Genomic DNA, 576,716 nt, shown 5'->3' with positions numbered 1-576,716 from the left:
CTCGGTTCAGAACATTTCCACGTGAGAGCCACCTCACTTCAGTATGATAAAGTAGGTCTGTATATTCAGCATCACCAGCTTTACATAATTCACGAAATAATCGCGTGTTTAGTGCATGTCCTTTGACAACATTGACAATCTTCATAACATCATGCATGACGGCCTCTAATGTAGGTTCCAAATGTTTCACAAGCAGAGCCTGGCGATGGATAATACAGTGGTTTACTTCAACTTTTGGGTTTCTCTCTCTCACAAAAGCCACAAAACCATTAACATGACCCAACATAGCTGGAGCTCCATCAACAGACACAGCAAGGCAGTCTTCCCACTTTAAATTGACGTCATTAAAGTATTCATTAACTTTATTGAAGATATCAATTCCACAAGATCGCAAGTCAAGAGGAGAACAAAACAACAATTCCTCTTCAATTAAATGTAAACCTTTGTAGCGGACATATACCATCAGCTGAGAATTACTACTAACATCCGTAGTCTCATCTAGCTGAATAGCAAAGTATTTACTCTCTTTTACTGAGGAAATAACTTGTTGCCTCACATTTTTTGCTAAAATAGAAACTCTTTCTTTAACAACTCTTGCAGACAAGGGCACACAATTTAGTTTCTTGGCTTCATTCTGACCACACATAATCTCTGCCATTTTCAAAGCTGCTGGTTTAACCAAATCCTCACCAATAGTATAAGGTTTTTTGTTTCGGGCAATCAACCAGGCCACTTCAAAGCTAGCCTTGGATGCTGAACATTGACTGAATGTACCTCTAAAGCTGCTGTCCAATCTTTGTCTTTTGACAGACATTTCCAAACTGACAAAATATTCCCGTGGTTTTGAAGCCAGATGTGGGTGCAAATTATCCAAGTGTTTCTTCAACTGACTCTTTTTCAAAGATTATGCAGTCAGTACTTTCAAACAAACAACACACTGTGGTATCATTATTCCTTTGTCGTCAATTTGGGTAAACCCATAATCAAGGAATTCTTCCTGGTATATTCTTTTTCTAATTGATGTCATCTGAAGGGTGAAAAAGACAATGATTGGAAAAGTTGTAACCCTGACTGACAGGCTGTGTACCGAATTAGCAGGATGCACCAAATTTAATAAAGATGTGCATTATTTTTACTGGAACACATTGCACACCAGCCATGGGGTGGTATATAGTGAGTAGTTAGGTGTCCAACGTGCCTAGCAAGTTGCATTATATTTTTGCTATCTCACAGAGGATTTTATCATCATCATTATCAATGGCTGGCAGAGTGGTGTTGGCAATGATGTGCTTGCTAGAGACAGCCAAGGCAGAGTTGGGGGGCTTTTTTGTAGGTGGTGCGCAAACCAGGCTTAAGGTCACGTAGTTAGAGCTAGAGTGGGTAGCCATTGCTCATACCTTGACAGGACAGAACGGTGGAGACTTGGCAGACAGAAGATGGACCCACAATAGCAGTGCAGCGGCAGTACAGGAGATGGACTCTCAGTAGCAGTGCAGCGGCAGTACAGGAGATGGACCCTGATGGGGGGTGCAAGACAAAGAAGGTGAGCGGAAGGGAGCAGGGCAGCGGGCGGTGTGCACACAGCGCACCAGCCCGCTGCCGGCCCCCTGGAGCGGGTGGAGAGCGGGTGCGCTGACTCCCTCCGCTACCCGCTCTCTCTACAGCGCTTGCGCCATACACGTAAACGCTGGAGCAGTCCACTGAGAGAGCGGGGGGGGGAGCAGAGCAGAGAAGGAGGATGCGGTGACACTGACACACACTGACACTGGCCGTCCGTGCTATAATGGACCGTAATAACTGCTGCTATGCCAATAGTTCCGCCATTGGCCAGCGCAACCTCCTCATTACCCCCAGATTTTCACTTTTACCCCATTTGGGGTAATTTACCCCTGTTCCCCGACCACTGGGTTATGGTAACATTTTCAGCCATGGGAGTTGGGTTTCCTGACAAAGTTTGGATAGCTGTGTTTTTAAAGTTTGGTTCATGCATTCCATTTTCGCTGAGGCCTGGGGCCTGTATACTAGAGTGGAGATGCCAAGGAATGCCCAGGATGTTACTAACATCCTGAGTAACTTGTGAGATAAAATGCCTTCCATTGTCAGACTCGAGACTTTTGGGGACCCTGAATCTCAGAATGATTGGTTCAACTAAGGCATTTACCACCTTTCACTTTTTGGATTGGGATAGCTTCTGGCTACCTGGTGAATAAATCTACAAACACAAGTAGGTTGGGTATAAACGAGAAGTCCGGTTTTCAGAAAAAGTTCTATCTGGGCCTTGATGCCAACCCAGGCTTCCCACTTGACAATTGCTATAGGCTGGGTGTCTGGGAGGAACTGAGCATGTGGGAAGTGGCAAATTGTGCAAACCCAGATGTTCCTTGGTACCACACCTGGAGGTTTATCTTCTGAGTTAGGCTATCTGGTAATTGGTCCCTTCGCCCCAAAACAAAGATAGGCTCTTTCTGGGGGTATTTTAAGGGAGATGCCCTTCTGTATGACGGCTCCCAGTTCCCTAAAACAGGACTGTCAAATTCAAAGCCCATGGGGCCAGCCTGGAAATAGCAAAAGACTAGCCCACTGTGCCTCTGCTAGCAAAAACGGGGCATGGGGAAGGTGCTGCAGGAGGCTGGCTGGCCCATCTACACACACACACACACACTGGCCATCCTGCAGAGGACAACTACATGCTGATCCGGTTCTCCAAGGAATCCAGTTTTGACACCCCCGAACTCAGACTAATTTGTAATAACTATATAACTATATCCCTTCAACATAAGGGACAAATAAGCTGAGCCCTTCTGCTTAAACCTACAGTTTGAGACCAATAGCTATTATACACTTGGGAGATGCACTTACTATATTGCAAGTAAATTATTAAAAGAAATGCAGCAAAGAAACATTTGTACAAGTGCAGAAAAAAAGCCTTGTTCTTCATGGAAACATTTGTTTGGCTGGAATGGATAAAAAAGCATGGCATATCATGAAGATTTGTGACAAAAAGGTCAGTTAGTTGCTGCTCATTGCCCTTTCCACACTCCAGTTTTCCAAGTTTATTGTTTTATGTAGGAAGCATGTTTTTTTACAACCTTAGGATTATTTTTAAAAAATAGCCAAATACATATTGCTACATTATCATAAGACAGTACCGGTGATGTGTATTTCTACTGCCCTCAACTGGTACTTTAGAGGAATTTTTATTGCTTTCAGTTCATTTCCTCAAAATACAGAACAGCGTTAGCTGTCTGGCTGACTACTGTGAGATACAAAATGATCTAACAGGATTCTTATGATTTTCTATGCTATTAAAAAGACTTGGATCTTTTTTTACAACAACTTTTGTTTTTTTAAAAAATAAATTTTATTAAGTTTTCAAATTTTAAAAACATAACACTTTATACATTATCAACATCAAGACATATTTTACATCTCCTTACATTTTTCAATATATGTAGTTACTTATTCCATTACCATTACATCTTACTCTTGCTATAAATCAGTATCTTTTATCCTTACACATCAATCTTCTCTATGACATATTTACATATTCCCTCGTTCTTTTCCTAATTGCCATTTTATTTTTATTTCTAAACCACTCATACCAGACATCCTTTTGGCCCTTCATATGCTTACTTCCAGGAGTTGGGCAGCATATCAAATCAATTAATTATGGTTATCTTTTCTATGTTAACTATGAGAGCCAGGTTGGTGTAGTGCAGGGGTTCCCAACCTGGGGTGCTTGCACCCCCTGGGGGTGCAAGACAATATTCCAGGGGGTGCGAGAAAAGTCCAGGTAAATAATAGGATATTGGCTATATCTTGGCATTTTTATTTTCAGGGGGTGCAAGGTTCGAGTGAAATTTCTTTAGGGGTGCGGGGCGAAAAAAAGGTTGGGAACCACTGGTGTAGTGGTTAAGGCATCAGACTGGAAACCAGGAGACTGTGAGCTCTAGTCCTGCCTTAGCTAAGCCTAGGAAAGAGGCAATGGAAAACTACTTCTGAAAAGCATCGCCAAGAAAATTGCAGGGATGTGTCCAGGCAGTCCCAGAGAACCGGACACAAGCGAATGAGAAAAAAAAGTTAATTACATGGATACCTAAACTAGCAAGCTTAGATATGAATTCTTTGACATATTCAATAAGGTTCACATTTCAAATTCATCCACCAGCTGCTTCATCTCCGAAGTTTGTCTGGGACAGCTTACAGAAACATGCCACTCAGAAGCAATCCCATCAAAATCCTAAATCACCCCGTGATACCAGAATCAACCTGGATATGAATAGAGTTACCAGCAAGACTGGTAGAAAGTTCAAGTGCCCATTGGAATAGGGATAGATCTATAAAAAAGCAGGAGTGGGTCATATACACATACTTATACACGGGTTAGGGTCTCCGTGTGTGTTTGTGTAGGCATATACAGGTACTACCGTACTTGAATTACACAATTCATTTAGTGACAATTCAAAGTTATAAAGGCACTGAAAAAATGACTGATGATCATTTTTTACACTTACGACTGTTGTAGCATTCCCGCGATTACTTGATCAAAATTCAAACTGGCAATTGACTCCTGTTTATGATGTTTTACCAGGAGTGTACCCTGTGATCACCTTTTGATCTAGTAAGTAAAGTCAATGGGAAAGCCAGATTCACTTAAAAACCGGGATATTAACATAACAACTGCAGTCATTCACTTAACAACTGTGCCACTAAAAGGAGTAAAATAGGGCAAAACTCACTTAACAATGTTTAGCACAGAAATGTTGGCCTCAATTGTCAAGGATTAGTCAAGGATTACCAGTACATGCATATGTGTATAGATACAATATGTATATATAAAACGGCCAACCAATATATTAAATGCACATTTATTAATGGTGAAAATTCCAGAATTTGTTTCAGCTACAATTGGCCTTCTTAGGATGGGAAGATGTGCTGTTAATTATGCAGAATATTTGTTTATAACTATTTTTTCTGGTTATTCTTCTTTCTGGGAATGCTGTCTTAAACCAAAATTGTCTACCCAAAAGGTTGTACATGAAATGATTTCAATTTTCTTTCAGCTGAAGCTTTAAAAAGAAAAACTGCAGTAGATCTTGCTATTTTTCAGCCATGATTTAGACTTTTCTTTTTCCCTTCTTCTGGATACTTTTACAACAATGTTTTTTCTTAAGCGTGATCCACTTCTGTACCTACTTCATGCAGTATGTTATTTTTTTCATCAAGACTTACTATATAAAATGATAATATGGAAGCATTTCTGGAACTTAAGCCAAAGTGTATTAATCTTAAATAGTCTCATATCAACATAGTTTATAAGATAACATTATTTAGTACAAAGACACTTGAAACTGTTTTTTCCCTCATAATCAATACATATTCTAAAGTATAGAAAGCTTTATTAAGAAAATTATTTCTGCCACTTTTATTATAAGGCTAGGCATCTTATTAAATAAAACCAGGAATTTCACAATGGGAGATCATCAACACAAAAGTAACATTTTAAAGCCACTTTTACATCACCGGGTACTTGGTAGACAACTGTTTATTGTGGAAGATACAAGACTGATTGTAATCTAATCTGTTTAGACCAGCTTGTTTTTGGTCTATCCTTTCTGCAATAGCCAGAAGGCTGAAACAACAGCTGTTATAAGCAGTGCCTCTGTTGTGACTTGTTCATCTTGTGCTTTTAATTCCCTTATTGTATATTGTTTCCCCTACTCATTTATTGCATCTCTTTTAATTCCTCATTCCTTCCAAAGGTTGTTTTTCCACAACCCCCTTCTGAATCTTCCTGCATCCACAAACCCATTCCTTCCATCTTTCATTTCCTAAAAAAATACCGTTTCCCTCTTCTTCCTTTATCTCCCTTTTCATGCTGTAAACATCATGATATAGAGCTTGCTATGTCTTCCCATCATTTTTTTTCCCTAGAGAAGAAATTACAAGATATACAATCACAACTAAGCCCAACATTTCTAAGCAAGAAATTTCTAAGTGAATTTTGCCAGGGCATGCCACTTGCCAAGTGTCTGAATTCTGATCACATAACCATGAGGGATGCAGCATGGTGTGGAAAAGATGGCCACAAGTTACCTCATATCAACCCTGAGCTACAACGATTCTCCTTTATTAGAAATGTAAAGAATATAAAATATATATCCTCTTTCTTCTTATAACCACCTTCATTCCTTCTCCAACCACATAAGATCACTTACCTCCGTTCCCCTCCGAAAACACCACCAGGCGGCCTACAACGAACGGCAAACCTCCCGCCAAAGGCTCGCGCGGGTTCCTGGAACTTGTAGTTCTTTCCCTCCCGACTCTCCTCCCGATGACGCGAATTGGACGATCAGAGGCCTGCCCGGAAGTGTTGCTATGGCGGCGGTGCCCCCCTTCAGTGGCCTGGTCTCCGAGTTGGAAACCTACCGGGGCAGAGACCGAGTGGTGAGAGGAGGATGGAAGAGCGAAGGGTGGCTTTTTCGCGGGGCTAAGAGGACCGAATGCGGGCGGTTACAGGGTGCCTTCTGTTCAATGGGATTCCCCTCGGGTCGCCCAGGGGATTTAAAAAGCAGAGCAAGCAGGAGCCGGGATGTCCAACTTCGGCGGTGGATCCTGAGAGCTATAGTTCCCCCCCCCCCACACGTATTGCCCGTTGTGAGTTTGGGAACTTTCCCTTGGACGTCTGCTCTCCTTTTGCTTTCCACAGCTAGGGCATCCTCTAGCTCAGGGGTGTCCAACCTTGGCAACTTTAAGACTTGTGCAGGTGTTTCCAACCATGGCAATTTTAAGCCTGGAGGACTTCAATTCACAGAATTCCCCAGCCAGCCACGGTTGGAAACCCCTGGTCTTGTGGACTTCAACTCCCAAGAATATCTCAGCCAGCAAGGCAAAGCTGAGGAATTAAGGTTTGTGGTCCCAATAAAGGAGGATATTTTTAGCTCAGAGTTGAAATGAAGGGTCCTTGGTGTCCTCTGAGCTTGCCTGTTTTTTTTTTGCAGTTTCATTATTCATACTAGGTAACATTAATCAGTGCTGATGTTACCTAGTTTGAGTAACAAAATGTCTGCAAGCAAACCAAGGTTTATGGTTTCCTGGACCTGAGAGGTACCATATAGAGAAAGGCTGAATTGTGACTCCAGGATCTTGAAGAACTGGGAACTCTATGTGTTGTTTTATAATTTGGATTGCTCCCAGAGGGAGGGAGAGAAAGAAAGATCTCAAAGGAAGAAGGGATGAAAGCACATTTTGAGATCATAGTGTTTGCTGCATTGTATGCTTATCTCTTTGTTTAACATTGGATCTGTAAACTATAAATATGTTTCTCATGATGTATTTAAAATTCATATATGTACACACAAAATGTAGTGCACAAAACAAGTAGAAAGCATGAAATGTGATAATAAAAGGTGCTAACAATTACATTTCTAGCAATTTTATTTTATTTTTATATGCTGCTTTGTCTTCCACTTCTAATTTATGCACCCTATAGGTACTTAACAGATCCCTGGCCACTACAGTTGGGATGAGGCAACCCATATGAGCCTTTGGATTATCATTTCAGAAATATTTCCTTACCAGATTCCTCAGTGCCTTCAACAATGTCTGAATGTACTTGAAAAGTTCTTAAAAATTCAGGGAGATATTCAAAGAAGCCTATGTTGAACATAGCACAAAAGTCAGCATAGGAAATGTTTTGTGATATTTTGTATTATAGACTGTGTCACAATCATTTTTATAAAATATTATATGCCATTTGACAAATTTTAATTTCTCAAGAGTCCTAAGTCCCAGATTGTGGACACTTTGTGTAAATTAGCCCATTAAAGGTAACTTGGTTCAAAAATTGTTGCTCTATGAGGCACTGTTTTACCCAGTTAAAGGTTACAAGAGTTTTAGTACCTAGTTACATATATTTTGAGGTTCTAAGGATATCATATCGGTCAGCCCCCCTCCCAAAGGATCTTTCGCAGAGGCGCTCAAATCTAGCATCAAATCTAGCACAATCCCTTGTTCTCCAAATTATGATTAAATCCTTCACATACATGAAAAGAATAGATTTTACCATATCATGTTCCTCTAAAATTGAGTAAATTCAGTAAAATTCAGTAAATTCAGTTATCTATAACATTTTGGTGAAACAGGAGCCAATTAATTTTTTTAAAAAAATAATGTGAGTGGGGAGAAAAAAAGCTATCTTTGAAAGTATCCCTCTCAGTTTAAAGATATTTGTAAAGATATTTGCCAATAATAAGAGGATATGAAAAAATATGGCCTACAGAACACCTTTTAATTTTGTCCTGTTCTCCAAACTTTAATAGTCTGAGGATACATGACTCTTTAATAAAAAATATAATTAGCAAATGGTACTAATGCTTTATACAATAAATCTGCCCACATAAGATACGCACCATCTGCTATGGCTGTCAACTGGCTGGAGGGATTTTGGTGGCCAGAAGACAACCTGGAGAACCATCCCTTGGCCAAGGCCTCCTGGCTGTCTCAGCACAACTGAGTCACTGTCGAACAGTTCTACGGCTTTTTGATGACCTAGCCATGCTTTCCTATAGCTGCCAGTATGGACTGGGGAACAAGGTAAGACATCCCAAAAAGTGGATGCTGTCCACAAAGTTGAAAGCTTTGAATGTTAATAGGGCATTTGCGCACACACACACACACAAGTCAAATCTTATCCTGGTCCAGGGTCTCCTAACACAAGAAAGATAAGAATGCAAGCAACAATAAGCAAAACCCATTCCGAGATATACAGTATGGTTAACATTTTTTGAAAAAAAATATGCCTCTGAATATACTGTTGGTGAACGAAAATCTAGATGTTCCTTATTACAATACTCATATTTTTGTAGCATTTTCTGTCTGTTATTCAAAATATAGAATATGACAGCTTACAGCTCTCTCCCTCCCTCCCTCCCCCTCTCTCCATCTATCTATATCAGATTAAGCTTATAGTTTACTAAAATAGGGCTGTGTTGTTTACATGAAATCACATGTCACTAAGTTGTCATTTAGAGGAAAGGATGCATACTACTGTATGGCCTTTCCCTGCTGACTTTCCTGTTATCTGCAGCTGTTGGTTCTCATCATCGCTTCATGGAAATACAAGAATACTGTATGTGAGACTTGCAAAGCATTTCAGTTACAAGGACCTTCATGGAAATACAGGAATACTGTATGTGAAACTTGCAAAGCATTTCAGTTACAAGGACCTTGCTACAAGTTGTAAGGAACATTGGAGAGCAATATAACTTAATCCAACTGAATCCAACCATCTCTCAATTTAGTAACAAATTTAAGAGTTCTACTGTTTTACAGTTTAGGCTACGGAGTTTCTTCTATGTATGTTTCAGGCTTTGTATGAAATACTGAATGAAAAAGGCTATTTGAGATGATTGAAAATACTGGAGATGAAGGGAGGAATTTTTAGATAGAAAAAGAAGTGCAGCTTGAAGTAAGTGGTTCCATTTAAATGTTCAGACAATGTTATGAAAAACAGCACTTTATTTAATCCCTTATAATCTGGTGGACAACAGGCAATTTCTGCCTTCAAGGAGTGGAAGTTTTCTGACAAGAATTAGTCTATTTTTTAATAGATAGGCTGCAAGAATGATATGGAAAAAGATGTGACACTGGATATACCAATGAAACCAGCTAATGTCTTAAAAATTAAAGGGGATGTATAAATAAACCGAAAGAGTGGCCTGAATAACTTTTCTATAACGGGTTTACAATGAGAATTGTTAAAGCTTTGAAGAATTTTGTGAAAAGGGACAAAAGAAAAATAAAATCAAGTTCTAATATATTATTTGAAGGGATTGAAGATCAAGATTGTTTAAAGGGAAGGAAAATAAACTTGGTTAATTTGATCAAGATTAAAATAGATACATTATCATTTCTGGTAACCCTTAATGGACCTTTGCTGATCAGGACTGAATAAAGAGGTTTTAAGAATTGTTTGTAGATAAGAGACAAGAAATATCAGAAGATCACATCTGTCTTTTTTTCAAGGGGTTGATAAGTTACAAACATTGTTTATAGTTATGATGAAGGGGGAAGTCATTTCTTTATATGCCTTTTCTTTACTATATATATTTTCTTTATTGTATTATTTTTTCTTTTTAGTTTGCATTAGTTTTTCATCTTTTTAATTGTAATAAAAACGCCAAGAAGCTCCATTTTACGATGTTTTGCACGTCAGTACTACTTAAGGTAATACTGATCAAATCTCAGGTCTAGTTTAGGATGCTTGTGTACTAGTAATATTACATCTGAATGCCAAAGTGTAATGCACATTTCTGGTTTGGTGACTGGTCTTTGGTCCAGAAGAAGAAAGGAGAAGATGGAAGGGAGAAATCAACACTTACACTTGCTTAATATCCTATTGCAGGAGAAGGATACAGCAATGCGCTGGCTTTCTGTCTTCAACAACGTAGCTGACCAGCTTTATTACCCCTGTGAGCATGTGGCCTGGGCTGCCGATGCTGAAATTATCCATGCCAACTCAAGTAGGTGGTGGACACTCAGTACGACTCTCTGGGGCTTTTCTCTGCTGCTGGGGATTGCACGGTAAGAAGTAGAGGAGAGGGTGGGAGAAGACAGAGACTGCCTGGAATCTAGATCCCCAAAGTGCTTGAATAATTGGGACTCAGATTCCGATTGAGCAAGTCCTCATGCTTTCCTCTTTCCATATATCTGGAGTATCGAGAAGGCTGTCTAGTATCACAGAATTCAAGCATTATTAAGGACAGGGAACTCTTTCTGCTCCAGAAATATGGGCTGCAGCTAAACTTTTGTCTTTACATTCTCATTCCAGATCTCTCCGAATTTTATTACTCCTAAGAAGAAAGCAGCATACAGAATCCAGGTACGACTCCTTGCCTCGTGAGCATTTTTTTTTTCTCGCCAATTAACAGGGATAAATTCTATTTGGCATATAGGCACACATCTGAACACTTTCCAGAAAAGTTAAGAGTCAATCCAGAAGGTTAAGGGAATTTGTATTAAATTGTCCTTGTTCTTTTCCTCTTTCCTTTCTTTCTTCCCTCTCATCCATCCACCCTTTGATCTATCCTTCCTTAGTATCTGCTCTCCAAAACTTAGTTAATAAACCAAGCTACGTTGTTGGATTATGCCGATCTTTTATGGTAACAAATCAATAGTCCAGTTAGTACACATTTATTATTCTGTTTGGAACAAAAGTAGAACTTTAGCTCCTTGGGGCATTCTATTTCCACGTGAGGATTTCTTCTTGAATGCTTCAGTTGTTGCCAAGAGTAAAAACTTATTTCAGGACAAAGATAAACCGTTAGTTTTCTCCCTCCAGGTCTGATAGCAACAAATCTCAGCAAATGTTATTTTTCTCCTCCATGTCTGGTTTGCAGAGACTTCTATCAGAAAACAAGGGCTGAAATGCACATACAAGCCTTGACCATCATCAGCAACCTGGCTGACCTTGCCAATGCCATCCACTGGTTGCCTCCAGGAATTCTCTGGGCTGGAAAGTTTTCTCCATGGTTTGTGGGCCTCATGGGAAGTATTTCTTCCTTCATTGGGATCTATGAAAACTATGCAGGGGCCAGTTGTGGAACAGTTTGAACAGCAGCTTCACAATGCTGGAGAAAAGGGGCTATAACAGGAATTCATGAAGGGTTACATAATCTCTGTTGAAATGGGGGAGAGTAATTCCTATAATGGGGGAGAGTAATTCCTATTATGGTGGAGGCTAGATTGGGATTAGGTTCTACTATTAAAACATGGTGCTGCTTTTATATAACTCATACGCACTTTCCTGGAGGATCTATTTGCGAGAGCTTATAGTGTTTAGTTTGCCTACTTCACTCTCTGTATAGGTAGTCCTTGAGTTACAACCTCATTGGAGCCTGGAATTTCAGTCATAAGTCACTGTTTCCATAAGTCAAAGCACCACATGACCAGACTTGATTTTACAATTGTTTTTACAATGATTGTAGAGTGAGTCACTGATTGTTAAATGAATTACATGGTGGCTAAACAAATCTGTTCTTCTAAATGGGCATTTTTGCTGGAAATTGGCAAGAAAAGAAAACCCAGAAACTGGTGAAAACATCACAAATTGTGGTCACATGGTCACAGGATGCTACAACCAGTCGTAAATACAAGCCAACTGCCTTGCGCCCAAAATGTAATCATGTGACTGTGGGAAGGGGGCGGTAGTCATAACCTCAAGGACCCGTTATATGTAGCTTTTTAACAGTATGTTGTAATTTCAACCTGTTGTTAGCTACCTTAAGGGACAAATGGCTGCCCTGCCAATTAAATAATTTGGCTATGTTTTTTATGTGAAGAATACAGTCTTGCTCTATGTACAGTATTTTAATGTAAAACAATTAGGATTGATAATAAAAGATACAATCTCACATTTTTCCTTAGCTGATTGGCTCTCTTGATATAGCTCTGGACACTTGTCTTTTCATCAAATGTTTACTTGGAGTATGAAATCCTGTTCACTCATAGCTACATTCAATTTCAGAGAGCCAGTTTGGTGTAGTGGTTCAGGCATCAGGCTAGAAACTAAACCACGAGTTCTAGTCCTACACTAGGCCCAAAGCCAGCTGGGCCAGTCATACTCTCGATCTAGGTTGGAGGCAGTGGCAAACCACTGCTGAAAAACCTTGCCAAGAAAACTGCAGGGACTAATACAGGCAGTTGGCAGGAATCAACACTGGCTAGAAGACACCAAAAAAGCAAGCAAATAAACTCAAATTCCACTGCAGAGAAATCTCAGGGCATTAAAGAGTAGCTGCCCAATTCACAATGCAGTGGAGACATTGCCACTTTTGGACATAATTATGTTTTCACACCATAGAACATCTTTCATGATTCTCTCCTTTTGCACCAGTTTATTTGGCTTTCATCCACATCTGATCTCCAACATGGGAGCTTAGCTTGCTAGCTAAGAAGTCTTGAAACCCTCTCTCAGACAAGAGCCCTACAGAAAGGATTCAACAAAGATCTGTGTTATCTATCAGAATTATAATTCACTATGTATCTGATTTGAGGGAGACCATAGTTTGCTTTGTTTTGGCAACCACCAACACAAGTAATCACATCAAATGCAATTTCAAACAAAGATAATACTTCAAAAGACATATTTTAAGGTTCGATTTATGGTTTCATGGATTGACTCAAACAGGTTCAGGTTTCAGTTGTATCTGAGATTCCACAATTATCCTATAGTAGAGCAACAGTTGCAATCATTGCTTAAAAAATAGCCATAATTTGTTGTGACAGGATCCCATTTGATCATTACAGTAGTGCACAAATTTGACAAAAAAAAATTAAACACTGAAAACCATCAACTTTACAAATAATTAAAAAGGAGAGTTACATAGAATGATTGCTATGTAATAACCACTAAGAGAGGATCTATGTACAAAGTTACTAGGATTTTGTCTAAAGAGATAGTTAAAAATCTGTTGAAGAAGCTTCAGGCTGATGTATTCACACAGAGAAGTAAAGCGCAAAATGAGCTTTTCAGACTTAAGCCACTAGAGGCAGAGGACTTCTCAATAAAGTTATAGCCACTTCTTACTACAGAGAAACATTTTTGTTCATCAGTAAGACAGAAAAGGAAATAAAAATGCCATCCATGTTCTAAAGTGCTTGGGTTCGTCTCACACCATCCATATATATCAGAAAACACTGATAAGCATGGCACAAATGGTCAGTCAGAATGCAATTCACAAACATCGTTAAGTACAATAAAATTACTTAAAGGATTTTTTTTTTGTGATGCAGCTGGTAGATCTTACACAAAGAGCTTAAAAGCTAATTTTTTAAAAAAACATTTTCTTTCATGGCTGCCTACTGTAATCTTCATGACATCATCATCAGAGTCTGGATGATGGTTTCCTAAGATAGGAAGCGGGGTTCATATTAAAATGAATGGCACCATGGTTTCTGCCATGCATGGACTGTTCATAGGCTCTGCTTTCAAAGCCAGTCTCTCTTCTGACCTCCAAACTTCCTAATGGCTCTAAAAGGAAACCAAGGTCTCCATACAGTCAAAAGAACACATACAGGCCCCACAATAAAACAAGACCCAGAGTACAGGAGTTTCACCTTGAGACACTATTCAGGTGCAACAAGGTGGAAGAAATCAGACTTTTCCACAACTCACTTTCGAACAAGTACTTGTGGTGCCAGGACACAAATACAAGGTGCAGAGTGTAAATTTGGGGAAAGTTAAAACTTCAGCAGCTTGCATCTCCAGTAGTTTTCTGACCTGAGGAACAGACACAGAAGAGAAGCAATGGACGTTCCCACAGGGAATGACATCTTTTGGCGAGAATGAAGCTCCACTCAAAACATCTTGATCAGTTATTAAGTTAAGAATTTCTTCATTTCCTTCATTTGAACAATCAACCAGAAACAACTTGGCGTTCAATGTAATTCTGACCTGCATTTCCCACCCACTTCCCGCCTCACACTCCATCCAAACTATCTGGAAAGGGTCTGGAAAATTGAGCCTGCTGTTGTGTGGGGCTGGTTACTGCAGCAAGGGTCTTCAGCAGGGACAAAAATCCAGGACTCAATTTGCACTGGAGGACTTCCCCACAACGGGGAGGAGAGGAGGAAGAAAAATGAGTCTTCAGGGGAGATGAGGTGCTTTGCAACCAGGCAGGGCCTAATCTAGTTCCCTCAGATTCCCTCCACAGAGTCCCTAAGACCATCAACATCTTTGTTTGGTCCTACACAGAGTCCAAGGGCCACCTTATGGTTGAATGTGAAGCTTTTATTGTAAAAGCTTGCCTTGGAACTCAAAGAAAGCCAGAACAATGTTCTAGCCCAAGGAACGATGTAAGCAAAGCCAAGATTGTAACATGAAGCCCCCAAATGAAATCTTCATTTTGAATCCTTTTCCAGGGAAAATCTTGCAGCTCTGCCTTCAGATTATGCAGCTGGGGCAAGGCAGACCATCCAACACCCATTTGGGCAAAGAAAGCAGACCTTGGTGTTGATCAGAAAAAAATAACATCATCTTTGCTAGCGTCATCCAGAGCAGGTGGAAGGACGTGAATGCTGTTGGGCTTCATGGGACCAACAGAGGTAGATGGCGCTTCCAGGTGGCTGCTCTCAGCAGCACCAGCCAGTTCTGTCGGGGAAAAAAAAGGGAAGAGGAAAAGGTCACTACACAGCATAGTACTAGATCAGCTACCCCAGCTATGCCTGTCAAGTGTATTTTACCTGGAAGGAAGGCAACATTCTGGCTATGCAGAAAGACGGGGCTTGCAGAACGCCTGTTTCGAGACTGAGATTCTTCCTTGGTAACTATCTTGGAAATTGGGAATGGCCTCATATCACCTGATGCTTGAAATAGAAATGAAAAGAGGAAAAACTCAGCTGATCTATGATAGTAAAGGAATCACCAGGCATTAAATCATAGCCCGGTCAACTAAATAAGGCTTCTTTGTCAGCAACAACTAATTTTAATAAATACGTTGAGAGAGATCCATAAAAGGTATTACGGCAGAGTCTGATTACTTTGGTTTGGGTTAGTGGATCATGATCTGAACTTGGCCATTATTATTTGTATGTCCTACTTTTGATGATGATATTAAGAGCTCTATAACTGTAACATTCAACAAACTGGTCAGGATGAAACCATGGTTTATTGCAGAGAAAGACATCAGTTTTGCAACTACGGTCCATAATATTTTAAACTTTCAGCAGCCTCAAGGAACATGGTGGCATAATCTCTAGTTTGTGTGCAAGAAATCTGGTCCGTTCCCAGTCACCTCAGACTCGCCCACAAAATTGGCACAAAACACAGATTCAAAAGAGGAACACATTTTTGCCACAAGAAACTGTCTATCCACCCATAACATACATTCTGCTACAGTTCTCAGTATAACAAAGGCAGAAACATTTTAATGAGCTACTAAAGTAGATTTTCCTCATTTGACAATTCCTAGAATTCCCCTCCCTGCATATAAAGTTGGGGATTGAAGTTCTAGCACAAGAGGAGGGTAAATGGCTGAGGAAGGCTATAGAAGATGTTGAGGAAATTCCACAAATGAAACACCACCATTCAGAACTTCCATCTAGATTTCAGTACCAGAGGTGGTATTCAGCAGGTTCTGACCAGTTCTGGAGAACCGGTAGCGGAAATTTTGAGTAGTTCGGAGAACCGGCAAATACCACCTCTGACTGGCTCCATCCATATCTATTCTCTGTCTCCCGAGTCCCAGCTGATCGGCTGGGTCTTTTTTTTTTCTCAATTGCTTACAAGATAATAGGTACAAGTAAAAACATAGTTATGAATACATGGATAAATATAAGAAAAATAAAAGAAACAATAGGACAGGGGCGGTAGGCACGCTGGTGCGCTTATGCACGCCCCCTACAGACCTCTTAGGAAAGGGGTGAGGTCAATAGTAGACAGTCTAAAGTTTTGGGGGTTTGGGGAAGAAACCACAGAGTCAGGTAGAGTATTTCAGACATTGACCACTTTGTTGCTGAAGTCGTATTTCCTGCAATCAAGTTTCAGTTTAACCTTTAACCTTGAGTTTGTATCTATTGTTTGCTCTTGTGTTGTTATAGTTGAAGCTGAAGTATTCATTGACAGGTAGGACATTGCAAATCATACGATTTTATATACTATACTTAGATCAGACCAAAGGCGGCGTAGTTCTAGGTTTTCTATGTCTAAAATTTCGAGTCTGGTGGCATAAGGTATTCTGCAACGAGTAGAGGAGTTGAGAGCTCTTCTTGTGAAATATTTCTGGACTTTCTCAACTGTGTTAATATCAGATACGTAATGCGGGTTCCAGACTGATGAGCTGTATTCGAGTATTGGTCTAGCAAATGTTTTGTATGCTCTAGTTATTAGTGTAATATTTGTTGCCCTGCACAGGAGAATGGAGCTGGAAAGCAGGTTAAGTGGGGTGGGGAGGGAATGGAGATTTTGCAGTAACCTTCCCCTGCCATGCCCACCAAGCCACGCCCACAGATCTGGTAGTATTTTTTTTTTAACCCCACCCACTGTCCAGTACCATCAGCAGTTTCTGTCCTGGCTCCTAGCCTATCCCTGGTCCGAGGGTTCTCAGCAACTTACGTGAACTTTCAGTCCTGTGGGAGGTCACCTTGACAGCCTTTCCAGCTTTTTCCTTGCTGCCCTTGGTCAAAATGGCCAGCTTGGTGGGGATCTGCTGCTGCACAGCTGCCTGTTTCTGGCTCTGGTTGGTGGTACTCAGCAAGTGGATGGGCACCTCATTCTTCAGGACCAGAATGGGGCGGCCTCCCTCCAAGGCTGCACTGTCCTTTCGCACCAATTCTCCTCGCTCCAGGTATTCTGTCCCAGAGATGCTGCCTCGCCCACCTGGCTTGGTAGGCAGCATGGCTCCTTCCATACTTTCACCATTGAAGCTGACCGAGTGGCTCAGGGCTTGCGCCTGGGGAAAGTAGAAGATATTGGTCATTCACCTCTAGAGGAATCAAACTTCTAAGGACAGGTTCTTGAAAGCAAAAGAGGAAAGAAGTGGGAGTGGGAGCAGATTGCCAATTCTCAGGCTTACTTTTCATAAAGGCAGCTTCCTTATACAGGTAGTCCTCAACTTCCGACCACAATTGAACCAGAATTTCTGTTGCTAAACAAACTGGCTGTTAAGTGAATTGGGCCTGATTTTACAATCTTTTTTGCCCTGGTTGTTAAACGAATCACTGCAGGTGTTCATTCAGTCATTAAGCAAATCCAGCTTCCCCCATTGGCTTTTCTTGTCAAAAGCCGGCTGGGAAGGTTTTACAGAACGGAATATCAGACCCTGGGGGCTTCTAGTCTAACCCCTTGGTCAAGCAAGAAACTCTATACCCGTGGTGGCTAACCTTTTGGGACTCCCGTGCCAATAATTGCATGTGTGCTTGCCTGCTCGTGCTCGTGTGCCATCACCCAGAAGGCAATGTGTGCGGGGGGGCCCTATGCCTTCTGCGCATGCACGCACAACTCACACGACTTGCGCTGCGTGCTTCTGCACATGCATGCGTGACCCCCCATGCACCACGTGCTTCTGCGCATGCGTGTCTCCTGCGCCTGCCACACCCCCTCACATGCGCACCAGATACCCAACAATCAGCTGTCGGGCAGGCAGTGCACGCGCATGCGCAATATGCCTTTTCTGTGTGAGTGTTCATGTGCCGGCAGTAATGGCTCTGCGTGCCACTTCTGGCACGCCTGCCATAGGTTCGCCACCATGGCTCTATCCCATTTCAGGGTTTCCTGCCTAAGTAGGGGGTTGGACTAGAAGACCTCCAAGATCCCTTCCAACTCTGTTATTCGATTCTATTCTAAATCTAGAGCACTCACAATTTCTGGAGGCAAGTCGTTCCACTGGTTAATTGTTCTCACTGTCAGGAAGTTTCTCCTTAATACCAGGTAGTATCTTTCCCTGATTAGTTTCCAACCATTGCTTCCTGTCTTGCCTTCAGGTGCTTTAGAGCAGTGGTCGCCAACTGGTGGGCTGCGGCCCACTGGTGGGCCCCAAGAAAATGTTGGTGGGCCATAGAGGAATCTCACCCTCAGAGCACCCCCCCAAAGCAATTAATCCAGCCTGTGCAGAAACATAATGGCCCACGGGAACCCTCCCCACCCACTCACTCCTTACCCAGCAAACTTGCCTGCTTCCTTTTTCTGACCATCAGCTGTTCTACTCTGCTGGGAGATTTAGATTAGCTAGAAAGCAGGAAATCGTTGGGTTTCTTACTTTCTAGCTAGTCTTTAGATCTTCGGCTCTGCTTTTAAGCACAGCCGAACCTCCCTTAGGACTGAAGGTTCTATTATTCAGTGCAGACTCACAGCAAGCAAATTTTATGTGACAGACTGAGCTAGCCGATGGCAGATAGATAGATCATTGAATGATTCTGTGAGCAACTCAATCTGCCTGCCTGCTTTGCCTGATTTTGGGTAAAAGGTGCTTTTTATAAAAAATTCAATATTTATATAAATATTTATAATATTTATATACATACAGGCCATGCCCAGCCAGTCACATGACCACCAAGCCACACCCACAAGTTAGGCCACGCCCACAGAGCCAATTAGTGGTCCCTGGGATTTAAAATTATTAGTTTGGTGGTCCCTGAGGTTGAAAAGGTTGGCGACCCCTGCTTTAGAGAATAGGTTGACCCTCTCTCTTCTTTGTGGCTTTGCTGTTGGAACACTGTCATCATGTCACCCCTACTCCTTCTTTTCACTAGATTGGACATACCCAATTCCTGCAACCGTCCTTATCCTAAGTCCAGTTTCTAAGTCAGCTCAAATGGCAATTGAAGGTTGCAAATGGTGCTCATATGGCTCACTTAGTCTTATATACCGCCGGGCTTTACAGACGTCTCTAAGCAGTTTACAGAATCAGCATATTGCCCCCAACAATCTAGGTCCTCATTTTACCCACCTTGGAAGGAGGGAAAGCTGAGTCAACCTTGAGCTGGTGAGGATTGAATTGCCGAACTGCTGGCAGCTGCAGTAGCAGAAGTAGCCTGCAGTATTGCACTCTAATTACTGCGCCACCACGGCTCTTGAATATGAACCAAGGATGTAACCTTCATAAATATATGCCAGGTTTGCCCAAATTTTGATCATGTGACTATAGTGATGCTGCGACAGTTATAAGTGAAAGTCGCTTTTTGCACTTCTATTTTAACTTCAAAGGGTCTCTAAGTGAATGGTTGTAAGTCAAGGACTACTTGTATCTTTCCAATAGGCCTTCCAGCACTTACTTGGCCTGGCTCAGGCGAGAAGGCACCCGAGACTAGATGCTGCTTCTTCTGCTTGCGCAGCTGTTCCAGACGTTCACGCTCCTTCTCCACGGCTCGCTGGGATTCCCGCAGCCTCTCCAAGTCATGCTGATAGGCCTCTCGCTGCTGTTCCAGCTCCTCCCGTTCTTGGTTCAGACGCTCCATCAGCTGCCGTGCCTCCTCCTCTCGCTCCTGTAACTGTTTCTTCTCCACCTCCATCTGGCGCCGCTGGCGGTCACAGTCTCGTTCCCAGCGCTGCTGCTCAGTCTTCAACTGGCTCTGCAATTTCTGCACATTGGCCAGTTCTTCCCGCTGCTTCTCAAAATTGCGTTGTCTCTCCTGATCCAGCAGCAAATTCCCTCGCGTGGATTGTAGCCGGAACTGCTTCTGCAACTCAATGTAGCTGTCCTGCTGGGCTGTCACCGCCTGAGAAGGGGTGGAGGGGAAGATGCACTGCTGAATTTTCCCCATCAAAAAAACTGGGAGAAGGGAAACCCCGCAGGTTGGTTCTGTGGAAATGCTCCCAGAAAGATGTTCATAATTGTGTCCCCCTAATGCTCTAGCACAGGGGTATCAAGCCCAAGGCCCACAGGCCAGATCTGGACCATGGGAGCCTTAGATCTGGCCTAAGGGTCCACCCTGGAACAGCGAAGGACTGGGCCGCAGTGCCTCTGCAAGCGAAAACGGAGTCCAGGAGGGCTGCATGCAGCCTCCCCAAGCTCCGTTTTCGCTGGCCGAGGGCTGCAGGAGGCCATCGTGGCCAAGAACTGAGTCTCAATGAGTGATGTCGAGCTGGCCACGCCCCCCCAGCCACGCCCAGCCCCGTGAGGTCAAACACAAGTCTGATGCGGCCCTCAATGAAATCAAGTTTGACACCCCTGCTCTGGCAGAAAGTTTTTCCTATCCCCACTTATTTATAATTCTCCCTCTAGAACAATCCTCTCAATAGACCTACAAGTAACAGACATTTGTAAGTAAAAACATAATCATTACTCTTTTTTTCAAACAAAATGGCAGCTAATGGAGACAACCCTAGAAAGAAGGTAAAGGAATAAAGAGCCCAGGAATAAACCAAAATCTTAAGCCTCTCCCTTGCCTTTCAAGACTGATGGAAATATTTTTTTATTAAATGGTCATGTCATAACAGGACACTAAGTAGATCTTAAGACTTTCTAATGAATGCTAGACTGGAAAAGGTACTTTTTTTCCCCCTTTCTCCTCCAAGACTTCTCCATTCAGGTCACTGCCCATCTTGTTATTTTGCTAGTCCTTCTTGCTCCACCAACACAAATCATAAAAAAGCAAAAAAAAGTGAGGGGTGACGATAGGAAAAGACAGTGGCACTTTACCTGGAGACTAAGCAGCAACTGCAAGAGGGTCTGTATCCTTTGAACAAGCTGAGGGAAAACACAAAGAAGGTGGTGTTACCTAATATCTGTCTTCATGAGCTCTGCCATTTGCACACCCAAATATCAGGAACCAAGAACTTATTTCCATATACCAGCAGGCCATAAATGGGCCCAATCGGGTTAGGGTTTTTCCGTCAGAACCCCAGCCTCTCTTCCCACTCCCTTGTCCATCTTCTCAAAATCTACTTTGGGCAAAACATAACTGCTCTGCCAATGTGCGGTCAAATCAATGGCTGAGTAAAAAAAAATGTATAGCTCCTTTTGTTGAGCACATGATTTTAAAATCTATATCAGAACTATACTCCGAATCCCACAACTCTTCCAGAACTTGAACATGAATCATAATTTCTAATGTACTGAAAGGAATAATTATGGAATAAATTGAAATTGACCTGTGTTTAATTTAATTTAATGGTATTTAATGCTTGTAGATTATTTTGGAGTGGGCAGCCCAATAATAATGCAACTAAATGACATCAAATTTAGTTTTTGACCTGGCTTTGCCCATTCTCTGGAATAAAGCAGTTAGCATAGCAAAGCAGCCCTCAAACTGGGGAGAAGTGGGGGGGGGGGGCATTGCTCTCCTGCTCTCCACCATCATGGAGAAAATAATTGACCAATACCTCTGATTCAGTCCACAGCAGTGGTTGCAAGCTGCTATGATGTTCCAGTCTTGTGTTATTGACCTGACGGGATAAAACATTAAGTCATAATATACAGTACTTAATTATTCAGGCACATTATGTGAACACATTCAATGCACCGTTCAACCAAACACTTAAGACAAAAAAGGTTTACAAGGGAGGGCTTATATCATCCCCTACTAGCAGACTCTTTAGTTCCCGATATGGTCTTCCCACCATATTTACTCTTTCACAATTCTGTAAAACAGGAAATACTTTAAGGTATTGACTGTCCCAAATCATTGTAGTAAATTTCACTTACTACAACACTTACTGGGGATGTGAAGGAAGACTTTCCAGACCTTAAATCAGGGATATATACTCTCTGAAAGGTGAAGGGGAGCAACATAATACCTTCTTCTGAGGATCACAGGTGGACATCAGGTGGTAACACCAGAAAGGGCAGGGCCAAAATGTCGTTTGTTCCTTTTTTATTATAACAAAGCCCTCAAAAACACCTTTTAAGTAAATCAAAAGACTCAGTAGCCAAAGAAGAAAAAACAAGAGTCTACAACAAATGTAAGGTCTGTAACAGTCACCATGTAAGACAGAGAAGCAAAAGACGAGCACAGCGCATTCATGAATATTGATAGCGGTCAGAAGACACAATGAAAACTCCTTAATCTCACAACACATGGACAGACTCAATCGTGGTTTCAACTGAAAAACTAAGCATTTTAGATCAAGCTAAATCCAAAAATGCTAGGCAATTTCTGGAAACTTGGCATTTAGATAAATCTGCCATCAACAGGCACATAGAGATAAACCACATTTACATACCATTCAAAAGAGAATAAAAACGCTAAGAACAAAACAAAAAGAGTGAAATGTATTCTTTCCAACAATGAAATAAGGAGATCAACACCATACAAACAATCAAGCAGAAAATACCACCATGATCAAGGAACTACCAAGGAGAAGAAAAAAAACATAGCCCCACCAACAGTGGTAGGGAAACTTACTGTATATAAACAGGAAGCAAATCCCACACTCCCTAGCACTGATGATGTTACCTGGTCAGATAATACAATATCTGCAAGCACACAACTAAACTCAAAGAGCACCAAGGATGCTTTTTCACAAGATAAAAATCTGCAATGTGCACAAGAGTTATATAAATATGTTCATTTCATTCCAACTTATATGCCGTCCAGATTTTCAATTGCTAAAGGGGAGGAAGGAATAGCCAGATGTTTTTCAAACTGAGCTAAAAAGAAAAAGAAGCCCATAGCCATCACTATTTCCAACATGATTAGGATATAAATACAGAGATTTTGGAGAGCAAATTCCACCTACCAAACACAGCCCCTCCTCTCCAGCAGATGCGAGCTCTTGTTGCACTTGCTGTGAATTGCCTGGGGTGCCTCGCTGATCTGGCGCCCGCTGCTCTCCACCACAGACTTTCTTCTTGAAGCTGCCAGCTGAAAAATAAAGGACAATTCAGAATTCCCAAAACTCTCTTCTTTTTTTCTCTATTTTTAATTTATTTGCCCTGAATTACATAAATAAATCCAAGACCCATAGGAATTAAACCCTCTATTTGTTTTTACACTTTGTATATTTTTTATGTTTCCGCTTTTATTGTATTGTAAGCCATGCAGTGTTGCTTTGGATAATGAGATGGGCAGCATATAACCTTAATTTTTTTTTTTGGGGGGGAAGACCACCGCAAGATCATTCAACACTGATGGAGTTTTTGCAGAGACTAAAATAGTACAAACTGGGCTCAGGCAAGTAGGCAGGATTTAAAACATTTCTTTACAACGACATTCTGTCTGCAGGGGGAGCAGTAATCACAAGTCACTCATTCCTCATGCTCCTTCCTCCATTCCTCTTTTGACAGACCTGTCATGGCACTGTCGTATCCTCCAAAAGTCTCAGCTCGCCTCAGCAACCCAGACCCACTGGAATCTTCAGGATGAGAGCTTGCACTGGCCAGCTGGGTGAAGATCAGGTTCTGAAGGCTCTCCACTAGAAGACAGCAGCCAAGAAGGCAGTTGAGTAGGAAAAGAGGAGAAGATGTCTATTGCTGTGAACAATTATGCTCTCCACTGTACATGATGAATACAGGGCCTTTCACAATCTTATCACAAGCATATCAATGGGGAAGCCAGATTCACTTAACAACCATGTTATTAACTTAACTGCAGTGATTCACTTAACAATTGTGGCAAGAAAGATTGTAAAGTGGGGCAAAATTAATTTTGCAACTGCTTTGCTTAGCAACGGAAGTTTTGGACTCCATTATGGTCATACATTAAGGGCTACCCATATTACATGGTCCTATCATATAGTATCTTCCCTGTTCTTTCACCTCCAGTGCACCCACCTTCTATCACTGCCTGCTTGAGGATGGACTCCCCCTGTAAGGTCTCTGGAGAATCCACTCTGTTGATAAACCGGAAGCGGGAGCCAGCTGCCAGGTCCTCAAAACCAATCATATCTGCCATCTCCTGGTAGATCTGTTGCTTCTCGTTTAGACTTTGCACGATCAGATCATCTTTCATGTTCAAACGCTCTGGAGAGTGGAGAAGGGGAAGGGAGAAGGGAAGAGACAACTCAACGTCATGGTGCTTGGATGGCTGCTGCTGCAACAACAGCAAGCCCAGCAACCCATTCTTCAGGCATTGTTTGCAAGATGACAAAGAGAAAGAGAGTTCTTGATTTACAACCACAACTGTGACCAACAGATGTTCTGTCCGATTTTATGACCTTTTTTTGCCATCGTTAAGAGAATCACTGTATCTATTATATTATAAGCTGCCCAGAGTCACCTCAGACAGTGAGGTGGCTGGTACATAATTTAATAAATAAACAAAATAAATCACAGTTAAGTGAATGCAGCTTTCCCCATTGCTTCTCGGATGCCAACTGGGAAGATTAGAAATGCCGATCGTGTGACTTTGACACGGCATCCATTGTAAATATACGCTGGTTGCTAAGTGCCCACATTTTTATCAGTGACTTGGGGGGAGGACTGTGATGATCATAAGTGTGAGGACCAGTCATGTCACTTCAGTCCTGTTGGAACTTCGGTCATTAAATGAATAGTTGTAAGTCAAGGACTACCTGTAATGCTTTTACAGAGCAATTCACAACCAAAGGGTCTGATAGTAACTTCCCCTGGCTTCCTCTTCCTTCCTTGCAAAATGTGAGATTGCACATTTTGCAAGGAAGGAAAGAATAAGTCGCCAGAATCAGGCAAACCCAATCCTCTTATAATATACAATTTTGCAAGACAAGAGCCTTTACCTTGAAATTCTTTCAGTTTTGCAGTTCTCACTTCAGCCTGCTTTTTTTCCTCTTCTGGATCAGCAAGGACACTGTCCTCTTCATCAGAACTGCAAAGAAATATAAGCCATTGAAGTCCTGGTCAGAAAGGAGTCCTAATGTCCTATTTAGCTGGAAAGAAGGCTCTTTTCATAAACCATTCGTTCAGCAAACATTTGACGTTATGATGGTTCTGAAAAAGGAGACTTAAAACCAATCCTCAAAGTTCTGTCTGTTTATTACATTACCATGATCGCAACTTAGATGTTGGGCAATCAACTCACACGTACAATGGCTGCAGCATCCTATGGTGATGTGATCCTATTCTTAACCTTAACCCAAGAAAAGTCAATGTGAAAGCTGGCAAGGAAGGTCACAAGACACTCCAGTAAATCCCTTGCCCCTTCCTTGGTTAGCAGCAGCCCTCTCTGACCTCACACTATGCCTTGTGGGCCATTTGCACAACCTCTCCACCTGGCAATAGCCACTCATGCTATGAACCACCGTGCTCATGCCGTGCACTTTTCGAGCTGTGGTGGCACAGTCGTTAGAATGTAGTACTGCAGGCTACTTCTGCTGACTGCCAGCATTTCAGCAATTGGATCATCACCACCTCAAGGTTGACTCAGCCTTCCATCCTTCCAAGGTAGGTAAAATGAGGACCCAGATTGTGGGGGGCAATATGCTGACTCTGTAAACCGCTTAGAGAGGGCTGTAAAGCACTGTAAAGCGGTATATAAGTCTAAACGCTATTGCTATTGCTTTCATGCCTGTTGCAGAGCTTTCCACCTGGGTCTTAATTAACAACCAGAGATCCTCACTTAATGATGGGAATGGGGAGCATTGGGATTGTTGTTGCTGAGCAATGCTGTCACCGGATGTTGTGCCTTACGACCACCTTGCTTATCAACAGAAATTCTTGGTCCCAATTACTATCATCAACCAAGGACTACTTGTATTTCCTTATGACGACAAAATAACAGGTATGGAACTCAATACAGGAGAGAAAAACAGAACAAAATATTTTATATGCTCACTTTTCCACTGCCCTGCGAATTTGCGTCATCCAGATATTCCTTTCCTCCTTGGAGTTGGTGTGAATCTCATACATCTCTGGTCCTTTCTTGGAAGCAATGATTAAGAACATGGCTCGTTCCTCGTTGGCTACTTCTCGGACTATCAGTTTTTGCAAGGAAATCACCGGTGGCTTTGAGTCCTGTGATGCAAGATACATCATCATCATCATCATCAGTCCATCTATGACAATCCTAAAAAGCTGTAGTATTTCTTCTTTACACAGAACTTTATACTTGTAAATCTGATTAACCTGGAAAGAGTGAAAGGAAGTAGGAAAAGTATCCCAAAGACCCCTGCTTGTCTCTGATTATCTCTGCCTAGCTGGGAAAGATCCTTTTCTGCCTGAAAGCCCAGATAATTGCTGTTGGCTAGGTTATACTGGGCAAGGGAGACACAGCCAGGTCGAATAGCTGGTTGTGTTTACTGTTGAAATCCTGAAGGACTATTGCATTGAAGACAGAGCCGGGTGTCTCTTCAATGGAATGGCCTGCCTTCAGAAGTCGTGGGTGCTCCATCACAGGAGGTTTTTAAGAAGAAATTGGTCAACCATTTGTCTGAAATTGTATAAAGTCTCCTGCTTGAGCAGGGAATTGGACTGAAAGGGTTGCCAACTTTCGAACCTCAGGGACTACTGAATTCATAATTTTAAATTCCATGGACCACTAATATGATTTTTTTAAAAAAGATAAATAGTATTTAGTGCAATATAAAAAATGCAAATAATTTCTCTGCGGACCACCAAAATTTCTGCGGTTAGAGACCGCTGGACTAGAAGACCTGCAAGGTCCCTTCCAACTCTATTATTTTGTTATTCTTGGGAGTTCCTCCGCACGGAAAGCCCTTCGTTTGGTATAATCAGTTTGAAAGATGCACACAGGGGCACACAAGCATCCACGCGCACACACGCACACACACAGACACACACCAAAGAATCCAACTTGCTAATTTGGTTAAATTATAAATGCATTAAAATCAGTATTTTGATTTAACAGATGAAAGGGTATTTACTGCACATTTGTTAATTAATTATAATTGTAATAGCTGGTAAAGAAATGAAAATATACTAAATAAATATGTGTACTAGTAATTAAATGAAAATATACTAAATAAGTATACTAAATAAATGAAAAAATACTAAATAAATAGGACTGCAATACAATGGAAACCAGAGACAATATAAATTTTCCAATAAAACTCAGTATTAGTAAATAAATTCAACTGTCATTGTTTAAAAACATTAAAATATTCATTTCAACTGTATGATAATAAAGAGCATGCCATTTTCCTGATCGGCTCTCAAACAGTTGCGCTTTTGTGTAGTAATGAACATATCTTAAAAAACCTGCAGGAAGTTACAAAAGCTGAAGCCAGTAGTTAGTGGACTGAGGCAAAGACATGCTGGGTTCCTAGAATTTTCTTGGCCGAGACCCAATCAAACCAGAGTTTTTCACTGTAGCTCAGATTTATCTGTTATTACAGAAACCACAGAAAGTTCCAGGTTTTCCATACCACCCTGCCTATCCTTAGCAGAGATAAATACATACCAAAGATGCAAACGTGTATTTCTGGTCTTTCTCTTGCAACAGCAAAAGCACATCTGTCAGCAGAACAGCCAAAATATCTGCCAAAATTATTGGAAAAAGGGAAGTTGAAAACAAAATAATCCTTTCAAGCAGAACAAGTAATTTTTTAAATATTAGGCACTAATTCAAGGTCATTTGCTGTTGAATTTTTCCTTTTGGGGGATTAGTCAGAATAGTGTCATTTTAGTCCAGCGCTAGTACATTTACCTACAACACTATAAGCAGCTTTCTGAGGTACAGTTTTATACTCTGATCATTTCATTGACTAAATATGGATGCTCCAATGTTTGGCCATCCCAAAATACCAATCCAAATTTCCCCTGTCATCTACAGCCGTAACACTAGTTTTTCTAGATAAAAATATCTGTCCACCTGACTTTGCATCAGCTTTTCTGAGCAAATATTCATTTCACTATTTGCCGCTCAAACGTCATGTTGAAAACTATACCTAAGATAATTTAAATGCATCCCTAAAGGGGAATTTTTAACAAGGAAACTGAATCTCTTATATCAACAGAAAACCCATTTTCAGAGTTGTCGATTTTCATGATGCCAAAGAAACATTACTCAGATACAGGATTAACCAGTCAGGTGGAGATGGGCTCAAAGATATGCAGAAAATCAAAAGAAAAAAGGAAAGGAAAAAGAGAGAGAGAGAAACATTTCTGGAGGAGGGAAGGAGAAGAAGCTCAATGAGAACTTTAAAAAGCGACTGAGCTTCACAGGATGACTCACATCAGAGCAGAAGGCAGATAAGAACAACATGAGCAAGAAGTTCCTTGCTTAAGATCAGCAGGCCAAATTTAATACTCCAAAGAGAAGAAAGTGCACCTATATCATGGGGTTAACATGACACAGCTTTGAAGTGTGAAACGGTTGGAAGTCAATTTTTGTCACAAATGAAGAAAATGTTTTGTCTTTCCCTTGGGTGCCTGAGAAAGACACTGATTCAATAAATAAGTCATCATTTCAGTCAATGCCTCCCTCTCAATTGGGCAGGATCTTTGGGGACAGAAGCCAATTACTAAATGCTATTTTGCAAAAGTTTAATTGGGCAAGCCAAGCATGAGACAAGTCTCTTTCTTCCAATATACAGAATAGACCAGAGGTCCCCAAACTTGGCAACTTTAAGACTTGTGGACTTCAACTCCCAGAATTCTGGAAGTTGAGGTCCACAAGTCTTAAAGCTGCCAAGTTTGGAGACCCCTGGAATAGACACTCCTGTGTGTCTGATTACTGAGTAATGCAGCAAGCACCTGAAAAGGAGAACAGACACCCCACAGAATTCACCTTTTAGACGCCCTGAAGCAGCTTTCCAGTACAGCATCCCAGCCAGTAGGAGGCGCCGCTGAAGCATATCCTCCTTCCGGAAGATAAGGCCATTCTTAAACTTTCCAGAAGACTTGAGTTCCATCTTGGTTACAATTTCCCGAAGGCGCTGCTGTTTCTCAGACTCATTCACCTTGGTGTCAACAGCTGTGATGGCATCCTTGATAAGCGATAATGCTTTGGTCAGGTCTTCATACTCCTTTGTGGTGACTGCAAAGATGAAGTGAGACAGCATGAGACAGCTACAGTGCGTAGCTTTGCCATCTGGATTAGTCCATATAACAAAAAATGGCACCAGCATTTTGTAGCATTCTCAGAATTACCAAATTGATTGCAGGAGAAAACATTTAGAGACCAGAGATAAAATACCATCAAACTAAATCATTCTAAATCTGTTAATTATGACCTTTCGCTGATCCTTTTAAGTGACTAACAGCATAGGTTTAGATTATACTTATGTTTTGCACATATTTTGTATACATACATTCAGACAGTATTAATAAACAACACAGAATTAATCCTCATGACTATAACTGAGATTAGAATTACAGTTGAAAGTCATGGCAGCTGTTAATTGGGAGACCATCAATTTTATTACCATTTCGTGGTGGTCATTAAGTGAACAGCACAGTTGTTAAGTGAACCCATTGTACCCAGTGGGAATTTTTTTTGCTGGAAACCAGAAATAAACAATCGTTTCCAGGAAAAAAAAAGTCATAAATTGTGGTCATGTGACCACAAGATGTTATAAATGGCCATAAATGCAGGCTGGTGAGTCAAAATCCAATCCTGTGACAAAGGGTGGGGTAACTGTCAGGACTGGTCACAAGTAGTTCTGGGGAGGGGTCCAGCAAATATGGCTAAAACTATGTAGTTTTCTTGGTAGCAATACTAAAATCCTTTCCCATTATCTTTTTCCTGATTCAACTGGAGTTGTTGAGAATCAGCCTACATACAAGTTAGTGAATTTGTTTATTACTAGGTTTGGCCCTGCTTAAGGATTTGGGTTTTTTTTATATATATTAGCCACCTAGAAGATGTTTGATGCTACCGAAAGAGGGGGGAATGTTTCACTTAATAAACGGATATGCAACCTGACCAACGAGAAGGGTCTGTCTGAAAGCATTTGGGAAGGAATACTATCCAGGGCCCAGGAATAAAAAAAAAAAAACTGAAAAGTCAAATTCTGCATCTAAACAACAGTTTTGCCATGTTCCCTATGTTGCTTGGGGTGAATTGTGCTGCCTAGTGAGCCCTTCTGATAAAGCAGGGGTGTCAAACTCAAGGCCCAGGGGCTGGATCCCAGGGCTTCTGCCAGCAAAAACGGGTTCCCAAGCTCCATTTTTGGCTGCCATGGCCTCCTGCAACCCTCTGCTAGTGAAAATGGAGCTTGGGAAGGTGGTGCGGCCTTTCTGAGCTTCGTTTTCACTGGCAGAGGGTTGCAGGAGGCTATCACAGCTGAAAACGGAGCTTGGGAACCTGTTTTCGCTGATAGAGCACTTGGGCGCCCCTGACAGGAGTGATGTCAAGCTGGCCACACCCACCCCGGAGGTCAAATACAGCCCTGATGTGTCCCTCAATGAAATCGAGTTTGACCCCTGTGATAAAAGGTAGGAGTCAAAAGTGGCTAAATAAGCGCCTTTAATATGTCAAGTTTTTTACCTTCGGTGTTCTGAATGATGCGCTCCACCAAGACAGGATACTTCATGATGCGCTGGGTGACTAAAAGATTGCACTCTTGGACACCAAGCCGTCTCACAATGGAAGAATTGCTGATTTTCTGAAATATATCACATCCACCAAATATACTTACTAACAGGTGAATTTAATACCACGCCTTTCATTTCTTTCGTCAAAAAGTAGAAGAAATGAAGCAAAATGACCTGTCCTCTCCTTATTCTTCTTTGGTATGTGAAATCATGCATTCACGATTTGTCTTAACTTTCTCCCTTTTCTGTAACCAATCATTTTTCAGTTAGCACAACCTGGAAAAATCATTCTATCTCTTCAGTAAATGAACCTGCAGAGTTTTCTGTGCAAGGAATTCTAAAGATACATTATAATTCTTTCTCTTTGTTCCACATCTTGCTGCATCACATTTCAAAAATCTTTCTAACCCAGCACCCTTACTAGTGTATATGGCAATAAGCTTAGTAAATCACTGAGGAAATAAGCACAGCATTCGACTCTTTCATGAACTACACTTTTGTTGAAACATCTATTATTAACAGTAGAGTACCTTTGGTCAAGCTTGATCCCTAATGTGGCACCTACATACTTCTCTTGGTCATAATATTGGTAGTCCTTGATGTACAACCACAGTTGGGACCAGAGTTTCCATGGCTAAGCAAGGTGGCTGTTAAGTGAGTCATCCCAATTTTACAACCTTTTTTTGGGCTACAGTTGTTAAGCAAATAACTGTGGATGTTAAGTAAATCATACGGTCATTAAGCAAATCTGGTTTCCCCATTGATTTTGCTTGTTGAAAACAGGCTGGGAAGGTCACAAATCGGGATTCGTGATCCCAGCACTTGCAACCATTGTAACTACATGCCAGTTGCCAAGCAGCCGGATTTTGGTCATGTGACCGTGGTCATTAAGTGCAAGGTACCATTTGTAAGTCACCTTTTTTTTTTTTTTTCCAGCACCATTGTAACTTGGAACGGTTGCTAAAGAAATGGCTGTAAGTCAAGGATTTCCTGTAAAGGAGGGGTTTTATCAGGACCTTATTCTAGACCGGCTTTTTAAAAAATGTTCCCTTTGAACATTTTGCCTCAAAAAACATCAGAAGCACATGGTATCAGGTCTTTCTCTATATAGGAAGAAACAATGAACTGTCTAAAGGCCTCTTTCCCTCTATCTCTGTGCATTGCGTGCAACATTTCTGAAAACTACCCAAATCACTAAGAACAGAGTTAGGTATTGTGCTACTGCTATATCAGATTTCAACAGAACCCAAAGAATGACAGAATGAGATCAGTTCCCATCTGTAACCATCCCTCATCTTTTACCTTAATCAAGTTTTGGAACTTCTTGCTTTGCTGCATCAGCTCTTTATAGTAGCTCACAGCATCACTGTGGCTGCTGCAGTAAATGCCATATTTCTCCTTCATTTTATTTCCTGTTTTTCCTGAAAACTAAATAAGGAAAGCACAGTCAGGAACAACTAACATTTGGGAGAAAAGCAAGCTGCACCCAGCACACTCTGGGGTATCTGAAAAACAGACATCACAGCTCAGCATACAGCATATTATGTATCTCAACTAAAACGGTTAAAAAAAAAGGTGAGAATGGGGTATTGAGAATTGAGTAATTTCTAAGCTAGCGTATGACACAGTCCTGAGAGAGAAAATGCAGATGAACCAAGTAATAAAACAGCCAATTTCTCACAACAGGGAGATCATATTTTAGGAGACACAGAGAGAGTACATCTAACTCAGTATTATCTCTGCTGACAAGAATCAAAGATAGAAAATAGCCCTTTTCCTAGACATGCCACTTGGAATACATCTAACTACAGTTCGCATGCAAAGCTAGTGGCTCTAATATGCACTTAAGTTTTGTAGCTTTTTTCCCGCATAAATATCATGACAGCCCACTGCCTATTTTCCAGGTGGAAGCCTGCTGAAAAAGACAAAATTCCCCCTCTGAACTAGTTAAGTGTTATACATCTTAGGATGACACACAGACACCCCTGCCTATCCAATTCCAATTCCATAAGCAAAAACTACACCTAAACGCTCACCTGTTGCACCAGGATGTCCCCAATGTTCTGGATGATATAGTTGCATTCGCTACCTTCTTCCAAAGACTCCTTCCGACGTTCCTTCAGCTGGAAGAGGAAAGCTCTATGAAGCTCCAGTAAATCGTCCACGCATGGGAAAAGACGGTGGATATCAGAATTGCTGAACTGCAGCTCCTCTCGCATGGCTTGGGAGTAGACTTTCAACATGATCTTCAGAGTCCGGACATGGCGCATCTCTGTCCTCATCAACTCTAAAGGGAGAAGACATCAACATCAAGACTCTCTGACTGGCCAGAGACAAACCCACCTAGAAAGCCAGCCACTCAACACACATTTCTTTACCATCTCGCTGACTTCCCCCAAAAAAGGAGAGCACACCAGGCCCACAATCAGTAGTCTATGTCCAATTTCAAGACAAGCACTACCTTCAGGTCAAAATTTTGCATACATGTGAACGAAAGCAGCAGCAGCAGAGTAAATACTGTCAATGAAGTCTGGTGGAGAAGAGGCAGAAAAGCTCACCATATATGACATCCTGCCTTTTAATAACATCCCGCTCCTGCTGCTTCACATATGACTGCTCTACTGCCAGGCTCCAAGACTGGGCAGCAAACTCCCGAGCGTCTGTCTCCAGTTCATTCCTCAGGGAGGCAAACTGAACATCTGGAATGGGAAGAGTCACAGCTCAGATGAGAATGCAGGTATATATATATTCAGAGAAGCGTTCAAAATACCGTTATTAGGAAAAACAAAAAGAGATCAGAGTTATTATCACCAGAATGGATTTTTTTTATGGTTTTGTATCACAAATTCTGTTTCTATATTGAATAGTGTGTTTTCTAGGTGTCCAAAATGTTATAAACATCACAATCTTTATAATCATATATATACAAACATATGTAAGATAATATCAATCATTATTAGAAAGAATACTATCTTCCGTATTGACATCAGTTCTATAACCATCAAAATATTTACTAGTCAAGTTTTCTTTCCCATGTGGTCCATATTTTCACATAAATCCACTCATCTAACCTCTGTATCTATCTACTAACCATTTGTACAAAAGTTCCCATGTTATAAAATAAAATAAAACCAGGGTGGAAATCTAAAGGACTGCATAATCATTTTTAATTTGTGAAGGGTCAAACGCTCAAAAAGATTTTATAAAATGTACACTGCGCAATGCAATGCCCAGGACGTATTATGGATAAATGATCATTATAGCCCTCATAGATGTAGATAGTGAGAAGTGAAGAGAAGAGGCAGCAAAAGAACCAAAAGGAACCTTTTGAGCTCAGAGAAAACAGCCACCTTGTTGCTATAAAAACTTACAATTGTAGTAGTCCCCTAACTATTAGAAAATAGTCACACATTGCAAAATGCACCTTTGAATTTATCATTACGCACTGGAGGGAGGGCAGCCACAAGTGCACACAGGAGCTGCATAGAAGGGAAGAGCAAAAGAACTCAAACGCAAAGGCTAAGGATTTGGCATGGTTAACTTGGAGCATCCGACTTCAGCAGTGGTCCACCTGCAAGATTCCAGCAGGGGGAAAAAAAACAAAACAAGGTGGTTCTGCTGTCTTCAAGTTGCTTTTGGGGTGTTTTGCCAAGGCATCTGTGTGGCCACCACATGAAACAAAAACGTTGGGTTGGATAGACATCTAACTATTGGTATGGTTCATTAGCCATGCTCTTCACACTAAGAACTCTTGGACAAGAAGGAAAATGAAGGAATGGCATAGGCAACGGACCCAAGGGTATGACCCTGGAAAACGGGATTTCTAGTTTGGCTCGTCTTGCAGATCTTGCAGTTTCAACTCCCTGCTACGGATGTGGAAAATGAAGGGTTCTAACCTAGAAACAGGGCATTTCAAATACTCCAGAAGTATTCTGGATAAGAGCCATGGTGGTTAGGAGGCAGTACTGCAGACTAACTCACTGCTCATTCCAGGAGTTCAAGCCTCACCAGTTATTAGCAATAGCAGTTACTTATATCCAGCTTCACAGTGCTTTACCACCCTCTCTAAGCGGCTTACAGAGTCAGCCTATTGCCCGCAACGATGTGGGTCCTCATTTTTATCCACCTTGGAAGGATGGAAGGCTGAGTCAACCTTGAGGTGGTGATGATTGAACTGCTGAACTCCTGGCAGTCAGCAGAAGTAGCTTGCAGTACTGCGTGCTAATCACTGCACCACCACGGCTCATTAAATTAAAATTCACTCAGCTTTCCATCCTTCTGAGGTCAGTAAAATGAGGACCCAGATTGTTGGGGGCAATAGGCTGACTCTGTGAACTGCTTAGAGAGGGCTATAAAGCACTGTGAAGTGGTATGTAAGTATAAGTGCTATTGCCATTCTAACTTTGCAACAGGCTTTTTCTGAGATCAGGTGACTTCTGGAAGAACCAGAGCAACCCAATCTGTTGTACAAACCAGTTCTTTGTTCATTCCAGTAGTAAACTGGTCTGAGAGATGAGCCAGACTCATCTCTCAGATGTATTGGATTCTTGGTGACCTTATAGGCAAGTGCTCTCCCTGCTACTCTGTCAAGCATAGCTTCTTTCATTTGTTGTATGTTCAACTTTTCATCCGTTTTGATGCTATCAAGCCAGCATGTTCTTTGCTTGCCCCTTGTTAACGTTCCACCAACCATTCCTAGCGTCACTGCATTCTCCAACAAACATAGAATAACAAAGTTGGAAGGGACCTTGGAGGTCATTTAGTCCAATTCCCTGCAGGAGCAGCAGAATCTACACCATTTCAGACAGGTGGCTGCCCAGTCTCTTCTTGAAAGCCTGCAGTGATGGAACACTCACGACTTTTGAAGGCAAGATGTTCCATTGATTGACTGTTCTAACTGCCAGGAAATTCTAGGTTGCTTCTCTCCTTAGTTAGTTTCCATCTATTGCTTCTTGTCTTGCCCTTTGGTGCTCTGTTCTCCCCCCACCCCCAAATCTTTGTGACAGCCCCTCAAATACTGGAATGCTGCTATCATGTGACCCCTAGTCCTTCTTTTCATTAAACAAACATACCCAATTCCAGCAACTGTTTTTATGTTTTAGCCTCCAGTTGCCCAATCTTTGTTGCACTTTTCTGCATTCTTTTCAGAGTCTCAACTCTGTTTTTTATATTATAGTGACCAAAACCGGATGCAGTATTTCAAGTATGGCCATACAAAGGCTTTGTTATTAAGGGCAAGACTGCCAGATGTGACTTCCATCTTCCTTATTGATGTGGATGAATTTACACGCATGATACGGCCAAAGTAAATCAGACGCAGTCTTGTGATTTTAGCTTCAGGGGATGTGACTGATTTTATACGATTTAACATGAGAAGCGGCTTACCTTCCACAAAAACTGATTCCGTGGCTGATGGTGCCAGTGAGACAACATCTTCAGAGGCTGGTTTAAGTTTCATGAAGCCACAATCCCCTTCATCCATCTCTCCCCCAGTGTGTCTGAATAGTCAAAGGAAAACATTGAACCAGATCAGCTCTTGCCCCATGACTGAGTCACTACACAAGCTATTTTCTTATTAGGATGTTTCTTATTCTGATGAATGCTTCCAGTGAACAACTGAAGAAGAGAAGCAGTCCTGAAGTACCCTTGTGCTTAGTTTGGAAAGGCATCTTGAGATTGTCGAGGAAGAATAGGGATACTGCCAATGTAGAGTGCTGCTGCAGCCGCATGAGAAAATAGTGACAGCACTCACAGGTATTAAAGAATGAACTCAAAAAGTCAAAAATCCATGGAAGGGCTATACTTAGGAAGCTGCCAATAAATGTCTGATAATTACAGAAGAACTAGAAAAGGAGCAGCAAAGCCATGGATCATTTTCTAGCGCTGATGGCTAAAAACAGTTTCCTTCCTCATGCAGAAAACTTTATGCAATTGAAGCTCTTCCACATTGATGGTGTTAAAAACCCAAAGCATATTAAGGATTTATAAAACTATCATGCAGAATGTCTATGGGAAAATAAATCCATTCAAAACTCATCTAACAAAGACGAGATGTACATATACTAAGAACTAATTTTATGGCTACTGTTTGCCGATAAATTTAGAATTCCTTCTTGATTCTCTATTCATCAGGATGCTGTTCTGACCTAGTAGCTATGCCTATAAAGCTGATTATTTGATAATCTAACTTCTTCCACTGAATTCCCCCAAAGACTGGGAACCATTGTTATTTCCTGACTTGGTTAGAACAAACCTCTGTATACTCAATCCAAAATAGCATATTCCCTTCAGCAAACTGAACAGACAAAATGCATATTTTGTACACTTGGCCAAAATGTAAAAAAAAACAAAAAACCCTGTATATCTGCCCCTGTGGATGCCCACTCAGGCATGAATTTGCACATGTGCTGCAAAGTTACAATATGAAATTGCACTACCGTTAAGCTAATACTCCCCCCCACACTCCATAAACCCAGAGTTTCCATTAAAATCATGGTAAACACATCAAGCCTGAGTTTGTGTTTTGATAGAAAAGAGTCCAGCAGTAAGACCCAAGCTCTGTTTTTTTTTCCAGAAGAAAAATAGAAAGTGGAGCACTGTGAAAGACGTTAAAGATGAGCAGTTATTTCTTCCCAGGCAGGATAAGCCCAGGTTCCAGATAAAAATGCCCAAAAGCAGCCATTTGTATCCAGCAAAGTGCCTACTCACCCGAGCTTACCAACAGCCCCAGCAGAGGTGGTGCTTAGCTGAGACGGCAAACTTCCCCTCTGCCCAATTGTCATGCCGAGGTTCTGGGGCAAGCCAGGGGTTCTGCCATCCGGGCCCAAGAGGGCCCTGCAGGAGTGCTCTTTGAGAGAAGTAGCTATGGAAGGAAAGACAGAGTTGGTACTCAGGAATCGGGGAGTAAACTGTGGGTTGCTTTCTTGCAACCCTCGGCTCTCTGAGCGAGTTTGGAGAGCCGACAAGATCTTGGAGGTCAGTCGCACATTTTCCAGAAAGACTGTTTCATTCCACTTGTTGGAAAATGAGCCACAGAACAGCAGCTCTGAGGGAGCTGGCATGACTGACTTGCTGCTGTCATTGCCCTTGGAGTTAACATTTCCCATGTTTACAAAGTGGCTGCAAAATTGCCTGTGCCTGCTTCACTTTATATATATATCACCGTGTCTAGAGATGTAAAAGCTGTCACTCCACAACACTGTTATTGGTCAATCAGCAAGCAGATCAGAAAGGGAGAAAATCAGTCCCTACTGTGTCCTCAATCGAACATGGAAATTGCAAAGTATCTTTTTTAGCAAACAGAGAGAAAGCGTACCAATCAAAAATTTACAGAAACATAACTGTTCTCACTTTTCAACGGAAGAGAGAAAATGATTGGCATAGAAGCAAGATTTATCTGAGACAGAAAAAGCAGCAGAAACACGCTCACAGTTGTTGTTCCTTCTCTCCTACCTGCTTGTTGGTTCAAGTACCACAATATATGACACTCTGCACATGGGGCCCTAAACTAATGAATTAATCAGATCTAATGACCAAGGCATGCATTCTCTAAGCAGATTCATTTTGGAGATTTTTTTTTTTAAATGTAAAGATTATTTATTAGTATTATAATTTGTATGAGCCAATTCTTAGTAGTCATTAATATTCCCACTACTGTACATTCAGAAAGTGTGCTGTAACCCTCGTTTTATCTATATATACGACACAAGACACCAAACTATTTTTAATCTATACATAAGACACTCAGACACCAAACCCTGTAGGACCAAAGTAGCCATTTGGCCTTCCACGGAAATACATGCTTTGTGTCAAGATGTTTTTGTTGTGGTGGTTGCAAAACCAAGAAAGAAGCAGAGGGGCTAAAAAATGGGGAGGAGGTCTATTGGCTTCCAGGAATTAGCGGCAGGAAAATATGCACATCTTACTATCCTCCCATCTGCCCTCACTGATACCAACGTGCCTTGAAGACTTACAAGGCACTCACCAAAATATCAACAGAAATATTCCATGGCAAGTTTTAGCTGGAATAATCAAGCTGATGACTTTCCCCTGCCTGCTCTGCAAAACCAGTCGTTCACTTTATACCCTACTTTTGTATCCCCAAAAAATAGACAAGGGAACAAAAACAGAACACAACTAGCAGTCTCAAAGGTGCTTTCTTTCAAAAGGCAACTGGACGTTCTTGTTTTGCTAGAACATGTTTCGCTTCTCATCCAAGAAGCTTCTTCAGTTGTGACCGAATGGTGGAGAATGGAAGGGTTTATATTCCTTGCAGTCATGAAGTCAAGTCATGCAGTGAAGAATATAAATCCTTCCATTCTCCATCACCCAGTCGGAACTGAAGAAGCTTCTTGGATGAGAAGCAAAACGTCTTCTAGCAAAAGAAGAAAGTCCAATTGCCTTTTGAAAGAAAGCGGCTTTAGAATAACCATGTCCTGCACGACTGAGAATCTCCATAGACAACACAACTAGCACTAACAAAGCTCACTAAAATTATGACGCCTAACATGCATCCATCAGTATAATAAAAACTAGACGGGGGGATTGTGTATATATTCATATTTGATGATTTTAATGTTTCTTTATGCTATAAGCTGCCCATCTTGTTTCACAGCAAATAATCAAACAAACAAGATGCACGCACACCTGCACACACTGTAGGAAGTTTTATTCCTCCCTCATCTGCCTTCTCTCTTCCAAATTCTTCTCCTTTTCAGTCCCTTGGTCATTTTCCTCTTAAGTGAACTAAACTAGACTAAACTGGTAGTTTCCAAACTACTAGAGAAAAAGATTATAGATGGTGAAAAATTTGAAGGATATATCAGGAAGAATTGCCAGAGAAGATGAAATACAGCTAAAATTCTCCCAGAAAGTATCTCAGAACGCATAAAAATATGGAACTATATAGTTTATTGGAATGATTGCAGCTCAAGTCTCAAAAGACATCCGATTGCCTCTTTGCATCTTGCACTAAGCAGCCAGATCCAGGTAATACAGCTTGATATATGGGGCTAGCTAAGGGTTCACACGCAGTTCAGATGCTTTTGCGAGAAGTCAAATTCAGTCATTGCCTAATGAAACTTCTATATTACTCCAAAAAGGGCATTAGGAGTGGCTGAAATCGTCTGCCCATAAGCACTCACTCTTGCAACCTATCCTCCTTCATTCCTATCCTTCCTCAGCTTAAAGTACAGTACCCCCTTTCTGGATCACTGGATTGAATTGGGAGCTCCTTCGCGAACCAAATTTATGTCTCGGAGACATACTTCAATTCTGAATAATTCCCCAAAGGCACGCTGCTTTATTTCAGATCTTCCAAGGAGCAGAGACATTTTTCCCTTTCTCCAGCTTCCAGCCCCCCTCTCCTCTCCTCCCCTCTCCTCTCCCCCTTTGAATGCCCTCGAAATGGACTGAGGAATATGAGAAACTGTGCTCTGCATTCAATTAGCACAACCTGCACACTGCTGAGAACTACTATTGATCACTGCTCCCCTCTTCCCACATAATAGATCACTGTGATATTCAACCAAAAGGCTGAAGCAAATATTCACGCCACGCCACCCCCACCCTTGCTCCTCTTTTTAAACTTCCAAAGCTCAACCAGACGCAGATTGGGGGCTGTAAAAGGGCAGCCACTTTGTTTTTGCCTCAGTGGGAGGGAGAAATGTCTGAAGCATCAAAAATATCCAACCCCAAAATTGTATCTGATCTGTAAAATAAAGAAGCTTCTTCTGACATAACCCTCAATCATCCCTCCTAAATTCTCACAAGAACACTATTTCTTTAAAAAAAAGCCCATTTTTAATCTGTACAAGTATGGCAACACCCACCCATCCCATTACAACAAATATACTTGCCAAAAGCTCTCAAGTTGGACACCAATTTTCTTGGGTCAGATTATATATCCTCAAGATCAGGGGTGTCAAACTCAAGGCCCACTGAGTGCTTGGATCTGGCCCACAGGACCGGAAGGACCGGCTCTGCCAGTGAAAGCAGCGAAAGCTCCATTTTCACTGGCAGAGGGTTGCAGGAGGCAATCGTAGCTGGAAACGGAGCTTGGGAGCCCATTTTCACTGGCAGAGCACTCGGGCCACCACAGGCTCCCCCAACACAAGTGATGTTGAGCTGGCCATGTCTACCCCAGCCCCCCAAAGGGCGCAGGCGCCCCTCCCAAGTTCTGTTCTTGCTGGCAGAGGTTGTAGGAAGCCATTGCAGCTGGAAATAGAGGTTGGGAGCCCGTTTTCGCTGGCAGAGCGCTCGGGCCACCAAAGACACTCCCGACACAAGTGATGTCAAGCTGGCCACGCCCACCCCAGCCCCGAGGTGAAACACAACCCTGATGCGGCCTTCAATGAAATTGAGTTTGACACCCCTGCTCAAGGTTATATATTATTAGGTCATGCCCTAATGGGTTGACATAGGACAGCAGCTCAGATGAATTAGTGTGTACCCTAAACTTAAAATATAAAGTATTATTAATGCAAAATGAAAGGCACCTCCATGCTAATATTATGCAGGGAAGGAAGACCACGGGAGATTCTAGATAGAAAATCAGGAAAAAGAAATATCAAAATCATCAGAGAGTTGGAAAGGAAGACGTTATTATTATTACATCATTATTTAATAGTTAGAAAATACATATATACATATATACCAGTTTATATATGAAAATATTAATAGTATGTACTATAGCATAATTAGAAGGTATCCAAAGTGCTTTATCTAAAATATTTAAAATATGATATTAATAGAAAAATATTAGCAATGCTCCCAGATTTTGTAGAATATCTAACTGCAATAAACTACAACCCTTTGTGACTTCATACAGGAAAGATGCACAAATATATCTACCCCCAGTATGGTCTCCTACTCAATACATGGAGGAAATGTAGCAATCATTGTCTATGAGACAAAGTACTGCCTTGTGGATAGCTGGGTCGAAATCCACATGTATTATATTGGGCCTTAAGGAGAGGAAGGGATTGCTGCTGATATACTAATCACCCCACTTCTCAGGTGAGAATACATATCCTCAATAAATATGTAAATATATATTATAAACAAACGTAATATAAATGAATAATATCAAATTTAATTAATTATATTATCAAACAGTCAAGGAAGAAAAGCATGCATCAGCTAAGCAAAACAGTCAAGAACTGTAGTATTTTAACTGATGCAAGTTAAAAATTGGAACTAATTGAATGTACAGGAAACAAAAAATAAATGTGGAAATAATGTAATAAAAATACAAATAGAATGCTGACATGGTCAATTACTACAAAAAAATTAAGGGAAAAATGGTTAAAGAGTAGTCCATACAAGCTTCTGGAAAAAAAATTGCACAGCTATAAATAATGACATAACCCAGTCACCAAAATGATTCACTGGAACTTCTATAAAAATTACCATTTGCCAGTAACGAAAAATCGGTGGGAACATATAGTTGAAAAAGTAGTTGAAAATGAGCAGGTTAAAATATTGTGGTTCAGTTGGTCCTCAACTTACAACAGTTCATTTAGTGACTGTTCAAAGTTACAACACTGAAAAATGCAACATGATCATTTTTCACAGTTACGATTTTTCCAGCATCCCCATGATCATGCGATCAAAATTCAGACAATTGGCAACTGGTTCATATTTATGACAGTTGCAAGCAAAGTCAATGGGGAAGCCAGATGTACTTAACAACTGGGTTACTAACTTATCAACTGCAGTGATTCACTTAACAACTGTGACAAGAAAAGTCAAATAGTGTGGTAAAACTCACTTAACAAATGAAATTTTGGGCTCAATTATGATTGTACATTGAGGTCTACCTGTATTTCCAATACAAACTGATAATCTTGATGTACAATGCACCAAATTTAACTGTGGTTGAAAATAAGAAAGTGTGGATAATTGATGTGGTAATACCAGAGGACAGCAAAATAGAAGATAAAGAACTGGAGGATCACAAAATATTAAGATCTGCAAATTGAAGTTGAAAGATTATGGCATAAACTGGTAGTGGTGATCCCAGTGATTATCAACACACTGGGCTCCACATCAAAATCTTGGATGGCACTTAGAAAATCTGAACATTGACAAAATTTTCATCTGTCTATAACTGTGATGGCAAACCTATGGCACGTGTGCCACACTTACCTCACTGGGCATGCGTGCACCTCACAGCTAATTTTTTTCAGTTGGTTTGAGGCTTTTTTCAGCCTCCCAGAGGCTTGGAAAAAGCCTCTACAAGGCTTTTCAGGCCAAATTATAGGCCTGTTTCATCACTTCCTGTAATAACCCTGCATGTGCAGGGGGCATGGGGAGGGGGGGCACACTGCATTCTGAGTGCTGGCATGTGAGTTTGTGCATGCTGGCGCGTGCACAATTTTTGGCACAGGAGCCCAAAAAAGGTTAGCCACCACTGGTTTATAACAAGAGGCCACACTGCTGTAATCAGCATATATATTATGTTGACAAATTACAACATAGCAATAGCACTTAGACTTATATATCACTTTATAGTGATAGTTTTTTTTACAAAAAAAGCAGTTTAGAGTCAGCCTATTGCCCCCAACAATTTGGGTCCTTATTTTACCCACCTCGGAAGGATAGAAGGCTGAGTCAACCTTGAGCCTGGTGGGATTTGATCTGCCAAATTGCAGTAGGAGTAGTTTGCAGTACTGCACTCTAACCACTGCGCCACCGAGGCTCCTTTTTGCTAGGTTCTTGGGAAGAACCTGATGTAAACCCAGGATGTCAAACCGACTTAGGAACTTTAAGACTTGTGGACTTCAACTCATATAATTCCCTAGCCAAGATGAGGAATTCTGGAAGTTGAAGTCCACAACTCTTAGAGTTGCTAAGGTTGGAAACCCCTGGTGTAAATGAAGGCCACTACCAATTAAAGAAATGGCAGCTGTGATTTCATGTTGTTGTATATAATAGTTTATTAAATGTATATAAACCACCTGACTCTCACACATTCTCAAAAGCTCCTCAGAGATGGCACTGCATCCTGACAGCAAAGACTGGTTTCAGCAGGATGCATATATTAAAAAGTAATACAGAAATAAAATCTAAGACCCTAAGTAAATCATATTTCCAATTTGCACCACATCTTCAGGAGATGCTTCTTTGCTTTTCTCGTAGCTTCTTTTGCCAGTTTAATTTTGGAGAATATTTAAGATAGTGGCCCAAATACTGTATATAATAAGCTCTGTCCACAGGCACAATTTAATAAAAGCAGACGATCCAGATATATTCTTCAATTTCACAGTTACAGAATAACCAATCAATGAAAAACCAGCAGCTTATTGATTTTCTCACTGCTCTGCGGTTGTTGCTCCCTTCCTACCCTGCTTTTTGTTTTAAAAAAAGTTTCACAGCACAATAAAAAACACCAAGGTGCACAAGGACAGCAGATTGGAACATTCTAGACTTTTTGCCAAGCAGGACAGAGTAGAGGCTCCACTCTTTTGGGCAACACTCTACAAACTGTACCCCGCAATGCTTAAACTCTATGGGTTTTAATAATGTGTTTTTCAAAGACACAATACTAAGCCTTCCATATTCAAAACCAGAACAAGAAAAAAATATTTTATACAAACCTGGGTTGGCACTCTGGAGTAAACTAGGGGGGGAGCCTGAGGGCCGGAGTTGCGAATCCCTTTGCTATAAGAAAAAGAGACGAGACACAAAGAATCACATATACTTCAGCTCCAGGCCAAAACTGTTTAGTTTCCACAGAGCAACAACTCTGAAGCAAGCCCCAATTCCCTGAATTCAAAGCTTTCAGCTCCCTCGCCTGAACTTAAAACACTCTGATTTAGCAGGACAGCCATATTAATAAAAAGCTAACTGTACTCTTAATACTCTTAAACAAAGAACAGTGAAGACCGAATGAGAGTTTCAAATATCCACAGGAACTTTGAGGTTTATATCTTAGATTCTCAATTACCCAATGGAAACTTATTACTGTAAAGAATAAGGAAGGTGACCTTATTGGAAATATGCAAGAATCGTTACCTGGGGGAAAGGGACAGAAACATTTTAAAGCCCAGAGCAACATTTGGAAAAGGCTTGTGTGATTTACTGATGCGAGTGGACTTTTAATGATTACTTTGCTCAGCCCTATTCAATGTTACAACAGCACTGAAAAGGTAGCTTTACAACCAGTCTTTGCACTTATGACTATTGCAACATGCTCCATAGTCATGCAAGGGAAATATGAACACTCCACAGCTAGCTTCCAACAAGCAGAGTTAATGGAGAAGCTAGCAGTAAAATTGTAAATCATGGTTACGTGGTATCTCACTTCTTGACCACAGGTGATTGGCTTAATAACCATGGTGGAAGTGAGGTTGTAAGTCCAGCCCACTGTGGTCATATGATGTTCTGCTTAATGACCGAATTGCTTAGCTATGGAGTTGCCAGTCCCAATTATGGTGGTTAAAGGACTACCTGTATAAAAATAAAGGAGGCAGCCCCCAGATTAAGAACAAGTTCCATTCCTAAATATGCCTTTATCTTTGAATTTGTATGTAACTAAGAACATGTACTTACAAACAGATTGACTATTACAAATAGTCCTTGACTTATGGCTGTAACTGAGCCCAATATTTTTGTTGCTAAGTGAGACATCTGTTAAGTGAGTTTTGCTCCATTTTGCAACCTTTCTTGTCACTGCGGTTATTGAGTTAGTAACAAGGTTATTAAGCGAATCTGGCTTCCCCATTGACTTTGCTTGTTAGAAGGTCGCAAAAAGTTATCATATGAACCTGGAATATTGTAACCATCATAAATATGTGCCTGCCTGTTGGGGAACTTCCAGTTTGCAGGGCTTCGGCGGCAGGCAGGAATCCACGATCGTGCGCTGTTTCTGCCTGGGCTCGCCGCTGGAGTGCCCCGAGCCAGCTGGCTTCGGGGCTAAGCCACCCTGTAGAGATGGTGAAGACGGGGGAGATCGCCAGCAGGGTCGAGGAGAGCCGCATCTCTCCTCCTCAGCTGGCCAAACTCCCTTTCCCGAAGGCGGTAAGAGCGGTGGTCAGAAATGGCCACCTCAAAGAAGCACTCAACCGGAAAAGAAAGTGCAGGAGGAAGTTAAGAAGTGAAAGTTTTGGCTGACCGGGATAAAAAGCAAGAACTAAGGTACCCTGGAATTTAAATTTTATAAAAGATAACATCGCTCCCAAAGAAGAGTCGGAAGCAGCGAATGAAAGTGAAAAGGGAAAGTTTTTTTCTTCTTCACTCTCCTTCCTCATGTTGACAACAAAGAGAGCTGAATAAGAAATCGGAAAAATCCGCTTTGGCACCAATAGGTAATTAAACTGGAAATATAATTAAATTCCAAAGGGACAATAAAGATTTCTGAACACTAAAAAATCCTCTTTTTTTGCTATAAGTGGGAAGGGAGAGGAAAAGAATAAGGGCAGGATTTGAAAGGAGGAGTCTGCCTGGAATTCAAAAGAATCTAAAGTTAAATCTTAATAAGACTTCTAAAAGATACATTTTAACTGGAACTTTGCAACTAAATAGTAACCCCAGGAAGAGAAAGTGAAAAAAGAAGAAAGTGTTAAAAGAAATAGCTTGTGTGTATTTGGACTGCTTGGTGACTTTGGGATTTCTGAAAATTATATTTGAATGACTAAAAACAATTGGGTGGTTGTTTAAAAAAATTCTGCAATGGCATCACTTCTGGATGAACTGAAAATGGAATTTTAAAAATATAAAGAAGAGGCACAAGAAGGGAAGGGCTCCTTTGGCTCCGTTTTTCAATTCTTAGAAATGGCGATTTGTGTCTACAAGAAACAACAAGAAAAGACTGCGCAACAAGAAGATTGGGACAAAGAAGAAGCCATCTTTAATGAACAAGTAACTCTATCTGGGGAAGAAAGGGGAAAGGGGGGAAAGAGAATGGAGAATTTAAGACTTAAAAAAAACAACCAAAAAAGGGAAAAATAATGTGAAAGGTGGATATAATGTTGGAAAGCAACAGAAAAGGGGAATACAGAAGAAGGAAATGGAGGTGGAGAGACAGGGGGGTAAAAAGGGGAGAGAGAAGAAGAAAGGAAAGAAGGAAGGGAAGAGAAGTTACAAAGTTTTGGAGCAAGATGTAAAGAAACAGGACTTATTCAGAGATAATGGGTGAAAATTTAACTGAAAAAGGGATTCTGTACATAAGATTGTATTTATATTTGTAATAGAAATAATGTTAGAAAATTGGAAACAACATATGATTAAAAAGTGGGATAAAATAGTTAGTGTAATTCAGTGCAACTTTTGTGAACAAAATAAATGAAATGAAATAAATGAGAGAATTGAATTAGGAAGGAATGGGAACATTTTAACTACTCAATGTTTTATAAAATATAAGTGAAGTGGGGGGGGGAGTAACTATGGAAAGTTTATAAGTGTTCCCATAGAAGTATGATACTTATTTGAAAAGTAATGTGTAAAATGTTTCAGATTTAAATGAATATTAATATTAATGATAGAATTGAATTGGTATGGATTGTTTTAATTATATTATTTTTTTTTCTTTTTTAAAAATACAGTGTGTAGTTTTAGAATGTACCAAGCAGAATCCAAACGGAAGTTATGTATTATATTAAGTGTTATAATTTTTAAGGGGAAAGATATAAAGGCGTCATACTCCAATCAGTGATTACAGGAGAAATTTTGTTTAATGAGAAAAGATAATAGACAGTTGAAACAGGACAAAGAATATAAGTACAATGATTTGAATTGAGATGAAATAAAATAAAATCAAGAAAGTTAAAAGAGGGGAGAAGCTATATAGAAAAGGTAGAATGGTAATAAGATATGGAATGGAATATAAAAATGAGCATGAACTTAAATTTGCGTCTGTACAAAGAAATGTAACGTGGGATCATGCTGCAAGATGTTTTATGTTTTTATGTTTTGTTTGTTTGTGTTTGTTTTTAAAAATTAATAAAATTTTCAAAAAAATAAAAATAAAAAAACGTGCCTGTTGCCAAGTGTCTGAATTTTGATCAAGTGACTGTGGGAAAGGCTGCAACAGTCGTAAGTGTGAAAAATGGCCATAAGTCACTTTTTTCAGTGCCATTGTAACTTCAAACAATAATTAATGGTTGTAAGCCAAGGGCTACCTATACTACAAAAGGCAGATGACATCCGCCTTCCTCGAGCCAACGAAATGTTGAAGCTGCATAATGTTTTTGTGAAACACGAAAATAGGCCATATATTCCAATCGTAGGGCTCCAGTGTGAAATCATGGCATGACTTCAGCAGTTCACTGGCTCAAGGAAAGAGAAGGCCTTCTGCCATGTTTAGTAATAGGCAGCCCATTCGTAAGTACCCACTGTCTGTAAATCAGACCAACTTAATCTGGGGATGATCAATCTTGCAAAATTCTGTTATTACAGCCAATCTCAATAAATTGGGTTTTTTGGGAAGGGACTGGGGGCGGTTGATTTCCTAATCTGGTCTACCTAGAAGGGTTGACAATTATAAAAGGAATACTGGTCTTTAAGTAAGTGTTTGGTGTGTCTTTGATATATATTTTTTAATCTGCAAATAAAGCACTACTTTTCTGGGAATTGTGTTCTTCACAGATCCATTTAAACTCTGTTAAATCCCTCTAAATACCTGCACATTGTGAGATCTTCTACTAAGTTCCAATAATTCAACAATTATGTACAATTATGAAATTGTCATATTAATCTAATGCCATAAACTTTATCTAGCAGGATCAATGTTCAGGGAAAGAATTATCTGGAAGGACATAAGTTTCTCTATCCTGCTTCAAGGTTTAAAACGCTCTTTAACAAAACAACTAACCCTCTCACCCTCCCCAGTTTTAACTAAATGGAAAATAAATATTCCCCAGTACAGGTGGTCTTCGTCTTATGACCACAATTGAGCACAAAATTTTTGCTGCTAAGAAAGGCAGGTGTTGAGTTTCACCCCATTTTATGACTTTTTGCCGCAAGCATCACTGCAATTAAGTGAATCATATAGTCATTAAATTTGGTTTCCTCCAATGATTTTGCTTGTCAGAAGCCAGTGAGGAAGGTCATCACATGACTCCAGGACAGTGCAACTGTCATAAATACATACCAGTTGCTAGGTGACAGAACTTTAATCATGTGACCAAGGGGATGCTACAATGCTCATAAGTGTGTAAAAAATGGTCATAAGTCACTTTTTTTACTACCGTTGTAATTTTGAACAGTCACTAAGTGAATGGTTATAAGTCAAGGACTACTGGTACAGTCAAGTTTTAAAAGATTTAATCAAATATTCTTGTTTTGTTTTGTGCATCAATTGGTCGATCAATAATATTCTCCATTTTTTTTCCTTCAGGGACACTAGCAGTATATCTTTGAGAAATAAAACTAACAATCTGGTAGCAAGTGATAGAAAAGGAACCTCTCTGCCTCAGCAATTTAAAAGATGCTCGTGGTCATCTACCAATACTGAGCAAGATAAACTATTAGCCTGTTTTGATCCTGTTAATCAGAACTTCTTTTTTAGAATGATTCAGGAAGGAGTCATACAATTAACTCATTTTTACAAATTCTGCCTCCACCCTCGGCTATTAATGGAATATAATTATTATTTATCTTTACCTAAAATTAATTGATTGGCTCGTTTCAAGTCATTTACTCCTGTTCACAAACATTCAACAACAACAACATTCGGATAGATAATGCTGTACTCTAACTTTAAAAATAAACAATTATGTCTTTTAACTCAAATTGGAATAATCAGCAGCTTGCCTTCAGAAGTTGTGGGTCCTCCATCACTGGAGGTTTTTAAGAAGAGACTGGAAAACCACTTGTCTAAAATGGTGTAGAGTCTCCTGCTGAGCAGGGGTTGGACTAGAAGACCTCAAAGGTCCCTTCCAATTCTGTTATTCTGTTAATAACAGCTGTATCAGAACTTGTTTGTATCAGAATCCAAAAAAAGCAGCCTATACATTATGAAACACTTCAATATAAATTATAGACCTAGGCTGCTTGTCTAATTTTTATCTGTATTGTGAACCACTTTGAGCTATAAGAAATAAAAATGCTACAGAAGTAAATAAATGTGTGTGTATGAGTCAGATGGCACAATTTACCTTGAATCTGCTGTTGCCGCATTCAGGCAGGAGATTCTTGCAGTTTTTGTGAACATTTACTGCACAATCTGAAGAGGAAAGAAAAAGAAAATTGGGATCATTTTTCATATATGTTCACTGATACTCATATGTGATTACCCTAAGGTCAACAGTATCTTTAAAAGATTATAGAATGATAGTCCTACAGGAAAAACACCAATATGGCACATGCAAACCAATAGGATGCTTCCATGGGCTGCACTTACAGATATGCATGTTAAAATGTGTTGCAAATCCTCAGACATCTTTTCCCATAGTCATTTTTTAGGATCAGGTAACCATTCAATCCCAAATGAAGATATAGCTTGCTTTAAAGAGTTACACCTGTCACAGGAACACCCTGTGTGCCCAAATGACCTTTGTTCCTTTGCACAGCCCTATTAAAGAGTACACCATCAAAGTTGACACCAGCCAGAGAGTAGAAAAACTCAAAGTAGTAGTGCAAGATCGGAAGAGGTGGAGAGACCAGGCCCATAGAATTGCCAAGAGTCAGGCACGACTGAATGGATAACATCATCCCCATCATTAAAGAGTAACTAGTCAGGAAAGCTCATCTCCCTCCAACCAATTAGCCCAAACCCTCCTTCAATACATATACACCGCTTAGAGAGGGCTATAAAAGACTTATATAAAGCAGTATATAAGTCTTAAATTCTATTGCTATACTACACTGTAAGGCGATCAGCAGAATTCTTTTAACACACATTCTTACCTATTGAAGTATTCTTCTAAACACATGAAACTGTTCTAGACTGGATCCAGACCATGGGTCCTTCCAACTCATTCCCACTAATTGTAGTTCGCCGCTAATCTAAGTCAAGCAATTTATTTGGAAATACCAGAGTTTAAAACTAGGATCTCCTCCATGTAAAATTGGTGCTTCACCAGTACTCAAAACGTGTCTTTTCAAACTTCTATAAGGGGCTGGAATTATCACAAAATGCTGTTGGTTGTTGTAGCATGATGTCAAGTGAGCTCTCTCCCCTAGTTTTCATGCTGAACAAGGAGCAGCAAGGAGCAGCAGTAGAAGCGGCGGGAGTGGGGTTGGCAAGACTGCAAAAGGCCACCTGAAATAGTTTATGCATTGTCTGAACAATATTACACCCCGATACTAACTCTGCTGTCACTGGCAATTGAATACCCAGTCTGCAGGGCAGATAAATAAAAGGACTTTTCCAGACCACAGATTGACAAATTTTGAAGCAAAGTTCCTAACCTCGATGTTCAAGACCAATCCATATAGAACTAGAATGATCCAGATACACACATATCCTGTTAGGAACCACTGCCTTTAACACAGCTAAAGTTGGTTTTTGCTTCTCTGGATTTGCTCAGTTGCCAAACGCTGGCCGAATACCGCCCTCTCCTGCAATAGACGTCAAGTTCGGAGGCTACAGTTTCCAAGACAAATTGAACCAGATTACATAATTCACACAAGATACAGCCCCGTAAACGGCAGCCCTTTCACACTCCAGAAACCGCACACCGTGTCCTTGCAACAAACAGGCTGAACTGGCTAAGAAGTGAACAACTTAAGACTCAGCTTTGTTAGCAGAATTGTTTGGGCCGCAGCACCAGGAAGCAAAGATTTCTGCTAAACTCAAGAGCGTCCCCTACTCCGGAGCTATTTGAATAGAGGGAAAATGTACAGCACCTGATTTTTTTTTTTTTTTAAAAAAAAAACCTTATCTGGCTGAGATCATCATTTTTGTGCAAGCATAAGAGAAAATTAAAAGCTGCTTCTGAGTGATTTCTGCTTGGAGGAAAATTTTCCTTGCCCCCAAGACGTTAAGCAACTAGACATTTACACACCTGGAAGCAATGTAAGCAAAAGCACCTGGTTACAGCCATGGAAAAAGTCTTCATTCCTCCCCACCATGAACTATCAATATGTAAAGCTGCTGTTCCACCCCTTAGTTCAATAATGACAGCACTTATTAGGTGACACTGCACCGCCTGCTGAAGGAAATACCAGAATTTGCCCGGAATGGACTCTGTGGACACCACCTTTCTTACACTTCCTTTAAATCCTTTCACAAAAATAGTCATTTTATGTTGCCTTCTCTTTGGGCTGAAATCCAACTTTATCACATATCACTTAAACAGGTAGTCCTCGACTTACCACAGTTTGTTTAGTGACTGTTCAGAATTGCAACATCCCTGAAAAAAGTGACTTGTGACCATTTGTCACAGTTACGATAAGATAGATTGTAAAATGGGACAAAATTGACTTAACAAATCTCTCACTTGACAACAGAAAAGTTGGGCTCAATTGTGGCCATATATTGGGGACTGCCTGTATTCTTCCTCGTCCTCTGCCCCTCATCGAAACCCTTTGAGATCCGTATCTGACCGTTCACTTCTACTGTGCTACAGCGCTGAGCACACAGGTGAGATCCTGTAAAGAGCTGAAGCGGCAACAGAAAGACCGAATGGCAGCTGAAGCACAACCTCTCAAGGCCTGCCAGGCAACCTAAGTCTTCAAATGTCTCCCAGAGTAGAGGTCCGTCAACTTCTCTTCCCAATAACTTCTCCTTCAGCTTCTACTTCTGACCCAGACAGCCAGGAAAATGACTTGAAAGAAGTACAGAACGAGACACCAGGAACAAAAATAACTAGAGTGACCTCCCCTGAAAGGTATTTGAAGTATCTAGGAAGTGGAAATGCTGAAAAGCAGAAACCAACCGGTCTTGTCTCAAAGCTCTGTTCTGCCTGCCTCCTGAATTGTTTCAAAGGGAAATTTGCACAGCAGCCACGGGGATTCTGAAACCAAAGTCCCAACATTTGTGATAATTTTCCAGCTCCTGCAGCACTGAAGGCGGGGACTTTATCATACATGTCAAAACAGCTTGACCAAAAAAAACCCCCAAACAAACTCACACCTGAAATTTGTCCCTTGGGTTTATTCCAGTCCACAAGAAAAGCCTCTGAAAGCCTATTGCTAGGGTTTATAATTTCAGATGTGGTGTATTGAAATGAATGCAGGTAATCCTTGATTTATAACCATTCATTTAGCGACTGTTCAAAGCTACAACGGCACTGAAAAAAGTGACTTGTGACCGTTTTTCACATTTACAACCATTGCAGCATCTGCATGGTCACGTGTTCAAAATTCGATCACTTGGCAACTGTTTCATATTTACGACAACTGCAGTGTGTGTATGGAGGGGGTGTCAGGTGATCATTTTGCAATCTTCTGACAAGCAAAATTAATGGGGAAGTCAGAATCACCTAACAATTGTGTTACTAACTTAACAGCTCCAGTGATTCATTTAACAACTGTTTTTAAAAAACAGGTTATTGGGACCAAAATATATTTAAGGATCTCTCTCTTTGTCAGCAGAAGCTAGAAAAAAACCAAATTAAGATCTCTAAAGGGACACATATTTATATCTCATAAAGAGTACCCCCATAACTATGCAGCATTTTAAAAACACTTATCATACTACATCCACCCAACCTTCCTTAATCAAGGATTAAGGAAATAAGCATGTACACATTCACTTTGTTTAGCATTATGTTTGTTTAGCCTTATGTTCAAAGGATAATTGTTCTTTTAATATAACAGAATTATAATTGAGAATTTGTTTTGGGCTCATGAAGAAACAAAATCAGATGTAACACTTTTTTTGTGAGGGGCTGCCACAGAGAGGAAGGGGTCAATCTATTTTCTAAAGCGCCTGTAGGCCAGACAAGAAACAATAGATGGAAACTGAACAAGGAGGAAATAAGGAGAAACTTTCTGTAAGTGAGAACAATCAACTAAGCTTGCCCTCGGAAGTTGTGGGAGCATCATCACTTGAGACTTTCAAGAGGAGATTGGACTGCCATTTGTCAGAAATGGTGTAGGATCTCCCGCTTGGGCGGGGGGTGGGGGGATGGGGGTGGACTACAAGGTCCCTTCCAACTCTGATTATCTGTTAATTTTTTTAAAGGACAGAAAATTCTTGGTTTCTTTAGCTGGTCCTGCTAACAGCAAGTCAAAGCTGTCTTTGAAAAATTTTATGATTTATCAGAAAATAAAATACAAAGGAAAATAAAAAATTGGGAAAACTGAGGGAGAAAAAAAGGAAAGAAGAAAAAATGTGGAGTAGAGGGGGAAAAAACAAGAAAAAAGCATTGACTTCTGACTCTTTAGAACAGTAGAAGATAATAACATTACCTTCAAATTTTACTTTTATACAGTGATATATATACTAGCCATTTCTACAACAACAAACATCTCATCAGCAAAACCAAAATCAAAGTTTCATATCTTTTTCATCCCAAGCACAAAATCCAGAAGCAATTTCCAAAGCAACAAGCCACAGAACTGAACCTGCAGCAAACCCTAGCCTACTTCCTCAAACTTTAACAACTGCTTATCTTACCTTTATGTATGAGCTGGACCCATACACTAACACAAAATCACTCTGTTAGAAACGTAACAGCATTGCAACATATCACAACCTCTTTTAAATGAAGGTTAAAAACAATATATTCAACTTTTGGTGGTGTTAAAAAAAAAGGAGGAGGGGGACTTATAACCAATTATTGCAGCATCCCAACAGTCACACAATCAAAATTTGGATGCTGGCAAACCACCATGTTCTTACTATGATTGCAGTGTCCAAGGTCATGTAATCACCACTTGCAATCTTTCCAGTTAGCTTCTGACAAGCAAAGTCAAGGGTGGAAGCCAGATTCACTTAATAACTTTGTGATTCCACTTAACAACCATGGCAAAAGAGATCATAAAATCTGGGGGTGGGGGGGGGGGAGAGAGAGAAAAGGTTTCCCATTCACTTAATCACAGCCTTGCTTAGCAATGGAAATTCTGGTCTAAATTGTAGCCATAAGTTAAGGACTCCCTGTAGTACATTTTTTTCTTTTTCTTTTTAATCCTTGTAACCTGCCCAGCATTATTGACAAATGGGCAGCTCTAGAAATTTAGATGGTAAATAAATGATAAATAGAACCAGATCTCAAAGTTCAACCTGGCTATTAGGTGCAGTCTCTTTTTTTCAGCCACCTTACACTCACCTCCTCTCTAAACACAAATTATTTTGTAGACGGAGGACAATGCAGGAGAAAGAATCCTTAAAAAGCTTTCAATCTGAGAAATATCAAGCACCAGACTCATCAAACAGAAAGACTTTTAGATATCTCTTTCCTATTTCACCTGACATGCAGTAATCCTGGTTATTTGAGTGGGATGGTAAGGTGAGACATGGATCCTTCTAATTTGACTGTTTGCATGTTTGCATAGCCTTTCTTTCTCAACCTTCTTAAAGAGCAGCCTCGGGCTCTTTACACAAGCATGTTTTGGGGGGGGGGTTGAGAGAGAGAGATTTTCTACACAGGCTTTCCCTGGTATCTATCTCATTCCTGTTGTATAAACACTGGGAGGGCATGTTTATAAAGTGAGATTAACAGGCATGAAAGCTTCTCGGCCTGAAAGGCATGCTGGGGGAAAAACAGGGTGTGCCAGGGCAAATGTCTCCATTTCCAGGTGAACCAAAAGTTAAAGCTCAAATACTGGTCTAGTTGTGGCACAGCTTCCTATGCAAAGTTTGTGGCTGAATGAGTCACAGGTAACTGGATTTCAATGTTCTGACCCCAGTGCATAACAGCTCATCTAATCTTACAGGATGCCTGACAGCAGAAGGGGAAAACTCTATTATTATTTTTCAATATATTTATATCTGAGAGCTCCAGACAGCTTACATTAGGATCTCTTTTCATACCTCAGCAAACCTATTATAACATTCTGAAAGAATGACCCGAGTCACCAAAAGTGACAATAGATGAAGTTGGATGTGAACCCACACTTCTCCAAATCCTAACCCAGCATTTTTGATCACCATATCACATTGGCTTGGAAAATCAACTTGCTGCTGGGCACCCCTCCATAACAAACTCTTAAACCTATCTTAACAAATAAGGCCCAGGGACAATTTTCAAAATATCTCCCTCCATACCAACTCAATATTCCTGTTTTAACACCTTATCATTGCCTACATACGAAAAGCTTCCCAGATATCTCAGAAAAGTTATCCTTAAGCTGCCCCATAAGACTCACGTTGCAAATAAACCCACAACAAATTACAGTGTCACAAAATAATAAATCTTATGCCCAATGCTAAATTAGTCCTGTCTGTCTGTCTCTCTCTCCCCCCCTCTCTAATTGATTCTTGCTCAAGGCAATTACATGGTAATGCAGGTAATCATTTCACTATTTCTCTTTGGGAGAACCTTTCAGCAATTTACCTTTTGTACTAAACACCTTAGCTGGGTTAGGACCTTATTTAATTAGATACCACAGTTTAGTTCCAGCAGCTGACAGGCAATGGAAGCTCACAGTCATCAACAGTAATCCTGATTCAAATAATGCTTTCCATTAAACTCAACTGAAGGAAGGACAAATTAGAGACAGTTATAATCAAGAGATAGCATGCAGTACTCTGTAACACAGCTCAGGATCCAAACATAGCATGCAATCACCACTATAACTTAAGCCTTGTCCAAGAAGATCATAGTTTAAAGTACTTAGCATGAGTTTCTCTCCATCTCTGGAAGAACACTGTCCACAAGAATGCAGTTTGACATCAAAACTACTTAAAATGCATAAATTCTCCTTTTGTTGACTCCTGAAGCACATTTAGAACTTATACATAGAAAAGGGTACACCATTCACAAAATAGGACCATTTTGTGAAAAACCAAATATTTTCCACAACCTACACTGTACTAATGTGCTGCTGCCTTGAACTGAAAACTGAAAACAGACAGTTTGCTTTTTCACCCAAGTTGTTAATTTCACCCAGAGAACTGAAGAAAACAGGAAGCAGGATCCTAAGCAAGGGAAGAGAGAAATGTTTGTTGTAAAATGTTGCTGAGATAGATTCCATGTTTTCCCAAATCTTGTGAAAATATCATGCCTGTTCTGAATGATGCACTATTCCTTTCCCCAACAGGTCAGGAGAAGCATTCATTCATACACAGACATGCTCTCTAGTATTAGTAAAAGGTAGGTCATATACACTGCCCCTGTATCCAGGTAATATTTAGCAGAATAATAATTCAGATATACTGAGCAGTTACTCGGTGCAACTACTGCACAATGGAATTCCAGTGGAAGAAATGTCATGATTAAATTTCTTTAAGGTGCCAAAGCCTGAAGAAAACCTTCAGGAATGTAGCATTCTGGTTGCAGGATTTTTTAAAAAAATTCCATTCTATTTCCTTTCTTACTCTCATAAACTAAGTCAAGGAATCATAAACTATCATTGCTTATGACCTCACATTTCTCTCTCTTCTGTTCTTTACAGGCTGACTTCCTGCAGCTTTCGGACTATTGCTATTCCATATCCACATATAATTCAAGTTCCAAAGATCTATCCCTATAACCAAAAGATCAATCAATCATACCTATTACTTCATGAAATTGGCAACCAGACAAGTCAATCACCCAAAAGGGAAAGGTGTTACTAAAGAACTGCTGCTATGAGACATTGTACCTGCATATCTGCTGTATCAAAGGAATCCCACAGGTCTTTCATTTTAGCAATCCAAATATTTCTGTTTAATATTGGCCTTGATTTTGCCATATGAGAGGGGTTGGCTTTTTTGGAGGGGAAACAGCAATAGGGATTCATTTTTCTGGCTTCTCAAGTTACAAAAAGGAATCACTGAAGATCTGGCTTAGTCTTTTCTCAGAAAACCTGAATGGAGTTTGAATCTTTCCACCATTGCTGCAGAATATCAGAGGACAGATTAGATGACTTCCCCATTGTGAGAGAAATAGATTGAAGAATACAAGGAAAAACATGGCAGCAAGATTTATTTACTTGTAATACACTTAACTTTTATCCCAGAATTAAAATAACACGTTTTTCCACAGTAATTTTAGCAGCTGCAGTTGCAACTGGGTCTTCATATACAAGTGGTCCTAAGCTATGACAATTGAGCCCAAAATTTCTGTTGCTGACATTTGTTAAGCAAGCCTTGTTCCATTTTACCTTTCTTGCCACAGTTGTTAAGTGAACCATTGCAGTTGTTAAGTTAGTAACATGGTGGTTAAGTGAATCTGAATCTACCACTGACTTTGCTTGTCAGGAGGTCTCAAAATGATTGCATGGGCCGGGGACAGTGCAACTGTCATAAATACATGCCAGCTGCTAAGCATCTGAATTTTGATCACATGATCATGGGGATGCTGCAATGGTTGTGTGAAAAATTGTCATAAGTCAGTTTTTTCAGTGCTGTTGCCGCTAATGAAAGACTACTGTACTGCTATATGCTCTTCCCCTTCCTGCCATTTTTCTACCCTCACTTCAACTAAGGGATTTGTATCTTTAAGACCTTGATGTACATCAACTGATATCAAGACTTCCAAAAGATATACACGTGCCATCTTGTTCTTATGGCAGAGTCTAACAGGAAGCAGCTGTTAAACTTGCTGTATATGTTTAAGTTCCAAGAGCTTCTACTGAATGAGTAGGGAAAGGGGAGAGGCTAGGCAAACATATTTTTGCACGTCTACCAGTGGAACTTGCAACAGGAAAGCCTTTCCTTCTCTTGTACCAAAGGTACTTTTCCAAAAAGGCAACTGGATTTTCTTGGTATTTTCCCTTGGAAACATTTTGCTTCTCATCCAAGAAGCTTTTTGGCTGAGAAACAAAACGTTTTCAAGGGGGAAAAATCAAGCAAGTCCAGTTGTCTCTTGGAAAAACAACTTTTGGGCAACCATGACTTGGATGATTGAGAATCTCCGTAGACATATTTCCCTCTCTTAATAGAACCCAAGAGAACTACAAGCAAGCTATCTGCTCAGAGGATTATAAGAGTTTGTAGTGCTTATTCCTGCTTTTCCTTTCTACATAGTTTTCAGATATGATTACCATAAGGAAATCAGAAAGCCTGTTTTCAAAGTTATGATGACGGGGAAATATCTTGAGGTATTCAGGTGTTAGTGAATATGCTTACTGCAAAAAAGTATGAACCCAATTACCATTGGTTTTGTATATACATACAGTAATAGTACAGCTGCAGACTAAAGGTCTTTGGCAACACAACCATGGATGTTCTGGCTATGGGTATTTGTGTACCTTTTGAATATTTTCTCAGTGGGTTGTTTTCATCTCCTCCCAGGTTGAAAATGTATTCAATCTGTTCAGCTTTGCACTACTGTAGCAGCTACCTATCCACTAACACCTATCATTCAATTTAACTGCAGGATAGAATTGCTGGGCCAATCAACCAATAGCAGCACCACCTTTCCTTTTCAGTTTATTATTACTGTGACAATTTTAATACTTCCCTTCTGCCAAAACCTTCATGGCAATATATGAGCAATCCAAACTGAATATTTAAATAATTGTAATAAAACATTTAGAAAGCCACTAAATATAAGAAGCTATTAAAAATGGTAGTCAATAAAATCTTGAAAGGGGATTATTTAGTGTTGGCCAGAAATAGCTACCAGAAATAACACTGCCATCAACACTGAGAAGGCAAGCTCCTATAGCGCAAGCCCCATTCCTTTCTTGCACTGAAGAGCACCACACTTCAACACTGTGCATGTATGTGTGTGTGTGTGTGTGTGTGTGTGTGTGTGTGTGTGTATATATATATATATATATATATATATATATATATATATATATACACACACACACACCACACACACATATATATATATTCCATTCTATTGGTACAGTTCCCTTTTTCTAAGATCCCAAATCTATAGTGATTTCTTTTCCATTCTATTCAGTCATAGAATGAAGGAATTTTTCAATAGACTTTAAAAATAGCTCATGCTATGACCTTTTCATTGATAAGGGGGAAAATACTCTGCTGGTGCTTTGGGATTTTCTTGTACAAGGCTCATACAACAACCGGTAATTTACATCTATTTTAAAACACTACTGCACAATCCCATTTGTTGTTTAACTGGAGATGCAAGATGACTGAATATGACAATTCTCTTAAAATATAGTACATAGAACTTCCCTATGCTGAATCAGACTATTGAATCCCACTGTCATTCCAACTATACTGACTCTCTGGGAAGTAAGAGCCATCCTACCTAATTACACAAGTCAGATAATGAATTGAATAGCCTTAAATTGTTAGGATTGGATCAGTATCTTCTCACAGTGACACTCAGAGAAGAACATTTCATTTTTTAAAACCCCAAGACCTTTTCAAGTATGCTGCTGTCCTATCTTGGAAAAAGTACTCCATCACTTAACATATATAAAGCAGAGGTCCCCAAACTTGGCCACTTTAAAACTAGTAGACTTCAACTCCCAGAATTCTCCAGCCAGCTATGCTATGCTGGCTGGAGAATTCTGGGATTTAAAGTCCACAAGTCTTAAAAGTTGTTAAGTTTGGGTACTCCTGATATAAAGGCATTTTATATCAAATCAAGATTGCCCATCCATTGGGCCAATTTGTCTCTGATGCTGCAACAGGAAGGGATTCTCCTGATTCCTTTAGTAATTTTCACACCAGATATTCTCTTTTAAAACGGAAATGTTAATTTACTTGCAAAAACCATGGGCTCTTGGTTTATAGTCTACTTGTTGTGGCTCAAGGCAATTGTTTTTAAAGAGGTCCAGCAACCAATTGCACAAAGTCTTCCGAATGACAACCTGCTTTATATTCCTCTAGCACATCATACGTGCACGCAACCTTTTTTCTCAAGTCAAAACGGAGATACACACATGAAGCAGTGTCAGGTTCCCAAGGTCTCCGCGAGAAGCCTCCCTTCACCCAGTACAAAGAGGTGAGTGGGGTTAAGGGTGGCTCATACTGACCTCTGACATCATCAAACGACACCTCGCCTCCTCTTTGGGGCCAGCCTACCCTGTAGGATTGTTGTCCTCGGCGGCAGATGTTGAAAGTCCTCCTCCTATTTCCCCCAAGAGGCCCGGCTCGGCTTCGCCTCCTCACTGAGGCGCTTCCTCTTTGGCCCCGCCCCCCCAGAGAATCAGCTAGACATATCGCGAGACCTGTTTAAAGCCCGCGAGATTCCAATTCTCCACACAACTCCAGTCATACCCTTCGACCCAGGCCTTCAAGGGGAGAGAGAAGGCGGTGAGGTTGTTGCTGGGATGAAACAAGAAGAGGAGCCTTACAGGACATCTCGGGCGGCGTGAGAAAACCAAATCCCGCGATATAAAAAAGGTAGAAAGTTACCTGCTGGCTCCGCCTCCGCCTAAAAGATCTCGCGAGATTTCGAGCGAGGCTTTCTAAAACTAGGCTTTTTAAACTCCCCGCCTTCTGGCTGAACTCCCAGCCCCGCCCCTTCAGGCGAACTCCAAAAATAAAAGGGGTCAACTGCAAGATATCGCGAGATACCGATTCCCTACGCTTCTCGCCCAAAAACTGGTTGCCTTGGTAACCGCGTCTCTCTAATCTTGGAGGGGGTTGTCTCTCTTGTGGTTAAGATAATACATTTTTTATCGGTGTAATTTATCATTAAAGGTTAAACATTTAATTTAAGGAGTTTAAGTATCCACCAGTCATTAGGTTTTTTTTTATGTCGGGCACCCTTGGAAGAAGAAAGCTATTTTTCCATGGCTTTTTTTTTTTTTTTTTGGTAGCGGAGATAACGAAATAAAATGTACATATGGTTTAATTTCTCCTTTCAGATCTTTTTTTTTAGCCTTCCAGTTTCCATCACATGAGATTTTCGGGGAGCAAAGCATGATACCCAACTTCTCCAAGAGGGACAGGGAAAGAGCTTAAAGGCTTTGTGGGGATCTGATGAGAACCTTTAAGGAAATTTAAAGTAATACAAGGAGTAGTACTATAAAATATAAAACAAGTTATGCGTAAGAGTATAGATGTAAAATTGCTGATTTTGGGCTGCATAACTAACTATTTACTTTGTCTAACTGAAGATGATAATATACATGTCTATAATAGAACACAATTTCTATCAAAACTTGATCATCTTTAAAATGACTTAGTTGATTCTGTTGCTTCATGTAATTGAGGCAATTATACTATTGCAATTGCAGTATGCTGGTCTAATTCACTAAGAGACTACTGCCTTGTTACCATATTAATCATCTATTATTTTTATTAATCATAGTTAATGATATTGCTGTCTGATTTTCATGCAGGAAGTATTTCTCAAGATCGGATTTGAATGCAATTTTACATGTAATTATTATCTTTTAACTTTCTTGCCTACATTATTTGTAGCCTAAACAGAGAACAAAACAAAATTAAAAGGAAATACTATGGTACATTATTGTAGCTGACTAGAACATTATTTAAAATAAATTCAAAAAGTTTTACTAGTTATGTGTGTGTGTGTGTGTGTGTGTGTGTGTGTGTGTGTGTGTGTGTGTATATATATATATATATATATATATATATATATATATATATATATATATATATGTTTTACATAATATAATTATATAATTATATATATATAATTGTTATGTATATATATAGTGTATGTATACACTCTTCTAATTAAATTGAACCAACTAGCAGTACCTGAACACACTTGTAAGTGGTTCATAAGCTTTCTAACATAACAGACAGGAAGCAGCAGGTGAAGCTAGGCAGAATCACATCCAATACCTGAACAATCAGCACAGGGCCTCCCCCAAGGCTGTGTGCTATCTCCACTTCTCTTCTCCCTATATACCAGTGACTGCATCTCAAACGATCCATCTATTAAAATACTGAAGTTTGCTGATGACACAACAGTGATTGGTCTCATTCGAGACAATGATGAATTTGCATACAGACAGGTTATACAACTTGCCTCATGGTGTAACCAGAACAATCTGGAACTGAACACATTCAAAACGGTAGAAATGGTGGTAGACTTTAGAAGAAACCCTCCCATACTACCACCTCTTGCAATGCTAGACAACACAGTATCAACAGTAGAGACCTTCAAATTTCTAGGTTCTACTATATCACATGACCTAAAATGGGCACCTAACATCAAAAACATCATCAAAAAAGCACAACAAAGAATGTTCTTTCTGCGCCAACTCAGAAAGCTCAAACTGCCCAAGGAGCTGCTGATCCAGTTCTACAGAGGAATTATTGAGTCTATCATCTGCACCTCTATAATTGGTTTAGTTCTGCAGCCCAACAGGACAGACACAGACGTGAGAGCAGGGGTGGGATACTACAGGTTAACTACCGATTTAGGAGCTTCCCTGGCCACTGTATGCCTGTAAATCATCATTAGCATGTCATTAGCACGCTTCAGCCCCAAGAAGCAGCCTTTGAAACAGCCCTCTTTTCTTGTTTTTTTAACTGCAGCTGTGCCTTGTTCGGCAGCTGAAGTTGAAAAATCAGGAAATAAAGATCAAGTAAGAGCCCGAGTGGGCAGGTGGGCAAAAACATCAGCAGACATAGAACCGGTTCTATGTCTGCTGCTCTTCAGAGCTACTGGTTCTAAAGAGGAGGACAGAACCGGTAGAAATCCACCCCTGCTTCAGAGGATAATTAAGACTGCAGAAAAAACAATTACAACCCACCTGCCTTCAACTGAGGACCTGTATACTGCACGTGTCAAAAAGAGGGCTGTGAAAATATTTACAGACCCCTCACATCCCGGACATAAACTGTTTCAACTCCTTCCCTCAAAACAAAGCTATAAAGCACTGCACACCAGAACAACTAGACACAAGGACAGTTTTTTCCCCAAAGCCATCACCCTGCTAAACAAATAATTCCCTCAACACTGTTCAACTATTTACAAAGTGTACACTACTATTACTGTTAATCTTCTCATCACTCCTTATCACCCATCCCTCCCACTTGTGATTGTAGGACTGTAACTTTGTTGCTTGTATCCTTACAATTTATATTGACTGTTTCCTAGTATGATTTGATTGTTGGTTGTACCCTATGACTATCATTAAGTGTTGTACGTTATGATTCTTGATTCTTAACAAATGTACCTTTTCTTTATGTATACTGAGAGTATTTACACCAAGACAAATTCCTTGTGTATCCAATGACACTTGGTCAATAAAGCTATTCTATTCTATTCTATTCTATTCTATTCTATTCTATTCTATTCTATTCTATTCTATTCCATTCTATTCTATTCTATTCTATTTTGTCTGCAGTAGAATTGTATTTAAAGGGCCAGTGATTATTTGTCAATGATAACCAATCATTCAGGAAATGTTCAGTGGTACCCCACAGTTAAAATTGAAGCATAGTTTATAAATAGAAAAGGCATTTAGCACAGTATATCAAAATTTAGTCAACAGGCTAAAAAGTTAGTGAATATAGTACAATTTTTCCTGCAAGTGAATAAAGCATATGCATGCACATAACCAAAAAAGTGTACTAAATATTAAAAATGCTTTCAGTACAGAGCAATGTCAGACTAGGAAGAGGCCACTTTAAGTACAAATAGTCCTTGACTTACAACAGTTCATTTAGTGACCGTTCAAAGTTACAATGGCACTGAAAAAAATGATTTATGACTGTTTTTCACAGTTACAACCTTTGAAGCATCCCCATGATCATATGATCAAAATTTAGATGCTTGGCAACTGGCTCATACTCATGACTGTTGCAGAGTCCCAGGGTCATGTGATCCCCTTTTGCGACCTGATAAGCAAAGTCAACCAGGTAACCAGATTCACTTCACATCCAGGTAACTAACTTATCAACTGCAGTGATTCATTTAACAGTGGTGGCAAGCCAGATCATAAAATGGGGCAAAACTCACTTAACAAATGCCTCACTTAACAACATAAATGGTTGTCATATGTCAGGGACTACCTGTACAGAGATTGGATGACATCTGAGATAGTCAGTGGGGGAGGAAGAAAGCAGAACTCATGAACTCTTTTAGTAGAGAATGTAAAGCCAAGCTACCTAGGAGATAAGAGTCTCACACTGTGAACCAGGAGGGAATTACTCACTCAGGCATTGTAGCCCTGTTTTGTTCAGCAAGATTTTGCCACAGAGAGAGCAACAGGTACCATTAGAGAAGGCACCTAGTGCTAGTTCATGCCCATGCAGTGCCTGTGTTCGTTCCTTTGCCTCCACAGCCTCCTTCTCCCGATCTTTATTCTTACCCTAAGAGAACAGAAAGTACCATAATGTCAAGATTTTTTACAACTAAATACCATCAAAAGTCCATTCACAATATATTCCTTTCCAATTCAGTTTTTGGAATACCATTTTGGTTCCTTTAGAATATTTGTATTTTTTCCTTTGATCTCTCTAGGGCCACAGCAGGGAGATTTTTCTATGCTTTTTATTTGATCGTTCTAATGCAAGTTAGGGGATTGAATCTGAGACATTCTGTAAAGAAAATATGTGCTCTATCTTTGAGACATAATTCCTGTTTAATTCTTCTTTCTCATTACATCTTCATTATAAACTTCTGATATAAAACTGCATATTTCATTGTGTCGAGTAGTTTATATACAGCCCTCTCACCTTCTCCTTCTGCCATGAGCCAGTAACACGGTTGCGCAAATTGCTCAGCCGGCGCTTCACCTTGGTGCCCTTTTCAGTTTTGTCATTCCTTGGACTCTCTTCACACCTGTTGAAGGTAAGTAGGGAAGGATGAAAAGAAGGAAATAAAGACATTTAACTACAGGGAATCTGTTTTAGATGATTTAATTTCTATGTCTTCCATTCAAAAAGCTTCCAAAATAGTTATCAGAATATAAATATGCTATATTTTAACCAATAGAAATGACAAGCAGGGAAAACCAAATTAATAAATAAGGAGTGTTAAATATCTCATCCAGTATAAAACTAACACATGTTTAAAAAAGACCTTATAAAATAAGTCTTTACTTGGTGCCAAAAACTACAGGTAGTCCTCGACTGACGGCCACAATTGAGCCCAAACTTTCTGTTGTTAAGTGAGACATTTGTTAAATGAATTTTGCTGTACTTTACAATCTTTCTTGCCACAATTGTTAAGTGAATCACTGCAGTTGATAAGTTAGCAACCTTGTTGTTAAGTGACTCTGCCTTCCCCACTGACTTTGCTTGTCAGAAAGTCACAAAAGGTGATCCCTGACCTTGGGACATACAATAGCAATGGTCATAAATATGAACCAGTTTGCCAAGCAGCTGAATTTTGATCACGTGATCATGGGGATGCTTCAGATGTCGTAACTGTGAAAAAGGGTCATAAGACACATTTTTCAGTGCTGTTGTAACTTTGAATGGTCACTAAATAAAATGTTGTAAGTTGAGGGCTACCTGTATAAAGTAAGCAACCAGCAGAGCTGCAGAACTCTATCCTGAGCCTGATATATCCCACCTTTATTGTGTTTATAAATAACCCAAGGTGGTGAGCATATGAGGCACTGCTTCCTCCTGCCTCACAACAAACCTATGAGGTGGATTGGGTCGAGAGAGAGTAGCTGGCCCAAAGTTATCCGACTGGCTTTCATGGCTAAGGTGAGACTAGAACTCATAGTCTCCTGATTTCTATTTCAGCACTTTAACCGCTATACAATCTTCTTAACCCTACACCAAAGAAATGCAAAGATACAGAACTGATGCCATATTTCCATAAGCACTATCATTGTACAAATAATCCTCGATTTATGATTGGTTGTTTAAACACCATTTGAAATTGCAACAGACCTCCCCAGAGCTACGTACAACCTGTTTTTGAAGTTATGATGGCTGCAACCTCTCCCATATGGTCGTGTAATTGCATTTGGGGAACTTGGCAACCAGCTAACCTTTATGACTATTTGCAATGCCCTGTGGTCATGTGACCCTGTTTTACAACATTTTGTTGGTTTCTGACATTTACTTCCGATTTTCAGAAAACACCCATTAAAAAAAATGGATTCACTTGATGACTGCATTGTTGGCATAATAATCGCCACAAAAACTGTCAAAAAATGGGTCTGATCACATGATATGCCTTGATTTATGACCACAATGCCTTATGATCATAATTCCAGGCTCAATTACAGTTGTAAGTCAAGGACTACCCGTATAGTCAACACTATACCTTATTTCTGTTGTATCACAGCAGAATTAGGGACAAAAATGTAATATTATGCACATAGATGAGGTAACTTACTCATTAGACAGGAATTCAAACCAGGTCAAGTTTTGCTGGGTTTCATTTTTACCTTCAGGTGAGTACACCTGTTTAGCACTGGCAAGGAAACACAGTAAAAACAAAGGCATTACAATAAAAGCAACCTAAAAAGTTAATATACTGATGCAGCAAACTGCTGATCTAAATTACAGTGAGGATATCCAATAATAGGAACTGCCATCATTTTTCTATTCTTATGTCACTTCCTGTCATGATACAGTGACATTAATTTTGACTCCCTGAAAGCTCTCCCCCCACTTTTTAATTATTTTTTATTATTCCTTGCCTCTTTAAAATTTTATATACTGTTTTTATGCTTTTAATGTTTTATTTGTATACCATCACCACCCAGTCCCTCTGTGAGGGCGATGGTAGTTCCTAAATATAATTAATTAATCAAACAGAAGAATTGGTAAAATGCTGTACTATAACTGCCTTGATTCTAAAACTTTTAAATACCAGCCTTCCAGTATACTGCCTGGAAATAAAGATACCCAGTCAAATATGGTGTTATTTTAGAAAATCCAGAATAATCTATTTTTCTTTACCTCTCTATTAAGATAATTTGAATGTTTTCTATATTTTTCCAGGGGGATTTTATCACTTGCAGGAGTCAATCTGGACCTACCAGGCAATAATTATGTAAGGGAATATTAGGTGCCATTTGGGGATGATGATTTTGAACACTTACCTATGATACTGTGCTAGCTCCTTCAGCACCTCCTGAACCATTAACCTGTTAGAAAATGTAATTAAATCAGATACACTTTTAGGAGCAATTCCCTACCTCTCTGCTGAAGAGCTACTTCAAGCAGGAATGCTGCTAAAATGTTGCCATTTCCCAAATGCTATCTTCCCCCTAGAGCTCCAAAACTACAACAAACAACTAAGAATATGTTTCATCTATTTTTAATTTCTACCAAAATGCTTTAACCCCCCACAAAAAGGTGTCAGTCCAACAAACATGTAAAAATGCCCAGGATTCAACTCAAGTAGAAAATTATCATTTAAACTCAATATCCCTGGAGAGGATAAAATGCTAGGACAATGAACATGGTTTCTTTAGATTACAGATAGAAGAGGTAGATTTTCAAGGGGAAGAAGGATCCTTTTTCCATTCAGCCACTTACACTTGTTCTGGGGCTACATGGTCCTTTTGAATCATATCCAACATAGGTGGCACAATCCCTAAAATGAAATTTTGAAAAGATTGGGATATAAAAGAACCTTATAATCATTCTTCAGTTCTCTAGCTTCCCACATAGTTTGCGCCAGGATTTTTAAAATATTATTCTTTGAATAAACCAAAGGGCTCTGTCTGGTTCATACATAACATTAAACTATTATGTGTAGGTTCAAATATCACACTAAGTAAAGTCAAACCACGCTATAGCTGCATATTAACTACTCTCCCCCAAAAAAGCTGGAAGCAAAATAGTCCCATTGTCAAAGACAAAAGCAGATAAAAACATTTCCTCTCTTGGTTGCAGCCCTCAAATGTAGTGTAAAATATTTTTGAATAAATTAGAAATGAAATGCAAGTGACTGCTACCTGACCTATTTGTAGGAACATTTATATTCTAAGTTCATTCTTTAAAATATATTTTTCTAATATTTTTGTGCATTACCAGTAGACAAACATAAAACTATACGTAATATCTCAGGAACATATTGATTGTTCTTTTTTTTAGAGAGAATAAAAGACTTTAAAACATGTCTAACTTTCTAGCTGAAGAATTTACACCTTGCACAATGCATGGAAAGTGTTCAATTTTAAATTTGCTTCTTCCCTCCAATTATTTCTCTAGCTTGACCATTTCTAGCTGTGGGTTAAGAGATGTCCCTCTGTAGGAAGGTGTTACATCAAGAGTAATATTCCCATCATATCTTTGCATCTGATAGCATCTCTCTTTTCCAGAAAACCTATTAACTAAGCAATTGAAGAAGGCTACTAACCCACTGAGATTGGAAGCGAAACTTCCAGGCCTTGGGATACATGTTGAGAGGCGACATTGCCACAGGAACATGAGACAGAAGTAGACCTCAGCCGCTTCCCACTGTTGTCACTATCCTAAAAGAAAGAGAGCAACCCATTAGCACTGCTCTCTTTAACCCTGAACATATTTTCATTAAGAACATAGTAACAGTGTTGCTAAACCTATTTAAGTTGTAAAATGGGGCAAAACTTACTTAACAAATTTTTCACTTAACAACATAAATTTTGGGCTCAATTGTGGTTGTAACTTGAGGACTACCTGTACCACTTTTTTGCCTCTTCCAACAGCTTTCTCAATGTTTTTAGTCAAATACCTTCTTGAAAACTGTCTTTCTTTGCTGTTCACTTAGTAATTTTTACCCTCTGTTCTAATACCCAGTTTGTTTTCTTCTTCTTTTTGGTCTTTGGCAGTCTTTTCTCATAATAACTTTCTTAATCTAATCCCACTGTTTCTTTATTAATGAGTTTCTGAATTTCAAAGTGATTTGTGATGTTCTCCTTGAAAATGGTGGGTCAAGATATGGTCAGGCTCATATTGTGGAAAGTGACTGGCTTTCTTCTTTCACTCGAGCTTAACTTGGAATGTGAACATGACTAACTCATGATCTCCACAACAGTCAGCCCTTGGCCCCTTCTTTGTTTAAGATGATGTAATGCTAATGTGTTCATTGAACCCTGGGACACCCTGTTCACTTTGTCCTTTTAGTACAGGAGTAGGCAGCCCCCCATTTGGCACCTATTAGAACACACCTCAGATTTAATGGCAAACCATCATTTTTGGCAGCATAGTTTGTTGCCTAAAAAAGTGAAAAATAGATGTGTTAAACCTTTGTAAAGTTTAACATACCTATTTGACACTTTAAATCCCCCCATTCTTTCTCCCAAATTGTCTTCTGGGCTTCCAGATTTCTCCAGTTAACTTCACCTGCCGCCTTTGAAGACCAGCTGACCTTGCACCCATTTATTGATTCTATGCTCAGAGATGTAAATATTTGCTTGATGTATATTTATTAGGGACTCTGAAGGAGGAGCTGGCATGATAACTGTGAGCAGAGCCTCACAATCCAGGAACAGGCACAACTGTGATGCACAATGCAAAATTGTGCAAAAATCCTCCTGGCCCTGATTGCTACCTGTTCCTTGAATTGTAAATCCAGAAGGATGTCCAGATTACATACAGGATCTGTTTGGGGCCCCTCCAGTACTAAATAGGGTGAAACCCAGACCCAGAAGATCCTAAACACCCAAAGCCCATTCAGTCTTGCTAAATTCAATTGAAGCCTGTTTTTCCCATCCAGACCTACACAGCCTCCAGGGCATCCTGCCTTCGGTTTTCATTTGCAAGTTCTACACCTTGAGAGACCTGAACCCACAACTCTGAAATCATCTCTTTTCGTGATTGTGAAAATTTGAAGACGTTTACGTGTCTTTTTACTTAATAGAGGAGTTTGCTTGTTCCACCCTATTTATATTCAGCAGACACTTCCAGATTAGCCACAGTTTCAAATTATATACACTTGGTTCTGTTTCAGGGTAGTGTTTTTGTTCTGTATTAACATTCTTGAAGACTCGCATTCTGATTGGTCCACCCAGACCGCAATCTGATTGGTTCGAGGAACGCCTGAGATTAGCCACAGTTTCAAATTATATACACTTGGTTCTGTTTCAGGGTAGTGTTTTAAATGGATCAGTGTTGATTGTTTGCTTTCATGTTAAAAATACTGAGGTCTAATTGGATTGGTTTACAATATTGTCTTGTTGGGGCGGTTTAGTTCTGTTTGGTTTAGTTGTTCTGTTTTATTTTGTACCACCTTGCAACTTTCCAACGCTGGGAGAAAATGAGGTCTCAATTCAAAAATAAATTGCTGTCTGTTTCACAGATCAGCTCATCAGTCTACTTAGCCTGGATTGTCTTTTTACCGACAGCACTTTTACATATTAGACAGGCAAAGGACCTTTGTTACTTGCTAACTAATCCTTACCTGGAGATGCAGAAGGTTACACCTGGGCCTTTTCTGCATTAAGTTTTAGTATCTTCTTTGAATAGTTATGTTACCAGGTCTGAGTTACCTGACACACATAAATATATTTTGGTAAAGCCTCAAGCCATGATGTTAATTAGCTTTTGGCGGGAGGCATTTGAAGCAGCTGATTGAAGCAAACAGCTAATCTGGCCGTGCTTTTATCGCCAACTTAGGTGAGTGCTATATCCACTCCATAATGCAGAGCAGCTAACGAAACCACCAAGACTTACCACATTCCCAGGCTTTTCCACAAGGCCCAGGTTTTGGCACAAAGCCTCATCTTCCACTTTGATCACACTGCTAGCACTCCAAGTTTCTAGTCCTGACCAAGACAGAGGTGGGGAGAAATCAGGGAGACTCTTCTCCTTTTCTTCCTCCCTTTCTGTGTCACTCCCTAGCTCTGATGCATCCAGACTGAGCCTGATGGGGAATAAAATTGGATCACAACAGAAGAAACATTTCAAGGACACAACAGTCTTAACTCTCTACCAGACCTAAGACATTTTTAAGGGGTTTTCTCTTTTTTTTTTTGTAGTGATGCCTTAAAATGCACAATTGAGCATTCCAGGAACCCCTTTTACAATAAGTGTGGAAAATAGATTCTATGTTGCTATGTTTTGATTAAGTGTAATTTATTTGGGGGTTTTTTCCTGCTGTATTTCTTCAATTATTATAGTAATATTATTCTTATAGTAGTATCCTGAACAACTTTGAAAATTCATTAGCTACAAAAAGAAAAGAGAAGAAAATTTTTACTCCTGTCTGAGAGTTCTGGTGGAGTAAGTTAAGTTAAGCAAGCATGCTGTGAATTAGGTTACAGAAAACTAATTTTAATTGATTATATTTTTGTTTATTACCTTGATATTTAATGCATTTGCCTCACCCAATAAGTCTTAACATACCTATTAAAGTATTCATACTTAGTGTCTATGAAAATTCTCAATCATCCAGGTCATGGTTGTCCCAAAGGTGCATTTCAAAAGGCAACTGAAGAATTGAAGGAGCTTCATGGAAGAGAAGCAAAATATTTTGAAGAAGAAACCAAGAAAATCCAGCTGCCTTTTGATATGCACTTTTGGGATATTCTTCCTTAGCTGACCCTTCTTCTTTGCAAATAAAACTCTTTAAAGTTTCAACAAAATTATTGCATGCAGAATAAGTATATAAACTTCTTTCGGACTGCTTAAACTGAGTAAAGATGCCAAGTTCCCTGTCAAATTTATTTACACTGCTTTTATAGCATATTCACAAAAATAACACAGGCTGTTGGGACACCAATTGAGAATTGATGTTTTTGGCATGTTCTTCTAACAAGTAATATAAGATCATGTTGTTATTTCTATTTTTTTCTTAAAGAACATCTTTTAAGAGTTGATGGAGGAGCTCAAGAGGCACAACTCCGAAACTTGATTGGCCTTCCTCCCACCTCACACCCCCAACTTTTATACCTGGCCTAAAGTCTGCCTAGCCACAGGAGATGTCCAGTGCCCATGACAGAAAGCTTTGCCAAGAGCCCAAGATCAGATAATTCCTCAGGCACCTTATAAGGAGGAGAGAGTTTGAAATAACCCCTCTTTTGGCTGTGCTATAAAATCAATATTGCTTGTTCAGAGTTGGCAGTGAAATAAGGAGACATCTACTCACAACATCATTACAGCTGAGTCATTGAAAAGGAATGCCCAGTGTTAATTGCACACCCCCAAATTAAACAAAATATTCTAACTCATCACCTGACAGCTTTTTCTCTTATAGTTGTGATAGCAATTTTGATTTTTTTAGACAGCCCCTTTTCCTTTTGAAAGGCATGCTGCAAATATCTGTTAGAGGCACTTTAGTAGCTGATACTAGCCAGAATTTGGGTATTCAGAAAATCAGAATTAAGTTTTGCAAAAGCTGAAGTGGTCCAAATAAAATGAAATGCTTTACAAACGAACTTTGTAGGCTAGGTAAATCAAAATATAAGTCTTTTGAGATACGAGTTCTTAGATTAAAAGGAAAATCTTCTGGAAATTCTGTGTGTTTAGTAAAGTAAGCTCTGCAAAACCACAGTGTTCATTTCCTCACTAACAACTTACTAACAAGTTCATAGCCTCATGTAGCTGTTATTGAAGTGATATAAAGCTTGTCCGCCGTACTGTTATTTTGGCACAACAATAGTTGGATAACTTTAGGAGATATTCTAAATCCCTTATGCAGAAATTAAGTTAGTTTATGACCACAGAACACATTTGTGTCCTTAGTTTGCATACAACACTGTTTCTTGCATCAATACTTGGTCGATCCAGGAAAAAAAAGTGAACCCTGCACACTTGGGAGAAAACACTAGGAAGAAAAAAAATGTATCTTTTATTACATTTTATTCTTTTTATATTCTAGGTCTAATTAACAGAAGGGGTAGAGTGACTGATATAATTATCACCCAATGAGCTACATGACTAAGGGAGTTTGAAACTCCATGTTTCTTGTATTCAAAACCAATATTTGCAAGTTATTCGCTCCAGACAGGCAACTAAATTCAGATCTCTGTTCGGCAATGAAGTATAAGTGATGTTAGACCATATCATTCAAGCAATATAATATATATCACCCTTAACATAATCCAGCAGCTCCCAGCAGGAACATGATCATGAAAGTACATTTGGAAAGCACCAGGTTGCAGACACTTGCCACTCATTAAAATGAACAAGATCTTGTGGTGATTTAAGAACAAGCAGATTATGGGTTCCACAAGATCTTCTTGGGGATTTATTCCAATAGATGTAAACTGAGTCTAGTACTAAGCATTCAACCCAGTAAAGCACATCCAACTTAGGCTATGAAAAGAATAATACTGCCATATATCAACAATATATCAGAACCAACAGTATTACAACCATAGCACACACACAAAAAAAACCAGACGTCATGTACAACATCCAGTGTAAGAATGTAAACAGCCATTATGTTGGCTAGATAGGTAGAAGAGTGACAGAGCACATCCATGAACACCAATTAAAAGTCAAAAGACACAATTAAAACCCCTTAATCTCATAACATATGGAAAAACTCAACCTTTAGGAAAGTGCTACATCAAGCCAAATCCAAAAATGCTAGGGAATTCCTGGAAGCTTGACGCTCAGGCAAATTAGCCATCAACAGAGATACACCAAACACCATTCAAAAGGGACAGTATAAAAGCTAAGAAGGAAACAGACAGAAAACAGCTTCTCCATCAGCCAACATGCAGATATGCAGGGATTAACACCGGACAAAAAAAATCAAGCAGAAAACAATATCGTAATCAAAGAACTACAACGGAGAAAATGACACTCACACAAAGACAGCCACACAAGTGTATAAATGGGGAGCAAAAGCCACACTTACTAGCACAGATGATGTTACCTAGTTGGGTAATGAAAAGTCTTCAGACAGCCAAGCTCTGAGAGCATCAGGGATTTCACAGAATAATTTCAGAAAAATATCTTGCTTTATCATTATGCCCTCAAAAGAATATTTTGAATATGAAAGCCTTTATTCCAGTCTGAAAAGAGTTTGGAAATACAGCTGGCTGGGATTCATACAATACATACATACCAGAGGTGGGATTCAGCAGGTTCTGACCAATTCTGGAGAACCGGTAGCGGAAATTTTGAGTAGTTTGGAGAACCGGCAAATCCCCACCTCTGACTGGAGATTTTACAGCATCCTTCCCCTGCCATGCCCACCAAGCCATGCCCACAGAACTGGTAGTAAAAAAAACTGAATCCCACCACTGATACATACATACATACATACATACATACATACATACATACATACATACATACTTTATTGAAAGTATTTTCCTATAATCCATAGATCCTAGATTGGCTATTTGAAACTCTATTTTACCTGAAAAGCAATAGCATCTTAAGAGCAGCTCAGAATTAAAATAAGCTTCCCTTGATCAAAGCAACTCCAGAAAATGTTGCTCACTTAGAGCACAGCTGAGGCAACCGTATGAAAATTTTATGAACCTGTATAAAGCATAGTCCTCATGCCTGAATAATTGCCTAAAAATTTGCAGTAGTAGCCAGTTTGGTTGAATGGTTAAAGACACCAAACTGTAAACTAGGAGTCTGTGAGTTCTCGTCTCGCCTTAAGCATGAAAGCCAGCTGGATGACTTTGGGCCACTCATTCTCTCTCAGTACAAGTCACCTCCACAGGGTGGTTGTTGTGGGAAAAATAGGAGGAGGAAGGAGTAATAGGTAGTTGCGATCTTGAACTGTTTATAAAATTGAAGGAGGAATATAAATGGATACATTTGTGGCTGTTACCTTTTTAAAGTAGTTCGTTCACATTCTTTTGCTTAAATTAGGTATATCGTCTCATTATTGCATGTGGAAAAGCAAAGAGAAGTCCAAAGAAAGAATGGTGGAACTAGAATGTTTAGTTTTACTCAAGCAATTCCAATATTAATCTTTTCAACTTTCCCATTCCTAGGATAGACTCACCTACGCTGGGCATCTGTTGGAGACTGAAGACTTTCCCAGCTGTGCCGCCGTGAGGTAGACATAGACCTGGTCAAAACTGGAAAGCCTTCCTCACCATGCAGTGTCTCTTCCTGCTCACTTTTGACAAAGCTCCCCTGATCCCCAGAACTGCATGGACAAGCATGGACCTCCTCCAAGTAGTGATGTGCCATTTCAAAACTGGACGGTGTATCCAAAGTCTGAGAATTGGCAAGCATCTCCTCACAACCTGTGGAATTTTTTGCTGATGAGCAAGAACCAGGAATTTCCTGTGATGTCCAATCAAGCTGCAAGCCCATGTTACTATTTGACTCTGTAGGTGCAGCAAATTCCAGGTCCTTATAGTACTCTGATCCCTGGAGAGCAGAGTCTATAGAGAGCAGATCTTCTGTGCTGCTGTCAACAATACATGGAAGTGTGTCCTGTTCTGGAGAAGAAGCATCTTCCTGCCAATGGGAGGGAGAGAACAAACAAATAATTAAATACGTCAAGGGAGGTCAGGCATGGATGGATACATAGAAAGACAGAGAGAGGGTTTAGTAGTTAAGTTGTTGGGTTAGAAACTGGGAGAAGGTGAGTTCTAGTTCTCCCTTAGGCATAAAAGCTGGCTGGGTGACTTTGGGCCAATCACCAGCAGGCTGTGAGTTCTAGTCCCACCTTAGCCACGAGAGCTGGGTGGGTGACTTTGGGGCAGTCATTCTCTCTCAGCTCAACCCACTTCCTTGGCTGTGGTGTGGGAAATAGGGGACAGAAACATTACCTTGACTTGTACAAAGAAGATTTAATAATAAGCAATAGCTGTATAAAAGAAAAGGTAATTCTTTCTTCTGATAGTATTTATTTTTCAGTTGTGTAATACCTAGCACAATATAGGTTGTGCTTCTGCCTTTCTGGATCCTATTTGAATATAGTTTAGTGTTATCATAGATTAAATTCATTCATCATGCTAACCATAAAGCATTTGTAAACATTTGGCTTAGTAAAACCAGACTCTATAGTTTTGATTCACAGGCTGTGGTTAATATTCAGCATGGGTGAATCCACCTATTTGTGCTTTAATTGATAAATCATGATTAGCAAACCATGGCTAGACCAATATATTGCATGCAACCAGAAAGCAGAAGGTAAGTTTTAAAACAAATCCCACCCCCTGCAAATGTGGCTTTTTTCTTCTTTGAACCTGGAGGATTTCATACAATATTCTTGTCTCACTTTAGAAAATGTTTCTAAATGGAGTTTTTCCAAACTTATATAGGAAGGTATTTGTACAGACTGAAAACTGAGTAATTGAGATAAAATTACCTAAGATACAAAAAGATACAAAGATGGTTGTGTCAATTTCTTTAAAGAAAGCACACATATATAACCTCTGGCAAGTTTTTGATCTAAAATCACAGCCCTGTTATTTAGGCTTAATGCTTGAATCTTCTGCATATTAAAAATGTCTTGGTGTTCATTAGAGACTTCTTTTTAAACTGATTTTTGTTGTGACTTATCTACAGTCCATTTGTTGTCTGGGCATTATCTTCTCTGATTCTCCAGATCAGCATATGTAGAACAGGTCTTTTCACATTGTTTCATCCAACTCCCTTTCTTACTAGAGATGCTGGCAACAGAATAAAATACTTGGAAGGGACCTTGGAGATCTTCTAGCCCAGCCCCCTGTTCAGGCAGGAAACCATATCATTTCAGACAAATGGTTGTCCAATCTCTTCTTTAAAATCTTCACTGTTGGAGCATTCCCAACTTCATTCTACTCATTAATTGTTCTAACTGTCAGGAAATTCCTCCTTATTTTGAGATTGGATCTCTCCTTGGTTAATTTCCACTCATTGCTTCTTGTCCTGCCTTCAGGTGCCTTGGAGAATTGGTTGAGCCCTTCTTCTTTGTGACAGCCCCTTAGATGTTGGAACATTGCTATGTCATGTCAACCCAAGTCCTTTTTTTCAATAAACCAGACATACCCAATTCCCAAAACTGTTCTTCACATGTTCTTCACATTCCAGTCCCCTACTCATCTTTGCTGCTCTTCTCTGCACTCTTTTTAGAGTCTCAACATCTTTTTTTTATATTGTAGCGACCAAAACTGGATGCAATATTCCAGGTATGGTCTCAGCAAGGCATTATAAAGTGGTACTAACTCTTCAAGTGATTTTTATTCTAACCTGCAGTTGAATGAATTAGTGACCTTCTGCACACTAGCTACGAAATGTGTCACTGAATTCTGGAGCTTTTCTTAGAACAATACGCCCAATGTCTGGAGACAGTTTCAAATCAAGAAGTTCACAAACAAAATTTCCACTGCTGAAAATAATACTTTGCAGCTTTAGATACATACAGTAAACAGTAAGAACAGGTGCTCCATAAAATTGTTCCACCACGTGGGAAATCACTCACCAATCAAGAAGGAGAAAAAAAATATATCTGTACAGCTCATGGAAGAAACCTAGTTCTGACTGAAGTGAGAATTTAAGGGCTTTTTGGAATTACCATCTTGAAAGGGTTGTTCCTCTAATGCCACGTAGTTGCAAAAGAAAATGGTTCCATAAATACATATAAGTGGAAGGATCCTTAGGTCGCCTTCCTAAGTACCTATGGTGGTTTATAGTCTGATCAGAGAATGGCACAGACCTGGGTTATTTTCTTCCTCTCAATTTTGTCCTGTTAGTTAGTAGTAAGTAAGTAGTTAATAATGTACTCACCCTCTCCTCTGCCATGCTGCCAAAGAAGACCTCATCCTCGGCAATCAAGGATGGAGACAAAGTGTTTGGGCTGTTATACCCTGAGGTGGGATCAGTGTGATTGCTGGGGAAATCTCTTGCGCTTTGCTTGCAGTCTGACCCTGAGTGAAAGGAGCAGAAGGACCCAGTTACAAGACAAAAAGGCTGTGGGCCAGAGGAAGCAGCAGCCACTTATCTCTCCACCAGCTGAAGGATACAGAAATAGCTGCAATGGTGTAGGAAAAACACAGCATTTGCCTTCACTCTTCCTATAGTATCCTTCTGATACCACATTTCATTGTTGAAATGAAATGTAGAATCTGCTATTATTAGTATTAGCTCTTAGTTAATGTTCTAATATTGAGATAATGTTGATTTTATCAGTATGAGATCTTTTGTTTAGCATACTGCACTAAAAACTACATACTGTTTCTGAAGTGCCAATTCCTCATCTAGACATGTAGTAGAAATGTAGTTTCTACGTTTTCTTTTGGAATTAACTTTCTTCCCATAGCAAATCTTATTCCAAGTCTGTTGCATTGTTTTGCTACCATGTACATTGGGAACCTTGAACAACTAATTTGATACTTATTGATAAACTCCCACTAAAAACCAGGGCACGCACTTCCAAAAACATTTTTAAAATCAAGCATTCATCCTGGTGAAAATCTAGAATGTATGCTAAAAGATTTATAGTATTCTTTATTTTATATATTCAAATCTTTGCAATTTTAGAAGGTTCAACCCTGGGCACATTCTACTTTTTAAAAATTAACCTGCCAAGTAACTTAAGAGAGTCACTTTGACGCTTTAGGTCAGGGGTCTTCAAACTTGACAGCTTTAAGGCTTGTGGACTTCAACTCCCAGAATTCCCCCTCCAGCCCTGTTAGCTCAGGAATTCTGGGAGTTGAAGTCCTGAAGTCTTTTTTTTATATATATAAAAGATTTTTATTTTTTAAGACTAACATATACAGACAAAACATAAAAACATAAAATCATCTTCCAGTTATATAAGTCCACAAGTCTTAAACTTGCCAAGTTTGTAAACCCTTGCTTTAGTCTTGGAAAGCTTCACTGCTCTGCCAGTGCATTTACTTCAAACAGCTGTTGTCTAAAATGCAGTGCACAGTTTTCATGCTTTGCTCCAACTTTGCACTTGCTCTTAAATCTGGACAAATGAGTGAAGCCTGCCCACACACACATTCTAGAAGTTAGGCGGGAACAGCTTAAATTAGATTCAGATCAGGGCTGCTGCTGCTGCTCCAGGTTTCCTCCCTTGCTTGCAAAAGACAAAACCAGATAACAGTTTCTTGTCATCACTAGTCATGTTTGAAGTGACACTCCAATCTGGGAACAGATCCAGTAGCATTGTTGCCCAGAGTGTCCTAGGCCCACCCAGAGTTCTCAACGGTTATCCTCAAATCTGACCTTCCCTCAAACAATCCAGCCTCAATACAATAAATCAGTCCCTGTAAACTCTGGAACATGTTGTGCACAGAAGAGGTGGCTCTGTGAGGGGAGAGCACTGAGGGCCGTAGGGAGACCATTTTAGGCAATATGCAGGCCTCTAGCAATGGGGATGCCAAGCGCTTTCTCCCAGCATGTTCCCCTTTGGCTGTCTGGCCCTACTTCAGAGTGGCTGAGTGATTTCCAGGTGGTACCATGGAGAGAGACAAACTCTGCCAAAACACTGAATGGGTGGGGAGGGGGAAGGAGAGGCCAGACATCCTCCTCCTTTATTTATGGTGATGAGAAGATAGGAGAGCACACTCAAAGGCAAGGGAGTAGAATGGAGCATTTCACCGTGCTTTGAAAATACTGGTATCTGTGTGCTACACAGAGCCATTGTACATGCAGGAAAAAAAGACAGTTGTCTAATTAAAGATTTCTTTTAAAAGAAGTGAAGACGATTTAAAAAAACAACAACAACTGTAGTCAGATTCTTTCCCAAGGCAACTGACACGTTGATGGCTGTTTAATCCCTGATTAATCAGATTATCTCATACATGTCCCAAAAGTGCTTTTTTTTCAAGAAGCAACTGGACTTTCTGATTTTTTCTTTGAAGATGTTTTGCTTCTTGTCCAAGAAGCTTCTTCAGCTCTGACTGGATGGTGGGGTTAGAGCTGAAGAAGCTTCTTGGATGAGAAAGTCCAGTTGCCTCTTGAAAAAAAAGCACCTTTGGGACAACCATGACCTGGATGATTGAGAATCTCCATAGACTTTTATCTCATACATGTTTAGTCTGTCCCGGGATCTTCATGTGCCAGTCTTAAACATTTGTTTAAATACCTGCACAAGCTTGCAGGTTCATTGATGCAAGTAGGACAATATATATTTATTTATTTTATTTATTTATTTTGTCAAACACTTAGAATATAATAGAAATAAGAATAAACGTAAGTTTAAATACATGAAATAGGAACTAATAATTGGGGACAATAGGACAGGGACAGTAGGCACAATTGTGCACTTATGCACGCCCCTTACAGACCTCTTAGGAATGGGGTGAGGTCAATAGAGGTTAGTTTGAAGGTAAAGGAGTGGGGGGGTTGAGCAGGTGACAACAGAATCAGGTAGTGAGTTCCAGACATTGACCACTCTGTTGCTGAAATCGTACTTCCTGCAATCAAGTTTGGAGTAGTTTACATTAAGTTTATATCTGTTGTGTGCTCTTGTGTTGTTGTGGTTAAAGCTGAAATATTCATTAACTGATAAGACATTGTAAAATGTGATTTTAGGTACTATGCTTAAGTCCAACCTTAGCCGGCGTAGTTCAAGGTTATCTAAGCCTAGAATCTCAAGTCTGGTGGTGTAGGGTATTCTGTTGCGAACAGAGGAGTGTAGTACTCTTCTTGTAAAATACTTCTGGACTTGCTCAATTGTATTAATGTCTGATATACAGTGCGGATTCCAGACAGCGGAGCTATATTCAAGTATTGGTCTAGCAAAGATTATGCATGTCCTAGTTTGCAAATCATTATTACCAGAGGAGAAGCTTCATAAGATTAGATTTACAATTCTTAATGCCTTTTTGGCAATGCTGTTGCAGTGAGCTCTGACGCTTAGGTCATTCGATATGAGAAGTACAAGGTCTTTGAAAGAGTGAGGGTCGTCAGTGAGGTCATATCCGCCTAGCTTGTATTTGGTGTATTGATTTTTTTTTTACCAATGTGTAGGACAGAGCATTTGTTGGTCGAGATTTGGAGTTGCCAACTGTTTGACCATTCAGACACATAATCAAGATCATTTTGAAGGATGGTAGCATTGTCAGTGATGTTGAATAGTTATTTTGGTTTTCTCTAAATACAGGCAGTCCTCAACTTACAATCATAGCAGAGCCTGTCTATTATGGTCATAAGTCATGATGGTTGTTAAGCAGGTCACCTATGTGAACAACCCAATTTGGGAGTCTTTTTGTGGCAGCTATTTAATGAGCACCGCACTCATTAAGCAAACCCCATTATTCACTATGGGTGGTTTTTGCTGAAAACTGGAAGTAAACACCAGATTTCAGCAAAAAGTCCTAAATTGCAGACACGTGAGCTGCAGACAGTTGTAAACATGGACCAGTTGCCAAGCACCTGAAATGTCACATGACTGCGGGGGTGGGGGGCATAGGAACCTCAAAACCTCATACATACCATTTTTGGCAGTAAGCAAGCTAAGCAACCAGTCATAACTTGAGGGCTATCTATACACGCTACATTAACACAACACGCTTCACTTGCTTATTAAACTGACCAATTTTCTGTTTAACCAGAATTCACTGAACCTAAGCAAATAGCTGCATTTATTCAATACAGTGAGCTTCCAAGAAGTCTGCCGTGCAGATTCATTTCAGTCTGCCAGAACAAACTAGGATTAAACTGTCCACATTCAAAGCCTCCCTCAGTCATCAATCTCACTGGAAAAAAATAGGACAGTCTTTTTTTTTTTTCAACTAAACAAGGTTACAGGCAGAGAGGAATTAGAAGAAAATTCACAATATCTTAAAAGTCAAATGACTTCTCAATCTCATACCATGCTACACCCCATCTTCGACTAATCATAGATACCTTAGCCTTCACTCCGACATCAAATGACTCAGCCAACTAACTCTAGTTGACAGCCATTTTGACCAATATCAAAGGCATCTTTTCAATTACAACACTTTAAAAATTTCATTAATTGTGATTTGGTGGAAACCCAGTTTATCCCCACATCCATGTCTGGGGAGGTGTAGAAGTAAGAAGAACATGAGAGATGTGACTGACCTATTATGAGGACATCCTAGCCTCCCATCTCTGTTTAGAGAATGAAATAGATACTTAATCTCTAATTTTCATCTGGGTTTGAATGACACCAATCAGAATCGGCCAGTCAGCTAAAACCTCAAAGGGTAACCTTCCTTCACAGAGAACATCTATCATGGGAACTCAGGCAGGAATATTATTCCTTGACACCCACCATATATCATGCCAAATAATATAAGACTAGGTGCACCTCTTGCTCATTGATCTATGTACAGTTTGACACAGGAAGAACACAGTCCTAAAGATTGCAAAAAGCAAACTGTCCCCAAAGAATACTGTTTGCTCTAAGAGACGTTAAATATATTCTGCAATTGCCTATCACACATCCTGGTAGGAACCATAAAAGGTTGTGACTCTTGTACTAAACAAAATGACAGTCTGGAGAAGCTCCAATGTATGTGTATGCGGGCGGAAGCAATTATAAAACAGCACCACAGCTCTGGGAAAAAATATATCCTATGTTTGAAACCCATATATGTGGCCAATCTGAGGTTTAAATGTCAGAGATACACAGGCATACCCGTCCTAGAGAAAAATAAAGTAAAAACAAGTAGATGGAACCATAGGTAAATACCTGAAGGAGAATATCTGCCTCCCAGTCGCCCTCAACAGCAGCTATTACTTTTCGGAAAATTTCACAAGCACTCTAAAAGTTTGGTTCTGTAAGTAATAGACTTTTGTTCTGTTTATTAAGCCAGACTCTGTTGGAAGGCCACAATCTCCCTCTATGGATAAATCAACCCCGAAGAGCAGAGCTTCCCCTTTATACATATACAGTAGACACACACACACATAAAAAGGTAAATGTCCAAAGAGCCATGGCTGAACCAAATATACTCAAGGTGTAAATCACTTGGGAAGAAGAGCGCAGCCAAATATTTACATTGGGCCCACTTTCCCCTCAGGGTAACCGCTTCTCAGGGGTTGTGGAATCCATAGGCAAGTCAGCCTGTTCTGCCTCACTGTCCCTTAGGTGACAGCCGTCCCCAAACATGAGCCCTTGTCACATTACCTCTCTTGAAGGACCATCTCTTCATCCACCTCCTGGAGAAAGACGGCCAAGAATGATTGAGGAGAGAGTCGGCCATGGAGAAGCCCGTCTCCGTCTGGATTGCCCGGGGAAAAGTGGAGGACAGACAAAGGCAACTCGTCTGGAGCTCCGACCCAGAGCGAGTGGAGGAAGCAGCAAGCAAGGGCTTTGTCAAAGTCATCAGCTGAGAGAAGGCAGCGGGGAGCCAGGGAGAGAATTAGCCAGATCTGCTCCAGCGCAAGGCCAATTGACAGCAGCAACAGCTGCCTGCTTTCTGTCCAAGCCAAGCAGTGCCTTTGACGAGGGGGACTGACATAAAGGAGATCTACTTTACTTGCAGATGATTGTTGTTGCTGTATTTAAAAGATAACCATTTTATTTAATCAGGTATTTTAGAATGTATCGGACATAAGAAGTGGTTATCTTTTGTGAGACAGTGGTTCATACAGAATAGAATAACACAGTTGGAAGGGACCTTGGAGGTCTTCTAGTCCAACCCCCTGCTTAGCCAGGAAACCCTATACCACTTCAGACAAATGGTTATCCAACATCTTTTTTTTAAACTTCCAGTGTTGGAGCATTCACAACTTCTGGAGGCAAGTCGTTCCACTGATTAATTGTTCGAACTGTCAGGAAATGTCTCCTTAGTTCTAGGTTGCTTCTCTCCTTGATTAGTTTCCATCCACTGCTTCTTGCCCTGCCCTCAGGTGCTTTGGAGAATGGCAATACCACTTAGACTTATATACCGATTTACAGTGCTTTACAGCCCTCTCTAAGCTAAACTAAGCTGTGTACAGATAAAGATAAAGTCTCTTCATTGCCACAAATAACATGCCACAGAACTGGACTCTGCCTCTTCTAAAATTAAGAAAAAACTTGTATTAATTGTTAGATCTGGGAGGATGGGTCCAAGAACGGAGACAAGACTCAGATAGCAACAACAGCTCTTTATTAGTGACTTCAGATCTGAGCGAACTATCCCAGCCGCAGCAGCCCCTTATATAGGGCTGGCTGCGGCTGGGCAGCCAATGACAGTGATTTGAGTTTGCCGCACTTGGCTGGGCCAATCGCGGCAGCCTGTTTACTAGCCAATCGGATCAGTCTGAGGTGACCAATCACGATCCGCTATTAGCGGGCCAATCAGAGTTGCAGGCTTTTGAGCCTGCTAGTCCGGAACACCCCTCCCGTCTCGGTTCTGTTTAAGGGGCGGGGTTATGTAATCTCGCAGGTAGGCGGGTCTTTGTACCTGTCTACCTGACTTGCGTAATTCCAATTGTCCGTGTTCAATTTCGGGTTCAGATGGACTGCTTGCTGGATCTAGCTGGAATGGTGAACCGGTGTCATAGTTGTGACTCTCCTCTGGTGAACTCGGGGTGATTGGGTCATCAGCTTCGTTGCTACTGCTATGGCTCCCCGGGCTCGCTGAACCTGCTTGGCTGCTGCTTCTAGGTGAAGTGTTCGTTTGCCCAGGTTCAACTACAGTTGGTAAGTATTGTAAGCTATGATGTGGTGATCTTGGGGTTAGTTCTGATGGGACAGGTGTTGGTTCTATTACAGGACTCACGGCTTCCCCTCCCCCCGGTGTTGAGGTTGTGGTCGCTGATGGAAGTTGTGGTCAGTCTGGAGCGTAGCTGGTCAATGTGGCTTTTCCACACTCTGCCATCAGTGGTCAGTAGGCAGTAGGAGCGGGGGGCCCGTGACTTGAGTTATTTGAGCAGGAATCCACAGGGGATCCTCTGAAAAGTTTTTTGCAAATACAAGGTCTCCTACCTTAAAGGCGCGGTGTTTGCTGCTGGAACCCAGGGGTTTTTCCGGGGTGTAAGCAGGGTGTAACCGGTCTAGAGGCGATCTGAGTTTCCTGGCCATCAGGAGTTCAGCTGGGCTCTTGTTAGTCATGCTGTTAGGTGTGATGTGCTGGAGAAGGAGCATCCTAGTGACTTTATTGTGGATGTTTCCTTGTTCCATTTTTTGTAGTGTTTTCTTTGTGAACTGAACCATTCATTCAGCCCTACCATTCACCGCTGGATGAGCCGGCGATGTTAGTGCGTGTCAGATGCCCCAGTCTGCAAGGTATTGTTCAAAGGCTAAGGCAGTAAATTGGGGCCCATTGTCAGATACCAGGGCATTGGGTAGGCCGTGTGTTGCAAAGAGTCTGTTTAATTTCTTGATGACTGCATCTGTAGTGGTTGTTTTCATTTTATTAACCTCGAGCCAGTTAGAATATGCGTCTACTGTTATTAGGAAAGTGTGTCCTTTAGTAGGTCCCGCAAAGTCAATATGAATACGCGACCAGGGACCTCTGGGTGTTTCCCATTCTGCTGGTGGAGCTTTTGGTGGGGCTGAGCGGTTTTATTGGCATCTGTTACAGGAGGCAACCCAGGTTTCAATTTGTTTGTCTATACCTGGCCACCAGGCGTAGCTCCTCGCCAGCACTTTCATACGCACGATGCCCGGGTGTCCATCGTGTAGCATTTGTAGGACTTTTTTTTGTAGTTTAGCTGGTATGACCACTCGGTCTCCCCATAATACGCACCCTCTTTGTGAGAAAAGTTCTGTTTGTCTGTTCTTGAAGGGTTTGAAGGTTTCCTTGGGCTCGTTTTCTGGCCATCCCCTCTCCACCCAGCCAAGAACTCATGCCAAACATGAGTCTTTCTTGGTTTCAAGGGCGATGTCCTGCGCAGTTAGTGGAGGTGAGGGAATTGTCTCAATTTGTAGTATTGGTAGCGTGGGAGCTGGGTCATCTTGCAGTTCGAGTAGTGGAGAGCGGCTCAAGGCGTCTGCGTGGGGAATAGATTTTCCAGGGCGATGCCTCAGTTGATAGTCGTAAGCGGCTAGGAATTCTGACCACCGCGTCATTCTGGGGGATAGAATGTGTGGAGTAGGTTTGTCGCCTGCCAGGATGCCAAGTAATGGTTTATGATCTGTGATGATGGAAAACAATCTCCCATGTACATATTTGTGGAAACTTTTGATCGCAGATACAATTGCAAGGGCTTCCTTGTCTAGATGGCTATAGTTTCTTTCTGTCTTTGACAAGGTTCTCGAAAAAAATGCAATTGGTGCTTCGGTGCCATTTGGTAGGACGTGGCTCAGGATGGCCCCCACCCCAAAAGGTGAGGCGTCACAAGTAACAGTTAATGGGAGTGTTTCGTTATATTGTATTAGCACTGCATCTGAAGTGAGAAGGTCCTTTATTCGTTGGAAGGCATGTTCCTCCCGTCGTCCCCAAATCCAGGAGGCCCTTTTATCGAGGAGTCTATGAAGGGGTTCAGCAACAGTCGCCTTCTGGGGTAGGAAAATGTTATAAAAGTTAATGAGTCCCAGGAAGGCTTGAAGGTCTGTTTTATTTTTGGGTCTTGGGGCATTTTTGATGGATGCCAATTTCTTTTCCGTAGGGTGAATTCCTTGTTTGTCAAGGAGGTAGCCAAGAAATTCTACCCTTTCTGTACATAACTGGCACTTTTCCTTTTTAACTTTGAGGCCAGCATCTTTGAACCTTTGTAGGACTGTTCTGAGGCGTTTCTCTAATTGACTCTTCATTGGGGCGGCTATTAATACGTCATCAAAATAGGGCATGACCCCTTTTATGCCCTGCAATAGTCTCTCCATCAGGCTTTGAAAAATTCCTGGTGCTACGCTTACTCCAAACTGGAGCCTGTTACATTTGAATGCGCCTCGATGTGTAACTATAGTTTGGGCTTCTGCAGTTTCGGCATCGACTGGCAGCTGTTGATAAGCTTGGGCCAGATCTAGTTTTGCAAATATTCTGCCACCCCTAAGTGAATGTAGGAGATGCTGAACGACTGGTACCGGATAGGCGCTCTGCTGCAGTGCGTGATTGAGGGTGGCCTTGTAGTCTCCACAGATTCTCAAGGACCCATCAGGCTTTATGGGGGTGACAATTGGTGTCTCCCATCGGGCGTGGTCAATCGGCTCTAACACGCCTTGTGCAATTAATTTGTCCAGTTGCTCATCAATTTTGGGTTTGAGAGCAAAGGGAACTCGGCATGGTTTTAGGCGAATGGGCGCAATGTCAGGGCGGAGATTAAATGAAATAGGGGACCCTTTGTACTTGCCTAAATTTTCGCTGAAAACTTCCCGGAAGTCTTGGACGAGGGCCACTTCCCAGTCATCGTCTTCGGTATGGTGGATGCCAGCCATTCCGCTTCCTAATGGCGCGAACCACTGAAGGCCCAGTAGGCTTGGCCGGTCTCTATCAACAATGGTGAGTGGTAGTATTGCAGTATGTCCCTTGAAAGAGACCTGGAAATGGCTGGTGCCCGCGACTAGAATCCGGTTGCCTTGGTAATCTTTTAGTATGAGTCTCTGACTGCTGAGATCTTGGCGGCGGATGTTGGGAATCAGTTGTTTGAGGGTTTTCCAGGATACCATGGATAGGGAAGACCCGGAGTCTACTTCCATGATGCACGGTTTATTTTCGATGGTGACTTCTACACGGATTTTTTTTGTATCTAGCGATGAAGCGTGGCCGATGGTGATGGTCTGAGGAGCCTCTTCTCGTCTGGGTACGCCATTAAACCTTCGGGGTCTGTTGTACTGGTTCCACTGGTTGCTAGGGCGGTCCCTCTGTGTGGTGGGGTTGCCATCGGTTCTTTTCGAGCTGTTCCCTCTCCGTCTGGGGCTGGAGCCTCTTTTATTTCTGCATACCTTAGCAATATGTCCTCGTTTTTCACAAAAACGACAGATGGCGTCTAGGAATCTGCACTCGGATCGTGGGTGGTTTCCTCTGCATCCGGCACATTGGTAGTTTGATTTACGACCCCGCTGGTCCCGTTGCGCACTTTCTGACCGGAGTCTGTGGACTTCTTCCTCCTCGCTGTCTGAGGAGGATTTGACATCTTCGTGATGGGTGGCCGATGTGTATTTGTCTGAAGGTTTCCCAGCATCATTGGTGGGTTGGCAGTTGATCTCGCTGGTTCGGCGCATTCGTGCTGCTGATTTATGAGTGGCTTCAGCTGCAGTGGCGTCTGCTATGGAATCTGCAAGGGAAATGTCTCCTTTGGCCATGATCTTGCTTTGGACAGTTGGATCTCTCAGGCCAAGGACAATTCGGTCTCTCATGGCTTCTTCTAGATTGGCGAAGCCACATAATCCGCCCAGGTTTCTCAGGTCAGCCACGAAATCCCCGATGCTCTCACCTTCACACTGATCCCTCTGATAAAACTCGTGCCTGCGAATGAGAGTCGGTACTGCTGGGGCGTAATGGTTGCGAAGGATGGGAGCAAGGGTATCCCAGTCCATCGTTTTGACTTCAGCCGGTTTCGCAAGTGCTTTAGCCATTTTAAAAACAGCGGGTCCACAATGCGTTAGAAAAACTGCTCGTTTCTTGCTGGGCGTGGCATCCTTGAGGTTGTTGGACTCCAGGAACATTTGAAATCTGTCCATATATGAGTCCCAGTCCTCACTAGCTGGATCGAATGGGGCGGGTGGTATAGCGCTGCTGGCCATGTCGCCGATGTTGCACTTTGTCAGCCACATGCTCCTTCAGCTTAGCAAGTGTTCAGCAGGCTTCGTTGTCTCCGTATCCCAACCTCATCGCCAGTGTTAGATCTGGGAGGATGGGTCCAATGACGGAGACAAGACTCAGATAGCAACAACAGCTCTTTATTAGTGACTTCAGATCTGAGCGAACTATCCCAGCTGCAGCAGCCCCTTATATAGGGCTGGCTGCGGCTAGGCAGCCAATGATGGCGATTTGAGTTTGCCGCGCTTGGCTGGGCCAATCGCGGCAGCCCATTTACTAGCCAATCGGATCAGTCTGAGGTAACCAATCACGATCCGCTATTAGCGGGCCAATCAGAGTTGCAGGCTTTTGAGCCTGCTAGTCCAGAACATTAATGAAAACCAGAGAAGAGAGATGACAAGTTTTCTGGATTTACTACACTTCTCACCGAACTTTCAAGGCACAGCAGGTAATCCTCGATTTACAACCACTCATTAATGACCATTCAAGGTTATGATGCTGCTGAAGAAAGTGACAACCGGTTCTCATACTTCACAGTGTCCCCACAGTCACATGATCAAAATATAGGCACTTGGCAACTGGCCTGTGTTTACAACAGTTGCTGTGTCCTGAAATCATACAATTGCCGTTTATGGCCTTTCCAGGGAGCTTCTGGCAAGCAGTCAATGGGGGAAGCCAGATTTGCTTAACAAGTCATGAAATTGGATGCCACTCACTTAATGACTGCTTCAATTAGTGACAGAAGTGACGGTCCTAATTGTGGTCATTACTTACGTATAAATGTAGCCACATTAAAACAGTACCTCAGAAATGATGGTGCAATGCGCCTCTCTAAGCACATGCTCAGCCCAACTTTGGAATTGTTTTTTTTAGAGTTAAAGCTGCATGGAAATATTTTCGCAAATAAACAGAACAGAATAGCAGAGTTAGAAGGGGCCTTGGAGGTCTTCTAGTCCAGCCTCCTGCTCAGGCAGGAAACCTATACCATTTCAGACAAATAGTTGTCTGATCTCTTCTTTAAAACTTCCAGTGTTGGAGCATTCACGACTCCTGGAGATCATGATAATGATCTCAGTCAGCTACCAAGGCTGAGAACTTTAGCCTTCATTGTTCAACACCATTATATGGTGCAGCTCATTTCAAAATTCCCTTTTAATGTTTAAATCTCTTAAACCAACTACAGACTCTTGTTTTCATCCCTAGCTTCTTTTATACTTTAATTTAAACTGTGGGTTTTCTTCCAATTTAATTTTTTTTGTTTTTACTTTAATATTGACAAACTGACTCTCTAAACTCCATTATTTTCACTGAAACTTCAGAAAAAAACAGAAGTTCAGAAAGAAGTGAAGCTTGCAAGAGATACCAAAAACTATCAGAAGGGGTTTTCTGGGTATGCTAGAAATAAAAGGAAAACAAAAAAGGGTTAGGTTCAGAAAGGGGTGAAGTGAACATGTAAAGAAGGATGGTGGGAAGGCTGAGCTACTTATTTTGCACCTATTTTCTCTCTGAGGTGAAAGGGAGCTGGAGCTGGTTATGATTATATTAGTGGTGGGAGGTGGGGTGACGGGTGGGACTACTCAGAATAAATTAGGAGAGGGTTAGAGATAATTTAGCTAAGATAAACAAATTCAGCTTCTGGAGCCAGATAGATTACATCACAGGGCAGTAAAGGAAGTAGCAGGGGTGATTTCAAAACCATCCTTGATCATCTCTGAGAACTGGTGAACTGGTGAGATCCCAGATAACTGGAGAGGGGGCAGCCAAATGTCTTCCCCATTTTCAGAGAGGGAAGGAGGAGAACTTGGGGAAACTACGGGTCAGTCAGTTTGAGATCTAGACAGATCAAACATGTTTATGAGCATGTTTATGAATAAGCAGGCTATCATTAATAGAAGTTAGATTTACCAGAAAGTTATCATGCTAGAGCAGTGTTTCTCAACCTTGGCCACTTAACGTGTGTGGACTTCAACTCCCAGAATTCCTCAGACTTGTTGCTATCTTAGATGCCATCTTAGGATGCAGTAACAGGAATATAATAGCAAATCATAGAAAATCATTTTTCCATTTTTAAAAAAGCTTACCATTGAAGGCTGGTCTAGGACTATAATAAAGGCAGTTTTGATTTGGACTTATCATTTGGCCTGGAAGGCAGAATCAAGAAAATGACCAGTGCCTCCTCACAACCATCCATTATCATCCCATCAATAATTCTGAGGCACAGAGGAGCCATTATTTAAATCTGCAACCATATCATGGTACTGTACTTTAATTTTGATTTTGGCACTGCTCGATTCTGAACAACTCTAGGAAGCTCACAATGTAGGATATGGTACAGAGTCTCCAGTTTCCAAACTAGCATTTTTGGTTTACTTGTTCCTGAAAAATGGCTAGTAAATAAGGGCCCAAGATGCACTATAATAGGCTTCCCTTCCCTTTTCCCGTTTAATTCTGTTTGATTTTGGATGCTATACTGCCACCCAATGGATAGTTTCTGTTTCTCTCAACTATCCTTAGCCCACACATATACACAAATGCCGTATTTTAAAAATAAATTTACAATGCTTATCAGAAGGGTTCCCTTCTCTTGAAGGAAGCAGATCTCCAATCTCTGCCTTCAGTTTTCAGCTGCCACTGAAGTTCTGCAATCATTTTTTAAAATGAGGAGGGCTGTCTTAGTCTACTGTGGAAAAAAATCAGGAACCTGGTAGCACTTTTTTGACTAATATGTTTTATTAAAATTCACCAGCTTTCATGAATTGCAGTTGCAACTCATAAAAGCTGATGCCTTTTAATAACATGCATTAGTTGAAAAGGTGCTACAAATGTCTTTTTTTCACATAAAAAAGTCACAGACAGAATTGTGTTCAAATTAAAACAATAGCAAAGCAAGTTGTGGGATCTTACCAGTGGTGGGATTCAACATTTTTTACTACTGGTTCTGTGGGCGTGGCTTGGTGGGCATGGTGTGGCTTGGTGGACATGGCAGGGGAAGGATACTGCAAAATCCCCATTCCCTCCCCACTCCTGGGGGAAGGATATTGCAAAATCCCATTCCCTCCCTACCCCAGTAACCTGCTTTCCAGCTCCGTTCTCTTGTACAGGGCAACAAAAGAAGACCCAGCCAGTCAGCTGGGACTCGGGAGGCAGAGAATAGATGGAGGCAGGGCCAGTCAGAGGTGGGATTTGCTGGTTCTCCAAACTACTCAAAATTTCCATTACTGGTTCTCCAGAACTGGCCAGAACCTGCTGAATACCACCTCTGGATCTTATTAGCAGATTGGTAATATGCATCTACAGCTTACGAATGTAATTGAGCCTGGCAGCTGTAAGTTGTGATGCTTGTCAAGTGAGTCACCATGTGATCAGACGTGATTTTACAACTTTTTTCACTGCAGATATTAAGCAGATATGGCAGTTGTAAAGCAAATGTCATGGTCATTAATTAGAATAGAACTGGAAGGGACCTTTGAGGTCTTCTAGTCCAACCCCCTGCTTAAGCAGGAGACCCTATACCCGTGATGGTGAACCTATGGCACGCATGCCACAGGTGGCACGCAGAGCCATTTGTGCTGGCACGCGAGCTGCAGGCAAAATTACCTGCAGCATACATGTGCCTCACAGCTGATTTTCAGCTGCTTTGAGGCCTTTTTCAGCCTGAAAGGAACGCTTCTGCAGGCCGAAAACTAGCCCCGTTTCATCACTTCCTGTTTTTCCGAAAATATCGGAAATGATGAAACAGGGCTAGTTTTCAGCCTGCAAAGCCTGCAGAAGCCTTCCTCAAGACTTTGGGAGGCCGAAAAAGACCTCAAACTGGCCAAAAATCAGCTGTGAGGTGCAGTGCAGGTAAGGGGGCGGTGGGGATTGGGATTGCGTACGCATGTGTAGGGGGTATGGGGAAGCACGCATTGCCTTCTGGGTGCTGGCACACGAGCATGAGCGTGCAAGCGTGCATACAATTTTTGGCACAGGGGCCCAAAAAGGTTAGCCACCACTGCCCTATACCATTCCAGACAAGAGGTTGTCCAGTCTTTTCTTAAAAGCCTCTAGGGATGAAGCCCCTACAACATCTGAAGGCAAGCTGTTTCACTGCTTCATTGTTCTCACTGTTAGGAAGTTTCTCCTTAATTCTCCGTGATTAATTTCCATCATTTCTTGTCCTGCCTTCTGGTACTTTGGAAAATCAATCAACTCCATTTGTGGCAGCCTATCAAATACTGGAATACTGCTACCCTTCCCCCTGCTTCTTTTTCTGGACTAGCCAAACACAAATCCTGCAATCGCTCTTCATTATGTTTCAGTCTCCAGGCCTTTAATCATCTTAGTTGCTCTTCTTTGCACTTTTTCCAAAGTCTCAACATATTTTTTGTAATGCGGTGACGAAAACTGGATGCAGTATTCCAGGTATGGCCTCACTAAGGCTTTATAAGGTGGTACTTTTTTACTTTATTAAGTGAACACCATAATCATTAAGTCAACCCCTTGTTAGCTAGGGGTTGATTTTGGCAGAAACTGGAGGTAAATGCCAGTTTCCAGCAAAGTCGTCACAATTCACGTTCACATGACTGCTGGGCAGTACAAATGGCCATAAATGCAAAGTGTCCAAATTTTGGTCATGTAACTACGAGGGGTGTGTGTGAGACATCAGAACTTTGAAACTCGGTCATAAGTAGCTTTTGGATAATCCATTGTAATTTTGTATGGTCACTAAATGGCCGGTTGTAAGTTGAGGACTACCGGTATTAGATTTATATTGTGCCTTTTCTCCAGGAGATCAAAGAGGTGTACATCCTCCAGTTTTTCTCTACAACAACCACCTTGTAAAATAGGTTGGGCTAAGGTAGAAAATGGCAAAGTTGATGGGGTGGATTTGAATCTGGGCCTCTTTGGTCCTGGGCCAATACTTTGTTATATCACATTAGCCTATTTAACAGGTCTTTGCTGCAACAGACCAAGTTAATTAATCTCCATAGGGAGAGCAATTAAGTAATTTTGAGCAGACTTTTTTTTAATCTTCCGCCTGTTATGCAACCTTTGCAACTTCAAATGCAACATGTTTGGTTAGCAGCTCACATTAAAACTATTTACACACAAATAAAGCAAAGAACAAGCAAGATGAACGCCTCAGGATCTCCTCTTCCTGGAAGCATACCTTTGAAGCAGCTCATTAGCCAGGCTATACAACTAATGTAATTTACATTTTAAGCATGCAGATAGTAGTGCCAGTTCATTAGAAATGTAACCAGAACTGCCAGTAATATAATGCCTTTATTAGAAGGCACAGTGAAGTGAAAAAGCTTCCAAATTTCCAGAATTATTTAAGAAAAAAGAAAAACCAAATACTTGAAGAATGCAATTGCAGAAAAGCCCTAGATTCAAGTTCTGTTCAAAAGCACCTCACTGTTGTTGTTTTGCACTAGCCATAAAATACCACCATCTCATCTATGGCCCAAAACATGTTTTTGTCTCTCACTTCCTTTTTTTTGCTTAATCTTCCTTTAAGAACAGTTCTGGATTTCAACTATTGTTTTCTAACAAGTTAGTTATGAAATCAAATTCAAAACCACATTTATGTGGCACTTACCCAGAATATCTGCCCCATGGCTTCTCCTCTTTGAAAATCTCCCTGTGCCACTTATTTCTCCTCGGGCATTCAAAATAAACTTGGTGGCAAAAGCCAGTCCACACACTCACTGCAGAAGAGCTTTAAACACAACACTTCCTTTTTCTTGGGCAACATCTGCCGTCTTACTCTCCTCCCAAGATTGATTCATTCACTTCTCACAAGTCACCTTTCGCACTAATTTTGTGGCTGGATGCTATTATGAGTTTGGACACCAACATGAGCAGAGGTGGAGTTCATCAGGTTCTGACCAGTTCTGGAGATCCGGTAGTGGAAATTTTGAGTAGTTCAGAGAACCTGCAAATACCACCTCTGACTGGCCCCACCCCCATCTATTCTCTGCTGATCGGCTGGGTCTCCTTTTGTTGTCCTGCGCAGGAGAGCGGAGCTGGAAAGCAGGTTAGTCGGGTGGGGAGGAAATGGGGATTTTTCAGTATCCTTCCCCTGGGGTGGGGTGGGAATAGAGATGTTACAGTATCCTTCCCCTGCCATGCCCATCAAGCCACACCCACCAAACCGGTAGTAAATTTTTTTGAATCCCACCACCGAACATTAGTGTAAGCATCACGTTTTTAGTCACCTTTATCTTATGCGATACTCATCTTAAGGGCAAGGAAATAAATTAACAACAAAAAAACTGGCATGACATTGAAATGAAAAACAGAGTGTTTTATTGGTCTAAAAATCCATACTCCCTGGATCAGATTTCAAGAGCAAAACAATTGCCAAGGGATCCTTTTTAACTAAACAAACCAAAGTAGCAACATTCCCATCTCTAGCCAAGAAAACCACAAAGAACCCAAAATCATGTGGTAACAAGACCCCCCAAAAGAATTTTAAAAAAAATCAAATATAACTAGCCTCACCTTTGTTTAAGGCCATCTTTAAAAAAACGCAAAGACAAGGAAATGGGTGGAAGGGGGGCGGTGGTGGATGTGGAGAATGCTGGCCAGCTTTCAAATCCTGACAACATAATCAAATGTAAAGGAACTTCTGTGAAAATGTCTTTAGGGGTCAAACACTTTGCATCTCCAGATAGAAATGGCTGTAAATTCCACACAAGCCTTTTCTACTCGTAAAGAATGGATGCCAGTGAACAAAAAAGACAAAAGGAGCTCTCTGTTAGATATATCCTTGGATAATTTATTCAGAATTTATTTTTAATATAAACAGTTAATTGTTTAATATTTTACACACAGCAAATTTTTACTTTTATATTCAAAGATACTCTCTGTACATATCACTGCTCGACTCTTATATGAAAGCACTGAAAAAATAAATCAAGTGAGTATATTCTCTATTTTTTTTTTCAAAACCATGGCACATGTTGATCCTTTATTTTAAAACAAGAGGCTTTTTTATATATAAAAACCCAACAATCAAAAACTGTGTTCTGTGATCATATACACACATGAACTGGGAAGAAGTTGATGGGCTTCTAAGGCAAACTTTCTGCTATGCCTACAAGAAGAGCAGAAATCCTCTTTGGGATGGTCAGATCTGCTCAAGCTCTCCTCCCTCAAAGACTCAAAGCACTGGCACGTCCATGTTCTCAATCACAGGGATGCTAGTTCAGACTTCTCCATGTAAGGATATCCAGTTGGACGATATAAAATTATCTAGAAATGCTTGTTTTAGGATTTTAAGACAACTCATTAGTTTTAATTTCTCATCTCCCCCTAGCCCCCAAAATCAATAAAGCAATTATGTAGGTGAGATGATCACTCTCAAATGTTGGGTGAACATTGTTTTGCTTCCAAAAAAATAAATAAATCTAGAAGCACTTCAGGATGAAAGAGGGAAGTGAAAAAGAGAAAATCCCTGGAGACCATCCTTCTTCTTTCATGCCAACTAATTGGAGAAACAGATGGGCTAAAATAAGAAGAGCTACACACCAGCTCTGCTAGCCTGCAAGGCTTAATTGTAAAACACTGACAAGTTCAAGAGTTTAAGGTTTAAACAGATTTGAAACCCAAACTCCTAAAATTTGCTTTTTTTTTTTTAATAATGATAACACAATCCTTTTGTTGTTTAATTTTTCATAAAAATTCACATTATAAGGAAAAAAAATTAAAAGCTTATGTAAAACACAGGAAAACTAAGATAAAGAAAGCTTCTGGTGAGGTCCTTTTTCAGCAGATGAACAGATTCATCTTGCACTGAAGAGCACTTGAAATGTGAAGTTGGAACTTCAGAGATATACATGATTAAGACAGAACCCACATACTTATGGGGCAGACTGGGGGAAGGTATGGGCAGGCAACAAAAAGGTTAAAGTGCACTGGAGATTGGGGAGACACCATTTGAAAACTAAATTCAGAAGCTTCTTCTGAACTTCATAACCTCAAGAGAAGTACTTCCGAACACATACTCTATACCGATGGGGACTGAAATACATAATATTCACTGATGGAGAAACAAACGAAGATAGCATTGGCACACATGTAAAAAGATTATATCCTTTCTAATTGGTAAACTTTAAAAATATGCCATCTTTCTCTGCTTCCCTTTTTAAATTCATCTTCTAGCAGTCTTTGGGCCTACAGGATTTTAAAAGATAAATTTTCAACAGACTATAGTACAGACCCTCCAAGCTCCATATCCATAAGTAATAGTTGAGCATCAATTGTTTTGGGACCAACAAGGCTGCCTTTCCTTGGAGGTTACCAACTGGGGCACTGGTTAACCACTGATGGAACAAAATGCTGGAACAGATAACACTTCGGAAAATCCTATTTTCTTCCACACAGTTCTTCCACAGAAGTTTGAGTGCAGGTCTGAGGAAGGTGCCTGCGTTGCTTCTGTTCATTTTACACAAAGGTGTGCAAGTAAATTGGGGGGCGGATAGTGTGCCACTGGATATTTACTCTCTGGCCCCATCATACACTGTGCTTATTAAACAGAAATGGCAGGAGAAACCCAAGGGGAAAACCACAACCACTGACTCACAGGCTGCGTGTGGATGTTCCAGAGTTCAATTTACATGATCACTTTGCTCCATGTAAGCAGAAGGAGCTGGTTTTGATTCTTTTTTCTCTCCCTTAGCTAGAATGTTTTCTAGTTGAGAGATTACGTAGCTCTTCCCTGGTCCAGACACATACTGAAACAACCCCCACAAATTGGGAAGGGGAAGAGTAACAGAAATCAGTAAAAGGTAGCCAGGCTCCATGTAACTTTCAGAGCTGAGAGACCTCCGGTAAGAGCTGCTAAGGCTTGATTTCACTGTTGGTGTCCAACTGTTTCAGAATTTGCGTAACGGGGGTGGGGTATTTTGAAAAATTAATATGCACTTGCCACTCTATCATATGAATATTAAAGTACAGGTTTGTGCACTATATCTCCTAGCACTTAACTTGCCAGAATCAGCTTACACACTTAAGGCCCCTTAAAGACCAAACAAGCAAGCTCCTCCTCTTTTCCCCTTGATAGGGCAAAAGCTAAACAAATAAACAAACAAACAAGATCGAGGAAGGTGTCAATAATTTATACGGTGGATCACTATCTATGATTTAAATATGTCACAACAAACATATACACTTAATGCTAACCAGAGCTCTAGAGTCATGAGGCAGGTCGGTAAGAAGAAGGGGAGAGAATTTGGCTTGTTTTGCCTTGTTTAGTCTTGTAATGTCTCACAAAATCCTAAACAGAATATTGGCTACCACTTTGGCTACCTCGTTTTGCTGAATGGCAGAGGAGATGCAACCCCCCCAAAGAGTTCTTTAGTATAAAAATAATGTATTCAAAATTCATTCGTGTCAGAGGAATTTGGGCCAGGCAGGAAGGACAGGGACACCCTCTCACCTCTGTGGTTAGATAAAACTTATGTACAAAAGGACTTATCCATTTTCACCTCTACCTCCATACGCACACACATACACATTCAGGGCACACATACTAGTTAGTTAATCCATTAAGGAGAAAAGCAGCAGCTGTTGGTCAAATCAAAGGAAAAAGACAGACCATATTCCACACACATCCTGAAGATCCTTCAGTCTTTTTTTTTTTTTTAAATGCTAAAAATCACAAAAGAGGCTCTCCAGAGAGGCTGGCAGAAGAGAAGAGCTTCAGGTTCTGCTTGGGAATGATCCAGTCCAAGGCTCCCTTCCCTGCAGTAGTAGAGAGAACCCGTCGTTCCTCTGCGCAGAACAAGGGTAGACCGAAGTTCTCTTTTCTGACGTCACTGTGTAAAATCACTTCCCATCTCAAAATCAAGAGTCGCACAAGGAGATCAGCAGCCACAGAACTGTCCATTTGTTTCACAGATAAAAGTCTGCTGACAGCAAGTGAATTGTTGCACCAAAAAAGAAGAAGAGAACAGAAACACACAAGACACCCTCCCCTATCCCAAATGGTCATTCTGTTTTGATGATTAAAAATCTGAATAGAAAGTGAGTCGGTGTGTCTCAAATGCTGTACCAGCAATACTGCAAGTCCTGAGATTTGTATCATGAGGAAAAGCCAGGGGAGCTATTAGGATGGGCTTGAGTGAGGCATGGAGAGGATACGGCCATTCTTCTTGCCACCATTCATGTGAGTGTAAGGGATGTGCTCCTCATAGTTCCCTTTGAACCCTAGAGAGGGCCCATTATCCCGCCCTAGGATCTCATCCCGCTGAGTGTAAGAGGCTGGGTCAAGAGGGATGCTCTCCATGTTTTCAAAGTCCAGCTCATACTCTTCTGTTTCTGGTGGCTTATTCTCCTCACTATAGAAAAAGGAGACTTCTCGGAAAGTCAGGTGAAGATCATCCTTCAGCATTTCAATGATCTCGATGAAGGAAGGGCGCATCTTGGGATTGTACTGCCAACACATCTGCATGAGGTTGTGGCTGGAATTGCAAACAAACTAGGTTAGGTTTTGTCCCGCAAATTATTTCAGACTCTTGCTTCCAGCCCCAATTAAAAGATAAAAGGTTTCCTCACTGGAGTGGAGGTTTCTTTTTCTCTCTATTGGACAGTCGTGTTACAGAGGAGGAATCCAAACTCATTTGGTCTCTTTAGACTACCAAGAAACCCGATGTAAGCTCTTTCCCACATTGGAATGGAAAAATAACTTAAAAGTACATTTCTTCTTCCGTCCCCTTTACAACTGAAGAAACTAGGGAGGGTTTCTTCTGAGCTACTTGCCCTGCACACATTCCTGCTGTGGGCTAGGTTACCTTTTATCTGTCTGGTTGAGCCCTGTCTCCCAAGATTATTCCTACATACCATTACACAGCCCCTGAAACTATCTGCAGCTATGCATTAGACTTGTATTTCTTTAAGACAGGTGGAATACAGTCCATTGCGTTCCACTATCTTAAGGAAATACAAGTTTAATACACAATCCCTCAGCCTGTGTATTTTTTATTATTTTTTTCAAAAACAGACTTTGACTCTTGATACTTACAGTCTCTCTGCACAGTTTTCTGGCCATTCAAGGCAACCCCCATCCATGACAAACTTGAGGACCTGCTCATTGGAGAGTCCTTGGTAAGGCTGCTCTGCTAAACTGCTGATCTCCCAAAGGACAACGCCAAAAGACCTGCAGGAAATAGGAAGGAAGGAATGCAAGATACTGAAGAGATTCTTCATGCCACCTACCGAACAGCTGAAAGTAAAGCAGCTGAACTCCTCTTGTGCTATCTTGACCGCAGGCAGGTATCAATGCCTCTCTTCTTTTTTCTATTCTAGTTAAAGTCAAGCATCTAGTTCAGAGACAGAGAGGGTAACAATAGGATTAGGATTGGCTGACTGACTTGAAGCAACAGGTATCTACTTACCACACATCGGAATAGGCTGTAAAGACACCATCCTTCAGTGACTCTGGAGCCATCCAGCGCACAGGCAGCAGACCTTTTCCTCCTTTGCGGTAATAGTCTGTCTCATAGATATCTCTGGTCATGCCAAAGTCTGAGGAAAAAAGAATGTTGCACTAAGATATTAATTTGGAAAAAAACTACAGTCTCAAGCAGTAACATTGGAAAGATGTTGAATTCCCATCAAGAATTTTATCAGAGTCATTCCATAAGAACCAATTCTAACATATCATTACTATTGTATTATATTTACTATTATATTATATTTATATTATAATATATTTCATTTTCCTATTTTTTTATCTAGCCATTGATAAAATAAATCCCATATTTTATAATATTCTTTTTCTTCTTGCTGTCTAATTGCTAATGTTAATCTCTGCACATTCCATTATTTTCTTAATCACCTCCTCCTCTGTCGGAATTTTTTCATTTTTTCAATTTTGAGCAAATACAATTCTAGGAATGGATTATAAATATGAATTAGAATCAGTAAGAACTAGGATTTGCTGCAAAAGGATAATGTGGAATTGAAATTAAAAGTCTAATGATGATGTACAGTATAATAATATAACATGATATGGAAAGTTGATTAATACAGTTCGAATGTAAATTTAAATGTAAGAGGAAAAGACTACAGACATTATGCACAAGAAATATATACCAACCGACACACTGTACAATTGAAAGAAGGTTTTATTTGTTGTTTTATGTTTATGTTTGTTAATGTTTGTTGTTAAAAAATAAAAAAAATTAAAAAAAAAGAATTTTATCAGAGACATTAACTGCCAGTTGCCCTGGAACTGTTTATTAATTCACCGATTCATTAATCCTACCTCATCTAATTAGCCACCAAAAATGGATCAATTGTTTCCATAAGAGCCTGAGCATTCTGGAAAGTGACCATACCTCCGATTTTGACTGTGAAATCTTCAGCCACCATACAGTTTCGCGCTGCCAAATCTCTATGGACGAATTTCTTGGCATTCAGATAAGCCATGCCATCAGCAATCTCAGCAGCCATCTGAATCATCTCTTGGAGAGTTGGAGGCGGCCGGCCAGGATTATTCTGAAAGCCGAGCCAAAACTATTTTTAGCCGTTGGGATACAAACCCGATCTCCTTTTCATCTTTCCCATTTCCTCATTTCTGTACACAAATACAGTCGTGCCAAACTCTTACCTCTGCATCTGGCCGTAAAGACCTCAAATAGCTTTTCAGGTCTCCATGTGCCATCAGCTCCATAACTACTAGTGTTGGTTGCCCTTTTGATACTACTCCTAAGAGACGAACCTAATGAGAGAAGTAAGAAGAAAGGCCAGTTTTAAGACACACTTAGTGAGTTGCATTAGATTCCAATGGGATTCTAGGACAATTCAAGGTGCTGGTTTTTACCTATAAATAATTTCATAGCACAGGTCATTTGTGGGACTACCTATTTCCATTATTATTTCTGCTTGTGGCACACTGTCTGTCAGGGTAGGCATACTCTAGATTTCTTATGTTAAACCATGTCATCTAAAAGGAACCAGAAATGGCTTCTCTGTCATTGTGTCTGCCCTATGAAACAGCCCTATTTCCAGAAATTTAGATGTGCCTCACTGGCCACTGATGGCCTCTTGCAACATGATAAAGATCTAGTTCTTCATCTGGATGCTGGGCCAGGCTGCTGAATAAGCCTGTCTTAGTGCTGTGGTTGCTTCTGTTTTTCTTAGTCACCAAGGCATGATAATTGTTTAGCTGGCCAAAGTCATGTTATGAGTGGGCCGTAACAACAGAAGAATAAAGAAGAGGAGGAGGAGAAGATATAATGTTCCAAGAGTAAAAGAGAATATTGTAATGTTTTTCAAAACCAAAGAGGACTTTTGTTATTGTTGAAGAAAACAAACCCATTGGTGCTTTCTAAGTTGGCATTGTTGCAATTCTCCAAAGTTCAAAGCATTCTGGAGTGTTTCCTTCCTTGCTGTGGTTTCAAATAATTTCACCAAGAACCTTCTCAACACAAAAGGTAAAGGTTTCCCCAGCCCAGTTATTTCCATCTGTGGTGCTCATCTTTGTTTCTTAGCTGAAGAAGCCAGCATTGTCTGAAGATATTTCTGTGGTCATGTGACCAGCATGACTATATGGCAAGGTGCATGGAATGCTGTTACCTTCCCACCAAAGTGGAACATGTTTATCCACTTGTATTTACATGTTTTCAAACTTTTAGGCCGGCAGGAACAGAAGCTCACCCTGTTGCATGGCGAGCTGTCAGGCTCAGTATCTTTAACTGCTGATCCAACACACCCTCCATCACAAAATATATGTTTTATCCAGGGGTGGAATTCAATTTTTTTAACAACCGGCTCTGTGGGTGTGGCTTAGTTGGTGGGCGTGGCTTCATGGTCATGTTGGCTTCATGGCTGAATGTGGCCAACTCAATATCACTCACATCGAGGCATGCATCTCCTCACCTGGCCTCTCATGACTGTGGGGATGCTGCAACAGTCATAAGTGTGAGAAATGGTCATAAGTCATTTTTTTCAGTGCCATTGTAACTTTGAATGGTCACTCCACACAAGCAAAGTACCAGCAAAGGAAGGGAAAAAAAAAAACTCCAGAAAAGTTCCTGAGACAGGAAGTCTAGTCCTGCCAAGAATGTAATAAAGGTTAACGGAGATGCAGTTTCTGTAAGCAACACCAGAATGTTTCCTTCCTGCCTTCCTTACAGGATTAGGCCAGGAATTTTTTCTAACAACCGTTTTTTTGAACTGCTTAGAATGTTAACAACCGGTTCTAGCAAATAGGTGCGAACTAGTAGAATTCCACCCCTGGTTTTATCCTATAACTATTGCAGTTCCAAAGAAATTTCTTATTCTAATGAAAACCTCATTGCATCATCTATGTCCTCATAGTTCTTACTGAGAAAAGGCTAAAAATAAAAATAAAAACCAAGAAGTTATGATAAAGATGCAAAGACTTCTTCTCAGTGCAAGCTGAATAAGATAGGCCTTCCTCCCCCAAACCATAAACATGTGCCAGAAAGTAGCAGCAGTGTTCCCCTCTTACCACGTGGTGGCAGCTGAAACCTTTCATCACAGATGCCTCGTTGAGGAACTCAATACGCTCACGCAGGCTGGCAGATTCGTTAACCGTTTTGACTGCTACTCGTGTCTCTGCCTCGCCTTTCACAATATCTTTGGCAATTCCCTCATACACCATGCCAAAGGAGCCTTGTCCCAGCTCTTGCAGGAGGGCAATTTTCTCCCGTGGGACCTCCCATTCATCAGGGATGTAAACTGTAGTTTATGGGTAGAGAGGGAAGAGGAGAAAGGATCAATCAACCCAAAACTGGCTGATCTCAAATCCAGATAAGAAGGTAGATCGAAATCCCACATTTGAAGCTAGGCCCAAACCTCTTCCAAACTAAAACAGTTTTCTATTAAGGCAGGATTTTCCCATGGTAAGTTACAATTATTTTTCTCACATTCCTACAGAAGGTTGAACAACCCAAAACAGAACTGTAATTGTCCTGTAAAAGTGTCATTACAACTAAGACTTCCAGACAGGTAAATTTTACAGGAACTGAAGGGTATTAATTTTTCCTTCCTTTCTCCTATAATTTAATTATTTTTATTTACATATATATTTAGTTTTTAATTCCTTTATTATTATTTTTGATAACTCAAAGCTGCTAATATATCTAATATTGTAATATCTAATATTCCTTCCTCCTCCTATTTTCCCCTCAAAACAACAACCTTGTGTGAAATGAGCTGGGCTGAGAGAATGGCTCAAAGTCACCCAGCTGGTTTTTCACACCTAAGGTGGGATTACAACTCAAAAATCTCCTGGTTTCTGGTCACTTTTTCAGTACAAAAAAGGTAAAGTTCTGTGTTCCCTTTACACAGCAACTTCCATTTACTTGGAAGGCAGTATGTACTTCCTAGCCAAATTTCCTTCTGTGGTGACTTTATAAGCCCTTAAAACTGGAGTGTATCTCAGGAAATCCATCCCTGAGTCCTTTCACCGTGAAAACTTTCTCATCCTACTTTGGTTACCTTACCTTCCCCTCTTTTATATCTTTGGTTCATGGCTTCCTTCTCTGACCCATTAATCATTTTTTCACAAGGCAGAATCAGAGTTGGAAAGGACTTGTAGGCTATTGAGACCTTTCCAACCAACCAAGTCCTTCCCTTCACGTAAGCGTTTACCAAGCCAAGTATCCCCCATCTTACAACTGACTATTGGATTTCTTTTTTTTTTTAGGTACAATAAAGAATTTTGCATTTGTCCCTCTTAATTTTTACTGTTATTTTCAGCACATTTCTTCAAGCAATCCAGCCATTTTGAATTTTGTTGCTGTCTTTTACTAAAAAAATATATCCCAGCAGTTTTATTCCATATGCAAATTTGGATGAGAAATTTTCAGCTCTTCATCCACATTTTGGAAACTACCAGCCATAGGACCAAATCTGTGGGACTCCACGGGACACCTTACTTCCTATTTTTTAAAGTAAATAGTGAAGAACAAGAAGTGTTGTCTCAAATTATCTTACGCTCCCACTTATGGAGAACAACAACTTTTTAAAAATGTTGAAACATTTGGTCACAACCTCTGAGGAAAAAAATTAAAATCAACAGACAAAATCAAACTGCCTCTCACCATCACTGGCACTGAGATACTCTGGATTAGAAGACGCATAGAGTGGTCCTGTTGGTCCTTCTGTTTGCCTGAAAAGAGGAGTGAAGTAAGACCAAGCACCATTTATCATGAAACTTTTGCTATTGGCAAAGTAGCTGTTCACAGTAGTATAGGGATTAGAAAAAAAAACCCAATAATTATATTTAAAACAGAAGGGTACCACACCAGTCATAGGAAAAATTCCAAAACCCATAGATTAATAATTTTTACAATCCAAATGAAATTTAATAGTTTGGAATGATAGGCCTAACACAGGAAGGGAGGTAGAGTTTTCTACATAGTAAAGAAGAATGTATACAAGAAATCAAACAATTATTACTGATGAGGGAGAAGAAGCTATTCGTGCATGCATGTTTTCCTGTCAGCAGCAACTAAGCGTGAATTAAATTTAACTAAGTCTGTTATGGATAGTTGATTGTATCTCAATGCATTGTTAACGGGCAATATTTTGAAAAAACTTACCTTTTTTTGATAAAGACATAAGCTCCTCCAATAAACATGATTAAAAAGACAGCGGAAATGATTGGAACAATGATGGCTATAAGATTGGTGGGAGCATTCACTAGAGTTAAAAAAAAAAAGATATATAGTACAACGTAAGACAGGATTTTTGACTTTCCTCCCAATCTGTGTTTCACAACATCCAGTACAACTATTTCTGAAGATTAGCCTGATGTCAGAGATAATAGTTCCTGGTGGCCATCTTCTCTCACAGGATAGGGCATGAGAAGGCACTATGCACTGGGGGCAGGGATGAGACCCCAGCCATTTCTTCATGCTTCTGATACCTCCCCCACCCAACAAATAATTAGAAACTCAGAGCGCCAAGAAATATTGATAATTCTTACAATAATCAGAAATGTAAAAGTAGATGGGTTCTGTCCATGACCCATTCCCAGCCAAGGAAGTAGCTCGGATGCGCACACTGAAGTTTCCAGGCTGCAGCCCTTTCAGCTTGTAGCCCTGCTCACTGGAGAACTGTCGACGAGACACACAATGGCGTTGTTCCTAAAGGATAGAGGGGAGATAACTGGGTGTTCTGTTGCCCAAGAGAGGTGCCATGTGAACTAAAGAAGAGTTACATGTGTGGAATGTGTTCAGGGAGTCCCAACAAAGAAACTGTGGTCAGTCGTGTAATGCAGGATGAATGAGTATTGATGTGCAGCACTACTCATCCCACAACAGAGTTCTAATTTCTCAGGGCTGGGGTCAGGTACAGTCAGAACTAAGAAACGACTAGGCATGCTCTTTCTCTCTTATACACATACACAGAGAGAAAGAGTGCTGTTTCACGAGGAAAAGTCTATTAAACTCCAATCACCCTTCTTCCTAAAATGTTATACAAAAGCATGGGGGGAAAGCAGACAGCACCCGAGGAAAGAAGAGTAAAGGGATGAAGGTTCACCTCTGAGTCTCCAAGGCGTCCATAGTTTATTTCATAGAGGATGATCAGGCCATTTGGCTCCTTCGGCTCCTGCCACTTTAAGTGGACTGCATTCTTGTCTATTAACACATGAGTCACCGGTCCAACGATGTCATCTGCTTTCACTAATAGATAAAGAACCAGAAGGGGGAAAAAACCAATCAGTGCAAATTAGCAAGCCTGCTTCGTGCTTTGTCTTGTAAACATGCTGATTAGATAGGACCCAATTGGGAAAGGCTTTCTCACCTTCTGGCATGGTCCTGGCGCTGACATAGGCTGCAACGCTGCATACTGTTAAAGCTTCACGGTTACAGGCTTGGATCTCAATCCGGTACCCTGTGAAGTGTTGCAAGTTGGATATGACTACGGACTCCTTGAAAACCATCATCTGAAAAGGCTTCGGTTCCTCTGGGACCTCCGGTGTTGTCGTGGACATGTTTAGCAAGCCCAGCATGGTTGGAGCCACCATGGTGCTATTAGCAACTCTCCCAAGATCTCGTCGCCTCCTTGATCCTTCTGCTGGCCTACAGAATGTATCACATTTGAAAAGTTAACAGAAGATACAGGGCAGAATCTTTGTTCAGAAGATCCCAGGGTTAAATCTTAGTATCTCCAGCTAAAAGGATAACTTAGTTGAGAAGTTTCTGTTTCTTTGGAGAGCCACTACTAATAGGAATAGACAGCAGATAATGATCCAGACAATGGGTGGTAGAAGACTGATAAAAGCAGGCTCAGTGCCTAAATGCATGTTCTGCAAAAATAATACACTTGCACCTTGGAATCACGATTGAAAAGCTTCTTTTTTATCAGGGCTGTTGAGTCTTGTCTTCCCAGAAATAAGTTTCACATTAGTTCTGTGTATTCTTGGACAGATATAAGGAAAAAATGACTGTGGGCAACTTCTACAGCTATTATTCTTTGCAAAAATTGCATGTACATTCAATTCTCTAAAGAGCCATGGTGATGCAAGTGGTTTAGTTTAGTTTACCTTATTGTCATTGCACCTCGTACAATGAAATTAAATACCATCTTCAGTGTACATTATGACTAAGAAAATAAACACAAACACACATCCTTCACATTGTATACATTGAATTGAAAACCCCTGATATTGTATTAATATTGCACTTACAGTAGAATTCAATAGAGTTACTGCCCTTAGAATGCAGTATTGTAGGCTAACTCTGCTCACTGCCAGAGTTTGATTCTGATGGACTCCAGGTTAGCTTAGCCTTCCATCCTTCCGAGGTCAGTAAAACTGGGACCCAGATTGTTGGAGGCAATATATTGGCTCTGTAAACTGCTTAGGGGGGGGTGTAAAAGCACTATGAAGCAGTATATAAGTCTAAATGCTGTTGCTAGCACTACATATATTACGGATCTTTATGCTATTCCCTTTTGGGGTAAAGGATGTTATGCAAAGGCAGAAAGAGAGTCAGAAATAGTAGTCATATAACCTAAAGGCATGAGATAGGAAAACATACACTAAATCTAGTTTCTGTTAACATTATTCAGTGTATCTTTCCATACTGTTCTATCTTGCAAGTTATCCTTGTTTCGACCACATTATTAAGTGAACCTGCCTTCCCCATTGATTTTGCTTGTCAGAAGGTCGCAAAAGGTAATCATGTGACCCCAAGACACTGCAACCATCATAAATATGAGTCAGTTGCTAAGTGGTTGAATTTTAATCATGTGATCAGGGGGATGCAGCAATGGTTGCAAGTGTGAAAAACAGTCATGTCACTTTTCCAATGCTGTTGCTTTTCCAATGCTCTTGTTGAATGGTTGCTAAAAAACCTGTTACAAGTCGAGGATTACCTATACACTGAAGATGTTTTGATGTTTTTCTGACACACAACTCTCACTCCCATGTAACAGAAAATAAGCAGAAAACCATCTTTAGATACAGCCATTTTTGCTTCTTTCAACATTCACGTTTCACAATGGACCACATATTGTGCATTATTTTTCTACCAGTATTTCCCCATCTTCATAGCTTTTTTATCCAATTCCTCATCTTTAGCAAATAGAATCAAGGTTTACAAAGGGATATTTGTGCTCCAGTTTTCAGCCATTTATACATAATGTGCAATTATTCAATGCATATTTCCCATCAAACTTAACTACCTTGATCTTTAATACTTAACTTTTCAGATCCATGCTCCTTATTGGATTGTACAATCTGTCTAATATTTGCCGTAAAGCATTTGAGCTAAGTCACTGCAGAGCACATCACCTGCATACAAAGTACCCTACCACCATCACATGCATTCCTTATATCTTCATTATTATATTGAACAACCTGTTCCCTGCTCAGTATTGAACTGTACATGAAGCATTCTATTTCCTTCCTTGCATGCTGGATTTCCAATATATACCATTCTTATCATTCAGCAACCAACCTTCATTTTGCACAAAGCATTTCTTAATTCAACTGAATTTATTCTGTTGTACACTTCTCTAAAGCAACAAACATACATTTTATTGTGTGTTAAACATTAAAACATTCCTGAATGATCTACAAACAAGCAAAGATCTATGTTGTACTCCTCCTGCCTGGCATAAAGCTACAACCACATTTTCCAAATGTTGTTCGTCAACACCTCTCATTCCCTTTCAGTCAGAAATCTGTCAAAATACTTTTTCACACAACAAATTAACTTTTCCTGTAGTTACTGTATTCATTCTTGCTACCTTTTCCTTTACATAGGGAAACAGTATCAACTTTCTTCCAACAGTTAAGAACAAATGCAGGCTTCACCCACACATTGGACAAATGAATAGTCAATCTAGAAGCAAATCAAATTCATATTTTAACATTACCACTATTTTACCACTATTTTATATACTTGCAGATTTGCTAAGAATTTTGGGTACTAAAAGGCACCCCAACATTGGATTCAGTTTATCCTCATATGGGTTCATCTGCAAGTATATATAATGGTACCTTGGTATTCAACTGCTTTGAAACTCAGAGAATTTGGTACTCAATGCATTTTTACCCAAAAATATTTGTTCCTGTATTGATTTGTTTGGTACTCAATGCACAAGCTAGAACTTGTTGATGTCGGCTACTGCCTTGTGACTCATTACGTTATTCCTTATGGGGAAATTGTGTTGCATTTCCATTTCATCCAAAATAAATGCATCACTATTATTTTTTAAATTGTTTCATTGGTTTTGCTGGAGGAAAATTGCTTAACTTCTTTGTCTATTTGCAAAACAGCTTATTTCCATGAAAATTGCTCTATGGTTTCTCTTCTTGTTTTATCCTTTACAATTCTTGCTTTGGCTGTGTTCTTTGCAACTGTTTCTCTATGTACATGATGAGATATTATTTCTTCCTTCCCTATTTTTGCAGCAATCTTTTATATGCACAGTTTTTTCTCATTCACAGCCTTTTTCACTTCTTCATTTCACTAATCATCCTTAGTGAAACACTAACAGTGCTGCAGTATGGTGTAATAAAATTACATTTAACTGTTCCAAGCAACTTCCGTATCTTCTTTATGACAATTTTTCAGTCATTGTAATAATTTAGAACAATGCATAACTTCTCATGTCTAGTTTTTTTATTATCATTATTGAAACATAACATGCGACATCACTGACCTCTGGACTCCTATTTTCATGTACACCTATAGCAACCTATATGATACCAAGCTATATATTCTAACAGACAATTAGCCTTTTCATTTATAATTAAATCTATCCCTTCATTTCATGGCATGCAATCTGGTCACCTTCTGGAAGCTTCTTGAAATGGAGTGTTACACTGAGAGCATTTGGAGCTTGATGCCTTTTGATAGATTTGTCTATTTTATTCTATCAGTTTTATTTTATAAAATTTTAATGGTTATTTTTCTTTCAAATTGCAAGCTAATAAAATTCTGTGTACAATTGTGGTGGGATATAAATATGATATATTCAATAAACAAGCAAGTAAATATTAATTAACCATACTTGACAAGATTGTACCAGTTTTTAATTGGACAGTTTATTCATGACTTAGGTCAACCAAGATTTTTATATAATGGATTTTAATAAGGTAGAGAAGATGCAGACCAAGCTAATCAGCCTTAATGTACTCATGCCACTGGTTAGTTTATGGTCAACATACTGTAAGCACAACTTAAATCCTAATTTTGCCCCAAGCATGATCACACAATTCTAGATTCATCACTGGAGGCTTTCAAGAAGAAATTGGACTGTTATTTGTCAGAAATGGTATAGGGCTTCTTGCTTGGGCGGGGAGAGGGGTTTGGACTAGATGACCTACAAGGTCCCTTCCAACTCTGTTAATCTGTTACCACACATCCCAAGGCCTGCTGATGATCTCCAATTATTCATCTTCCTATTTTATATATAGATAAGATTATATTAAAGGTTGGTGTCTAATCCAGAAACCACTGTCAGGCACAAGCAACCAGAATCATTTGTGAATAGCCTCAGGCTGTAACTTTGTTTTCCCTTCTATGTTACAAGAATCTTACCAGACTGCTTGCCTTCCCTTGGGAATAACCAGATAAGGCTTCATACATTTTGGGGGAGATCATACTTATGTGGTTTGTGACTGTGCAACAATTTCAAGCTAAGCCCTTTCTTGACCTCTTCCTCCAGTCTAGCTGGCAATTCTCCAACATCTACCTTGCAAATCAACACACTGTTGTCAATCTCTCTAATTCAGAGATGCATGCAAGGTATGCATAGGTTATCTAAACCTATGCCCTATTAGGTTCAGATGCCTTAGATCAAGGGTCTTCAAACTTGGCAAGTTTAAGACTTGTGGACTTCAACTCCCAGAATTCTTGAGCTAACATGACTGGAGGAGGAATTCTGGGAGTTGAAGTCCACAAGTCTTAAAGCTGTCAACTTTGAAGACCCCTGCCTTAGATAAATATATAAACTCCCTGTAATTTATATTCAGGGTACTATGATGATAATTTATTTTCAATCCTTTTCCTAATGACAAAAAACAGCCCAAATTCTCTGTTCTGGCTCTTGGAGATAAATTATAGAGGATTTCAATTTATTAAAATCAAGAATCTTCTTAGATCAAACAACTCCCAAGATATACTTGTTGAATATACTTGAGTATATTTCCTTTTAGTCTACTGTATAGAGTTCTATTAATATAGACCATGGATATGTTATATGTATGATGGTGTATTTATGAATCCTGTTATGTTCTTTCCTGACATGCAAATGGTGCAAAGAGATTGCTGCAAATCTTCCATATCAAATGGCTGCTCTGTGTTGAGAACATTTGACTCACTTAATATGGTTACCAGTCAGTATCAGCAATACTGGACTACACAGATCAAAGATTTGACTCATGATATGACAGCTTTTTGTGCTGGGAAGTACAACTGTTCCCTGAGGATACTGGAGAATTTTCCCCTGATAACAGATAATCAGAGTTGGAAGGGACCTTGTAGGTCATCTAGTCCAACCTCCCACCCAAGCGGGAGACCCTACACCATTTCTGACAATTGGCAGTCCAATCTCTTCTTGAAAGTCTCAAGTGATAGCGTTCGCACAACTTCTGAGGGCAAGCTGTTCCTTTGGTTGATTGTTCTCACTGTCAGAAAGTTTCTCCTTATTTCCAGGTTAAATCTCTCCTTGTTCAGTTGCCATCCATTATTTCTTGTCTGGCCTACAGGCACTTTAGAAAATAGCTGGACCCCTTCCTCTCTGTGGCAGTCCCTCAAATATTGGAAGACTGCTATCATGTCTCCCCTGGTCCTTCTCTTCACTAGACTAGCCATGCACAGTTCCTGTAACCCTTCTTCGTAAGTTTTAGTCTCCAGTCCCCTAATCATCCTGGTTGCTCTTCTCTGCATTTTTTCTAGAGTCTCAACATCTTTTTTATAATGTGGTGAACAAAACTGGAAGCTGTACTCTAGGCATAGTCTTACTAAGGCTTTATAGAGTGGTATTAGTACCTCCCTTATCTTGATTGTATCCCTCTGTTAATACAAGTTAGGATTGCATTAGTTTTTTTGGCTGCTGCTGCACACTGCTGGCTCATATTTAGCTGGTTGTCCACTAAGACTCCAAGATCCCTCTCACGGTTACTGCTATTGAGTCTGGTTGCGGCCAGTCTGTATGTGTACTTTTGTTTTTTCTTGCCTAAGTGTAGGACTTTACTTTTCTGTACACTGAATTTCATTTTGTTAAGATACAGCCCAGTGTTCTAGTCTGTCAAGATCCATCTGGATCTTGAGCCTATCTTCTTGGGTGTTAGCTATTCCTGCCAGCTTAATATCATCTGCAAATTTGGTAAGTTCCCCTTCTATTCCCTCATCTAAGTCGTTAATGAAGATATTGAAGAGTACTGGAACTTGGTGGCACCCCACTGCTTACTTCCCTCCATGTAGACTTAGACCCATTTAGGATTACTCACTGAGTATGGTTTGTCAGCCCGTTGCAAGTCCATCTAGTGGTGGTGTTATCTATTCCACATTTTTCTAGCTTACTAAAAAGTAGGTTGTGGTCTACTTTGTCAAATGCACTGGATGTTGCTCTTTCTTTTCCTCTTCCTAGTCCTTCTCCCCCAACCCCTTTATTTCTTCTCCCTTTTTTTATTTCTTCTCTCCTTTTTAGCCTTCTTGGAGGCTAAATCATAGAGGGCTTCCTTTACCATAATCTTCTAACCCATTTTCCTGTCTTGTGTCACATTCCAGGTGAACTGTTCATTAACTACTAGTAGTTTTCCGTTCAACTGAGATGGCATTTTCTTGAATTTTTAACAACACTTTACTGGCAAGGTCCCAGCTTGCATCAATGTCAATTTTTTAAATCTGATGGCAGCATCTGACACCCTTGGCCATCTGACACTGTTGTTTAAATTACACAGGGTTACAGTATTTGGCATTATTGGTGGTGCACCTGATTGTGCTGAATCTTTTTTGGTCTGTTTTGCCACCTCGCACTACAGATTTAAATCTTGGGAATACAGGGAATGCTTTTCAGGAATCAATCTTGAATACGTTTCCAGTATCATTATTATGCTAATGTCCAATTTATTGGTCTTTTGTAGAACTTGATGACAATGCACGTTCAATTGCAACAGACCATCTTATAGGCATTTCTCTTTTGGATGTCCATCTAGTACCTCAACTAGAATATGGAGATTGTTATGTTTCAATCTGATCATCCTTCCCTTTCTCTATTAAGTCTTCCCTCTCATTTGTCTCCTCTGCTCACTGTCTTCTGACTGCACTAATGTATTTATTCTACAGATAGATTACTAATGTTCACATGTTGAATATTTGTAAGATACAGTGAGTTCTTTTAGAGCAGTGTTATTGCTATGTCCTTAGTTGTCCCACTTCCAGAGTATTGTAATAAGATTCCTTGGTAGTTGATCACAATTTCTGTCTCTATTGCCATATCAGTCCAGAACAATGACATTTAGGTTATTCCTTTTTTATTATTATTTATTCATATATATTAAGGATTTTACATAAAATACAAAAAGCAAATCTAAAGAAAAAGAAATGCAAGAAAAGAAAAAAGAGAAAGGAAAAAACAAAAGTTACGAAATATAATAACTTCCAACCTTCTCTTCAACAGATATTAACAAACCTATAATCTCCCTTCCTTGTTCCAGAAATTCCTTCAACCCCTTATTTAATTCTCATCTGTTTCAATCTTTTAAACCCATAAATCATCATTTCATTCTTTTTTCTTCTTTTAGGAAGACGTCCATAAAAACTTTCCAGTCTTTAAAAAAAGCACTTGTTGTTTTCTCCCTGATCAGATTTTCCATTTCAGCTACTTCTGACATTTTTATGATCCATTCCTCCATTGTGGGAATTCCATCTTTGTGCATATAATAATCTTGCTGCCATTATCGTATAAAAAACTAATCTTCCACGGGTCTTTTCCAGTTCACTATTCTTAACTCCCAATAAAAAGGTTATGGTGGTTTTTCTTTGGTCATATTAATCTTTAACATTCTTTCTATCGTTGTATGTATTTGTATCCACAATTTCTTGGCTTTTTTACAAGTGTAAATGGTAAAATATCCGCCTGCGTTTTTCACATTTCCAACTGTGATTTAAACTATCTTTGTACATTTTTGATAATTTCCTAGGTGTCGTGTATCCATGATATATCACTTTATTTAAAAAAAATTCTCCTAAATTATAATACCATGGCCATTCAGGTTGGTCTACATTTTTCACACATCTCAAAACAGCAGAGGGGTGTTGTCACAAGCTATCTAACTGAGCCAGAGACTGGAGCTTTCAAATTACAAATTCCCTGATACCTGCCTACCCTTATGTCTTCCTACAATTGTGTTCATTTTTTAAATAATCGCTTCAGCGGGATCTTTTTTTCAAGTTCTCGTTCCATAGTTGTAGTCTCCAGGTTTTAGACCTTGAAGGAGTTGGCTCAACAACTCAATAATCTGCTCCCTTCCTCCCTTTGCTTTTGTGGAAATTCAACAGATTATAAGCTCTTTACTTGATTAGTAGCTTAGTGAAGGGTCTGACTGTTCGACTCTTATTTAGCTGACACTTCCAGGTAAGCATCTGCTTGAAAACATTGCAGCTGTATATACATCCAGTCCTATCTCAGAACACTGTTTTAAATATATTTTTCTGTTGATAGTATTTTTATTAGGCTCTGAGCAAACTTCATTGCATTGAATTGTAATTATTGTGAAAGTTTTTGATACTATTTCTTGGTAAATGTGTAATAGTAATACATATATGAAATAACAGCAACAATAACATCTGAACCTTTTCCATAAAAGCAATCCAGGTGTAAATGTGTCCTCTTTTTAAATCTATCCCAACAAAGCCTGACACTAACTGGAGGGAGCACAACTTGGGAGAAGACTACATTAGGGCTTATCTAAAGGACTATTTCCTTTTACATATGAATCTGCATATCCCTTGTGTTTTATGGCTAGAGATATTTTTTGCTTCCTGATTGATTACTGCACTTTGAAGTTCCAGGAAAGGCTTGTTTATTTCAATTTAGGTCTAATTTGCCCAGAACTGTTAAACCTATTGTGACATGACTCTAACGTTTTGCAATGATGCAATATTTTGCTGTTGTTTAAATGTTTTTATGCATTTCATTTCTACTATATTGACTGTGGTGACAATGAATGTATTGACACATTCTAATATATTGACTGTGGTGTTTTATTTAAAATGACACTTCCCATAGATATAAAGTTCTATAATAAACTTTTTTTTAAAAGCCTTAATTTTTTTTTAATAAACTTAAAAAAAACCTTTATGGACTGAAAAGTAGAATTATTGTTCTCCTGTTCCATTTTCCAATGAGTCTTTTTTTATCTCTGACATTTCAGATTTGTATCCATTTATTATTTTCCATACATATTGGCTAGTTTGTTCAGTAAAAATAAGTTGGATATCGCTAACAAATGGTACTAACTTTCCTTGATGTTGTGGGTGATACTCTCTATATCTGATGAAGTGGACCATGAATAATTTCTTAATCCTTAAGATGCCATAAAACTCAACTTCCTTAAAACTACACATACCATGTGTTCTTTCCCTCACCTCAGTACACATACATATCATTTCCACCTGCCTGTCAGTTCTATAAAAATGGGATTGACCACTTTGAGGATTAGTAATATAGTAAAATGGGGTGGGAAATTCTAGTCTTCTTTGAGTGAAAATAATTTCTACATCTGCCACAAGAAGCAGTCTGAAGTACTGCTTACCACCTGAGGTGATTAGTTCAGATTTTAATTTGCTCAAAAACATTTTAAAATGTAATTCAGCTGGAAGCAGGTATTTGTGAAATGTCCACAAGACTTCACATATAGATCCAAGCATAAAAACAGTTCTTATTTTTTCTGGAAGTTGGAGATTCTACATTCAGGGTCCATTTCTATCCAATTTACTTATTAGCCATGTAAAAGCAATTATCCTGTTATCCCATATGTACTGTCCTAAACTGTATTCTCCTACACGATAAGCCAGAGTTCATAGATATACTATATCAGAGAGCAAACACATATAAACATCTGTAATATGACAGCTAAAAGATCTTAAAAATGAGATCTACTTTGTTGGCACAGCTATCAAAGAATGTTTCAAGAAGGAAATCTCGGGAAAAAAAATTACTTTCCTCATAGAGTTTTCAAAGAAAATTAGATTGATGAAAATCTTTACTATTGTACCTAATACTAGTCACTGTTTTGGCATGTAATTCCTTCTTATTTGAGGTTTTTACCACTATATATCTATCAAACAAAGACTGTCTTCTTTCAAGATGGTTAGGTGGTCCAAGACTTATAACAGTTTGTTTAGTGACCAAAGTTACAATGACACTGAAAAATTGACTTATGACCATTTTTCACTTACGACCGTGGCAGCATCCCCATCGTCACATGATCAAACTTCAGATGCTTGGCAATTGGTTCATATTTATGACAGTTGCAGCGTCCTGAGATCTTGTGACCAAGTTTTGCAACCTTCTGACGAGCAAAGTCAGTGGGGAAGCCACATTCATTTAACAACCATGTTACTAATTGAACATCTGCAAAGATTCACTTAACTACTGTGGCAAGAAAGGTCATAACATGGGGCAAAACTCAACTTAACAACTGTCTTGTTTAGTAACATACATTTTGGGCTCAATTGTGGTTGTAAGTTGAGGACCACCTGTATGTAAAAATCAGTTTTCCTTTAAGTACAGCTACTGCCCAAGAAATCTCAACAAACAAGCAATGCCAGAACTTCCATAAACTTCATTATCTTTTGCAAGCATCACTAAGGCTCTGACTTAATTGAATGGAGATTCTTGATCTTTGGAGATTCTTGATTCAGCTTGCTTGTTAGGAAGCTTGGACCAAAGTTCCCTTATCTTATAAAAGACCAGCAGCTAGGTTAGATAAAGTAAGACTCACAAACAATTGGAACAGCTTGGCCAACGTTGCATCAATTATCTGAGACACCTTAGAACGGAAGGAAAGTCTCTTTCTATAAGGAATCAATGACACTATTATGCTAATACCAGCAGCTCACTATGTTTCCAGGGCACTCTAGCCAGAACCCACCAAGAACAGAAGATATAGTACAACAAGCTGTTTACAGGTATAGTCCTCAAATTATTGGGACCAGAGTCTCACTCGTGCAATGTAGTCAGTAAGCAAGGTGTCATGTGACTGCTATGCTCAATTACCATAATCCTGTCATTCCTAATTGAGGTTGTTAAGCGACCTCATGGGTACTAAGCAAGAATGCAATGTGCAATGTCTTTGCAACAGCCAGAAATGCTTTCAAGCCATAAGGCACACTTTCCAAGGCTATTGCAACTTCAAATGATCATAAAATAATTGTAGACTCAAAGACTATTCATAGTCCTCTACTTACAACTATAAATGGGACTGGAACTTCCCTCACGAAGCAACACTAACTCAGAAAGCTCAAACTGCCCAAGGAGCTGCTGATACAGTTCTACAGAGGAATTATTGAATCTATCATCTGTACCTCTGTAACTGTCTGGTTTGGTTCTGCAACCCAACAGGACAGACACACACTTTAGAGAGTAATTAGGACTGCAGAAAAAACAATTACTACCAACCTGCCTTCCATTGAGGACCTGTATACTTCACGAGTCAAAAAGAGGGTTGTGAAAATATTTACAGACCCCTCACATCCCGGACATAAACTGTTTCAACTCCTTCCCTCAAAACAATGCTATAGAGCACTGCACACTAGAACAACTAGACACAAGAACAGTTTTTTCCCCAAAAGCCATCACTCTGCTAAACAAATAATTCCCTCAACACTGTCCAACTATTTACAAAGTCTGTACTACTATTACTATTAATCTTCTCATCACTCCTTATCACCCATCCCCTCCCACTTGTGACTGCATGCCTGTAACTTTGTTGCTTGTATCCTTACGATTTATATTGACTGTTTCCTAGTAGTATGATTTGACTGCTTATTGCACCCTATGACTATCATTAAGTGTGGTACCTGATGATTCTTGACTCTTGACAAATGTATCTTTTCTTTTATGTATACTGAGAGCATTTGCATCAAGACAAATTCCTTATGTGTCCAATCACACTTGGCCAATAAAGAATTCTATTCTATTCTATTCTATTCTATTCTATTCTATTCTATTCTATTCTATTCTATTCTATTCTATTCTATTCTATTCTATTCTATTCTACTCTATTTCTATTCAACGTAAACATTCATTTAGCAACAACAATTCTAGCATTCCTGTTGTCACTGTTAACTGAACCCTGTGACTCAGGGGTTTCTTGGCACATTGTAAAAGCTCTCAAGGAAATGGCTGTTTTCCAAACAGAAATAGTGTTAGTATTGTTCAGTACTATAAACTAAGTACTCCAACATAGCGGTCCCAACCTTTTCAGCTCTGTGGACCGGCAGCAGCGGGGGGGGGGGGTCTCGTGTACGCCTGCCACTTGCACAAATGGAGCTTCACACGCTCATGTGCTTACCTGCTGCTTGCATGGCCCAGTTCCCAACAGACCACGAATCAGTACCGGACTGGGGACTGGAAGCTGGGGATCCCTGCTCTAATACAGGATAGTTCCATCTCTAGCTTTGAAAGCAAAGAAAGGAAGTCTGTCCTCAGTAGAGCCAGAAGAAAGCCAGACTCAGGGACTTACCTCTGAACAAAGACTTCATTGTGCAGGTAATTCTCAAAAGTCTTCCTGAAGGCAGATTCCTCCAAGTCCCTCTTGATCTGAGAGTCTGTTTTAGGGCAGGTACAACAGTTTTCACTTCTTTTGTCACCCTCAGTCCCATTGTGCTTGAAGTTGTCTTCTATTAGAGGGGGAGACCATGTCCAAGAGGGTAGCTTCAAGCCTGCAGGATGGATAGATAATAAAGCTTTTATGTCTAATGATCCTAAAAGATGAATGGTCAGTAAGGAAATAATAGCCTCAAGGTCATCATGTTTTTAAATATGTAATGCCAATTCCTACTGGAAAGAACTGCAATTCAAGCAAGGTCCTCTTTAATTGAATATGTCTGGGGGTTGAATATAGTACCTGACTACAGCTTGCTAAAGCAATCACTCCTTCTCCCCGGATCATGAAGGTGCCCTCAAAACTTGTTGTATAATCCCAGAAAAATATATGCTTGGTTTAAGGATTTGCAGATAGATGTTATTTGTTTCTACCTGCTCCATGAAACTTTTCTTAATTCAAAACAGAGGGTTAGGCAGCCTGTTACATAGCCTACTAACCATGTTGGTTAGATTATGGGAACATTGGCCCAGCATGTGTAGAAGATGCCAGTTATGTTCAGACATTTTAGTTAATTGCTGTTGGTTAGTGTAGGGTTGCTCAAATCACCTCTTTCCAGGTTAATCAAAGAAGCTTAATTAAGGTTAAATCCACAGTGCTGGAATATTAATGTAGCCGGAGTTAGTTTATTAGATTTTTACCCACTGCAATTCATCAGACTCTTGCTGCTTATAGATACAATTAACCAAAAATACAAACATGACTAAACCCACAAATCACAATATCAACAAAGAGGTGTTGTAATCCAAATACCTTTTTGTACAGCTCAGTTGTCAACATGTTCTGAAAAGGGGCCGAGTGAAATCTAATCTCAAGCCAGAAGCCAACCCAAAGGGCTGGTGCCACCCAAAAGTAACTATTTTTTCTGAACATCACCTTTCTAACTTATTAAAAGTGGGGAACAATCTGCTGCTACTCATGGCACAATCGTAAGGTTGGACAGAGTTGTGTAAGAAGATACAGTCTTGTATGAAGTCCCACACCATAAAAGACTTTTATAGCTTAACACCAGAACTTCAAACTGCATCTGAAGTTTTACCAGGAACTAATGCAGGGATACAATACAGGTATCACAGGTCCAAGTGATAACTGCAGGCGAATATCTGGGCTGCTACATTCTCTATGAATTAAAATTACTAGATGCTTTTTAATGACAGCCCCATATGGAGTAGAGGTAGGCTAAATAGTGGACTAAATAAGCGCACCAACCTACTTGCTCTGAAAATATCAGAAGTTTAAATCTGGAAACAGGGGGACACAGCTAGCCTGCCTTACCCTTCAGGCAATAATCTAGTTCATAGAGTTCACTGTCTTCACTTTGTTGTTCCCAGGATATCATATAATGTGTAATATTCCCATTGGGATGAGACGGTGGCTTCCACTTCAGAATGATCTGTGATGAAGAGTTGGAAACAGAAAATGGATCCTGGGGGACACTTGGCACTGGAGACAAGAGAAAAAAATATATAGCCATCAAAAAATAGGAACAAGGCGAACAAAACCTTATCAAGTCACACAATGAGTCTCTCAATAGAAGAGAATGTTTGTAGCTGGGAATTTAGCTGTGAGGACCTTGGTGCACTCTGAGCTTGGTTATTTTCTTGCAGATGTTTCATTACAAGCTAGGTAACATCATCAATGCTAGTACAGAATGGGGTTTGCTCTAGTTTTATATACTAGTGACTTGCCCTGTCGGTGTTGGTGGGAGTAGTCTTCATGGTCCCTTGACTGGACTGTTGTTTACTGTTAGCTTGTTTATCTGAGTGGGTAGTTGGGGGTATTCAGGTATTGCTTACTACTTGATTGTTGGTTTAATGTTAATCTTGATGTTAATTTAACATCTGAATGCTGATTGATGATGAGTGTTTTGGAGATTTGCTTCCTTTTCGGCTGTTTAATTGTCTCTATTTTATTCTGGGCTAGTTTGATTGTTCTTGGAATGCTATGGCCACTTCTGAATAATGAACTTTAAATGGTAAATAGAGCAGCCAGACAGATTCAGAGGACAACTAATCAAGAAGATAAGGGGTCTGGAAACAAAAGTCTATAAGGAGCAATTAAAGGATCTGGGTATGTTTGGCTTGCAAGAGAAAATTTAGGGAAGATTTTACAATGGTCAATTATAAATTATTACAATTATAAATAGATATCTATAAATATCTAAAAGGATGCAACATACAATAGTGGACCTATTTTGCTAAAACTAAGAGTGGGGCAAGGACCAATGAAATTGAATTAAAAAGGAAAGGGGGTTCAGGTGAATACTTTGGGGGATTTCCTGGTGTTGAGAATTGAAAAAGATTTTCAAATGGGTCACATTAGATAACCTACAAGTCTTTTCTAAAAAACTCTGCAGCAATACATTAACATAATTATCTAGTACATAATTATTAAGTCAGGGAATCAATTACAACAATCCTTCCCCCAAGAACTGTTTTGACTGGCAGTTCTTAAACATTGCAAGACAGTAGTACTGCTCACCAGAAGCATTAGTTCGAATGTATATGATCTCGCTCTTTGCCCCATAGATTTTCTGCTCATCTGTATGCGTGACCAGTGTCTTCACAAAAATGGCATACTGAGTCCAGGCTTTCAGGCCCCGCATCAGATATCCAGGGTCTTTGAGTTTGGCATCGGATGCCCGGGAAGGAGGTTCAATATCCACCACCGTCCAGCTGTTGGAGCCACAAACATCCTGGCCATCAAATTCCGTCACGTTCCGAAAGGGACTAGCCCCAAAAAAGAAGGGAAAAGACACTAGCTGCTATTTCAGAAAAGCAATACATGCGTGTAGGAAGAAATGTGCTATTCATTCTAAATGGGGGGCAAGGGATACAAGTTCAGAATTATGGAGAGGGAAAAGAACTCTTCTCTCTAACCAGACTGGCCAATGATAGTGCTAGGTGTGTAGAGAATCCTATCAGCCTAAAATGGCCAAATAACCCAAGTGAACAAAGAATGCCAATTCTGGTGTAGTACAATGGTAAAGCCAAGCACTCAAGAGCAAGTGCATCCATACATGAAGCTATTCCCACTAGCAACTTGATAGCCTCCACTGGGTTACGAATAAAAGCAGAGGCCACGATGTTTTTTGCCTACTGAACATAACTGACATTTTGCTGTTATTTATTTCTTTTAATGTGAAGCATTTTTAAAGCTAAGTGTAAGATTAGTAATTAAAAAATGGCTAATGTCAAAAGTTTGGATGTATTTAGAGTAACTACAAAGCTAACTTTGTTTTTCCTCACGGTTAATCAATTTATTTTACATTTAACATATGATCAAATCTATTGAATATCACTATATTTTTGTAATTGTAATATTTACAAAGCCTCTTAGATACAGGTTGCTTTGTTCTGTCCAACTATGAAGACTAGTACTTCTATCTACATTCAGTCTCCAAAAATATTCAATGAAAGAAATAAAGCTGGAGACAACTCTGGTACTTTCTGGATCACTGGCCATTAACCTTTCTCAGCCTTGCTCTTCTGCACTACACAATATAGGCTTGATATCTGGGAACCTAACTTTCACAAGGATTGTTTACTTACGCTTCCTTATAGAACACCATGAAGCCCAAAAGGTCACGGAAGTCCAGTGGCCAATATGGCTCCCATTTCAGTACAATTTTGTCACTGGATGTTTTTATCTTAGTAAACTTCAGCAATTCATTCTCACCTGCAGAAAATGACATCACATTTGTATTATCAAACATTTGCGCGTACAAGAAACAATGGTAAGACCATACCAAATTGAGTATTTGGTGTTGTATCTAGAAAAGTAAATCCCATACTCTGTGCGACTCACAGAAGTGATGTTAGTTCAATAGGAAAGTAATGGTGAATTAGAAGAGAAAGTCAAGAGCATTTGTACCCAGTGATTTGTACCCGCCTATTTGTGGGGTTACTGTCAAATGAAATATCATGGGCTTGAACGCAGGGCTTGAACTCAGAGACCAAAGTAGGTGTTAATGAAAAAGCCATCATGGGACATTGTTTATATCATGCCTTTATTATTTTTATAAATAATGGCAAACATACCTATTATTCCTTTCTATTTTCCCCACAAGAACAACCCTGCAAGGTGAGGTGAGTAACTGACCCAAAAATACCCGCCAGCTTTTATGCCTAAGGCGGGAATAGAACTTACAGTCTCCTGGTTTCTAGGCTGGTGCTTTAACCACTAGACCAAACTGGCTTGAATCAGAGGAACATGAACAACACATTGGACTATCAGAAATAAGAGAGTGATTTTTTAAATCTGAAAATGGAGGTAGAGAGAGAAAGAAAGAGGGGGGTAGTATGATCTTTATTACCCCACCCTCATGAATTAATACAATGCAGGCAGCTGTGGCCATAGAGATCAAGCCCCTCTGATCTTTAGAGAGACGGTAGAGAGCCTCTCACACACATATGTGCTATTGCTAAGGGAGGCTGTGGGGACAAATTGTCCTGTGCTCTGCCAGCCTGGCAGAAATTCATAAACGAGGGCTGGATTTGCTTTACAATTCAGTCAGAAAATATATAGCATACATAAACAGGATGTTATCAATTTGGAAGCTACATCTTTGAGTGCAGAAACATTCCCAGAAGAAAACAAAGCCAAAAACACAACAAATGTATGGTTCTGGACCAATGCCCACTTCCTCTCCTTGTTGCTTTGCGATTAAAATAAAGCTTCAACCACATTTGTACGCAATTACTGACCCCAAAGTCAAAGGGAGAGTGGTAGCATGATTCCTAAAGCCATTGAGATAAATATGCCTTTGGTCTTTGCCTAATCCAAAAGTCTTAATGCAAAACAATTTTCTAATTAACAGCAAAAACAAGAGACTGAGAAGTAATAATCAATAAACGTTACTTAAGATGAACACAGGTGCATACAGATACCCCAAAAGATTAGCTATGTGCATCCTAACCAAGTAAGATCATGTTTATCCTCCACTCATCCATAACTAAGGAAAGACATATCGTATCATTTTAGAATTACTCATTTCCTTGGATAGCAGCAACTCATACTTACAAGAAGCCTGGTCACCGTTGGTCTTGAGAGCAATATCATTCTTCTCCTGGCGCCCTTTTGTTCCTGAGATCTCTTCCATCTTATGGATTTCTGACAGGCACAATTTGGGGTTGTAGTAGAAGAACAGCTTCCCTCGGGCAATAGTGAGATTGTGTTTGCTCCAGTCCCAAAGCTGGCGGAGATTCTGGTTGTCCAGGGCATAAAATGAATAATTTCTGGACAAGGAATAAAAGGACATAAAGAAAATAAATGCAAAAAGAAAAAGAAAAAGAAAAGAAAGAGATTGCCAAGCAGCCTCTTTTTTCATCAGCTCTCATTTCTAAATCCCCCTCAAAACCTCTCTTGAGAGTAGAGACCAAAGAACAGGAGATCAAAACCAACTATCACTTTTCCTACCCTGGGTCTTTAATAGCAGACTGACTTGCTTGTGATGCTTTATGATAATGCAACAGTGGCAAAAGATATAATTGCTCTCAATAGTATTTTCAAGGGTTCAAGATATATCTGAAGAACTGAACTTACCCTGCTTCCAAAGTCTGTCCTCTGATCAGATGCAGCTTGCGGAAAAAAGAGAGAGACACCAGGGCATAGGAGCGACGAATTTTCAAATAACCTGTTATTTCTTCAATCAAACCAAGGTTGGCTTCCAACTCAGCAGCAATGTTAGCTAAAGGAGGATGAAACATCAGCCATTCAAGCCACAAAATTATGAACAAAGAGTAGCTTCTTATTCATACTGCGTCCTAACCTATGTGAGGAAGCACCCAGAGTCACTATTACAATCACCAAAAATAATAATCAGCATCAGCAAGTAGCTTCCATGCCCCCAAACAGAGGCATATGCCATGACTAAAGGCAACCATGGTCTTTCCCAGGCATTGCTCCTTTGTCCTTTACTAGTGTGCTTGCTTATCTTATTAGGCCCGGGTTGAACTACCCAGGACAGTACAATAGAAGTTCCCTTGGTTTAAGTGCCAATCAAGTGTTTTGAGAATGGCATTTGGGAAGTGAATAGGATCTGCAACAGTTTCTTTGGGGGGGAGGAGGTATATTGGAAATGTTAAAGAGATGAAAGAGATTCCTTATATTTTTGCAAGATTTAAATCTGCCAGTTTCCTCCTTAACTTACCCTCAAAAAGAGATGTCAGTAGGCCACATTTGGCCCTTAGGCCACACTTTTGCATCCCTGAGCTTTGTAAATTTGCATGATTGAAAATAGACTGGCAAAATTGTGACTTTCTGGTAGACTAAAATTTGGGAATATCCTCCAAGTCTAACTTGAAATACACCATCATCCCTCACCCAAAACTTTTTTAAAAATGTGGACATGGTCACTGGACAGGGAAAAAAAACTGTTTTACACTTTCTCTTGATTGGCAGAAAGTAAAACCGGACATAAGACACTCACTTCCTCCACGAATGTTGATAGTCAAGCTTCCATTCACAACGGTGCAGCCTCGGAGAGCCTGTGCAGCAGTAACCGAATCTATTATCTTTCCCTCACCCATATCACAGGTTTTGGGACAAAGACCCGCACAGGGTGTGCAGAGCAAGCTGAAAAAGAAAATACCAGAGGGGATCATTCAGGCTGTCCAATGCTCAATATAATGGATAATGGTGCAATAAAACACTAACTTTTTCCAATCTAGGAAAAGATTCTAGAGTTCATAGCCCCTATTACACGAACCTACAATCTGCAAACAGGTGATGCCTTAATAATTAGCTAATCTCTTCAGGTAATTTTTTTCCCAACCTCAACCAGGACAAAGGATTTGACAATACAGCTATCATCTTGTCCCCATGGTTACATTGGTTTGTTATCTTCCTGGTTCCTTAATAATTCAAATTTCAAACAAGATTTTTTGCATAGGATTCAATCATCTTATAGAATTTTTAAAAAAATAAATATATCATAGTGAAATCAGCAGGTAGGCAAATAAAGTAGTTGGTATGTTGCCAGCAAAATGCTATCATACTAGAATGGATTTACTTTCACAAAAGCAAAGAAAACTGCCACCAGGCTCAAAACCCCATATTCGTTCAAAGTTCTTGGAATGAACTGAACTGAAAAATATTACAATTAATACTAATGTCCAGAAAAATATCTGATTTACTATTAATTTATTTTATTATACACACTCTTCATACGACTCTGAGCAGTTTAAAACTAAGAACCAAAATAGAAATAAAATAGAAATAGAAACAAGCTCTCCTGTGATAAACAATTTAATTGCCAATTATCTTTTTTTTTTACTGAGAATGCTCCGAATTGTCCATTTCCTCTCTTCTATGAACATGTTGCTCTTCATTTTTCCCTCTTTACAACATAAGAATTAACAAGGAATCAGAAAATCCAGTCATCTCCTTGCAAAAATTATGATCAGCTGGAAGGAAACAAATTCCAAGTACGGAAAACCAAGGAATGTTTTCCAAGTATTTGGAAGGCAGAACAAATATGTGTGTATATATAATTATCATTCCATCCAATTCCATAAACTGTAGAAATACTAAGTTGCTTTTAAATAATATATGCATACATTAAGTATATTTTCACTCAATACTATCTAATTTAAAATGATTAGCATAGTCTGCAGAATATATCTTAGACTATTACTTAAAGAGTAAGTATTCATGATTTAGCTTTACTCTTGATTTTAATGTTACGGGGAGAAAAAGAACATTTCTACCCTTACTGAGAGAAAGATGTCAAGCTATTTTCTAAAGTGCCTGAAGGCCAGACAAGGAATAATGGATGGAAACTGAACAAGGAGAGATTTCACCTGGAAATAAGGAGAAACTTTCTGACAGCGAGAACAATCAACCGATGGAACAGCTTGCCTTCAGAAATTGTGAGGACTTCATCACTGGAGGCTTTCAAGAAAAGTCTGGACTGCCATTTGTCAGAAATGGTGTAGGATTTCCCGCTTGGGTGGGGGGTTGGACAAGATGACTTATAAAGTCCCTTCCAATTCTGATTATCTGTTATCTGAGAACTATGACAGCACTACAAATCTGAAAGCTTCTCAATATTTTAGATCGCAAGTTTCTTTATTATTGCTTGGCACAAAATGCTATTTCCCCCTTTTTTTATTTCTCATTTGTAATTTATTTGCTACTAATCCTGATGTACCTCTCAAAACACAGCTATGGTATCTCTACACCCACCAATAAGAAGAGACAATAAAAAGGAAGAACTCACTTGGTAGAGTTCAAGATGTAACCGGAAGGGCACTCAGAGATGCATTCGCCATTGTGGATAACATGGCATTCGGACTTGCGGGCCATCTTGCATTTATTGTGTAGCTCCTGACAGAAGTTGAAAGTCACACACCGCCAGCCTTTGTAGCGATAGTAATTAGGTGGACATTTTTCTATACACCTGCCATCCAAAAAGAAATTCCGGCATGCCACACACTTCTCTGGATTGTTGGGCTCAATGCAGTTGCCAAGGCACTCTGTATGGCAGCACTTGCCAGTTGAGGTACAGCCCTGAGACTTACATGCGGGAGGACACACTGGAGAAGAGAAATAAGGAGATATTATTACTAGGCATTTTTAGAAGGAGATGCTCCTCACCTCAAGGAAAACTGCCTTTACTGCTTCATCAAAGCATACTAGACACATTAGAGTCCCCCATAAATGAGCACTTTATGGCTATTTACCAGAATGTCAATTGCCACTCCCACAACCCAGCAGATTGATTTTATTACTTCTGCTTACCTTTGCCCTTTTTCTAAATAGTAAAGTGCATTTCCAGTGAACACAGTGAGCTGCATTACTTGACATTTTTGTTTTCTATGAAAGCTTAGGAATCCTATCTAAAATTGAGAGGCATTTTTTAAAAATAATGATGATACAAAAGGCTGGTCCTTCATAGCAAGGTGGATTCCTGTTTTTTAAGTATAACATAATATTTTTAAAAATATAAAAAGTCAAGTGGCCATGACATTGAGCAAATAGCAAAAGAGGTATAATGATGCCATAGGACAGGGGGTCAAACTCGATATCGTTGAGGGCCGCAACAGTGTTGTGTTGGCCTCAGGGGGCTGGGGTGGGTGTGGCCAGGGCAGGCATGGGCAGCTTGACATCACTTGTGCTGAGGGCACCTGTGGTGGCCTAAGCGTTCTGCCAGAGAAAATGGGCTCCCGAGCTCCGTTTCAGTTGTGACAGCCTCCTAAAACCGTCTATGAGTGAAAATGGAGCTCCATTTTCAATGGCAGAGGCACCACAGGCCAGTCTTTCACTGTTTGCAGGGCAGCCCCATGGGCCACATCTAAGCACCCTGTGGGCTGGATCCGGCCCCCAGGCCTTGAGTTTGACACCCTCCATAGGACCATGTGGTAGATTTCAAGATCCCAAATCTAAAGATCTAGTTTTATTTAAAGTTTTGCAATGCAGCATCTTATCGTCACAAGACCGAATTCCATATGTTTCAATTCAGTCCAAATACAAACATTAAGTTTTAATTTTTGACCACACACTGTTCACCATCCATTCTTTGTTTATAACAGTTTCTGTTTTGTTTCTCCAAAAGAATTACCTTCATTCTACTGACTCCTTCCCATAAACCCTCCTTCTTTGTGATACTTGTTATACTTTTATTATGAGTCCACTCAAACATACTAATATCAGTTTTGGAACATGCCTTTTAATATCTAGACTGGCAAGACCCAAAGGTACTTTTTTCAAGGGGCAACTGGTCTTTCTCAAAGGTCCCAAAGCACCTTTGGGACAACCATGACCAGGATGACTGGGAATCTCCATTGGCAATAAGACTGACAACTGTTTACTCAACTTTAATTTTTTTCAACACAGAAAAACTGGTGATACAGGGATGGAGGAGGTGGATGGCGATGTACATAGTTTAATGTACTTGGAGCCATTTCTTAAAAAAATAGCATGCCTCTCTTCTTTTTATCCTTTTTTAAATAATCAACATACTACCAAGAATGACATGGTTAAAATCAGAACAAAACAAGCAGAAATGTAGACTTCAGAGGAAGGACAGAATCCCTTCATAGAAAAACTAGCATCGGCCTAGGATTTGGCTATGGAGACGCCTCCCCACCATGCTCGAAAGGACTCACATGCTATTCTAACATCATTCACCACTTCAGCTCTCTATGCCAGTCCAAAGGCTCTACCGCACAGAATATTACTAATAATTCTTAACTAATAGCAAGTCCTACAGGCAAGGCTGGAGTAAGGTATACAGACAAAATAAGGAACTGAAATAGATAAGAAATATCCTTGTCCTTAATTGAGCAAAATGATAATCAGGAAGAAAGCTTCCCCCCCACCCCACAAAGTTGGTTGAGGGGATAACCTTTAGAAAATAACTAAACTATTCCTTTTACCTTATAGTTGCTGCTCTCCAGAAGTGAAGAGGCAGCATACAGTAAAGCTCAGAGCAACAAAAGAGACCTGCTTTAGAGCAAAAACTACTGGGTGTCTAAAGCCAGTAGCCAAGTTTTGATCAAAATATGTATCTCAAAGCCACAAGCTTCTGGATCCACAGCCTCACATGGCTTAAAAATAGAACTTTTGAAACCACGATGGGGCTTTTCAAGAAACAGAAAAGCTTTTGAGAACAGGAAGGGCACTGAGTTTTTCACTTCTTCCATGATACTGTCAATTCTAATGCAGAAGCAAATTAACGTATGTATATTGATCAAAATATTTGTTGTTTTCTAGCACCTTCTGTTGTTGTTTTTTACTTTAATCTTGATAGGATCATATAGTCTGAAATGTATTTGTGGTACTTCAAACCACTAAACAGAGTTAACTAATGAAAAGTGGAGTACGGGGTTTCATTCCAATATTCTGTTCTTAACAGTCCCAAGAAAGGCTCGTGAAAAGTCAGAGCCGATACGACTGCAAAATGACTCAGCCTGGAAAGTGACAGTAGTCTATAAACAACAAGAGCTTAATTGATTTATTTTCCAGCCCTGTGAGAGTAATAGGCAATTTCCTTGTACTTTCTTATTATGCTTGTTGCAACTGCTGGTCTGGTAGTACAAGAGAGAAACCACATAAAGGAATATTTCCAGAGCAATGCAAAATACTATCTCTGAAGTTTCAAGAAGCACACCAGTTGCATTCTTCTCTGGATATTCAAACAGAGCTATAAAGAAAGCTCAGTTGGCTGTTTATGGCTAGAAGGGGCTAGCAGATACCCATATTAAGCAAAGGCACCCGATATACTTCCAAAAGTCTAGGCAGATGCTACCTACTTAGAAAGACAGAACTTCTCCATCTAGAAGAAGTCTATCCTTGATTATTCGTGGAGACAAATGGGAAATAGATGGTTCCTGCATGTCTTCCTTCTCTGAATTCTTTCAAAGAATATGGGATGACTGCTATTAGTAACAAATGCAAGTTAACTGAACTTATTGATCCAGCACAAACGCCTTCATGTTCTTTATTCAGCAGCAAAGATTCAAAACAACAATTAAACAGCTTTTTCCCAACTCTGTATCCTCAAAGTGTATTGTGCCCTTCCCAGAATTTCCAGTCAGCTCTCTGGCCATCTTAGCTGAGAATTTGGGAAGCTGTAATTCCAGCATATCCAAATAATGGCTGGACAGGGAAAAATTATTCCAAGTAATCCTGAGTCTTGGAAACTGGGCAACACCTAACATTTAACATAAATAAATAAATAGACAGATAGTAAGAGTTTGTGTCAATAGCTGGAGAAAGAGATTGTTTTTAGTCATCCTTGTCTACTCCACCAAACAAAATTCAGTTTTTACTTTAACTTAAGTAGATAAGGCTTTAAAATGCAGGATGTAGAGATTGCATGGTGCAGTAAAAAATAGTCAAACAACTCTGGGAAAGATTTAAGAAGGCAAGACAGTAGCCACCCACCATCCCCAAAGTGTGGAAAGACATTTACAGCACAGTCTTGGAAACCAAGTTTGCTAAGATATATACAAAACCAAGAAGAGTTAAACACTAAAAGGGCCTTGTGTTTTACTTGTGCAACATGGAACATTTAAAGAAGTCTGGTTTGCTATCTACACTGCCTTGTGTGAAGAATGGCAGTGCTAGGAGAGCATCAATTTCTTAGTATTCCAGAACAAGAACACTGCAGACAGATTCATGGAACGATAAACAGGTACAGTGCACCTGAAGGCTGTTCGTGGAAACAATATACTATGTTTCTCATATAATAAAGCCAGGTCTTTTTTTTTTTTTTTTGAGCCCCCCAAAAATGGCTAGGCCGTCTTTTCGGGGGTGACTTAATTCCCCACCCTTGCATCTTTGGGCGGGCGGGCAGCGATGGCTTGGATGTTGACCTTGGCATTGGTGGAGCACTTCATATCGGGGTCAACACAGGCAGCACCATATCCGGGTGTGCAACAAAAGTACTTCCTAACAGCAAGCCCCCCCACCGTTCCCCCCCATTTCGCATGTTTTAATACAGGCCTTAATATTGGGGGAGAGGCTTAATTTAATTTCATGCCTATAAAACATGCTGGGACTTCCTATTGGGGGAGGCCATATTGTTGGAGAAACAGGGTAGTTCCAATGATTAGAACTGTAAATATTCACTGTTAGCTTTGGTATCCATTTTATAGAGATCCCACCCACCCGCAAGTAAGGACAATTTTTCTGCAGTCTGCCTGAAATCAGAAAAGAGACTGGAATAGCCAGCTGAACAGGATTTTTTTATGCCTTTCAGTTAATGTAAAGAATTCTTCCAACTACTACTAAACTATTTAAGTGCTACTAAGAGAATACTCTATGGAAGCAAAAGCTGGAGTTTAAAGAAGCAGGATAGGAAGAATACTGAAGCTTTGGACTTTGGTATGAGAGAAGACTTCTGAGAATTTCATGGAGAGCCAGGGAAACAAATGGATCCTAGAACAAATCAATGCAGAGGTTTTCTTTTGAGGCACCAGGCTTAAATTATTCTATTTTGGGTACATTATACCAAGACCTTGCTCTCTGGGGGAAGGTTCTAATGCTGGGATAGGGTCAAAGAAAAAGAAGAGGATGACCAGCAACAAGATAGTTGGACTCAGTTATAGTGGCAATGGGGGCATCCCTAGAAGACGTGAAAGACAGGAAAAAAATCTATCCACATGGTCATGAAGAGTCAGTAAGAAATTGATGGCACATAGTCAGTCTCTTGGAGAATACAGAACTGCCAAAATGAGTTCACAAATATTCAGTACATGAAAACAACTCCAAGTATTTGCCAACACTCAAATGTGAAGACACATGGTCTCATTTTCTTGGAAGACTGTGTGATATCTTCCATTGTACTCATATCAGTGGATAAAGTGTAGATTGGGGAAACTGACTTCACGTTCAAAATTCCAGATACTTAGAACCAATGTCCTGAGCAATGCCTGTGCAGTCCTACTTCAGAATCTGGATTTATATCTATATGTCAGGTCTTTCACATATGCTTGAAAAGATGACGCCTACACTGAATGAAGGAGAAGTGAAGCCTTAACGATAAATCTATGGTTGCTTACGTGGCCACATCTTCCTCAAATGAGAAAGAAACATAGAACAAAGGGACAACGTTTAAATAGGCATATGAAGGATTCCTAAATTGCAAAGCATTCCTACATTTGAGAACTTTATACAGTAGGTTTTCCCTAGCTCCACCCCGTACCGCTATAGAACATCTGACTACAATGAAGATAAAATAAGAGAGCTCAGAAGTAATATCTGACATGCTGCTAAGTGCTTCAGTAAGAACAATAATTTAGAAAACACCTGCGTGCACATGGGAACACCTAGCCAAGATCATTCAGCCCCTTTACTCTCAGCAGCATTACTTTCTGGTAATCCCTAAACTGAGATAATTTTGGCTCATGCTGATGGGATTTTATTTATTTAATGTTTCAAGCATTAGGGCATTTGGTCAAAGATTCAGGGGCCCTGCTCAGGAAAAAAAAAAAACCTTGGGGAAATTTTCTTAACAATACAATTACTCAATTTAAGGCAATTTGTGTTTAAATACAATTATTTTGGATAAGGGAAGAAAGAGTGACAAAGTCAGAGAAGCAGTTAAAACCATGACCAGCCTGGACAAGAGAGTAACTAGAGCCTTTGGACTTCAAACAAGAAAACAGAACATTTTAAAGCTCCAGATCCTTAGAAATCCAGGTCAGGAAATGCTTCTAACAACAGAACCGCCCTCACCCTTAGCCAATACATTGGCTGCTTGGGGTAGGAAGCCATTCAACACATTTTTCTATCTTTGCACAAAGCAAACAGATACTTAACCCCTTCGGAACCCAAGAGAAGGGAAAAGCAGCCCTCTCTACAGGCTTTATACGAATACAATCTGGGGGAAAAAGAGATTCCTACTTTAAATCTATGTGTGTGTGTGTTAAAGCCACGTTGCAATTGTGATAATAATAAGATCTGACAGGGGGGGTAAAGCTTAATAGCAAAAAATAATAACTGAAGTTTGAAAGTTTTTAATTTGCTTGAAACAGCTTATTCTGGACAGAATCCATAGGCAGAATGATGAATCTGTACGTACTGTTCTAACCAAGCACTGCTGGAGTAGGAGCACTCTGAAGACTGTTATATCTATAAGGGAGAAATTCCCCTTGTTTTTTTCTCTTGCTTTATTGTATATGGAAACAATGTCTAGGCCATCCTTCCTCTGCCTCCACCCTTCAAAGTTAACAGTTGCTATGGAAACCTTTTCCTAAATTATCCAAGTTGTGGATACAATTTCTTGGCCTTGAATGCATGTGACAGGTCTTCACTAACATCACCCTAAATGTTTTTTTAGCTCCATTCTCGCTCACCAAGAATGCTTTCCTTTCTACGATCCCGGGTTCCTCATTTAAAAATGCTCTGCAAATGCAACTAGCACCATAGGAAGACAAGTGACTCTCCTGCAAGTGGGACAGTGTTGTATGCTCTGTGTAGTAATGAATTCCTAGCTTTGAACTGCAGTGTTGGACATTTAAAATGGTTCTTGGTCAAGCACTTGTCACGCTGACAAACAAGCTCTTCCGAGTCTCCGTTCAATTATATATTTACAAAGATAAAAATACAGATCGTTTGTTTGTTTGGTTGGTTTTGTATAAGAGGTGAAGGAGATTAGCAGACCAAGAGAGGTTTGCCTGGGGTTCCAGGAAAGCAAGTAACACAAGACAAAAACATCTGCGGAGAGGAAGAAACAGGATTGGTGCAATAGCTCCATTAAAGTGTTCAGCCTAAGGAGAGATCGAATGCAGCTGGTTGTGTAATACTGATTGATATAAGGGTGGAGCAGTTCCCTATGATGCCATACTGACTCCTGGTATTGGAAAGTATGTTCAAGAACTATACTTCTATATCTTCCATAGAAGTTATTGATGACTCTTAGACCTCTTTTTGAGCAACAACTCCCAAATTCTGTTTATTGTAGCCAATATTTGATTCTTTGGCCTCAACTAGAAGTTTCATGTTTTCACTAAACTTGACTTTTACTTCATTTTCTTATGTCTTAGCTTTTAAGCACGTTTTCTAAAGTCGTGAATTTTTCTGAAAAAAATTGCCGCAGAAGATGAACTAGAAATCCCTGTTACTCTCTAATATATATATATATTTACATATAATGACTGTTCAAAGTTACAACAGCATCGAAAAAAAATAATTATGACTATTTTTCACACTTATGATCATTGCAAGATTCCCATGGTCACATGACATAAATTCAGATGTTTGAAAACTGACTTACATTTATGACTCCTGCAGTTTCCCGGGGTCATGTGATTACCTTTTGCAACCTTCTGACAAGCCACATCAATGGGGAAACCAGATTCACTTAACAACCATGTTACTAAATTAACAACTGAAGTGATTAATTTAACAAATGCGGCAAAACTCCATTTAACAAATTTCTCACTTAACAACATGAATTTTGGGCTCAATTGTGTACTACTTATGTTTGTGTGTGTGTGTGTATGCATGCGCGCACACACCAGCTTTGCAATTCAATAAACTGGCAGGGAAGCTGAGCATATTTCTACAAGAGAAATCTAAGTACCAGTCCCACAGGCAATAAAACTAGAGTAAATGTGAATAAAAGAAATGTCTTTCAATATTAAATAGCCTTCCAGAGCAAGGAGAATTTCTCTGTTATTATATACACAAAAGAGCTGCCCATAGTTCTTAAAAGACTGACCAAAATGTTATTTTAGTTAATCTGTTGGACTGGCACTAGAGATATCAGATTCAAGTCCACCCTCCACAACGGAAATTCAATGGATAACTTTGATAACATTCTCCTTCAACCCAACCTATCTCATAAGATTGTCATGGCAGAGAAAAATGAAAGGAAGGAGTATTGTATACCTGCTTGACCTACTGAACAAAGGTTGGGATATTAATCTAATCTAAACTGAACTAATCATCCCATCTAAATAAATAATTTTTTTTGCAACAGAAAGTTATACAACTGCCATCCCCATTTCTTAAGAGACACAATGTACTCAGAAAGTCACACACAAAGAATGTAGTACATGAAGTTGCCTCTAATTCACAACATTTTCCATTACAATAAACCTGCCCCTCTTTAAAATATGCCATAAGGTTTTTCTTGTTTATTAAACACGGGGTTTTTGGCTTACATGTTGCTCTATTATTGGAAGAAAGTGAACCCACTGCTCTATAGTACAAAACTATTGAACTGCTATCATCTTATACTTCAAGATAAAGAGACTCTAATTTTCGATTTTAAAAAAGCCTTTCAAAAAAAGAAAAGAAACAGGTTATTTGTCCTCAATGTTTCTTAAGTGGGAACAACCGAATGAATTGCCACATGTTTACTGTACACAGTGCTCCGAAAACATGAAATAGATCAAAATCTGGATTAGGCTGCATGTAGAGCAAGGAAGAGGCAATTCCTCTTACATACCAGTTTATAAAACGTCTGTTTGAGTTTGCTCTGTGTAATAATTCTCTACACGTAGCTATATTGTTTAATCCAATTAAACTACCTAACATTTCCCTGCTCCAGCTTCAGGCTGTTAAAAGTGGTGGATTCTGGGGTTTCAACATCCAAGCATAAGCTTCACTTACCCACTTCTTTGATCCTTTTTGTTGGCTCCAATAAAAATATTGCCGTACTGTGGTTATAACATTAATTTTCCTGTTCTGAAATGCTTGCAGCAACAGCAGGTGGCCAGAAGAAATGCATGCTTTGCCATGTTTGCCTCTAACAGACACAGCCTGGAGACAAGCAGCCCTCATTCCTATCCTGGCTAGCAAATGACACCATCACAATGTTTTTAAAGGTTAATTGCTGCTGTGGAATATAAAAAAAAAATATTTGGCCCTGGGTCAGAAAAGCAGCATTTACATCTCTAGATGTTTTGAAAAAAATAGCACCAACTCAACAAACACAACTCTTTCCAGGCACGCCATAAACTATTTGCTCTAATAAATTACTAGAATTTCTGTTGCTGCCCTGTTTCAAGAATGCAAGATACTTACTAACAGATACACAGACCTGATAAGACACACACAAAAGACCCCACAAGACAGTGAGGTGAGATTACAAGAAATATTCCAAGTTTTTCAAGCAAGTACTTTTATTATCCATGACCAAATAATAAAGATGAGCTAACCTTTCAATTCCCCAGAACTGTTTTGTCAGACTGAAAGCGTGAATTACAATGCTGTAGCCACAAAGTTTACTTTAGTCAGTTCTAAGATTAACACAAAGTCTCTCCTCATAATAGTTTCTTGGAGAATGACAAAAACACATAAACAAAACATTCAAAAGTTTTTTGATGTCAGATTTTTATACAGAAGTGTAAGAAGTAACTCTTTAAAACTAACCCTCCATAAATCCCATAGATTTCACTAGACAAGTGGTATCTTCAAACACAATGTTGACGTAAAGAAGAAAAACGTGATTTACAAAATACTAACAATTTCTTTTATTAATCCCTCATTTGTTAAAAAGAAAGGACATGTGAAATTTGGTTTTGATTATTAAAGAATATGTTAATGGATACTGACCTCATCTGTCCACATGAAAGCTCTAGTCCCATCCTACCAAAAAACATTTTTAGAGGATGGGTTTCCCCAATGGGAAACTTTTGCTTGTAATCCAGAAAAAAAAATAGCCATGCTAGATGCCATTCCAACTGCTGCTAGTCTGAAAAGTATTAGGAGAATTAAGAGAGAGGAAATAGGAAAACCAAAATTTTGATGACAGATGACAGATGAAAAGAAAAGAAAAGAAAAGAAAACGAGGGAAGGAGGGAGGGAAACAGTACGCACTGCTGTTTTTAAAATATTGAGTAGGCTTTCAAAACAAAATCAAGAGAGAATACTGCCTTCATATATGTGGGTTAAGCCTGGAATTACTGGGAGTTTGTAAGGATTAAGAAGCAACCTAGAATGTCAGGGAAGGTTGATATACTTCCAAGAAATTTCAAATATTACAAGAAAACCAGTGTATACAACTGAAGAACTCTAGTTGGGGGAAAACGAGTTTGCAAGAAATCTAGACGGCTGCTATGAAGGATAGCAGTTGTGCTGTTGAGACCACAACATGTTTGAGCTAAGCCAAAACTGGACCGATACTAACATTACAAAAGAAACAAGCCCGACAAATGGTGAGAAGGAAAAGAGGGCTATTCAGAGACCCAGCTGTAAAACTAGAGAACCATCCAGTAAAACAAGGATTCTTGAGCAAAAACAAAAACAAAACAAATGGGATCCAGATTCATTAACCACAGCTTTCTGTCATGTTTGAGAGTTCACATAAAGATTACAACTGATTAAAAGGACTTTGAAACCAGTGTAATGCAAAAAAAAAAGACCAAATAAGCAGATCTCTGGTTTGTTAGGTATTCCTTAATGAAGCTCCACCAAACCTCTGCTCAATTCCAGCTTTCCTACCCGCATGCTTACTTCAAAACTTTCTGCACATTTTCCAAAATGTCAAAATGCTCTCTACAGACTCTCTACAAACAAAAATACCCCTCAGTAACCTTTTTTTTTAATTCTCAGCAGGTAATTTTTATTTATAAATGTTAAGGACATAACACCATGATCCTTTTGAATTGTGTGCAAAAAACATTTCATGTTTATTCAGGAAACAACAAGATTAACCCAGCAGGTGTCTCTTTCCTAGAGTTGATCACTTATAAGTAAAATAAACACCACCACCCGATTGAAAGAGCTATGCAGCTTTCAGTTCCCCAAGTGCTATTGCCTACATAGACAAAATTGCACCACCTACAATACTAGCAAGCAATCTGGGGAATTGATAGCTTCTTCCCTCTATTTCTCCGCCCCCCACCCCCACCCCCCAAAAAAAATTGAGGAAAAAGAATGTAAAAACAGGCCACAAAACAAGTTTCAGAAAACTGGGTATACTTTTGGTCAACTGGCTATTGGCAGAAAACCCCAAAAGTGGGAAAGAAAATTAAATTGTATGTTATGAAGAAAGCCACAGCTGTAAAAAGAAGTACCTTATGCAGTAGTACACTATAAACCTATTTTGCAGATACTCCCTAGTTATTTTCAATTGTTCTCAATCCAGCATTCCTACTGGACTGGATTGAGATTTTTTTTTTTAAACAACATCAAGATCCTGTTTCCAGGGTATCGTATCATACATGCAATGGAAAAATATTTCTGCCAGAGTCCTGCTTTGTAACATTCAGAGTAGAGGAATACAATTTACTAAATGTTTAAAGTTCAGGTCATTTTACCCTACTTCCTGCTGCTATTCTTTCCTTCAGTTTCATATAACTGTGTGGAACTCCAATGCTAGATCAAAATTTCCCTGGTAACTACTGAAAATGACAACACTGAAAGAAAATAATTGTAATAATGGCACTCCAGTCTTGATTTCCAAGTACTCTGATCCTCACTTAGAATTTTCCTTGAGGAAACAAGCAGGCAATCACCAACCACAAGGAACAGACTCAAGAATATAGAACACAAAAATAATTAAAATAGGATGGGACAGCCTGCTGCCTTAATTAGCCCAGTGTTGTATCTGCACCTCTTGCAAATTCTTGGCCTTTCCCCACTGCTGAGTTGCAGTACTTTCAACCCATCCTTGAGTCAGCAAAAAAAAAAAAAAAAATACAACCCCACACAAAACAAAAACACTACGCTAAACCAGCATAACATTATCTCCAAAGCCAAACCCTATTCTGACTACATCGCCTTCCCATTCACTGCACTCACTTTATTTCCCTCCAAAAGGACATCACTACAATTTAAGGGCAACTTAAACCTGATTCATTCAATGCCTGGGGACAAGCCAAAGACTGTATCATGGGGACATGTAGAAAAAATAAACTGCAAGGGCACATTTGTACCATGGTGAGGGGCAAATAGAAAAAGATTCCTCTGTGTCATTCTATCTTACGCAATATACTACTGTATGCGTTCCCATTATGCAGCTGATTTTCCACCGTACTTGCTCTGCTGACTCTTGATCTGCAGGAGAACTAAAATTGCTAAGTTTAAAAGACAGCTATCAATTAATCCAGCTATTGCAAGGTGATTTTGGAAAGGAGAAATTAAAGTAACAAAAGACTGCAAAACAGCAAAGGCTGCCTATTGTCCCCAGGTAAAAGCAGGTATTTTCTGATAGGTACTAAATACAGTAGCCCATGATGGCTTTTTTCTTCCCTTTGCATTATTGAAGCAGCCAATTGAATTCAGCATTCAGCCATCTACTGCCTGGTTGCTGCTGAGGTTTTATTCTGATCTCAACCTTTTTATTCATTCCACTTGCCATTGTTGTATCCTCAGCATCTTGGTAAAAAGAAACCAACTCTAAAACTGTTAAGATTCAGTTGTGGTGCTTTCCCATCATTCTTTCTCCATTAGTCATTCTGGAAATTACACAAAAGTGGCATGCATATTTGTGCATCATTATGCATTAAGTTGTTATCTGCCTAAAAGCAAGCATCAGATAGAAAATTGCCAAAAAGTGGTAGAATTCATAAGATACGAGGGCATCATCTAACAAGAAGGCATATATCTTTCAGGAAACATGCCACAACAGTGGAGGCAAGAGAGTAGACAGATTGACCATATTGGTCTCCTGATTTAAGAGCAGAGGGGAAAGGTTCAGAGCCACATATTTATGCTAATAGCAGGACACAATAAAAGAGCAACTACTGTATATAGAAGTCTAGTCATTATTTTTAAATCTGAATATATGGTTTTAAATCACAATACTGAGAGCTTATACACTGCTCAGAATCAGCAATTTTTAATGATGTGTAAGCCCTGCAAAAAATCATAATAAAATATTATTTTTGCTTCTCCCTCATGATTCAGCCAGTGATGTTTTAAAATTCACAGACCAGCACAAGTATCTGCAATTCCTGAACTAATTGACAGTTGGAAAGATTTTGGCTCCGGAAGATGTAAGCAGGTGTGGAAAACGCATGGCTCTCCGGATGTTGCTCAACTGCAGCTCCCAGCAGCTTCAGCACAGCAGTGTCAATTGCAATCCATACCGTACTGTATTTACCCTTTAGCAGTTTCTAAGGGCCCTATAATCCTACAAAACTGCCTTGTGGGTTTATGTAGGTGTGTGTTCATGAAGGTCTATGTATGTGTGTTGGGGTTTTTTTTGGGGGGGGGGAAGGAGGAGAGAAAACCAGGCAGTCTTTCTTGATTTACTGAAAACTTGTAAGACTGTGGTGTTATTTAAAGTGCCCAGATTTATTTTTCTCATCCTTTACCTTCAGTTGAAGTTTTAATGAGAAGGTACATCAGGATTAATGTTACATTTCAACTGTCATCAGAACATTTCCTCTACCGCAGTTCTTCTTTACGGCAATGAGGAAGAAAGACAATCCAGCGAGGTAGTCATTGGATTCTACAATGGATTTCTCAGAGCTTAAAATAATTTTTAAACAAAGAAACAGCTAGCAATTATTTGGATGTAATTAGTTGGACCAATGTCCTCTGTTGCTGTCCAATGTCTAATCTACTATTATTCAGTCTCTAGGTACGAGCCTGTATGGAATTGATATATATTCTATGAGCTACTTTAAAAAATGTACAAGGGGTAGATTCACATTTTAGATTAAGCTAAACAAGCTAAATGACAAAATACAGGAAAGGCACTTTCATTTTTATGAGACATGTCCTACATAAATCCCCATCCATGATTACTTAACAATTTTGATTAGTATAATTGCTGTATTAAATTGTTATCTGATCTGAATGACTGATCATGGGCCATCAAGTCAGGGTTAACTTTGATGAGGACAAAGACAGACCATTTCCAGAACCATTCTTCGGGGCTTCCAACGGGACACTCATTGTGCTGTTGTTGAGTCCATCCACCTGGCTGCTGATCATGTTCTTCTCTTTTCTTTCATGTTTCTCTTACAGGCCTCTCAAGAAAGCTAGGTCTTCATGCAATATTTATTTATTTGTTATACTTCATAATTTTTAACCATCTATTTCCCTCAGAAAGGGCTCTGAGTGGTATGTAATATCAGCAATAAAATTAAACATTTAAATCAGAATTTAATTATAAAAACATTTTAATTTATAAAAACAATTTTAGAAGGCAGCGGGGAGGTTTCCATGTTATGTGGGCCTCTGTGTCTTCCTTGCAAGCTATACAACCAAATTTCGATACAGCAGGGGTGTCACTCAATGCTGTGGTTGACCTCTGGGAGCCAGGTGAGTGTGGCCGACTGGGTGGATGTGGCCAGTGTGATGCCACTCACTGGGTATGGCCAACTGAGTGGGCATGGCAGCATGATGCCACTCCCCAAACTGCTGGCGTGTTTCCTCTTCACACAGGGTAGACCTGGTGGAAGCCACACTGGCCTGATGTTTCCTCTTTGCATTGTGTGGACAGGGCCAAAGTGAAATGGGCCAGCCCTTTACATTGTCCAGGACAGCCCATGGACCTTGTGTTTGACACAGCATTTGATAAAGTTGACCATAGTCTCTTTGATCATGGGAACCTTGTGGTCCTACTATGAGATGAATTTGTAGTTGATTAAAACTAATGTGTGGTCAGTAATAGATCTATTATACCTGAAGAGAAATATGCAGTGCCTCATAATTTGGTCCTGGGCCTATTACTATTCAATATGTTTACAAATGATTCAGATGTTGACATTTCTACTGTATAGAATTTTAGGACACTCCTTCCGCCATTATTTGATTTTCTTTGTATTGGCTACTATTGGTCCACCGATCCTTTAACATACAAATTCAAGGTTGGAACCTCCTTCTGAGTTCAGAGTTCTTTTGAAAGATTTGCCTTGTTTTTCTATATGTACTTCCTTTTCAGTACCTTTAACAAATGTCACTGTAGTATTGCCTCTTGTCTCTAACAATTCTCTGAAATTCTTTTTTGAGTTCCTTCCTCAGATCTTAAGTCTCTCTTGGTTTTGGCTTCTCTTCCTTTCTTGGCAATTTCCACCACCTGTTCTGATAACCAGTGTGCTCCTTTCTAGGGGTGGGGGTGGGTTTATCAGTCTATTTTCACTTCCATCTTTAACCATTATTTAATTTGATTCCAGAGTTCTTCTGGTTCCCCTACCAATGATGGTCAGGAATTCAAAGCAATTCCTGGTATTCTTTTTGAAATGGGCTCAAGATAATATCATGAAAACTAGCCGTCTTTGTTCTTCTGCATCAGAATGACTTGAAACTTGCCTGAGTTTGTAATCTGTTCCAGAGTCAGCCTTTCCACTAATAATATAGTCAATTTTTGTGTGCTTCATCTGATGATATCCATGTATCTAAGTATCATTTTAATTGCTTGAAGAATGTATTAGCAATGAAGAAATCAATGCATCTGCAGAAATTAAATCATTCTTCTGCCTTGTTCTAGTTTCATAATCCATATATTTTATAGTATATTTTCTTCTTCACTATTTCCAACTTCAGCATTCCAGACTGCAATCATTAGCAGCAGTCTTCCTTGCATGTTGTCAATTTCTGATAGAACTTAACCATAAAACTCATATATCATTTATTCTGTAGCAAAAACTTGAATAATTATCATATTAAATGACTGTATGCAGAATCATATATGCATTGACTTTATTGTACTATCTTTCTTACATTCTTTCTGACAATGAAAGCAATTTCATTCCTTTGTTTTTCATGTCCAGAGTATGTTTCTTTTTACTGAAAGGAAACAATTACATATAAAGGAAAAGTCTTGGTGCTCAAACAAATCCCAAGAAGAGTGAGAGAGCAAAGGCGAGACTATAAATTTTTAGCAAACCAATTAAATCAAAAAGGCATTGTATTTAGATGGCTAATCCCAGAAAGGATGTTAATCTCATGGGAGGAAAGGAAAATTAGAGTAGACTCCGTGGAAAAAGCCCAAGAATTCTATGAATGATTGGTAGGTCCGGAATAATTGAGTAGTAAAGATGAACTAGAATCAAATTCGCAAGACAACCAGGATTACCAAAAGAATAGAGATAGGAACCCCAGGAATTCAAAAAATATACAACAACAACAGAGAGAAGAATCAAGGACACGTTATCAGCTACAAGAGGAGACAGGAGTAACTACAAGACAAAGAGCAAGAATCAGTTAGATAATGGATGAGGAAAGGAAAATGTTATCAATTAATATAAATGGCCTGAATTCTAGGATAAAAAGGAAAATAATATTAACTAAACTAATTAAACAAAATGTAGATATAATATGTTTACAAGAAACCCACATACGGAAGGTAGATGAAAAATATTTAGAATGCCCCAAGTTAGGGAATCTGTATACGTCGCCAGCAGATCTCGGGAAAAAGAAAGGGATAGCAGTATATGTGAAAGAGGATATGGAAACAGAGCTAATTTGAACAGAACCCAACAGAAGAATTCTGGTGATTAAGTCAACCCCAATCCTATTAGTAGTAATTTATGCCCCTAACGATAATCAAAAAGAATTTTTTTAAACAATTACATGAAAAAATAGTGGGATTAGAAAAAAGGAATATTTGTATCTTGGGAGACTCCAATGCCATTGTGGACCATCAGAAAAATCACAGTAGTGGGGGGGAAAAGAGGAAACAGAGAGAATTACTGAAAACACATGAGGAAATGATGACTGAATTAAATTTGATAGATATGTGGAGAAAATTAAACCCGGAGAAAAAGCAATTTACATTTTATTCTAACCCACACCAATCATGGACACGAATTGATATGGTGTGGATGAATGGTGAGTTAGCAAATGAGTTAAAAGAGATTGAAATTTTACCTAATGAATGGGCAAATCATAATCTGATTCAGATAGCGTGGAAAGGTAGGAAAAAGCCAAGGAAAAGGTGGATGCTAAATACACAGCTAATTAAAGAGAAAGAGTTTATGAATAGACTTAAGGAGGAATTAGACTACTTTTTAAAAGAAAATAATGAGGAAACTACGAAGCAGAATATTTAGAATACAATGAAGGCAGTAATAAGGGGCACAACGGTATCATATACTGCCAGGAGAAATAAAGAATAATGTGCCCAACAAAATTAATTAAAACAAAGAATTAAAGAATTAGAAACACAGTTACAAAATACTCCAAAGGATTCTAGACTGCAAAATCAGATGATAATAACTAAACAGAAATTAAATCTAATTGAACAGGAAGGAATGGTTACAAAGTTGAATATAGCTAGACAGATATTCTTTGAACATGCTAATAAACCAGGAAGATGGTTGTCCTATAAACTCAAAAAAGAAAAACAGAAAAGATTAATTTACCAATTAATTGATGAAAATGGGGATGCCGGGGAACAGAACAGAAAAAAGAACAGAAAGAATAGAACAGAAAAAAGAAATTGCATGTAAATACTTTGAAGACCTTTATAAAAAGGAGGAGGTAAACAAGGATATGATAAGAAATTATTTGGGTGTAACAAAAGATAAAGTAATTGGGGATGAGATGAAATAAATGCTAATTAGAGATATTACGTGGTCTGAACTGAAAGCAGCAATAGAAAATCAAAAGAACAACAAAACTCCGAGACCTGATGGGATTCCAGGGGAATTATACAAGGTAATAGGAGAACAAATAGGACCCCTCATGGTGGAAGTATATAACGAGGTTTTACTTGCAGCTAAAATGTCGGATTCGTGGAAGGAGACATTAATTTCCTTGATTCCGAAAGCAGACTCAGATCCACGACTCATACAAAATTATAGACCAATTTCCTTGTTAAATACTGATTACAAAATATTTACTTCAATTATAGCAAATAGATTTAAAAAAATCCTGAATGAATATATACATAAAGATCAAAACAGATTTCTTTCCAATAGACAAATCAGGAATAATTTAAAAATAGTGTTAAATGTTTTGGAATACTATGAAGCCCATCCAGAAAAACAAATAACCCTTGTATTCTTGGATGCACAGAAGGCCTTTGACAACTAAAATTGGCAATTTCTAATTCAACAAATCTACAATATAAATTTAGGGACTAAATTTGAAAACATCGTGACTACAATGTGTTTGTTCGTTGTTTTAGTTGTATATTCAATAAAGTTTGTTTTTTTTGAAAAAATAAAAATGCAAAAGTAAGCATCAATCATGCAGTGGATTACAGCAGAATCTTAGAAACCATAGCTTTTAAACCAAGCCATACTACAGTCTACATACAACAATGTATTAAATTGCCTTTATTCTTAAAATAATGTTTAAGTGAGGCTTTTTTACACTCCTTCATGGCTACTAAATTAGGGGAGAGAGCTAACAGTTTTCTACATCAAACTGATGTTGAGAAAACAAAATATTAGAAATGGTAAATGTCAACTATTTTTCTTTTTAAATGAGTGTAATTTCAGTTTTATTTCTAATAAATTCAGATCCCCTTTGGTGTGTGGCAGCCTTTTTGTTTTTTTAATTACACTTTTGTTCTCATCAATCCAATAAGTAATTGCAAACCCACTGTAAACTCTATAGATTTATACAAGCATAATAAGTGGGGAGAATGTATTTGTCTGTTTTCTCTTTTCTTTTTCTATTGTCTTGCTAAATGTAGACAATATTATTCCCTCAAAGCAATTGCACAGAAGGAACACACATACCCTACAGCAAACAATAAGAGGGAATTTGAAAAACATGTTATTATCTGAAGAGCTCAATAAAAATGTTAAATTGACAAGATGATTTGTAAAGGGAAAAAAAAGACCCTGAAGGAAAGCCCAGTAGTTTTCTTCTCACATATGTTCATCAACCAGTCATCAAAAGAAGAGGTTTGGTGTTAATGGAGCTCTTCACAAGAATATAATCTTCAATCAGGCAAAAGGAAAAAAAAACATCTGCCTAATCTTCTGTCACGACCTAATTAAGCAATGTTTGAAGCCTGGCTTCTTTAGAGTTCCCCTGCTAAAAATAAAGGCAAGGAAAAGCCAGCACTCTGGAACTTCAAAACAAACTGACCCACAGTAGCCAAGGTGGCCTTTGAACCTACTTGGCATCGCTGTTCTCGACATATCTGACAGCCAAAGAAAATCCATAGTTAGTTAGGGTGTAACATTTATTTCTCAAGACAAGAATATAAGAATCAGCTGGTGGAGAATAAGATGACAGGATGTACAGACATGATATCCAATCTGACCATGCCATAACATGAAATTGAGAATAAAAAGAATCAAATGTCTATTCAGCAGTATCTCTCTTATAATCAGATTTGTTCGATACTCATTCCCTAGGAAGCATCATAGGATGGGCTGAAGTTTAAACTGTACCTAGCAACTAGCACTACAAAAGAAGTTAGAGGGTATCCTTAGAATTTAAAGAAGTTAAGCTGGTGAACTGAGCTTTGCTACTGCTATCCACAAACCTCTTTGAATAGGTGATCACTTATTGACTTCTTTATAAGTTACTTCATTGAGGTGCATAAACACTGCAGATATGGCATCCTGACAAGCTGCCTTCAGACAAATTGCTTAAAAGCATTCGATGCAGTTGTAGAGGATACCAATGAAGTAGAGGGTTACAAAGTAGGCTGTACATTGTCCAATATTCATTCTATCAAGAGGAGCTTGATAAAGTTAACTTAAGCAGTCCGTTTCTTTTGGTTTGAAGGCCAAGGAGTCAGAACTTACCATATGAAGTAACAGAGATAAATTGGTTCGCTTAATTTAAAGTTAGCTTAAATAACTGAAGCAAGCTATCACATCACTTCTTAATAGATTCTTTTCCAGGAAACTGCTGCCACCTTAGCCTTTCCTCGCTGAACTTTTATTTACAGACCCTGAGTTCTTACACTTTGAAATACTGTAAAACTCCTTCCATGCACACTCCAGCTGACCGATAGCCTTCTTGAACTGTGATGATCAGATCTGAGTACACAACTGTAGGTGAATTTTTCTTAAAACCAAATTTTATATTTGCTATTAAGTGGCTAATGTCTAAATCAATTCAGGAGATCTCAAGAAAGCTTCTTGTTTTCAGAAAGAAATAGGAAAATTCTTACCACTTCAGAGAGTAAAAAGTAACTACAGGTAGTCCTCGACTTACTACATTTCATTTAATGACCATTCAAAGTTACAACGGCACTGAAAAAAGTGACTTAAGACCATTTTTCACACTTATGACGATTGCAGCATCCCCGTGGTCATGTGATTTACATTTGAATGCTTAGAAACTGACTCACATTTATTACCTTCTGACAAGCAAAGTCAGTGGGGAAACCAGATTCACTTAACAACAGTATTACTACTTGAACAACTGCAGTGATTCACTTAACAAATGTGGCAAGAAATTGGGGCAAAAATGGGACTTTGCTCTGAACCTTTTCCAATTTTTAAAAAATGGCATTTGAAATCACTCTTCCATACTGCTTTGAAACCTCTTAAATTATAATCACATATAGTAATTAAACTGTTAGATTATGAAGCCTCAGGTTGAAATCCAGTCTTAGATATGGAAGCTCATTGACTGATTTAAGCTTTTCCATTAGCCTAATGCTATGGGGAAGACATGGATATTATATGTACAAATTTAAGTTCTTAAAGGAATGGTAGAATATAATCCTAGATCTATCTATCTATCTATCTATCTATCTATCTATCTATCTATCTATCTATCTATCTATCTATCTATCTAAAAGCGAAATTCCACTCATGCATCATCACAAAATTTCCCGAACCGTAAAGCCTACAAACTTGAAATTTGGCACGTATGTTCCTCTTGGCTTTTAGGTGCTCACTAAGAAAGGATTTGTCGAAATGACCATCAGAGCATTAGTATTTCGTATATTATTATTAACACGCTCTGATGTTAAGGAGTTCTACTCCCCCTCCCCACCTCAAAAGAAATCTGTTCCAAATGCAAAACACAAGCAGAGGAGAGGAGTTTCAGTTTCAGTTTCACAACACTAAGCAGCATTAGTACAGAAGAGTTGAGCTAAGCCACACCCAGACTCCTTGCTGTCTCCTTCTTGCTCACACAGCAAATACTATTTCAGTTTCCATGTTTCAGTTTCCAAACAGCCCTCAACTCTCTCACACACTGACAGGATGCTAGCCAGATGAATATTGATGGATGCTGATAGGCAGAGGCACAATTTCCCCCCTTATTTTCCTCCCCCAAAATTAAGCCCGATCACATAGTTTCGTCGTGAAGCACTGGTACAGAGCTAGTTATAATAATATAATAACAATATGAACATTCTGTGCTAGCATTATCCTGAAGCTTAATAAGTATATTGTTATTTCACAGTCTCAGCAAAGTTTTCTCACTCTTCAAGTCTAAGATACATAACTGACAATTCAAGCTTCTATTAAAAGCCACTTAATTCAGAATTAAACCCCTAATTGTGATGAATAGGAAGCAGTAAAATGGCTTCCTATTCAACAAAAGTTTGTTTAAAATATACACAGTCCTTAAAGAGATTCACAGAATTTTCCCCGTCTGCACAGGGCACAGACACAACAATTGCATTTTAAGACTGAATTCTGTCACAAGACAAAGCTGAAAACAGGACAACACCAAGCACAGTGGAATGAAATAATTTAGCAATGTCATCTTCTTGATTGCCCAACAAACTGGGGACAGCAAACCAAGCACAATCAAAAGAAATACATTCCTTGGATTTAAAAAAAATATCTTCTCATTTCAAGAGAAGGGAAAAAGCAAACGTAGAATAGATGAACTGGTCTTGGCTCCAAAAGCTAAAGAAGTAAATCAAGAATTTGCCAAAGACTCAGTTTCCATGCAACACTGGACTGCTTTAAGTGGTTTGATTATTAAAGGGCAAAATAATCTGCAACTCCCTGCCAGCAATTTTCCCAAACCTTTCACTATATCTCAAAAAGAGATGCCAATTCTTTAGACATAGTAGTTCCCCAAACTAATATATTTATTACACACAGGTGCCTTTACTTTGGGACTGGGTCTGCTTAATGGCCATGCTGGATCCAGGGGTGGGCTGCTGGGGGTTTGCAGGGGTTCGGGAAAGCCCCTAGCTAAGATTCTGCACAATCTGGAGAACCCCCAAATCCCACTCCTGGATGGCCCTGCCCACCCCGCCCCCTCCCCTCCCAGGAGTCCCTACGTAGCCCATTGTAGATGAAGGTGAGTGCAGGCCGCATGTGGAGGCTTGGGAAGGGCAAAAACAAGCCTCTCAGAAGTTTAGGAAGACCAGAAATGGGCCCGTTTTGGCTGCCAGAGAGTCTCTGGAGTCCAAAGCGGCCATTTTCACCCTCCCAGAGGCTTGAGAAAAGCCTCCGAAGCCCGGAGAGGGCAACATCCCACCCCACCCCGCTGTGATGCAGGAGGCTGACTAGGCCAGGCCCACCATGGCCACCCAGCAACCAGGCAGAGAACCCATTACTAAAAAAAAATTTGTCTGAATGCTTAAAGTATTGTTTCGAAACACAAAATGAGGCTTTTTTTTTAATTTATGGATTGATACTAAAGACTGAGGTGAATTGCATATGGGAAACTTATTGTAGCCTTCCTCAATTTGATACCTTCCAGGTGCTTTGGAATTGCAACGGTCTTAGATAGCAGACCCTGGTATGAATAACTAAAAAGTGGCAGATTGGGGAAGACTTGCATACTATGATCAACCGTTTTCTATGCCTATAGTTGACTCCTATATGTCTCTAACAGAAAATGTGAGTCCTGCTTTCTGCAATGAAGTGTTTAGACAGTACAGGTAACCCTTCAGAGGTGGCATTCAGCAGATTCTGACCAGTTCTGGAGAACCAGTAGTGGAACTTTTGAGTAGTTCAGAGAACCGGCAAATACCATCTGGAGATTTTACAGTATCCTTCCTCTGCCATGCCCATCAAGCCACGCCCACAGAACCGGTAATAAAAAAATTTGAATCCCACCACTGTAACCCGTGACTGTTCAAAGTTACAATATCACTGAAAAAAGTGATATATGTTGCTGATACTCACACTTATGATTGTCACAGCAACCCCAGTCACATGAGCAACATTCAGGTGCTTGGCAGCACACATCTATTTATGACGGTTACAGCATCTCAGAATCATGTGAACACCATCCCAGCTGGAGAAGCAAAATCAACAGGGGAAGCCAGATTCATTTAATAAACTTAGTAGTTAAGTAAATTACTTAACAATCTTGTGACTCACTTAATAACCATGGCAAAAAAGGTAGTAAAATCAGACATGATATGCTTAAAAACTGCCTTGCTTAGCCACTGAAACTCTGATCCTGATTGTGGTTATAAGTTGAGTACTACCTGTATTTATGGAAAATAATAACAGTTTACAAAGAAATGACTTTTCTTATGCAATGTAGTGCAATTGCAAAATCAAGCAAAGGCTTTGCAATCATGGGTGTTAGAATAGTTGAAATATCAGCAGTTATTTCACTGAGTTTAATTTAGCTTTTTTGAGAATGACAATTCCATATGTTCCTCATATGGTTCTGTAACAAGTGAAATTTCTATCCTTCTGAAAAAGAAATGGATGAAAAAATGCAATAAAAATAAATAAATAAAAATAAAAAGAAATGGAGAAATTTCCTAACTGTATTCTTCTAGTCTGCCCAAATGTTTTCCTCAACTCATGCTGTAAAATCCATTAAACAAAGTTTATCCTTAAAGAGCTGCATTTACGCTTCGGATTTGACTGAGTTTAGACACAGTTCCAGAAAAACATCTGGTCTGTTCTGCCTGAACGGGACCTGTATAGTACATGTTGGAATCCTGCTGCCAAAAGAAGCAACTGCACATAGAAGGAAGCAGCAGAAAGCCCCAAGAATCAGAAGCCAAAGATACTTCAGCATCCCCCACAAGGATTTTATTAATGCAACTGAACAACTGACCTAAGGCTAAGCAGTCAGGGAACATTTTTTCTAAAATTGGAGGCATTTTAGAATAAACTTCCTGGCAATCTTAATGCTTTAGCTGAGAAGATCCACGTCCCAAGAAGGATACATCAAGAAATGATAAGCATGAACAATTATTTTTATTAATCTCCACCAATAATCTATTGCACATCTTACCACTAATTGAAAATCCCTCTGGATATACTAAATGCCAACCACACTTCTTTTCCGTGATATTGGAAGCATTATCACTTAGTTACATACTAGTGCTCGGGTGTGTAACCCAAGAACAGCTCTTTCATTTAAGGAGGCCTCAGTGGCAGAATCCATTCTTTGCCTGCACAGAGTCTTCAGTTCAATATTCAGTATTTCCAGTTATGGCAAACTTGGATTGCAGATGATGAAAAGACCTATCTGAAATCTTGAAGAATGACTATCACCAATGATTTGTTGGATACACAGTAAGCTTACCTTGAAATTAAAGGATGCCTGGCAGTTAATGTGAGATAGAAAGCAAAGTGATTTACGGGTGGACTTTATAGGTAGAAATGTGATCTCAGACTGAGACTACCTTGGTTTAAAAAATGCTTATTATGTGGATAGGGGGAGCTAGCTTGCTGCAAAACATGGTACAATCTAGGATCCCTCTCTTACTATTATTGCTGTATATAAGACAAGAACGGTTCCAATCATTTGTTTAAAATAACACTTCTCCTACTCTTGAGATCCTTCCTGCTCCCCCAACCAAATAATGGAAATGGCTACAATTATAATTTACGTCCCAATACTTAGCATTGGAGACAACTTTTAGAGCTCAAATCAGACTCCTAAATCAAATTTGTGTCATTTGTTCTGGCTATATGTTAAGAAAGTGGATGCCAAATAATTTCAGAACTTCCCCTTCACAGGTTTAAGAAGGAAAAGCCATAGTTTTTGTCACAGCTGACAATTACATAGCCTCACATTATGGATGAGTGATTCCAGCATGACCACATAACCAAAATTCCACAAGAATTACAGAATAACAGGCTGTAATACAAGCAAGAGCAATTTAGAGTGATAAAATATATGTTCTGGTAAGTAGAAAAATATGTGATGGGCACTATTCTGCAGAGGCTGCAAAGAAAATCAGAATAAAGAATGCTCCAAACCATCCCTGAAACAGAGAATTGCACATCATTCATATTATTAATCTCTCTATTGTTAATTTGCACTGTTGACCAGATACAATACAGAATACAGAATGAGGGGGGGGGGAAAGCAACTGAAAGGCCTTACCCAAGCTACTTCTCTGAGAGATTACTTGGCTTCAGAGCCCAGTTTTTCAGGAACTGATGCTAGAGCTTATGTGATTGAGGTAAACGATTAATTAAATAAATAGCAATAGCACTTAAGACTTATATACTGTTTTATAGTGCTTTACAACCCACTTTAAGCCGTTTACAGAGTCAGCATCCTGCCCCCAACCACCTGGGTCCTCATTTTACCCACCTCGGAAGGATGGAAGGCTGAGTCAACCTGGAGCCTGGTGGGATTCGTTCTGCCAAATTGCAGGCAGCCAGCAGGCAGCAGAAGTAGCTTGCAGTACTGCACTCTAACCACTGCACCACTTTTCTTTATGACAAGTCATAAAATGTGGCAAGATTTGCTTAATAACCATCTCATTTAGCATTCACAGGGGTGTCAAACTCACGGCCCACGGGCCAATGTGTCACGTACTGGCCCCACCATTGCCCGGTTTAGCGAAGGGGGAAAAAAAGTCCCTAGATGTCACGTGATGATGACATGACATGAGTTTGACACCCCTGCTCTATTATAAACAAACATATATGTACTGGAGGGCTGCATAACAGTTGCTACTTATTAATATCATTGTAGAATCCTTTTCTCTATTGTGAATATATATTCATCATACAGATATTGCTTACCATATTTTATACTCCTCTCCAATATTTCTAAAAAAAGTTCATGTTAAAATCAGAGACAGCATTTAAGTAGTGAAAATACACCACAAATTGAACAATCCAAATAAAGATACAACAAATATACAAGTATCCCTCTTCTACAAAATCATGATGATCAATATGTTGATCCCAAAAAGATCAGACCAATTTGAACTTTGAAAATTAGACACATAGACACAAAGATGATTAATGACTTTTGATACTATTTAGGGGAAGAAGGTGCTTATGCAGAAAGGTACATCTGTACATCCTGAGATCCTGACTAGATGGCCATTTATTAAAAGGCCAGCCTCTTCAGATCTGCTCAATAATTCATGACTACCATAGCTATCGTGTCCCATCACAATTGATAGCTGCTGTACTAATCAAGTGGGGCACATCTGACTTCCTGCATCATGATTAATCCTCCATAGGTGGAGAAGCTAGAATTGAATCCTTTGTCATGGACGGCTCACCATTCTAATTAAAGTACACACTTAATGGCTCTATCCCACTTTTGCACAGGGGATGATTTTGAGATTCTATCAACTAGAAATTTGCTGGTGAATCTGTCCTCTGCAGCACCAAAAGTTTGGGTGGAGGCCTTGGTGGCAGACTTAAATCTCCAGTCTCAGTCTAGACTGCAGACTATTTGGCTCCTAAGCAATTTCTGCCTTCCCACCAAGCTGTAAATCTTCTTTAAGGAGTACTACTGTATGAAGCAGACAGACAGATGGCTACAGCAAAGTGATAGAAATCCAAAGTAGCTATGATCACATAGTTGGGTAAGCTTACAATCTGGCATAGAGGGTGAAAAAAAAGAGCTTGTTTTCCTCTGTCATTGCATCTGCAGAAAATCACCAGATGAAGCTATTCTGGGTAGTTTGGATGCTGACAGGGACTGTAAAAATTGTAGAGTCCTTCTTGAGTCCCTGAAGGGTGATCTGTGAAGGTTTTGTGAAATGTTTTGCAGATAAAGCCAGCCATATCAACAGTCAGATGGAAGATACCATTAATTATGACAACATGGAGATAGTCAGTATACTTGCTTGTCCTATTTGTCAATTTGTTTGCTTCCCTTGAGTATTTGAAAAAGATGCTTGGATAAGGTTGAGCTATTACTCAACTAAACTCAGTTATGGATAGTTCAGATTGAAAGGTATCCACTGAGGGAAGTGATATATTCTCTTATTAACACTTCCTTCTGTCAGGTGTTATACCAACTTCATCAAAGACAGCAGCATAGAACCTTGACTGAAGAAAAAATTGTGTTTAGATCCCTCCCTATTTTGAACTATAAAGGAAGATGTTACTAAGCAACTCTTGATGCTCCTGATTATCTAGGGCTCTCTCGATCTGCTTTTAAACCAGATAATGACATGGAGATACTTTTGGTCACTCTGATGGTCAACATGTTGAGAATGTATGGGCTTGTGTTCCTCAATCACTTGGCCTATGATACCACTTATAGTATTTTACTAAATTGCCTAAAGAAGGGATGTCAAACTGGTGGCCCACAGGCTGGATGTGTCACATAATGCTAATTCTTTCATTGCTTTTAGTCCTGTTTATCATAAAAATTACTGTGAATGAATTCAAATATTAATGTCAAGGCAAGATGTGGGATTAAGTACATGCACCAGCAAAATGATACAAGCTCACATTTCCACATTTCCCATATTCTAGCACCCTGAATTAGCAAAACTATAAATTGCTCATAGAACATTTGGCCCACAAGCAAGAATAAAATTCACCCAAGGCTGTACTCTTACAAGGCTATGTTTTCTATTATGCAAAGTCAAAATTTGAAATTCACTTTTAAAGTAATTTTCAAACTGCAATTTGTTGGACTGTTATGATAAACTGTAACAGGACAAATCAGAAATGCTACATTGAGTACAGCAGTCTCCCCAAAGATGGCATTCTTCAAATAAAGACTGTACATCTTCAGAGTTCTCATGTAAGATAGGATAGAATTGATTAGTAAGGTGATGGGTCATTGATACTCTGAGTTTGATTGTTTTTTTGCAGACATTACCCGAACTAGGTAACATGATGATATAACCTAATCTGCATAATGAAACATCTGCAAGAAAACTACGTAACTTAGAGAGCACAAAAGGACCCCTCATTTCAACCCTGAGCTGCAAATATTTTCCTCCATCAATTAGTAAGCTGTTGGAGATGGTAGTAGCTTTTCAGCAGGAATGGGAAGTTCCAACCAAAGGCTTGATTATCTCATGAAACATATATTTTAGTGGTATATGATATCTGTGGAAAAGGCATTCCTTTTATATATCCAAATTCAGAAGCATAAGCACAGAGAAATGAGCTACTTCCCATTTCTTTATACACGGAGGTGAATATAGAAGTGCTGGTCTGGAAAAAGCAATTGAGACTTCTCTATCATCAAATCAGTGCATTCTTGAGAACTCTTATAAAGTACTTCATCTGACTTTCATGGTGAAAGTAAACATGCTTTTTCCTCCTCTGATACCAGTAACAGGAAACATTTGTGTATGCTTCAAAAAAGATTAATAAATATCGCATCCATGAGAATGGGTCAAATAAGCTAGTGCTATCATTAGCTTTGGTTTCTCCTACTGTGAGTGGAGGGGGTGGGTGGGAGAAGGAAGTAGTGTATGCAATAAAACTTGGCCTATGATTACAGAAATTCCCAGGACATTTAAAAAAACAACAAGAAGTCATTGGAAACAGTTGCTAAGTAATATTTCTACCTAAGTAAACAATACAAAGCACTGTTTCTCACATATACACACCTCTGAACTTTGTCACTTTCTAAAGACAAGTCAGTAGAAAAAGCGGAATTTTTCCAAAGTTATGAACCCACCAAAGAAGGACTTTCCAAAGTTATAAACTCACCAAAGAAAGCCTATTTAAGATCATGTGGGCTAGAAACTCTTTTTGTGCTAGAAGGCAAAAGCTTTCCCAACAGACCTAGACTTCAAAGATCAGCCCCTTGAATAGAATGAATATTCTCATTCACTCTATTCACCCGGGGGTTTTTTGTAGAACATTTCCTCTTCGTGTTCCATGAATTCAGCATATGCCTGTCTTTATACTAGTGCAGGGGTCTCCAAACTTGGCAACTTTAAGACTTGTGGACTTCAACTCCCAGAATTGGCTGGCTGAGGAATTCTGGGAGTTGAAGTCCTCAAGTCTTAAAGTTGCCAAGTTTGGAGACCCCTGCACTAGAGAAATTGAAACAAAATACATAGGATATCCCAAAAAACATAGGGTAAACAAATAAGGCTGAATGTCCATTCTTTCAGAATTGACAGGGGTTTTTCTTCCCCCAGTGGATATATGCAAGGCTAAAACTGGGGGAAAGGACACTGTGCCATGGTAACAAAAATGAAAAATACAAATTTGGGGAAAAACATTTCCTTGGCAAAAATCAATATCAAAACAAATGACAGGACTTTGATATATTTTGTCCATGAATTAAACAAAGGGGACTTGAATAGAATTTGGTGAACAATACGCAGGGTTTTTATGGTAGAAACAGAACGCTTGGACATTGTAGGGAAACATATGGTCCAGTCTATATATCATCAGGTGCAACTATGGCCTGAAAAAACATTTACTCAGCAAATAGGTACGTACTGAGATAGACAAGGAAGCAACAGCTTTTCCAATAGGCTTCTACCACATGTCTAGAAATCACGGTAGAAGTGAACTAAAACCACAACTTCTGAGTAATCATTTTGAAGAAAAACGTTCTATTAGGCCAGGGGTCTGCAACCTTGAACACTCAAAGAGACATTTTGGACCCGTTTCCCACAGAAAACAAAACACTGGGAACCATAAAACCTGGGTGGCCACGGCCAACACATGGTCACTCATTCCCACCCAGTCACATAACTCCCCCAGCCACACTTACCCAGGTTTTGTAGCTCCCGCTATTTTCTTTTCTCAGGTATCTCTCTCTTGCTCTGTGTGTCTCTCTCCCCTCTCTTTCCCCCTCTCTCTCATATCTCTCTCTTTCTCTCTCTTACCTCTCTCTTTCTCCCTCTCATCTCTTTCTCCCTCTGTCCATTCCCCTCTCTCTTCCCCCCCTCTCTCCGTCTCCTCTTTCTCCCTCTCTCAACTTTCTCTCTCTCTCTTTCTCTTTTTCTCCCTCTCCCTCTCATCTCTCTCTCTCATCTCTCTCTCACACACATCTCTCTCTTATCTCTCTCTCTGTGTCTCTCTCTCTCTCATTTCTTTCTCCCTCCCTCCCTCCCTCCCTCTCTCTCTCGTGTGTGTGTGTTCCCTCTTGAACCATTTCCAAAATCAGGCGAGGGTTGGGTTTTGTTTTTGTTTTTTGCTGATATTGTTCTTTCTTCTTCTTTGGGTGCTTTTTTATCATGTGATTTTAATCAAGAGTCATTTCAAGTTCCCAGATAAATGACGCCTTGCTGTGGCTCCCTGTCAGCTGAACCCACCACTGGCTGGTCCTGCTCCTCACTCTCCCTTTGCAGTCGTTCTTCACCTGCCCTGAGAAGGAAATGGCGACGGCGGCAGATGGAGACTCACTACGTATTTCAGAGTGGGAGCAAAGCGCCCCTCTACTTGCCTCTTCTTCTGGGCCTTCTTGGTGCTGCACGTACCCGGGGAGACGTGCAACTTTCTCTCTGCCTTGAGACACTGGCCAGGACGGCTGCAGCCGATGCTCCCATCATATTGGGCTCCAGGAGGAGGGGGGGGAATACTGCACAGTGCTGCAAGAGCAGTGAGCAAGCCATAGAGGCGGCAAGAGGGATATGGAAGAAGAGACAAGTAGAGGGGTGCTTCACTCCCACTCTGGAATACGAAGCGAGTCTCCATCCGTCGCCGTCGCCCTTCCCTTCTCAGGGCAGGCGAGGAGTGACTGTGAGGGGAGGGTGAGGGGAAGGCCAAGCCAGTGGTGGGATCGTCTGACAAAGAACCACAGGAGAGGGCCCAAAGAACCACATGCGGCTCTAGAGCCGCAAGTTGCTGACCCACGTATTAGGGCAATAGGCTATTTGCAACAAATGCCTTTAAAAGTTGGGAAATATACCCAGGAAAAGTTCAGCAAATCATGATAGTTTGTCAAGTTAATATTTTTATAAGTTGTTTATCCACAAGTACTACTACCCAAAATGTTTTGGCCTTGTAAAACAAATGAATAAATGGAAAACAGAACCTGGAAGAGAGCTTGAGATTATAAATAATGAGTTTAGTAATCAATCAAAAATAGTTTTAATTGCTTCTTCCCTTCTAGTAAGCCCTGAACATTGGCAAGCTATTTCAAATAGGCGTGATAAAGTTTACAAGACAGCCAGCAGATACATAGATGCAATCAATTAGTACAATAAGCACTTTTCTGCACTAAAACCAACATTTTAAAAAGTCATCCAGCTGGCAAATGAAGCTGCCTTTGGACTCAACACCGGCTCAAGGTTCACACACACACACAGGCATGCTCATACATAGGTAAAGAGTAAATCGTCAAGCAAAACAACACAATCAGTCCACCTATGCACACGGGAGGAACCATCCAAACAGCTACTTTTATGTTGCATTTAGGAATATTAAGAAAGCCTTACACCCAATCATAATATTTGTTCATCAACCCAAGCGTTTAAGGTATAATTTATTACAACTCTTCAACATCTCAGATGAAAGTGTTTCCAAGGGTTTGTTAGATGATCCTTCCAGCTAAAGATAGAAAACTACAGAATTTGAGTATTCATCCTGTATTACCTATATGGGACACAATTATTTCTTCTTCAAAGTCAGATGAAGAATAGCCATTTGCTGTAGGATAGAAAGGGTTCAGAGATTTACAGACCATTAGTATGCAACATATAGCATTCCAGACATCGTTGGAATTACAACTTGCAGCAGCCTCCAGCTATCATGATGAAGGATAAGGGGAACTGTAGATCAGCAATATCTGGTAGTAAGACACTTGATTAAACTAGAATTGTGCCAAAGCAGCTGGAATGGGAGACCAATAAGAGAGCATTTTACAAAATAAGTTGTTTTCAGGACAAGCAAAAGAAATGATATATAGCAATAGCCTGAATTCATCAACTTACCTCTCTGGCAATGGGCATGACTCCAACAACGCTCAGTGAAATCACCATTGACCACAGTTTGAGGACAGGTGCTTTTCCCTTGCATTGTTCCTGGGCATACATGTCCACACTCATTATTATCTTTGTTAGCAACAATATAATTATCTTCTACAGAGTCCAAAATCCGAGACCAGTCAATGGTTGACAAAAAGCAGAGCTCAGCATTCTTCTCAATCCGTACAGACCCTCGGGTAATGTTCATCAGGCTGTAAAGGCCAATCTCTTTCAAGTGAACCATCTCAAAGATGACCAAAGCATAGTTGAAAAAGAGATGAGTCCCACGGATCACAGTCAGATTGGGGAAAAGCCTCCTGAAGCTCTCCACACCGTAGACCCGGAATAGCAAGACGTATTCAGTTACCATTGTCAGCATAGGAAAGCTGAGATCTCGAAAATCCTCAGCCTTAGTTCTGAACAAAAGCAAGATCTGCAAATGTCCCTCAACCACAGTACAATTCTCAAGCAGGCTGAAATTGGTCATGTTATTCCGGATGTCTATACTTGGACAAACTGGAAGAAAGAAAAGGAAAGTATTATTTTCAAACTGATACACATTCCACTGATTTGTCTATTTTCAATCTTACAGTCATCTTTATAACTAACCACCCATCCAAACTTTACTCATTTAAAGTCTTCTTTGTAACACAAGATACAGGTAGTCCTCGTCTTATGACTACTATTGAGACCCGAAATTCAGTCGTAAGGCATTGCAGTTGTAAGTTGAGGCATTTACATGATTGAATTTGATCTTACAACCATTTTTATGGTCGTTGTTAAGCATGTTGTCGTAAGACCGAATCCATTCTCCTGAATGAGCATTTCGTACTGGAAATTGGCAAAAAGACAGAAACCACCATAAAAGAACATTGCAAATCACAGTCATAGGTTAACAGGATGCTGCAACTGAGTAAAAATGTGAGCTGGGTTCCGAGTGCCTGAAATGCAATTATGTGACCACAGGAGTGGAGGAGGTGAACAGAACCTTATGACACCTGGAAGTGCTTTATGAGCCATAAATCATCCTCTCTGAGGTTGTTGTAACTACAGGTGATCATTAAATAAGCAGTTGTAAGTCAAGGGCTACCTGTACTCCAAATACAAATTTTCTTGTAAAAACAGATAGTAAAACTAAAATGTTACTAAATTCACTATACTCTGCTAACACTGTGATAGACAACATAGCAAGCAACTAATACAATAGCCAACATCTCAGGGATTTACTGTTTCAATACAGTCACAAGCCACTGCCCAATATTGTAAATAAAACCAGCTAACTACCGGTATAATCAGGCAGAAATACGTAATTCTTGTTTTTTCTTTATTTTCAGAAGATGTGCTATGTATCATTCACTGTTTAAAAAGGAATGAACTTTTTGGCCTCATTCTCATTGCAGAAGCTAGTCTGTGGCAGCTTATACTTTCAAATTTCAGATGGTGACTGCATGCAATAGAAAGGTCTCCTAAGAGAGTGGGCCTCCCTACAAACTCTGTGAGAAAGACACCTTAGCACCATTTCCCAGTTTATCGCAACCTTCAGTTTCAAATCATTTGGATGATCTAACATAACAAATCCAACATACATTCAGATCCACCACACCTTTTAATTCTTAACAACTCTTGCCTTTAAAAAAATTTAAATACTGTTTTTACACTTTTAATATTTTATTGTACACTGTCCAGAGACTCTCTGTGGGGTGAGATGGGAAGTTCTTAAATATGATAGATAGATAGATGATAGATAGATAGATAGATAGATAGATAGATAGATAGATAGATAGATAGATAGATAGATAGACAGACAGCCATCCCTCAGACAGAAATCGCTGAGATCACTTGTCCTTGCACAAACAAGTTATTTACCAAGAGGAATACCTTTGGCAGCCCTAGGTAAGCGCTTCCATATAACCTCACCCCAAGTATGAAGGCTGCACCACAGCAATGCAACCAGCAAAACAAGCATGCATATTACTGTCTTCTCTCTAGCACTCTTTCTGCCGCTATTATTATTGTTTCTGCCGCTATTCCTATTCAAACTAGGGCTTTGGGGAAAAAACCCGCCACCCTGAACCATCACGACCCCCTTTCCTTTTTCTTGGCACTCATGCTTGGCCAGGCTTCAGATGCCCATCCCAGCCAGAGCCACAGCCAAGACCAAAGCCAAAGCCAGGGCCGACCCCTACCACCACGGTGCGGGATGCATGGCGAGGCACCAGTGGCGATTGTGAGCTGCGCTGTCAGGAGCAATCAAGGCTCCGGGCCCGGTTCTGCATCAGGCTCTGCAGGACCTCTGTTTGTGCTGCTGCTATTCGGCTTTCTCTTACCTGCCAACAAGGGCAAGAAGGAACCCACCTTCTACCCGCGCCCGTTGCCAACTGACTGGAGCACTGAACGGCATTAGTTGGGTTATCTGAGGGACTACCTCTCCCCAATTAAATCTTCTTGCTCCATCTAGTCTGCCAGAAAAGGCATCCTACGAGTCCTGTCTGTCAGGGAATTACCATACATCTGACTGTTCCAGGAAGTGGGCCTTCTCTACCATGGTACTCACCTTGAGGAATCTTCCCCCCACTTCATAAGAAGTGAGATGAGCCCAATCCCTCGCAACATTCCACAAACCCCTCAAGACATGGCTATGCCATCAGTCCAGAGGGTCCCAGAGGACCAGAGAGATTTTGCAATAGCTATGATTACTGTGCTTAATATAATCCTCTCCTATGCTGTGTGGCTTTTTTATATTTATTTCTAAATTGTGGCTATATTGATTGAATTTTTTAAATTAAGTCCAGAGTTGTTTTCATGTGAATACAGGTGAGCAGCTATACAAATATAATAAATAAACAACAAGAAACTTCCATGTGTGCTTACTAACTTGGCTTTCTTCCTTAGAATGTGTGTGAACATGGCCAGAGCGCTAACTTTTCAAGTGGGGGGTCGCACTGGAACTCTTTTCCTGACAAAAAATAACTCTAACCAGTGTACTGTATTTGGATGCAATTCTGAGTCTTCATCAATTTCCAAATATAAAAATTATATTCAAATTTACAAAGGCATTTAATCTTATAAGCAACTTAATTCAATAAATCAACACATTTCTGCTTCCCCACAAATGCCTCAGATAACGTGGAATGAAGGAGCACGTGCATCTGTTTGTTCTAATGTACTGCCCTAACTGAAATAGCCTGCTATATCCAGGTCATTTGCACTAACATGGATACAAACATTATACTAAGATTTAATTTGATTTATTTGGTTTGGTCTTAGCATTAGTGCAGCTCTAACACTGTGGGTTAGAAACCAAAAAGTTGTTTATTATTTCGTGCATTTAATATTTAAATAAAAGACTGGGTGAAACCAAGCTTAATAACAATGACTATGAGAGGGATCTTGGAGTCTTTCTCAATGGCTCTCCATTGCAAGCGCTGAGTGGATTGTTTATCTAGCTTGCAACACTTGCAAGGTGTGAAATGCTCTTGGCTGAATGCCCAGAAGTTCAATTAAGCCTATTAAGAGGTTTCCCTTGCTGCTTGTCTTTCTGAGGTTATTGGGGGCTCTCCCAAGCCCCTGTGAGCCCCCAGCAGCCCACCCCTGCATATACATACATGTACAGCTGTACATATACAGCTAATGTATTAATCCAGAAGTATATTTTAAAAATAATTTGCATGCAGAAAACATAGATTATCAGATACAGCCTAAAAAATACCTCCCGAGTATTAACATATCACTAAGTAAATGTGGTCTCTAGTTGTTGGGAATCATGGACTTTAGATACTATTGGGAATCTATTCATGCTTCAGGAGGCTGTTTTTGTTGTCTCATAAAATGTAAGAAAGAATTATTATCTGTTTATGGTAGCATTCTAAGTTTTATTTATCCTTCTGTACAATCGTGTCCAATTCTGAGAGACTATTTGAACAAGTTCCTGTAGCTTTCTTGGCAAATTTTTTCAAAAGTAATTTGCCATTAATTATTGCTAGGGCTAAGATAAAGTGATTGGCCCAAGGTCACTCAGTTGGCTTTGGGCCCAAGACAGGACTAGAACTCACAGTCTAGGTTTGTAGCTTGAGGCCTTTAACCACTACACCAAACTACATCTAGACAGAACACTTTACTACCTCCATGTTTTAATTGCTAACAAATACAGGGTGCATTTGAGATTTATCTCTATAGCCTTATCCATTTTTCAATTTATAAAACTTTCAGATCTCTAAAGCTCAAGTACTTTATACAAGTTTTTAAAATCAGATTTGTAGGGATCCATTTTTTTAAGTTTACATATTTTAGTGCTTCCAAATGAGCAGTTTACAAATTCCATTTCTACGAAAAACAAGCATCACACATATTTCCATAGATACACATAGATACACACACTACAATGCCATAATAAGCAACTCCAGGACACCTGGTGTGGGAAGCCCCCCCCCACACACTCCTGGAGAATGAAATATTTTGGGGGATGTTAAAAAAGCAGAATATTATATTTTCCCAAAGGAGAAATGGAGAAAATCTTAACAAAGGCAGAAAGCAGCCTCAGTCTTCTGCCATAGCCTCAAGCAGAAGCCTCAAGTCTTTAGAGATGGTTATTCTGTACCTGTTAAGAAAGGCTAGGCCACAGCTTCCACAGAAGACTGGAGCAGATGGGATTAAGAATTTACATTCCCCCACCCAAATTTTAAGGAGAGGACATGACCTTTAGGATGTAATAGATTTTACCCACCACCATTAGAATAGCAAAAGGCACAAGGCTCACTACATTGAACAACCCCTGGAGCATCACAATCACCAAACCGCAGAACCCTATAAAATCCATCCATTCACCCAGTTGTCAGCTACCCCAGAAACGTGCTGCTGTCACTGAAGTTTCTGGAAACCAAATAAACAGAGACCTTCTTTCCTTGTAGCCAGGCTCCATTTTATTTCCAGTATCTTTCTCCCGGCTTAGAACCTGATTGGATTTTTTTGTCCAACACTGGTATCTATATAAAAGCTATAGATAGCTTTGTGAACCTGGGATGCAGCAACTGTCATAAATATACGCTGGTTACCAAGCACCCAAATTTTGATCACATGACTTGGGGGTGGATGGTGCAATGGTTGTAAATATGAGTCCTCATTCTTTGTAAGTATGAGTCACTTTTTAAAGTGGTGTTGTAATTTAAAATGGTCTCTAAATGAATTGTTGTAAATGGAGGACTACTTGTATAGCAATGATAATAATCTCTAGCCTTAACAAGGATAACTGGGAATAACTGGGTTTGCAGGATTCTACTGGCAAAAGCCACCAAACAATCATTTGTACTAACAGAACATATTGGTACAAGCAGGAAAATATTTAGATGTCCAGCATACTTCATTTGCTACCTTGTAGACAATTTGTCTGTCTGAATAAAGAAGGCAGATTACCACTTTGATTTCAATTAATATTCTACGCAAATGTATCAGATTTGGGAAATGCAATTTGAAAAACAGAATTGTAAATAATTAAAATGCTGTTTATGATTAGGGTAAAGGTTATTCAATTATTTACAGAAAAATAACATAATTAATAACTCATTGGCTTTAAAAATAATTAGGAAAATCCATGTGTATAAGAGATTTTAATAGAGCTTACTTTTTGTGGCATTATTTTAATGAAGTAATGAATTTGTTGATTTAATATGTATTTTTATAACTTTTTTTTCCGCTGTGGTAATAAAATAAAAAAGAAAAGGGCCCAAGTCTTATATGTTGTCCCAGTAGCTGAGTCCAAAGGACAAATCATGGAATGCAAAAAAACAATTTGACTGCTTTGAGCTTCTCCTTTCCTCTTCATTTACAGGGGGCGGGGAGTGGAAATCACCAGTTATGTGTTCCATTGTTATTGTGATCATCAAGATGTGAAACTTCAGCTCAAGGTACAAAAGTTTTGGGAAGCTCTTATCTTTCTTAGAAATGCATGTGTTTTTGGTAATAATTAGGATGATCAACTGTTGTAATGACGAGGCAGTCGAGTTGTTTGATCATGAACAACTGAATCATGATGATCTTTACTGGAGTCTAGTCTTGCATTTATACACATTTTTAGTTATCCTCCATCACTGGTTAACTTTGGTTACTTCTTAACTTTCGTTACTGTTTAGCACAGTAATCCATACAATTAATTATCTCTAGTTAAAGTCTAACATATGTTTACTTCCTCCTTCTAATCCTCCTTAAGATTAGTGACTTTGTTTACCTGAGTTGTATTTGCTTGGAAACATTCTTTATCTGAGGTTTGCCATCCGAGATTGGAACATTCCTGCAATTACAACTCTACAATCAACTAATCCTCTTTCTTAAAATATCTAATAACCCTAACAAACATATTACTATATTTCATAGTATGGGGCTTACTTCACTCACATACGGAGACCCATGGATACTTCTGATCCAATGCCCTGTGTTTGCTTTTCTATGTGGCACATTGTAATTCAACTTAGGCACATTCATCTGTAGGAGATAGAAGCATTTTTAAATGGAGACTAAGATTATGTCTTCCAGGCCTATGGCAAGTATGGCAAGTAGCATTTTTTTAATCACACACATGGCATTTTTTCTAAGATCTAAGAAAAAGCTCTTAATGCCTGCTTCCATAATATTTGTGTCCGGAGGGGATAGAAGAATGTGATTATTTATGCTACAAAAGCCAGCTCAATTAGTGACAATTTCACAAATAAACACACAACTTGTCTCATCACAAGAATGAAGCATTTATAAACTATGATTTTACAACTCTGGGATTACTCAAGACTATTACGTTCACTGTCAAAATAATCACCACTATTACAATTGCTTGGAATGTGCATGTATTCATTGTAGTTGAGGTAAAGTATATAGGTCAACCATAATTCTGCGGTGTTGCTTGAGGTTATAATCTTTCAGTAAGAAAACCACAGCATTTGTAGCATTCGATTCATGAAGCAGCAAGATCCTACACACTAAGTAAACAGAACAGTTCAGATTTGATATGAATTTCATCACATGCAATCAACCCCTCAGAGAAAAACAGATGGGAGGGATTAGTATTTCCATAACATCCATTTTAACACCTAACAAAGCAATGTTCATAATTGTTCGGTAAATTAATTTCTCAGTTAACAACCCTGTATGCAACTAAGATGTATCTAGCACTATGGCCCATCTAAATGAACTCAAAAAGCCTCAAGGCATTAAGAATGCACTTTGAACTCACTTTTTCATTTGTGTGTATCTGTAACATGGCAGCCAATCAAAGGCAGCTATGCAACAATTGTTCAGTCTCTGGTGCTATCCATTCTAAGATAACAGATAACAGATCATCAGAGTTGGAAGGAACCTTATAGGTCATTTAGTCTAACCCCCCGCCCAAGCGGGAGACCTTACACCATTTCTGACAGATGGCAGTCCAATCTTTTCTTGAAAGTCTCAAGTGATGGTGTTCCCACAACTTCTGAGGGCAAGCTGTTCCATTGGTTGATTGTTCTGTCAGAAAGTTTCTCCTTATTTCTAGGTTGAATCTCTCCTTGATCAGTTTCTATCCATTATTCCTTGTCTGGCCTTCGGGTGCCTTGGAAAATAGCTGGACTGCCTCCTCTCCATGGCAGCCCCTCAAACTGCTATCATGTCTCCCCTGGTCCTTCTCTTCACTAGACTTCTCTTCACTAGACTAGCCATGCCTAGTTACTGTAACCGTTCTTCCTATGTTTTAGTCTCCAGTCCCTCATCATCCTGGTTGCTCTTCTCTGTACTTTTTCCAGAGTCTCAACATCTATTTTATAGTGTGGTGACCAAAACTGGATGCAGTACTCTAGGTGTGGCCTTACTAAGGCTTTATAGGGTAGTATTAGTACCTCTCTTGATCTCAATTGTATCCCACTGTTAATGCAATTTAGGATTGCATTAGCTTTTTGGGCTGCTGCTGCACACTGTTGGCTCATATTTAGCTGGTGGTCCACTAAGACTCCAAGATCCCTCTCACATTTACTGCTATTGAGCCTGGTTTCACCCAATCTGCATGTGTACTTTTGGTTTTTCTTGCCTAAGTGTAGGACTTTACTCTACATTGAATCTATCACTGACTGAACAAAGCGCCCTGCAGCCATTTGACTGAAATGGGAGAAGGCCTATAGGGCATTTCTTAAGCAGCAAAAGGAGGATCTGAATATCTACATTATTATGAGCAACACATACATTTGTCATATTAGCCTGCTGTCATCTTAGGGAACAGAAAGCACTGCAGTTGCTTTCCTAAGAGCAGTCTGGAGCATCAGAACTGCCATTCCAATGACTAAAAAAGAGAACTTTCTTAGTTTCAAAGCTAGAATTACATGTACTAATAGAGAATGTTAAATTACATCTGTAACATTCTGGGTCTCTTTTTAATGTATATCTTGGCCCAATACAAATCTCATAACAGAGACTAGCAAAACATAGAGTATTAAACTCTCTTAGTTAGGAGTAAGTTCCACTAAACAGAACACACTATTAATTAAATACACGTAACCCAAATGACCACAAACTCCTTTGATTCCGAAACAAACTTGTTGTGCTATACAAGTTGAATTAGAAAGGGAAATAAAGGCAACCAAACACCCTAATATCCACAAAAGCCATTTATACTTAGTCCTGACAAATGCCATCACTGTGGCCAATGCCAACATGATCTAGCAAGCTGGACTATTGTCCTAGGAACCCTTTTCACAAGTGGAGGGGGGGGGGAACCAAAGCCATGTAAGAAAACAATACTTTCCTAGCAAAAATTGTCTCATAAACTCAATCACTGCAAAACATTGAGCAACCTGGTTTCTTCAGTGCTGAGTCTGCAACTTGGGCCAGATTTAGACTTCATTCCACCACAGGAGCCCTACTAGCACAATACAGAATGTACAACCTTCTTATCCATAGTCTTAAGTACGTGTTTCTGAAGACTGCAAATCTAGCTTCATAGATGCATTCTAGAGTAATTAAATTACAAATGCCACTTTGTGTGTAATCATTTAAGACCCATTAATTTAAAAAATATTAACTTGGGAACATTACTGTGAAATCTGGAACAATATGGTTACTCAACAGGATTCTTTTGGCATTATAGCTAAGTTGTCTCATAAATCATCAATGGAATTTTTTACTTTGTTTTAAAGCAATACTTCTGATGCCTTAAAAGGTAATACAGGAAGGGTCTCGGGACAAATAACTATCTCTGCTTTAACATTTGTGAAGATCAAAATAGAGATGGCAAAATAGTATTTTTAATGGATTTCTTATACTGCAAATGTATTAAGATAAAAACTGAGCAAGATCCTTGGATTTAAATAATAAAACATTTTAAGTCTTAATGTGCTCAAATTCCAAGGCTATCAAACAACTTTGTGTGGCTTACACAGCATTAAAATAATTTTAAAAATCAAGCAATTGCACTGGAGAAGAAATAACCACCCTAGCACACAGTTATAACACAGTTAATAAGAGCATCTTCCATCCTCTATCCAGGCTTATCTAAGCCTGTGAGAAACAGCCCTGTTCTCATTAAAGAGCATTCAAAGTCCTTTTAGAGGTCAGCGTTGTATTGCCTTTTTGACCACCTGGATGCTTCTGAAGTCTGTAGCCATTGCAGCTGGCACTCACAGGCATTATGCCCACCGGACATTATCTTTCTTTCCAAATCCTGTTTTAAAGTCATCTATATTTTCTTAATGGAAAACCTTAAGGAAAATATTTTAACAAACCTATAACAAACAAATATATACTTGTCAACTTCATCCATAGTATTTGCTAAAGTACCTAAAACCAAGACTAGGTATTTCCCCCTAAATAATTGCTATATAAAAAAGGAAAATCAGTAAGCAATGGAGAAGATGTGTTTCTTGTGTAACATCCTTTGGCAGCATCATCTATGATTTATGGTCCTCTCTAAAGAGAGGTTAGGATAACTAAGATTGTAGCTAATCACTTTTACCACTTCAGAATATTTCCAAAGAGTGAATACTAAAGATTACACTGGAGATAAAAGGAAAAAAATCCCCGATGAACTACTGTAAGTGATACAACTTACATAAATGCCCCCCCCCCAAAAAAAACACCCAGATGTATTAAAGCTTGCATAATATGACTTGGAGAAAGAAAATATGCCATTCAGCAGTCCACTTCGCCTGGCAAGAAAAGAACGCATTGAAAAATGTAATACATTGTAATTTTTCCTGGCCTTACAATGCTTTTCTTACAACCAAGAAGATGGAATTAGGACATCAGAACAGCTAACCTTTCAACTAAAGGAATTTAAAATAATCAGGAAGTGATGTTGTTGGCATCTATTCTACTACAGCGAACCAAATATCTCATTAGATAAAAGGAGTGTGCTTTCTTCAAGGATTTGTTCATCAAGATAGTTCTGCTCAGCTTTCAAGGGTAATGAATAAGTTTAATGTCTTGCTTTCTTTTTAAAATTTGTTAAGGCAACTAGAAGATCATAAACACGTTTGATACTGGATTACGAAGCATGAAAGAAAAAAAACATGATTTTTAAGAAAGTGATGATAGCTAATCAAGAAATCCTTATGAGAACATGCAATTCTGATAAGCTCTGCCTTGACGTAAAGGGCAGTGGATTATCATCCCTTTCATCCTTCTTTGTTTAGGTCTCTCCATACAGGTACCCCCCAAAAATCATGATCTGCTTGCTTCTCTTTCAGGTTTCATGTTGAACTCAGCACAATTCGTTTTATGTGTTTACAGTGCAACTGAAAGCTAAATTATATAGAAGAGGTGCTTGAGTAAATGCTATTTGACAAAATTACATTTAAGTTAAGTTAATCTTTAAGTTAAGTGCTGCTGAGTCTGTAATAGTTATATATTTGTACTAGAATCCTGAAACTTGGTTCTATGAGGTGGTTTTTCTCTTTATAATGTTTTAGCATAACTTTTTACCTATCACTGTAATACCTTTTTAGATTCTGTTGTAATTATTTTAATGTGGTAATTCTTTTTTTTTTACATACTTGGACTTCGTTATGTATACATATTAGAAATGCATACACGATCAATAAATAATAGAAGTACTCTGGAACAATGGTACATAATGTTTTTACACTGCATATATAGCTACAAAATCAAATTAGTCCCATAAGAGATCCTCTAATTTGAAAAAAATCCTTCCTCACATTGTCTTCATTGTCTTTGGCTAATACTAATATGAATACTAACCTATTTTTTAAAAAGGAAATGAAGATATTTCTAGAATTACTTGGCAACACAGATTTCTCTTAGTGTGTTCACACTCCCTGATCAATCCTAATACTTGCTTCTTTAAAAAAAATAAACCAAGCAGCAAACAAAGTTATTTGGCTACGGTGTTTTATATCAAAACCAAGCTATTGCAGAGTAAGAGTTCAAAATGAGGTTTAACTTACATTTCCCACCTGGAAAAAAAGATGGGTGAAAATCCCTGTATCTGTTATGTATTAATTATTAAATTACTTATTAAAATAATTTATTATTAAATGTATACCCAATCTATTTGTGTAAATTCTTTGAATTAGGTATACAGACTAGTTTCATGTCTTCCAGCTTTACAAAAGTTTAAATAAGCAATAATCTAATACACATATTGAAGGAACCCAAGGAAATCAAGCCTGACTTCCTGTCCTAGTGCAAGGAACAAGATAGCCACACAACAAAACCCCAACTATTCTAAAATGCCAATCCAATTCAAATAGCAGGAATAACAATATGCTTTCAAAACAGCTCTGGTTAACAGGTCTAATGCGAAGTTCACTTTCTAATCCTTGAGGAAAACCTACTTAATTTCTTTACAAATTTGTCTCTGTGCTGTATAGAAATGTTGAACTATAAGAACCAAATGAAGCAGAATCAGCAGCATACCATCTCTGCAACAAAGATACCACCAATTACCAATATTCCAGTCTCAGGTATAAAATGAATTCAGTTCAAAGTCTGCCAATACGGCTCAACTATAGAAGTAATAGCCCCAGAAAGTCAGGGAATGAAACCAGGAAAGGGGGAGGGACACAATTTATTATATAAGCTAATTTGATAGTATACCCTTCAGCTATCAAAGAGTAAAGTCAAAATAGCACTTTGCTGGGGCAATTCTGGAATGCAAGTGTATGTTTACAGTAAATAATCTGAGTAAGATTAAAGACTTAATGACTCATATGAAACTTTGGTTTTTTTGTACGGGGAGCCCTGGAGAACAGAACATAAGACCTCAGGCCATGAACAGAAGAAAGACGCTAATAAGGAGAACATAAAGTTGCAATCAAGTACGTCTCAAATCATACTTTTTATTTATATTTAAAATATTCAGGGAGAAAGATATTTATAATTTCACTTGCCAGCAAATACCATCATGTTAAGCTGCATATCCTTCAGTTAATTCAAATAAAATCAGGGCAAGTTCACTGGCAATCCAAAATGCTCAAATCAATAAGGAATTATTTTAAGAAAGTAAGTTGTCTGTTTGATCATTTATACTTTCTTTCTGTAATATGAAAATAATATTTTCTTACTAAATTCCACTAAATCTACAAAAATACACTAGCCATTTAAACCTTTGGAGAAGCATATTGCCTTACTGACTGTTTTCATTTTTTTCCATTAACATGTTTCAAACTCATAATAATTAAAACCCTAATATTGAAAGAAGTGTGAATCAGCTAAATTCAAATTTAAACATAGATCTATCAAGACATTTCTCCATTCACAAGGTTTCAAAGATCTTTTTTTGAAGTTGGAAAATACCTTATTATCTAAATTTCTATTTAAAGAATCACATTTATGATATTACTGTAGAAATGCACGCCTGTTGACTAGTCTAGGCTTTGAGTTCTAGAAAGAAAATTAATATTTGGTTGGGGAAAAACACCAAACACCAACATAGAACAGATAAATCTAATTCAGTTAATAAACTGCCATCACATGCTACAGTAGTACTACTATTATTTTCTGCAGGAACTTGTTTAGGTTTCCTTCATTTACCTCATTTTGCTTAAATGCCAATACCAACTCACAAACATATTTTGTTTATTTAAAGGTAATACTTACTACATTAAAAAGAAGTTACTTTGTACCAGTTAGCAAATGCTGTAAAATATTTGTTTTTGTATATGTGTTCACAGAGAGATAGACAACCCTCAAGATGGAACTGTGTGTTTTCTTGGCACAACTCAAAAACCCAGAATGCCAACCAGCACTTTGCATAAAAGAATGCTAACATAACCTCTCTGGCAAAGTGTCATTTTGACTCCCTATTTTATATATAGCCAGTTCTGAATATATAGACAGTGATTGTACAATTATACCTCTGCATGTTCCCAATGCCACATTTGAGAGAAACCATTTTAGAACCTGATGCAGAAGGCAAATTAAAAACACAAAACACTGGGAAGGAGAAACTAGGACCCATTTCAAAATATTTGTGGCAAAACATTAAAAGTGGTAGATCCAAAAGGCTTGGTTAAGCACGGGAATTATTGTAGTTAACCTTAAGTGAAATGTTTCAACAACCAACATAAAATTTAATGTGTGTGTGTGTGTGTGTGTGTGCGTGCGTGCATACATACCCACCCAAATTTGGATTTAATATTTTCCTTACATTGGGGACAAAGTGGTTCCCTTACTGAAATACTCCAAAGTGTCAAAAGAATTACAGCCATGTAGTATCCTGTTACACCTTGAACTTTCCCTTCATAACTCTCAAAGTTTTTTTCTGTAGGAAAAAAAAACCTTTTCATCTTGAAATAGGCCTCTCCATACAAAAGGCCATGATTTATTTTTTACTCAATGCAATTCATAGCATGCAAAAATTCTCTAAGTTAAATTCATAGAAGAAATAGCTTTAGTCCCATCTATCATTGCCAAATGTATTTCTCGTATTAATTGGCTCACTTTTCTAAAAATAATACAAACCAAGGAAACTAGAAAAAGGACACAATTTTCACCCATAGAAAAATAAAAGTATCATAACATGTATTTCTTACATCAGTGGTTTAGGCTTACAGAGGTTGATATTATAAAGGTAAAGGTTTCTTCTGTCCAGACATGTTGGACTGAGGGTGCAATGCTCATCTGTTTCTTAGCTGAGGGAGCCAGCATTGTCCAAAGACACTTCAGTGAGCATAATAATACATTGAGGTGCATGGAATGCTGCTACCTTCCCACTGAAGTGGTACCTATTTATCTACTCACATTTATATGCTTTTGAACTGCTAGGAGGGCAGGAGGTGGAGCATGTAATGGGAGCTCACCCTATCAAGCAGCGCTTAGGTCTCTAACCTGGGCTGTTAGGTTTCCAACTGACAAGCTCAGTGTCTTTAACCTCTGAGTCACTGCACCCCCTTACTTTATTTGGAGGACACAATTTGCTGCTACACTGTGACAAACAAATCTGCCTTTTGTTCCTCACAATAGAACATTTATAATCATTATAACAGACAAGGAAGCTAATTGAGACAGGAAGAGGGATGCAGACCCATAAAAGAACAAGTTTTCAATGGAATCATTCCATTGGCTTTATGGAAGTAATTCAGTTCAATATTATTTACTTTTACTAATCCTTGAAATATTTATTGGAAAAATGGCTGGAAAATGAAGAGTCAATAAAACTGCAAAAGACTTTAATGCTGTTCACAAGCATAGTACATGTACACACATCATAATAAACACAGCTATTAAATTTAATAATTTCAATACTTTACAAAAAACCCTACTGAAGTCCTAACCAGTACTGCAACTTCATACAAATGTAATTTTCTATTTTTGAGCCACCTTTATGTTCAATCTGAAAAATGGGGACCTGAGCTTTTCTTTAATATATATCTGTGCATTCGTACAATTTAAAATAAAATGCTCCTTTACCATAAAATGTCATAAATATTAATGTCACCAAGTCACTATCAACAATAGTATAAACAGTACAGTTGTTAACTTCCTTGAATGAGAAACCTATTGCCTATCCCAAATGAGCTACTCTGGACTATAACGTAACATTCTTAAAATTATTATTCCAAGTAACCCAGGATATAACTTGAAAAAAAAGTGGATGCTTGAACTAGATACCACTGAGAGATCCAAATATGAATTCTAAGAAAACACCTAAGAGTACGAATGTGATTAAATAAGTAATATTAATAATGTTACATCAAATATACAATAGTATATATCATACAGCATATCAACTAGCAAAAATATTCAGAATAAAATGGTACATGCAATTTTATTTATTTTGTCCAACACGGGATTTAGTCTGGTTTTAATGATCCTTTATGTGTTTAAGACCAATGTTTACAATAGTTAACACTCAATAATTTGCAGCTAGCGTATATGGAGGGTAAGTAGAATACAAACATATTAAAATAAATAAGTATACTTACACATCCAGGATGTTATCCAATAAACACTTTTAAGAGCTCTGCTTATTTTAGAGTAGCAAAAATGCAAAAGTAATTCTTCTACAGAATTCAATCACAATTTACACAGTAAAGTTTTTCTTTGATAGTGACAATATACCCTATCTTGAAAAAGTTTGAAGGGGATTCACACTAAATAATTCTTAGTAAAGGTTACTAAAATGTAAAATGTTAGGGTAAATAAATATTAAATATTATTTTTAAGCCAGTGTCAGGTTAAGATACTTCTTGAGTTGTTTTAATTTTTTTACAAACTGCATAGGAAAGAGTAGGAGTGTCAAACTCAAGACCTGCAGGCTGGATCCAGCCCATGGGATGGTCCACAGGGCCAGTCTAGAAATAACAAAGAACTGGCCCGCAGTGCCTCTGCTAGCAAAAATGGGGCGTGGGTGGGGCACGCACCCCCCTGTCCTTGCTTTTGGCCTCCGGAGCCGCCCAGGAAGCCTTCCAGGTCTAAAACAGGTCTCTGGAGTTATCCAGGCCCAAAATGGGGCCTCTGGAGTTGCCCAGGTGGTCTTCCAGGCCCAAACCCAGGGCGCTGCAGGAGGCTGTCCTTGACTCAGGTTATAAAAGGGAGGAAAAGTAAAATATTTTATCTTTCAGGCTTGCAGGATTCTGCTACTGTAGCCTGTCAATAATTTTATGTCTAGTCTTCCTATGGAGTTCTAGTCTTCCTATGGAGTCTGGTCTCTCTCTCTCTCTCTCTCTCTCTCATAAGGTGATCAAGTAGATCAAGTAAGTATTAAAAAAACAAAATCACAATAGTGTACACCTCTCTTTTTTTAGAAGTTTATAAAACCATGTCTGTGGAGGTGCGGTCCCATGTCACACCCACCATGGCCACGCCCCCACCTGGCCCTCCAAGGTCAAAACCAATCCTGATGTGGCCCTCAATGAAATTTAATTTGACACCCCTGGGGTAGAAGTACTATCAAATACAATAAATTAGTTGTCAAACTGTCATAAGATTTTTTTACCACCATAAAATTCACAAACTGAGGATATGATATCCATATTACTATCACGTTCTACTTAGGAAGCAAAAAGAGGCACACATAAGACTTATCCAGTCACTTTGGCAAGTAATATTAAATTGCCAATACAATTATTACAGTAATAATGATCAAATAATAACAATATAAAAGAAGCCTCAGAGCAAATAGTCCTGGAGAAAAAAATGGACTAGAAAACCCAGCCTTAGCCTCATTCAATAGGTGCTCCCACTTTTGTAACTATTTGTGGCATTGCACTGACAAAACGTTTCACTGGAAAACTTCGAACCACATTCCCATGAAGGGAATTGTCTACTATATGCACACACATGCCTAGTTTTTAACTTAAATCTGACTGTAAAGAAAAACTCTAAAGCATCCTTCTATACCTCCCAAAGTCACTTGGGTAAGATGGGAGATGTAAAAATGTGATAGGATGGGCTAAATGAAGATTAGATAAATACAGGTGTAGATATATAGACAGACAGGCAGACAAGGTAGATTAGATTAGATTAGATTAGATAGATAGATAGATCCTCAGACACCGCTGAGATCACTTGTCCTTGCACGAACAAGTTATTTATCAAGAGACATACCTTTGGCAGCCCTAGGTAAGCGCTTCCAAATAACCTCACCCCAAGTAAGTGATATGAAGGCTGCACCGCAGCAACGCAACCAAGACATGCATGCATATTACTGTCTTCTCGCTAGCGCTGTTTCTGCCGCTGTTACTATTCAAACTAGGGCTTTGGGGGGAGGAGGGAAACCCGTCACCCCGAACCACCACGAGCCCCTTTCCTCGATACTCACCCTTGGCCAGGCTCCAGGTGCCCATCCCAGCCAGAGCCACGGCCAAGGCCAAAGCCAGGGCCGGCCCCGACCACCACCGCGCGGGACGCATGGCGAGACGGCGGCGGCGGAGGCTGTGGGTTGCGTTGTCAGGAGCAGTCGAGGCTCCGGGCCCGGTTCTGCGTCAGGCTCTGCAGGACCGCAGTTTGTGCTGCTGCCGTTCGGCAGGGCCTTCTCATACCCGCCAACGAGGGCAAGAAGAAGGAACCCGCCTCCTACCCGCGCCCCTCACCGACTGACAGGAGCGCCGAACGGCGTTGGTTGGGTCGGTCAGTCGGTCGGAGAGTCCGTCGGTGGTGAGCAAAACAGCCCCGTCGCGCCTCCTCCTGCCGCCAAGCGCGCCCAGCCGTGCGTGGCCTTTCCTCCGCCTTTCTTTCCCTTACGGATCGCGGTGGGCAAAACAAAAAAACAATGAAGCCGCCCACTGGAGTCAAGGCGACCCCCGCTAAACAAGCAGCAGCCACGGCGGAGCGTAGGGCGGAGAAGTGAAGAGCAACGAGGCGCGGCGAAGGGCCGGGCCTGATGGGTCTTGGTCCTCCTCCTCCTCTCCTCCTCCCCTTTCTCAACTATGAGCCGGGCAACCCCCAAGACGGGAAGGAAAAAGTGGCTCCTGGAGCCCGGACGGGAAGGCAGCCCACGGTGACAGCCGCGGGCAGGGAAAACATCCGCGCGCTCTTTTAAGGGCTTCAGCCTCTGACTGGCCCTGAGGATGTATGTATGTATGTGTATATGTATGTATGTATGTATGTATGGTGTCTTTTGGGGGGACGGGGGCGGGGGGGGGGCAGTGAGGGAACATTAATTGACGTAAGGGCTGCTTGATACAAGCAGCGCTGCGTCGCCTCTAGGTTTTAAGATGAGGAGCGGGTGCTTTAGAGGCACTCGAGGGGTTGTTTATTAACCGGTTGATCGCCTCATCGATGAATAAATGCCGGGCTCTTTCGTTGTGAGGCGAGCCATTGATTGCTGAGGCGAGAGGGGGCAGCACTCTCTCCCCTCCGGAGTGGAGCGGTTAATACGTACCTTGTTGCTGATGGGAAACGAAGGACTAATTAAATAGGTATTCCTAGGAATTGCTACCCTGATAAATAGCAGGGGCTAAGGTTGAATAAGTAATGCGTTGCCAGCGTAAGGAGAATAACGCATTTAATCGTAGAGAGACAGGTTAATTAGAGATGTATTTAGAGACCAACCAACGCATTGATAGGGCAGTAATTAATGAGCAGGGGTTAAATTGGTAATTACAGAGGGGGAATAGCAAAGGGCATGAAAACATATATTAAATGGGATTGAGAGGGTGGCAAAAAGGGTGGTTAAACCAGAACAAATTAAAACAAGTCTAAGAGATTATTAATTAAAAAGGGAAGGGAAACATTAGTTTTAATAAGAATAGCATAAATAATTCGTATGGAAAAGTTACATTTCTGAATCCACAGAATATAATGAAAGATGCTATCAGTTTCTTTAGGAATGTTCACGATGCTAACTGTACTTCCCCTTAGAAATAAAAGCAATAGAATAGGGAGTTTTGTTTGTTTAGTTTTATCTTTTTTACGTATTTGTCACTACCCTCCAATCTCTTGATTTAATGCTACATTTTATAAACTCAAATGGAATCGAAATAATAGGAAGTTCCCCCCTAAAAATGTTGCCAACTTATCTCTTTAAAAATTTTCTTGACACTTACCTTTCTCATTCCTACCGTAGTCGTCAACATTAAATTCACATTAACTGAGATTAATAAATGAAATTATTCCCATTGCTGAAGTACTATTATATTTCATACCCTTTAGCCTAATAGTTTGTTGAGCCACTGTCCTCATGATTCTTGAGTGTTCAGGCTAGATGCCCAGGTAGTGATGTTTGGGGAGGTTAGTACCCCAATATTTCATCTAATTTTAGTAAGGATATTCACTAAACTTTGATCACACATGTTTCCAGGATAACATTTGAACTTGACTAAGGATTTACTGCTGAAATTTCATGATTTCTGTATTCAAGGAAACCCAATCTGATCATTTTATTGTAAACTTTTGTGCTGTAACATGCCTTTCCAACTCATCAGCCGTTTTGACAATATCGATTAACTTCTCTCTATGTTCATTTTATGACAGACTATTGGCTCTTCTTTCCTCTCAATTGACTTCATCTGAAGTTGAATCTCCTGAGGGGCTGACAATGGCTTTTAATTTTGCCATTTGAGCCATGTTTGATCTTTTGATTCCACCCTTTGAAAAATCAATCTGAAAAAATAATTCTCATCCATGGCTGACACTAATTTTCTAATTTTCAAATATATCTTGATAAAAATAGAGCAGAAAAATAGAAAGTAGTTATCTGCTGACAAGTGATTTCTTTAATAAAACTGCTACTCATTTTTTGCCATATGGGAATAAGCGAAAATTTCATGTGTTCAAGCCAAGTCCCCTGGACATTTTTGCGATGTCTTGGCTTCTTGTTTTTACTACATACTGCTATTTAAAGTTCCTCTATGTTTAATGCAATGATTTCAAAAGAAATAATGCACTCTAGGCTTCTGTTCTTTTGCAAAACTTACTTGCTGTTTCTGTTAGCCCAGATTTTTCTAGTTTTTTTTCTTCAGTTTCAGAAGTTATTTGAATCGTTTTCCTTCTTTCCCTTTAATAACTCTTCTTCTTTTTCAGCAATTCTTAACTACTTGTTCTCTTACGACGGACATTTTTCTAAATTCTCTGAAATATACCTCTGAAACATACCTAAATCTTCACCCTCTTTTAAAATTCTTTCATGTGATGCTTTGATTTGTTCTAGTTCTTATCTAATATCTTCTGTTTTATTTTGTCCTACATTATTAGGTGAGTTGTCCTTTCTCAGTTCTTATTTACCTCTCAGCAAAGAATCTCACTGGTCCATTTCAAGCAGAATTTTGTGCAATTAATACTACTGAGTCAGCACTGGTTTGAGCTGTCAAGTGATTAGTGATGACTATAAAAACAATAGTAATAGCTTAACATAAAATGAAAAAAGTAAAAGCAAAGTTTATTTTTTTAATTACGGGGGGGGGGAGAAAAGACAGACTTGTAAGTAGTCTGATCCTGGAATACAGGTAGTCCTCGACTTACGACCACAATTGAGCCCAAAATTTCTTTTTAAGTGAGATATTTGTTAAGTGAGCTTTGTCCCATTTTATGCCCTTTCTTGCAATAGTTGTTAAATGAATCACTGCAGTTGATAAGTTAGTAACTTGGTTGTTAAGTGAATCTAGCTTTCCCATTGCTTGTCAAAATGTTTCAAAAGATGATCACATGACCTTGAGAGAGTAATAGTCATAAGTATGAATCAGTTGCCAAGCATCTGAATTTTGATCACGTGATCACAGGGATGCTACAATGGTTGTAACTGAAAAATTGTCAAAAGTCACTTTTTCAGTGTCATTGTAACTTTGAACAGTCACTAAATGAACTGTCATAAGTCCCTGTATTTGTTGTCCACTTACAGAACCTGGTGACAAGAACGTTCTCGTTTGTTTTCCAAAAGTGGACAGCTGAACTTCTCTTCGCAGAGACCTGCATAATTAAGTTGTCATGGTGGACAACTGAGCCCCAAATTTCCAATCTTAAGCAAGGCTATTGTTAAGTGAGTTATGCCCCATCTTATGATTTATTTATTTTTTGCTACAGTTGCTAAGTTGTTCACAGCAGTTGTTAAGTGATTTGTGAAGTTGTTAGGTTAATCTGGCTTCCTTCATTGACTTTGCTTGTCGGAAGCTGGCTGGGAAGGTTGCAAATGGTGATCACATAACCCAGAGTCAGTGCAGCTGTCATAAATACATGTCAGTTGCCAGGCATCCAAATTTTGATCACATGGCCATGGGGATGCTGCAACGGTCATGTGAAAACCAGTCATAAGTCACGTTTTCAGTGCCGTTGTAATGTCAGTCCTTAAACAAATAGTTGTAAGTTGAGGACTCTCTGTAGTTGGTCTAGATCAGGGGTGTCAGACTGGTGGCCCGCAGGCCAGATGCATCATGCTCCAGCCATGCCCACTCTGGCTCCACAAATGCAAAAAATGTAGCAATATTTATGTCACATGACATCATGTGATATGATCAAGATTGACACTGTGGTCTAGATCCTTTAGTTTAGGCTTTACAGAGTAATAATGACATCTAGAATGAGCCTGCTAGCGCAATACTCTCAGAATTAGTGTTAAAGGCAAAAGTTTAACTTTAAACTTTAATAATAGTGGTGTTGAACTCCAGCAGACTTAGTACATCTATTTTAAGATTTTTAAGACTCTCCGTGTGTTTTAAAAAGGTCTGGAAATTCCAAGTATCATACCAGTGGTGATATTTGACCAGTTCGGCCTAGTTCTGGCGAGCCAGTAGGAGCAATGAGCAGCAGAGAACGAACCAGTTCGCTCTACCGCTCTGCTGTTGGGCCCGCCCGCCCGCCTAGGCTCCCAATACTCACTTTTATCCAAAGGTGGGATTCAAATTTTTTAGCAACTGGTTCTGTGGGGATGGCAAAGGTGGTGGGTGTGGCTTAGTTGGTGGGCATGGCTTGGTGGTCCTGTGACTGGCTGGGCGTGGTCAACTCAACATTACTCACATCGAGGCATGCATCTCCTCGCCTGGCCTCTCATGACTGTGGGGATGCTGCAACAGTCGTAAATGTGAAAAATGGTCATCAGTCATTTTTTTCAGTGCCATTGTAATTTTGAATGGTCACTCCACCCAAGCAAAGTACCAGCAGAGGGGGAAAAAACTCCAGAGAAGTTCCTGAGACAGGAAGTCTAGTCCTGCCAAGAATGTAATAAGGGTTAACGGAGAGGCAGTTTCTGTAAGCAACACCAGAATGTTTCCTTCCTACCTTCCTTACAGGATTAGGCCAGTAATTTCTTCTAACAACCAGTTCTCCAAACTGCTTAGAATGTTAACAACCGGTTCTAGCAAATAGGTGCAAACTGGTAGAATCCCACCCCTGCTTTTATCTGATGAATTTGAAGTGCAGCTGCTTTGCGCGGCACAGAAGAGTGCTGCGTGGCAGCTGCTGAAATGACTGGGATCGTGCAGGCTTGCAGGAGGCACGTTAGAACGCCTCTGCACTTGTGCAAACGCCTCTGTACCTGCGCAAAGTGTACATTTGGCGCGCGTGTGCACACAAAGTATGTGAATGCACACAAAGCACGCCCATCAAGCCATGCCCACCGAACCGGTGGCAACAATATTTGAATCCTACCACTGTATCATACCCTTTGATCAATGTATCTCTTGCAATCTTTGAAGGACATTTTTTTAAAGGGAGAGGATATCTATAGTCCAGCTAGAAAAACTTGAACATTTTTCTACAGATTTATAAATCAAGATTTACAAACAACAGTGGCAACAGTTGCAGTATTCATTTGACGCGCTACTAAGTCAAAAAAAAAAAAAACAGAGCTCCCTATTGTTGTATTTAACAGGATCCTTAGATATTTATACTCCATTCAGAACATTGTAATGTATTTTCTGACAACCAATGGAAACAGTCGTCATATCTTTATTATCCTACTTCTGTATTCACATTTGTAAGCCAGAACATGATTTGTTAAGTAACATGTTTTGTTCAAAATCTTAACGGTATCGTATGCTGTCAGCCAAGAACAGGGATGTGAGAGAACAACCCTCAAAGTTTAGCTGATCCAAATGGCACTGAAGCACGTAAGAAAGAACATCTAAAACTATCACCCATGACCTTTACTGACCTAAGCAGGAAGCCCATGGAGGATCCGGTGGCATTCTCATCCATCTTTCCAGTTGCTGGAACAAGAAACAATGCTGCAAATTGATAGCTAACTTTATTGTATCAATGGGAGAGATCATTGAGAGACTACAGACTAATCAGCATATGGGAAAATCCTGGAAAAGGCAATCAAGCAGCAGATTTGTGAGTACCTAGAAAGGAACAAGGTGATTACTAGAAGCCAGCATGGGTTTCTTAAGAATAGGTGATGCAAAGCAAATCTTACTGCCTTCTTTGATAAAGTGACTAAATTAGTGGGTCAAGAAAATGATGTGGATATAACATACTTGGATATCAGTAAGGCATTTGATAAAAGCAAGCTACAGCCTACTTCTTGGCAAGATAGAACAATGTGGAATAGACAAGTACCACTACAAGATCAATTTGCAGTTGGCTAAGCAACTCTTGAGAGAGATGGGTAGTTAACAGACCAACCAACCAAATACACTCAGTGTGTGATTCTTAACGAAACTACATCTATGTGTAGAGAAGCATGCAGTGAAGTTTCTCAAGGTTCTGTCATCAGCGTAGTGCTCTTCAACCTCTTCATAAATGACCCAGAAGAGAAGATTGAAGGGGACCTCATCAAATTTGCAGATGACATAGATCTAGGGAAAAATTGCTAGCACTTTGGAAGATAAGTTTAAATTTCAGAAGAATCCTGACAGAGTTGATCATTGGGCCTAGTCAACAAGATGCAGTCACTGAGGAGAAATGGTTGTTCACTTAGGCATGAAAACCCAGGTGCATAAAAACATATTAGGCAGTAATTGGGTCAACAGTAATGCTGATGAAAAGGATTTAGGGATCCTGGTGGACTATTGCTGCAGCTAAAGGTTGCTTTATCTTGTGCTGCAACAACAAAGGGATAGTATCAAGGGTCAAGGGAAAGGATATTGCTCTACATGGCACTAGTGGGACCACAGAGAATACTGCATCCAGTTCTGGTCACAATACAGGTAGTCCTTGACTTAAAACAGTTCATTTAATGACCAAAGTTACAATGGCACTGAAAAAAGTGACTTATGATCGTTTTCCACACTTATGACCATTGCAGCATCCCCTTGGACACATGATTTGCACTCAGATGCTTGATAACTGACTCACAAGTGCAGTATAATGGTTGTAGTCATGTGGTCCCCTTTTGTGACCTTCTGACAAGCAGAGTCAATGAGGAAACCAGATTCACTTAACAATCATGTTACTAATTTGAGAACTGCAGTGATTCACTTAACAAATGTGGCAAGGAAAGTCATAAAATGGAGCAAACTTACTTAACAAATTTCTTCACTTCAAAACAGAAATTTTGGGATCAATTATAAGTTGAGAATTACCAGTATGAAAAAGATGCTGAGGCCCTAGAAAATGGTAAGAGGGCAGCTAGAGGCTAATTCCTATGAAGAATGGGTAAAGGGAATATGCTTACCTCAATGAAGACTGAGGGGAGACCTGATAGCAGTCTTCCATTACTTGGAAGGGCTGCCACAGAAAGAGGTTGTTGACTTATTCTCTGTAGCACCTGAAGGTAGAACAAGACGCAATGAATGGAAGAGGGAGACTTGACCTGGAAATAAGGGAGAAATTTCCTGACAGCGAGGACTATTAAATGGAACAGCTTGCCTCTTGGAGTTTGAGTGATCCATTGCTGGAGGCTTTCAAAAAAATACTGGACATTTATCTGAGACGGAATGAGTTCTGCCTTGGGCAGGAGGTTAGACTAAGACCTTCAAAGTCCTTCCAACAATGTGATCCTATATTTGTTTCTGGAATCATGGTCTGAATTATGTGGATGTTGAACTGCTGACATGAAATCAGTTGCACCTCACAGAACAGTAAATTGTGTTTAGCTGAAATATGACAAGCTTTAATAAGATTTCAAACTTAACTGTAAGGTCTGATATAAAGATCTGATAATAGTTTGTAGATTTTAGAGGAAAACAAGAATAGCGCTGTATTTTCATCTAATGACATATTGAAAAATCAGAATGAACATTGGCAGAGTTTGTAATTTTTATTTGACTATCCAGTAATGCTCAGAGTATGAGAAATAACATGGATTTCAGTTATTAGTGTACAAAGGCAAAATAATAACGGTAGCAGAAACCAGCAGCTGAAATATACAAGTTGTTTATAATAAACAGAAGAATTAGAAAAAGGTGTTGCCTGTCCAATGAAGAACATGTGATTTTTGCTCTAAGAAAATGGCAGATCTTTTCAAGTGTAATCATTTTTTCCTTTATGCCGATATCTGTTGGGAGACAAATGCTGCCAAACTTACTCCATACAGGAAATTCCTAATTTGTCTTAATACTGTAATTTTCTTTCAGAGGGTGAAGGAAAACAACAAAAAGATAAATAATTTCTTTAAAAAAAAATCCATATGGAAAAACGTAGACAAAATCATAATGAATTTTAAGGAAAATTAAAGCTGAATAGAGTGGAGTGTGCACCTCAGACTTTAAAAGGTTTTAAATACTCAGAGCACCAATTGTAGGACTCCAAGATAGGAGATCTGGGCCATCAGCCCAATGCCAGAACATATATTATTTGTTAATATTTTGAATCTTAGAAAAAGAGCACTTCAATAGTATACACTAGACAATTGCCAAAAGTGGTTTACTGAAGTATTCAAGCAAAGGCTAGAAAGCCAGGTTGCTTCAATTTGCATTCTTGAATGGATCAAGGTAGTTTGATTCAATGGCCAAATGATTCATAAAATCAGAACTAGCAGTTATTTAGACAATTAAATCACTGCCCTCTGTACAGGAGTCTGAAATAAAGTATTCCCAACAAATAGCTATCTAATCTCTGTCTGAACATATACAATGAAAGGGGCCCTGGCATTTTTAGTTACACTGTTGAGCAGCTTCTACTTTCAGCTCTGATTCTACAAGAAATATCATTTACATGGGTTAAATTTTTCTTGTTATAGCATGAATTGAAGCAAGCTTTAGTAGTGAGCTGCAAGCCATCTAAATCCCCTAGAAAACTTCGCACACGAGAAAGAACATATTTTTGTCAATGTGCTTAGGGTCCAGGAATCAGCCCAAGTTACACAATACCTGAATTTCCACCACAAGGTTTCTTGCCCTCTTTTCTAAAACTTATCCATCAAAAAAAAAAAAATATTCATCAAGCTGACCACCATCCTTGAGATTTGACCTTGTCAGCCGTTCCCACTGTGACTAAGCTCATACAAAACAATTATTGCACAACTAGTTTTCAAGATAACACATTAGACAATGGTTTGGAGCCAGTAGCAATTAAATTTATGCACGAAACTGATTCATTTCATTGCTACTAAGTCCCAAGAGGCCAGGTATAATGGGTTGTCTTGGCAGTAGGGAGGGAAGAAGGCAATTGCCAAGCCAGGCCCACCCTCATCTAATAATAAATTAAAATTTCCCCTTGGTTAGGGTGATTTCATTTTTTTAGTACAACTATTAAATCATGCAAGCAATAATGTGCTTTTGAGATTTCCCTCTTTTCTTTTTCTTTTGATTTATTGCTGTTTCCTTCATCAGCATAAGAGATTTTTGTTTCTTATTGAATGCCTGACTTCACCCATTTAATCAGGAATCTTATATATGCAAAACTTTCATTGCCGTTCTTTTGCTTGTTTCAGGGTTAAGAATTGACAAATGTCACCTTGACAACCATGATGCAAAATCACCAGATTAAATCTGGGAAGATCAGTTGGACTTCCACGCATCATCTCAATTCAACGTGATACATGATGGGTGGACTTTGCAAAGACTTCTATTTCTTTCAGAATTGGAGCAAGGATAATTCCAGGAAGATATAGCAATACTGAGTTTGTATTATATCTGACATCCACTTTCTAAATCTAACTCCCTAAGCCAGAGGATATCCTTGTTTGTCACCAGTTCTATAATTGAAAGCTTGGAACAAAATGTTCCTTGCTCCCCAAACCTCCCGGCAAGTACTGAACCTGAAAACGTGTACACATCTGCATCATCTTCCAGCTTTACCCTTCCAAGCTACTGATATGAAGCAGCAGGAAGGATGGAGATCCTGTCCTATTATATAAGAAGGAAAATCTTTCCAAAAGCTTCTTTGGCTTAGACAGGAAGTATCAGATCCTCTATTGTGACAGTAATAGCAAAATTGGAAATGGCAAAAGCTAAGTTGCCAAAGCAAACAAAATTGTGGAGAATAATCACATAGCGGTAGAGCACACAGTGGCATGTAGGTTTCATGATCGGTCCATGGGAGGTGATGGTGATTGATCTCTCTTCTGCGGGCCTAGAGCACCATTTCAAAATGTAGCCATTTTAAGAGGTGTGGACCAACTCCCAGAATAACTCAGCCAGCTTTTACACAGAAGGGACGGGTACATTGCTGTCTGGCGTATTCTGGGAGTTGAAGTCCACACGTCTTAAAAAGGCTACATTTGGAAAACACTGCCCTAGAGAACTGGCAGTCCAGATAGTAAGACTTTTATTAATTTAAATTTATTGGCTACCCAACTGTGGTGGACCAAGATTTGATTTGGCATCAGACAGGTTCTTTTATTTTAGCGAAGGTCAAAAGTTACATTCGGATCCAGCAGCTTGACATTTCCATGATCTTACCATATGTTTATGATACTAGGAAAGCACCAAAGCTCTTTTCTCAAGGTTTATAAGGCTCAGCCTTTACCTCAAAGAGCCTCTTGCATGCAACTTGCAAGAGAATACACATCAGACTTACAACAATTTATAACATGCAAGTCGTGACATGGAAGTTGACAATGCAACAAACATACAGGCAATTCAGGTTAACTGCCAGCCTCATCTACAGCTTCATGAGCCGACTCGAAGTCAGCACTTCTTAACTGGGGAGGTAGGGGGTAGGAAATGAGGGGGAACAGGCTCAGAAATTACAGCACAACAGCAGTAGCAGCTTCTGTGTGAGCAGCAAAGGCGGCGACACTCCTCTGCCTGAAGGGATTGCACTTTTTTGTGCCCCTCCCTTCTGCTGTGTAAATGCCAAGTTAAAATGCTGAGGCCCAATTGGGGGTGTTGCTGTTTCCTACAGATTATTAACCACACTGCTGGTGCAGTACTTTTCAGGATGGTTGTTAATGAAAAGTGCCCATAAAATACCTCCACCCACCCATTTCTTTGGAATGTGCACAGAGGAATAACATCCACAATCCAGCCGGCCATGAATTCATACTCAAATGTGCATCTATGTTTAGATGAGGCCCAATCTACCTTCAATTGGCGGATCTGAATTCTTGCCTTACGGCCTCTTCTGAGGCAATATATCAAATGAAAAAAAGGGGACACACTCAGCCTTATATTGCTGCAATGTCCAAATTTGTGGAGGCCCTCAGAGAGGTCTAACTTCCATGAAGCAGCACTGACTCCAAAGAATTAATAGTGCCACCTTTTTTATTCGCCAAAGTCACTTAAATGCCAATCTGTTATGAATGTCTCCCTAGAAATGGAATCATAACCCACAAAGTCCCCAGAAGCAGTGGGGAGACTAGCAAATATTTCATGAAGGGGAATTTCAGCATTCCAAAGCAAAGAAAATTGGGAAAGCTTCTATAGCCCAGGGTTGTTGTATGCTAAGGAGTACTTTGTCAATGAACTGGATGATCAAAGTGATATTGTTGAGACTGGCCTGTGAAAGAGAAATCATTAAGAACATCTAAATATTATCTCTTTCTCTCAGGCCCACTCCCCAACCTCAGTAGGTGAAGTGGTCTTCTATTTTCAGGAGATTTCAATTCACCTAACTCTGCTTCTTTACCAGCAGCAAGGAGAGCCTTTGTTGAATTGTAATTCAGGAAAGGAGAACTTTTGCTAATCAAGATCTGTTACTATTTTGTCCCTACAGTAAGGTCACCACATTCCTTGGGGGATTACTTGCTTCTAAATAGGTATGTTAAATTCAGAAGCTCCACTTCTATGGCTCCCCCCCACCCCCCATTAGCTTTTGTTGTTTAAAATAAGCTGCCACCTCTTGGGGGCTGCAGGCCATAAAAACAGGAACTTCTGGGCTGTTGCATATGTCCCATAAATTGCTTAATCCTGTTATAACAATGCAGAAGGAGCTTTCCTATTCAGTCTTTCAAGCAGGAGGAAAACAGTTCAGCTTAGATTCTATGAACTTGTTGCAACCAAATTATTCTCCCATTGAGCATTTATTCTCCCACTGAGCATTTTTTCCAAGTTACAAAATCCCAGCAAGCTTTGATGGGTTTAAGGAAGAAGATAAGATGCCAGGCTGCTGCTGCTGATACCAGCCAAGAAATCATCTTAGTTTTGGGAAGATTCTAATGAACAGTATCATGCTGATGAAAATGAAACAGACAACGATCAACATTAGCCAGAGTAGCCAGTTGACAGATTTCTTAGCATGCTGCTCCAAGCGATCCGATTCATTCTTCAGTTTCTCAAAGTTCTGGTCAGCCAGCTTCAGTGACTGCGTCAAGGTCTGAAATAAACAATAAAGTGTCAATGTTTTGAAAACCAGCAAAATGCGGGCAGGTGCAGGAGAAGGCACAAATGTTGCTTTATTCCACATCACATTCTTGGAGAAACTCCATTAAAAAAAATGCTTTTTCAGGAAAGGGGCAACGTATAGTACTCAAATACCATGCCACAAGTGCTATTTTGCTCTGTCCATAATGCTCTGACAAGGACAAAGCTTTTTCTCAAAATTGGACACAATTATAAAATAGCTTTACAGAATTCACACTTCAGGGTGGGATGGAGGTGTCAGGTCATACCTGGTTATCTTGCTTAATCACATTCTGTGCCACAAGAGTGTTGTTCTTGAGATTGCGTGCCAGGTGCAACATCTCTTCAGCTAACTTCTCCTGGATGGTGTGATGATGCTGCAGGACAGCATCCAGTTCTGCAGCTGACTGCTTTTCATCAGGAACTGGGGTCCTATTGGGGAAGACAGATCTTATTGGCACAACTTAAAAAGACAGCTTATGTATGAAAGGATAAAAAAGAAAAAGATACTACATGCCCATGTCAGATCAAAAGAAAAGCTACATCACGAGTGCAGTATCTGTATGAGGCCATTTAATGCAACTGCATTCCTATCTTCATCTTGAAGTAGGATATTCAAAAATATCTTTTATATTTATTTATTTTATTTATATTGCCCATGGCGACTCGAGGCAGCTTATACAATATAAAACCATATTTAAAACAAAAAATAAAAATATATACTAAAACTCTTGTTATGATCTTTAATTGGGTTGAAATGATGGATCAAACCCAGATCCCATGACTCCCATGGCAACTTTCCCAAAGTTGTGGCTCATTCAATGCTACTGGCTGCTATGAATAGTTTCCCAGCCAGTTTAGCAATCCTTTGCTCCCCTCACCCACTCAACAGTAGCCACTTAACTATCTGAAGGGAAGGTGGGGGAAGATTTTGGGTACTCTCTACCAGATTCCTATAAGGAAATTCAATGGGAAAGCCAGCAGGAAGTTGGAAGTCACTCCTACTCCAGTGCTTTTTTGCTCACAAATGGTCATTCTGTTTTTCTTTAAGGTTAAGAAAATAGGCATGGGTTGTCTAGTTTCACCTAATTGGTTGTCTACAAGTCATATCTAAGTCATATCTATGTATACAGAGTGGTGAGTAGGTCCACAGAGGAGAAGCATTTATCTCTATATTCCACAATGCAAGGTATAATGTGATTGGAGGCAGGTAATCACATACCCCCGGATTCCATCCAAAGCTGGAAATGGCAAAACAGTTGAGGATTTTTGAGGAACAGAACTCTCTGAACTTTTCCATCCCCCAACAGAAATAAGAAAAAAACAGGCCTGTGTTTCTCATGAAATCATGGAACTAAGGTAAGTTTTAATTTGAAAGTAAAACTAGTTTACTTTGAACTCTAAACAGGCCAAAATTATTCTTAAGTATTACCCCTTTTCCCTTACCAATTTCCATTTCCCTGAAACTTCTAAGTATTTATATAGTCTGAACAAAATGATTGCAACTCTTACTTCCCCGATCCCCTTTTCCTGAAATCACCAAATACTCACATGCGTTTCCTTAAATTTTTCTCTTCCAAATCTGTGAAGGGAAATATATATATATATATATATATATTTATACCCATAGCTTAAATATAGCTATAAGCAATAAACAAATGCTCTTGTCCTGGAAATTAGTTTATCTATTAAATCTTAAAAATATGAATTGATGCAAAGATGCAAACAGAAATTACACCACATTTTTATGCGTAAAAGGAAGCCAGCAGTAAGGAAGGAAGGAAAAGGCAAGCTGGCAAAGAATCAGGGGTGAGGAGGGGCATATAAGAACTTAAAACGACATTTTCCCAGTATTTGCTGGTGGGCCAGAAAGATGACAGCAACAGACATATCCAGCTTTTGGTTACAGACAGGAATTTTCAAGATAATCAGATGACAAATGGGCATAAGGATCAGTTGGGAATTTACAGGGCTACAGTCCCAGATGAGAAAAAAAAAAAAGGGAAATCTAGAAGAGTAGAATATAAATAATCGTGTGTTATATTGCATAATGCTGGGGAGTTTAAATATTTTGTCCTGCAGCCTCCAGAGTCCTTTTGCACATCTCACATGATCAGTAAACACTTACCACTGATATAGGAAGGGTCCTGGGAAGGCAGAAAGAGAGGAGAAATAGAGAGTTCAGTAATAAATGGCATGAGAAAGGGTCTTTGCGATTTTGAATCTTTTGACCTCTGCCAAATAATTTCAGGATGCTCTAGACACATAAAATGAAAGTAAGATACCACTTCATCCCATAGATAGAACCAACTAGCTCCACCTAGATAGAGACCAAGGTCCTTCAGGTAACCATTTGCCCTTGATATAAAAGATACCAGCAAAAAAAAAAAAAAGCAATTGGGGAGGGGGAGAGAAAGGCAGAGCGAGTTGGGATGAAGGAAGCGGTACTACAGAGACTTGGACAAATGGATGCCCAGAAGCAAAAACGAAGAAGAACTGTTTTAGGAGTTGTACTGTTGGCTAAGAAGACATACTGTACCAAGCAGCTCATTCCTCATCTCGCCCATAAAGCGGGCCTTGGTCTGTAGATGCACGGTTTTCGTTGCTGGGGTCCGTTCCTTGGCAGTGGTAGGAGTTCTCCCAGGAGCCAAAAACTGATTTGCCAGTGCCTTCTCAGAAGATGATGACTGGGGGAAAAAAGAAAGCAAAGGGTACCTAATGATTGACCCTCTCCCAACAGAGGGTCACTTCAGCAGAGGTTCTTGAAAAAAAGGTTAAAAAAGAAAACCCACAAGGGAGGAGCTCACCAATTTCTCTGCTTCTAGCAGGCCCTTTAAGAAATCCACCTTACGAGAATATTCATTCAGCACTTCCGGAGCTGGTTTGCTGAAAGGGAATCACAAACCTGAGACAAGAACTACTGTGTAGAGAAAAACGCTCTTCATACACGTCTATGGGGGTTCTCGGTCATCCAGGTCATGGTTGTCTCAAAAGTGCTTTTTTCAAGAGGCAACTGGACTTCCTTTGGTTTTTCCTTCAAGATGTTTCGCTTCTCACCCAAGAAGCTTCTTCAGAAGAGTTCAGAAGAGAACTAAAGAAGCTTCTTGTACGAGAAGTGAAATGTCTTCAAGGAAAAAAGCAAAACATCCAGTTGCCTCTTGAAAAAGCACCTTTGGGACACCTCATACATCTTCCTCTCTTTTCTCATCCTCATGGAGAAGGCCGCCAGGATTAGCTAGGAAGGTCTAAGGAGGAGCAAAACTAAGACATGGTTCAATTCAGCAGCAACATTAGAAAATAAAAAAGATATACCATCTGAAGAAGACCTGATACAAAAAATAATGGACTGCGCGGAAATGGATAAATTCACAGCGGAACTAAAAGGCAAAGATGATTCGGACTATTATGCAATTTGAGAGAGGTGGTTCAAATGAGTATAATATAGAAATAAGAATTGATGTTTAGGTATAAAAGGAGATGTATTAATAACGACACAAATGCTCTTAATGTAAATACAGATTCGTAATTTTGTTTTTTTGTAATAAAATAAAAATTATTTTAAAAAAGAAAATAAAAAAGATAGTGCAAAAAAATGATATTCTATATATTTGTGGCTTCCAACTCCATCTCCTTAGCCAGTATTGCCAATGGTCAGAGATGATGGGAATTTAAGCTATATATCTCCCAGGTATGATTCAGTGATTCAGGATTTTCCTTAGAGGCAATGAAGAATTGCCACCAATTCCTGTTCTATATTGTCATTTTCTGGCTCATTTCCTATACCAGTTTCATTTCCAAGAATCTTTTGCAATATATGGCACATAGAAGCTAGGAGTGAAATCTGATTATTACTTTGTGCTTGCCAAAGTAACCTAATTAAAATGGAATTGATTACCAGCAAAGGTTAATATTCCCTGCAAAGACAGAATTATAAGAGGCCTGGCATTAAAACTCTGAACATAAAATGAAAGATTCCAGTTGACGTGATGTCTATCTAGCCATCCTATCTCACCTTCCTAGAACTATAAATTGGATCAGTATCAAAGCAGACCCATATACCTCCAAGAAAAAGCAACTCACCTGGAGTGTTTCTTCAATGTGAGTAACATCTCCTCCAGAGCAGCTACGTACTAAGAAGAAAATAAAATGGCACATTTTGAATAATTAGCACAAATCTTCCAACTGTGGCCTTTTAGCCTCCAATAAGGCAAGCCAAGTCCAAACATGCTAGAGAATTTCTAGAAGCCTGGCACTCTGATAAATTAATAGATACCAGTCAAACAATAGACATATAGACTTATATCTACCTACTATGCAAAAGAGACAATCAAATCCCCAAAAGGGAAAGACCAAAATACCTCCCCACCAGCAATCAGCATCCAAATAAGCATAGATTAACTCCAAGGTTAACATCAAGGCCAACAATTAAGTAAACAATACCCCAATCAAGGAACTTCCAAACAGGCCAACAGTAAACTGCCTAACCTAAGACTCTCCAAGACCACCAACATGGATGGTGTTACCTAGTTTGGGTAACGAAATGTCTGCAAGAAAACAACAAGCTAGAGAGCAAGGGGGACCCTGAGCTACAAATACTTTCCTTTATTGGCTCCAGTAATACATTAAAGCTGTCACGTCTTAATCCTGGCAACTTTAAGATGGGTAGACTTCAACTCCCAGAATTCCTCAGCTTCAGAATTAATTCTGGGAGTTGAATTTCAGCCATCCAAGTTGAAAAATACTGCATTAAAGCATGACACTCGAAAATAGTCTTGATTGTGTTGCGGTCAGTTGTAGCATTACCTCCTAGGTCTATAGTGAGGACAGAACAAAATGCAGCCTTAAGTGGGCAACTACCAGTGGTTTGGAAGGATGCTTTTTACGTGAGAAACTTGGGGGAGGAGGCAGAGTCTCTTACTCCTAAATGAGGAAATTTCAACCCTAATTACTTTTCCAGAACTTGATATGCCTGAATTTGGCAGACAGATAAGCAGGGAAATGATAAATGAAAGCATATACCTCCAATTGTAATAGCAACCCCACCTTTTCCTCGAGCCCTACACCCTTAGAGGTGAACAGGAATCCACATGTCTCCCCTCCCAAAAAGGAAAAACAACCCAAAAAAGAGTAAACGATGGGGCATCAAGCCAAATGCCACACTGGAGTCAATGAGGTTTCTCTGAAGACTGGGGAGAAAAAGGTAATGCCTGTAAAACAGAGGTGGGATGTTCATAGCTGGATCTCTATTTGGAAGCTTCTTTGTAAAACTGAAAATCTGTTTCCTTCCAAGGAGTACATCAAAACAAAGAAGCAACCCTTCCCTAGTTCTCTGATAAAACATGATGCTGAATCTCCAGCAAAGAGAATCCTTTCTAATTGGAAATAGGCCTGTTTTAAGGCTTCATAAGAGAAGGCTAATGGAGCAAAATATTTCTGCAATGTTTCTAGCCTGGGGAAATATATTTCAATCTCCAAACAATACAAGGGGCTGCAGGCAATATCGATAACACCGTGATGTTTTGAGTGTTCTATGGCCAGAAATTGGTATTTTTTTCTTCACAGAAGCCTTGCCAACAAATTCTAGTGGTAGGATCTCAATGCGCTTTAGATCATGTGAATCAAAGTCTAACTGAGCTCCAGACTGCGATGACAAGAGAAGCCCACAGATAATCAAGAAGTGGCATTCATAGTGGCTACTCCTAATGAATCAGATCAAACTTGGACCAGGAACTAGCTATAAGATTGCTAGCTACTTCCCTTTAATTCCAGTTTTTGAAACAGGGAAATTGCTTCTGAACAAAACATTCTGTCAATGTTAACAGCAATCAATAACTTTTACCTGCTAAGAATCTACAATGTATATCACCTTTGTTTTAAAAGCCATCTGAGTTTCTGACTATATTCTACAAGTTAGAAAAACTAAGGCTGCAGTGCCAACATACATACTAACTCCTAATGCATTCAGCAGTTGTTTCTGAGTAAACATTCATGGGATTTCTAGAGATGTAGTTCTGATAGCATGCCACAGTAAAAATAACTAGGTCTTGTGCCATCTTAAAGTTGTATTAACTAACAAGTACACAATCTATTCCATCAGATGTAAGGTGAAATGTACTGTATTATGATTCATAAAAGCTTACACTATTAATAAATGTGTTTATTTTTAAAAGTATTGTAAGATTGTCCCAGTTTAAGAACATCAATCTATAAAAAAGATAGGTTTTTAAAAATGTGATTATCTAGAAATTACATCCCGAGGAAGTATGATCAAAATTATTCCCATGAATTAAGCATAGTTTGCTACAACCAATCCTACATTTCACATCAAATCCCTTCTCTGCATCAGAATGTGAAGTGACTCAATAACTGGATTCTCTTTTGGCCTCACAATTATGACACTATGTTTTGACTGCTAGCATCTGATCTGGCTCTCAGCTAACCAATGACTTCATAATCCTGTTTAGTTTCTGAGCAGGCTGCAAAAACTCCAAATCATGAAGCTGAGTCTGTGTCAATGACAAGTGAACTATAAATTAACAGGCTGTGGAATACTGTACATAAGTATGTTACGTGCTTTAGGACATTTTTTTTCTTCTTCAATGCTATGCCCTGAAATAGAAATCAATATTTGAAAGGATCTAGGATTAAATATTAATAATAGAAAACAATGTGGCCCAGAATGCTCAAGAACCAAAGCAAAAACTGAACTTAAAAGGTTTCATTTACTCATTAATTTACTTCAGTTGTATGGCTTTAAAGTCCTCCATGACACGGGGCCAGGTTAACTTAGAGAACTGTCTTTGTCCCATTACATTAGCTTGTCCCACCCAGTCAGGCAAGGAAAGTATGTTGCATACCCCGTCAGCCAAAGAATTCCAATATGTGAGATCTAGGACAGGGGTCTCCAATCCCCAGGCTGCAACCCAATACCAGGCCTTGAGCCTTTCGGAACCAGGCTGTTGCAGAAGTGGTGGGCGAGGGTGTGTGCACATCCCCCCCGCCCATGTGCAAAGCAGGGAAGATTGGGGAACTCTGATTTAGGAAGAGACTCTTCTCTACTGTTGCCACCACCATGTGGGACATTCTCCCACCCAAATGTGAAGTGGGCCTCCACTCTTCTAGCCTTTTAGAAAGGTGTGAAAACATCACCCTGCAATCTTGATTGGGATGCAGAGGAACATGCAGTCATGTGGCTGGTTGGCACCCTGAAAAACCTCCCTCTGCCTTTTAATTAAATTTTAATGCTGAATTTTAATCATCCTTGCCTCTGTTAAATTTTACATTTCTCTACTGTACTCCTGTGATGTTTTAATATATTACTTGTACACTGCTCAGATTTCCTCTGTGAGGGAGGATGGGTGGTTTCAAAATTTGATAAACAAACAAATAAAAATAAATTAAGGGAATTTCTTCCTTTACTTGTAGGGAAACAAATGATGGTCAGCTGATCATTCCAAGCCAAGCAGTCAGTATTAAAATTATGCTTTGGCAATTTGATGCCTGTATCTGGTTGTTTTCCTCTTTCTATTTTCAGGCTGTCTTTAGACTGTGGGGCAGAAATTGTCTGGCTTTTAATCGATTTTACATAAGCCATGCTCAAAGCCTTTTTCAGTAGAAAAAAAAAGTTGAAAAGGGTTTCCTAAAGGATAGCAATACATTGACACGTTTACATTTACATTTTCCAAAAGCAGATTTAATTAAGAGTAAGTCTCTTGGCACTGATTATCTTAAAATTTCATAGCAGGTATCTGAATGGGGGTTGCTATTTCAAGCCAAGTTCTGCACTACCCTGACTCTCAGTGGACTCCATGACGTGGCAACCTGATATTGTAAAAGGCTGACTTCCTCCCATCTCTTCCATCACAAAATAACAGACCGGTTATCCGTTGTTTGTTGGACTGAGGGAGACACCCAGTGGAGACTGGCAGTCTAACCATCAAACATTGCACACAATATCAGTTTATAGATGTTCATCTATCTCATGAATATTCTCAGATCAGAAAGCAAAGGAAAGAAACACATACCAAAGAAGCAAATTCTTACAATGAAAATGTACTGCTGAGATATACTATTGAATGGACTGGGAAAATTAATGTACTTTATAAACATTAACATGTTATATTAAAAATTATATTTCTCTAAAAGATAGAGAATTCCTTTGTAATTTGCTATCCTTTTTTCTCTGGGAAATAATACTTTTGCACTAAACCCCTCTGAGGATTCAAATAAAACATGAACACCAAACAGAACAGCAGTAATAGGACAAGTACAGTATGCTAATATTAAGGGGGCAACAGCTTTTCAGAACATTTAATAACATAATGCAATTCTATTGTGTTAAGTACATGAATATTCATTATTTGATATCCATTATTTTAAATTATTTGCTCAATGCACTTACTTCTAATTTAATCACGTGCATCTACAAGAGGTTATGTCGTAAATACTGATCTACTCATATAACATACTGTGCTTCCTTGGCTCAGTGGCTTATGTGAACTCAGGTTTAACTATAATTTATTGAATAAATACAGAATAACAATGTTGAAAGGAACCTTGGAGGTCTTCTAGTCCAACCCCCTGCTTAAGCAGGAGACCCAATACCATTCCGGACAAATGGCTATCCACTCTCTTCTTAAAATCCTCCAGTGATGGAGTACCCACAACTTCTTGGAAGCAAGACATTCCACTGATTGTTTTCACTGTCAAGAAATTTATCCTTAATTCTAGGTTGGATCTTTCCTTGATATGTTATCATCCGTTATTTCTTGTAACCCTTAGGTGCTTTGGGGGAATAGCTGACCCCCTCTTCTTTGCAACAGCCCCTCAGATATTGGAAGGCTGCTGCCAGTATCATGTCACCCCGGTCCTTCTCTTCTTTAGACTAGACATAATTCCTGAAACAGTTCAAATCTTTTAGTCTCCATCCCACTAAACATCTTCGTTGCTCTTGTCTATATTCCTTCTTGAGTCTCAACATGTTTTTGTATCATAGTGGCCAAAACTGGACTGAAAAATTGTACAACAAGGTTTCAACTGACCTAGTTTGTACTGTACAAAATAGTACTTGTTTGATCTTAATGTTATGCAAACAAGCACTGAGGTTTGTTAACCAAGATTTATGGTATATTATGTGAATCAGACCAAACTGTAGTTTATACAATGCAAATCATGCATTAACACAGATCAAACTTGACAACTTTAAGACTTGTGGAATTCAACTCCCAGAATTCCTCCTCCAGTCATGTTAGCTCAGGAATTCTGGGAGGTGAAGTCCACAAGTCTTAAACTTGCCAAATTTGAAGACCCCTGCATTAACACAATACGTGAGTATAGTCAACTGCAGGTTGGGCTAAAACTAAGAGTAGCTTCCAACGTGAACAGCAGGCAGCAGCACTTAGTTAAGCAAGTCTGATTTTCAACAGCCAAGCAATATGGAGCAGGTATTTGGATGGGAAAGAACGATATTCCCCAGCTGCAACTAGATTAAGAAGTTAAAAAAGAAAAGAAAAAAAAATCAGGAAGAACCGGTGGCAAACTGCTCCAAAGATTCAACTGAACCCAAATATGGGGTGTCCACATAATCGCTAGGAAACACATCTGACTTTATTCCAAAAGCGACTACTGAACGTTGCAAATGCAAACGTTCTGCCATAAAAGAATGTAATGGTCCGGGACGGTCTCTTTACTTGAAAGAAAACCATTCATTTATTTAATAGCACAAGTCGCCATTCAGTTAAATAGTGCAAGCAGGTCACTCAATGCTACCATGCAGAGATTTAAAAAAAAAAGCATCCTGGACCAAACGTCTGCCTGAAATATCACTGCAAAAACGCTTGTGCCTATCAGTTCCCACCCCTCCGGACCTTCTCCAACCGCCACTCGTCCGGGTTTCGTTTATCGGCCGCCATTGCTTCACAACGGCTCAACAGCCGGACCAGCTTCAGTTCTGCACGGGGTACCGGCATCGGACCCAGCCCAGCCTCCGCCGTCACCGTCTTCATCGCTTTCGCCTGAGCCGGGATTGAAAGACCAATCAGCACTCCGCCATTGACCGTTGAGCCCAGTAGCCCCTCTGGCCTTCCCTCTCTATCGTCCTGGATAATTGCGGAAGCGGAAGCGGCTTCTGTTGCGCGCGCAGCTTCGATTCTTCCCTCTCTTCCGGCGCGGTCTTTGCGGCAGAGCCAGCGAAGGTGAGTTCTTTCCTTTGGGGACGGAGGGGCCCTCGCAGGATCGGCGTCCATCCGTCCCCGTGAAGCGGTCGGGGAAGCCTGGAAGTGCCAGGCGGTCAAAAGGAAGGAGGGCTGTCTAGGCCCGGATCAGGCTGGAGGGGGGCAAAAGACGTGTCATGAAATGGCTGTCGGGTCCAGTGAACGTCAAGGCGTTTAAGACACGGGGTACTTTCCCGACAGAATAAATGGCTCTCGATCCGTTTCCGTTGGTGGGTCTAAACAAGACGTGCCCAGTCGCAGGGTTTGTAGGGGGACTAGCAGGATTTTGGATGGGCAGCAGGCATAGTGGTCAATGCAGAGCAATGTACTGGGAAGCTGCTTAAAGTAAGTGGGGATTCCTTCCCCCTATGGCTGTATAATGGGTCTCCAACCTTGGCCCCTTTAAGACTTGTGGACTTCAACTCCCAGAATTCCTCAGCCTCTTAAAGGGGCCAAGGTTGGAGACCCCTGCTGTATAATTCAGATTTACATGAGGTCCTGATTGCCTCTGCTTATATGTCGGAGTCTTCTAAGGTTGACGCGATTTGTAAATAGCCTAAGCTAGAATGATAAAAGCACAAAACTCTGACTCAAAACCGTTGGGGTGGAGTGTTTTAAAAGGGGGGAAAAAAGAGAACCAGATTCTTTCATAGTTTTCAGAGTCAACAATCATTCTTGTTTATTTCTAGCTAAAATATGCCGGAATGCTACATCAATTCCAAAAATAAGACCAGTGACCATTCATTGCTATTGATCCTCCCCACTTTCCCCAATGTATACTGCCATTACTTGCAAAGCAAGTAAGGGGGGTGGAAGCAGCTTAGTGCATACACACACGGTGTTATTGGATCAGATCTGTCTTTTTCACAATCCTGGCAAAGTTGTATAAACTTCAATTCCCAGGATTCCCCAAGGCTGTTTGCTCCAGTATTTTGTTCCCGTGTTGACCAGCTAGTTGTCTCTAGGAATTTTGTAAGTAGGGTACGCATGGAAAACATCCTCTAATTTTTCTTTCTTAACTGATATTGAGAAAGATGTTTCAGTGACTGGCATTTCTTATACTCCCTTTAGTTTCTGGAAAAGTAGTTCATTGCCCAGGACAGTTTTTCAACAGTACCTGTTAATTATCTAATGTCTTCTTTTATATTGATGTCAGGAAACAAACATCTAATGAAATTAATCTCCAACCAATCATTATTTTATAACTCGGGGTATTTAATTATAAGGTTAGAAGTCAGGTTTGACCATACTCTTTTATTGGGGTCTTGTGCTGTTGAAATAGAACTCTGGATCTTTCTGCAATGTTATTGAAAGACTAATAAATGGGAAAAAGTAAATCCATTAATGTAAATCAGTGGTCCCCAACCTTTTTTTGCCCCGCACCCCTAAAGAAATTTCACTCGAACCTCGCACCCCCTGAAATAATAAATAAATAAAAATGCCAACGTATAGCCAATATCCTATTATTTACCTGGACTTTTCTCGCACCCCCTGGAATATCATCTCGCACCCCCGGTTGGGAACCCCTGGTGTAAATAAATACTGTGGTTTGGAAGGACTGTGCTGGGCTTTGAAAACAAAAAAGTCCTTCGGAGCATCAGCTAAGAAGTTGCAGTCATTTCTTCTTCTGAGATTGTACATGTAGTCCTCGATTTACAAATCGTTCATTAAGTGACCGTTCAAAGTTACAACGGCACTGGAAAAAGTGACGTGCAACCATTTTTTCACACTTATGCCCATTGCAGCATCCCTGTGATCATATCAACAAGATTCAAATGCTTGGCAACTGGCTCATATTTATGACGGCTGCCGTGTCCTGGGGGTCATGTCATCCCCTCTTGCGACCTTCTGACAAGCAAAGTCAACGGGGAAGCCAGATCCACTAAAATGTGGAATGTGTGGAAGCTTCTAAGTAAAATATGGCTTCCAAAGCCAACAACAACCATGTTACCAATTCAAGAACTGTAATGAGTCCCTTAACAAATATGGCAAGGAAAGTCGTAAAATGGGGCAAAGCTGCACTTAACACATTTCTCACTTGGCAACGTAAATTTTGGGCTCAATTGTGGTTGTAAGTTGAGGACTACCTGTACTGCTGTCCTCTGCTGCTATAAGGTCATCCCAGGAAAAGATAGATTGAGATATGGAGCTGCAGACAAGTTTCCATTCCAAAGGCTCTTGCCTTCAAATCTGAAATGCTGCACATTCCTTGTAGAAAATTGAATTGGAAGCAGAGGGGGATTTATATTTATTAGATTTTTATCCCAACTTTTATTACTTTATGAGTATCTCAAAGCAGTGTGTACACTCCTTCCTCCTACTTTTCCCATAAAAACAACCCTCTGAGGTAGTCCAGGAAATGATATTGGATCAGTTGTTTGGCATGAGTGGCAGAGCATGCTGTCTCTCATCTCTTTGGACAACTGATGGAACAAAAGAGTGCACAACTAATCATAACTCCTTCCTGCTCTTTCCTAGCCATGGCGATCCGATATCCAATGGCCGTTGGCCTGAACAAAGGCCACAAAGTGACCAAGAATGTGTCAAAACCACGACACTGTCGACGCCGTGGGGTAAGTTTGGATTTCGAAACAGGTGGGAGAAGTACCACAGCAGTCCCAGTCTTTCTGGCAGCAGCGGGAGAGGTGGGGGATGGTTTCGCACATGCAACCCAGTTCCTGCACATGTGCAAATAAAACTTGTGTGGCCCAGATCCCAATGGGCCACAGACCGGTATCGGCCTGCAGCCTGGGTTTTGGGAACCCTTGAAGTAACAGCCTCTGCAAGCCTTCCTTATTTCTGATTCCGAATCAGCTTAGGGTAATTGGAAGAGTTCTTTGGCTTTGACTTCATCTGAAGCTTTGAATCCATGAAAAAAGAAATGGCTGACAAGATTCTAATAAAAAAAGGCTGTGGCCTGTGCCTAGGGTGTCACATTCAGCCTCCAGCATCTCCAGCAAGAAAGGGCCTCGGGTAGTAACAAACATAGGAAGGGTGATTTCAGTTCTTCAAGAGCTTGATGTGGTTTTCTCAGAGTAGACAGCCCCAGACAAAATGGGCGCTCTGATCTGTTTCAAAACAACTTCCAAATGAAGATGGGATTTATTTTTTTTAAAAGAAGGTAATGGATTTCAGGATCACGCATTCAAATAACACATAGCCATAGCACTTATATACCGCTTCATAGTGCTTTCCAGCCCTCTCTAAGCAGTTAACAGAGTCAGCATCTTGCCCCCAACAATCTGGGTCCTCATTTTGCCTACCTCAGAAGGATGGAAGGCTGAGTCCAACCATGAGCTGGTGACAATCGAATTGCCAACCTGCAGGCAGTACTACAGTCTAACCACTGCGCCACCAGAGCTCTTATAAGAAGTGCCCTCTTCAAAATCAATGTAGATAGTTCTCATTTAACAATCACTCATTCAGCAGCTGTACAAAGTTAGCAGGACTGAACAAGGGGGATTTATGACTGGTCCTTGAAGTCGCAGCATTCCCATGATCATGTAATCCTGATTTGGGCACTTGTCTATTATTGTCTCAATTATCCAGGCCATGGTTGTCCCAAAAGTGCTTTTCCAAAAGGCAAGTCCTCAAGAATGTCCTGTTGCCTTTTTGGAAAAGCAGCTTTGGGACAGTTTGGGCACTTGGTCATGCCTGGTTCTGAACAGGCCACGGTCTGGAGGTTGGGGACCTCTGGTTTAGAGGAATGCTTATAAATCACTCAAGAATTGTTCTTCCAATGCTATCTTGGAGAATGCATTGCAGTGGTGGGATTCAATTTTTTTTTACTACCAGTTCTGTGGGCATGGCTTGGTGGGTGTGGCAGGAGAAGGATACTGTGAAATCCCCATTCGTTCCTCACTCCTGGGAGAAGGTTATGTTCTGACTCACGCCCTTTTCCAACAAATCAAACACAATCCAAAAGGAACAGAAACCTTGTAAGGCTTTTACAAAATAATTAGCTGTGAAAAGCACAAGTCTTGTCAAGCTGTGCAAGACTTGCCAAAAGATAAGACAAGAAATAATTTGCAATACGAGGATCTTCAAACACAAACTCAGGATACTGGAACGTCCATGAGGCTGGGGTTTCAAAACGTCTTTGCCTTCTGCAAAGTATGTTCGTTTCACAGGTGGCTTTTATCTTCTTGAAGGAGGGGCTATTACCTTGCAGCCTTATTCCCAAGATGTTGTAACTGCTCTTTTCTCTGAGCAATCCTGAGCGCACCCGCACTTATCACAGGCTCCTCGGGAACCTCATCACTGCTGCCAGCCCCCACAATCTCTGAAGGCAGCAGTCCACTCCCTTGATGGTCCTTGCCCCTCATCTGAGAGCTTGCTCTCCTCAGCTGTCCGCACCTGCTGCCGGCTAACCACAACAGGTTACTGCAAAATCCCCATTCCCTAACCCCCCCCCCCACTAACCTGCTTTCCAGCTCTCTTTTCCTGTGCAGGGCAACAAAAGATGACCCAGCCAATCAACTGGGACTCGGGAGGCAGAGAATAGATGGGGGCGGGGCCAGTCAGAGGTGGTATTTGCCGGTTCTCCGAACTACTCAAAATTTCCACTACCGGTTCTCCAGAACTGGTCAGAACCTGCTGAGTACCACCTCTGATGCATTGCAACGTCATACACTATCACAGCATGTAAGACAATTGAGCAGTCTGTCACAATACATCTGGCTGAAGAGTCTGCCTAGGACAGCAGGCCTTTGACCTACCTCCTTGGTTCTTATTTTCTCATTGTTGTAGTCTTCCTATCCTGATCTTTCCTTGGAATTCGGAAAGTTGTACATCTGGATGGCACCGCCTCAGGGAAGACTTTAAAGGCATGCTTCTATGTCTGTGCTAAAAGTAGAAGGCTCCTATGTGGGAACTTTTCTTTCTAATAAACCAGTGGTTCCTTATCCGTTGCACTATTGTTCGTTTGTTTTCTCCCAACAGCGACTGACCAAACACACCAAATTTGTACGGGACATGATCCGAGAAGTGTGCGGTTTTGCACCATACGAGAGACGAGCAATGGAGCTGCTCAAAGTCTCCAAAGATAAGAGAGCTCTGAAGTTCATTAAGAAAAGGGTGAGTGTTGCGCGGAGCAGGTGGTGGGTCTTTGGGAGTCTGTCAGGCTGTCCCTGAAAGGCAGAACCAAGAGCCAGCAGAGGAAGGCACTTCCTTCGTCCTGTGTGGGACATTGTGTTCCTGCCCTCGGTTCAATTCATGGCCACAGTGAACAAAGCTCGACCCAGTTCCAGTTGAGAAAGGAGCCCATTTGCCCCCTTGGTAGTGAGAGGTTACCCTGGCCGGTCTCAGTGCTATAAAGCAAAGCAGCATCAAGCCCGATTGTCCCTTGGATGACAGGCCTCTAAAAACTGCCAGGAGGGCGGTTGGGCAAAGAATCCCAGACTTGGACGTTGTTAACTTGTTTGTATTGCTGTCTAGAAAACCCGCATAGATGTGTCCATTTAAGTCATGGGGAGTTGAGCTCGATTCAAGAGCTCCTGATCCAGAAATAACTAAGAACTGACAGCTGTTGTAAAAGCGGCTGGGAGGCAGTCCAAAACAGCCAGGATAATTAAGTCGTCTGGCACTGGTGACCACCGGTCCTGTTCCAATCAGGCCTAGCATCTCTCAAGGCCTGGCCTTTTTTTGCTCCGGAATGCCTTGCTTATCCTGAAAGAAACGGGGGAAGAGGATCAGGCTGGATCCCTGACCTACGGTCAGCGAGTTCAGAGTGATTTTTTTCTTTTTTTTTCCTTTTCTAATCAGCATATTCTCCAGACAGTTTCCATCACACAAGTCTGTTCTTTCTGCCAAGTTTCTAGCTCTGGATGCCAACACATTTTGCTCCTTCTCCTCACAGGTAGGGACTCACATTCGTGCCAAGAGGAAGCGTGAAGAACTCAGCAATGTCCTGGCAGCAATGAGGAAAGCAGCTGCCAAGAAGGACTGAATTCTGCATCCTTTTTCCCAATAAAGCTTATTTCAGAAGCCCAGCAGAGTGTGGAATATTCTTTGGATTAAGCGGTTATAAATTCAGAGTTGAAAAGCTCACCTTGGGGTGCTTCTGGTGATAATCATCACCCTGAAATTTATAGAGTGATGGAAGGGCTGTTTATGTAACATTAAACAATGCAGATCAGCAAACTAAGCTATATCATTGTGTCTAATGGATATGTTTAGGCATAGTGAAGTTTTATTTGTTTGAGCTTTAATATGTCAAGAGTGCAATTGCTATAGCTTTTTACAATGTATAATTTAGCATATTGTGCTAAATACAGAATAGTGGGCAGCAGATAATTCAGGGGACATTATCTTCCAGATGGGCAGCCTTACCAACTTTAGTAGGAGAGGCATCTTACTAAAGATTGGTCGATCTTGTTTTTGTGCCATGGGAAAATAATCAAAAAATTTTTATATTGACATCTATGTGCAGGATACAAGTTTCCCCTAGCCAAGCTTCTGCTCTCATCACTGGTAGTACCGTCTAGAGGGATCTAAATATACCTCCACTTTTATTGTATAAAGTCCTAGTAGAAAGTAGCAAGAGACAACAGGATCTGTTTAAGTTCTAATAAGAAAATACATTTGAGAAAGACTAGGGAACGACTTCCTCACAAATCTTCAGTCTAGTCTTGTAGCCCTGTGTCACAGGGAACATTTTTAATTGGTTCATAATACAAATTGGTTGGAGTAGAATATATTTCAGAGTGACTAAAGGAATAGGAAACCAAGCCATCGTTATATGCAGCAGGCCACCGCAGGAGTCAAATCCGCCCCCTGCTTGAGCCTGCATCTCTTGCTTCCAGAGTGGAGCCAGGTGGGAAGGCGAGAGGGACACCCAGCCGTGGTTCACTTTCCTGGAGAATCAGACTTGGAGAAAACGATGTCGAAGATTTCCTTATAATGTTCAACAAAATGTACTTCAAGTCCTTCTGTGATGAATTCAGCAAGATCACAGTAATCTTTTTTGTTTTCTGATGGGATAATGATGCAGGAGACGCCAGCTCTCTTGGCCTGGGATAAAAAAAAACGGAGAGGAAATGTTGAGGAAGAAGCTTCTTCCCGCTGACCAGGTTTCTGCCCTCCCATGGTCAGGCCCTGTGCTTGTACTCAACCCTGAGACCAGATAATAAAATGCCTTATTAAGGAGAAGATACTCCAGGCTGTGAAAGTCACCTGGAAACAGTAAACGCTTCTTTATTGTAATCTACAAGGAGTACTGAATAGCTCCTAGCTACCGGCCACTATCAGATGGAGTAGCTTCTGAATAACCCAGTTCTCCAGTGGTCTATCCTTCCTTGAGCCTTTGATTGTAGATCATGATGCTCGTAAAAAGTTTTTTTTAACAAGTAAAATCCAAGTGAGCCAACTCGGCCCTTATAAATCACCTCTCAAAAGTGTATTCAAGAACTCTCCAAGCAATTTACCAATTGGTATGAAATGAGTTAATGTTCTAAAGTACACAGTAAAAAGTCCTTGCTGGATCAGATAAGGGCTATGGCAATCTCATCCGCCAGCAGATGATACACAGTGGCTCACTAGAAATCTGATGCCTCCCTAAACAAGGATCCTGATCTTGCTCTGATTCAAATCTCTGGCAATTAGAAGACCACCCATAACGGGAAGAGGGATGTAACAGATGGAAGAGATTTGTTCTTGTCCCATTTTATAGATTTACTATGGTTTGGAAATCTGAATGCCATATAATGATAAGGTGCAGGAATGGCTACTGTATGTATGTAAACTTTAGGGCAGCGGAAGGACTGCGCGGTTTCCACTTACGGCAATGGTCTTCTCCTTGATGCCTCCCACAGGGAGAATCTTCCCAGTCAACGATACTTCCCCAGTCATGGCTACGTTTTGCCTCACAGGCTGATTTAATGCCAACGACAATAAGGCAGTTACAATTGTGCAGCCAGCACTGGGCCCATCTTTCGGGGTGGCACCCTGTGAATGGAAAGAAACAGACCAAGTTCTTTGTTGACTGAGGACAATAATCAGCTTTTTAACAGACATACGGACTCCAAAGGTAAGCCATACAGGCACACAATTGCCCCACATAAATGAAGAGCCGATTGCTAGCCAAAAAAAGCTTGCATGGGGGCCAAACCACCAAAGGAGCCGAGTGTGAATTTTTTTTTTATTAGGGCAAAGACAACTCATTCCCAATCAGCACAGTATTAACTAGGATTGTAGAAATTAAAGTCTAACTGGGGAGTAGCAAGGAGGTAACGATTTGCCAAGAGGTGCACTTTGAAAACTAAAATTGATTTACCTTTCATTTCATTGCATTTGAAATGTTTTTGGTGTAGTTTCATAGATAAGCGAAAGCAACGCAAACACCAATTACTTCCTCTCTCAAAAGATAAAATAATCTTTATAAACTTTCTAAGTTATCTTAACAGAATAACCAATTCAGATAAAAGATCTACGGACAATGTACATTAAAGAAGCCCAATTAAATAAAACAACAAAAAAGGTCTTCTCTGCAAACTTCAACTGCAGTTTAGCCAATTTCTGATCTTCCCTTAGATCCTTCAATCTATCCTCCCTGACTCCATACCATAAATCCTGCTCCAACTTCCCTGGACTCTAACTTCTTTTTTTTTCTCAGTTGTAATTCCTGAGTTTGTCCCCCTCACCCCCAACATTGTTAACTTGTCCTGTCTGCTTTTGCTATCCTATTGTTTCTTTGTACTTTTCCTCAGTGTTTTTAACGTGATTATCAGATTATAGTGTGTTAAAAAGTGAACTATTAATCTGCCCCACAAAGGTTTTTCATGTTCCAGGTTAATAATTATTAGCAATGTGTTTATAAAGTTCATTTGAAATGCACATTCTTTTTACTCATATTTAATAAAGAAGTGATCCACGGACCAAATTAAATTGGTTACACCCTAAAAACTGCTATAAAGCAACAGAACAACAACACCTATTACTTTATTTGTTATCCTGTTTTCTCTTATGTTTTCCGCCTGGTTCTCAAGACTATTTCTCCCAAAGATATTTATTATTAATAGGAAGACCGATGGAGGGGAGGGCAGTTTGGCAGGAATGGGTGATTATAGAAAGTAAATAAAGCTGTTACCTTTGTTCAGAATAGTTATGCATTCTGTGATCAAATCAAAACTTGAAGAGAGAGTAAGCAAACTTTCTTATTATACCTAAATATTTTGGAACAGACTTGTGAAATCCAAAGTGTCATCCTGCTCCTAAAGCACACTAACCCTTAAAGGAAAAACGACCTCTACTGGTAGGCAGATGAATAACAGTTATGTAAAATGGGAGAAAATGGGAAGGCTTATGCAAATTTCAAACCAATCAGAGTCAGAATAGTCATATAGGCCTTCAAAAAATGCATATGGATGAAATTTTTATGACATATTTTATAACAGATGGCTACTTTCTTGGACAATGAACATAAGAATATTCATATAATAAATCTGATAAAATTACAAACAATATCTACTAAATGCTCAGCAGCTTGAATTTGCTCACAGTTACTACAATGTCACTTTGAAAAGATGGGCTTTCGCCTTGGCCTCTGTTGCTTTATCGCTTCTCGGCCTTTTGGCTAAGATCAAGTGTAGTATCTGTTCTTATCAGTTTAATATCTGATATGTTCTCTATTTGAGAACTAAATATTAAATGGATTTTTGGACTTGGGAGATGGACTAAGAGCTTGCTATATCCACTCCAAGCATCAACCTGGTATTGCAGTACTTCCAGGAATGGTGCACCTCCCCTGGGGAGGAATTTTATGGTTTGAAAATTAGATTCTGATTTGTGTGGGTGTTGAAACTACACCTAGCCAATGGTGGAAGGTTGTGTTCATAGGGCTGGATTGTACCCTGCTTGATGGAACATAAATGTAAGCAATCCTTCCAGCATTAGTGCAAGATTGTGAGATATGGCATTTCACCTGCAGCCAATCCATTTCGCTCATTCAGACCTGTATTAAGCTACTCTGTGTAATCCTCCCATCCCAATTCATATTGTAGATCCTTGTTTTCTTTTGTGGAATTCCATAAAAAAAAAGGTTGTATTAAATATTATTAACTCTCTGAAGTCCCCACCAGTTTCAGAAGATTTGAGTAATCCTGAAGAGATTTCAGGGAATCTTATATGCAAACGTTTTCTGAGGTGTAAAGGCATCTGGAATCACCTCAAATATACATTTTTCGCACTATAAGATACACCCCCCCCCCCCCAAAAAAAAAGTGGGTGGAAATGTCTGCATCTTATAGAGTGAATGTTGCTAAAGCCCTGCCCACCCTTTGGCCATTTTCAGCCTCTGCAGGCCCCATTTTCGGTGCCCACATGCCCTGTTTTCAGCCTCCACATGGTCTGTTCCAGGTGGCAAGGATGCCACCAATTGCCACTGCCTATCTCTGCTGATCCCCGCCACCAAATGGTGGTGGCATGTAGCAATCCCTGTTGTCTGGAAGGGCCAAAAATGGGGCACATGGAGGGGCTGAAACTGGGACGTGAACACCTGATCAGCAATATTCCAGGAGGCCGATCCAACTGCCAATCAGCTGCTTGTGTTAAATCAGGCTGCGATAATTGCTGAAGCTGATTAGGCTGTTAGCCAGATGAATACCGGATGGATGCTGGGAGCCAGGGGGAGTTTTTTTTTTTTCTCTTGTTTTCCTCCTTTAAATCTAATGTGCCTCTTAAAAAATACGGGTATATTAATATCTTGCAAATCTTTTTGGCCCCTCTTACAAATATTCTCAAGGCAGATCTCTCTCCTAGTAAAGCATTAAGCCCAGTACTTTACATAAGAGGAATTCTGTCACACAAAAGTAACATCCTTGCTGGAATCTATGAAAAGTGTGTCCTTTAGTAAGATAAAGAGGGAAACCGATGGTTTGAAGCAAGTCTAGTTCCCTGTGTTCCAACAGGAGAGTAAGAAAAGCTGCAATAACTATTTCTCAGCTTCCAAGGAGCCTAAGGGGAAAATGTCCAAAGGGGATTTTTAAGATTGGAGTTCCCTAAGTGTAAATGAACAAAACGTACGAACTTCATTACTGAGAAAAGCATAAGGAAATATGTTAGGACCTGAAGACAAGTTCCTTGCCCATTTTAATACAAACTTATTGCTATGAAACTCCAGAATCTATTCAGGAAACAGGTGCATCCCAAGCTCATAAGAGAAAATCTAGAAACAAAATAGGCATAAGCATGATTAAAAGAGAACAAGTTTGGTGTGATTGAAACTAGTTTTAGGCAAAAAAAACAACAACCCCTAGTCCTGGTCCACCTGCTCTGTTCTAGGAAAGAGGGGAACAAACAACTTGCTCAGTATCAACAAACCCCGATTGTCGTGCAGTTGGGAATGGAGTTGAGCACTATCAGGGTCAACCATAAATTCCACTTCACTATGAAATGCATGTCGTGCTAAATAGAGAACAGAATAGAAAGACCGTGATATGTTGAGTACCTCTGGCACATGGACATGGATGTGGGAAGTCATCAAGAAGTCATTGGTGGGCATCTTTTCCATCAGAAAAGCCCGAGCAAACGTGTAGGCAATTTTGGCACTCTCCTTCATTACATCTCCCAGTTGACCTGTCATTTCAAGAGTCCCATCCTTGCTTTCCTTGTCTTTGGGACGCCGGAGAGAGGTCTCTATGAACAAGGTTGAGCCACCTGAGGAGAAAAGCCAAACCAAGCATGAAATCCATTCTGGACTCAACTCTACCGCCTAGTAAGCAAATTGTCCTTGGGTATAATTTCAGTTCACTAGCTTCATCTTTTGTCTTGCAACCAAAGCAAATGAAAACTTGATTTATAATCTGCTCCCCATTAGACCATGAGGTCACAAATCTAAAGTGAGACATTGGAAAGAAGCAACTAATGGGTAATATTTGGGAAAGGGTGATGGCCACCTACCCGAAAGTTCTTCAAACAAGTCTCAATACAGCCTTCTTCTAGCTTCATGACTTAGGAGGCTATAAAATACGTTTACCGTATTAAAGTACCATGAATCTATACAGGTATTGACTTATGACGGGTTGCTTAGCAACTATTCAAAACGACAAGAGAGACGAAAAAATATATAAGGTAATCCTCGACTTAACAGTTCATTTAGTGACCATTTAAAGTTACAATGGCTTTGAAAAATGTGACTTATGACCGTTTTTTCACACTAATGACCACTGCAGCATCCTCATGGTCACATGGTCAAAATTCAGATGCTTGGCAAGAGGTTCATATTTATGATGGTTGCGGTACTCCAGGGTTACGTGATCCACTTTTGCGACCTTCTGACAAGCAAAGTCAATGGGGAAACCAGATTCATTTAGTAACCATGTTACTAACTTAACAAATGTAATGATTCAGCTAAAAAACGGTGGCAAGAAAGGTTGTAAAGCACGGCAAACTCACTTAAATGCTTCACTTAGCAACACAAATCCTGGGCTCAACTGCGATCATAACTCAAGGACTACCTGTACTTACGAACCAGATTCGAAGTTCCATTGGGATCCACCCAATTTTCATGTAACCAACCCAATTTTATGACTTGATTTGCATCAGTCGTTAAGTGAAGCCGTTGTTTGCAATGGGGCATTTATTGCCAGAAACCAGAAGTAAATGCTAGTTTCCAGGAAAACCATAAATCACAGTTATGGTTTTTCCTGGAAACTAGCATTTACTTCTGGTTTCTGGCAATAAATGCCCCATTGCAAACAACGGCTTCACTTAACGACTGATGCAAATCAAGTCATAAAATTGGGTTGGTTACATGATGACCCACTTAACAATTGTCATGATTTATGACCATAATTGCGGGCTCAACTGCCATTGTAAGCTGACAACTACCGTTCCACCCTTCAGAATCCCACCTCCTATCAAAGGGTCATGAGAGGCTAAAATATCCACTCTGTTCTCCATCAACCTGAGTTTCCTCAAAAGGTATCCAAACTTATGGCTGTGCACATTTTGTGTCAACTAATCCCATAATACTTGTTTCTTTCTTTCCTTCGCGCCTTGTCTGTTCTTGACTCGCCAGGCGTATCAGCTTCATTGGAGGATTCCCGAGGGCTAACACCGCGAGAAGAAAACGTTTCCTGCTTTCCCCACTTTCTGTATATACTTGCTTTATGTATGTCCATCATCCCTTATCCTGGCCTAAGTTGCCCTTCCTAGCCCTCCACCCCAATCTTGAAATGAGACGCAGAAGAAATCAGCATTCGAGCAAGACTGGTGGCCCATGCTGAGATCGGAACCATCCGACGGCCGCCTCACCCATTGCTGTCCAAGCGAGGCCCATCACCACCCCGGGAGGAGTCACATCGTACATCCGTTCAACCGTGAAAATGGGCTTCCCAACGAAGTCCTGGAGGTTTTCGGGTGTTACGTCAACTTTCTCCTTTTCTCCACTGACAATTTTGTATGCAGATTTCCGAAGGACCTGAGGGGGGGGGGGAGAGGGAGGATGAACTCCATGAGAAAAATACGCGCAGGTAACCTCAAACGTCTCTCTCTCAAAAGATACGATTGCCTCACCTTCTCTATTTGTTTCTGGAGGTTCCTCACGCCACTTTCCCTGCAGTACTGCTTAATGAGGACCGTCAGCACATCCTGCGTGATGCTGGCCTTGCTTTCATCCAATCCACAGAGTACACGAGCTTGAGGAACCAAATATCTCTGGCAGGACAGAAGAAGAAAGGAGTTCATAATAGCAATAGCACTTAAGACTCATATACTGCCCCCTAGTGCTTTACAGCTCTCTCTGGGAGGTTTACAATGTCAGTCAGCACATTCCTCCCCCACCCACCCCCCAAACTATCTGGGTCCTCAATTTACCGACCTCACATGGAATGGAAGGCTGAGGCAACCTTGAGCCAGTGAGGATCAAACTCCCAGCAGTGGGGAGAGTCAGCCTGCAATACTGCACTTTAACCACTGAGCCACTAGGCCTCCTCTTACTCAAAGGGCAAGTTTCAGCAAGCCTGCTCCAAACTAATTGATGGATCGTCCTTCTGGCTGTCCATTTTTATGTAGAAATATCTCCCATCACCTGATGATGTTTGGATATTCTTACTACCGATAATACAGAATAGAGCAAAATGTCAATGGATATTCTCCATGATTGCAATTGACAAGACTGTACTAAGTTTCCACTGCCCTGGTATAAATCAGGACTCACCCATGCCAAATTCGAATTGAACAGAAAGAGATGCAGCAGATAAAAACAAAAACCAAGCTGGTTATTACCTCTGCTATTGCCAGTTTCTCTTGGGCGACGTATCCTGAAACGTTGATCATCTCCATTCTGTCTCGCAGGGGCTCTGGGATCGTTTCTGTCACATTGGCTGTGCAAATGAAAAGCACCTGGGTGGAAAGGAAAGAAGAGCAAGCCAGTAAGATCAGTGCCTGGGGGAAAAGTCTTCTGGTTCAGGGCAAAAGTCTTTCTGGTCAAGTCCCAAAGAGGCAACTGGACTTTCTGGTTTTTCTTTGAAGACGTTTCGCTTCTCATCCAAGAAGCTTCTTCAGCTCTGACTGAATAGTGGAGAAGGAAAGGATTTCTTCAAGGAATATAAATCCTTCCATTCCCCAACATCCAGCCAGAGCTGAAGAAGCTTCTTGAATGAGAAGCAAAACGTCTTCAAAGAAAAACCAGAAAGTCCAGATGCCGCTTGAAAAAGCACCTTTGGGATGACCGTGACCTGGATGACGGAGAGTCTTCATAGACTTTCTGGTCCTGGGTTTTAGGCATTACATAGCTATTAAAAAGGCTCTGCAAATAAGCAGAGCTGGAATTGGAAGACTGGAATTAGGTCTTACTGACCAATTTGCTCAGTTGTTCAATTTCAATCACAATTCTTCAAGTAACATACATAAAAAGTATAAAATCTAAAGCAAGGAGATAGTAAAGTCAACATAGACAGGCCCTTCCTAAAACTTTCAAATCTACAATGAGACATCTGCAAGGGAACAAGCCAGCTCAGAGAGCACTGAGGACCCCAAGCCCTGAGCTACAAATATTCTCCTTCATTGGTACTAACCAGAGGTTGCATTCAGCAGGTTCTGACCAGTTCTGGAGAACCGGTAGCGGAAATTTTGAGTAGTTTGGAGAACCAGCAAATCCCACTTCTGACTGGCCCCGTACCCATCTATTCTCTGCCTCCCGAGTCCCACTGATTGGCTGGGTCTTCTTTGGTTGCCCTGCACAGGAGAACGGAGCTGGAAAGCAGGTTAGTGGGGTGGGGAGGGAATGGGGATTTTACAGTATCCTTCCCCTGCCATGCCCACCAAACCATGCCCACAGAACCGGTAGTAAAAAATGTTTGAATCCCAGCACCGGTATTTAACTCTTCTTCCCCACAGGCTGGGATATCCAATGGGGGGTGGTGGGGAATCCATACCTTGGAGAGATCCACGGGCACATCCAGGTAGTGATCCAGGAAGTTGGCATTCTGTTCTGGGTCCAGCAGCTCAAGGAGAGCGGAAGAAGGGTCTCCTTGATAGCCTCGCCCTATTTTATCCACCTGCATCGCAGAAAGATTAAGTCCGTTGCTGTCACCCACCAGAACAAACAAACAAACAAAAAACAAAAGGAGCCAAATAACTTGCAAAGCTGCCCTCACCTCATCAATCAGGATCAAAGGGTTTTCCGTCTTAGTCTTCTTCAGGCACTGAATGATTTTCCCGGGCATGGCTCCCACGTATGTCCGCCTGTGTGGAAAGAGCTGCAGTCAAATGACCAATACACGCATTGCAGACCCAGTAAAATACTTGCTTGTTTTTAACAGTGCCCTCTTGAGAGTCCTTGGGTGAGTATTAGCAATGGCAACAGCCCTTAGATCAGAGGTCTCCAAACTTGGCCATTTTAAGACTTGTGGACTTCAACTCCCAGAATTCTCCAGCCTGCATAGCATAGCTGGCTGGAGAATTCTGGGAGTTGAAGTCCACAAGTCTTAATGTCATGCCCTTGTTGGAGTCCAATTCTGAGGGGGGGATTGAGCAGCTGACAGAGAGTGGGAGTGTGGATCTGGTGGCTGTGGAAGAAATGGGGGAAGGGCACAATCCAGCTGGGCATTCAGAGGAAGACCCAGGGCCACCCCCTCTTCATCCTAGGGCACGCAGGGAGGAACGGAGAAGGGAGCAACGAGGCTTACGAGAGAGGAAAGGGCCCTGATCCCCTTCATGGGCTGCAGCTGGGAAGACTGTTTTAAAGGGCAAACTGCGCATGGCAAAGTTGTTGGAAGCAAAGGGTGCATTATCTTTGTCGAGGCTTATCTGGGTTTTAGCGTCCTCCCAACTGTGGGTACTGCGTTATCTTTTGGTAGTCTGCAACTTATCATCCTGGCCTGTCATGTTAATTACTTCAGCGTGGTTTGTATTGGCTTTTTTATTTCTAATTATCTTTACTTTTGGTTCAGACTGCATTTCTTCCCTTCGTAGACTGTTTTTGGAAGAGTTTGATCTCCAGCCGAGGATAAGTGGACATTGGGGGAATTTTTAAAAGGAAAAAGGGAATTTATTTACTTTGGTGACTTTATTATTTTTGTGCCATGCCCTGGGTCATCACATTAAAGTTGCCAAGTTTGGGGAACCCTGCCTTAGACTTATATACCACTCCATACAGCTTTAGAGCCCTCTCAGAGTTTACAGAGTCAGCCTATTTCCCCCCAACAATCTGGGTCCACATTTTACCAACCTCGGAAGGATGGAAGGCCGAGCCAACCTTGAGCCCCATTAGGATTGAACTCCAGACTGTGGGCAGAGTCAGCCTGCAATACAGCATTCTAACCACTGCGCTACCAGGGCTCCTATTACAGTATCAGCTCTTCAAGTAGCAGTGAAATATACTGGTAGGACAGGGCGTTTGGCAACAGCTAGACTTTACTCTCCTGCAACATTGCCACCATTTTGAAAAAGACCAAAGGTTCTGATTTTTGTTTGCCCGGAAAAAGATGAAAGAGCTATAGGGACAGTCAAAAGTCTCAATTTACACAATCAGATACATGCAAGGCCACGTAGGTGCAGGTAGTCCTTAACTTACAACCACAACTGAGCCCAAAATTTCTGCTGTTATGCAAGACATCTGTTAAGTGAGTTTTGCCCCATTTTACAACCTTCCTTGCCAGAGTTGTTAATTTAATCACTGCAGTTGATAAGTTAGGAGCCTGGTTGTTAAGTGAATCTGGCTTCCCCATTTCTGACTTTGCTTGTCAGAAGGTCACAAAAGGAGACCACATGATCTTGAGATACAGCAACAGTCGTAAGTATGAATCAGTCGCTAAGCATCTTAATTTTGATCATATGACCACGGGGGATGCTGCCACGGTGGTAATGTGTAAAAAATGACCATAAGTCACTTTTTTCAGTGGCTGTTGTAGCTTTGAACAGTCACTAAATGAACTGCTGTAAGTCAAGAACTACTTGTATATACAGGTAGTCCTCGACTTATGACTGTTTGAAGTTAACAAAGGACCTCCCTGGGGTACTTACAACCCAGATTCATCACGGAATCTGGGTTGAACACGGACATATAACCACACTTTGGACGGCCAGCAACTGGGCTGCATTTACAGCCATTTGCAGGGTCTTGCATCACAGGGCCTTCTATGATGCTCTGTCAAAAACAGGCATATATTTTCAACAAAAATGTCTCAAAGGGAACCACTGGTTTGCTTAACCCTGCTGCGAAAAAAGATTGTACACATTCGTGTGGGTGAGCCAAGGTATGGCCATGAGTTACAACAGCGATGGGCAGGCTTCATTATGTAGAGATTCTCAGACATCCAGGCCATGGTTGTCCCAAAGGTGTTTTTTTTTTTTTTACAGGAGGCAACTGGACTTAAGAGTTTTTTCTTTGAAAACATTTCGCTTCTCATCCAAGATGAGTCTGAGGACACAGATAAACCTCCAAGTGCTTCAAGGACCCTCTAAAACAAGGGTCTTCAAACTTGGCAAGTTTAAGACTTGTGGACTTCAACTCCCAGAATTCCTGAGCTAACATGACTGGTTGAAGTCCACAATTCTTAAAGCTGTCAAGTTTGAAGACCCCTGCTCTAAAAGGATGCAAATGACCAGCTGTCTGCAAGCAATAGAAATCCTTCTATTCCCCACCATCCTGTTGGAGCTGAAGAAGCTTCTTGGATGAGAAGCGAAACGTCTTCAAAAGAAAAAAAAAACAAGACAGTCCAGTTGCCTCCTGAAAAAGCACCTTTGAGTTGAGGACTACCTGTAGTGTATTAGAATAATACAGATAATTCCAATGATTTGTAGTTCCAGAAAAAATAGATGTGATTATGGACATGATGTTGCTAACTGTCTAAATTATGCAAAGTTTTCTCCATCTTAACTAGAGTCAGCTCCTCCTTGCTTGCCATTCAGGTCACCAGGAGTATTTATATTATATAAATATTCATGCACAGGCTAGAAACACCTTTTCAGCCGGAGAAAGTAGGTGAGTGCCTGAGGCGTGGTGCAAAAAAATCCAATGGGGCATCTATGACAGTGTGATCAAAGCTATTTTTTTTAATGTACATGGCAAAGCTTCAATTGTTGCACAAATGTGCTCTTGACGTTTTTTGACCATGGCCTGCAGATGGCTCTGCACACCAGGAAGCCGAGCTACTATGACCAGAAAGAGATGGATTTGTCAGTCATTCCCACTCCCCCCACAGCATTACAGCTCTAGTACTGTCCACCCTGAAGCTGTCCTGGGCAAAGCCATCTTGGAGCTTCAGTGTTGCTACCCTGGAGCGAGGGAGAGGGAGAGAGGGAGTAGAGATAGCTGGTCTTGTGTAGTCAAAATAAAACACTTTCTCAAGACTTTCTCTTGGGAACTAAGGACATTCTCATACCTGGCCGAGAGGAGGGGTGATGTCACGAGACCAGTGGACACTGCAGTGTTTGGGCCATGTGACTGATTGTTTGGGGTTGAGGGAAACACTTTTAATTAGGTGAAAATCAAGGGGCCCTTCAGAGTTCGTTTTCACCAGATATGTGCCAATTTGAAATCTCTCTCTATATATAAAAGCAAAGTACCACTCAGACATCATCACAAAATCTCCAGAACCGTAAAGCCTACAAACTTGAAATTTGGCACATATGTTCCTCTTGGCTTCTAGGTGCTCACTAAGAAAGGATTTGTCAAAATGACCACCAGAGCATTAGTATTTCGTATATTGTTATTCACACGCTCTGATGCTAAGGAGTTCTACTCCCTCTCCCCACCTGAAAAGAAATCTGTTCCAAATGCAAAACATAAGCACAGGTGTTTCCGTTTTAGTTTCAGAGCAGCAAGCAGTTTTAGTATAGAACAATTGAGCTAAGCCATGCCCAGGCTCCTTGCTGTCTCCTTCTTGCTCAGACAGCAAATACTGCTTCAGTTTCCAAACAGCCCCCAACTATCTCACACACTGACAGGACGCTAGCCAGATGGATACTGATGGGTGCTGGTAGGCAGAGGCATAATTTTTCCCCCTTATTTTCCTCCCCCAAAACTGAGCCCGATCACATAGCTTCATAGCGAAGCACAGATATAGAGTAGTTTCCAATAAAGCTTTTCTTTGAGGACTTCACCTGCCTCGGAGTTTTTGCTTGCGACGGAATTTATTACTTGAAACCCTGACAAGTACTTTGGACAAGCCCAGCCAAGGAAGCCCGAGATGCACACACCTGTGGCCCTTGATTTCTGCCACATCCGTCATGCCGCCCACGCTGAAGCGGAAGTACTCCCTGTTCAAGGCACGAGCAATAGAGCGGGCAATGCTGGTCTTCCCAACCCCTGGAGGGCCATAGAAGCAGAGGATCTTGCCTTGCGTGGATCCTCTCAGCTGGCTGACAGCAATGAATTCCTGGTTCACACAAGCAAAAGGAACAGACCTGTGATGGATACAAGGGCTGCTTGCCCGGCTTTGCCTAGGAGAGGCTGGAAAGTCAACAACCCAGGGCCTTTCTTTTTTAATCTGCTGGAGTCACGGAAAGGCCTGGAGGAGTAAAAGCAGGTCAAGCAACATGTGTCTGTTATGAGCCTTACGCTGATTCTCTCCACCAGACACTGCATTCTTCTCCAGTTTTACACCCTTACGATACACTTCAGGGCTGTCAAGGGTTGTGGTTGACCTCGGGGGTGCTGGTGGGGGGTCAGGGTAGATGTGGCTGGGGTACGCGCGGCCAGCTCAGCGTCACTCGTATCAGGGGTACCTAGGGTGGCCAAGTGCTAAGGCAGCACTTCCCTCAGACCCTCCCTCCCTCTCATTATAATCTTCCTTCCTTCCTTCCTTCCTTCCTTCCTTCCTTCCTTCCTTCCTTCCTTCCTTCCTTCCTTCCTTCCTTCCTTCCTTCCTTCCTTCCTTCCTTCCTTCCCTTTTCATTCTTTATTCTTCCCTCTTCTTTTTCCTTCCTTGCTCTCTTCCCATCTTTTTCTTTCTCTTTCCCCTTCTCCTTTCTCCTTTCCTGTCCCTTCTTGCTTGCTCAAATGCAAAAGGGGAAACGTCTGTTTTTCTAGCCCTCTGCCAGCCAGCGCTACCCCACCCATCCCCCGGGACCCCTGTTTTTGGCCGGGATGGCCTCCTGCAACCCTCTGCCAGTGGAAACGGAGCTTGTGGAGGGCTGGAGGCCGTCGTGGCTGAAAATGGGGGCCAGGAGGGATGCATGCGGCCCTCACGAGCTCCATTTTCCCTGGCAGAGGCACTGCGGGTCGGTCCTTTGCTGTTTCCCTGGCAGAGGCACTGTGGGACAGATCTAAGAACTTTGCGGGCCGGTGCAGCCTGCGGACCTTGAGTATGATACCCCTGATATACTTTAATCTGCCTTTCCAAGGAATGGGGATAGAAGAGGCTCAAGAGTTCTACTCACTCAAGTAGCTCTCTAAAAAGTCTAGCATCGCTGACCTAAATTGATGGGAGCAATATATTAAACCAACAGAACAGGTCCCAAGCCCTTACCAGCACTCTCTTCTTCACGTCCTCCATGCCATAATGATCCTCTTCCAAAACCTCTTGGGCTCTGGCCAATTCCAGATTCTCTTCACTGCATTTGCCCCAGGGGATGGACGTTAGCCAGTCCAAGTAGTTGCGGGTGACACTGGCAGAAACGAAAAGAGCATCACCATCAAAAGACCACAGGAGAAAAGCTTGCCCAAACCATACGTTCTTCATAATGTCCCTCAACTCCCTCTTAGACTTACTTACATGGAAATAAATCGAATATAGGTTGTCCTTGAGTTATGACAGTAGAAGAGCCTGCCCATCATGGTCGTAACTTGTGACGGTTATAAAGCAACGTTTTTTTTTACAGCTGTTGTTATGCTAAGCTTATTTATCTGGGTGAGGAGGGGTGCTGAAGGTGGCATTTGAAGGTGATCTTCTGGGCTTAAGAAATAGGCCGTGTATAACTGTAGCTACAGGTAGTCCTCAACCAGTTCCTTAGCAAACCTCCGAAGTTCCAACAGACCTATCTGGGGAATACCTAACAACCTGGATTCAAACTTCTGACACCTGCACGATCCTCCATGATCAAGGGACTGCACTTCAGGTGCTCAGCAACTAGACTGTATTTATGGCCATCTGTGACCATGTTTTTTAAGGACAGTTTTGATCAAAACCCAGCATTCACTTCCCGTTTTCGGCAAAACCACACTGATAGCGAACCACTGGTTTGCTTAACCACCAGGGATTCACTTCATGACCACAGTGTTTTGCTTAACAACCATGATGGGCAGGCTCCATTACGGTCATAACTCAAGCACTGCTTGAATATTATGAAATAAGTGTGATGAACAACAGTGTGGACTTTCTAGTACTCCTTTTGTATCACAGTAACAATGCTATATTTGGGGATGTAACCACTGTATGATGGGCTGTTAGATTTGTGTGTGTGTGCGCGTGTGTGTGCATGCACGCACACGTATACACAAGCAGTGTTTGAGTTATAACCGTAATGAAGCCTGCCCATCATGGTTTTTTACATACACATGTAAATAAAACTCCTAACAGACCGTCATGCTATGGTTAAATTTCCAACTCTATAGCACTGTTAGCGTGATACAAAAGGAGTCCACACTGTTGTTCATCACACTTATTCCCCAATCCTTAGGAAGAGACAAAGAAGCTGCAGCTGTATGAGCCAAAGTCTCAACTTACTTGAATTCTGAGGAGTGATTATCTAAAAGGCCCAGTTTGTTCAGCTCCTCATCTATCACGTCCATGACGTGTTTGGGGACCACCAGCCCTTTCAGGCGTTCTCGGAACTTCTCCTCAATGGCGTCTTTGTCCTCCTTTTCCAGGCCCAGCTCTTTCTTGATGATCTTGAGCTGCTCTTGCAGGAGGTACTTGCGATGAGTTTGCTTGATCTTTTCTTCCACCTGAAGATGGAACAAAATTGACAGCTTTAGGACAGGGCGAATGTCTGAGTCGTCACCATAATCTCAAGGTTCTCCTGCGGTTCTCAACTTGTAGGGCTTGGGAGACGTTTTTTTTTCCTCATTATCTTGCAATGTTATAAAGTAGTCTTAATTGACAAAAAGAAAATCAGAGAGTTTGTGACAAATTTGTAAGAAAATGCGATAGGTCAACTTGGCAACTTTAAGACTTGTGGACTTCAACTCCCAGAATTCTCCAGCCAGCTATGTTGAAGTCCACAAGTCTTAAAGTTGCCAAGTTTGGAGACCTCTGATGTAGGTACTGCTGGCTTAATTTGAAACCAGGCGTAATGCTTGCAGCTGGTTATCTGAAGGAAATAATTGGCATTATGGATAAAGCATTGAGGCTGTGATCTAGGACAAAAGAGATTTTTAGCCTTTGTTTCTTCTGCAAGAATTACGGACCCCGTGCTTAACATCTACAATTAGAAGAAAGCCCAGGGGAAAAGTTCCTCCACCTTCAGTCTCAGAAGAGTGCAGGTCCTCTTCTCTGGAATCTACATACCGCTTGTCACAAATAAGTCATTTTTAGGTATGAATGTAGAAGTCATTTAGATATGCTCAGCAACAGAATAAAGGAAGGGCCACTTTGACTCAGCCAATAAATATGTCTGCCTATTTATTTGATTTTTTAAAAAATATCTACGTATCTATCTATCTATCTGTCTGTCTGTCTATTTGTAGGGGGAATGTGTTGGGGGACAAGAGGCCCACACAACCATGAGGCTGGCTGGCGGGCCTGACAATTGTTAGTACCTACTGTCATAATTCCCATGCTTGAAATTCTTCAGCTTCTGAATTTTTATATTTTTGATCATTTTAACATTTTTAATCCTGAATTATTCTGATTTATTGATGATATTGTATATCGCCCAGACCCCCTCTCCGAGAAAGATGGACAGTTAAGAAATACGAAGTATAAATAAATAAGCAAGCAAGCAACTCAAAGCAACCAATGTACCTAATCCTCCTTCCTCCTCCTATTTTCCTCACAATCACAATCATGTGAACTGGGCTGAACTGAGGGAGAGGGAGAGGGAGACTAGTGCAAACTGACCATATGAGTAAAGGGTCAACATCTATATTGCCGATATTCTGATATTCCAGAGGCCAATTCCAACAGGGGTTCAGAAGAACTATTAATCCCAAATGTTTAAGAACCACTGCAGCATAGACTATGGCAGTCCAGCTTCAAATCCCCATTTGATCAGAAAATTATTTGGGTACTTTTGGGGCAGTTATTCTTAATTTGTTTAATTTGAAAATTAAATATCAATAACCCTGTTTCTAGCCAAATCAGAGAGATCACCTACTTTAGGCACAATCTGGAAGGAAAAGAAGCAAGCTGCACATAGTTTCAATCAAAACAAATTCACCCTTGTCCCAAACTTTCCTCGTCCAATGCTCACTAATTTCCATCTCACTACAGGGAAGGACAAGTTCTTGAAGAAGACAAGAGAAATCTCCTTTTTTCCTCCCGCCTCTTGTTAGGTCTCACCTCCCGCCCGAGCCGCTGCTGAAGTTTGCTCAGCTCGTACTCTTTCTTGAGGAGTGATAGTGCTTTGTAGAGGCGTTTGGGTATCTAGAAGGAAAAAACAAAAGAAGCAACAAAACAGGTTCACATCTGGGCCAAGCAGCATGCTCTGGGCAGCTGTGCCACCTGGAGCTGTCACCGTTCAAAGGAGGGCGAATTATTCCCAGTTGCTGAGTCTCATCAAACTCAGCATATGGTGGTGTGGTGGTCTCTTCTCCCTTACGTTCGTTTCTTCTAGGACGTCCTGAAGCTCGTGGGATTCTGCTCCGGTCAACGCTGCGCCCATGTCACTCAAGTAGATGGGGTTGTCAACCACCCTTTGCCCCGCCTGCATCATCTGGAGCACAGATTCCCTGCAAGAAGCAGATTGAAGCGTATGTCAAAGGAAGGAGGCATCTAGCAGGACATTACAAAATGCTTTGCAGTGCATGCACCAAAAGGACGCCACGCAGATGATCAGAGCCTTTCCCACAATCCACCTTCCTTGCTTATCTCTGCATTCCTCAGAAACCACGCTTCGTATGTTCCGTAGTTTCGTTTGGTGGTTGAACAAAACGCACATATTTCCCCTCTCATTGTTCTGCAAGTAATAGTATGAATGTTTGGGGGGGTGAAAACCGCTCCAAAGGTAGCGCTCAACTTAAACCCACCACTGGGGCCAGAATTTCCCTCGCTAAGCAAGGTGTTTCATGCCTGATAAGTTAAGTAATCCACGCCTAATTTTATGACTTTTCATGCCTGGTTGTTAAGCAAATAGCTGCAGTTGTTAAGTGATTCTTGCAGTCATTAAGCAAATCCAGCTTCTCCCATTGACTTTGCTTATCAGATACTGGCTGGAAAATTGGCAAACAGTGTTCATGTGACACCGGGACGTTGCAACCATTGTAAAATACATGTTAGTTACCAAGTGCTCAAATTTTGATTATGTGACCACAAAGATGCCGCAATGGTCGTAAGTACAAGGACCCAGTCGTACGTCACTTTTTTCAGCGCTGTTGTAATTTTGAATGGTCGTTAAACGAATGCTTGCAAGTCAAGAATTACCTATACCATCATTTAAAGCGCCCTATATGTATTACAGGTGGTCCCCGACTTATGAAAGTTCATTTAGTGACTGTTCAAAGTTACAACGGCACTGAAAAATGTGACTTATGACCGTTTTTCACACTTACCACCATGGCAGCATCCTCTGTGGTCACGTGATCGAAATTAGGATGCTAGCAACTGACCTGTATTTATGACAGCTGCAGCGTCCCGGGGCCAGTTGATCCCCATTTTGCAACTTTCTGGCAAGCAAAGTCAATGGCAAAGCCAGATTCACATAACCACCACGTTACTAACCTAACAACTGCAGTGATTCACTTAACACTGGGGGCAATAAAGGTAATAAAACATGGCAAAGTTTTACTTAACAAATGTCTCACTTAGCAACAGATATTTTGAGGCTCAATTGTGGCCCTAAGTCAGGGAGTACTTGTATTATTTATCAGCCTGCAGGTAATAGCTACGTACAAGGAAGAGGAAATGTCTCCGGTTTAAGGAACAGAGAAGGTTTATCTGTTAGATCAGGAAGGATTCTACTTTAACTCAAACTGCTGCTAAGCCCCACGTTGGGCATGCAGGGCACGGTTCCCTGATTTGAGTGGATTTCTTGGCTAGGCTATTTATATTTTGCTGTTATTTACAAACCCCAAATTACTAAGAGCAAACATGCCCATCAACCATCATCTACAACACGGGCGTCAAACTCGATTTCATTGAGGGGCCGCATCAGGGTTGTGTTTCACCTTGAAGAGCCAGGGGTGTGTCCATGGTAGGCGTGACATGGGACTCGTGTTGGGGGCACCTGTGGTGGCCAAGTGCTAAGGCAGGACTTCCCTGAGACCCTCCCTCCCTCTCATTATAATCCCTTTCCTTTCCTTTCCTTTCCTTTCCTTTCCTTTCCTTTCCTTTCCTTTCCTTTCCTTTCCTTTCCTTTCCTGCCTCCTGAAGCCCTCTGCCAGAAAAAAACAGAGCCCAGGGGAACCATGCATAGCCCCCCCCCCCCCCCCCCCGGCTCCATTTTCGCTAGCAGAGGCACCATGGGCCCATCCTTTGCTGTCTCCAGGGCTCTGGGCCTTGAGTCTGACACCCCTGATCTACAAGCTACCTGGAGAAATGATTGCTTGATAAACTGAGGGATGGCCAACAGGTGTCCTGCCTCTGCTTGGCTCTAGGGAGGAGAGAAAGCATACCTGTAAAGTGGATTCAAGGCAATAATGTCCCGGATGGTCTTAACAATTTCTGCCGTCAGAGCCTGCAAACGAATGGTACAAACAGGTGAATACTGGAAGGGAATCTCCAAGTATAAATCTGTATTTGCCCATCTCACAGAGCTCCAGGCGTCTGCAAGAGACAATTGTGTGTGTCCTGTTTGGCTAAGACAGGATTTATACATGCAGAAGAGGGTACCCTTTGCACTCTCAGCTACAGGTTCAGGTGGTTTCCTTCCAGAAAGAAGTCCTGCTAGGTCCCCTCACTCACTTTGACCTCTTCAGAGACCTGGAAATCTTCATGGACCACATTCTCCACTTCCACCATGAGCACCTCGCCTGAAGACACCTGGAGAGGTTCCAGCACCACTTTGGCATCCTGGTGCTTTGTCTCTGGTCGCTCATCCACTTCTTGCTTGGGACGCCTTTGCCTCTGGCGGGGCTTCTTCTTGGCCTCAGTCTCAGGCTCCTCCAACTCCACTTCCATCTGCTTGTTGATGCGAATTCTGAAACCCCAAAGAAGGAAAATACTGAATGGATTTGGTAAGAACAGGGAACCCATTGAAATTTTTTCCCCCCTCATCATCATCTAGGCTCGATATAAAGTGTGGCATTTCTGTTTGAAATACTAACATGGTTTAAGGATTAGGGATGTGCTAAATGCGGTGGCTCAGTGGCTAAGATGCTGAGCTTGTCGATCAGAAAGATCGGCAGTTTGGCGGTTCAAATCAGCACTGTGTAATGGAGTGAGCTCCTGTTACTTGTCCCAGCTTCTGCCAACCTAGCAGTTCAAAAGCATGTAAAAATGCAAGTAGAAAAATAGGAACCCCTTTGGGGGGAAGATAACAGTGTTCCGTGTGCCTTTGGCATTTAGTCATGCCGGCCACATGACCATGGAGACGTCTTCAGACAGCGCTTGGCTCTTCGGCTTTGAAACGGAGATGAGCACCGCCCCCTAGAGCCAGAAACGACGAGCACGTATGTGCGAGGGGAACCTTTACTTTAAACCTTCTACAGATCCAAAGACAGATTCAAGTGACCATTTAAAAAGAAGGCCTGCCCCCATTCCAGAACAGATGCAAAGTTGCAGAGGTTTTCTTTATCAAAATGACATCAACTCTCTACTGCTGAATGGCATTGTTTCCACATCCATCCACCAAGATATAGCAACTACACATAAATGAACAAGAAAGAAGATCCAAGAATTGTAGAGTGTATTTACCTCCGGTGTCCCATGACAATCATCCGTAATCTGTCACCCAGGTCCTGCATTTCATGGATCTGGACAAAAGTCCCCATCTGATAGATTTCATTTAGATTTTCCACCACATCTGATTCATTGCTGACAAGAAAAAGTCAAAGGAATTACTGAAAGACATTTGTTTGAAGATAACTCTATTTCAGAAAACACAGTCTGTTTTAATATTAACTTTGGAGCAAAGGAATTTGCTGACAAACTTTTTTTTTTTATATTGTACTTTGACACATAACATTTTAATGCAATAGGAAAGAATTTCCGGTTTTAGAAAGCATTCTCCGATTCACTAATGAATCTTTGAAAAATAAGTAATTACAGGAAATGGGAAATTCTTTGAAATTTGTCATCGTATTGTGATATCTAAATATACTATCCATAATCACCACACTTTCATAGAACAAGGGACAATGTAGCTGGTCTTTAGAGAAAACATGTAAGCATGTTAAAAAAATTACAACTTACCTGTCATCCTTCTTGAGAAATACACCTGCATATGGCTGGGCAAGACTTACTTTTCTCCTCAAGAGATCAACCAGTTTTTTGTTTTTTACCTACAAATTAAGATAGCCTTAATGAATGAGACATTCATTAACAGATGTCTTGATGCTGAACCCCAATGCACCAGCCTTCTACAACAGCCTTCAGAAATAAATTATAAACTCTATTTATCCATATGGTTATGCCCAACCTGGAATGCAGGGTGTACAACACGCTCTTTCCCTCCTTTCCATGGGTCTGTCCATTAATCAAGAATATCAGTCTGGGTTCAAATATTTAGCAGTCTAAGCTCTTTACTCGGATGCCTCTATTGAAATCACCCCAAGGCACCATGAGATCTCTATCAATTTTGACCCAAAAATATTACACAAACTCCTCCAAGAGTTTGTTCTGCATACATTTCACATATGTGGCCTCAGAATACAAATATAAACATATCTCAATCGTATATTCTATTCGTTCTCAGGCAGAGCCATCCTGCAAGTGTTGAAATTATACCCCTTTGGGTTCTTTTAAGTAAGCTGTATACAGTATCACTTACTGTTTCACAGAGCTCTCGGCGACAGGGTCAGGAGAGAGAGAATGCCAGATAAAATGAGTATAAAACATAGGGTGTATCAACTGCTACTTTATGCTTGCTTGTGCTTTATTGAGGTGACAGACTACCATGAACTGTGGGGAAACTGCTTGGGAAACTAGCTGTAGCTCCTCAAGACATTGCCTCAAGGTCACCCAGCTATAAAGTCTGACATGGTGCCTCTTGGGACACCAAGTATTTTCTTTTTCCTTGATTTGTATGCAACTCTCCTTTTTAAAACTTATTTTAAAAAATGTCCCGAATTATTTCCACACATCAGCCCATCCCTGTCATTAGTTTTTAACTATATATCTCCATATATGCAGTGACTATCTTCTCCACATTCACAAGTATTCCTCCACATTCACAAGTTTTCCTGACACAGTAGTCAGCTAAAATTGGTTCCTGCTTAGTATGTGATATCCTGGTATGTACCAAAGGAGCTTTTATTTTAAAGGCAATATTTCTAATCAGAAAGTCAGAAAGTTCAGCTGCCTTTAAAAGAAAAGCACCTTTGGGACAACCATGACCTGGATGAATGAGAACCTCCCTAGACAAATCCTGCAAAATGTAAAAGCATGGAGACAGTAGACAAAATAGATCAGATGCCTTAAGACCTTTTGCAATAATTATGCCAAGCAAAAGCAAGCACCAATGCTTTTAATATAGCTTCTTTAATTATATACCTTTATAGCACAGAATTATCTTATGGAACTTAATGATGGCTATTAGGCCAAAATTCTTTTTCCATAAAAGTAAATTTGAGGTGACTACAATCTTTCTACATTTAGGAAAACTCAGGGCTTTCAAAGAAGTTGGAAAACTAAAAACAGACATTTTCCAAGTTGTTGATAAGATCAAGGAAAAAACCAAGTATCAATGCTGGTGATAAATTCTAGTTTTAAAATGAATGGCTTCACTCAAATAAGATGATGAAATGTGTTGAAATCTGAAGCAATTGGCTAACCTGCTAGTCATATCCTTCAGCCCAGAAATAACTGAAAACCATAAAATTGTGTTTTGATTCTAACATTAAAATCTTATATATACTATAAGAATCTATTTTCAAATCTAAGTAAGCCTATTGTTACAATTGAGAAACATGATAGAAATAAATATATCCCGGACATAATTCTTTGAATTTGGAATTCTTTGTCCTTTCTAACATATCATTTTCGCATGTTACAGTTAGTCAAACTATTGCTGATGAGAAAAAGCTAAGAACAGTTGCCAGTTGTGGTATAACCCTGAACATACTTGAAAACTTCTAAAATATTGGCAAGGCCACAACTGTTGCTAGATTTGCAGAGAAAGAAAACAAAATCAAGGTTTACAATCTGATTCAAGGACTGAACTGTCAAAAGAAATTTAGTACTGCTACATAACTGCAATTTATGAACTATCTCAAGCTAAAGCAATGGCTAAATTGACAGAGGAAATTAGATTAGATTCTTAGAATTTTTAAAGCCCTAAAACAAATTTAAATTGCAACACAAACATTAAACTAATCATTCTAAGAAATCTATTAAAACAAAACCTGTCAAAATATAATATATCAAAATTATGGAATGGCTTTCAAAATCTTTTAACAGCAAGAAATTGAGTCAGACATTTGACAGAATAGTGCAAGAATCGTGTTTCAACTTTTTGAATGCAATCTTTTAAAAAAGAAGGAATTAGTAACTCGCTTAATGAAAAATGAATATGCAGCAGTACCAAATTTACAAGGATTTGAATGGACATTGCAGTGGGGAAAGTTCTAACTTGCTAATTATATACCATAATTCAAAAATTAGCTCTCCTGCTTTAGTTACTTTTATATGAATGTGCTTTTTTCCAACTAAATCAAATTTCAGGTCAATCTAGCTCAGAAACTTAACAACTCAGTTGCTCAACCAAGAATTTTTATTTCTTTTCCTTCAGATGATTTAACATGGCTATCCTTGTTTTTCGTTTTATATCTGTCGGAAATCCTTTATCTCTGCAGGAGAAACAAAGTTTGCCTATTCCAATAACAGTACACAGAGAATGGCATCTGAGGCTTTCAGAATATAATACAGGGGTTAGCTACTCATGGCCTCAAAGTAATTTTTTTGTGACCCTTAGAACATCCTTTGACCATGGTTATTGATCAGAATAAATGGACAATAGTTTTCTGCCACCTTGGGGTGGGAAACTTAAAAAAACCCCAGCAAGGAATTTGTCTTGGTGTAAATGCTCTCAGTGTACATAAAAGAAAAGATACACTCGTCAAGAGCCAAGAATCATAAGGTACAACACTTAATGAAAGTCATAAGGTACAATAAGCAATCAAATCATACTGGGAAACAGTCAATATAAATCATAAGGATACAAGCGACAAAGTTACAATCATACCTGTCACAAGTGGGAGGGGATGGGTGATAAGGAGTGGTGAGACGATTAATAGTTTTTAAGAAACCTCCCAAACTTACTCTACCCATTTTGCAACCCTCAGTTACTGAAAGTTTGTCCGCTTCGAATGTAAAACCTGTGCTAGATTACTGAGTTATATATTACTATGCGCTTAAAAGTATTGTTTCATATTAAACTAAGCCCACTGATTAACACATGCTAAAACAGACTGGTCATGGCAGCAGAGTGAATTAGGAATGTTCCCATTCAAACATAGTGGTTTACTAGAAAGCAACAAATCCTTACAAGAGAGGCCCCTTACCTACTACTTTATTATTGTTGTGGTTATGCCTTTGAGTCAGTGTTGACTCCTGGTAACTGCCAAGACCAGTCCCTGCAATTTTCTTGGCAAGGCTTTTCAGAAGTGGTTTGCCATTGTCTCCTTCTTAGAGTTAAGAGAGAATAACTAGCCCAGGGTCATCCAGCTGGCTCTGCAACTAAAGCTGGACTAGAACTCAGCTTCCAGTTTCTAGCCTGCTTTAAATCACTACATCAAACTGGTTCTCTTCCCACTAGTAGATCCTTCTACAATTTCAGATACATAGAGCTAAATCTGAAATCTCTATTTGCAGAGAGCCATTATTTCACCCTCATTATTAATACTATTATTTCAACTAATTATAAGTCACTCAAGGCAAGAAAACTAATTGCTAATATGTCTCTGTATATTATAACTCGCCTTATCATAAGTCTGCTCACATGTGCATTTAGTTGGAACATAGGAACTCATTAAAGCAGTGGTGTCAAACTTGCAGTGCCATGTGACATAGCTCAACTTTTTCACCCTTTGCTAAACCGGGTGTGGGCATGGTCAGTACGTGATGCATCTGGCCAGAGAGTATGACAGCCCTGTGTTAGAGGGTCCTTCCTAGACTTATCTGTATATACAGATAGTCCTTGACTTACAACCATAATTGAGTCCAAAACCTGTTGCTAACCTATTTTGTTAACTGAGTTTTATGACTTTTCTTGCCACTGTTGTTAAGTGAATCACTGCAGTTCTTAAAGTTAGTAATATGGTTATTAAGTGAATTTGGCTTCCCCATTGACTTTGCCTGTCAGAAGGTTGCAAAAGTTGATCACACTGCAACCATTATGAATATGAACAGTTGTCAAGCATCTGAATTCTGATCACCGGACCATGGGGATGCTGCACATCGTTAAGTGTGAAAAATGGTCATGAATCACTTTTTTCACTGCCGTTGTAACTTCGAACGGTCACTAAATAAAGTGTTGCAAGTTGAGGGCTACCTGTATCAGCCAGAGAAATGGGATTTTTGTACAAAGCAAAGCAGAGACTCACCCCTGTTCTCCCCCCTACCCACACAAGCAATGAGCCCCTCCCCAGGGGAGAAAACGGCTTCTTCCTCTTCTCCTCCCCATTTCTCTTCATTATCTGAAAATATCATTGACGTGGATCACCTCGATTATCTTGATGAAGCGCGGGAAGACAGGGTTCCTGGAGATGGGGATAAGGGGCACGTGGGGGACGTGCTCAGGGACCATGAGAGGGGCCAGAGCTGTCACTACAGTTGGCCCGCCAGAGTCTGAGCCCGAGCTGTCGCCGGAGCCAGGAAGGCCTCCGTCGCCCTCAGAGCCCTCCAGGCTGTCTTCGCCGTTGTTGCTGCTGCTGCTGCTGCTGCTGCTGCTGGAAGAACGTCCGCCCAAGAGAAAAAGCCGCTGCTGCTCCTCTGGTTGCGGCGCTCCCGAAGGCGCCCGGGCCACCCAACGTCCCGCCACGGAAGGCGCAGAAGGGAAAGGCCGCCTCAGCCCCGGCGAGGAGTAAACGCGACCCCGACATCGCCAAGTCCGACCGGAGAGTCGCAAAAAGAGCAGCGAGCGTGCCGCTCCAGCCGCCATCCTGCTGCTGCGCACCGATGACGCCATCATCATGGGACCGTCCTGTCTCCTGCACCAGCGAGGTTTCTTTTGCACATGGCAGGACGGGCGGAAACAGTAGTCTTTGTGACCCTCCTCTTCCGGTAAGGAATTTTCCTTCATTCATTTTTAATCCTGGATTCTGCGTCGTCTTGTGTTTATACGTGGTTAATGTTTACCTGTGTATGGCTTTCATGTTTATTTTCCTTAATAACTCGCTACTAAAGTTACACATTTGTATTCATGACTCAAAGCGGATTTACTTAATAAGTAACATATTTAGCGTATATTAATAACGAGTCAGTGATCGATGTGTAATTTTTGCCAATTTATTTCAAAATATTCAAAAAGTATTTTCAAAATATTCAGATATGTACTTAAATCGCTATTATAGTACTTATGATGATGATGGTTCGTCCAGATGTTCAGACTAGATTTGGCGTTTTGTTCGCCTATGGAGTGGTTCACAAGGATTCCCAAGATGTTTGATGAACGTTAACAGATATTGTCGCAGGATGTAAATTGTTCCGAGTAAAGCCGCCTTTTGCAACTATTATTATTACTATTACTACTACTACTACTATTATTTATATTTATTTGCCGATTCTAGGCAATGATAAGATTTATTATTTGGGTATGTCTAGTTTAATGAAAAGAAGGAAGGACTAGGGGTGACATGATAGCAGTGTTCCAATATCTAAGGGGCTGCCACAAAGAGGGGGATGAACCTATTCTTGAAAGCACCTGAAGGCAGAACAAGACACGATGGATGGAAATTAATCAAGGAGAGAAGCAACCTAGAACTAAGGAGAAATTTCCTGACACATCAATTAATCAGTGGAACAGCATGCCTCAAGTTGTGTATGCTCCAAAACTGGAAGCTTTTAAGAGATTGGACAACCATTTGTCTGAAATGGTAGGGTTTCCTGCTTAAGCAGGGGTTTACATGTCTGAAGTATAGTGCCAAACCATTTCCACATCATCATGCCAAGAAACTGCAATGTTTTTTTTTAAAAAAGGAGTTGTTTAACTGGAAGGTGACATTTTTTTTTGTTAATCTACTCCAAGTGAACAAGAAGCAAAAGCAGAGGAAACAGATCATTTTGGTAGGAAAGGACTAAAAACAGGCAAGAAGACTAGTAAGAAAATAGCAAACTTCCATGCTGCAAGAGAATTCATAGGCGTGAGGGGGAAAAATAAGTGTTATCAGATGTCCAAGTCAATTTGGGGTGAAGGAAAGGAACTGATTGAAGAACATTTTTACTCAGAATCACCAATTAATTGCTCAGCTTCTGCTACTGGTGGTGGTTAGCAAACTTCTGGTTCCCTATAGCTGCCACTACTCTGGGAAAGGATAGCAGTCATGAACTACAAGACTACAACTACAATCTTGTTTTGCTGTCCTTGCCGTGTTGCCTCATTTTTCTTGAGTGAGGAACAATTGCCTCTACTTGCTTTTATCAGCTGGAGCAACAGGTTATAAGAGGTAGCACATCAGTATTGTTAACATTTCTCGTGCCCATTGTCCCAGAAGTGGAATGCTGTCATCTATCAATAAACCTAGGAGCCATTGTGCCAAGCATCATATGGTCAGTGTGGATTTTGCCTTAAAGCCTGGGAGCTAGCTAAATGTGATCTAGCCCTCACAATGAATAAGGAAGTAGTTGCTTGGAATACTGTCCCACCTGTACCAGAGGACCACAAAGTATCTCCTAAATAATACATTTTTATTTATTTTATTTAAAACATTTATATAGCTGCCCATCTTCTAACCAACTCTGGGCAGCTCTTAAAGTGTTTAAACAGCATATAAAACCATATTAAAACTTCAAACACATTGAAACATTAAAAACAAAAGAAATTCTGATCTTCGAATGTATAGTTTTTCAATCTGATCCCAACATTTGGGAGGAAAACCAGGTCTTTAAAACTTTACAGGAGTTTAAGATAGAAGCCTTGCCAAACTTCAAGGGACACAGTGTTTCACAGGGCAGACTGCCATGGAAAAGCATGCTTTGTAACTCCCATCAGACGGCAAGACTTCGGGGAAGGGACTAGGAGTGTGCCCACTCATACAAGAATCACAGGACACATTTTTTAATAATACTGTATCCCAGGACAAAGGTTTATAATTCACAATTCAACTACTTGTTTTCCAAGCCATTCTGCAGCCCACAATACTTGGTAAGAATAGGATGGAGGAACTGGCCAGCCAGGGGAAGCATTCCAGAGAGCCAGCCCAGCAACTTGATTCATCATCCCAACAAAATGGATGGCAACAGGTAGCTTCCTTTCAGCATCATGTGTCAAATAGCACTAGTCTCAGAAAATCCTCTCCCACTATTGTGCTTCGTGGCAGACAGTGTTTCTAAAGCCCCAAGCTACCAGCAACACTTGGCCAGAGATGATGGGGGTGGGAGACTAGGGTAGAAGCTGTCTAGGAGAGGGAAGAAGGGCAAGGGAAGAGATGGATCTGGCTACTCCACTTCAAAGGCAAGGACTGAGCAACAATTAAGCATGCAACAAGCAAACCTCTAGAAGAGGGAAAGAAGGGTGTGTTGTCATGCAATGCAAAAGGAAAATAACCAGGAAGTGTAAAGGAAAGTTCTCTCTGCCTAGCAAAGAAAAAACTCTTGAGAGTGTTGGATTTGCTAATGTCTTGGATTTGATCGTAAAAAGACTTTTCCTATCAACACCTGTAATAAACCCAAATAATGTTCTGATTAATAAAAACATTTTCCCAGATAAGTTGCCAAAATGAAATAGCTGTTTCTTAGGTAAGCTTTGCAAATACCTGTTTGCAGTAAATCGAATATTGATGGTGTACCATGATACATTCCACAGTCTTTTTCACACATTATTTTTGAATCGATACATGGAAAGGCATGAGTGTGGTGGCTCTGGAGAGTACTGGTCCTTATGGAGATCAGTCAGTCATCCAGGTCCCGAGATTTACATAAGAGACAACGGAACTGTATCTTCAGTGGCTTTCAAAGGATGTGAGACAACTGGGAGAGCAGAGATGTATCAAAAGCCAAGAGTCACAATTCAAGACTATGTGCCCTGATGCTATGAGCAACTAGAGGACAGGCTGCCTTGCTTATTTGTCTCTGATAATAGTTACCAATGTATTAAAAAAAAACACCAAGATACTGAGCTCTATGCATCTTGGCTTGATAAAGCTACTGTGTTCTGAACAATTAACCAATAAGCAAACAAAAGCAAATAAGCATTGCCATTATGATATTATAGTTCAAGCAGTCCTCATTCAGTGACCACAACTGGGACTAGCAACTCAGTTGTTAAGCAAAATGGTTGCTAAATGAAACTAACTGTACTTATGACCTTTACTTCAGTTTTCTTTTGTGCTTACAATCTTTACTTCAGCTTGACAAAGGTCAAGAACCCCTACAAAGGTCATAAATGTGAGGGTCACAAAGTTAGTCTTTCATCACCACTGTAACTGCAAAGAGTCGCTAAACAAGGACTACATGTTCAATTGTAATGAAGCAGCAGCATGTTGTACATATCATTTTTTTAAAAAACACAGGCTGTACATAATTCTCCACTTTAATGATCCTCATAAATAAACATTTTCCATACCAATAAAGCATCATTTTCCCATGTCATTATAGTTGTGCTTTTAAAGTTGTAGCACAACTATAATGACGTGGGAAAATACCTAAACAAAGCTGAATACCATACATGTAAGTACCCGCGAAAACTTAAGAATATATATATATATATAAAATTTGGCTGCATTTTTTTCAAGTGCTAAAAAAAAATTCAAAAATGAGCACAATCGGTAAAATTGTAGCACAAAAATTTAAATTAGTTGGTCTTTATGGCACAGCACAATATGTTCAAAGTTCATCTTCTTGGCAAGGAAATGTGGAGTTGGCTTGGTGCAGGATACTAACCAGCTGTGGTTAAGAGGCAGGATAGGTGAGGTCAAACTCTTACTGTCAAATCATCATTGTAGGACCACAATCACTGTTATAGAAAAAAAATTCATTTTTTTTCTGGTGAAATGAACAGGGAAAACGAATGAACTGAGTTTGTGGGAGGACTGTGGCTGGCTCTTGCTTCTCTAGTTGTGACATTTTACAGATCCCATCCCGACAGCACTCCGCTCCTCCAAGTCACATTGCTGTCTCACTGTTGAGGTGCTTGTGGGTGTCATTCTCTTGATATATTAGATGGTATGGTTTTTCATTCTCTTCAAGGACTGAGTTGCTGAGCTCAGCATCCTGCATCTCCAGCTCATGGCGAGACAGATGCTCTACAACACCAGCACCCAGTGAATCCCCCAGCACATTGACGGTAGTTCTGAGACGGTCTCTGGAAGCAGAAGAAAAAGGAATTGTCAAGTCGAAAATTGCTTGGGAGAAGGCTGCAGTTTTCAATGCCAGCAGAAGTTGGCATTGAAGTTTCACATGGATATTGCTGGCAAATTATTTTATTATTTAGAAAATTTATATTACCGCCTACTGGCACATGGTGACTCAAGACTGCTTATAAGGCTACAAAAACAACATATAAAAGAAATAAAAATAAAAACAAAAATAATAACCCACTCGGATGATGACAACACACATTTATACTAGCCATTTAATGGGCTCCATCCTGCTCAGGGTTCCCCAAGGCCACTGACAGAACCACATCTTCAGAGCCTTCCAAAAGAGTATTAGAATGGGGGCCAGTTTAATCTCTGGGGGTGGGGGTGATGATGTTCTAGAGAGGGAGCCACCACAGAGAAGGCCCTTCTTCTGGGTCCGAATGGGACCCACAACATTCCTTGCTTCCCTGCTCTAGCGGGTCGGGTAGATATGACCGGCAAATATAAAAACAGTTCTGCTAAGTTTAGAACAGGAAATGGAACTAAGTCTGCCCTCTGGTTTCCTCCAATGACTCCATCTTTATTTCTATGTACTCGATTGCCCTTTGAATTAACAGCCACATCCCATCTTCTTTAAATCTATCTTACTTTTTTACCACAGGTACTCAAAAATGTTACAGGGGATTCTCTTGCAGTGACTGTCTAACGACAGCTGAAGTAATACTATAAGTAGGGTTGCAGTTTCACATATTGACTGCTTGGGTTAACAGCCTAGGTGCCGGTTTCAACTGCAATTGCTAAATGGGGACTACCTTATACAGTCCTTTCTACAAAGGTGTTCCATCCCTGAATGTGGGTAATCTCATTTTTCAATGGCAGTTGGGCAGGAGAAATTCTGCCATCTCCATTACAATGACATGGAGATGGGGAGGAAAAAAAGAGGTCTATTTGTGGGCTATATCTATTTAAAGTAGATTTAAATACAAGTATAACCCTTAGCCCCATCCATTTCTCCCTCGCAGGGACTTACAGGAACCAGTCCACAGCCATAATCAAAGTGAGGTCCTCCGTTGGCAATCCGACAGACGTCAACACGATTACCATAGTCACTAGGCCCGCCTGCGGAATGCCAGCAGCTCCGATACTGGCTGCTGTGGCAGTAATGCTGTGGTGAAAAGATGCACTGGTTAGATTGGAGGAGCATTAGTAAGTTGGTGCCTCGCTATAGGACTCCTCGAAAATCTAGCCTCATAGATTATTTTTCATCTCCAAATTGGTGTTCCCCAGGTGGTTCTGGATTATGACTCTCACAGGCCAAAGCACCATGGAAATTATAATCTAGAACACCACCGATAGGGCATCAGTTTGGAGAAGTCTGCATTAAAACCTGCAGTTTGAAAGCTGAGAAATAATTCTGCAGAATTATTTAGGTGGGGCAACAAATCAAAAAATTCTTTGCTGATGTAAAATGCAGCAAGCTTTAAAAACTGAATTTTGAAATAATAGATGTAAGGAAGCAAAACAAATGCAGAAGGACACTATCCACATATCCAAAATCTCATATGGCAAATATGTACTAAACCAAGGGTCCTCAACGGTCGGATTGTGGCCCGTTGGGAACCAGGCTGCGCAAGTGATGGGCAAGTGCACAAAGCTGCATTTGTGGCACGTTCAAAACCACCTCCCCGCTGCCGCTGCCGCCACTCCATGGAGCTGGAAAACTTGGGGACCTCTGTGCTAAACGGCACAGTACTCCTGGCAATGCAAACCAGCACAAGTAGTATCAAATCCCCATAGATCCCTATCAGGACACGGCCATTCTTGCAGGGAGGGCCTGGCTGCCAATTTACAACTTTTCCTTGTCTCTGATCTTTCCTTTGATGTACCTTCCTGGGAAGGGGAGGGGGAAGGGAGTAGCCTGGGGCCGTCTTTTTTTTCTGTCTCAGTGAGATTTCAAACAGCTGCTTATCACCTTATCAGCTCGAGGTTTTCGTAACAACTTCGCACCTGTGGATTGGCTTGCTTTTGGACTGGATAAAGGGGTTTCTTCAACTTTTAACGGTTTTGAGCGCAAATTTCAGATCCTGCCTTGCTTTCCTTGTTACCACTATCTCCCAGTAAAAGTTCCTTTTGAAATGATTCCAGTTTCAAGTGTTCTGCTTTCTTGAGGGGACGGGAGAAGGCGAGTCCTTACAGGTAGTTTATCACCTACGCGTGCCTGTACCCACCTAATAGTAATGATCTGACCGAAGTCAAGCTCGTAGTTGTTGACCTGTGCAATGAAGATGGCTGCCAGAGCTTCATAAAGTGCAGTGCCATCCATGTTGATAGTTGCTCCCACCGGCAGAACAAACCTGGTAACTCGTTTATCCACCCTGTTGTTTTCTTCCAGGCAACGGAATGTGACAGGGAGAGTAGCTGAGCTGGAAGCAAAACATCTCATAATTTGCGAACAAGGCCAAAAGGGACCCAAGATGGCTCCTCTCAGCCTAATTCGAACACAAAGCTTAAAAACTGACGCAAAGCCTTTGGTTTGGTATGTGAACACCTGCTCCAACATTGGATTTGCCTGCTTTTTGTGATCTCTCTGAGAGACTCTGCTCAAGTGAATGCAAGCTGGGCCTGATATAAGAGAACATTTGTCGTTCAGAGTTGAAGTGTGGCGGCCCTTTGTGCTCTCTGAACTTGTTTGTTTTCTTGCAAACTCGGCTTCCTTCTAGCACTGATGATGTTACCTAGATGGGTACTGAAATGTCTGCAAGAAAACAACCAAATTCCAAGAATACCAAGGACCCCTCAATCTGGCCTTTTTGAAGTTGGCACCCAACACTAACCTGGTGCTCACTAGGGCCTTCCCCGCTTGCAGCTAACTATAGTATAAACATATTGTGTCAGCCTCATCCCTATGAACACTGCCTTCAAATTTATTCCTAGCCCATGAGTGAAACAGGCATGAGCCGAACTGGGTGTCAACTAGTCTTTTCCCCTTCTTCCAACATTGTCCAAGAATGGCTTTAAGATATTTAAAATGTTTTATATGATCATCCATTTCCTTGGAGGGACTTCAGAAAACTGTCAAGGATTGCAAGGAGAGCCAAAATAGCAAGCAAATTTCACATCTGCACACATATATTTTGCTGATTCATAGAAAAATGGATAATATTTCATTTTTGCAACAAAGACAGGCCCTTAGACCAGTTTTTCTCAATCCTGGCAACTTTAAGCTGTGTGGACTTCCTGCTGGCTGGGGAATCCTAGAAGTTGAAGTCCACACAACCAAAAGTTGCCAAATTTGAGAAACAGTGTCCTAGGTTGACCATTTGAGTCTAGATCAGAACCATATAAATCTCTAAATGTTTTTGATGGATAGTAGATTTTAACCTTGCTACTTTTCTACTTTTAATGACATGTTTCACTATTTTATGTTACATTTTTAATCTTTTCATATTTATGACTGAATGTGAATTACCAGATTTTGCTAGTGTGCCTGTGTGTATTTTAATCAATGATAACTAGTATGGAAATTTTTCTGTGATGCAGAAGCCATTTTAAAATTACAAAAAAAAAAACCCAAACCAGAAAAGTTCTTAACCTGAATGAAGAATCTTTTATGTCCTTTTAGGAGGACATAAATTTAGTTCATAATCCTATATCCTCTTATACAAGCAGGAATGCAATTTGCCTGGGATGAAATTTGAGCAGAGTTGCTAAGCATTTTCAATAATATTATATTATATTATATAATATTATAATATTATATTCATTATTTCCATTTATATGGCTGTCTCTCAAATGACTCTGTGGAGCATACAAGATTAAAAGCAATTTAACAAAGCAACAATAATTTTGAGTTGTGTGGATGTCTTTATTTCATTCCTGTTTTTTGTCATTCTTTTATTCTGCTGTTCTTCTATTTTTATTACTGTATTTTTTTTCCAGGTGTTAAATGTTTTTACTTGTGAATTGCTCATCGGAGTCATTGGAGATTGGGCAGTATACAAATTTAAATAATAGCAACAATAAGATCATAAACATAAACCCAACTGATAAAAAAACCAACATTAACAATTAATTCCTTTAATTAATTGAGATTGCTGGAGTAAATTAAGGCTTACCAGTTGCTTCCAAGGAAAGAAAAGCTTTTTTTCTCTCCATACTTCCAAGCCAAAATCCTTAACTCCTGCTTCTCCCCATCTTGTTAAGAGCTGCTTCGTCCAACTGTGAACAACAAAAGGGCCTGGCAACTAATCCGACACACAACACTCATACACTACTTGTGACTTAAGATCCCCAATCTGTTGGCTTGGCTGGGAGCTACATTTTCCAACAGCAAGTTCCAAAAAGCAAGTTGGAAACAACACACACACACACGCACACACACACACAGAGTCTCCTGGGAGTGGTACCCAGATGGCTTGCCTGCCTGTCCCATTCCTTTGCGAGAGACCATCACCTGGAAGATGTTCCCAAGGCTGTAACGAGGGCTTGTAGGAGGCCAGCCATGAAGATCCAGGGGTTTTTCCGTGTGACAATGAAGTAGATGAGTGGAAGGACACAGAGGCCGTGGATCAGGAGCCCCACAATAACTGTAAGCGTGTACAGGCCTAACTGGCCTCCCATCACTGCCAGGTCCTCCATCTCCAAAATCTTACCAGCGATGAGAAAGAGGATCCCAATAGGGGCGTACCTGTTACGAAACATGTCAGAATAGTGCTCAACTCCCAACTCAGCTCTGAGCCAACATGGAGAACAGACAATGCTTTGTGCTTTCAGGAAAGACTGTCGATAGTTTACTAGCTTTTCATGCTGAAGGATCTCCAAGCTCTCCCAAAGGCACTTTTTCCAAAAGGCAACTGGACTTTTGTTTTTTTCTTTGAAAACGTTGGCGGACAAATCTAAATCAAGCTTCTAAGGTCCACTACCAGTCGGAACCAATTGTAATCTCCTGGTTGATCAGCAAATGCTGATTTAGTTAAGGCAGGGGCCTGCAATCTTAAACACTCAAAGAGCCATTTGGAGCCATTTCCCACAGAAAACACTGGGTGCCAATAATTTAAGAACCAGTGGGTGGGCGTGGACGTCACTCACTCCCACCCAGTCACCTCCTGCTCTGGAATATGGAGCGAGTCTCCATCCCCTGCCATCACCCTTATCTTCTCAGGCCAGGTGAGGAGTGACAGGGAGGGGAGGGGAGGGGCCAGCCAGTGGTGGGATCAACTAACAGGGACCAGCAGCAGAGGGCCAAAAGAGCTGCATGTGGCTCCAGAGCTGCAGGTTGTAGACCCCCTGAGTTAAGGCAATTTAAATGCTTAAATTGAAATTCCTGCCAGTAAAAACAGTTTCAGATTTGCTGAATTCCAAAGTTGTCATGCAACCTTATTGGTCATCAAGCAATTCTGCTAAAACAGATAAATTTACAGTAATTAGCACACTTTAAGAAGAAGAAAAAAAATTAGTCATTGTCACCCAGGTTTCCCAGACTGGTGCCCTTCAGATGTAATGATTATACAATTCCAACAGGGCTTGGTCAACTAAGCTATGAGGTAGAGATCCCAACCCAGTGCCACCCATCCTCTTTTTAATCCTCATTAGTTTTAATGGTTTTCATATTTAAAATCCTTTGGTGAGCCACCCAACAGTGAGATGGGAAGCATTTACATTTAATAAATGAAACAAACTAACGGACTAGTCCAGAGGTCTCCAAACTTGGCAACTTTAAGACTTGTGGACTTCAACTCCCAGAATTCTGGGAGTCCACAAGTCTTAAAGTTGCCAAGTTTGGGGACCCCTCGATTAGTCTAATGGCTAAAAATCCCGAGTTGTAATCCCAAGACAACTGGAAGACACCAGGCTGGGGAAGGTGTCCTTCATTATTTATGGAGAATTCAGTTGTTCCTATGCATCAAACTGAGGTTATCAAACTGCCTTTGATACTTTAAGGCAAGGGTCTTCAAATTTGGCAAGTTTTAAGACTTGTGGACTTCAACTCCCAGAATTCCTGAGCTAACATGACAGGAGGAGGAATTCTGGGAGTTGAAGTCCACAAGTCTTAAAGCTGTCAAGTTTGAAGACCTCCACTTTAAGGGGAAGCTCCTAAGTAAGCCATGAAGGTAATAGCGCTCTTTCATTTGTCTTTCCGCCAACTGTATTCTGTGAAAAGCTCCCTTCTACCTTTATTTACCAACTGCCAGAGACAAATCTATGAAGACACCTCCTGCATATATAATTGCATTTACTGCAGCTTTAGAATCTACCTAGATAACTCTCGTTAGTGGTAGGATTAAAATTGGAATAAGTACAGGTGGTCCTCGACTTAGTTTGCTTAGTGACCCAAGTTACAACGGCACTGGAAAAAAGTGACTTAACACTGTTTTTCACCTTTACGACCCCTGCACCATTCCCCCGGTCCCGTGATCAAAATTCAGATGCTTGGCAACCGACTTGTATTTATGACGTCCCGTGGTCATGTGATTGCCTTTTGCGACCGTCTGACAAGCGGAGTCCATGGGGGAAGCCAGATTCACTTAACAGCCGGGTTACTAACTTAAGAACTGCAGCGATTCACTTAACAACCGTGGCAAGAAAGGTTGCAAAATGGGGCAAAGCTCACTTAACAAACGCCTCACTTAACAACATGCATTTTGGGCTCAACTGTGGTCGTTAAGTCGAGGACTCCCTGTACATTACACGTGGGATACTTGGAGGTTTTCTGACCCTTCAGCTGATGCTATCCTTGCGTAGGTTTAACCACATTAGTAGCACAGAGTAAGACTGCTTTTCAAAAGATACCACAGCCTGCCCCCTGCTTCGGGCTAGGAGGGACCCTGTCCTCACCATATGATGACTGCCACCATCCGCAAGATGGCTTCATTGAGGCAGTCAAAAAACTCCCGCAGGGGGTGTCCCTTTTGCTTCATGTTGCCAATCACCAGGCCGAAGCAGATGGAGAAGACAACGATGCCAAGGGCGTTCACCCCGTTGACAGAACCCGGGCCGGGCATGACCTCCTCAAAATTCAGCACTTCCGGGAAGCTCCCTAGAGCGTTAGTGACATTATTCCAGACTCCCAAAGCATTTTCAAGTGGCAGAAGAGGCAAACTGGCCATGGTGGCATTGTAGTTGAAACCGCTGCTGTTGGTATCCCGCTTTGGGTGCTGTGGCAACATGGCCGCAGGAGAAGTGTTGCTCACAACCGTTCTGTTGATAACCCGGACACTGTATTGAGTCTTATACTGGAAGGGAAGCAGAAGGAAGGATCAGCTCGGGCCCTTATGAGAGAAACAACATCCAAATGAGCAACTCTCACAAACCCTGCAGATGAGAAATGTCTTGAGTGGTGTACAGGTCAGTCAGCAAATCATCCGAAATGAACAAGGAAGGCTTGAGCCACAATTTCCACATTGACTAATTTACCTGGGAGCTGTAGTGTACATTGTTTATATGAAAGACAGTTTTGGTCATATGCTGAAATGTTGATTAATAATATCGTTTGTAGGGTTTGGTTTCAACTTTAGTTACAAAAGTTGAGGGCTACTCAGAGTTGGTCGCAATAAGCAAGTTCCCAATTAGGATCTTCAATTCTTCTTACCTGTCTAAAGCAGGCTTCTACAAGATTGGGTGGAAACATATTCCTACAAGAGACAAAAGCACAAGGATATCAATGACCCTTCAGCATCAGTTTGAAGATTTTAAGATGCTGGGTTGTGGTTAATCACCATACAAAGACCCCTGAACTGAAACTCTCCTGATTGCTGAGTTAGGAAATTCACTAACAGGGATCACAGAGTTCAGTTGGACAAGTCTAGCAAAACAAAAACAAAAACCAACACCGCTCATTTCCTGCTGGAGAATATTAGTTGAGGAAGCCCTAGAAAGTTACTTCCAGGGTCACCTTGCCACTTCCATTTCACTGCAGCGTTAACAGATGAATGACAGCTTCCCCTCCTTCCAACCCATTTCATACTTTCCATAACCAGCCCAACATCAGAAAATTCTGCCCTGGCTTAAAAATTGCTCACCGGATGAGGTCCATGAAAGCATCCGTTGCATGGACCTGATCAATCTTGCCCTCCCCTTGGAGGCCTTTCTTGCTCCCTTTTCCTGGATGGATGATGAGGACCATAAAGATTCCAATGAAGACGGCAATGATGGTTGTCATCATATAGTAAATGACAGCACGCAGCCCCATCTTGCCTGAGGCACTGCTGTCCAAGGCTGCCATGCCTGAGAAGGGAGGGAAGGTCATAATTCAGCAATGGAAGGTCACAAGAGACCTTATTCCCAGCCATCTCCAGAATTGCCTTGGAAATCGGATGCTTCATCAGGTGGACTGCATGATCTAACTCAAGGCTGAATTTTTATACTTATACTCTAGTCCTGACTAGAGATGGGAACGCCTGGAAGAAACCCGGAAAAATTGAGTTGGGTGGGGGGTGGGGAGAGAACAGTTTTTTTTCTGTTTTTTTTTTCCAAAGCCATTTAGAAAAAAACGGGAGGGCATGTTTTTTTCCCAATTTTTCTGGGATTTTTCCAGGCCTTCCCATCTCTAGTCCTGACACGATCTGTTTGGTAGAAAGATGGAAACTAGAGAAGGCACCTTAGCTAATCCCAAAGGTGGTTTTTTAAAGAGGCAACTGGACTTTGCTTTTTTCTTTGAAGACATTGCGCTTCTCGCCTAAGAAGCTTCTTCAACTGCCTCTTGAAAAAGCACCTTTGGGACAACCATGACCTGGATGGCTGAGAATCTCTGTAGACATGTACCTTAGCTAGTTTTGCACCCTGAACACACCCAAAGAAAAGAAACGGACAGTTTGTAATCCCAAAGGGATAAAATTGCAACCAGAAAAGAGAGGGCTTATCTAAAAGAGGCAGATCAGAACCGTAGTTCAATGGTCATTGAGTCTTCCCCTTCTAGGTGCTCTGGGAACCATTCATCCCTGTGGCTTCTCCCAAAACCAAGCACCTGTATGAAGCACCTCTGAAAAAAATGGTCCCTACCCCCGTTGTAGCACCAAATTGCCAGAAGCTGCGCAGCACTTTGCTGATCTGATTGGACTTTAAGACAAAGCTACTCATTTCACCTGTGATAAGGCTAGAGACGATTAGTGGAAGAACCAACATCTGCAGCATTCGCATCAACAGCTCCCCAGGAAAGGAGAAGTATTTGATCTGGCGATAGGTCATCCGATATGGCCGCAGCGCGAGGGCCAGAGTAATCCCTGGGAGACATGAAGCCGAGAAGGAAAAATGTTACAATTCCACTCCTGACAAAAGAACAGGGCTTTTGTTCAGTTGTCTTCAATGTTATTTATCTGTATTGATACCCCACCTTTTGTCCAGGTGTTCAAGTCTGTGGGCTCAGTCTGGTCCACCAGACCTTGAGACCCAGCATATGGAGGCTTCATTAGGGATGCCTTCCCAAAGCAAGGTTGCTTTCCCACTGCTACTGTCTGTCTCAGTTTGTGTTTACTGACATTCTAGGCCAATGTTTCTTGATCTTGGCTACTTGAAGGTGCGTGGACTTCAACTCCTAGAATTCCCCAACCTGTCTAACATGCTTATTAACCACATGGAGCTCAGACGGAAAATGCTTCTTATCATCCCATCAGCAGTGGTGGGATTCAACACTTTTTACTACTGGTTCTGTGGGCGTGGCATGGCTTGGTGGGTGTGACAGGGAAAGGGAAGGATAATGCAAAATCCCCAATCCCTCTCCAGTTCTAGGGGAAGGATATACTGCAAAATCCCATTCCCTCCCCACCCCACTAACCTGCTTTCCAGCTCCGTTCTCCTGTGCAGGGCGACAAAAGAAGAGCCAGCCGATCAGCTGGGACTCAATGGGAGGCAGAGAATAGATGGGGTCGGGGCCAGTCAGAGGTGGGATTTGCTGGTTCTCTGAACTACTCAAAATTTCCACTACCGGTTCTCCAGAACTGGTCAGAACCTGCTGAATACCACCTCTGCCCATCAGTAAATAAATGGAACTGAAGATGGATATTTCCCTGTTTATCACTTTTGGTTGTAGGAATGGCCTCAACAAATATCAAATATTACTCAGTCTTATTATGAGTTCTTTAATGGAAACCCCGTCCCCCAAATTTATAGGAAAAGCGTCTCTATTATGAAAAATCCCAGTCACCCACCAATCCTTCTTAAAAGTTGTGCCAAAGCAGATTAAAAAAAGCAGCACACAATAGCATGGCCCTGAATTCAGTGATTTGTTTAACCATGAATGCCAAATAAATCAGAGTGGTTGGATTTGCACGATTTACTGCACAAGCCAAACAGACTACGTTAATATATGACCCAGGCCGCCAGGGACTTTGCAATTCCAGCAATCTTGTCTGCAAACAATCCAAAACATGCATGTAAACTGGGTTTACCCTCCCCCTTTGGGGAAATAACTCATTTCCAATTAAAGTGGAACTGCACATTCCCAATGTATCTGGAATGCATGAGATTTGGGATGCCTGAACTACATTCTTGTCCACACTTCACAATTAATTCCACATCCTCTCAGTCGCAATACTACTGTGTACAATGAACTGAATTTAATAAGAGTGAAGACTAGTATGTATAACACTTTATATCACATATGAGAGAAAGAAGAAGGAAGGAAGGAAGGAAGGAGAAAAAGAAACAGTTCACTTCCAGCTGCTTTTACTTTAAGAGCTTTCCTTTATTTTGTTTTAAATTAGAAATCTGAAAGAACAATTGTTGGCCTGGTTTCAATCAACATTCCATCCACGTCAAACTGAACTGACTCATGACTATTTAATTTACTTAGTTTCCTGGGGTTCTTTCTTTTATGTTTTTGGAAAACAGGTGGCTTTTCCCCAAATGTGTGCTGTTAAATCAACTTCCAAACCTCCACAGGATTGTGTTAGTACACGTTAAGGGTATGACAGACCCTAATTTGCACAGGAAAAAAAAAAGGAAGCTGAACAGCCTACGGGGTAAATCCCAGTTTTGCACCTCCTACTGTAGTTCCTCAGCTTCAATACAACTGGCTATAACTCAATACAAGTTGGAAACAAAAGCAAACTACCAACCAATCTTGGAGCCAGATCCTGTTGTAGGAGATAATCACTTATCTAAACTGTCAGATGTCAGCCCAGCGCCAACCACCAAGTCCACAAGGGAAGGATCTGTCTAGCTGGTATGAAAACAGTGACAACAATTTTCCTGGAGCACTTACCTTTTAACAAATTCTCATTAACATTCCCAATTACAGGAGACAATCACTCACGTAAGATGTCAGATGCCAACCTAGCAAAGATACCAACCCAGCAAAGGCAGGGATCAGAGGTTATGAAAATGGTGGAAACACCTCAAGAGAAGGGCTTGACTTTGAATGACCATTCATTAACACAACAAGGATGCTTTTCAACAGCAAGAGTTTGTAGATCTTTTAATTTCAGTTCCCAAACCAGCAAAGAATGGCAAAAATTCAGCCCATAACATATCAAATAACAAGAAAAAAATAAACCTGTCTCAGATCATGCACAAAATATACTTAGCATTGAGCATAACCTACCTCCAGGTCATAAGGATGTATTGACATGGGACACTTACACCTCCAAGCTATTCTCTATAGAACCTCATCAGCATCTCAAGGAATTCCTGCTATGCTTTGCCATTATTCACAACAAAAGTGATTTGCATGTCACCTTATAAAGAAACCCTGCCCCAAAACTCCTGTTCAGGTTTCTGCACCACAAGAAACATTTTCTCTTCTGAAAAAGAACTCTAAAGAATTATTATGGAAAATGACAAGAGGTTTTCCAATGAGGGACAAATGCCTTCCAATTCCCTCCAAATGTTTTGGAACCGTCAGAAAAATAAGATCAGGTCTTCTCAATCATGGCAACTTTAAATCCTGTGGACTTCACCTCCCTGAATTTCTCAGCCAGTACGCCAGCTGAAGAATTCTGGAAGATGAAATCCATGCAGCTTGAAGTTACTAAAGTTGAGAAACGCTGAATTAGACTGAGTAAATAAATAAGAGGGTTGTGAAGGGACCTGAAAGCAAAACTGAGAGGGAGAAGAAATGAAAGTTAGAAAAACAGTATCTCACAGGAGAGGATCCAGCTGGCAATTAAAAAAAAAACACCTTTCTGTTCCTCTTGACTGATACAAAAACTCTATCTTTTAAGCAGCTACTATTCTCTCCCATCTTGTTAGACTTAGGAAATGCACCAGTTCAAAAAAGATGGTTAACTTTGCAATGTCCAGCCTAGCTTACTTCATTTACTGTACTGTGTTTTTTTAAGCTGTTTTTCTAAAATGGAGGTCTTCAAACTTGACAGCTTTAAGACTTGTGGAGTTCAAGTCCTAGAATTCTTCCTCCAGCTCAGGAATTCTGGGAGTTGAAATCCACAAGTCTTAAACTTGCCAAGTTTGAGGACCCTTGTTCTAAAACATAGTTTGAATTTTTAAAAATCAGTGAAAACACCTTGAAAGCAGGAAGTTGATACTTCTCAATTAAAGGTGGGATGAGTTACAATTTCCCCTGGACCCTCTGCCCAGGCACAGAGACGCACAGTTCAATGGCTCAAGATCCCTCCACGCCCTCCCTGGCCTTCCCATGCCTTGATCCCTTAAAGGCCCCTTTTCTCCATACCCAGCAGGACAGCCAAGATGGTGAGTAGCACAAAAGCATTTCTCTGGAAGAAGCCCTTGACACTCTCTCGAGTGATGTTGTACATTTGCTTCCTGGCATGTGCTGCCCGCTTCTCCAGGGACTGGCGGAAACGATGCACCCGGCTCCCCGATTCAAGCTGCTTAGATGTCTCCTCATTCAGGAAGAGGCTGTTGATGTGGGCCTGATGCTCACCCATAATGGGACTCAACATCCAGAGAGTCAGAAGCCCCAAGAAGCTGTACAGGAAAAAGCAGAAAGAGGATTTAAGAGGCTGGGAAATTTGGCTCTTCCCCCACATAGCTGCTTCAGTCCTTGTGTACTGATTTAACTAGCCACTCTCTTGGAAGTCCCATTCAGTCATGGCAAGAAACTGTCAGCACATTTTTTAAAATCCACCTGTATACCTATGTTCCTGCATATGCAGGGGGGAGAGGGAGAGAGGGAGAAAGAGAGGAAGGAGAGGGGGAGAGGGAGGGAGAGAGAGAGAGGAGAAAGAGGAGAGAGGGAGGGGGGAGAGGGGAGAGGGTGAGGGGAGAGATAGAGGGAGAGAGGGAGAGGGAGAAAGAGGAGAGAGGGGAGAAAGAGAGGAGAGACAGAGGAGAGGGAGGAGAGAGAGGAGAGGGAGAAAGAGGGAGAGAGAGGGAGAGGAGAAAGAGGGGAGAGAGGGAGAGGGAGAAAGAGGGAGGAGAGAGGGAGAGAGGGGAGAGAGAGAGGAGAGGGAGAGAGAGAGGAGAGAGGGGGAGAGAGATAGAGGAGAAAGAGGGAGAGGGAGAAAGAGAGGAAGAGGGAGAAGAGAGGGAGAGACAGGGAGAGAGAGAGATGGAGAGATAGAGGGAGAGGGAGAAAGAGGGAGAGAGAGAGAGGGAGAGAGGGGGGAGAGAGAGGGAGAGGGAGCAAGAGGGAGAGAGGGAGAGAGAGGGGGAGAGAGAGAGAGATGAATACAATAAGGAATCATAAAGTAGTAAGGGGACGGCCAGGCCATTAAGTAGTAGCCCCTACCCAATGCAGAATCCCAAATTAAAGCATCCCCAGGAAATGTCATTCAAGCCCTGCTCAAAGACATGCATGCAAGTGGTGCTCCCACCAAAGGTTCCTAACTAAGTTTCCTAAATTTCAACCAGAATCTGCTCTTCTGCAGTTTCAGAGCATTAATCTTGTGCCCTACAAAACAATAGACGCCTTCTTCTGGATGGCTTATTTTCAGAAGTTGTGGGCACTCCACCAACTGGAGACTTTTAAGAAGATACTGGACAGCCACTTGTCTGGAATAGTATAGGGTCTCCCACTTGAGCAGGGTGGGGTAGATTAGAAAACTTTCGGGGTCCCTTCCAACTCTGTTATTCTGTTAGGTCACACAACCCACTGGAATTGATTCCAACTGGCAACAGTTCTCTTTTCCTAACTCATGAATCTGAGAATATTCACTGCTATTTTCTCTTCTCAGAGAAAACATCTCTTCTTCTCAGATATCATATCATCTCAGAGAGCAAGTTTGTAGTGGTTAAGTCACCAGGCTAAAAACAAGAGACCATGGGTTCTAACCCTGCCTTAGCCATGAAAGCAAGCCAGGTGAGTGATATTGAGCCAGTCACCCTCTCTCAGCCCAACTCACCTCAAGGGTGGTGGTTGTGGGTAAAATAGGAGAAGGACGAGTGTGTGATATGGTTGCCACCTTGAGTTATTTGTAAAAATAATGAAGGTGGAATATAAACAAACTAATAATATTTTGGCCAGAAAATACTACTATTGCCTCAGCAGTCAACACACATTTCCCACAGACCCCCAGAGGTCTAGAACCAAGGAGATGTATGTTTGGATAGATAGAAGGATACAGATGGGACTCCTCGCCATGCATACAGATCCAGAATGGCCCAAAGGCTCTCCTTGAGTACAGGACATCTGAACATGATCCTGATCAAGGGCATTGCTGACCAGAAAAGGGTTAGCCTATATGACTTCCCACTCCTTACACCACAGGTCTTCAAACTCGACAACTTTAAGACTTGTGGACTTCAACTCCCAGAATTCCTCTTCCAGTCATGTTAGCTCAGGAATTCTGGGAGTTGAGGTCCACAAGTCTTAAAGTTGTCGAGTTTGAAGACCCTTGCCTTGCACATATTATTTCATGCCAAAGGATTGTAAGAACCCCTCTTGAGTAAATCAACTTAAAATCAAATCATTTCACTTCAATGAATCTGCCTCTCTCTTGATCTACCTACGCTCAATGCTATTTACTCTGACTTCGATAAATGCCCCCAAAATCCTTCCCATTACTGTTTCACCGGAGCTGCTAGGATTCATTGGGACCTTCTGCAAAACAGCAGAGCAATAGGGCTTTTCCAACTTAGCAGGAATATGCAATATTCTCGAACCACATTAGTTGCCTATCTTATCCCACAGGTGGTACCAAATACCTCTTGGCCACAACTGAGCATCAAAAGGCAGGTTAGGACTGGAATGTCAGCCATCTGGCTTTTTCCCACTCCTGGTTGCCTGCCAGGTCCTTGAGCATTTGGCTAATTATCCAAGAGCTCCCCACCTCCCTGAAACACTAAAGAATGACAATCAGGACATTTGGGGGATGCCAGTGGTGCGGGCAGGGCACACCAAGTTTGGAGGTTACAATACCAGAAAAAAGAGAACGTCAGGATCTTGAAATAATCCTTTCCTGCCAGAAATCCTAGGTGACACCCAGATTCCTCCATCTTCCAGCTATTGCCAACCTTTCTGGCTGTCTGGGTTGATGGCCTCATCTCAAGGCATCAACAATGAATTGACTACCTACCTACCAACCTAGCGAGCTAGCTATAAACCAACCAACTCACCAACAAAAAGGTCTCTGACTGATCAATTACCTGCTTTCTTTTCAATTTATTGCATATCGATTAGATTCCCAGATCACACAAAGCTACAGTTTATTCAGTCTTGATTTAATAAATAAATCCAATTATTTGGATTCATACAACAGATTAAACTTTCAAACATGGTTTATAAATACAATAACTCTGCAACCTTTTATTATGAAGGGCAGTCCTTCATTTCAGAAAGCTGTCCTTTAGATTTATTTATTTTTCAAAAACTCAACATTTATTTTTTGAAAAGTTTTTCTCGGTTTTGCTACTGAATTTTCTTTTATGAAACAAAACAATTACAATTCATGTTTATGAATGTCTTTCAGATCTGCTCCTTTTTCAGATTTGTCCTTTGTTTTTTCCCAAGGAAATACGATCACCATTTTTAGAAAGCACCACAAAGAAATCGCACAATATACTCAGCAATTGATCCACGTAATAAATTAAACGCCTTATGTAAAAAATCAGCATATACTTTTGCCTGAGGTCTCTATTTACATTCTTGCTTATATCCTTAGCAAATACATGTCCTGCGTGAGCCTAATGGATCCCAAAAACTATAATTAAAAAAACAGTAGTCGAATTCATGAAAGACATACAAATCTAATCAGCTTGAGCAAGACAGGGTGTTTCGAGTCCTCTCTTATGGACTGACTCAATTCTATGAACAATTTGTTCTTTAAAATAGACCACAACCAGGAAAAAGCAGAATTTCTCGTAGCAAAAGCACATTAATGGCTCAGTTAATGACCTAAGGATATAAGACAGACCGCAAGTCATCCTTTCTGCACCATTGAGGCTGCAGCTTCCAAATGTTTCTTAGCCATCTTAGCTTGGGACTTTTGTGAGTGGCAGTGCCAGCATACCTGGATAGTGCCTGGCTGGGGAAGGGCATCCTACTGCAGGTAGACACAAGAAACATGTAAGGGAGGGGAAAGCACATTATTCTCTATGGTCTTGCCTCTACAATCTTTCCCATTCACCTCTTGACATTTCTTTGTCAAATTATAGATTACTATAGACCTGTCCCCTTCTACTCATTTACTCTGGAAGTAAATAAAGCGGGGACCTTTATTCAAATACCAGATCTGTAAATAAATGCAGGTAGGTCTTCCCCCCCTTGTTACTTTTTTATATTTTCTCTGATTCCTAGCATTGTTGTTTCATCCGAGTTCAGAAAGTTGGTCTCCCAAGTTAATCGCTCATTTCTTACTTACCTTTTGTAAAGGAGTCAAAGGCCCAATTCACAGAAGGGGAAAAGGGGGAACAGGTAAAGGAAAAGAGCAGAGAAACCGAGGGCATTCAAGGACCCATCAAAAGGCAGCTTCAGCCAGCAAGGAGAGATGTCAAGAGTCCGGATATTAAAAAAAAAACAGCCTGGAAAAATTTATGTTTGCCAACGGGTAAACAGTTCCACTCTCCAGGTTCATCCTGTCCCACCTTTAAAAAATACACTTCCGGAAATTGGTGAACTCATTCTTCACCATCAGCCAACACCCCCCCCACCCCGCCCCCCAGCTTCCCAACGGCAGATTCCCTTCCCACCTGGAGCAGTAGGAGAAGCTGGTGGCTTCCCCTGTGAGGCCGTCTTCCTGGGCTGGCAGTCAGTCGTCCTCCGTGTTCTTTCTTCCCTGTCTGGAAATCTTCTGGCAAAAGAGAGGAAAAAAGTGAAGTCAAGAGTATTCTGTTGGAAGGTACAGAGGAGGAGGAGGAGGAGGTGGAGGAGGAGGAGGAGACTTTAGTGGTTTGGGAGTTGGAGCATCTAGTCTCTTTCCGAAGGCAGCTCTCCAACCACATAAATGCACTAGGAGAGGGACGATGCGTTACAGCACAATGCTCATTCATTCAGGCGGAGAAAGGCGTCAATAAGTTGGAAAGGCTTTGGGATCAAACCAAAGACATAGTCAATACGGCATCCTGGGGGCCAAACCATGGTCTATGCTGGAGCTACCCTGTTTCTCCAACAATAGGAAATCCCAGCATGTTTTATAGGCATGAAATGAAATTAAGCCCCTCCCCCCAAATTAAGACCTATATTAAAACATGCGAAATGGGGGGGGAATGGTGGGGGGGGGGGGCTTGCCGTTAGGAAGTACTTTTGTTGCGCACCCGGATATGGTGCTGCCTGCGTTGACCCCGATACAAAGTGCCCCACCAACACCGAGGTCAACATCTAAGCCGTCGCTGCCTGCCTGCCTGAAGATGCAAGGGGGGGAATTAAGTCACCCCCGAAAAGACGGCCTAGCCATTTTTTCGGGGCTCAAAAAAAATATAAGACCCAGCCTTATTATATGAGAAAAACAGTAAAAATCAATAGTAGACAAACCTTGTCCAGATAAGATTCATTAGAAATTATTAGCTGATGATGCTTTTTCCTTAAGAACGCAAATTGAGAAGAAGGCCCTTGGTAAAGATACTTTGACCCTACTCTCTACAGGTAGTCCTTGACTTACAACCATTCAGTGACCCATCAAAGTTACAACAGCATTGAAAAAGTGACTTGTCCCCATTTTTCACGACCACAGCAGCATCCCCAGTCACATGATTAAAATTCAGACACACACACACACACACCGCAACTGGCATGTATTTATGATGGATGGTTGCAACATGATCACTTTTTGTGGACTTCTGACAAGCAAACAATAATGGGGTTGTTAAGATTCCCTTAACAACCATGATACTAACTTAATCACTGCAGTGATTCACTTAACAACTAGCAATAGCAATAGCACTTAGACATATATATCACTTCACAGTGCTTCACAGCCCTCTCTAAGCAGTTTTACAGAGTCAGCCTATTGCCCCCAACAATCTGGGTCCTCATTTTACCCACCTCGGAAGGATAGAAGGCTGAGTCAACTTGAGCCTGGTGGGATTTGAACTGCCAAATTGCAGGCAGATGACAGTCAGCAGAAGTGGCCTGCAGTACAGCACTCTAACCACTGCGCCACTTTTCTTTATGACAAGAAAAGTCATAAAAAGTGGCAAGATTTGCTTAATAACCATCTCACGTAGCAACTGGAATTTTGGCTTCAATGTGGTCATAAATAGAGGATTATCTGTATTTCCAAGGCAGCAACCTCTAAAAACAAGCATCCCATCTTGATGTCTTCATTGCAATAGCTCAGGGAAACTCATAGGTTTTCCTGGTTGGCTGTCCACATGTCGAGTGAATGCAGATAGAATGGTCATATAGCAATAGCACTTATAGTGCTCAATACTGCTTTCTAGCACACTCTAAGCGGTTTACAGAGTCAGCATATTGCCTCCAACAATCTGGGTCATCATTTTACCAACCTGGGAAGGATGGAAGTCTGAGTGAACCTTGAGCCAGTCAGGATCAAACTCCTAGCAGTGGGCAGAGTTAGCCTGATGCTCACCCAGAGAGGTAGTCCTCAACTTATGGCAGGATGGTTAGCAACCTTTCAAAGTTACAACAGAATCAAGAAAGGTACTTACAACCCAGATGTCCCAAAGTTGTGTTTTTTCCAAGAAGCAAATGGACTTTCTTGCTTTTTTTTTTTTGTGAAGATGTTTCAGTTCTCCACCAATGAACTTTTTTCAGCTCCAACTGGATAGTGGAGAATGGAAAGATTTATACACTGCTCAAAAAAATAAAGGGAACACAAAAATAAGACATCCTAGATCTGAATGAATGAAATATTCTTATGAAATACTTTGTTCATTACATAGTTGAATGTGCTGACAACAAAATCACACAAAAATTATCAATGGAAATCAAATTTAGCAACCCATGGAGGTCTGGATTTGGAGTTACACTCAAAATTAAAGTGGAAAAAAACACTACAGGTTGATGATCCAACTTTGATGTAATGTCCTTAAAACAAGTCAAAATGAGGCTCAGTTGTGTGTGTGGCCTCCACGTGCCTGTATGACCTCCCTACAATGCCTGGACATGCTCCTGATGAGGTGGTGAATGGTCTCCTGAGGGATCTCCTCCCACACCTGGACAAAAAGCATCCCCCAACTCCTGGACAGTCTGTGGTGCAAGGTGGTGTTGGTGGATGGAGTGAGGCATGATGTCCCAGATGTGCTCAATTGGATTCAGGCCTGGGGAACGGGTGAGCCAGTCCATAGCATCAATGCCTTCATCTTGCAGGAACTGCTGACACACTCCAGCCACATGAGGTCTAGCATTGTCTTGCCTTAGGAGGAACCCAGGGCCAACCGCACCAGCATATGGTCTCACAAGGGGTCTGAGGATCTCATCTCGGTACCTAATGGCAGTCAGGCTACCTCTGGCGAGCACATGGAGGGCTGTGCGGCCTCCTAAAGAAATGCCACTCCACACCATTACTGACCCACTGCCAAATCGGTCATGCTGGAGGATGTTGCAGGCAGCAGAACGTTCTCCACGGCCTCTCCAGACCCTGTCACATGTGCTCAATGTGAACCTGCTTTCATCTGTGAAGAGCACAGGGCACCAGTGGGGAATTTGCCAATCTTGGTGTTCTCTGGCAAATGCCAAACGTCCTGCACGGTGTTGGGCTGTAAGCACAACCCCCACCTGTGGACGTTGGGCCTTCATACCACCCTCATGGAGTCTGTTTCTGACTTTTTGAGTAGCCACATGCACATTTGTGGCCCATTGGAGGTCATTTTGCAGGGCTCTGGCAGTGCTCCTCCTGTCCCTCCTTGCACAAAGGCGGAGGTAGCGGTCCTGATGCTGGGTTGTTGCCCTCCTATGACCTCCTCCACGTCTCCTGATGTACTGGTCTGCCTACTGGTAGCGCCTCCATGCTCTGGACACTACGCTGACAGACACAGCAAACCTTCTTGCCACAGCTCGCATTGATATGCCATCTGGATGAGCTGCACTACCTGAGCCACTTGTGTGGGTTGTAGACTCTGTCTCATGCTACCACTGATGGGAAGCAGTGAAAGCACCACCAGCATTCAAAAGTGACAAAACCATCAGCCAGAAAGCATAGGACCTGAGAAGTGGTCTGTGGTCACCACCTGCAGAACCATTCCTTTATTGGGGATGTCTTGCTAACTGCCTATGCTTTCCACTTGTTGTCTATTCCATTTGCACAACAGCAAGTGAAATTGATTGTCAATCAGTGTTGCTACCTAAGTGGACAGTTTGATTTCACAGAAGTGTGATTGACCTGGAATTACATTGTGTTGTTTAAGTGTTCCCTTTATTTTTTTGAGCAGTGTATTCCTTGCAGACAACTGGTCATCTGCATTCTTTTAGAGAGTCATTGAGGCCACTTGGAGGCTTATCTGTGATCTCAGGGTCACTTGAGTAATGCAAATGGGTGTGGAGCCTTCTTGCAAATGTTGACTTTGTTGTAGGCTGGAAATAGATGGTCATATCTCTCCCCCTCTTTTGAGGGAGGACTATTCAATTTTGATGTAGACGGTCTTTTTCAAGAAGCTTCTTGGATGAGAAGCGAAACATCTTCAAAGAAAAACAAGAAAGTCCAGTTGCCTCCTGAAAAAAGCACCTTTGGGACAACCATGACCTGGGTGAGACTGAAACTCTTCCATAGACATTTACAACCCAGATTCAAAGTTCAAATGGCTGGATTCTCCCCTCCACCAGAGTCATCTTTTTGCATTTGGGGTACTTGGTAACCAACCACATTTGCTGACCACAATAAATTGTGACCACAATTTATTATCATTTCATGCCCATTTCAGACAATGAGTTCAATTCATTTGTTCACATGTTCACTTAGCCATATAGTCAGCAACGACTAATGGAGTAAAATCCTCAGGGACTCCTTTACCTTTTACTTTATATGTTCACTTAACAACAGTCCTCCAAAAGGTCATACAATCGGCCATGGTCACATGATGACCCACTTAACAACTGGCATGACTTATGATCTGTCCAGATTTTTGCAGCATTAATTCAGCACCAGAAAAATAAACACAGATGACTGATGCTTCACTTAACATCTTTATAAACATAATAAGTAAATTATACAAACCAGTTGTAGATTTCTCCAACATCGAGCAAACTCAAACAGAAACAAGTTGCAAGCAACTTACAGGGGCATAGAAACAGACATCAGTTTCACTTTAGTTTAGCAAGCAAGCAGAGGAGAGAAGCAGTTTCATTTTCAATAGACAGACTCAGAGCTCAATTTAGCTGCAAAGTTGCAGAGCTTAATATAGAGCCACACCTAGGCTACTTCTAGTTTCAGTTTCCAAACAGTCCTCATTGGCTGACTCAGTTGCTATGCCTATTCATTGGCTGACCTTGTTACCAAGCTCTATTCCAGTTCATGAATATACTCTGACATGAGCGTAATTCTGGGATCAATTACAGTTGTAAATTGAAGATTAGCTGCATATGGAAGTTCTATTTAATTCTCAGGGCATCTAGAGAGTTCCATTCCCCTGTTTTCTTTTCTTCTTTGGCCCCAAATGCCAAAGAATTTTAACAATTCCCTCCCGTTCACTCGGAGGCAGATTCAAGATTCACTCTATGTATCAAGTATACGTCCACCCACCAATTTCTGTCCCCATGGAAATGGGAAACCTTCCAATGTGATACAGCATCAGGTTGCTGGAGCTGAAGAAGACCAGATGCTACCACCCACCAGTCCCACCATGTATCTTCTACGACGACGCCACCACCGTTCCTATGTGTTGCAGACAGCATGGCGCTCAAAGAACAGGAAGGAACAAAAACTATAAAAACTAGACAGTTCACATCTCTAAAGGCCTAAAGACTGGATAATTGGATAAAGCAATCACAAGAACTCTTGATTAAAACCTCCATTAAGCGAGTACCCCCTTTGACTTAGGCCAACCAGAGGTCCCAGGAGTGGAAGATTTTCTGTCATTTAGGAAGGAATGCACAACTTCCATTGTCAGATGCAGGCTACATTGAGGGGGCAGTCCTAGGATTTTATATCTGGAGTAGACTGTCTGTGGAAGCTCCGCTATAGGATTTCTTAGTAGCTACTAATGGATTTAGAATTCTCATAATTTTGATTTTCTCCTAATCTTGTATCCTGACCAGGATTCTGGAGATAATATAAACACAACATGCTGTGTTATACCAGAATCTAAAAGTTTGCCTCATCTAATAACTTGCAAAATTCTATCAACGAAGTTTTATCATAAAATAGAATTAGTAAAATTAGTTAGAAACAGGTCATGTTTCCTACCTGGTCTACCTGATAAGACTGACAGTAGCCAAGTACATTTCAGCTTGATATAGTGCGGCCACTTTACAGTTCTTGTACCAAGAGCTATTCTAGAAATCTGAAACTGGCCCTTCCACATGCTTTGTTTCAATCCTCTATTTTGTCCTACTTCATTTAAGGAATCAGAAGATCCCCAATTTCTTTTTTTTAAAATGCCTAATATGAAACTAACCCTCACTAGCTGGCAAAGAAATCTATTATACCAGACATTGTACTCGTCCTTGTGCCAGAAAAGGTTGCAAGGAGCATTGCTGGTGGGAAGGAAGTAGAAGGGAACGACCAAGCTGGAAAAAAAAGGTACCCCACTGAGATAAACATTTTTATTCCTCCTCACAGCCAATTGCTTAGCAACACTGCACTGTGCTATGTATCTCCAAACTTCATCCACCCACAGCCGAGAATTAATCCATGTACTCTCGTGAGCCCTTCCCCAACAGAAGCCTCACGGAGATCCACAGGATACATCCCTGATTGTCTACCCTACAAAGGCTTTGCCATTCATACTCACACATTTTTAGTTCAGCCTGTCAACTCAATTTTCCTGGAGACAAGTGCAGCCTGAAGAACAAATCCGCCAATGCTGCATTTCCAGCCTCTAGAGCTTCTGCTAACAAAGCAGCCAAGATCTCAAGAACGTAACACATGTTCACATGTGCACATGGGAAAAGCGGGGAGATGTTTTCAGCCTACTCAAACAGCATGCAAGGCAATCAACCAAGCATTACATAGAAGAAAAGGTGTTCTGCTTCACATAAATTTTCACTCCATGCAAAGGGTTAACCCCTTTGCTCAAGTTAGTCCTCAAAATCTGAAGCTAGCTGGGATTACACAATATATTAAGCCTGAAATAAGCCCAGCTGTCCTGTTCACATCAAATTATCAAACAAACCATATTGTAGTTTAATAGCACTTAGACTTATATACTGGTCCACGGTGCTTTACAGCCCTCTCTGAGCTGTTTACAATGTCAGCATATTGCCCCCAACAATCTGGCTCATTTTATCAACCTTGGAAAGATGGAAGAAGCCTGAGCCAACCTTGAGCCAGTCAGGATCGAACTCCCAGAATTGGGGAAAGATAGCTTGCAATACTGCATTGTAACCACTGGATTTAACATACGGATATAGTTTTCAAAAGACAATGACTGAATTTGCACACAACACTGAAGTATGAACTACCCAACCAACCATGTATAAATCTAATGTTTTGCTGACCCTGTTTTAATTGGATGCCCCAGGAAATGATTTATTTTATTCATAAAATGTGTAATTAGAAAAGGCTTTGGGAGGCTTAGAGATATAATAGAAGAATGATTCTGTTTAAATACTTAAAAATTAAAGGTCTTGATTGGATAAGAATGTTCTGAATTGCTTCCTGAACTATAATAAAGTTGGAACATGCGTCAATTCCACTGCCAGTATGTTCCCTAACATGGGACTTGAGCCAAATCAAACAGAATTAGCTGTTGATTTTATTTTTATTGCAATACCCATGAAAGTGCCCTACAGAAGTCTTTAGAGTGAGGGCCAGACTGAAGGGTGATCCTGTCACTAGTGAACCCACATAACTTTCTATACTGTTGTCAGTGCCTTCACCTAGACAATTCTTCGGACTGCAAGAACTTGGGAAACACATAACTGCTTTAATGAGATGGAGAAAGGGCTGCATTCATGCACCTTGTCTCAAGGGCGCTCTCTTAGAACTGAAATTGAATCAGAATTAGAAGAATAGAACTGGAAGGGACCTTGGAGGTCTTCTAGTCCAGTCCATTTCAGATAAGTGACTGCCCAGTCTTGTCTTAAAAACCTCCAGTGATGGAGCACTTACAACATCTGGTGGCAAGCTGTTCCACTGGTTACTTGTCCTCACTCAGGAAGTTTCTCCTCAATTCCAGGTTGCTTCTCTCTTTGATTAGTTTCCATCCATTGTTTCTTGTCCTGTCCTCAGGTACTTTGGAAAATAAATCGAACCCCCCCCTCTTCTTTTTGGCAACCTCTAAAATATTGGAATACTGCTATCATGTCCCCCCCAAGTCTTTTTTTTTGTCTAGACTAGCCAAACCCAAATCCTGCAACTGTCTTCATATGTTTTAGTCTCCAGGCCTTTAATCACCTTAGTTGATCTTGTTTGCAATTTTTCCAAAGTCTCAACATCTTTTTTTAATCACCTACTGCTCACCTATATATTTCTCCCCCACTCCTTTGGTTTTTTGGGATTGTCAGAAAGTAAAAAAGATGTGTCCCTAGTATTGTACAGTAAGAAAGCTCTTTCAGAAGGAAACAGCTTATACTTCCAGGACTGAAAATTGAACTACAGAGATGGCTTTAGGGAAGGAACTGGCAGTTTGCAAAACATGATTTAATCCTAGAAAAAAAACATTAAAAAGAAATCTGACTCCACCTTAACTCTCTTGTGAGGAGGGAGGGAAAATGCAGTTACAGTCATCTCTATAATTTTCTGCCCTCCCAAACCTTTTCATTGTGACCTATGGAGTTTTCTCTAACTGTGCTGAATCGTTTTGAAGGTGGGGGGCAAGAAACCCTATTTTACTTTCTCAGTAAGGCTCTAAATCCACTCAAATCCCATCCTTGCTCTGTGTGTATATCCAAGGATTTTGCTATGATCCCATTCACTTCACCCTTTGACCCCCCAAATAGTTAGTGCTGCCCAAAATTGCAAGAGATACTCGGTACTTTGTACTAATTGTGTTACTGTAATTCTAGAAAATGTTCCTTAAATCTCCAAAGAGCCACAGCTTTTTGCACACAGGATACAAGCAACTTTATTTTGTGTGGTCTGTGGTTTAAGCTATACAGTAGAATCTAACTGTCATCCTTTTTGCTGAAAACTAAATCCCAGATTGTTTTTAAAAAAACTTGAAATAATAAACCAGTTTGGAGCCCCAGAACATGTCCCATCCTGAATACTATTCAGTGCTATTTATTTTTTGGCATTTTAAGTTAGATGCAGTGCCTAGTTCTGATTTTTCTACATCTCTACAATAACCCTGAGAAGCAGAATCTGAATATTCCGATTACAGGTTGCTACCGAGAGGAGAGGAGAGGAAAGGAAAGGAAAGGAAAGGAAAGGAAAGGAAAGGAAAGGAAAGGAAAGGAAAGGAAAGGAAAGGAAAGGAAAGGAAGAAATGAGAGAAGGAAAGGGAAAGGAAAGGGAGGAGAGGAAGGAAGGGAAGGGAAGAAGGAAAGAAAAGGAGAGGAGAGGAAAGAAGGGAGGGAAAGGGAAGTTCTCCAGCAGCAAAGAATGATGTACAAAGGGCACTTCTGAGCATGTGAGTACTAGAGAGAGAGAGAGACCGAGACTCTGGGATCTTAAATTACAGCATAAGACATGCAGAGCCGCCAGAGCTTGCCAGTTCTTTTTTGCAAAAATTAATCACTAGCAATCACTTGCCAAAGGCAGCCTTTAACAGACTTGAAATGTAACACCCACACTTACTTGGCTCAAGGCCCACTCAGACAGATATTTCCACTCTAAAAATAAATAAATAAACACAGAAGCAGGGATTTTACTCCTGCTTTGCCATACCAGGCCAACTCACTCTGTCTGTCTGGATACAACCTCCTGCATCAATTTCTGTCTCGCTCGGTCAGGACCGAAACAGCCCGAACAAGAACTCTACTCAGAGAGTGAAAGACTATCTTTGGTTACTGGAATGATTCAGAGCCTTGTATCAGTTTGCAGAACACAGCCAAATCTATTATTACAGTAAATATAACTCAATGGCTGTGCACATGGGTGTTTTTTCCCCTGTTTTTGGCCTCTGTGCAACTGTAGCGTCAAATTTCAGTCCACGGGGCCAGAAAGCATTCTTCACTGGAAGATGGGGGGAACTTGATGGTCAGGGCAGGCAACATTGAAACACAGATAATTTCCCAAACTTGCCAACTTTAAAATGCATGGATTTCAACTCTTAGGATTTCGCAGCTAGCATGGCTGTCTAGGGAATTCTGGGAGTTGAAGTTCACTGGTTTTAAAGGGGCCAAGTTTGAGAAACCTGGTTTGAGGGGCTCCTTTTAAAGCCCATTCTTGTCCCTATATGTTTCCAGTTATTGTAGTTTTCCACAATACTGGTGGAATTTTTCACAATACTGTCTTTGGTAACAAAGCTCCCAAAAATGCTATTGCGGATTCTAGGTGGTTTTGATAAGTTTAATGTTATGTGTTCTGAAACCCAGTTTGGTGTAATGATTGAGGCATCAGAGTAGAAATTGATAGACTGTGAATTTTAGTCTTGCTTTGGGCACAAAACTGACTGCTGGGTGACCTGTGGCCAGTCACTTCCACTTGACCCAAGGAAGGAGGCAATGACAAACCATTTTCTGAAGAACTTTGCCAAGAAAACTGCAGGGACTTGCCTTGACAGAGTTCAAGAATTGGGCATGGTTGTATGGAAAAATAATAATAATGTACTTGTTAAGGAAGGAGGGGAAAAAAAACTTCCCCAAAAAGTGAGAGGGGGGGGGAGAAGCCTGGCTTCTCTGCAGTGATATCATTATATCACTGCTCAGTTTCCTGCAAACCTTGGCAACATTTTAAAAAATAGGGAAAAATATTCTGCATTCTAAATGGCTGCTTGTCCCTGTTTCGGTGCCCTTACAGTTCAGTGACGGAAAGCCTGTTTTGTTTGACAAAAGTGTCACAATCCATCCCACATTAACGGTTACAGGAACTGGGCATGGCTAGTCTAGTGAAGAGAAGGACCAGGGAAGACATGATAGCAGTCTTCCAAACTTCCAATATTGGAGGGTCTGCAACAGAGAGGAGGAAGGGGTCAATATATTTTTCCAAGGCACCCGAAGGCCAGACAAGGAATAATGGATGGAAACTGAACAAGGAGAGATTCAACTTAGAAATAAGGAGAAACTTTCTGACAGTGAGAACAATCAACCAATGGAACAGATGTTGCCTTCAAAAGTTGTGGGAGCGCCATCATTGAGACTGTCAAGAAGAGATTGGACTGCCATTTGTCAGAAATGGTGTAGGGTCTCCCATTTGGGCAGGGGGGTTGGACTAGATGACCTACAAGGTCCCTTCCAACTCTGTTAATCTGTCTGTTAATCCTGTTTGTTCGGTTGCATGGTTCTGTATTCAGCCTTAGGAGTCAACCCCTTGAGGAACATCAGCTCCTACTGCTGGAAATTCCTTGGAAAACAGACAAAACTTCTCCAATATGGCGCTGTCCTGCTGAGAGGTATACAGGTAGTCTTCGACTTGCAACAGTTCATTTAGTGACTGTTCAAAGTTACAACATCACCGAAAAAAGTGACTTATGACCGTATTCCACACGACTGTTGAAGGCCATGTGATTTACATTCAGGTGCTTGACAACTGACTCACATTTATGACTGCTGCAGTATCCCGGAGTCATGTGATCGCCTTTTGTGACCATCTGGCAAGCAAAGTCAATGAGAAAACCAGATTCACTGAACCACTGCGTTACTAATTTAACAACTGCAGTGATTCCCTTAACAAAGGTGGCAAGAAAAGTCGTAAAACAGGATAAGACTCACTTAACAAATTTCTCAGTTAACAACATAAATTTTGGGCTCAGTTGTAGTTGTAAATCGAGGATTACCTGTATAGGTAGCCCTTGACTTATGACTACAATTGGGACTAGAATTTCTTTTGCTAAGCAAAGTGGTTGTAAAGTGAGCTGGACTTGATTTTACAACCCTTTTGGCCAAAGTTGTTAAATGAGGAACTGTAATTGTTAAGTGAATCATGTGGTCATTAATTAAATCCGGCTTCCCTGATTGGCTTTGCCAGCTGGGAAGATCACAAATGGTGATCACATGACCCAAGGATGCTGAAACTAGTCATAAATATATGCTGGCTGCCAAGCACCTTAATTTTGACCATGTGACTATGGGGATGCTAAGACATGTGGAAGTGTGAGGAGGACCAGTCATGAGCCACCTTTTTCAAAGCCGGTTGTAAATCGAAAACTACCTGCATGGAGGTGTCTCCTTCAGGCAGGTGCCAGGTGGAGAAACATCAGTGGATGCTCCCTTGTTGGGCCGGAAATGAGCTTGGAGAGCCATCAACAATGTGCCTATGGAGATTCTCAGTCATCCAGATTGTCCCAAAGGCGCTTTTTCAGGAGGCAACTGGACTTTCTGTTTTTTTTTTTCTTTGAAGACATTTCGCTTCTCATCCAAGAAGACAGGATAGTGGAGAATGGAAGGATTTATACTGCTTGCAGATAGCTTCCTTGAGTATGGATCCTTTCCATTTCTACAACCTGGCTAAGAATCATGGGATTTGGAAGCTTTTACACATCTGGAGAAGACCAGGTTGGGAAAGTCAAGAGTAGAAGTACAGGGTTGGCTGGACTAAAGCTCCACATTAATAGAAGGTAAAGGAGAGACATTAATGGCTATTGGCCTTAATGGCAGGGTGACAGCTTGCAAAGGCCATCTGCTAGGAGACTAGTGGGGCTTCCTTGGCCACTTGACTTGAGAATTGGCCACTGTGAGAACAGATGGACCACAGATCCAATCTCCCACTGCTTACCTTCTTCATGTAGTCTTTTAACAAGGGATGGAACTGCAGTCACCCACCCTCATAAGCTACAGAAACGGAAACACACACACACACAAACACGCACATGCTTGAAGAGTCCACGTTAGCTAGAAAACCTTATCAGCCTTACTACCCGGGCTCCCAGGCGTCCAATGTGAGAGGAAGCTCCGTGGGGGGGAGATATTACACACATAATAATAATTAAAAAAAACCCGTTGCTAGCCGAGGCCGGGCTGACCTAAATCCAAGGAGAGAGGAAGGGCGAAATTCCTCCGCGTGCCTCAAAGGAAGCGTGTGCAAAATCCAGTTCCATTTTCTCTCGGGAGAGGAATTTTATTATGGGTGTGTGGGAGGGGGGCAGCTTTGGCGGCACCTGCCTTCGCCATTCCGGGGCTCACTTCACCGAAAGGCCACTCGCATCGCTGGAGGGAGAAAGGCAAGCAGGCGCCCCCACACACAAAGCTCTACCTGCCCCCCGGCCTTTCTTCCCCCCCCACCGAACCCATAGTCTCCCTCGGCGATTCCATATGGAGTCTCCTCTACGCGGGCTTTCCCACACCACGCACAATCGCTCTCGGGCCATTCAGTTTCCCGCCACGCGCGCAACGCCCGTTCCCAAAAACCCCCAGACGAAAACACGGGTTTATCGCACCCCCCACCCCCAAATCCCTCTCCCTCCGCTACGCATTTCTCCACTTGCCTCAGCAAACGTGTGAAGGGCCTGGGGATTCCGCACGGCAGCAACGGGGCTGGGGGGGAAAAGGTGGAGGGGAGGGGCGCGGGATGGGTTCCCCTCGCTTTTTCCTACAGGGGGAAGCGGGGCGCTTCACCCAGATCTAGGCGGGATGCGTGTGGTGGTGGTGGTGCGCTTGATCGCGCTCCGCTTGCTGGCCCCTCGGTTGCTACGCGTTTCGCGGGTCCCGGCGGCGTTGCCTTCCTGCCGAGCTTTTCAATTGCGCTCCGCGGTTTCCACGTGGACCGGCCGACGCCTCTCCGGGTCGATCTGCTGGCTTAAACCACCGCCGCCGCCGCCGCAGCCTGCCTGACGGATGCTTTGCCCACGTCTTCCTTCTGTTGCTCTTCCACTTGCTTGGCGACCGGGATCGTGGCTTGGCCAGCGCGGGGAGAAATGATTCGATATTCCGGGCCGTCATTGGCCACGCAAGACGGGCGGGAACACGAGGGCGGCGATCGCGGGCGATCTCTCAGCGCGAGCGGGTAAGGCCCTAGCGCGCCTCAGCCTCCGCCTGGCGCAGGCGGGAGGATTGCAGGGCTCGAATGGAGCCGCAGCGCAAGGACGCGCGGGAGGCGATGGCGAGGAGCCTCTGAGAATGAGCAGAGCGCCCCTGCTCCAAAGCCCCAGGAGGGACCCTCCGATCACATCCTTTTAAGAAAACGGGATCGGTCCAGTCAGAGACCAGATGTTCAGGGGAACAAGCGCTGCCTCGGTCCCCGCGCATCCGGGTCTCTTTTCTAAATGTTGAGACCCCCGCAGCCACCCACCCCCCGCCATTAAGAACAACCCTCTCATGTGGGGGAAAACCCACAGCGGCGCCACAGGCGAGTGTCCGGATTTGGGGGGAAATATGGCGGCGGCTGCTAGGCTGTTCCTCGGCCTTATGAAATCCCCGCTGTCAGTCCTGGAGCATCCTCTGCTTTGTCAATGAAGATTAACAAGTTCATCCTTCACTTTTACAAAAAAGGGATTGTGGCTAGTGGAGCTGGAGGAAAGTTTGAAGAATTCTTGCAAGTGGGTGCGTTTTGGGGTTGGAACTTGCGGTTTTGCTTCTGTCCAAAGCTTAAGCTGAATGATATAATGGGACTCGGTTTTCTGAATCACACTTTGCTGGGTGCATCACAACACGATAAGGCATTAAAGTATGTTTACAAACCATACTGGCTGGGTTTGTGCACTAAAACACAAATTGCAAGGTGTAATTTTGCTTGCCCTGCTGTGTGAACTCAGCCATGGTGGTTTACTCAACAAACCACAATTAAACCAGCCATGATCTGACATATGAGCCAAGTCAACAAGCGATTCCTTTGAAATGCTTGAGAATGTGAGCGTTTTGCAAAGTTTCATGCTAGAATCCAAAAAGTCACAGTGGAGAAAGGATTGAGATTTGCAGGCATGTTCAAGCAAAAAGGGCTTGCTTGCTTCCACAATTCATCCTGGAAAGACTCCAGAACTTTCTCCATCAGAGAAAGTTTTCTGATCCTCTATATTGCCACCCAGCATTCACCAGGGGGGAGGTGGGGTATCTGCTGAAAACAGGAACAGTTGCACCAAATATAATTGGTTTATCACCTACATTATGGTTGCTTATCACCATACGCCAAAGGTTCTTGCCCAATTCAAATCTTGCAGCAAACCTCCCTCTTTTCAAAACAAATAGAGCTGATGCAATTTCCTCTTTTTAACAGCTCTGCCCAGACAATCCAGCCAGGGATAGGATTGAGCATACACACACCAATACTGAGGATAAATCGGAATGTGCTAAATAGACTTTATCTAGAGTTAGTTATCTGTAGGTCTGGGAAGTTCTTGGTGTTCTCTGAGCTTGACTGTTTGCTTGCTAATATTTCATAACCCAACCAGGCAATATCAGCAAGACCCTTATCTACTTCCAAATAGAGGCAGATTATGATGTGTATGGAACAAGTTACTTTAAGCACCTTTTTTGTGTTGACATACAAGTAGAGCACACTTTTTCATGTATGCTCTAATACAGGGGTCACCAACCTTTTAGACCTCAGGGACCACCAAACCCATAATTTTAAATCCTGCAGACCGCTAATATGAATTTTGACTGATGGTGACCTGTTGATGTTGGTGGGAAATTTGGTCCCATATTCCCGAGCTGCAGTAGTCACAGGACTGGCCCTTTGGTCATCCCGGAGCAATTGCTCCTCCACCTGGGTGCACTGGCCTGCCATGGAACTGGAGGAGCTGCTCCGGGATGATCAAAGGGCCAGTCTTGTGACTACTGCAGCTCTGGAATATGGGACCGACTTTCCCACCAATGTCAGCAAGTCACCTCAGGGCGGATTTCCCTCCCCCGCTGTTGGTCTTACCTTCCAGTTCCAGCTCGCATGGCTCTACTCAAGATAAGGTTTGCGTTTGGCTGAAGGGTGGGGGCCGGTGGGTGGGTGGGCCATGGGGGCGGCGCAGCCTTGTGTTCCGAAATAACCTGGATTGTTTGGGGTGGGGGGACATTTCTCGCTGGACCACCAAAATTTTCTCATGGACCACCAGTGGTCCCCAGCCCATCAGTGGCGGCCACTGCTCTAATAAAAGGTAAATGGTCCTCAACTTACAGGTTCATTTAGTGACCGTTCAAAGTTACAGTACTGAAAAATGTGACTTATGACCATTTTTCAAAGTTACCTTTGTAGCATCCCTATGATCATATGACCAAAATTCAGATGCTTGGCAACCGGTTCATACTTTATGATGGTTGCTGTGTCCTGGGGTCAGGTGATCACCTTTTGTGACCTTCTGACAAGCAAAGTCAATGGGGAAGCTGGATTCACTTAACAACCCAAGTTCCTAACTTATCAAACTGCAGTGATTCCCTTAACAAGTGTGGCAAGAAAAATTGTAAAATGGGGCAAAACTCACTTAACAGATGCCTCAGCAGAACAACAGAAAATGTGGGCTCAGTTGTGGTTCGTAAGTTGAGGGCTACCTGTACTATCTTAGGTGAGGCATTTTCTGTGTCAAGAAAGGGAAATTCCCATTGTTAGAAGTTGCTAAATGAAGGCATAATTTAAGCATTGTTGATCAAATCAATCAGTCCAACAGATAAGTAATTGCTCTTTGCTCAATTTCAGATATCCTCCTATTTTTTTGTTAAGCTGCTTTATGACTGAAAGTTTCAGTGGGACACGCTACGCTAACACAGACTTTCAGTCCACAAACCAGGAACTAATTTGGTTTTAAACGATAACTTGCTACCATTAAACATACTCAACTTTCCTGACTTTGTTTTTCCATTATGCTGAGGCCAAACCGAGTGCATTAAATAATTGGTGGTGTGTGTGACCCAAGAGAGGGGAAAACCCTTTTAGTAAGCTGCTGCAGTTTCAAAATAAATCATTATGCTCATAAACCACACTCAGCTATGTCTCGTGTTAACCATGGGTAGATCAGCCGTAAAGCCAGACCAGATGGCACAGCCAATAGAAGCTAGCCCTGCTTTTTTATTTATGGCTTTTAGTCGGCATCCCAGTCATGTATGCAATGGCTGGCTGCCTTGACACTTCCTGAATTTTGCATGCATGCGAGAGAAGGAATATGTATGTTTTGCAATCTGGGTTAAAAAAAGTCAAGTATCAGTAATAATCTAGGTGGCATCAGAGCCACAGTCAACATAGTGGGAGAAGATTAAGCCCATTCTTTCTTATTTTTCACATATTTACATGCCAACTTCTGTTTATGTGAAGAAGAAAAAAATAGAAGAAATGTTATACTTGGAAATGACCCAGTTTTGCAATAATCACAAACCACTCCTGTCTATCTAGAAGCTGAATCATGCTGAGTATAATTTGGCCCACATAATACAGCGAGCTAGTTTTAGAAAATTTTGTATTGGGCTATAGTTAAAGGCTTGCCCCTCAACCCATAATTAAAGTACAGATGATGCAAACTGACCATGTTGGTATAACCTACAGTTGGTGAAAGTTCCTGACTTTTAATAACATTTGCTAGACAGGAAAGGCATTACCAGACTCATTAAGATTTTAGGTGATCAGTGTACCAATTAAGAAAAAGAAGGCACATAGCAAAGGATTATAATGTTGGTGTCAGCAATCCACTGGAGTCATCTTTTACCTTCTTATTCAAAGTCAGAATGACTTCTAGGTTACGTTCCCTTAGAGATACCAACCTCTGCAGGTCATACATCTTGAATAAATGAAGTCCTAAAATAGATGCCAATCTGCCACAGGAGAGATGGCATGTGGGTGGCACACTTCCAAGTGAAAGAGGCTGCCACTATACTTTTCTAGCCTTGGGTTTTCCAGCTCAAGCAGAAGGCAGCTCTATTTTCATAACTGCTGTATCCAAAGTATGTCACGGTGACCCTTTTCCAAAGTAATCACAAAGTTTCAACGTTGCAGTAGTTTTTCAAACAGGAAATGGAGACGTAGAGCAGCTGATTTGAAAGATTCAGCTGGAGCAGAAAAGCTTAAGTGTCTGGTTCAGAATTATAAGAGACTTAATACCTTGCACAACACAAAGGCTGTTCCACATTGCCGTTATTTCCTTAGAAGCAAACTTGGAAGTCACTCTGAGTGGGCTTGCTATTAAAGTAAGCCCCAAGGAAGGATCACCTGTCATGATAAGCTGTGGTTTAATCCAGCTTTGTTGAATACACCACTTGGGGCCCTATTGGGTTGAAGCAGCATGTTAGTATAAATAAAGCATATTAGATTTACCTACCGTGATAAGCTACAAACCCATGTTTATAAACTACACCACTACACCACTAGCTAAATCACAAACAAGTCAGTCACGTTTTGAGAGGTACCTAGTTTGTGTAAAGCAATATACTCAAGAGAGCTAACAGTTAAATCTAGTTGAAGGTAAAAAGGTAACAGTTTCCCCTGTCCAATTCTTTTTATTTTATTTTATTCATAAACATTTTTTGAATACAGCATTTTGTTCGAATATATTATTTACAAACAAGGACATAGCTAACACTGTAAAAATATTGTCCATTTACTACTACTACTACTACTAATATAATAATTCTAGGGGACAGTGCTCATTTCTGTTTTCTAAAAGAGAACCAGCATTGTCTCAAAATGCTTCCAAGGTCATGTGACTGGCATGTAATACAAAATTTAAATATTTTAAAAGAAAAAAAAGTTATATAAGAATTATCCAATAAAAGAAAGTGGTGGCAGAAATATTATTCAAGTAAAAATTATACTACTTATGGGGCAAATGCTATGGTAAACAGGAAGATCTTAACTAGCTGGGTTTAAGAGGTCCCACTTGGCCTTCCCACATAGGGGAGACAAAAATGAAACTGAGAAAATCCCAGCACCCCCTACTAAAACCAATTTCCAAGCAAGGTCTGGAGTCACTGGAAAATACTACCTTTTAAACCCATGTCTGCCAAGCAATCCAGAAGGATACTATGAATGCATCAAACATTATTGAGAAATACAACAGAACCAAAACACCTTCTTTGTCAAATGTCCACTGTATATTTTCTAATTGAATGACTCTAGTTCCAAAACCAGAACTGAGGTCAGATTGTAATGGGTTTAGATAACACATTTAATGAAGGAAACCTTGACACTGAAGATATCAGACCTCTGGCTTAAGAAGAGCAAACTGGAGACTAGCTGGACCCAGGCAGGACTTAATTAAAGGACTCACTACAATTGCTTTAAGGTTAGAGGGTTACTCCTTTGTCCACTGATGCTTTGGTCACTCTGGGCCTCCCTTGGCCACTTGAGTCAATCAAGGATGACCCATGTGATCTGTATCAGGCTCTCAAGAATCCTGTCCATATTTCTGGGTTGTATAAATTGCTGCTTACTGATAATGCATGGACAAGGAGACCACTGAGGGGGTCCCACAAAGGAATCCAAAGCAGAGCAAATGTAACTTATCTGTATGTCACCCAAATAACAGGATAACAGTTCAAAGGGACCTTGGAGGTCTTCTAGTCCAACCCCCTGCTCAGGCAGGGACTCTATACTTATACTCAACCCTATACCATTTCAGACAAGTGGTTCTCCATTCTCTTCTTAAAAACCTCCAGTGTTGGAGCATTTACAACTTCTGGAGGCAAGTGGTTCCAACTGATTAGTTGTTCTCACTGGCAGGAAATTTCTAATTAGTTCTCGGTTGCTTCTCTCCTTGCTTGGTTTCCATCCACTGCTTCTTGTCCTGCCCTCAGGTGCTTTGGGAAATAAGTTGACCACTCTTCTCTGTGGCAGCCCCTGAAACATTGGAACTAAGGTGTCTTCCTTATGAGCTCTTTTACAACTTAGATCTTTTGGTCAACTTGCTGTGGATCGTGACGGAAACGAAGTCTGCCTTTGCCACAGCATAGGCCTTCCTAGTTAGCTTTACCCCATCTTCCTCTGCTTTTGCTCCACCCATCAGACCTGCTGTTACACAGTCCAGAATTCTTTCGTATCCACAAATCTGATAGGTGGTGTACTTTGAGGCTTCTTTTAATAGCAGGACATTCAGAAATAATTATATCAAGAACCTCAATTATACTTACGCCAGATATGGATAATATAAACAGAAATGTGAGTGGATATTTAACAAAATCTATATGTACATTATATTTCAAAAATAATTTTGTCATGCCAGGGTATTTGAGAGACCACCTGTTCCCAATTACATCAGGTCAGGTAGGAAGGGCGTGTTACGAGTCTCCTAAGGAGTTCCATTTGACAAGAGCCAGGGAAGAGAGTTTTCCACCATAGCACCCACTCTTTGTAATATCACCCCTCCTAACCCACAAGATGAGCCTAGCCTTAATCCTCTTGACTTTCTGGAAATCTCTCAAGACTAGTTTTGCAACAATCCAGGGGTTTCTTTGGAACAGCCCTTAAGATGGCTTTATTGTACAGTATTTAAGTTTTTAAACATTCCCCTCTAGCTTTATTAAATTTCATTTATTTTTCACATTCTGAACTGCCCACCTTCCTCAAAGTGGGAGGTAAATACATGTTTACCTGATTGTAATGATTATTTAAAATGTGTTTTTATTATTTTGTTTCTATTACATCACCCAGAGTCGTATGCATGAAACGGACAGCTATATAAATTTGATAAGATTGATTAAATGCTTGAAACTGTTGGTGAGAGCATTGTACTTATAAGGATATAGCTAGTGCTCGATTTACAACCGTTAACAGAGCTTGCCCATCACAGTTGTAAGTCACGATGGTTGTAACTCAGGTTACCCACGTGACTGACCTAATTTTACAACCTTATTGGTGGTGGTCATTAAGCGAACATTACTATGGTTAAGCAAACCAATGATTTTCTGTGGGCCATTTTCCCCCTGAAAACTGGAAGCAAATGGTGGTTTTCAGAAAAAGTGTCACAAAACGAAGTCATGTTGCCCTGAGAGCAGTTATTGAGCATCTAATATGCAGTCGTGACTGTGGACGTAGGACAGTTGTTGAAACTTTGGAACTGGGTTGTAAATACCCCAGAGAGAACCGTCGTAACTTTGAATGGTCACTAAGTAACCAGTCACATGTTGAGTTGTAACTGTACTAGCAACAATTTGCCTGAAATATCCAGCTTTCAGAATAATGGCAATATTTTTTTTATATGAATCATTCTGCATTTTTGCTTCTACAATTTATTGCAGACTATACATGTACTACCTCTTGGCTACAGAGCCTTTATGGCTAAGTGTCTTTGGTCCTCAACCTGGAACTTTCTATTTATGTTAGGAGTATAAAACCCATATTTCCCCATCAGGGCTGCATTCTAAAGTCTTAGTTCTGGTCTACCTGGGAAAAACCAAGCTAGGAAATTATGACTATATGAAATGCCTATGTGGAGAAGCAACCCAGTTCTGAATACCAGGAAAAGCAATAAAGGAAAAAGCTTCCAGTCTTATTGTGAGCTTCCTGGAAACGTATCTGAGTAGTACCTGTAACACAGAATCAATTGACCCTTAGTCCAATCCAGTAGAGTCCCTTTCATGTTTAGTATTTGCAGTATTGTCATCCAGCTCAATCCTGAGGAAGCCATTTTTAGGGGGGAAAGCTAAGTGTAGAAAATGAACAATAAGCTATCCAAACACAATTATTTATTGGATGTTAAGTTCCTCTCAGAACAGACAATTCAGTGAAATCACCACTTCATCATATGTACAAGTTATGTCGACATCCTTCAATTATTACTAAATATATATATATCGTCTGGAAGCCCCATGAGCTTCAATCAATGACTAGCAACTGTACATACAGTAATACTTTTAGATATGATAAAAGAAGACAGAGAAGGACATCTGCTTTTAGAATTAGGAAGTCCACGTTATTTTTGAGGATGTACCAAGAATCTCCAGTCTTGTTGTTTGGCAAACTTGCTAAAAGCTCCCAACGCACCAAGACCAATACAAGATGAAGTGCCGATAAGAACGCTATTAGCTGAAGAGGGAGAAAACAAGCATTGGTTAGACCACAGACTATAGATCAGAGGTCTCCAACCTTGGCAACTTTAAACCTGGTGGACTTCAACTCGAAGTCCTCCAGGCTTAAAGTTGCCAAGGTTAGAGACCCCTGCTATAGATTATGTCTTATCATTATTCCGTTCAAAACCCCAAATCTCCATTGAATATAAAAAAAAAAAAAAAACCAATGGCACGATCAATACTAACTTCTGGCTCCTACAATTATCCCTGATGCACATCCTCCAATAAAGTAGTTCATTGGATCGTCTGGAGCGTCTCGAAGCTCAGCACTGACGGAAGATGAGGCCGCAAAAACTGCCCCTAGGGTGGCTATGGAGGGAAAAAAGCAGAAGCTAAAGGAGAAAAGCCATGTCCAGTGAAACAAGAAAAGCAGAAAACCCAGGGGTATTTTTGGCCTATACACTATAACAAGTGTGATAACTCAACTGTCTGGAGCAATCAATTGGAAATAATTATGGAGCTTCTGCTATCCCAGATCAAAACAAAGAGGGTCAAACATCTTATTTTCCAGAATTTGGGGTCTGGATGGGAGCTTTCCATGCTGGAAGTAGCCAGTGGAGCAAGAAAGAAGATCCCACCTCGATTCTGCTCATGTACTAGTTCCTAATTTTATCCAATCCCTGTTAATGTTAATTTTTTAATGTTTAAGGTTTTTATATTTTTGCTTTCTCTCTGTTGTGAGCCACCTAGAGTCACTTCAGTAGTGAAATGGGCTGCATGTACATTTCATAAATAAATAATAGCAGGTCAGATATCTACAGAAAATTCACAATTTGGAATAGGGGAAATTATCCCAGTTTGTTCCTATCTGGCAACCTTATATTTCAATATAGAATGTTACTGAACATCATTAAAAATAATTAATGTGATGTATACATCTCGACACACCTGCTTATCTTACATCATCAAGTAACAAATATAAAGAATAATACAAATGTACATGTATACACAAACTTTTAGTCATCTTTGATACACTTATTCCTTCCTTTTTTCAACCAGTGGTAAAACTTCTGCCAAATTTTATAGTAATCAGATTTGGTCTTATTTTTTAATTATTGAGTTAATTTGCTTAACCCAAATTAACCATGAATTAATCATGGTTGTCCCAAAGGTGCTTTTTCAAGAGGCAACTGGACTCTGAGCGGAAGAAGCTTCTTGGATGAGAAGCAAGACGTCTTCAAAAGAAAAAGAAAAAAACAACAGAAAGTCCAGTTGCCTTTTGAAAAAGCACCTTTGGGACAATTAACGTGAGAATTAATTGTTCCATCTGATCATCCTGAATTTCTCTGCAGTAATCTTTCCAAAGACATCTGTGATTATCAAAATATGCTATGCTATCAAACTCAACTATTTATATTTAATGCGAAGCAGTTTCCTTTACTGTGAATCTATGAACAAGGAGCTTTATTAATTTAGTTGATAATTTACCAATATTTTTTTCAACCTATTCTCTAAATGAGTGAAGCTAAGTACCCACTTAATTCTAAACCCCCATTTTAAAAAATCCTTGTTACTAAGTCACAATTAGTTGGATTCATATAATAGAATTACAAGTAGTCTTCACTTAATGTTCACAATTGGACCTGGAAACACTGCAGCTAAGTGGCATAGTTGTTACGTATGATGTCATGTGACTGTGCCACTTAGCAATGGCCAGGCAACATAAGACTGTAGCACTGCGAAGTTGGAGAAACCCTGGTAAACCCAGGTTAAATTGTAACAATTAAAATTAAGTGATATATTTATTTTCTGCCAAAGAAATGAAATACAAATAAAAATGAAACTTTGATTACTCTGCACATTGTTTTTAGCCATGCCTTCTAATTGGCTTTTGGTTCACATAAGAGAATTAGGATCAATCATGATTTACAACCACAGTGCTTTCATCCATATAACATATGCTAAGCCACAACCCGATAAGCTGTACTGATTTGCATTTGGGTGCTATTAACCAAAGAAGCAGACCTTACCCATAGTGACAGTGGATTTGGCTACTCTCGTAAGTCCTTCTAGGTATGTTTCTGGTGAGTATAGAGCTACATGGTAAGCTGAAGCAACGAGACCTACAGGAAGATTAAAAAAAAAAACAGCAAATGACAAAAAAAGGTTAGTAGTGCCAGCAACAACAAAACTTTTTATTATTTTAAAATAAGGAAAGTAAACAGATAATTAACTGTTTTTTCCTTCATTGGCAATCCCATAAACATAACACATATTCAAAGGAATACAGGCCATTCTCAGCTTATGACCACAACTGAGCCCAACATTTCTGTTGCTAAATGAGACCCTTGTTAAGTGAGTTTTGTCCCATTTTACGACCTTTCTTGCCCCATTTCTTAGGTGAATTACTGCAGTTGTTAAGTGAATCTCGCTTCCCCGTTGCTTTTGCTTGTCAGAAGATCGCAAAAGGTGTTCACATGACCTCAAGAGACTGCAACCGTCATAAATATGAGTTGCCAAGCATCCGGGTTTGATCACGTGACCATGGGGATGCTGCAATGGTCCTAAGTGTGAAAAATGATCGTAGCTCACTTTCGGTGTCATCATAACTTTGAATGGTCACTACATGAACTGTTGTAACTTAAGGACTACCTGTGTCGCATTCGGCTAGGGCCATGCACGACACCTCCGAAATTCACCGTGCCGCTCGCCAGCCAAATCGGGCTCTCTATGGGCTGGTAATGTGGCATAGTTGTATTACATCAGCAGGGCGATGCCTGAGCGACTGCGCTACAACAACCAGCTGAATGGAGAGAAACTGGGCTTCGGGCTGCGAACGAAGGCCATACATGCTTAGCTGGACAATTGCAACACTGGTGGAAGGTATTAAATGAGGGTTTGGGGATGTTTGTGTGGTGGTGGTTATGTAATTGTGTGGGATGCAGAGCAAACGGGATGCTGGCTTAGGAGGGGCCGGATATTTACAGCGAGGCAATTAGCTAACTGGATAAATGGGGTTCTGAGCCAGCAGACTCTCAGAGCTGACGTTGATCAAATGTTCTCATTACTTCTCCTTGTCTCTAACTGTGAAGGAATAAAACCTCTTGCCAGCTTATTTGGACTGGTTTGTTGTTTATTGCCTTGTCAGATGTGCTGGCTACAGAGTAGCTGAGACCTGTACTGTGCCTATCCACATCACTATATCAAAATCTAATTATTAAAGGATAAAACCATGTTGTTTTACTATATTGACCATGGATTAAAAAACAAGGCAGCACCACAGAGCCTGCAATTGACCATTTCTGTTCAGCTGGGGCTAGGCTTTTTACAGCAGCCTTCTCAATCTGATGCTCTTTTGAGCTGTGGTTCTTGAATTTCAGAACCACGGAAAATCTATCTACCTATCCTGTGAAGAGAATCTAAGACTTTACCTTTAAAATGGTCAAAATATAAAAGTAATATTGAGACCAAACACCTGAAACCAAAAGAAAAATTTATTTAATAAACACACACACACACACACACATTATAAATCTTGCATATAATAGCAAATTTAATCAACATATGGAATTCGATTTGCTAAAGGATTTCAGAGAAATCATAATACTTACCTATTTTGGAAAATAGGTATTGTTTCTAGTGAATGCTAATCATCTACTTTAATAGAGGTTTTGAAAAAAAAAAACCATCAATGCATTTTCATTTAAAAGCTAACATTGTATTTTCAATAAATTTTCATTGGCTTTTTTCAAATGTTTCAATATGATATCTGAGAAGAGGTTCACCAGTGATCTTTCTTCATTCATGGAGGAAGCAAAATAGAGGTTAACTGGAGTCACTCCCACCTGGCTGAAATCAAGATGTTTTTTTTAATTTGTACCCTGCTTTTATTATATTTACAAACAACCCAAGGCAGTGTACATATCTAACAAACCTTCCTCCTCCTATTTTCCTTACAACAACCCTGTGAAATGAGTTGGTTGAAAGAGAACGACTGACCCAAAGTCACCCAGCTTTCATACCTAAGGCGGGGCTTGAACTCATGGACTCCTGGTTTCTAGCCTGGTGTCTTATCCACTAGACCAGGGGTCTTCAACCTTGGCAACTCTTAAGATTTGTGGTATTCAACTCCCGGAATTCTGTGAAGTTCACAAATCTTAAAGTTGCCAAGGTTGGAGACCCCTGCATTAGACCAAAGTGAGTATGAATGTTTTAATGCACGCACACTTCCAACACTGGAGTTCTGGTTTGCAGCGCTTCAGGGCAGGCAGAAATCCGCGATCGTGCATGGTTTCTGCCTGCGCTCGCTGCTGGAGTGGCCCGAGCCACCCAGCTTCGGGGCTAAGCCACCCCGTAGAATGTGGTGAAGACAGGGGAGATTTGGCAGGGTTGAGAGGAATCGCACCTCTCCTCCCCAGCTGGCTAAACTCCCTTTTCCGAAGGCGGTTGGGCGGCGGTCAGAAATGGCCACCTCAAAGAAGCACTCAGCCGGAAAAGAAAGTGCAGGAGGAAGTTAAGAAGTGAAAGTTTTTCGCTGACCGGGACAAAAAGTAACAACTAAGATACCCTGGAATTTAAAATTTGCAAAAGATACATTGCTCCCAAAGACTTGCAAGCACCGAATGACAGTTAAAAGGGAAAGTTCTTTTTTTTTTCACTCAACCTTGTCAACTTTTAACTCCCAGAATTTTGGGAGTTGAAGTTCACAAATCTTAAAGTTGCCAAGGTTGGAGACCCCTGCATTAGACCAAAGTGAGTATGAATGTTTTAATGCACGCACATTTCCAAAATCATGTTTATCCATAATGTAATATGGCTCTTCCAAGACCCCCAAGTGCTACCATGGATGATGAGAAGAAGCAGCAACAGCAGGTTTCCCTACAATGTATGACTGGGGGCCACATCTCCTGCAATGCAAACAATGATCTTGCAATGTACAGGCAGTCTTTAAATTACGACAGTGATTAAGCCCAAAATTTCTGTTGCTAAGGAGACAGTTGTTAATTTTGAATTTTGCCCCATTTTATGACCTTTCTTGCCAGAGTTAAGTGAGTAGCTGCAATTAAGTTAATAACACAATTGCTAAATGATTCTCGCTTCCCCCATTCTCTTTGCTTGTCAGAAGGTCACCAAAAGTGATCGCACGACCCTGGGATGCTGCAACTGTCATAAATATGTCAGTTACCAAGTGTCTGAATTTCAATCACATGACCATGGGGATTCTGCAACAGTCATAAGTCACTTTTTTTCCAGTGATGTTGTAACTTTGCGCGGTCACTAAATGAACGGTTGTAAATCGAGGACTACCTGTACCAGCATTTGCTCTTGCATGGATTTTCCCTTCAACAAATCAGAGATATACAAAAGAGACGCAGATGAACAAAGGAACTACACTTTTCTGCAAAGGACTACTGACCCCAAGTAAATAGATGGGAGAGGCAGTCCCACCAACAAGCCAATTAGAGCCCAGTAGGCCTGGAACAACAACTTCCTCCATGCCATAAAGAGCTTCAGCATGGAGATCTTTTCAGAAAAAAAATGCTTTTTCTGTCCGGATGCCTAGGACCAGTTTCAGCTGCCCTCTGGGATGGGTTGAGAATGAGATGGAGGTTATGCTGTGAGGACAAAGACAGTCAGAAACTTGTTACCACAAGGTTTCATGGTACTCTTCAATATCTTCATAAATGACTTAGATGAGGGAACAGAAGGGGAACTCATCAAATTTTCAGAAAACACTAAGCTGGCAGGAATAGCCAACACCGCAGAAGACAAGCTCAGGATCCAGAAAGATTTTGACAGATATGAAGAATGGGGGCCTTATCCAACAAAATGAAATGCAAGGAAAAGTAAGGTTTTGCACCTTGGCTGGAAAAACCAAAGCTACAAGTACAGATTAGGTGAAACCTGCCTCAAAAACAGTAACTGTGAGAGGCACCTTGGACCATCACTTAAACATGAGCTGGCAGTGTGCGGCTAATACAATCAAAGGCACAGAATCAAAATCAGGTGAAGTATCAGTACCGCTTTACAAAGCCTTAATAAGGCCACACCTGGAATACTGCATCCATTTTTGGCCACCCCAGATGTTGAGACTTTGGAAAAAGTGCAAAGAAGAGCAACTAAGATGATTAAAGGCCTGCAGACAAAAACATGAAGAACGGTTGCAGGATTTGGGTTTGGCTAGTCTAGAGAAAAGGTCTAGGGGGGACATGATAGCCGTATTCCAATATCTAAGGGGCTGCCACAAAGAAAAGGGTGGGTCAGCTTATTCTCCAAAGCACCTGAAGGCAGGACAAGAAGCAATGGATGGAAACTAATCAAGGACAGAAGCAACCTGGAGAAACTTCCTAACAGTGAGGGCAATTAACCAGTGAAAGAGCTTGCCTTCAGACGTTGTGGGTGCTTCATCACTGGAGGTTTTCAAGAAGAAACTGGACAGTCACTTGTCTGAAACGGTATAGGATCTCCTGCCAGGAGGGGCCATCTCCTGAGCAGGGGGCTGGACTAGATGACCTCCAAGGTCCCTTCCAGCTCGATTCTGATTGACAGGTCCTTAATGGACATTACGTAGGACGTCCTCCAGGGCGGGGCAAGGAGGCTGTGTGGACAAGCCCATATTAAAAGCTCGACGGCGATAGAGGTTCAAGGACGGGGATCTTCATTGTCCCGATTCGGACTCGCAGCTAACTCGGGGTAACTTCCGAGTAAACCAGCGAAGGAGGAGCCCCACAGTAACGGCCCGCCTCTGTTTGGTTCTCACCGGTAAAGGCCCCGAGGCGCCCCGCAAGCCAGGTCTTACGGAGACAGTCCGTGTCCTCCAGAATCTCCCCGTACACTTTCATGTTGACACCAACCGCGGCGACGGCCCCAAGTATCACGAGATTTCAGCAAGGACGCTACCTAGAACTTGGTCTCGCGAGAGCATGGAGAGCCAAGGTTTATACGCAGACCAATAGCAATTCGAGGTTCGTAAGGATTGGACGGGATTCGGGGAAAGTAGGCGCGGCCTTGGGGGCGTGGCTCGTGCCGTCAGAGAATCATTGATTGGTTTGTGAGTGTGGCTTCGCATGATTTCTATTGGTGGGTGCTTGGGCGGTAAAGGGGAATAACGCCGCGCGTGCTTTGTTTCCCTCCTCTTGCCCGCCTACTTGGGGGCGGAGCGTCGTAAAGGACGCTCTTGACCGGCCAGACGGGAATCTCATATCTGACAGAGCTTCAGTCGAGCGACTGTAATTAGGAGGCATGGATCCAATTTGTCGTTCTCTCTGGTCTCGTTAAGTGCGGCCTCGCTTCTGATTCGTCAAACCGAGTGAAGGGCGTGGCGAGGTTTCTTTGTGTGGGGGTGTGACCTGCCTTCCCATTGGCCACGATGCGCGGGTGGTGGGCGAGGCGTCCCCGGGCGTCGTCGTTGTCGTCCATGATGTCTTCATCTTCGCCGCCGACGCCGGTCCAGATTCGCGAGGCTAACGCTCATTTGGCCGCCCTGCACGGGCGGGTTGCAGAATTGGAGCGGCGGTTGGCGGCTGCGGAGCGCACGGTGCACGGCCAGGCTGAGAGTCTCATCCGGAAGGATGCCGAGATGCGGCAGGCGGTGCTCGGGCTTCGGGAGGGCAAGGACAGGTACTGACCTCGAGGAGGGCTAGAATCTTGGTTAGAGTGACTTTGGCATTAGTGAGCGAATAAACGGTTTTGTTGAAAACTCGTTGGCACTCGTTGGTCTGTTGCACTTTCTTTGACTGCCATTTGCCTTTTTGGGGCGTGGGACTTATATGAAGTTGGTCCTCTGAATATTACTGAGCGTTTTGGGGGTGGGTGGGGGTGTCTCTTCTCAATATTGCCAAACTCTCATTATTTCTCAGGATTCGGAAATAGTTGGACTAAATGCACCCATGGAAATAGCTATCCCAGCTGGAACTTCAGGAACAAATTAATAGGAAAAGAGAGGCCAGTTTGAAGTTGTGCAGTCTGTGGATATGAAGGCACTGTCAGCATCTTTTCCTGTTGAATAGCAATTGTGTAATTGTTCCAGTAGGTGCTTCAGGTGGGCTGAAAAATTCAGCAAGCAGGTAGAAACCCTTTCAAATACTGTACATTATTTCCAGGTTTACAACATGGAGCACTTCCCTACTAGCAAGCCCATCTAATAACATCTTGTATACAATCATCATATTCCAATGGATACTTTCATTTCTAACTTGTGGCTCTGTCTTAGGAAAAAGGACTTAAACATAATTTTACCAGGCCTTTCTACCATCGTATTCTATTTCTACCATCATATTTTATTTTTTAAATTTAGATTCTGCTCATCTTACTCTACAGAGTGACTCTGGCAGATGTAACAGTTAAATATAAAAACATAAAAATCATATATAGCCTTTGACTTAATGACAGTTTAGCAGTCATTCAAAGTTACAACAGCGGTGGAAAGAAGTGACTTGCAACTAGTCCTTCACTCTTAGAACTGTTGCGGCCAGCATCCCTGTGATCACATAAACCAAATTTGGCAACCAGTATGTATTTACAATGATTGTAGAGTCCTGGGGTCACATGATCGTCCATTTTTGACCTTCCCAGTTGGTTTCCAACAAGCAAACTCAATGGGAAGCTGGATTTGGTTAATGATCACGTGATTCCCTTAATGATTGCTGTGATTTGCCTAATGACTACAGCAAAAAAGTGCCCCAAAATTGAAGTGCAATTCACTTAATGGCTGCTTTGCTTAACAACAGAGGTTCTGGTCCCAATTGTGTTCGTATCCTGAAGACTACCTGTGAAGATGCAATATATCAATAGAAGGGAGCCAAGTAAAACAAGGATAAAAATGGTGAAAGGCAGGGTTGAGGGGCTTCAATGCGCTGGCTACCCCAATGGTTGTGAGCCCTTTGCAAGCTAGCCCGGGTCTTCAGGCTCTTTTGAAAAGTGAAGAAAGTGAGGCCCGCCTCACCTCTAGGGGAAGGATATTCCAGACAGTGGGGGAAACAGCAGAGAAGGCTCTTTTCCTAGACCCTGCCAGTTGAAATTCTTTAAATCTAGTATTCCATAATATACCTTCTCTGCCCAATCAGGTGGGATGGGGCAGTGTGAGGTGGATAAGATGGTTCCTCGGGTAACCTGTTGTTTTTTTTCCTCCAAAGGGAAATTGCCATATTGGAGGAGAAGCTGCAGTCTTCTGAACAGCATGCACAAAAACTGTTAAATGTGATCCAGGAAAAAGACAGCTTGATAACGCAGCTGAGGCACAGGAGCCGCCTGCTGACCAAGATCTGTCGTAGCCGTCCAGTCCTGGATAATCTCTTGGCATACATGGCGGAAGGGGAACAGCTGAGTCCTGTCCTTGGTGCGCAGAGTGACACCAACTCACCAAATCACAACCTGTCATTGGAGACAAATTGTATCCCAGACCTTGATTTGGACACCAAAGACTTTTCACTTGGGGATGACGAACAGGATTCAGACAAGACTTTGTTTGGGACAACAGTGTAAATGGACAAAGATTGTTGGTTCCCATATCGGAAGCCTCTTTTTTAAAAAAATCTCTTGAGTAGGGTAATACCACTTCTTCTTCTTCTTTTTTTTTTTTTTACTCTGAGCTGCTCGTGCTGGAGATGACAAAGTGACTATTTGAAACCAGACACTCTAGTAATAGTTTTGTGTATCAGCAGACGTTTTTGGTTTGTGGCTTAAAAATCATGCCTTTTTCCCCCTGCATCCCTTAATTGGATGTAGGGTACCTGAATCTCTTGGACAAATTATGACAGTCCCAGCATCTTCCAATATTGGTTATATTTACAGTTGTGGGAGTTGTAGGGCAGCACTCCAGATTGCCTAATCCCACTCTTAAAGAGAAGCAGGTATCTAAAGGGAAGCTGCTAATTTAAATTAACATTACTCTAAACAGGGTTGCCACCACTGCTCTCTCTTTCTGTATCTCACAATATTTTTTGGCTATCTCCAGCCAAAACCAGCAGCAGTCTTTTGGGGAGTAGGACGGGACCAGAAGGGGTTCAAACTACAAGGAAGGAATTCAAATTAGGGTTAGACATCAGGAGGGATTTTCTAATTGTTACAAGTTGTCAGCTAGTGGAACAAATTGTAAAGTACTTGGGAAGTTCTCCTTTGCTAAAGGAGATGTCCTAATGAATCCTGCAGATGACCTCTATGGTTCCTTCTAATTGTGTGATTATATAATTTCAGATTTGCATGTGCCACGTGGGCTAAATGGTTTAAAATATAAAATGCACAAGGGTAGCAAATCATGCCTTTGTTGATAGGCTTGGAAATCCCACAGTTAGAATGATAAAAAGAAGAATGTACCTAGATACCAGTATCTTTTTAAGAGCCATAGTTAAGGCTGGAGTCCAGTCCTCCTAGTACTGGTAGTCCTCAATTTACAACCATTCATTTAACAACCAGTTGAAGTTAAGACAGCCGTGGAAAGAAAGGGACTGTGAACTGGTTCTTACACTTACGACCATTGCAGTATCTTTGCAGTAATGTGATCAACATTTGGGCATTAAGCAATCAGCATGTATTTATGATGGTTGCAGCATCCCAGGGTCATGTGATCACCATTTGCACTCTTCTAAGGGGACTTCCAACAACCGAACTCAATGGGGAAAGCTGGACTTGCTTAATGACTATGGCAAAAAAAAAAAAAGTAAAATGGGATGCCACTCACTTAAAAAATTGCATCACTTTGTAAGAGAGGTTGCACTCCCAATTGTGGTCGTAGATTGAGGACTTCCTACATTCATTTAAACTGATTGGAGTAAAATACTACTTCCTTTCATTGAGCAGCTTCCTGTCCCTTCAGGATGTACCCCTTAACAATCTTGCTGAAGTAAGTTTTTCTAGCGGAGTAATTCTAAGTCTAGTGCATCTTCTGCTTGCATGTGACTTAAACCATCTTTAATCTGGATAGGCAATTTCTTAGGAGGAGCAAAATCACAGAGAATAGGAAACTTTTTCAGCCTGCTTGGCTACCCTACAGGAATGAGCACAGAATTTCAACTTGAAGTACTACATCTGCTTGCTTGAGCAGGAAAAGGAGTTCAACCATCTTTTATTTGTGGCCTTATTGGTGGTTAGGAGCAATCCGTGGCGGATATGAGCAATAGCCCTTAGATTCATATACTGCAAAGTGCTTTACAGCAGCAGTCTCCAACCTTTTCACCTCAGCAGACTGACGGAAGCGGCGGTGTAGGAAAGGAGATGGTTGCGCATGTGCGCCGCTTTGCACATGCACTCGCACACTTCTTCCACGGCCCGGTTCCAAACAGGCTGCGGACCAGAACCAAGCTGCAGACTGGGGGTTGGGGATCTTTGCTTTACAGCACTTTCTGAACGGTTTACCATGTCAGCATATTGCCCCCAACAATTTGGGTCCTCATTTTCCCGGCCTCGGAAGGATGGAAGGCTGAGTCAACCTTGAGTCAGTCAGGATCGGACTCCAGACTGTGGGCAGAGTTAGCCTGCAATATTGCATTCTAACCACTGCACCACTAGGCATTACTGTACCTGTTCTCGGAGTAGGTCACTTGTCTCTTTAAAAAGCATAAGCAATGACTGTGAGAGCTATTAAGCCAGTGTTTCCTAACCTCATCAACTTTAAAATGTCTGCACTTCAATTCCCGGAATTCTCCAGCTAGCTTGCCAGTTTCTTCCCAAGTCTATGAATCAGTCAGGAAAGTTCAGAGCCTATGATTTTATCTTCTCAGGGGGTGGGGAGAAAAAGACTGCTTTTAATTTTTAACACTAGTAATTTTGTGTCAGAAATGTTACCCTAAGCTTGCTAAAAATGCTGAGAACTTCTGTTGAGTTAACTCAGATGATTTTCTGGTGAAAGCCTGGAAGTTGCTTCATCTTTTGGATTTTTTCCTTGTCTGCCTTCTAAGCCAAGCACATTATTACTGTTCAGACTATAGGGAACTGGCAGCTAATGGGTTTTTAATAGTTTGTTCCCCTCAGAATTGAACAAGCTTGCAGGGCTGCTGTAAAAGCTAAATAGGAATAATTATTAGTGGTCTGAGGTGGGGAATTAAGGAAATCGTACTTCGTTTTGATTCTATCCTAACAGGAAGTGGACAGTGATGCATAGAAGCTGTTTTTATATGATAGGCCGATCCACTTTTGTTAAAGAGTACACTTTGGAAATAGTTTGCCCTTGTCATATGTGGCTCTTGAATTGGGGGTTTTAGGATTACTTGGATGTTCAGACATAGAAACTGATGCCAACTTGAGTCATTGAAGAACATGGCTGTATTAGGTTTGAATACCATAGTAAGTCTGAAGCCTGAATTAGCTACAGAAGGCAGGGGTAAAAAGTTGGCTGTGTTTTATAATTCAATGTCTTATATGAATCCAGCCAAACCTGGACTACTTAGTCCTCTTTTAACTCATGTTCAGTAAACTGCTGTGCAATCGCCATGTAACAACATGTTACGTTACTGAATCCCAGTCAACTATGACCACCTGTACAGTACAGTAGTCCATTTCATACACATTTCTAAACCTTCCAAATGTGCTGATCCTTCCCTCATGGTCCAGGAGATGTTGTCTGTCCTATAGAGGCCGTAGCAATCAGTGAACCTTTTAATACACTAGCTCCTTTTCGGTTGGAGATCATTTAAAACAACAATTGCAGCATTTTAAAGGCAATGCTTCTCTACCTTGGCAACTTGAAGATATGTGTATTTCAACTCCCAACAGGTTGGGGAATTCTGGAAGTTGAAGTCCACACATCTGCAAATTGCCAAGATTGAAAAACACTGTATTAAGGGCTCTTAACAGATAACAGATAATCAGAGTTGGAAGGGACCTTGTAGGTCATCTAGTCCAACCCTCCGCCTAAGCAGGAGACCCTACATCATTTCTGACAAATGGCAGTCCCATCTCTTCTTGAAAGTCTCAAGTGATGACGCTCCCACAACTCCTGAGGGCAAGATGTTCTATTGGTTGATTGTTCTCACTGTCAGGTTGAATCTCTCCTTGTTCAGTTTCCATCCATTATTCCTTGTCTGGCCTACAGGAGCTTTAGAAAATAGCTTGACCCCTTCCTCCCCATGGCAGCCCCTCAAATATTGGAAGACTGCTATCATGTCTCCCCTGGTCCTTTTCCTTACTAGACTAGCCAGGCCCAGTTCCTGTAACCGTTCTTGAGCTACAGAAGAAATAAAAGGGAAGCATAATCCAGTGGTTCAGGCAATGTTGTGTGTGTACTTCAGAGGAAAGTAGAAATGTCTTGAGGGATCCATTTTGGCAGAGTTCACAAAATTCCATCAACCTAAACAGCCATGAAACTGCCTTGGTGTCCTCTTAATCCCGTTCTAGCCATGTAGATTTCAAAATGGCTGAAATGGTGATAGCAACAACGTAATTTCTCAAGATTCTGCTTTCTCTTGCATCCAGTCTCTGCCCATATGGGTTGAGCTAACTCTTGTAATCCTTTTGGGGGAGTTGCAGATTTTCTCCTTTTTGTTCTATAATTTGCTGTATTTCCACAGAATAATTGATTTCTTGAATGAGTGATTACCGTCTTAACCATTCTTACGATCAGGACTAAATTCTGAATACATATTTAGAGGATTGGTTTGTTTTATTTAATGCCTGTTACGTTTATTTTGAGTCATAAATGTACTGACAACTGAAGCACCAGCTAAGTGCCTATGGGGATTTTGTTACACTAGGTCCTCAGTCTAATTTTTCTTGTTGGAAGCAAAATAATATTAAAAATATTTTGGTATACTTGATCTGTACTGTATTCTGGTGTTTTTCTCACTGTTTCTAATTGTTTTACTTGAGCTATAACTAAGATGATTCCTAGCAGGAATACTAGAACTTTTTCAAAACTGCCTGCCTTTGTGACCATTCTTATATTGTTCTCTGATCAGTTGTGGTGTAAATCTCTCCCAAGAAATTTCTCAAAATTCTGAGAGCTCAAGAGTCACAAACTCCGACTGATTTAATGAAGAGCTAGATATAGCTAAACATAAATATATGTACAGGTAGTCCTCAACTTACGATCACAACTGAGCCCCAAAATTTTGTTGTTAAGTGAGACATTTGTTAAGGGAGTTTGTCCCATTTTATGACCTTTCTTGCCACAGTTGTTGTGTATCACTGCTGTTGATAAGTTAGCAACCTGGTGGTTAAGTGAATCTGGATTCCCCATTGACTTTGCTTGTGAAAAGATCACAAAAGGTGATTATATGAACTCGGGAAACAGCAACAGTCATAAGTATGAACCCATTGCCAAGCATCTGAATTTTGATCACGACCATGGGGATGCTACAAAGGTTGTAACTTTGAAAATGGTCATAAGTCCCTTTTTTTCAGTGTCGTCGTAACTTTGAACAGTCACTAAATGAACTGTTGTAAGTTGAGGACTATCTGTATAGTTTTTAACAGTTGTTAGCTGCCCAGAATCATGAATTTGAGATGGGCCATACAAATTGAAAACAAAAGCTAAAGAGCCATGGGGAACAACAGAGAAGGAATTCATTTCAGATACACATATAGAGCATCTGCTAGTATTAAAGTATTCAACACAGGATGCTCCTAGAGCATGTTTTTGAGTTGTGGACTGGAGGCACTATTCTATGGTGCTTCCAATATTAGATGTAGGGAAAATCTTAGCAGGTAAAACAGAGTGGCTTTTTATGAACTGTGATGGGGGGAGGGGCTCATAGGTCATGGCTGTTATTGGAAGCTGCAATTGACTTGCTTGACTAATTGGCTGGGTTTCAACCTTACACTTTACACATTCAAGGAATGCCCTTCATTGGGTTTCACCCGGGGCTTGGGGTCTGGAGCCTCAGCTAGTACAGAATGCAATGATCAAATTGCTTGGCTATGTACCGTACATGATAAATCCCTGCTGGAGCAACTAGTTTGGTTGCCAAATCCCTACCAAATCAGGCTCACGATATGACATATTATATTCTAACTGACTTACACATTACCTTATCCAATAGGTTTGTTCTTGCCTTCCTCTTTGGGATTAATCTCTTTTATTTATCCAGTATTTTGCTCATCTTGGAGCAAAACACTTGGGGAAAAAAAAACCACTAAACGTGTGTGACTCTTTCCCTTTCTTTTCTCTGCTATAAATTGTAAATGTATTAAATATACAGGTCACATTATCTTTGCCTTAACTTATAACCATGAACCTGAATTGTTCATTTATACCTTATGCTGTTGGAAGGAGTTCTTCTAAATACTTCTTCCTTTGGACTCACAAAATGGCACTATCTGCTTTTCTCTAATTGTTGTATTTTATCCTCTACTTTTGACGCCGCTTGCCATCTCTTAGGCCTCTATGCTTTCAGATAGTTCTCAACTTACAACTGTGACTGAGCCTGGAATTATGGTCGAAAAGTCATGCTGATAGTTAAGCAGATCATCACTGCAGCTGCTGGGACATCCATGTAGGTAGATATTTCTTGAGTCTGATGATATGCTATATAAGTCAAAATAGGTACAGGCAATTAGAAATAACAAAGGCAGCTTTCTCGAACTTGCTAATTCCTAAATGTGTTGGCATCAGAACTCACAGAATTCCCATTTTAAAGAATTTTCAGGAGTTCTTGTTGCAAAACACCAGGGTGGGAAAAGTTGCCCTACAAAACAGGATATGTTGGATTGTCAAAGCACAGCAACAAAAAAACAGTCCTCTCTTAGTAACGTGGCAAAAAAGTTACTGACAATTGCTAATTGACAGCAGGCAACAGTCCTCGCAATCGGACAACAAAGAAAGATCTTGAGATGGTTCCAACCAAATCTTTCCCTCTGATACAGAGCTGTATTACCTCTCTCTCTCTCTTTAAGCAGCTCCAGAGTAAGATGAGCCATGCAGGCTTCTGGCCCCTCCTGCCACCTTCCTATTTGGCCTGTGTCACTTCCTCCGAGAGCTTTCCAGCACACCAGAGCTTTCCCTTGGCCAGGCCCTCCTGGCAACAGAGCAGGCGATTGCTATAGAGACAGGGAACAGCTCAACGCAAGTCAACACAACAGTCAAACTAAGTTCTCTGGTTGGCGAGAAAAAGCAAGCAAAGAAGCAACAATTGCAGGTAGGATGGGGAAAAAAATCCATCAGTCTGGTTTGAGGGGCAGAGGGTGGATTATACAGAAGAGGAACTGTAAGGTTTTTTTCCCCTCCAACGTCTGTTTTCTTGGAATGGACAGAATTGAAATGAACAAAAGTTTTGTGGCCTCTTATATTTAGTCGTCAAGCTGTCTCAAGATTATTTTTTTTCATCTTCATTAACTAAAAGGACCTACTCACTTGGAAACCAAAGTGAGTTTGGAAGACACTTCTGACAGTATGCAAGATAAATACAGGTAATATCTTGAATACGATCAGAAGTGTCTTTCCAGCACAGCACGCAAAACTACAGAGCTAGAAATTAACTTTGCTTCTCTCTTTGTTATAAACATACCTCTTTGTCACATGCCATTTATACTCCGGAATTAGAAGGCACCAAGATGTGGTGGACTGGCAATTGAAAAAATGACGGGAGACGCAGAGAAGACGTCTGAGCAACTGCCAGCCCCGAGAGCCCCCGGGTAGCAGTATTTATTAAGAAAATGCAAATACAAAATCAAAACAATGACTTCAACATTAGCTCAGCAACATTATCTAGCTAGGCCTTGGCGAAGGTGATAAATTTCCCGTGAGAAAGCAGGGCACCAAAGGTCCCATGGCTCGGATAGGTACTGTGAACTCCCACACACATTCCTGTCCTCTGAGCTTTGCAGATAACAGGATCAAACTCTCATCATAAAGACACTACTGCCCTCATGAGGAGCGTTTGTGATACCCCCAGATCTTACAAAGCTGTACAAGAACTTGCAGAATATGATGGATATATTACCACATTCCCTCCTTTTTTATTTATTCAAAGATAGGGGGTGTTTCAGTGGCAAAATACACAGTTCCCTCGCAAACTTGGTTTCGTACACTTAAGGCTGAGGCACACATTTGAAATAGATTAGGAATACATTGAATACAGCAACATAACATAATAAGTGTAATAACAATTATTACAACTAATTGAAGCAATAAACGTAACCATGAGCTGTCAGGAAGCCAATCCCATAGCAAAGCCCAAAGTGACTTATTGAAGCCATCTTTCCCTGCTTCGTGTTCAGCTATGCGGTCTTCCATATCATGAACAGTTCTTGTAATGTTAGGCTCATAATTATGTATAAAAAACACAACAATGTAAATGAATTAAAGCACAAACTCTAACATTATATCTAAAGCATAAAGTAATTTGGCGAATTTCAGACACTTCTTCATTTAACATCTTAATATTCTCAACAGTATCATAAAACATAGCAACAGTAAAATTATTTAAAATATGAATATCTCTATAGTTCATAGCTATTCCAAAAGGTGGGTACATGCATACAAAGCTAACAATTAGTTACATTTAAACTCTTTGCTGCAATCCAAACGTCCTTGATGTAGGAATTTTCCTTCCATAAATTATCACCAAGGTCTCTAGTTTCTGAGATAATGGCAGCTCTCCGCCTCCGCATTAGAGTCCGTGGAGGCATAAGGCGAATGGAAAAAGAAGTTGTGTAAAGTAACTTAGGCAACTCCAATTGACACCAATATTGTCCATAGTCTGAAACAGAAACATTTAACAGAATCAGAGTTGTAGCACAGGCTGAAGATGTAATATCCTTATCAGGTCCCGAGTAAAGAATGTCTTGACCCTTATGCCAGGACCAATGTGCTGGAAAAATCAAAAGATGCCGCTGTTTGCAGATTAATTTAGTCCGATTCCCCAAAGGAACCTGCTGCATACAAGTTGATAACCTCGGATAAGCAGTCATCTTTTCCCAGCTTTCACAGCGCCACGCCTGGACTGCCGGCATCAAGAGAATCAGGAACCACGGAAACACCATCCTGAGAATCAGGAACCTCAGGAACGGAATCAGGAACCACAGGAACGCCATCCTGAGAATCAGGAACATCCCTCACTGGCACCTGCGAAGGCGCTTGTGAATGATCAGGCCGGATACATCGACCAGGAACCCAGCGAATTTGACCAAGATGTTCTACTGCTGCATAACCACGTCCCCACGTAATCAGCTCAGCGGGAACCCATGCCGGATCCGGAAGGAATCGCACCAACACTCGAGGCCTCACTGCATCTGTAGAAGGGGAAGAAAATGCCTGCTGGGCGCTAGGGGGTTACCAGACAAATTTAAAAATTTAAAGTATACAAAGCAAGATTTAAATGATCTTGAATTGCCGGAAGCCCCAGGAGCTTCCCTCCTTTTTTATTTAATTTAGCTAACATGTTCTTGAGCGTGCCATTATAACGCTCCACAATAGCTTGTCCTGTGGAATTGTATGGAATTCCAAATTTATGTTCCACGGACCACTGTTTGCAAAACTGATCAAAGACTGTGCTCCGATAAGCCGCACCATTGTCTGTTTTTAAAGTTTGAGGCGTACCAGCAACTGAAAATGTCTTAATGCAATGATTGATGACATGTTTAACCGCTTCACCTCTTTGAGGAGTAGCCATTAGAAATCCTGAATAAGTATCCACAGTCACATGTATATACTTCCAAGGTGCAAATGATGGATACTGAGTAACATCCATTTGCCAAATCATTGAAGGTTTCAACCCCTGGGGTTGACTCCCATAGGAATAGCTGTGCCTTGCTTTGAACAAGTTGGACATTGTTGAATTATGGCAGCAGCTTCTGCAGCAGTAAGCTTGAATTGATGTGCCAACGCTTTAGCATTTTGATGAAAATAACTATGGCTGTCCCATGGCTGAACAGTGAGAACTGAAGTTACAGCACTGTCAGCTTTGGCATTGCCTTGTGATAAAATTCAGGTAAATTACTATGACTACGGATATGAGCAATAAAACACACATTCATACGCTGCTCCAAACATTCTTGCAACAACAAAAGCAAACGTAGAATATTAGGTGATATTCCAGGAGACAAATAAGAACCTGCTACAAAGGGTAACAAATTATATACATACAAAGAATCCACTATTAGATTAAAATCCTGATTTTGAAAATTTTGAAAAGCCAAAACTACAGCAGCAAGTTCTGCCTGTTGGGCAGACTTCTGCTCTGATGTCACTTTTGTATGCCAAATTCAGATTTATCTTTCCAAACACAAGCACCAAAAAAAATTTCTCCATCAGTAAAAACTGTAGGAGCATCTGATATACTGATTACTGATTTAGGTCACACCCTGTCCCATTGATCTCTCATTTTGCTGACTTTGACCCCCCAGGAGCCCGACATTGCGCTTTAAAATGTCCAGGCTTCCCACAATTAAAAAAGTTTCTTTTTAGCATTTCCTGCCGGAGAGCCAGAACTAAAGTCTCCATATTAAAAGTCTGACTCCCCACCTTTCTACATGCGTTTATCAAATCCGCTATCTCTCTCTCTCCACTCGCAATAAGCGGATTTAGAATTTTTTACAATCTGCATTTGCCTGCTCTACTGCTAACTTCAAAAGCAATTCATTCCGGGCAAATTGATTGTCAATTTGCCTTTCAATAGCCACTTTCAATCTGCTAATGAAATTTTCATAGGGTTCATTGTTTCCTTGTTTGATGTTAGTAAAGGTCTTCTCACCACCTTCGCCGTCAGGGAGAGTCCGTACGGCTTGAAAAATTAACTGTGGGAGAAGAATGAACCCCTCCTCAGGCATTCCATCTCGCTGTAATTCCACTGTTGTAAAATTACCAGATCCATAAAGCTGATCTGGAGTAACATTTGCTGTTCCCCTTTGAACTGCCAGCTGTCTCCATTTCTGATCTAACACCAAATATTGAGCTGGAGTTAAAATCATATTAAATAGAGCTCTCCAGTCAGCTGGAATCATTTTATTTCCATAGCCAACTGCTTCTAACAATGCCTGAGTGTATGGCGATCTAATACCATACTCTTTTGCTGCTTGCTTAACTTCCTTTAAAATCTTGAGAGGCAGAGGCTTCCATATTCTCTGTGGATTTAAAGCAGCATCTACACCAATTTCTACTGGATTAAGTTGAATCTCCACTCCAAAATCTACCAAATCATCTCCTGATAATTCCCCTCTATTTGTTGCTTCTTGAATAGCTGCAGTAACTGCATCTACTTGAACTCTTAAAGGCAAACTCTTCTCTTCTGACAAAGTATTTTCAGTGCCTGACAGCCCTCTGGATTTATCTGGAGGTGCTGTCGGTGGCAACTATACGTACCGCATTGTAAGGCGGCAAACCTTCTTCGGGGGTGATAGGAGCGGTTGTTCATGCGTAGCTAATGCATCCATAACCACCCTCCAGGTTAACAAAATTGAAGAAGGGCACGAGGCTCCTCGTGCAAAAATTTCCCTATCTTTCTCCAGCGCTCTACTTTAATACTACCTCCCTCTGGATAACACGGAATATGTTTCCAAACATACTGTAATAAGTCCTCAATTTCTTTCTTTCCTACTTCATGTCCTCTACTATGAACTCCAAACTTAAAACTATTCCCAGCGATCTCTCTCATTTCTCTAAGGTGCTTTGTCTGAGCTTTCGAGAGACCTTCCCCATACTCACGAAAAGAATCTGTCTCCGTCCAGCGAAGAAGATGAGGGCCCAGTCGGCGTCATGACGATGAGTATAGGATGCGGAAACGTATAGCTTTCAAGCTATCACGCCAAAACGTATAGCCTTCCAAACTATCACGTCGGGGTCACCACTTGTGGTGGACTGGCAATTGAAAAAATGACGGAGACGCAGAGAAGACGTCTGAGCAACTGCCAGCCCGAGAGCCCCGGGTAGCAGTATTTATTAAGAAAATGCAAATACAAAATCAAAACAATGACTTCAACATTAGCTCAGCAACATTATCTAGCTAGGCCTTGGCGAAGGTGATAAATTTCCGTGAGAAAGCAGGGCACCAAGGTCCCATGGCTCGGATAGGTACTGTGAACTCCACACACATTCCTGTCCTCTGAGCTTTGCAGATAACAGGATCAAACTCTCATCATAAAGACACTACTGCCCTCATGAGGAGCGTTTGTGATACCCCCAGATCTTACAAAGCTGTACAAGAACTTGCAGAATATGATGGATATATTACCACACCAAGACCAATCTGCCCTTTAATTATAGATTGCTTTGTGCGATATATTTCAGATGCCCGATCTGAGCTAAGGCGGAGAGTGTTACAATAATACACTGAATGTAATTGGCATTGTGAACACATTCCCGGACCAACCCCCAATGGTGACAAAGAGGCATTGGAAGAGGACATTTTGCTGAAGTACCTGCTTGGATCACTTTTGAACCAACATTGGGGCTTAATTTATGATTGTAATAGTATTAATTATGTCAAATGGAAGTCTTTTGAGGGCTGAAGCAGAGGGAAAAAAAGCAGCGTACCTGACCTTCCTTTTTGCTTCATCCTTTAGATCCTTTTTTCCATCATAACGAATACCTGCAGTATGGAAGGAAAAGGTACTGGAAGCATTGCCAAGCTCAGGGCAAAGTGCTTGGAAAGAGGAGCTTCTGGGATTAAGGGACTTGCCAGGTAAAAAGTATGAGATTATTCATATTTTTTTGGAAATAATTTCACTCAGATTATTCAGGTGGTTTCCCTTCTCCCTCCCCAATCTCACCTACCTCCTTTCTTCCTTCTTTGAGGTTTTATTTTTAATTGTTTTGCTTCATTTACTCTGCTTGGCAGCGGCAGGGAGCTGCAGAAAACTTCAATACATTCAGTTCCCCAATGGGAAATAGTATTTTGGTTTCTAAATTCAGGATTACTTTATCAATCATTAAACTAACTAAATATTGTTCTTAGCATTTAGGGAAGTTAATGCTGCAAGGAAAAGTACAGGTTGAACTTTTCCATAAATGTTTCCATCTCTCTCTCTCACACACACACACACACACACACACAAACACAATGCACTCACTCACATGCCTATATTACGCTATGTTCTTTGCAGATTTTTCCGCATCATGGATGATAATGGCAGCAAAACTTTGGATCTGGAGGAATTTGTGAAGGGTCTCCAAGATGCTGGGGTCCCTTTGGAAAGGGGTGAAGCGGAAGAGATTTTCAACTTCTGTGACAAAAATAAGAATGGTACCCTGGACTTCACTGAATTCCTGCAAGCCCTGAGGGTAAGTAAAGTAGTTATTCATGTCTACATTTGAATTAGCAGCTGAACTGGCACAGACGGCCTGAGGGCACGTGAGGAAGATAAATGGTCATTGGAAGCCAGTTTCTCCTGTTGTCTGTTCTCTTTCTCCCCTTCTCAGAAACTGGTATTCAGAGTTAGATTGCCCTGAAAAAAAACACCACAGGAAACTCTTGTTAAATGTGACCAGGGACCCAACTAATGTAGCATCTAATTTTTAACTGACAGAACTGCATCAATGGGAGATTCAGAATCTTGAAGATAAGAACTGATTCAGTGTTTTAATCTGTGATATATTCTCCCCATATATGAAAACCCTCTTTTCAACTAATAGCTGCTAATGTACTAGTCAGTCTCAACCTTTTAAGAGAGATGGAGAATCAATGGCCTAATGTTGCCCACCAGACCCATGAGTTAAGTCCATATTCCTCTCCTACTCTTTCTATTTAATCTTTACAAATGTAAATTGTGAGATGCTTCTTTGGTGTGAATCAACATATCTCTTTGTCTAGAAGACCCATGGCAGTTTAGATGATGCTTCATCTAATTTTTCAGTATGTTTCATTACCACAGAAAAGCCACCAAGGCTTTCTTCCAGCACTAAAGGTTCAGAGATTTGACTGAGTTATTGTTGTTGATGATCTTTGAGAAATAGGTCCACCATTAATCTGGCAAAAATAAATAACTATGGGAACTCCAACGTGCTTTACTTCTCGCTATTTTTCTTTAGCCTCCTATGTCCAACACCAGGAAAGAGATCATTGCAAAAGCATTCCAGAAATTGGACAGGACTGGCGATGGATTGGTGACGGTAGAGGATCTTCGTGGGGTCTATAACAGCCGATCCCACCCTAAGTTCAAGAGTGGAGAGTGGACAGAAGATCAGGTTTTCAGTGCCTTTCTGGAGAGCTTTGACTCTCCTGATGATAAGGATGGGAAGGTAAACAGCCAGAATGATCTCTTGGTGTGCCATACTAATAATAGTTGTGGTTCCAGACTATTATTTTTTTCAAACTTAGAAAGACACACATTTGGTGGGCATCTGAAGACACTCATTTGGGGAAGGCTGATGTAAGATATACAATAAAACCTTGAATTAATAGATCATGGGGATAGATGTTATGTGTGTTACTTCCAAATGTCCATTAGACTTGAATTTAAATGTTGGGCCAATTCATTCTGCTTGCAAATGGAATGAATTGATGAAAATGATATAAATTGGACCACTTCAGAACACATGTCAGCATGCAAATGACATAAATTGATAGCGGTGTTTTAAATACTTTGGCTGCCTTATATATGATTTTGTATTATAGTGTAACTGTTTTAAATTGTTCTATGATTTTTCATCCTCCAGGCACTTGTTTGAGATGGGCAGTTATAAAAATTGAATGAATAAATACATTTAAGTGAATCATTTGAACAATTTGGAGACAATGGACTGGGTCCATTTTGGGAGGAGGGAGCTACAGCAAATGTTGTTAATTGGATCCAAAATCCATTAATAGAAATCTTTTAAACCAAGATTTTACTATATTTGCAGATCATAAATCATGACTGTGCAGGACCCTTTTAGGATTCTTAAGGCAGTGCTTCCCAATCTTGGGCGCTTAAAGATTTCCCCTGCTTGCTGGGGAATTCTGGGAATTGAAGTCCACACATCTTCAGGTGGCCAAGGTTGGGAAATGCCGCTTTATGGCAGTTGAGAACAGAACACTTGTGAATGCTGCTTTTCTTCTCATCACATCCATGTCATTCTTTTCTATTAATGTGAATGGCCTAATACGACTACTATTGGCAATCCTAAATATATAAAATTTTTAGGGTTATTTTTAACTGATTATTTATTTTCTACTGTCTTGAAGTAAAATTACTGCTTTGTCCAAGTATACCAAACCATCGCCACCCCAATAAAACATCAGGTTCTGTCATTAGGGACACACATTAAAATCTACTCCATATTTCTCTACAGATCACGAATGAGGAATTCCTGAATTACTACAGTGGAGTCAGCGCTTCCATTGACCGTGATGACTATTTTGTTGACATGATGAAATCTGCATGGAAGCTGTAGCGGGGTTGAGAGTTGGCATTCCCTTCTGAAGTGTAGGCAACTTAGCCCCACATATTTAGTACGACATTCCTGGGATGTTGTAGTGCAAAGTAGGTTTAGGACTTTGGCTAATGAGAAACCATCTTGTATATGCAGACGCATGATTTTAAAAAAAGAGGTTCCTCTAAATTGCCCATAATTAGAATGCTGCAATAGAAATCTAACTATAGCAGAAGGGCATCTGGATTTCCTGACTTCCATCCTTTTTCTTTCTGAGTTTTCTACTTAAGGGAAGTTTGGCCTTTTTGGAAATCACTAAACTGTAACTTCCAACTAAAGCTGGACAAATAAGACATTCAATTTCCAAGATCCCTATTGGCCATAATGGCTGGGATCTTCTGGGAGCTGTAGTTTGTCACCTATCGGGAGAGACACGAATTCCTAGTCCCTGTGGATTTATCAGTCTCTACACAAAACATTTAACCTTTTCCAACTGAGTGCTATGACTTTGTCTATCAGTGTAGGATTATATATCCTTGTTAGGTGTAGACCAGAATAATAAAAGGCTTTTATAACTCTTTTCTGGATTTTCTCCTGAATAAAAGATTCACCAACTCCAATTTGATGCTTGTTAATATCCAGTACGGCGTTAAAAAGGGGTACATGGTAAGGATGGAGAATTGGTAATACCATCAGTTTAAGAAGTACTTCTTATGGTTGGGAATTAGAATGCCACAGATTCAGAGACTAAGTTATCCATCCCAAACTTTGAGGACAAATGAAAGCCCTGGTCTTTTAAACATTTCTAAGACACCTTCTGACCTTTCTCACCATTGCATATGCTACCATCCCAGAACCATCCGTCTCCCCCACCTCACGAGGCAACAAATCAAGACTTTGTATGTGCATCCAAGTGCACTTTAAATTTTTAACATTTTACAACAACAGAGAATGTTCTTTAATTGTTTAATTAGTAATTATAATGGAAAAGGCAGCATCCTCATGTCAATTCTTGATAGTTTAATGAATATAGAGAGCTTTTTCTGCAACAATTTGAAAGTAGTTTGCCGCTTTAAAAAAAATATAAAAATTCAATTTTCCAATCTAACCAAAACTCTGGCCTTCCCTGAAAACCTCCTATCTAGTACAGACCCAACCCTGTTCAGCTTTCTATCCAGCCAAGACCGGCCAGGTACTACCACATGTTAACATAATCGGGAAGAAGATTCATCGAACTGTACAACAGTAATGGTGCAGGTATTTCTCCTATGTCTTCCCAAACTGGAAAGAGTTAAATTAAGTTAGACTGAAAGTGTCAACTTGTATCCTTTACAGTGGTGGCACAATTTGGTCAACCTGAAAGGCAAATTGTATGTTTGTTTTAATTTAAGAAAAAAAATACTCAAGTAGTCCAGTAGTTTTCATACATATTAAACCAAAGTTTGGTTAATTATAATTCACTGGCAAAACAGATTTCGCTTAATTTAGCATGAAGTCAACAAATTTGAAATGAAATCAGTTCTGGAATATCTCCCTCTTATGGACATTTCCCCATTAGAGGAGCTCCAAGTCTCAACTAGTTCAATTATTTTATTTCACAGTACTCCACCTGATGTCTATCCCAGGAAGACTTGAATGCTTTAATACCACCTAGTGATTTTTAATTAACTTTTTTTAAAAAAGCCATTGTTAAACAGAATGCACTTCTCAAACGTTAGAAAATGTCCTTAAAAATCTAACAATACCTCAGTAACTAAGTCTCATTTTGTGTCTGAAACAATATAACCAGATCTAATCCCAGTATATTTCTAAATCCATCTTCCTGTAATGGAATGGCCAAATGTTCCAAGGAGAAATGGACACAAAGAAATAACTGACAGGAAATTGGATTCTAGAATAGCCCCTTTAACTTTGTTCTTAAAGGACCCTTTAATGTTTTAATATAAACTTAATTGCTGTTGTTCTATTAATAGCAATCCAGTTTCAGACCGAGACAAAAACAGAACGTGGTGCCCGAAATGGCTGAAGAGATACTTCTAAGAAAGCCATTGAGCATAACTCTTCACGAATCCTTTGTGATGGAGTATCAGTTTGATTCACAGAAAGGGAAATGACTGCCAAGTCATTACAGATATCTGAATCTAGTAAATTAGAAAGTGTGAGAAAAGAACCAATAACCAATAGGTTGCACTGAAGGTCTTTGACAGGCTTTCAAGATTCTGTTTCAAAATATATTAATGCAGTGTTTCTCAATCTTGGTGACTTGAAGATGGATGAACTTCAACTCCTAGAATTCCCCAACCAGCATAGAATTCTGGGAGTTGAAGTCCATCCATCTCAAAGTTGCCAAGTGTGAGAAACACTGCATGAAAGTACATTTCAAGATTTCTGGTTAACAGGTTTCTCTGACTTTGCCTATCTCAAAGGGCTGACATCAGTCTTGAAATCCTGTCAAAGCTTCAACTTCTATCTAATACAAGGTGGAGTTGTTCTGATTTTTTTTTTCATATTTTCAACTTTCCAGACTTGAATATCATTTCTGTAACAATTTGGTATTCCTTTTTTCACAAATCAAACAGACAACCAGACCCATCACCTAATTTCTGAATTTTGTGCTCTTTTTGGAGGCACTTTCATTAATGGCCTTAAGATGGCAGAGTTCCTCAGTTAAGAGCCTTTCCACACAATCACATTTTTCCACAAGAAATGAAACTATGCTCCTCTGCTGTTCTCCTTGTATCACAGAATTACACAAAGCAAGACTTTTGTTACAAGTTTTTTTTAATGTAATTTCCAAATACATCTGATATGACAATTGTACAGAAATCTTCCAAAACACATGGGTGTTATCTGGGTGTTGTTGGTTTTTGTTTTTCTTTTACTTATCACTAATTGGCTAACGGCTTGAAGAAGAAAACAAATTTATAAAGTCTGTGTCTGGCCCAGCCAACTCTCCACCTCAGGAAAGAGCCCAAAATGCATTTCCAGACAGTCACTGTGCAAGGAATACAGCCTGTGGCTGGCCTAGAACAAAACGTAGAATCTCCTTCTTTGCCGTAGCAAAGCACTTGAATCCAAACCACTGTGTCCATAAATAGCTGCCAAATTTGGTTGTTTCTTTTTTTTAAAAATGAACTCGTGGGTAACTGTTTAAACATTCCATTGAATATTAACGCTTCTAGAGAAACCAGACAGCCTCTTACCCTGGACGACTTTGGGTGCCTCCTTCAAAATGTCATACACACACACACACACCTACCCAGCCGTTTCACACAATCACATCCATACCAGTGACAGGATCCTCTTACCTCCAGATGTTTAACAAAGGCAAATAAAATTATACCCTATTCCCATCTCACTCATTCCTGTTATGCCAAAGTAACTTTAAAAAACCAGATTTGCATCCACTGTTCTACTTAACTGTCTTAAAAGGGTGGTGGTGGGGAAGTGTCTTGTTAACACAGAGTGGAAGATTATTCTCCCTAAAAGCAGCACAACTGCCCAAGAGTTACAATCGTATCAGTCTTCAGTGTTATTCAGTAGGTGGTTGGTATGTACATATGTGGTATATTTGAGAAATGAAACGTACGGGGAGAGGAAGAAAAATAAAGTAAAAACAAAACAAAAAATCTGGAGAAGGCTGCACACATGCATGGCCATCCGCTTTCTCTCCCAGGAAAGGAGAGTGAGAAGAAACTTTTGTCAGCCTGAAGCTCTTCCGAAGTGACAAAGACGGTAGAAACGACTCCAGCACAGACTTCTGACCCCTGATGAAAACTTCAATCCGTTACACCGAGGAGGCAAGAGTATAAAACCTGCCTGTTTCCCAGTTGTTTCTGTGACTCAGCAACTTGTGACTTTGAATTACAATGTCCTTCTTGTTTTCCACAGTGGACAGAATTGAAAAACAGGCTTCCACCCTCTTCTTGGTTCCAGGGCTCCCTCTGACAAGGTGAAAAGAAGGCCGCCTTTTCGCGTCCCAACCACCACGGGCGGAATCAGACTGTGCCTTGTCCCGACTCTGTCGTGTTACCATATTCATTACAAATGGCTCAGATTTGGGAGCTCAACCACGTAGTGGTCCCATCAAGGCCAAGGGAGGTGGGAAAAGGCCACCAATTCTTCTACGGTGAAATCCTCCTGTTCTGATAAGGTGTGCCATTCCACAGAGTCCTCAACAGGAAGTCACCAAAGCATTCCAAGTCTTTGTGGTCTTTGCCCAAAGATGTCGCAGCCCAACTTACTTATATCACACTCCAGCTACAGCCAGAAACCGTCCTTTTTTTAATGCCGATCTTATTCAAAGAGGCTTCCCACTTCAACAGAGCCCTCTCTGGACACATCTCAATCAAACAAACCCACAGAGCCAGTGGCAGCCCAGGTTGATACTTAGGTAATTTGTATTTAGGCACAAACTGACCAAGAGAAAGTGCCCAAAGCAATACCTGTTTTTTTTTTTTTTTTTTTAGTAGTTGGCCAAGATCGGAAGAGTAGCCCTCCTGTTTTCAGGAAAAAAAGGCAGCTGTTTCCTAATCGACGGTTAAGCACCTTGGCAAGGCAAGAAGGAAATAAAAGGTTATTTGAAAGGATTAAAAACAACCTGGTATATGAATACCTGTTATATATGTACACGTGTGTGCCTGTGTCGGGATGTCTATTTACACAGTGGCTTCACTGTCTTTTAAATAGCAACAGAAACATAACAGTACAAAACAGAAGGGGCCCACTTGGTCAACACACAAGAGTATCTTATTAAAATCTAAAAAAAAAAAAAAAGTTATCGCCACATTTGAAGTCCCAAAATGACAACAATGATGATAACCAGAAAAAGGAAGGAGTTGTTAGCAAAAAAACAAGATTAAAAAAAGAACACACCCCCTTTTCCACTCCAGAGCTTAAAGTGTTTCCGCCCCATCCACAAACTCAGCAAAAGTCTTATTGTATTGTTTTTAACTTCCACGATGAAAAAAAAAATTTAAATCCCCAAAGAGATGCCCCTCAGACAAGCCACACTATTGTCAGCGAAGTTTCCAATGGGGGCAAAAATCGTTATTATTATTTTTTTAGAGAAAAGGTCTTCCAGTTGAAATCCGACTTTTCTTTTCTTCAAAAATGGTGGGAGAGGCAGGAAGCAGAGCTGGGCGATGGGGGATTTTAGGCAAGAAGAGACTGCGTTGGAAGGGTCCGCGAGAGAAGGGCCATTCAGCTACTGGAGTCAGGGGACGGAGGAAAAATGTGGATGGCAAGACAAAGAGGTGCCACGGGCAAGCTATGGCAAGCCTTGGTGAACCTGCCCCTTACAACGAATCACAAGTTGGGGGGGGGGGAATGGGGGGGAGAGAGAAATGGTACTCTTTTTCTCCCTGCTCATCAATATGATGAGCAATTAAATGTCCCAAAATCACATTCAGCCAGTTTTGTCCAAAGTCTGCTGTGTTTTGTTTTGTTTTTGTTTAATATGGAATCAACTGATCCAGCCCCCCTGAAAAAAATTCAACACACACACACAGAAAAAAAAAAAAAAACCAGAACAGGGATGCGGAGTTCTTAAATCTCAGAGCCTCTGTTGCTGTCCAGAGCAAGAGATGGCCTGGGGCATGAGTCACGAAGGGCCCTGCGAAAGGGGGTTTCTGGCAGCTGCTCTTCCACGTGGTCTGGATCGTGGCCGCTATGTACTGCTGGTTGTTTGCCCATCCACTTCATCGGTGGGACCTGCAATACGAAACAGGGAGGTTCGTGTTCAAAGCAGCGTTGTAGAACCATTGCTTATTCCCAATGGGAATCAATTCCCACCATTAACTTCAGGCAGTTTTTATTTCCATTTTTACTAATTCATTCTTGGTTAAGCAATTTACAGTCAACTTTTTCAATATTAAATCCAAATCAACAAAACATAATACGAGAGTTTTTTTCTAAATACTAATTTAAGCAAGTCAGGTTAACTGGTCAGGTGCATCGATCTGTAAAGAGTTCAAGAAGAAACGCCAAACCATTAACTTTCCAAACTGCTGTTACCCTGCCCAATACGTACACTGACAGGATATTCTGCTCCCAGACCTATTGGGAAAACACTAGCAGAAATATTATACAAGGCTGCAATGCAGTTAAACCCACATCTAGGGTTGTTTTAAAATTTCTTTACATTTGGTTCTTAAATGTAAAGACATAAATTTAAATAACCTCTGAACAGACACCATCCTTACAATAACTAAGCTCAATAATGTGAAAGTGGTATAAAAAATAATGTCTTCCCATGATAACCTGTTTCCATATGCACAATTTGAATCAAAATAGAGTCCGCAGGTTCTTGAAGACACACACCTACCAGGGTGATAACATCCTGCAAACTGTTATTCGTGGTTGAGACATGCTTTGTCATTTATTTCATCAGGGAAATATCAGAATTAACCCAAGACTGGAGGTATCCCCATCAATTGTTCTGAACAGAATACAGGGAGCCCTCAACTTACAAGGGTACTGGAAAAAAAGTGACTTATGACCATTTTTCACACTTATGATCACTGCAGCATCCCCATGGTCACATGATCAAAATCAAGGCGCTTGGCAACTGACTCACATTTATGACGGTTGCACTGTCTGAGGGCCACCTGATCAGGCTTTTGCGACCTTCTGACAAGCAGTCAACGGAGAAGCCAGATTCACTGTAACAACCATGTTTCTAACTTAACAACCACAGCGATTCACTTATCAACGGTTGCAAGAAAAGTGGCAAAATGGGGCTAAACTCACTTAACTGTCTTGCTTAGCAACGGAAATGTTGGCCTCAATTGTGGTTGCAATTTGAGGGCTACCTGTATCCCCGGAAATTGCTTACCACTTCCAGGTGATCCTGAAGGGGCAAGAACATCGTCATCGCTGTCTTCCTCGTTGGACTGTGTCACTTCCGGCACTGGTGCTGCACTTTTGGCTTCTTGCTCTTGCTCTACACGACTTCGCAAAGCCAGGATCCGATGGTGCAAAGCTGCATACAGCTGTCCTGTGTCTTTAGAACTTGCCTAAAGGCCAGAGAGAATCAGTAATCAGGGCTGCAAACGGACAAGTCACTTGTCCAGGTAGGTAAAGCAAAGTTTTCCCCTGCCCAGTTGGGTTGGTCTCTAGGGGGCGGCACTCATCTCCTTTTCTTAGCTGAGGGAGCCAACATTTTCCAAAGACATTTTCCATGGTCAGGTGGACAGCATGGCTATATGCCGAAGACGAATGGAACACAATTACCTTCCCACTGAAGTGGCACTTATTAATCTACTCACATATGCATGCTTTAAAACTGCTAGGAAGGCAGGAGCAGAGGCAGGAACGGGAGCTCATCCCGTCCATGGTGCTGGGTCTTGAACCCAGGCTGTCCACCTTTGCAGCTGCCAAGCTCAGTGTCTTTAATTGCTGAGCCATCGCACCCCCTTTGTCCGTTTAGCCAAAAATATAACTAGATTGCTAAAGAACTCAATGTGGGACATCTGTGAATCTGAAAGGCTTTCACGATGGGAGTGGCCAAATCAATGCAGGGCAGGAAGAGGAAGCATGAAAGCAGCTACTAACAGCGGAGAGGAATGAAATCTCCGCATAGTATTCCAAAGCGTTGCTTTGTGAGGCTACTCTTATAAAAAAAAAAGCTCTTTGCATAGGATGCACATAATTAGGTCACAATCTGTTTCTACCAACCCAGAAGTTAGAATACAAATAACTGATTTGGGTGACAAAGTGGCAGACGGCAAACCAGAAAACTTTCTAACTAGTAAGGGCAATTCAACATGGAACTTATTATCTGTGGGATTGGGGGTTTCCCTTGAGATAGAGGCTGACAATAACATGTTAGAAATGCTATAATTTGGATTCTGCAACCAGTCCAGGAGTTTATCAATCTGTCTGTCCGTCTGTCCATTTATCTAGTGGTAAACCAGAAAGCCTTCCAAATGGAATCCTATGATGCTCTTGCATGTTATTTGTTTTTATTCTTATTTGTTCATATTGAAGAGGAGACAAATGAATGAAAATGGGGTCTATAGCATATTAGCCAAAATTTTGACACAGGACCTCTATTTTCAAAGTTAGTCTAAATTCTAAATCCTAGCTGGAGAGGGCAATGCTCTTCTTTGCCTGGATTATAGAGAAGCATTTGGTCAGCTAACTTTCAAAAGGAATGTCACAGACGGACCCCTTACCTGGGTTTACACAAGATGGCTCACTATGATGTTTTAATCCATAATTAAACAAACCATAGTGGCCTGTTTCCCTAGTCCTAACCTGTAACTAATGAGCCACAATATCTGGATTTATTCTTTCTGTTATTATACACTGGAGCTCCTGATGTGCATGTGGACACTTCACTTGGTGCCTGTTGTGCTTTTTGCCAAATGACTCTTGTGCATTCAAAATAAGGTTGTTGTTTTTTTAAATGGGAATGCGGCACGCTGCAAAGCTCAGGGTCAAGCCTCAGGATGGCTCTTGACCTCAGACAGGCCCCTGCAAGCTTTCCTAAGAAAATCAAGAGAGGCAGTTTGCTATAGTGGTTAAATTAGTGGGCTAGAATCTGGGAGGCTCTTCCTTCCTTAGGCATGAAAGATGGCTGGGTGGTTTTGGTGATCCCTCCCTCTTCTTCAGTCCAACCCACCTTGTAGAATGGCATTAGGTATGCTTGTGACCTTGAGCTAACCCAGAATAAAGGTTGGATTTAAATCTAACCAAAGAATGGTGGTTGCACATCTGTGTTTAAATTGGAAATGTAGCCATCTGCTAACAAAAAAAAGCAAAAAGAAACAGGGGTGTTAGGGTCTGCCCTACAGAAGGATGTGCCTGACAGCATTCTGGCAAATGGATAATTATGATGAATCGTAACCTCCAGTTTCAACCATGACTTCCCATAATGTCCTATTCAAATATATCCTTTGACTCAATCTGTGGCCTTACCAATATAAGGAACACTTTGACTCCTTGGTCTTCGGTGTCCATGGCTGTGATTCGGATGCTTTTCTCACTGGCTTTATCAATCTGCATCTGAGCCCAGAGTTTGGTGTTCAGGATTAATCGCAGACTGCCTTGTGTTCTCATTACTAATTGAAAGTACCACGGAGATGAAAGAGACACGGTCAACTATTACTATTTTTTAAATATGCCTCAAAAACAGCAACTACAGTATTCATTATAAGTCCAAATCCACAAATCCAGGCATATTTTGTAATACAACCCCGAATTAGCAGTTCTTACAGCAGGAAGATGAATTCCCACAACCCCAAGGAAGCAAGGAAATTTGGAAGATTGTTCAAGACATAGTAGATGGATTCCTTCTTCTCAGCTTCGATTAAGTAAAGAGTCCATCCTAAAGGAGGTTTGTGTGCATTCAAAAGCAAGCTGATGCTGTGTCTCCACCAAGGTCAACCCAATGACATCACCAGGTACTTCATTCTCCCAATCATCGGGGCAGGCAAAGGTCACACTTAACGTTTTACAGAGGGATGCAGTTGGTTGAACTTTTTCAAACGTTCTGGAGGAGTGAAGATGCTTTTAAGTGTGCTATATTTTATCTTGGGACTTGGACCAATGTTTCTCAACCTCAGCAATTTTAAGATGGGTGGCCTCGGAGTTGAAGTCCATACGTCTTAAAATCGCTGAGATAAAGTTGCTGAGAGACAGTATAGCTCTCTCAGAATGGCAGGCAATCATCCTGATATCGTTCAACAATTGCAGTCAGAGGATAAACCAGTTTCACGTATTCTTGCATAATTTACGTTGTGGAAAGCTGATTTCCCCCTCACGTCCTCTTTATTCCTTTTACAAGACTGGTATCCTAAAATTGCTTGACTATTAGAATGCAGATAAACACACTGTGCCTACCAACAAGCCTTAATCACAAGGGCACCTGATGCCACGGGCTACTCCTGCAAGCTACAAATGTCTATGTTGAAATGCCCATCCATAATAACTGGGTGGCATGGAAACGGATCTCCGGGACTATATTGGATCCGACTGCAATCTAGTTTCCTGCAGTGGTTGATTGGTTGGTTAGGTTTCTGGCGTCTTTTCCTCTTACCCAGGCGTGACTGCAATGTCCCATCATCTGTAGACGCCATGTCATTCAGCCTCAGAAGCCCTCGGCCTCTTTCCACCCAGGACTGGGAGCTCTTATCAAAGACAAACAACTTGCATTGAATCTGTAACAGAAACATTAGCTGGAGAACTTTAATGAAGGCAGCACACCAGGAGATCACAAACCACAGAGCCTCCAATGCATTTGAAAAATGGGTTTTCGTGCTCTCCCCCAATTCAAAAGTATTATTTCTCCCTAATAAGAAAGATGGAAACGCTTTCCGCAATCCCTCTCATCTATGTATCAGATAAAGTAGCATTTAAAGCAGGCAAAATAAAGGAGGTAACCCAAACAGAAATTGCAAAAAGGATGGTACTTCTACATTCCAAGATAGTTAACAACAGATACTACATATAATAAAAAGATGAATTTTTTAAGAAGCAACAGGTAAAAAAGAATTCCGAATTACGTAAGCCTTTGGGCTCGTCCAGCAGAATTAATTATTGATATTCTTTACATGACTCTGTCAAGCCTCAATGGACATATCTAAATGTAACCTCTGTGTGGTCAGCTTACAGCAGTGTTTATCAACCTCAGCAACTTTAAGATGTGAAGAATTACGGAAATCCATACATCTTCAAATTGCTGAGGTTGAGAAATATTATAGCTCTGCTAAGTCATCCTTTGTTTACTCGTGATTTATGGATAAACTACGAAGAAGCAACACATATTACAGCTGAGAGTGAAGTGTGAACCTCAGACATAAACAAGAAAATGAACACAACTTCACACCCCGCTTGAGAGTTCCCCAGAAACAACTGGCTGATCACAACTCCAAACCAATTGCTGGAATAGGGGGCTCTTGGTCTGATTCAGCACAGATATACTGGGATGGGTATCCTTGCACAGAGCATCCAACTGTTGTGGTTAGCCGGCAGCAGGTGCAGACGGCTGAAGAAAGTGAGGACTCAGATGAGGGGCCGGGACCATTAGGGAATGGACTGCTGCCTTCAGAGATTGTGGGGGCTTGGCAGCAGTGATGAGGAGGTTCCTGAGGAGCCTGTGCCAAGTGCGCGTGCACGCAGGATTGCTCGGAGGAAAGAACAGTTGCAACAGCACGGGTGACTCAGGAGTAAGGCTGCAAAGTAATGGCCCCTCCTTCAAGAAGATAAAAGCCAGTTGTGAACGAACGTATTTTGCAGAAGGCAAAGATGTTTTGGAACTACAGCTTCCTGGACATTCCAGTATCCTGAGTTTGTATTTGAAGATTGTTATTTTGCAAATTATTTCTTGTCTGTTATCTTTTGGTAAGTCTCACTCAGTTTGGCAAGGCTTGTGCTTATCACAACTAATTATTTTGTAAAAGCATTACAAGGTTTCTGTTCGTTTTGAATTGTGTTTGATTTGTCGGAAAAGGGCGTGGGTCAGAACATTAACTGAGCACCATTCCGGAGCAAAGCAGAACCGGTGTTACATGAACGTGGAGCAGAAGTACCAACATCAAGGCTGGAAAAAGGAGGACCTTTTTCTGTTGGCCCAAGGAGCAAGAAGGCAAGACTTCACATTTTAATCACGTGGTTGTACAGGTAATCCTTGACTTATAACCATTTGTTTAGTGACTGTTTGAAGTTACAACACCCCCCCAAAAGTGACTTATAACCGTTTTTCACACTTAGGACTGTTGCAGCATCCCCAGGGTCATATGATCAACATTCAGACATTTGGCCACTGGCTCATATTGATGATGTTGCACTGTCCCAGGGTCTCCTTTGGTGACCTTCTGATAAAGAAAATCAATGGGGAAGCCAGATTCACATAATGACCATGCTACTAACTTTAACAATTTCAGTGATTCACTTAACAACTGTCTCACTTATCCGCAGAAATTTTGGGCTCGATCATAAGTCGAGGACTACCTGTATTCCGTACCAAGCAGGTTTTTAACATGTAGAAGATTTGAAGAAAAAAAGAAAAGAAAAAACTGAACAACATTAACTCCCTGAAGTTTTTGACAGATTTAAGGTTGTTCTTATTCTGAAGATTGGCTGCACAATGACTGACAGAAGATGCTCCAGGCTTGTATTTGTAAACCTCCCAAGTGTGTGTGCACAGGTTTTCTCCACAGCCTACTCTCACCCTCCTGGCAAGCAAGACCAAGTAAAGCAAACATCCTGAGGAGTTGCACGAGCCAAGTGCCGACTTCTACAGGTCCTACTCACCTGTAGCACATTACTCTCAGCTTCCTCTCCTGTGATTACTTCTACCTTCTCCAGGAGACATTTCCTGGCTGTTGCTTTTGTATAGGCCGCGGCGGACTCAGCGAGCGATTCTGAAATATTATTGGCTGCAAAGAAATGGAAGAAGGTTAATGTGCGGGAAGCCTTGACTTCCAAACCCATTTCTGCATTTCCACATATAGCAAAATTTTGTGGTAGAGATGAAAATAAACACAGTGTGATCAATTGTGAGAAAAACAGTATTATGACTGTGGACGCTTCTTTCATAATGGTAGTTCTCACTTAGTGATCCAATTGCTTAGTAACCATTCAAAGTTACAAAGGATCTCCCCAAAGCTACTTAAGACCCAGTTCTGGAGTTCCGATGGATGCCTCCCCCAGAGTCATGTGATCACATTTTGGGTGCTTGGCAAACAACTCACATGTACAGTCATTTGCAGCATCCTGTGGTAACACGTCTGCAATTTAGACATTTTTGCCAGTTTCTCGCATTTACTTCTGGTTTCGAGAAAAAAAACACCCACTGAATAAAATAGGTTTGCTAAATGGCTGAGGCAAAAGGGGTCGTAAAACCAGGTGCGGTCACATTCACTTAGCTGGCGTGGCTTATGACTGTTAATTCTGAGCTCAATTGCAGCCATAAGTTGAGAAGTACCTGTATCCATTCGTACATAGCTTGGATGAATAGAAGATTCCCCCCCACCGTCCCCCAGAACCCCCCCCCACAAAATAACTTTTCTCCATGAAATTTAGTTACTAAATTTGTTATACTACAGAAATAAATGTATATTCTGTTTAAAATGAATTAAATGCAGCAAAAAGAACCATAGAGCAACAATTAACTCACTTAGCCCACCCCCCCATCCACTCTCACCCCGTAACACAAATAGCTTCAGTATAAGAACCAAAAGTCTATTGCTGGGACGGTAAATATCCATGACATTTTCCAGGCCAGGAATCCAGCTTGTGCTACAAAAAACATGGGTCTCTAAACTGATTTTAATTATAAATTTGGATGTTTTAACCTACCCAGCATTCTGGAATGGGCAGCCATAATACATTTATTAAAGTAGTGAAGTAAAAATGTTTCTCTTTTCTAAAAACAGAAAGAAGACCTTGTTGGTGCAAGTTACCCATCTTCAAAATCAGATATGATTATTTTAAAGTTTTCACAAATTTCCCACTCCAAAGGGATGGCACTTCATTATATCTTCATCACTTAAATCACAGGGGCTTCTGAAAGTTGCAGCAATGGAATTTAGGGCCATAGGTGGTTGTGAGACAGAAGCTGCTCTAGCAGGAGAGGGAAGGAGGGAGAGGTAGGAGGGAGGGAGGAACAGAGACCGAGACTGAGACAGAACATTGCCCGTTTTACCTTTTTCTGGTGTGGTTTCCTGTGATGAAGATTCAGAGCCAGAGTCACCAGTGGTGTTTTCCTTGTTACTATCTGTGCTGATCTCATTCAATTTGGGTGGACTCTACAAGAAAGAAAAAGACCTAAAACCATTACCAACATTTCAGGCTTCAGGCAATATTTTAGGTTATTTGTCTGCAACATACAGGTACTCCTTGGTTAAGAACGGTCATTGGGACTGGAAGTTCCATCGCTAAGCAATGCAGTCATAAAGTTCCATCAAACCTTGGCAGTTCCCATTCCATCGTTAAGTGAGGATTGCAGGTTGTTAAATGAGAACCTCTTTGTAACTTCCTAAAACCATAAGTCAGGAGGAAGCCATTGCAAGTCACAAACAGTTTGCATTCAGGCTGGCAAACGGCTGCTGCTGGGCATGTGGGGGAGGGGGGGCTGGGGTTGACTGACACAGTGTGGCAGGAGTGGGGATAACTTGTACCAGATTGACTTTCCCTCCTGGCTTCTCCATTGACTTTGCTTGTGGGACGCCAACAGGGAGGGTTGCAAATGGTGATTACGTGACTGCAGGATGCTGCAACTGTCATAACTGCGAATTGGCTGCCAAGTGCCTACATCATAGTAACATGACCGTGAGGATTCTGGGACAGTCAGAACTTGGGAGTACCAGCAATAGCAATAGCACTTAAGACTTATATACAGCTTTATAGTGTTTTACAGCCCACTCTAAGCAGTTTACAGAATCAGCATATTGCTCCCAACAATCTGGGTCCTCATTTTACCAACCTCGGAAGGATGGAAGGCTGAGTCAAACTTGACTCAGTCAGGATCGAACTGTTGGCAGTCGGCAGAATTAACCTGCAATACTGCATTCTAGCCACTGCGCCACCATGGCTCTTTTACCAGTACCAGTCACAAATAACACTCATTCAGCATTGTTATAACTTCAAGCAGTTGCTGAACAATAGAGAACTAGCTGTTAGTCTAGATCAGGGGTGTCAAACTCGCCGGCCATGCCCAATTTAGTGAAGGGGAAAAAAAGTCGTGATACATCACGTGATGATGAGAGTTTGACACTCCTGATCTGGATGCATTTAGTAAACCAACTAATAAATCATCGGTATCTATTTAGGTGTAGCTCAGGGTTGGCTGATGGCCAACTGAGAGTTGATTTTGGTGGGCACAGGGATGATGATGAGCTATTTGTGAAGCTGAAACTTTTGCTACCCAAACTCCTGACACAAAGATGAAGCAGGGCTAAATGTGAAGAACAGCTGTTCACTGATTTACAGGGTAGTCTTTGCTTCGATACTTATCCTACTATTCTCTACCTAATATCTGTGCAAGTGACGAATTAACACCTACAGGCTGCTACTGGCACGTGTGCCCCTATGGGTGAGAGTGCTAATTCCATCCTGCCGTTAGATTGCAGCCTGACCCCAAGAGACAATAGTATCTCATCCTGGGTTCTTTGTAATCAGAGAGCAAAAAACAGCCCCACCAGAAGTCTTATCACAAAGTACCAGCAGTTACTATTAAAAAAAAAATATATTGGCTCAAATCCCTACTCGACTGGAAAATGATCTTGGCCTGTCACCCTCATTCTGAATGTAATATATGGGTTTGGAAAAGATAACAGGCAGGAGAAGTATTATATATGTTGCTGTAGCTGCACAGCATCATTATAGGTTTACAAAAACATAAATCGGGAATGAGCAAACTGTAGCCATACAGACTTAGTGCAGCTTCATTGACCAGAGCAAGATACACCTAAACCCATAAAAACCCTCCAAAGCTGGACAGCGCTTACCAGCACTCGTTCGCTCATATTCTGCCCAAATACAAATTTGTTGCTGGAAGCATCGGCGCTGTGTGTCGAGTTTTCTATGCTGGAAGAAGAGAAACGCTCTTTTCAATTTGGCGGAAGGAAAGCCAACCCTGCCTCTTTAACACCCGCCGTCCCGCTCTGCCACCTTGCTTGAAGAAAGGAGCAGTGGAAAAAGCAGTGAAAGCGAGGAAGTTGCTGACATTCTCCCCCACCTGGAGCTGATATACTGCAGGAAGTAGTTTGTAGCAGAAGGCATCTCAGAGCTTGGGAGCCAGGTGTTTTGCACATCAGCTGATTCATCCCCTTCATCTCCTAGCTGGGATAAGATGGGTGGCACTGAGATTGGGTAAGGTCCAGAGAACAACACAAAGCACAAGTGTATATAAAATACAGGAAATTGCTTTGGATTAGTTAGCTAATTGGTCCATCTTAGAGTAGTACTGGATCCTCTGATTGGAAGATGCTCTGAAGGGGTTCCAGCTACTCTAAAAGGCTCCCAACAGCCTTGAACAGGAGTTTCCAGAGCTCTAGAGATGGAAATTCTGCATAGGCTCCACCAGTCTGCAAACAACTCTCTTCAGGTATGCAGAGAGAAAGAGAGAGAGAGGGGGGGGGGAAGAGAGGTTTACTGCCCACCCCACCTTCCATTCTGATGTCTCTCTCACAGACACGGATTTATGAAATAGCTGGAATGCAGAAAGACTGTTTTAGAATAAAGCTCCTGAACAGAAAAAGAAGAACACCTCAATTAAACCTGGTGCTCAAAACAGAGCCTGGAGTTGTGTAGGAAGAAAGCAAGTCATGTAAGTGATACAATATATATCCGTGATGGCGAACCTATGGCATGCCTTTTCTGTGGGCATGCGAGCCATTGCCCTAGTTCAGCTCCACTGTGCATGCGCGCAGGGCTCCCGCCGGCCAGCTGGTTGTCGGGTCTCTGCTGCGCATGCAGCAGAAGCACGTGCTGGGGGGGGCATGCATGCGCGAGGGAGCAGGGCACATGTCAGGCCATGTGCGCATGCGCAGGGGTAGTGCGCGCATTGCATTTTGGGGGTTCAGGCACGCGCATGCTTTGGGCACTCCGTCTGGAAAAGGTTAGCCATCACTGATATATATATATAATCTTAATATCAACTCAACATTCTATGAATGTTGCATATGATCCATTTCTATCCCTCAGAGGTGCAGAAATACTTCAAGAGTGGCCCCAAACCTGCGTTATGCAGGAGTCAATGTCAGAGGTTCATTCCCCAAGATCATTAAGTTCCACCTCTCTTTAATGAGGTTAGGGTCACAAGTAGACTAAGCCTAAGCTAAATTTTGCTTCATGCGGGTGTTCTAATAATAGCCCTTGAATGTCTAATAAGGACCTATGGAAAGCATTCCTCAATTTCTGATTGGCAGAAATGTACAGAATGAGGATAGTTCATTGAATGCAAATTTACAGAATGAGAATACAGGTAATCCTCAGCTTACGGCCATAATTTGGCCCCAAATTTTGGTTGCAAAGCGAAACATTTGTTAAGTGAATTTTGCTCCATTTTACGAACTTTCTTGCCACAGCTGTTAAGTGAATCACTGCAGTTGTTAAGTGAATCTGGTTTTCCTACTGACTCTGCTCGTCAGAACGTCGCAAGAGGGGAATCACATGACCCCTGGACACGGCAACGGTCACAAAAGTCAGTCAGTTCTCCAGTGTCTGAATTTTGATCATGTGACCACGGGGATGCTGCAACGGTTGGAGGTGTGAAAAACGGTCCTAAGTGACTTTTTTTGAGTGCCGTTGTAACTTTGAACGCTCAGTAAGTGAACTGGTGTAAGTCGAGGACTACCTGTAGATCGTGCACCATTTTTCAAACCGTCATTGCCCCCTCCAGGAACGTGTGTGCATGATTAACCTGAGGAGGGCAATCGAAAGAAATCAAACAGAACGGCACATCCCTTATCGAGCACACTGTTTGGCTATGAATGGCAACAGCTCTCTGGAGCCTGAACCAGAGCAAGATTCCTTTCCCCTCATGATCCACCCAAGAATATACAACTAAGCCATCAGGAGCATTGCCACTCAGCGATTGGCCCCCTTAATGTTTACCAGCAGTACCTGGACCCAAACTGGAATAATACCTTCACTCTGTCTCTTAGGTTTTGCCCAAACACAAAGGATTGCTGTGTGTTCTGCTCTTTGTCACATTTTTCAGTGTGTGAAGCATTGTTGGGTGTATTTTTCTGACATGGGTTCTCCTAAGCAAGAGAGAAAGGGGGAAGGGAAGGAGAACATAACCACGAGAAAAGGAAACCAGTGAAGAAGAAGTAGAAATGTAATTTTTCTTCCTCTTAACCCCCCCGCCACCCCTCAACCCATTAAAACAATTTGGGCTATGCTGAGTGTACATGACTGTTCCAGGGTCACACTTAAGAGTCTCATGGCTCAGCATGGACTCGAAGCCAGACTTCACAGGTCAAACATTCAAGCCACTGGTTTATCTGGAATCCACTGTGCCAGAAGAGCAAAGGAATCTGGGGTCTGGGATAATCAGTGGAGAGAAAATGCCATTTTCATATTTCATGGGTAGGAGCAAAGACAAAATGTCCACGAAGCCGTAGCCTTGAAAAAGGCTCTACCAGATGTCCCCCAAACATACACAAACCCCCCTGTGCTGAAGTAAAAAGGGCAAGAGACTTCCCCTCCCACAACCTCCTTCCCAGATTCCATCTATTTCCCAAATGCCGTCAACAGAGACTCACCATTTCTTCTGAACCGGGACTTTTCGGTACGGTATTAGTTGTGGGTTCAAATGTAGCAGCCAGAGGATCTGGAGGGATACTTACACCATTGGTTCCACTGCTTGGAACTGTGGCAAGAAACAAGATGGAAGATGTAAAGGCTGCAGCATCTTTATTTTTTGAACCAGCAGTAAATCTAACAATCGGAAGCCAAGGTTATCTGGACCAGTTAGTACTTAACCCTGTTAAACGTAATAAGTGAGCAGAGCTCAGTAAGATGAATTTGCAGTGGAACTTTCTATTCTAGCATTCTTTCCCTTATTGGATCAGTCAGATGAATAATAATAATAAAAAACCTACGCAATCCTATGCCAAGATTACCTGAAAAGCTTTTGCAAAGGATTCACTCCCCACTGATTTTTTTTCCCAAAGTTCTAAGACTTGATAACATTTCCAGCCCCAAAGAAGTGATACCTTTCTCAGTCCTCAAAAATGAGGAAATGAGGAAAACTTAGGTCTGTTCCTCAGCTCCAGCTTCTGTTACATACTTCGACATGTACCCTTTGAGAAGATCAAATGCTTCCCTTTTTCAAAAACAGAAATATAAAATAACGCACCCAACATTTCCTCAGTACTGGATCACATGGTTCTAGCAGCCTTGCATATGATTCCATAACCCAGACTTTCTTTGTATTCTTTTCAATCATCTGTGACTTGACATACACCCCTCCACACACACACACATGCTCACAGGTACACACATAGAACTTTAGATAAAGACACGATATTCTGCCTGGAGGCAATTTACAACTGGATACTTAGAAACTGAGATTATTGTAGTTTTGTGAGTCACTTTGCAGGCTGTTTCGTGGACTGAAAAGCAAGCTGTTCTATACAGAGACAAATTATTTCATCTTGTAAAATAACTAGCTTGCTGTGATTTTGAGAGATCTTTTCTATTACCTGCATCCAAAAGACTAGTTTGCCTTCCAGTCTTATTATAGATTAAACTCAATTTTCCACATATCCTGTGCATTGACAGAAGGCTTGTTAAAGAGTCCGTTTGGTCTGGGGTTAAGGCATCAGGCAAGGGACCAGGTGAGTTCTAGTCCACCCTTAGGCATGAAAGTGGACTGAGTGACCTTAGGCCTGTCACTCTTTCAGCCCAACCCACCTCACAGGGTTGTTGTTGAGGGAAAACTAGGAGGAAGCAGTGTGTTCATAGTCTTGACTTATTTATAAAAAATAATAAAGGCAGGATAAAAAATGAAATATATTTATAAAACAAATATAACCCTTCCAGATCCTAATACCTTATTTTTAATAAAAATCTGTAGATATTGTATCTATAATATTCTGTATAATCCCTTATTCTTCCACATTGTTCATATATATCTGCATGGGTGTCAAAGGTAGTATATGCTATGCTACATACTTCATCTTCCATGTTTGAATCATAATTTGTGCAAATTCATTTTTACCCTCTAAAATACTATTATCCAGTTACTAAGATATCCAATTCATTTTAGTAAATCAACCAAAACAGTCAATAGAATTTGAAAATATCGTAGACTCTTATAAACATTTAAGCTATGCTGGCTGGAGAATTCTGGGCATTGAAGTCCGTAAGTCTTAAAGTTGCCAAGTTTGAAGATCTCTGACTTATGGCACTTACTCCTTCAAAAGGTCTTGCCAGCTTAATCATGCCGAATGCAGCAATTACAGAGACTAACTTGCCTGTTTGTGAAAACGCTTTTGGCTGGGGAGCTTGCAATACTGCTGGGCGCAAGACACTTCGCTGTTGTTCCTTCGGTTTTTGACTTGGGACTCCTGAAAATGAAAGCAGGCTTTTATTTCTTTCACCCTTAGCACTGTTCACATTGGTAATGAGAAAAAAATCAGCAAAAAAATTCTCAAATATCTCATGTCTTTGTTTTCCCTCCATTTCACGCAAAGCCATCGCTTACCTGCACTTGGTGCCTGGCCGTGAATTAGAGTGGGTGGCTTCAATCTGAATCCAGAACTCTTTTCCTCTGTAGTGCAAAATAAAAAAAAAATAAGATTACACAAGCTGTACAATGCGAGAGGCAATGGCCAAGATTCATAATATTTTTCCCAATGTTATTATTTTTTCAAAAGGAAAAAGACCCCAAAATCAAAAGGAACCAAAAAGTAATGATGACGTAAAGAGAGCTAGACTGTTGTAGTGGTTAAGGTGCTGGCTTAGAAACCAGGAGACTGTGAGTTCTAGTTCTGCCTAAGGCATGAAACCCTGCTGGGTGAATTTGGGACAGTCATTCTCTCTCAATCCAACCCACAAGGTTGTTGTTGCTGTTGTTAAGAAAAAGAGGAGAAAATAAGGAGTATTATGCAAATTGTTTGCCTTGGGTGTCTTATAAAAGGAGCCCTGGTGGCACAGTGGTTAGAACGCAGTGTTGGAGTTCGATCCTGATGAGGCTGGAGATTGATTCAGCCTTCCATCCTTCCAAAGTTGTTAAAATGAGGACTCTGATTGTTGGGGGCAATATGTTGACATTACAAACTGCCCAGAGGGTACTATAAAGCACTACAGGGTGGTATATAAATGTTATTGCTATTGGTAAAAGTAATAGAGGTGGGATAAAACTCTAATAAGAAATAAAATAAATAAAAACATGTGGAGTTAAAACTAACCAGAACCAACCAATATTATTAGAATAATGCCAAGCATCCTGATTATTTCTATACAGCACTTTTCTGAGTAATGTGTCTAAATAAAGACTTCCTGTAAAAGGCCACTGATTCAATTCTAATTCAGGTTTATGTAATTATGAAGTGAAATTTAAACGTACAATATACGTAATGGTTGTGCCCCTATTACCTCTAATTTTCCTCAAGGCACTCTTTAAACATGCATTCCTTTCTCAGGCAAAGCTGAACAACAGGAATGGGAGGGAAAAGAGGCAGATCTGGGAATTATTTTTTCTTTACCTGGTTGTGAAGAAGGAAAATGTGTTAATGAAGACGTTCTTTCCCGCTTTACAGGAGGACAGTAACCCCCATCTTCTCGGTCAGATTCTGTAGGGAAAGTCAGTAAACAGAAGAAGTAGAAATATAGCCCTAGCAGGTACTTCTGATGGATTCTTACCCACTCAAATGCAACTTGCCTAAATAGACCTGCAACAGATAATTCTCACTGACTGATCATGTTTTCAAAGACAACGCCACTTCATAGCTATTTATCCACAGTGGAACCCTGTCTTTAACTTCCTTCTAATGTCAGCATTGTTACATCCCTTTTTTATATCAGTGTGCAATTATGGCAATTGCTATTAATTGGTTTTACTGAAGTCAACTATCCATGAAGACTAAACAGAATTTCTCTATTCAGAGATGTTCTTTCTCTAAGTCAGGTTCCTCCAGACTTGGCAACTTTAAGACCTGTTGCCAAAACTCCCAGAATTCCCATTAGCATGTTTGGCTGAAGAATTCTGGGAATTGAAGTCCACAAAATGCCAACACTGGAGACCCCTGCTCTAAATAGTACATGACTAGTCCAATACAAGAAAACACTATTGGTATGAAAACTATTCACTGTTAAGCAAACCAATGCTAGAAAACTACTGCTGGCCTTTGCTCACAGTTCAACAGTGCTTTTAAAATGTACTTTGCATTAGATTATGGAGTCTGTTTTGACATGGGAGGTCAAAACTCTTAAAACATGGAAACCAGTTACTGGAATTCCTGTGCAAAACAAATGCATTTATACAAATAAACAGCCAGGCAGGGGGGAAATGTATCAACTTGTATTCAGAGATTTTTCTGGATTCTTTAGACAAGTAGAATGAGCTTCCTCACCTTCCCCATCTTCTGGACTTGACTCATCTGCTGATCTCTGCAACAAACACATTTATATTAAAAAAAAGTCAGGCCATATTATAAACATAATGCTACCTGGCTTTTTTTTTTACATATGTAACTTACATCTTAATGTGGTGCATTGCTAAGTAATAAGTCTGTGTCTACTTCAAAAATAATTCAGAAAAAAGACTTTGGATGCCAAACCCTAAGAATCGTATTATCTTTACTGAGTCAAATTCTTAGAACAGCTGCAACTTTCCCCCCAGTTTGTTGGGAAGCTTGAAAAACACCTCAATAACAATAAAGTGCCAGACTCCTCGTGCTTGAGGGGCTCTGAAAGCACTTTTCCTGAATAATCTATGAACTATACCAGCCCTAATAAGTGTAGAGCAGATGCAAAATAATCTTTGCTTTCAATTTAAAGGATTTATAACAATAAATCAAAAATTGGAAGGGGAAAAAAAAGATGTTTGTGCAACACTCTGTTCTTAACTGATAACAGCAAAATGGTAATGAGAAAGAACCCAGAAGGAAAAGCCAAACAAAGCCAAACCTTTTTGACTACGTGGAGAAAATTAGTTAATCAATTAAAGCTGAGTTACCGGTAATTAACCCAAAAGGTATCTCCAATACCTGAGTAACTGAAACTTTGTTTATATTTTAGAAGCCCTTGGATTAGACACAAATTGTAAACGGTATACATCAGGGGTGTCAAACTCAAGGCCCACAGGCCGAATCCTGACTGCAGGCTACTTAGATCGAGCCCACAGGGCTGCCCTGGAAACAGTGAAGGACCGGGCCATGGTGCCTCTGCCAGCAAAATGGAGCTCAGGAGGGCTGGGTGTAGCCCTGGCAAGCTCCATTTTCGCTGGCAGAGGGTTTCAGGAGGCTGTCGCAGCCGGAAATAGAGCTTGGGAGCCCATTTTCACTGGCAGAACGCTTGGGTTACCACAGGCACCCCTGACACAAATGACATGGAGCTAGCCACATCCCGTCCCCCACCCTCAGGTCAAACACAACCCTGATGCGGCCGTCAATGAAATCGAGTTTGAAATCCCTGGTATACATCATCTTAGAAGACACGCTCCCTCCTGTGGAAAGAACAGCTTCGTTTTTTAAAATAATAATTTTATTAAAGTTTGCAGTTACAAAGATAAAAGATCAATACAAACTAAAATAGTACAAAAAGGAATGAAGAATAGAAAGTGCAGAAAAGAGAATACAAAGCAAAATAGAAAAGAAAAAATTAGACTATAGTAAAGAAAAAGAAAAGAAATTTATTTAAAAAATTCTTCCCCCTTCCTTAACAATACAAAATATCTTTGTCCCATATCTCATCTCTTATGTATAAACAAATTATTATAGTCTCTAATTCAGCCTTAATAAAAAAAATTAAAAATTATCAGAGAATAATGCATGTATTTTAAATGTAACCAAATAAACCAACTTTATATTTCTTTTATTTTAATACAAGTGTTTATCATTTGCTCCAAACTATGGCAAAACCCCTTTTTCCAAATCTTTAAAGGCAGGTGGTTTGGTGCAGGTCAATACAAATCCATTAAAGGTCCCCAGAAACAACAACATGCATATTTTAACCTTGATTAAATAAACCAACTTTATATTCCTTCCTTTTGATTCGGATCTTTAATCCCTTTGAATTATACCCCAGAACTTGATTTCTTTTCATTTTCTCTTTCTCTCTTCTTAAATATATTTTGAAACTTTAACAAGTTCTTCTGTAAATCTTATATAACAAAATTATATCCAAATCATTCTTCTGGTTATTTATATGTATATCTTGTCAGGGTTTCTACCAATGCCCTAATAAAATTAGGAATCTCAAGCTATTTAGCAAGAAAAATCCAGTCTTTTATTAGGAGCGCCATGTCGGCATGACCTAGGTGAAGGCAGCTCTGACCTCACCCAGTTCGTGCCTTGCTTCTGACCCAGTTTCTCCCTCCCTCCAGAGTGTGTCACCAGTCACATTCCCCAATGAAGCAATTTCACAGGTCGTAAAAGTCACTCTCTCCAGCCTTTGTGTGTTTTCCTGGAGATGGCCTTGACTTCTGCCAGCTAGGCTGTATCTTGTTTTGACTGAGGTGTGAATTCCTTGGTGCAGCTGCGAGGCGCAATTCTCATCTTGTCTATGGCAACTAGGGAGCTGGTCAGGAAAGCTTTGCGAGTTGACATATCCCTTTTAATTATTAAGACATCAGCCAATGTTATCTGCATAACCAGTGTGCCATTTTTTCCAAATCATTCTTATAATTTGTCATTTTTAAATCTATATTGAAATCAGCATCAGTTTTGCCCAATAATACTTGTTTTCTACAGCTTATTTTAAACCAGTTTATTCATGGCAGCAGACTATTTCAAGATTAAATTTTGAGTCCATTGTTTTTAAAAATCCTCTAAATTCTTCTAAAGTTAAAGTATTGTGCTCCATTCCATCATAGTGAATCAAATTTAGGTGTTCTTCTCTAACTAAGAACATAAGATTATGCCTGGTGTCTGCAGTTTTTATAAGGATATCTGCCAAAAGGTAATTTACATTTTTATATCGTGCATACAAATGCTGCTGAAGGTTTCACCTTCAAAATAGAATGTTTCTTTTATGAGAGAATAAGATCTCCTTCACTTTAAACATATTATTCCAAACATTTCTGCATGAAGAACTATGTTTCCTTTCTGTCATGGAGACTTGATCAATTAAGAGAATTTTCATGTGATCAATTCTTCAAACAAGCTGTTTTGTCTATTCTAATATAAGAAAAAACATGTGAAGAAGATAAATTTTCCCCAATGAAAGAAGCAGAAAATAAACATGAATAAGCGAGTTCACAAGCAAAATTAAGATGAATATAATTAAAGAGAAAGTGGCAATCTATTAGCCAAGAGAAAATGCTCTACTAAATCCATTAAATTAAAAACGCTAAAATGACACATTGCTTAAAAGTTTTACTAACCTTACATAAAAAGACATCTATCCAGATTATAAAAATGTTAGCATAATGTATATTCTTCCTATATAGCCTTGTTAGCGAGGTATACACATAACACCAAGTCATTTGTGATGTATGTGTAATTAATGGATTAACATTAAATGCAAATCAGTCTAGTACAGTATTTCAACAAACCCCTATTACTACTCTAAGAAGTTATGTGTAATCCCATTTATTAGCTGTTTCTACGATAAACTAGGACTCATTTACAGGCAAAATCTGCAGAACCAGGTATTTTTCCTTCTTTCTATATAGATTGAGAAGTAAACCATAACCCCATTTTCTTTCAGCATTTCCTGTTTTACAAATAATCCTCAATTTACAACAACTGAGCCCAGAATTTCTATTGCTAATTGAGTTTTGCCCTATTTTACGACCTTTCTTGCCACAGTTGTTAAGTGAATCACTGCAGTTATAAAGTTAGCAACATGGTTGTTAAATTAATCTGGCTTCATCATTGACTATTTGTCAGAAGGCTGCAAAAGGTGATCACATGATCCCAAAACATTGCACCCATCATAAATATGAACCACCTGCCAAGCATCTGAATGCTGATCACATGATCATGGGGATGCTGCAATGGTCAAGTGTGAAAAACAATCATAAGTCACTTTTTTCAGTGCTGTTGTAACTTTGAGTGGTCACTCAACGAAGTGCTGCTGTAAGTTGAGGACTTCCTGCATTTTTTGTAGTCTGAGAACTGTTGTTGAAAGTAAATTCCAGCTTTTTAAAATCAATTAACTATATGCTACATTTGAATCTGACTTCATTAGATAATATGGGAATAATATAAATATTTTGTAGCTTAGTCTTAATCACAAATCACAATTTCCTCCTCGCAGTTGCATGGAAAAAGAAGGGGCAGCATGTTCCAGCACTACAGTTTGCTTAAGGCCATTTGTGCACATAACGCTAAACTATAGATTAACCTTGTACACAAAATTTTTCACTGAATGTTATGTACAGAAAAGCCTAATTCAAATTCGTTTGAAATAATTAAGCCACAGGTCCACAAGAAATGTTCACGTTCACAGCGGAGAAGAGGATGAGCCAGCAATTCAGTGGCCTTTCCTTACATCCATTTTGCCAAATCAGTACACAGCCACACAAACTTCTGGACCAAAATAAGCCTCCATTAAAACGTAGAAAGAACCAGCTTGTGTTCTAATGTCAACAGTACTTCCTGCCCTGTGGTTAGAATTTATTCCAATGAGGCAATCACCCATGGAAGACATGCCCCCACCTCAAATACTGGGACCAGTTTTGAGCAAACATTTTAGGAAGAGTAACCATTTCAGAGAATGAAGATTACCAATGGATTAGAAACTCTATGTCAGGCTCCAGAGGTCCAATCGGGCATGCCACCCAATCCGGAGCTCGACACATTCAGAAGGACTCGCCTGGGGTGTCGGATGGATCGCTGTTGATCTCGTCGCTCCTACCAACTTCCTGGATGGTCGCTGCCGATTGCAGGCAACATACCAGCATCCTATGCAGTGCAGGTTGCGACAATCGAAACAGGACATAAAAGGGTGTGTGTGTGACTAGATAGCTGGGTTAGAAGAGGACCTGATGAATACATCACACACATGGGGGGAAAAGGACGGAAGGCTACGGAAGAGAACGGGGGTGGTGGTGGATAGGAGACAATGAATACACAAGGAAACACCAGAGACTCTCCTATGAAGGATTTGGAAAGGGCTTTTCTTCTCAAGAAAAGATTGAGGGACTATGAACATACTCTTTAGTGGACCGGTACTGGTCAATGGCCGGATAGGAATCGGGCCGCGCAAGTGACAGGCGAGTGAGCAAAGCTTCATCTGCACATGCACAGGATGTAGGTTGCGCACAAAACTATCCCCCCTCCAGTCCGTGGAAAAATTGTCTTCCATGAAACTGGTCCCTGGTGCCAGAAAAGTTGGGGACCACTGTTTAGATATCTCAAAAGATGGCCAAGATATTGTGAATGTTCAAGATCTATCTGCTCTCCCTCCAAAGTGTAAGATATGGACCGATGATTTCAAGTTAGAGGCAAATAAATTCCACGGTGGGTTTCCCTTCATTGGTTATGTTCAAGCAAGAGAAGCCAGAGTCTTCTTATCTGGGAGGTTTTGACTCACTGAACTGAGAAGCGGGTGGGTGGGTGGGGTGTTCGCATTAATGGCCCTTCCAATTCTATGACTCTGTAACAGAGACAAGTGGCCTTTTCTACTTCTAGACCTTACATGTTGGGCAATCAGCATAGACTGGCACCACAGCAGCTGGCTTAGATAATATTTACAAATATAGTCTAGTATTATTCCAGACAAAAAAACTGCCTCTCTCTCTCTCCCCCCCTTGAATCAGAAGCAAGACAACAAATACACCGTATACTATTTTTTGCACTTCTAACCCCATTATAGGCCTTTGGAGAAGATGATTGATGCCACCTTCCCCCCCTCCCCCTTTAATTATGATTCTCTTCTGGGTTTATTTTCTTTCCAAATTTTTTCAGCTTTGCTGTTTATAAGTATCTGTGTGTTTTTATTGTACTTTGTTTTTAAATATTTTAATGATTGTAGGTTGCCCAGAGTCCTTGGGAGACAGGCAGGATATAAAACTGATTTATTATTACTATTACTGTTTAAATAAAACACGGCCACATATCTGGCTCTCAAAGCCCCCCTCTCACACAAATCCCCTATTTTATTTCTACGTCCACTTTTTCATACGACTGATTGATTTTCATTTCCTCCAAGCTCATGATTCCTTCTGAAGCTTCCAGGCATAATTCTTCTTAGCTCACACCGTGTCCGCCAACCATTGCAATCTCTATGCCCACTGCAAAGACCCAATATCCAATTGGTTTTTTTTAAATTAAGGGCAGTATGTGTTAATTTTGAAAACCCAAATAAATATAAATAAAATGAATAAGAACATAATCTCTGACATACTGGGGATATTCTATCTCCTCACCACAGTTTTAGTAGCAGCTTCCCTGAAAGTTTAGTGAGAGAGGAAGAGACTGAGTCAAGTTGAAATCTGAGGCTGATATAATCAAATGTATTTAAAGTGCTATACTGATTTTCCATATTAGTTCCAAAGCATCACACTTTAGCATTAACATCATATGCGGTGTATAGTGAATGAATACCCCATGTATCCCATTTTTGGACACTTGAAATATAAACCTTCTGAAAGGCAGTTTTTGTCCATGCAGACTCATCCACCCATATCTCACATGGCTTCCTACTTATTATTATAATGGTTCAAATTCAGTTTTTCCTCAAAGTCTAAGTAATGTAAATCGGACCCCTAATTTAGTCATATATCACATCCTCACCCCTGCCGCACAGAGAGAGGAAGGAAGCCTTGCCTTCTGAGAAGCCAAAGAGAATGAGAGAAAGCTGCAGCTTTCACTTATAAAGTTCAAGGCTTCTTTTCAAAGGAACACACTGGATGACACACTTTCGGTTCTCTCTGCCTCCTCCATCCACTGACAGCTTTTTTTGCTTGCTCAAAGGCTCTTCTTTTTCCTGCTTTGATTAGAGCACAATACTTCTAATAAAGAAATACAGTGCACGGTTACTCAGATGCGAGCCCACTGCATTCAGCAAGACTTACTTCCAGGAAAGTGTATTTGGGATAATTAAGAAGACAGGAAAAAGAACTTATCTTATGAAGGATTAACTGCCTTCATATACACATTTGGGTGAATAGTAAGAAATGACATTGCTATAGGTGTATGCTACATGCCTGCAGTCTGAGATGCTTATCATATGCACTTTTCTAATCATTATATGCCTCCTCGTCAGAAGAGTAACTTCTTAGGGACTTTATTTATAATATAAGATCATACACCAGAAGAATATACATGATGCACAGAATATGATGTACATATGGAAACATATGACTAGTTTTTCCCCCTAACTAACTTGTATAAAGATTATTCTTTATATTTATTCATGTTGTCTTGTATTCTTGTATGGACTGCACCAGTGGAGGCAAAACCAATTTCATTGAATACTTGATGTACAATGACAATAAAGGCTTTGAACATTGCACCTTAAAAGCTCTCCATAGAAGGCTCACCTGTTCCATTTTTGAAGATGGAAGCCAATTTCTGTTCCTCTCTACTGCTGCCTCCTGTTATTTCCTATGGGCTAAGAAATTCAAAAACTATCTTTTGTAAAATATTCCCTGTATAAATACTGTAGCTCAGTAAATACCGCATACATGCAAAAGATCACAAGCTCAATCTCTGACATCTCTAAGCAGGATTGGGAAAATCTCTCCAAAAACCCGAGGTACTCCTGCCAATCAGTGCATAGGCAATACTGAACTAAATAAAGACTATTTGGCTTGCACAACTTCTTTGTCTAAAAGAAGATCTGTTGTGTCAGCTACAAAGAAGATACTTCCCATTATTTTTGAGAGAGGAAATCAAGCAGGTGGGAAGCAATTACAAGTGCAAGTCTCACAGCTGACAAGTTAAATATAGGCATTTTAGAGAGGAGGAAAGGAACACTAAAAAAAGGAAAAAAAACTTTAAAAAAAAAACAGAGTTTCACCAGAAATCCTTGGTAGGTTCTGACTTACCCTGCCAATACAGGAAGCAGCTCGGATACAAGCAACTGAGGGGGCAGGAACCTCAAGGTTGCACCCCTTGTTGATTTGGGGTGACCCATAGCCCGGTGAGGAGATTCTGCTTCTCCCTGAGGGTCCTCGCCTGAATCCGACAACCCTTTTTGCTCTGCAAGGGACTGGGAGCAAAGAAGAACAACAGCCCTTCAGTGCCAGGCAGCGAAAGGACAGAGGAGGATCCACTAAGGGCCTTTTTTCTTAGACTGGGTCAATAACGATTCTGTCACTATCATAAACAGGTGGGGTATAAACGATGGGTATTACAGCAGCAGCAGCAGCAGCAGCAGCTGGGATTCAAGTACATATACCCCAATGACCAGCAGCCTCTGCACAATCCTTCCACCTCTTTTACCCCCCCCCCCCATAAATCTTTGGCTTTATATGAATCACAAGCAACACTGATAACATTTGTCAGATTTTAAGAAGACACTCCCTGTTATTCAATCACAAGTGAACAAGCTCCACAGGCTCCAACCAGATTGGCAAAGACTTCCAGATATCGCCAGCTAAGTTCCTTGACTCTCTCCTGCAAAACTGCCTGATTTCCTGGAGATGGATCTACCAAGTTCTGAATGTGCTGTCCCAGCCAGTCTATGGGAATTGGATACTTACTTAGGAATTATGAGCTGTCTCCTTAAGGGAACACATCATGGTAAATGTAGTTAAGGTATCCTGGGAAATGTAATTCATGTCACGTGGCCACATCTGTAATCCTGATTGGTCACTAAATTGACCCTTGAAATTGACCCTCATGGCTGCTGCCATGAGTGAGGAAAACTTTCTATCACTACGAGATGGGTTTTACAACGAGGCAGATATGCAAAGGATTGGTCAGTAAAGAAGAACTTTGTCATAAATGTGAGTTATGAGGATACCTGATGAACCAATAAATGTACTTTGTTATGGATGTCTCGTTGATTTATCTATCTGCATCTGCAGATTAAAATCCACTACTGTGCAGAAGGCAGAAAACTGAAGGTCCCCCAAAACTGGATTTTAAACTTAAGAGACCAGGTTTTTCAAAAATGAAAACTAGTGTCCAATCAAATAAATGACCAAAAATGAAGTCACGTCATGTCACTTTGAAAGGTGGTGATAATTCCTGCAGAGATGTGGAAAGAAGGAAGGAAGGGAGGGAGGGAGGGAGGGAGGGAGGGAAGGAAGGAAGGAAGGAAGGAAGGAAGGAAGGAAGGAAGGAAGGAAGGAAGGAAGGAAGGAAGGAAGGAAGGAAGGAAGGAAGGAAGGAAGGAAGGAAGGAAGGAAAAGATATTTCCAAACTATGGATGGTGAATACTAGGTTAATTCTGCCACTTTTCCTCAATTCTCAAATGTATCAAGTAAAGGAACTATGAAAATAAATTCACACAATTTACCAGCCCACTCAAAGTATACCAAGGTTGAGTCATATATATCAGTGGTTGCCAATCATTGGGCCAGGGGCCACTGGTGGTTTGTGAGAAAATTTTGGTGGTCCGCAGAGAAATTTAACCCTCCAAAGCAACTCCCAAAGCAATTAATCCAGGTTGTGTGGCAACACAAGGCCACGCTGCCCACATCGCCCACAAGAACACAAGGCTTGCGTCGCTTGCATTGCGAACAACATGAGGTAGTGATGGGAGAGGAAAGGGCAGGGGGGGGAACTTGCCCCACTCGCCCTCCCCCACATACCTGGCCTGGCCACAGGGCTACTTCTTTCCGCTTCTTTCTTCTTCTGCTTTTGGCTGCACACAAGGAAAGTAGCAAAAGTCTTTCTTTCTCTCCCCCAAATTACATCAGAAATGAGTCTTTGGGACCCTGCAAGGCATTGTGCTCCAAGAGGCTGCGCCATTCTGGCAGAGTTTGGGGAAGAGAAAGACTTCTGCTGCTTCTGTTGCTTTCCTTGTATGAAGTCAAAAGTCTCTACCCCGCCGCCCTGAGAACGGAGCTGGAGACGGTATCCTGCGATCCCAAATAAAGAATGATTAATTGGTAGGAAAACGGGGTGGGGACTTTTCCTGCAGACTTTTTGGGGGATTTTCCCAGGATCTCTGCTGCTTTCTTGCAGAAACCCTGGGAAAATGTCAGCAAGCCACCGTCAGTCAAAATTCAAATTAGTGGTCCGTGGGATTTAAAATTATGAGTTTGGTGGTCCCTGAGGTCCAAAAGATTGTTGCCCCCTGATATACCGTGTTTCTCACATAATAAGGCCGGGCCTTATTTTTTTTTTTGACCCCCGAAAAAACGGCTAGGCCGTCTTTTCGGCGGTGACTTAATTTCCCCCCCTTGCATCCTCGGGTAGGCGGGCGGCGACAGCTTGGATGTTCGGGAGACCTTCCGCCACCGTTGCTTTTCCTTCTCCCTTGCTGCTGCGGCGTTAGAGCAACGCCACAGCGTTTGGCGCAGCCATGTGCGACCAGAGAAACTTGGCTTTAGTCGCTCCTGTCGCCGCCTTCCCTTTGCCTTCAAAGGTAAAGCGAATTATTTTAAAAACCTCCGCTCGTCCCACCAGGGCCGCGCCAGAGCCGTGCGGGCTGGGCAGAGCCGGGAAAGCGAGTCGCGGGTGTTTCCTGGCTCTGTCCAGCCCGCACTGCTCCGGCATGGCCCTGGCAGGATGAGCGGAGGGCCCGGTGGGGAGGCGCTCGCTGCTTTGGTGAGAGCTCTGCCGCCGGGAAGGAGGGCCCACCTGTCAGCTGCGCTGGGCGCCCCAGGCGGAGCGCGAACAGGGATTTGCCCATTGGCTCCTTTTGGTTACGGAATTAAGAAAACGGCTCCCAACGACTGAATTTGTTCTGAATTTAGGATTTAAAGGAATAAGCTTCCGGTCCACTCAAAGAGCACTTGCCAGACATCGTATAAGCTGAGGGCTTGCTGGGGTTCTTTCTCACCCCTTTACTCAGTGCTCGCGCTTTGCTCGGATGAGCAAATTGGAACATTTCGGGTGCCTCTGCCGCCTCCTCCTCGCCCATCGCAGGTGGCAGCGGTGGCAGCAAGTGGCAGCGCTTCACTGAGGGAAAAAGAAGACAGTGCAGCTGCCTTGCTTGCTTTCCTGCCTGCCTGCCCCAGCCGGCCTCAGGAGCGGCGGCGGTGGCAGCAGGCGCGCACGCTCCTGCTGGCGAAGGGAGGAGAGGCGAGGAAAGAGAAGGGAGCGTGGCAGCGGCGGCTGTCACAGTATCGTCTCATAGCGGGGCAAGGCTGGCAAGCTGAGGTGGCCGCACCAGAGAGCATCGCTGCCGACCCTGTCGTGAGGATAAAGGAGCGGGATAGAGATTCAGTCAGACGTCAGCCTCGGCTATAGAAAAGAGCCAGCCTCTCAGAGCACGCCGGCGTCTTTCTGTGTGTGTGTGTATGAAAGAGCTCGACTCGTTCGGAGTGTTTGGCGAACCAGACGAGTTTCGCAGTCAGAGAGGGAGGCGGAGGCGAAAAGGACACAGCAGCAACGGCAGGATGCTGCAATTGGGCAAGGTCAGGACCTTGCATTGAAGCAGCCTGGGGGGCACGCAGCCACCTCCCTCCAGCCCACCTTGAGGATTTGCCTTTTGTTGTTGGTATACTTGGCTTCAGGAGCTCCTGTCGCCGCCTTCCCTTTGCCTTCGAAGGTAAAGCGAATTATTTTAAAAACCTCCACTCATCCCACCAGGGCCACGCCGGAGCCGTGCGGGCTGGGCAGAGCCAGGGAACACCCGCAGCTTGCTTTCCCAGCTCTGCCCAGCCTGCACGGCTCCAGTGCAGCCCTGGTGGGATGAGCGGAGATTTTTAAAATAATTTGCTTTATCTTCGAAGGCAAAGGGAAGGCGGCGACAGGAGCACCTGAAGCCAAGTGTCTCCTCATGGCTCCAGTTGCAGGGAGGAGCCCTGACTGGCCGCACGTGGCTGCGCCAAATGCTGCGGCGTTGCTCTAACGCCGCGGCAGCAAGGGAGAAGGGAAAGCAACGGTGTGAAGTGCCCCACCAACGCAGGCAGCACCATATCCGGGCATGCAACAAAGTACTTCCTAACGGCAAGCCCCCCCCCCCGCCATTTCCCCCCCCCCCATTTTGCATGTTTAATATGGGCCTTAATTTGGGGGAAGGGGCTTAATTTGATTTTATGCCAATAAATCATGCTGGGGCTTCCTATTGGTGGAGGCCGTATTGTTGAAGAAACACGGTACATGTATCAGATTTTAGGTAAAAGTCAAAGCAACATTTCACTTATTTGGAAAACAGACAGCAGCTCAAAAGAGATAAACATGGAACAAACAATGACAGAGCAATACGAAGATCTGCAAATTATTATTAGATTCCCTCTCTCTTCTAACCCAGCCTGGGCCAAATGATGGATGGGCTATTAAACAAAGTAAATATGAAAAAGGACAGGCTGCATTACACTTTTCTGTACTTATATAGTTTATGTAATTGAAGAACCAACCAGCAGGAACACCTCTGTAAGAGGAGAGACACTGTATAAAATCTTCTCAGTGTTGATCCCATACATGCAGTTATTAACCGAACCATACTCTATATGCTCCAAAGTACAAGAAATCATCGGTGCATTGTTTGACAAAATATAAAATAAAATTCCTTTATTATGACCAGTATGCTGTGTTATATCACCTTCCCAAATGTTAAGATTGTTAAGAGAAATTTCTGATTTCTCTCAGGCCTAACACCGGCAATTTTTTCTTCTACTCATATGGGACTTAAGCCTGCATTTCATTTCCCAAAGAGAAGCAGGATCAGAGAAAGTTTTGCACAACAGTTCAATAAGGTAAAAGTACTTGAAGTTACTTAAAACCTATGAAATTTTCGAATTCCAAACCTGAAGTATTGAGCTGTCTTTAGCTATGCTTAGAAATGAAATTATGCTCATTACTGTATAAAATTGCAGATAAGCCCATTTGCAGATATAAGTTGACCCTCACATTTTTAACATAATATCATGAAAAATGTGCCAATTGCAGATAGGTCAACCCTTGAAATTTTTGTACATTTTAAAATAATATTCTAAAGGACTTTAATACTTTGTATCAATAAATATTGTTTTCCAGAACAGATTCTGTTTTAAATTTTCACAATTGGCTTATCTGAGGGTGACATGTTTTTCATAGTATTTTGGTTCAAAATTTGAGACTTGGCTTATCCGTGAGTATATATGGGTACTTTTAAAACCTGTTACCATATATATATATACATAGCCCATCTATGGATAAAGCAAACCCAATTTTGGGGGGTGTAGTTTTGTAATCTAAAATTACTGGTTTATCCAGTAATTTATATGGTATATACAGAACTAATTGCTATGAAGTCTAGAAAATGAATGAAGATGACAAACAGCTCCTCATTGTACAGGTAAGGAAGTAAAACCTTCCCTTTAGGTATATCATTGCTCTTATTAGAGTATGCCAGTAATCTCACAGAAACAACTTGAGGAAAAGGAAAAAACAAAAATATATAAAATTAACCTAACAGTAATGCAAAAAGCCATATAATACTAAACTCAGACATATTTTCCTGGCCCTGTCAACTGCAGGGTGATAATGCAAAAACATAAAGCCTATAAAATATTAGAACCACCTAATTAAAAATATTCATTGCTCACGAGTAACTTTATAACTTGATTTAATAATACATTCAATCTGCATAAAAGTAATTATTTCTGGAACAAGAAGCACGCTTATTTCCCTTTAGGTTCAACTTAGAAGAACCCTGCTAGCACAGTGTTTAGATTGCACTATTTCAGGCTAATTCTGCCCACAGTCTGGAGTTCAATCCTGATGGGCTTTAAGTTGACTCAGCCTTCCATCCTGACAAGGTCAGTAAAATGAGGACCCCGATTGTTGGAGGCAATATTCTGACTTTGTAAGCCGTTCAGAGAGTGCTATAAAGCACTATGGAGCAGGACATAAATTTAAGTGCTATTGCTAAGTATTAAGAGGCTTTCCTTCTTATCATTTAAGAAGGAAGAATGCAACTATACTCAGTGCAATAATTTAAGAGAAAATTTTAGAGAAAGTGATGTACAGATGGCATTTGATATCTGTGAAACTATGTATAAGAACATTTAAAGTAAACATTGGAAATGTGGAACGTAGAATAGAATCTATGTGGTAGACTTGTGAATTGGCCAAAAAAATTTGGTTATTGAACCACAGGATATTAGTGAAAATAAAAGAAACCCCTTTTCAGATGAAGTCAGAATGTACTTATTAGGTTTATGGAAGAAGGAACTAAGTAAAAAGCATGGTGTCTTATTGTTGTATGTGATCACTGGAGCAAGACTGTTATATGCAGAGAAAAGGAAAAATAAAGAAACTTCAATTGTTAAAGACTGGATATTTAAAACCATATTCAATCTTGGTGGATATGACAAAACTGACATGTCTAACTAGAGAGAAATCTATAGAGCTTTTATTAAAGATGGAACTGGTTTATGGATTATATTATAAAAGCAGAGAAAAATAGGTTGATGGTAAAAGGTTTAATAGATTAAATAAGGGAAGATAATGGAAAATTTAAGGATTTATTACAATGGTATAAAAGAATAATAAATGGTTAATGAATCTATAAGGAAAGTGAAGAGCTAAAATGGACATGTTTTTAAATCAGACATTTAGTGTTGTATTTGTACATTTATGTTTGTAGTTGTGTTTAGGTATTGTGCTTTTTAACGTTTATTTTATGTTTAGAATTTTAATCATTTATATAAGAAGAATGCATTTAATAAGTTACTGATTACCAACTGAATATTTTTGAAAGACAAAAAATATCAGACATATCACTTGAAAATATGCCTCACAATTTGTTGACTACTCTTTTAGATGATGGACTGTGGCATCTTCAGAACAAGCAGTAAAAGATTATTCTTCAAAACCCCTGAGAATTACAATTGGACAGCGTAGAATATACTCTGCATAAAACTGCCAAATTAAGAAGAGAGTTTCTTTCTTCTGGGATTTTTTTAAATCAAATAATCTGATTAATTGGCAAAAACATTTGAGGCAAGGCAATATTCTTTGTCATTAATATTATTTTCTCTTACGAAATCCATTTATAAACCACCCTTGTTCAAGAGCAGATGTACGTTTATGAATTAGGATAGCAAGGTCTCATCTATCTATTCTTTTGTGATTTTTAACCAGGAGATTTCTCAGGGATTCATCTGTCACCCATGCACCCAATTTCCCTTCTAATGCTCATATATGGAATGCTGGAGTTAGGAAACCATATCAGCACTGCAAAAATGTCAGCAGCAAAGAGAGGGTTGGTTTCCACCCCCGCCCCCACATCTCTTTACTGCTGTCTGGTAGTACGTTTTCTGCTTTATCCAGATCATATATGATAAGCCTAGATGTTGTATAAGTTCAGACATTGCACAAGAGGCCTAAGCATATAGTACATGAACTAAGTACACATTTTGGAACATGACCCCGGTTTTCTCAGTAACACAAAAGAAAATCCTCAGTAGATCAATCAACATCATGTTATTCCTATTAGGACGAGGACTTGAAAAACCTTCTTACTTTATTCCACTTAAGCCTGAAAAAAAAATCACCATTCTCTTGTCTCAAGCAAGCAAGAATAAATTCATTAGCCTTCCTTACCTTCTGTGCTTTATCTTTCTGAAATACAAAGACAGGAGGTGCAATGGCTGGCTTTTCTGTGAAGAAATAAATAAAAGAGATCTTATATTGCCTAATATTGAGATATATCACATGCAGTTCTCGCTCTAACAAATGAATGCTGCTTAACCAACCACCAGCTCTTTCTCACCACTATTCAGGTGTGGATGAAAAACACTCTTAAAGACAGGTCAGCTGATAAGCAAGATGCTCATCTCACTGATACCAAACTCTTTTAGTTTCCATAGATATATCAGTAACAGCAATAAAGGCCTTAAAATCTGTTCAACCAATACATTTTCTTAAATGAACTAATGCAATGTAAAACAACTACCATCCTTTATTCACTTATGTATCCTGCCTAATTTCTTTAATTTTATACATTTTAGTTAAGGAATTGGTCCTGAAAAATGTCTTAGGAATATTTGAAACAAGTAAACGAAGTATTTATTCTTCTTTTTAATTTTAAAGGCTTTGAAGCTGAGTGATCTCAGAATTATAAAATAATGATGTCTAATGATTCATGTAGATAAAACAACATCCAACATGTGGCCACTGGTTTATAAATAAGGCTAGTGTCCAATGCACTTTGTTCTGTTGGGTCACAAATATTTGAAGGACTTCAAAATTATAGTCTGTGATACCTCCAGACTCTTTTAGCAGCATTACAGAATACAAGAGCAAGCAAAATTGTTATGGATCTAATGAAATAAATAAAATAACTTTCTCCAGAGGTATTTCCACCAAGTATTTCAGGACAACAATAACTTATTAGCCCAATTAACAATTGCTCTAAAAAGAGACAAGGTAAATTCATGGAAGAGTAAATTTCTATTCATGGCAGTAACAATAAAGTATACTTGTTTATGAAATGACATTTATAGGCACTCTGAATAACAATTACTTGGAAGCAATTAATTTTCTTATTTTACTAGTGAGTTTTGTAGAGGCATCAGGTTAACTGTTATGTGAAGCAGATGGGAGACTGATATGGGCGGAGATTTTCTTATGTTCTAATAAGCACAATATTCTATGACAAGTAAATGCAAATAATAATGAAGGACTTGGACAAACTAATAGATTTATCAATGCTATGACAGCCAATTACAGAACCTCAAATTTCAGGTGTAATCTAACTTTAAATATTAAAGGCTAAAATCAGAGGAAAGTAATTTGTTTCCTCAATGTAATTTGATAATCACTGAAGGAACTAAGATGCTAGGCTAGACAAACTTCTAGGATTGAACTGTCAGAATTATTGTGTCTGATTTCTTGACGCATATGTTATTATGCTTAAAACTTTAAACCACCTAATTTGCCAGATAAGCTTTGATTATCCCAAGATTATACTGTACAGGTAGTTCTTGACTAACAGCCATTCCTTTAGTGACTAAAGTTACAGCAGCACTGACAACAGTGACGGATGACTGGTTTTCTTCACACTTAACTGTTGTAGCATCCCCAAGGTCAGGTGATCAAAATTTGGGCAATTGGCAACTGGCATGTATTTATGACACTGTCCCACTGTTACAACAAGCAAAGTCAATGGTGGAAGCCAGATTCACTTAACAACCACATGATTCACTTAACAACTGAAGCAATTTGCTTAACAACTACAGCAAAAAGGTCATAAAATGAGGTACAACTCATTTAACTGTTTCACTCAGCAACAGAAATTTTGGGCTCAATTCTGGTTGCAAGCAGAAGACCAACTGCATTATACAGATATGGCATCTACTGGTGGGTAGGAGGCACGTAGGGAAAAGAAGCTAATTATATAAATTGATGCTTGTGAATGTGCTGTGTGTTTTAATAAGAAAAAAAATAAATAAATATGTGATATTATCAGCACCTATAGATTCTTTAATTTAGGAGATGATTTTCCTGATTGGGCTACCCGTTTCTTTCTACCACTATGGCACTTTTATTTTATTACTATTTTACACAATCTTAGCCATTCTAACCTATTACTTCATCTAGGAGTTCATGAGAATGGCCGCTTCCATCATAAATTCTTTCTGATTCTGATTGGTCTAGGTCTATATCTATCTTTTTGTCCAAGATGCAAAATAATAAGCAATTTGCATAAATTCTAAGGCATGCTTCTACATATTTCATGATAGGCTGTGGTGATAGGAACTTACTCCTATACATCTCATCTTTGAGCTTGTCCTAAAAATTAGTAAAGAAAGATAGAACTAGTAGTAGCATGGAAGCTCTGTTCACTCATACGAAATTCACTCACTCCTGCTTGGGTGGGGGGTGGACTAGATGACCTACAACATCCCTTCCACTTTATAGATTTTAGGGAATATATTCCATTTTTACCAAAGGCTGTTCTGCTGATTCTATATTTATAAAGAGAAATAACTGCTCTTCCCATGCTCAGATGCACTCATATTTTATTCAGATCATCTAAGATGTGCTAACAAATAAAAAAGAGCAGACAGAAGAACAGTTGTTTGGGACTGAAGCCAGCATCAGTTGAGATGCTTCACTATGCTACTTTTTAAAACAAAAATTTGCCTTCATTGGATTAAAAAAACAATTTTAAATGTCACCCAGGGATGTTTATTATAACAAACATAAGGGAAATACTGCTTACAGATTTCCACATACACATATAAATTTGTGACACTATTTTCTTCTATTTTTGCTGCCCAGGTATCAAAGGAATGCAGGGCTAATTAATCCTTGGATATCATTATAATTCACTAATTCCTGTTGATTTTCAGACATAGCTTCTATGGGCAAGTTATTGCACAGAAGGGGCTACTGTACCTCAGCTAAGCACTCAATGAATGAAGTGCTTTTACCATTGTTAATTTCTAGCAGTCAGCAATTTTTACTAATCTATCCACATATATCCAGATAAATTACCATATCCAAACTATTAGAAGTAACTTAAAAATTCAGCTCTGGTAATAACAGTTGACAGAGAAAGTCAGAATTAAGTCCTCTCTTAACAGCTCCTTCTCAACTGACACACACTGGTCCTTCAGCCTTAGCAACGGATTGTCTGAAATCTCCTTATCTGATACTAGTGATGAACTCTCACACCTGACATTTCCTAGAGAAACTTAAGGGATATCCGTATCAATGCAGCATAATTGACAGAACTGGGAAACTTTACAAGCTTGACTGTTCAATCCAACTTCAGAGGTAATTTTTTCCAATCTACTTAACACGATGGAATAAAATAAGAATAAACACCAGATTAGTAAATTACGCCAGGCAGATGTAATCGCTTCTGCCATGACTCCATGCACATTCAAAACAGCTTTTATGTCAACAAAAGAAAGGAGGAAAAGCCAGCAGAGTTGAACTCTGGGTGACGCGAAATCTCCTCACTCTTAGCTCAGCACTCCACAACTGCTCAGAGGCACTCTTGCCCTAGGAAAAGAGCATGGAGGATGGAGAGGGGAGCAGCTCGAGACTGAACTTTTGAGAGAGCCCTCTGCCTATGCTCAGAGGACATCCTCATCTTCGCCACCTAGGGGACCGGGAGGCCGCTCCCTTTGTCCGGCCTGGCCGTAGCCCACACGCCAGTTCTGGTGAACCGGGCAGTCCCCAGACGGCCACTGAAGATCTGGGAAGCATCCGGCCAAAAGCATCTCGTTCCCTCTCACTTGCACTTAGCCGCTTCTTTCCCATCACTGTTACCACCGCGATCCCCCCACCCGGTCCTGGCCACCTACCTTCGTTGGCCAGGTCCGCCATTTTACTTCCTTAATCACTCCCACAATACACTGCGCCAACGACGGGCAAAGCCGCTCTGCCCGGTCTATGCGCGTTCTAGTAAGAGCAACAGGGGACGCCAAGAGGCATGCGCAAAAGGAGGGGGCAAGGAGACCGCTTGTAAAAGACAAAAAGGGAGGAGGATTAAAAAAGGAGGAGGAGCTACAGTAAGACCCGTTGCGCATGTGCGTCTTTACTAAGCGTTAAAATCTTAATTCAAAAGGCTCCACCCACGGACAGTTTTGCGGGCTCAATAGAGGACTAAGGCATGGACTTAGTCGGGCGAAGGACGAGAGAGAGCGAGAGCGGGGCAGCTAATACGCATGTACGCATGCGCACTGCTTGTTTCGACCCTGTTATCAGTACTGTATCCCGTAAAACTCGAACTCGCGGTGGGAAGAGACGGGCGCATGCGTATGGGAGAACATTCCGTCACAGAGGAGGCTGCTCCAATGGGCAAAAGGCGCAACTGTTGTATCGCTTTTTATTTTAAATAGAGCACATGGTCAGGTCGTGCCAACTCCTGCATTACTAATAATGTTTAATTCGCTGTTAATGATTTGCATCTATATTATGTTTATATATGCAGATATAATTATATCTACAAAATATATGCATATTTATATCATTTCTATGACTTGTAACACATTTTACTATTACGATATTAATCGAACAAAGGAATCGTGGCATATGTTTTCAATAACAATATTTTATCCCTGATGTAATAAATTGTAATAGTATTAATCATATTATGCTAAATAATTCTAATCCATCCTGGGGAAAAAAATAAAGGGAAATATATGTTTAAAATATATATCTTATTATATAAATAGTACAATCACAAGCAGTTATTAGCAACAATGCAATAAATATGAGCTAATGTAAGATATATTTTTGCTTGTATCTTTAGTATACTCGTGTGATAATGGAATTATTTGTTAAAGTGACAAATTATTAGAGCAAGATAATTGATAAGTATCATTTTCATTCTAATAACCACTTCTTTATTAATTTATTATACATTTTTTTCATTTTCGATTCAGAAACTCAAGGTGATCTATTTACACATTACTTCTATTTTTCCCCACAACTGCAACTTAGGAGGTTTGGTCAAGAGAGGAATTGGTCTTAAGTCACTCAGTGAGCTTCCATGTCTGAAACTGTATTAGGTTTTTCCTTTTCCAATCCAATACTTTAATCGCTGTAGCACACTATATTATTTAGGTTTTAATTTTTATGCATTCATTACCCTGTAATGTATTTTCATATAGCAAGAGAGAGAAAAAATAAAAGAGGACACCAATATCTCTTCAATTAATATTTATCTTGCATCTCTGTCAGAGAATGACAGTCCTACACAAGAATAAAACAGATGGCATTTTGTTCTGGGCCTTATAATCTGAAAATCATTACTACAAGTCTCTGTTGTTGTGGCCATAATGTCAAAACTGAAAACAGAACAGAAGTTTACTTTGAGAAAGGATTTTTCATAGACCTGATCAGTATTCAAAGTATTAAGACATGATGACAATCTATGAGAATTTCCTAGGAACATAGGAAGACACTATTTCCAATTACCTCCTGTCAGACTGATAGCAACCTTCCAAAGCTGCTGACAGATTTTTGCTATCTGTAGAAGTGGACAGACTGCAAGAAGCAGCCTATTCACTGTGTCCCAGAATATCCACGGTATCCTCTCCTCCAACATAACCCTGCTTATCCTGCCCTTGGTTATCTGAGCTGGGGCATCTGCCCGCATGTGCTCCCTCTATGATGGCAATGGTTGACCTTTTACCTTCACAAAGGAGTAGAGTCATGAAGGAAGGGGAGGTGGGATTGATGACATCATGCTGCCTTCTGGGTCAGTGCACACTTTTCACAGCCTTGGTGTTGTTTAACAGCATGGAGAATCTTGTCTTCTCTCTTCTTCCCAAAGGTCACAAGACATGAAGGAACTTTATCACATCAGCCTAGTAATCACTTTGTTCTTATCACAATGAGCAAATGCAGGCTTCCCAAACTGGGAGTTTCCACATGTAGCCTTCCAGAATGTCATGTCATTTTGTTTTCTGGGTTTTCTGAATGACAGGCTCAATAGACTGGCAGGGAGCAGGTCTGAAAGAGAGTAATCTATGTACAATAAAGTTTTGTTGTACAATAAAGTTTCTCTGTTGATTGTGCTGGCACTAGGTCTATATTACCTGTATCCCTGACATGTATCAACTATAAATTGGTTGTTTGTCATTTTTTGTGTTAGCTGTATTATATAAACTGACCAGAGTTACAGATAGTCATCAACAACCATTCATTTAGTGACCCTTCGAAGTTACAACAGCACTAAAAAAATGACTTATGACCATTTTTCACATTTATCACCATTGTAGCAGTCTCATAATCCCTTGACCAAAATTTGGGCATTTGACAACTGGCATACATTTATGATGGTTACAGTATCCTGTGATCCCCTTTTGCCACCTAACAAGCAAAATCAATGGGGAAGCCAGATTCACTTAGCAATCGTGTTACTAATTTAACAACTGCATTGATTCACTTAATAACTTTGGGAAGAAAGGTCGTAAAATAGAGCAAAGCTCACTTAACTGCCTTGCATAGCAACATAAATTTTAGGCTCAATTGAGGTCAAGGAGTACCTCTACTCAAGTGCCTAAGGCAGCATATACAGGCAGTCTTTGACTCACAATAGTTCATTTAGTGACCATTCAAAGTTACAACAGCACTGAAAAAAGTCACGTGACCATTTTTCACACTTGTGATTGTTGCAGCATCCCCATTATGTGATCAAAATTCAAATACTTGGCAACTGATTCATATTTATGACGGTTGCAGTGTCCTGAGGTTATATGATCCACTTTTGTGATCTTCTGATGAGCAAAGTCAATGAGGAAGCCAGATTCACTTAACATATTACTAACTTAACAACTGCAGTGATTCATATAACAAATGTGGCAAGAAAAGTTGTAAAATGGTGGTAAAGCTCATTTAGCAAGAGGAATTTTGGACTCAGTTGTGGTTGTAAATTGAGGACTAGATGTTTTGTTGAAAAATTTAATAACTTGCGTGGTGTAGTGGATTAAGGGTCCAAGAACCAGAACTTTGTATCTCTTTTGACACAAGAAGAGGGATAAGGAGAAATGTAGAAAATTATTGCAATAGCAATAGCATTTAGACTTATAAACTGCTTAACAGAGCTTTACAGCCCTCTCTAAGCAGTTTACAGAGTCAACATATTGCCCCCACAATCTGGGTCCTCATTTTACCTACTTTAGGTAAAGGATGGAAGGCTGAGTCAACCTTGAGCCTGGTGAGATTCAAACTCAAATTGCAGGCAGCCGGCAGTCAGCAGAAATAGCCTACAGTACTGCATTCTAACCACTGCACCGCCATGGCCCTTGATCTTTAATATATTGGAGCAGCCTTTCCCAAACTATATTAGTTCACTACCAATAATTCTAAAACTGAATATGTAAGGGGGGAAAAGCCATTGCGTGTAAAAAAAGTCTTACAATCTTTCCATTTGGTGCTTCTGAGATATATTGGATGGCAACTGTCATCACCCCTGAAGGGAGGATAACGGGAAGATAATGGGAATTGTAGTGCATTTTTATTGGAAGTATTATTATATATATATCACAGACACTCAGAGTATAGGAATATATATGTATGTATGTATGTATGTATGTATGTATATATTCCTATACTCTGAGTGTCTGTGATGGTGTGTAGAGCAAAAACACTTTTTTATGTATTTGAATAATGATGGAGCCATGGAGATGCTCCATAGCTGTATTATTTTCCTTTTGAATCCCTTTTCCTTTGCCTTCCTGGAATCCTTTGTGGTTTTGGAAATGTTAGATATGTATAAATGATTATGTATTCTGGAAACCTACCCAAAGAAATACCATAGGGTAGAGCAATGTTTATCAACCTCAGCAGCTGTATAGACTAACTACTCGCATGCTGGCTGGGGAATTCTGGGAGTTGTGAAGTGTCCACACAGGCTAAAAGTTGCTCAGACTGGGAAACGATGAGTAGAGTGTCAACGGTACCACTCTAGCCACTACCTCTATAGCTGAAGGGAGAAAGCATCCTAAGTTTCCATGGCAACCGTGAACCGGCCCTGGAAGTGATATTAATTGCTTCCGGAAACCACCTGCACAACTTCTGCAATGAAACTGGCGGGATTTCGGCTGAGGTGTCTGGGCGTCCCTGAATTGACTCCCTTTTCTTTCGGCCAAGAGATGCCCCTGCGATCCGCTGGCGAGAGGCAAGCCGGGTGGCTTGGGAACCCAGAGGGGATGCCCCCCGCAAGGAGGGAAGTCAGGCGGCTGCGGTTAGTTGCCACTCGCGCCGCTCCCACCACCTTTTTCTTCATCCGGGAGCGAAGTTTGTGGCCCGCCGCGAAACCGACGAACTCGCCGGCCGCGATTGAAAGCAGGTGGGGGAAAACGAAGGCGGACATAAGGAAAGGGAGAGGTCCGTGGCGCAACGAATCTCAAAAGGCCGGGATAAGAAGAAGACCGGGCAGGAGACCCTTCTGAACGGGAAAGAATCTGCTAGAAACAGGGTGAATTTGAGGAAAAACAGGTGGAATAGCCTTAAAAGGGAAGTAGGGAGGGATCCCAGCAGCTTCCAACAGGAAGTAAATTGGTCAGAGCAGCCTTAAGGTAAGATAGCAATGCTTCCCACCACAGCAATCACATGGCCCTCTACAACTCAAGAATGACTAATGAGAACTGCATCAGAAACCAGAACTATGAAAGTAGTTCTCAACTTACAACAGTTTGTTTAGTGACCGTTCATCATTACAATGGCACTGAAAAAAACTGACATGATCATTTTTCACAGTTACGACCTTTTCAGGATCCCCATGATCATGTGATTTGCCAGCTTGGCAAAACTGGTTTATATTTATGGCTGTTGCTGTGTCCCGAGGTCACGCGAGATCCCCTTTTGCAACCTTCTGACAAGCAAAGACAACAAGGAAGCCAGATTCACTTAACAACTGGGTTACTAACTTATCAACTGCAGTGATTCACTTAACAACTGTAGCAAGAAAAGTCGCAAAATAACAGATGTCTCGCTTACAACAGAAATGTTGGGCTCAATTGTGAACGTAAGTAGAGGAGTGCCAGTACTGAATTGGAGCATGGGTTCTTTTGAAGGTGGGAGCAGTTGGAGTGTCCCAAAAGGAGCATCAGTCCAGCCTGAGGAGAAAAGGGTGGGAGCAGCTGTAGAGGACAGGATAAATTCACCAGAAATCGGTGAATGATGGGAGCAACTCAAGGCCGAAAGACAAGTGGGAACCCCTTAGAGACTTCAGTACTCACAGTCGATTAGATTTAGAACATCTAGATTCATGATGGAGATATGAGTGAATATAGAGCAGAAGCAAAATGACCATCAGAACTTAATCAGACATGAAAGCTGAAGGAAAGCAATTCAGTAGCAGAATTTTGATGAACACCCACAAAACTGAAATAATCCAGCATTTTTTGAGACAATGTTTGGGCATTGGTTTCATTACAGAAGTGAGTTCAAATAGCACTGAAACTATACTGAATATATGGATATCCCATGAACAGGTGATATTATCAGTGAATGCAGCATTGTAACAGCATGCAGCATATGCTTTTAATTTTGCTCCCATTACTCTGAATGATAAAGTCCAAGACTTGAGATAAATACTGGCATCATTAGCTAAACTCAAAATAACCACAGGAGTTCATGATAGTGACATACTCATGAATGTCACTGAAGTTGGTAGAAGCAGCCATGGAAAAGAAAGAAACATTGGGCCCATGGCAGCGTGAATTGGAGGATCTTCTTGCTTAAGTCTATAATATTCAGCCTGATTGATCAAAGTACCAATGAAATGGTACTTTGCAAAAAACAGTGTAAGATACTTTAAAGAGATCATGAAGAGATTCTTGCAGTTGATTGAAATCAAAATGAAACTGTTTCCCTGAAAGCCCTACCCTTTACCCAGGCACGTTCACGATTGCTACCTACAAGCTGATACGGAGAAAAGTGTCTTGGGGTCTGGTATTAGTCCACAAAGTATTGGTGCCCTGTCCTAAGGGCAAAAACACAGGTAAGGCCTTTTCTAGTGCCAAAGTCTTGTATCCATAGAAACTTGGAAGCATCCCAAAATTTATCTATTTTCTTAAATGTCCAAGTGTACTGTGTCATACTGAGTTGCATTTTGTTAACTTTAAAAGGGGTAGGAATAGAGAACTACCTATTTTGTATTACAGTATATTTGCTATCCCTAGCACCACCACCATCACCTTCATTTAAATAAAAAGGAAGCATTTGATTCTACAAAACTTGGGTGAGTGAAGTTTCAAGACCTGTTTTTCTCTTAATAAGAGAGTACTGGCAGAATTTGTCTCAGGCAAATTGTATTCCTCAGAATGCTGATTTACAATAGGCAGGATGCCTTAATAGTGACATCTTTCTGATTAGCATCTGCTTCTAACTTTTGGTGGCTATGAGAGTTAGAACTCCTATTTTCTTTGTTGTAATATCTGAAGATCCAGCTCACTTCATGAAAATAGCTGAAGAGTTTTAACAGCTCTTCCTCAGTGAAAAATGTATGTGTTGAAATTTTAGATGATAATCTTAAGGCCCAGTGGACTAAATATGATTTGATTTAAAGCTGAGGATTATGTAGTTGATTTATATCCCATCAACTTTGTAAACACTATGGTTTTTTCCGCTATTTAATTTATCTAGTTGTATACAGACCTTTTTATTTTGGGGGAGACTAGAACAACTAAGTTTTCCTCTTCTGGTGGAGGCAGAGATTGTGTGCCCTTCTCCTTAATACTGATAAATCCAATGCCATTGATAAAATCACCCTTTACCAAAAACAGGCCAGTTGGTGTAGCAATTAAGGCCTTAGGCTTGTTTTGCCTTGGGCACAAAGCCAGCTTGGTGACCTTGGGCCAGTCAGTCTCATTCAGCTCTAAGGAAGAAGGGAGCTGGCAAACCACTTCTGAAGATGTTGCCAAGAAAAATTCAAGGACTTATCTAGAGGCAATGCAGGAGTCCAAACGTTTACTAAAAAACAATAAGACACTGACTTGCAAGAAGCTCATGATCACTTTCTACTGGAATGGTTTAAGAACTTCTATAGTTTCTTTTTGCAGCTTATAGGAAAGATACCAAAAATAAATTTGTGGGTTGAAATAGAGAAATAACTGAGAGAAGTAATCTTTTGATTAGGAGTACCATCACATTTATTTTTTCTTCTCCCTTCCTCCCTCCCTTTTCTCTGACTCTGCCAGAATGGAGCCTTCATAGACCCATTTTAATGAATAATGATCTGATTTATGACATTTGGGTATAATCTCTTCCTCCTATTTGCTTTTTTATATCTTCTGAGCAGTTGGGTAGGATTTTCAATTTAAGATGCCAGATACAATTTTGTTGGAAAGCCAGTTTGTCCTACTGGTTAAGCACCTGGCTAGAAACCAGGAGACTATGAGTTCTAGTCCCATTTTAGATATGAAAAACTACTGTGTGATTTGGGACCAGTTGTGTTTTTTTCAGCCTACAACATTAGGCTTGGGTAACAAGGTAGTTAATTCCTGTTGTAACCAATGGATCAACACTTGGTTGATTTGAAAAGAAACAGACTCTAGCTGCAGAAAAATGCAGTTTTGTTGCTAAATAATATTTGGTGACTTAAAGTGGGATGTTTGTAAGGAATCAGTATCTTGGTAATATATACAGAATTAAGCTGGTTCCAATTCTTAATACACTTTTGAGTGAGAATTCTATAAGTGGGAAGACATTTTCCTCCACTTGCCACCCTTTTGTGTTTGTTAATTTTCTGCAGCTGAATAAATCTTGATTTGATTTTAAAAGCTGTGTCTGGATGAATCCTTGACTGGTCAGTGGTTGAAGTCACATGAATACCTTTGGCTCCATTTGGGATGTTTAAGGGCTTCTAACTCAGTCATCATAGTCTTTTTAGACTTTAAAAATGTCCTGGCTAGGAGAGAATAGCATCTGAAGGCCACTTGCAAGTTCATTCATTCATCCATCCACTTAGCAAACATGAGATTTAAATGGGGGATCAGAAAGGAAACCTCATATATGATGTTTAATGTTAAACAAAATGACATAACAATGTAATAAAATTGTCACCAGCTTAGTACATTTTCAGGTGTTCAGTGTTGTGGTTTAATTTTACTGCAGTTCTGAATTTTGCCTTACCACATTTCAGAGCTATTTCTGCCCAAAATATTATTCTGCTCACCAAATAAAAGGACGGGATTTTATTTAGAAGTTAATCTAGTCACTGTACTTAAGCAACTGTAGTTTTAATTGTTTGCATTTTATGTTAAGAGATATCAGAGAGAAATGAATATTTTTGTCTTTTAAAAAGATAAAAGTGACTGAAGTTGAGCTCATCTTCTATTACTAAATGCAGATATCCATATAATTTTGGGCAACAATATTAAATAGTTTGTTTTTTTTTAGCTTTCCACTCTATTCTATAGCTTGGGGATTTAGTGGAAAGGAAAGGAAATCTAGCTTATACTGGCTTATATAAATTGCAGTGAATTCAATGTACTCTCGTGGATGGGTCTGCTATGAGGCTCATTATTTGAGAAGTTGGACTGTGGGGAATGACTTATCTACTTACAGAATACTAAAATAACAAAGTTGGAAGAGACTATTTCAGACAAATGGTTGTCCAATCTCCTTATTTGGCAGTAGTTTACTTTTTGGGGAGTAAACTACTTTTTACTACTTTTGGAAGTAAATAAGTAGTTTGTTTATTTGGGAGTAGTTTACTTTTTACACTTATAACCTGCTACCTTAAAGAGTGCTGTTCGGCGCTTACATTTATTTTTATTTATTACAGGCAGCTCTGATCAATAATTTTTTTGAAAAATACAGAAGGCCCTTTAAACTTGAGACATGATTGTCCAAAGTGCAGGGAAGAGTATGGTGGGTAGAATGTTGGACCGGGAGTTGTAAAATGTGACCATGTTCCCACTTTATTTCATGGAGTTTGTTGGGTGGCAATCACCTAGCCTTTAAACCCAATTTACCTCTTAGGGTGGCTGCTGCGGGTGTAAAATAAAGGCAGAAACCACACTATCACCTTGAGAAAAGGCATGCAATAAATAATCCTTACATATGCTAAAAGGCATATACAGGTAGTCCTGGACTTATAACAGCCTGTTCAAAATTACAGTGACCGTTCAAAATTACAGTGGCACTGAAAAATGTGACTTATGACCATTTTTCATAGTTACGACCTTTGCAGCATCCCCATGATCATGTGATTCAAAATTCAGATGCTTAGCAATAGATTCATATTTATGACTTTTGCAGCATCCTGGGGTCATGTGATCCCATTTTGCAACCTTCTGATGAGCAAAGTCAATGAGGAAGCCAGATTCACTTAACAACTGGGTTACTAACTTATCAACTGCAATTATTCACTTAACAACTGTGGCAAGAAAAGTCATAAAATGGGGGGAAACTCACTTAACAAATGTCTTACTTTACAGAAATTTTGGGCTGATTTGTGGCCGGATGTTGAGGACTATCTGTATTGACTTTTATTTCTAACTCAATCTTGAAAGAAAACTAGGAATCGATGCATGACTTGAGGTTGGCATCGCTGGTGGAATATTTTTGTTTTCATCCTCAAGAGTCCCTGTTATAACCCAATTTGTTTTCTGTGGGGGCACAGAGCTTCTGTTTGTGGGCTTGAGGACCAATCACCATCCAACAGGGAATCCAGTTTATCAAACTTGTAAAAAAAAAAAACACGTAGTGTTCAAGCCAACAGTGTGGCTTGCTTGGCCAATTTGGCTTGTGAATTTGGTCATTTGAACAAATTCATAGCTTACAGTCTAGCATGTTAGGTAAACCTAGCTGGGATTTATTGTGTGAACCAAGCCCAATGTAGCTTATCCAGCAGGCCTCAGGGAAGCAAACATGCCATAGAAAACCCATGTGCCTGTGCTGGGGAGAATCCTTTTACCTGCATCCTTGAGCTTTGGGGAAGATTTACTATCCTCCACAGCTGGTGTGAAAAATGAACGGGCTAATGCCAAAGGAGAAAGAAAGTGCCATTCCCTGCTCTTCACTTCAGCTGTCACTGCATATATCAAGCCTTTGGCCATTCCCTTCCTTTGTCTCAGGGGACCTTCTTTTGTTCTTCGTGGCATCAGAGAGCTGAAATAATGGGGGTGGGGAGGAGGGGTGAAATCTAATCTGTACAGTCCTTTTGTTGCAGCTGATTCAGCAGGTTCAGATTCTAATTTTTAGAAAGAGACTTCCAGTTGTGGGATATGCATGATGATCAAAACACAGCTGAGAAGCACAGCTACACAATCTGCTATTGGAAGCTCCTTTGTTCGAACCTTAAACATATTCCTCTCTTTTGCTTCCTCTGCAAAATATATGAACTGGTGAAGCAGTTGTTTTTATATCTGCAGCTGCTGGGATGCTGCCTTGGGCCTTTGTGGGTGGGTATGTAGGTTTGAATATATTAGCAGTTTTATAGTTCAGACAGGAAAGGTCTTTATTCTTCACATAGGTACATGATAAGCATGTGCATTATGCAGCTACATTAAAACCAGGTTTGAAGGTTTTACTTATATGCAAATTAGTCTTATATTGTTGCAGGGTGGATGGTTCTGATTTAGATGTTTAAATAGCTATGCCCTGACAGGCCATGCCATTCCATCCAGTGCAGATTTTTTTCTGATTTTCCAGAGCTGCCTCATACGTACCCTACTAATATTTGATAGAGCTGGGTGGGAGGAAGGGCAGTAGAGGGTCTGTATGCTTCCCATTCAAAAAAATCCTTCCGTTGAATACAGGAGACCCTGCTGCTGTCTGTCCACCTGCCCATTTCTTGTTTGCATGTGAGTGTTTCTGAATGTCCCTCCTGATGTTTTCTAGCAGAAGGAATGATTGACACATATCCATATCTATTATCCTAGGTGCATTTGTTGTCAATGAACTGAATTTAAAAACATATACTGTGACTTTCCTTTCCTTTGTGTTTATACAAATAGACTTTGAATTGCAGTAATTAAATCCCGAAGGTGTTTTTTCAAGAGGCAACTTGACTTCCTTGTTTTTCTTTGAAGATGTTTTGCTTCTCATCCAAGAAGCTTCTTCAGTTCTGACTGACCAGTGGGGGAATGGAAGGATTTATATTCCTTGCAGACAGCTGGGCATTTGCATTCTTTTAGAAAGTCACTGAGGCCACTTGGAGGTTTATCTGTGCCCTCAGGGTCACCCCAGTAGTGCAAATGGGTGTGGAGCTTCTTGAAACCGCAGAAAGGAAAAGATCGTGTTGTGATTGTTGTGGCACTGTGCTTTCTGCAGGAAGTTGCACTGTAAAAGAATGCAAATGACCAGCTGTCTGCAAGGAATATAAATCCTTCCATTCCCGGTCAGAGCTGAAAAAGCTTCTTGGGTGAGAGGCAAAAGATCTTCAAAGGAAAAAACCCAAAGGAAGTCCAGTTGCCTCTTGAAAAAAAGCACCGTTGGGACAACCCTGACCTGGATGAGACTGAGAATCAACACAGACCTTCAGTAATTGAACTTTTATCCTATCTCTACTCCCTGCCTACTGTGGAAGTTCACGGATTCCTCCTGCGTGCCTGCCTTGTGTGCCTGCTTCTGAGATTGCGAGCGGGTTCAGAGGCCGTGTGGATTTCCCCTACTTTGCCGAGTTTGAGCAAAGCGTATTTAGGACATGCCAAGGGAGACTTGCAAGAAGCTTCATTCTTAAAAACTCGGCTTCTGGCGATCCCTTCCTCGCCCCCATCGGGCCTCTCTCTCTCTCTCTCTCTGCCCCCTTCTGTCTGTCTGTCTGTCTCTCTCCCCCGATCCCTCCCCTCTCTCTCCCCTTCTCTGTCCCAATCTCTCTTTCTCTCTCTCTTCCCCTCTCAGCTATATCTCTGTCACTCTCCGTCCGTGTCTCTCTCTCTCTCTCCCCTCTGTCTGTATCTCTTTCTGTCTCTCCGCCCCCTTCTCTCCCGCACCGCTGGAGGGGGGGGTGCCTCTAACGCGGGCTCCCTCCCCTTCGAAAACCCCCAGCCCCTCCCTCCCTCCCCCGCACTTCCGATCTCGCGACAGCTGCGGCCGCGTTAAAATGGCTACAATGTAACCCTCTTTTTCCGCCTTGGATGCTGGTGGAGTCGCGGCTGATCTCTCTCTCCCCCTCCCCGACCCCAGGACTTCTTTTTTTTTTAAACCTCCCTCCCTCCCTCCCTCCCCCTTTTCAACAGATAATCATTCTTTTGGGAAAGCAGCAGCGTCTGAGCGAGACCCGGCCAGCTCTCCCTGCCGACTGGAGAAATGGTAGGTGGGCTGTTGGCGAAGCCAAAGGGTGTGTGTGTGTGTGTGTGTGTGTGTGTGTGTGTGTGTGTGTGTGTGTGTGTGTGTGTGTGGTTCTTTTCAAAACATCGTGGTCTTTTAGCGTCTCTCTCTCCAGGTCCCTCTTTGGGTCTAGCGTATCTCCCATTTCATGGTGGTTGTGTATGTAGCTGTTTATTGCTTGGTTGGTTTGAAATGCAAGCCACGCTTTCCACATTCCCCCCACCCCCCCCCGATCGAAGGGAAAAGGGTTTCGCAGTTGTCGGCCGGGGAGTTGTTGCCTGGGGATATTCCCCAAAAAGGCCCGGAGGAGGAGAGGGTCAAGGCGTCTGGAAAGCTGGCTTGTTTCTTTCGGTCCGATCCGAGGCAAATGGCTGGGCTAAGGGAAGGTTTCAAAGGCTTTGCTGCGTCGGGGCAGGGCAGAAGAGAAGAGAGATTTGCCTCTGAATGCGGACGCAACAGTTTGAGGATATTTATATTTTTGCGGATGTCCCGGATTAGAGCAGTGTTTCTTAACCATAGTCCCTTTCAGATGTGTGGACTTCAACTCCCAGAATTCCCCAGGCAGCGTTCCTCGGACAGACAGACGCACGCCCGATGGGGGGTGAGGAGGCATTCGCAATCTGGGGAATTCTAGGAGTTGAAGTCCACACATCTGAAAGGGACTTTGGTTAAGAAACAATGAATTAGTTGTCCTTTCCTACCAGGGCTGGTGTCTGAATGTGCCCTCAGCCTTCCTAAAATAACACCATCTTTTTGCACACTAGTGAAAATTTGATATTTGTTCCTGGTTTAATTTTTAATGTAGAAAATCTGTTGAGACAATAGGAATATGCACATCACAATTTGCAAAGCTTTGTCTATGGTCTGATACAAGGAGTTAGCAAGGAGATGTTAAAAGGAGAAGTTTTTTCTCCCCCTCTTTAATCTTTTCCAAGTTGAATAATTCAAGGAAACTGCTTGCAGACAGCTTTGTGGCTAGAACCGATTTGAATTGCAGGAATAAGTCGCTCACCACAGTGTTACTTCCATTCATTTCTGTAGATGAATTGGCTTGTAGTGTTACTCCTTTGAATACAGAGGCCAATGGAAATTTTAATTCACTTTTCCTAATTGTAACGTTCTGGTCATCTGGTCATCATTTGCTGGGCCATTTTTCCTCCCTTACTGATGCTGTGTTTTTGTTTCTTGTTTTATATTTTATTGACCCTAACATGAGTTTTATGATGTAATTCCTTGGGAAATCACTATGGGTAAAATTGTGCAAGACTATATTCTTAGCTTATGGAGTATAACCTTGTCCAATGGGGTGACCTCCGTCTGTATTGATTAATCCCATTATACTCCGCATTATTGGCCATGCTGCTTTAGATCTTATGGGAGTTGAAGTCCAATGTATTTGGATGGCATCAGGTTGATGAAATCTAACCTACTTAACTTAAAGCTTAATTGGAAAGTTCAGGCAACTTGGCAGGAAACTCTTTTTTTAGTTCCTGTATTCACACCCAGAGAGGTGTGATATAAAGTATATATTAACACAGACAAACACATACTTATACTAACCCTGCTACTCTAGAGGCAGATCTGTGTCATATAATAATGCAATCCCAGTACCAAAACAGCATTATGCAGATACCAATAATAGAACATATTCAGTTGCTTTGTTGCTGACCTGGAAAATTCCATTGCCTGCCGGAGGAATTGCAAAGCAAGATGCCAGTGTCAAATAGCTGTTTTATTCTATTAATTTGGAACTAAATAGAGATGGATGCGCAGAGATGCATGGTGCACGGGGGATCTCGCACACATGCACAGAGGTGCGTGGTGCTTGGGGGGGGTTGCATGTGCATGCGCAGGGGGCATGGGGGAGGGGCCCATGCGCATTGCCTTCTGGGTGCTGGCATGTGAATGTGCATGCAATTTTCAGCACAGGAGCCCCAAAAAGGTGAGCTACCACTGGTATAGAGCATGCATGGTGGTGGTGGGGTGGGCCAGTCATTCTCTTTCAACACTAGAAAGAGAGCAATGGTAAAGCACTTCTGAAAAACCTTGCCAAGGGAACTAGTCCAGGCAGATGCTAGTAGACAATGTTGACTTGAAGACACCAAATAAATAAATAGGAATTAATATTGGGAAAGCAGGAAGAACAGAATGGCTGCAGGAAGTAAACAAGGAATAAAATCTTGTCCTTGCTGGGTTTTCTTCCACAGTTGTAACCTTATAATATTGCCTTTTCTTAATCAGCTACGATTAAGGATCAGAGTTAATTCTAGTCCTAGTTTTGTTAAAGATATGGAGCGAGGGACGGTGCAGTGTTTTGCTATTGGGTTTTGCTTTGATTACATGGCTCCCTAAAAGAGGAAGCACAGAGAGAGATGTGGGGGGGGACACACCCAGACACACAATATGAAAGAATCCTGTGTTAGTATTTGCTTGTCTCTCCATCCGCCCCTTAGATGAATTATTTATTTTCTTATTCATTGTAAACAGCATTTGTAACCCACCCACTCTAGTCCCAAAGGATTATGGGCAATGTGCAACATATTAAAAACTAAATTTTAAACTCAAGCCAAACACACAGTCCAAATAAAGTGGTGCCTTGTTACTCAACTGCTTTGAAACTTATTGAATTTGGTACTTGGCGCACTTTGATGCAAGAAGTTTGTGCTGGTACTCAACACACCAGCTAGAACTCGTGTGTCATTTTCGGCTGCCTTGTGACTCGCTACATTATTCGTTATGGGAAAAAGTTGTTTGGTACTCATTATTTTTGGTACTCATCCCACCTCCAGGAACCAATTAATAATGAGTACCAAGGTACCACTGTAAAATAATAATGGTGGATGGAATTTGTCTTCATTACTTGTTACTGTGCCCTCAGAAATTTAATTGATGTGGTTAGGATTAGTGTTTGTTAAAACTAGTTTGTTCTTTTCTCCCTATAGCAAACATACAGTAGATCAAAGAATACCACATTGTTGAGGTTTCTTAAATTGATTTATGCCTCTGAATCAGTCTTGATTCTTGATAGTCTGCATAAGTACGGTATTTTTGACAAGATTTCGGCAGAAAGACTGCTTCCTACCTAGGGCTGAGAGAAAATGACTGGCCCAGGATCACCCAGCCAGCTTTGTGCCTTAACTGGGATTAGAACCCATAGTCAGCTGGGTTCTAATCTAGGCTGATGCCTTAACCCAGGGGTGTCAAACTCTAGGCTCGTGGGTCGCATCTGGCCCGTGGAGTGCATAGATCTGGCCCGCGAGGAGACTGAAGAATCGGCCCATGGTGCCTCTGCCAGCAAACACGGAGCTCAAGAGGGCCACATGCAGCCATCCCAGTTCTGTTTTCGGCCACAATCACCTCCTGAAGCCCTCTGCTAGCAAAAATGGAGCTCCCCCCCTCCACCGCCCTCGTCCATTTTCGCTGGCAAAGGGCTGTAGGAGGCTGTCATGGCCAAAAATGGGTCCCAGGAGCCCATTTTCACTGGCAGAGCACTGGGGCCACCACGGCCCCCCTGACACGAGTGATGCCATGCTGGACAGGCCCCCTGGCCTCGCCCCCCCAGCCCCTCCCCAAGTCAAACACCGTCCTGATGTCTCCCTCAGTGAAATTGAGTTTGACACCCCTGCCTCAACCACTCCCTCAAACTGGATTTCTTTCCTAATTTCTTTCTTGAAATTAGATGTTCTGATTTTGATTGCAGTATTCAGTTTCTTACATGCGGTGTTTGCAATTTGCAGGGCACACTTTTTTTTTTTTTAAAGAATAGGGAAGGCTCTTTTACAGCCCCCCCAGCCACATCTGGCCCTTTGGCTGTCCTTCTCCGGCCCTCGTGAGGTAATTGGAAACTAGAAATCAAATGTAAATAGATGTACACTATGTGTGCAATACAACGGCATTGCTCTTATTTTGAAGGCGACTGCTTTCCCCCCCAATTTAAATATGTGCAAGCTTACACACCTTCACAAGCCTATTGGTTCAGCTTTCCACCACAATTCCAGTCTCCCTTGGGAAAAATCCCCCCCCCCAACCGACCCAAGGCAAGGAAGGAAGTAGGCTTCATGGACTTTAGGCAAGCAAGTCGAAAAGAGCTTCCACCTCAGGAGCCATATCTTGATATTGTTTTGGATGAAGGGAAGCGTCACTCCTTTGCCCTGAGGGCGGGACTTCCTGTCAGAAAGAGTTATTATAGTAGTCAGTCCCAGTTCATGGTGTTCCTGAAAACTGGATGGTTTGGCTTTCCTCTATCCCGGCATAGGGATGGTGTCCATCACCCCCAAGTAGGTTATGAGTCAAGGGGATGGAATGTAAGTCTGGAAGAAATCAGTCCGAAGGAACATACTCCAAACACAACAAGAAGAGGCCTTAACCCAATAGTAGCCAATAACAGAAGATCTTGAGTACGTATGCAGAGGCACAATCCGCATCAGGAAAACGCAAAATAGAATATTGGTGAGTTAGGGAGTCCTTATTAGAGATCCGTTTCTTCCATCAGTGAATTCAGAAAACCTATGTCAGTCACCCTTTTTCCATCTCTCTGCTTATAATCGTGTATTTATCGGAAGGCGAGAATAGAAATGGTACCCAAATGAATAGCACATTGTCTTTCCCTCCCATTCCTTGCAGCCAGCCAGTCAATTGATGGATACTCTGCTTTGCCCTTGTGAGCTTTTCAATTTATAACACACACACACACCCCCACAACACCCAGCCATCTGCCTCCTTCCTTGTGAGATTAGACTTGGCACCGAGATTTGTGATACAATCAAAACCTTACCCGTTCATGAAAGGCCAAGGCAAGGGACGCTCTGCTGCAATATTTATTTATTTTCCTATTAGAATGATTTAAAACATTTTGGTTTTTTTCCCTCTAGTCTGCAGAAGAGCTTGCGAAGCTCCTCCTTCTGCCTTAACTGTTGGTGTAATAAACTTTACAAACCACGCTGCACATATTTAGATGTTCCTTGCCGTGGATTACAAAATTTTAAAAAAATGTAAATGGAAGCTGTTCTTGCTTGAAGCTGTAGCCCTTTTCTTTTTCTTCCGTTTCTGAGCTTCTGTAAAGCATCTGGAGGAGCAATGCTGGAAATGGAACTTGGGTCTAGAAGAGGGATTGTGGATCCAATACAGTACCCAATTTAAGGGTGTGTGTGTGTGTGTGTGTGTGTGTGCGCGCGCATGCATGCATGTGTGTGTTTTACAGCCTTAACTCTGAAATGTACTCTGTAACTTTGAAGTGACAATAACAGCCCCAAAGAGTCTTGTGGCACCTGTCAAGTTAATTGAGTGGGTATTATTATTTACATTTTTAAATACATTTATATAATATACATGGCATAAATTTGTGTTGTTTATTATCCAAGTGCTTTTCCTGAGGATCTTACCATCTAACATTTGATCTGGGAGATCAAGACAGGAAGGAAAGTTGAAAAGGAATGGTAAATTAGGAAGCAGCCAACAATTGTTTCATTGCCCTTGTCAAGAGCTAGCTGTCAGCTGAAATCTCATAGAGGGCAGGAGCCAAAAAGCCTTGAATAAAACATGTTTTTGGTTATGCAGTACAGCTGTGAAATGTACAGTTATAAATCTCTTTCTGCTCATTCCTGCCCATTCTCTTTCTTTTGCACTCGAACAGCTATTAAATTAACACAATAAAAATAAAAGATAAATTCAAAGGAATGATTTCACGGGAGAAAGGCAGCCTCACAGACATATTCTAGGAGATATTTGCAAATGCAGGTAGTCTTTGACTTATGGCCATAACTGAGCCCGCAATTATGGTCATGTCATGCAAGTCATTAAGTAGGTCGTCACATGATTGCTTGATTTTAGGACCCTTTTTTTTTGCAGTGGTTGTTAAGCAAACCCATTTTTTTTTTCAGTGGGTGTTTTTTGCTGGAAACTGGAAGTAAGTGTCTGTTTCGGGGAGGGGAGGGGAGGAATGTCATAAACCTGGGACATTGCAGGTGACTGTAAATGCAGGCGGAATGCCCAAAATTCAGTCACATGACCAGGGGGAGGGGCAGACGTTGGAACTTCAAGTCTGAGTCATAAGTATTGTTTTCGGGCCTGTCATAACTTTGAATGACGGAACTACATTGGCCAAGTAGTTGGGTCATTAGGTGAGGACCACCTGTATTCTGGGACACAGTAAGAGATAACATCTCTGGAAGTAGAGTGATTTGTGACAGTGTGAGTGGTGCAGCCAGAGCAACGAAGATTGTAGGACAGGGCTGTCTCAGTATGGAAGGATTGGAGAGAAAAGAGGGGGAAGAGGGCTTTAAAATGATGGGGAAATTATGCTGAATCTTGAAAGAAGAAAGGGAGATAGAAGAGAATTAGAATTAGAATAGAGTAGAGTAGAAAATGTAGAGTGGAGCTGGAAGCGACCTTGGAGGTCTTCTAGTCCAGCCCCCTGCTTAAGCAGGAGCACCTATATATTCTATTTCAGATGCCTGTCTAGTCTCTTCTTAAAAACATCCAGTGATGGAGCGCCCACGATTTCTGGAGGCAGGCTGTTCCACTGGTTAATTGTCCTCACTGTTCGAAAGTTTCTCCTTCATTCCAGGTTGCTTCTCTCCTTGATGACTTTCTGTCCATTGTTTCTTGTCTTGCATTCTGGTGCTTTGGAAAATGAGTTGACCTCCCCCCCTCCTCTTTTGTGGCAGCCCCTCAAATACCGGAATACTGCTATCATGTCGCCCCTAATTCTTCTTTTCTTTAGACTAGCCAAACACGAATCCTGCAGCCGTTCGTCATATGTTTTAGAAGGGGCATATAACTTTGCCATCAGAATGGAAGGGTGGAAGAAGAGAACCAAATAAAGTTGAGTGAGAGATCAGTGCACAAACCAGAGATTTGGCCAAGCAGGTCACAACCAGGTTCTTTAGCAATGTGTTCTTAAATTCTCTTCTTCCTGTGGGGAAACTGAGGCTGAAAGACAAGAGCTTCCTTGTTTTGTTCTTTGCTGACAGGCTTTCATCTCCTTCTCTCTTGTCAGGAGAAGCCGCCCTCAATGCTGCCTGCCCTAACTGCTGTTCCCCTGCCCAGCCACGAGCTCAGAGATTCACCCCCTCACCTCCAAAGCTTGGCTGAGAAGGAGGAAGTGCCATCGGTGACATCTCCCGCATCTTCATCGGAGGGTAAATACGGTTGGAGAGGGAAGGAAAGAGACAAAGGGCTGAACTGAGCTGCTACTATAAGAGAATATGGTGGGTTCAAAGCCTTAGCCGGCGATTGCGGTTTGTAAAACCTGGCTTAGTTTTTAAGATGCTGCAACCCGCTCGCTTAAAATGCCATCCTCTTATTCCATTTTACTTTTCTTGATTCCCAGGTTCTAACAATCCAGGGCTTTTGGGCAGCCAGACACAGCCAGCGTGGAGTGGGGGTAGCAGTACTCGAAACCAGGATCTGCAGCTCCCAAAGCGCAGGCCTTCCGCAGGTAAATCTGAGGCTGCGCTTCTGTTATCGCCTCTCAGTCATTTTCACTCGCTCTTTGTTTCGGTAGAGAAACATTAAAAGTGTAAGAAGGATTCATGGCTTCTGACGACATGAATGGCAGCCTCCAGAGAGGACTACCTTTGCTTTACTTGTGAAATTGTCTCCTTACTTAACATTATTTTTTCTTCTGCATTTGTACAATGCACTCCAAAAGCTCGTAGGAAGTGTTGTCCTCTTGTGTCCTTGCAGCCCTGCTGAGGAACTTGTGTACATCATATCTGCCAGTTTTTCTCACCAAAAAGCCCTGTTTATCTTTATAGTCGTCTATCAATCATTTATTTTATTTAGAAAATGTATATGGCTGTCCCACTCACTCATAGTGACTTTGGGTTGCTTAGGAGATCGAACCCCCACCACCCATGGCAAAAGCAATTCAACCAACTACTTGGGAGCAGGCTCCCTATTACTCTGGAGTCCCCAGGTCCTCTGGCAAAATCATGTCTTCGGGACCTTTTGAAAGAGTGCGAAGGGGGGGCAGTCTTTTTCCACAGAGATCATGTTCCACAGAGAGCGAGCCGTCTCACAGAAGGCCCTTCCTTGGTCCTGGCAGACGGAAGGGACCTATAACATTCCCCTGATTCTCTGCTCTAGTGGGTCAGGTAGACATAACTGGGAAAAGACAGTCCTTCAAATAACCAGTTGACTCCAGGCCATGTAGGGCTTTAACGGTGACAACCAGCACCTTGAACTGGACCCGGAAACAAATTATAAGCTATACTTTCACATCCTGGGTTGGTATTTTAAGAACTCCAGGCAAGCTAGTTTGCAAAATATTTCAAGTTTTTTAACTTGAAGAGAAACCACTTTTGTTCATATCTTAAAGAAGGGGAAAACCAAGGCTGGGAAAACTGCTGTCTGGGCTCTCACGCCAGTTCACATCTGTGATACCGGTAGAAACACAAGCCTAGGATCAGCTCAACTCCAAGTCTATCCGTGGCTCCCTTAATCTGCAGGCATTACGGAGGCTCCTACAGAGTTCATTTGAAGAAAATGCACTCCTACTTCTGTACTTTCTATTCCAGGGAAACGGTACCAGTGTTCAGGGGACGGCTGCCGGCTGGCCTGCCGCAGCATGAAGGAACTTCTTAACCACATGCAGGTCCACTATCGGCCCACGGAGTCCCTTGAGGGTAAGGCTGGCTTTTCAAACCTGTTGGGGGTGGGGGTGTCATTGGATAGTACAGGTCAGAAGAAGAGGAAGAGTAGGGGGACCATGAAAAATTGTGCTTCCTCCTTTCCTCTTTCTTGAATTTTTCAGGATAGGAGCCTAAGGGCTTGCCCTTTCATTCTTTTATATCAGTCTATTTGTGTGTAACTAAGCCAGGGGTACAGAAGCCTTCAGAGGTTTCTCTCTCTCTCTCTCTCTCTCTCTCTCTCTCTCTCTCTCTCTCTCTCTCTCTCTCTCTGTGTGTGTGTGTGTGTGTGTGTGTGTGTGTATGATATTCAACTTTGTTCGGGTATTTTCCCATGTCATAGTTGTGCTTTTAAAGTTGTAGCAACGTTTCGGCAGAATCTCATCTGCCATCATCAGGCTTCTGTATAGTGTTCATTTGTGAGTCAGACTTTCACAGCCGTTTCTGTTTTAAATTTGGTGCTAGCCTACTGCTGTGCCAGAATGGTTTTTTCTTCATCCTGATTGGTTGGGAGTCTTGGTCTGTGTTTATTGGTCTTGGAGTTTGCTGTGTTCTGCTTGATTGGTGTTTCTAATATCTTCTGTCTGTTTTGTGGCTTTGTCTTGATTGGCTGGCAACATTGTGTTCCTGTATTGGAGGCTTTTAGTGCAGCTTGGCTCCGAGTAAATGGACAGCTATCATTTATTAGGAAGCTAGGTTTCATCTGGGTGCCTGGTTGGGGTGTGTTTGAGCTGGAGGTATCAGGGGGATTCTGTTTGTGCCCAGGTGTTTGCCTGGCTTGTGGTGTGGAGATTTTTTGTTTGAGAGTGCAGGCTTCCAAATAATTGCCAATCTGGTGGAGTCATCTCTTCTATTCATGCTTTCAGGTCTTTTTTCAATCTGTATGGCTTCTCTGATAATTCTGTAGCTGGGGTTTTCTATAGTGGCTAGGGTTTTGGTGCCATTGAAGTCGATGCTATGACCTGTGGCTTTCATGTGTTAGACTAGTGAGGAAGTGTGTTCCAGCTTTTTTACTGCATTTTTGTGTTCATTCAGGCGGATACTTATTCTTCTATTGGTCTGTATGTGGCAGGGCATGATGCACAGGGGACTTCATATATGCCTTGGTTTTCCAGGTCAATTTTATCTTTGGGGTTTCTTAGGATGGCTGCTATTTTTCTGTCTGTTTTGAAGGCAGTCTTGATGTGATGCCTGTGTAGTATCTTACTGATTTTGTCTGTAGTACCTCTTATGTAGGGCAGGATAGCTGTTCCATAGGTCTGTTCATCTTCTAGGTCTCCATTATGTCTCAGTGTGTTTTTGTGGATCAAGCCAGTGATTTTGCTTTTGTGGAAACCGTTGGCTGTCAGTACTTTAGTCAGGGTGCACAGTTCAGTCTTTATGTGTGTCTTTTCTGCCAGGCGTTTGGTTCTGATGATGGCGGATGAGATTCTGCCAAAACATTGCTACAACTTTAAAAGCACAACTATAATGACGTGGGAAAATACCCAAACAAAGCTGAATACCATACATATAAATACCCACGAAAACTTAAGAAATATATATATATATTACAGAAATATATATATATTACAGCTACAGAGAACTCTCTTCTATTGGAACATTTAATAAATCAACAAATAAATATATATATATCGGGGTTTTTTTTAGCATGGTCCTTGAATGTCAGCAGAGAGTTCATCTTTTGCTGGGAAGAAAGGGAGGAGAAACTGTGATTTTCCTCTTGCGGAGAAAATGAAAGTATCCTCCATCTCTGTTCTTCCCAGCAAAGGAGGGAAGACTGCTGTGAAGGAAGGCAAAGGGTATGTAGGATTTGTCTGCTTCATTTGTGCCCCCTGAACGTGTGATGTGTAGAATTTCATCAACTCCTTTGACCGGCAGTTCCCCCCACTGTTCTATTTCACATTTCATAACCCTATTCACTGATTTTTTTGTAACTGAAATTGTTTAGAACTCAGATGTCTGCATGCAAAACCTGTGCTTTGCTGCCGAGTGAAGCTCTTTATATAAACACGGCCACAGCTTCTTAATGATAGCTATAGTTTGTGTGTGTGGTTTTACAAAGGGCATATATTAAAAAATGCAGCATCACAGGGGTTCTGTTTTCAAAAGTAGCCAATCAGATACTTCTCAGAGTTCAAGAGTGCCACAAAAACTCTGTGCCAGTGCATATTCCCCCATATCCATGCTGTGATTGAGCAGACACTTGATATAATCAAAAGGGTTCATAAGGTAATATTTCTCCTCCAACCCTACCTGAAAGACAGTCCACCCTTCATCTGATGATAAAATGTTCCGCAACACATTTATTTATAAAGTCGCACAAGGAATGACTTCAATGGACAAATCCACCTTGTTTTTAAAAATAGCCACCCTCAAGTTGAACTCTACTTCTGGTGACCATATGTCCATGTCCTGTTGCCCTTGTGGCAAAACTTTTTTTCTGAGATTTCCTGATGGCCTTCTGTTTAAGAATTAATTAAGCCTGATCCTGTTCACTGTTGAAAATCAGCCAACGACAGACAGGTGCTGCCACCTGCTGGATCATCTCATTTATAAGCTGTTTGGAATTCTCCTTCCGCAAACTGAGGCCTGGGCAAGAACTTGAGACATGTAATGGCAGGGGGGAATAAAATGAGGAAGAAGAGCCCCAGTCTAGATGAGGGATTAATAAGTGAAATCTGAATTTTTAAAAAAGGTGGTATATGAAGGGCTGCCACAAATTAGAGGGCGGGAGGGTCAACCCATTTTCCAATGCACCAAAAGGCAATAAGAAACAATGGATGGAAACTAATCAAGGAGAGAAGCAACCAGGAATTAAGTAGAAACTTCCTAACAGTGGGGACAGTTAACCAGTGGAACAGCTTGCCTTCAAAAGTGGTGGGTTCTCCATCACTGGAGGCCTTTAAGAAGAGACTGGATAGCCACTTGCCTCAAATTGTATAGGGGGTCCCCTGCTTGAGCAGGGGGGTTGGGCTAGAAGTCCTTCATGGTCCCTTCCAGCTCTATTCCTATTGATTTGAGAAAATGTCTCAGAAGGGATCTTCCCTAGTTTTTGAGAGACTTAAAAGTAAGGAAAGAGAGAGGTAGTTTTAGATTTGCAAGATTCTGTTACCATAACTTTGTCCTAAAGGTAAATGTTGGTATTTGTGGCTGGTGATTCTTGTCTAAGCTATCTCAAAAAGCTGACAAATAGGTCTCCTCTAATTAAAGCTTTGGCTGTTCACCCAGGTCTTTGCAAGCATGACTGAAGCTTCCTTTTCTTCTTTTCCTTTCTTGCCATGTGGGTTACTTAATCTTTACCATCTTTGCTCTTTTCTGTTTTATATTCTTGTTTTAAACAGGTCTTTTTTTTAAACATTTTTTTACATTTTGTAAATTGTCCAGAGCTGTTGGGAACCAGGTGGCAAAAACATTTAATAAATGTGGAGGTTTTGGCGCTTTCTGAGCTTGGTTGTTTGCTTGCAGACATTTCATTACCCAACTAGGTAACATCATCAGTGCAAGGGAATGTTGGATTTGCCTTGCAGGGAAAATTTAGTTTGTCAAAGTAGGGAGAAAACCCCACACTCCCTTGTACTGATGATTTTACCCACCTGGGTAATGAATGTCTGCAAGCAAACAACCAAGCTCAGAAAACATCAAGGACTCTATAGTTCCGGGATCTCCAACCTTGGCAACTTTCAGACTTGTGGACTTCAACTCCCAGAGTTCCTCAGCAAAGCTGGCTGAGGAACTCTGGGAGTTGAAGTCCACAAGTCTGAAAGTTGCCAAGGTTGGAGACCCCTGCTCTAGTTCAAGCTGAGCTACAGCTACAAAGAACTCTCTTCTATTGGAACGTTTAATAAATCAACAAATAAAGCTGCAGATGCACTGAACTGCTGAGTTTCTCTTAGGAAAGACGTTCCGCTGTTCCACTTCGGGCTGCTTGGAATCGTTCCCCAACATGCAAGACCTGATGGGCCACATGAAAGTGCATTACAAACCCAACCGCTACTTCAAGTAAGACCCTGCTTCGTTTTACCATTATTAAACATGATTCTCTGGAAAGAGATATAGAGTGCTAATGAAAACCAGGTCAACGTTAAATAGATCTCTCTCCAATTAGCTCTTCTCTTTCTCATGTGTTTGAATCCCCAGTGAAATATAAAACTTGGCATCTGAATCTGGGGCAGGTCACTGTCAGCTTAACCTGAAAATAAGGAGTAGAAATTGTTTTGGAGTTCACCTAGGCTGGGGAATTCTGGGAGTTAAAGTCCACACATCTTAAAAGTTGCCAAGGTTGAGAATCTAGGCCAGCCCCTGCACAATGTCACCATTGCATCCCTGTCAGGTTGCCATCCTGCACCTGTTTAAATACCCCACCCAAAGGGAGAGTCCAAATATCTTACCCATCTCCCTCATAGAAGAGCTTTTGAATTTATTAAGATAACATCCATCACTGCCTGGACCTATGTACTGCCTATCCACTGCCTATGTATCAGCTGTAGATTCTATGCTTATATCCTGGTATCACACAATGTACCAAGCATTTGATTTTACAAACAGTAGTGAACGGGTTTGCATCCTGATTGAGGAAATTGTGCAAATCTACCCTATAGTGATATAGCTAATAGCCTGGAACTAGCTGAAGCCTACCTAAACTCATCAATGAATCTGAACAAGTTTACCAATTATTTCAGGCGTGTTGTTCTTTATTTCTAAGTAATGCAAACAGATTTAGTGATAATTCATAGCCTAGGATAGTGTGTATAAGAGCTACTTTAGGTTTACAAGACTCTTACGTCTTCAGTGAAAAGCTCTTTTCAGATCCCTGTTCTTTCACTTATGCCCACAATGTTTCAAATCCCCTTCCCGTTTTCACTTATGCTCAGGACAGCACTGTTTCCGAGAGCCAATTCGGTCTAGTATTTAGGTACTAGCTAGAAAGCAGGAGACCGTGAGTTCGAGTCCCACTTTAGCCATGAAAGCCGCCTGGGCGACTTTGGGCCACTTTCTCTTAGTCCAACCCAACTCAGGGTTCTTGTTGTGGGGAAAATAGGAGGAGGAAAGTATGATGGATATATTCACCCCCTTGAGTGATTAATAAAAATTATAAAGGTGGGATAGAAATAAAGTGATTCACCAGTTCCCACCAAAATCTGCCATTCCTTGTTTTCTGGATATCTCCACATAGTAAGCAAATGTTGGGAATGAGAATGCCGTCGTTGATAAGCCCGTTGGAAACTCAGCGCTGAATGCTTTGTTTAGCCTGTTCTGTTTTCATTCCCCCCTCTCCCCCCCCAGGTGTGAGAACTGCATGTCACGTTTCCGAACCCATCGCTCCCTTTTCAAGCACTTGCACAGCTGTTCTGATGCCACCACCGCCGCTTCCCCAGCCCTCACTTCGGAGAAACCCATCTTTCAACCTAGCTCTGGCCTGGAAAAAGAGCCCCCGGGGAAATTGCTGGAGGAGCTTCCAAAACTCCAGAGCTTCATACAGCACTTCAAAAAAGAAGCTCTTCTCCCTGGCACAATGGACACTCCTCTGGCCACTGACTCGCTTCCGGCTGGACTCCCTGGCCCCTTAGAATCTGGGCCATTGCCAACATCTACGTATCCTCTGCTGGAGCAATCCCTGTTTGGACCACCCTCCCTGACAAAATTCTCTGGGCCACCTCACCCTTCAGTTTCAGGGTCCTTCTTGCCCTATATGCACCCCACGTCCTATGCTTTACCTCAAGCTGCAGTGCAGAACCGGCTCAGGCCTTTTTTGCCAGCAGGCCAAGGCCTCCCTGTCTCCAATGCTGTGTGGAAGAAAAGCCAAGGTGAGCGGCTACCCTATTCCATTTTTCAATATAGTGTATGATTCCACCATTCCTGCTCTAAAGTTAGTCTTCATCTCAGGCTGGTGTTGACCCCTTTTGGAGTTGTACATTAATGTCCAGCATTTTACTATGTTACTGTGTGTGTGTGTGGGCAAGAGATGCCACTGTATGCTTGAGACCATATTTAACTCTTGAATTTAACATGGAGGTATACGGGTGTAGGACTGAACCTTCTGGCATTTCCTTTTATATCTCTCATCTCAGTAGAAACTATTAATGTATAATTCTTCATTGTGGTGGAGATAGCACTCAGGACTGGGTGATCAGTCTCCGCTGCTGATTGGACTGAGTCTGTCAAAACTCTTAGGACAGACACTCCTTCTGTTGCTAGGGTCCTCCCAGAAATTGACTCAGTCAGGTAGCTGGATGACGTGTTAATTTCTTCTAACAAATTCAAAAAAATCTTTAAAACTTGATTTGGAAAACAGGAATAAAATCACCAATCCTGAATACTATCGCAAAGCCAGAACCACTCTACCACTTTGACAGCTGTCAAACGGCAGCCGCAACCGGGGCTTCGGACGTCGGATCAGCTGAGGGCCAATCTAAAAAGTACTGAGGTACTGGTTGCATGAGGTGTGTTGAAACACCTTCCACACCACTTCCCTGCACTTTGGCTTGGTGAGGCTCTCAGCGGCTTCAAATGGCCGTTGCAGACGCAGAAATTAACCGCGGTAGCATTTAAAGGGGCAGAAGACTGCAGCGAAGACCAGCAGAGCTACAGGCAGGTAGGGAGAGTAGATTTAGGTAGGAAACTGACAAAAAGGTTGCGGCGTAATTGGTGGTAACTCTGGAATATCATCGTCGGAGTTAAAAATGGCTGAATCGCAAAATGCTATCCGCGCTGTCAGGAGAGTGGAGGAGACGGCTCGCAGGCTGTCATGCTCTCTAAGCCCAGCAGCCCCAGGACAGATGGCTTCCTTTTACAGCCCCAAGCCAAAGGACAAGGCTGCAGGAACCCGAAAGGGCTCCAAGGCAGCAGAGAGGGACAAGCGCCGCAGAGACAAGGCGCTGGATAAGTTATGGGCTTGAGGGAAAGAGCAAAATGATGAAGAAATGGTGTCCAGTATAATTTCCCGCCCAAATGAGGAACGACAGTTTTTGAGAGGAGAGAGGCAACTGCAAACTGACAGGACTGCAGTAGCAGAAGCAGCCATAGGGGGAGCTGAAGAGCAGCAGGAATCTATTGAGGCTTCTGAGATTAGAATTTTTTTCTCTGTCTGCCCAGCAACAGAGCAACTGACAGTCACTGATCAGAGACACAGAATGGCTGCAGAGGCGACATTTACTCCTATGTCAGCTGGGATGAGACCAGTTATGAGTTCCAAGTTAATATGCAGGCTATGCTAAATGAGGCAGTGAGGCAAGGGGTGTCAGCTGTCTTGAGACAGACCAGAGGCTCACCCTCAGAGAGTTCAGTTTCTTCGTCCAGATATAGTAGGAGACACAGGCCTCATAATGGTGATGATCTTTCCCTGCATACAGAATCAGGTGTATATATATTCCTGCTGAAAGCTCCCAGTCTTATCACATCTGACAGTGGCCAGATGATGGACAGGAACTATTCGGATGACGAAGGCCTCAACGATGCTGACCAAGGCTCTGTCCCGGGCTTGTTCCAACCTGCCATCTTTAGGTCTCTCCTCTCTAAGACCAAAAAGGCCACAGGGCGAGGCTTGGTCTCTGAGCCACAGGAGCCTGCAAACCCCTCTGAGGACCCCAATGACCGACTGTTTTCAAAGAAAACAGTCACAGCGGATGTCATCCCTGTGCCAAAGTTGTTCACCAGAGTCAGCCAAAGGCAGTGGTCATCCCTCGGGTCCAATCCAAGCCCTTCCACCCTGGACAAGAAATTGTTTAATATAGGAGGCGATCTCTCCAAGGCCCTGGAAGTGCCCGATGTTGTCACCCCAGTTGCAGCCCTGCAAGCCAACACAGACATCCCTGGGAAGCCTGAGGACTCGCTGATGGCTGAGGACAAGAAGGCTGAGCAAACGTTGCAAAGAACACACCTGTCAGCAGCATGGGCAGTGAAGGCTTCCACAGCCGCATCTTTCTTTAACAGGGCCTCTATCATCTGGCTTCAGGAGCTGCAAAAGAGAATTCCACTGGATGATGTCAGATCACACCAACATGTGAAAAAAACTATTGGCAGCACTGGAATTTTCAGCTGATGCCACACTGAGTGCTGCCAGATTTGCATCTACGGCAATAGGGGGAACGGTGACCTCGTCGCTTGCTCTGGCTAAAGCAATGGCAGGTTGATATGAGGCACAAGTGGAGGTTGGCCACGGCCCCCTTTAAAGGGGATACATTATTTGGAGAGACTCTGGACAAGGTCCTGGTGGGCTCCAAGGACAAAGGGAAGGTCTTGCCATCCAGGTCCAGAAAGAGTGAATTTAGATCAGTACCCTATGTCAGACGTTCCTATTATAGGACCCCTGAAGCAGGAGCGGGATTCCCCAAACCCCAGAGGCCTTTCACCCCAGGCAGGAACAAAACCAGGACAGGACAGGTAGAAATTGTCCTTTTAACAATTAGTGGCCCTTTCGAAGGGCTGGGGGTCGTCCCTTCTGACGCCCCAGATAAAATGGATGTCAATCCTCCCATTGGGGGATGTCCGGCCTTGTTTGCCAGACATTGGGAGGAAATAACCACTGACACCTGGGTCCTGGGAGACAGTCCACTCAGGACTGTCTGTAGAATTCCTCTCTATGCCCCCAAGGTTTTTTATTGTTTGTAATCCCCAAAGCCTCGGGGGGATGGAGGGCAATTCTGGATTTGAAGCATCTTAACCGCTGGGTGAAATACAGGCGGTTCAATATGCATTCACTCCAGTCCATCCTGGAGGGAATTAGGGAGGGAGACTTCTGACCTCCATTGATTTAACTGAGGCCTATCTCCATGTCCCTATTATCCCTGCACATCGACAATTCCTCAGGTTCTGCTACAATGGGAGGCACTACCAATACAGGGCCTTGCCCTTTGGACTTTCCTCAGCCCCCAGGTCATTCACTAAGCTGCTGGCAGCTCTGGCAGCCCACCTTAGGGCTATCCCAGTTAGAGACCAGTGTTACCTTGATGACATCCCGGTCCAGTCATCTTCCCCATCTAGGGCAGTAGAGGATTTAGAGCTCACCATTCAGGTGCTCCAAGAGCATGGCTTCTCTGTCAACGAGGCCAAAAGCCACTTCACTCCCACCAATACCTTACTCCATCTGGGAGCTATAATACCTTTTCCTGCACGGTGTCCTTATCCCAAGAACACCAGGAGAGTATCAGGGAGTTAATTGGACAAGTAAAATCTAAACCTAGAGTGTCCCTGGCTACGCTTTCTAAGCTCCTGGGAAAAATGATATCATGCATTAATATAGTGCCCTGGGCTAGATTGCATGCCAGGTCACTCCAATGGTTTCTTCTACCTTATCAGAAGACAGGTAGGAGTTGTTCCCTCTTACAGGTTAGATTAACTCTGTTGGTCCTTAAGTCTTTACGATGGTGGTCATCTGAGGCACTTTCCATGGGACTCCTATTCAAGGAACCGGACAGGTTAGCGCTGACCACAGTTGCCAGCCTTCATGGCTGGGGTGCCCATATTCAGTCCAGGGTGCTCCAGGGACAACGGTCCCAGGCAGATTTGGGCCATAATATTAATTGGCTAGAGCTTCGAGCAGTCCATTTGGCCCTGAAACAGTTAGAGGACGTTGTGTCAGATAAGGACATCCTGATCTTGACTGACAATGTGTCAACCAAGGCACACATTAACCACCAAGGGGGACTCATTCAGGGCCTTTGATGCTAGAGGCAGAACAGCTCTGTTTATGGGCAGAGAGACACCAGGTATCACTCAGAGCTGAGCACATTGCAGGTGTGGCCAATGTTGAGGCTGACCGGCTTAGCAGAGCCACCATTGACCATGCAGAGTGGCGTTTGCACCCCGATTTGTTTCAGGAGCTGTCGGAGCGCTTCGGATACGCAGAAGTGGATCTCTTCGCTTCCCAGGACAACACGCAACTCCCGAAATTCTATTCCAGGTTTGCAGTTCTGGGGGCGGAGGGAACGAACGCCTTACGCAGCCATTGGCCAAGGGAGCTCCTGTATGCATTCCCTTCCCTGCCCCTGATCCTGAGCATCATCCAGAAACTGTTGGCGGAAAGAGCAGAACTTATCCTTGTAGCCCCGCATTGGCCCAGGAGGCCATGGTTTGCAGACTTAGTAAACCTTTCCATTTCCAGACCTTGGAAGATACCGGAGGACAGAGTGTTGCTCAGCCAGGGGCCAATCTTGCATCCAGAGCCCCAGTCTGGAGATTGAGTGGGGATCTCTGATCCGGGACAATTATTCCTCCAGAGTAATAAGAACTATCCAGGCCTCCAGGAGACACTCCACCAACCGCATCTATGATTCAACCTGGAAGGCTTTCAGCGAATGGTGTTGAAAGTATGACATTGTCCCTTCTGGGGCCTCGATTGCCCAGGTACTGGACTTCCTCCAAGAGGACCTAGACAAGGGACTTTCATCTAACACTCTGCGGAGGCAGATTGCAGCCTTGTCCTCTGTTCTATCCATGGGAGGAGTGAAACCTTTGTCTAGACATCCCACGGTCTGCAGGTTTCTGAAAGGTGCTACATACCTGAGGCCTCCAGTGGTTCATCGATATCCGACATGGGACCTCTCTAAAGTACTGCAGTCACTGACTGAGGCCCCATTTGAGCCACTGAGGTCAATTCCCTTGCAGTTTTTGTCTTGTAAGGTAGCCTTTCTGGTAGCAATCACCTCTGCCAGAAGGATTTCGGACCTGGCAGCCTTGTCTCTCAGGAAAGACCTTTGTGTGTTTCACACCAATTGAGTGGTGTTAAGAGTAGACCCTTCATTCATGCCAAAGGTAAACTCGTGGTTCCACAGAGCACAGGAACTAATTTTACCTGACTTTTGTCCGCATCCTGTGCACACATTAAAAAGATGATGGCATACTCTGGAGATTTGGAGGACTTTTGAGGATTTACATTAAGAGAACATCATCCTTCAGGAGGTCTGAATCCCTTTTTATTTCCTTTCAACCTTCCACCATGGGCTGCATGGTGACTCCAACGACTGTGGGGAGATGGACAAGCCTACCAAACACAGGGACTTGCAGTTCCTCCAAGGATAACAGCGCACTCAACAAGAAGCGTGGCAATATCGATGGGCGTGGGCCACCCAGGCCTCTCTGGAGGAGGTTTGAAGGACGGCTACCTGGGCCTCCCCTTCTCCATCCATCAGACACCATAAGCTGGACTCATTTCCTTCTGCTGAGGCAGCTTTTGGACGGAGGGTTCTGCAAAAGGTCCATTCTGTATTAGGGACTCGGACCGCACTAGGCCCACCTGTAGGACAGCCTGCTTTGGTATGTCCCAATCCTGAATGCTATCTCCACCCCAATGGTGAAGGGTCGTTGGTTCTAACCTGATACGACCTTTCCCTTTGGGTAGAGATAGCATTCAGTCCCGCCCTTTGGTGGTGCGTTCCGAGTGTAATGGTATATGCTATACTTATAGGAGAACACGTCAGTCTGTCACTATTCCTTTGCCAATTTCTGGGAGGACCCTAGCAACAGAAGGAGTGTCTGTCCTAAGAGTTTTAACAGACTCAGTCCAGTCAGCAGCGGAGACTGATCACCCAGTCCTGAATGCTATCTCCACCCAAGAGAAAGATCTATCAGGTTAGAACCAATGACCCTTTTAAAAGCCAGCTATGTATTCATTTAATTGTCATGCTAATCCGGCCCTCAGTTAACCAGTTTAGAATATAATTGAATACTCTGTCAGACATAGCACTGAAATCAAACTCTTATTACATGCCCAATATTCCCATAATTTACTAAAGAAAATTATTTTTTACACATCCATGTTGGTCTAACAACAGTCTCTACGTTGTTTCAAAAGTACTTCCAGATCGTTTATGATCTGCTCTAGAATCTTCCCAGCTATCAGGAGCTGTAATTTTCGGAATTTTCTTCTTGTTTTTTGTTTTCGTCTTATCCAGTTGTTCTTTACAATATCTCAAAAGAGAGCACATGCACAATTCATCTAAGCCACCAGAGTTCCTTTAGTTATCTTTTCACAAGAGTAGTTCGATCTGCAAAATGGCTTGGGAATCAGGAAACTGACCAGTTGACTGGATTTTCAGCTGCTTCTTTCCATTGCAGGACACTCCTCCAACAGCCGCATTGTATGGGAACACACCCGAGGTCGTTATAATTGCTTACAGTGCCCATATTCCACAGCCTCTCGGGAGGAGATGACCCAGCACACTGAAGACCATCGTAAAAATCCCTCTCCAACCAGTCGCTTGGACGGGGAAATGGGTGAGTGTTAACAGTCACGGGGAATCTTGGTAATGAAATTTTGGAAAGAGGAAAGAAAAACTCACCTGAGAGACCTCTTGTTTCCTTCTTGTTATGGAAGAACTTCTCGGTCTTCTGCTGTCTTTCCCTCATTAATGCAACAGTTCCTCCATTTGATCTCCAGATACAGGAAGGAGTGTTAAAATCCTGAAAATAATACTGGGGTCCCCTCTCTCAGCTTTGACATGCAAATGTATCGGGTTACAAATATGTAATAATTCCTTCAACTATTTTAATGGTTTCCATTTTGTAAAAGGCTTTCCTGAGACCTTCAAAATGACTAAACTTATTTTAAATCCGTGAGGGGTAGGGAGAGCAGGCTGTTACCTGACATTTTAAACCCAACGGTTTTACCTTAATCCTGAAAGAAATACACCCTTCTTTGTAAGTCTCTCCATTTTGATTCTTTGTAGTTCAACTATATTACTGGTACTTTAAACTGACTTTTTCCCCCACTCTTTTTTTTCCCCTCTCCGCCAGATTTTGGTGTTCCTCTTCCTGCATTCCACCCGAAGTTGACACCAGAAGTGGAGAACTCTCTCTTTTCCCCGCTGTGAAGTTTCCATTGGGCTGATTAAGCTGACTTTATTATTTCCCCCGAAAAACAGCATCTGTGTGGAGTTTTTTTTTTTTAATGTGTGCATTCCCCCCACAAAGGAGGCGTCTGGGGACAACCATGTGTCGAATTTAGGCCAGAATTCATCTGCATTCTAGCTTGTCCAGAATGAGCAAGAGCATAGATGCATTCAGCACACTCCTGTTTGTTTCTAGTTATTCACTTTGGCAGAAAAAGCGAAACATCTTTACCCCCCTTCAGTCTGTTTTGTTGAGCACTGCATCTGAATCTAGTCCTTGGCTTATTTCTCAAAATAACCAGCTACTGATATAAGCCAGTGTCCCATTCTTGGCTTAAATCATGTCTGTCAGTTGAAGAATGTCAGGGATTCTGACTACACCGTTCGCTTTTCCATTCTTTATAAACCAGGTTTGAAAGACTTTTATGTGTGCTCAGTTCCCCTCCCACCTACTTCCTCCCAATGCCTCCTTTCAGTTCAAACAAATGTGTTGACAACTGAGTACCATTTAAAAGGAAAGGGAGTGGAAACTGATTACCATTTGAAAGGGTAATTAATTTAATCACCTTTCCTTGCATTTCCTTACTTTTTTTCTATTTAAAATCTACCTTTCTCCTGGTTTTAAGGTAAAAAAAACCTCTTTCTTTGTACAGTCATAACTAGTTATGCTCAGGTTTGTTAAGTGGGCTACTGCTGCTTTTGAAAAAATAAATAAATTGTAATTGTACAGAAAGGTATGTCTTATGTCTGTAGTGTTTAGAAGGAAAGCAGGAAAATGCCTCAGTTTCTTTATCTTTCTGCTCCTACTTATCTAAGTCCTTCTGCTCCTACTTATTTATTATGAAGTCCCAAGAATGGTAACAGGCCACACCAACTAATGGGTCTTTGTTTATGGGTCGATTTTCAATACTGCTCCACCTGAGTTTTCACCAAAGGGCCTATCAGAAGAGCATGTTTGATTTTTCACAGTCTAACTTAAAACTCCAACAGATCAAACTAATCTCAGCAGTTAGAGTGACAGATCTGCTCCCCTTCTACCTACTATAGTGTTCCAAAATAGGAGCAAGGCCCTTGGTATTGCGCTGTCAATAACTCCCAATGCCTTTTTTTTTCAAAAAAAGTGCAGTTTTAATATAAACGTTGATATTTTTGGTCTCCATTAAATGGTTACTACACAAATTAAAAAGTTCTTGTAAACCAATTGGAAGTTGTCATCATCCAAGAGCGAGAGCGAGAGACTTTAAAGCAGAAACAAGAGTTATTGAGTGGCTTGACTGTCCGTTTGGTCCTATGAAGAGCCTGTTGCAAGCAGGTGGGAAGAAGCCAGGCTTGAGTGGACTGCTGGGCAGAGAAGGGAACTTCGCACCTCATCCCAGAAAGTGGAAATCGGTTCAGAGCTGTAACTATTGATCAACATTTGATCAGATCAGAGAAGCACCAATGGTTTCCCAGATTCAATATTGACCAAAAGCTCTGGTGCAAATCATGACCTTTCTGTTTGGATGAGCAGCAGAACTTTTAAATACTGGACTTGACCAGGTTTGGAATAGGGCAGTGTTATCTAACAGCTCCCGAAGCAGGAGTGCCAGTTACCCCTTTTTGACCTTCACCGAGCCTGCCTCTCCCGTTTAGCTTTTAAGATGACTGTTCTTAGTACAGTCCTGTGAGCAGTTCATCCTAGAAAAGAGGCAGTTCTTGGAGCAGAGAGAGAGTAGGTCTGTTAGTTTCTCAATCCTGGAAGACGGCTTGGGCTTGGCTATGTGCATCCCCTGGAGTTTGATTAAGAGGGCTTCCCTTGAGCAGAAGCAAAGAGGATGGCCCACATGTGGTGGATAGGTGAGGAGGAGCTGGATCTACCTTGGCTGAAGACGGCAGCGTCGTCGGTGATCCAGTCGCTTCTTTGGCGGAGAGGCTGATGCACTGAGCAGCAGCCTCTTTGTTTCCTTTCAAGAGAAGTAGAGAGCTTGGGTAAGAAACCTGTTGCAAAGGGTTTTTTTTGTTTTGCTGTTGCAGTTGAAAGTTGCAGAAAAGACCGGTGCTGGGCCAGCAAGGGAATGATTGGGGGTGGGGGGGCGAAACTGCACAATACCTTAATACTGACCTTCAGGGTCACAGCCCCCCACGCGCTCCTCTAACAAGCTTTCTGTGCTAACCGATGTCTCGGAATCGACATTCTCCTCATCAGAACAACGCTGGTCCAATTCGGGGAGCCGGTATGTTATGTCTTCCCTAAAGAAGTGAGGGAAAAAAAAAGACAAGGTACAACATTCCATGGGAGGGCTGGAATAATTTCAGTGACGGGTAATGAAAAGAGTTGAGTTTTCTGCCTCTCCTTTCAAAGCCTTTGATCCATCAAGTCCAATGTTGCTGTTGGAACCAGGGAAGGGCGACTATTATTGGGGTGGAATAAAGTCTATTGGTGGGCTTCATTTGCTATTGAAGGAGGAGAGCAACTCAGGGCAATCTGGGAGAGGCTTTCACACAAGCCTAAAATAGCAATAGCCCTTAAAACTTAATGTACAGCTACATAGTGTTTTACAGCCCTCTCTTAAGCGGTTCACAGAGTCAGCCTATTGCCCCCAACAATCTGGCTCCTCATTTTACCCACCTCGGAAGGATGGAAGGCTGAGTCAACCTTGAGCTGCTGAGAACTGAACTGCCAAACTGCAGGCAGCTGGCAGTCAGCAGAAGTAGCCTGCAGTACTGCACTCTAACCACTGCGCCACTGGGCTCATTTCAAAATAGATTTGAAAGTCCTAACAATCCTCTCATGCTTTGCAATGCAGGCTCCATTTTTTTTAAATACTTTGCAAGAACCAATTCTGCTGGAAGACTTAAGCACAGCTCTTCTTGATAGATTCTGAGAGCTGGCAGATGAATTCAGAGACCGAAGCTTCTGTCTTGCAGAGGGTAGGCCTTTACAAGCCATCACTCACTTCTCTTCCTTTATTGATTGTATCCGTTCCATCAACAGCTCCTTCTCCCTGTTGTCTGTTTCCTCCTCTTCAGGCAAAAGTCCAAGTTTAGGTGTGGCACTGCTCACTCCTACGGTCTGGGGACTCTTGCTCTGCAGGACGGAAAGAGAGCTATATCATCCCTTTGGCTAAGGATACAGCAAATCATCAAGCCTGGGTAGACAGGAGCAATTAAATCCCACAAGTTAATTCTCTTGTGAACTGCAATAGATCATGAAGCAGCCTCTGCTCTGGCTGAACAATTTAGCTTTCCAGGCTTGAAAGTATAATTTAACAAGCCAGGAAAATAATGACAAAGTGGGGTAGTTCTGAATACAGGAAGCCTAAGCATGGGATACCTGCTGATAGTTGTTTTAGAGCAAGCTGTCCTTAGTACTGAATCCAACTTGCAGGGCTACGATGAATATAAAACAGGAAGAATCAATTTTGAATCCCAATGCAGAAAAGCAGGTACTGTTTCACAAACTCCCTCCCAAAGGTATAAATCTGAGGCCCGAAATTTAAATTTACTGTGCCTTGGGATATTATAAAAAAAGGGTTAAGGCTGCTCCCGAGCAGGTGCACAGAAATGTCTTCCTTTGACAAGAGCCAACCACCAGATTCCCACACAGAGACACACAAACCTGGGTTAGTGTAAACAAATTCAAAGGGTTAAGCATCCAAGGCCGAAGTTGGATGCAGGGGTATCTTTTTTATTTTTTCTATGAAGCATTGGTTAATATCTCTTGCAATCCACTATCCAATCCCCATAATTAATTGGGAAAACAGGGAAAATGTGCACAGGTGTAAAACATGCAGAGTTTTAAAGTGAGGGGTTTTGAAGCATTCAGCGTGTGAACAGCCTTCCCTGATCTTTAGCTGATGCTGGGAGAGGCAGAGTGAGGAAGGGAGCAGCGTTCCATGCACTTGAATGCTTTCACCTACCCGGGCTCCCTCGCGGGGAGAGGAAAAGGCAAGTTTTACTGGCCACAACTAGAGAAAAGGAGAGATGAAGGGCACATTCATAGGAGACCAAAACATTTTCTCCAACTCTCCAGGGATAAAAAAAAGACTTCAAAGATTAAAAGAATATACAGTACATGTCAAAGTTAAAAAATGTAAAAATGCCGCACGTGTGATTTAAACAACCCTAATACATGTGCAAGATTCGAAAACTAATACGATATTAAACTTATTGGAATTATATAGCTGGGATGAGTTTTGAGATTGCTTGAGCCAGCCTTCCACAATCAAACAGATGAATTAAACAGCAAGAGCAACCATTTCTACCCAGCAGGGGTTTTGGGATTCCTCGACCAGGAAGTATGACTAGTGTAACCCCACTGCTCAGAATTTCTTTTTAAGAATATACCCAACCCATATAAAATCAACCCCTAGACATAATGTTCGATGTAGATTTTGTGTATATTTGTAGATATTGTATTCTCAAATTGCAAATGGAGACGTGGGTGTACTCTATCTTATCTTCATTTTTAAGTGCTTTGGTTTTATTGTATTGCGAACAGCTGCTGGGGTGCGTCCACAGTTTCGTTGTACTTGTACAATGACAATAAAGTTCTTCTAATTCTAATTCTAAAGGAAACAAAATATAAACATCGGGCTCCCAATGCTTAACAGCATAGCCCGTTACCAAAAGCTACTAAAGAGAAGCAACAGGGCTGCACCTGTATCTTTCTCCTCAAAGGAGACATTTATCATGGTGACCAAAGTGGCTTCGGTCTTTCTAACAGGGTCTGTTTGTTCTTCCAGTAAAGGAGGGCCCACCCTTTCCTGAGATAATTCTGTCCCACTATCAAGGAGCTATCAAATCAGGAAGTTCAGCAAAAACCTGTTTCAATACATCAATTATTTCTATGGTTACCTTCTAGAATAATAGAGACAGGTCTGCTTCTTCTATTGGGTACAATACATGAAAACTTATTAGTTTTTCAACTCCCTCTCACAGGAATGTTTTCCAGACTTCACCATTTTGACTCACACACCCAGAATGTCTTCCAAAATGTATGTGCTGAACTGGACTCTGTGCAAATGGCCTCTGCACCCCAGATGCAGTGGGGACAATCAGGAGACTATAACAGAACTACTTGTGACTGGACACATCCCAACTTTACAATCATTTACTGAATTGTATTTAGAGATTATATCAGAACTGCTTTAAACAAAGTCATTTTTTTTAAACTTTCCAACTTCCACTCACACAAAAATAAGACCTTGGGAATGTCGCATGAAGTCACACATTACATATCAGCCTTGCTGTGTGAGATTAATAGAAAAGTCACACTTCTGTTGTGAAATCTCCATCACATTTCATGCCAAGTGCAATCGCAGTGCTTACTTTGTTCTGTCGAAGCAGTGAAAGCCGCCGTAGAGCAATGCTTTCCGCTGCTTCTAGTTGGCAAATTTCATCCATCTTCATGCTGTACTTTCTCAGCTGTTCCTTGATGATCATCTCCACACACCTATGCATAGGTAGGGAAGAGAGAGAGAACAAAAGGAGAAATGGAGAAAACAACCACAGATCATTCCCTTGATGGATGGAAGAAGAGAGGATGAACGGATCAGGTGAATGCACGCATGGATAAACGGGCTGACAGAAGATACACCATTCTCCCAACAATACAATTATGAACATGTCAGAGTAGGGAAAGTCACTAGATGGTCACATGCACTGATGTTGTGTATATTAATAACCAGCCAACCTCCATTTCCCATCAGATCCACCTTTCTGTCTCCCTCTTCCAACAGAGATACCATCCGAGTTCTACCATCTCTCACAGGAAGCCATCTGAATCAGAAAAAGGAGATCGGTTCAAGAAATGTGAAAAAGAATGTGATATTTGGCCAGGAGATTGAAAGTGAGAGATGGAAAATTAGATTCAGGCTTCTATAACTTGCAGGGAAAAAGAGAATAGACAATTCTGTAGTCAGATGATAGAAATAAAATTCACCCTAAAGATCTCTGGAACATTTGCTTTTGGAGACTGCCAAGGCTAGGCCTCATTATATCTGTAGAGATTTAATTAGCAATGCCTATTCTACATAGAACACTGAAGAAGTTTATCCGTTCCCACAATTTCTATTATTCAGGAAAGGGCAGAAGCCTCACCGTTCACAGGCAATCTAGGATAACTCACGTGGTTGTTTTGGAGACATCCTTCATGCTAGTGAGAGGATCCAAGTTGTCAGGACAGCGCAAGAGGCAGGGGGCAAAGACAATGGCCAGGGCATTGGGTGACATCCGATTGACTTCTTCCACCACGGCTACCCTGTGTTTGGGTATGAGAAGAAGTTTTTGTGTGTGTTTAAAGCATGCTAGGTTAGAAAGAGAAACAAAGAATATTGGCTTATATTATTTACATAGGCAGCATCTTTTGCCAACCCACTAACTTTTGTCTTCATTAGCTAAATATTGTGGTAAACTTGATTTTAACACAATTTTCTCCCCCCATAATAGTTCCTTTTCCATGAAATCCACCCTTAACTTCTTTCGCCATACCATCTACTACGCACTGAATAAAAAATGTAAAACCTATATATCATGTGTATAGTGAGTCAGATTGTTCCAGAATGTTCTGCTTCCAATTGATATAGCTATCAAGTGATACTGAAGATTAGATCTGAATCTTCTAAATGAAGAACAGGTACGTTCATGTATATTCCATCCAGTAAGGCTTTTTACAAGAAATACATTATGGTCCTTTCCAAAGGTGATGCGTATGAGATCGGTTTGTTTGAGAACATGGTTTTATATCCTGCCCGATTTTGAAAGACTCGAAGTAAGAAGATACTAACAATGAAGATGATAATAACACAGAAGCAGACAACTAACAATCTAAAAGACTTCTTGCATGCTATTAAATCCAAAACGCTCATCAAGCAGATTTTGAGGCATTCCACATCTTGGAAGGGTAGATATTAAACAATATGGGAGGATTTTATTAGCCTCCTACTACCTTGATTTTATATGAGTGGGGATCCTCAACAATTCCTTCTCGTAAAAATGCAAAGGGTGGGCTAGATCTTGATGGAGGAGACTATCTTGTAGATTGGGAGGCAAACCATGTAAGGCTTTAAAGGGGACAACCACCATATTGAACTGGATCCAGAAGCAAATACTTAAGCAAACACAGCAGCTGTATCACTGGTGCTAAGCAGCCAAATTGCTCTTACTAGTTAGCGGATGAATCATTGCACTTTGGATCAAATAAAGACTTCCAAGGTGCTTTCATATAGAAATGCATGCTGTAATTTTTTTAATTGTCAGGTGACCAGGACATAAGTCAGTATAGTCATAGCATTTTCATCTAGATGTCTTGCAGCTTCATTGGAAGTTGGGCAGCAAATACATTTTAATAATAATAAACTGGCTTGCCAGTTGGAATAAAACATCCCCACCATGGTTTCTACCTGCTTCAGCAGGAGTCATAATTCCAGAATGACCTCTTAAAGGATTTGCTTCTTAAAGAAGGCAAACCCATCAAGATCTAAACCAGAATTGGGACAAGCCAGATCTATAGCTGGCAAACAGCAACTCCATGTTGCAAGGATTTGAGCTTGTCTTGACCCATAGAGGTCCTCAAAGCCTGTAGGTCCCAAGTCAGGATTTTTATAGTATTTCTGGCTTGGCCTGGGGTGACAATGTATCATTGAGCATTATCAACATACTATTGACACCTCATTCCAAAGTGATGGACGACCTTACCCCAGGGTTGGGATCCGACAGAGTTAACTACCAGTTCGATGATTTAAGAGGTTTGGTGATTTACAATGTGCTTTTCTGCACGCTGCGCCTGTAAATCATCATCAGCACGCTGCATGCAGAGAAGCAGCCTTTGAAACAGCACTTTTTTCCTGCTTTTTTAACTGCAGCTGTGCCTCGCACGGCAGCTGAAGTTGAAAAAAGCAGGAAATAAAGGTCAGGAAAGAGCCCGGGTGGGCAGGTGGGCAAAAACATCAGCAGACATACAACCGGTTCTGTGTCTGCTGCTCTTCAGAGCTACCGGTTCTACAGAGGTGGACAGAACCGGTAGAAAACCACCCCTGCCTTACCCAGTGGTTTCATGTACATGTTGAATAAAATGAATCTTGCAGTGACTCTCACTGGAGTAACTACAAATTTTACTCTTCCTCCGTATGCGTTTTCTGAAGCCCTCCACCAAGGAAGGGCTAGTACCACTATAGAACAGTATCTCCAATCCCCAAACTTCACAGATGTTTCAGATATATAACATGATCTATGTTGCGTTCTAGTAAAATAAATAATTGGTGCATCTTCCTTCTGAAAAGCTTTTTTGGGAGGCTGGTATGTAAGATGAAGTATCTATTCCTAGAACTTTCTGGTGCTTCCTTGAAAGTTTGTTTTCCTGCCAAAATCCACAGATCTTTTCCTGAGTGGTTTGTGTGTTTTGGGAAGCAAATTTTCTGGAACCGGAAGTGGTTCATATATAGACCTTAGTCCTGAAACTGCAGTCATAACTGCATGAACCAACACCAGTTCCAGTAATTTATTTTCACAAAGCAGATGAACCATCTCTAAAACTGTCGGATTGGCACAGAGGAATTGGCTGAAGAATTCTGGGAGTTGAAGTCCACAAGTCTTAAAGTTGCCAAGTTTGGGAACCTGTGGATTAGTATATCGGGGAGAAAAATGAACATTCCAGAAAATACTACTTAAATGTTCCTAGAACAAACTCCACAGTTTTACTTGTCTAGATTTTCCCATCACTCATCTTCATAAATGGAAGCAACAGGGATGAAGATAACAGAGTGACCTTGGAGGTCTTCTAGTCCAACCCCTGCTCAAGCAGGAAACCCTATAACCATTTCAGACAAACTGTTGTCCATTTGTCGAGATGGAACGTTCTGCAAGCAAAGCAGATGTTTCGTCAATCGTTAGCCCTTCTTATTCCCCACAGCATAATAATAAGAAATAAGGGAGATGTTTTATTTGTACGAAAGGGGTTGATGAGTTTAACTGATATACTTTTAGTTTACTTTATTGTCATTGCACCTCGTACAATGAAATCAAACACCATCTTCAGTGCACATCATGACCATGAAAATAAACACAAACACACATCCTTCACCCTCCACACATTGAACCGAAAACCCCTGACACTGCACCAACACTGCACTACACAGCAGAATTCAAAAGAGCTACTGCCCTGGGATAGAAGCTGTTTTTCAGCCTATTTGTTTTCTTTATTTTTCTTTATTTTAGATGTTTTTTTATCCCACCTTTATTATTTCCATAAATAACACAGTGATTGTTTTAAAAAGGCCTCTTGATTTCTAGAAGACCTTGCTCTGTTTATACTTTATTGACCTTGGAATCCTGACTTGGTACAACGTAAATTTCAAACAAACTGTAGAGACATTTTTAAAAATATCCAAGTACTTGCTCAAACGTTCTTTGGCTCTTATCAATTTAAATACACAGCATCTCACAGGATCATGGCTATAATCACTTCCCTGACCAGAGGGGAAAGTTAAACTTCAGGATGGTTGTCCTTACTTGACAAGGTGGAAAATCAGCCGTTCCAAGGTGTCATGATTGGCCTGTGGGAGCTGCTCAAGGACGCTGTAAACGGCACAGAGCTGCTCTTGCTTCTCTGGGAGCTCTGGGAGGAAGGAGAATGTAAGGAGAATCCAGTTAGATATAGGTGGTCCCTGACTTACAGCCACAGTTGAGCTCAAACTTGCTAAATAAGATGGTTGTTAAGTGAGTTTTGCCCCATTTTATGACCTTTCTTGTCGTGGTTGTTAAGTGAATCGCTGTAGTTGTTGACAACTGTTAAGTGAATCTGGATTCCCCACTGACTTCTGCTTTTTAGAAAGTTGCAAAAAGGCAATCGCATGACCCCGGGACATTGCAACCGTCATAAATATGAGACAGTTGCCAAGCAAGAGAGCCCTAGTGACGCAGTGGTTAGAATGCAGTACTGCAGGCTAAATCACTGCTCACTCCAGGAGTTCGATTCTGACCTGCTCAAGATTGATTCAGCCTTCCATCATTCTGAGGTTGGCAAAATGTGGACTGATCAAATGATGACTCTGATAAATAGAACAGCAGAGCTGGAAGGGGCCTTGGAGGTCTTCTAGTCCAACCCCCTGCTGAGGCAGGAAACCCTATGCCATTTCAGGCAAATGGTTATCCAATCTCTCTCTAAAAACTTGCAGTGTTGGAGCATTTACAACTTCTGGAGGCAATTTGTTCCACTGATTAATTGTTCTGTCAGGACATTTCTCCTTAGTTCCAAGTTGCTTCTCTCCTTGATTAGTTTCCACCCATTGCTTCTTGTTCTGCCCTCAGGTGCTTTGGAGAATAGCTTGAGCCCCTCTTCTCTGTGGCAGCCCCTGAGATATTGGAGCACTGCTCTCATGTCACCCCTAGTCCTTCTTTTTATCAAACTAGACATACCCAGTTCCAGCAACCGTTCTTTACATGTTTTAGCCTCCAGTCCCCTAATTATTTTTGTTGCTGTCAACTGCTTAGAGGGGGCTATAAAACACTGTGAAGTGGTGTATACCGTGTTTCTCATATAATAAGGCTGGGTCTTTTTTTTTTTTTTTTTGAGCCCCGAAAAAATGGTTAGGCCGTCTTTTCGGGGATGACTTAATTCCCCGCCCCCTTGCATCTTTGGGCGGGCGGCGATGGCTTGGATGTTGACCTCGGCATTGGTGGGGCACTTCGTATCGGGGTCAACGCAGGCAGCACCATATCCGGGTGTGCAACAAAAGTACTTCCTAACGGCAAGCCCCCCCCCCCCACCATTCCCCCCCCATTTCGCATGTTTTAATATAGGCCTTAATATGGGGGGAGGGGCTTAATTTCATTTCATGCCTATAAAACATGATGGGACTTCCTATTGGGGGAGGCCGCATTGTTGGAGAAACAGGGTAGGTGCTATTATTATCCAAATTTTGATCACTTGAGCATGGGGTTGCGGCAATGGTCATGAATGTGAAAAACGGTCACGTCACTTTTCTTCAGTGACATTGTAACTTTGGTCACTGAATGAACCGTTGTCAGTTGAGGACTATCTGTAATATCCGGTATCTATCTAGTCCAGTACCCTATTTCTTACAGAAGCCAAGTGGAGCCAGTCTCACACCGCCTGAGACAAGAATCACCTCTTTTTTCTCAGATGCTTCACCACTTACCCACCGCCCGAAGGAAGTCATTGTACTGAGCAAAAGTCATAAGAGGATCCGGTAACTCTCTCAGCCATTGTTTGAAAATCCCCGTGATGGTATGGATGGGATAGTTCTCTAGCCGCACCGAGTTTGGGTCTGAGAAGGAGAGAAGAAACAAAGAGGCAAAGATTGAAGCTCCTTCAGTCTAGGCAAGATGCAAAGGAATGACAGCTGGAATGCAGTAACTTTGAGATTTTGCATCAAAGATTTTGAATATTTTTTCCCCCTAGTGCAGGAATTGGCAATGTGTGGACCTTTAGCTACTGTTTTCAAATTCAATTCAAGCTATGGTGCATTGTGAACAGTGTGCAAGCATGAACTGAATGGACTAGCAGTCAAACAACTATTTTGCACTCACACTGCAGTCTACTGGCTAATGTAACACTGCCATACGCTAGCTACTGATACGAAATACATATTAGTCAGTGGTGGGATTCAGCCAGTTTGCACTGGTTTGGGTGAAATTACCCCCACCCCCACCCCCACCCCCATCAAAGTGGATCCTGGGTGCTGCACTGCAATGGAGAAAGGGGCAATGGCGAGGCCAGCACGAGGGAAGGAGGAGGCTGCTTTCCCTTTTTCTTCTCCCTGCTTGCTCCTCCTCCTTCCCTCGTGCCAGCCGCTCTGTTTATTTATTTATTGGATTTACATTGCTGCGTATTTGCCCATGGCAAATGGGCCTATGGAGGGCAACATAAACAGAAAGGGTTGCCCATTTCTCCATTGCAGCACAGCGCTCAGATTCCACTTTTGATAGCGGGAGGAGTAATTTAACAACCGGTTCGCCTAGGATCAGGTTAGCCATCATGGGAGGCTCGTCCCGCATGTGGGGTGGAGCTGAAAGACGGGGATGGGCCACGCCTCCCATGACTGACAACCTGACCTTAAATGATTTGAATCCCAACACTGATTACAGTCTAAAAACCTCTGGAGGGTCACAAGTTCTGGTCCTTTCAAGTCTGGTAAGAATTTTGATTTTTCTACGGCTTCATTTTTTTTTCTGTTTTAACTTCTTTAATGGTGGCAATAGCTTCCCTGTGGTTTCCCTCCTTTCCCTCCTCCTCCTCCTCCTCCTCCTCCTCCATCTCCCAAGGAGGGCAGCCCACACGCAATAATGCTACCAAGCGTCCTAGGGAAGAAGCACTTCGAGCCCCACCTGCTTGCAGGGACTGTTTCAACTCCCTCATGCGGTTTGCTGATCCCGACTTCCGGTAGATGCCTTCGGTGTAGAGCCCGTGCATCTCGACATACTCCAACAGCTTCTCCATGACAATCGGGACCGAGTTCTTCTCACTAGTCAGAACGCTGACACTGACTCCAAAGTGACGGGACTCTGGGTCTTGGTCACCCTGTGACCAGAGGTGGAAGAAGAGATTAACCCTTTAGTGACACACGCCGCCATAGAAAGGAGGAGTGCAGAGTTTACAATTAAAGCTTCAGCTCTCTTGAATAGCAAGCAAACCTGGCTTGTGTAATTTCTGATGATAATATAAGGAGCCTTAGTGGCACAGTGGTTAGAATGCAGTGTTGCAGGCTAATTCTGCCCACAGCCTGGAGTTTGATCCTGGCAGGACTCAAGGTTGACTCAGCCTTCCATCCTTCCGAGGTGGGTAAAATGAGGACCCAAATTTGGGGGAGCAATAGCCCAGCGGTCGCCAACCGGTGGGCTGTGAGAAAATTTTGGTGGGCTGCAGAGAAATCTAACCCCCAGAGCACCCCCACAAAGCAATGAATCCAGGCTGCACAGAAACACAAGGCTGCGCTGCCCACACGGCCTGCGGGAACCCTCACCGCCCACTCATTCCTTACCTGGCAAAATTGCCTGCTAAATTGCTATTATTTTTTTTTCCCGACCATCAACTGTTCTGCTATGCCGGAAGTTTTAGATTAGCTAGGAAGCAAGAAATCCTTGGATTTCTTGCTTTCTCTAGCTAGTCTTTAAATCTTCGGCTCTGCTTTTAAGCACAGCCGAATCTCCCTTAGGACTGAAGGTTCTATTGTTCAGTGCAGACTCACAGCAAGCAAATTTTATGTGACAGACTGAGCTAGCTGATGGCAGATAGACAGATCACTGAATGATTCTGTGAGCAACTCAATCTGCCTGCCTACTTTGCCTGATTTTGGGTACAAGTTGCTCTATTTTTATAAAAAAAATCAATATTTATATAAATATTTATAATATTTACATACAAGCCATTCCCAGCCAGTCACACCCACAAATTAGGTCACGCCCACAGAACCGGTTAGTGGTCCCTGAGATTTAAAATTATGAGTTTGATGGTCCCTGTGGTCCAAAAGGTTGGCGACCCCTGCAATAGGCTGACTCTGTACACTGCTCAGAGTACTGTAAAACACCATGAAGCAGTATATAAGTCTAAGTACTATTGCTGAGCTATTTCAGATTAACATGGCCAAAAGGTCATTTCACATTGAAAACAAGCTGAAAGGTACTGTTTTTCTTCAGGTTAAGTGTCTGTTTGTGGATGGTCTTCCATGAATGGAAGACTATTTATTAATATGAGAGGATTCCGCTAACTAAAGCAGGCCATATTGAACTTCTATATTAAAATCAGGCTAAAGCATTTTGCTAAGATGTAGAATAATGGGTGTATAATAAGAAAATAGACACTGGCTGAATGGCTTTGAAAAGTAATGGTGGAGAAATAGAACAGTATTGACTACTAATAGTATGAAATCACAATTTATAACAATGCATCACGTGTAAAAACATTGGCTTCTATGCAAAAAGGGATCCTGGACTTAGCAGGCTTTCCAAGTTTTTATCAGCACAGCTCTCCTCATTCAGTGTTAGATAAATTAACGGTGTGTGTATGAAGCTGATAAGTGATGATTTAGGGTGAGGTATTGTCCCTATGCTGATGATACTCACCCCAATGGTCTGAAAGAGGCTATGGAGATTCTGTCTCATGCTTGGAGACTTTGAGGGGTCTGGATGAGGCACAACAGGCTTTAGGTCCACCTGAGCAAGACTACTTGTATGTACCTGTGTTTTATCTATTTTTATTGTAAGCTGCCTAAAGTCATGTACTGTATGTGAGTTTGGCAGCTGTATAAATCAGTATCAAATCAAAATGCTTCAGTATGAAAACAAAGAAATGAACATCCGTGTTTAAGTAGTAGTATAATTTTGACAGAAAAAGTGGGACTACTTTCTTCAGCCCCTTATTGAGTGGCTCCCTGGATACACTTGGTTGGTTGCTTCTAGAAGCAGGATATCAGTCCAGATCTTGGCTTGGTCTGATTTCAGCCCTTACTGAAATCTAGTGGCAGAACTTTAGTTCTGTTGGGGCTGAAGTCTATCCTTCATGAGTTGTAACCAAAGCCAGTCTCTGCTTTCCCACAGCAGAGACTGTCACGTGGAAAGCTGGCCGGAGAGGGGCTACGACTTACTTTTTTTGCTTGTGAGGATGTGCATCCGCTTTGGATTTTGGACAGGCACTTCTTATGGCAGGTCAGCTTACAGACTAGAAGAGGGAAGAAAAAAAAACCCACCAAAGGCGTGTTAAACAGAACCAGTTTGGTCTTAGTGGTTAAGGCACCAGGCTAGAAAACAGGAGACTGTGAATTCTAGTCCTGTTTTAGGCATGAAAGACAGTTTGTGACTTTGAGCCAATCATCAGGAGACTGAGAGTTCTAGTCACCCCTTTGAGTTATTTATAAAAATAATAAAGATAGGATAAAAAAAACCCAAAACTAAACAAAAGAAAACAATCAAATAAAAATAAAATAAATAATTATAAAATAAAGATTTTGTTCCCAAATAAAAGTCTCCTTCCGCAGTCTTCTTTGTGGGGAAACCTGAGGAATAGGAATGCTTCCATTTTTGGAAGGAGGCAAACCAGAGCCCTACTTCCTAGTCCAATTCAGAAGAAGATTTTCTATGACTAGAAATGACAATTTTATCTCCCTGCTCCCACAAGACTATGCCGCTGTAAATGAAAAGGCTCATTACAGTCAGAAACACCCAGAGCTGTTCAAAGCAAGAGTGTCAAACCCCAGATCTTATAAGCTTGCACTTACTGCTACAAAGACAAGCCTTCTCCATAGGCCAGATGTAGGAAGAGCACTGCTCGCAAGACTGTAAGATGTTCACTTGGTAATTCACAAAGACATGGCCATTGAGTTCCACAATCTGTAAACAGTCACACAAATATCTGAATATATTTCACTTATTTGTTAAACTTGTATTTTTAAGTATGTGTTTTATTGAAAAGAGAATCAAAGGACTATAAAGTAAAAATGTGACCTTGTAAACATGCTGCTTAGTCATTATTCTCTATCCCAATTGATAAAAAAACATATTGTAGTCTATTAGGCATTCTAGAATGGCATTTTTTTCAGGCATAACTCTGGGCAGAGGTGTGGTTTGTCTTTAGAGCATACTATGACTTCCTATTCCATTTAATTTGTTGTACATATTATAAAACTCTTGAACTTGCTTGCAAACCATTTCTCTATAATTCTTGCAATTTCTGGTGGTTCCTCTGGATATACACTTTTTTTCATTTCTGGTGTTATTTCCTCCCATTATGTCAGACTTGCTTTCCCCCAAATGTAGCTCATGTCACACCAGAAGATATCACAACATAAGAACTGAACACACCATAATAATTTCTCTCTTCTCATTCTCCTCTTCTCCACGCATAAGGCTTTTCTTAAAAAAAACAGGGGCCTCTAAACTTGGCAACTTTAAAACATGTGGACTTCAACTCCCAGAATTCCATTCTATGCTGGCTGGGGAATTCTGGGAGTTGAAGTCCACAAGTCTGCCAAGTTGGAGACCCCTGGGAGAAGGGACAGTTCCTAGAACTGGCAGCCACAAAACCCATACCTAATTCAAGGGCTAATATAACACTGAAAATAACAAAGGACTCACCACATGTTCCTGTTTTCGCTTTTTTTTTTGAGCCTTGCTTTGCTGTTGGAAGAGTAAGAAGAAAAAAGGATTCTTTTTCACGTCTTTTCGGTTCTAGCTGAGCTTTCCATTAGAGCTGATTCTCTAATGCTGAAAGGCCAGTTCTTGGCATCCAGCAATACAAAAATGCTTTGCTTCTGGGAAGCAACATAATATTCCCACTTCTATGGCAAACTGCAGCATTGGCACCTTTTACATTTTGAAACTGAATGAATGATTCTGAGGGAACCTGCTGAGCACTTAGCTAGTAGACAGAATAAAAAGGGAGCGTATGACGAACACAAGTCTCTGCTAGTGTTTTCCAAGCTTGGCTATTTCCAGATGTATAGACTTTGTCTCAGTTTCATTTGACAGGTCCTAGATGGTGGGCCTTTTCTGCTGTGGCCTCCATTTTACAGAACATCTTTTCCTTGAAATAAGGTTGGTCTCGTCCCTTTCAGCTTTCCAAAGGTCCCTCAAGACCTGGTTGTGTCAGCAGGTCTAGGGACCTCAGAAGATTGGCAAAATTTTGAGATGGCTCCTGATTAATTAACACCGCTTCTTCTAATTTCTTTTCTGTTCTGCTTTTAGCTTTGTGCCTTTTTATACTTTAAAAATTTCTCATATTCATCTTTATATTAATTTGTATATTTTGCTTTTAAATTTATTTCATGCCACCCAGAGTGACTTGATTGTGAAATGGGAGGTATATAAATGTGACAAATAAGCTCCCACAACTCTCATGCTGGGTATGGAATTCTGGGATTTGGAGTCCACAGACATCTGGATATTGCCAAGGCTGGAAAATAATACTCTGGATTGTAGTTAATTGAAGTGATTTTAGTTTGTGTAGAGATAATAACAAAGAAATAATAAGGCACGCAATCCCCCTTTATAAAGTGAGTCAAAAAGAAAACCACCCGTATCAAAACTTTCCATGAAAAAAAACCCAATCTTTAAGAATACAAATAGGTTCCAAGAACACAAATGAGAGACCTTGTGTTGTTCTGGCTCTTCTTTTTTCGCATAGCTGCGGGCAAACTCATCCAGAAGAGACTGGAAAAGATTCAAGACCAGCTTCACGTCCTTCTCTTCTTTCTGTTTTGCCATGTTGACCACGAGGAGTTGGTAGTTTTCCATCAGGTCTCTGTAGCCAACATGGATCTGTCCGTTCTGTGGAAAGGTGGTAGAAATAAATAGGGATGTTGAGCTGGGATGCATCAGCGGCCTGGGGAACAGGATGTTTCCTCATCTGTGTTCCCACAGCGCTCAATCATAAGCACAGCATGTGTGCACCACATTCAGACATTTTCCAAAAGTTATGGAATTTTCAGCCAAACTCAAGCTTCTTCAGTACTCTTATGTTAGGCAGTAAATTCGGGAAAAGAAAACACTTTAATGTACAATGAACTTATGAAACGTAGGAGGATATATTTGAAGAGGTTAAATGGGTTTAAAGGGGGGATCAAAGGAATTCATTAAAGAGCAGGAGGAGGCTTATAACAGTAAGTCTGGGATAGTAAATAAAGCCTCCCTGTTTGGAGGCAATCTATCTCTGACATGTCAGATTTATGGGAAGCAATAGCAGCAGATTGTAACCTTCATCCTTTACTTCTGAAATTTAGTTTATCTAGAGCAGGGGTGTCATACTCAATTTCATTGAGGGCCACATCAGGGTTGTGCTTGACCTTGGGGGACCAGGGTGGGCATGGCCAGTTTGACATCACTCATGTTGGGGGCGCCTGTGGTGGTCTGAGTACTCTGCTACAGAAAACAAACTCCTGAGCTCCATTTTTGGTGTGACGGCCTCCTTCAACCCTCAGCCAGTGAAAACAGAGCATGGGAGGGCTGCGCAGGCCAGTCCTTCATTGTTTCCAGGTCGGCCTGGTGGGTCAGATCTAAGCACACTGCAGGCTGGATGTGGCCTTGAGTTTGACACCCCTGATCTAGTGGATTATTGCATTGCATCAAATTTAGATCTGATCCATCAGGGCTACATTAATAAATTTTGCAATCTAAAATGTTGGGGAGATATTAAAGAAGTTAGTGTTTTGTTAAGCAATTTAGAAACTCAGAAACCCAGTGTGATATAAAGAAAAGATGTTACTAGGAGGAAGATATTGGACAAGGATGGAAAGACCAGTATTCATATATAAATACTGTCAATGAAGCTCTCTGGGCTACTTCCTATTTTTTAGCTCAACCTAATTCATAGTTGCTTCATGGGAAAATTGGAGGAAAAGATGGTATACCCGTGAGGCGAACCTATGGCACACATGCCACAGGTGGCACGCAGAGCCATTTATGTTGGCAAACGAGCCTCAAGAAAACTTACCTCACTGCGCATGCGCGTGCCTCACAGCTGATTTTCGGATGGTTTGATGCCTTTTTCAGCCTCCCAGAGGCTTGAAAAAGCCTCTGCAGGCTTTGCAGGATGAATAATAGGTCCGTTTTGTCACTTCCTGTAATACCAGAAGTGATGAAACGGGCCTATTAGTTGGCCTGCAAAGGCTTTTTTCAAGCCTCTGGGAAACCAAAAAAGGCCTCAAACCGGCCGAAAATCAGCTGTGAGATGCAGTGCAAGTAAGGGGGCGGCAGGGGGGTGATTATGCATGCATGCCCAGTCGCACACGCGTATTGCCTTCTGGGTGCTGGCATGCGAGCACGCATGTGCAAGCATGCGCACAATTTTTGGCACAGGAGCCCAAAAAGGTTAGCCACCACTGGTATATACATTTACTTGAAGCTTTTGGAAGAAAAGTGGAATATAGTTACAATGAATAACATGGTTACAGTTATAACTGAAAAAAATGGAATTTCAGTGCAGATTTAATACAATGCTTATTTCCTTCTTACTAACACAAAACTTTACAAACTGAAGGCCTAGCTATTGAACACATTATCATTGCTAACACAGGTTCCAGTCAATATTTTAAAAACCCTCCATGTGCAAATGAAGTTGTACTACTGATTCCCCCACAGCTGTCGATGACTTCTGCAAATATTTAATAGACAATTTTGTTTTAAAGCTGTTCTCTTTCATTTAAGCCAGTGGTACTTCATTTTGACATCCCCTCCGCACATGCTACTTACAGGAGCAGAATACATGGTTTTGATATTCCCACGAAACTTCTCAGTGGCTTCAAAAAACAAGCATTCAATGGCTGACTTCTGAGAATGGAGATCATTTATCTGAAGAAGAAAAAAAAAAGGAGGGGTCCAGCTATTTTCTAAAGCACCTGTAGACCAGACAAGGAATAATGGATGGAAACTGAACAAGGAGAGATTTAATCTGGAAATAAGGAGAAACTTTCTGACAGTGAGAACTATCAACCAATGGAAGGAACACTCTGCCCTCAGAAGTTGTGGGAGCGCCATCACTTGAGTCTTTCAAGAAGAGATTGGACTTCCATCTGTCAGAAATGGTGTAGGGTCTCCTGCTTGGGCAGGGGGGTTGGACTAGATGACCTACAAGGTACCTTCTAACTCTGATTATCTGTTATCTGTTAAATCTGGCAATACTTTGTCTGAACCCTCTAGTCGTCATCAAACAAGGGCTAACTGTGGATCCTATCCTCTTCAAGAGACACATGTGTGCTTGGATCAGCCCCATTCTATGGAATACTCTCCCTTAAGACAAAGAGAAGGTCCCTGGCTATTATTCGTTCATAAACTAGCTAAAATAATATTGTCTCAGTGAATATCTGGCTCTTAGGTAGTTTAAGGCCCTTATTTTCATTGCTTAATGGACTTTCAAATATGTGTATGCTATTGTTTATTTTTTATGTTTTTGTTGATTCTATCCAGAGTCCTTCCTTGGTAACTCTTGCAGAATATAAACACTGCAAATGAAGAGAATCTTTGGGGAATCCTGGGGTTAGACTATGTACTCCCAAGTTAGAATATAACTTACCAGGAAAATCAATTACACATTCCATGCATTATCATTGCCTAAATGGGTGCTTGATTTGGTTTTCATACCCAACTGTCATCTCTCACCTTGTTCAAAAGGAATTCATCCAAATATTTCAGCTCACTAGCATTTGCAATCTCCCTTAGAAATGGTGCCTTCCATTTCTCTGGCGCCCGTTTGGCTTTGCTGATCTTAATGGTGCGGTTCCTCTTTGCTTTGCCGAATTCTTTTGTCTGGCGCTCCTCCAACTGGGGGTGATTAGGAGGCCCAGAAGGAGCTGGAAATGGGGAAAAAAACAATGAAAAATGAAGAGCTTTCCTTCCTTTTCCCTCCACAACCAACATGCTCAGCTGGTTTCAGATAAACAGCTTGTGATTCTCATCTGCATTAGAGATGGGAAGCCTTTTAAATTTGGGGGTATCACAAATAGGGTAACATATTATAATACTTTTTTCCCTCCTGCTCCTCATCCGCCCCATCTCTCTACAACAAAATCCTGTTCCACTGATGTGGCAGAGGCTTAGAAAAATGTTCAGATTGTATATTGGAGAGCTTGGGAGGATGTTGTTTGTAGTTTTAAGAGACCTGGGGGTTGTGGCTCCCCATTCTGAACCATATAAATAGTTCTTCCAAGGCATGAAAGAACAAGGTTCTCTTCTGGCAATGGCCTGGACAAAAATAGAAGTTTGCCATCGGAAAGACAGCCTATTCAGCAGGTGCCAACATTTACCTTCTATTGCCTTCTGCGTCACTGTCGGCTCCATTGGCAACATGCAGGAGAAGAGTGGAATAGACTCACTAGTATCCTCGAATACTTCAGAATACTCTTTGAGGTTCTTCTTGTCTGTTCTTTTTGCCAAGAGTCTCCACAATGGACTCTTGAAAGTAGATCTGACAAGAATAGAAAACAGCTGAAGATGAGGTAAATAACAGCAGGCTGGGATTTGAGCTAAGAAGAAAGAATCGCTCCTTCTATGAGGCTGCTAGATCGGCTATCTCAGAACAACCTTTGCTCTGAAGTAGCCCAAAATACAATGCAAGATGAAATTGTGTAGCTTAGAAGGCGGCAGCTTTGGCCGGCAAAAATTAGTGAACCCTGTTTCTCTATAAAGGATCTACTGGAATAGTGATTGGCTGAATTCTCTGTGCCCTTCCCCAGTTCCCAAAACCTCATCTGATTGATTAAACTAGAATTTTTTTGCCACTATCACTGCCTGACACCCACAAGTGTCCACAAGGCACGCATACTTGGCATCTATCTGTTGGCTGGGTCCTGAAGTAAGGCCCACTGCACTTAAGGTAGTAGGTAGCTCCTCAGATTTCTTCGGTGCGATTTTCTTCTGGGTGTTTCCATCACTTTCTACTGTGTCCAAAGATGGCTGCAAACATGAAGAAAAATATGAAAACCTGCCTTAGACCAGGTTATGTTATTACATTAATTAAAATAAATGTAACAATTTCTGGAATATGAGGATGCACAGTTAAAAGCATGAGAACATTCTAGATTGTTTTATGCCAAATGAGCTTATTAATCTACCAAGTATTTTATTTGGCAATGGTTTTCCGGCTATGCGTGCAAAAAGAGGCTTTTTAAAGTTCCATAAGCTGCAGTCCTTTGAACTATAAATACTGAAGTCTGGGAAGTCTAAATACATGAGGCTTACATTTCATCTATTTATTAATTCCTCTTTAAAGCCATAGAAATCTGCTTTGAAAGACATTTCTGCCAAAAAAAAATTCCTTTCAAAGGCTATACTGCAGTTTTTTTCAAGATTCTGTTCTGGTAATCAAATCCAAATTATTTGAATTTTAATCAAACCCATTCAGCTGATTTGTCTTTCAGGGGATTTTCAAACTGGCTGGTGGTTTTTGACAACTGATGTTTTACATGTTACTATCTGTTTTTCCATACCCCACCAACCATTTGGTTAATATTATAGTTTTAACAGCTTTCCATGAACTGCTGTGAATATTACTCTAGGAAAAATGGGATATCAATCGATGTACTGATTTTCAGATTCTTTTGGCACATAATTCTTCAGGAGAGAAGTCACTTTTGAAGTGAAATTAAAGCTGGTGGAATTTGAGCTAGGGGCATTCTGTAGAAAAAAAGTCATTTGCTCTCCGACTGTATTATGGCACTAAATCACCTTCCAAATAAGGCTGGTAGCCAACTTGTACAATCTGATCACTGAATATTCATGATGTATGGAAAACAAAAAAAATCTGTCCTTCTGCCCCAAAAATGTTTCAAGTGCGCACTCCAATCTTCCAGCTGAAGATTTTCCTCTAAAAAAAATGAAGTATTTAAAAAAGCTTCTTAGTTCATTTTTTAATTAGCAGTAATGCCCTATAGTCTAGGACCAAAAAAAGGTCTTCAGATTTAATACTTTGCATCTGTTATCACTGCATGCAAGAATTTGACTGTAAATTGTTACAGCAAATGCAATGTCAGCTCTCCTTAGCAAATCAAATCGTGTATTGGTTTGATTTAAGATTTTTGCTGTAATTTTTTGCTCAAGCTACTGGGAGCTGTTTTCTCTTGCACAATGCTCCTTTGCTGCTGGCTGTAGTTACAAGGACCACAACATGAACAGGTTTAGTTCAGCAAGCAGTACCTGGCTTGTGGAAGTGGAAAGAGTGACCTTGGGGATGTCGTCCAAGGAAGAAGCCGTTTTTTTCTTCCTGCAAGGGGGGAAAAAGATATTTCAAAATGAAACCACCCGGGCTTTAAAAGGATCCTGTTAGAGGCCAATAAGTTGCGATTCTGTGTGGACAAATTTTGACAGATCTCCTTGGCCACTCTTATGCGCTGTAGCTCATTCATTCAAACTGAAACAATTTCAAGGTAGAACTTAAAGGCAGGCAATGCAAGCTGATGAAAATTGTCCTTTTCAAAGAAAGTCAAGACCCATTTGCAGTAATAGAAATAGCACTTAAGACTGATATACTGCTTCCCAATGCTTTACGGGGTATATTTCTTGGCTAAGCACTCTACCCTGAAAGAAACAGAAATGCCCCAGTATTATTTCACTGTATTGCCTGAATAATGCTGCTTAATGAGGAATTGTTTCAGCCTGTTCTTAACTCTTTAGTTCAGAGGTCTTCAAACTTGGCAACTTGAAGACTTGTGAACTTCAACTCCCAGAATTCTCCAGCCAGCTGGAGAATTCTGGGAGTTGAAGTCCACAAGTTTTAAATTTGCCAAGTTTGGGGACCCCTGCTTTAGTTGTATCAGGGGTGGGATTCTACCGGTTGGGACCAGTTCAGGCGAATCCCTTGTTCCGATGTTCAGCTCGCTCCTAACTGGTTCGCTGCGATGAGGAAGTGGGCCCGCCCACCTACCCACCCCTGCTCTTTCCTGTGCTTTATGCCTTTGTTTAGAGCACAGCTGATTCGCAGGAAAGAGCAGTTTGCCGCACTTCAGCTGTTTTCTTCACAGAGGCTGCACTTGAAGGTAAGTATGGGCTTACCTTTTTTAAATGCTGAGCATGCAATCACCAAACTGTTGCTATACTGGTGGAATAGCACCCCTGAAGATACTGCAGTGAGAGTTATCCTACTGATGGTGGTAGCAAATAGCGCTACCGCTTTAAACTTTATTTGGGTATTGGTCTCCCTGGGACAACTGCAGTAAACAAGTGTCCTCTGCATATTAGGCAATCCTCACATGCCTTAGTTTGCTCTGCCAATCACCCGAGATGATGATGGTAGATGCAACTAACAATAGGTGAGGTTATTTTGCATTCTGTGCAAGTTTACTTTTGGTACAAAATGCACTATAAGTGTGGATCCATCCACTTCTGTGATTTAGAAGAGAGATTAAAACAACAAAACTGCAAGTATTTAGATTTGTATAATTTCATCAGCACTTTCTTAAGAAAAAATATTTTGGATAGAAGTCACTTCGAAGATCCTTCTCAGCCAAAAAGCAAAATGGGAAGAGCAATAGCACTTAGATTTATATATACGGCTTTATAATGCTTTACAGCCCTCTCTAAGCAGTTTACAGAGTCAGCCTATTGCCCCCAACAATCTGGGTCCTCATTTTACTGGCCTGGAAGGGCAGAAGGCTGAGTCAACCTTAAGCCTGGTGGGATTCGAACTGCCAAATTGCAGGCAACCATCAGGCAGCAGAAGTAGCTTGCAGTACAGCATTCTAACCACTTTGCCACTGCGGCTCATGAATTTAAAATCACAGGTGAAAACTTCAGTTCCCTTTTTCTCATTCTTTCTCTTTTGTCCCTCACAGTCACATTTAGATTAATCTTCCAGGGGCGAAGGGAAATGTATCTTTTAAAAACAGAAGTACTACATGATGGTGGTAGAGTTGTATACAAAACCACTAGTGATTGTATATGATTGCACAGCTTTAGGAAACAGTGGTTTTTACAGGAAACCTAATTCAGATTAGTACAAGTAGTCCTCAACTTATGACCACAAATGAGCCCAAAACTAATGTTGTGAAGCAAGACAGTTGTTAAGTGAATTTTGCCCCATTTTATGATCTTTCTTGCCACAGCTCTTAAGTGAAACACTGCAGTTGTTAAATCAGTAAAATGATTGTTAAGTGAATCTGGCTACTCCATTGACTTTGCTTTTCAGAAGGTCACAAAAGGGAATCACACAACCCCGGGATATTGCAATCATTATAAGAGTCAGTGTTCTAATGTCTGAATTTTGTTCATAAGTGTGAAAAATGGTCATCAGTCACTTTTTCCAGTGCTGTTGTAACTTTGAACGGTCACTAAATGAAGCCGAGGACAACCTGTACTCAAGACCTATCCTTCCCAATTTTTATTTCTCATCCTTTTTCAGGATTAAAGATGCAACGCCCAGAATCTTACTTTAATTTTGCAGAAGAAGATATGGCTGGAGCACTCTTCTCTTCCAAAGATAGGCTGACCAGGTTGTTCTGTCCGCTGACCAGCTGCCTCTTTCCTTGCCAGCGCTCCCGCTTATCTCGCAGTTTGCTTGGGTCGTCCAGGTACCGTTGAATTTGGAAGGAGGGGGGACTGCCTAAGTCCTTCACAGCTTGTGGCTTCCTTTTGTCAGCACGGCTCCGGAAGCTCCGGTTAGCCATCAGACTGTTTGGCCAAGTTAGATCCAGCTCTGTGGGCCTCTCAGGATAAGTGAAGCTTTGACTGGTCCGGATCTTGGGATTTTCCAGTCTTTCCTGTACATTTCCATCCTCTTTTAGCACCCTATTTTCCAGTTTCATTACTGGGCTTGGACTGGGAACCAGTGCGCCACCATCCAAAGGAGGAAGATGATTGTCAGTCCCTGGTGCTCCTTCTTCCTCAACGCATTTGGGGAGCATTTCTGAAGAGGAAACTGCATCTTCTCCTACAGGTTGCTCAAGCTTTTGAACCTCTTCTTCCTGAGGGGGGCTATTTTCCCTGGTAGGGACTTCGGGGGCCCCCTCAAATGCTAAAACAACTTGCTTATTTTGCAGCTTGTTGTGCTCCAATCCTCTTTGTCGGCGGCACTCCCGTTTCTTCCGGTTGATCTTTTGAGACTGAGGAGGAGACTGGCTTTCTGCTTGGGCATTTTTGGATCCATCACCATCTGCTATCAGCCCAGATGTTTTATCCAGCTGCACCTTGAGCTCAATAGCCACCTGCTCTGAGATGGGTTCCTTTGGCTGGAGCAACTCATTATCTTGCTTTAAAAGTTCCTGTTTTATTTCCTCTTGCTTTTTCTCTGCAATCATTTGACGAAACCTAAGGGTTTAAAGCGGGAGGGAAAAATAAACAATTTACCCAGGAATGGTTTTGGGGTGTTTGTGTATATAACTTTGAGTCAGTCTTGACTCCTGTATTGGTCTCTGCAGTTTTCTTGGCAAAATATTTGGAAGTGGTTTGCCACTGCCTCCTTCCTGGGGCTGAGGTAGACTGACTAGTCCAAGGTCATCCAGCTGGCTTCATGCCTAAACTGGGACTACAACCTCCAAGTTCCTAGACTGGTGCTTTAACCACTAGACCATACTGGCTCTCTCAAGAATAAAAGTTGCAGAGTCAAAAAAAAGAAAATGCCAAGCATCCTTTTATTACCACGGCTGCCTCCAAAATCCCAGACAGGATGAGAAGGCAAAATGCAAAATCTGATCTTTGGCTTTGAAGCATTTAAAAATGAAATGTTGTACCTGATGAATCTCTGGTTTAATCTGAACGGATTCTTCCTATTTTATCACTTTAGGCTGAAGCGATGTGTAAAACCACGTGTTGCTCACCTTTTGCGCTGCAGATACCCCCGTACCAGAGCCTGAAGGAGACAAACCCTCTTCTTCTGGTGCTGGTATGTTTTCCTTTCTCGGTATCCACGCCATACTGATTGAATATAAATAGCAGCATTTTCTTTCTCCAGGGCCCTCCGGACGACACAGTAAGAACGCCAGCGTGCCTGCAATCGATACAGAGGAGGAACAGACCTTCACGGGAAGGAAAAGGTGTCTCATAGAAGTGAGGGAAGATGGCAACCACCACCAGGGCCTGTACCTGCAAGGTAATCGCCGCTTGCCGAGTCCGGAGGAAGCGCCTCCTCTCCAGCACCATTCGCAGCCAGCTCTGGAGGACAATGATCTTCCGGATGACTTCTTTGTGAAGGGTGTCCTGGAGCACCTGTCGGGTGGCTTCCTTCATGAATACCTGGAGGGCAGGAAAGACACTGTCAGTGTTCTGAGTAACGCACCCATTGAAAGCAGAATTCCTCCAAGGCAGGTAGATTCTTCAAAGAACGTATTTATTGGATACATCATATCGGCACAGCCAGTGAAAACCAACTCTAAAAGTTCCAGTGGTTTTCACCCACTTAAGAGTAAAAATCCCCCCTCCCAGATGTCACTGGTCACATTGAATATTGAATATAGTTAGCAGGCTCTTCTCCTCTTTCAGCAGCCATCTGTTATGATGACCTTGGTGCCCACAGGAAAACTTTTTGTTTTGACTGTTAGCTTGGCTATCCCTTCTCCCTTTCAGGCTTTGTGACAACTATGAGGCAGCACAAGATGGCTTCAGCCAGGTTCGCTTCAGAGTTGACAGAGACTTCTGATTATTCAATGTTTTGAAACTAGCAAATAGCAACAGCAGAGAGCTACAGAAGCTTCTTGGATGAGAAGTGTTACGTCTTCAAAGAAGAACAAGAAAGTCCAGTTGCCTCTTGAAAAAGGGATAACAATAGCAATAGCCCTTAGACTTATATACTGCTTCACAGTGCTTTACAGCCCTCTCTAAGCAGTTTACAGAGTCAGCAACAATCTGGGTCCTCAAGCAGAGTCAACTTTGAGCTGGTCAGGATCGAAGGAATTGAACTCATGGCAGAAAGAGTAGTTAGCCTACAATACTGCATTCTAAGCACTGCACCATCATGGCACCATAAACTAGCCTCTCATATTTATTGCAACCAGATATTTAAAGAAAGAAATAGGACCAGGGAATTCTAGTCATTAGGAGGAATGCACAGACATTGAATTATTACTGATAAGAGGGCAGATTCCTGATCCAAGGCACATTAAAAGTGGATACAGGGCAAGTGTAGAAAGTAGGAAAGAAAAAGAAAGGGAAAAGGGTATTTTTTTAATTACATACATTTAGTTAAGATCTCAAAACAGATCTGGACATTTTATGGTCCTCTGGTGATACCTGGCCCGTTGGCTGCCTCTGTCCAGCCTGCATGGATTGCTTTTATTTTGAGGGTGACTGCTATTTTTCCCCCCAGTTTACATATGCACTTATTTGCATGCCTCTGAATCTACACTGTCCTGTTGGTTCAGCCCTCCACAACAGTTCCAGTTTCTCGTGTGACTCTTTGGGAAAATTACATACCCCTGTCTTAAAGGGTGATTTTATGGAAAGATACTACAAATAAAAGTACTTTACATTTATTGCACTAATTTAATTTCATCGTGGGAGATTTGTACAGCTGTAGATATTGTACGGTTAGAGAACAGTTACATCTAACTCTTCCTCCATTATAGACCAAAACAATTTAGCCTGCCTACTCAGATTCCCATTTTAAAAATTCAGGAAGAAGATATGACAACGATCCCAAACAGAATAGCACACACAAAGAGAGGGTCCAGACTGGTCAGTATAAAGAAGGAAAATTCACACAAGATGTTTAGATTTGGCCTTATTCTAAAGACCATGTTGAATGTATTTAGTTTTCAGTTGTTAATTCAAACATACCTTGGTCTTTCCTATTTGATAGCTGTTAGTGTCCAGATTCAGCTTGTTTAACAGAGCATTAATTTCTTCCTTGGAGGCTTTGACATTTTTGGGCAGCAACACTTGAAATTGACCAATAAAATCCTAGGAAGGTAATGCATAAACAAAAGCAGATTTAGCCAAGAACTCATTATCCTACAATGAATTTGAATGTTTTCCTTCCTCCCTCCCTCCCCTTTATTATTTTTATAAATAACTCAAGATGGCAAGTAACAGCATAGACTGCCAGATAGACAAAGGACAATATAGCAACGCATGAATAATTATTTCAACTATCTGATCCAGACCCTGGCACAAGACCTCTGGATATAGGGAGTTATATCTCTGCAAGTCCAGATCAAGGACAATTGAGGTAAACCAAATTGTAACTTACACATTTTTTTTTCATGAGGAGGCATAACTTAGCTGCAAGGATTGATTGGGCTAGATTTGTGTCCTTACATGCAAGTGGTAGCATGTATACACAGTGTTTAGAACAAATATATGACTAAGGAACTCTTTGGTGTTTCAAGTACTTTGAATACAAACAACTCCAGACTTTCTAGGAACAAGACTAAATAAAGAGATTGGTGTTGTATTCTGTCCCAAAGGTGTTTTTTTTCAAGAGGCAACTAGGCTTTTCTCATTTTCCTTTGAAGACGTTTCACTGGAGGTGGGGAATTCCCCATCATTCAGTCAGACCTAAAGAAGATTCTTGGATGAAAAGTGAAACGTCTTCAAAGAAAAACCAGAAAAGTCCAGTTGCCTCTTGAAAAAAGCACCTTTGAGACAACCATGACCTGGATGACTGAGAATCTCCATAGACATTGGTCTTGCTTTCTCTTTTTCCTTTTCTGAGGCACAGAACTGTGAGTCAGGATAGACAAAAGGAGGAGGAAGAGGAGGCATCTGATCCTGGCTTAAGGCAGCATCCTGGCTGTCGTCTTCTGATAAACAGACCTCATATAACTTTTCATCCTTTAGGTTAAACAAACTTAATGTATTTGGCTCTTAATGTAACTACTTAAAAAATAAAGGGGGAGGGAAGAAAATGGAGAAAAGACAAATGATTGAATTCATGATACTGGCTCATTGCCAGGTGACTCCTTCCATAAGGGAAGGATGGATTGTAATAGTAGGAATTCTGAGGATGGTTTTGATCAATCAAGTGACTTTTCTTGGACTAAGGAAAGAAGGCATACCCGGAATGAAAAGGTACCTGGAAGTTAAATTTAGCACTGTAGCCTGATTGTCGGATTCTCACTGTTTCCAGCATTCCTGTATATCTCAATTGCTGAAGTACCAGCCGTTCATCAAAGAACAACTCCCTCTGGAAAAAAAAAGAAAGAAATAGAAGATCAAGAACAATCTCTATGCAGCTGGCCTTCCCAAATGAGAATCTCTGTTCTCATAAATGGAGTTACTATTGCCTGTTGCATTTTCTAAAAGATGAGGAGTATTCTTTATTTAGCTCTTTCAGCCAATAAAACAAATTGAGGAGGTTTAAACTGTTTTGATTATGAAGGTGATTCTAAATAAATGGGTGCTGTACCTTTAAAATATTTAACTGATTTTAATTAGGTTGCTATGTAAATTATGGAGTAATGCCATATTTCTCCAATACTTCTCTCCAAGGAATGTTCCTTTTAAGAAAATGAATGGATCCATGAATATTTTCTTTTCCAGAAATACTATTAAAAATGTATCCACGAAAATTGTTGAAAAGATTGCATTAATTAAAGCAATGAAAAAGACTGCTTCAATTAACTGCCAAGAAGAATTAAGTAGTTTTCTTTCCCAAAATGATACATTTATTCTAAAAAGTATTCTAAAATAATAAAAATGTAAAATTTTCAATGTACATTAAAAAAAAACCTCCAGAAAGTATTAATTTTTCACAATCTTAAACGATCTATGAAAGATTGTAACAATCTTTTGTACAGGGAAGTATCCTATAAGAGTGCAGGTGTGAGCTACTGAGCTTTTTAGTTTTTACAGTTAAGAATACAATGTTTAGTTGGTTTTATTTTCTTTTTATGAAAACTAATCAACTTGAGATTGGTAGAAATTGTTTAGAGGCAACCGGCTAATCAAGAATATAGGATTCCCTATATGTTATCAATTTTAATGCAAGACTTTTATGCAAAGAATACTACTGGCAAGACCCAGGATCCAACGGTGTCCACCTACCTTCTCAGAATTGGAACGGATGCAGCGGATAAAAAAGGGCTCAGCTTTCCCCAAAGTTTCTAGAAGCTTGTTCAAAGAAGTCTGAAATGAGTCACAAAATAGGAATTTATCAGCCAAGCTTAGAGAAAGAACCATCTAGGCCAGGGGTGTCAAACTCAACTTCATTGAGGGCCGTATCAGGGTTGTGTTTGACCTCAGGGGGCTGGGGTGGGCATGGCCAGTTCGACATCACTCGTGTCAGGGGCGCTTGTGGTGGCCTGAACACTTTGCCAGTGAAAACGGGTTTCCACGCTCCATTTCAGGGTGCAACAGCCTCCTGCAACCTTCTGCCAGCAAAAACAGAGGTGAGGAGGGCTGCATGTGGTCCTCCCAAGCTCAGTTCTTGCTGGCAGAGGCACCCTGGGCTGGTCCTTCACTGTTTCCAGGGTAGCCCTGCAGGCCAGATTTAAACACTCACAGGCCTTGAGTTTGACATCCCAATATAGGCCATCTATCTTTCAAGCCTACACTTTCCTTCTATTTCCAAAGAAACAAGATATATTAGAAATACTATCATATGGCAGCAAGATTATGTTGCACTATGCATTTCAAAACATTGTACAACATATTTTGCTTGGTTAAGCAATGGGTTCAATTTTCTGGACATGTATAATTCAGTGAAACATAAACTAACCAAACAAGCTTGATTGCAGGAAATACGACTTCAGCAACAGAGTGGTCAATGTCTGGAATACTCTACCTCACTCTGTGGTTTCTTCCCCAAACCCCCAAAACTTTAACTTTAGACTACCTACTATTGACCTCACCCCTTTCCTAAGAGGTCTGTAGGGTGCGTGAATAAGTGCACCAATGTGCCCTACTGTCCCTGTCCTATTGTTTCTTTTATTTTTTTATTTTCCTTATATGTATCCATGTATTCATAACTATGTTTTTACTTATATCTATTATCTTGTAAGCAATTGACAAAAATAAATAAATAAAAATAAAGCTGTGTTAACACAACATAGTAATCTACCAGGATGACAAAATGACATCAAATGAAATGAGCGATAAAATTCATCACACCGTGCAAATGCTGATATTTAGGCAAGTAATAATGCTTCACGCAATCGCCTTTAGATATTACATTGGACAAAAACAACTCCTGAAATTGCCAAGTGAAGATACTAACAATATATCAGTATACTTCAGCGTAATATCTCAGGAAATTGTTAGGCCTTAAGAACCGTAGGATTATTGAGGCCTTCCCATTCTGGGGGAGGCAAGCCCTTTCACAAAACAGAGAGATTTGCTTTCTTGGTTTTCCATGATATTTTAAGAATCTTCACCAGATAAAGTATTCAATTCAATTCATTGAACATATTCAACGCTTTCTCCTATCTTGAATATAGTGTATGAGAAACATGAAGGAAAACTTAATACTATCAAAGTAAAAATAAAGCACGCCCGCTGCATGTCTAAGGAATAAGAAAACTTATACAAACTGTAATGCAGTAGTCCACACTGAATACAGTAGTCCATATTAAAGAATATCTCTTACATAGAGATATTCAAAAAAGGATATATCGAAGTATGTGCTTTGCCAAAAAAATTCTTTACTGCCATAACTTTGTTCTAAACCCTAAATATGGATATCAGCATATGAATATTGAAACCAGATGGACTATGAAACAGAAGAGAGAGAAATACAATTGAGTCAGGTATAGAAGGTGGAACAATTTATTATTTATGTTAAATGTATGGATTAAATTTAGAAAATTGAAAAGAGTATAGGTTGCTGATAAAATATGGCCAGAAAACAGATAAATAACTTTAAGACAAAGAAAGGAACAGGTTCAGCATGTTTAATGAAAAAGCACTGTAAAACCAAATGGGGAAAAACCCCAGTATTTCAAGGTGAAAAAGATTCAAACTGCTTTCTGAGCAAATTATGATTATGAACATGGGAAGAGAGAGAATTAAAGTCTTGGACAATAAAAAAGTTGTATAATGATTCAACATGCTTTCCGGCATTAAGCAAGAAAGGACAAAAGAAGGTATCCCCATCAAGTATTCAAAAAATATAGGAACAAGAAAAGGAAAGTGAAAAAAAAAAACCTTTTTAACAGGGGAAAATAATAGGAAAAATTACCATGAAAGTAGAAATACTCAGCCTTAGCAGAAATACTTAGCCTTAACATTAGGTTTTGTGTCGCTCCTAGTTAATATTTGGATGGGAAACTCCCAGGGAATGGAAGACTATTGATCTAAACAGGACAGTTGAAAACTATCCCAAAGGAAGGTAAGAGCAAACCACTCCCATGGATATGTCCATGAAATCATCAGAAGTAAAGCTAGATTTGAAGACGACTTAGTTTTTACTTTAATAATGCTCAAGAGCAACTGTAGAAGAACTCTTCAAGTTTTTATAAGTGAATTATAGAGAATGACACACGTTTGCAAAGAAACAGTATACAGGTAGTCCTCGACTTACAACAATTCGTTTAGTGACCCTTCAAACCTATAACAGCACTGGAAAATGTGACTTATCACTGTTTTTCACAGTTACAACCTTTGCAGCATCTCCATGATCGTGATATCACAATTCAGAGGCTTGGCAACTGGTTCATACTTATGACTGTTGCAGCATCCCAGGGTCATGTGATCACTTTCTGCAACCTTCTGACAAGCAAAGTCAGAAATGGGGAAGCCAGATTCACTTAACATCCAGGTTACTAATTTATCAACTGCAGTGATTCACTTAACAACTGTGGCAAGAAATGTTGCAAAATGAGGCAAAAGTCACTTAACAAATTCTCACTTAACAATATAAATTTTGGGCTACCAGATACTACCAGCGATGATTAACTGGCTATCATACTGGAAAATGCACATCTGAAATACCTATAGAACTATTAAAGATGCAGAAGAGTCTGTGAGTGTATGGACCAGGTGAAACAAGCGCAGATTAATTCCTAGCAAGACAAAATTGTTGTTCGTCAATAAACAGTTAAGAATCCCAGTAATATTAATGCCACTAATTAGTCTTGATGGGATCATCCTCTTCCCAAAGTGGCTTATGACCTGAACTCTCAGCTTGTACTAAAACAACAGGTGAAAATTTTGATCGGGGGAACTTTTACCCAACTTTGGCTAATTTGCCAGCCACCTTAAGTAACTTACACCTTGATCACCACTTCTTTGAGCTACTCTAACATCTGGGGCAGTGGGACGGGTACTACTGGAGTCAACCTGGAATTACAGCTGCTGCAGAATACAGAACCTAGATTATTGTAGGAATACCTTGCCAGTGAAGAATATCACCAATCTTTAAATTACTGTATTTGTTACCACTACTGTATGCTTTCAGGCTCAGATAAAGTGCTGATTGTTAAAGCCCTGAATGATACAGGCTGAGATAAATCAGGCAACGCCTTGTTAGAACAGAATCTGTATATAGGTCTTGAACATCTAAGAGAAGGTCTGTTGAGAGTCATCCTCCTTGTGAGGTTTAGGGGACCACACGTTTATGGACAGGCCTTCTTAGACGTAGCTCCCATTCTTTGGAATACTTATCTCTACTGATATGGACAAACGAGGGAAAGCCATTCAGTTTGAGCTTGCTTTTGTTTCAGTATTCTATTTGTTTCCATATGGCATACTTAATTCCATTGTCACCCACCCAGAGTCCCTTAAAGTGGAGTAGAATTGAACATTGAGAAGGATATACTTGGAAGATTTCCAACTAAAATTGTCAACAAGAACATGACTTTCACTTCTAAAATTCTACCATCCCTTTGCCTGAAGAAGAAAAATCTTAAAAGAATTATCCTTGTGATCTGAAAAACAATTGGTACTACTCTGTGGACTCCTGACCAGTGTGTTGCTCATGTTATTTAATCCTCATGGTGGGACAAAGGGCCACTTGTTCTTATATGAATGAGGTCCATGAGAAGACGAACAGATTTAAGATCGGGGATCTATTACCATTCCCCGTTCAATTGATTCATTCTCCCTACAGAAGAAAGCATGACACTTATTACCATAGGTTTTAGCACTGGGTGCCTTTGCACAAAGGGCACTCTTTTCTAGTTTTTCTGGAAATGCAGAATTAAGAGAAATGAAAAAAAGTACAGAAGAAGGGAAAAGGTTGACTAGAAAAGAAAATAACTGAAGAAATATCTACTTCAAATTCCGTGCAAAAGAGTGAAGTAAAGAAGTACTATGGCTGCAACAATGAAGAGAAACTGAGAAGATATACACCATGTTCTCCCTCCCACCGTCCCATGAAACAAGCTTCCTGCACAAATACATTTTTTTAATTGTTAGTTGCGGAGTCATGTCCGATCCACTGTGACCCCATGGACAACGTTCCTCCAGGCCTTCCTGTCCTCTACCATACCCTGGAGTCCATTTAAGCTCACGCCTACTGCTTCAGTGACTCCATCCAGCCCCCTTCATTCTCTGACGTCCCCTTCTTCTTTTGCCCTCAATCTTCCCCAGCATTAGGCTCTTCTCCAGTGAGTCCTTCCTTCTCATTATAGGGGGCCTAAGTATCTGAGTTTCATCTTCAGGATCTGGCCTTCTAAAGATCAGTCAGGGTTGATCTCCTCTAGGACTGACCGGTTTGATCGCCTTGCAGTCCAAGGTTCTCGCAGGAGTTTTCTCCAGTACTATAATTGCACAAATACATATAAAATCGAATATAACACCTGCACAGATTCCCAACCCCGTATGTGGTACCAATTATGAAAAACATTAAATAAAAGTGGGGGTGGGCAGCTATGCTCATTCCCTTCCACTGTATGTGCCCTTTTACCTGGAATTGAGCGCTGATGCTAGGCGGCTTCTTCTTCTTATGCAAATGCAGGAGGGATTTTGTGGTTCGGTCATGCAACGTCATGCTCACGATGAGTTTCAAAGACTTTGAGTCCAGTAAATTCTGCAGCCAAAGAATATTTGTTTATTTGATTAATTAATCTATATGCTGCCCATCTCACTACCAAGCGACTCTGGGCAGCTAAGTTAATGCCATAGTTATAATTACAATCCCATGAAGTCAGGCACAATAATTCCAGCACTGAAATTACACCATTTGGTGGGATGAGTGCATTAAATTATGCTTCATTTAGGTTCTTATTTTGTTGTCAACTATAGAAATGGAGATACATAGGAAACTATGAAGAAGAGTTGAGTGCTCCAAATCTTTATGGATTTCATCACAGCACCTAATTTTGGTTAGATCAATATTTTTCATCCTTCTCAAGAATTTAATTTTCACTTTACATAAAAACAGAGATTCACATGAGTCAGAGTTCCACACAGCATTTCCCAATATATAGTGACATATAGTACGTATCTAGATAGTGTGTAATATACTGTTGCACATTTTTAGCAGAATTCACATGCACATATTTTGCAAAATGTAAAATAACTGACACAAAAATGCTTCCTCCCCTATATTGGAACCATAAAACATATGGAAGCTCACCTTTGGGATGATCTGCTTTTGTTTAATACCTCTGTTCTTCCTGTTAAAATATTAGAAGATATTGGAGTGGTAAAGTATTGTCAAATGTGCAATTTGGTTAGTTCAGCAAAGCCACATCCCTCAAATTAAACCAAGCAAAGCAGACAAGAACAAAATGGTGGCTAAGCAGTTCTAAAGAGATGGTGGAACTGAACTACAATGGGAATACTGATGTGAGACATAAAATCTTTCAGTTAATTCTATGCTGCCAACTCCTGAGATTTTTTTGTCAAGCACTGAGGGTGGGCTAATGGGGAATTGTGTGGGGGAGTCAGCCTTAAAAAAGAAGCACAAAGCCATGGATTAGTGTTTCTCAACCTTGGCCACATGTGTACACTTCAACATGGCTACCTGTGGAATTCTGGGAGTTGAAGTCCACACATCTTCAAGTGGCCAAAGTTGGGAAACACTGAATTAGTTTATCCTGTGACAGAGCAGGATTCCGTATTCTTTCATGAATTTAAAAATTTTTAGATTTTAAATGTAGACTTTAAATGTTAAAATCTAAGGATTTTTAAAAAGCTATCCTTCAAAATAACTTCCTGATAAATAACCTCTGATATCAACAAAAGTTGACACTTAAATAAGACTATAGGGATTGTAGGGACCTATAGGGACTATCTTCTGTTTAAATATATCTCACTAGTCTCTCACATGGATATGCTTCCAAGGATACCATCTGGATAATTTATATCTAAAAACTAATGCAAGAGGCTCTCTAGAATCGGGGGTCTCCAACTTTAGCAACTTTAAGACTTGTGGACTTCAACTCCCAGAATTCCTCAAACAGCTTTGCTGGCTGAGGAATTCTGGGAGTTGAAGTCCACAAGTCTTAAAGTTGCCAAGGTTGGAGACCCCTGCACTAGATAAGAGTTTTTCAAGTTGAAGCTGTTCAACCCCTGGCATTCTGGATGAAAATAATCTTCCTAAAAGAGAGAAGGAGGCAGTCAAAAGGAGGCAATACTGGCTAGTAGACGAGTAGTCTGACTAAAAACAAGGAAGCTTCATGTCTTCCTGTCTGCCTAAATTCAGAGGACATTTGGTGAAAGCATCCACCAGGAGCCTAATGTGAAGCTGTCCTTTGGGAACCACAGAAAAATAGCAGTCCCAGCTACCTCTTGCCATGGAACTGAAGAACTAAAAGAAAGAAGAGGAATAGCAATAGTACTTAAACTTATATACTGTATCACAGTTCTTTACAGAGTCAGCCTATTGCCCCCAACAATCTGGATCCTCATTTTACTGACCTCGGAATGAGGGAAGGCTGAGTCAACCATGAGCCGGTGAGGCTCGAACTGCCAAACTGCAGTCAGCTGGTAGTCAGCAAAAGTAGCCTGTAGTACTGCACTCTAACTGCTGTGCCACCACGGGATGCCTTTAACAAAAGGATTAAGGCTCTTTTCTGTGCCTTATAACTTGCCTTAAAATTACTTGATGTAAAGGGGTTATAAATGTTCAAAATAAAAAATATGGTATGAAATAATGACCAGAATTTACTAAGTTGTGATAAGGAATTCCTTCTTTAAATCACAATGCAAAGAGGCTCCTCTTTCTAAACTCTCCTCGGCCTGTTTTACAGGCAGTCCTCGTTTAGCAACTGACTAGTTTAGTGACCATTCACAGGTATAACAGGGATGTCTAAGTAACTTTGGCAATCAATCCTTGCATTTACAACCTCCACAGGTCTGTAAAGCAAAGGAAAGCTGAAGCTGTTTCACTCAATAACCGTTTCACTTAATGAACATGTGGCCAGTTCATTGTGGTTGTTAAATGAGAATTATCTGTATAAGATTCAGAACGATAAGGTTTTCACTTGCATATATCCAGAATCTGAAATGGGAAAACCTGAATGCTCTTCTGCAACACAGGAAGTAATTTTTCTTTTTCGTGAAACATGGTTGACAGAATCTATCTTATGCTTTTCAGGCTCTCCTTGTTGGAGATTCTTGGGGAAATGGGAAGGTTATCTTTATAAACAACTTATTGAAATCAGTAAGTCAAGATCTGCCTGCCTTTGAATACATACCACATGCCAAAAGCCAGATTATGCAGTTTTTATGTGTACCGACTGAGGTATTTCACTTCTGTATTTCCTGCATATAAAATAGAGCCAAATTCTGCAGGGCTGAGAGGAAAGAACCTCAGTAAGGTCCACAAAATGCGAGCTTAAGATTTGCACACATTTGCACTCTGCACCATACCACTCTGCAAAGCTAGAAAAACTGAGCTTCCCACTCCCACCCTCCATCTGCCCCACAACATCCTTTTTTCCACAAACTCACAGGAAATGGCAACGGGGCTGCTGGTACCAGCTGAGTGACTGCAGGAGCCTGCGGGGATCTTCACCCTGCCACGGCAGGCCTTTTATACTCCTAACTATTTGCTCATGCAAGTCCCTAAGACATGATGGACACACACCCAAAACAAGGCAGACAGGACATATGAACACAAATAAAGAGAGAGGTGTGAAAGAGAAGCACCAGGAATTAAACAAAGGAGTCTCTATCCCACTATTGTCATATGTGCTCTAAAAATGTCAAACAAGAGGTTTTCTCCTGAGCTGGCCTCATCTTAAAATTTGCTCACCTTGAATATAAAACAGGGATGAATACCCTTAATTTGTAGATCTGGAACATGATACGATAGAATAGGACAAAGATTGCTATTTTGGAGATATCTCCAAAGCTGTTCACATTTTGGACTGTGGGAGAAGATTTTATCCATTTCATCTTCAATGAAGATTTTATCCATTTCATAGCAGGCCATTGCCCAGCTATCAATGCATTTTACATCAGAGACTATGCCAAATAAAATTGAGTGTCAAGCTTCAGTTAAATAAATAATAATTTGGTGATTTATTTATTCATTTGGCATGGTATTTTTAGACATGCTTTATGACCCATTGGTTGAAAGGTGTGTGGATTCCCCACAAATAAGAATATACCCCACAGATAAAAATACACTCCCTAATCAAACTAGTTTTCCAGATAGATTGTTCTATAGCAGAAAAAAACAGTGTCTTACTTCAGGTTTCTAGTTTTCTAATGCATGTATTCTCTGTATAAGATTGCACACAAATTGCAAATGAACTCTGCTCCATGTTTAGTTCCTACAGTCAGCATGGAAAGTGCCCCAATAAATGAGTGATTATCAGCCTTCCAAATCATGCAGCATGCTTGTGGACAGTTTTATTCAACACAAAACTTACCTTTGCCACTCTCCAGAGAGGCAGAAATTAATAACAAAGAAAAACCAAGAAAGGAAGCCAAGGAAAAAAGAAAGAGAAAAAAAGGTGACAGAAGTGTAAAAAAGGTCATTCCTGGGCAGAGGAAGAGTCTTCATTCTTCTGAAACACACTTCTTTCCACTTCTTGAAAGTGGCCCCGTTCCTCCTCTACACATTTTAAATTTAAGGTGAAATTGCAGCATTCCATTCCAGCGTTAAAAAAAGAAATACAGGTAGCCCTCGACTTACAACAGTCCATTTAGTGACTGTGTAAAGTTACGAAGGCATTGGAAAAAGGGACTTATGACAATTTTTCACACTTATGACCACTGCAGCATCCTCATGGTCATGTGATCAAAATTTAGACGCTTGGCATGATTCATATTTATGATGGTTGCCCTGTCCTGGGGTCATGTGATCACCATTTGCAACCTTCTGACAAGCAAAGTCAATGAGGAAGCCAGATTCACTCAACAACCGCGTTCCTCACTTAGCAACTGCAGTGATTTATTTAACTGTGGCTAGAAAGGTCGTAACATGGGGCAAAACTCATTTAACAAATGCCTCATTTAGCAACAGAAATTTGGGGCTCAATTGTGGTCATAAGTCGAGGAACTACCTGTACGCTCCATTATATCTGTATAATATATCTATATTTTGAGTTGCCTAAGAGCACCCCAACTGTGAGTTTCAGTGACTTCTGGAATGAAGTTGGAGAAGAAGACAGTGACTTTTTTTTTTTATCATCCCTGGTTTTCTGAACCAGGTCATTCTCTGCCCAGGATCGTGCTTCCCTTGCCACAGTGGCAAGTTCCTCCTCCACCTTTACCCACTTACTTCTTGCTTTCATATGAAGCAATGATGTCTTCAAAAACGTTTATATCAAAATCCTCAGAGCAATCAAATGAGAAATCAAGTACTGAACAGCTGCAAAAAGGGGAACATGCAACGACGCTCGATCAACCAAATAATAAAGCAGGCAGAAAGGCAAAGCTTCAGGCTAAGTTGGTCAGACATGCCCTCACCCACCCAAGTTTTATCTTCTGATAAAATTATCTTCTTGTTTTTCCCAAGGAAAACAACAACAACAACAAGCAACCGTGCTTTGGTATGCCAGGGAACTGATGAACATCATCAGGAAAGCCACGGCATACCAAAAGGAAATGAAAGTATCAAGAAGACTCAATTAACGTTCTCTTGTGTTTCTAGCATTTGATATCCCACAACTGCAAACTCTAACTGATGAATTTATATATGTGTATCTTTAATAGGGTAAAAGGATATCCCTTAAAATTGCTGATAGGTACCATTTTTCCCTGAAAATAAGACTGGTTCTTATATTAATTTTTGCTCCAAAAGACTCATTAGGGCTTATTTTTCTACTTAGGTCTTATTTTCAGGAACTATGGTACTAAATGCACCCATCTGGCTGACTATCTTAACTGGGGCTTATTTTTGGGGTAGGGATTATATTACAAGCATCCTGGAAAAATCATGCTAGGGCTTATTTTCGGGAAAACACGGCATATCACATCTAACGTTGTCTACAACCTAAAGAGTTTATTCAAATCTCTCTCACTCACACATACACATTTGATGATCACTTTAAAATTCATCTCATTCATTATTTTTAACTGCTATAATACTAAGCTGCATGAAAATTCTGGTCCGCTAACAACTTATGCTAAATGTTGCCATTATACAACACTTCAATCAGAAAAGGCTGTGGGTATCTGTTTGTACAGGCTTTCAACTCTAAACAGAATTAAAATGGAAGCCTGTCGTTCCCAAAGTGAGCTCTTTAAAAAAATACAGTGCCAATACTTAGTGCCTCTCCAAGTAGCTGAAATTGTGATACTCGTACTGCTAGGATATCCAGAGAGGTTGGAATCCATTATCTTTAGCCAAGTTAATTACCAAGTTTTAGCACATTAATTGGAGTGGTGATATGCGCAGGGATGGGGACTGTGAATTTCAGTCAGGCCCTACTCCCACCTGAAATTCAAGCATTGGTGGGGAAAAAAACTTAAAAATGTAAAAATATCTGGGCTCTATCAAGCAACAGGCAACGTTTTGTCTCTCTAGTGACTTTGTTTGCAACTAGTATTTGGCAGCCCCAGCCTGGAGGTATCATGAGAATGCAAGGCAATCGGACATGATGGACTGGTCCTCTGTGAATTTGTCCACCTTTTTAAGACATTCAAGTTACTACTGCCTCTATATCTTATGATGTCAAGAAGGGCTTAATTTTAACTGTTCTAAATCTCCTTCCAATCAGCTTTAATATCCTACAGCCCTATTCTAAGAGGAAGAAAAGTTTTTCCTTGCTTACTTTCTTCCTTGTCATGTATGATTTTATATACCACGATCATGTTTCTCTTCACTTGTCTTTTTTTGGGGAGTTATAATTCCCAACATGCTAGTCTTCCCCCCCCATATTTTTGAACTTCCAATCATTTGAATAACTCTTTTCTTCTCAATTTTCATTCTTATATTCTTCTTCAAATACAAAAGTAGGGCTCTGGATGGATACATCGCATAATTACAAAGAGAAGTTACAATACTGATTGAAAATAAACTTCTTGAGGAACCTAGTATGACATTTGTCTTTTTACTGCTATCGTACATTAAGAGAAAAAAAACACATGTGAATTCAAAGTCTTTACTGTACAATATAGTGGAATTAATTTCTCTCTTTAAACTACAGAGGCCAACTGTGTAGAATTTAGGTAGGATTACCGAAATAAGCAGCTCTCAAAATGGGAAAGAAACCAAAATTTGATGAAGAACTAGTAGCAAAGATGCTAAGTTACTTTTACAATGCACTAATTTCCTCATCATACTGAATTCCTCATAAGAGCTCTTCAATCCTTTGTGAGAAGCAGACAATCTTTATCGTTTACCATCTCTCTTCATTTTTTTTCCAGAGGGATTGCAAATTTATCCATAGTTCTGTACAAGTTAATTAAAAAAAACAAACCAAACACCTAGGGGCTATTTTGGAAAAACAAAAGACAAGATCAGAAACCTGTGCAGTACAAGGAATCGTCCTTTGTCAAAAGAAACCAGGACAAAGGGTAGAAATGTAACAATAATTTTTTAAAAAAACAATTAAATGTGCTTCTTACCGATAAACTCTCTCATTTGGGGTGTTGCTCTGTTGCAGTTCCCCAAGTGGGATCCTGGGTCCATGGCGTATTACCCCTAGAGCAAAGGGGAAAAACATCTATTTTGGCATAACCGCCATAGCTTTTGCCAGCTTTCAACAATAATGTTACTTTTTATAAATGGGATTCTTTGAGTGGCCATCATGACCTAAGTCCTGCATGCGTCAAAGCTAATTCAGAATATTTTAGAGCTTAAAAGACTGGCACCAGTATTACTGCATATTAAATAACTTAAAATGATTCCCAGTCATTCCTCAGTTCTTGAGGCTGATTCAGCAAAATCTGAAACCAAAAACAGCAAAATAATGAAGTGCAAAGAGAATAATGGGGATACCCAGGTGATCATTTGAACAGGTTACAGGTAAATAAGCAGCTTTTTTATATAACGGTCTCAAAATGTGAATTAGTAGTAAGCTGTTTATATAGTTGGTTTGTATATTAAATGGCATTTTTTTAAAAAAGGAGCTTGACACCGTTCTTTCTCTAGTTTCCCTAGTTCTTCCTCCTCCCATTTTTCCCAAAGCAATCACCCAGTGGAATAGGTTGGGCTCAGGGAGAGGGTGGTGTCAGATGCATAATCATGATGCAATGGATGACAGGATTGCTTTGGCAAAGGCAGCATATCACTCTGCCCAAAAGTCCATCTTGAAATACTTAGCAAAACTAAAAGTCTACAGTGCAGCCCATCCTAAGTGCTTCAAGGCACATGCTTCAGAAGAGAAGTTAAATGACTAATTGCCCCAACACATAATCATCTAATAGGCAATGGCTACTTTGTAGTTTATAATAAGGCCTTGCTGTTGCAGTGGTTCGTTTGGAATATTGTGGAAGGTAATTTATTTTTGCACGAACTGTCAAATATAGAAAGAGATGAAGATCATTTTAGGATGGAGTCACCAGTGTAATAGAATATTGCCACCAATATGCGCTTGGAAAGAAAGGAAAATACAAGTTGCCCTGTTGGAAAGAAAAGTAGGGAAATTCTTTAAGACCTCACAGTGGACCAGTGAGGTTGTCTTCCATGAAAGTAACCAGTCAGTCTGGACAGGCATTGAATATTTATCTAGCTGTTTTAGGACTAACAATAACCTCTGGATTAATAACAGAGATAGAAGAGACTGAAAAAGATTCAGTGAACCTGTAAAACTTTTAAGTAAAGAATGTGAAAAACTGAGATACCTCCAATTGGACAATGATTGGGCTAAATAAGCAGGAAGGTAGATATGGAGCCAAGAAAAAGTCCAAATGTGGGCATTTAAATGTAACAAAAAACCTAGGACATTACAAGTGTTCAAATCCTCACAATATTGAACTGCTAAGAATGGAGAGGATAAAGAGAAACAAGCACCATTCTTTATCTTACAAAACAGTGTGTTGATTCCAGGAGTTATTTATCATACAGAGTTATGGTCTTTAGGGAAAAGAAATGTGCTTTGTGTTGGCTGCCGTTGAGAACCTAACCTTCTGTTCTCCCAATGTGAAGTAAGAGAACAAAAGAAGATATGTGGGAGGCTTGAGATGGTAGGAATGAGGTACACTGGAGTTTTAATATGCTCACGATGCTCTCTGGATAAGGAATGACATTGCTTGCCTTGATGAAGGGTCTAGGTCCAAGATTTCAACCTCAGAAACTGAACCTTTAGCAATCTCTTCTTGAAACTTGCAAGCTCAAGAATTCAAGGAGTTCAGGAGGGGAGATATATGGCAATAGCCCTCAAAGAGATCATTGGCTGCAGACGGAAATATCCACAAATATTTGCGTGTCCATATCTTGACCTTCCGAATCCCCTAAATTACACACAGAAGCAGAACACCAGTTTCCCAAGTCACACCTTGACATATTTGTCTGAAATGGTATCTGGTTTATAGAGGGGGTTGGACTAGAAGACCTCCAAGGTCCCTTCCAACTTTGTTATTCTGATAAGTCTATTATCCAAAGCAGCAACTGAGGTCTGCAAGTTAACTTGCAAAGTATCACCTTGCCCTTCAAAGTTTATTCTAAACCAGGAGTCCCCAGTCCCTGGTCTGTGGCCTCGTGCTGGGCTGAAGCCTGTTGGGAACCAGGCCACACAAGCAGCGGGCAAGTGGAGAAGCTGCATTTGCACAAGCAGTGCATGCACAAAGTTATCCCCTCTCCTCCCTGCTGCCCCTAGAGGTCCACAGAGCCAGAAAGGTTGGGGACCGCTGCTCTAAAGGAACATTCACAGGTATAAAAAAATTGTTCTTGTCTCCTTGCTTAATAAAAGCTTTGCGATGAGGGCAGGACTTCACCCACCTAGACTTCTCTAAAGCACAACAACAAAAGATATGCTCATCTGATGGAGGAGATATTTCACACTCTTTTGGAATTTGTGTAACAGGCCCTTCAAGGCCATTTCAACTATAGGATAAAAAGAGGAGAAGGAGGGAGTATGAGGGATATTCGGTATCTCGAGTTATTTATAACAAATAATAAAGGGAGGATAAGAAACAAACAAATAAATTGCTCATCTTTATGTTAAATAAATGAAAAGAACCCCAAGAGGGGGTTCCGCACAAAAGAGAAGCCAAACCAAACCAAGAGACAGGAAAGAAAATGATCAATGAAAATATTTTTGAGCAAAGTTCAGAAAATTTCTAGGGAAATCAGAAAAATCTAGGAAAAAAACACATTTCAACAAATTATTATCACAATGGCTTAAAATGACTGAAGGATCAGCAGGAGCCGCATCCATAGATGCAATGAAAACAGGAGGCATGGCTTAAGCTCTGAAAGTTTCCAAATGAACCTGCACAATATCCATTTGTGTGAATTGCAGAAACGACAATGAAGAAACTGGTCTGTTGGTTCCTCTTTGGATTATTATTTGTTCAGAAAGACTCTTAAGCAGTGACAGGAGGCATGCAGGAGGACATTTATAATTAATTTAAATGCATTTATTTGCTTTTGAAAATCAAAAGTGACCCTCAGTTGGCTTTCAATAATCAGAAATACAAATTTAAAATATAATAGACAACAGGAGTAGGATTACATGAAGTAGATAAGTAAAAACTACTACATAAATATCATGTTTAAAACAATTCTATGAGCAGATTGTGTGAAAGTCATAAATCCACCTTTTTCCAAGTTCAACTGATTTATATTCATCCTAACATTGCTTCCATCTTTTCAGATAATTAAGTAGCATGGGTCTGTCATCATCTGCCATCTAAGTTTGTTTTAACTGGAATTGCTGAGAAACTGGACTGCACTACCTGAAGACCAAAAGTCTTCTATACTCTTTAAGACTGTAGATGTTGATATTTTGACTACTTCTTCTGTGCTCAGGCTTACCTGCTGTTTTCTCAGCTCTTTGGCGACCCGCTTCTGCAAAAACAGCCATGGCGTGGATTGCTGCACGGAGAATAGCCCACCGGAAAACAGCCACTGGATCCATTCCAATCAGCTCACGAACATAAGTGCTGTCACTGCTGCGCAGCAAGGCAACAATATCTGGCCGCATATAATCCATGTTCTTTTCACGGAAATCCTACAAGGAAGAATGGTCATGGAAGCCAAGGCACATAGTAAAGGTTATGCTCAAGGGATAGATGGATTTAACCACAACTCTGCATGTCTTCCTTCCCTTCACCCTGCTAAAGGTTGAACTCTTCAAGATATGCTTGGTAGTAGGTTCACTGCTGGAAATCAGTACCATAATATATACTTTAGGATGTCCACGTTCATTTGAATTACATTTCTATTTCATGAACATTGATGGCTGGGCAATGGCAATGGATTCTCTGCGTCCTTATTAAAGTGACTTGTTGTTCAACATTGGAAAGAAAAACCTATAGCCTCAATCACTCATTGAAGACCTGGTGTTCCTGTGACTCATGACTGGATTGCTTACAGATGTAAATTATGTATGAACGATGAAGAAAAAAATGATCATTTTTACTGAAACTCTTGTAAAACTTCCATTCCAAACTGACAAGATCAGATTTTGTTTTTGCTTTTTAAAAGGATGGGCTTTGGCCTGTTCCAACTAGCAAGGATCTTCTTATGACATTTTCAACCAGACTTATTTTTGCTGATTAAGCCACAAGCAATTCCTTAACATTCTGCATCTGGAATAACATTCCATACCTTTATCTGATATTTCACTTTGCCAGCAAAGTGTTGAATGATGAAAGCAGGTTCCAATACAGGAGTTCCAATGAAGAACTTGCTGTCTTCGTGCTGCTGTTTGAACTTTGCAAGAAGCGTCTCGCTAGTGGCATGTGGAAAACTGCAGGCAGCAAAAGAGGAAGCCACAGGCAGAAGAAATTATCAGTAGAGCTTAAACTTGGCAAACTGGGGAGGGGTTAATACTAGCAGTTCCCAAATGTAAAAAGGAATTCTGCAGATAAGAAGGTTGGCTGTATTCCATTCACATCTACTGATATACTTTAATAAGCAGTTTTTATTACATCATTGTTGTTATACCTTTACAAGTATTGGTCATTTTTCCTAAGTATTTTTGTAAACTGAGAGGGCTTAGTTAAAAATAATAATTAAACTTTTTCCTAGTTTCTGTTTTTTTCCCAGACTAAAAATTTAGAAATTCTATGCCCTGGCAATTCGCAACCTGTTGGAAGTAAGATTCTAAATTCTACTGAATTCGTGCACATTTCTTTAACTGTCATGTCATGGTAGCTTTGCATTTTTATTTGGTAAATATAATTATAGAATAAAGGCTATCCCTTCTTTCTTTAATTGCTCCTGGTTGCATAATTTCATCCTCTACTATTAATGGGAAGGGGACTTTGTGCCTTCCCAAGCAGTGATCAGATTCCTATCTGCCTAATTTCACAAATCATACATTTTAAATGTTCAGTAGCAAATCCTGGGCTCTATCTACTTGTCCACTTGTTCATCTTTACTAGAAGACATAGTGCAAAAAAAAAATCCAGCATCATTAAACATAGAATCATCATTTTGGAAAATCCTCTAGTCTCATTTATAAGTCTGACCTCCTTCAATAAATATGTAATTTATATTTCTCCCCCTGATATTTTATGACTCTTCTTCCCAGGACTGTTCTGTTCCAAATGATTTAATATTTAGTTTTGGGGGAATACATGCCTAAATGTACTTTACTTCCTGTTACTTTCATATCCCTTTTTTAAAATATGTAAGGCTTATTAAGCTGCAAATTTGTGGACGGAGGCTGCACTTTCTCCAGTCTTCCCTCCCTCCCAACTTCACATTTATTTAGGCAATATAGATGTAGATTTTCTCCTAATCCCATAGCTAGCTATACTTACTTGCTTTCTTCATCTAATAGGTACAACAGACCAGTTGGTTTCTTGCCAATTAAATGGATGCAGGCCACATTGTCTGTATAGTCGATGTTGTGCCATGCAATCCCTTCACTCTGATATTCTTCCTGCAACAAATAAATTCTGGAAGTCAGGTATTAATAGCTTTTCTTTATCTCTCATACTATTACCTCTTTATGTCTTGTAATATTAGAACCTGAGGTCAACTGACTGGCAGTTGAGGACAGAAAAACAAATGATCTCTTTGTGTACCACATGGTTTAGGGAGTATCATATAAAGTGACAACCATAAGTGGCTTCCTTGGAAGAGAAAGAAGTATCTTACTGGCTACTGTGGACCAACAAAATCTCTAAGGTTGTCACTTTTTTCTGGTTCTGAGTTTCTCCGAATTACCTGCTCATTGTGAAAAAGCAGAATGTGAATTAAATGGACCAGACAGCTCTTATAATCTTAAAGCAAGAACATCTCCCTTTCCCAATCAAGATCTTCTCTAAGAAAGAAAGGTATATGTCAACAATTACAAACAATGGCTTTCTTGTAAATGACCATTTTGAGAAACAATTAGAACACCCATGAATCCTCGGGACATGGTTTCAGATATATTTCATTGCCAGATTCCTCAGTGCCTTCAACAATGGCAGAGCTTCTAATGTACTTAATGTACTTGAATGTACTTGATAAGTTCTTAAAAATTTATGGAGCTATTGAGAGATGCATCTGCCCTGAAAGCAGCCCATGCTGCACAGTCAAACATTAGCAACTTAGCATAAAAAACATTTTAGAATGTTTTGTACTGTGCCATAAAATGCTTTATGATAACATTTGAGTCATACAACATTTTGTAAAATTTGACAAATGTCAATTCCATGGGAGTCCCAGGCCTCTGATTTTGGACACAACCTGTAAGTTAACCCACTTGAAGTACCTTGGTTCAAAACATTTTGCCCTACAGTGCAGTTTCATCCCATTATACATTACAGACAGAAGAGTTTAAGTAGTATATAGATACAAGGGAAGCAATAATGCTATCTATATTTCCCCCCAGAACTCATGACTGCCTGTATCCCCTGACACTCTGAGGGAGCTTTTAATAAAGGTTTGTTGCTTATGTATGAATCTTAGATAAGACATTGTCTTTCAGCCTAATTATCTTGAGAAACAGCTATTAAAATATTCCACTAACACAGGGCTGTCAAACTCCCAGCAGATGCATTACACACTGGCCACGCCCACACCTGGTTTAGTGAAAAGGAAAAAAGTTCTGATACATCACCTGACGCTGCCATAACGACTTGAGTTTGACACCCCTGCACTAACATATTCCAATCTATTACTGAGTCCCTCTTCCTTTATAGGAAGACCAGATTGCTGCATACAATACTAGGGGTGAAGGGGAGGACATCTGACAGATGGGAATATGTTTGTTGTGCCATCTCTGCTTTCCCAAGGCCATGCAAATGATGCTCAGACCCCTCCAGGACATCCTTTTCAGCTTGGATCTGCATAGCTTCATAACTGTACTATTTAATCTATTTTTCATGGTTAGATTTGCATATTTAAAGAGAGACTTTATAAAAGTTTTATGTTAGAAAGTAATTTATGAACACCATACTTGAGGAGAAAAAGTAAGATATAGAGATTTGCAAACTGAAATGTCAGCAAGATCTCAAATCTTAAATCAATATTTCTGTCATTCAACCTGTTTTATACATATTACCTTGCTGTAAAGTTTTTTTAAAAAAACCATTTTAATCTGAAAAATAAAGAGCATAAACCCTTCTGTTTCTTCCATTGCTTACCTGTTCAAGCTTGAAAATATGTTGATTGAAGTAATACTGCAACTGCTCATTTGCATAGTTTATGCAGAACTGTTCAAAACTGTTTGTTTTGAAGTCTTCAAAACCAAAGATATCGAGTACCCCAATGGACAAGCACTATGCATGGGAAGGGGATGGGAACAGAGTCAGGAGAATGGCATGACTATATTGAAGGGCTCAAAATTGAATATGCTGTAAGTGGTCCCTTCCCAAAATCAGACCCCCTCTATCCATTTAAAAAATTAGCCTGGTGACAGGCAGTTCCACAACTCATAAGCAAGTATCATCTGTTTCCTGAAAACATACCGTAACAGACTCTTCCATATCCTTCTTGTTGAGAAGTGCATGGTTAATTCGCAGAACGATCCAGTCAAAGAGGGCACTGTACAAAGACTTCGCCATAGAATCACGAGCTGTGATGGCCTGCAAATTAAAAGCACCAAGAAAGCTCCATTATCACGTTGCTTTTCTCATTTATTTATTTGTTGGTTTGTTCAATTTCTATGACCATCCATCTCAGTCAATGACTCTGGGAGGCTTACAATTCAAAAAAATACATTACAGTTAAAAAAAATTTTTTTAAAAAATTTTAAAACAGTAAAAACCATAGCAAGGAAATGAGGCCCTTGACATATTCATCATCCTAGGCTTGGGAATAAGTCAGGTTTTTAGGGCTTTATGAAACTCTAGCATAGTTGGGGCCATTCTGATCTTCAAAGGGAGGCTACTCCATAGAGCAGAGGCCACTGTGGAAAAAAAAATCTTCTGATCCTTGCCAGCCAACATTATTTGGATGATGGGATCTGCAGCATGGCCATTCTGCTTGATCTAGTGCAGGGTTGTCAAATTTAATTTCATTGAGGGCCACATCAGGGTTGTGTTTGACCTCGGCGGGTGGGGAGGAGCAGGGTGGGCGTGGTCAGCATGTCACTTGTGTCGGGGGCGCTTGTGGTGGCCTGAGTGCTCTGCCAGTGAAAACGGGTTCCCAAGCTCTGTTTTTGGCTGTGATGGCCTGCAACTCTCTGCCAGCGAAAACGGAGCTTGAGCGTGGAGCACACACGGCCCTTGCAAGCTCAGTTTTCGGCTGGGATAGCCTCCTGCAACCCTCTGCCAACAAGGGTGCAGAGGTACCTCAAGCTGGTCCTTCGCTATTTCCAGGGCAGCCCCATGGGCCAGATCTAAGCACAACACGGGCAAGATCCAGCCTCCGTACCTTGAGTTTGGCATCCCTGATCTAGTTGGACAGGTAGAGTTTCTTGAAAGAAAGGGATCCTTCAGTAACCCTTACTATTACTGAGTAGTAACCCTTACTATTACTGAGGGACATGAAAAACTGAAAAAAAAAAACACCCACTAAATATTACTACATTTTTAATCATTGGTTTCAAATGAGTATTTGTGATTTAGTTTTATGTATATATTATTATTATTATTATTATTATTATTATTATTATTATTATTATTATTATTATTATTATTTAAATTCTCTGTAGTGTGATTGTGATGTGGTGTTTGGAGCACTGTGCTGGAGTAGCTTTCAAATTTCATTGTATTCTTGGAATGCAATGACAATAAAGGTATTCTCTATTCTCTAAAGGAATCATCACCATACTGATATAATCTATATTTTCCATTTTATCCTCCCTGATTCCAATTATGCCTCTCATAATTACAACAACCCTACCATCTTTTAGGTATAAGCAGAAAAAAAATTAAGACTGTAGAGGGCTGACAGTTGGTGGGGAAACCAATTACTTTTTAAAAAATCTGCTATTTAAGCAATAGCCTCTGGTGATTGAAAATTTGTATTTTGATGCTGCAATATAGATTTGTTTTCTTTTGATGTTACTGAATTTTAATAACTTTATTGCTTCTTGACTATATACTCTCAGAATTGTTACAAGATATCCCATGAATATTATATATGAAAAAAATAAAATTGCCCTTGCAATTAGAGCCATTTGTAATTTTATTTCTTTAAATCTTACTAACCCCAATCTACCATTAGGAACTCACCTCATTGAGGCTATATGGAAGGATCAGTTTATCATTCACTGTCACTGTTTTTCTTTTTGTCAACACTTCCACTAAGGTTTCACGTTTCACCTGGGTGAAAAAGAGCTGAAATTAACCTGACATGGAAATACAGGATGAAAATGATCTGTAATTATCCATTACTTCTGAAAATCAAAATTCCTGTAGGATCTACTTATCCAGTCCCTATAAAATTGTTGCAGAAAATGGAGAATCATCCCCATTGGTTTTAATCTTAAGCTTTGAAGCAAGATAGTGCAAATGACAAAATATAAATATCAAATCTTCCTTTTTAAGGGAGATTTAGCTTGCAAATATTTATAGATTTTTCTTGTATTGTTTCCATTCATTTTCTAATAGCCTCGATTCACATGCTTGGTCTGCCATCCACCCTGAAATAGGACTGGATTGGACCATGACTACTTAAAAGTCTATCTTTTTTTGTATATCAATGTTCAAATTGCACTCAATCCTGCTTCAAATGCATTCACAGACCAAGATTTCATGTATCTGTTTGGATCAGGATCTAATAATAGCAACAATTTCATGAAATATCCTTTCATGTATTTTACCTATTCAGTATACCAATATTACCAGTATAACCTTGGTCCTCATTGTTAATTGGTTTCGGGAGGTGTGATGAATATCAAAAACAATGAGTACCAAACAAATTTAGTCCAAGGCATTCACAAGGCAGCCGACATTGACAAATTCTAGCTTGTGCACTGAGTACTAAACAAATGATGAGTACCAGGACAAAATTTTGACATCAAAATGCATTGATGCGTTGAAATTCAATGAGTTTCAAAATAGTTGAATACCGAAGTACCACTGTATTCTTATATGTGTATTTTCAATGCTATTTAAGAGGGGCAAAGTTAATGATCCTTTTTGTACCCAATGATCAGGGGTGTCTTCTCTCCCCAAGACAATACTTATATAGAAAGCTATGAGGTACCTTCAGAAGCTGTGAGAGAATGTCTAGCACTTCAGGGGGTCCCACTTCCAGCCCCTCATCTCGACCTGCTGCCTTTTTCTTATAAGTAACATTTCCCAGGTAGAGAATAGCAGAAAGCACTGAAAAAATTCTGTGGAAGTGAAAAGCAGGATAGTTTATCTTTCAGATGAAGAATATGTTTACTGAGTGTCATACACATTTGTCCATTTGAATGTGATAAGAATGTACATTTCTTTAGGCATGAGTTAATATCTGTGAGTCTTTAACATAATTTTCTGTCTTTTGAATAGTTTCATATAGTTTTGTTCACACATTAATGGAAAATGTCATCCTATATTATATGGTGTATCCTTCTGTGTATGACTGAAAACTGAAAGGAGACAGATGAAGCATAGCTTACTGTTTCTTTGTTGCTGGAAGAAAACCAACCATTTCCATGGCTTGCTTTAACCGTTCAAAATCATGCTGGAGATCTTCTCCATCTTCAATTTTCAAGTTATGCTGTGAATAAATCCAAACTTGCAAGTATAAGTAGGAATATCTACTACCAACAAAATTTACCACGATTGTCCTATGGCAATTCTTTTTGTAATCAATTCTACTTGACTACAGATGTAGAAGTGGGGAAGGGGCTATTAAAGGAATAGATTCTCAGTTGCTAGAAGAGGAACAAATAGAAATACCATTAACAGAAGACTTAGCCTGTGTCATGAAAAAGCAGAGTATAATGTCAAATATAACAGAACAGGATTGAACTTCTGCTGAGTTTCCCCAGTTTGAATCCCCTGGTGGAATCATGATTGTTTTAGTCCCTAAACCAAATTTAAATGGAATAGAATAATCAGTTTCCTACCAAAGTTACTTGGAGAACTAAGAACTATTCCATTCCTTTGCCCATTCTAAAAACTTTTTCAATAGCAAAAAAGTATGTCAGGTGGTAAGAGAGAGACCTAGCACAATTACAAACCATTCATTACAGCATAAGGCCCTCCCTGCACCCTTAAATCAGCCATAGGTTAATCTAGTAGTTCAACATTTTATTTCACAGTTAGAAATCTCAAAAATCTTGGTTTACTTTTCTGTGTAAATAAATAAAATTAATTTCAGAAAGATTTAGTATATTCTTCTGCTTATTAAAAATTAATTTCCTAACGTGACTAAAAGAAAACTATAGTTTTTTTAAAAAAGAAGGCCTAAAAGAGTTAAGGAATATTCAACTGGCTGACAACATCTATAACATTTTACATGTAACAAGACATACAACTTCTGGTTTAAGTAAGATCTTTGCCGTTTTTCACTGAGGAACAAAGGAGACCTGTTCGGGGTTCCCTTCACTTCCTGAGAATGAAAACACAGCAAAGCCTTGCGTTTGTCAGCCAATATCAGGACAAAAAATCCTTTGTATACCTGGTTGAGGTAGAAGTAGTCTTGAGGCTGCTTGAGGTGGAATTCTTTGCGCTCTTCCTCGCTGGCACCAAGCAGCAAATAATAAAATACATGGTAGTTCCTACAGAAACAAACACACCAGCCTTTCATTAACAGTATTTGGATCTGATTCCCAAACCCATTATTCTTACTTGGGTACCTTCACTAAAATCACTAAGATCACATAAAATTAATACCAGAAACATCTGGTATCTTTATATATATCTTTTAAAAGAAACAATTTAATCCAATATTAATATAAACTTTTGAGAATCTTGTTTTCTGAATGACGTTCATGTTTGGGCAGAGATAAGGAATGTAAGGGCCTTTTAGTTGATGGCATCAATAGTGTGGGTCTCCTTCCAAGTGGAGTGCTACCTTTTACTCTAACTCATTTTTACTCTGTAATGTTTTAATCTATAAACTCCTTTCAATTGTTGAAGTATTTAATATGCTCTTTAGTAACATATCCAACAAGGGCAATGTTTTCAGACATCTTTCTTGATAAATCCATACCTTCTTCCTCAGCTGACATTTATTTACACAAAAGTATACAGACCCCTTTGTGAAAGTATTTTTAATCAAAGTAAAACTAAGCAGAATTATGGCATGCTGTAAACTGATATGGCTCATTAGCATTCTAAGTATAAATGAATGCAATCCAGTGTATTGTTTTGAAAATGTACTCATCTGTTCAGAAAAGGCAAAGGTAAGTCACACTTACAGCGTCCTTTGGAGTTGGGAGAAATATAGGCAGCAACCTTTCTAATTTGTGCTCACTGAATGGGTATTGTGTAACTCAGCATGCTTAGCATATTATGTGAATAGGTAAGTTTGCCTACAGCAAACATTTTATGATGGTAGCGGTAACGTGTTTTCCAAATCCACTGGTGATGAGCTTCTGGGCTAAAAGACTGTATTTTAATTATTTGGTACCAGATATTTTGCCAACAAGTCTGGCTGATGTTTTCAGATTCCAAAGGAGCCATTTTGGATGGTTTGTCTTTAAAACATGTTACTGTTTATTATTTTTCAGATAAGACTGCTGGAGATACTAAATGGTGTTAGTTAATTAAGGGCTGTTTGGTTTTATTTAGTTGTGACGTAGAGAGCTGGAAACCAGACTTGGTTAACCTCCATTCTCTTCTTTCTGGTTAAAGTTATTGAAATGTTTATAAATCTCAATAGCTTCTCTATGGAGTCATGCAGGATGATTTGACATGTTTGCTTTGAAAGATCAGTGTGTTTCAAAGAAAGACCAATAAAAATGAATTTTTTTCAAATCAGATCAACCAAATTCACCTGGATGAATAACCAGGTCAAACCTGGTTTTCCAGAATTCTGATGACATGTCATTTGAATGTTAATAGAGTTATAAACAAAAACAATTGACCTCTTTCTGCTTTGTTTGGGACATGATACTTTTTTTGGGGTAAAGTGCAAAATGAATGTCACTGATTATGCTGCCTGGATGAAGCAAAAATGAAGTCTCTGTTACATAGTCCATAAACCCTTACCTTTCATTTTTTTCCTGAGACACCAAGCGAGATTTTTCAAGGAGATATTTTTCAACCACAGCCCTGGGAGGCAAGAAAAGAAACAACAGCGCAAAAGCAGACATTATGAATCTATAAAAAATCTCTTTCAAGACAGAACACAGCACGCTGCTCAGATAATTGCTTATGAATAGCAGTGTTGCAAGGACTAGTTTTTCTTCTGAATTCTATTGTCCGCCACCAGAATTACAACTTGATGGCATAGTGAGAGCATGTGTACAGCACTTACCCTCGGACAATGCCATTCTCCAAGTAGTTGACCTGGATGAATTTCCCAAAACGACTTGAGTTGTTATTGTGGGCTGTCTTTGCATTCCCAAAGGCCTGAAATGAAGCAAAATGACTTTATTTCCAATTATTATGATACAGTACTTCTGGCTGACAACTTTTCAATGTTTTAAGGCTCAATGTTTTAAGGCTCAACTCTCGCTACTAAGTATGTAGTTTAAAACCCTACAGTTGAAAAGGGCAGGAATAAAATGCAAGCTTTACCATGGGCTATGTTTCCATATAGTAATTGTATTTTGCCTCATACTTAACTAGGATATTAGGAGCTGTAGTGGTGCAGTGGTTAAAATGCAGTATTGCAGGCTAACTATGCCCACGAACAGGAGTTTGATTCTGGATGTCTCAATATCAACTCAGCCTTCCATCCTTCTTGAAAAATGAGAACCCAGATTGTTATCGGCAATATGCTGATATTGTAAACTGCTCAGAAAATGCTGTAAAGCACTATGGAGCGATATATAAGTCTAACTGCTATTGCTGCTTCTATTGCTATATTGGTTTATCTAGCCCTGTATTGACTTATTACTTATAGCTGTCTGAATTTTCTCCGAGTCTTAGAGATGCCAACAATGAACCAAGGATATTATTTATGTAACGCCTGTGCTCTGCTACTGGAGTACAGGTTCTACTGCTAGTTGACTAAATTTTAACTTTTTAGTCATTAACCCCCATACAATGGGACAAGTAGAAACATAATTTATTGTCAAAGATCAAAAGAGAAGCAATACTATAGTAAGAAGCACTTGCTTCTGTAAGACACCTAGTCACCATGAGTGAGCTGGACAGCCATAAAAATTTTCTTAGTAGATAAATTATAATCACATGGGAAAGATGGTTTGCCCAACTCCTGCACCAATAAAGCAAATAGTAATGTGTGACCTTCATGTGATACAAGGTTCTGCATATTACTTCCCCCCATAAAGCATGCCTTATGACAACAATTATGCAAATTTTATTGTCTTGTTCAGGTTAACTTACAACAATCAGTAATAATATATGTTCTCATGCTCGATATTTTAAAATGTATGGCATCATATGAACGGGGTTTGGGAAGGAAGAGAAAAAGAAGAAAAATGCTAACCTCTGAAGTTATAATTAAAAAATTTTCATTTGTTTTCTTTTGAGCTGCTTATAGTGCCCAAGCTATGAAAGGTAATTGGACTAAGTTCTGAAAGCTTATCTCTCATTGGAAACATCTGCTAAATCCGGATGGAAATTATTTTGCATTCCTAATCTTTATAATGCAGGTAGGTATTAAAGTGCATGTTCAGGTTTTACATTACTCTTACTGTTACAACACTGTATGAATCATTTGCTTTTATTCTTATGAAAAATATTGTTTTGTCCAATAAAAATCCATCGTTTCTGAAAGTTTGTACACATGGTTAGAGCCTTTCCAACCCATGTTTATGCAGAACAGTGTCTCTATTCAATGGGATTGCAATCAAACAAGTATAGATGTTGTATTAGCCCAGCCTTTACTTTCTACTAAACAAGTCTTTCTTCTGTCCAAGAAGAATCTTATGGATTTCTGTTTGGAAGCATATGGATTTCAAAGTGTATAAAGAACTACATGTCAATTCAGTGAGTTATGTTCTTACACATGTTGCACACAGACAGAATGTGCAAATTCTATCAATTTTGAGGGTTGCCAGTATATAGCTCCCAGAAAGTAGGCAAACCCTATGATGGGGAAGGTGTTAGAAGTTTTTAAAGGTAATATGATCTTAAAAACCTTGTAGTTAGTTTTTCTTCCACCCTAAATTCCAAAATTAAGGGGAAAAGAGGTGAAAATATTTAGCTTCATCCACCTGAGGGAAAAGGATACCTTTAAACTCAGGAGTTTTTACAAACTATACTTCTACACTCTTTCTCTGCTTGCTCAATTACCCTGCCTGTGATGTGAAAATATTAAAAATATGAGATGACCTCATACACACGGTATTTAAACAAAGAATAAGTCACCCAAAGCTGTTTTTTTTTTAAAAAAAATCAGGATAGATTAATATTAATGATCAAATTAATATGATAAATGTTGTTTCATTATTTTTTAAGATAATAAGAAAATTCTCCCCTTTGGATCTTGAAACTTCCCTCCCTCATAGAAAGCTAGTTGCATAAATTCTGGAAAATGCGAACTTGTAGAATAGGATAGATATTATGAATTTCTCTACCTTTCTTTAATTCACCAAGTTTTATCTACCAGCATCCATCCTTCGTCCCAGTGGCTTAAAACAAGCAATTAAAATAGAGTAATATGCTGAAAATGCTGAAAAAAAACTATTAACAATAAGAAGGTGTCATGTTCCAAACGCTCTCTGGAAGAGCTGTGTCTTCATTTGGCGGGGGCGGGGTGGGAAGAGGAGATAATATTGGAGCTAATAAAACTCCTACAGGAGGCCATTCCAGAGAGCCAGCCATAATGATTCAAATTGAACAAAATGCTTTACTAATTGATCATAGTGGCCAGATGGTGATTCTTAATCAGAAAGGAATTAGTCCCCCGAAAGGGCAGCTAGACAACAATCTCCTGAGGTAATAAGGAGCAGTAAAAACTGTCTGACTCGCTTCATGTCATGGAGCAGGCCTGAATTTGGCACATATCCTCACTTCAAAATCATCGCTTCTGCAGCTTCATCTCCTGGAGGCTCTGTGAAAACCAAAAAACCACCAAGGATGAGCTGCAGAGAAAAGCTATTCAGCAATGATTCTTAAGGGGTCAGGGATGCTGTCTGTTACCAGGAATAATCAAGGCCCTTGATCAATTCACACACCATATGGTCTGGGAAATCCCTAAGCACCCATGATTAACCATTTAAATCCAACAGTGACACGGCAGAACATCTGAATTTATCTAGTCCTGTGATGAAAAGAGACAACAATACCAGCATCAGGAAGTGATGTATGATAAAGATAAGACCCAGAACACCTAATAGCAGCTCCGAGGTGAAAACAAGAATTAATATGTTGGAGCCAAGATTACCTGGGACAAGTCTGCAGTTGCATGGAAGCAATGCACTCCTAGACTTTACTGGATCTAATTTCTTCCACATGGAGATTGAAGACTCCACATTACCAAAAGCTGGCTGAAGGTCTTCACCACCAGGCTAGGAGCCAAGAGCCCAGGGAGGGATCCCAAAGACTTCAGGGTAGCCGATACACCCAAAGTGCTTTTATTTAAACTGAAAATGCAAACTAATATATAGGCATTCATGCCTGCTACTTCATTATAGCGATCTTGGATGTAGACAAGAATTCACAACAGATCAATACCACCTGAGCCCTAGAATTAATATTGGTGCAGGATCTGAAACCTGCCTGAGCATGTTTCTGATAAGGCAAAATTTCAGTTTCAGTAGTTACATCAAGCCTGTCTGATTGTTCATCATCAAATCATAAATGGACCTTTATAGAGACCTGATGCTGGTCAGCAACAATTTGAGGCCATGCCCCTAGTAATCAGGGCAGGATCCCCCAAAAGAAGCAGCTGAATTAGAAGGAAACTCTTTGGGGTGCTACCTGGCACCCCAAACCCACCAGCAATGGAATAGAATAGCGAAGTGGAATCAGCAATTTGGAAAGTTTTCATGCCAATTCCTCTCAGTAGAGACTAACTACCTAAAATACTAAATCCAATACCCCTCCGTTCCTCAAATCCCACAAAATCAAAGTGGAAGCAAATCAGTACCCTAAGACCCTTCCATTGGCCCTGGGCATGGAAATCCAGCCCTTTGGCTAACTCTCCTACTGTAGACTAGGCCGTCTTCACATTTCTGGTCTCTCGCACAAGGGTCATCCAACTCTAGATAGGCCAAGCTCCAGCTTTAAATCTTAGTAACACCAGATAGGGAAAAAAAGGACCAAATAAATAGTATGGCACAAGGAAGCTTCTTATATTCCTAATTTATACTGAAAAATACAGCAACTAGGAATACTTGAGACAAATTGTTTTTAAACAACACAGCTCAATTCTAGGTGTGGACATCTGATAGGTTTGTCCTTAAACCAATATAAATACATGTGCATATATGATGACCATAGACATGTCTCCTCCACCTGCTCTCCCCAACCCCCTGCTGTCAATTATTAGCAGCATCCGGTATTCTATAGTTAGCAGACCCAAAAGGGGCTTCTTCAGAACGATTTCCTGTTTGGGGTGAGAATTACAAGTGAAGCCTTCAAAGTCAGCAACACTTTGAAAAGTCAACTTCTGCTTTCTGTGGAATTATTGGAATAGGCAGATGCATGTAGGCATGCTAAACCATCTTGCTCATTCTGAGAACACCAAAAGCTTTTTATAAATTGAAAGAGAGAAAAAAATATTCTAACAGTTTGCTGTATTTTGTAAGAAGCACAGATCCAAGAAAAAGGGGATATAGTACTCGGATGAAGAACTGCAAATCCCATAGTCTCTGATATGAATTCAGCCTTACCAAGAACACACCAAGACCACGGCTATTACATAATTTGAACAACAATTTCATTCAAATCCACTATTTATACCTAGAGTTTTTCAAAATGTAGTTTATAAGTGGTGTTATAACTGAATGTCATTATTTCAGTTGCCCTTTATAAAAAACATTAACATAAAGAATCTAAACTGTATTCACCTAATGGACTACGTTATATTGTGATCTGAATTACCTGGTTTTTGTGTTATCTGTTGTATCTTTTTCTGTACTGGTTTTTCAATATAATGTTATAGCTTTTATAGAATATTAACTGATTAAACAGAGCTAGTTTGATCTAGTGGTTAAGGCACCAGGCTAGAAGACAGGAGACTGAGTTCTGCCTTAGCTATGAAAGTTGGCTTGGTGACTTGAGCCAGATGATGATCTCTTTCAGCCCAACTCACCTTACAGGGTTGCTGCTGTGGGGAAAATAAGATGAGAAAGGGTATGTTCACCACCTTGCAAAAATAATGGTGGGATACAAATAAATAAATAAAATATAGAACTGCTGCTACAGGTAGTCCTTAATTTATGACCACAATAAAACCCAAAATTGTTGTTAAATGAGTTTTGGCCCATTTTACAACCCTATTTGCCCCTGTTAAGTCAATCGCTGCAGTTGTTAAATTAGTAACACAGTTGTTAAGTGAATCTGGCTTCTCCACTGATTTTGCTTGTCAGGTCACAAGGTTGCAAAAGGCATTATCACATGACCCTGAGACACTGCAACCATCATAAATATGGACCAGTGGCTAAGATCCCTAATTTTGATCATGTGACCATAAGGGTGCTGCAACAGTTATGTGAAAAATGGCAATAAGTCCATTTTTCAGTGATGTTGTACCTTCAAACTAAACAAATGGTTTCTAAGCTGAGGACTACCTGTATTGATACTACCAAAATACAAGCAATCCCTGGGTTATGAGCGTTTCCTTAGCAATGTTCAACGTTACGCGACCAATACCCCCTAGTGTTTACGAACAATTCCAAAAACTATGAATCTTGCAGCACCGAGCAATTGTTCACCCTTACAAACAACTGCAGAGAGACTGCAACATTTGCTCTGCACTTTGCCAGCCAAAATGGAGGTTCGCAGGCCCATCCCTCCAAACCTCCATTTTGGCCTGCGCAGGGCTAAACAGAGCTCCATTTTGGCTGACAAACTGCCGGGTGAGGCCTGCAAAACCCTAAATGGAGCATTGGAGGGGCACATGCGGCTGAGAGGCTGGAGAAGAGACAGCTTGCTAGATCTTCGCATGGTAAGTGACCAGGCATGGCAGGTTGGGGGGGGGGAGGAAGCAATTGTGGAGATCATGAGGTATTTCAGCGGGTCAGGGAGGCCTTGGGTGGTCTTAAGCAGGTGGCCTGTTCCATCATGAGGCCCCCTACAGCCTTCCCCACCCTGAAATACCTCATGTACACTTAACGAGCTATGCATTCAATTAGCGAATGCTTGGGCAAAAGGAGGGAGTGATCTCTTTCAAGGTACACGATTCACTCCCATGAAACCTCGGGTTACAAATGGAATGGGCAGGCTCCATTACATTCATAACTCGAGGATTACCTGTAGTGTATAAATGCAGTGGAAGTGATTCATCTGTTCTATTAGCCTGAAAAATAAAGATCAAGAAGCATAAAAAAGCAGACTCAAAACAGAAGCCTACAATTAAAAAAAACTGAGACATATTGACTTCCAGATGTTACTGTACTAAAGCTTCCAACATCCTCAGCATGTACAACCAACAGGACTAATTCTGGCAGTTGTAGTCAGCCCATCTGAAAGGCCCTACATTTGATTTATAAGGTGATACTGTTATGTTCTGTGAAAAAAAGAAAGTTGTATGAATTTCAGCTGTCTTTTTCTGGATTCACTAGTACTTAACAATGAGGCTGGATGCAGACTTTAAAGGCAATTAGCGTCCAGCACCAAGTCTTGTTTCTTTATCTTCAGTTGTAAAAACTCACATAGCCAAATATGACTAAATAAGGCAAGATCTTTGAAAGCCAACACAGCCATTTACAAAAAAAAAATAAAAAAATATTTCGGAAGGAAAAAGAAATATGTGGAGGAAGCTATTTTGGAAAGGTTTAGGAAAGTCTTGTGCAGGAAAAAAAAAGCCCAGCCAGAATTGGAAGAAAAGGTTTCATTTGAAAGGTTCCTTCCACATCGAAGTCTAAAACCTCAAAACATTGTGAAGTTTTAAAACCACACTGAAGTCATCTTTAATTATCTCAGTTAAGAAAGTATTTACAAATCTATATGTGTGTTTGTGTGTGCGTGCATGCGCATATTGAGGTACATGTATGTAAATATTCTTTTTTTTTTTTTTTACCTCCAGCACTGGTCCGGCTCCCAAAATAGTTCTCTCCACTCCGCTAGCATAACCCTTTTGACTCAGGGCAGTGAGGCAGTGGATCAGGAAGTTTGTGCTTTGGGTTTTTCCTGATCCACTCTCGCCAGAAATAACAATGCACTGATTCGTGTGTTTCTTCAGCATAGCGTGGTAGGCTACGTCAGCGATGGCAAAGATGTGGGGCTCCAACTTCCCAAGTTGGTGGTTCTCGTACATCTGGACATACTTGGGGTTATAGATGGGCAGAAATTTGAAAGGGTTGATGGCAATGAGGATGCTGCCCACGTAGGTATAGATCTTCTGTTTCAGGAAGCGACGCTTGAGGTTTTCCAATAAGGTGGTCTCCGTCAAGTTGGGAAGGTTACACATATCATTGAAATGTTGCCAAGGAAGGAAGCCCCTTTCAACCAGTCGCCGGGCTTCCTCCTGGTTCTCTTCTTCACAGGTCTGCTGCATGTGGACATATTTGATAGTCCCATCAGCATTCCTCTCTTGTAAAACAAAATAATAACCATCTTCCCGCGGATGGTCGTCCTGGGCCCGGCGGGGCCAAAGCAGAACCCTATGGACAGGAGGGTCATTCCCATCTAATACCCATTCCTCTCCCCCTGTCTCCTTCACCTCCACAAGTACATAATGCTTAGAGAGGTCCAAACTCAGGGAGCTGATAACATCCTTAATGACCTCGGTGGCTGTGGAATCCTTAGTCGCTGTTACCCTGCAACAGGAACTATGTTCTGTTGAGAGCTGGGGATAAATATGAAGGGCATAGATTACATTCTCTGGACAAGTTGCACTGCTGACATCTTTTAAACTCATCCTGGACCATGCCCTGCCACGGCATGCCGCCCCGGCTTGATGCACTGGGCCAGTTATCTGAAAACAAGGAAGGAGAATATCAGAAATATATCCCAATTTGAGATGCTGTCACAGCAGGCACAGAAGAGTAACGTCCCTAATCATTTTCCAGTGGTGTCAGGAGTTTGTGGTTGGCAAGATAAGACTGAAAAGGTAACAAGATAAGGCTAATAAAAATGTAAATGTAATGACTAAAGAAAAAGCATAAGGTGAAGCAAACACGATAACATTGTCAACACCTATAAATGCATTTTTAAAACTTTGGATTGCAATATTGATTGGGTAAAAAAATGCAAATTCCACACCCCCAGATTCCTAGCTGGTGTTTCACATTTTAACTATAATAACGGGAATGGGGGCACTCTAAAGGTGCAGGACAATCCTAGGGTTCCTTTCTTCCAAGAATACAAGTTGTTTTTGCCACATTCCCATTTTTTCTGCTATCTCCACAAAAGAGTTTCTTTGCAACCACACACACCAATCACTCAGCAGGAGGAAATAACTGTTGTGTTCTTAACTGAAGAAGCTTCTTGGATGAGAAGCAAAACATTTTCAAAGGAAAAAAACAACAACAAAGTCCAGTTGTCTTTTGGAAAAAAAGCTCCTTTGGTGTCTAAGATGTAACTGTACAAAGGGACTCCTGGCCACAGCCTCCAACTGCTGTTCAAGCCAAAGCTGGGAGTCCAGAAGGATTTCCAAGCTGTGAGCCAAATTGATATTGACAGACCCCTGCCAAAACCTACAACCCGACCTACGAATATTCTCAAGAATTTCTAACCAAATTGATGTCTCTTTGGCAGGTTTGCAGATATAGTTCAAGCCCAGCGGTGTAGATACAGAGAGCTTGAGCTCTAGGACAAAAAGTTCCAACAATGACATATCACCTCAGTAATTCACAAGTGGGAAGCCACTCTTTCCTCAAACTGCAATAAGGAGACATGAGCATTTTCCATCTATGGATTCTACTTGCTAGCTTCCTGGAGATATTTGGCTAATCACTAAACTGCAGGCGGACTCAGTACTAGATTAATACTGTCTCAACAGTGAAAAGTCTACAAATCCACAGTACATTGAGTAAGACAGCGCCAAATCAAAGAAGAGCAGAGTTATTATATCTTGAAGTAATTTGAGTCCTTCCTTCAGCAAGACCACTAAGGACTTAATCTCTGTATTACCCAAAGGTGTTTTTCAAAAGGCAACTGAACTTTCTTGGGTTTTTTTTTCCTTGAAACATTTTGCTTCTCATCCAAGAAGCTTTTTTAGTTCTGACCCATGACCCATATGATTGAGAATCTCCACAGACTTTTCTCTATTCTTTTCTCTCTATGACTTTCCTCAGATATGTGTTACAATACAGAGGAATTTTAGCAATTGTCAAAATTGAGGAAACCACCTATTAACATTTTCATTGAGGAACTATTATGGTCTGCAGAATATAGTTTGAATACCAAAATTCTATAGGAAGCGAAAGTTTCCTACAGGATGCAGCAACAACTTTTTAAAATGCACCATCATGTAATAACTGGCTTACAGATAAATACGCAGTTGTCATGACTGCTGTATTCTATGTTCAGGACCTCTTACTTTCAGTTTATCAGAAAGGAGTACTTGCCCTAAAGAGAAATGCAGAAAAATTAACAACTAAGGCTACTATACAAGAGAACATTAGTACGTAGCAAGTTTTTATCCAAGGATTTTTAATTTTTTCCTCTAAAGAACAGAAACAAAAATGTGCATTTGAAAAATGAAAAAGAAACAGTAAGATACCCTTTATACCTCATACATTTTAATAGACTCAATAAAGGCAACGTCTTATCTTTAGAATAGAATTTTAATTCAGCAAATTGAATTCATTTTATTTCCAATCTCATAAACCAGATTTAGTTGTAAAACATCTCACGCATCCCGCTTTCTAAGAGAAAATTACTTTGCCTACATACGAAGCAGTGGTTATTATTCTGAGTATGGCTATGAAACTGGATTGAAATCCAAACAGTCTACACTGCAAATCAGACTATTAAAAACATAACAGGTCAAAAACGTTTTGATAGTGTAGGCAGATTAACTGAGAAAGCCTCCCTAAATACTGGTTATGCCTACCCCAAGGGTTGAACCATCTTCTGAAGAAAACTGATGTGGGGGGAACTGCATAAGAGATAAAAAGGGAAAGATTCCTTAAATATGCTACAAAAATGAGTAAAATAAAAATAGTATGTAAGAAAAGAGCCATTGACCTTACCTGAACCGCATCTTCTAGTTGTACTGGAGGAGAATCCAATGCATGGGTAGTCTCTGCTTCCTTGCTTGAAGACTGAGTCAATCAAAGCTTAGTCCTGCCTCCTCCTATTGAGCATGCCCAGTTTTTGATGAAGGCTAAATGATTGACTAGAGATTTTCTTGGTGCTCTTCCTGGACGTTCCTGAACTCAGGATCCGACGTTCATCAGGGTGGGTTTGGATTCTCCTCCAGCACAACTAGAAGATGCGTTTCAGGTAAGACCAACGCTCTTTCTCAGTTGTACTGGTTGGAGAATCCAAAGCATGGGACATACCAAAGCTGACTGTCCTAAGGATGGGTAGTAGTCTGGTCCTGAATCCCCACCTCCATATGCCCTCTCTTATGGATAAGGCCAGTTCGGATATCCATCTGGCCGATGTAATGGCTACTAGGAAAATCACCTTAAGGGTGAGCAAATGTAAGCTAGCCGATCGCAGTGGCTCGAATGGCTCTATCATGAGCGCTCTCAGCACCTTGGTCAGATCCCAGGTGGAATACCTGTGTTATCACTGGTAGTTTTAAATTGTGGCTCCTCTGATGAATGTACAGACCAGCAGATGCCGGGCGAGGGACTCTGAGGTCCCACAACCCAAAACTGATGCTATTGCCGCTATCTGCCTACATAAAGTATTGGGGGGACAGGCCCTTATCCAGACCCTCCTGGAGAAAATCTAGAATCTGTGGTTTGAGATGAGTCGTAGAGCACCAACCACAGATGCTCTCCAGGTAGCAACATAAATTCTGTTGGTGGAAGGCCTCCTAGAGGCCTGGAGTGTCTATATGACCTTGGTTGAACATTCCAACTGGCTCAGTGAGACCCTTTCAAGTGTCAGACGGTCAGTTGGAGCCACTGTGGTTCTGGGTGCTGTACTGTCCCCTAGCTCAAGGCCATCTTGTCTGGAGGGATTCTCCATGGTCTGGCTACCAACAGATCAACCAGATCTGTGTACCATGGCCGTCTGGGCCAGTGGGGTGCTACGAGTAAGACCTCAGCCTCTTCCTCTGTCACTCTTTTGATTACTCTCAGGATCAATGGGCGTGGGGGAAGTAGACCCCTGGGCCATGCCCCTTGGAGAGGATTGGCTCTTTCTGCCCTCAGAGTTGGGAATCTTGAATAGAATCTCGGCAGTTGCGTATATGTTGGGGGCGCAAACGGATCCAGGAATGGCCTCCTGAACCTATGTGACAATTCTCTGAACAGGTCTGGTGTAGATGCCATTCTGAGTGGTCGACTGTTGCCCTGCTGAGCCAGTCCACCTGTACGTTTTCCATATTCCAGATATGTTCTGCTCTGATGGACAGGTGATGTCTCTTTGCCCAGCGGCCTAAGCACTCCGCTTCCTGCATGTTTGGGAGTGGGTCCCCCCCACCTGTTGATATGCTCCTTGGATGCCACATTGTCCATCAGGATTAGGACATGTTGACCTACTGCACTTGCCTTGAATGTCCTTAGACAGTTGCATCACTCTGAGCTCCAGCCAGTTGATATTGTTTCTGAGGTTTGCCTCAGTCCACTGACCCTGTGTGATTTGAAACTGGCAGTGGGCCTCCCAGCCAAACAGGCTGGCATCTGTTGTAATGGTCAGTCGATTGGGTTCCTTGAACCCGTATCCCCTGGTCATTGTCTGTGACCTCCACCACTGGAGGGATTGCTTCATTCTTGGTGGGACCCGCACCTTGGTTTTCACATTGTTCTTGCCTTCTCCCTGGTAAGGTAATAGGAACCATTGCAAGGTTCTTGCATGCAGTCGAACCCAAGGTACTATTGAGATGCACAATATCACCTTCCCTAGTAGTTGTGAGAACAAGTCCAGGGCCACCACTGGTGCTGTGATCACCTGGCCTATCATTGCATTTATGCTGGTCCACCGCTTCTGAGACAGATAAACCCCGCAAGAGTGGGTCTCTATGACTGCCCCCATGTGTTGCAGCCGGCTTGTCAGAGCCAGATGGCTCTTCTCAAAGTTCACTGAAAACCCGTGTTCCTGTAATGTTCGTACTGTGGTCTCTATGTACTCCCTTGCCCTTAGGAGGGAGGAGGACTTTTGTCATGCCCCTGGTGGAGTCTGACTCTGAGGAAGAGGAGGAGCAGCCAACAGGGAGTGGGAGTGTGGCTCCAGAGGTGGTGGAGGCAGCTGGGGAAGGGCAGAGGTCAGTTGAGCAGTCAGAGGAGGATCCAGGCCCATCCCCTATCCATCCTAGGTCACGCAGGGAGAAGAGGATTAGAGAAAAGCAAGGTCTACTCAAGAGGAGATTACCATGATCCTCCTCGTGGCTTGCAGGTGGGAGCTATGTATATAAGTTTGCAACTGCGCAGTTAGAATTTGCAGGAGTCAATCTTGAAAGAGGTTTATCTTTGCTGGCGCTCTTCCCATGGACTTTTCTCGGTTATTTTCCTGGAGTTTATGATTAGTTATCTTGGCTTGCTTCAGAACTCTCATCAATGTGGTTTGTTTTGGTTTTCTGTTTGTCTCATTATTTACTTTTGTGACTTTAAACTGTGCCTAATAAAACAGTGAATTTAAGTTGAAGGCCTTACCGGATTTTAATATACGTTTTGAATTTTGGGTTATTTTGAGAGACTATGGGTCATCACAACTGTATCAATATGTCTTCCAGGTAGCATTGGAGGCATATGGGTAGTGTTCTGAGATGGGCCGCTGTCAGCACCATGGTGAACATTCTGGGCATTGAGGATAGCCTGAACGGTAGGGCCCTGTATTGGTAATGTCTTCCTTGTAACAAAATCGCAGGAATCTTTGATGTGGTTGGGCAACTGGGATGTGCAAATATGCCTCAGTGAGGTCTACTGACGTCAGGACATCTCCCTCTTGGATATTCCCCAGAATTGACTGTAGAGATTGCATCTTTAATCTTTTGTACTATGTGCTTGTTCACAGTCTTTTGAGATCTAAAATTGGTCTCCACCCACCCACCCCCTATGCCTTCTGTCTTTGTTCGTCCTCTGGCACTGGTTGGACAGCCTGAATGCCCAACAGATGTTGAACTGCTGTTCCCATGATGCCCCTTTTGGCTCTGTCTCTTGAAATTGGGTACCTTCTAAAGCAGCGGTCACCAACTGGTTGGTCACAGCCTGCTGGTGGGCTGTGAGAAAATTTTGGTGGGCCGCAGAGAAATCTCATCCCCAGAGTATCCCCCAAAAGCAATTAATCCAGGCTGTGCAGAAACACAAGGCTGCACTGCCCACATGGCCCACGGGAACCCTCCCCGCCTACTCACTCCTTACCCGGAAAACCTGCCTGCTAAATTGCTATTTTTTCTTTTTTGGACCATCAGCTGTTCTGCTGTGCCAGGAGATTTAGATTAGCTAGGAAGCAGGAAATGGTTGGATTTTTTGCTTTCTAGCTAGTCTTTAGATCTTCAGCTCTGCTTTTAAGCACAGCTGGACCTCCCTTAGGACTGAAGGTTCTATTATTCAGTGCAGACTCATGGCAAGCAAATTTTATGTGACAGTCTCAGGTAGCCAATGGCAGATAAATAGATCACTGAATGAGTCTGTGAGCAACATAATCTGCCTGCTTGCTTTGCCTGATTTTGGGTAAAAGTTTTTTTTTAATTAAAAAAATCAATATTTACATACATGGTGTGTTGTGAGTTAATTTTGTGAGTTTGCTTGCAAGCAAATTTTATGTGACAGACTGAGCTAGCCGATGGCAGATAGATCTCTGAATGAATCTGTAATTCTGTGAGCAACTCAATCTGCCTGTCTGCTTTGCCTGATTTTGGGTAAAAGTTGCTCTTTTTTTAACAAAAAAAATATATCAATATTTATATATTTATATTATTTACATACAAGCCATGCCCAGCCAGTCACATGACCAAGCCACATCCACAAATTAGGCCATGCCCACAGAACCGATTAGTGATCCCTGGGATTTAAAATTATGAGTTTGGTGGTCCCTGAGGTCCAAAAGGTTGGAGACCCCTGTTCTAAAGGACTTTGGAGGTGTGGAGAGAAATTCCAGAGCTTGTTTTATTGTGTTCAGGACCCACTTGTCCATTGTTGTTGCTATCCATTGGTCTGCAAATAGGCCCAGTCTTCCGTCGATGGGTGCACTGCTCTGGTTGTTACTTTGTGTGGTGGAAGGGCCTGCTGGTGAACACCTTGAATGGTCGCTTTCCTTGAATTCGTTGACCGCCCGTCTCTAAATCCGGCTCTGTCCAGTTGTTGGGCCTGCGTGTGCGTGTGTGGTGTCTGGGAGTGCTGGGAGTAACCGAAGCCTCCTCCAATGGCTGGAAAGGACTGCCTTCACATGTAAGATGAAGGCTGCTGCTTTGCTTGGCCATATCTCCTAGGTAAGATCTTCCTCTTGTCCTTGGTCTCCACCAGCATGGATTCAATGGCTTCCCCAAATAGTTTTTTCTCCTTAACTGGGCAGAAGCTAGTTTCCACTTGTGCTTCAACTCCGCCTGCCAGTGGCGGAGGCAAACCAGGCGCCTAATTGCTACTGAAGCTGCAATGGCCTTGGTAGTGTATTTGACACCATTAAGAGTGGCATCGGCCATGAATTCCACGGTTTCTGTAATTTTGTTCAGATCCTGGTGTGATCGAAAATCACCAGGTGGTACCTTTTCCTGCATTTGGTGAAGCCGTATCAGGACTGCCCTGCTGAAGAATGACGCAGTTGAGGTTGCCTTCACTGCCCATGCTGCTGCCTGGTGGGCCTTCTGGAGGGTCTGTTCTGCCATCTTGTCTTCTCCTTTCAGGCCCTCCTCCATAGAAGCAGCCACTGGCCCATCTATTGTTGGTACCTGAATCATTTCAGTCAGCTCCACATTGTAAAACTTCTTTGCAGTCCCACCTGGTATAGGGAATATCACTGGTCGGTCCAATTGCCCTTCTATCACCTCCTTGAACAGCTCGGGTGAATTAGAATTAGAAGAACTTTATTGTCACTGTACGAATACAACGAAACTGTGGAAGGCACTATCTCACATGCCACCTTAGTTCTTGCAAAGAGACGGTCTTTTGGGTCTGAAGAATCTGTTGCTGTGGTAGTCCCCAGGCCTGCTGCTGCTTCGGCTTTACCTAGCAGCATCTTAAACAGATGCTGGCGAAACAGGCCAGTGAATGCCGGGGCTGCCACATTTTCTTCCTCATCAAAAAATGCTGTTTCCTTCCGTTCTTCCCTCCCTGAGTCCGAAGCCTCATTTTGGGTGTATGACTGTATTGAATTGGTTCTCTGGAAATTCAATTCCTCCCTTGTCTCCCTGGCTAGTAAGGGATGCTGCTTATCAGGTATTCTCTCATCTTTCACCGGGTTAGGCTGATGACCTTGTTTCTCCCTAACCTCTGTTAGCATTTCTGACATCAGGGCCTTCATTTCATCCCTAAAGGTAGGCTCTCTGAGCCCTGCTGCTGTAGGGGTAAAACTGGCCTCTGATGCCAGAATCCTCCTCCTCTTTGAGGAAGGTTCCCAACTATTACTGAAACCCTGGGAGCTTCCCCATCTCTCTGATGAATACTCACTCAGACAAACAGCTGGCTGAATATACTGCTCACTAGCCCCCTCTGGTGTTGCAGTCCAGGCGGTATTCTCTTCTTAATTTCTATTGGTCTATTTGTTGAAGCGCGGGAATTTCCATTCCTCTCCGCCTCCTTTTCTATCCTTGCAAAACTCTTTTCAATGGCTCTTTGTCTCCTTAATGCCTCCCTTTCATTGGCTTTGAAAACCTTGTGAAAGGGTTTTTCTTTCTCATCCATCGTCGTTGTGGTTTTCCTAGTGACCATTACCTTGGCCAGACGGATATCCAAACTGGCAGTTCTATCCATAAGGGCCCATCTCGCTCTACTCACAGTTCGCTGATTTGCTTTCTTTTTGTGTTCTTTTGAGGTGATCTGGAATCCAAAGTGTGACTAAATTTTCTTTTCTCTTGAGCACCCTCTCCGTGCGTCTTTCTTGCATGAAGTCAAAAACTGGGCATGCTCAGTAGGAGGAGGTGGGACTAAGCTTTAATTGACTCAGTCTTCAAGCAAGAAAGCAGAGACTACCTTTGGATTCTCCGACCAGGACAACTGAGAAGTTGTTTATTTTATATCTGAAAATGATAAAAACGACTGATACAAAGACAACACAAATTAATTCCACCCATATTTTAAGCAGTTTGCACCAAAGGTTATTCAAATATTTTTTTCATCTCAAAAGCACACTTCTGTGCCCTAAGCTATTTAGTATATATATATGAAACTATTAGGAAAGGTTATCTAGAGTTTTGAAGGATGCTGACAAGTTCTAACCGTAGGTGTGCATAACAAGCCGCCATGAACTCTGAATAAAAATTCACATATTATATAAATGTAGTTATGATTACATCATATATGACAACTTACTTTATGTAATTTACATCTTTATGATGATGTTGCTGTTATAATTGTTATAATGTTGCAACGTGCATGTTATAATTTGTCCTCACCACACCAATTTTTCCATTAATGCCTACATACCCAGCCCTATCTTTTCTTGATATCACAATTTTAAATCCTGGTGTGATTTCATGGATAGTATGAGGGGAAAAATGCAATCTAGTCAAAGAAAATACAGTTTTTACTGAGTTCAAAGGGAAATCAAGGAAGAGATTCAATCGCCCTATTCTTCCTTCTGAGTACAGGTAATCCTTGACTTACAACTTTAAAGGAGCCTGCCCATTACTGTCTTAAATTGTGATCATCATAAAGTGAGTCAATTGAGTGGACCCATTTTTATGATTGTTTTGTGGTAGTCGTTAAACAAAACCATTATTCACTATAGGGTGTTTTTAGCCAAAACTTTAAAACATGTGACCATGGAATGTTGCAAATGGCCATAAATAGGGAAAGGCAGCCATCAAAACTAGCTCATAAGTACTTTTGGGGGTCCATTGCAACTATGGATGGTCTATAAGTGACCAATTGTAAATTGAGGATTAGCTGTACTCAGATACACAATTCAGGTATATTCTTGAACTGGGATGTCCACATTTCATTGTGACCAGTAAGGCTTTTGTAAAAATAAAATGAATATTCCAGCTGTACTTTTTCCTAAAAATTCCAGATGTAGCCATGGTAACACGCCTCAATTATCTTATACTTGGATTACTGTAGAATATCTTGTAGGGCTGTCTGGCTATGATATGTCAGATTCCCTTGTTTTAAAGCTTTATTAGCAACTTATCACTTATTCGGCATAATGTGACTTGCACATTGTTTGATATATTGCATTCTCCTTTACAAATCTGACCAGAATCTTTAGAAGATACCCTTTTCACTGCCTCACCATTATGGAGGCATATATAGTAAGAACATAAACTAGTCTTTCAAATGAGTACTTGGAAGCTGTGAAATTTCTTGCCAAGGTGAGATTCCTTTTTTCTCCATTATCTTGGTATTGAGAGAGAACATGTTTCAAATCAGGCCATCTAAACAGAAGCTATTCTTGGATGATGTATCTGTTTTACCAGAGTCTTAATTAGATTTTAACTGCATGTGTACAAACACACATTTTATTTTTGTAGAGCCATTTCCAGAAAGTTTTGGCAGAAAGTCATTATACTATATATTAAGTATTTATATTATAACTGAAATATTTGTAATCTAAATAGTATTCCTCTCACTTGTCAGATCAATAGCCTCTCATCTTGATGTTAGATAGCAGAGTCCCTCTATATCTGAGGTTAAGGGTAGATCAGAAGTGCAACTACGGGAAAGTATATTGACACAATACCAAGAAGGACACAACTATATTAAGAACCCTACTATAAATTCATTTACCAAACTGGCAACTGAAAAGAGAAATCAAAACAGAAAAGGCTTTGTGTTTCCTGGCTGTAAGCTTTGCCAGAATGAACTGGCTGCAGCATGACTGCTAAACAGATCTATTTAAGGAAAAATTAAGAATTAAGCAAGTTGTCTATGCATATCCAAAGGGAAACGTCAGTTTTCAAGGCAGAAAAAGTCATTCCTTATTTCCTAGGGAATATATGACACATGGGAGATTACTTCTCCTTTTAGTTAACCCACGCTGCTACCTCAAAGGGAAGCTGAAACAGATGAAACAGGCTGAATATGTATGTGGGATAAGAATAAACGTGACCATTTCAAACATTTTTCTGCCAGACAAACTATAAATTTATAAGAGACAAAAAAAGTGGGGGGGAATCTATTTGTGACTTAGAAAACATTCTGCAGTGTATTTTTATTGAATTCTTCCAATTTTAAAGGTTAAAATCCAGAGCAGCTCCTGTGTGGGCTCATGTTCTAACCTTTTTCAGTTAGCTGATGTACAATTTATAAAGAAGAGAATCTTTAGCTTGTATATCTTATGGCTACAACAAAACATGGTAGGGCATATCCCCCCAAGTCCGTCCAAAGCAGTGGTTTGGTCTACATAAACCCATAATTTTAAATTGCATGCTTAACTAGTGAATCATGCCAATGCTAAAACGGGAAAGCTAGCATTATAACAAAGTAGCGCAAGAAGGAAGAAAAAGAAAAGGCAGTATGGCCATTTCAAGAATCCTTCATTTTTATATAAACATTTTAGCATATATTTATATAGCACCTTATTGCAGCCTCAATTCTTAGCAGAAATTAAAGACTTCTGCAGATTACAGTTAACAATTTATTTATTAAATTTGTGTGCCACCCATCTCACTGCAAGGTGACTCTGGCAGCTTACAACATCATACAATAAGAGATAGATGGACAGACGGATGGGTGGAATAGAAAATTGTAAGAGAAAAAAAAGATAAACTATTAAAAAACTGACCAAGCTGCAGAAAAATTATAGAGACTGGAACAGTTCTTATATGGAAAATGTTAGAAGATATAGCTTTTCATTACTATATATGGAGTCCAGAAAGAGAAGACTTGGCAGAAGAATACAAAATATTGATAATATGAATATTTTCCTTATTGCTCTTATGATAATAAAGCCTATTCAGTCAAACTGACTACTGGAAGAATCAGGACAGGTAAAAATATGTGTTCACAGCTATGGAACAATCTCGCATGATGCTTACAAGAGCCCTACTAAATCCTTCTCCATCCATGCTTCATTTCACCACTGAGGGGAAGTCAGAAATAAACACAGAGCATCTGTTTGCTCTATCAATGCCAAGGACATCATGTTGTATATACATGGATACAGAAAGGCATCCTAGGTTTATTATCCTAGACCAGTAGATGGGGAATTCTGGGAGCTGAAATCCACCCAACTTAAACATTGCCAAAGTTGAGAAACATTGTCCTAGATACAACAGCTGCCCAAGTTACACTGAAATATACATATACATGCATTATATCCTGAAAACTGCTCAGTTTCTACATCTCATTAAAAATGCCATCCTTTATCAGAACTGAACTAAGCAAACTAATCCTTTCCTCTTTTAATTTGGAATCTAAATGGATAGCAATAGCAATGCTCTAAGCGGTTTACAGAGCCTGCATATTGCCAATAATCTGGCTCCTCATTTTACCCACCTCGAAAGAATAGAAGGCTGAGTCAACCTTGAGCCTGGTGGGATTTGAACTGCCAAACTGCAGGCAGCCGGCAGGCAGCAGAAATAGCCTGCAGCACTGCATTCTAACCACTGTGCCACTGCAGCTCAAATAGATGCTTTGGGACTTTTAAGTAGCTGATCTTCCTTTGTAACAGGCTAAAACTTTCTCTCTTCTCAATCCTTCCATGAACTACACTAAACTCTCTCACTTCATTCCTTCTAGTTTACCACTACAGGGAAAACTGCTAGATTGGTTGAGAGTTCAATCCTAGGAACAGTTTTGAGCAGATATCCAACAGTAACCGTTTATAAAGGAAAGCGATTCCAAAAGCGATCTGGATCTTAAAACGGTTGCTTATACATTCAAGAGTTGCATTCTCTTAAATATACATCCAACAATAAGCACTAACCTTTACCATCTATCAATATTCAATCACGGATTATGAAAAAGGAGTTATGAAGTGCATAAACATCCAAGTCAAAAGGTTTATTCATATGTCTGATTATTCAGTTAGTCTCATTTATGAATCATTCTTTATCAGCAAACTAAGCCTTCATAAAGTTTCAGCCAAACAGACATTATCCTTTACAATTTTTATCAGGTAGCATTTAATTCTCGTTATTTCTTTCAGCTAGAGAATTTCTTTTAGGTCTCATAGCATGAGCAGAACAAAACCCAGGAATCTGACAGCCATATCTTATAACTCAGGAATCCAACATGGTGCAGATGTTAATTTGGGGGCTGATTTGCTTGACACAGAAAAAGAACTGAGTCAATCTCTGGGGGAAAAATGATCTCTTTGTTTAGTCAGCCAGTCATCCTCGAGACTCAGTGTAAAACGCATGGCTCAATTTGGAACAGAGAGGAAGTTATCAAGAACATCTGCCGACAAGCAATGCTGGGTGGCAGGCAGATTACTTTAGGAGTAGGAAATAAAGGACCCCAAATAAGAAGCCGAGGGGCCTACTTCAAGTTCTTCTATCTGCAGACAAAACAGTTTCTGAAATTCAAAACCAAAAGAAAGAACTTGGTGAAACCAGGAAGAAACCAAGAAGACTTTCTTTTTAAAAAGTGCACATAAGATCAACACTCACTTCTGGCTGGAACATATATAGCTCCTATGTTGACTTTTTCCTCACACACACAAAAGCAAACATGCACTTTTCATTGGTTAATGTATCAACATATATTCGCCCTCAAAGTAGTACTGATTAAATAATATTCATTTTACTTACATGCCAACTCTGTTGTGATTAATTAGAATACAGAAACTAATTGGATGTGGGGGAATAATACGGATTTAAACTCAATTCTGATCATATTAGTCTAAGTTTCATGTAACTATCTTCATTGTTGCCCTGAGGACAGAGGCATTTATCATGGATTTCACTGCCAATCATTTTAATTAGACAGAATGTCTTTAAAATGTTGCCCTATTTTTCAATAACAAAAATTTAAATACTTGGCTGGCTTTTTTTAGAACCTTAATAGGTTGTATGACTAAAAAACAATAATTAGCTGCAAAGATGAAAACTCAACAGTTATCCAAACCACATGGGTGTGAACATTCAATACTTCATGAAATCTTGTGATGTAATCTTGGGACATGTAACTTCACAGCAGTTTCAGCCCCAGTTTGTGTTTTAAACACAGTCAGATGAATTTCAAACACAAAGAACAGAAACAACCAGTTCTAAAAAGGTATGTTAATGAGTTTTTTGACATCTGCCAGAAAATCAGACACAACAACTGTAAGTTTCTTGCTACCATTATAACTAATCTCCAGACATGTCAAACTCCCAAATGGGCAGTCTTATTAGTAATGTGTCTACTAAGCAAGCTGATGTAAGAAGACAGAGTCCTAATTGGAAATGCTCTTCAAAAACATTAGTAGCTCAAGCACAATTTGAGGCTGGTGGGCAAAAGAGCTCAACCACTAACCCATAGTCTTAATTGTAGGGAAGCAAGCAGAAAGAGGGGTGGGGCACATTTCTCAGTTAAGTAACTACCATGAAATTATAGAAACTAGTTCCCTTTGGCATTAACAGTTTTACCCAGTTAAGATGCACACATGTACTTTAAAAAAGTTTTTAACAGTGCATCAAATAATATTCAACTAAAAAACAAATTTAAACTTTAAATATAGAACTCTTCATTCTTCTGTTCTTTTCACTGTGTGGTCATCCCAATAACCTATTAAATGAAAGGCTAGATAACAATGGAGATATCAACTCTCAATTTTCTTTCCCCATCTAAAACAGGATCATCAAGGTTCACTTCACAGGCTCCTTTTTCAAATTACTGAGAAAATATTTTAAATGCTCCTCATTCTTGAAAAGTGTATCAATATGTACAACATAAACAACTTATTGTACAGTCCACAGATCAAACCCAACTTCCTAACCCATGTAATTTCTTCAGTATGTGCTCATTATGACATCTGTAACTTTCTGTCAACTCTCTTCCATTTATATTTACTTGCAGGGCCCAGATAAATTATCTCCTGGTCCTATATGTACACACAATCAATACATTTCTGAGCCCCTCCATCTTCAACTGCATCCTTCCTCACTTCCACCTAAATTTCAACTAACTACTCAGGAAAGCAAATTCAGTCATTTAGTATACCCTCAAGAATATATGAAATTTCACAACTCTTCAAACTTCAAATGCTTTTTTCTTTTAATGTTTAATGTTTCCCTGACTCACCCCTACCCCCCTACCCCCCAAGAAAAACACCCCTACCCCCCAAGAAAAAGTCATTACGGCCAAGCCACTTCTAAGCAATCCCATTCTTCAAGAATCCTTTCATCCAAAATCCCACCTACTAACCAATCAACTCTGCATTTCAAACATACATCACACCTTCACTTTTTCTGAATTCATTTCTCATGGAGAAAAAAACAACAACCCTGACCTACTTTAGGGGTATACTAAAAACACCCTTCTCCTTTCCATTGGAACTTTTTTTTATTGCTCTCCCCCAATGTCACAGAAAAGGCCATCTCCAGAACTGGAAGAATTCCTGCTTCCTATCTAATGATGTATCTGTGATAGGAAGCCTTAAGAGCCCTGCCTCTTTTCAAACTCAATTCTCTCCCCCTCTGGACAATTTCTCCCTTCTGCTCCAGTGTGTAGGACCGTCCACGCCACACAAACCCTGCAACTACACTTGAGCCTACTTATATTGTGCAAAACACCGCCGATGTGGTTAGTTGAATGGCTCGGGGGTTATATAAAGGAAACACAGGAAATTGTGTTCACTAGATAGAAAGAATGGTTAAATTAACCCTGGCTAAGAGTGTCCGGCAAACCCAGCCCGCAGTTCAGCCTTTTTACACGCTCATCATGAACCGCCGATTCTCGCTTCGGCCAAATCGCCTTGTCCAACTTCACCCCGGTTGGAGGGTTCAGGTGTCTCGTGAGAAGGCTGGAACTCGGGCTACGTTACGATCAACTCGATCTCGAAGGTCTCCCGTTGCAGGGATCGAGACCGGCTCCCCATCCCATTTCCCCTGGGACCCCTTACCCGCGAGCTCCCAATCTCCGCAAGAGGAGGCTCCCCCACCCCCCACGCCCATTTTAGCAGGGCTCCTCTCCAAGCTACCTCCCTGTCACAGCGAACATCCCTCCCTCTCCGCCGCCTTCCCCAACCGCCCCGCTACCTTCTTCCTCCCAACCAAACCTCACCGCCCCCACTCGCTCAGCTCACGAAAGAGAGCAGCCGGACCCTTTTCCCCCCCACCCCTTTCACCCTTACCTGGACCAGAACGCGGGCAAGGCAGGCCGCGGCTTCGATTGGCGACTCCCTCGCCCTGAGCCAAAACAGCCTAAAGCGACGGAGCCGCCTCCGCCTCCTCTCCCGCCCGACCGCCTGCCCGACCGCAAGCTGAGGCGGCGCGAGGCACTTCCGGGTTGGTGGGGGGAGGGGAGAGAGAGAGAGAGAGAGAGAGAGAAAATCCCCTCCGGCGCACGCGCATCCAGCAAGCTTGGTGGGAGGGTGTGGGGAGGGGAAGGAAAAGGCAAAGAACTGGGGGCGGAAGAGCACAAGCGCCCTCTTGCCTAAAGCGGGTCGAGGCGGGTGTGTGGTTCGCGTGACGCCTTCAGTCAGTCTGTTGGTGCCTGAAACTGCACTCCAGATCACCAGAAAGGGCTCTGAGGGTGTTTTGAGAAAGTCTCAAAGATGCTTTTTCAGGAAGCAACAGGACTTTTTTTTTTTCTTTTGAAGACGTTTCGCTTCTCATCCAAGACGCTTCTTCAGCTCTGACAGGATAGTGGGGAATGGAATCCTGTCAGAGCTGAAGAAGCTTCTTGGATGAGAAGCAAAATGTCTTCAAAGAAAAACCAGAAAGCACAGTTGCCTCTTGAAAAAGCACCTTTGGGACAACCACGACCTGGATGACTGTGAATCTCCATAGGCTTGTGAGGGAGATACAAGTGAAGGGCTGGTGTTTATCAAGCTTTATTGTTGTGCAACCCGTAAATTCAAAATCTAAGGGACTGGTTTGGACAAAACTAGCAGCACTTTTTCATATGGCTGTCGATAAAAATAGGATCACCAAGAAACAGCCCCTAAGTTGTATTGGACTTCGCAACATTACCCCCTGAGTTTGCCCAAATTCACATTCATTGCAGTGGTGAAACTATCTAACCATCCTATGCCGTCCCCTTCTCCTTTTGCCTTCAATCTTTCCTAACATCAGTGTCTTTTCCAATGAATCCTCTTTTCCCATTTGGGTTGACCGAACTACATGCATCAACACAGGTAGTCCTTGAGTCACGACCACAATTGACCTCAAAATTTATGTTACCACATGAAATATTTAAGTGAGTTTGCCCTATTTTATAACTTTTCTTGCCACAGTTGTTAAGTGAATCATTGCATTTATTAAGTTAGTAATGTTAAATGGATCTGGATTCACTTGACTTTGCTTGTCAGGTTGAACCCAGGACACTGCAACCGTTGTAAATATGAACCACTTGCTGAGCATCTGAATTTTGATCATGTGACCATGGGGATGCTGTAGTAGTCGTAAGTGTGAGAAACGTTCATAAGTCACTTTTTTCAGTGCTGTTGTAACTTTGAGCAATCACTAAGTGGACTGTTCTAAATTGAGGACTACCTGTACTTTGATTTGAGAAAATCAGTTTTGCATCATAACCTAGACTCCTAATCTTTAGTTACCAAGACAAGGAGAGTGTATTGTAACAGTTGTTTGGCTTTGAGATACTGAGATTCAACGGCTTGTTTACCTATGGAAATTACAGGATGACTTTGGCCAGTCATGCTGGCAACTAACCTACCTTAGACTGCATGATTTTAACTCTAAAAAGAGAGAATCTGTAGAAATCACCTTGAACTCCCAGGTGAAATGGAAAATAAATGCAATTAACATTAAAAATTGAAAACATGCTATTCTCCAACAAGCATACAACTACATTTGAGATCCTTTCAATTCACTGAGTAATAATAATTAGTAATAATTAGTAATAATAAGTATAATAAGTATAATAATTACTATAATAATAATAAGTAGTAATAATTGTCAATTCCCTTATTTTACCTTTTCTTTAGATATTGTGATTTTTTTTCTGTATGGCCTAAAGCAAAAAATGTAACTTTCTCTGTTAAGCATATTGTAATTTCATGCATACATGTGTGTTTTGTCAGAATTCAGGGGATAAGATAAACAGAGGGACTAGAGTAATAGAGTTCAGTCTACATGCTAATTCCATAGGAAGAACACAGAGTGTGCAAACTATCACACAAAATTCTCAATTTCAGAGGCTAACAAAAAAATACCTATGATCATCAATATATCAGAGCCTTATGAGAAAGAAGTGCCAGATTCTCAAGCTACTTTTTGAACAGTAGGAATAACGTTATATTATTGCTAATGAACTTTGGATAATTGAAAAAGGCAAAGAATACAAAAAAGTTAATATTTTATTGATTACAGAAAGGCCTTTGTGCAGCCCATGTCAAGCATGGAATGGGCTTAGGAAAATGAGAATCCTAGAACGTTTTGTTGTCTACATATGAAAACATTACCCAGAATAGGAAGCCGCAGTCCAGGCAGAATATAGTGAAAGTCTGGCTCCAGATTAGCAAGAGAAAAAGGACAGACTGTATTCTCTCATTGAATCCACCTACATGCTGAATATAAATTGAAGAATCTAGATTAGAAAAGTAGGATGTTTTTAAAAATTAAACACATAACTGCTATTCTGATGACACAAATGTGGTAAGTAAAAATGCAAATGTTTTGCAAGTTTCAGCAGTGAATTCAAGAAGCCCAGTGAATAAATAAAACTAAGAATAAACAAAAAGAAGACCAAACAAATGACAACATATACCACTCTCAGAATTGACAAGGAAGATATTCAAGTGGGGGATAGTTTCTGCCTTTTAGGAACGGCCTTTTAGGGACAACTATCATCAGTCAATACACTCCCACAACCTGCAGAAACCAGACTATTAATCATGCTTGGCCTATGATCATCATCTTTTGGGTTTGTTTTGATTATTCATGTTGAAGACTGGCAAACTCTACTATAGGCAAGGTGTAAATTCATTTTTCAAATTATTTCAAAAACATTCCTTCAAAAGCTAACATTTGTAAAATATCCTTGCAAGCAGGGCAAGAAATAACCCATTCCAATGAAGACTACTGTAACCAGGTTTGCAATGAGAAAATTGTTTTAATATAAAAGTGAAAGAATATCAAAGTGCAAATATATCCTCATTTCCATTAGCTGAAATGGCACCAAGAGGGATGAAGGGAAGAAAGCACATTTTGTGTACCTTTCAAATTGTTCAGGTTGAACAATTAGGCTTCTCCTTAAAATATCCTCCCCTCTCAAGCAATTGTAACGAGTAGAAAATATTACTCCAAGTAGTGTAACCTATTTCAGTCTTTCAGTGAAAGAACAGAAGAACCAGCTTCCTGTTTCAGTGACATGAAGTGCTAAATATTGGTTCTAACTAAAATACAATTGCTTCATGGTCTCCAGACCCAAGGTATCTTCACACACTTTCTGATAATGGAGTGAGGCCTCCTTGCTCACATCAGCAGACAAATCCACAACACGTGCAAAGGTCCTGTGCGGAAAAGATGAAAAGGGGCAAAAAAACAAACAAACAGCAGTTGAAGCAATTATATGAACAGGCTTCTAATTTCCTCAAAAGAACTTGTGAAAGTAATTAAAACCTTAATAGCACGGTTGCTTGAATGATTTAAATTTCATTTAGTTCAGGTTCAGGCAGTACAGTGCCTGGGGCATCATTAAACCCTAGATACTACAGTTAGGCTCATTTGTCTGATCTGCAAAGGTTCTTTTTATAAACAAAATTTAATTTACAAGTTAAATAGGAACGTGGCTTGATGCAAAACAAAACATGAATTACATTAAATGCATTAGGTTCATGCTGACTTTAATATACACAAGTCCTCTTAGGATAGGCATCATGGGGGATAGATTATTTTCCAGTAAATGGGTGTTTTGTAAGTTACTATGCCCACTCTGGTTTCATGTATAGGCAAATCCGCCCTGTCAGCCATTTTGTGAGCACATCATCTCCTACCAGAATTTCAAATGTATTTCTCCCATGAAAGCATCTCATAAGGACTATGAACTGAAAAGTGCACTAATGGGAGGCCATGGCTAAGCTGTGGAAGTTTAGGTCGTCAGTGGAAAGAATGCAAGTGAAAGAGCCTGATTAGCTAATGACCACCACTACTCTTGGATTACAATTTACCTGAATTTGCAATTGTTTCAATCTGAATTTTCACTTCAATCGAGGGATCATTCTAACTTTTATGAAAACAGATGTGTTTCAACAGAAACTATGAAAACAAATACATGCTAGGGAGCTACTATAATGGGAAAAATCCAAATAGAAGCTCTCTTGTTCTTCAAACATTTCTACTCTCAATACAAAAGATGGGACTTAGGAAACAAGCTATATTAGCACTATGTGATCATCACTGCATTATTATATTCCGCAAATGAAAAATGCAGTTTCTTCTTATGCCTTTACAAGTACCTTGGTAGCTCTGCATCTAGCTTCAAAGATACTTCCTCTAGTTCCTTCATGACATTCAGCGCTTTGGCATTTTCTTCAAAGTTTTGTAGCAGAGCTTCATTCAAAACACTCTGAATCGTAGCCAAGCTTTTCTGTAAATCAGCTATCTCATAAAAGTCAAAAGATGCAGCTGTTAGTATATACAACGTAGTCAGGTAACAGGTAGTCCATGACTTAAAACCACAATCGAGCCCAAAATTTCTTTTGTTAAGCGAGACATTTGTGAAGTGAGTCATTTGTGAAGTGAGTTTTGGCCCATTTTATGACCTTACTTGCCCCAGTTGTTAAGTGAATTATTTCAGTTGATAAGTTAGTAATCTGGTTGTTAGGTGAGTCTGGCTTCCCCATGGACTTTGCTTGCCAGGTCACAAAAGGTGATCACATGACCCAGGGACAATGCAACGGACATAAGTATGAACCAGTTGCCAAGTATCTGAAATTTGATCACATGACTATAGGGATGCTGCAAAGGTCATAAGTCACTTTTTTCATTGTTGTTCTAACTTTGTACGGTCACTAATGAACTGTTGTAACTACCTGTAGTGGTGATGATAATCAAACCTGGCTGCTTAGTTTAAACAAGCTTGCAAAAGATGACTTTCTGTATTGACTGAAACAGAATTACTTATGCATAAATAAGATTTTGAAGGGCTGTATGTTGTATAAACTTCTTCAAAGTTTCATGCCTCTTTTTGCACAATTGGATTGTCAAGGGGCTCAAAACTCCTGTTAGCATGAGGTTCACTATTACCTTAGCAATAAAATATTCTAAGTCATCAATAACAGAATTCAAGATGCACACGAATTCATACATATACAGGACCCATTAAAAAATTCCCCAATACAAAAGCATTTTCCAGAAGACCAGCTGTTAAGGCTAATTCATGCGCCAAAGATTGGCCATCTGTTTGACAACATCATGATGACATTTTTGTACCTAGATATTGGTCCATGTCTTCTACGTAGATACCCTTCATGGGCAGTTCATGCCTAGTTGTGTCCAGGGCTGTGGCAAAATGCTTATAGTCCTCCCTAAACTGGGCACATTGTTCAGAAACAGGTCCAAGTATTTCAAGCTGGAAAGCAAGTGGGTGGAGCAGAGAAAAAAAAAGAGATCATAATGATTAGTCACAAGAGGCAAATGAACTGTGCATAGTTCCCCACAATATTTTTAACAACAAATTTCACCACAACTGTATAAGTAATCTTTGACCTATGTTCATTTGAAGTGATGATGATGATGAATGAATTGTGGCTATGCTCAGTCTCAAGAGTTCTGGCTATCCTGTCCCATCCCCAGTGGTCCAATGGTTGCAATTTGGGTGCTTCGGAATTGGTTCACATCTAAGAACCAGTTGCAGTGCCCTAAAATAATGTGATTACCATTAGCAACCTTCCCTGCTGGCTTCCCCAGGAAGTCAATAGGGAAGCCAGCAGGGAAAGTCACAAATGACCTGCCCCACCTCCTCCAGTTCCTCTGTGCTTCTGCCATGCAAGCCACTTATACACCCTCCATGACCCTCACCATGCTTCCCTTACACCTTCCTGATTCTCTCACACATACCCTGACACATTCTCCCCAACCCCTGCCTCATGCACCCTTCTTGACTAGGGCCTCTTCCACATACTTTTGCATCTTTGTGTATCCTGCCTGACCCACGTCTCTCACTCTCACATCCTCATGCACCCTACCCAACCTGCTTCCCCCTCCCTGCATCCCTTTTCTCCCTCCCTCACCTAGCTGCAGGCACTTACCTGCCTTCCTGGGACTTGTAATTTCCTGCTGGCTTCCACATTGACTTGGTTTTGGGAAGCTGGCAGGAAGTTCCCTTGTCTAATAACTGTGGGATTCAATTAATGATGGCAATTGGGACTGCAGGGATTGTTGCGTTAAGCAATAGCATCACACTTGATGACTGCAAATGCTAGTGACAGAAATTCCAGTCCCAATTACTGTTGTTGGCTGAGGACTATCTTTAATAGTAGGGGGAAAGTACCATTTTTTTTTTGGAGTATAAGATGCACCCCCACCCCACCCCGTAAAAGAGGGTGAAAATTTGGGTGCATTTGTACATCAAATGTAGGCCCGCCCACCTGCAGCCCCCACCCTTTGGCCTCTGCCTCCCAGAGCAAACAGCCTCCTTGCAGCGAACAGCAAGTTTCAGTTTCAGCACAGCCTGATTAGCACAAGCAGCTGATTGTCTGTTGGATCGGCCTCCCGACCATCTGCTGTTTCAGGCTGCAGTAATTGCCATTGCCTATTGCTGCCTCCGCACGCCCCACTTTCAGCTTCCGCACCCCATTTTTGGCCTCTGTGCGCCCCCCCCATTTTCAGCCTCCGCACACCCTATTTTCCACTCATTCCAACCCCCGCCCGCCCGGAATGGGCAGAAAATGGGGCGCACAGAGGCTGAAAACAGGATGCGGGGGCCCAAAATGGGGCGTGCAGAGGCCATGGCAATCCCTGCAGCCTAAAACAGCTGATTGGGAAGCTTGTGCTAATCAGGCTGTACTGAAACTGAAACTGGGTTTTTTCCTGTTTGCTGCAAGGAGGCAAATTGCTATGAGGCAGAAGCAGAAGCAGATTTTTTTTTTCTTGTTTTCCTCCCCAAAAGCTAGGTGCGTCTTATACTTCGGAACGTCTTATACCCCGAAAAATATGGTACCTTGCCTATTACTTCAGCAGCAAGAACATCTCCCTACTAACTGGGTGAAGGATACTAGGTTTCATAATAGCTATGATTATGCTATGATATGTAGTGTTTTCAATTCTCCTAAGGAAACACTTCCTGTTTAATCATTGCATTGGTTTGAAATAGTCATAGAACCAGAGGTAGAACCAAGGTCATTTAGCTGAATCTACCACTGTGTGCTAGATCAATAATGTAAAATGTTCCTTAACAACCCTGGCTCAATGACTTTGATGACTATTAAGTTTCTAAATGAATACTTATGGTAAGCAAGAATTCTATCTGCCAAATAGTCGTTTTGTTTTTAAATAGCACCTATCACTAGGACAGATTTTCCAGATTGATGCCCTCCACAGAAATATTAAACTTCAAACTTCCTAATTCAGTTGAAATATATTTATAAGACAAAAAAGTGGGGTTTGATTAAACCTAAGGGAGTACAGTATCTATATTTGAACAGAAAGTCTGACCAGAAAGCAACAGTTGTAAAAACCCTTAAGTGTTTGTTTATTACATGACTAAAGGCCAGCTTTAGTCATGTAATAAAAAAACATACTAGAATGATTGTTCATTTATTAGCATGACTAATGAAAAGATTGTGCTTGAATAGGGAAACACTCCAGTCTATCAAAGATGACCATAATCATGGCAGAGAAAATTAAAGGATCAAAACGATAAAAAGCCCAAGCACTAATTCTGATGAAGATATTATGGAATATTGTTATCTGAAGATAATATTCCAGAGATCAAAAGAAAACAATTTGATCCAGTGTTTCCCATTCAAACAAGGAGTAAAATGGTAATATCTAGATAAAAATGTATTAAAAATTGCTATCCTAAGTATAAGGACCAAAAATGGATAACTCAATTCTTCATTCTTCTGCCACTCTTCAACTTTCTCTTCTACAACATCCTTAACACCTTGTTAGTTTTTTAATCTCAAAAGGTGAGAAGCATGACTGGTCAACAGTTTGTATACCTGCATGTTGGACTACATTCCTATACACTCTGCTATTTCAATTATTCTTAAGACGAATTAGGGACAACATTTAGGATTATAGCCTCAATGGTGCAGAGTGCTACCCCCACTGCAATTTGGCAGATTGAATCCCACCAGGCTCAAGGTTGACTCAGCCTTCCATCCTTCCAAGGTGGGTAAAATGAGGACCCAAATTGTTGGGGGCAATATACTGACTCTCTAAACTACTTTGAGAGGGCTATAAAGCACTATAAAGCGGTATATAAGTCTAAGTGCTATTGCTATTATACATCTAATGTATTGTATTTTTGCTAATGTGAAATGCCTGAAAGATTCTGGGAAGGAAGACCAAACCACCCCAAAACTATGATTGATTCAGAGATATGCATAAATTCTGGACATTAGAATCTAGAGAGTAATAAAATTTGCTTCGGTCTCGTCCCTATTAATAAAGTAGGATGGGAATTGAAATTTGGCACATCCAGAAGTCTTTAGACAAAGTATACTTTCACTACATTCGGTGTTTTGCCAAAAATGTGTTTTATTCAGGTTTTATCTACTGTTTCACATTTAGCCTTTGGAAACAAAGCAGAACATAATTGTTCCACCTTTCGCATGGTATCCTGCATTTATTTCAAACCTGGGGCAAATGTTTGAAATAACATTTCTTCTTAGGCAAAACATTCCCTTTTCATCTCTTTTAACTGTTATCTGTAAAACTGGTTTCCCTGTTGATATATTTTACAATGTATTTTATTACTGTTACTTTCTGTAGTAAAGTATGTGGATTTTCATCTTTTCTGCAAATAAATAATTTCTATCTTTTGTGCAAAGGTGGTTTATAAACATAATAACTGACTGCATCTCCTTGGGCCCATACTACAACTCGGCTTGCTTACAAGAGTCATAGACTATCAGACTAGAGTTCTGAAGAACTTACAACAGTATTGAACGGGTGGTGGTTATAACTAGTCCTTGTAGTTATGGCAGTCACAGCATCCTATGGTCACATGATTGTGATCTGCAACTTTCCCCACTGGCTTCTGACAAGCAAAGTCAATGGGGAAGCCAGCACGAAGTCACAACTCGCAGTTAGGTGAGGCTCTTGCTTAACGACAGCAACCGGAACTGTCAATGCTAAACAGTGCAAAATCAACTTATTTGTCAATTTATGACATATCACTTAATGACATAATTTCTGGTGCCAATTAGCTCTAGTAAGCAAGGTTACCTATATATTTTAATGTGGGTATAGCAATTTAGCTATTACTAAGTTAGTAAAAGCCCTCAAAACTAATGGAAAAAAATCTAAATAATGAATTGACAGAAGTCCAGAATAGAAAAAAAGGGAGACACCTGTATCCATTATGCCTGAAGTACAATGCAATAACAATGTATTATCCATCCATTTATAGAAAAATCGTTTAATTAAGAATGCCTTATATTCTTTCCAAATCCAAGCTTTCCTTAGGAAGCTATTGGTAGACATTTGATAGACATTTTACATTAATTTTGGTGTTTTCAACCTATTCCACATATATTTTGTAAAACTAAGCCAACCTGTCTCTCTAGTGCTTCAGAAAGCTCAGACTCTTTCTTCAGATGTTGCAGTTTATGCTTCTTTTCATGTGCATTCTTCTGTAGCTTCTCCACTTCCTCACAGAGCACTAACAGATTTCTTTCAGCTTTCCCCTCCAGGAGGACAAGGTTTTTCTCCATCTGTTACAATAGAGCATCTCTAGGTTCAAAACTATTCCAAGAGGTTTCCAAAGAAGGTGTTTACATTTTTATTTAAAGGCATTCTGCATTTGTGCAGTTGAGCTATTACCTTTATGGAGGCATAAGTTAACAGCAGCATCTGAGAGTCCAGCATCCCAATCAGATCATCCGAATCAGAGGGTGCCTAATAAAGAAACAGACAGTTTGAAGTGAGTAGACCAAAAAATGGTCACACAACAGGACTGTGACTATTTTCCAATGGCTTCAGAGAAGGCAGCTCAGATTAACCCATGGTAGATACATCGTTACTGATTTTTCCGGAATAGGAACATTATAAAAAGTTTTAGCCCAAGAATCCAATCGTTTCTCTTATTTTCCTTTACTGCTATATCACCTAATGTAGCATACAATTGCCCACTCTGGCTGTAGATATCCCTCCTCAAAATTAGAAGGTTTTTTGGTTAGAGATACTGAATAAATCATCCTTGCAGTTAATATGATTGTGAAAATATCACAATTTAATGGCAGAGTACATGCTTTGTATGCAAAGCAGCCTTTATATAATCCCTGGCATCTTTAGATGAGGCTGAATTATCTCTGAAATCTGAAAATCTGCCAGTCAGGTACATGATGTTGGATTAAATACTCATTTTATTTGACAAGGGAGAAAAAAGCCTTTTATGCACCTAGTTTGTTTGCCTCAGTTTTACTTCCATAGCTGGGTCTCTTTCCTTCTGCTCATTATTTCTTGCAGGCATGCTCACCAGTTCTTGGGTTCAGAGAATGCTGACGTATTTTATTTATGAATATTATTATTACAATTATTATCATAGATAATACTCTGTCCTTTGGTTGTCCTACAAAAATATATACTTTGTTTGTCATAGCAAATCTGCACAGTCTTTAAGCATGTAACCTGAAATATGACATTAAAATTTTATTGTAATAAAATTAAAATTTTATTTTATTAAAATTTAGATTTTTTTTCCAGGACTCAAAGCAACAATATATAGTGATTGTGGCTTACATGTCTTTTATTGCTTTAATCAATATGGATATTGCAGTAACTATACTATTTTAAAAAGTTTGATACAACTTTCCTTTTTCAATATTTGCCAGAGGTTTAAATACTTGATCACCATTAAGATGGCCCAGTTGAGGCACACCAAAGGCCTATTCATCTTTATAAGTACATATCCCATAGCAGACAACTCTGGGAAGACTGTCATTAAATAGCCCCTGGCAGCCTCTATTAATTTCACACTTATTTATTATTATTATATTTATTATTATATTTATTATTATATTTATTATTTATTTATTCATGGGTTGCTCCATCATGATTTTATAAAACAATGTAAATTGGTGACACAGAGAACTCAGAAAGAAAAGAACACCCCCTCCCCACCAAATAAACCTCCACCACCAACAGAATCCACGAAACCAACCATCCCATAACAAGTCTGCCATCTATTCTAACCCAAGGCCTAGAGAAAAGCCAAGTTTAAATAAGATCAGGGTGGAGACCAAACAGATCTTTCTGAGAATGTCATTCCAGAGTGGCAGGTGCCATTACAGAGAAGGCCTGCTTCCTGGGTCCTATTATGTATCACCATTTCATTAAGAGAATCCAAAGCATATAGAAACTATGGAAGATCAAGTCTCTTTCACATAATCTCATGATATACCATGTAATAGATGACAACTAGCATCTTGGCTTGCATACACTAGTAACCAGTGCAGCTAACAAAACAGAGATATTACAACAGGGATATTGTAGCATGAACATCATTGCCCATACTGCTGCTTTCTGGTTTTCCAAATGATCTTCAAGGCAGCTCCCATACACAGCCCACTGTGATAGTCCAAATCAAGTGAAGCATCCAGGTTAGTGGCCAATTAACTTACTACAGCAATATTTCTCCTCATGAATTATGCTGAATAAATTTTTCACACAGCACCAAGTAACGGAAGGAGTCTCTAGAAAGAAGGCCAATGTGAAATGCCAGCCATTATCACGAACACAGTGGAAATGAGATATAAAGGTAATAGGCTGGCATATGACAGCTCAGCCCAGGAAAGAATTCATCTGATTAGGGTATCAAGAGCTGCCATCTCAGTAAAATTACTCATTCAAGGTTCATTTTTTTAGCCAACAATGAAGTTGCTTTACTTACCAAGACCTTTTTTTTGGAAAAGCCTTTTATATTGAGCTTTGAAACTGGTGTCTTATAGCGGCTTTTTTCTGAAAGTAAAAAAGGCAATCAAAGACAGTTGAATAAAGCAATGAAGTCAATTACCTGTGTCCTAATATTTTTCAGCTACTTACTGAGAATCTTGCTTTAAAAATGTTGAAGTCAAGAATGAGCTATACTAAACTGCTTCTTTGGGATTTTAACAACATAGAGAAAATTCTAACAAACACTCATATTCCATTCTGTAACTTGATTTAAAAAATAGGAACCATCAAGTCTTTTCTCAGAAAATAGGAAGATGGAGATACAATAAAAGACATGAACTGGATTCCATATTGCCAAAAGGCAAAACTCAGGGATGCAAAGTCATGTTAGATATATCAGTAGTGCCTTGGAATGGCTATGTAAGAAAAGCAAATATTAATTGATCCGAACAGCTAATTTAGATTTGATCTACACATTTTGTTTAAAGAATCTGGTGTTACATAACCTTGAGTGTCTACAATTCAATTTAAAATAGCTTTTGTATAATTTTTGGAATGAAATCATAAGCCTATTTTATTGCATCTAAACTTACATTCAAGTATATAACTCAAGAGCGCACGTACCATTAATAGCTGAAACCTCCAGTTCTGGTCGAGTACTCTCATGGCTATCCAGAAAAGTTGACTGTAATATACTAGGTGTACCATCTGCAGAAAAGGGAGTGAAGAAGAGTTTTTTTTCCTTTGGAGTTCTGATTACTTTAATTAGGCCAAGGTAAGGAACCCATGTTTGACTAAATAATTGAACTGACTTGAAGAAGCTTGGGGGTTGTATTCCAGCAGTGGAATGACTATTGATTCAAGTAGACATTGACGCCCTGTGCACCATGTAACTTTTAATACACTTTTTCCATACATATCCCCATATTCTATCTCTTTCAGACACACATATCGGTTTGTATCTGTTTTAATAGGGATTAGACTATTTTAAAACCTATTGCTATTAAAGTATAAACTTCAAGGGGGGGAGGGGAGCTCGGGTGAGAAGGGATTATATATGCTTTCTATTAGCACCTTCCATTAAAAAGTCCTGAAATTAAACTTTAAAAGAAGTTCCACTGAAACGATGACATAGAAAGGGTAATGTTTCAAGTAAGGATTGCAGAATTAGTATTCCCCTCTAAAAAAACACCATAGGTTGCAATGAAGTTTTAGATCTAAATTCTAGGATCTAAATCCTAGAAAGCAAGTACTTCCTCAAAGACAACCAGGAGGCCCAGGAAAAGTGCAAAGAGGTTCAGAAGTTGAAATAGGCCCTGACTAAATGCATTCAGGACAAAAAAACCTCTCTGCAGGCTAGAAGAAGCCTAAATAAAGTGAACCCAATGTCTAAATGAACAATTTTCAAGTACATTCAAAAATGAATTCCAGGATTTTATATAAACCCCTACTGGACAGAATATTATGTTCATCTTCTACTGTTGCCAAAATGTTGCCATCAGGAGCTTTCCCCATATCTCAGTCAAAATAATAATAATAATGGCAGATAAGCTTTCCTATAACATAGTCAACCTTGCTGAACAGTTTTGGCACCTGATACCTCCAGGGGACTGCTGAGTGTACACTCCACATACAAGGCAATAATTCAATTCAATCAATCAAAGGAAATTCACAAAGACACTTTTAAGTCAGAGATGCATAACTTTTGCACTAAGACAGCCACATTTGGTCCTTACAAAGGTTGCCAGTTCCAAGCTCCCCAAAAGTTAGTAAGACCAGGACCATACCAATTTGATTTAGAATAATTGAAAAGTATATCATGAGAAAAAAACTTTTTCCCATTCATTACACTGTATGTTATAATTTGGCAGCAACTTCTAGCAACTTATATCCATGACAGGATAACTAAATGCTCTTCAGATAGTTTCTGTGAAGCTACCTGGATTCTAGAAAGTGCCTACTATGGACATTTGGTAACTAATGCAAGGAAGACTTCTAGCAAAGCAAAGTGTAAAGCAAAAACTTACCTATTGAGGTCTTGAATTTCCGAACAGGTGGTCTCTTTGGAGATCCTACATTTTCTAGACCTTTTGCCAAGGACAGATTGGTGTTTGAGGTACCCTGCCAGTTAAATACATACATGTTGATGTTATGTCTCACCTTTACAAAGGAGGTGAGAAGTCCAAACTCCAACTGAATACAAACAGGCAAGCAAATCCAGTAATTATAGAGTTAATTCCTTGAGCCGACAAAGTTCTTGGCAGTCTCACACACGCTGTCTGCCAAGTCCGACAAGAAAACAGGAATATAAATCACACAAGCTGTCACAACACAGAATACTCCGAAGCTCCTCTGAATAAGTCACACGTTGTCCCATACGAAGATTCCAGAGCAAACACACCCACTTTTATTCCCTGTGGGGCGTCACTAATTCAGCTCACTCTCTCATTCGTCCACACCTCCTGTGCTGCAGCCCACACTTTTGCCTGCGACGCTGCCTCGCATCAAGCCAGCATTCGTCTGCTTGATCCCCTGTCAAAGGCTGCTCCAACATGCCCTCCTCCTCCTGATTAGCCTCAGGCTGTTCCTCTTGGTTATCTGCCGACACCTGAGGCACAATCAGGGAGGAAGGCATTGCCGAAGAGGAAGGTCCTGGGGAGAAAGGCATTCCCAATTCCTCCTCCTCCTCATTTTCCGAATCCTCTTCCTCTAAGAATGCAGGCTCAGGACTTGGAGCCACAACATGTTGAAACTAAACAATTCAGTTTTATTTGATTGCTAGTTTGGGATAATTTTTTTATATTTCAGGTGGTTATTAAAACAAATCTGAGTCTTGTATTACTATCCTACTCTGTTTATAATAGGAATTCATAATATATAATTATATTATATAACAGGAAAATACATTGATATTTATGAGCCGTGGTGGCACAGTAGTTAGAATGCAGTACTGCAGGCTACTTCTGCTGGCTGCCCGCAATTTGGCAGTTTGAATCTCACCAGGCTCAAGGTTGACTCTGCTTTCCATCCTTTCAAGGTCAGTAAAATGAGGGCTCTGATTGTTGGGGGCAATATGCTGACTCTGTAAACTGCTTAAGAGGGCTGTTAAGTACTGTGAAGCAGTATATAAGTCTAAGTGCTATTGCTATATAAAGGGCCTTTTCTGAGTGTTTTCAGTTTGATGGGCTTAACTTTCCTCATCTTTTTATTATAAGAAATATAGCATGTGATAAATTACAATTAATTGATACAATTAATTCTTTGAATATATAAAACAAAATGGGCCCCTCATTTTTTTTGTATTTCTGAACAGTTTCCTCTAAATGTTGCCTCTCTGAAGTAGTCCTTTATTTTCTCAGTATTATTTATGACTTCTCTGACATTTTCTGTTGTATACAAATTAAAACATGGAACATTTTGTTCCTGCAGGCTCACAATTAAAAGACATGACAAAAAATACTTGCATTCATTTACTCAGATAACAATGATAAACAAATCTGTAATTAAAAAATATTCCTTGAAACCTATAGAGCATTAGTCAGACAAAAGCTCCCTTAAAATAAAGAAAGCCGCAACTTAAAATTTTTCATTTTAAAAAAATAGCATAGGCTAGAAAACAAAGTAACTTTCCTCTTACACTATAGTACCAGAAAGCACCACGGAACCAGAGGTGGTATTCAGCAGGTTCTGACCAGTTCTGGAGAACTGGTAGCAGAAATTTTGAGTAGTTCGGAGAACTGGCAAATACTACTTCTGACGGGAGATTTTATAGTATCCTTGCCCTGCCATGCCCACCAAGCCATGCCCATAGAATCAGTGGTAAAAAAAATGAATCCCACCACTGATGGAACATGTTTTTCATGCCAGCTGAAGAAGTCCACACATCTCAAAGTTGCCAACTTAAAAAAACCCACTGCTATAGAGCAATGTCTATAGAGATTCTCAATCATTCACATCATTGTTGTTCTAAAGGTGCTTTTTTCAAGAGGCAACTGGACCAGAGGTGGTATTCAGCAGGTTTTGACCAGTTCTAGAGAAGTAAGTGGTAGTGGAAATTTTGAGTAGTTCGGAGAACCGGCAAATACCACCTCTGACTGGCCCCGCCTCCCAAGTCCCAGTTGATCGGCTGGGTCTTCTTTTGTTGCCCTGCACAGGAGAATGGAACTGGAAAGCAGGTTAGTGGGGTGGGGAGGGAATGGGATTTTGCAGTAACCTTCCCCCAGGAGTGGGGAGGGAATGGAAATTTTGTGTTATCCTTCCCCTGACATGCCCACCAAGCCATGCCCACAGAACTAGTAGTAAAAAATTTGGAATTCCACCACTGAACTGGACTTTTTTTTTTCTTGATAAAAAATACAGATAAACATCCAGGTGGCCTTAATGACTTGCTAAAAGGATGCAAATGACCAGCTGTCTGCAAGGAGTATAAATCCTTCCATTCCCGGCCATCCAGTCAGAGTTGAAGAAGCTTCCTGGGTAAGAAGCGAAATGTCTTCAAAGGAAAAAAGCAAGAAAGCCCAGTTGCCTCTTGGGAAAAAAAAAACATTTTTGCTATAGAACAATGTAATGCAGACTCACCTTTCCACCTGCTTTTTTATCGTACTGCAGGTAACGAGATGACACAATTCTTCCCCCTGGCAGAGGAAAAATGGACAGAGAAACATGAGATAAAATTTGCACGCGTACCATTTCTTAACCATGAGACAAGCAGTTTTTCCAGAGACTCTGGGACTCTTTATGGGAACAATGTTGAAACCAAGCACTCGACTCCACAAAACGGCTCCTGTGCAAAGCTCCGATTTTAAGCTCGAACAACTTTGTGCAGCTGATCGGCTGCTGGTTACGGACCATGAAATCTACTCTCCCAATGCCATTACTCACTTCTCTGTTTCGGTCGGGCACCCGTCTCCATCTCAGTCGTTCCAGGCTCCCTAGAAAGACAAATGAACTTGGGTGAAAGGAAAATCACAACCCAAACCATCCATCGCTGCCGCCTATTCGCTCCGCGCTCTCACCCGCCGAGCGGCACCTTTCCCGCCATTTCCGCCGAACAAACTCAGTGCTTTCCACACCCATCAAAACAAAATAAGCCTCAGCGCATGCGCCCTGGAGCCCAGTTGGAAGGGGCCGCCTGAGCCACCCGAAAGGCGGAAGGCCGGAAACTAGAGCGTCTCGCTATCAGGGAGCGCCTCGGGTTCATTCATTTCTCTTGTCATTTCATTTCGCAGCGGAAAATCCTCACTTCCGGCTTACTCAACTTTCGGTCCGCGGCCAGGCTTCACGCATGCGCAGAACACTGCTCTGTTTTTAATTAACTTTTCCATTTATTTTCCAAGGCGAGCAGCGGGACCGGGTTAGCCGTTATATTAATTATTAAACCCATTCTGTGAGACCCCGTGGCCTCCACCAACGGGGATCGAACCTACTTCCGCTCTAGTAGCTGAAATAGACTGGCAGCTGGTACATGTGACTCGCTCTTGCTTCACGCCGGCCGGTTTCTTTCGCCTCTTTCCTTCGCTTTTGGCTCTTCCTCTCTTGCAAAGAGGTACAACCCTGCACTAATCGGTGAGCAGCCCCGACAAAGGCTAAGTTATCGGGACAAGGTTTGAATCGAGATCTCCTTACGCTTTGGTGTGAGGACCCGTTGAGCCTTATGGTGCCCGGGGCTCAGTCTCGGGATATTTGGGCAAAGTCTGAATTAGTTCCAGAAAGGTGGAGAGGGTTTGTCGCTGGCCACTTGCAGGTTCTTCTTCATAGCTGCATGTTTCCTCTCGCTCAGTGGAAAAAGTTGTCCCTTTGGGCATGGGCAGAGGGCACCTGGGCGCTTGTGTCCCAAGCTATACAATGAGGGTCTTGTTCACAAAATCGCGGTGCCTTCTCTGTTGTTTATATCAGTGTTTTTTAAACTTATTTCTCTCAAGGCCCCCTTCCTCTTTTTAAAAATTAAAGAGGATCCCCAAAGAGTTTTTGTTTCTATTTATTGATATTTGTCATATCAGGGAGAGATGGGTGGCAAACAAATTTAATGAAATATATTAAAAATTAAAATGGGTGCACTGGCTGTCGTGACTGCCTCTATTATTTGATGGGATTTTAATAATGTAATTTTTCAACCTAGCTGGCAAATAATTTTGATTTTGAGGACCCTGAACAGGCCTTGGGGATCCTCAGGGGTGATAGGATTTACACTTTAAGAAATGTTCGTCTGTTGGAATTTATAATCTCCTGCAATGATTTAACCAGTGCTTCAAAGTCTGAAACAGTATCCAGGAAGGTCTATACATTATAACAAGTTTAAATTGCAACAGTGTTAGCTAAATTGAAAAAGTATGTTTGGAGATTGGAAAGCATGGAATGAATCCTTTGCTTACTGTACAGGAAATGGGAACTCTGGAGATGTTGCTCTCCCCAGCGGGAAAACTCTTATGCATTGGTTTTACCTAAATTGTCTACAGGTGTTAACATAAGGTAGTCCTTGTTTAGCAACCACAATTGGGGCTGACAATTTGATCACTGAGTCAAACCGCAACAGTACATATCTTACTTCAACTTTCCTTTGCTTTACAGACCTGTGAAGGTCATAAATGTGAAGACTGATCACCAAGTTACTTTTTTTCCCACTGTTGTAACTGTGAACAGTTGCTAAATGAGGATTCTCTAGTGCCTTTGGCAGTAGAAAGAAATCAGTCCTCAGGGAGCCCACTCTTAATCGTTTTACTCAGAACAAATCCTTTGGGGGACTTAATTCAAGAGAAGAGACATAGCATTACTTAAAGTGTGGAGTGAATGGGTAACAGATACAAATGTGCTGGGCCCTCAGAAACATGCTTTTTTTCATTTTGCTACAGTTCCCTTTCACCTTGTTCTTGGTACTAGGAGAACAGCTATGCTCGCTCGGGGAAGAACAATTTTCTCTGGACTTTCTGTCTACTGGAAACCCCTCTTCAAAGGCCGACTCCTGCTTGTAACCAACACGGTCAGCTGTGGAGGGCTTCTAGCAGCTGGAGATGCACTCCGCCAATCCTGGGAGATAAAGAAGGACTCTAAACAGAAATGGGATCGTGCCCGGACAGGTCAGTTTATGTCATGTTTAACTGCTGGTTTTACCTTTAAAATGCTTCCTGGACTGACATTGAGATATCTCTAGGATCACTCAGTTTCAATCTGTTTGATTACTAGACTCCTTTTCCAGAACATCAGGAGAATGAAGGCCTCAAATGTTTTTCTGTAGTAGCGGTACTGATATGGAACTTTCTGCCCCCTGACATCCACTGAACATCTACCTTGCTGGATTTCAGGACATTTTCATTTATTTATTGAATTAAGGGATTGTAGGGTCATAAAGAGGGAGATTCTATTTGATTAGTGTTGTCACTTGTCTTTATATTTATGACTCTGGCTCACACAATGAAAAGCAACCCCTGCAAACAATAAATAGAACACAAATTAAATGAGAACAAATTAAAAAAAAAACAATTAAAAGCCATAAACAGCAGGAAACTACAAGTCATATGTCAGTCAATGCAAGCATTCCAGCAGGCTTCACACAACTGGATCCCTATGCACAAGGACAAAACAGAAGTGAATCGCAAGCAGTCCTGTAAGGAACTTATTATCAATTTAATTTTAGCTGCTAAAATTATAATTGCCCAATAGATAACATAATAAAAGAGTTGTGGATTAATAAGGTCTCTTCAGTTTGCTACATTAGGAAAAAAATCAGAGTTAAAATAAATAAACATCAGAGGCAAGATTCACAATTCAAATGTGGATGGTTTAAAATGTATATAGTTTTATAGTAAATTGCTATAAACTATAATATGGCAATATGTTAGATATATGGTAAATTTGTAAATTACCTGTCTTTAATGCTAGTCCTTGGCTTATGACCACAATTGAGCCCAGCACTTCTATTGCTAAGCAAAACAGTTGTTAAGTAAGTGATATCCCATTTTACAGCCTGTTTTGCCATGATTGTTAAGAGAATCACAGCAGTTGTTAAGTCAGTCATTTGGTCATTAAGCAAATCTGGCTTCCTGCAATGAGTTTGCTTGTCAGAAGCTGGCTGGAAAGTCACAAGTGGTGATCACATAACCTTGGGACGATACATCTGTCATAAATATATATTAGTTACCAAGCACCCGAATTTTGATCTTGACCATGGGACTACTACAATGGGGATAAGTGTGAGAACCCATATAAGTCACTTTTTTCAGTGCCATTGTAACGTTGAATGGTCACTAAATGAATGATTGTAAGTCAAGGATTACTTGTACTTTGTAGTTGGTTTTTTAAAATATTCTTCTCTTACTTATGCATCATGGGTTTTTGTTATTTGCTGATGAATCCCTTACGTTTTGCTAATGGAGCAAATTTCCTCCTTCAGCACGAATGTTCGCCATCGGCTGCACTATGGGCCCAATGATGCACTACTGGTACCTGTGGCTAGACAGGTCCTTCCCTGCTGCTGGCTTCAGTGGCATCAGGACCGTCCTGAAAAAAGTTTTAATTGATCAGATCGTTGCCTCGCCAGTCTTCGGGGTTTGGTATTTCATAGGTAAGACTAAATTCCTGATGCTGGAAGACAATTTGTATTCTTTTGAGGGCAAAAATGAATGGGAAAATATATGGGCTTTTGCTACAGATCTTGTGTGGGGATAGCAGAAGCAGAGGGTGTGGCCTTTCTGTTGCCCCTTCTGTGCTTGGCTTCCTCTGAAAAATATACAGTTCCTTTCATTCCCAGTAGCCAAAGAATACCTCCCATATTTCCATCTGCCTTGTTATTATCTGCAGGGATTGGATCTCTAGAAGGACAGACTCTGGAGCAAAGCTGGCATGAATTGGAGGAGAATTTTTGGGAATTCTACAAGGTAAACTTAATTTTTGTTCTCTACTTTCTGATCCAAAGTTTGTGGATGGAGTTAACTTAAGTCTTTTTCTGTTTGCAGATGGACTGGTGTGTGTGGCCACCAACGCAGCTGATCAACTTTCTGTTTCTGCCACCCACGTATCGAGTGATTTACATGAATGTCATCACTCTAGGATGGGATACTTACCTATCATACCTTAAATATCGTGTGAGTAGGACTCAACTAAAATAATTGGTGTCAGAAGGATAGGCAGTCCTCAACTTACAACAGTTTGTTCAGTGACTGTTTGAAGTTACAGTGGCACTGAAAAAAAGTGACTTATGACCATTGCAGCATCTTCATGGTCATGTGATCAGAATTCAGACACTTGGCCATTAACTCATATTTATGTTGGCTGCTTCTATCCTGGGCTCATGTGATCATTTTGCAACCTTCTGACAAACAGAGTCAATGGTAGATTCACAAAACAACTGTGTTACTAATTTAACAACTGCAATGGTTCACTTAATTGTGGCATTCTGACCAAGGCTTCCCGAGACCGTAATTAAGCACATGCTTAGTTAAAACAACTTTTGTTTTATTTCAACACCGGGAATTATTTTCATTCCCAGCCGGTAATGAGTCCCAAACAATTCCTTCGAGATAAGCACCCACCTTTCTTTCCTTTGAATTGCTGCCAACAAATAGCGTGCCAAATGAATTATAAAAAAACAACCAAAGTACAAAATCCACATAGAGCTTCAAGGATTAATCCGAACAGAACGAACGACTTTGCTTCCTGCAAAGGTTTCTCTACCTTTGCATGTCCTTTATACCTTAGAGGAGTGGCAATCACCTCCAAACCTTACTCCCGAATTGCCCCTTTTGTCTTAGCTGCTCTTACCTTCTAACAGCAGCTCTGCACACACGCACACTGGGAACGGGCTCCCCTGGTTCCTCTGCCTCGCTGCTGCCAGACTCTGGAGGCTCTGGAGTGAGCATCCCACTCCCTCATGGCTCTGACCCCATCTCTGCATCAGACGCAGGACCCTCGTCTGAGTTCTCTCCAGACTCCCTGGCTGGTCCCCGTTTTTCCCCACTGTCCAATTCTGCTGCCGTCTACACAGACTGCTGGCAAACCACAACATGTTGTGTGGGAAAGAGCATAAAATGGGGAAAATTCACTTTAAAAATGTCTCACTTAGCAACAGAAATTTTGGGCTCAATTCTGGTCAAGGACCTGTAATTCAGATTAAAACACTGGGTGGAATGAATGTAAAGTTGTGTTGAGTAAGACCTTTTCTCTAAGTGGCTTGATAAACTTCAAGCTTATGGAGCTAAATGTGTGCTAATTGGTTGCTTTGTTTTGTTTAGAATAAAAAGCCATCACTCAGCCAGGACGAAGCCTCTAAACCTTGCACTTCTGAGATCCAGACTACTGGGTGAAAAATGTGAATAACCAAACTACTTCTTAAAAACTCGAAGCAGTCCACAGCATCTTTTTTTTTTTTGAAAAATACTATTTGAATTCTTCTATGTGGGAAATGGTGGCTGAATGAATCTGTTTTCTGCAAGCAATTCTGATTTTCCTTGTCAAAAACTCTGTAATAAGAACGAGACTGAAGGCTCAGAGCACTTTTCCTTTGACAGGATGGTGTGAATTGAAGCAGCAACCAGCATCTAGCAAGCAAAAGTACTGCCCCTTAAAGGTGCCAAATTATAGATTTTTCTAATTTATTTATTTATTAATTTTGTATCGTCTCACGATGTTGGATGGCATGCAAGAATCTCAACAGTGATCTTAAAATCAATCATGTCATCAAAAACAGAGACTAAGAAAATATGTCCACCTTCCTTCTCCAACCTTCCTTCTTAAGTCTCAGAGAAATCAAGAAAGTTTTCCAGAGCTTCCCAAAAGCCAAGAATGAAGCATCAGGTGCCTTCTAGGGAAGGCATTATTCCATAGAGCAGTGTTTCTCAACCTCAACAGCTTTAAGATAAGTGGACTTCGACTCCTAGAATTCCACAGCCAGCAACGGGGTAGGGCCATATTTGAGAACTGTTGATTGTCTTCAGATGGTTCAAATTAGCAACTCAGTTCATTCTTTGGAGGATGAATGCATCTATTTTGGAAATAATAACTATTTAGATAACAGGAAAGTCAGACAAGATAAGAAAGGGAGAAGTAAAAGGGGGGAAATTCGTTTTGGTACCTGTACATCCGCAGCATCCTTTACAGAACATGCTGCCAGAGGAGATGGATTTGGGCAGCCTATACATTTAATTAATATATCTTTAAAAATTACAAACAAGCTTGAGAGTAACTTCATCCCATGATTGTGTTAAAAGATTAAATATGGGAAACTAGACTGTGTCCTTATTGTTACGCTCACAAGCAGTGCCGCAGCAGGTAGAATAAAAAAAGGCCTTAAAACCAAGAGTGAGTGACCTAATGACTCTAAAGCATGGGAATTTTTCAATTCCTTATTTTTTTTCCTTCAGTGGATTAGAAAAATACATCAGGGAAATGTTTGCTCACAATATATCCAGACTTTTCTTGAACTTACTCTTCTATCTTATGTACTATATTTGCTGCATAAGTAGATCAAACTGCCAGGGGTGGTTGTGTGGAACATTAGGGTTGCAGTAAATATGGTGTCTATGGAGATTCTCAATGATCGAGTTCATAGTCATCTCAAAAGTGCATTTTCCAAAAAGCAACTGGACTTGTTGGGGTTTTTTTTTTCTTTTCTTTGAAAACGTTTCACTTCTCCTCCAAGAACTGAAGTAGTTTCTCGGAGGAGAAGCTTTCATTTCGAAGAAATGAAACCAAGAAAATCTAGTTGCCTTTTGGAAAAAGCACCTTTAGGATAAATATGCTGATGGACCCTTGAAGATTGCATGGTCCTTGGTGTCCTCTGAGTTTGGTGGTTTTCATCAGTGCCCTGATGGTGTTATCTAGTTTGGTAATGAAATGTCTGCAAGAAAACCAAGCTCAAAGAGCATCAAGGACTCAGCAGTTCAACCATGAACTACAAATATACTCTTCTATCAGTACACTTGGATGAGAGAGAATATATTGAAGTGATAAGCAGAGAAGATGGGTGTGGTTCCAAAAGAAATAATTTTACAGTATTGTGATTTAAACTGGGCTGGATGGTGCTACACTCCTTCCTAAAAGAGCAGGTCCATAGGTTATGTGTGATCCCCAGGAGATTGTTCAGAGAAATCAATGGTAAAAAGTGCATTTCCACAATCATGCTAAGCATATCAGTTCCAATTGTTTGTGGCCAGCTGGATTTGGCAACAGTTATGCACGTTTTTTCTGTATCTCATTTGTTGTACATGTAGTCCTCAACTTACAGCCATTCATTTAATGACTGTTCGAAGTTACAACGGCATTGAAAAAAGCGACTTGATGTTTTTCACATTTGCAATCACTGCAGCATCCCCATGTCATGTGATTAAAATTCAGACACTTGGCAACTGACTCATATTTTTAAGGTTTGCAGTGCCCCGGGGGTCAGGTGATCCCCTCTGTATTTAGAGGCCACCTGAAAAAGTTCGTAAACTTTTAAAGATGATTTTGTAAACAGATACCTGCAAGTTTCTGTGCTATCAATGATCAGACAGTCTCTATACTAATGTACTTGGGAATAAATGTATTTCAAATCAGAAAATTCAGTTGCTGATATTATTGTACCTGTCTCTTTCCTCTCAATAAATCTTATTAAAGACTGTTACAATCTTACTTGAAATAATTATTTGTGGTTGAGGCAACTGCTGAAAAACCTGCCACAAGGGTGCTTCTAAAGTCTCAGTATTTTCACTCTCCAATTTCTCCAAAGCAGTTTAAAATAAACCTGAAATTTGCTTTGACTACCCACCAAAATTGTAGGAAATAAATCAATCAGTACTTCCATCTTACCCATAATTTTGTTCTGTCAAACAATCACTTCCAGCTCTTGATGGATAGCATTTTAGCAGCAACTGGATATCTAATGGTAGCGTAAGCACCAGTAATAATTGTGTTTGCCTTCTGTGCTCTTCCCAAATAGCTTCTTGGATACCTTCTGGATGGTGGGAATGGTGTCATCTTCCAGTAATTTGTCCCTCCATTTGGGTTGGGTTTTTTGGGGGCAGAACAGCGAAGTTGCCATTTTTTTCCTCCAATAATTTATTGTTGGTTGTGATTCTTCATCAATAACCTGCCCATTGGACAATGTTTCTGGGCATGAACACACACAAAGGTATAATACCTGGCATTGCTAGGTTGTGCCAAGCCCCTCCTCCACAGGTAGCCCTTAACTTACCATAGTTGAGCCCAGAATTATGGATATAAGTTGTGCGGGACATTAAGTGAATCAGGTGACCGGGTCCAATTTTACAACCTTTTTTTGCAGCATTTGTTAAGTGATCATTGGTCCTTGTCTACAATGGTTGTTGTTTTTTTGCCAGAAACTGGAAATAAACACAAGTTTTTGGCAAGAAAGATTGTAAAAAGCTGTCACTGAATGCTGCAAGCAGCCATAAATGTGAGCTAGAAGCCCAGTGCCCAAAATTGATTAAATGGTGAGCCACGGTAGTGCAGTGGTTAGAGTGCAGAATTGTAGGCTACTTCTGCTGACTTCCAGCTGCCTGCAATTTGGCAGTTCGAATCCCACCAGGCTCAAGCCTTCCCATTCTTCCCAGGTCAGTAAAATGGGGACCCAGATTGTTGGGAGCAATAGGCTGACTATGTAAAACACTTAGAGAGGGCTGTAAAGCCCTTTGAAGCAGTATATACGTCAATGCTAGTGCTAAATGAGCATGGAGAGGGGGGAAAGAGAGGCAGGCAGTTATTGGAAGTTTGAATCAGAGTTGGAAGTAGATGTGGGGCGGTCTGTGGTAACTGAACGGTCACTAAACCAGATTGAAGACTACCTGGACAGTACAAGATAGCAATCCAAGAAGGTTGCAAACTCTACGAGTGCAAAAATAAATCAGAAATCTGTCCAAGAGGAACTGAAGATCCCAAAGAAAAATACAAGTTGCCTTCTCCATTTAAAGCCATGATGGCAAACCTATGGCACACATGCTAGAGGTGGCACACAGAGCCCTCTGTCTCAGCATACAAGCCGTCGCCCCAGCTCAACTCCGCCACACATACATGTGCATGCCTGCCAGCTAGTTGGTCTTCGGGTCTCTGTTGCCCATGCGCAGGGGGACGGGTCATGCATGGGGGTCACATGTGCATGCACGGGGGGCAGGGTGAACATGCAGTGGTTGCACATGCATGCACAGGGCGGAGCACGTGTGGGGGTGAGGGGGGTCACACACACATGTGCAGGTGGGGTGGGCACATGGGGGGGAGCATTTTGGGCACCCACATGCATGTGCGCGCTTTGGGCAACTTGGTGCTGAAAAGGTTATCCATCACTGATTTAAAGGAAAAATAAAATGTCGCAGTTCCCCCCTTTTCTCTTCTATAGCTTAGTGCAAACACCAGGCTTTGAGAATCCTCCAACCACCCCAAAGTGGCTTGAAAGAAAATAGTTTATGGTAAGGGTCCCCAAACTTGGCAACTTTAAAACTTGTGGACTTCAACTCCCAGAATTCTCCAGCCAGCTATGCTGGCTGGAGTATTCTGGGAGTTGAAGTCCACAAGTCTTAAAGTTGCCAAGTTTGGAGATCTCTGGTTTATGGACTCCTGGATGGTGGGAGTTACAAAGGTAATAAAGGAATAAAAAGAATATATTCTGGAATATTCTGGAAAGAATAAAGGAATAAAAAGTATCCCCAGCCTCCAACTTTGCAAAAGAAGAGATTAGTTTTTGCATGAAAATTCAGCTCTCAAAATGAGCCAATGCCATCCAAAGACACTGTTTCAGAGAATTTTGAGTTGGTGCAAAGTCCTTAAGTTGAGTTGTCCCAAGATGCATCTCTTCAGTTTAGCCCCTTAATGGTTAGTTTTTATGTTAATATTAATCTTTGTATTTATTTGCTGTTCAATGTCTATGGAAATTCCCAGTTATCCAGATCATTATTGTCCCAGAGGTGCTTTTTCAAAAGGCAGCTGGACTTTTTTTTTTTTTCCGTCTTGAAGACATTTCACTTCTCATCCAAGAAGCTACTTCAGTTCCGACTGAATGGAAGCTTCCTGGATGAGAAGCAAAACATCTTCAAGTAAAAAAACGAAAACAAAGTCCAATTGCATTTTGAAAAAGCTCCTTTGGGTTATGAGCCACAATGGCACAGTGGTTAGAGTGCAGTACTGCAGGCTACTTCTGCTGACTGCCAGCTCCTGCAGTTCAGCAGTTGGATTTTCACTGGCTCAGGGTTGACTCAGTCTTCCCTCCTTCCGAGGTGGGTAAAATGGGGGCCCAGATTGTTGGGGGCAATATGCTGACTCTGTAAACCTCTTAGAGAGAGCTGTAACGCACTGTGAAGTGGTATATAAGTCTACGTGCTATTGCTATTTGCTTTAGTCACCATAAGCATTCCATGTAAAGAGGCAGCCAGGGTATTAATTCAATTGAAAATATATTTTAAAAGAATGATATATTAGAAAAAAATAAAGGAATTTCCCCTTCCCTTAAACCTGCTGCCCCATCTAAATAGTCCTCAATTTATGACCAGTCACTTTGTGACTGAAGTTCTGACAGATCCTGAAAGAGGTACTCAAGACCCAGATTCGAAGTTCTGACATCTTGCACACATGTGATTGCATTTTGGGTGCTCAGCAACTGGCTTGTATTTACACCTGTTTTCAGCACCCTGTGGTCATGTGACCATGATTTACAACATTTTTACTGGAAACCGGCATTTATTTCCAGTTTCTGGCAATGCCACATAGGGGACAATGGGTTCACTTAATGACCACTGCTCATAAGGTTGTAAAATCAGGCATTGTCACAACTTATGGCCGTAATTGTGAGCTCAGTTCTGGATGTATGTTGAAGACTAAATGAAGTCCATCTGTTATTATTCTGTTTCCCAGAATTCAGATGCAGAGGATTTGGCTTTACAGCTTGAGTCTTTTAATTCTACAAGAAGCTTCCAAAATATTCTTGGCTGATATGACCAATAAAATGAATGAGTCTGGAAAATAATTCTGATCAAAGCCTCTTGTGTTGATACAGTTAAGGAGATCTGCCTAGGAGAAAATTTTCTATGCTAGTTTCATGTGTCAGATCAGAACAACATGTGGAATTTGGGTATATACTGAAAAGGTTGAGACTGTCTCCATGACACCTCCGAGAGGCAGTTATGAGTTGTGTAAGAACATGGTTGGATCAAGGGTCTATTCAGTTAATTATTAACAGATGCCTCTAGGAACCTGGTGTTGGTCCGTCAGCTGCCTCTGACCAAAATTAGTTTACATAACCATTGTTAGACAACCCAGATGAACAGTGAAGTGGTTGAAAATATTGTTGCATCAGCTTGCAGCTGAGAGTTCCAAAAACGAATTATACATTGTGTAAGGGACTTATAATAAATACCAATGGTTTTCGACTGGGCAATTTTTTCATTATTTTACTATTTTGTCCCAAGTCCTGATGATTCCTGGGCTAGTCCCAGCAGTTTTCAAGACTTTGGGAGTAGTTTGCCATTGCTTGCTTCCAAGGACTGAGAGAGTGGCTGGCCCAAAGTCAGATGGCTTTGTGCCTAAGGCAGAACTAGATATCATTATCTCCTAGTTTCCAGCTGATGCCTTAACCACTACACCAAACTATACTATTCATGGTATTCCTAACTTTAGATGTCCCTTTTGTATTCCTTAGGACCCTTTTTTAATCAATATTCCAATGATTAAAATGCTAAATTTGGACAGAGGAGACTTGGGTTCAAGTTCTTACTCAAGTTCTTACTCAACCACAGTGCTCACCAGATGGCTTTGAGCTCTGCCAACATATCTAGAGGATTGTTGAGAATAAACTGGGAGACTTGTCTTACCCGAGAGAAATGATAGGATATACAGGTAGTCCTCAACTTACAATTAATTTAGTGAGCAAAGTTACAACAGCACTGAAAAAAGTTACTTATGAGCATTTTTCAGTTACAACCTTGGCAGCATCCCCAATGGTCATGTGACTCATATTCGCCTTGGTTGATATTTGTGATGGATCATATTTATGATGGTTGCTTTGTCCCAGGGTCAGTTTATGACCTTCTGACAAGCAAAGCCAATGAGGAAGCCAGATTCAGTTTGGGGCTGAATTGTGGTTGTAAGTGGACGATTACCTATAACTGCAATGTTGATCTATGCAAAGGTTACCATTCGGATTAAAACTATCTTCTAGGAAATTTGCTGGAGCACAGCTATGGTGGGCAGATTGACATGGCCCAGAAAATACATGGAAATTATTCCAGAGGTTCCAGAACATTGATTCTTCAGAAAATTCTGAACCTCTCTAAAATGCAATCATAAATTGTAACCACCAAATCTTTCTATTTGCAAGAAAAAACAGCCAAATATCTGTGCACAATTATTCTTCTGCACAAAATTATATTTCCTTATCAATGAATCTGGTGGATCTGAATATATATACTGTTAATAAGTACCTCTTTGAATGATCTACATAGGGAAAATAGTTTTTATCTGCACCTCTGATAGTTTTCCCTGATCTTTAATTACCACTTTCAGGCAACATTATTTTGTATTTCTTTCACAGGAACTCTGACATCAAATGCTTTTGTGATTAGCCATTTTATTTCTTCACAATATCTCCTTAGTACAGTGATTTTTGTTTGCTCATTTTAGGAAACTGAATTTATTTATTTTGACACTTCTGACAGGTTTTGTTTTGTTTTTTTAAATACAGTACAGCATATTTTTTCCATTAAAGTAAACCTCAAAAAGAGAAAGAAAGAAAGGAGAGAGAGAGAGAGAGAGAGAAAGAGAGAGGGCAGATAGTGTCTAAGATTTGTAAAACAAATGTATAGAGCTTCGTTGAAAAATAAATTAAGAACAGCAATGGGGAAGGGGAAATAGGAATACAGGTAGGAGTAAGGTAACACAATTCAACCCCAATCTGCCCCAGTCCATGCTAGGGGAAAAGGATGCTTGACTGGGGGGAATGTATCAGGTTCAACTTAGCCCCTGCAAACTCAGGGCTGTTTAGGAAAGGAAGGCAATGGAGAAACCATTCCAAAATGACAAAGAACCTTTTGACTTTCTCATGTGTTTTTTAGATCAGCCAAGATGGGTTTTCCAGCTGCCTCTCTGCCTTTCTCCTCTTAAATAAATACATAGTTCTGTGAAAACCCTTCAGGTAGGGTGACTTATTTTAAAAATAACAAACTAAAAACACCAACACAAACCACGACACAGCAATGAAAGGTCCATACACACATAACATCACCAGCTACTTCTATTTACATGGAACTGGAGAGATTGCTCTTTTTTTTTTCCTTTTTCGTTTTCTGTACACTGAGGAAGACGGGAAGAGGAACAAGCAGGTTATCTATACACTCGGAAAGGTGAAAGTGGGAGAACCATCTTCTGCAGGGCAACTGAATGGAAGCAGAACATCTCCAACCTACTTTCACCTTCAGCTTTGCTACACATAGCCCAGGGGGCACCTCTTTGCTCTGACCAGCCAGTCAGTGAGCATTGGTTCCAATTTAGCCCTGTCTTTCTCAAGGAGAGAAGCTAGAAAATCTGGGTGTAGACTAGGCTGCTGCAAGTAACGGAGCAATCCCACCCTTACAATTCCTTGCTGGCAGAGCAAAAGGATCTACTCTATCATTTCTCCAAATACGATCACCTTCTAAATCCAGGAAGGCCTTCTTCCTCTTCTACCTGAATGGAAGAAAGGATCTACCCGTGACAAGCCTCTTCTTACTAAAGTGACCGGGTTCAACTAGACCTAGAGTGATCGTAACGCCTTAGAATCCAGCGTGACAAGAAGTACAGTTTTAAGTTGGAAATTCCTGCCGTTCTGTGAAGAAAGGTATTCACCTTAAAACCTATTATTTTCATTCATGGTAGAGGATAAACAGCATGCAAGAAGCAGGCACGGACTGGAGCTAAACAAGAGGGAGCGTTGAGGTTAATTAATCTCACTTCGCAGCATTACAAAAACCTAGCCCGATTCAGAGCTGGTAATGGGATAGTTCCCAGATAGCTCAGTTTGCCTGAACATTATTATTTTTTTCGCTCTACAGCCCATGATCAGCGGTCAGGAGGAAAAGAGGCAGATGCTTCTGACAGATACATTTTCCTTCCTGTGAAGACACAGCCAGATTCCCTTGAATCTCAGGTCGTCATCTATTTTTGTCCACATCGAAAATGCAGGAAAATGCAGTGGGATCGTGGCGCTTACGAAGCGGGAAGAGGGAAAGGATGTTTCAACGGTGTCGATGGGAACATTATAAATATATAAATAAATAAAACCCCACTAAGAACAGTTAAAAGTTCCAGTGCTGCCCCCAACTCTTTTTTCACGCTCATCAACTTGAACCCCGGTGGGGGGAAAGTGGGGGCATACAGGAAGATAGAGCCTCTATCCACCCAAAGATTAAAGGGAGTAACTTTTGAAGCATTCAAAGGCCCACACAGAGAGGTGGAGAAGCTCTGGGTTTGAGTCTCGACCATCTACCCTGAAAGGATAAGCAATGGGATAGCTAAATGGTGTGGGTGTGTTGGTGGCGGTAGGGAAGACAGAGAGCACAAACTGTCAAGAATCTAGGGGCTCTGGTTACTGCAAGACATGAGGCAGGCAAGGTGGGTGGGACAGGAAAAGTCAGGGCATCCACACCAAAGTCTCTTAACAGGCACAATCCTGGTGGGGGGGAGCTTGTTGATCGGTCAGTTGCGGGCCCTGCTTGGCACCGGTCACAGCTGGATCAGCTGCGTCCAGTGACTCGGACATCTTTTCGCAAATGATGTCGACCAAACGTTCAAAGGTTTGCTTCACGTTAATGTTGTCCTTCGCGCTGGCCTCGAAGAACTCAAATCCTGGAGGAAGGGAAAAGACAAAATACAAAAAAAAAATGCATGTGCAAGAATAGGAAAGAGAAACACGGTAGGGTCAAAAGGCTTCGAGGAAAATCAAAGACCAATTATTTCCAAGGGGAGTAAAAAAGAAAAGAAAGAAAGAAATCCATCAGCTTCTTGCAAACAGCGGAGTGATTTACCAGAGGTCAGTGTGTTATTTTGTTAAGAACAAGTTTTGCCAAATTAGTCTTATCCTTTTTATCAACTTAGTAACTTTGTTAATAGACTGTGTGAATGATGTAGACATAATATATCTCGAGTTCAGCAAAGCGTTGAGAAAATACCTCACAACTGTATTAGCACGCTTGTTAAGAGTAAGCTGAATACACAGATGACTCAAAAATCACATTGGAGAGTTCTTATAGATATATTGAACCAGAGAGATCTGTCTAATAAGACAAACAAGGTTCAGTCCTAATATTTATACTCATCATTTATAATTCATGATTAGGATGAAAGGGCAGGGAAAAAGAGTTACCTAATTTGCAGATGACAAAAATGAGTGGGAAAATTAAGTAGGGTGGTGGTGAGATGGGTGGCGTATAAATTCAATAAATAAAGGACAGAATAAATAGAAGACAGAAATAAAATAATTTGATCCATCAGTATCATGGGTTGAAAGGGAAAGAATTAAACTTAGACTAATGCAAAGTTGTTCACCTGGAAAATAAAAATCAAATAGAGAGATAAACCTGGCTTGGCAGTTGTACCTGTGAAAAAATCTTGGAATAGAAGTTGATTGCAAACTGAGTAGGAACAAGCAGGGTAATTTAGCTGCCAAAACCGTAAGTGCAGATTTAAGCTAAATCTGTAATAGTGTAGAAGTTCAATCATGAAATGTTGGTGTTCCCCCACCTTAAGTGTTGTAAAATATCATATTTAAGAAGGATTTAAGGATTTGAAAGAGGCTCAAGGAAAAGAGTGAACATCAGAGGACTAGAAATTAAATCCTGTAAAGAGTAACTGAAGGACCATGAAATGTTTATCCTTGAAAATGGACAGTAGTAATGGCCTTCTTTAAATACCTGAACGATGCCATTCAGAGAAAGGCCAAGACTAACATGTATTTATGTTCCATGAAGGAAAATGCTAGCTGAATGTTTGGAAAAATACCCAATATTAAGAGCAATACAGCAGCAGAGTCATTTATCAGAGACATGGTGAGCATTTCAGAGAATGTGTTAAAATGGTGCCTAGACAGCCATCTGTCAACAATGTTCTACCTTCAATTTGTTTGATTTACTGGCCTCAAATATCTCTCTTCTATTATGAATATGATTTTATGAAATCCAAGGCATCAAAGTAGGTTAATCAAGTTCAGCATCTTATAAGGATCCAGCCGCAAACAGGTCTTGAAAGCAACAGTATCACCTAACAATTTAACACAATTTCTAAAATTTCAAAATCTCTTTTAGGTGATATCCCATTTATTCCCTGTACTTCCTGTGTTAATTTATCTAATATCCTTTTAGACACCTCAGCAACCAATCTTAGAAACTACTGACAGATGTTGTAACAAATGTCTAATTTTTTTATCCTGAACCTGCATCTAATCCATTTAATAACAGCTTCCTATTTAAAGTTCCAAAAAGATTAGCCACCTATACTTTTTCTATGCAATGTGCATATATTATACAAATGTATCTCTTTATATAAATCTGTTTTGCATAATTTATTTAATCTACACTAGCTATATTAAAACTCTAAACCCTGTCTTCCTGGAAACAATTTTTTCCTTGAAGCCTGAAGACTTGAAATTCCACTTCTGTATCATTTATCAAACTCATCTTTATAGCTCAAACACATCGTTCTAATTGTTGTTCACTTACCCAGGTGCTCAGCAAGCTGACGTCCTCGTTCTGATGACACAACCCTCTCATCTTCCATGTCACACTTGTTACCCACCAACAGTACCTGGGCATTATCCCATGAGTAGGTTTTGATCTGAGTTGACCTGAAGTAAACATCGGGGTGACAAACTCAGTCATATTTGGTCAGTTATTTTTAACATGGTGGGAAAAACAAGAGCATATTTCAGCTGTACTAATAAAAGTAATCACAGGCAGAAAATGTCCATAGGCAGGCAAGAGTTTTATTGGGATCCAGCAAAAGGTCACAAAAGGGTGTGCAACTTTTGGAGTTTGGAGAAGCCTTTGTGAGGCACAATAAAATAAGATATGGAAGAAGCAAAGAAAGTCTAAAAATTAAGCTCCATGTAATTTTATGTCATTTGGTTGAACCTAATACAGATATCATCTACCTAGGGATTCATCATGAAGATACACTACTAAAACTCCTGCTCAATCAGCAGGAACGCAATAGCGTGGGCGGGGCAAGTGAGCTAGAAATATAGGATGGGATAGCACTGGGGCGGGGAGGGGACAGGGGGGTGGGGGCCCACCCGGTGGTCGAAACTATTGGTCCGAACCACCAGCAGCCCACCAGTGATTGTAACCACTGAATCACCACAGCTCAATTTGCAGGTATGACAGTGATGAAAAAGTAACTTTGCAACCAATGCCCACATGTATGACCTTCAAGCATCTCTCAGTCACCTATTCACCATTACAGTCAGTGTGTGTGTGTAACCTCTTAAGCATTTGGCTACACACAGACCCAGTGCACTAGGCAAACAGCCAGTGCTAGCACATTCTTTTCATTGTGCGTGCCTTTTTATTTGCTTATAACCCCTTCCGCTCCAATGAATGTAAATACAAATATTAATCATCTTGCTAATTATCCCAGCATTGGGGAAAGCATTCCAAGAAGCAGAGAAGTGAGGGGAAAGGGGTAATAAGATTTATCCTTTTAGCTGGCTTTCAGCTCATCATCAGGGTTGAAAGGGACCTTGGAGGTCTTCTAGTCTAACTCTATGCTCAAGAAGGAGCACCTATACCATTTCTGACAAATAGATGTCCCATCTCTTCCTCATAAATCGAGTTTCAGAAACCTTCCCTACCATTTTTGAGCTCACCTGGTTGTTTGGGGTCATAGCCTTCTGAGACTATAAAAGCAAAGTGTAAGGAAACTCTTAAGCACTGTTGCAATTGACATGGTTTTTCAATTAGCAACCACTTTCCTTAATGACCAAATTATTGGTTCCAATTGCAGTTGCTGGACAAAGACTATCTCTAATGAGCATTTAAGGCATATTATAGTTTTCTGTTCTGTCCTACCTAAATTACATAAGAATAGGGAGCAAAATTAACCACAAGACTTTGTTGGAAAGATGTAAGTAACTCAGAAAGAAAGCCAGTTTGGTCTAGTGGTTAAGGCTAGAAAGCAGGAGATTGTGAGTTCTAATCCCGCCTTAGCCATGAAAGCTGGTTGGGTGATTCTGGGCCAATCCCTCTCTCTCAATCCAACCCACTTCACAGGGTTGTTGTTGTGGGGAAAATAGGAGAAGGAAAGTGTGTTGGATATGTTCACCACCTTGAGTTAATTATAAAAATAATAAAGGTGGCATACAAATAACCTTTTTTGTAGCTTGCATATAAAATGATAAGTAAACATACTGAAGATGTCAATTTGATCCATGGGTTGTTCAAATGTCAGCTGCATTGTCCAAAAGAATCCTTGGAGAACATTTGAATACTAAAATTGTTATAAGTTTCAGAATTAATTAAAGCTAGTCATAAAAACTTTGACTCACCAATCTTGGACAGCATTGAAGGACTCTTCATTGGTGATGTCATACATCAAAATAAAACCCATTGCCCCTCGATAATAGGCAGTGGTGATAGTCCGGTATCGTTCCTGCCCTGCTGTATCCTAAGAAAAACACAAAAATGATTTTTAAGTATTTTTATAGCATTTACAAGTATCCCATGGAACTGCCATACTTTACATCGAAGTTTCCCAATCTTGGCAAATTGAAGTGAGTGAATTTCAACTCCCAGAATTCTCAGTTACAGCTGTGGAATTTTGTGAGTTAAAATCTATATACCTGGAAATTGCCAAGGTTGGGAAACCCTGCTCTAAGGTTTTTCCCCAGTTGTGGTCAATTATTCTATGAGGAGTATTTCTTGTGATGGTAATTAAAACTCAAGCATTTTAGGCTTTAATGTTGCTGGCCTTTGTTCGTTCTCGTTCTCTCTCTCTCTCTCTCTCTCTCTCTCTCCCTCCCTCCCTCCCTCCTTCCCTCCCTCCCAACTATCAACCAATGAAACAGAAGTTGTATTCAGAAATTGTGGGAGCTTCATCACTGGAGGCTTACAAGAAGAGACTGGACTGCCATTTGTCAGAAATGGTGTAGGGTGTCCTGCTTGGGTGGGGAGTTGGACTAAATGACCTACAAGGTCCCTTTCAACTCTGTTATTCTATATTCTCTCTCTCTCTCTCTCTCTCTCTTTCTCTCCCCCTCCCTCTCTCTGATGGACAGTCTGTGACTGGGTTTGGATTTATTTTAAACTTCACCTTCCAAGGTTACAGGAGAGTTTACTAATTGCCAGTGATGTCATGCAGAGTGGAAATATCAAAATTTCCAGTCCACATTAGGAGAGTTGGGGAGATTTTATTGCTTAAAGGAGAAAAATGTATGCCTTTTAGAAGCTGAATGTACTTTATTTATTTTCACTAAAAATAAGGGAAATTGAATTTCAGAAAATTAATGGTTTTGTTGCCAAACATTGGCCATGCTTGAGGCTGAAAAAAAAGATGCTGGGTGCCTATATGCTGGGTGCCTAATGGATCACTACAGCTATTCTAGAAACACTTCAGTAAATTAGTCTTCAAAAAACAGCACTTAGTCTTCAAAAAACAGCACTTGGCTTCATAATAAACTGATTTTATAATGGGGAGACATTCATTAAATGTCTTCATGGCCAAAATATACTTTTGTTCTTCCAAAAAGATGTTTTTTTTAAAAAAAAATCATTTAAATTTATTAGCCATCCAATTCCAATGGACTCAAAACTTTCAGTTTTGTAAGCCTTGTAACAGCATTGAAAGGAAAACCAATATTATCTAACATGAACCTTAATGTAATGGTATGTAGGAATGACCTTGAGGGAGGGAGGGGAAGAGATACTGATCAGAGGGGAGAGGGGAGGATTTACTTAACATTTACTTAACCCTCAGAGAAAGAAACTTAGGAAGGACCTCCTCCTGCAAGTGCACATTCCATCACACATGATCATGTGTCCTGTCTGCTTTACCTGGAACTTCCTTGCACAAAAACAGACTACTACTCCAATTATATTTATATTGTTTAATCCAGCTGACAGGGTCTTTGACCTCTTCAAGCTCTTTCCCAGCCATGCCCAACCCTGCTGGCAGTATTTTCTCTCAGAAAACAATTATTCGCAAACAATCCTGCAAGGCAGCTTTTCTCAACTTTAAGACATGTGGACCTCAACTCCCAGATTTGCTCAGCCAGTATGGGGAATTCGGGAGTTGAGGTTCATCATGTCTTAAGGTTGCTAGGGTTGAGAAACACTGCTACAAGGCAAGACAGCTTTCCCTTGCCTCCTTACCCAGATCTGCAGTTTAATGCGCTTGTCGTTGCGATAGATGGTTTTCACTTTGAAGTCAATGCCAACGGTGCTGACAAAAGCCGGAGTGAAGGAGTCATCGGCGTACCGGAAGAGGAAGGAAGTCTTCCCAACACTGCTATTGCCTATGATCAGGATCTTGAACATGTAGTCGAAGTTCTGGTCTGAGGATTCCTTCTGGCCATAGCGAGGGTCTGTTGCAGAAGCCATCTGGGGAAGAGTTGGAGAGGATGTGGAGAAAGGATGGGGTACAAAACACCACCCAATTTGCAACTTCAGCGGAAAACCAAATCCTCTGATCCTTAAAGATTAACAATAGGTCCCCAAGTCTCTTCAAGGCTATTTTCTTCTCAAGTTATTTCCCAAGCTGTTTTATAGAATCTGCCTGAACTTTAGCCCACCACAGACTTCTAAAAACATTTAAAAGAAAAATCCCTGCTAATTAAAGTATTTTTGATAAATGTCATCCACATTTTCAATGATGTTATTTATTTATCTTGCTATTTTACACATACAGACATATTCAATATTGTAACGTAGACTGACCTACAAATGAACTACAGATAGTCCTTGACTTACAATTAAAATTGGGACCAGAATCTCCATTGCAAAGCAATGTGTTTGTTAAGTGCCTGATTTTAACACATTTTTTTTACCACGGTTGTTAAGTGAATCACTGCAGTTGTTAAATGAATCACGTGGTCATTAAGTAGTTTCCCCTATTGACCTTATTGGACAGCAGTTAGGAAGACTGCTGTCAATCACATCACTCTGGGACACTGCAACTATTCTAAATACATGCTCGTTGCCGAGTGACTGAATTTTGATCATGTCACTGTGAGATCATTGTAATTCAAGGACCGGTGTAACTTTCAAACGGTTACTGAATGAATGGTTGTAAGTCAAAGACTACCTGTACAGTATAGCAGCGGGACAGGGATCAAAATCTGCAAGATGGCAGTTGAGGTATTATGATTCAAGCCAAAGCAGAGAGGTTGGATTGCCATGCCACTCCCCACCCTCTGGCATATTTTGACACGATTGATCAAAATTGTAACAGTTTATAATCCTTATGGACCTTTACAAAAATGATACACTAACAAATTAGGTAGAGAACTATCTTCTCCCTTATGAACTATGGTTTTGTTTTTCATTTACTGAACAGTTTATTGCAATTTGGTTTATTAAAGAGTCTTTTTTTTCTTTCTTTTATAATTTTGCATTATTTTGCATATAGTACAACATACAGCACAACATACAGTACAACTCCCTGGTATGTTATGGCTGCATGGAACCAAGAACCAGATCAAATGAGCTCAGATAATTGGTTCATAAAAGCGACTCCGAAATATAATGTTATTATATTTTATTTATATCTTAAATTATTGAACATTAGTACAATTTTATTTTGGATTGTATTTTATTACTATTTCATCTTAAATGGTATTTTGTCTAGATTCCATTTTAAATTGTATTTTATCAAGTTCCATTTTAAATAGTATTTTATCAAATTTAATTTTGAATTGCTTTTATAAAATTTTAGTAACAAATTTGTTGTTGGAACTTTGCACTTTGATATGGCCCAGGGGCTAATCAATAAAGACTTATTATTATTATTATTATTATTATTATTATTATTATTATTATTATTATTATTATTATTATTATCATCATTACAAATTGTAGATGTTTATAAATTCAGAGTTTATATTTTTTTAAATGGGTGCTTTCACCATTTTTCCTTGGTTCTGTCACGATATCCAACCAAACAGTTAGTACATTTATACCCCATGTTCCACCAGAGATTGCAGTAATTTCTCATATAAGTATGGTCTAGACTAAATCTTCTCAACCTTGGCAACATTAAAATGTGTAGACTTCAACTCCAGAATTCCTCAGACAGCATGCTAAAATACACGCAGCTTAAAGTTGAAAAGTTTGAGAAACGCTGTTATAGAACCAGGCCTAGCTGGCTTTGGCAAGTGTACAGTATGTCATGTCATACTGTATATACAAACCTTATATTTTCTTATCAAACAATATATAGTTATACAATGTACCACCAAGGGTAAATATATAAGCAAATTTATATTATAAATCAAGTTTCCCAAATATGGCTACTTCCAGAACTGGGGATTGCAATTCCTAGAATCCACATCAATAGCCATGCTGCTGGAGATTTCTGGAAGCTGTTTATACCTCTGAAAAGATGTCCAGATCTTTGGGATAGTCCCTAAACAATATTTATAGAAGAAAGCCCAGATTAATCTATCCAACTAAAATTGATCTGAAAATATAATCAATAGTACAAGATGGAGAAAACCTATATAGGCAACTCCAATCCCACCCTCTGAGGGAAATATATAAATAAATTGAATTTTATAGATAAATTGTAGTTTATAGCAATCAAGGAACAGAAACAAGGATGGAAACATCGAGGTGAATAAGGATTTTTTTTTAATACTATATCATAATATAATTTGCATTTGAGATTTTTGTTTGCATTTTTCTTATTCTGTATATGCGAGCTACTTTAGGGACCTGGATCTTACAGGACAAAAATATTCATATATTGTTTTATGAATTAATCTCTGTGACATATGCAAACATTTGGGTTGAGAACACAGACTGAAGAGGCAATTAAGCTAACTGGATGTACCATCTCTATGGGACGAATAATTAGTTTCACTTGGAGATGATTTGTCAAGTCCTTCAGTTTGCACCAGTGTGAAAATCATGCTACACCCCCTAAACACTCTCTAAAATATAGAGAAGACTTGCATCTACCTCTTCTTTGGACATCAATTATCTTACCTTTCCAAGAATTATTCTCTTTTAAAAGGGGAAAGCTGTCTTGATTATTCCCCAGTCCATCAAGGACAATCACTTTAGCACTATGGCAGGTGACTTTTCAGCAGTCAAGATTGCAATTGAGCTCCCTGATTAGAAAGCCCAGCTCCTATTTCCACCCTCATCTCCCCTTACCCCAAAGGGGAAAAAAATCATAGAGATGAATTTCAGTGGCAAAATGGCAAGGCTCTAGAGGGCTGGTTTCAGGCCGCTTTGGGGGGTGCACAAGGATTAAGACTAGAGTTGTGAGTGATCAGTCTTTGAAAGACCTCCTGCTCTCACTCCAACCCCAATTTTCAGGAAAATAATGAAAATTATGGTAATCAGCCAGTTTTGCTGCTGAACTGTATTGGTACTGGATCAGCATTTGGTCCATCAGTTATTCATACTGATGCAGCTCATCAGCTGGAACTTAATACTTAAATCAGTTAAAATGCATTGCTTTCCTTAACTGGTGCCATCACTGTTGGTGACATAGATTCTACCTTGGAACTGTGCCTTTTGGGTAAGAGAGTTATTTTATGGAGCTCCTGTCTCTGAGAGGTCAACCAAACCGCATAAATGGAAAAATATCCATGGAGCATCAACATTTAAAAAAAAAAAAATGGTTTCAGAAAGCTTGAAGAACAGATTATTTAAAAGTGCATTGTGTTGGTTTTATTCATTATTTAAAAGCACGCTGACTGCTATTATTAAACTGAATGCACTTTATTTCTGTTTCATCTGTGCAGCTGAGACCACAGAGTTGGCCATTTTCTTAGCACTGAGCAAATTGTTCCAACATTTGTTCACAGAAAAAGATATAAAATCAAAAACACCAACATAATGTTGTAGGCTTCTTGCCCTTGTTACAACACCAAAAGAGCTAAAAGCTTGTTTTGTGTGGGAACATCTGCTTGGGCATGGTAGCAAAACAGAATGTCAGGGTACCAGATGTAATGGGTTCATTCTGATTCACCTACACAATTTCCTTACATGTCTGGTGACAGCGGTAACAATTATTTCACTTCCCACAGTTCTTCGGGGAGGACAAAAAGATCTTTAAACCGCTTATTCTTATGTTCTTATGGTCTGCATCCTAGATATGTCCTACCTTTTCATTTCATCACAACAGAGATAACACCCAACACAATCTTTTAGCTCATTGGTTCTCAACCTGCAATCTGTGGACCCTTGTGGGGGGTGGCTGTGATGTCATCACAGGGGGTCCACAAACAAAAAATGTTATGATTTAAATCTTGAGTTAAGTCTTGGGGGTCCGCGACCATGGTGGGTGGCCACAACAGATATTTAAAGAGGGTCCATGGTAAAGAAAAGGTTAAAAACCACCGTTTTAGCTAATTAAACAGCCTGTGGTTGACTTGCATTACACAAAGCAAACGATGGGGTTGAAATAATTCCTAGGGCCTTAAGAAGGATTTAGCTGGATTCCTCTCACATCTTCTTAGAGACCAATCTCAAATATGGGTTTTAGGTATAGCTAAACAGCCCTCAGTTTTGTGCAGCAGGGAACTGCTAAGCAATGTTTGGTGGTAGCAGTTGGAAAGCGGCCTCCATTTTGCCTCTGAGTCAGCTGTGCTTTTTGCCCACTGAGCTCTTTATAGCAGATGCTCCCAGGATGAATGTCTCATCCTGGCTTTAGGTATTCAGCGATGAAAAAGACAAATCCAAAACGATAACAAGAAAATGAGATTAAAGAGGAGCTCAGAACTCAGGGCGTTTTATTGATCAATGCCAAATTGAATTTTAGAGGTACGCTTTCTGTGTTGTTTCATCGAAAGGGAGGGGGGAGAAACGTGGGAGGCAAGGTAGCCCTAAGATTGCTGGCCACTCATTTTGCCCTTTGCTTGGTCCCTAGTGACATATAAAAACTGAGTCAAATCACTGGCTTGGAAGGTTTTTGGAAATTAAAAATTATTGATTCTTTTGTCACCTTGGCTCACTGTTAAGTTTTAATCTGGTGGTAATTTTTTCAATGCGGGTCTCTCTTTCGTTCTATTTGTTACACCCATTGCAATGCAGGGGTGACTCAGGGCATGATTTAAAAAGGTCATTGTGACGTACATTAAAAAACAACCAGATGGATTGCATCATTATGGCCAGCATTTTGGCTTTTTTAAATCATACCCTATGGACACCTCTGTCTGATGCTATGTACGTTGATCTCTATAACACACGGGGAATACATGCATAGCTTTTCATTAAATCCTTTTTGAAAGCATTTTAAAAAGAAGGCTCAATTTTGACTTCTGCAGAACGGGAGATAGAGTGCTCCTAAATTATGCACAGGGAATGTTCTGTTTCTGAAAAGCTGTTATTTCAAGGTGGCTTGAATCCAATCCTATGTGGTCTACTTTTTAATTGGAATTGGAATTCTAGCATTTTACCAATGGACACCAAATTGGCAAGCATTCTTATGCATTAAAGAAGATTGCCATTCTTTGCTTATCTGGCTGGAAGTAATTCCCAAATAAAATGTTCTAAGGCTGTTCCAAGAAAAAAATGTAAAGATTGCAATGTATCTGATTCTGAGTTTGTATTCTGGTTTGGGAATTAAAACACCTAGACAACAGAGAATTTTAGCAAAAGGAGAGGGCAGAACTGATGGTCTTGACTTACACTCTCCCAGAATGATGTGAGTGCTCTGTTGCCATCAGACTAAAAGTCCATAAAATCCAGTATTCTATTTTCAAAGTAGGGCAGGTATTTTGGGAAGCATGTAATTACGATATGGAGACAAAGTAATTGTTATTTCTCTTGCATCATAGGAAAACTACTTCAGTCCATGGAGATTCTACCTACTAATACCTTTAATGAATACAGGTAGTTCTCAACTTGAGACCATTCATTTACCAATGGTTAAAAATTATGATTACCTTGGAAAAAAGTGACTTATGACTGGACCTAGAAGTTACAACTATCACACCACTGCTGTAATCACTTGATCACAATTTGAGCACTTGGCAACCAACTCGCATTTACAACCATTGCAGTGTTTTGCACTCACTTGATCACGATTTGTGACCTACCCAACTGGCTTCCGACAAGCAAAGTCAATTGGGGAAGCCAGATTCGCTTCATAACTGAGGTAAAATGATTGCAGAAATTGGGTGTGGTCACCTGACGGCTTGCTTTAGGACTGCAAAGACTTACGATGGGAATTGTGGACCCATCTGTGGTTATAAGTCGAGGAGTACCTATACTAAGTCCCAAAGACATCACCTACCAATGCAAAAGAAAAGACCAATAAATCAAACATCCTTTGCAAGAATACCGTATTAGCACATAAAAGGATGACCCATCAGTGGATTGCACTTACTCAGGGATTCATTCCTTGACTCCATAACTCATCACTTTTATTTTTTTTATATAAAAAATTTATTTGGGTTTTCACAAAACATAATACAAGTAAAATTTCTTTTTTTTGAGACTAGCACGGTCCCGGGTTATCACTTCTCCATACAGACACAAATTCAATTTCATATTCATCTTTGTGTTCTATTCCATATCTTATTACTATTTTAACATTTTCTCAATAATTTTTCCCTTCCCTTAGTTTTCTCAATCTTACTTTTAATTATCTCATTCCTTTCTAAATTCAATTATATATATATATATCTTTTTCTAAGTCTCAATACCTTTCTAGTCATCATATTTATACTTTTGTCTGTCCATAACTCATCACTTTTCACCAATACTCAGACAAAGGCGTGCCTATATATAGTCCCTATTTATTACTGCTGTTTCTAAGAACCAAATGGGAAGAATTCATTTTAATCGGCTCATAAGGAACTCATTACATTTCCAAATTTAGTGCTTCCGCTACTCTTATATTTTCTCCCTCTCTCTTAATAAAAATATGACTCTTGACCTCTCTCCCTACTGTATCTCCAAAGAAATGCTGGAAACAAGTACAGCCTTGTTCTGCTTTGCATCCAAATCTTTAAAAGTTAATAGAAATAAAGATAAGGAGCAAACTAACTCTGGCTCATAAAGGAGAAGGAAAGAAAATATAAGTAAAGAAAGAATACCCACTGGGTTTAGAGACAAAAAGAATGGATATGAAAGGAGAGTGGGTGTTCTGACCCAAGCCTTGCTCCAAGTAAACAAACACCAAACAGAGATAAAAGCAAAACCTTTTAATGCTTCTCTGCGAATTCCATTAATTCATGGTTAAAAGACTATTAAAACTAGCTGTCTCTGATAAGAATGAGCCTTGCCAAGGTTGTGCAAGGCTGCCAAAAGCACTAGATTAAGTTGCCAAGAAATATTCCAAACAAAAAGTCTTCAAACACAAATCAAGATAGTCTGAACTTCCACAAGGCTTGAAGTACAAGAACTTCTTTGCTTCCTGCAAAGAATACCAGTCTCTCAGGCTGGCTTTTATCTCTTTAACGGAGGGGCCATTACCTTGCAGCCTCACTCCTGAGTCACCTGTGCTGCTGCAGCTGATCTTTCCTACGAGCGTCCCGGCGTGCACACACACTGGGACCAGGGTCCTCAGCATCACTGCTGCCTGCCTCCACAAGCTCCGAAGGCATCACTCCACACCCTGATGGTCCTGGCCCCATCCCTACATCACACACAGGCCCCTCACCTGAGTCCTCGCTCTCCGAGACCTCAGCCATCCGCACCTGCTGCCGGCGAACCACAACAGTGGGGAAGAATTAGAACAGGGGTCTTCAAACTTGACAACTTTAAGACTTGTGGACTTCAACTCCCAGAATTCCTCCTCCAGTCCTGTTAGCTCAGGAATTCTGGGAGTTGAGGTCCACAAGTCTTAAACTTGCCAAGTTTGAAGACCCTTGAATTAAAAGCTTCATCACCAAGTAAGGCCTGGGAAAACTCTGCTCCATCTGATTCAGTGACTTGGTTCACACAATGTACTATTTCACAATTACATTTGTTTTGATTTTAGCATGTTCTATGAACATGAGCATTCAGGTTTTTAAACCATAGCTTATGATGAAACTTGGCTAACTCATCATCATCATCTTCTTTTAACGACCACATAATCCCTTGCAGGGTGGAGTCTGGGCAACTGAATGGAGCTGAGTGTTAACTGGCCAGATGCCCTTCCTGTCGCCAATGCAGAGCTTTGTTCAGCAGATATAATCCCATTGTGCCCAGAGAGAGAAATATCTGCCTCTACCCAGGATTGAACTCCTGATTGTGAGGTGAGAGCTCCACCTCTATCTAGGCCACTCCACCATTCATGAAACTTGGCTAACTGATAGAAGCAAAAAGCTAATTTAATAAACCAAGACTTTGTCCCAATGTGAGATCTCACCTTGCATTAGGTAACTTCACATGGTCCTGTTTAAATCACTCTTTTTATTATAGGGATAGGAATTATATTAGAATTGCTATTTTTAGCAATTTGCTCAACGGTGCTGCACATGCTGAGGTGCAAAAAAAATAATATCCGACTTCATTCTCCAAATGGGGCTGATTAAGATTCCTTTTGGTCTGAAAATCAACAGATGTGTTGCCGAACAGTAAATATTAAATTACATGGCACATGGTTGGATTCAATGGAAAAGATTGGGCTGAATCATGTTATGCTTGATTGTAGAAAAAGCAACAGCCAATTGGGTTCATGCTGAACAAATGATATTACGGCTTACTGTAAAGTGTGAACCCAGTCACAATGCCCCATGTTGAAAACTACCTGTTCATAGGCTGAGTTTACAGATAATCCTCAATTTACAACCACAATTGGGACTGGAAATTCTGTTGCTAAGCAAAGCAGCCATTCAGTGAGTTATTTTGCCATGATTGTTAAACAAACCTCTGTGGATATTAAGTGCTAACAACTGTTAAGCAAATCCACTTCCCACAATTAACTTAGCTTGTTGGAAGCCAGCTGGGAAGGTCACAAAGGCAATCACTTGATGCCAGGAAGCTGCAACCATTGTAAATTCATGCTGATTGCCAACCACTCAAATTCTGATCACATGACCTGGAGGATGCTACAACAGTGTTAGGATGGAAGCCACTTTTTCAGTGTCATTATAACTTTGAATGGTTGCTAAATCGATGGTTATAAGTTGAGGACTATCAGTAAATGCACACACATGTGTGGTTACAATCACATAGGTGGATCTATGAGGGGAGAGAATCAGGTGTTGATATGACCATGAAATCAAAGTCTTACACCTTTTTTTTAACCGCCATCTTCATTTTCTGTCCCACTACCCAAAGATGACTTTGGTTAACAAAAAATAATAAGAAAAATAAAATCCTTTGCTCTTGGACATTAGCACATGTGCTCGAGACACACGAATAAGTGGAGGAGGGTGAAAATGAAAGACAGTGCAAAAGAAAAGACTATTTCAATTTCACCTGCCTTGCCACATACCTGCTCCAGAACTTCTAAGCACTAAGAAAACCAGAATACCTAAAATGTGAAGAACTTTTGGTGCAGAAGCAGACAAGCCATTGAAATGCAGATACTGTTTGTCCATGCTGCATTGTTTTCAATTGAATATGCATCTCCTTTTACAGAATCCAAGACTAGTGCAAAGGAATGCAGCTATCTAATTTCCCCAGTTCTTGCCACCAAGAGATACCTTCAACAATGTGCACTTGCCTCTGGTTATATCCATCAAATTATTTCACAAGGCCAAATCAGGATCTATCAGATGATTCCTACAATATGCTAAACTGGTACAGTGTTAAGTTGGTTAGCTTTTTTTGTGGTTTAGTATATTATTCAAGGGCTTTAGCAAGTGACAGGACCTAGCAAACCTTAGTTGGTTTAGAAAGCTAAGCAGGGTTGGTTTTAATTAATATTTGAATGGGGAATCATCTTGAACACTAAGGCTTTTGTAGCATTTGAAGACAACTTTACTATTTTGGATCAAGACATTGTTTGGTTTCATTTATTTCATTTGTGTGCATAAGCGCACTGTTAGGAAGTGCTAGTCACCTAACAGTTGGAAATATATAAACCAGGATAGACATTTAATACTGTCTCTTTAAGGGAATGCTAAAATTGTAATTGAGTGTGGTTCCTCAAAGGGCCATAAGATGGAGCCAGAAACCTGGGTTGTTAGTTTTGTTGTTGCTAGTTGCTATATGTTCTGATGATGGATGTTCTTGGTTCTTGCATTTTTCCCTATTGACTATTCCTGATCGTCATTCTTCTTGGATTGCTGTAAGTCTGTTACTGAACTTAACCGTTTACTGGAATTAAAACCTACATTTTACTATTCAGTGTATCTGTGTGCTGGTCGTGTGTTATTCAACATCTCTCTCACTAAGTCTCCCTATGTGCACTCATTCTCCTAACGGGGAATTACCTCAACCCGCACACTTGTGTCTACTGTCCCTGTCCTATTGTCCCCATTTATTTGTACCTATTTCCTGTATTCATACTCATATTTACCCTTATATCTATTATCTTGTAAACAATTGGCAAATTAATTAAATGAATAAAAATAAATAAACAAAAAATAAATGAAATGGTGTTTTGTAGAAACCCAGCAAATCACTAATTGATGTAAGTATGCTGCATTAACCCAGCTATTGGGACCCTCCTGATGTGGTGTTGAGCAAGCAAGTTGGGTGGGAAACCTGAAAACAGCACATAGGCCAATGCAGACATGCAACTCTTGATTCTCCAACATGGAAGAGTATCAGCGCCTTTTGAATTTGCTTGAGTATCTGGTACAGATCTATCTCAGAAGGTTTTCAGATGTCATTTCTACTTTAAACAAAAATGTCAAATTAACAACAAAGGTTCTAATTCTCACGACAGTTGCAGGGTCTTTTTTGAAAGCTGATTAGAATCTGGTTCCAATTTTCAGGCCTACCTATTGAATAAGGGATCTTCTAGGAGTTCTTGTAAAGCATAAAAACACAAGAGCAGCCCTAGATCAGGCCAGCATCTCATCTACTGTAATATTCTGTGCCATGAAATGCTCATAGCATAGACAAGGAAAGTGATAGCATTCCTTACATAAGGAAAGCTGCCTGTGATTCAGGAAATAGTAAACAGCCATCAATCCTAGTTGCTAATAATTCCCAAAATGAATTGGCTTATGTAATATTACCTCATCAGTTGGGCTTTCAGAAACCGGGATCATGGTGTCATGACTGAGTAACATTTCTAAATGGATTTCCTAATATACAGGAATAACCTGTCTATAGTTAAGATCCCCTAACTTAATTTTCTTTCTTCCTTAAGATCTAGGCCAAGAGCCTTACTGGGTAAGATCAAGATCAGAAAGCAGGACAAGAAGCAATGGATGGAAACTAATCAAGGAGAGAACCAACCTGGAAACAGATCCCTTCCAACTTGGTTATTTTGTTAAGATGGACTGCCACCTCTTCCATCTCACTTTAATGCATATACCTCCGAGGGGAAAACATTAGGCAAGACATGAAAGTGATAATGATGTGCTGGCCATTCATTATCAACACCCAATGTTTTGAGGAAGAGAGATTGCCTTAATGCAGGAATATACTTGATTCATATGGTGTAAGATCCTGATAATTTGATTCAAATATGATGCTAATTATTCAATACTGGGTAGCCAATTACCCCTGTGCAAATTGTTTTGCTGGCTGTTTCCAAACCTGGAAGCTCCGTTTCACGAGTGCAATTAACACAGGCCTCTCTCCATTTCATAAGTGTCCAAACCAGTTTTAAGGCTGTCTAAGCAAATTATCATCACCATAGCTTATGGCAACGTAAAAGGAAGCAGAGCAGGCCAATGTCAACCTATTCAATCTTTTCAATTATCAATCACTGGTTTGCCAGGACATCCAAGCCCTATGTTATCCAGCAGGATCCTCTGGCCCGGCCTTATCTGTCCATGCAATGCCTTGCATAGTGTGCTCAAGTTGCAAATGCTTTCATGTTGAATCAAATGCTCCCTCAGTTATTGAATATTTAAAATGGTCTGTCTGGCTACACACACATACATACACTCCACACACATATACCACCTTTTTGCTCTTGCTAATGGGGAATTGGAACCATGGGCAGTAGAACGTTTAGGAAGATTTGTTAAGCTAGCGGGAATAGCTGAGCGCAGCCTGGTCAGAGTAAGTTGCTCTCCTTCTGATGAAAAAAACATAGTGATGATGCACACACCCCCACCCCATCTTGAGCTGAAAAAGCAACCCCCTAATGCTGCATTGCATACAAGAGGCTGAGCCTCAGGAAAGCTGATAAATGTGTTCACCACAAGTCATTAATCATGTCCGATACAGAATTGTATTTTTACGGTACTACCATAGGGTCTTTTTCAGCTACAATGTAGTAGGTCCTTTGACAAGAGACCAGAGATAGCAACCTTCTTTCCCTTCCACACATTCTCAATCAGATTTGGAATTAAATTGCTCAATAGCCAGGCCCCGGAGGGGGCATCTTCAAAGAAGAAGTTCCACAAAGTGCTGATCCCCAAAACTAGATGGGGCATTTGGGAGGGGGCGAAATGAAGGAAAAGAACCTCTCTTTGGTCAAGTATTATAAAGTGAATCTTGCTGACAGATTTGCATCTCGAAGAGCCTTTGGAAAAGCTTGGTGGTAGTGGTAGGGGGGTTGTTTTGCCTGGAGGGAAAGAGCTGTTATTACAAAATGCCCTCTCTTTTTTTCCTCCCCCACCCCCCCAGCCCAATCCATCTCTTTCCAGAAAGGCCCACCCGAATGAGGGACAGCACGGGAGCAGGAACTGGCTTCCTTTGCAACCTGCGATGCTGCCTCCCTTCCTTCCCATCCGCTCCGTTCTTCTCTCTCTTCCAGAGCCTCCTGTTTACCATCTGCATCACTGAAACCTCCTCTGACGAGACCACGAATGAATGCCCATCTCCCGTTTCATTCCGTGCCATCTATTTATTTATTTATTTCCTTTTATTTTTAAACGCGAAACACTTTTTTTCCCTTTGGAAAAAAACAAACAAACAAAAAAGAACACCAGCGACGTTCCTTCCACCGCCATACATCCTTCGATTAGAATGACGTTCCCACCGGCCCCTATAAACCAGTAGCCCATCCCGTTTATTTTCTGCATCCCTCCCCCACTTCTCATACATGTGTCAAATGAAGGTTAACAACCTGCCCCCCCCCCTCCTTCTCCGCGCCGCCCTGTTCCAAAGCAATGCCAACCGAATGAAAAAAAAAGAGGCAACGCAGACGAAGGGCTTATCTATCTAGGTTAGAAAAAAAAGATTAAAAACAACAACACGAGAGGTGTGTGGCGGGGGGGGGGGGAATTGCACCGGGCGCGCACTCACCCCGTGAACGCGCTTCTGGTCTCCTAGCTAATGCAGCAGCGGCGGTAGTGGCGCGAGGAAACAGCACCTGCCTGCAGATCCCTGGCCAACGTCACCAGCGCTCCGAAGGGGGCGGGGATATGCAGATGAGAGGGTAACGTGACTTCGCGAAGGGCCATCCCCTTTTCCTCCGCGGGCGGGCCCGTGGAGTTGTCGTCCCGGGGATTGGCGGCACGACGGTGATTGATTAGGCTGTAATCCTTTACCTCACGGAGGGATTTGACTTCTGAGGAAGCGTTGCTAAAGCCTTTGAGATTTCCTCTCTCCCCCCGCCCCCCGCCTTCATTCTCTTTTCTCTCTCACGGAAATATATAGGCTATATATATATATATAACCTTTATTTTGCCTCTTTCCCTTTAGAAGGCGCTACTTGGTGATCCTGAGGGGAATTTATTCCCTTAGTTGTCTATGGAGATACTCAGTCATCCAGGTCCTAGTTGTGCCAAAGGTGCTTTTTTCAAGAGGCAACTAGGCTTTCTGGTTTTTCTTAGAAGACGTTTGGCTTCTCATCCAGGAAGCTTCTTCAGCTCGTACATAAGCTGTCCAGTTGCCTTTTGAAAAAGCACCTTTGGGATATTTCCTTAGTTCATTTAGTGGCCGTTCAAAGTTACAACAGCACTGAAAAGAGTGACAGATGACCGTTTTTTCCCCACCGTTTACAACGGTGTAACGTTGTAGCACCCCCAGGATCGTGTGATCAAAATTCAGATGCTTGGCAACTGGTTCATACTTACCACCGTTGATGTGGTCCCAAGGTCATGTGATCACATTTTGCAACCTTCCTGACAAGCAAAATCAAAGGGGAAGCCAGATTCACATAACAACCAGGTTAGTAACTTATCGACTGCAGTGAGTCACTTAACAACCGTGGCAAGAAAGGTTGTAAAATGGAGCAAAGCTCACCAAACAAATGTCTCACTTAACAACTGAAATTTTGGGCTCAATTGTGTTCATAAGTCGAGGACTACCTGTGTTTATTTTCTTTATTTACTTATTTATATTTTCCCTTGCATGAAAGGAAGCATTAACACTTTATTATCTGCCATCAGTAAAATAGGTTGTACACCATAGGTATATAACTCCTGGGAATACACAGCAACATGAGAAAGTTCCTGATATTATTACTTCATGTCTTCATCTCGAAAACATGATCCAAATCTTCAAAACACACAAAAATTCTACTGAAAAGCTGATTCCATGAAGCAAGACACAAATATTTGCTGCCCTATTTGCAGCTATAGCTTGTTTTGTAATTTTTGAACATATTAATAATTGTGAATTTTCTGGAACAAAAAACAGCAACGTTATTAATATGAGGAAGTCCTTACAACCATTCACTTAGGGACCATTTGATGTTACAATGGCACTGAACAAAGCAACTTATGGGCATTCTTTTTTATGACTGTTGCAGCATCCCTATGATCAAAATTTGGATGCTTGGCAGTATCCCAGAGTCATGTGATCAACTTTTGGGATCATCTGACAAGCAAAGTCAATGGAGAAACCAGATTCACAACCAAGTTACAAACTTAACAACTGCAGTGATTCACTTAACGTGGCAAGAAAAGTCACAAAATGGAGCAAAACTCATTTAACAAATGTCTCACACAGCAACAAAAATTTTGGGCTCAATTGTAGTTATAAGTCGAAGACTTCCTGTATTCATTTTATATAATACAGTTATTCTAGATTATTCAGTAGCCTTGCAGTGTTATTACAACTGAGATTTTTAAGGTGAAAGATAAAAGCAAGCTTGAATATATCTGCTTATTACAGTGTTTGAAAAGGTGAAACAATATTCAGCAACAGAATAACAAAATAACTGTAGTGTGGGTTGTATAGATTTCATAGGGGCACTAGCTGTAAAACACAAGGTTGGGATTTTTTACCTCAAGATGATTGTTTGCAGGGAAGGGCTGGGGATCATAAAAATGTAGGATTTAACCATTTATCTTTTTTTTTCATTGCATTTTACCCCTTGGAAAGAAAGCTGTTTAATCTGAAGGGGGAACATTTTAGACTGCTTTCTGATACTAGGTTATATGTTTGCTATATTAGAAGGCTGAATATATGTCAGAATTTTCTATCAAAGGACTACAGTCAATAATGACAGCCCTGATTCCAGAATATAATGCCATTGTTAAATTTACTAGACATACAATATGTGGCCTTTAAGACAGGATAAACAGCAGGTCCTTTTGAAAATCAGTGCTGACAGTGCTTCAGTCATAAACAATGATTCTCCATTGGATATCAGTGATAGAATTATTGAGATTTAAAGCTATTAAAACAGGACTGCATTACATTATCCAGATTGCAGTAGCCAGTAGATAGTAAGTAGCAAGGAGTTCCCTGTATCTCTTCATTGTCATTTCCTGATCACATTTTTACACCCCAGAACTGGCATCTCCGCTGTGGCTTTTTCACATGTTTTATGGAAGAATCAAGAAAACCCCTCTAATGTAATCCTCTTGGTTTTCCCAGTGTCATTTCCATCTTTTTCTTACTATTGAAGTGATAATGAAATTCCACTTAAATGAGTATTATATCACAACACTTCTATAACATTATGGGGTATTTTCCATTTATTGTCATTCTACCAATATGTGTGTGTGTCCTTTCAAATAATTGTTGATTCCTGATGATTGCCTGGGTACGCCTGTGCAATTTTCTTGGCAAGATTTCAGAAATGGTTTGTCATTGCCTCCTTCCTAGTGCTGAGATAGGTAATCTCACTGGTTTTGTGCCCAAAGCAGGACTTGGATTCAGAGTGCCCTGGTTTCTAACCTGATGCCTTAACCGCTGCATCAATCTACACCAATAAATTTTAGCAATAAGGGCTAGGATTATAGTGGCAATAAAAATGTTTGAGTTGTTATCATTATTGGAGGTTCAAGAATAAAATTAGAGAGTTTGTTAAGTCTTAGGATTTATCGAGTAGTCTGAACTTTTATATAAACTTACACCAGTTAAATGTGCATGCAAATTATATGGGTTTTTTTTGTCTGAATTGGTGATGTAATTCACTACTCAAAAATATGCATAAAACATATATATTACAAAAAGTGAACACTAAAACATGTTAATGAAAAGAGCACAGACAGATGTATTTTATTATGGAGAAATTATTTACTAACATGCTCACAGTAACAAATGTGTATAAAATGCATATATTATGAGAAAAGTATTTGAAAATGCTAGCAAGTTTTTTTTTTGCTGTTGTGAAAATGGGCCAAGACAATCATGGCCAGGAAAGTGAGAAAAACAAACCAATATAAATAGACATATATACCACTCCATAGCTTTACAGCACTCTGTGGGCAGTTTACAATGTCAGCATATTGCCCCCAACAATTTCAGTCCTCATTTTACCGACCTTGTAAGGATGGAAAGCTAAGTCAACCTTAAACCCTGTCAGGATCGAACTCAAGACTGTGGATAGACTTAACCTGCAATACTGCATTCTAACCACTGCACCCTAGGGCTCCTAATAAAACCCAACCCAGCCCATCCATGTTGTATGCTATCTGTTGTGCTGCTTCTCCAGTAAAATACTGTAACTGACAATCTTTCCATTAAATAACTTTAAAAATGTTTTAAGCATCTAGATACAGAAGACTAGGATCAAAATTTCCCTTCATTTCATGTTTATGTTGTGTTATGAGGAATATGATTATAAAACTTTGAAGTGTTATATTGCTAGGACTTTCATTCATTATTCTGCAAAATTTTGTAATGTCCTGAGCTTAAATTGGTTTAGCTCATCTGCCTCATAAATTACCATCTCTATAAGAATACCAAATTATCCTTAACTACAGTGGGATGGTTAGATCATAGTGAGTGATACATTCAGGAAGTATACAGTATCTCCTAAAATTATAGAAAGTCAACTGCAGTTGACTACAAGTTTACTTGTAAACTTATTTAGAATAGAAGATTTTGGAGTGATATGTGTGAATGCATGCCCAAAGTCTGTGTGTGACCATTAGATGGCAACATAACACCATTTTTAAACTTCTGAATGTTGCTAAAGTGATTTTTTTTTTCAAACTGTTTGATATAACTTTTAAAAAAGAAAGAGTGGGAACACCTCAAACATACTTGTTGTATAATTCCCAAGCTAGTTTTGGGGCACACAGACTAGGGTGTTGGCAAAATACAGGAAACAAATAAGAGATCCACCTTAATTGTTATATGGTGAAAGACCTTCTGCAAGCTCAAATGCATTCCAAAATTGAATCATCACTAAAGTGATTGTAAATCCACTGCTATGACTCTGTTCTTTTACATTCTTTCCTTTTCTTTCACCTTCATAATATCTACTTAAGGAAAAAATATGGCAGAAAAAATGTTTTGTAGAGTTTTGAGTTCATCTGTGGGTCTAAATAAAGGCAAATGTATTGTCCCCATCTAACCTCGTATGTTTGTGTACTGTGAGCTTTGCTAAGTCTTATTTACAATATCTTCCAAAATACAATATCAGAGTTTTATTTGATATCAGATCAAATGCTTGGCCATTTGATTATACAGTACTCCCTTATAATTCCACCATGTAATCTGTGAAAGAAACAAATAGGACTTGGAGGGAAATGTAGTTGGTGGATCACTGTCATGATAAGTCCCCAAGAAGGCAAGAGTATTTTGTGAAACTAGGCAGATGTGTGTGTATAAATCAAGAGCACTGAGGGACATACAAGAGACAAGCAAGCACAGATAAGACATAAGCTTTATGCTTTGGGATTAAATATTTACATTATTTGGGAGTTAGGCTTGTCAGTGATGGATTTGATAGGAGGAAAAAAGGCTTTGGGGAAATAAGCAGTCATTATTGTTTTTCCAGAGTTTCACTCATTTTTGCATAAGTTACTGTGAAATTTTTACATGCTATAACATTCAATCCCCTACCCTTTCAAAATAATTCCTTATGATTTTAGAAAATGTTTGCAAAGAGGAAAACATTACATCCTTTGCAATTCTAAATGATCCTAATTTTCCTGAATCAGTTGGGCTAAATCATGACAGTTCTCATCATACATTTTTGGTTTTCTTGCCTAAACTTTGATTAAGCATCACCATATAATCTCTTTCCCTCCCTTCCCCTCTCTCTCCTCATAATTTCTTTGCTCTGATTTACCTTTCTATCTTGGATTAATTCCGTTCACAACTCCATCCACAATTTCCACATTCTAAACTGCTGTGGCAGTATATCTTTTCTCCTATAGTTATCATTCCGACTAACAAATGCTGCCTTACTATGATCTCTTTAGGTCTGGGATTTTTTTCAAGCTCTGGAGATTTATAGTACAATTTAAAAAGCCAAACATTTCATTTTAACACTTAAATACAATGTAAAGAAAAAAGTGTTGCCAGAAAACACTTAATGTTGCAAGGAAAACCAGACAATCAAATAAAAATGTCAATATGTTCTCTGTGGTTACGACAATACTTATTTCACAAAGAAACAGTAACTCAATCTGTAGGGCCAGGCCCCAGTGGCAGCTCGGCAAACTCAAAAGTGCATTGTGAAATACATGTGTATACAAACAAACATTCAACATATACATATATACATTTGCACACACATAATGCAGCATTTTTGAGTGAAAATCACAGTTAAGCCAATTGCTATCAATAAAATTTGCCTGAATCAACCATTGGTGAGGTTATTGCACATCAAAATATTATTAAGCATAAAGCTACAAAAAAAAATTTAAAAACAAAACAAAACAAAAAGTACTTGCTGAAAATAAATTAAAAGTGGTAGCCTTCCCAGTAGTAATGCATAACCGGCCTTTCATAAGAGGTACAATATATGGGAAAAAAATTGGTGCATATAATCATCCTCATTTGCACCTTCCCTGGATTTCTAATACATAAATATAGTAGATGGAGTACCACCCTAGCTTGATAATCATTTAGCAGTTTAAACTTCTCAAATCATAATCTGGCCTCACCAAAGTTTTACAAATGAACCTTTAAATCTCATTTGTCTATTCATAACTTTTATCTGCTACTTGCATTGGCTAATGATTCCCCAGTTTCAACCAACCCTGTCTCTTTTTGAGACTCCATGGAACTGGATTTTACCCAAAACAGTACAGTGAAAGCACAAAATGCATCTCTTCAAATCAGAAGATCAAGCCTTCTATAGGGGAAAAAAATCAGTGGATAGAGTACTATCTAGTTACAAGTGTTCTCTGGAATAGGACAGACCCTTTAATGCATAGGGATGTAGAATAAGAGGGACAGAATGGATCTCTAACTTGATTTGAGCAAATTCAGTGTTGTAACAATCTTCTTTTGTGAACTGCAAAATATATGAAGATCCGGATAACCCAGAAAAAATAATAGATTTCTTTGAATACTGAAAATAGGAGGGAAACATGTAAATCCACATTTTTTTTTCACAATTTGACATAAATTGCTTCTCCCCTAATGTCAGAAAACCAGCTTATTAAAACAAAACAATTCTATGTATGTATTTAGAAAAAAAAAGTTAAAATGCCCTTTAAAAATAATAGGTATTTTTCTTCTGCAAAATGTTAATGATCAAAAGATCCAAAATAAATAGTGTACATATCACACAAAACCTTTATGAGTAGTCTAATATGAACACATCACTTGGAATAGCATCTCCCATTCCATTTAGGAGAAAGGGGTAAATAAGACCCGCAACCCCCAAAGCCCCAACAAAGTGGGACACTGAAATGTCAAAAAGAGACAAATGATCAAGTGCAGGTCCCCCACCCCATTAATTTGTAAATTAGCAAGGCTTCCAATTATAGCAAACAGTTCTGCCTGTTATTATAGTCGACTTATATTAGAAATTGCTGGGGAGATTAATTAGGTTTTTTAAAATACTGACTACTTATTTCTGCATCAAAATACTCCTCTTTTTTTAAAAAAAACCATGAATTATGTACTCTTTACAGCTGCTATGGAGAAATACATGTCATAAAATAAACATAATTAAAAACAATAGAGTTTTCCCCCCTTACTGGAAAAATAAAACAAAATCCATAGTCCCTTCTTTATAGGGCTTCTGGCTATTGGAGAAATTGGGTTATCACTTTCTATAAATATTTTCATGTGGGAGAAAAGGTATTTAGGAAATTAACATAAAGGAGGCAATTTTCAATGCAGCTACCAGATTGAGGCAACATGCAGACTGAAGAAAGGCCTTCTTGTCTGAGTATCAGAAATTTGATGCCAAATGCATCCAGCAGGATGAATTTTGTATCTCTTGATAGCATCCTATCACACTAGAACTATTTGTAATTTACAGAGACTGCCTCCTATTTGAATATTTTATGTGAAACTTCCCAGCATGCTGGTTTTATTACACTTGAGAAAAGCAAACGTAATATATTTATCTGCACAATTCCCCTTTCTGCAGTAGCATGTCATTTTAAGATTCCCCTTTTTGCTGGGTCAAATCGTTGGTCCATCAAGCCCACTATATTATTCTGATTTTCAGCAGGATTATACAGAACCTTTCCTCAAATGAAATTTGCATGATTGGAAAGTGTAGGACTACAAAAAGTCTGACCATTTGTCCAAGCAATCCAGTACTGTCTGCTCTAACTTGAAAAAGTTTTCCAGCATCACAGTCAGAATTTCCCCCTCCCCAGCCTAGAACCTCTAAAAAAGAAGACTAAAGATGTCAGAGATTGAACCTGTGTCCATCTTCAGGCAAAATATTTGTTCTTACACTGAACTAAAAGCTGTATTTCCACCTGGGCTTTCTTAAAACAAGATACAGACTATTTCCAAGTTGAAATCAAAATAAGAAATTAGTGATAATGACAAGTCCAGCAGGAAGAATTTCTCCATTTGCCAGGTACAACTCAGATGCTGAGTAGCAACACTGGAAGGAAGACATGACAGGCATAGTCTGATGTTTTGCCACCTGGGCAAATAATGTGGTTCAAGCTACAGATTTCTTTGGGGAAGATAATGTTAATAGTAACACTCCCTTACAATGGGGAGTGACATCATAGGTTGCTGGCAGCAAGATCTGGGATGGTCCCCTTCTGGCCCTGCCAGAATGTAATCATCATTGGGCCTTCCCTTCACTACGTCCCAAGAGGCAAAAAGGTGATATTTCCTTCCATGTCAAGACATGATTGTGCATCAGTCAGGCTCTCTCTTCTTGCTAACTCAGCTGGATCTGCTATGGAGCCACTGTCCATCAGTGAAAGTGTTCTTTGGATGTCAAAGTTCAGTGCACCCTTTTGTTTGATCAGGGCATTTCTGTGGGGGCTGCCCAATTTGTCTGTTGGAGAAGGCAATGGCTCATTTGCAGATTCTGAATCATCAGTTGTCCCCAAGGTTTTAGATTCACTATTATCCTCTTCCAAAGGGCTCTCAATCTCTGGTTCAATATCTGATTCTTCTCCATCTTCCTCCTCTAAAGTAAGCTGAAACTTGAATTTGTCTGCTCCACTTTTCTCTAAACCTGATGCATCTGGGGGAGGTGAAGGACTATGAGGAATCATGCTCTGATACCACTCTCGGTTGTCTTCTAAAGTATCAAGTATCTCCTGAGCATCAGGATGAACTAAATCAGCCCAGGTTTCCCAAAGTGGATGAGCAATATAATCAATGAATCCCACCTGGCAGAAGAAAAACAACACAGAATGTTAAATTATGCCAGGGCAGACATTTTGTTGCCCTATCTTTTATAAGTCTGTATCTAATTCCTCCTCCAATCCCAATTTTACACTTGCAAACACCATAGGTATACAAGCAAAAGTTTCCTGACTCAAAATGCTCTGACTATGAATACACATGTTTGCTTTTCTCCTCCTCCCTTCCATCCAAGACGTTTTTAAAATTATTGATGGCTATGCTAATATACATAGCTTTTACGCAGTGGTGAGATTCAGCCAGTTCGCACCAGTTCGGGAGAACCGGTGGTTAACTTTCTCAGCAGTTTGGTGAACTGGTTGTTGGATGAAATCATTAGGGCAGAGAACTGGTTGCTAAATTATTTGAATCCCACCACTGCTTTTATGTCTATTTGTGTTTAGCTTTGTATTTTATTTTACTTTAGCATAAAAATTCTGAGCACTGTAGTTTTTTTCAAAATCCTCAGGCATAGTTAAACAGTGGTGAACCCCGTGCCATTTATAACCTGAAGTTTACTAGTAGTGTCACCTGAGACTTTTCTATGGAGGCATTGTGTTTATCACACATTGGACTTATCTCCATGCCCTTCTCCCGCTCACAATCTCCTTGGTGGAAGAATTCTATCATAATTCGGTCTGTCCACTGGCGATAGAGCTCTAGTGGTTTTGTGGGGTTGCTAAGATCTGCACAGTGTACAATATTCTGCAAAACCTGTGGAGAAGAAAAATTACATAACATTTACATTAGAACTACACCACAAATCAACATATCAAAGAAGAAATATCATTGGAAGTATTATCTTCACAACTAATACGTTACAGCATTTCAATTTTAGTAATAATGTTTAACAATTAAGTGTATGTATGTGCCTCATTCATTTCTTTTTCTGCCTCTTCTCTATTATTTTTCTTAGCACCAAACTCAGATCTTAAAATATATATTTTAAGTTGATTCACATATTTTATAAACTAACTAATAATGCTCTTTGAACTTAATAACATTAACTTCTGAACAAGAGGACCCCAATAGAACTATCATTTGACATTCATGGTTTTAATAACTAGCCACAAAACCTTGAGCTCTGCTCTAACTTTAAATTTGAATTGAGCTTGGAATTCATTATCTGTTTGAAATGGAATGGAATGGGCCTTCAATTACATGTTCACGGAGACCCTCTTGAGTGTTTGACAGACATCTTTGATTAACAGCCCTAGTTGTATTTGGGTCTCATTCACCATTCCCTATTAATGATAAATTGTTTTTTTCTAATCAGATCCCCAAGAATAAAAACGATGAATAAAAACTAGATTTTCATATTGTTGTCTAAATCCTGATGTTGGTTAGAGTGGCCTTTAAGTACAAAATGCAACTGTAGAAGTTCACCCCCACAACTGATGAAGCCACAATGTTCTCTGAATTCCATTGTATTTGACTGAAGCCAAGCAACTATTTTTCAGGGATTATTATTTAAGTATGAATTGAGCTTGGAATTCAATATCTGTTTGAAATGTGCTCTTCTCCATTTTATCCCTGCTCCTTAGTGCCTTACCTGAATGCGATCTGAGTAGTTATCCAAAAGCAAGACTCCCAAACTGGTCACTTTCTTAGTCTCTACCATTGTCTTCAGATCAGCCAGAAGATTCATATGTTTTGACATATCTGTTGCCAGCACCTGTTTATAACCCCCCACCACAAATACAAAAATTATTTCTCTGTCTTCCTCTCCCTATTTTCAGGAATATTAGAAAGAAGAGACAAGAGTCACTTGAGAAACAAAGTACCAGTTTTGAAACAGTTTCAGAAAAAGTTCAGAAAAAGTTAACACATTTTCAGGGGGGAAAAAGATTTGTTATATATTTATTTATGCATTCATACATATCAACCCTAATAAAGTAATGTTACACAGAGTAAAGAAAAGCAATAAGAAATAGGGGGAAGTCAAAGAATTTAAAGAATTAAGATGAGAAACAGAAGCCTTGCCAAAGCTTACTTACATCATTATTATACCCTTTTTCTGTTCTTACGTCTTCTTTACTTCCACTATATTGATATACACTGCTTCATACATTGCATGTTATTTTTAGACTTTTCACTGCTCTTTTTCATGTTCTCACCAATTGCATTCAACTATGATTTTCTCAGTGTCTCATCCTTCCTTTCAATCCATTCACTCTTTCTTCATGTACGTTCATTTGGTGATTTGATCCTCATTCATTCCCTCTCTGTGACCAAACCACTTTGAAATATTTCTTTCATTATGGCCACTCATTTCTGTATTTAATTCACATTCAGTTAGCATATATTAATCCTTACTTATTACTTCTTGTTTTATAGCACACATTTTAATCTATAGTCATTCCCACTGCATTCAATTTACGATTCTTCTGACAAATGCAACTTACAATCATTTCCTCCATATTCCCTGTCAAAGACAACTAATATTCTTTAATCCATATTCAGATTTTCAGATTCATCTTCTTGTTACATCATATAGTCTAACATTCATTGATTTTGCTTATTAGAAGCTGGCAGAAAGTTGCATGTCACAATCATGTGAGGCCTTAATAGAGTAGAGTAGAGTGGAGTGGAGTGGAATGGAATGGAATGGAATGGAATGGAATGGAATGGAATGGAATAGAATAGAATAGAATAAAATAACAAAGTTGGAAGGGACCTTTGAGGTCTTCTCGTCTAACCCCCTGCCTAGACAGGAAACCCTACACCACTTCAGACAAATGGTTATCCAACATCTTTTTAAAAACTTCCAGTGTTGGAGCATTCACAACTTCTGGAGGCCAGTTGTTCCACTGATTAATTGTTCTGTCAGGAAATTTCTCCTTAGTTCTTAACAACAGCAGTGGGAACTGCTGGAATTTCCTTTGCTGAGTGATGCAGTCATGGGTCATCATGCTTTATGACTGCATTACTTATCAAAGGGAAATTCCTAATTACTGTCATAAAACTCGTATACTGCTCTTGTTGCATTCAGCATTCAGCAATCTTCAAACTCTTATTCAAGCAAAATATTATCTAATTCAGACCTCTTCTCCTAATCAAATAAGCTTTATTTCTCACATTGTTTCCCAATGACATGCTGAAGAGCTGAAATCTAATTCCCTTCCCTTCCTGAAATAAAAGACACAGTATACTTCTCAAGTTTTTCTCACCTTACCTCAAACCGTTTAAATCAGAATTCTGCCAAAAAATCTTTTGAGCAACTTAAAAAACTTCTTGCAATTTTGGCATTTATTCTTGCTACTTTTTCCTTGTATAAGGAAACAATAATGGTATTTTTCCAAGTTTCAAACACAGATGTAGTCTTTGCCCATGTTAAAAAGTTGCTTAGGCATTCTTTAAGCAAAACAGATCTACCTTTTAACACCTTCACTTATATCCTCTACACTTGCAATATCACTATTTTCTCCATATTCTCACTCCATATAAAACTTCTATTTCATTAATTTCCCCTTAGACCTTAAAAGTAATTGCATTTGTTGTATTATAGTACCATTTTTCAACACATCACTATCATTCCTGTAAATCTATTAAATTTCAATTTCACTTCAAGTTCTTTCCGAATAATTTCATTACTTTTATGGTTAACTCCTTTTACTCTGCTAAAAGTTTTTTTGTTTAGCTTGCTTCTCCTACTTCTAAAACAATTTTTATTATCACTAATATCACTCTTTTTCTCTGCTGCTTTTAATCTTAACCATTCTTTGTTCTATTTGACTATTATATAAACCATCTTTTTCTGTCAGAACATATTGTTTATCTTTTCCTTATATTTATTTTTTGCAGCAGTCATCCTCTGATATGTATTTTTTCTCACTCACTGCCTCTTTCACTGGATCATTTCACTAAGCTCCTTTTTATACTTCCAATTAGTTTAGTTTAACTGCACACACTTCTGTTGAACTCTGTAATATAATTCTTTTCACTTTATTCCAAGCATTTTCCACTGTTTCCTTACATACGTACACTTTCCATTCTTTTTGTGTAATCTGTCTTTTTATTTTATACAGACTCTGACATTCCTTTCCTTTAGTTATTCTTTCACTCCAATTTCATTATTCTAAGATCCACTTTCTAAAACAATGATCTGCATCATATTCAGAACCTTTCATCGTCTTCACTAATTCTCTTGATCTTTCTTTGTAAACTCTCAAATCAATCACACTTTTAGATTTATTAAATCCTTAGCCATATGGATATCCTTATGCTTAAACTGCACATTCAAACAAACAAGTCTTTTTCTAAGTAGATACGCCCCAAATAATTACAGTTATTATTAATTCTTGAGCTTCTGAATGGCTTGATCACTTCTTTCTGTACCCTGTCATCTTGTTCCCATCCACCCACTCATGTTAGATGTTAGAATAATTTTCATCTGGATTACATACTTTCTTAGTATTGCACATTTCCTCCCAAAGCCCCCTGGGTCTGATGTTGTCACTATTTGGAAGAGTGTAACATGAACTGTCACTAACACATAGATGCTTATTTTCATATGCATCCACCACCACTAGATGACATCAATTCATACTGACATATATAATACATAATCTTTTCATTCATAATCGAATATGCACATTCATTTTCCTTCAAGTATTGTTCAGCTCTGCACCAGATCCTACTTCCTTCCTTCAGATCTTTTAAACCTTGCTCCTTTTCTCATCATTCTGCCATCATTTTTTCTATCACTCAGCTATCATTCTGCTGAATATCGAATTCTCACAGTGCTGTTTAATGTCTATGCATATTTACTCATGTATTATTGTAGTATTATTATTTATCCTTCTTACTATCTTATTATCATCTTTACTCCCCTCTCTTATTGGGATGATGATGATGATGATGGTCATTATTCTGTTGCTTTGTCTGTACACTGAGAGCCTCTGTACAGGAGACAAATTCCTTGTGTGTCTAATCACACTTGGCCAAATAAAGTATTCAATTTTCATAGGACTCATCCAACATCCTTCTAAAGGTGGCTTGAAGATGCCCAGTTAGGCATTTTTAAGGAGATCCCTCACATTATCTTCAGTTTATCTCAACCCATAGCTGAACCCACCTTACTTTGTAGTTACTTGATTCAGTGTTACAGGGATGCTTACCATCTTCTCTCAGCCTAAGCCCTCTGCATGCAATTTCTAACATTTTGCCAATGACCATGGCACAATCAGAATCTGATTGTTCTTGGCATGCTATCCTCTCCTTAGTTTGTGGGCATTTGCAATCTGGCATTTATCAAAGCACACATCAGGTCATTTGGGGGTATCACTAGACCTTTCTTTAAACAAAGAAAACTTTTTGAAAAATATGGGGAATAGAGGAAGAGTGTGGTAGCAGTAAGTCTGTTGTGAACATCAACAGTAGGACAATTCCAAAGGTGGCCAGGAATATTTATTTTATTTTCAATATGATTTTTAAATCATTACATTAGCTCTGGTGAAGTATCAAATAATTGATTAATGGCTACTGTCACTCAAATCCTAATGGAGGTAGGTGGCATCAAAATTGAAAACAGGTGGCCCTTGTTTAATGACCATTCATACAGTGTTTGTTTGAAGTTACAATGTTTATGATGGTGTTAAACAAACGGTATCTACAACAGGTACTCAAAGTTATGGCTGTCACAGTGTCCCATCAGTCATATAATTGCATTTCAGGGAATTGGTCCACACCTCTGACTGTCACTTGTGTCCCATGGTCACATGGTTGCAGTTTGTAACCCTCCCTGCCAGTTTTCCAACAAGCAAAATCAACTTGGAAGCTGGCAGAAAGTCGCAAGTTGTAGTCAGATGAAGTCCTTGCTTAATGACCCTCACAGTCCTCACTCAACAATGGCAATTGGGACAGCAATGCAGTCAAGTGGTTTTTCAATTTATAACCATGTTGCTTAATAACAGACTTTCTGTTCCTAACTGTTAAGGAGGACTACCTGGAAATAAAACCCATCCTAATATTCTGGATAAAAATAGGCCATTGTTCTTCCCATCTAGCAGGTAGGAACGGAAACTAAACAACCACTTGCTCTTTTTAATTTGTTCCACCTTAAAATTACCAGAATAGTACTGCTTGTTCCTAGACTAACTATAGATTAACTATTGTGACAGAGCAATTCATGCCGCCATATTTTTGTGCCAACTCACAATGAAATGCATGTTAAAGCAGCTGTTTGGATGGATTTTTAGTTTCAGATGCACACAACGTATTTTTTCATTTCATTTCATTTTCCTCATATTCTTTACAAAGGCCAAGATGGTGTCCATGCTGCAAATGACAAATGTAGAAATGGAATGGGGCTTCAATTACATGTGCACGGACACCCTCTTGAGTGTTTGACGGACATCTTTGATTAACAGCCCTAGTCGTATTTGGGTCTCATTCACCATTCCCTATTAATGATAAATTCATTTTTTCTAATTAGATCCTCAAGAATAAAAACAATGACTAGATTTTCATATTGTTTTCTAGATCCTGATGTTTGTTAGAATGGCCTTTAAGTACAAAATGCAACTGTAGAAGTTCACCCCCCCACAACTGATGAAGCCACAATGTTCTCTGAATTCCATTATATTTGACTGAAGCCAAGCAACTATTTTTCAGGGGAATACAAACAATACAACAGAAACTTCCCAAGAGAAGAATGTAAACTTGGGAAGAATGTAAACTTCCCAAGAGATAAAGGAACTTTTCTTTCAAACATGTCTGCCAAGCTTTAAAAATAGTAAAATCTCATCCTAGTTCCTTAACTATGTGATTAATTTATTCTTAAACAACGATCTCCTTGAAACAGTTTTCAACCTCAAACTAATCAGTCTCATGCATTTCAATAAACACCTGTCATCTCACTTGAAATATTGTGATTCATTCAAAATTATAACCATGACCAACAAAGCTTCTCACCATGTCAATGGCCATCTTCCGGAGCATTTGCCGTTGCTTCTTAGAGAGATTCTGGAAAATATCACAGTTTTCTTCTTGTAAGAGTTTGAATCCTACTGCCAAATGATGATTTTCTAACACTGATGCATCGTTATACATTAGCGCCAGTTCTGAATCTACAAATAAAAATAAATAGGGAAGGAAAGAGACAATAAGAGGAGAATCATTAGTTTCAAAGTCAGCCTTGCAGGCAGTGTTTAGGATTGTGGCAATCGTTCAGTTTGGAAAGAAATAGAGTGGTAAAGTAAGGAAGCTAAAAGTTTACATATGGGTTTGAAATAACCTACCAAAACCATTTGCCTTATATGCACTCTTACTAAATAATTTCTTATTATTTGAACAAGAATGAACATGTTCAGTTCATTCTTTTTTTACATTTCAGATTCTAAACTTTGGCTTAAATTTTAGGTGTCATATAAGCCCATAGGCAGCTGATTCTAGATCATTGTGGCTTATCATATGATTATTACGGTAGGTATCTTCCAAAGGATGCTGAATTATATAGGCCTTTGGTCTGATTTAAAAATAAACTTAGATGATCTTACATAGTGAACTCTGGTACAACCCTGAATTTGCACTCCTACTAGAATCGAATCGAATCGAATCGAATAGAACAGAACAGAACAGAATAACAGAGTCGGAAGAGGCCTTGAAGGTATTCTTGCCCAAATGGTTGTCCAATCTCCTCTTAAAAACTTCCAGTGTGGGAGCATTCACAACTTCTGGAGGCAAGTTGTTCCACTGATTAATTGTTCTAACTATCAGGAAATTTCTCCTTAGTTCTAGGTTGCTTCTCTCCTTGATTAATTTCCACCCATTGTTTCTTGTCCTGCCCTCAGGTGCTTTGGAGAATAGCTTGGCTCCTTCTTTGTGGCAGCCCCTGAGATATTGGAACACTGCTATCATGTCTCCCCTAGTCCTTCTTTTCATTAGACTAGACATACCCAGTTCTTGCAACCGTTCTTCATATATTTTAGCTTACAGTCCCCTAATGATCTTTGTTGCTCTTCTCTGCACTCTTTCTAGAGTCTCAACATCTTTTTTACATCGTGGCGACCAGAACTGAATGCGGTATTCCAAGTGTGGCCTTACTAATTTATGAATAATATGAATATTCTTATTACTGCAGCTGATAGAATTGCAAACTTTAACACATTACAAATAAAAATAAAATAAAAACAAAACAAAATAAATTTTACAATTGTGGGTTTTTCAGTGAATAATCAAGTCTGACTAGTTTTACCAGGGACTATAACAAAATTTAGCTGCATTCAAGGAGATTGAATCATACTGATCTGATAACAAATGTACATAAAATAAATCAGAATTTCTTGGGTGTTTTACCAGGTAAGGAGAGATAAAGTAGGTCCCTTAGTCCTTAGACAGAGTAATTGTAGCTGGACATGAGCTGTAGTTTCAACAACTCCTTGTCCACAGGGGCACATTTTCAGCTCATAGGGAATTTTTTTGTATCAGCCCTCCAAACTGCAATGGGGAAAAAACATTGAAGCATGCTAAAGTTAGCGCTCCTTGGAATTTGGAAACTTATGTGGGAAAGTATCTTGCTGATTTGTAAAAAGAGGCTTGACTATTCAGAAAAATGTTCTTAGGTAGAGCAGATCCTCCTGTTGGAGCTTCCAGGTATTTGATATGTTGTCTAAATGCACTGCACACTCATAGCCCGTCATTAGGAATAACTCCCTGGAAAAGCTGAGGTGTTGAAGTGTTTGTGAGATTGTTCTGAACCATATTGATTTGTAATTGTCCCCAACAAAGAAAATACTCAAATGTGTGGGAAAGAATAGTAACTTCAACCAATATACTATGATGCAGATCCATGTACCTGTTTTAACTTATCTGCCTCTTTAATACCAAATTTGGAATGCAAGGGGTTCCTGGAATATATCCCTTAGGAATTTGGATTGGACACTTTCAAGATGAGTAAAGGAAGTGTAAGATCCTAGCTGGGCATTGAGAAGTGGTGGTACATGAGCCTTCAGTGCTGCTGAAGTGCTGCTATGCTCCTCTGATGAAGTGAAAAAGACTGAATTGCAGCCATTGTTTCTTGAGTATTTTCTATGATATAATTTTCATGAGAAAAGTATTTGGTATAGCTATGGAAAACCATGCCCAAGTACTTAAAATATTTCATTTTTCAATACTATGGCCATTTATCCTCCAGGCACATAGTTTAGGCCTCTTTGTTTCACTATGGATAATTTCAAGTGCTTCCTCAGAGCAGTAATTGGACAGAGCATTTGGGGTTTATTTAAAACCAAATAATGTTTGTGATAGAAATACTATGTCATCTGCGTACAACCAAGTTGCAATATATCTATTTGCTAGTTTAGGAGTATGAAACTCTAGACCTAGAAAACCTAGAACTACGCCCCCTCCGGTCCAATCTAAATATAGTATATAAAATCATACATTGCAATGTCCTACCTGCAAATGAATACTTCAGCTTCAATCATAATAATACAAGAGCACACAATAGATACAAACTTAAGGTTAACCGCACCAAACTTGACTGCAGAAAATACAACTTCAGCAAGAGAGTGGTCAGTCATACTCTACCTGACTCTGTGATTTCTTTCCAAACTCCAAAAACTTTAACCTTTGTCTTCTGTCTACTATTGATCTCACCCCCTTCCTAAGAGGCCTGTAGGGGGGTGCATAAGTGCACCAATCGTACCTACCGTCCCTGTCCTATTGTTCTATAGTATCTATCTCATGTATTCAAAACTATATTTATTCTTATTCCTGTATCTTGTAAGCGATTGACAAATCAAAATAAATACTAAAAAAAAATGCTAAAAATATTCAGATTATTTGAGTGGATTTATGCACAAATTAAACAGCAAGAAGATAAAATACATTCAGGCTCACTCCTGCATAAGTTGGAATCTCATTGGTATATAGAATTCATACTACAATTCTTATAAATGCTATGGATAAAGGAACAGTTACCATCTTTTGATGGTAGTACAGGTAGTCCTTGAATTACAACAGTTTGTTTAATGATGATTCGAAGTTAAAATGGCACTGAAAAAAGTGACTTATATTGGCAGAAAGACTGAAAAAAAACCTAAATAATTTTATTCATCCTGATCAAAATGGATTTCTGCCAAAGAGACAAATTAAAGACAATATGAGAGTAATCTTGGACACTTTGGAATATTACGAGGCACATCCTGAAAAACAAATGGCTTTGATATTTCTAGATGCACAGAAGGCATTTGATAATGTGAATTGGCAATTCATGTTGTTACTGCTGGAACAGATGGGCTTTGCTAGAAAATTTATTCAAGCAATAGAAGCTATATATCATAAGCAAACGGCAAAGGTAATGATAGAGGGAGAACTGACAGACCCTATTGATATAAGAAAAGGAACAAGACAAGGGTGCCCACTGTCACCTCTGTTGTTTGTGTTAACTTTGGAAGTGCTAAACAGAAATATTACAGATGAAAAGAATATAAAAGGGATGAAAATTAAAAAGGAAGAATTTAAGTTGCAAGCATTCGCAGATGATCTGGTTTTTATTCTAGAAGACCCACTAGAAACAGCATCAAAATTGATAGAAAAGATAGAGACATAGGGAAAGGTGGCTGGTTTGAAAATAAATAAAGATAAGACAAAGATCTTGACAAAGAATATGCTATCAAGACAAAAGGAAGAACTGGCAGATCTATTGAAAATTCAGGTCATGAATAAGATCAAGTACTTGGGAGTATACTTGACAACAAGATGCAGTACACTAAAAGAGAATAATAATATCAAACTTAAACAGCAGATAGCGCTAGATTTGGCAAAATGGGAAAATTTACAACTGTCATTAATAGGGAGAATATCAACAATCAAGATGAATATATTATCCAGAATTTTATATTTGTTCCAAACAATTCCAATTAGGCTTGGAAAAGACTATTTTGAAGATTTAAATAAAACTGTTGAAATATATATGGCAAGGTAAGAAAGCGAGAATAAAGTTAAAACTTTTGCAAGATGTTAGAATAAGAGGAGGATTTGGTTTGCCTAATTGGGAGTTGTATTACCAAACTACAAACTTGATGTGGGTTAAGAAATGGATAACATTAAGTAATACTAGATTGTTGACATTAGAAGGACATGATCTGTTGTTGGGGTGGCATGCTTTTCTATGGTATAAAGGAACTAAAACACAGGGGTACTTTAGAAGACATTATATACGGGAGTCTCTGTGGTTAAACTGGGAGAAGATTAAAAAACAATGTTATTTGAAAATTCCAGTCTGGCTATCGACTATTGAAGCATTTTCTTATCCTATAATATACAAAAAGGAGCAAACAGTTAGATATGGTGAAATATTGAATGAAAAGGGGTGAACTTAAATTATACAAAAACTAGAGGAACAAGGTATAAAGATGAATTGGTTTTCATATGCGCATATACATTTAAGGTATGATAAAGATTTTAAAACAGAAGGTTTCTATGATAAACTGACTGATTTAGATAAGATTTTGACAGGTACTGATGAAAAGGTGATTGAAAAATTGTATGGATATTTATTAGAAATTAAACCAGAAGAAGAACAAGTTAAAGAAACAATGATTGCTTGGGGGAAGAATTTTGGATATGGGATTGATCTAGAGAAATGGCAAAAATTGTGGTCTCAAAATTATAAAATGACAATGTCAACAACATATAAAGAAAATTTGTATAAGATGTTTTACAGGTGGCATTTTCCCCTGACAAGAACAGCAAGAATGTTCAAGAATAAATCCAAAAAATGTTGGAAATGTCATCAGACACCTGGCTCATATTACCATATGTGGTGGTCTTGTACGGATGCTAAAAAATACTGAACTAAAATCTACACGTGGTTGGAAAAAATGACAAAAAAGCATATAGACTTGAAACCAGAGATATTTTTATTGGGAATTTTACCTGAAATATATAGTAAAGATTTGAAATACCTGATTGTAAATGTATTAACAGCGGCTAGGATTGTATTTGCTAAAAACTGGAAAAATGAGAAAATACCATCACGGGAGGAAATTATTAAGAAAATATTGGAATGTGCCGAAATGAGGAGATTGACATTTGAAATTAGAGAACAGGATGATAAACAATTTTATAAAGTTTGGGATCTATTCTATCAATGGTTAGACAATAAAGTATAGTAATGAAATATGTAGACTTTTAGAAAATACTAAATATATAAAGATGTATTCTTTTCTTATTATATCTACAAAATGTTTTTAGGATAGATTTGGGATGATAATATGAATTGTCACAAAACAAATTAAGTAAAATATGATTATTTTCCAAAGCATGAATGAATAAAAATATAGTCAAATGATTGATTAATAATGATACCAATGTATTTAATATTGGATTGAAAATATGAGATCATATACAATGTAATTGTAATTGAAGACTACGAAATGGAAGCACAAAACAATTTGTAAACCAACTGGCACACTGTATGTACATATATGGAAGGTGGCCTGATGTTTTTATGTTTTGTTTGTTTATGTTTGTTTTAAAAACCAATAAAATTTTTATTAAAAATAAAAATAAAAAAAAAAAAACAAAAAGAAAAAGAAAAAAAAGAAAAAAATAAATTTAAATTTTTAAAAAACCTGACTTATGACCATTTTTCATACTTATGACTGTGCAGCATCCCATGGTCACATGATCAAAATTCAGAAGCTTGGCAACTGATTCATATTTATGATGAATTCAGTGTTCTGGGCTCATGTGATCACCTTTTGTGACCTTCTGACAGGCAAAGTCAATGGGGAAGCCAGTTTCACGTAACTGTTATGAACTTAACAGCTGCACTGATTAATTTAGCAACTGTGGCAAGAAAGATAATAAAAAAGCGCAAAACCTGCTTAACAACTGACTCACTTAGCTACAGAAAGTGTGGGCTCAGTTGTGGTTGTGAGTAGAGGACTTCTGTATTCACATTCGCATGCAGATATGCCGTTTCTACATCCAAATGATTTACAATGTATTTCTCCTTAGCTGCCCACACTAATGCTGTAGTAGCTTCAGACTAGGTGCAAACACCTCATCATAGTCATTTGCTGTCTGATTGAACCCGTGTGCTACTAACCTGGCTTTATGGGTAACAGTCCCATCCACACTTGTCTTAAGTTTATATATCCATTTACATCCTATGGCATGTTTGCCTGGTGGCAACTTAACATTTTCGTACACATCCAGTTTTGTAAAAGATTCTAGTTCCTTATCCATTGCTTTCTGCCAAGCAGCCTGATCCTTAGCAGAATACAGTTTTAGTTCACTATAGTTACTTGGAACTGTATTCAGTTGGCATACAACACTAGCTTGATATCTATCAGGTAGTCGTGTTACTCGGGTTGAACGTCTTGGTAATACAGGGCTAACTGGTGGACTTTCCTGTGCCACCTGCTCCTGTTCTTCTATTTTTTCCTATGCCTGTCCTCCTACTTCCTCCTGTTCTTCCTCTTTAATGGCTATTTGTTGTTTACTGATATTATCTTTAGGGACTATTTGGGTGTCAATAATATCATTGCTGGATTCCTGTTCCAGTTTATCCCACCCAATGTGCTCGAGAAATTTTGCACTAGCACTACAATAAACATGAGCTGTGCCTTGATCCCAGAACCTAAATGATCTATGGTTGGCCTCATAACCCACAAAAAATAATTTCTTAGCTCTATGTTGCCCTTTCAGTCTTACTTGTGAGGGAATATGCACCCATGCTGGAGCTCCAAATGTGTGTAGGTAACTTAAATTTGGTTTTCTGCCATGCCAACGAGTGAATGGCAATTCTCCAGTTGTTGTATTAACTACATTGTTTAAAACATGGTTACTACACATTATGGCCTCACCCCACAGTGTTTCAGGTAAACCTGAATCAGATAACATAGTGCAAGCCATGGCTTGTAATGTTTGCCCTCTTTGTTCTATAAACGAGTTGTGTTGTGGTCTGTAAGATGTAGAACGTTTATGCTCAACACCGGCCAATTTCAACATAGTTTGGAATCTTTTGTTAACAAACTCAGTCCCATTATCAGTGACTAAAGTGATTACTTTACTTTTCATTTTTCTCTCAGCAAACCTTAGCCAGTTAAAGAAATGTTGGAATGTTTCTGTTTTGTTTTTCATAAGATAGCAGAAACCGTATCGTGAGTAATGGTCCATAATACTCAAAATATAACAGGCACCTCCTAAACTTGGTTTCTTAGGACCAATTATGTCAGCAAACACAACCTCTAAAGGTTCTTTGGTCTTAAACCCATTTAGTCTGTTTGCTGGAGTAACCTTACTTTTATCTTGGCTGCAAGCATTACAGTTTAAATACTTGCTACAGGGTTTCAATTTTACTCCCTCTGACAATTCAACAGTTTGTTTGAGCATTTTGAAATTAATGTGCCCAATACATCTATGTAGTAAATGTATACATTCATCATGTGGTTTAACATTGTTATAAACTGAGTTAGCCATCTTCAACTGGTCATCATGTATCACATATAAGTAATTTTCTAATGTAGCAGTAACATTTTTACCCTCTTTCTCTATTATACGGTTATCTCCCCTAAAGGTTACTACATAATCAATATTAACTAAAGCCCTTACTGATAGTAGATTAAATTTCAGTTTAGGTACATATAACATAGTTAAATGTTCGTTTATACAAGAACAATATGCAGTACCTTCACCTGATGCCTTAATCTTCCATCCATTTGCCAATGATACATGTTGTTTACTCGTGGACATCTTTACAAACCTGTTTCTATCTTTAATAATGTATTGCAATGATCCACTATCAACAACCCACGAATCTTTGTTTACAGGTGAATTGCTAGACATAGCTAAACTAACATTCTTCTTAGCCTTCTGGTATTTACTAGTATTCTGTTTTCCCTTCTTACAGTATCTAGCTATATGTCCTCTAGCCCCACAAGAAAAACATTTCCTAACAGTATAGGCAGTTGAAGATAAATCTTCTTCTTGTGGTTGTTCCTTCCTCAGTTGGTCCCTATCCAGTCGTCTTCTTGCTTCTTCTAACAACTTTCCAGTTATATCAGTCAATGTCAGTTTATCTCTGGGCAGGACTTCCAGTGAAGATACATAATCATCATAACTTTCATCCAATGAGGAAAGAATGATGTAAACTTGATGCAGCTCTGAAAAAATCAGTTCTTTTTCATGTAGCTCTTGAAAAGTTCTTTTAATGAAGTTTAAATGAGCTAACCTATCTCCACTTTTCAGAAGACGTGCTCTAAACAGTTTACGTGTAAGATGTATGTGTGCACCTACACTGTCACGAACATAAATCCTCTTCAAATTCTCCCAACACTTAGCAGCAGACTCTTCTCCACGAATATGGACTAGCTGCTGGTCACTCAGTGTTAGTCCAATTATACAAAGAGCTCGTTCGTTGTTCTGTTTAAAGTCAGCAAGCTTCTTGGCATCATCCTCATTATTTGGATCCCAAGCATTTACATCCAGTGGGTCTTGAACTACATTCCATAAACCTTCTTTATGTAGAAATAGACTGCATGTCATAGACCAGGAAACATAGTTTGTTCCATCCAACCAGGTTATCAGTGATAGACTTGTTGAAGTGACTTGTGCCATCTTTACCAGGATAGTAACCTATTCTGTCTCACCTTTCTTCTTTCCCAAAAGATGAAAGAGTACAAACTCACACAAACACAGGCAGGCAAGCTGGCTCGGACTTCACAGAGTTAATTCTTTGGAACTGATAATGTCCTTGGCATTCCAACACGCTCTGCCTGCCAAGTCTGAACTGATAACAAATAAAAAGCTACTCCCAGAAAATTACAAGGCAGACCACAAAATCATTCCCAAAGAAAACCTGAAGTAAGATTAAACTTTGTCCCGTACAAAGTTCCAGCCAACAACACACCCACTTTTATCCCCTGTGGGATGTGGCTCAATGACTCAGCTCACTCTCTGACCCTCCCACGCCTCCTACGTTGCTGCTCACATTTCTCCCTACGACGCTGCTTAGGATCAAGCCAACATTCTTCCTCTTGACTCCCCGTTAGGGGCTGCTCTGATATGCCTTCCTCCTGATTAATCTCAGGCTGTTCCTCTCGGTTGTCTGATGAAACCTGAGGCATTATCAGGGAGGAAGGCATTGCCAGTGAGGAAGGTCCTGGGGAGGAAGGCATTCCCAGTTCCTCATCATCATCTTCCGAGTCCTCTTCCTCTGACAGCACAGGCTCAGGAATCGGAGCCACAACAGTAGCCCACTATTAAACAGTAAACAGCTGTCTGTATACAGTACTGTGTATTCACACTAACTCAGTTATCCGAGCCTGGTATGGCCTGGGCCCATAACCAGTGTTGAGGTAATTCCCTGTTAGGAGAATGAGCGCATACAGGGAGACGTATACAGAGTAATGTTGGAATAATACACACAGAGCACACAGATACACCATACAGTAAATGTAGGTTTTTACTTCCAGAAATGTTAAGCAAAGTCCAAACAAGCAATCCAAAGTCATTCATAAGTTAAATCAGTCAGTTTTCAATCCAGAGATAATTCAGTAACAAATTCCAGTGTCAAAAACAGTTCAGTAACAAACTTACATCAAATCCAGAAATAGCAGTCAATTAGAAAAATTGGAGGAACGGCAATACTTTCCAACAGAAGGAAACAGAGACTTACTCACACTCTCTTCTGAGACTAAGGCTAAGACAAACCAGGTTTCTGGCTCTGTCTTATGGCCGTTTGAGAAACCATACCTAATTACAGTTTTGCATTTTCCTAAAGATACAGTTTTAAAATGTTTATCCTGGTTTATATATTTCTAACCCAAATACCTGTTAGGTGACTTATATTCCTAACAATATTCTACTCTTACTATAGATAAATGCTGCTTCAAGAAGAGATCTATAGTCTGGGTTTCTCTTTGAAATTTTGTCCCAAACCATTGGTGGCCTCTCAACAGAAGTAAGGAGGTAGTAGCAGGGGGAGAAGAAGTCTTCTGGAAATGGTATAACACTGATAGATCTCAATTTCCAGAAGAGTATAAATCAAGTGATTTGCTTTCTTATGATGATGAGTTCTAAATATTGAGACTGAGCTCTCAATATTTAATGAGGGGCTTCAGTTTGGAATATTTCTAGAGCAGTGGTTCTCAACCTTTTCTCAACCATGGATGGACCCCTTTTAAATACCTTTTGTGGCCATGAACCATGGCCATGGACTACCAAGATTTAACCCATGAGTGAAATCATAACATTTCTTCAAGCCTTCACAGACCCCTGTGACATCGTGACCCCCAGTAGTCTGAATCACAGGTTGAGAAACCCTGTTCTAGAGTATTTTTGCTATGGGAATATCAATCACCCAGTCTTCCAACATTTCAACATTAATAGGACAGGGTGTTAAAAGAAGAATTGAACATTGAACCCCTTACATAAAATATTTCAGCTGACTGAAGGACCTGGAGTCCTCCAACCCAGCAGGGAACAATTTTTTGCTGGTTAATGATGTCCGATGGAGGCGAAAGCTCAGCAGGGCTTCCTAAAATTATCCAATGTTACATTGGGTTGAGGTAGCAAACTAACCAGCTCTATTGCTCAGTCACAGTAAATGTTTGCTGTGGGGTTGTCTTTCATGTTGGTATACGTTCCTTCTGATTTAAGGACAGAAGGACAGCAGATATGTAAGATGTATCCCTAAGACATGTGGATAAGACCTAAGATAGATTAGACTGTAGACGGTATTAATACCCTGAATAAATAAATGAATAAATGAAATTTGGTGTAAAAGGTGATTCACTCACTGGTATTTATCAGGAACTGGTTAGAAACGCCAGGATGGTCAACATCATGGATGGCAGCTGCAAAAATGGCAGCCAAAATCTCCAAGTCAGTGAAAACAGCCTGGGAGAACAGAAGGAGCAGAAACAGCATTAGAAAAGATGGAAGAAACCAATAAACATATGAATGGAACACTAGATTTGAGATTTCACAATGTATCAGTGTATATAGGAAGGTAATTCAAACAGGGAGTTAAACTTGAAGATCCCCAAGGTTGCTTTCAATCCTACGATGCTACAATTCCATTCCATGAACTATTGGTCTCTTCTCTTATAGCTTAACATAACATACCAGAATTTTTTTTTTCTTGGAAGAATTAGCTTTTTTCTCTGAGGGTCGCAGAATTCAAAGATTTTCCTAGTAGGGGTTTAATTGCATAGCTTGTTCTTGTCCTATAGAAAGCCTCCCAAATGACTAGAAAGAATTGTTCCAACAATTAACGCAACAATTCTCTCTTTTTCCCAGCCTATTTCAAAGCTTCCCCCCAAAAGCCTTTCTGTAGACTCACCTCCAGAGCTGGCATTGAAAGCAATACGTGTGTGGATTGGGCAACGTCAGCTGCATGAATGTTGTTGTGGTAGGCAACATCAGCATGATAATGATCTTCCAGGGTCATCATGAATGTGATGAAGGTATCCGCAGGAATGTGAAAAGATTTCAGCAAGTCTCTTTCCTACAATGTGGACAATACGGAAGGAAACTTCTATAACCCTCCCAGTCAAGTCATCAGGGAAAGAGGAAAAAGGAGAGCTGGAGGAAGAACTCATGAAACCAAAATCGGCTTTTCTCCTGAGATTTCAAAACTAGCCAAGGACAGAATAAATCTCTTACTCTAGCCACAGTTCCTAAAAAAAATACCCTATAATTTCCAAGTCAATCAGTATGATGTTGTTGCAAAGTAGGCATAATAACAAAATGTGTAAGGCTTCAAAGCAGCATGGAAGGGACCATTAGTGCCTAAAACGTCATCTAGTTTAGTTTAGTTTACTTTATTGTCATTGCAATAAATTATACAACGAAATCAAACACCATCTTCAGTACACATCATGACCATGACCATGAAAATAAACACAAACACACATCCTTCACCCTCCACACATGAACCGGAAACCCCCTGACACCGCACCAACACTGTACTATACAGCAGAATTCCAAAGAGCTACTACCCTGGGATAGAAGCTGTTTTTCAGCCTATTTGTCCTTGTTTTTATTATTCTGTACCGTCTGCCAGATGGTAATAGTTCAAAAAAAAAAAGGTTCCCAGGATGAGATGGATCTTTGAGAATATTTTGAACTTTCTTAAGGCAGTGGAAGCTATAAAGCTCTTCCAAAGAGGGGAGAGGGCAACCAGTGATCTTCTGGGCAATGACGTTAACCCTTTGGACTGGAGTGCTGTCCTATTTGCCACTATGCAATTGGCAAACCATACAGGGGTGCAGTAAGTTCAAATGCTCTCTATGGTGCAGCGGTAGAAGGTCACCAGCAGTTTTTCATTCAGTTGTTATTTTCTGAGAAGTCTCAGGTAGTATAATCTCTGCTGGGCCCTTTTGACCAAGGCTGCAATGTGAGCACCCCAGGTCAGGTCCTCTTTTAGGGTAACACCTAGAAACTTAAAACTGGCCACTTGCTCCACTCAGTGTCCATTGATAAGCAAGGGCTGAATGTCTGATCTGTTCCTTCTATAGTCCACTATAAGCTCCTTGGTCTTATTGGTGTTGAGGACCAAGTTATCGTCTCCACACCACAAAGGCAACCGGTCCACCTCATCTCGATAGGTAGACTCACCACGCCTCTGGAGATGAGTCCCACCACTGTTGTATCATCTGCAAATTTAGCAATAATATTACTAGTGTGAATGGGAATGCAGTCATGCACATAAAGAGTATAGAGTAAGGGACTCAACACAGCCCTGTGGTGTACCAGTGTTAAGAATAAGGGCTGAAGAGGTATGATTACCTAATCTGACCGTCTGTGAGCAGCCAGACAGGAAATCCATAATCCAAAGGCAGATTGAATAAGAAAGGCCAAGGTCCAGAAGTTTAGACACTAGTCTTTGTGGAAGAATTGTGTTAAATGCAGAACTAAAATCCACAAAAAGCATCCTCACATAGCGCCCCCCCACTGTTCTAGATGAGTCAGAGCAGTGTGAAGAGTGATGGCTCTTGCATCCTCTGTAGATCTATTTCTTCTGTATGCAAACTGGAGTTTATCAAATGTATGCGGAAGACCAGAAATGATGTGCCGGCAGACCAATTTCTCAAAGCACTTCATGATGATAGGAGTGAGTGCCACTGGTCTGTAATCGTTGAGGTTATTGATAGGGAACTTCTTTGGCAGCGGAACAATGGTGGAAGCCTTCAAACAAGATGGAATAGTGGACTGCGATAAAGACCAATTGAAGATCCTGGTAAAGCCTCTACCCAACTGATCAGCGCAGTCTTTAAGCACTCAGCCAGAGATACTGTCAGGACCGGCAGCCTTTCTAGGGTCCACAGCCCTCAGAATACTCCTCACCTCCTGTTCTTCCTAATGAACCTGCATTACATTATTGATCAATCAATGTACATATATGGACTGAATTACTTCTTTGGATTCTTCCAGGCCAGTGGCCCTGTTTAATGATAAAACGGCAGTATCTCTGCTCCGCCATTTAGATTTTGACATTTCAATAACAACTTTGTGAACCTGATACTTTTTGTGAAAAAGAGTCAGCTCACCTGGAAGATGCTGTACATGATGACTGTTAGTGGGCGGTGGCCAGAATACTCTGCAATCTTGAATACATCAAGGCCCCATTTATTCACATCTTCTAGTTCCTACAGGGGGTGGCAAGAAAAGACGTTGCTCCAATGTTGGACTCTGCCAAGTAACAAAGGAGAAACAAACTGCCTCCCTGTCTCTTCAAATAAGACTTCCCTAGCATAACTGAACAACGTATAAAAAAATTACTAAAGATTTCAGTAGGAGGATAATTAAAATAAGCAGGAGAAAGTACATCAAAAACTCAAACTGAACTGTGATACATTACGTGGTTAAGTGAACTGATTCACAATACTTTGTACTCAATTGAAAGGGGATAGCATTTATCAAAGTCATATTGCAAAGGCTGACACGGGAATATATGGCTCCTAGGTTTTTATATATTCACACATACATAATATAAGTGTGCGTGTGCATGTCTTGTCTCAGTATCTTTCCAATTCCTTGTATTTTCTTGATTTCCTTTTCTTCCAAACCATTCAATTTGTCTTCCACTTCCCTCCCCTTATTTTTCCCTTTTTTTGTTCTCTATTTTTCCATTTCATCACTATAGTTCTTTCGCCTCTTCTCAGCTTTTATTTCAGTTCCAATATCGCCCTCTGGATTTCTCCCTCCCTCTATTTCTCTGAAGAATCCTGTTTTCCTTTCCTCCTCTTGGTTTGCCCCTGCCAGATGCCCTTCTTTCTCCCACCAATCAAAAGAACAATCAAATTATTATCAAGATGTTTTACAGCGGGTTTAAAAACATTACACTAAGAACGAAACACTAAGCAATTAAAATAACATGAAATTGGCAGATTTCCATGCATGTAACAAGCAACACAATTATTTTCACAAAGAAAAGAGTTTTTGCTTACGGCTCAACAGGAAGCAACTAAAGGGAGTCCCACAACTGTGGAGCCACAATTAATGCTATCTATTCCATATCCCCGCCTCTCCCCGTAGCCTCCAAACTGATTTATATACCCGGGGAAAAAATATAGCTTGCCACCTTAACATTCTTACTGTAGTTAAGCTATACAATTTGGAGATTAGAAATGTTTTTAAATGCTTTGGTGGAAGGACTTCTTTACGTTGAACATCAATTCTGTATTTAGACAAAATTCAGAATATGCCTATACAATCATAATATGTCATGAACCATGCCAGCTTTCCTGTTCCAGTCTTTTCCATTGCCTGGCGTTCCTCACCTTAGCCAATAGCCCTTCCTGATCCGTTTTTACTCCAAAACGAGGGATGGCAGCACAACTGAAGCTGGAGCTATGCATCAGTTTTTTCACACCACTGATCTGTGACATTGGCCGCTTCTTTTTCTCCTTGTCTTTTTCTTTGGGAACAGAGGTTGGGATTTCCACCTCATGCTGTTTGTCTGGAGGAGACAGAAAATACAATAGCAATGGAACAAGTCCTGTTGCGAAGATCCCCAAAATTCTTCAGAAGCTTATGGGAATTCCTATTGAAATCATGAATGACAATAGAGAAGCTCCCCTAAAGAAACAGTTTCCCTGCTATGAAAGGAACAAAATATAGGCTGACAGCTTAGATGATTTGACGGTTCATGATAAGATCCAGGACCTTTAGAAACTTCCTTTATCTGTGATGAAAAAAAATCGTGTCGTGACAGTATCTTGAAAATCTCCAAAGAATCAACATAAACCAAACTAGATCTTTGCTTCTACTACTCTGAGGAGCAGAGCCCTGTTGTCCTCTTATGTAATATGGCACCTTAAATCTCCATGAAGCTTTGCAAAATCTAAATTCAAGACCAAAAGTAAGAGGAGGCGATAGAGAAGGATGAAGAAACTGTATCTTGTTAAAAGCACATACTCTTTCTCCCCACTTGGAGTTGGGGATTCCGCCTTCTCATTTCAAAGTTCCTATGAGCTAGCAAATTCCCTGTCCAGCATTAACAATTGTCCTCCTCGAAACATTTCTGAAACCAAAGAGTTAAGCATGCTGTAAAAAGTGGAGTATGAAAAGCCCCCACCCCTGCACGAGTCTCCTGCTGTTCAAAGGGAGACCCTCCCCCAATATTGAGGCACAGAAGGATTGACGTCAGCAGAAACTAATAATATTACAGACACCATGGCAACCAGAGACAATGCGTGGTGGAATGTCGGTCCTTTCCTCAAAGTGATGTTTCTAAGACCAGCCAGGGTCTCCCCACCTCACCTGTCTTCTCTCTCTCACACACACATACACGTATATACTCAAACTTGTACGACACATGAGAAAGAAAAGTCACATACATGGAGAGAACAAATGGGAAGAACTTTCTGTCAAACTATTTTGCAAAAAGCAAGGCTGTAAACTACGTGACTTTCCTATAACGTTTTAATTTTTAAAAATGGCTAAGTGGAATCAGTTTTCAAGCAACAATAGTGATATAATCAAAGCATACCCTTTATTAATATATATAAGATCTGAGTAAGAACAATATGATTAGGATTTCCTTCCAAGAGAACTGCTTAGAATGTTTTTTGATTGATCCATCTTTTCTTTTTAAATCATAAACGTTACTATTCATTTTCAGACAAATTTCTTTATTGTGAGACTGTCATTATCTGGACTGCGTACATCTGGATGATCATTAGAAGGCAGCAGTTAGAAGTTAGACAACTCTAACTTGCTGTAGCCATCTAGTGGTTGTCCAGATGTTTTCAGCCTAGAGATGGTAATTCTATTCTAATTACTCTTTTTTTTTTAGAAGTGTTGTATTTTAAGCATATTTTTTTCAATGACCTTCAAATCCAGCAGAAGTTTCAGTTATTCAGGGTCATCTTTTATTGATTCTTAAATTTTTAAAATAATTAAATAGAATAAATTCTATTGTATTATGATGATGATGACATCCACTCAACAGAAGAAACTTAAAAGGCATGTTCTCTTGCAAAGCTAAGAAGAATGAACCAATCTTGTCTGCATCTTTGCCTCCTTGAAAAACAAGAAGGCAGACTGAAGTAAAATTTTGGCATTTATTTTATATCTTAATAAAGACCAATGTTTCCCTCCTTTTGCCAATTTCAGTTTGCATATCAAAGTCAGAATACATGTATTGTTGCCTACTGTTCTTGAGCATTATCGGTACACTTGATCTATATGTGATTATTTTATATATTTCTATATAGCTTCACCTACAATTGTTTCTCCAGGTGGTTTACAACAAAATTACCGGTATTATAATGGAATAATAAAGGCAACATTTAAATCACTATGAAAATAGATTGTGCAAAGGATTTTAAAAAGTACATTAGGGCAACAGAAGCATTTCTCTCTGAAGCATTAAAACAGCCACTTCGCTCACAAAGCTCATGCAGTTGCTTCTGTCCCAGTTGTCTCTGCCCATATGTGCATGCATAGATAATACAGGTGAAAAAAAACTGTCAGAGAAACAAAATAACTGGACACACACACATGTATATACAGAAAGAACCGGATAAAGATTTCAAAATAGCCATGCCAGCCTTGTCAAGGACACGGTTGCCTTCATATTTTCAACAGAGATACTTGGAGAAATGACTCTTTTGAATGCTATGCCCATCCTTGATAGTAAAAATGAATAGGAGAGGAAAAAGGAGAACAATCCAATAAGAAATCATGCAATGATCTTTCTTCATATTCAGAAGACCAAGGTGAATAGACAGGTCTTCAACAGGATTCTAAAAGATATCATTGGAGGCATATGAGTTTCAAGGAGAGACTGGGCCACAATACAGATGCTGCCCCCAGAGTGAAAACATACTTGCCTACTTGTATGTGAGTGCAAAATATCAATTTCTTCAAAAGGACATATATACAAGTACTGATGACCTAATGGACTAAGACCATTTTAACCAAGTATTTTATTATCTATAATATTATTCTCTGTATACAGTATATCCATCTTTTGGCCATTTTGTCTTTCTGAAAATTGAGGATAGCATTTCATGAATCAAATAAAATTTGAAGAATTAAAATCAGATGCATATTATTATATTTGGCTAATCTCTGTATGTTTGCATTATGCTATCCACATTTGGTAAGTGCTATTATTCTACACAAGATGTACATTTGCTACCCAGCGTAACCTAATTTTTTAAGACTCATTGATGATCCACGAAAAGGATCTTGGGATTGCAGTGATTATCTCAAACAAGACTCAACATGCAGTCCCTATTCAAAAGGTTAATTCCATTTTGGGAATCTTTAGTAAAAGAAATGAAATTAAATTGGCTTTGCTGTTAGTTGATAAATCATCACAGCTGCTGTTCATACATATATTTTGTGGATGTGTTATTCTTTTAATATTTTTTAAATTGCTTTATAACGTTAGATTGTAAGCTGTCCAGTCACTTGGTTGAATAGGACGGCTATAGAAATTGAATGAATGAATGATGCTACTAGCTTCATACTTCTAGTATACAGTTGCTGCATTTAATATAATTTTTTAATAGTACTGGAAAAGGTGCAGGAAAGAATAGCCAAAACAATGTAGGGCTAAAGCTAATTCGCTATCAGGAAAATAAGTAAAATATGTAAAAAGCTGGGGAATTTAGATTAAAAAGATATACATTAGAGGAGATATGCTAGAGGTGTACTAGAATAGTCAAAATGCAGTAATGGTAGATAATGGATCTCTTAGGAAGAGAAATTTAATGATAAGATATTTGGAACTAATTAAGGGAACCACTTTTCAGCAAACAAAAAGTTTAACTATGGTGTTCGGTGTTCCCAAGTCACAGTGATGCATGCGACTTGGATTGTTTAAAAAGGAGATTAGACAAGAACGTGATTGTCCGTTATTGAGGTGTATGTCACCACCAATATCAGGTGGAACTACAGTTCTGAATACTCATTATGGCAAAATACAGAATAGAGCTGGAAGGACCTACTCCAACTTCCTGCTCAGTACAGGATCCACTAGTCCAGGGATAGGGAAACTTGGCTCTTCTATCACTTATGGACTTCAACTCCCAGAATTCCTGAGTGAGCCATAAAAGGTTCCCCATCCCTGGCCTACTGGTTTTTCAGTTGTGGGGGAAATCAATTTTTGACTTGAATGGGACTGTTTAATATACAAATGCAGGACATAGGCCAGGGATGGGGAACATTTTATGGCTCACTCAGGAATTCTGGGAGTTGAAGTCCATAAGTGATAAAAGAGCCAAGTTTCCCTACCCCTGCACTAGTACATCTATGCTGTTGAATATCTAGCCTTTGCTTGAAGATTTTTAGAGAAGAACTGATCACTTCATGTGGCAGTCTGTTCCACTGGTTGTCAACTTGTACAGTCAGGAACTCAGCTCATACATGAAGAAGATAGCATTTATGTCTTTATTATAGAATTTCCAGTGATGTTCGGTTCATCACTGTAGGAACAGAATACTGCACTAGACAGCTTGGTAGGTTTGCTACAGCACAACTCTCCAAGATTTCTCTTTATGGTGTTCTAAAAGAGAATAGTGATAACCTCACAAGAAGGATGCTAGTTTTTCTAGAAACCTGGAATCCGAACATACTGCAAAAGAATTCAGTATTTTTCACTTGTACTTCTAAAGATCTTTAAGGCCTATTGCTAAAGCTACTGCTCGGAAATAACATTTCTTTAACAGTTTACGTCTGCCTCCCCTTAGAGAAGTGACTGTCCTACTCTTCCATATCAATTTAACAATTTCCTCAAGAATTGCATTTGAAGACCATAAAGCTGATGACTCACCCAAGAATGTGTTGGAGATGTACTCGGATACCTGGTTTCCAGAACGGCTTGTTTCCGAGAGGTGTGTCAGTTCTCGATTGAGCATTCTTCTAAACTAGAGGCAGAAAGGAGAGAAAAATCAGCAACCTGTAAGGATCCATCACAGCATCTGCATCAGGAGCATCTGAATCCCATGTGCCTGGTCTTAAAGATACCATTGAACAGGAGGCCATTGTTAAAGAAAGAGATCAGTGGCAAGGAAAGATATTTCAAATAAGGTACTTCAACAGCAGAAAAATATCTGTACTTCTTAATTTCTGAATTTTCTCAGCTGGCTTCTGGTTATGTTCAGAATCTGAGAAAGCATTGCCAAATTGCAAGCAAAGACGTCCATCCACTTTGATTTCTAAACATTAAAATAATAGGTATCGAGTTAGCATAGTACCTGAGACATGAAAATGAGTCAAAAGAAAGCAAATGTTGAAATGTGCACTGGAAAAGCTAAACCACATCAAAGTCTTTTGATGAGCTACAAACGTATTATCTATCTTCTCGTTATTTTGTAAGCTTTTAAATTATGCGCATTACTGGTAGCATGTATGGCCATAGGAGAAGAAGAAACATCAAAGAAAATTTAAAAAAACAATGACTTGGGGAATTCTGATTGCACACATCCTAGATAAATCTTCAATTTTACATTTTTAAAAGTGAAAATTTGAAAATTTTCAAACCTCAAAGGTGAGCTCAAGAATCTTGCTTCAAAACTAGTGTAAAAATTCATTTTTATTTCTGGAAAAGAGGAGAACACCCAAGAAACTCCATAAAGAATTGGGTGATAAATGCAAAGATGCATTCATGTTGTATATTTTACTGCTTTTCTCCAACGTGACCTAATTCCAAGTCAGATGTCATCCATACTGAAAAAAGCCTTCCATCCTCTTATAGGATTCACCTTAATGAAAAAGTATTATACTTATGTGAGACAATGTGGAGTTATATTCTACAATGTGGATTAATGCACCTGGTCCTTTTCTAGAATTGTTTAAAAATTCAGCTGGTGGGAAGAAGAGTTCTGTATAACTTAAAACACACACAATTGCCTTGATTGCATTTTTTTTGCCCACTTTGAAATAAGCTTCTTTTATAAATGTCTCTTCATCAAGTGACATATTATGTGGGGAGGGGGACACCCTCCCCCCCCCAGAAGTCCTGTTTCATCTGGCTGACGGCATTATTCAGCCAGTTTCACAGAGTTCCTTTGAGAGTATTTTCAACAAGGTTAAAAAAAATAAAATAAAAGCATTACTGATGTACCAAAAGCAGAAACCTCCCGTCAGCTCCTGAGATAAGGAGAGGATACCTGAACAATTAGAGAGAGAGAGAGAGAGAGAGAGAGAGAGAAAGGCAGCCCCACTGCTGCAGAACAGCATGCATTTAGGGGTGTGCGTACGTATGTGTGTGTGTTTGATGTTTTGTGTCTGTGACTAAATCTTTGCAGCGGCAAAACCCCTTTCCTGCACCCCTTGCTGGAGAGATTTTCAAAGAGTTACATTTGGTCAGGGAGTCCCCACTTACCTTGATGCTGCTGTCCCAGAATGCGAACAACGAAGTGCTGGCGTCAGGCATCGCAACGCCAAAAGTGCAGCTTGTGTGCGAGCCCACCCTTCTCTCTGAGGCGCCCTAGTCAGACCACGGATGCTCCTACCAAGGGGCCCCAACTACCGTCCCAAGCTCTGCAACAAGGAAACCTAGGACTTGTCTGCAAGGCTGAGAGTCAGGACAGAAGCTGAGGAGGGGGACAAACTCCCCCCCTGCATTACCGCCGAAGAAAGGTTCTTCCATGGATGTACCAAGGCTGCTCCAGCATCAGGTACCTCTCCTTTCTGCTGCCTTCCAATCAGAAGCCACAGCCACAGAGGCTGGAGCCAGCTCAACTCTCCGATTGGCTGGCAGAGCCTCTGAGGAAGGCGATTTGCTTTAACCCCAATGGTGCCCAGGCACAACAGAGCATGGAAGTTGCTTCCAAAAACTCTGTTTAGCAACAGCCAAGGCTTTCAGAGGGACCATGGAAGAGGAATACTGGGAGATATAACCCCCTCCCCGCATTCCACCTTCTTCAAGAAAACCATTGCCAATTGGAGAGAGTGTTCTTCCTAGGGTGAACAAAGACTGGAAAAGGCTCTTTTTTATGTAAAAAGGGCTCACAATGACAGGAGGGAAGACAGCTCTTTTTCAGGTTCTAAAAGTTACAAGGGAAGGACACTTATTTAAAAATATCCCTGTCTTTCTGCCCCACAGATAGGCTGGACATCTTAAGCTAAAACTGAATTGGGTAGCTTGGCAGTGTTTGGTTTATGCTCCACGTCATTGTATTAAGCCAGCAGATCGTCATATTAACCTTGCAAATGGGTGGTATTACCGCACTCTCATGGTTTGGAGTGTCCGCCATACAGACACTCACTTTTGACTGGCTTCCAGCACAGTGTATCTTTTTTTTTTCATTATTATTTTCCACTCTGTTGGAATCAATGGATCAGAAACTGGGAATGTATAAAAAAAATGAAAGAACTTTTATTGCTTTGAATGAAAGGCAATAAAAGTTGCCAGCCATTTTAGCATTTTGAATACTGAGCCATACTTTTATTTCTCCTCACAACTGTCTTCTCTGGTATTTTATTTTTCCTGCTTAAATACATAAAAGTTATTTATAGCAGTCACTTTCGATCTCTTCTGACCTATATCATGGTTTGTTTATTTGTACAACTGGTCAACTAAGGCTTCCCTTCAGGAAGTTCACTAATGCTTCTCTTCAGAGTGAACTTGGGGAAAGGCACCGGTTGATGGCCTTCCCCAACTCTCTAGTTGCAACAGCACAGGGATATATTTTGGGAAGAACAGGACAACCCCTGTTTGCACTGGACAAACAGGGGTTGCAGACTTCTGGACTAACATAACATTGTTTTACAAAGGTGGGTTGTGGAATGTTCTAAGCAGCAACCCCATTTCTCAACTTTCAGCTGTTCCCCAGATTTTAATCTGCTTCAAGCAAAAAGCCTGCATCATTTCCTTGGCTTCCTCTTTTCTTGCAAAACTTTATGCATTTTTTTAAAAAAAGAAACCAACTCCACGGTCATAACACAACAACCAGTTCTCTGCCAAAAGGAGAACTGATACCCAAGGTTGACTATGGTCAAGAAAGAGAGAAAGAGGGGAACTTCTGTCTTTGGAGTTGAATCCCAACCCGGGTTGAATGTCTTACCTTGTTGGACGCCATCTCACTGACTGAATGACGTGTTTGCAAAGTCTCCAGCTGATCCAGGCACCAGTCTAACTCTTCCAAGGTCTCGATAGCCAACTTTTGGTAGGCATCCTCTATGAAATGCAAAGAGCATCACTGAAAATGCCATCTTGAAGGCATGTCAATGCCACCTTAAGGAGTGGCACTGTTGAGTCTCCACACACATCTGAAAATTAGGTTCAAAACTGCCAATCACCTGGGTAGCCCTAGGTGGAAACCACATTGGTACATTCTAAAAACTGGTTCTAGTTTGAAAAAATGGTCCAGCTTTTATTTTTTGTGGCTCACATGTGTGACATCCTCTCAGAACTATGAAGGTGGAGGCTAAGTCTCATGGAGGCATGACAACCTTGCAAGTGAGGTTAAATAAAATAGGGTAACATTTTAGAGTTATCGAAGATCCCAGCTGTAATATTTGGAATCAGCTGGGAAGCAAATCCACAGTAATCAGGATCATTTGATTCAGAATATTATATTAGCCTCTTCAGGGAACACGATGCTAATCCACATGGGATTGCCAGAAAAAAAGTATTAGTGATTTATAACAGAGTTTCTGCAACATAAATAAATGCTCTTATTTTGGACCAATATCCTTAAGGGTTACAATCCTAATATTTTTAATTTGCTTTTGGGATTTTCTTTTGTTAACGTTAGCTCTTTTATTCTGTAATTTTATTCTATAATAACTTGAAGCAGCAGTTTGGACTTCGAATGCCTGCTGGAAATGTAGTTTGCATATATTTTAAATGGCTGAAGCAATCTTTCTGAACCTCAGCAACTTTGGCTGGGGAATTGTGGGAGATGAAGTCCATACATCTTAAAGTTGCCGAGGTTGAGAAAAACAGGGCTAGAGAAATAAGATGGCATAGGTCTTTGCTCTCAAGGAGCTTATAATCTACATTTCAACCTTTTCTGGGCTCATGCCTCATAGAAGGCTAAATTTAGTTTGTTTTTGCTTTAATGTACAAGCTCATTCATAGTGGCTTAGCATTATGTGTGAAGCAAGGAGCTATACTTATTCAGTATATCATGATCAACCAAACACTAAATTTTGGTACAAAATCCTGGCTTTAGGCTGCCCTGACATTGTCCAAAGGGACAAGATAAGGAAGCAAAGACGAGAAAGGGATAAGGAAGTAATAGAGACTTTCTTCCTTGTCATTCTAGGACTTTTGAATGCCACAGCCTAGGAATCCTGCTAAAGAGTGCTTGGACATAGCATTGATATATAAGTTGCCTCCCCCTCACATTAACCCTATCTCACTGGGAGCCATCAAATATCGCCCCCCCCCCTCAATTTACTGCAGCATGTGCCTCTATGGCATCCCCTGCCTTCTGTCAGACAAGCCCACGGAGGTTGATATATGCCTCTGGAACCCCTTTGCCCGATGTCAGGGGTCGGCCAAAGGTTTAGCAGAATGCAGGAGAGAGAGAGAGAGAGAGGTAGTTCAGGTTGCCCCGAGGCAGGGAAGGAAGGGCTGCCCATCAGAAGGGCCTGTCTCTTGTGGGGCCGCAGAGACCAGCTGAAAGAGAGCGTTTTGAATAATGGAACAACTGACGTCAATTGGAGACGTTCCACCCGCCGCAGAGGTAGCATGAAACAGAGCCAGAGAAGGAGGGGCGGGGAGAGGGCAGCCCAGAGTAAACACAGACTGCAGAGGCTGAGGGGGGTGTGGCGGGTAGGGGTGGGTGGGCAAGTAGCCCACAGGGGTGGGGTGGGGGTGGGGGCAAGGCAGGCCCTGGGAGGCTCCCGTTAGAATCACCTGCAGCAGGCGGGCCTCAATACTACTCTCATGCACAATGCATGAAAAGGAGCTGGTATCACCAATCATCTCTTCCCCCCCCACCTCACTTTTCTCTTTAGGTAGAAGAAACCATTTTTTTCCCCCCTTTTCTTTTCTTTTCCACGGCTTTAATACAGTTGCCTGCTGACACTGCACAGACACAAGCCATGAGGAGCCCCCCGAAGGTTTAGTCCTGAACTTCTGTGGCACAAATACACTTGGAAAAGGGCAAATCATCCTTTCGCAATATCCAGACATGGGGAAAAGGTAAAGCACAGAGGTGAGGGGGTCAGGTGAAGCAACTAAAGTGAGGGGTGAGAGAATTAAAATCCTGCAGGAACATATAGACACGGGGCTGTTTTTTCCCTCGCGCCTCACAAAAAAAAAAAGGAGTCTGCAGCATCTCCAATTTAACCAGCTAACCAATTTTTTTTTTTTAAAAAAAAAAGCTTTTTTGTGCGCAGGGCTTAGCTTATGAAACCCTTTGCCCATTTTGACAAATTCAGCAGGGAAGATCTATTAATAGCTGTTAAGCCACGAACGAAGAAGGCTGAGACTTCTGTAGTCAGAGGCAGCCTAGCTCTGAATGTCAGTGACTGGGAACCGCCGTGGAAGGCCTACGCAACTCTCTTGCAGACTTTGTGGAAGCATCCGATTGGCCGCTCTTGAAAGCCAGGCGCTGAATGAGGCAGACCTGGTTGGATCCAAGTCAGCTGATTTCCTTTTACAAGCTTATGAGCTTCCCAGTTTGTAATATGGGCCGCCTCACTAGGTGAGGCCATTTTACTTCAAAGAGAATACTTTGAAAAAGGGGGGAAAAAAAGAAAAACAACACAGAGACAGCTGAGAGGGTTTACCTGATAGATTGACCTTAGAGGTCGAGAGGGGATTGATGGGACCAGATGTTCGCCTGCAAAATATAGCATAAAGTTAAGCTTCCCTGAAACCCTGCAGACCTCTGTGGCTGGTGATGGAGAGAGGGGGAAAGTCCCCCAACAAGCGATTTACTCAAGAGTGCATCTTCCCCCACCCCCACATGTAGGATTACAGTATGGTTACCGGCATACAAATTATAATTGAACCATAAACTCTAATTTAAAGAAGGTTGCATTCCTAAGCAAATTTACTTGAAAATTAGCTCTGCCAATACGCCAAGGGGTTGTACTTCAAAGAAGTACCATTTTAGATGGGAGCAGAATTGTGAAATGTCTTCCCTACTTCTCTCTCTTTCAGAAAACGGGGACAAAAGTAGCTCTGACGTAGTGAAGTTTTCCTTCCCTCTGGTCGGAACAGGCAAGATGGCAGACACGGGCATCTTGTCGTCATGAATGCAAGCTCCATCCCTTTGCCCCTCCAGTCCCAGGGTTGTAGTGACCCACTTTGCTTTTCTGAACCCTTCCTGTAGGCATGTGGGCCTTGTTGCATTGTGACCTTGCATCTGCCATCTTACCTGTTTTGACCTCCGCCTGGAACACAGTTGCTGGTGAAATTCAAAAATTTTCCCTACCGGCTCTGTGGGCGTGGCTTGGTATACTTGGTATAATAGCAATCGCAACCAGGGGCGATTTTTTTACCGATTCAAATCGTCCCTACCACCTCTCCTGAGGTGGTTGAATTTCATCCCTGTGCTGCTCTCGCCCTAGAAATGTACTTCCCACCTTTGTCTCTGTTTCTTGTTGTGTTCCCTCTGTTTGGAGCTGCACAACCCAGCACCCTGTGGCACTGTGGATGTTCCTAGCTGTATTAAATCAGCATTCCTCCGAATCAGAAGAAAAGTAGGCCAACAGGTAAGCTTCACCGTGCCTCAGAAACCCGGCTGGGAAGGGATGCTCCGGTGCAGATTTAATTCCCCGGCTCCCTTTCCTCTCCCATCATGTGTCTCCTACCGATGGGAAAAACAATCACGAATCGCTCTCCATTAGATGTGGCCCGATGGCACAAAGTTGAGGCACTCCAGTTTGTGCCTGGAATGGAGGGTTTAGCCACTTATAGCCTAAGAGAACATCGATTGTTGGTCTTTGGAGATCAGCAAGTCCAGCTGACAGATTGGTGGTCATAGAAAGGAGCAGAAAAGAGCTCATTTCTTTCCCTATCACACTGCTACTCTCATGGGCCCCTCGGACTGGATATTTTTTTTTTCTTAGTTTGTTCTCTTGACATGGGAATATCAGCTTTCTGGAGATGGAGTTCATGTCAAGAGTCATATTTTTTTCTGGTGAGGGGGAGGGAAGGAAAACAACGCAGCCTGTCAGTTGGGAAGAGCTCACAGCTACATCAGTGGAGCTCTATTCTGCATCATCCTGCTCCCTCCAACATCTCATCCTCTGTTGGTGGTGCTCCTTTTTTTTTAAACATGGGAAGAGTCTTCTGGAAAATCAATATTCCTGTGGGAAAAAGGGAACTTGCTCTTTCATTTTTTTCACAGCCCAGGAATCTATTAAAGATGGAGGCTGCAACTGGTAGCCCCCACAGGACACACAAGAATGCATTAGAGTAGTCAAAATTGGGGTACCTTCCCCCTCCCCCCCACAAAAAAGATAACACTAGGAGAAAGACCATGCAAAACCTGTACTTGTTAGGACTAGCAAAAAAAAAACCCTGTAATATGTTTATTTGGGAGTATGGTCAATGAGATGTGTCTTCCTTTGTTAATACAGACCGCTCTTTCGTACATACAATTCTATTAGTTGTTGACAAGTCTGCCAAAAGTCTGCCATATTCATAAAATGAATCAGTTGAGGGTTATGTGGGTAACAATAGCACTTAGATGTATATACCACTTCACAGTGCTTTAGAGCCCTCTCTAAGCGGTTTATAGAGTCAACAGATTGCCCCCAACAATCTGGGTCCTCACTTTACCCAACTTGGAAGGATGAAAGGCTGAGTCAATCTTGAGCTTGTTGAGACTTGAATTGACTTAACTGCTGGCAGCTGGCAGCCACCAGAAGTAGCCTTCTAACTACTGTGCCACCATAGCTTGATGCCTCCATGGAAGACAAGTGCCCAAATTCTTGAAATTAAAGCCAAAATGGCCCCTGAGAGCAGGGCCCAGGGACACAATGGGTATGTCTCTGTGCTGCAATAGTCTTAAGCAGGCAACAGAAGTTCAGCAAAACCCAAGTTCTGGACTGCACAATCTCCAATAACATCCTCAAGATAAACTAATGGTACGTACCAGTGGTGACATTCAAAATTTCTTATTACCAGTTCTGTGGGCATGGCATAGTGGGCAAGGCGTGGCTTGGTGGGCGTGGCAGGGGAAGGTTACTGCAAAATCCCATTCCCTTTCCACCCCACTAACCTGCTTTCCAGCTCCGTTCTCCTGTTCAGGGCAACAAAAAAAGACCCAGCCGATCAGCTGGGACTCAGGAGGCAGAGAATAGATGGGGACGGGGCCAGTCAGAGGTGCCAGTTCTCCAAACTATTTGAAATTTCTGCTATCGGTTCTCCAGAACTGGTCAGAACCTGCTGAATACCACCTCTGGTACGTACCATCAGGTTATATATCAGGAGAATGGAGAAAATTTCACTGTAACAGCTTCTATTTCTGCAGCAGACCGAGTGTCATGAGAACATGGTCCTTACAAACGGTACTTGAGGTATCTTTGTCCCCGAGAGGGAGGACAAAAAGACGAGACCCCAGAGACGGTGCCTTCCTTCTATATGCACTTTTGCTTTACCAAACCATCATGCAGAGAAAGCTACAGGATCGTAAAAAGGGTTTCTGCAGGTTGATTGGATGCCAAAGTGGGGCACAGTTTCACCACCCTTTTAATTGCCCAGTCCCCACATGATTCCTTCCTCCCTTTCCCCCGACCCCGAACCCGTCACTCACTTGTTGCAGACATGTTCCCGGAGGTGGGTCAAGACAGCAAAGTTGCTACGAACTGTCCTCAGGCTGGCCAAGACCTGTAAGTGGGGGAAGAAGAGCATCCCTCAGAATCAACCATATATGGCTGTCAGGACTCCAACATGCACCCCCATTCAAATCATAAGTCTCTAGCCGCATCTCTGAGTAAAAAAAGATTGATTTATTAGGAGTTGACGTGTCGGTGTTACCCGATTGCAGCCGACTTTGACACGTCATTCATTTCACCCTTGACCCTGGTCTTCCCCCCACCCCCTGGATGTATGTTCTCCAATGAGACACATCCATAGCCAGGCGTCATCAATCATGCTCTCCAGTCATAATTTTGCCCGCCAGTTGCCAAAGCCATTATCTGAAGCCTTTAAGGAATGCGCTGCTTTCCCCACTCCCTTTTTGCTGACAACTAAAAAGACCAAAGAAGTATTTTTAGTTGACATTCAGCTCCCCTAACTTTTTGAAGGTTACCTTTACAGCAGAAAAAGAAAACAAATTTATTGCAGGTCTAGAACTTATGTTCACGAATCACCACCCCTGGCTTGGTTGGATTTTCTGCATGGAATCTTGCTACAAGGCGATCGGCTTGGACATTCCTACTCTTTTTACCCAAGATGCCTCTGATAAGAGGCAGCCCTTCCACTTGATTAAATATTGGAGTTGTCTTGTGTGCCACCTCAAATTGAGGATTCGCTGCACTTCATAATAAGTTTGGCCTCCTATGACTACGAGGTGGTGGCCTCAGGGTCGATCCCACCATGGGTTTTAAGAGGCTACTATGGAATTGGTCTCACATATTTTATGCTCTTGGTCTTTAACTGACCAGGTTATATAATCCAAGCCCAAAAGGATGTAATCACTTAGGAGGCCTCCCTTCATACAAATTTTGAAACTCCCTTCCTCCTTTAGAGCAGGGGTCTCCAACCTTGGCAACTTTAAGCTGGCTAGGGAATTCTGGGAGTCCGCCAGGCTTAAAGTTGCCAAGGTTGGAGACCCCTGCTTTAGAGAATACTGTGGTGTTTGCAGGTGTGGGTTTGCGGTCTTTAGTCAATCTCTTTTCTTCCCCAGCTCTCAACTCTGCCTCTCAATGGTCTTGCAACTACCAGAAATCCAAGTTTTTCTCTTGCTTCTCTGATTAAGGAGAGGGTGAGGCTGTTTTTAACCTTCCTTCCCAGATAGTACCAAAACTCTGGATCCCAGGAGGGAAAAATTGCTTGCTCACTCCAGGTGGTGAATTCACTCTTCCATGTACTTCCCTTCTTTTAAGAGACCAAATGTTTTCCTCCTGCAGAACTCTGTTACAGAACAGTGAGATATCCCAAAAAAGGGGTATGGGAATGCCAGTCCATATAACAGGTAATCCTTGAATTACAAATGGGGACCAGAATTTCCATTGCTAAGCAAACAGGCTGTTAAGTGAGTCGTGCCTGATTTTACCAGCCTTTTTTTTTTTTGCAAGTTATTAAATCACTGCAGTTGAATCATACGGTCATTAAGTGAATCCAGCTTCCACCATTGACTTTGCTTGTTGGAAGTGACCTCAGGAGACTGCAACCGTTGTAAATACATGCCAGTTGTCAAATGCCTGAATTTTGATCACATTTGTGGGGATGCTGTGAGGGTGAAAAGTGTGAGGGCTGGTCATAAGTCACCTTTTTTCAATGCTGTTTAACAGTCATTAAACAAAGGGTTGTAAGTCAAGAACTACCTGTATGTGAGGTATGTATATTAAGGGCAGCAAGAAGGTTGATAAAAATCCATGGGATGCAGAGTGGACACCTGAAAATAGCAATAGCACTTAGACTTATATACCGCTTCATAGTGCTTTACAACCCTCTCCAAGCGAAAAGCTATGCATAGCATGGTGGAAGCAGAGAAATTCATTATTTTTACACATATAAATTTGGGGGGAAGAATAAGGAAGATAAAAAACAAACAGATAAAAAACAATTATGCAGCATTAATTCCCCAAATATCTAGCTCTGTTACGTGACTATGGTCAACAAGTTAAATAGCTTTTAGAAAGAGTTCAAAAATATAATTAAAAAGTGAGGAAGGGTCCATGAGGGACAACCCGTCCTCCCATTCTGATGCTTTCCAGAGAAATGAGGCTACAATTCACAACAATAGTGACTTGGGGTGGGGAGTTTTAACATATCAGGTTGGAGAAAGCCAACATTATCATTATGATTCTGAACATGTTCTTAACTGGGCACAGGGGCAGAGCATGCCAAGATTGACACGGGTGGACAACTTTCAGCCCTTAAAGAGAACACCTACCTGTGCAAAAGGAGTAACTATCAAGTCTTCTCCATGCCTGTGAGGGGGAGAAGAGAAGGATGTTAATGGCTACAAAGTCCAAAAAGTGGATTCAATTTCTGAACCCAGCATGAAGTGCCATACTGAGCACCCTATCCAGATTACATCCCTGTCCTCAGCTAACCTAGAGTAACTGCCCTGGTATGTATAGATGGCCTTGGAATTTCTTTTCCATATTATGGCAGATCTTTCAACATATCCCAGGTGAAATCAGAAACCTGGATCAGAACCCACCCTGTATCATTTCATAAGACTCTGTCCCACTGCCTTGCATGAAATCCACTGAACTTGACAAGGGATTTGTTCCCAAACGTAAAAGAATGGGAAGCTGAGGAGGGTTATTCTAGTTGCAAATATCAGAATTCTTAAAGAAACAGAATTCTTCTGCGCTCTTTCTTTAATCCCAGCCAGACTGACCACTAGACTTACAGCAGCTGGACTGCAAACATCCCAAGTCACAGTGTTGTCCCTTGGAGACACACTGATTAGCGTGGCTCTGGTTTTACAGGCAGAAGAGGGGCATCGAGAAATTCTACATAATGGAGGATGTCGAAGAAATGGGCTTCGTGTGATTTGATGAGACTCACTTTCTGCTAGCAAAAGACGGAAAAATGTATCGGGGTTATCTCTGCTTACATGTCACTGCTGATGGAGGAATTGCGGGACATGGCTTTCGGGGAGAGGTCATAGTCGCTGTCTGATCGGTAGAGGAAGGACTCCCGACGTTGGCTGTGGGGCGTTGTGCCTTGTAAAACAAGTCCCAGACCAAGATTGGTCTGGGAACCAAGGGGACTTCGTCCTGAAGAGAAGCCATTCTCGACATCAAAGCTGTAGAAAGACAAAAAGGGAACCCCAAAATGTAAAACAATTGCTCCAGTTGCTTTGCTGTGTCTTTTGCTGCTGAGAGGGACATTTTGTTTTTAAAGAAGATGGCAATCATGGCTCATACTATAGACTAAGCCTCCAGTGAAATTACAGGTACTCGTCAACAACTGCTCAATTATTCAAAGTTACAACAGACCACCTTTCTTTGGATTTGAAGTTCCAAAGGCCACTTACCTCTCCCAAGGTCATTTTGGGCATTTGGCAAATAGCCTGCATTTATAGACTAGACTAGACTAGACTAGACTAGACTAGGCTAGGCTAGGCTAGGCTAGGCTAGACTAGACTAGACTAGACTAGACTAGAACAGAATAGAATAGAATAGGATAGGTTTATTGGCCAATGTGATTGGACACAAAAGGAATTTGTCTTGGTGCAAATGCTCTCAGTGTACATAAAAGAAAAGATACATTTGTCAGGAGTCAAGAATCATAAGGTGCAACACTTAATGATAGTCATAGGGTACAAGAAGCAATCAAATCATACTAGGAAACAGTCAATATAAATCGTAAGGATACAAGCGACAAAGTTACAGTCATACAGTCACAAGTGGGAGGGGATGGGTGATAAGGAGTGATGAGAACATTAATAGTAATAGTAGTGCAGACTTTGTAAATAGTTGGACAGTGTTGAGGGAATTATTTGTTTAGCAGGGTGATGCCTTTTGGGGAAAAACTGTCCTTGTGTCTAGTTGTTCTGGTATGCAGTGCTCTATGGCGTTGTTTTGAGGGAAGGAGTTGAAGCACTTTATGTCCGGGATGTGAGGGGTCTGTAGATATTTTCATTTTAAATATTTATGGCTGTTTGCAGCATCCCATAGTCAAGTGACCCCAATATTTTTTTGCGAGACACTGATACTTACTCCAGCTTCCATCAAAAACTATGCATTGCAGACCATGGGATCATTTAACAGTCACAGACTTTGCTTAATGATTGTGGTGTTCACTCTACATCCACTGCATTCACTTAATGACTGCCGCAAAAAAGCTTTTAAAATCAGGTGCGGTCATGTGAGGACCTCATTAACGACTGGCATTTATAACCATAATTTGGAGCTCAATTACAATTGTAAATTGGGGACTATCCATAAAATTTCAGACTAATCTGAAAAAGGAGTACTAGCTGCCCAATAGTGAATGACTACTAGTCACCTCAATAGTGAGGGGGACTGCATATAAATTTAATAAATAAATAAAGCTTCTGTAACTACAAACAAGCATACATATGAATAGCACTTAGACTTATATACCACTTTACCACTTTACAGCCCTCTCTAAGCAGTTTACAGAGTCAGCATATTTTCTCCAACAATCTGGGTTTTACCAACCTTGGAAGGATGGAAGGCTGAACCTTGAGCCCAGTGAGATTCAAACTGCCAAATTCCAGGTAGCCTGCAGTACTGCATTCTAACCACTGCACCACCATGGCGCATATGTATATGGTTGTATGGACTAAACCAGTGGTGGCGAACCTATGGCACACATGTCAAGGTGGCACGCAGAGCCCTCTCTATGGGCATGTGCGCTGTCACCCCAGCTCAGGTCCACTGCGCATGCACACACACCTCCCGCTGGTCAGCTGGCCTTTGGGTCTCTGCCACGCATACGTGGGAGCACGGTGCATGAGGGTGCAGGCGTGCACATGTGTGGGGGGTGCGGGTGCATACCTGGGGGCGTGGGCACATGTGCAGGGGGAGTAGCATCTTCCTGAGCAACTGTTAAAAGGAAAACTCCCAAAAATCTGGAAAAGGTCCAAGCAAGTGGACTCTAGCCTCAAGTATTAGATGATCCTAAGAAATAGATAACAAGTGTATTGTGCATTAATTTTAATTTTTGTTACCTTGTTTAATAGTATTCAAGTCTAATATTTTGTCTCTTGTATTGATGTTCTTTGTGTAAAACCAGTAATTTGCTTGTTTTATGCAATTTGCAGTTGCTTTATAGTGCAGCTATCTCTAAATTAGGAGCAGATCAATTTTACATTCTGCCTAAAGCCCTATATTTTCCTTCTTAGTTTTCTTTTAGAGGGCTTATTCTTTACAGTTGCTGAGGTTTGAACAGCTGTATATTTTCATATCTTTTGTTACTGAATATTTTTGCATACATATAAAGCCAAAAGGGGATTTTTACATTTGTTTTTCTTTTTCATACAATTTTATTTTATTTCTCTCTTGTGAGATTGGTCTATCTTCTGAAGGAGAGACAGAAAAAAGATCGATTTTTCTAGCCACGACACTAGAAGACCAGAATGTGGTGCTATTGACTTTATTTTGCTTTCCTTTTTATTTGCCAATAAAGCAACTGAGGTTGTAAGACTCATCTTTGTTCTCATGCACTCCAACATTAGGGGGAGAATGAAAATACATTACATATTGGCAAAATAAATCAGAAAATAAAATACAAGCTGAATAATCAAGACCTTGTTGATGATCCAAACTCTGTCAAGGACCTTGGAGTACTCATTTCTAATGGTCTAAGTGCCAGAGCCCACTGTAACTACATAGCCAAAAAGGCATTAAGAGTTGTTAACTTAATCCTACATAACTTTTTCTCTGGTAATATCACACTACTAACTAGAGCATATAAAACATTTGCTAGACCAATACTTGAATACAGCTCATCAGTCTGGAACCCACATTACATATCTGATATTAACACAGTAGAGAAAGTCCAGAAATATTTCACAAGACGAGTTCTCCACTCCTCTACTCATTGCAGAATACCATATGCCACCAGACTTGAAATTCTAGGCCTAGAAAACCTAGAACTATGCCGCCTTTGGTCCGATCTAAGTATGGTATATAAAATCATACATTGCAATGTCCTACCTGTCAATGAATACTTCAGCTTCAACCATAACAATACAAGAGCACACAACAGATACAAACTCATGGTTAACCAAACCAAACTTGATTGCAGGAAATACGACTTCAGCAACAGAGTGGTCAATGTCTGAAATCCTCTACCTGACTCTGTGGTTTCTTCCCCAAACTCCAAAAACTTTAACCTTAGACTTTCTACTATTGACCTCACCCCTTTCCTAAGAGGTCTGTAGGGGGCAGGCATAAGCCCACCAACGTGCTTACCGTCCCTGTCCTATATTGTTTCTTTTATTTTTTATTTTTCTTATATGTATCCATGTATTCATAACTATGTTTATACTTATACCCATTATCTTGTAAGCAATTGACAAATCAAATCAAATAAATAAAAATAAAATAAATAAAAAGTGAGGAGCTGCTTTGGAAGATACTTCAGGTAATGCTAGCACTAATTATCACCAAAGCAAGAGGCAGAGCTAGGGTGTATAGATGAAGAGGGCTTCTGAGATAGTAGTTTTGAGACTAGTAATGCATCCTACAGGTATTCCTCGACTTACAACTAAAATTGAGCCCAAAATTTCTGTCATAAGTGAGACATTTGTTAAGTGAGTTTTGCCCCATTTTACAACTTTTTTTTGCCACTGTTGTTAAGTGAATCACTGCAGTTGATAAGTTAGCAACCTGGTTGTTAAGGGAATCTGGCTTCCCCATTGACTTTGCTTGTCAGAAGCTCGCAAAAGGGGATCAAGTGATCCCAGGACAACCACAAATGTCGTAAGTATGAACCATTTGCCAAACATCTGAATTTTGATCCGTATGATTGTGGAGATGCTGCAAAGGTTTGTTACTATGAAAAATGGTCATAAGTCACATTTTTCAGGGCCGTTGTAACTTTGAACAGTCATTAAAAGAACTGTTTGTAAGTCGAGGATTACCTGTATATGTTTACTTTGCCATAACACAGAGGTATGAGATGCATGGAGAAATTGCTAAAAATTAACCTTTCCGCTTTTAAAGGACATTGTGTTTATGCCTGGGTCATAAACAACATTTTTCTGTCTCTTTTTCACTGTCACTTCTTTCTCTACATTTTTTAAATTGGGGGATAAAACACACAGAAGTAATTTTTTTTTAGTTTTATTTGTGGGTTTGACAGGTAAGCTAAGTTAAAGTTAAGGGACAGGGCTTTCTTCCACGCTCACGTTGGAAGACCTCTTCGTCTAATCAACATATCCGATTCTGAGATTGTTGAAGCAGAGGCCGGTCTCTCCATGAGGAATCACTGAATCCTTTGAAATGAAGAACATTGCAAAGCAGCTACCTGGAGTGATTTTTTTTTAAAAAAATGGAGCTGGAATTCCAGAAAGAGTAGGTTTCTAAAAAATGAGGGTGACCACAAGGAGCGTGCTCATTACTTAAATTTGGAGGAGTTGAAGAAGGATGGAGGGAGATCTAATACGGAAATGGACTTTCCTGATAGTAAGGACTATTAAACAGTGGAACAATGTGTCTCTGGGAATTGTGAGTGCTCCGTTGTTGGAGGTTTTCAGGAAAAGATTGGACAACCACCTGTCTGAGATGGTATGAGGACTCCTCCTTGGGTTGGGCTAGAAGGCGTCCCTTCCAGCCTTATGACTGACTGCCTCCTGTCACAATTAAACCAATGCTGCCAGCAACTCCAATGGAAAGATGCAGAAGTCCAGGATATAGGCAGGGTGAGGATCCTGACCACTTTCTGGACACTTCTGAAAACAGTTGCCAGAAATAAAAGATGGATGGAAAGTCATTTTACACATCTTTACACATTTGGTCTCGTGGTTAAGACAGCCAAGCTAGAAAGCAGAAGACTGCAAGTTCTATTCCTGCCTTAGCCATAAAAGCCAGTTAGGTGACTTTAGACCAGTCACTCTCTCAGCCCAAACCACCTGACAGGATGGAAGGAGGAAAGAGGCATATTAGGTACGCATACTGCCTTGAGTTGTTTATAAAAATAATAAAGGTGGAATAAAAGAATAAAATAAAAATATCACAGAAAGTGCCAACACTCAGTTGATCTTGGCTAATCGTCAAAAAGCAAAGTAAGATGGATGGGTGGTATTTTGGAGGAAGACCAACAAGAAATCCCACGGTATAGGCTAGACTGGAACTTTAGAAAAAAAAATCAGAAAAAGGCAGGGGTCTTATAGTCAAGAAACTCCAGGGAAACTTTTACCTTCTAGTGTTTTCCCCCAAGTAATTAACAGAATTGAGGAGGTCTTCTTACATTCCCCTACTAAGAACTAAACAAGTGGTTGAAAATAAAAATATGGTGCAAATGAGGGTATATTCAGCATAAGCATGCTGAAAAGCATAGGCAACCTTAAAAGATTAGCCTGAAGGTTACCTCTTTTGTGTGAGTGGGTGGGGAGAGATAAGAACTTTGTTTGCTTGATGAATTCAACTCTTTTTGTAAGGTTGGAATGCATTTTGTTTTATTAAGAAAATCTGTATGGACACCCAACTCATTCATGGCATCTCTTATAAACTTGGGAGCTCTCTTGCTTTTCTTTTCTGTTATTCTTCCCCTCCACTGATCTCCTCCTCCTTATGTCACCTCTTCTAGAAGAGAGAGGAAAGTATATGAGTTTATACTTAGATATTTTTGTGAGAAAGAGTAGCTTATTTGTGAAAAACAAGAAGCAACGGACGGAAACTAATCAAGGAGAGAATTAACCTAGAGCTAAGAAGAAATTTCCTGAAAGCTAAACAACTAGAACAACAATTAATCAGTGGAATGGTTTGCCACCAGAATGTCCATGGAGATCCCCAGTCATCCAGGTCATAGTTACCCCAAAGATGCATTTTCAAGAGGCAACTGGACTTTCTGGTTTTTCTTGGAAGATTGGAGGATGAGAAGCAAAATGTCTTCCAAGAAAAATCAGAAAATCCAGTTGCTTGAGATTCGCTACCAGAAGTTTTGGGTATTCCAATACTGGAGGCTTTTAAGAAGAGATTGGACAACCTTTCTCTGAAATAGTATAGAGTTTCCTGCATGAGCAGGGGGTTGGACTAGAAGACCTCCAAGGTCCCTTCCAGCTCTGTTATTCGGTTATTTATTACCAGGACTTGGCTGAAGCTCTGACATTATCACTGTGTTTTGTGGCACATCATTTGGCGAAGGCTTTCACTAAACAACTCGCAGCGCTCACTAGCATTACTGAGAGAGAAATGCTTCTTTCCCCCTACTTTTTGTGTAACAGGCACATGTTTTCCCCCTAATTTTTACACACATTTTAGCTTCCCCTCCAATCTTGCTCCCCCACCCCCCCAAACAGTTTTAAGTCTTTGATTCTGTCCAATGTAACTGTCTCGACTGGCCAGAATGACTTATGCATCTTGGCTCTTGTCCTGTTTCCATGATGCCGTGAGAAAAAAGTGTGTGCCCCACCAGGGAGTCAGAAAAAGAAGGCAGTGGGGAACGGCGGCGTGCCAAGAACCACAGGTGTTATAGACATCATGAATCTGAGGAAACTTCTCACTGAGGACATTTGGAGGTCATCCCATCCAGCCCTGGAATGAATTCATTCCCTTGAAACTCTAATGACTCAAAGGATGGGACAGAGCTTAGCATTGGAATGAGCTGAAAATCGAGATGTTTACACCTCACCTCTTGTCTGCAGCTCACTCCTGCCATGAACTCAGATCAGGTGAGCACAAGCAGCTAATTCATCCGCCTCACCTTTGCAATAAAAACAACCATCAACTGGTCTGTTTCAGAGGCTTCTTGGAAGGATCACGAGGAGTGTAAGTACAATGAGTTCTGGAAAACTCCAGAAAATGTTTTGGGTGTGCTGAATAACTTTAGCCAATTAAGTAGGGAAGGAGCAGGAGGCCATCAAGATGCCATGAGGTGAAAGTTCAGAGAGAGTTCCCGAGGCATCTTTGCTTACCTCATAACATTCCTCAGGACCAATCCCTGACAGGACAGCATGAGAACTTAACAATAATAAGTACCATTTATTTAAAAAAAAACATAAAAGCTGTGCTCGATCAGAAATAGACTTTCAAGAAGAGATTGGGCCGCCATTTCAGAAATGGTGTAGGGCAGAGGTCTCCAAACTTGGCAACTTTAAGACTTGTGGACAAGTCCACAAGTCTTAAAGTTGCCAAGTTTGTGGACACCTGGTATAGGATCTCATGCTGGAGTGGGGGGTCGGACTAGATCAGGGGTCACCAACCTTTTGGATTTCAGGGACCACCAAACTCATTATTTTAAATTCTGCGGACCACTAATATGAATTTTGACTTATGGGGGCTTGCTGACGTTTTCCCAGGGTCTCTGCAGAAAGCAGCAGAGACCCTGGGAAAATCCCCCCAAAAGGCTGCAAGAAAATTCCCTACCCCGTTTTCCTACCGATCGATCATTCTTTATTTGGGACTGCAAGATACCGCCTCCAGCTCCATTCTTAGGGGGAAAGAGAGAGAGAGACTTTTGGCTTCATGCAAGGAAAGCAGCAGAAGCAGCAGAAGTCTTTCTTTTTCTCCCCCAAACTCCGCCAGAAATGAGTCTTTGTGAGACTTATTGCGCCGGCACAGCCTCTTGGAGCAGGATGCCTTATAGTGTCCCAAAGACTCATTTCTGGCAGAGTTTGGGGGAAAGAAAGAAAGACTTTTGCTGCTTTCCTTGCTGCAGCCAAAAGCAGCCTTGTGTTCCCGCACAGCCTGGATTAATTGCTTTGGGAGGGGGTGCTTTGGGGGTGACATTTCTCTGTGGACCACCAAAATTTTCTCACGGACCACCAGTGATCCCTGGCCCACTGATTGGCAACCACTGGACTAGAAGACCTACAATGTCCCTTCCAACTCTGTTAATCTGTTAAATCTGTTAATATAATTTACCCACTTTCTCTTCCCTGATTAGACATATTCAAGCAGGGCTAAGTTAAACAACCTCCTTGCTTGTTGTCCAAAAGTTGATACACAGAGGTAGGCTGCTTCTGAATAGGGAAGTTCTAGTCTTAGCAATCATTGCCGATTATTTTGAAGGTATTACTTCTAGTTATTAGCTGATTTGAATCTTTTCTAGGAAAACAAGAATTTGTTGGATCAGGCTGAGGACTGTTTAATCCAGTGCACTATTTATCCTGAGGATCAACCAAGCAGCTTCAGGAAGTGCCTTGTGTGGCCATAGAGGCAACAATTTTTCCAGATAGTTTCTCTCAGCAACTGGTATTCAAAGACACACTGCTCTAAATACTGCACAGAATGGTGTTTCTCAAACTTTGCAACTTTAAGATGTGGACTTCAACTCCCAGAATTCCCCAGTCAGAATTCTAGGAGTTGAATCTACCCATAACGAAGTTGCAAAAGTTAAGAAACACTGATATATTTCTATATTGGCATCACGGGCACTGGCACACAGGCATACACACATATTTTTTCTCACGTCTAAAACGGGAAAAAACCTTGCTAGCTGACATCTTTAGCAACAACAAATCAAACTGCTTCCCATTTTTGTCATTTCCAAAAAGTTCTATTGATTAAAAATTCAGTTCAGGAACTCGGTATTCCTCTTTAACAGACCTCCAGATGGGTTGGACTGCAATTCCTAACTTCTCTCACTAGCATTATCTTTCTCCAAAGTTGCACCTTTCAAAAGTACTGGACTACAACGGCCATCACCCATTCAACACCACAACTAAGGATCTTAAGTAGTTCAGTCCCAGATATTTGCATGGTTTATGGTTAAGGAAAACTGCCTTCTAACATAATTCAAGCCCAACATTGAAAAGAGAATGAAAAATTCAGAAACAAGCAGAACTTGACAAAGTCACCCCTTTCTTACTCATCTTGTCTTTTCGCTCCCCTTCTTTTCTACTAGATTCTGCAGCTGCCCTGTATCTATCCTTAAAGCAACAAAGAGAATTGGCTGTCTTCTCCCAGTGTTCCTTAACCTTTTAACATCTTTTATCTGCTCTTTTCAGAAAGCTTTGTGGAACATAAATAGCTACAAGTAGTAGAATTGCACAAGACACAATTGCCAGCCCCTCTCCCCCTGGGGCTACTCACCCTTCTTCCCTAGAAAGATTAGCCCACCCAAACCTTCTCATTAAATGAGAATTGGATAATTTATTAACCTGTCTTCATTTGGGTTCAGAAGAGCTAAAAGCAACTGACCACACTGAAGTCTATTTAGGTTAAAGGTAAAAGTTCCCCTTGCACATACGTGCTAATCGTTTCTGGCTCTAGGGGGTGTTGCTCCGTTACAAAGCCAAAGAGCCAGCGCTGTCCGAAGACATCTCCGTGGTCATGTGACTGGCATGACTAAATGCCAAAGGCGCGTGGAAGGCTGTTAACTTCTCACCAAAGTGGTCCCTATTTTCCTACTTGCATTTTTACATGCTTTCGAACTGCTAGGTTGGCAGAAGCTGGGACAAGTCACGGGAGCTCACTCCGTTATGCGGCGCTAGGGATTTAAACTGCCAAACTGCCAAGCTCGGTGTCTTAGTCACTGAGCCACTGTGTCCCTGAGAAATCTATTCAGATCGACTAAAATAGCCCCAAACACACTGGCCAGTACATGAGAGGGAGGGTCCATCTCCCAGATGGTTACACACCTAGATCCTCCATCTTTCTCACTGCTAGCAAGGCGGATCTGAAGTTAATAGTCCAGCAAACTATGGACAGTTTCTCCCTTTGCCCTATACTTGCAAGACCATTTTCATTCGGTTACACTGTACAGCTTTGAGTGACCAGTGCAGTTGGCTTAAAAACCAGAACGGGACTGAGGAAGGGAGGAGGATGGATGGGGTGAAAGACCCTTAAAAGGAGGATTTATCATTTGAACTAATCCTACCAGGGATGTTCCCTAAAAAGAAGGGCCTCTGGAGGATGTGACCACATCCTCTTTGCAAGCCACAGATGTGCCTAAAGCCCAAGGGATTCTGTACAGTGTATCCAGGTCCCCATATCAACCCCCCATAACCACCGACAGCCTCCCATTCCTATGAAATGCAGTTGAGTATGGAACAATGGGTACCCTTTCAACAGTTTGCTCCGGCTCACGTCAGTGCCGAAACCCAGCAGGGTGAGATAATCAGTCAATTGTTTCTGGAGTACAAGCCTCAAACTGGATCATGAAGGGCCTTTGGGCAGGATGGGGCTGGGGTTTGGGGAAACACTCTGGAAATGCCAAGATATGCTTCAGACTGTCACCCCCACACCCCAAATGACAGGGGGGGGCGCGTTTAGAGGGCCTTCTTTCTATCTGCTCTGACAGAAGCTAGTTTCCAAAAGACGGTGGAGGGTTGTTGTTGTTTTTTTTGAATGAATCTAACACAAAAAAACAAAAAACTAAAGGAGGAAAAAAGAAAAAGAAGGAGAAATAAAAATAACCACTCCATTTAAAACTGGTTGTTGTTTTCTTTCTGGTTCATTTCTCCCAGTGGCACAACATGGACAAAGCCTTCATTGTGGATCAAAATCTTCTGGATGAACAATTCATCCTGGTGACTAACCAAGCGATGGGAGCTTCCTGTGTCGCTCTCGCCACGCTGAAATGTCAGACCCCGGTTCCTGAATGAACGGAGTCCAGATGATGGTGGCTACGTTGGGCCTTGACTGCCCTGAGCAGAAAAGTCTTTGCCCCTCCCTGCCCTTCCTTCGCTCTCCCAATGGCACAGGGGGATCAGCGGGCCTCAAGGAAAGGCACTCTGCTCATGCTCAGGTGTGCAGCTGCTTCAGATGTTTGCAGAAATCTGCAGCCTTGTTGAGACTCAGCTCAATGGAAAAGAAAAGAGTAGAAAAAGAGAGAGAGAGAGAGATCCGGGTCTCAGAAACGTGGTATCGCCTGGTGGTGTGCTTTTAACTTGACTGCTGTTAATCAGCGTAGGGCTATAGGGTCAAATCTAGTCCAGGATCTTGTTGCTAATCCTGGTAATATCCTGTCTCATACTATGCTCAACCAGATGCCTCCTGGGAAGCTCACAAGCAGGGGGCAGAGAATAGAGGTAGTCCTCAATTTACAACCACAATTTATGTTGCTAAGCCAGACCATTCTTGTTTAAGGTGAATTTTGCCCCATTTTACAACCTTTCCTGCCACAGTTGTTAAGTGAAATCTTTTCTGTCCTATCTCATGCACAGAAATCCACCTCTGTGCATGAGATAGGACAGAAAAGTAAAAAATGGCTCTTTCCTAACCCGTCACGTAGCGATAGAAAGAAAGCCGTTATCAGTCCATGAGTGCAGGCAAGAATGGAGGGAACCTCCCTCAACCCCTCGAGGGTCAATTTAGTGACCAATCAGGATTGCAGATGTAGCCACGTGACATGAACTACATTTCCTAGGATACCTTTAACTACATTTCCCATGATGCATTCCTTTAAGGGGACAGCTCATAATTCCTAAGTAACTAGCCAACTCCCATAGGCTGGCTGGGACAGCACAGAATCAGTTCAGTCTTAAGTTAGTAACATGTTTGTTAGGTAAATCTGGTTTTCCCATTGACTTTGCTTATCAGAAGATCAGAAAAGGTGATCGCAGAACACCAGGAAACTGCAACCGTCATAAATATGAACCAGTTGCCAAGCATTTGAATCTTGATCATCTGACGGAGGGGATGCTGCAATGGTCATAAGTGTGAAAACGGCCAAAAATCACTTTTTTCGGTGTTGTAGTTTTGAATGATCACCAAACAAATGATTGTAAGTCGAGTATTTCCTGTAATAAGCACTTATTATTTCTTAATAATTATAATTGCACATAACTTGTGAGAAATACCTTATGCTGTTTAAGACAGAGCAACAATTTCTCCATCTCCATTTCAAAGCACCTAAAACTTAAGGCCATGTGAGCATCTGAGACTGAAAACCCCCATAAATAAGCTTCTTTCTATTGTGAAAAAAGCAAAATTAAAATAAATAGCCCTTTGCTGCCTGATAATTAAAGTTTGTTCAATGAAGGCAGGCAGAGGTAGACATTTTCAGTACAGGGAGGTTTCATTTCACTAGCACAAGTGCTTTGGAAAGTCCATTTACTAACTCCACAGTTGGTCTAACTCACTACAAGGGAACTTGTAGGTCATCTAGTCCAACCCCCTGCTTAAGCTGGAGACCCTATACCATTTCTGACAAGTGGCTGTCCAGTCTCTTCTTGAAAGCCTCCAGTGATGAAGCTCCCACAACTTCTGAAGGCAAGCGGTTCCACGGGTTGATTGTTCTCACTGTTGGGAAGTTTCTCCTTAATCCTAGGTTGCTTCTCTCCTTGATCAATTTCCATCATTGTTTATTGTCTGGCCTTCAGGTGCTTTGGAAAATAAGTTGTTCCCCCTCCTCTCTGTGACAGCCCCCCAGATACTGGAAGACTGCTATCATGTCTCCCCTGATTCTTCTCTTCACTAGACTAGCCAAGCCCAGTTCCTGTAAATGTTCTTCATATGCCTTAGTCTCCAGTCCCCTAATCATCCTGGTTGCTCTTCTTTGCACTCTTTCTAGAGTCTCAACATCTTTTTTACAGTGTCTGGACAAAAACTGGATGCAGTATTCCAAGTGTGGTCTTACTAAGGCTTTATAGCCTAGCATCTCACGTGATCTTGATTCAATCCCTCTGTTAATGCAATTTAGGATTCCATTGGCTTTTTTTGGCTGGCACCGCACACTACCGGCTCATATTTAATTGATTGTCCACTAGGATTCCAAGATCCCTCTCACAGTTACGGCTGTTAAGCCAGGTTTCACTTAATCTATACGCGTACTTTCACTTTTTTAATGCCTAAGTGTGAGACTTTACTTTTGTCTACATTGAATTTCATTTTGTTAGATAGGGCCCAGTGTTCAAGTCTGCCAAGATCCATCTGGATCTTGAGCTATCATCTAGGGCAGGGGTGTCAAACTTGTGGCCCATGGGCCGGATGCCTCACGACCTGGCCACGCCTACCCCTGGTTTAGAGAAGGAGGGGAAAGCCACGATACGTCACACAACTACAATGTGATGCCGCGAGTTTGACATCCCCCCTTGATCTAGGGTGTTGGCTGTTCCAACCAGCTTAGTGACGTCTGCAAATCGGATGATTTGCGGGGCAGCCCACAAATGGCAGGAAATCACAAGCAGGGGTGGAAAGAATCAGCCCTGCCCAGTGTTTATCCCTGGAGGTAGATTTCCTCTGGTCATGCAGTTTCCATTCAAACAGAGGGACACAAAACCACGTTCCTGAAAATTGGTAGGAAAACAGCAGTTCAGGCGTGGGCCTGATGCCAAAATCAAGCTCAAACAAACCAAATATTACTTCACAAGCCAAGAAAGTCACGGATTGAACAAAGGCAAGATGGCTGTTTTTGAAGTCGCTGGTAGAAGGCACATTTCAGGAAGAGCGAGCAAGGTCACCTTGTCATCTGTCTGACACACAACTTTTTTTTTCTTGGTTGTCTGTGACTTGGCATGTTACAGGGATCCAGCTGCTGCTCCCTGTGGTGTAAACCAGGTTATCAAGCTAAGCTGCAAGGCCTTTATACACCCTACACCAGGGGTCTCAAAACTTGGCTACTTTAAGACTTGTGGACTTCAACTCCCAGAATTTCTCAGCCAGCTTTGCTGGGAATTGAAGTCCACAAGTCAAGTCTTAAAGTGGCTAAGATTGGAGACCCCTGCCCTACTCCCTTAGACATTTTGTTTTCTAGGTTCACCCAACCCCTAAAATAACCAAATCAGCTGCCTTCAAATGAAAAGGTAAACAAGGCAATGCCATCCTAACTAAGTTAATTGTATTGGGAACATGCAGGGTTAGTTCTTAACGGAACTGATTAAGGCTTTTCTGTGAACACAGCCCTTACAGCTCCTTTCTTTAGGCACCTGCCTGGAGTTTAGAATATAGAATAACAGAGTTGGAAGGGACCTTGGAGGTCTTCTAGTCCAACCCCCTGCTTAGCCAGGGAACCCTACACCATTTCAGACAAATGGTTATCTAACATCTTTTTAAAAACTTCCAGTGTTGGAGCATTCACAACTTCTGGAGGCAAATTGTTCCACTGATTAATTGTTCTCACTGTCAGGAAATTTCTCCTTAGTTCTAAGTTGCTTCTCTCCTCGATTAGTTTCCACCCATTGCTTCTTGTCCTGCCCTCAGGTGCTTTGGAGAATAGCTTGACTCCCTCTTCTTTGTGGCAGCCCCTGAGATATCAAAACACTGCTATCATGTCTCCCCTATTCCTTCTTTTCACCAGACTAGACATACCCAATTCCAGCAACCGTTCTTTACATGTTTTAGCCTCCAATTCCCTAATCATCAAGTTCAGCAAGTTTGGATGAAAGGACCCAAGATATCTCCAGCTTTGACAAATCCAGGTCTAAGCCTGTATAGTCTATGAGGAAAATGTTAGCACGTCCTTTCCTTCCGCTTCTCTCGCTGCCGTTTCCACTTAAAGAAACATGTTCAAATCAAGAGAAGTAAAAAGCTCCACTAAATTCTTCATTGATTCAGTTCCTACCTTAAGCGCTGCAAGAAGAGACTGAAGAACTGGGAACAGTTAGCCTCGATTAGTGACGCATTGAAAATACCTGCAGAAAAAGGCTAAGAAACCTCTATCTTCCCCACAAAGAATGATGTGGAATGCAGGTAGTCCTCAACTTACGACCACAATTTAGGACCAGAATTTTGGATGCTAATTCAGTCAGTTGTTAAGTGGGTTGCACTCAATTTTATGATCATTTTTTTGTTGTTGCTATAGTTGTTAAGGGAATGACTAGTCACTTCCCTGTTAAGCAAATCTGGCTTCCCTCATTGACTCTGCTTGTTGGAAACTGGCTGGGAAGGTCACCCCATGACCCTGGGACCCTGCAACAGTCACAAATACACAACGGTTGCCAAGTGTCCGGATGTTGATTGTGTGGCCCTGAGGATGCTGCAACGGTCATACGTGTGAATTGTCAGTCACTTTTTCCAGTGCCATTGTTAACTTTGAATGGTCACTCAGTGAACAGCTATAAGTTGAGGACTACCTGTAATGGCTGCTGAATGTTAAGAAAAACATTCCTAACACAGAAAAGAAACAACTGGAGTGTGGAAACAGGAGCCTGCCTCCCCCCCCCCCAATTCACTAAAGCTATTCAGGTTGGGAAGATCCCTTGAATGGGGATGCTTTAATCTGGATCTTCTCACCATATAGGGAATTGGACCTTCGGGCCTCAATGGCACCTTCCAAATACTCTGGTTCTAAAACTGTGTTCCAGGAATGCGCAAAATATCACGTGATGCTTTGGGGAAGCCAAAAACCGAGGGCCCAGAACAACAGCAGCAGATGTGTGGAGGTATGTATGTGAACGGAGGAGGAGGACTTCCCCCCCCTCCTCTTTCCTCATGAGCGCAACAAGAGCAGTTCAATCTAATCTCCATCCCACTCACTCACCCAAGGAGGGAAAGCATTTGGCAGACCATCCCCTCCTGACTTTTGTTTTGAATTCCACCCCACTTTGTTTGCTTTAATTGTTCCTGACCCCATTGGGGAAGATACTTTCGGAATCTGGAACTCTCCTATAAATAGCTGTTGATGCGGCTGGAAGGGACTTGGCCGGGACAAGATGTGAGTGTGTGGTTTGTGTAAGATGTCGGAATCTCACAATGGACCGAGGTTATCTCTCTCCCCTTTGGGAGACAATCCCTCCCTCCCTCCCAAAGTTAAAACAGAGTGCAGAAGGGGGGCAAAACACAAATCTATGTTGCCAAGAATCATAAAAATTCTAAAAAGTACTGTAATACATCTGAAACATCCCTTTTTACCCAATCAGAGACTTAACAGATTTATTTCCTTATTTAAACGCTGATTTATTGTTTTGTTTGGAGGGCAGCTCCCCCCTCCCCCAAATTTCTAAAAGCCTTAAAAGAGAAAATGCCTGCAGGAAGCTCAGAAGAAGCAGGGAAGAAGACAGCTGCTCTTTCCCACTGTATGTTCCCAGATAGAGAGTCTTTGCAGTGGGAGGTTCCGTTTAATAATAAAAGAACATAAAAGATGATCCGATCCAAGGTACCTATTTATCCTGCAACTGATTTGCTCCTATGGACCAGCAGAGGCGTCTAACAAACTTTCAGCATGAATAAACTTTACTTGTCCAGAAAATGGGTAAATGGGATTTTAAACAGAAGGACACATTTTTCCCCCCCTTTTAAGACAACACAGGATGGCCTGTTCTCATCCAGTGGAGAGCCAACCTGCAACCTTTCCTCCCAACAGGCTATTTGAGACTAGTTTAAAAGAGAGCGAAACATATCCATGAAGAACAGGTTTAACTGCTAAGTGGAAATTCTTTGTGGAGAATATGTGAGTACTGGGAAACAAAGGGGAGGATTGCTACTAGAAAGGTTTAATTATCTACCGCTAGAAAAAGATGAATATTGGGTTAGAATGTTAGTTTGTCCTTCTTCCAGCTCATCTTTATAAACCTCTGAATGAGGAGCGCATACAACGGCCCCAGAGAAGTCCTTCCCCCCCACCTCGCAAAATCCTCTTACCAAAGCGGGTGGGCCACAGTAAACCTCCTCTGGAGACGAAGATTGGGGATCATGCTCATTTTCTTGGAGAGGACAGGTGAGCTGCCGGTCTTGGAGGATGGGGAAACTCCCGGGGAGTTGTGGAGCTTGGAGCAGGGGGAAATCATTCCCACTTACATCACAGCTGCTGTTCCACAGTGGCAGAGAACTCAGGCAGTTGCCACCACCACTGCCACCGCCCCCAAAGCTCTGCACGAAGCCAAGGATGGTAGCTGATGGCCGAAAGGCTAAATTAGACTCTGGAGCCAGAAATGCCCAAGGCCATGCGAAAACAGGGGCCCGAAAGGACACTGTTTCTGCCACAGAAGGGAGCCTGGCTAGGGTCCATCTTCTTTGCAAGAAGTCAGCTCTCCTCCCTCCGGTTCCTCTGAGTCTCTCGTCCTGATGTGTTGGCACTCTGGGTGCAGAGACGCGGCAGCCTCCACAACGTTAGATATTCCGGCCCCGAAGGAGCTTCGCCATCCTCTGATTTTGTGGCTCCTTGAAGGGACCCCCAGCCATTATTCAAGCTCAAAGCAAGACACACACAGGCACCATCCCATCCGCCCTGCTCTAGGGAACTTTCTGCTGTCGCCTCACCCCCAGCCGGGAAGCTAAACAAATGGCTTGGCCTGGATCCAGCTGACAGCAGGGCCAAGTTTCTCTCATCACTGTCTCCAGCAAGGGTAAGCCAGGGACAAGGGGCAAGAGGCCTGTCCCATAACTCACCTGAAGCTCCCTCTAGCTTCCTCCCTTAAAGGCTTAGGCTGTCCTGGGTAGACAGCTGGATCTGCCAATGGGGGTCAGTCTCTAACAAGACAGCAGAGTCCTTCCCACCAGCTCAAACGCAAAAAGAGTTTGCGTCTACACAGCTCCCTCCCAGAGCAGCACAAGCCGTTGGAAATGGCCACAGTAAACCCTCACAAAAGCCACAATTCCTCCAGGGCACAGTAGGCCTGAAACCTAAACCTGCCTAGCAGTCCTAGCAATGATGTCCAAACCTGCCTCGCAGTCCTTGCAATGATGTGGTGAGTCCAATTACATCGATAGTTGATCACCTCTGCTAGCCCGCCCTCTGGCCTCCAGTGAGTCCAATTTCACTGACAGCTGATCACCTTTGCCAACACACCTCCCCCCCCTCCCCCCGCCCTCGGTCTTCCAAACCCGTCTGGCAAATGTAAACATTTGCTCTGACCTTTTGCTGCTGCTCCAGGCTGCTTGCAAATAGCCGGCTGATACAAGAACGGCGGCAATGCAAAAGAAAAAAAAAAACCACCCCGAGCTAACAGCGATGAAGATGGGACAGCCGAGCGCCCCTGGGGAATCTCTTCCAATTCACTAACTTTGGCACAGTTCGTGTGGCAGGAAGGTGCGTGGGTGGGAGGGCGCGCATGTAACTTGATCTAGGCTATTAGCATATGGCGCTTCCCATCTTTCCCAGAACGAACTCTTCTGACAGGCAAACAGCTTGCCAGACTGTTGGTCAGACAGCGATCCTTTCAGCTGAGAGACCGAAGCTGGGATGGACTGCCTGCAAAACATGTGATGTGCCACTGAACTAAAAGTAGACGAGAACAGCTGCGGATTCATTCCCAGTTGGAGGGATGGGTGGCCTCCTGGGGCATCACCCAGCGGCGCAGGTGGCAGCATCATCTAGACGGAATCCTTCCCTAGTTGGACTTTTCCACAGAGAGCAAGAATGAGAGCCAGTTTGATGTGGTGGTTAAAAGGCACCAGGAGGCTGTGAGTTTTTGTCCTGCCTTAGGAATAAATTCAGCTGGATGACCTTGGGCTAGTCAACCTCTCTCAGTCCCAGGAAGAAAGGCTGAAAATGACACTTCTTGATTCTGAAAGCCATTTCTGAAAAAATGTCAAAAAAAAACCCCAACAACCCCCAAACCCTGCAGGGAATTGTCCAGGTAGTCATAAGTCTAGGATAACTTGAAGGCACCTCTGCCACCAAAAATAGACCAGTCTTTTCCTTCTTCTTCAAACCCACCTTATTTCTATGAGCACAGAGAAAACAATGACCTGGTGGATGAACCCCACCGTGGCTAGATTGTTCTGGTTACAAATTAAAGGAGAGACATGAGTCTGCTTGTGAAGGAGAGAGGCAGAACCCTATGATGGATTAAGCAAGTAGGTCTTCTCACACTGTTAAATCTCTCAGGAGGTAGGGCTTGGGGGAAGGTCTTCATTCATGCCTCAGGGGGTCACGTGAGGAGATTGCCCAGGGCATATCTGACCAATGGGCCCTTAAAAGCTGAGGAGAATATTGAGCTATTTTATAAAGCGACAGACTGTGTCCGTTGGGTCTTCAAATCCAGTTCTACCCAGGAATTCTTCAAGAAAAACTCTTTGGCTGGAATCCTGATTGCTGACACGTCGCATTGAGTGTGAAGTTGGAAGCCCTTTGGACAAGGCCTTTTGGCTTGACGTTTTGCAAAGGAGTTCCAAGAATGTGAAGCGACAAACGAGGAAGGGACTTGATAGGCTCTGAATCAAGATGAGGCTGAAACAGAGGTGGCATTCAGCAGGTTCTGACCAGTTCTGGAGAACCGCTAGTGGAAATTTTGAGTAGTTCGGAGAACCGGCAAATGCCAACTCTGACTGGCTCTGCCCCCATCTATTCTCTGCCTCCCGAGACCCCGGCTGGGTCTTCTTTGGTTGTCCTGCACATGAGAACGGAGCTGGAAAGCAGGTTAGTGGGTTGGGGTGGGAATGGGAATTAGACAGTGTGCTTCCCTTGCCATGCCCACCAAGCCACGCCCACCAAGCCACGCGCACAGAACCAGTAGTAAAATATTTTGAATGCCACTACTGAGCTGAAACTCAGAGGCCCATAAACATAATTCCTTCTTGACTGGCTGATCATGTATTGCCCTTCACCAGAGGCAGCTGGCAGAGATCCAGGCTCAGAAGCAAAAGAAATGGGATTCCTTGACAGTAAATCCCCACTTGCTCCTGGATTCTTGCTAGGTTTCTTGACTTCCCGTGCACCCTCTGCAGAGATGCTGGGTCACAACCTTTACCTGATAAATGGGGAGCTCTGAAATTTGGGGGCGGGGGGCAACCAAATACAGCTATGCAGTGGGCTGAAAAGGAATGTCAAGATTTCCTCCAGAGGAATTGGGTTAGATGTGTGTATCCCACCTCCTGCCAAGTGACTATATAAGGTTATAAAGCAGAAGGAAAAACAAATGACTCTGGTGTACAAAGCCTCACATTTGGGAGGAAGGCTGGAAACTTTTTCTGATCCTGGTCTTGATACTTGATTAGCATTTTCATTTTTTAAAAATAAAGGAACCTAAGTTGAAAACACTTCACATTTGACAAACAATCTTTGCAGAGCCTTTGCTTTGCCTGTGAAAACTTTCCTTACTTCCTGAGGCAAAGCGATCTGTACTTTCTCCTGTACCTAAAAAGATGCTTTTTCTGACAGCTTAGAGGTATCTAGTAGATCAGAGGTCTCCAAACTTGGCAACTTTAAGACTTGTGGACTTCAACTCCCAGAATTCTACAGCCAGCTATGCTATATCAGCTATGCTGGCTAGAGAATTCTGGGAATTGAAGTCCACAAATCTTAAAGTTGCCAGGTTTGGGGACCCTGTAATAGAGGGAAGAAATGAATCTTTTGTAGATAAAGTGGATGGCTTTCATTCACAAATCCTGCTGCTTTTGAAATGTCCATGCTTAGGCTATTTTTTTTTATTTTTGCTAGTTTGAGGGGTGCTAGTCCTCAGGAATTTGTATTCCTGGGTTCTGAAATGTTCATTAAAAATATCAGAGGCTATATCCTCTATTTGGAGATTTGCCTTGTGTATATAAAGGTGGGGGAAGAAAAAGAAAGAGATACTAAATGAGAATGACATTAATAGAAACAGAGGCCATAATATTTATCTAACTTATCACACAGACTTTGATAGACAGCTGCCCTTCTTATAGAACCATTTTTTTACCCTCTCCTCATTTAATTGGAGACGCCAGAAATAGACCTTCATTAAGACAGAATTAGGAGAGTTGCACTGAATCAAGAAATCTCATACCTGTGAAAGCAAACGCCATTGTGAATGTGTTTGGTTTCTAAGAGAAATCTGGACTTTATTTGTTGCAGCACACCACTAGCTCCACGAGGTGGAGGCAGTTTATCATAACAAAATCTAAACAAGGAGGTTTTTTGTTTTTTTTAGTGCAATGCGAACTTGATTTTCCCCACTGTTGAGCTGGAAAGTTTTAATTTCTTCACTCTACTTAGTTAGCAAAATACTTGACTGGCAGGATCTTGGGTATCCCCATTTGCTGATGCTGTTCTTGCTTCTCTTCCCTGACTTCTGTCCAAGTCAGTGTCTGACAAAGCCTAACCAACCTTACAGATCTTGAGGCTGAGCTTGGAGGGTCTCAGAATAAGGAGAAAAACACTGCTTTAACACACGTATGGCTAACATAATAATGATTTAAGCCTGCCTCACAGACTTGGGATGAGACGAAGGCAACATGAAAGGGAAACAGCAGAAAAAAGAAATGGCAGGAACATCCTATTTTCTAAAGCTATTTTCTAAAGCAGGGGTCGCCAACCTTTTGGACCTAAGGGACCACCAAACTCATAATTTTAAATCCCAGGGACCACTAACCAGTTCTGTGGGCATGGCCTAATTTGTGGGTGTGGCTTGGTGGTCATGTGACTGGCTGGGCATGGCTTGTATGTAAATATTATCAATATTTATATAAATATTGATTTTTTTATTTAAAAAAAGAGCAACTTTTACCCAAAATCAGGCAAAGCAGGAAGGCAGATTGAGTTGCTCACAGAACCACAGATTCATTCAGAGATCTAACTATCTGCCACTGGCTAGCTCAGTCTGTCACATAAAATTTGCTAGCAAGTAAACTCACAAAATTAACTCACAACACACCATATTTGTACATATTGAATATTTATTTAAAAAAGAGCAACTTTTACCCAAAATCAGGCAAAGCAGGCAGGCAGATTGAGTTGCTCATAGAATCATTCAGTGATCTATCTATCTGCCATCGGCTACCTGAGACTGTCACATAAAATTTGCTTGCTGTGAGTCTGCACTGAATAATAGAACCTTCAGTCCTAAGGGAGGTTCGGCTGTGCTTAAAAGCAGAGCTGAAGATCTAAAGACTAGCTAGAAAGCAAGAAATCCAACCATTTCCTGCTTCCTAGCTAATCTAAATCTCCCAGCACAGCAGAACAGATGATGGTTGGAAAAAGGAAAAATAGCAATTTAGCAGGCAAGTTTGCCAGGTAAGGAGTGAGTGGGCGGGGAGGGTTCCCGTCGGCCATGTACGTAGCGCAGCCTTGTGTTTCTGCGCAGCCTGGATTAATTGCTTTGGGGGAGTGCTCTGAGGGTGAGATTTCTCCACAGCCTACCAAAATTTTCTCACAGCCCGTTGGCGACCACTGTTCTAAAGCACCCGAAGGCCAGACAAGGAATTGTTAAGTTGTGGGAAAGACAACTCGAGACCAGTCAGACTTCAGCTCTTTTTATTAGTCTCTCTGTAACAGCTCTGCTGCAGAGTCACGGCAGCCCCTTTTATAGCGGCTGCTCACGGCTCACGGCCAATGACGGCTCTTCGAATTTCCTGCGGTCTGACGGGCCAATCAAATTGTATAATTCAAATGTTCAAATATATAACAGGAATAATGGATAGAAACTGAACAAGGAGAGATTTAATCTGGAAATAAGGAGAAACTTTCTGATAGTGAGAACAATCAACCAATGGAACAGCTTACCCTTGGAAGTTGTGAGAGCATCATCACTTGAGACTTTCAAGAGGAGACTGGACTCCCATCTGTCAGAAATGGTGTAGGGTCTCCTGCTTGGGCAGGGGGTTGGACTAGATGACCTACAAGGTCCCTTCCAACTCTGATTATCTGTTAACCTTTCCCCATAGTCAGGTGCAAGTTGGAACATGGCTCCAATTTTCTGAAATCTCAGTGTTTAGTGGTGAGGGAAGTTAGTACCCACCCCTCTCCTAGAAAAATGAAACATTCTAGGAAATATCAACAAGACAGAATATTTCCCCTAAAAGAGAAGTAATAATTCAGAGAGGCAAAAACTCAGCCCCCTCTTTTGTTAATGGGCCATTAAGGCCTGGGCCAGTCTATTCTACATAACAAAGAACTACCTCCTTCAGGCAGAGCCATTTAATTGCCCTTCATTGCACCACCCACCAAGTTTCAACCAAACTTAGCACACAGACAACCTACAAAGCTAGCTAGGACCTCTGAGGGCAACCAATCAGGATATTCTTCCTGTGCCCCAGGAAGTTCAAAGCCAGAGAGGGTATAAAACCCAGGGATTCTCAGCATCTCTCCTCTTTACTTTGCCCAAGAGCTCCAACGCATGTGATCCTGTTCATCAATACATTTTCTTTCCAAGCAACTTCCATGATTCCAATGTCTTTTTCCCCACCTGGAACCGAACCCAGAAGGATTATTTCTTCCAACAATGTTTTTTAATTAAAATAGTATTTACATCATTAGGAATCAAAGAATGTTCAACACACAGCAACTGTACTAACATTGGATTCCTTTTTTCATTCAGAATGATAGCATTCATCTACAGCGTTGAGAAATTACTATCCATTTTCTTACATTTGTCTTTTAAACAGAAAGTTGGGGAAAGTTAAACGGCTTGGCTTTCTGATTTTCTCATTCCCGAGGATAAATTTGTTCAATATAAACTGAGATGGTAAAACATATTTCTGAGAGAGTTAAGAGATTGAATTCTGGATGTAAATCCCCTTGCAGCTGTGCTTATAAATAAATGGTTTAAATTCCAATTTCAAAGAGTCAAATACATTTGTTTTTTCATAAACTGTTGAGACCTCATTAGTTAAGACCATTGACAGCATTTGAAGAAGGGTGGAAAAATGGGTGAATAGTAAAACAGGGTTCTCTCTGCCAAATAATGAGTGGGTGGAATCACTTATCTCCAAAGCTGAGGACAATGAATTGGCCAGAAGGTACAGAACAGAATAATAGAATTGGAAGGGACCCTGGAAGTCTTCTAGTCCAGTCCCCTGCTCAACCATTTCAGCCATATGGTTGGTCAATTTCTTTTTAAAAGCTCCCAATGTTGGAGCCCCCACAACGTCTTCATTGTTCTGTCAGAAAGTTTCTCCTTAGTTCTAGGTTGATTCTCTCCTTGATTAGTTTCCATTCATTACTTCTTGTTCTGCCTTCAGTTTGGAGTATAAATTGACCCTCTCTTTTGTGTGGCAGCCCCTGAGATATTGGAATACCATAAATCATTATAACAACAAGCCTGAAGATTAAGACTGGCCCATATTTGAGAAGGTTGTTTGCCTTTAATTTGTTCTCTAGTACCTAAATGGGGCTATTGTTCCTTTTCTTCTCTCTCCAGTTCTCTCTCCAGTTCCTCTTCCTTTCCCTGTACTTAAAAGTTGTCTTCAATCACTGAATAAAATGAAATTCCTATAAAACGTTTCATTTATTGAATTAATTCTTCATATGCATAAACTAATCATTGTTGTCTTGCATGGAAAAAGGAAACATTCACACTTCTAGCAGAAACAGCAAAAAGGAGGGAGGAAAACAGAACAGAAATGGCATGATGAGAACATTAATTGGACTGGGAAGAAAATAAAAAAGAGACTAGTAGCCTCTTTTTGACTAATGAGTGTAATTAAAAGGACAAGTTTTCCCAAGTCTCCTGTTTTTTTATTTTGCCATTATAGACTTAGAATTGGAGAATGACAGGACTGAGTTTGAAGGATTGGTAGCAACTGCAACCTTCTTTGGAATGATTATGGATCTCAAAAGGAGTGGATTGGACAGTGTTCTTGATGGGAAGAGCTTTTGTGTGTCCCTCTAGGATAGGGTTCCCCAAATTTAGCAACTTGAAGACTTGTGGACTTCAACTCCCAGAATTCTGGCTGGAGAATTCTGGCTGGAGAATTCTGGGAGTCGAAGTTCACAAGTCTTAAAGTTGCCAAGTTTGGAGACCTCTGCTCTAGGACAGGTCCTATTCCTAGGACTTGGATTGTACTATTTTGGGGGAGATCCCTCACCTCCCACTCAGGATTGAGTTAAATCCCTCTGGATCAGATTGGTAAGGTACCTTCTGAACTTCTGTTTCTTAGTTCTCATAAGGTCCAGAGTCCTAAATCTCTGAAATGTAACCCATTATCAAAGAATCCAAACCACTCTAAGTAGTGCCATCTGTAGAGCCAGTTCTCACAGTCTTCTTTTCTCCTTTTCAGACCTCGGGCTTCCAGCAAGAAGGAGTGAAAAATACCCCCTTTCCCTGGGTCCTTCACCTCCTGTCCAGATGTTCATAGTCCTTTGCAATATCTTCAAGACTGTGTCATTTGTCTCCATGGAGATCAAGAGTAATTCAAGAGTCAGAGTAATGGAGATCAAGAGTATTTGTCAGTTTAAAGAGTCTTGGAAATCTTCATGTCAAGCTTCTCTTGATAGACTGGCCAACTGAAAGACTGCTGGTTCAGTCCCCCTCAATAGAAAGTGTCCAATCACCATCACTCCTCTTCTTGGGGCCAAAAAAGCAATTCTACCTTTGCAGAACCTGTGGCCTCCTCATTAAGACTCTTCTTGAGTCTTAATGGCAGAATTCTTCATTCAGGGGTCCAGATACATCATCACTAACAAAATGCTGATGTATTTTTAAAAAAGCAAGAATCCTCCTTGGCACCCCAGCCTTTATGCCATGTCATGAAGATCTATCATGAAAATGTCACGAAAACCTATCTATCCCCTCTGCCTCTATCTTTTGGGAAGCTTCTTAGGCCTCCACAAGTGCTTCTTTCATTGGATGCAAAAATTCTTTACCTTCCCTGAAAAACTGCAGGGTTTTCCCCATCCCCTTCTCATTCTCTTCTAGGAGGACAGTAAGCCTCAAGTTACACCATTTCTTTTGTTGCATTGAGCCATATGCATGTCTAGGGGGCATGCAGTATTTCCTACTCTTCTATCCCCACTCTGGAGGCTACTGAGATGGGGCCTGGAAAAAGGGTTGGCAAGCAAATGATGAAATGTTTGCATATAAGGCAGCATTTGCATGATAATCTCACTGGGTGGGTATCATCATTTTGGCACCCTTATGCTTTGCCCTGGGCCTTTGTTGAATAACATGTTAAGCAAAACAGACCAGCACAAACCTTTTTAGTTAGACTCCTAAGTAGGCACTAAGTAATTCGGTGATCCCAGCCTCCAGGAATGAAACTGGCCTCTTCACTCTCTTTTCAAAGAAAGGCAGAATTCACTAAGGCTGTGCAACTGAGCAGGTTCACAGAAGAACATGATCCTTCGAAGACTCTATTTGGAGAGTTTTATTGATCAGTCAAAGCTTTGGACATTGGACTTAATGAAGCAAAAGAGTCATTTTAACTGCTATCATCCTTTTTATGTCTCCTCAGAAGTCCCTCTGGCTGTGCTCAATCAACCCTGCCATTGTTTGCTTAAACATAGTTTCTTGAATACTCCACAAGGTGTTGGATTCACGGATAGTAAACTGCAAAACAGGAATGATAAACTACAATATACGGAATTCTTCATGCTCTCTAAGTTTGGTTATTTGTACTAGTCCAGGGGAGTGTGGGATTTGGTGTCTCTTTATAGAGTATATATTAGCTTGCCCTGTCAGTTTTGGTGGAGGAGTAGATTTTCTTCCTTAGTGGTTCCTTGATCAGAATATTGTCTTCTGCCTGATCATTTGGCATTAATCCTGCTTACCTGAATGCTTGACTGCAAGATGGGATACGTTCTAGTATTTTTGTTTCCATTCTACATTTTTAAATATATAAATGCTGTTTATCTCTATAAGGCTATTGATGATTTATTTGTCTGAATGCCGAGCTTCTGGGAATTCCCTGGCATTTAGCTTGGTTTAATAATTTCTCAGTTGAAACTGTGGTTGAATTTGTCCATGTGTTGTGAGATTGAATTTTCATCAAGTCTTGTGCTTGCTCCTTGGTTTTCGTGGATGCACTCAAACTGATGGTGTTACCTAGTTGGGTAATGAAACATTTAAAAACAAAAAGCCAAGCTCAGAGAGCACCAAGAACTCCATGGTTCACTCCCGAGCTACAGATGTTCTTTCTCTTGTAACTACAGTATTTACACATTGTTCTTAGCTATAAGTAAGGAGATTGCGCTATGACTTGGACTGTTGCACAAAC

General features: G+C 40.7%; 18 protein-coding genes, 4 long non-coding RNA genes and 1 other non-coding gene across 53 annotated transcripts; 11 read left to right on the top strand and 12 right to left on the bottom strand.

Annotated features, from left to right (window-relative positions):
* The first annotated feature begins 6,299 nt into the window (after nucleotides 1-6,299).
* On the top strand, nucleotides 6,300-12,415 carry PEX11G (peroxisomal biogenesis factor 11 gamma). 2 transcript variants are annotated; one of them, XM_026698441.2, is made up of 5 exons: nucleotides 6,300-6,447; nucleotides 8,404-8,595; nucleotides 10,406-10,584; nucleotides 10,832-10,882; nucleotides 11,400-12,415. In XM_026698441.2, exons 1-5 carry the CDS (start codon nucleotides 6,379-6,381, stop codon nucleotides 11,611-11,613), a joined length of 705 nt encoding a protein of 234 aa, XP_026554226.2. In that variant the 5' UTR covers nucleotides 6,300-6,378; the 3' UTR covers nucleotides 11,614-12,415. The 2 variants fall into 2 exon arrangements, with proteins under 2 accessions (XP_026554226.2, XP_087778972.1); XM_087922846.1 differs by having other exon boundaries at nucleotides 6,370-6,473.
* A 730-nt stretch (nucleotides 12,416-13,145) lies between these two features.
* ARHGEF18 (Rho/Rac guanine nucleotide exchange factor 18) lies at nucleotides 13,146-83,687 on the bottom strand. 2 transcript variants are annotated; one of them, XM_026698856.2, is made up of 31 exons: nucleotides 83,597-83,687; nucleotides 78,274-78,413; nucleotides 75,554-76,017; nucleotides 71,311-71,500; nucleotides 69,017-69,131; nucleotides 68,191-68,248; nucleotides 67,752-67,796; nucleotides 67,040-67,117; nucleotides 65,419-65,524; nucleotides 64,896-65,052; nucleotides 49,946-50,013; nucleotides 44,447-44,510; nucleotides 37,557-37,710; nucleotides 36,234-36,346; nucleotides 33,407-33,547; nucleotides 32,885-33,135; nucleotides 32,151-32,276; nucleotides 30,802-30,919; nucleotides 29,101-29,349; nucleotides 27,772-27,848; nucleotides 26,188-26,366; nucleotides 25,133-25,221; nucleotides 24,210-24,398; nucleotides 23,726-23,851; nucleotides 23,177-23,301; nucleotides 21,821-21,883; nucleotides 21,138-21,185; nucleotides 19,771-20,214; nucleotides 17,114-17,450; nucleotides 15,244-15,366; nucleotides 13,146-15,151 (listed from the first exon to the last, which is right to left on the bottom strand). In XM_026698856.2, the coding sequence occupies exons 1-31, from the start codon at nucleotides 83,670-83,672 to the stop codon at nucleotides 15,018-15,020; spliced, it is 4,647 nt and encodes a 1,548-aa protein (XP_026554641.2). In that variant the 5' UTR covers nucleotides 83,673-83,687; the 3' UTR covers nucleotides 13,146-15,017. The 2 variants fall into 2 exon arrangements, with proteins under 2 accessions (XP_026554641.2, XP_087778971.1); XM_087922845.1 differs by having other exon boundaries at nucleotides 15,244-15,360.
* On the top strand, nucleotides 54,961-57,794 carry LOC148128418 (uncharacterized). Its single transcript, XR_015741335.1, has 3 exons — nucleotides 54,961-55,186; nucleotides 56,940-56,992; nucleotides 57,294-57,794. It is a non-coding gene; the product is annotated as an uncharacterized LOC148128418 (long non-coding RNA).
* Nucleotides 83,688-95,841: 12,154 nt separating the features above from the next.
* Nucleotides 95,842-177,723, bottom strand: INSR (insulin receptor). The gene is made up of 21 exons (XM_026698857.2): nucleotides 176,958-177,723; nucleotides 159,698-160,246; nucleotides 127,637-127,952; nucleotides 125,846-125,991; nucleotides 124,960-125,104; nucleotides 124,438-124,652; nucleotides 122,967-123,093; nucleotides 121,897-122,144; nucleotides 120,691-120,858; nucleotides 119,275-119,473; nucleotides 106,869-107,146; nucleotides 106,605-106,747; nucleotides 106,048-106,207; nucleotides 105,662-105,761; nucleotides 105,161-105,228; nucleotides 103,564-103,793; nucleotides 101,698-101,808; nucleotides 101,426-101,585; nucleotides 100,481-100,610; nucleotides 100,108-100,242; nucleotides 95,842-99,547 (listed from the first exon to the last, which is right to left on the bottom strand). The coding sequence occupies exons 1-21, from the start codon at nucleotides 177,046-177,048 to the stop codon at nucleotides 99,193-99,195; spliced, it is 4,074 nt and encodes a 1,357-aa protein (XP_026554642.1). The 5' UTR covers nucleotides 177,049-177,723; the 3' UTR covers nucleotides 95,842-99,192.
* Nucleotides 177,724-184,755: 7,032 nt separating this feature from the next.
* On the bottom strand, nucleotides 184,756-199,335 carry USE1 (unconventional SNARE in the ER 1). 2 transcript variants are annotated; one of them, XM_087922862.1, is made up of 8 exons: nucleotides 199,101-199,335; nucleotides 193,315-193,364; nucleotides 192,042-192,120; nucleotides 191,769-191,921; nucleotides 191,363-191,381; nucleotides 190,786-190,816; nucleotides 189,504-189,666; nucleotides 187,270-189,208 (listed from the first exon to the last, which is right to left on the bottom strand). In XM_087922862.1, exons 1-8 carry the CDS (start codon nucleotides 199,236-199,238, stop codon nucleotides 189,026-189,028), a joined length of 816 nt encoding a protein of 271 aa, XP_087778988.1. In that variant the 5' UTR covers nucleotides 199,239-199,335; the 3' UTR covers nucleotides 187,270-189,025. The 2 variants fall into 2 exon arrangements, with proteins under 2 accessions (XP_026554646.1, XP_087778988.1); XM_026698861.2 differs by lacking the exon at nucleotides 191,363-191,381 and having other exon boundaries at nucleotides 184,756-189,208; nucleotides 191,774-191,921; nucleotides 199,101-199,329.
* Nucleotides 199,333-205,435, top strand: RPL36 (ribosomal protein L36). Its single transcript, XM_026698862.2, has 4 exons — nucleotides 199,333-199,427; nucleotides 201,924-202,018; nucleotides 204,387-204,521; nucleotides 205,303-205,435. Exons 2-4 carry the CDS (start codon nucleotides 201,926-201,928, stop codon nucleotides 205,390-205,392), a joined length of 318 nt encoding a protein of 105 aa, XP_026554647.1. The 5' UTR covers nucleotides 199,333-199,427; nucleotides 201,924-201,925; the 3' UTR covers nucleotides 205,393-205,435.
* A 558-nt stretch (nucleotides 205,436-205,993) lies between these two features.
* Nucleotides 205,994-232,334, bottom strand: LONP1 (lon peptidase 1, mitochondrial). The gene is made up of 18 exons (XM_026698858.2): nucleotides 231,807-232,334; nucleotides 227,339-227,427; nucleotides 226,841-226,960; nucleotides 225,890-226,124; nucleotides 225,601-225,662; nucleotides 223,590-223,719; nucleotides 223,331-223,414; nucleotides 221,555-221,775; nucleotides 220,358-220,496; nucleotides 219,087-219,265; nucleotides 215,042-215,129; nucleotides 214,820-214,942; nucleotides 213,669-213,785; nucleotides 212,958-213,098; nucleotides 212,697-212,862; nucleotides 210,889-211,097; nucleotides 207,225-207,389; nucleotides 205,994-206,456 (listed from the first exon to the last, which is right to left on the bottom strand). Exons 1-18 carry the CDS (start codon nucleotides 232,275-232,277, stop codon nucleotides 206,292-206,294), a joined length of 2,904 nt encoding a protein of 967 aa, XP_026554643.1. The 5' UTR covers nucleotides 232,278-232,334; the 3' UTR covers nucleotides 205,994-206,291.
* Nucleotides 208,997-209,187, top strand: LOC113435355 (U2 spliceosomal RNA). The gene has a single exon (XR_003373904.1). It is a non-coding gene; the product is annotated as a U2 spliceosomal RNA (small nuclear RNA).
* Nucleotides 232,335-235,816: 3,482 nt separating the features above from the next.
* On the bottom strand, nucleotides 235,817-266,924 carry LOC113435203 (excitatory amino acid transporter 1-like). 5 transcript variants are annotated; one of them, XM_087922855.1, is made up of 12 exons: nucleotides 266,533-266,924; nucleotides 255,559-255,701; nucleotides 253,642-253,742; nucleotides 249,224-249,480; nucleotides 245,682-245,819; nucleotides 244,620-244,824; nucleotides 244,190-244,232; nucleotides 243,436-243,833; nucleotides 241,055-241,288; nucleotides 238,830-239,024; nucleotides 237,632-237,766; nucleotides 235,817-236,603 (listed from the first exon to the last, which is right to left on the bottom strand). In XM_087922855.1, the coding sequence occupies exons 4-12, from the start codon at nucleotides 249,453-249,455 to the stop codon at nucleotides 236,405-236,407; spliced, it is 1,779 nt and encodes a 592-aa protein (XP_087778981.1). In that variant the 5' UTR covers nucleotides 249,456-249,480; nucleotides 253,642-253,742; nucleotides 255,559-255,701; nucleotides 266,533-266,924; the 3' UTR covers nucleotides 235,817-236,404. The 5 variants fall into 5 exon arrangements, with proteins under 5 accessions (XP_087778981.1, XP_087778980.1, XP_087778983.1 ...); XM_087922854.1 differs by having other exon boundaries at nucleotides 255,559-255,670; XM_087922857.1 differs by having other exon boundaries at nucleotides 253,642-253,739; nucleotides 255,559-255,670.
* A 7,695-nt stretch (nucleotides 266,925-274,619) lies between these two features.
* Nucleotides 274,620-281,877, bottom strand: NDUFA11 (NADH:ubiquinone oxidoreductase subunit A11). Its single transcript, XM_026698863.2, has 4 exons — nucleotides 281,721-281,877; nucleotides 276,991-277,083; nucleotides 275,207-275,329; nucleotides 274,620-274,976 (listed from the first exon to the last, which is right to left on the bottom strand). Exons 1-4 carry the CDS (start codon nucleotides 281,800-281,802, stop codon nucleotides 274,864-274,866), a joined length of 411 nt encoding a protein of 136 aa, XP_026554648.1. The 5' UTR covers nucleotides 281,803-281,877; the 3' UTR covers nucleotides 274,620-274,863.
* Nucleotides 281,878-282,105: 228 nt separating this feature from the next.
* On the top strand, nucleotides 282,106-288,708 carry VMAC (vimentin type intermediate filament associated coiled-coil protein). Its single transcript, XM_026698864.2, has 2 exons — nucleotides 282,106-282,580; nucleotides 284,095-288,708. Exons 1-2 carry the CDS (start codon nucleotides 282,330-282,332, stop codon nucleotides 284,441-284,443), a joined length of 600 nt encoding a protein of 199 aa, XP_026554649.1. The 5' UTR covers nucleotides 282,106-282,329; the 3' UTR covers nucleotides 284,444-288,708.
* On the bottom strand, nucleotides 288,405-290,835 carry LOC148128417 (uncharacterized). The gene is made up of 2 exons (XR_015741339.1): nucleotides 290,767-290,835; nucleotides 288,405-290,417 (listed from the first exon to the last, which is right to left on the bottom strand). It is a non-coding gene; the product is annotated as an uncharacterized LOC148128417 (long non-coding RNA).
* Nucleotides 290,836-290,853: 18 nt separating this feature from the next.
* LOC113435208 (calcyphosin-like protein) lies at nucleotides 290,854-299,797 on the top strand. 3 transcript variants are annotated; one of them, XM_087922864.1, is made up of 6 exons: nucleotides 290,878-291,027; nucleotides 296,115-296,241; nucleotides 296,390-296,508; nucleotides 296,930-297,107; nucleotides 297,855-298,064; nucleotides 299,097-299,797. In XM_087922864.1, exons 3-6 carry the CDS (start codon nucleotides 296,423-296,425, stop codon nucleotides 299,196-299,198), a joined length of 576 nt encoding a protein of 191 aa, XP_087778990.1. In that variant the 5' UTR covers nucleotides 290,878-291,027; nucleotides 296,115-296,241; nucleotides 296,390-296,422; the 3' UTR covers nucleotides 299,199-299,797. The 3 variants fall into 3 exon arrangements, with proteins under 3 accessions (XP_026554650.1, XP_087778990.1, XP_087778989.1); XM_087922863.1 differs by having other exon boundaries at nucleotides 290,900-291,027; nucleotides 296,115-296,204; XM_026698865.2 differs by lacking the exon at nucleotides 296,115-296,241 and having other exon boundaries at nucleotides 290,854-291,027.
* Nucleotides 299,798-301,940: 2,143 nt separating this feature from the next.
* Nucleotides 301,941-340,158, bottom strand: RANBP3 (RAN binding protein 3). 4 transcript variants are annotated; one of them, XM_087922859.1, is made up of 17 exons: nucleotides 340,117-340,158; nucleotides 336,401-336,456; nucleotides 328,798-328,961; nucleotides 321,213-321,248; nucleotides 320,345-320,445; nucleotides 319,342-319,407; nucleotides 319,112-319,204; nucleotides 317,396-317,502; nucleotides 316,775-316,891; nucleotides 314,863-314,966; nucleotides 314,633-314,711; nucleotides 312,829-312,931; nucleotides 311,436-311,560; nucleotides 309,220-309,340; nucleotides 308,100-308,242; nucleotides 306,013-306,193; nucleotides 301,941-304,889 (listed from the first exon to the last, which is right to left on the bottom strand). In XM_087922859.1, the coding sequence occupies exons 1-17, from the start codon at nucleotides 340,136-340,138 to the stop codon at nucleotides 304,846-304,848; spliced, it is 1,662 nt and encodes a 553-aa protein (XP_087778985.1). In that variant the 5' UTR covers nucleotides 340,139-340,158; the 3' UTR covers nucleotides 301,941-304,845. The 4 variants fall into 4 exon arrangements, with proteins under 4 accessions (XP_087778985.1, XP_087778986.1, XP_026554651.1 ...); XM_087922860.1 differs by having other exon boundaries at nucleotides 309,220-309,310; XM_026698866.2 differs by lacking the exon at nucleotides 328,798-328,961 and having other exon boundaries at nucleotides 320,345-320,431; nucleotides 321,212-321,248.
* Nucleotides 315,241-416,306, top strand: LOC148128415 (uncharacterized). Its single transcript, XR_015741338.1, has 2 exons — nucleotides 315,241-315,273; nucleotides 416,200-416,306. It is a non-coding gene; the product is annotated as an uncharacterized LOC148128415 (long non-coding RNA).
* Nucleotides 344,326-374,736, top strand: ZNF414 (zinc finger protein 414). Of its 2 annotated transcripts, none has more exons than XM_026698876.2 (8): nucleotides 344,326-346,268; nucleotides 359,544-359,685; nucleotides 359,877-359,984; nucleotides 361,066-361,173; nucleotides 365,073-365,178; nucleotides 366,463-366,983; nucleotides 373,231-373,389; nucleotides 373,909-374,736. In XM_026698876.2, the coding sequence occupies exons 2-8, from the start codon at nucleotides 359,559-359,561 to the stop codon at nucleotides 373,983-373,985; spliced, it is 1,206 nt and encodes a 401-aa protein (XP_026554661.1). In that variant the 5' UTR covers nucleotides 344,326-346,268; nucleotides 359,544-359,558; the 3' UTR covers nucleotides 373,986-374,736. The 2 variants fall into 2 exon arrangements, with proteins under 2 accessions (XP_026554661.1, XP_026554660.1); XM_026698875.2 differs by lacking the exon at nucleotides 344,326-346,268 and adding an exon at nucleotides 352,081-352,528.
* Nucleotides 368,258-369,853, top strand: LOC148128416 (uncharacterized). The gene is given in 3 exon segments (XM_087922861.1): nucleotides 368,258-369,181; nucleotides 369,183-369,274; nucleotides 369,276-369,853. Coding segments are annotated over 3 exon segments (1,407 nt in total). The 5' UTR covers nucleotides 368,258-368,377; the 3' UTR covers nucleotides 369,787-369,853.
* MYO9B (myosin IXB) lies at nucleotides 375,107-453,009 on the bottom strand. 13 transcript variants are annotated; one of them, XR_015741336.1, is made up of 42 exons: nucleotides 452,859-452,984; nucleotides 436,444-437,340; nucleotides 429,601-429,695; nucleotides 429,333-429,395; nucleotides 427,798-427,897; nucleotides 426,791-426,891; nucleotides 426,391-426,520; nucleotides 425,415-425,504; nucleotides 423,705-423,821; nucleotides 423,381-423,515; nucleotides 421,566-421,687; nucleotides 420,406-420,547; nucleotides 419,611-419,806; nucleotides 416,259-416,334; nucleotides 413,968-414,057; nucleotides 412,188-412,301; nucleotides 409,867-409,906; nucleotides 409,195-409,317; nucleotides 404,397-404,477; nucleotides 403,426-403,536; nucleotides 402,189-402,311; nucleotides 400,500-400,649; nucleotides 400,235-400,404; nucleotides 398,850-399,725; nucleotides 396,621-396,687; nucleotides 395,251-395,381; nucleotides 394,733-394,893; nucleotides 394,089-394,279; nucleotides 393,183-393,281; nucleotides 391,086-391,262; nucleotides 390,072-390,113; nucleotides 389,216-389,327; nucleotides 388,586-388,659; nucleotides 386,331-386,523; nucleotides 385,142-385,270; nucleotides 383,493-383,598; nucleotides 380,113-380,244; nucleotides 379,678-379,763; nucleotides 379,314-379,437; nucleotides 376,940-377,070; nucleotides 376,093-376,232; nucleotides 375,107-375,946 (listed from the first exon to the last, which is right to left on the bottom strand). XR_015741336.1 is itself a non-coding variant. In XM_087922852.1 (42 exons), the coding sequence occupies exons 2-42, from the start codon at nucleotides 437,281-437,283 to the stop codon at nucleotides 375,732-375,734; spliced, it is 6,345 nt and encodes a 2,114-aa protein (XP_087778978.1). In that variant the 5' UTR covers nucleotides 437,284-437,340; nucleotides 452,859-453,009; the 3' UTR covers nucleotides 375,107-375,731. The 13 variants fall into 13 exon arrangements, 11 of the variants coding, with proteins under 11 accessions (XP_087778978.1, XP_087778975.1, XP_026554656.2 ...); XM_087922852.1 differs by lacking the exon at nucleotides 379,678-379,763 and adding an exon at nucleotides 377,903-377,950 and having other exon boundaries at nucleotides 376,105-376,232; nucleotides 452,859-453,009; XM_087922849.1 differs by lacking the exon at nucleotides 379,678-379,763 and adding an exon at nucleotides 377,903-377,950.
* A 2,021-nt stretch (nucleotides 453,010-455,030) lies between these two features.
* Nucleotides 455,031-469,983, bottom strand: HAUS8 (HAUS augmin like complex subunit 8). Of its 2 annotated transcripts, XM_026698902.2 has the most exons (11): nucleotides 469,767-469,983; nucleotides 469,633-469,682; nucleotides 469,330-469,385; nucleotides 466,779-466,872; nucleotides 465,376-465,459; nucleotides 464,750-464,817; nucleotides 462,682-462,756; nucleotides 462,414-462,572; nucleotides 458,122-458,260; nucleotides 457,146-457,287; nucleotides 455,031-456,200 (listed from the first exon to the last, which is right to left on the bottom strand). In XM_026698902.2, the coding sequence occupies exons 1-11, from the start codon at nucleotides 469,790-469,792 to the stop codon at nucleotides 456,080-456,082; spliced, it is 1,014 nt and encodes a 337-aa protein (XP_026554687.2). In that variant the 5' UTR covers nucleotides 469,793-469,983; the 3' UTR covers nucleotides 455,031-456,079. The 2 variants fall into 2 exon arrangements, with proteins under 2 accessions (XP_026554687.2, XP_026554686.2); XM_026698901.2 differs by having other exon boundaries at nucleotides 469,633-469,811.
* On the top strand, nucleotides 469,983-475,107 carry MPV17L2 (MPV17 mitochondrial inner membrane protein like 2). Of its 3 annotated transcripts, none has more exons than XM_026698912.2 (6): nucleotides 469,983-470,316; nucleotides 471,628-471,824; nucleotides 473,138-473,308; nucleotides 473,545-473,621; nucleotides 473,700-473,828; nucleotides 474,975-475,107. In XM_026698912.2, the coding sequence occupies exons 2-6, from the start codon at nucleotides 471,638-471,640 to the stop codon at nucleotides 475,044-475,046; spliced, it is 636 nt and encodes a 211-aa protein (XP_026554697.1). In that variant the 5' UTR covers nucleotides 469,983-470,316; nucleotides 471,628-471,637; the 3' UTR covers nucleotides 475,047-475,107. The 3 variants fall into 3 exon arrangements, with proteins under 3 accessions (XP_026554697.1, XP_026554695.1, XP_087778970.1); XM_026698910.2 differs by having other exon boundaries at nucleotides 470,040-470,316; nucleotides 471,600-471,824; XM_087922844.1 differs by having other exon boundaries at nucleotides 470,196-470,316; nucleotides 471,631-471,824.
* A 7,166-nt stretch (nucleotides 475,108-482,273) lies between these two features.
* RAB3A (RAB3A, member RAS oncogene family) lies at nucleotides 482,274-503,279 on the bottom strand. The gene is made up of 5 exons (XM_026698909.2): nucleotides 503,169-503,279; nucleotides 490,056-490,283; nucleotides 488,234-488,352; nucleotides 486,411-486,535; nucleotides 482,274-484,542 (listed from the first exon to the last, which is right to left on the bottom strand). The coding sequence occupies exons 2-5, from the start codon at nucleotides 490,281-490,283 to the stop codon at nucleotides 484,352-484,354; spliced, it is 663 nt and encodes a 220-aa protein (XP_026554694.1). The 5' UTR covers nucleotides 503,169-503,279; the 3' UTR covers nucleotides 482,274-484,351.
* Nucleotides 503,280-506,958: 3,679 nt separating this feature from the next.
* Nucleotides 506,959-508,687, top strand: LOC148128414 (uncharacterized). The gene is made up of 2 exons (XR_015741334.1): nucleotides 506,959-507,121; nucleotides 507,179-508,687. It is a non-coding gene; the product is annotated as an uncharacterized LOC148128414 (long non-coding RNA).
* Nucleotides 507,922-567,689, bottom strand: PDE4C (phosphodiesterase 4C). Of its 3 annotated transcripts, none has more exons than XM_087922842.1 (16): nucleotides 567,527-567,689; nucleotides 566,508-567,494; nucleotides 549,962-550,153; nucleotides 549,287-549,323; nucleotides 546,980-547,053; nucleotides 544,002-544,054; nucleotides 541,322-541,434; nucleotides 538,084-538,177; nucleotides 533,579-533,757; nucleotides 532,346-532,444; nucleotides 530,137-530,301; nucleotides 529,592-529,691; nucleotides 518,751-518,905; nucleotides 513,388-513,510; nucleotides 512,367-512,549; nucleotides 507,922-511,822 (listed from the first exon to the last, which is right to left on the bottom strand). In XM_087922842.1, exons 2-16 carry the CDS (start codon nucleotides 566,651-566,653, stop codon nucleotides 511,283-511,285), a joined length of 2,253 nt encoding a protein of 750 aa, XP_087778968.1. In that variant the 5' UTR covers nucleotides 566,654-567,494; nucleotides 567,527-567,689; the 3' UTR covers nucleotides 507,922-511,282. The 3 variants fall into 3 exon arrangements, with proteins under 3 accessions (XP_087778968.1, XP_087778969.1, XP_026554670.1); XM_087922843.1 differs by lacking the exon at nucleotides 567,527-567,689 and adding an exon at nucleotides 561,788-561,898 and having other exon boundaries at nucleotides 566,508-566,618; XM_026698885.2 differs by having other exon boundaries at nucleotides 566,508-567,689.
* Between the last annotated feature and the right edge of the window lie 9,027 nt (nucleotides 567,690-576,716).

This window comes from Pseudonaja textilis, chromosome 1, assembly GCF_049901715.1.
Source record: "Pseudonaja textilis isolate UNSWEBS1 chromosome 1, rPseTex1.2, whole genome shotgun sequence".
Classification (NCBI taxonomy): Eukaryota; Metazoa; Chordata; class Lepidosauria; order Squamata; family Elapidae; genus Pseudonaja; species Pseudonaja textilis.
This window is presented reverse-complemented; position numbering and strand designations above follow the sequence as displayed.

What these genes read in the sequence shown, in the direction of transcription:
- USE1 (XM_087922862.1), bottom strand. Translation starts at nt 199,238, where the DNA reads ATGAAGACGGTGACGGCGGAGGCTGGGCTGGGTCCGATGCCGGTACCC. An exon ending in AAAAATTTAAGGAAACGCAT is followed by an intron (nt 189,667 to 190,785) that starts GTGAGTATTTGG and finishes CTTCCCCAATAG; the next exon opens with GACCCCAGTTCCTGATGAAA. An exon ending in TGATTAAGCAAGATAACCAG is followed by an intron (nt 189,209 to 189,503) that starts GTATGACCTGAC and finishes TGTTTATTTCAG; the next exon opens with ACCTTGACGCAGTCACTGAA.
- ZNF414 (XM_026698875.2), top strand. An exon ending in TCCCGCATCTTCATCGGAGG is followed by an intron (nt 359,686 to 359,876) that starts GTAAATACGGTT and finishes CTTGATTCCCAG; the next exon opens with GTTCTAACAATCCAGGGCTT. An exon ending in AAACCCAACCGCTACTTCAA is followed by an intron (nt 365,179 to 366,462) that starts GTAAGACCCTGC and finishes CTCCCCCCCCAG; the next exon opens with GTGTGAGAACTGCATGTCAC.
- RPL36 (XM_026698862.2), top strand. Translation starts at nt 201,926, where the DNA reads ATGGCGATCCGATATCCAATGGCCGTTGGCCTGAACAAAGGCCACAAA. An exon ending in GACACTGTCGACGCCGTGGG is followed by an intron (nt 202,019 to 204,386) that starts GTAAGTTTGGAT and finishes TTCTCCCAACAG; the next exon opens with CGACTGACCAAACACACCAA. An exon ending in TGAAGTTCATTAAGAAAAGG is followed by an intron (nt 204,522 to 205,302) that starts GTGAGTGTTGCG and finishes TTCTCCTCACAG; the next exon opens with GTAGGGACTCACATTCGTGC.
- PDE4C (XM_026698885.2), bottom strand. Translation starts at nt 566,653, where the DNA reads ATGATTTCCCCCTGCTCCAAGCTCCACAACTCCCCGGGAGTTTCCCCA. An exon ending in TCATGTACAGCATCTTCCAG is followed by an intron (nt 530,302 to 532,345) that starts GTGAGCTGACTC and finishes TCCACATTGTAG; the next exon opens with GAAAGAGACTTGCTGAAATC. An exon ending in CCTCCATAGAAAAGTCTCAG is followed by an intron (nt 511,823 to 512,366) that starts GTGACACTACTA and finishes TTCTTCTGCCAG; the next exon opens with GTGGGATTCATTGATTATAT.
- HAUS8 (XM_026698901.2), bottom strand. Translation starts at nt 469,732, where the DNA reads ATGGTTTGGGTTGTGATTTTCCTTTCACCCAAGTTCATTTGTCTTTCT. An exon ending in GAAATTCAAGACCTCAATAG is followed by an intron (nt 465,460 to 466,778) that starts GTAAGTTTTTGC and finishes CCTTTTCTGCAG; the next exon opens with ATGGTACACCTAGTATATTA. An exon ending in TAACTTATGCCTCCATAAAG is followed by an intron (nt 462,573 to 462,681) that starts GTAATAGCTCAA and finishes CTATTGTAACAG; the next exon opens with ATGGAGAAAAACCTTGTCCT.
- LOC113435208 (XM_087922863.1), top strand. An exon ending in GGGATTAAGGGACTTGCCAG is followed by an intron (nt 296,509 to 296,929) that starts GTAAAAAGTATG and finishes TGTTCTTTGCAG; the next exon opens with ATTTTTCCGCATCATGGATG. An exon ending in CTGATGATAAGGATGGGAAG is followed by an intron (nt 298,065 to 299,096) that starts GTAAACAGCCAG and finishes ATTTCTCTACAG; the next exon opens with ATCACGAATGAGGAATTCCT.
- LONP1 (XM_026698858.2), bottom strand. Translation starts at nt 232,277, where the DNA reads ATGATGATGGCGTCATCGGTGCGCAGCAGCAGGATGGCGGCTGGAGCG. An exon ending in ACGTCCTAGAAGAAACGAAC is followed by an intron (nt 223,415 to 223,589) that starts GTAAGGGAGAAG and finishes TTTTCCTTCTAG; the next exon opens with ATACCCAAACGCCTCTACAA. An exon ending in AATCACTCCTCAGAATTCAA is followed by an intron (nt 220,497 to 221,554) that starts GTAAGTTGAGAC and finishes CGTTTCTGCCAG; the next exon opens with TGTCACCCGCAACTACTTGG.
- NDUFA11 (XM_026698863.2), bottom strand. Translation starts at nt 281,802, where the DNA reads ATGAAAGTGTACGGGGAGATTCTGGAGGACACGGACTGTCTCCGTAAG. An exon ending in CAAATCCACTGTCACTATGG is followed by an intron (nt 275,330 to 276,990) that starts GTAAGGTCTGCT and finishes TTCCCTCCATAG; the next exon opens with CCACCCTAGGGGCAGTTTTT. An exon ending in GATAATTGTAGGAGCCAGAA is followed by an intron (nt 274,977 to 275,206) that starts GTTAGTATTGAT and finishes CTCCCTCTTCAG; the next exon opens with CTAATAGCGTTCTTATCGGC.
- VMAC (XM_026698864.2), top strand. Translation starts at nt 282,330, where the DNA reads ATGCGCGGGTGGTGGGCGAGGCGTCCCCGGGCGTCGTCGTTGTCGTCC. An exon ending in CTTCGGGAGGGCAAGGACAG is followed by an intron (nt 282,581 to 284,094) that starts GTACTGACCTCG and finishes TTTCCTCCAAAG; the next exon opens with GGAAATTGCCATATTGGAGG.
- PEX11G (XM_026698441.2), top strand. Translation starts at nt 6,379, where the DNA reads ATGGCGGCGGTGCCCCCCTTCAGTGGCCTGGTCTCCGAGTTGGAAACC. An exon ending in CTGCTGCTGGGGATTGCACG is followed by an intron (nt 10,585 to 10,831) that starts GTAAGAAGTAGA and finishes TTCTCATTCCAG; the next exon opens with ATCTCTCCGAATTTTATTAC. An exon ending in AAGCAGCATACAGAATCCAG is followed by an intron (nt 10,883 to 11,399) that starts GTACGACTCCTT and finishes TCTGGTTTGCAG; the next exon opens with AGACTTCTATCAGAAAACAA.
- MYO9B (XM_087922852.1), bottom strand. Translation starts at nt 437,283, where the DNA reads ATGAGTTTAAAAGATGTCAGCAGTGCAACTTGTCCAGAGAATGTAATC. An exon ending in TCCGTTCCAATTCTGAGAAG is followed by an intron (nt 403,537 to 404,396) that starts GTAGGTGGACAC and finishes TTTTTTTTCCAG; the next exon opens with AGGGAGTTGTTCTTTGATGA. An exon ending in AAGCGGCGATTACCTTGCAG is followed by an intron (nt 400,405 to 400,499) that starts GTACAGGCCCTG and finishes TATCGATTGCAG; the next exon opens with GCACGCTGGCGTTCTTACTG.
- MPV17L2 (XM_026698912.2), top strand. Translation starts at nt 471,638, where the DNA reads ATGCTCGCTCGGGGAAGAACAATTTTCTCTGGACTTTCTGTCTACTGG. An exon ending in ATTTTTGGGAATTCTACAAG is followed by an intron (nt 473,622 to 473,699) that starts GTAAACTTAATT and finishes TTCTGTTTGCAG; the next exon opens with ATGGACTGGTGTGTGTGGCC. An exon ending in TATCATACCTTAAATATCGT is followed by an intron (nt 473,829 to 474,974) that starts GTGAGTAGGACT and finishes TGTTTTGTTTAG; the next exon opens with AATAAAAAGCCATCACTCAG.
- INSR (XM_026698857.2), bottom strand. Translation starts at nt 177,048, where the DNA reads ATGCGTCCCGCGCGGTGGTGGTCGGGGCCGGCCCTGGCTTTGGCCTTG. An exon ending in CACCTGGAGCCTGGCCAAGG is followed by an intron (nt 160,247 to 176,957) that starts GTGAGTATCGAG and finishes TCTTTCTTCCAG; the next exon opens with TTTGTCCAAGTATAGACATC. An exon ending in CTTTACGGCCAGATGCAGAG is followed by an intron (nt 101,586 to 101,697) that starts GTAAGAGTTTGG and finishes CTCGGCTTTCAG; the next exon opens with AATAATCCTGGCCGGCCGCC.
- RANBP3 (XM_087922859.1), bottom strand. Translation starts at nt 340,138, where the DNA reads ATGGCGGACCTGGCCAACGAAG. An exon ending in AGAAAGATAAAGCACAGAAG is followed by an intron (nt 328,962 to 336,400) that starts GTAAGGAAGGCT and finishes CTTTGCTCCCAG; the next exon opens with TCCCTTGCAGAGCAAAAAGG. An exon ending in TTCAGGATCACCTGGAAGTG is followed by an intron (nt 304,890 to 306,012) that starts GTAAGCAATTTC and finishes TTCGTATTGCAG; the next exon opens with GTCCCACCGATGAAGTGGAT.
- LOC113435203 (XM_087922855.1), bottom strand. Translation starts at nt 249,455, where the DNA reads ATGTTGAGTCCCATTATGGGTGAGCATCAGGCCCACATCAACAGCCTC. An exon ending in TAGAAGCCTGCTTTAGACAG is followed by an intron (nt 243,834 to 244,189) that starts GTAAGAAGAATT and finishes CTTCCCTTCCAG; the next exon opens with TATAAGACTCAATACAGTGT. An exon ending in ATGGTGGCAGTCATCATATG is followed by an intron (nt 241,289 to 243,435) that starts GTGAGGACAGGG and finishes GTTTCGTAACAG; the next exon opens with GTACGCCCCTATTGGGATCC.
- RAB3A (XM_026698909.2), bottom strand. Translation starts at nt 490,283, where the DNA reads ATGGCTTCTGCAACAGACCCTCGCTATGGCCAGAAGGAATCCTCAGAC. An exon ending in GCATTAAACTGCAGATCTGG is followed by an intron (nt 488,353 to 490,055) that starts GTAAGGAGGCAA and finishes TGTTTTTCTTAG; the next exon opens with GATACAGCAGGGCAGGAACG. An exon ending in TTCAATGCTGTCCAAGATTG is followed by an intron (nt 486,536 to 488,233) that starts GTGAGTCAAAGT and finishes TGTTTACTTCAG; the next exon opens with GTCAACTCAGATCAAAACCT.
- ARHGEF18 (XM_026698856.2), bottom strand. Translation starts at nt 83,672, where the DNA reads ATGGCCGACTCTCTCCTCAATCATTCTTGGCCGTCTTTCTCCAGGAGG. An exon ending in GAGCTAGCACAGTATCATAG is followed by an intron (nt 67,118 to 67,751) that starts GTAAGTGTTCAA and finishes TTTCCTTGCCAG; the next exon opens with TGCTAAACAGGTGTACTCAC. An exon ending in ATACGACAGTGCCATGACAG is followed by an intron (nt 23,302 to 23,725) that starts GTCTGTCAAAAG and finishes TTTATTTTTCAG; the next exon opens with CTGGCAGCTTCAAGAAGAAA.